General features: G+C 42.7%; 20 protein-coding genes, 1 long non-coding RNA gene, 1 other non-coding gene and 3 pseudogenes across 84 annotated transcripts; 9 read left to right on the forward strand and 16 right to left on the reverse strand.

The window, feature by feature from the left end:
• The first annotated feature begins 8,022 nt into the window (after positions 1 to 8,022).
• Positions 8,023 to 34,342, forward strand: ARAP3 (ArfGAP with RhoGAP domain, ankyrin repeat and PH domain 3). Of its 5 annotated transcripts, none has more exons than XM_043465177.1 (33): positions 8,023 to 8,157; positions 9,809 to 10,358; positions 10,470 to 10,531; positions 10,623 to 10,734; positions 14,163 to 14,363; positions 14,500 to 14,569; positions 14,838 to 14,958; positions 15,050 to 15,234; positions 15,327 to 15,433; positions 15,675 to 15,874; positions 15,967 to 16,052; positions 16,209 to 16,391; positions 16,531 to 16,666; positions 17,304 to 17,420; positions 17,868 to 18,015; positions 18,120 to 18,222; positions 20,242 to 20,461; positions 21,207 to 21,270; positions 21,514 to 21,677; positions 26,300 to 26,512; positions 26,771 to 26,876; positions 28,026 to 28,173; positions 28,490 to 28,558; positions 29,190 to 29,264; positions 29,363 to 29,477; positions 31,236 to 31,364; positions 31,460 to 31,593; positions 31,830 to 31,912; positions 32,009 to 32,044; positions 32,150 to 32,213; positions 32,312 to 32,449; positions 32,635 to 32,673; positions 33,166 to 34,342. In XM_043465177.1, the coding sequence occupies exons 2-33, from the start codon at positions 9,826 to 9,828 to the stop codon at positions 33,649 to 33,651; spliced, it is 4,647 nt and encodes a 1,548-aa protein (XP_043321112.1). In that variant the 5' UTR covers positions 8,023 to 8,157; positions 9,809 to 9,825; the 3' UTR covers positions 33,652 to 34,342. The 5 variants fall into 5 exon arrangements, with proteins under 5 accessions (XP_043321112.1, XP_043321115.1, XP_043321110.1 ...); XM_043465175.1 differs by lacking the exon at positions 8,023 to 8,157 and adding an exon at positions 8,455 to 8,593 and having other exon boundaries at positions 9,841 to 10,358; XM_043465178.1 differs by lacking the exon at positions 8,023 to 8,157 and adding an exon at positions 8,461 to 8,593.
• A 2,455-nt stretch (positions 34,343 to 36,797) lies between these two features.
• FCHSD1 (FCH and double SH3 domains 1) lies at positions 36,798 to 49,474 on the forward strand. Of its 5 annotated transcripts, none has more exons than XM_043465236.1 (20): positions 36,798 to 36,890; positions 37,123 to 37,220; positions 37,804 to 37,849; positions 38,224 to 38,291; positions 38,612 to 38,753; positions 38,840 to 38,976; positions 39,073 to 39,136; positions 39,957 to 40,085; positions 40,520 to 40,642; positions 40,821 to 40,916; positions 42,286 to 42,411; positions 42,821 to 42,925; positions 43,113 to 43,274; positions 44,104 to 44,232; positions 44,310 to 44,393; positions 44,560 to 44,677; positions 44,783 to 45,003; positions 45,731 to 45,818; positions 46,983 to 47,038; positions 47,176 to 49,474. In XM_043465236.1, the coding sequence occupies exons 1-20, from the start codon at positions 36,870 to 36,872 to the stop codon at positions 47,239 to 47,241; spliced, it is 2,079 nt and encodes a 692-aa protein (XP_043321171.1). In that variant the 5' UTR covers positions 36,798 to 36,869; the 3' UTR covers positions 47,242 to 49,474. The 5 variants fall into 5 exon arrangements, with proteins under 5 accessions (XP_043321171.1, XP_043321172.1, XP_043321169.1 ...); XM_043465237.1 differs by having other exon boundaries at positions 38,618 to 38,753; XM_043465234.1 differs by having other exon boundaries at positions 44,560 to 45,003.
• RELL2 (RELT like 2) lies at positions 47,688 to 51,815 on the reverse strand. Of its 6 annotated transcripts, none has more exons than XM_043465244.1 (7): positions 51,629 to 51,815; positions 50,365 to 50,604; positions 49,916 to 49,981; positions 49,754 to 49,820; positions 49,124 to 49,309; positions 48,484 to 48,859; positions 47,688 to 48,090 (listed from the first exon to the last, which is right to left on the reverse strand). In XM_043465244.1, the coding sequence occupies exons 2-7, from the start codon at positions 50,546 to 50,548 to the stop codon at positions 48,070 to 48,072; spliced, it is 900 nt and encodes a 299-aa protein (XP_043321179.1). In that variant the 5' UTR covers positions 50,549 to 50,604; positions 51,629 to 51,815; the 3' UTR covers positions 47,688 to 48,069. The 6 variants fall into 6 exon arrangements, with proteins under 6 accessions (XP_043321179.1, XP_043321180.1, XP_043321175.1 ...); XM_043465245.1 differs by having other exon boundaries at positions 47,688 to 47,880; positions 51,034 to 51,815; XM_043465240.1 differs by having other exon boundaries at positions 51,034 to 51,815.
• Positions 51,816 to 51,913: 98 nt separating this feature from the next.
• Positions 51,914 to 64,929, forward strand: HDAC3 (histone deacetylase 3). The gene is made up of 15 exons (XM_043465239.1): positions 51,914 to 52,068; positions 52,176 to 52,258; positions 53,585 to 53,727; positions 56,008 to 56,089; positions 56,220 to 56,276; positions 56,402 to 56,457; positions 56,845 to 56,978; positions 57,458 to 57,538; positions 57,919 to 57,992; positions 58,149 to 58,213; positions 59,533 to 59,622; positions 59,741 to 59,799; positions 60,050 to 60,129; positions 60,436 to 60,593; positions 64,281 to 64,929. Exons 1-15 carry the CDS (start codon positions 52,014 to 52,016, stop codon positions 64,348 to 64,350), a joined length of 1,287 nt encoding a protein of 428 aa, XP_043321174.1. The 5' UTR covers positions 51,914 to 52,013; the 3' UTR covers positions 64,351 to 64,929.
• A 1,918-nt stretch (positions 64,930 to 66,847) lies between these two features.
• Positions 66,848 to 175,754, forward strand: DIAPH1 (diaphanous related formin 1). 3 transcript variants are annotated; one of them, XM_043465183.1, is made up of 29 exons: positions 66,848 to 67,222; positions 96,584 to 96,610; positions 97,622 to 97,777; positions 100,180 to 100,281; positions 100,630 to 100,760; positions 100,949 to 101,035; positions 101,846 to 101,909; positions 104,288 to 104,427; positions 105,536 to 105,644; positions 106,124 to 106,234; positions 106,534 to 106,652; positions 107,309 to 107,425; positions 107,891 to 108,006; positions 108,532 to 108,596; positions 109,271 to 109,450; positions 110,225 to 110,983; positions 111,860 to 111,974; positions 112,489 to 112,497; positions 158,516 to 158,614; positions 162,661 to 162,755; positions 163,076 to 163,177; positions 163,424 to 163,663; positions 163,782 to 163,911; positions 164,635 to 164,759; positions 165,327 to 165,491; positions 165,822 to 165,957; positions 167,803 to 167,889; positions 172,182 to 172,225; positions 173,809 to 175,754. In XM_043465183.1, the coding sequence occupies exons 1-29, from the start codon at positions 67,106 to 67,108 to the stop codon at positions 173,845 to 173,847; spliced, it is 3,786 nt and encodes a 1,261-aa protein (XP_043321118.1). In that variant the 5' UTR covers positions 66,848 to 67,105; the 3' UTR covers positions 173,848 to 175,754. The 3 variants fall into 3 exon arrangements, with proteins under 3 accessions (XP_043321118.1, XP_043321116.1, XP_043321117.1); XM_043465181.1 differs by lacking the exon at positions 172,182 to 172,225 and having other exon boundaries at positions 66,852 to 67,222; XM_043465182.1 differs by lacking the exons at positions 96,584 to 96,610; positions 172,182 to 172,225 and having other exon boundaries at positions 66,852 to 67,222.
• Positions 73,368 to 85,036, forward strand: LOC122439791. Its single transcript, XR_006268996.1, has 3 exons — positions 73,368 to 76,564; positions 80,725 to 80,734; positions 85,025 to 85,036. It is a non-coding gene; the product is annotated as an uncharacterized LOC122439791 (long non-coding RNA).
• On the forward strand, positions 76,335 to 76,441 carry LOC122441051. Its single transcript, XR_006269196.1, has one exon. It is a non-coding gene; the product is annotated as a U6 spliceosomal RNA (small nuclear RNA).
• A 1,958-nt stretch (positions 175,755 to 177,712) lies between the features above and the next one.
• LOC122439783 (protocadherin gamma-C4) lies at positions 177,713 to 357,848 on the reverse strand. 47 transcript variants are annotated; one of them, XM_043465185.1, is made up of 6 exons: positions 348,293 to 350,839; positions 343,224 to 343,301; positions 329,294 to 329,380; positions 192,253 to 192,311; positions 184,604 to 184,692; positions 177,713 to 179,699 (listed from the first exon to the last, which is right to left on the reverse strand). In XM_043465185.1, exons 1-6 carry the CDS (start codon positions 350,636 to 350,638, stop codon positions 179,473 to 179,475), a joined length of 2,886 nt encoding a protein of 961 aa, XP_043321120.1. In that variant the 5' UTR covers positions 350,639 to 350,839; the 3' UTR covers positions 177,713 to 179,472. The 47 variants fall into 47 exon arrangements, 46 of the variants coding, with proteins under 46 accessions (XP_043321120.1, XP_043321119.1, XP_043321123.1 ...); XM_043465184.1 differs by lacking the exon at positions 348,293 to 350,839 and adding an exon at positions 333,576 to 333,613 and having other exon boundaries at positions 343,262 to 345,837; XM_043465188.1 differs by lacking the exon at positions 343,224 to 343,301 and having other exon boundaries at positions 348,236 to 350,839.
• Positions 357,849 to 370,297: 12,449 nt separating this feature from the next.
• On the forward strand, positions 370,298 to 372,602 carry TAF7 (TATA-box binding protein associated factor 7). Its single transcript, XM_043465246.1, has one exon. The coding sequence runs from the start codon at positions 371,035 to 371,037 to the stop codon at positions 372,082 to 372,084; it is 1,050 nt and encodes a 349-aa protein (XP_043321181.1). The 5' UTR covers positions 370,298 to 371,034; the 3' UTR covers positions 372,085 to 372,602.
• A 4,309-nt stretch (positions 372,603 to 376,911) lies between these two features.
• On the forward strand, positions 376,912 to 378,337 carry LOC122439206 (mitochondrial ornithine transporter 2). Its single transcript, XM_043464296.1, has one exon. It carries the CDS (start codon positions 376,993 to 376,995, stop codon positions 377,896 to 377,898), a length of 906 nt encoding a protein of 301 aa, XP_043320231.1. The 5' UTR covers positions 376,912 to 376,992; the 3' UTR covers positions 377,899 to 378,337.
• A 13,170-nt stretch (positions 378,338 to 391,507) lies between these two features.
• On the reverse strand, positions 391,508 to 394,154 carry LOC122439793 (60S ribosomal protein L9). Of its 2 annotated transcripts, XM_043465248.1 has the most exons (3): positions 394,144 to 394,154; positions 393,428 to 393,433; positions 391,508 to 392,218 (listed from the first exon to the last, which is right to left on the reverse strand). In XM_043465248.1, the coding sequence occupies exon 3, from the start codon at positions 392,190 to 392,192 to the stop codon at positions 391,614 to 391,616; it is 579 nt and encodes a 192-aa protein (XP_043321183.1). In that variant the 5' UTR covers positions 392,193 to 392,218; positions 393,428 to 393,433; positions 394,144 to 394,154; the 3' UTR covers positions 391,508 to 391,613. The 2 variants fall into 2 exon arrangements, with proteins under 2 accessions (XP_043321183.1, XP_043321184.1); XM_043465249.1 differs by lacking the exons at positions 393,428 to 393,433; positions 394,144 to 394,154 and adding an exon at positions 393,877 to 393,881.
• A 5,312-nt stretch (positions 394,155 to 399,466) lies between these two features.
• On the forward strand, positions 399,467 to 400,275 carry LOC122440830 (annotated as a pseudogene).
• Positions 400,276 to 414,695: 14,420 nt separating this feature from the next.
• PCDHB15 (protocadherin beta 15) lies at positions 414,696 to 424,221 on the reverse strand. The gene has a single exon (XM_043465258.1). The coding sequence runs from the start codon at positions 424,057 to 424,059 to the stop codon at positions 421,669 to 421,671; it is 2,391 nt and encodes a 796-aa protein (XP_043321193.1). The 5' UTR covers positions 424,060 to 424,221; the 3' UTR covers positions 414,696 to 421,668.
• A 393-nt stretch (positions 424,222 to 424,614) lies between these two features.
• On the reverse strand, positions 424,615 to 431,202 carry LOC122439799 (protocadherin beta-18-like). The gene has a single exon (XM_043465256.1). The coding sequence runs from the start codon at positions 429,268 to 429,270 to the stop codon at positions 426,880 to 426,882; it is 2,391 nt and encodes a 796-aa protein (XP_043321191.1). The 5' UTR covers positions 429,271 to 431,202; the 3' UTR covers positions 424,615 to 426,879.
• A 5,592-nt stretch (positions 431,203 to 436,794) lies between these two features.
• LOC122439796 (protocadherin beta-14) lies at positions 436,795 to 439,386 on the reverse strand. The gene has a single exon (XM_043465252.1). The coding sequence runs from the start codon at positions 439,208 to 439,210 to the stop codon at positions 436,811 to 436,813; it is 2,400 nt and encodes a 799-aa protein (XP_043321187.1). The 5' UTR covers positions 439,211 to 439,386; the 3' UTR covers positions 436,795 to 436,810.
• Positions 439,387 to 447,259: 7,873 nt separating this feature from the next.
• Positions 447,260 to 450,619, reverse strand: LOC122439795 (protocadherin beta-12-like). Its single transcript, XM_043465251.1, is given in 2 exon segments — positions 447,260 to 447,705; positions 447,708 to 450,619. Coding segments are annotated over 2 exon segments (2,397 nt in total). The 5' UTR covers positions 449,986 to 450,619; the 3' UTR covers positions 447,260 to 447,586.
• Positions 450,620 to 456,590: 5,971 nt separating this feature from the next.
• On the reverse strand, positions 456,591 to 460,058 carry PCDHB16 (protocadherin beta 16). The gene has a single exon (XM_043465250.1). The coding sequence runs from the start codon at positions 459,808 to 459,810 to the stop codon at positions 457,411 to 457,413; it is 2,400 nt and encodes a 799-aa protein (XP_043321185.1). The 5' UTR covers positions 459,811 to 460,058; the 3' UTR covers positions 456,591 to 457,410.
• Positions 460,059 to 464,000: 3,942 nt separating this feature from the next.
• Positions 464,001 to 466,487, reverse strand: PCDHB8 (protocadherin beta 8). Its single transcript, XM_043465259.1, has one exon. It carries the CDS (start codon positions 466,347 to 466,349, stop codon positions 464,022 to 464,024), a length of 2,328 nt encoding a protein of 775 aa, XP_043321194.1. The 5' UTR covers positions 466,350 to 466,487; the 3' UTR covers positions 464,001 to 464,021.
• Positions 466,488 to 468,587: 2,100 nt separating this feature from the next.
• On the reverse strand, positions 468,588 to 471,767 carry PCDHB7 (protocadherin beta 7). The gene has a single exon (XM_043465257.1). It carries the CDS (start codon positions 471,572 to 471,574, stop codon positions 469,184 to 469,186), a length of 2,391 nt encoding a protein of 796 aa, XP_043321192.1. The 5' UTR covers positions 471,575 to 471,767; the 3' UTR covers positions 468,588 to 469,183.
• Positions 471,768 to 490,613: 18,846 nt separating this feature from the next.
• Positions 490,614 to 495,545, reverse strand: LOC122439798 (protocadherin beta-17-like). Its single transcript, XM_043465254.1, has one exon. It carries the CDS (start codon positions 495,327 to 495,329, stop codon positions 492,936 to 492,938), a length of 2,394 nt encoding a protein of 797 aa, XP_043321189.1. The 5' UTR covers positions 495,330 to 495,545; the 3' UTR covers positions 490,614 to 492,935.
• Positions 495,546 to 497,657: 2,112 nt separating this feature from the next.
• LOC122439803 lies at positions 497,658 to 500,207 on the reverse strand (annotated as a pseudogene).
• A 5,094-nt stretch (positions 500,208 to 505,301) lies between these two features.
• On the reverse strand, positions 505,302 to 508,105 carry PCDHB6 (protocadherin beta 6). The gene has a single exon (XM_043465253.1). The coding sequence runs from the start codon at positions 507,905 to 507,907 to the stop codon at positions 505,514 to 505,516; it is 2,394 nt and encodes a 797-aa protein (XP_043321188.1). The 5' UTR covers positions 507,908 to 508,105; the 3' UTR covers positions 505,302 to 505,513.
• An 8,624-nt stretch (positions 508,106 to 516,729) lies between these two features.
• LOC122439805 (protocadherin beta-5-like) lies at positions 516,730 to 519,669 on the reverse strand. Its single transcript, XM_043465262.1, is given in 5 exon segments — positions 516,730 to 518,256; positions 518,259 to 518,769; positions 518,771 to 518,861; positions 518,863 to 518,899; positions 518,902 to 519,669. Coding segments are annotated over 5 exon segments (1,839 nt in total). The 5' UTR covers positions 519,071 to 519,669; the 3' UTR covers positions 516,730 to 517,225.
• An 8,560-nt stretch (positions 519,670 to 528,229) lies between these two features.
• PCDHB4 (protocadherin beta 4) lies at positions 528,230 to 532,402 on the reverse strand. Its single transcript, XM_043465260.1, has one exon. It carries the CDS (start codon positions 532,004 to 532,006, stop codon positions 529,616 to 529,618), a length of 2,391 nt encoding a protein of 796 aa, XP_043321195.1. The 5' UTR covers positions 532,007 to 532,402; the 3' UTR covers positions 528,230 to 529,615.
• Positions 532,403 to 544,700: 12,298 nt separating this feature from the next.
• Positions 544,701 to 547,928, reverse strand: LOC122439807 (annotated as a pseudogene).
• Positions 547,929 to 576,716: the final 28,788 nt, after the last annotated feature.

Consider the following 576,716-nt stretch of genomic DNA (forward strand, 5'->3'; position numbering starts at 1 on the left):
GGTTTGTCAACAAAGAGGGTGGGCACCTGAGAAATGAAGGAGGGAGAGCAGAGAGGGTAGAAGCTGAGTCCCCCCAGCTTTGTGCAGTGGCAGTAGCATAGCCAGTGAGATTTATCCAAGGCTAAATTATTGCTAAATGGAAAAAAAAGAAAGCTGAGTCCCAGTGAGAGTTGTCTTCTGTAAACAGGTCTATGTAGGGAGCTTTAGGGAAGGAGTGGTTGGAGCCCTGAGGTGAGAAGGGAGGGCAATATTTGCATCTGGTGGACATGCCCATCCCCGCAGTGCTGCAGGCAAGGTCCTCTGAGTCCCCTTCACATTCTTGGGAGGGGGAGTGTCTGATTCTCGAATGATGTGGACAGTAAAAACCGCAGAAGCGAGTAGATAGTGCTGGGGGCAGGGGAAGGCAGCCTCAAGCAGAGGGTCCAGAGGGAACACTCCCTTTGCTAGTGCGAGGAGAGGGGCTGGATGAGGGCTGAGCGACCTCCCTCCTACCTGAGGTCCCTCCCTCTCCTCTGGCTCCTTCACATCCCCCAGTTTATAAACACTGCAGGCTTCTGGCACGACCCCATCTCTAGAGTTCAGCTTCACACTACAATGGAGTTATGTGTCCAGGAGGGACCGTTCCAGTGGCAATCTGGAGGTTTTCAGGGAGGCAGGGCAGGAGGAAGTTCAAGCCAAGACTAAGAGACCAAATGTCCCTAATGTCAGCTCTGGCTTCACCCTCCCTTTCTTTAGATGTGTGGGAAGTACTCCAGGCTGCGGCAGAAGTCCAGGCTTAAAGTTGCTCTGCTTGGAGTACTGCCAGTATTTTATAACAACTATAAATGGACTATAACTTTTAAAATTTGCAAATCACTATATTGTACACCTATAACTTATATAATATTGTATATCAACTGTAGTTCAATTTTTTTTTTTAAAGAAAGACTGTGTTCTGCTAGTTTCTGGGGTATTCCCAGTCATTCTTCTACCTCCAGGCCAGACCCTATTTTTCTGCACATTAAAGGCAGAAAGAGGGGCAGGTAGATCTGGGACCTGAGCCCCAGGCAGTTGGCCCTGCCCGCCTGGGCCACATAAATGGGACTAGAGGGGGCCATTGATAGAGCACGTGAGAAGGAGAATTCTCATAAAAGTTTTGCCGCTCTGTATGGCTTGCAGGCTCATAGTTCTCTGACCAGGGATTGAACCTGAGCCATGGCAGTAAAAGCCCAGAATCCTAACCCCTAGGCCACCAGAGACCTCCTCAAAAGTTTAAGGTATGCCTGTGCTGTCCTGTAAGGTAGCCACTAGCTACATGTCGCTATTTTAAATTAATTACAATAAAATAAAATCATTCAGCTCCTCCGACTCACCAGCCATATGTCAGTGTCTCAGTGGCCACATGTGGCTAGTGGCCACCATGTTGGACAGCACAGATACAGAACATGCCCATCATTGTAGAAGGTTTTATTGGATAGCACTGCTGCCCATTAACCTTAACATTTCTTTCCAGCTTTGGGACTTCCCTGGCAGTCCAGTGATTAAGACTCCATGCTTCCAGTGCAAGGATGTGCAGGTTGGATCCATGAAAAACTTGTTTTCCAGCTTTATTGACAGAATCGTATGAATTTCAAGTATACAGTGCAGTAGTTTGATATATGTTTATATGTATTGTGGAATGATTACCACAATGCCGTTTAGTTAACACATCTACCACTTCACATAGTTACCATTTTTTTGTGTGGTGGGAACATTTAAGATCTCCCTTAGCAAATTTCCAGGATTCAGTACAGTATTCTTAACTGTAGTCACTGTGCTGAACATGAGATCCCTGCCCACAAAATGTACACATCGGGAAACTGAAAGCTGTGAATGGGTGACCTGCCCAAGGTCCCACGGGGAGCCAGTGCTAAGCGCAGGACTAGATGCCCTTCTTCAAATATCTGGCAGTGAAACTGCATTAAAATACCTCCTTGTAGATACAGCTGACATCAACAGCCTAGGGTGGAAGGAACGGGGCTCTAGTTTCAGGGGTGAGGATGGGGGGGAGGAAAGGGAGCTCTTCTGTGTTTATTCCTCCCCTCCCCCATCCCAGGGCTGCCCTGGCCCTACAGGATAAAGGAGGCTCAGAGGCCTGGAACTCCCTCCCCTCCCCCACGATGACCTCATCCTCACAAAAATGTGAGGAGGGCACTGGGGAGGGGCTGTGTGGAGGAGAGTGTGTGGGTGAGGGAGATGGCACAGTCCTCAGGCCAGAGAAACTGGGGGTGGGGAGGGCTGCGCTGATCCTCACCGGTCTCCGTGCAGCTATCTTCCTAAAAATGCATCACCTGTCTAAACTCTTTTGGGAATGGAGACCAGATCCCAACCAAGAACAAGAGTCTTCTTCACAGCCTGACCCCTGAGGTCCTTTAATCTGGGGTAGCCTCAAACTCCCTGGGTCTTTGCTAAGTCTCTATTCCTCACCAGGCTTGCATCCCATTGTGATTCCTCTGCCTCACAGACCCTCCCTCCCACCCCCAATTAACTCCTAGCCTTCTTTCTGATCTCAGCTTAAGCACAGCTTTCTGGACAGGCCTTTGCAGAACCCAGACTGGGTCAGCTTCCTCTGTTAACATGTTGTTATAGTACTCCCTCCAGAAAACCCATTTTGGTGTGTATTAACACATTTATATGGGGTTCTTTGGTAAGTGTCTCACTCCCCTAGTAGCAGACCACACTCTCTGCAGTCTGTTTCTGCTCATTGTTATACCTAGTTGGGGAGGGAAAATTTCCCCTTCTACCCATCTTGAGTTCTTGTGGCTGGACTAACAATAAAATTGACACAAGAGAGATTAACAGGAGAAAAAAGAAATTTTAATTCATGTACATGGAGGTCTCATAGAAATGGGACCTAAGAAGTAGCCAAAGAGGGTAGCTTTTGTACTTTTTAGAGAAAGAAACAATAAATGTATGAGATTGACAGGACAAAGAAACTTGGGTTTGGGGTGTCCAATTAGTGAAGAATTTAAACAGCGTTTGGGCTTGGGGCAGTAAATTAAAGAAGTAGCAAGATTTGTTTATACAGGCTTCTTGGCCTGACCTTCTATCTTTGGTGATAAGGGCGTCCTTCCACCTCCAGATGCAGGGAGCGCACCTTTCACATGAGAGATGGATTTCCTGCTTCCAGAGAGACAGAAAGGAAAGTCAGGGTGTCCCTCTTGCATTGGCTGTTTCTTAGGTAACTTTAATTCAAAAGAATCAATATGCCATCGAGGCACAGTTCGGGGTGGCCAACCATAGACCCCAACAATCTCTAAACCCTTGAGCAGTGGTTGGTTCATAAGAGATGCTCAATAAAAACATGACAGGTATCTAAGCATGGGGAGAAATGTGAGAAATAAATGAAATAATCGAAGGGGAGTGTTTCCTCCTGAGAAAAACATGCCCCTCAGAGCCCACCCCCAGCCCGACTGGCCCAAATGTGGGTGAGGTTGAGGTTGTGCCGTCTACCACACAGAAGGGGAGTGAGATCTGGAGGCCACTGAAGACAATGGAGGTGATCGGGGTGACAGGAAATTGGATGAGGAATAAACAAATTGGTGGAACTGACAAGATGACAACCAGGGACCCTGGGGGATGGCAGAAGTAGGACAAATACAACGTGCCCTAATTTGACAATGGATGCCATGGGATGATTGATTAAAACAAGATCATAGGATGTACCAGGGTGATAGGGTAACAAGCAAGGTGGTTGTATTCTAGAGTCACCGTGGAAGTGACTAGTAAAAATAGTGACAAAGAATGGGAAGTGTTTATGAACACTTAATTGTGTTTCATGTCCTTTGCACATTATTATCTATATATTTCCATGGATAAATCTTTACAATAATCCTATGAGGAAGGCACTATTACTATCTCCACTTTGCAGAAAGGGAAGCTGAAGCACTGAGATGTGAGTAACTTGCTCAGGTCCCAGAGCTGGTAGAGGTGTGGTCAGGATTTGACTTTAGAGGCTTCGCTCTTAATTACTACATCATACTATCCCTTTCCAGTGAGCAAAATGGTCTCCTAAGTGATGGGGGTTGTAGCAGTCAGTCTACGGTGTGGGTGGGGAAGGGGAAGAGCAAAGAGACATGGGAAGGGCTGTTAGAAAATTCCCTTCCACACCACCACCCCTGCTTGGTTCTGCCCCTTCCTCTGCTCACTAGTGCCCCTTTATCCCATGTGTTAGGGTTAAGGTTCACTAATGTCATGGTTCGTTCTTACTCCTCTCTCCCTTCAAAATGCCAGAGAGGTTGAATCAAACTGCACAAAAAAGACCATGGGAGAGAGACAGACAGGGCTGGCTATGAGGTCTTTGGGGAGATGGGTTATCAAGGAGAGGACCCAGACAACTGAGGTGTGTGAAGCACACGGAAGTGCTGCTGTATGTTATAAGGTCATTTGAGAGATGAAACACTGGAGAACCTGTTCATTCTTTTTGGTGTCTGGACTGTACCTTACCTTATTGATAAAACCATAGCTCCATGCATACGCTGGGTCATGTGAGCCCTGCAGCTTATGTTTGGATTAGACCAGAGCAGGCAGATCAGACGATGAAGGTTGGTAACACAGAACCTCTTGCCAGGGTGAACTTGTGGGAGTCTGGGGTTAAAGTCTGGAGACGGTTCTTCCCAAGTAGTAGCACAGATGACACCCCAAAAGGCAAAGGCAGCTCAGCCCAGACTGCCAGCCACGGCTGTCCCTGGAGTATAAAGTGAGTTCCCTGGCACTGCCTGGATTTGCCAATCTTGCTATAAGTGGACTCCTTGGGCAGCGAGAATGAAGGAGGTCTGGCTAAGGAGCAGGGACCAAGACAACCCCCCGGCCCCGGGGAGGAACCCCTTCAAGGGACAAGAGCCACCATCCCTGTCTCAGTTTCATTCCTAAGAGCTGGCTCATCCTGCACACTACCAATGCCCCTGCTCTCTCCCAGGATGCCTTCAGCTCTTCCAGGACATTCTGTGACCATTCTCTGTCCCTAATTTCTCTGACCCACAGCCCTCCCTTGGTCCCAATCATCTTGGAGGGTGTGCACTCCAACAAGGGGAGAGCTGACTTGGTACTCCCCTCATTCTTAAGTATTCAGAGAAAATATCAACCCCAGAAGCCCATGCTCCTCTTCCTTGAGGCCCCCCGATCTCCCTTTGTCCATTCATGATGTCATGTCAGGGCTGACATCAGCTGCAGGCTCACTCCAGCGCCCCGGTGCCCTCACCCCATACCTGGTCACCTGGTCACTGCTCTCTTGGGGGGCTGGAGGTGGATACTCAATTCCTGGACTGCAGCTCCACAGAGGGGAGTTTGGAAAAAGATCCCTTGGACCCAAGTCCAGGATCACAGAGGCATCAGCCCTTGTCTTCAGGAGCCTGGGATGCCTTCATTTCCTGCCTTCATTCTCACTCATCTCTGTCTTGGCCTATTTCTGCCCCTAAGAAGGCTGAGAGTGGGAAAGGGGGTGGGGAAGGAAACACCCACACTTCCCCCCAGAACTCCGAGCTCCCAGGGACCCTGGAATTAAAGAGCTCTCCTTGCTCCACTGTGCCCAGGCTACAGGAATCCCCTGAGTCTGTCCTGTCCCCTCAATGATAAGACTGTGAGGCCACAGGGAGACACAGACAGAGGCACACAGAGACAGAGACAGAGATTAGAAAAACTGAGAGGAGCCAGGGAGAAAGAGGAAAGAAAGATATCATCCAAGGGCCAGATGGGCCCCTGGCCCCAAAGGGTTGAGTCAGAGAAGGGAAGTGGGGTCTGAGGGAGCTGGGTCTCCTCTGCAGCTCTGCCCCAACCCTCTGACTCAAGTCAGAGGAGTCACTGAACTTGGATGGGAAAAAATTACATTATTTTCACTAATCTCTAGCTGAAATGTAGCACGTTCTTCATTTATAACAGGAATTACACACCAGTCCTATTAGCCATAACTATGGCTTTGTCACCAGTAGAAATCATATATATTTTTGTATCAGATTGTAGCACTGCAGATATTTTGAAATATCATTTATGCTCATCACTGCTTCAAAATTATGTGAGGCATCGACCTACTGCTAGATCTTATTTAAAGCATTAATACAGAAGCACATATATTACTATATCACTTAAAATAGTTTTATAAGTATATTGCAATATAATTGGTTTCCTTTGTAATCCTACATATTTCATCTTATGCATTTTTAAAACATTCTTCTGAGGCTGGGTCCATACATTTTGCCAGATTGTCAAAGGGGAGCCTGACATACACAAAAATAGGCTCAGAATTCCCGTATCTGGGTCCTGACCAGGACCCCCGGCACCCATCCCTCAAGCTCCCTGTGCCCTGTACTAATTTACCCAAATCTTCTCTCTTGTTGAGTTACTCTGAATCCTCCAAGAAGAAGCTGCCAAGGCAGGATGAAATGTGCAAGGATTTGATTAAAGCAAACGCCTGTGAAAGAGGAAGGGAGCCAGGAGCTAGCTAGGAGATCTATGAAAGAGGGAAGGAAGGAAGGTTGAGAGGAAATATCCTAGAGAGAATTCTTTAGTCAATGTCCGCTGTCAGGAGAGCCACCTATCTCCCAAGACTGGACCTGTCTTAGGATCTCCACTGAGCTGGGTCACTGGCTGGGAGCCTCCCAGGGGGACGCTGGCCTTAGAGTGGAAGCTGATAGATTTCAGAGAGAACCAGCCAAAACCCTTGGTCAATTTTCACTCCTTATAGTTGGAGTTCTATGAAGAGCCTTCTCCTGGCCCCCCAGTTACCCATCCATTACAAAGGCATTCAGAAAACTCTCCTTATTTGTAAAATTGAGGTGGTAAAATTCCCTATCTTAAGGGTTATGGTGAGAATGAATCAAAATTTGCAAAGCAGTGTTTGCACAGGGCCTGGGGCCTAGTCAGTGCTCAATAATTGGTAACCATTATTATGGCCATTTTAAGTATTATTATCATTCTCCTTCTCAGCTAGAATGGCTCCAGGATGCTGGAAATGGCTGCCCGGTTCCAAGCTGGGGCAACTGGGAGAGGAGGGGGCACTTCCCCACATTCCCTTCACCTTCCCTGGGGGGCAGGGGTCTTCCCCTAGCTACTGACAGACAGTTCCTGTGTCTGCTGACTCACAGCCAACTTCCTCTCATACAAACAGGAAAGCAAAGCTGGCCAGCGGGTGTCCCCCCCCCCCCCCCCCTCCAACACCACACACAGCTAAAGGCCAGCCCAGCTCTGAGGGGGAAGTGCCTCAGGCCCTGGGGTACAGGCTCCAAGGTTGGGGCTCCAGGCAAGATCCTGAGAAGGGAGAGAAGCAGGTTATCCTCAGGCCTTCTTCTCACCACCCCCCTCCAAATTGCAACAGGGAGGTGGGAAGAAGGGGTTTCACCCCAGGATGAAAAGGCTGCTTGCTGGGTAACCGTGCTGACAGGGCACCACGCTTATCTTCACAAAGGGCCGCCGCAGAGCCTGGTCTGGGAGTAAGGACGTTGCCTTGCTGCCCTGCATCCCTGGGAGGAGTCCTACACCGGGCGCTTGGAGAGGGAGAAGCAGCTGAGGGCTCCTTTACTGGGCCTCGGCCTCTCTCCCCCAAGTCAGACCGCGGGGCTTCTGAAGGTTCGCCAGCTTGGAAGGCTGTGGATATCCGTGACTTGTGGATGTCAGCTTCTGTTCCCCGTTAACTGGGTACCAGAATCCAGCCACCCTGCTGGGCGTGGGAGAAGTGCCCTGAGGACTTAGGGTCCTATGCCTTCCCTCCCCTTTTGACCAGACGGACGGGGAGGGAACGGCGGCGGGGATGCAGAGCTGTCCCTCGCTGCACTCTCCTTCTCTCTCTGGTTCTACCCTTGTCCCCAGTTCCGTCTAGTCTCTGCCTCTTTGTCCCGCTCTTTAAGGCTGACTTGGCCTCCAACCTGTTCCGGTCCCCCCTCACCCCCCTCCTTTCTGGGCCCCTAAAGGGGCTGAGCTGGTTAGGCCGCGAGATAAGCACAGCGGTTGGGTAAGGAGCCCAGACCTTTTGAAGACCGCCGCTTGCACAAGGAGTGGCCGGGGCCCCCGCGGAGGGAACCGACGAGCGGGACGGGGCGGGGCTCCGTCGGGGGAGGGCTGAGGGGAGGCGGGGCCGGAGCTGCGACCCGGAGCCTCGGACGGCGCGGCGGGTGGGTACCGGGGAGCGGACGGCGGCCGCGTAGTGAGGTGAGGACCCCGCGCCCCCCGGCTCCTGCCTCCCAGACTCCTCCCCATCACCTCGAGGGCCTCTGTGGGATCCCTGGCCCCACTCCGCGCCCGCGGCCCTCCCCTCTCCCCCTCCCCGCCGCGATCAGCCCCTCCCTCCGGGTGCCGGCCTCGGCCCCCTCCCTCCTTGCCCCCTCCCTCGTCGCCGCCGCAGTTGCCCTGCGCTGCCAAGCCCGCCCCCCCTTGCCCCCCCCGCCCCCCCCCGCCGCACTCCTGCCCGGCTCACCTCCTAGTTCTCAGTCCCGTGCCCTCGAGTCGGGCCTGAGTCACCGGGAAACTGGACTCTGAGTCAGGACGGGAGGTGCAGCACCCGGGCCCTAGCTTGGGGAGGGGGCTCCGTCCGCCGCAGAGAGGCGGAGAGAGGCCAGAACTGATGCTGGGGCGAGAGGCAGTCCTGGTAAGAAGGACCCCGCAGGAGAGAAACTGGGAGAGAGAAGTACGAGCAGAGGCAGAGACAGAAACCTGAGTCAGAGTTGGCCAGAGACAGATAAAACTGAAGATCTAGTTGAAATGGAGACAGAGGCAAGGAGAGGCTTAATGACAGCAAAACAAGGAAGGGGACGGAGATGGATTTAGACGTAGAGATGGAGATGAATGGGGTGGGGACAGGGACAGGGTAGACAGAAAACTCATGGAGACAGGATCCAAGAGAGGTCTAGGTACTAACTAGATCAGGGTCCACCACATCAGGGTGGTGGAATGGGACAGAACCTCAGAGACCTGAGTCCAAAGGCATGGACAGGGTGAAGGAAGGCTTGGAGAAAGCAGAGGTACGGGGTTGTCATTTCACAGTGTGAGTTCCTGCAGGGTGGGTGTTCCAGTTTGCGCACACATATGGGAGAAGATGCTGCAGGTGGGTGCTGAGTGGAGACCCTGGTGTATCCCCGGTCCCTCATCTCTCTGGCCCAGTTAGTTCTCTGCCACATCCTCACTCCCCAAGTGGCCTCTGCCCAGATGTAGGTACTGCCTAGAGCTCTCTGGACAGCCTGACCAAGGCAGGCAGGATGTGGGGGCGGCCAGAGCTGGAGGGACAGGAAGGAAGTCTGAGCAGAGACAATAGGTGGAAGGGGAGGAGGAACTGGGAATGACCAGGATTAGGATGGCCGGAGCCTGCACTCAGCTCTGGAACCAGTGGGAGTGGGAGGTGCATCTCCCCTCTCCTCCTCCCCTCTCCTCTGTCACAGCTCTGTGCCACAGCAGCTTCATCGTGGGCCCCTCCTCCCCACCAGCCCCTGTCATCCCCACCCCTGCAGGGTTCTGGCATCTTGTCCCAGGCTTGCTGACTTGAGTGTATGCAGAGCTTTGACCCAGACACTGTGTGGGTGGGAGCTAAGGGGCCAACATTCTCACCAAGAAGCCAACTTGCCCGGAGCCTGGAGCAAGCCTCCTCCCCTCCCTGGCCTCAGTTTCCTCCTCTGCAAATGAAGGGGTGCTCCTACAATGGGGAGGCCCTTTCCAATGTTTGGGGTTGTCTGCCCCCAGATCACAGGCTTCTGGTCGTTTTTCTCTGGAGGAAGACAGGAGTCTGGTGGCCTCTGTCCAAGCCTCAGACGTTGGGACAGGGAGGGGGAATCTCAGCCTGAGCCCTCCCTTCACCCTACCCCTCCCCCAGCAATGGCCTGAGCCCCCATGGCTGCCCCTCAGGACCTGGACATCGCTGTGTGGCTGGCCTCGGTGCACCTGGAGCAGTATGCAGACGCGTTCCGGCAGCAGGGTCTGGCTACGGCGGGTGCGGCCCGTGGCCTGGGCCACGGGGAGCTGAGGCAGCTGGGCGTCAACGCCACGGGGCACCGGAAGCGCATCCTGCGCCTGCTGCAGGCAGGCACTGCCGAGGGCCCCCCGGATCCCCAGCCCGAAAGTGCCATGGAGCCTTCGCCCAGCCCAGCACCCCCAGCCCAGCCCACCAAGCCTGTGCCTAAGCCCAGGACAGTATTTGGTGGACTCAGTGGCTCTGCCACCACCCAGAGGCCTGGGTTGAGTCCAGCCGTCTGGAGACCAGAGGCATCCAAGAGCCCAGAGCCCAGCCTGAGTCCGAAGTCCCCTACTGTCCCTCCGAGGTCCTCCTCCGAGCAGCCGTCGGCCTCAAATACTGTGGAGATGATGCCCAATGCCATCTACTTTGGCTTGGACTTAAGAGGAGGGGCCCAGACAGCTCAGGACATGTGAGTGGGGTCGGCTCCCTGGGGATCCACCGCTGGGGGCAGGGAGGAGCAGGGCGGGAGGACTTGTCCTTCCTTCTCGCTCCCTGAATGACCGCTAGACCTCTCTCCTAGGGCCCCAGACGGCTCTCAGACAGCTGCCCCCACCCCTGCCCTCAGGCCCACAACGGGCACAGGTAGGTTGGCTATCATGGGTTGGGGGAAAGGTTGCCCTTCAGGACTCTCACCTGACCTCTTCCCTGTCTCCCCCGTTTCTCCACCTGGCAGTGCACATCATGGACCCTGGTTGCCTGTACTATGGTGTCCAGCCTGTGGGGGTCTCAGGGGCCCCTGACAGAAGAGAAGGCAGAGGTGTCTGTCAGGAAAGGGCTGAACACAGGTGAGTGGTCCATAGAGTGATGATGGCAGGAAGAGGAGCAGGTTGAGCTGGTGGCAGCTGTTTCCCATTGGTCATCAAATGTGTGTTGAGCATCCACTGTGTGCCAACTGGGTTATTGAGATTCAGGATGAATATGACAGACAGACCCAGTCTCCCATTAGGCAGCCTGTGACTCAGTGGAGACAGATAGGAAATAAAACAGGTAGACAAAGAAATGGATATATGACTTAAAATATGGAGAAGTGCCTTTCATTCTTTCATTTAACAATCTTTTTGAGCACCTATTGAATGTCAGATATTGTTGTAAATACTTGGGATAGATCAGAAATCCCTGCCTTTGTGGGAAATTAGTCAATTAACAATAGATGTAATAAATGAGTTATACCTATGTTGAAAGGTAATAGTGAAAGTGAAAGTGCTAGTTGCTCAGTTGTGTCCGACTCTTTGCGACCCCATGGACTGTAGCCCGCCAGGTTCCTCAGTCCATGGAATTCTCCAGGCAAGAATACTGGAGTGGGTTGCCATGCCCTCCTCCAGTAAAAGGTGGTAAGTGCCATGAAAAAAAATTGAACAGCGTAAGACGGCTGGAAGGGGTGAGGGAGGAAAGGACTGCAGTTTTTCACTAAGAGTTGCCAGAGTGTTAAGAAGATGATATTTGAGCTAAAACTTGAAAGAAGTGAGGGAGTTAGCCCTCTTCTAGGAGAAGAATGCTGCATGTGGGAAGAGTGGCCAGAATAGAGACTTTAAGAAGGCCGTGTAACCAGGGGATCCGGTAGCGATGACAAGGTCAGCAGGGCTGGGACAGAGAGGGCCAGGCTGGGAAGAGTTGGGGCAGACACTGTCAGAGAGGCAAAAGGAGCCATATTGGGACTTTCGCTTTTACTCTTAAGTGAAATGGGAAGCGAGCTATTGGAAGGGTTTTGACTTACTTTTTTTTTTTTTTTGACTTACATTTTAAGAATCCCTCTGGTTGCTGTGTTGGCAGTGATCTGTAGGGGCCAAAGCAGAAGCAGAGAGACTAGTTTGGAGGTTCTTACCATGATCTAGGTGAGAAATCTCAGGCTACTGCTATGAGAGTGGAAAGGGTGAGGAGTGGTTGGTTTGGGTTATATTTTGAAGACGAACTGTCCTAGTAAATTGAAGTGTGACAGAAAAAGAGGCGGCAAGAAAGACTTCAGGGGTTTCCGTCTGAGCCTGCACTGTCCGGTGTGGTAGCCAGTAACCACGTGTGACTGCTGAACGCTTGAAATGTGGCTCGTCTGGTGTGAGCTGTGCTGAAACTATAAAACAACCAAATTTCGAAGACAGTTTGACAGCGCTCTTCTGAGCAACTGAAAGTTCATGGAGTTGCTGTGGTCTGAAATGGGGAAGACTGTGCATAAGGCAGATTCGGAGTTCAGGTTTTGATGTGTTGAACTTGAGGTGTGTAATGTATGCCCAAGAAGAAGTGGCAAATAGGCCGTTGGATATACAAGTCTGGAGTTTGGGGGAGAGGTCTGAACAGGAGATCTAGGTTTGTGTGTTGTCAGCATTTAGATGGGTGTATGTAGCTGTAAGTGAGTGTAGGTAAAGCAGAGGACCAAGATAAGGTCCTGGCATACTCCAGGATCGAGAGATTGGGAATAAGAGGAAGAATCAGCAAAAAAGGCTGAAAAGAAACACTTAGTGAAGTAGAAGGAAAATCAGGAGAAGCTGATGCCACAGGAGCTAACTGAAGAAAAGATATAAGGAGGAGGAAGAGGTCAGGTCAGATGAATCCAATGCTACTGAGAGGTTGGGTAAGATGAGCACTCAGAATTGACCTCTGGAATTGGTGATACGGAGGTTACTCGGGACCTTGACAAGTGCTGGGAGTGAAGGCTTGATCTGTGTGGGCTCAAGAGAGAACAAAGGAGAAGAACTGGAAATATGAAGACAACATTTTTGAGGAGTTTTTCTGCAAAGAAGAGCAGAGAGTTTGAGTGGTTATTGATAGTGGAAGTGGAGTCAAGAAAGGGGTTTTAATAGCATGGAATGCTGTGTATATTCGTAGGTGAATAGGGATGATCTGATAGAGAGGGAAAACTAGTGGATACAGGAGAGAGAAAAGGGACAAAGTCTGGAGTGATGTCCTTGTGTAGGTGAGAGGACTGGAACCAAGTGCCCAGAGGACAGATCAGCTTTAGACAGGGGTATTTATCATAGTACCAGGAGGAAAATGGTGTGTATGTAGAATGGGGCAGATGTGGCGCTGGGAGTCTGTGGGGATTATCCTCTGGTTGCTTCAGTTTCTCTATGAAGTAGGAAACAGGTAGGGTAGAGTGGAGGTTCTTAACCCAAGCTGCACTGCAGCCTGGGGTACTTTGAAAATGACAGACGCCTGGGCCTTGTTTCCAATAACTCAAATTTAAGTGTCTGGCATGGGGCTCACACAGGGCTTCCCCAGTAGCTCAGTGGTAAAGAATCCACCTGCCAATGCAGGAGACTCGGGTTCAATCCCTGGGTCAGGAAGATCCCCTGGAGTAGGAAATGACAATCCAGGCCAGTATTCTTGCCTGGAAAATCCCATGGACAGAGGAGACTGGTGGCTCTAGTCCATGAGGTCACAAGGAGCTGGGCGTGATTGAGCACGCATACATGCACTTGGGGTTCATATGCAGATATGTTTAAGTTTCCCAACTGATTTGTACAGCTGAGGTAAGGAACCACTGGAAAGTGACAGAATAATAGAGGACTTTCTGGGAAGGAATATCTGAAGGATGGAAAGAAGCAGCCTAGGGAAGTGTGTTCCAGGCAGAGGGAACGGCATGGCAAAGACTCTGAACTAGGGAAGAGAATGTGGCTGAACTGTAGTGAGCAAGGCGAAGGCGATGCAGGATGAGGTCGTCAGAGTTGCCCTGGGTCTCTCTGTACACAGTCTTGCATCCACTGGTAAGGAATTTTGATTTATCCTAAGTGTTGATGGGAAGTCATTGTAGAGGTTCCTGCAGGTGCCTGAAATGATCTTATTTGCATCCTTAGTGGGAGAATGACTGGTGGAAGGGCGAGAATGGAAGCAAGTGACTGGTTAGATGATTCCCTTCACCTCGGTGAGAGCTATTGGGAACTTGGTCCAGGGAGAGAAAGGCAAGAACTTTTTGGAGAAAGAACCAATTAGACGTATTGATGAGATAGGCAGCTGTGGCAGAAAGTCATGTGTGTAGTTATTCCTCAACTTTTCCACCATGTAATACTAATGGCAGAAGCAAAGGACTGACATTTTTGAAATGAAAAGTCCGAGTGTGCCCTGGGAAGAAGACCCATGCTTGTGTTTTGGGTTCTTGGCCTCCCTGTTCCCCTTTTTAAAAAGCAGATCTGGTACCTGCCGGGCATTCCACTAGGTGCTGTGGGTGGGGCTGTCCAGGGAACTGGCTCTAAAGTGTGTCCCCCTCTGTCTTGGCCCCCACAAGGCTCAGCAGGCCGGATCTGGAGGCACGTGAGGATGCTGGTTATGCCAGCCTTGAGCTGCCCGGGGACTCCACCCTCTCCCTGCCCACCCTGGACACAGAGACCAACGATGACCTCATTTCACCCTATGCCAGTTTCTCCTCCACGGCAGACCGCCCCACGCCCCTGCTCAGTGGCTGGCTAGACAAGCTCTCCCCTCAGGGGTGGGGCTGCTGGGAAGGGGAGCGGGGCACGGGAGGCTGGCTGGTGCTGGAGGTCGGGTCTCAAGTGCTCCCAGATCCTAGGACCCCTGGGGTGCAGCCTCCACCAGTTACTGATCTCAACCTCTCCCATCCCCAGAAACTACGTCTTTCAGAGGCGCTTTGTGCAGTTCAATGGGAGGAGTCTGATGTACTTTGGCAGTGATAAGGTAGGTCTGGGAGGTGCTTCATGGGGCCTGGGGAAAGGGAGAGGGAGAGCTGAGAGAGGCTCAGGATTGGAAGGCCAATGCCCCTGTGATGGGGAGGCAGGCACCACGTGACTGATGTCAGGGGTCAAAAGGAGCGCGGTTAGCAGCTGTACCCCACTGCTCGCGGAATGAGTGCTGAATCTCATTAAATGTTGGTGCTGGCCCCGGGGGTCAGCGCACATGGCTGGGTTCCTGTCCCCATGGGCCAATGGGCTGTCTGTCCCTCCAGGACCCCTTCCCCAAGGGCGTGATCCCTCTGACGGCCATTGAGATGACCCGCAGCAGCAAGGACAACAAGTTCCAGGTCATCACCGGCCAGAGGGTGTTCGTGTTCCGCACAGAGAGTGAGGGTGAGGGCCAGGGCCCCCTGGGTTCAGAGCAGGGCTGGGGAGGCCAGGAGAGCTCACAGCCCACTTTACCTGCTTGCCCGTCCCCCGCCAGCTCAGCGGGACATGTGGTGCTCCACGCTGCAGTCCTGCCTAAAGGAGCAACGCCTCCTGGGCCACCCCAGGCCCCCGCAGCCACCTCGACCCCTCCGCACGGGCATGCTGGAGCTGCGTGGGCATAAGGCCAAGGTGTTTGCTGCGTTGAGCCCCGGAGAGCTGGCCCTGTACAAGAGTGAGCAGGTGAGGAGGGCTGGGCCGGGGCCGAGGGGCCTGACCTAGCCCACTCGGACCTCACTGTGCCTGCCCACCACCCCCCGCCCTGACTCTGCCAGGCCTTCTCTCTGGGCATCGGGATCTGCTTCATTGAACTACAAGGCTGCAGTGTGCGGGAGACCAAGAGTCGCAGCTTTGACCTGCTCACACCACATCGCTGCTTCAGGTGGGGCCCAGACTGGCAGGAGGCAAGGCCGGGGGAGAGACATTGAGGGGGGGATACTGGGGTGCAGAGGCTCCAAGGCCTTCTCCTTAGGATGTCAGTGGGTGTGTCCCGACAGGAGTCCAGTGAACAGGGTCAAGGATGTCAGGAGGGGCTGGGCTGGCCCACATATGGAATGCCCCGGCTGGTGGGGCGGGTAGAGGGGTGGGTGTCCAGGCCCACGGACTGGCTGTCCACCCCTCAGCTTCACAGCCGAGTCTGGGGGGGCTCGGCAGAGCTGGGCGGCCGCTCTGCAGGAAGCAGTAACCGAGACCCTGTCTGACTACGAGGTGGCTGAGAAGATCTGGTCCAATCGGGCAAACCGGCAATGCGCGGACTGTGGCGCCTCCCGCCCAGACTGGGCCGCGGTCAACCTGGGAGTGGTCATCTGCAAGCAGTGCGCAGGTGAGGGCCGGGGCCTTTAGCTGAAATGGGGAGGGGCTTGGGGGCTTGGGGCAGGAGGGCTCAGGGTGCCCATGCCCTTCACACCCTAACAGGTCAGCACCGGGCCCTGGGTTCTGGGATCTCCAAGGTGCAGAGCCTGAAGCTGGACACAAGTGTGTGGAGTAATGAGATAGTGCAGGTGAGAAGTCTGCAGAGGGAAAAAGTGTGTCTCGGAGTGTGGGCTGGGGTGGAAGGAGCATGTGTGAAAAGGCCTTGGGTCCAGCCTGGGGACAGGATTGGAATGCCTGGGGATACAAGTTTCTGTCACTTGCCTCTGCCCTCTGTGACCCTGCAGTTGTTCATTGTCCTGGGAAACGATCGTGCCAACCGCTTCTGGGCAGGGTCACTCCCCCCTGGTGAGGGGCTGCACCCAGATACCCCCCCTGGCCCTCGGGGAGAGTTCATCTCTCGGAAGTACCGGCTCGGTCTCTTCCGGAAGCCCCACCCTCAGTATCCAGATCATAGCCAGCTTCTCCAGGTAGGAGGGAAGGCTGGGGCTAATGGGTCTCTGAGTTGACATGCCTAAGCTTGGAGTGGGGGCTGTTTTGGAGACAGGAGGACTGTCCCCAGGACTCCCAGGTTGTGTCCTGGGGTTGACAGAGGCTTTCTCCCTGTAGGCACTGTGCGCAGCTGTGGCAGGACCCAACTTGCTGAAGAACATGACTCAGCTCCTCTGTGTCGAGGCTTTTGAGGGAGAGGAGCCCTGGACCCCCTCAGCCCTCGATGGCAGCTTCCCTAGTCTCCTGCCCCCAGGTAATCCCCACAAGGCTTCCTCTCTCTCCCTGCAAGAATTCTCTGCCCTGACCTGTGCCTTGGTTCTTCTGGCGGGGGCCCCCAATTACCTCTCAGCTAGGCCATCACAATGGCCCAACTTGGGCAGTTTCCCAACCCTCCAAGTCCTCTAGGCCCTATTTCTTGATATTTGAAATGACCACTAATGACCACTGTCTGGAGTGGATCTGGATGCTTGAGGTGTTAGTGCTGGCCTATCCCTGTCAGGGTCAACCCATAGGTCAGGTCTCACCTGCCCAAGGGAAGTCTGATCATAGAAATGGTCACCTTACACAGGCTGGGCTCGAGTAGTCATGCCACAGGGGCCAAGACACTTACAGGAGGGCCCCTGCTCTGAGCCTTCCACCCAGAGCTTACTTGTTATTCGCTGGCTGGTGGGGACAGGCAGTGGGCAAGGGCTGGCTTAGAAGCCTCATCACTGCCTGCCACCTTCTTCTCTGATCTGGATGGTGAGGAGTCCAGCACCACTGGGCTGTACTAGGCCATGCTGCCGATGGAGTTGGGTCCCACTGTCTTCCTCGATTCAAGCACTTCTCCAAGGGGATCAGGCCGTTCCATTGCACTGGCCTGACATGACCACGTCTCCTTTCCCTTGCAGACCCCTCCCCTGGCGTGTACAATGAGGTGGTGGTGCCTGCCACTTATAGCAGCTTCCTGTACTGTGGTCCCATCAGCAACAAAGCTGGACCCCCACCTCCTCGCAGGGGCCGAGATGGTGAGAGGGGAGCCAAGGGACGGGAGGGGATGGGCAGAAGCCAGGACGGTTAGGAGTGTTCCCTAGAGGGACAAGGAGGAGAGGACTGGGATAGGACATGCCCTGAAGTGGACAAGGGTGCTGGGATCACAGGGACCATGGCAGGGGTGGGGAGGGGCAGCATTGGCTGATGGTTGAGAGGCTGTGCTTTGAAGTCACACCGCAGGGGGTCAAATCTCAGCTCTGCTGCTTTCTCCCCATGTGACTTGGGCAAGTACTTCAACTGTGAGCCTCAGTTTCCCCATCTGCAAAACAGGAGTGAATGTAAAACTCCCCTCATAGAGTTGTGACGACTACAGGAGATCGTACATAGGTAGAGGGCTTGGCACAGAATGATATCTGGCAAATGGGAATTCTGACAGTGGGGACAGAAGTCTGCTGCCTGTTGACCGCCACTTTCCCTCTTAGCTCCCCCCCGACTGTGGTGTGTCCTGGGTGCGGCTCTGGAAATGTTTGTGTCGGAAAGCAGCCCTGAACCCCTCCACCTCATCCAGCCCCAGGATGTTGTATGTTTGGGTGTGAACCCCCCACCCACTGACCCAGGTGACCTCGACAGGTAACACCCACCCTGTTCCCTGAACTTCCCTTTTCCCCTCCTGATCCTGAGCCTGCCAGCCCCCTCACTCACCCCGTCCCTCCTCCCGGACCTCACCTCTCCAGGTTCCCCTTCTCCTTCGAGCTCATCCTCACCGGGGGGAGAATTCAGCATTTTGGCACAGATGGAGCTGACAGCCTGGAGGCCTGGACCAGTGCCCTGGGCAAGGTGACACAGCTGAGACCCCTCCCCTACAGCTCGCGGGTCCCCTGTACCCACCCTGCCCCCATCCTGTCCCCCGCTATTCCTGCGGCCACTCCCACCCCCGCCACTAACAGCTGAGGTTGACTGAGCACTTACTCTGTGCCACTGTGTTAAACGCTGCCCGCTCAATATCTCATTTAATTTTCACAACAACACTTAGAGGTAAGGATTATCAATATCTCACACCTAGAGAACTCAGAGGTTACGAAGCCACTCAGTCAAGGTCACAGAGCTAGAAGGCAGCAGCACACACAGGATGGAAGTCAGGCCTCTGTCTGCAAAGCTCACAGGCCAGACTGCACTGTGCTGGGCTCTTCCCACAGAGAGGCTGCCACCTGACTCCCACCCCCTCCCCCAGGCTCAGATCTCCAAGTCCACAGCAAAGCTGCCTTCATCTGACCCAGCTTCTCTAACCCCAGGCAAGCCACTCTCTCTCCATCCTGCACCCCGCCCCTGGCATTAAAAGTTCAGGCCCTGGAGTCAGATATCCTGGGATTTGAGTCCTCCGACTCCCACGTGTGAGCTCTTCCATATGGGTAGAGTAGGTGTCAAAGATCTACCCCTAGGGTTGAGGATTAAGGGACACGTGAGGCCCACACTGCCTGGCAAGCCTCAAGCCCTCTATCTGTGGGTGTTGAAGTAGTAATGGTGATGACAGTGATAATCGCTCCCATCCTTAAACAGCTTTCCCCCAAGCCCTGCTCCACCTTCAGCTCATCACCCTGGCATGCCACCTCCCTGTCCCACCACAACTTAGAAAGTTATGAGCTCTGGCACCCTGCAGCTCCTCCCTAACCCCTTCTGGCTGCCCTCCTCTGCCTTGCTTTTCTGAGCGACTCCCCTGCAGGTGGCCAGCGACTTGCCCTGGGTAAGGTTCAAGGGCTGTCCTCTGGCCTCACCAGGTCGCATCTGACACTACTCTGTAGGAAACGCTCCCCTGCTCTGGCTTCTGACCCCACTCAGAACTCCTCACACCAATAAGCTGTCTCCATATCCTCTAAGGGCTCTGACATGGTCCTCCAAGTCTCCTCTTATTATCTCTTGTTGTTTATTTGCTAAGTCGTGTTTGACTTTTTTGAGAACCCATGGACTGTAGCCTGCCAGGCTCCTCTGTCCATTTCCCAGGCAAGAATACTGGAGTGAGTTGCCATTTATTCCTCCAGGGGATTTTCCCTACCCAGGGATCAAACTCATGTCGCTTACACTGGCAGGCGGGTTCTTTACCACTGAGCCACCACTTTTCAAAAATCCTTTAAGGCAGTGCTACCCCAAGTTGGTCTGTTACCTGGTTCTGGCCGAGGAATTCTCTTATGGCCCATGACAGGTTAAGTATAGAGCTTGAGAGTCACTATTTAGAATCTTTCATAGCAATGTGACAGAATAATTTTATGTGTGGAGTCTAATTTTTAAAAATTGGAGGCTTATATTTTATATGTCATTCTTTTTTCATTTCACTTTTCTAGTAATTCATTTTGTTGTTTTTTAATCAAAGTGTTGGTTAGTGACAGATTGGTAAAAAAATTTTAAATTCCCTGTTCCTTCAGCACAAGTAGCTTGAGAAGCACTGCTTTGAATTACACCTCGAATAGTCCTTTCTCCTTTCTCCGTGAAGCCTCTGCCTGGCCCCCTGGGAGTGGGACTTCCCGGGGCCTCATGACTCTTCGGTCACAGCATGCACTACCCAGTCTGTCTTTCCCTACATCCCAATTAAGGGTATAACACTGCCTGCCGCACAGGGGTCTTCTCTGTGTTGGCTGGAGCAAATCGAATTGAACTGCATTTCTTTCTTGTTTTTCTCCATCCATCTCCTGTCTCCTGCACTGTCTTTCCTTTACTCTCTCCCCATCCCTTTCACGCCCCTCTTTCCTTGGCTGTCTCTCCATGTCCTCCTCTGCCTCCCCTTATCCCTCTCACTCTTACTTCTCTCCCCGCCCCCTGTCTCTTTCCCTATCCTCCTCTTTCCCATTGTCCTCCTCCTCACAGTGGTTCTCCCCACTGAGCTGTCACCAGCTGTTGGGCCCTGGGCTGCTGCGGCTGGGTCGCCTGTGGCTGCGGTCCCCCTCCCATGCCGCCCTGGCCCCTGGCCTCTGGATGTCTGGGTTCGGACTTCTTCGTGGAGACCATCTCTTCCTGTGCCCAGCGTCAGGCCCTGGCCCCCCAGCCCCTGAGGACATGGTGCATCTGCGCCGGCTACAAGAGATCAGTGAGCAGGGCTGGGGAGAGGGACGAAGGGTGGCTGTGGGGGTGGGGGTAGTGGACCTTCATGTATTTGGGGTCCCTATGGGAGATAGCAGGAATAGTGGATTCAGGCAGAAGCTCTACAGTCAAATTGCCCAGATTTAGACCCCCCCACATCTCCATCACTTGCTGGCTGTGTGACCTTAGACAAGTTACTTAACTTCTCTGTGGTTCAGTTGCCTCATCTTCACAATAGGTACAATAATAGGGTTGTAATGAGTTTCATATAAGGCAATGCATGTAAAACACTTATCACAGAACCTGGCAGGAGGCATCTTACAGGTATTCAATAAATGTTATATGTTATATATGTTATTGTTATTATCATTCTTTGGAGTCGCTTGCTGGTTGGGGACTGAGAGAAAGGGCTGGGAATTCTCATTTCCTCCTAAAAGAGAAACAGTGTAGGATAGTGTTTTAAAGATCTGGAGACAAGAAACTTGAGTTCAAGCTTAGCTTTGCCATAACAAGTTATCTGAGCCATGTCACTTAACCTCCCTGAGTTTAGGTGAAACGGGTGTCCCTCATTGCTGGCGGGTTCTTTACCGTCTGAACCCAAAATGGGGATAATAGTATGTAACTCATAAGGTTTAAGGCAGTATTGTTTGTAAACCTCCTAGCATGGAACCTACATACCTTAAATACTTAATGAATATTAATCACTATGATGAAGATGACACTGATGATAATGTTCCTGGTTCTCCTCCCAGGTGTGGTCTCAGCAGCTGACACCCCAGACAAGAAAGAGCATTTGGTTTTGGTGGAGACAGGAAGGTAAGTCTTGCCCCTGTCCTTGACTCTGGGCTGCCCTTCCTAGAGCACAGCTCACACCTTCCACCCAGGCCTGCTGGACCACTGCCCACTTCCTCAAAGTCACTTCCCTAGTCAGGGGCCCTGTCTGGGTTGGGTGTTGCTGCCCCCTGCTGGTGTCTCTGGGAAGTCTGATCCTTGTGCTCCTGGGCCTCAGCCTGAGGACTCCCCTGGAGCTGGCTCTGACTCAGATCTCTCGGGTCTCAGGACACTGTATCTGCAGGCAGAGGGCCGGCTAGACTTCTCAGCATGGAACGCGGCCATTGGGGGGGCAGCCAGCGGGGGAGGCACAGGGCTGCAGGAGCAGCAGATGAGCCGGGGTGACATCCCCATCATCGTGGATGCCTGCATCAGTTTTGTCACTCAGCATGGTGAGTGGGTACTGGCTGACACTGAGCTAGTGAGGGATGGGGAACATGGGCACTGCAGGTCAGACGGGATTGAGGAGGGAGATGTGTGCATGTGACTTGCCTTCAGAAACTTTGCCTCCAGAGACTGCAATCTGACAGTGACAAGCTGCTCTGCCTTTCTGAATCTCAGTTCCCTCATCTTTAAAGTGGGCCAGGACTTCCCTGCTGGTTAAATGGTTAGGAGTCAAGGCTCCCAATGCAGGGGGCACAGGTTCAACACCTGGTCAGAAAACAAAGATCCCGCATGCCACTAACATCCCACATGCTGCACAGTACAGCTGAAAACTTCAATAATAATAAAATAGATTTTAAAAAATAAAATGGGGCTATTGGACTTCCCTGGCAGTTCCAGTGGTTAAGACTCCACGTTTGCAATGCAGGGGGCACAGGTTCGATCCCTGGTCGAGGAAGATCCCACAAGCTGCATGGTGTGGCCAAAAAATTAAAAAAAAAAAATGGGGGTCCTCACAGTCTCATATTCCAGGATAGTGGTAATAGTGAGAGAGCACATGTGAAGCATTCAGGACTTATAGGTGGTTAAGTGAGAAATAGATTTAAGGGACTAGATCTGATAGACAGAGTGCCTGATGAACTATGGATGGAGGTTCGTGACATTGTATAGGAGACAGGGATCAAGACCATCCCCAAGAAAAAGAAATGCAAAAAAGCAAAATGACTGTCTGAGGAGGGCTTACAAATAGGTGTGAAAAGAAGAGAAGCGAAAAGCAAAGGAGAAAAGGAAAGATATACCCATTTGAATGCAGTTCCAAAGAATAGCAAGTAGAGATAAGAAAGTCTTCCTCAGTGATCAGTGCAAAGAAATAGAGGGAAAAAATAGAATTTTCATGCAAAGATGGGCTCAATAAAGGACAGAAATGGTATGGACCTAACAGAAGCAGAAGATATTAAGAAGAGGTGGCAAGAATACACAGAAGAACTGTACAAAAAAGATCTTCATGACCCAGATAATCACAATGGTGTGATCACTTACCTAGAGCCAGATATCCTGAAATGTGAAGTCAAGTGGGCCTTAGGAAGCATCACTATGAACAAAGCTAGTGAAGGTGATGGAATTCCAGTTGAGCTATTTCAAATCCTAAAAGATGATGCTGTGGAAGTGCTGCAATCAATATGCCAGCAAATTTGGAAAATTCAGCAGTGGCCACAGGACTGGAAAAGGTCAGTTTTCATTCCAATCCCAAAGAAAGGCAATGCCAAAGAATGTTCAAACTACCGCACAATTGTACTCATCTCACACACTAGTAAAGTAATGCTCAAAATTCTCCAAGTCAGGCTTCAACAAACGTAAACTGTGAACTTCCAGACGTTCAAGCTGGTTTTAGAAAAGGCAGAGGAACCAGAGATCAAATTGCCAACATCTGCTGGATCATTGAAAAAGCAAGAGAGTTCCAGAAAAACATCTATTTCTGCTTTATTGACTATGCCAAAGCCTTTGACTGTGTGGATCAAATAAACTGTGGAAAATTCTGAAAGAGATGGGAATACCAGACCATCTGACCTGCCTCTTGAGAAATCTGTATGCAGATCAGGAAGCAATAGTCAGAACTGGACATGGAACAACAGACTGGTTCCAAATAGGAAAAGGAGTACGTCAAGGCTGTATATTGTCACCCTGTGTATTTAACTTATATGCAGAGTACATCATGAGAAATGCTGGGCTGGATGAAGCACAAGCTGGAATCAAGATTGCTGGGAGAAATATCACTAACCTCAGATATGCAGGTGACACCACCCTTATGGCAGAAAGTGAAGAAGAACTAAAGAGCCTCTTGATGAAAGTGGAAGAGGAGAGTGAAAGAGCTGGCTTAAAGCTCAACATTCAGAAAACAAAGATTATGGCATCTGGTCCCATCATTTCATGGCAAATACATGGGGAAACAGTGGAAACAGTGAGAGACTTTATTCTTTGGGTCTCCCAAATCATTGCAGATGGTGACTGCAGCCATGGAATTAAAAGACGCTTACTCCTTGGAAGGCAAGTTATGACTAACCTAGACTGCATGTTAAAAAGCAGACATTACTTTGCCAACAAAGGTTCATCTAGTCAAAGCTATGGTTTTTCCAGTAGTCATGTATGGATGTGAGAGTTGGACTATAAAGAAAGCTGAGCGCCGAAGAATTGATGCTTTTGAATTGTGGTGTTGGAGAAGACGCTTGAGAGTCCCTTGGACTGCAAGGAGATCCAACCAGCCCATCCTAAAGGAAATCAATCCTGAATATTCATTGGAAGGACTGATGCTGAAGCTGAAACTCCAATACTTTGGCAGCCTGATGTGAAGAACTGACTCATTGGAAAAGACCCTGATGCTGGGAAAGATTGAAGGTGGGAGGAGACGGGGATGACAGAGGATGAGATGGTTGGATGGCATTACCGACTCAATGGACATGAGTTTGAGTAAGCTCCGGGAGTTGGTGATGGACAGGGAGGCCTTGCATGCTGCAGTCCATGGGGTCGCAGAGTCAGACACGACTGAGCGACTGAACTGAACTAAACTGAAGTGTTCCATAGCCACTCTTATTGGGGCGTGGGCATGGAAGGAGGGGGGCCCTCAGATGTGACTGGAGATGCAGAGCTATGGAGAACAGAGACAGCGCAGCTATTAGGCAAGAGCCAAGCTGAGCAGCAAAATCCTTGAGGGTCTGAGTAAAATTATTCTGTGTGGGAGGGTTTTCCAGCCATAAAGGATGAACTATGCAAGGAGTTCCCTGAATTCTTTGTGAGTTTTTGGCCTCTGCTTTTTTCTCTTTACCAAGTAAGGATCGAATTGATTCTTTTTCCCCAGCAAACTCTCTTTAGAAGGTTGGACTCTTGAGAAGAAAATTCTCAGAAAACCAAGGAGGACAGTAAAGGGGGAAAAGGCACATCCATGTGCCTACAAATAGTTGTGCTTACTACACAGACAATGGATAGTCAGTGGTTAAAGACATCCTCCATGCCTTTGCAGTAGCCTCATGTATTGACTCCCCAAACTTACTAGACCCCATCCACTTCTCAGCCTCACACGTGTTCCTAGGAGGATTGAAGTCAGAGGCCCAGTGAAAAGCCCTGGAGAAAGTGTGGGTGTTCTTCCCTGCTGCTCCACAGATCTTGCACTGCCACTCTTCATTCAACACGTATTTATTGAGCTGCTTCCCTGTGCCAGCCATGGCAGGTGGGGCAGTGAACGAGGAAGGTTCTGTGAAGCTCAGAGACTAGTGGGAATGATGGGTAATAATTAAGAACACAGATACACTCAGTTCTCATGATTCATGGCAGTTATAAAGTCACTGAATCACTGGATCAATGAATGCTGAACTGTTGCCCCAGTGGAAATACAGGGTTAAGTTCCTGGGAAATTCTGGTCATATTTTCATCATGTAACTTTGTTTTATGTGTGCTTCTGTTTAAAGACACTTAGAATTTTTTTCAGTTTTCATCTTCTTTTCCTCTCTTTTTAAATTGAATTATAATTAATTCACAATGTTGTGTTAGTTTCAGGTGTATGACAAGGTAATTCAGTTATATGTGTGTGTGTGTATAAATATATAATACCTATATTCTTTTTCAGATTCTTTTCCATTATAGGTTATTATAAGATACTGAATGTAGGTCCGAGTTTTCATCTTTAAAATTTTTTTATTTTATTATTTTTTTTTTATTGAAGCATGGCTGATGTAAAATATTTGATAAATTATATGGGTACAACATACTGATTCACTATTTTTGAAGATTGTACTCCATTTATAGTTATTCTAAAATATTTGCCATTTTCCCTGTTATACAATATATCCTTACAGTTTATTTTATACCTAGTAGTATACTCCTCCCCTATTCCCTCTTCATACTGGTCACCACTAGTTTGTTTTCTGTATCCATGAGTCTGCTTTAAAGACACTTTATTTACTATACAGCTGATTCGTTAACTTTGAACTAGCTGCCAGCAGTACTGTAACTTATGCCTGAACAAAGCTCATCTGACACACGTGTTTTCTCCACAAGGCCTTCTGGTACTTCGAACACTAGACAGCACTTCAGCCCTAAATTGGGAGCCATTTTAAACAGTGAAATTCCCCCCCAAAAGAAGTACAAGAATGCAAAAATATGTGGCTCTAAATATACCATTAGTATGACACTTGTTTACCGCTTGAGGCCTTAGCTGGGAAAATGTTCATCAGGCAACTGAAAATTTTCTCCATTTGCACATGTTCACAGGTGACTGCAGAGTGCCACAGGTATTGATTTGGGGGTTCCAAATACATTTTAGCAGGTAGATGAATTCATAAATTCAAAACCTGTGAAGAACCTGTCCTGAGTGTGATATGATTTCATAGAGTGCTATTTAAAGATCAAAGTGGTGAGGAGAGAAGGGAGCTGCAGTGTGATGGCATGGTTAGGGATGGGCCTTCTGAAGGCGAGGGCTGGAGTAGGGACCTGAGAAGCAAGACCAGAGAGGCTGATTTCTGTCTGACCTTCCTACCCCCAATAGCCACGTACAGGAAGGGGGGGTGGGTCACAGACAGGGCACTGGGTGAGTGATAGCCGGTCTTGGGCAGTGGTGAGCTGAGATGCTGGCTGTTCGCAGGGCTCCGGCTGGAGGGCATATACCGGAAAGGGGGTGCCCGTGCCCGCAGCCTGAAGCTGCTGGCTGAGTTCCGGCGGGATGCCCGGTCTGTGAAGCTCCGACCAGGGGAGCACTTTGTGGAAGATGTCACCGACACGCTCAAACGCTTCTTTCGAGAGCTTGATGATCCTGTGACCTCTGCACGGTTGCTGCCTCGCTGGAGGGAGGCTGCTGGTAGGTACTCCTAAGAGCCTCACGGGCAACTGAGACCCAATCAGCAACTCCACACTCCCCCAGAATCACTGAGGCTCCCTTGTGGGATCAGGCAGCTCCCGCCCCAACACTCCTGGCACAGTTGGCCGATCACCCAGGGACTCAGCCAGGGAAAGGTGGGAAGGGGCAGACACACATCCATCCTGGGTTTGTTCCTCTAAAAATCCCTCTGTTCTTCTTTCCCCGACCCTCTCCACCCCTTGCCCATCACGTCCCCAGAGCTGCCCCAGAAGAACCAGCGCCTGGAGAAATACAAAGAAGTGATTGGCTGCCTGCCACGGGTCAACCGCCGCACACTGGCCACCCTCATTGGGCATCTCTATCGGTCAGTACAGCCAGACCCCTGCAGGCTTCCCCCCGACCCTTCGTCACCTCTGTCCAATCCCTCACTTACATTCACATATCCATCCCATAGACAATTGTTCAGTGAAGGTGTAATAGCATAAAGGTTCACAGGATGGACTTTGGGGTCAGACATACCTAGGCCTCAATCTGACTCCACTATTCGAGCGCATGACTTTGGATAAATTATCTGTTTTCTTTGAGCCTTAGTTTCCTCATTTGTAACAGGAAGATGGTATAAGGTACAGAATCCACCTGATGGGCTTCCCTGATGGCTCAGTGGTAAAGAATCCTCCTGCCAATGCAGGAGACCAGGGTTCAATCCCTGGTCTGGGAATATTCCCTGTAGTAGGGCAGGGCAGCACACTCCAGTGTTCCTGCCTGGAAATCCCATGAACAGAGGAGCCTGGTGGGCTACAGTCCAGGGGGTCACAAAGAGTCGGACATGACTCAGCAACTAAATCATCACCACCACCATCCACCTCATAGGCTATATGAGATTTAAATGACGTGCTGGTTGTAAACTTCTTACTACAGCACCTGGCATATATGTGGTAAGCATTCAGAAATGGTGAACAATCAGCATTATTTTGTTTTATTTAATATTCTATGTCAGCAAAGGATTAGATGTTGGAGACACAAAGAGGAATAAGATGCAGGTCTACCTTTACCAGTCTATTGGGAGAGACAGATTTTTTTTAAATGATTCTAGGATGAGCCTCAGTTGTATGGTACTGATTACAGACTGGACAATTATGGCCTCTGGGCCAAATCCAGCTCATTGCTTATTTTTGTAAATAAAGTTTTGTACATAAAATGTAAAGTCATACCCATTCTTCTATATATATCCCATGGTTCCTTTCACATGATCAGAGCAGAATTGAGGGGTTGTGACTGATGGTACAGCATGAAACCCTAAAATATTTACTATCTATAAACTTACATAAAAAGTTTGCTGACCCCTATATATAAGCCTGGCTCTCCCCTAGACTGGGAGCTCCTTGAGGGCAGGGTTGTGTCTAACTCACTGCTATAGCCCAAGTGCTTAGCCCAGGCACATAGCAGGGACTCAATAATAAGTGTTTGCCGAATGAGTGCTGTACCTACCCGTGACCCACACACCCCTCCACAGGGTGCAGAAGTGTGCTTCTCTGAACCAGATGTGCACGCGAAACCTGGCACTGCTGTTCGCGCCCAGCGTGTTCCAGACAGACGGGCGGGGGGAGCACGAGGTTCGAGTGCTGCAGGAGCTCATCGATGGCTACATCTCTGTCTTCGATGTAAGCTTTCCCGACCCCTGACCTACGGCCCCTCTCCTTGGACGCTGGATCCTGCTCGTCCCAACAAACCCCTAACCTCGCCCTCTAAAGGCCCCCTGCGCCAGAACTCCGTCCCAGATCCCTGGGCCCCGTCTCCTGTAACCGCACTCCTAACATCCTTGCCCCTTAGCTCTCAGCTCTTCTGGCCTCTCCCCCTCTCCTCCAGGGGCTCTGGTCTTGCACATATCTCCGGGCTTACCCCCTTTCCCGGCAGCCTCCCGCTAACGCACACACACACAGACACAGATACACACACACCGTTTTGGCTTTTCCACAGATCGACCCTGATCAGGTAGCCCAGATTGACTTGGAGGTCAGTCTCATCACCACCTGGAAGGATGTGCAGGTAACTTGTCCTGACCCTAGACTCCTGAGTGGGCCAGGAGGGGACATCGAGATAGGAAGGTGACCTTCAGTTTCTGGGCCACAGGAAACCCAAGGAGAGGAGCACCTTGGGGAGGGGTGGTTGGTTTAGGATTTGCTCCATTTATTCTACCCTGAGGGTTCTTCATTACAAAAGGGTGGCAGGAACACTTCAGTTTCAGGTGTAGAGATCCAAAGAAGGGTTAGCTAAGCTAGACAAAGAGGTCAGAAGAATAATAAATGCTGTAGCTAACATCTGGGGACAAATTATATTCCAAGCACCTGTAATCTCACTTTAGTGCCACACAATTCTAGGAGGTCGGTGGTCCCCTTTTTTCAAAGGAACTGAGGTTTGAAGGGTCACTTATTCAAGGCTGTACTGTAGCGAGCGGCAGAGTTGGAACCCAGACTCCAACCTGTCTTCTCAAGCGCTACCGTACACAGTGCCACCATGCCTGGAGTTTCTTCTCTTTAAAGGGCCTGAGGGATGTTTGGGATGAGGGTTCAGAGGAGGCCTCTTTGGGGGAAGCACTCATGAGACAACCTAAGGGGTTCTCTGACCTTGATTCTTTGTACTGTCTGTGTCCTCCTCATTTCTTTACTCTTCCCCTCAGCTGTCCCAGGCTGGAGACCTCATCATGGAGGTCTTCATAGAGCAGCAGCTCCCAGACAACTGTGTCACCCTGAAGGTGAGTCCTGAGGAGACAGAAGGGGAGATGAGAGGGTGGCGGGGAGCAGGGGCAGTGGCCTGACCCGCATGGGTCCTCTGCTTGTGCCCTGACCCTAGGTGTCCCCAACACTGACTGCTGAGGAGCTGACCAACCAAGTATTGGAGATTCGGGGGACAGCAGCTGGGACGGACTTGTGGGTGACATTTGAGATTCGAGAGCACGGGGAGCTTGGTGCGTATGCCAGCGCATGTGCAAGTGCGTTTGGGGTGAAAGTCACCAAGACTTCTGGGTTACCAGATGTGCAGCTGTCCTCTCGGTCTTTCTTTTTTTTTTTCTTTTTGTATTTATTTATTTGTTTGGCTGTGCCATGTCTTAGTTGCATCAAGTGGGATTTTTAGCTGTGGCATGCGGGATCTATTCCCTGACCAGGGATCGAACCCGGACCCCCTGCATCGGAAGTGTGGAGTCTCAGCCACTGGACCACCAGAGAAGTCCCTACTCACCCTTTCTCAATACTCTCTGTTCTCTTGTCTTTCGTGGGCCCCAAAGACCCTTGGTTTTTCACCTCAAAGGAGGTGTCTCTTTCTACTTTGCCCAGGCTTCAAATGCTGGAGGGACTTGGGGCTCAATCCTCGACCCTCTTCCTTTCTCTGTGTGTTTCCTTGGGTGAGCTCATCCATTTTTGCGGCTCTAAATGCCACTAATAAGCTGGCCCCAAATGTTTATGTGTGGTCCAGACCCCTCCTCTGAGCTCCAGACTCACATAGCCAGCTGCCCGTTTGACACCTCCACTTGTACATCTTCTAGCATCTCATATTTTAAATGCCTAAGACCAGGACTTCCTGGCAGTCCAGTGGTTAAGACTCCACACTTCCACTAGAGGGATGGAGGTTTGATCTCTGGTTGGGGAACCAGTGGTCCCACATGCCACATGTACAACCAAAAAAAAAGTGAATTAAAAATTCTAAGACCAAACTCAATTCCCAACCCCCTCCCCTGACACAAAGCCCAAACCATTTCCTAGTTTTCCTGACTCAGTCATTGAATCAGCATTCACCAGTTATCAAGGCCAGAGACTTGGGAGTCCTCTGGGACTCCTTCTGTTCCTTAATCTTCATACCTACCAGCTAACTAGTCCTCTTGAGTCTAAATGTATCTTTCTAAATATACCACTTCTCCATCTCCATTGCTACCACTTTAGTTGAAGTCACCATGATCTTTCTGCAACCCAACACTAACCACGAAAACGTAGAGCTCCATAAAGGGCCCAGCTGGCCAGTGTCCCTTCTTGCCTTCCAACAATCCATTTTCTACACAGCAGTCAATGAGCATGTTCAAGCATAAATCACATCATGCCATTCCCGTGGTTAAAACCTTCCAATGGCTTCCCATTGCACTTAAAATAAAATTCAAACCCTTTATTCTAGCCCACAAGACTGAATATGTGGCACTCACTTATTTTTCAGATTTCATCTCAAATGACGTGTTTTCCTTGCTTCAGCCACGCTGGCTGTTAAGTTCCTCAAGCACATCTTTCCTAACTCAGGGCCTTTGGTGCTGCATTTCGTCGTCCCTGGAGTCTTCTTCCCCGATCTCTGCATGGCTTGTTCTTCCCAATCCTCCAGGCTCTGTGTCTCATCTTCAAATGCTTCCTCTGAAAGGCTTTGCCTGGTCACCCTATCTCAGTAGCTGCCCCGTTTCTCTCTCTCAGGTTTTTATTGTTTCCTTCAGAATAATGGTTTGTCTTTACCTCGTTTACTTATCTGTTACTCTCTGCTGCCTTGCCAGGCTGTGGGCTTTGTGAAGGCAGGCCGGGTGTTTTAAGCTCCCTACTATATCCCCAGGGCAGCCCTGTGCCTGGCACAGTCAGTGCTAAATTACATCTGTGGCTGGCTGGACAAATCAATGAGTGACTGTTGGGCGAGGAGGAGGGAGTGCCAGGCTGTGGATAGATATCTGGTTGACACCTACCCTCACTTTGCCCCCTAGAGCGGCCACTGCACCCCAAGGAAAGGGTCCTTGAGCAGGCCCTCCAATGGTGCCAGCTCCCAGAGCCCTGCTCAGCCTCCCTGCTCCTGAGAAAAGTTTCTCTGGCCCATGCTGGCTGCCTCTTCACAGGTGAGCCTCCTTCTTCAGCCCAGCACCAGCCCCCCCCGCCTCTGGCCTCTCCCAGGGACCCTCCACCTAGCCCTGCCCTGCCCCTCTGTGCCCAGGTATCCGGCGTGAGAGCCCACGAGTGGGGCTGCTGCGGTGTCGGGAGGAGCCACCCCGCTTGCTGGGAAACCGCTTCCAGGAGAGGTTCTTTCTGCTGCGTGGCCGCTGCCTGCTGCTGCTCAAGGAGAAGAAGGTGGGCCCTGGGCGAGTGTGGAGGGAGGCTGGATGGCTATGTGTGAGGAGCCCTGGCTGCTCGATCCTGTCACTCCCCAGCCCATTTTTCCATCAGTCTCATTGCTTGCCTGGCCTTTTGACCTCTGTGACCCTTTGACTTCACACAACTCCAGTGCTTCCATGGTTTCTTGACCTCCTTAACCATGATCCTTCTCTCTCACCTTTCAACCTCACTGCCGGCTTTCATGTTGTCAGAGCTCTAAACCGGAACGAGAGTGGCCTTTGGAAGATGCCAAGGTCTACCTGGGAATCCGCAAAAAGTTCAAGCCTCCCACCCCGTGAGTTTTTTCCCCCAGTCCACCCTTCTAGAGCCTTCATGCCACCAACCCTCTGGCCTTTCTGACCACCCATCACTGGTCTCCTTTGCTTCTCAGGTGGGGCTTCACATTGATCCTGGAGAAGATGCACCTGTGAGTACCTCCCAGCTAGACTCCCTGTCCTCCGGCCTTTCCTATCCTCCACCCCTCTAGTTGTGACCCCTTCCCTCCTGGTGATCCCACTCTGGTCACCCCCAGCTACCTGTCCTGCACAGACGAGGACGAGATGTGGGACTGGACCACCAGCATCCTCAAAGCCCAGGTAAGGGGAAGGAGGGAGCTGAGAGCCAGGTCTGTGGGCCCAGCTCTACCCTCAGCACCTCCCATGCCCACCAGTGCCTCCCCTTGCCCTCTCTCCAGCACGATGACCAGCAGCCAGTGGTCTTACGACGCCATTCCTCCTCTGACCTCGCCCGTCAGAAGTTTGGCACCATGCCTTTGCTGCCCATCCGTGGGGATGACAGTGGGGCCACTCTCCTGTCTGCCAATCAGACCCTGGTGAGGTTCCCCTAGCCTGCCCAACGCCTCGGGGTCCCTGCCCATGTCCTGGCCACACTGCAGGAGGAAATGGCATGTCTGCCAGCCTGGTGCCCCCTCTGCCTTCTCTGTGCAGTTCCTGCTGCCAGGCCTCACTGTGTCTCTGTGTCTTTCCCTCCTTGCCTCCCCACCCTACCTGTGCCCAGCGGCGACTTCACAACCGGAGGACCCTGTCCATGTTCTTTGTGAGTACTGTGCCTGCTCCAGTCCTGTGCCTGCCAGCCCTGTGCTCTGTGCTGCTGGAGCCCATGTGCTCTCTATTTGTCTGATGCAGGCCATCCGTGAGTGTGTGTGCGGATGGACAGAATGTTGCGACCTGAAGGAATGAGGAAAACAAGGGATGGTAGGATGCAGTGAAGAAAGGGGGAAGTGGTCACAGGATTTGAGAAGTAGAAGGAAGTGGTTAAGTGAATGCATTTTGGAGTCAGACAGACCTGGGTTCAAGCTCCAGCTCCACCATTTACTTACTGTGTGGTCCTGGGCAACTTACTTAACTCCTCCATACCTCAGCTCACTCACCTGAAGTGTATCCATCATACAGGGCTGTTTTTGACATCATACACGCAAAAGTATTTTTGCAGCATCTGGTCAAGAGGAAGAGCTCAATAAATATTAGTGATTAATAATCTGGGAACTCTAACTCTGTGCCTGCCTCTGGTTACCCCATTCTCATCCAGCCAATGAAGTCATCCCAGGGGTCTGTGGAGGAGCAGGAAGATCTGGAGGAGCCTGTGTATGAGGAGCCGGTGTATGAGGAAGTTGGTGCCTTCCCTGAGTTGACCGAGGATATCTCCACCTCCTTCTCTACCCCACGGGAGCGGACAGCCAAGCTGGAGACCCCCCTCCCCAGCCAGAGGTCCTTTGATCAATATCTTCTGTCCAAAGCAGGCCCCCAGGGCTGGGAGGAGAGGCCGCCTGAGCCCCCTCCGGGCCCCCCTTCCAAGAGCAGCACCCAGACACATGGGTCCCTGGAGGAGCAGCTACTCCAGGAGCTGAGCAGCCTCATCCTGAGGAAGGGAGAGACCACCGCAGGCCTGGGCAGCCCTTCTCAACCCTCCAGCCCCCAGCCCCCGAGCCCCAATGGCCTTCCGACACAGACACCTGGCTTCCCCACCCAAACTCCCTGCACTTCAAGTCTACCCCCCAGCCAGCCCCTCACATGACTCTGGGACAGCGGTCTGAGGGGTAGGTAATCAAAGACCCAAGCTCTCCCCGTGGCAGACACTGCCGGGGCACGTCTGCCCTGGCTAGAAAGACTCTACAGAGTCCAGTCTGGTGCTGTGGAAGGAGCACAGGGCCAAGAGCTCCCGAGACAGCATCCGGCTCAGAAAAGAGGCAGGTCATGGCGCCGCTCTCAGCCTCCACTGACTCACCTGTACCATGAAGTAACTGAAATAAGCAGAACAATGAATGTCAAACTGTTTCTCAGAACTGTAAGCCCCACATAGTTTCCCTCAAGAAGGGCAATTCCTGCTTTATGTATTTGATATGTAGGGGTTCTGTGAGAGATTTGGGGTTTGAAAAGAATTGTTTTATGCATTAACAGTAAAAAGATTTGGAAGGCAAACTTTTTTTTTTTTTTGGCCACACCACTCGGTATGCGGGATCTTAGTTCCCCGACCAGGGATCAAACTGGCATACTCCTGCAGTGGAAGCATGAAGTCTTAACCACTGGACTGCTAGGGAAGTCCCTGGAAGGCACAAATTTGAATGATCTCCAAGTTTATCCTACCCCACCTTCAACATTCAGAAACTACAGTGAAGCCCTAGAGTGGGAGGTTGATTAGGGTTGGGAGCTGGGGCAAAGAGAAGCCCAAAAGGATAGGTCACTGTTAATAAACCTTGAAACAAAAAGGCTGCCATTCATTCATTCATTATTCAACATGTATATGCTGAACACCTAATTGGTGCCAGGTCTTGGGGATATAGTGTGAACAAAAGAGATGGGGTCCTTGCTTTAATGGAACTTCCACTGTAGAGGGAAAACAGAAAATGCACACACAGAATCAGCACTGTGAAAGAACTAAACCAAAGTGATGTGCTTGAGGAGGTGGCACTGGGCTGGGTGGAAGGGTTTCTGTGAAGAGCTGAAATGTAGGAATAAGAAGCCAGGCATGTGGAATGCTGGGAGAAGGATCACTCCAGAAGGAATGGAAAGGCAGTAGGTATGAAGGCTCTGCAATGGGAAGGGACTTGGCATATTGGGGGAAGAGCAAGGAGACTGGAGTGACAGCACAGTATGGGCTGAAGGGGAAAGATGGGCAGGGACCTGATCATGCACAGTCTTGTAGGCCATGATTTTATTCTGAAGCAATCAAAGAGTCTTAGGGAAGAGAGGGATGAGATTTTCTTTCCTTTTTAAAAAAAGATTGATCACTCAGGCTGTTTTCTGAACAATGGGTTGTTGGGGGGAAGACTGAAAGCAGAGACCAGATACCAGACCATATGGGAGACTGATAATAGGGGCTTGGACCAGGCTGTTGGTTCTGGAAATTGAGAGAAGTTGATCAGTGGGAGATAGAACATTTAAGACTTGCTGATGGATGGAAATATCAATAACCTCAGATATGCAGATGACACCACCCTTATGGCAGAAAATAAAGAAGATCTAAAGAACTTCTTGTTGAAAGTGAAAGAGGAGAGTGAAAAAGTTGGCTTAAAACTCAACATTCAGAAAACTAAGATCATGGCATCTGATCCTGTCACTTCATGGCAAATAGATGGGGAAACAATGGCAACAGTGAGAGACTTTATTTTGGGAGGCTCCAAAATCACTGCAGATGGTGACTACAGCCATGAAATTAAAAGACACTCGCTCCTTGGAAGAAAAGCTATGGCCAATCTAGACAGAATATTAAAAAGCAGAGACATTACTTTGCCAACAAAGGTCCATCTAGTCAAAGCTATGGTTTTTCCAGTAGTCATGTATGGATGTGAGAGTGGGACTATAAAGAAAGCTGAGCACTGATGAATTGATGCTTTTGAACTGTGGTGTTGGAGAAGATGCTTGAGAGTCCCTTGGACTGCAAGGAGATCCAACCAGTCCATCCTAAAGGAAATTGATCCTGAATATTCATTGGAAGGACTGATGTTGAAGCTGAAACTCCAATACTTTGGCCACCTGATGTGAAGAACTGACTCACTGGAAAAGACCTTGATGCTGGGAAAGATTAAAGGTAGGAAGAGAAGGGGACGACAGAGGATGAGATAATTGGATGGCATCACAGGCTCAATGGACATGAGTTTGAGTAAGTTCCAGGAGTTGGTGATGGACAGGGAAGCCTGGTGTGCTGCAGTCCATGGGGTCTCAAAGAATCAGACACAACTGAGCAAAGAACTAAACTGATGGGTGGAATGTGGGGGTAGAAGGGAAGGCACATAGACTCTGGGTTTCTGACTTTCCTCACTGTATGGAGAATGGTTCCATTTAGTATGTTAACTGGGGGAGGTGACTGGGGAAGGATCAGGTGGAAGGAGCTGTTTTAAAAGTTCGAGGTACATATTTAGATCTCGTGAGGTGATCTTCATGGAGGTAAGCTGTTGGAAATATGAACCTGGAGTTTGGGCCACAGATACCTGCCTTTTCCAAGTCAGGGGTGTGGTGAGGAGGTGTAAGCCACGGAAAGGTGAGAAGGATGAGGAAAGGGTGTGCAGATCTTCAGAAGGCAGTGCGGGGCTGGGGTGGAGCAGGGTATGTCCTGGGGTGCAGAACCTTAAGGGTGCAGAACCTAAAGGTGATAGAGGCTTACTAGGCCACAGGTCCCCACGCTCAACTCCCAGCTCACACACGCTGGTTGTTTCTTCTCCACTGGCCCAGGATGTACCTGTCTTTTCCTCTGGTACGGGCTGCTTCCTGGCTCCAGGCATCTTTCTCATCCTTGCTCACACGCCGGCTTTTCCAGTTCAGTGGGAATTGGGAAAAGGCCTAGGACCAGCCCTGTTTCCCTCATCAGACGCATCTTCGATGAGGCATCCAATGATTCAGTTTTTCTGGTCACAGATTGAGCTCCTCGCCGTCCTTCAGCCGTCGCGTCAGGATTGGAGATCTGCATATGTAAATGAATGATTAGAAATAATTATGGGCTGAGTCAGCAGCTCCCTACTAGAAATAGAACCCAGGCTTCTTGACACAGAAACCTGAGGTTTCCCCCTACTGTCCGGCGGACTGGGCGTCCACCGGGCGGCGAGGACCCTTTCAGGGGTATTCACAGCAGTAATAGAGGTTTAGTTTCTCTGCGGGCCCCCTCGCGCTCTGCCGCGCAGCAAGTAGACTGACCAGGCGTGGGCGGGGCGAGGGCGGGGCTGGACCGGGGCGGGGCTTACATGTGGGCGGGGCTTCCTTGAGTTCCGGAGTCGACTCGCTGCCTGGGCCGGAGCGGAGATGCAGCCGCCGCCCCGAAAAGTGAGCTTGGCCTGGAAACGGGGACTTCCGGCGGGCTGGGGGAGTGATGGGGGCCAAGGGGGCACCAGACCCTACCGGGGGGTCGAAGAGTAGGAAGGGGTCAAAGGCCAACCCAGAAGTAACCGAGGAAACAGCCCAGCTCCTCCTTGGCCCCGCCCCCTCACCGCTCCCAGCGCGGAGTGTTTTTCAGGTCCCCGCGCCCGGGGTCTTCATCCTCTTTTTACCCCTACAGGTGAAGCCGGCCCAGGAGGTGAAGCTTCGCTTCCTGGAGCAGCTGAGCATCCTTCAGACCCGGCAGCAGAGAGAGGCAGACCTACTGGAGGATATCAGGTAGCCCCTGACCCCCTCCACATATCCCCCACTTTCTCTGTCACATGCTCCGCCCCTTCTCCAACATACTACAGCTGTCGGGGCGGGCGGGGGTGAAGAGCTCTCCAACCTGCCCATTCAAGTCCTTCACCCTAGGCCTCTCTCATACCGGATAGGAATTATCCTTCCGCCCACTCCAACACATATAAACACACTGGGACCCTCCCTCAAAGCCCTTCACTCCACACCGCCCCGCCAACCCCCCCCCCCCAATCAAGCTTTGGGCAGAAGCCCACCCCACCGCTTCGAGACCTGTTGGAAGGCTGGCGGACACTGTACCCAGGCCCCCGTGCGTCCTCACCTCCAAGCCCACAGATGGTTCTCCAGGGGTGGGGAGGATCCTGCTGGGTCTCTGAGCACTGAGGTGAGGTTGTCCTGTGCTGCGGCTGCCCGAGGTGATCTCAAGGACTCTCTCTTCAGCGTCAGTGTAGTCACGCTCTAGGCCTGACTCCCCACTCCTTCCTGCCCACGCTGAAGACAGGATAGAGGGTGGGAGAAATGGACCAAATGGTAACACCCCCTCCCCCATCCCCAATCTCCACAGATCCTACAGCAAGCAGAGGGCAGCCATTGAACGGGAGTATGGGCAGGTATGGGACTCTCTTCTCTGGACCTTGCCTTTTGTTCTGGCATCCTTTACACCACTAGCAGTGTGGCTCCACACATACTTCTGTGCTGGTCAAGAGCACATGCCTAGAATCAGGCACGTGTGTGTCAAGTCTGCTGTGGTACTATTTAGTTGTGTGACCTTGGACAAGTTACTTAACCTCTGGGCCTCAATTTCTTTCTCTGTAAAATGGGAATAATAATAATTGTACCTTCACGCAGGGTTCTTGCAAGGATGGAATAAGTTAATGCATGTAAAGCACTTAGCAAAGTGAGGAGTATTATTATATTGTGGTCCTATGTTCTCACACGTGGGGTCTTTGAAAGGGAATCGGGTCTGTGATGATTTTCCCGCCAGGCACTTCAGAAACTGGCTGGGCCATTCTTGAAGAGGGAAGGACACCGGAGTGGGGAGATGGACAGCAGGTGAGTCCCACAGTGGGGTGGGGCGGGGGGAACTGGGGGCCAAGAAAGAATGAAGCACTCAACCCCTGGAACCTGTAGGAAGGGCACGTGAGCTGTAGGTGGAGCTGATGCAGCAGGAGGAGAGCAGATGACCCAGCAAGGACACTGGATGGCGGGGGAGGGCACGAGGGATCCTTGTGGCTGAGATAATGGGCGGATCGATTGATGGGCTCCCAGACGAGGGGGATGGGAAAGCTGTCTGTCTCCCATGGTTCTGGAAGGGGGGCATCTCATGAAGCTTTGGAGTACTCCCCTCCTTAACACAGTCTTTCTCTGGGGAGAGGCAGGATGGTGTTCGGTGCCTGGCGCTGCCTGCTAGATGCCACCATGGCTGGGGGCCAAGCCCGGCTCCAGGCAGCTGACCGATACCGTGACCTGGCTGGGGGCACGGGGCGGAGTGCTAAGGAGCAGGTGCTTCGGAAGGTATGGTTCAGTGGATGGGGTGAAGGAAGGGCTGACTCAGGGATGGAGGTGGTCTGGATCAGGACTTCCTGTGACCATGCCCCTAGGGAGCAGAGAACCTCCAGAGGGCACAGGCTGAGGTGCTGCTGTCTGTCCGGGAGCTGAGCCGAAGCCGAAAGCTGTATGGGCAGCGGGAACGCGTGTGGGCCTTGGCCCAGGAGAAGGCGGCTGATGTCCAGGCCAGGTGGGCTGATGGGGAGTTGGGAAGCCTGGGGACAGGGTGTGGAGCCAAGTCTCCATGTCTGGGTCTGACCTCCACTCCTTTCCTTTGCCTGCACAGGCTTAACCGAAGTGACCATGGCCTCTTTCACACTCGGACCAGTCTTCAGAAACTCAGCACCAAGGTTCAGAGGATGTGGGCATGAGTGGGGACAGGGAGAGGTGGACAGATTAGTCTAGTGGTTTAGAACCCAGGGGCATAAGTCAGAGAGACTGGGATGAATCCAGGCTACCCTACTTCCTTGGTGCATGACCTTGGTAAACTTGTTCTCTCCGAGACTCATTTTCTTCATCTCTAAAATAGACTAGTACCTTTGTTTTTCATTCCTTTTTTATGCACTTATTGAGGACTTTTATGTACTAGGCATTGTTCGAAACACGAGGGATACAGTGGGGAACACTACCTGTAGAGTTCCTGCCTTCACAGCCTGGTTAGGGGAGACAGATAGTAAATACACAAAGACTCAGAATAAATGAAAAGATCCTTTGATAAAGCATAACAGGGGAGTGTAATTTAGAGGGAAAGCCTGAGTGTCAAGGAGGAACCAGCTGTGCAAAGATGTAGAGGAAGAACATTCTAGGGAGAGGCAGTGATAAGTGCAAAGGCTCTGAGGTGACAATAACTTTGTAGGCTCAAGGAACTGAGAGAAGGCCAGTGTGGCTGGAGCACTGTGAGCAGGGGGACGAGTACTGTGGAAAGAGAGAAGGTGCTGGGGCCAGCTCATGTTGGCCCAGGTAGACCATGATAAGAAGCAGTTGGGATTTTCTTCTAAATGTATGCAGTTTCCACTAGCAGACTTTGATCAGGAGTTGTGAGTATGTAAAATTTTTAGTATAGTTTGCCAGTTATCTCAATAATGTGAGAATTCTTTCTGGATCTGGGTTAGTCTTGGAAGAACACCAAGAGTCTAGAGCTCCCAGCTGACACCTGTGTTCCTCTCCTAGCTGTCTGCCCAATCAGCCCAGTACTCCCAGCAGCTGAGAGCAGCCCGCAATGAGTACCTGCTGAACTTGGTGGCCACCAATGCCCACCTTGACCACTACTACCAGGAAGAACTGCCGGCCCTGCTCAAGGCTAGTCTCAGCCTAGATACCCCTGCCTCTCCACAGAGAGAGCCTCTCCCTGCCTCTCATCACCCACAGGCTGAGTTGGGCGGGGGATCTAGCCTGCTTAGAATGGGCAGAAGAGACATTCCTGGCTTCTGCTTCTAGCTGGCTGCGTGACATTGTGCAGAACACTTAACCCTTCTGAACTCCTGTTTCCACAACAGGAATAACCCTTGCTCAGACTACTTTATAAGACTAATGGGGCTCAAGGGAGAGAATGAATGTGAAAATGCTTTTTAAACTGTTAAGTGCTATGTACACAAGAGGGTCTGTTTTTAGAAGCAATAATAATGTCTTATTCCTTCCCAATTTCCTATACCTCATGCCCATCACCCACCCAAACCTGGACAGAGAGCCTGCTTAGGGGGAGGGTGGTGTCAGCATCTTGGGACTCTCTCCAGGCTCTGGTCAGTGAGCTGTTAGAACACCTGAGGGACCCGCTGACCTCACTGAGCCGCACTGAGCTGGAAGCTGCAGAGATGGCCCTGGAGCATGCTCGCCGCGGGAGGCAAGTGACCTCCCAGGTGAGGGCTGTGCCCTATTGGAGCCCCCCAGAGATCCTCTTTACCCTTCTTTCCCAGTGCAGCCCACCCCACCACATGTCTGCCCATTTCCTTGTCCTTTCTCTTCCAAGAAGGGCTGGGGACAGGCTTGGAGAGGGAGCCAGTGAGTGGCTGACTTTGATTTTTTCCAACCCCCAAGGTAAGCTGGGAGCAGGATCTGGAGCTTTTTCTTCAGGAACCTGGAGTGTTTTCCCCCACCCCACCTCAGCAGTTTCAGCCAGCAGGGAATGATCAGGTGAGACCTCTGTGCTAGGTGGATCCAGGCCAGTTGTAAAGGGGACTGTGGTTTAGGCCTCTCCCCGATTATTCACATCCTAGTATTAACTTTGTTGTTCTTTAGTTGCTCAGTCATGTCTGACTCTTTTGTGATCCCATGGACTGTAGCCCACCAGGCTTCTCTGTCCATGGGATTTCCCAGGCAAGAATACTGGAGTGGGTTGCCATTTCTTTCTCCAGGGGGTCATCCCAACTCAGGGATCAAACCCACATCTCCTCCTGCATGGATAGGTGGATTCTTTACCACTGAGCCCCCAGGGAAGCCTGTGGAATTTACTTCAGTTCAGTTCAGTTCAGTCACTCAGTCGTGTCCAACTCTTTGCTACCCCATGAATCGCAGCACGCCAGCCCTCCCTGCCCATCATCAACTCCTGGAGTTTACTCAAACCCATGTCCATTGAGTCGGTGATGCCATCCAGCCATCTCATCCTCTGTCGTCCCCTTCTCCTCCTGCCCCCAATCCCTCCCCAGCATCAGGGTCTTCTCCAATGAGTCAACTCTTTGCATGAGGTGGCAAAAGTACTGGAGTTTCAGCTTCAGCATCAGTCCTTGCAGTGAACACCCAGGACTGATCTCCTTTAGGATGGACTGGTTGGATCTCCTTGCAGTCCAAGGGACTCTCAAGAGTCTTCTCCAACACCGCAGTTCAAAAGCATCAATTTTTTGGTGCTCAGCTTTCTTCACAGGTCAACTCTCACATCCATACATGACCACTGGAAAAACCATAGCCTTGACCAGATGGACCTTTGTTGACAAAGTAATGTCTCTGCTTTTTAATATGCTGTCTAGGTTGGTCATAACTTTCTTTCCAAGGAGTAAGCATCTTTTAATTTCATGGCTGCAATCACCATTTGCAGTGATTTTGGAGTCCCCAAAAATAAAGTCTGACACTGTTACCACTGTCTCCCCATCTGTTTCCCATGAAGTGATGGGACCGGATGCCATGATCTTAGTTTTTTGAATGTTAAGCTTTAAGCCAACTTTTTCACTCTCCTCTTTCACTTGCAAGAGGCTTTTTAGTTCATCAGTGGAATTTACTTAGAGACTGTTAAACCATGGACAGAGGGTTTCAGAACCCCAGTTCACCTCCCTCCCACCAGGACACAGATTAACACTTTATCCCACCCTTCTCTCTTTTCACTTCACTATCTTTTTCATTCTACCTCTTCCCCTCAACCTGGATCCCATTTCCAGGACTGTGTTTGTGTGTCCACAGTCGTAGGTGTGTGCTCCCACCTGTTTGTGGGGAGGCGATAAAGAGGGAACTGTAGGGAGGAGGTGTAAAAGGAGCAGCGTCAGGCAGTCCTCACAGTTCCCTATTCATTCAGGTGTGTGTCCTGGAGCTGGAAGGGGGTGCAGGAGGTGTGGCGGGGGAGAGCGGCCTGGAGAAAGAAGTTCAACGCTGGACGAGCCGAGCTGCCCGAGACTATAAGATCCAGCATCATGGGCATCGGGTGAGGTGGGGTGCAGCTGTCGTGGGTGAGCAAGAAATGCTGAGTGATGGGGGTCCCTGAGTCACTGAGGGATGCCATGGGGCTGTAGGCAGGAGGGGAGGGAAGAGTAATTCAAGCCAATAGTGTGGCACAGTAATTAAGAGCATAGCCTTGGGAGCAAGACTCACCTGGACTCAAATCCTGCTCTGTTGCTTCCTAGTTATATAACTCTGAGTAAGAGAGTACTGAGTGACTTCAGCTCTTTGGACCTCAGTTTCCTTGTCATTAAAGTGGGGCTAATAATAGCACCTACATCCCAGGGAAGATTAAACGACATAATGCGTGTGAAGCAACTAGCTAACTACCAGTTTGTTCTAAGTTGTGCCCCATGGTGTCTCCACCCTCCCCTGTCCTCCACCTCTCCAACCAGGTGCTGCAGCGGCTGGAGCAGAGGCGGCAGCAGGCTCCAGAGCGAGAGGCTCCAGGCATAGAACAGCGGCTGCAGGAAGTAAGGGAGAGCATCCGAAGGGCACAGGTGAGGCACCACGCTGGGGGTTTAAGGCCACTGAGATCACACCTCCTCTGGCCTCCTCCACTCCATCTGATGGTGGGGAGACTGCAAGCAGGAGGTAGTAGAGGGTGGACATATCTGGGGAGGCTCCACTCATTTCCCAGAGGCAGACCCAGCCATCGCCTGGGTTGATCCCTCTTCCCCATGTTAGGTGAGCCAGGTGAAGGGGGCTGCCCGACTGGCCCTGCTGCAGGGGGCTGGCCTGGATGTGCAGCACTGGCTGAAGCCAGCCATGACCCAGGCCCAGGATGAGGTGGAGCAGGAGCGACGGCTCAGCGAGGCCCGGCTGTCCCAGAGGGACTTCTCTCCCACGGTAAGCTCCCTCCACTCCCTAGCCTTACACACTTGGGAGGGTAAAGAGCCCTAGTGGAAAGCAGACTTTATGAAGCAGGAATCACAATGGTACATAACTCAACAGGTTGTTGTGAGGCTTGAATGGAATCACTTAAGTGTTTAATTCTTGGCATGGTTTGTAACAGAGTTCTCAGTTAACTTTTACTGTGAGTATAGAATGGTGGTTATGAACTAAGGTCCTGAGAGCAGGCTGTAAGCAGTCTGAGTACCAGACACTGCATTTACTAGCAGTGTGATCTTGGAAAGTGATTTAAGCTTTCTGGGCCTCAATTTCCTCATAAGTAAAATGAGGTTGGTAGTTTCACAAAATAACACAGGGTTATTAAGAAACTTGGCTTTGCCGGTGGCGCCAGTGGTAAAGAACCCGCCTGCCCATGCAGGAGGTGCAGATGTGGGTTGATCCTTGGGTCAGGAAGATCCCCTGGAGTAGGAAATGGCAACCCACTCCAGTATTCTTGCCTGAGAAAATTCCATGGGCAGAGAAGCCCGGCAGGGGTTGCAAAGATTTGGACACGACTGAGCATGTGTGCCATTAAGAAGCTTAAACAAGACAACATACATAAGATACATAGCACTGTGCCTGGCACACAGTAAGCGCTCACTACTGTAACCCTGTGATTATCATTAGTGTTTTCCTGCTCTCTGATGACTCCCTGTGATCCAGAGTGAATGGTTGGTTGGTACTGCCTTGGAGGAGGATCCACAAGGTTAATAGGAGGATGGAATGGGAGACACAGAGGGTACTTGAGACCGGGCCTCACAGTGATGTCTGTTCTCTGCCCCTATAGGCTGAGGATGCTGAGCTGTCTGACTTTGAGGAATGTGAGGAGACTGGGGAGCTCTTTGAGGAGCCCGCCCCCCCAGCCCTGGCCACCAGGCCCCTCCCCTGCCCTGCCCATGTGGTGTTTGGCTATCAGGTGTGAATGGGGGTAAGGACCTCAGACCGTCAGGGCTAGGGGACAACCAGTCCTGAATTCTTCTTTGTGGGGCCCAGGCAGGACGTGAGGACGAGCTGACCATCACAGAGGGCGAGTGGCTGGAGGTCATAGAGGAGGGAGATGCCGATGAATGGGTCAAGGTGGGTAGGGACCTGGGGCTCAGACCTTGGCAAGGGAGCAGTGGGAGGGACTTCTCTGTGGCCCATAAAGACCCAGCCAGAAAAGCTGGAAGCCTGAGTGGAGGAGGGCCAGGGCCGTGGACAGCTGAGGCAAGCCCACTTTCTGTTCACATTGCTGGGAGAGCAGGCTCGGAACCAGCACGGTGAGGTAGGCTTTGTCCCTGAGCGCTATCTCAACTTCGCGGACCTCTCCTTCCCTGAGAGCAGCCGTGACAGCGACAACCCTTTGGGGGCGGAGCCCACAGGTAAGAAAGGGACAAGAATTGCTGAGTCATTGTGGCCCTGGGGTGTCATGGTCCAGGGCATGCTGCCTACCTCCTCCCCTCACCATCTCTCCTGGGCTTCTACAGCGTTCCTGGCCCGTGCCCTGTACAGCTACACTGGACAGAGTGCTGAGGAGCTGAGCTTCCCTGAGGGGGCGCTCATCCGCCTGCTGCCCCGGGCCCAGGATGGAGTGGATGATGGCTTCTGGAGGGGAGAATTTGGGGGCCATGTTGGGGTCTTCCCCTCCCTGCTGGTGGAGGAGCTACTTGGCCCCCTAGGGCCATCTGAACTCTCAGACCCTGAGCAGGTGAGCCTTCCTTTTACCTGGGTCGCCAGGCACTTCTGGTTGACCCTCCCATGCACAGAGGTCCCATATTCATCTTAATGCCCCATCCCCTGTATTGTGGCTTGGGCCTTCCCATCTCCTTTGGCACAGAGAAAAGAGAAAGCAAGGCAGTCTTCATAAGAGTTTGGTTGTCCTGCTTTAGAGCTGGATTTAAGTTCAGATTCCTGTTTAATTAGTTTAGGCAATGATTAGGCCTCGCTGAGCTTGTTTCTTCACATGCATGTAGAAGGGGGATAATAATAATCTTTTTCAAGAGACTCACTTACCTGATTTGAGATAATGGAGGTAAAACACTTAGCACAATGGCCCCTAGGAGGTGCTTTGATATATGGTACCTATTGTTCTAGCAAGATTTTGTCACTAACTAGCTTTGTGATTTGGGATAGATGGTTTAATCTGAGTCTCACCTCTGACATAGTAATCATCAATACCTCCTTCATGGGTTGGTGGTGAGGAATGAATAAATTTTTAGTGCATGTGAAGTGCCACCAAAATGCCTGGGACATATTAAGTGTCAATACATATGGGCTGTTGAAACGTGTATCACCTACAACCCTACCCATATACAAGCATTTGGCTGCTCTCTGGCTTGGGAAGTGATGGGACAGGAACTGAAGATGGGATGAGAAGAATAGCTGGTGAAATCTTCCCACATGCCAGGAATAAGCCTTTGCCCTCTCATTCGCAGATACTGCCATCCCCTTCCCCTCCCAGCTTTTCCCCTCCTGCACCCACCTCTGCTGTGGATGGATCCCCTGCACCTGTCCTGCCCGGTGGTGAGTAGAAGGAGCTGGGCCCCCGGGAGGGTAAGAGACAGGAAGTCTAGGACTCTTGGGTTATACTTGGCCCCTTTGCTTGCCCTCATGAACCTCCTCCCTCAGGCTCTCTGAAGCTTGATGGTAGAAGAATTTGGGCTTTGGAGCCAGGCCCACTGTTCAAACTGCCCAGACTTCCTAGCATGCAATTTAACCTGTTTGGGCCTTTACAGAGTGAGGAGGAAGGTTCCTCCCTCATTGAGTTTTGAGAGGTAAAGAGATGTCTGTAGGGTACCCAGTGTTGTGCTGGGCACATAGCAAGCATGCAAGTAGTAACTGTTTCTCATTATTATTATTATTATTAAAATTAACCAGTTTCTCCCACAGTGTTTTCCCAATACACATCCTTAGTGTTCTTGAATCCTGCAAACATCTGGTTTGCATCATCATTTTCCTCGTCCATCTTTTCCAAAACCATCTCTTCTAAAACATATTTCCACTTTCTTCTCTGCATCTTTCTCCCTGTCCCTGGAGCCCCTGTTAGCATTTTCTGCACCCTACTTCTCCAGCACCCTTAGTTTACTTTGAATCCTTTATTACTCATTCATTGTGTTTGTTGGTATTTCATTATTCAGTCGCTGACAGCCATTAGGGGTGGGGGAGCTCTGATCCCACCTCTCCTACTCTGGTACCTTTAGCAGGGCTGAGTATACAATAGGTGCCCAGTAAGTGTTGAGGTTAGATGGACTGATGGATGTTATGACCCAGGTTAGTGACTGTTAAATCAGAAAATATTTACAGAGTGCCATGGACCTAGTAGCTCAGTTGGTAAAGAATCCACCTGCAATGCAGGAACCCTGCTTCAATTCCTGAGTCGGGAAGATCTCCTGGAGAAGGGATAGGCTACCCACTCCAGTATTCTTGGGCTTCCCTGGTGGCTCAACTGGTAAAGGATCCGCCTGCAGTGTGGGAGACCTGGGTTCAATCCCTGGATTGGGAAGATCCCCTGGAGAAGGGAACGGCTGTCCACTCCAGTATTCTGGCCTGGAGAATTCCATGGACTGTATAGTCCATGGAGTCGCAAAGAGTCAGACACAACTGAGCGACTTTCATGGTCCTAAGTGCTGGAGATACAGAAGTGAACAAAATAAAGTCAGAAGGCTGACTTGCGGTTCTTATTTCCAGACCAAGACCTGGACTGCCCTGGGTCTCTGGATATGATGGCACCTCGACTCAGGCCGGTAAGGGCCCCTCCCTTGGAGGAGAGGGTTGGAAGAGGGGTCAGTCCAATTTGTCCTGTTTTATCTGCAGAGCAGAGGGAATGGACGGGATATCCCCAAGGGAAGCCTTAGGAGCACTGACTGTGTGTTTCCTACAGATGCGTCCACCGCCTCCCCCGCCAGCTAAAGCCCCAGATCCTGGCCACCCAGATCCCCTCACCTGAAGCCAGGGGGACTCTCCATCCCCTAGTGATGCTGCTGCCCTATCTCCGTGCTGTCAGACTGCCCCTCCCCATGGTGATCCAAAGCGACACAGTCAAATGCTGGAATCTCCCTGATTTCCATTCTCACCTTCAGGGGTAGACACTACTTCTCCGCCCATTTCTGGGGCTGGAACCCACTCCTTTTCCTCCATGATCCTTCAGCCATCTCTGGGGCTGAAACTACCCCCTTTCTCTTCTGCCACCACCCCATCTCTAGGGTGGTGAACTACCCTGAAATCTCTGGGACTGGAATTTGTCCCCTGAAGTCTTGAGTGACTCTGGCTCATTTGTGTCTCCACCCTGATTCTGTGAACCACCCCACTACAGATGCCAGTGCCACTGGGGTTGGGGCCTGGGATGGGGATAGGCCTGTCAGAAGGAGCTGGAGCCAGTATGCGAAGCAGCTGTAATGGTCTGAGTGGATTTATTGACAGTGAATAAAGGTCACAAAGCCCGAGCCAGGGCCTGGGCCTCTTGTGCCACGAGGACAGAGGGCCTAAGGTGCTATTGCTTTAAGGGTCCACCAAGGGCAGGGGCCTGCTCCCAGCCGCCACGCTGTAGCACACGGAGTGAGGTGATGGGGAAGGTGGGTCAGGCGGCCTGCGGGCAGGCAGGGGAAGGGGAAGAGGCTGAGGGCCAGGGATGGGACTTCTCCCCAGGTCCCCCCAGCCTGAGACTGTGCAACTCCAGGTGGAAGTAGGGTGGGTCCCTCAGCTGGGGGGCAGTGCTGTCCAGTGGAGAGGAGGGGCTTCATGCCCACCCACTCCCTGGCCTGCCAGCTGGTAGTCCTCAGCACAGTGAAGGAGGCGGCTTGGAGGAAAGGAAGGGTGACTGTTGCCTCCTATTCAAGCGGAGCCCCTGCTTTTCCCCAGAGGCTGCGGGACCTTCCCTACTCCCTGGAGCACATGGCCACTACCCACCACCAAACCAAGGAATATGTACCAAAGGCTGAGCCTGCGGTTGACCCCGGGAATTCAGGGAACCAATGGGCTGAGGTCGTTTCATTTAGGGGTTGGGAGGATGAGATTGACTTGGGGCCCAGGCAGAATCACCTCACACCCGCCCTGCTCCCCGTGGTGGGGACACCTGAGAGAGAGGAGGGGAGGACAATGGAGAGAACAGGACGTGGGTCATACCAGTGCCCCTTGCAGAGCAGGGGCAATAAGAGCTCAGCCCATTGCAGCACTGGCCATGTCTTCATACCTGGTGATTTGAGGTGTCCTGTTTGCTTGACTGTCCGTTTGCTTCTTTTCTGGCCGGCCCTGGGCTTGGGCCCCTCCCTCCAGCCCCGAGCATCGGCTCTGCAGAGGCTCCAGGGTTCCCCTCAAGTGTACGAGGGACTTGGCTGCTGTCCCTGAGTCCTCCATTCTGCATGGGGGTGCTGGCGAGAGTTGGGGGCTGCGGCCTCTCAGGGGGAAGGCTTTCGATGGCAGGCATCCCTGTCCTGGGCTGCCCTCCCCCAGGCCCCTGGCCGCCCCCTGGGTCCTGCCCCCCACCAGACCCCCAGCTCCTGTCCGTGGGAGAGCCGTCACGATGCTCATGCAGCCCATAGCGCTTCTCAATGTGCGTCACCCGGAACCTGGGAGGGGAGGGGACACGGGCTTAGGGCCACCACTCAGAGACTGCTTGGCCCTTCCTTCTGGTCAGGGACATCCTGGGTTTGATAGCCATGTCCTTCTGATCTAAGGCAGGGGAGACAGCCTCTGGGGGGCATATTGTGCAGCCTGACTCCTGCTGTAGCTCCCAGTCCAGGAAGCAAGAGCCAGGGCCCACCTTTGGAGTCAAATGCCTGAGCACTGGACCCCAGCTCAACCTCCCTGTCAGTGGGGTACTCTATACCCACCTGCCCACAGAGAACACGGTGGTCTCCCCAGGCCGGGGGCGACTCTTTCCTTCCTTGGAGCGTCCCTGACGGACAAGTGGGGGTCTCTTGTTGCGGCTGCAGTGGATGCACGGGGCTGAGGAGCCCAGGTGCACTGTGTGATGATGGGAGGGGGCTCCGTCTTGCAGGCTGGAGGTGGCATCCACGCTGGATGGTAGGGAGGAAGGGAGCAGGGGGGAACATTCCCATTTTTCTTCCTGTTTGTTCCTGTTCTTTCAGCGTGCTCCTTAAACCCCCCCAGATGTCCCACTTCCCCCAGGCTGCACCATTCTTTTATTGTCTTTATCTAATAAACTGAATATGAAGATGTTACTGACCATGTGTTGTTTTCCCTCCCAGGGCTAGAAAGTGTGCAATGTATAACCCAGGGGAGTGGCATAAGGGATGAAGGTTAGGCTTGATGACATCTAAAGGAGAGATGTGGTTTGGAGGATTCAGGATTTCTACCAAACTTTCTTCTTCCTGTCCGTTATTCAGCCTTACTCTCCCCTGTCACCCTAATCATGCAAGGAGACTGGGAGAAGAATGTGCTGGAGGAGAGGATACTTTCCAAGGCAAGCTAAATCATACTGGACCGTGTTTCCAGCTCACCTGGACAGCTGCACTGTCCCTTCTCCTTCACTGTCCCCCAGCATCTCCTTCAGGGCCTCAGCATTGGCTGAGGGGAGAAGGAAAAGAAGGGGTCAGTGGAGGCAAAGGCCAGGGCAAGAGAAAGTCGAGGAGGTGGGGGACAAGGGGACAGCCTACACCCACCTTCATTTTGGATGATGCAGCGAACAATCCTCTCTACTGTGTCCTCATTCATGTCATCGTCCTCAGCTGAAGGATGAAAGAAGTTGGTGAGGCAGAGGGAAATGAGTCAACTTTGAGGGTACATTACCTGGTGGCTTCTATGACTTATTGCTCAAGACCTACCCCTTTACCAAACTGCATCATGCTGTATCTTAGCATTTCAAGGGCCAGGGCAGAAAAGAAGGGAAAATCAGTGGGAGTCCAAGACTACCACCAGTGGGCCCTTCCCACCCATGGTGCCTTCTCTAGCCCTACTCAGGGTGGTGGCACCCCACTTGCCGACTCAAGAAATCGTTACTAGGCCTCCTATCTTGGTCAGGATTTAGCTTGGGTCTCTTGGCCAGGAAGAGGTGTGGGGAGAAGGGTGAGGGAGGAAGGTGATTGAGTCAGGTTCTAGGCTGTTCACTCACGGGGCTGGAGCTGGGCGTCGTCAGGCTCGGAGCCCCTTGAGGTGCGGCAGCGGTAGCCCTTCTTCTTGAGCACGTGGCAGATCATAAAGCCTACAAGGCCCATGAGGAAGAAGACCAGCACAAGCAGGAAGAGCATGTACAGCCCATGTTGGGGCGGTTCCAGGTCAGGCTGTGGTTCCGACATGAGGCCCTGGCGGGTGAGCACGGGCCAGGGCGGCTCCTGGAGTTAGGGGGCTGCAGCTAAGGATGGGGGGAGGGTTAGGAATGCCATCCTCAGGATTCGAGAGACAGACAAGCCTTTGAGGTCTGGCGCCACCCCCTACCCAACCAAGGAGCTGTCCGTGCCAGGGGTGCTGGTCCGGGCCAGGGGTGTCAGACGGCGGCTGCTCAAGCCCTCTTCCACTACCCTGGTCCCGCTTTCCCGACGCCCAGAGCTCCCCCTTTCCAGCTTGTCCTGAGCTTTCGTCCCTCCCAAGGACACTGCAGAGCGAGATGGGACGGAATTCTCAGGCGGCCGGCACAAGGATAGTGCCTGAGTCAGCGTCCACATCTCTTCGGCGCGGGCCTGAGTCAGACCTCCGCAGCCCCTTCCCCTTCCTGTACTGTCTCACACACACCCCCTCCCGCCTTTCGGGTTCTCCCGACCTGACCACCTGGCCCACCCGGTACCGGTGGTTTGGTTCTGGCTCCGGCTCCGGCTCCGGCTCCAGGGGCGTCCTAGTCCGGCTCAGGGCCCCCGACGCCCTCCCGGCGCTCATCCCTCGCTTCCTTCCCCTCCCCCCTTCGCCGCCTCAAGGGCTCCGGGCTGCGGCTGCAGATACCCGTGCCGCGGCAGGGGTGGGGGGAGGGAAGGATGGAAAGGGATGAGGGCTGGTTGGGACCGGCGACAGGCTCCGGACAACTCCAGCCGTGGAAAGAGAAGGAGAAGGGGGGCGCTGCCGCAGCCGCTCTGGGTCCCCCAAAGCCTTCGGCCGCCGGCCGGGAACCAGGGGGCGGAGCCCAGGTGTGCGGGGCGGAGAGAGAGAGCCCTGCGCGCTTCTGAGCGCAAGTGTGGTGCGCGCGTGACTGCGCAGCCCCCCCACTGCCGCCCGGTGACGGTGCGGTGCCGAGTCTGGGTCCGGGTGAGGAGGACGGGCAGTCAGGCGAGAGCGCTCTCCACTGGTCTATTGGGCACGCCTGGCTTGGCTCCAGCCCTCAGATGCCCCGGCTGGATGTGTAGCTGGGAATCTTCCCCAGCGGGCCGGGGGAAGCTGGCTTTCTGCACCTGAGAGGGTCAGCGTGGCCGGTTCTCCGAAGCCTCCTAAAGAGGCGACACGGCCTGCGCCCCGCTTGGGACAGGTAGCTGGACAGGATGGATCGGCTTCCCGAGGATTTGGCCCCCGCCGGGAAGGAAATGGCCCTGTCATCCTAGGACCGATGCTACTGTCGTCCGGCCGAGCCCAGACGCTCACGCCCCAGAACTAGAAGGGCGGAGCAAGCCGAGGGCTGAACTCCGCAGGAGGCGTGACCTGGGCGTGGTCTAGGGGAGTCGGGCTTGGGTTTCCTGGTTCCGCAGAGGCAGGCAGCGTGCTTACGCAGCACGCAAGGCCGGGGGTGGGGCAGGTGGACAGGCTGGCGGCGGAGGCGCGGGGCCTGGTCCCGCCGGCACCATGGCCAAGACTGTGGCCTATTTCTACGACCCCGACGTGGGCAACTTCCACTACGGTGAGGGAGCAACATTGCACGCGAGGGATTTCGGGACGCGGAGGTTTCGAAGCCGGGCCTACAACTCCAGGGATGGGTACTGACGAACTCTCTTCTCCCACCCCCAGGGGCTGGTCACCCTATGAAGCCCCATCGCTTGGCATTGACTCATAGTCTGGTCCTGCACTACGGCCTCTATAAGAAGATGATCGTGAGTCTCACGGCTTCTGCTGGGGATTGAGGGTGGGGACGAGCTGCGGCCTTAGGGATAGGTAGGCTGCACTGAATGCATCAAGAGTGACCCACCCCAGGCAGGGGGGAGGTGGATAGACGGAATCAGGAGCACCCCCATATGCAGAATGTTGGTGGGTGCATCCACTGACTTAATGAGAGTTAGTTTTTAGGTCGGCCACCTTTTGACCTCAAGTGGACCAACCTTTGGCCTATGGTTAGGGTGGTGTGGAGCTGGTTTTCAGACACAGAGTATTTCCCTCCCTTGCATCTTAGGACAGTTCTGTGACCTCAGGGAAGGGAAAGCGGCTGGCTCAGTGTATCTGGATATGAGGTTTACCCTCATTCCCACCCCTTCTCCTCCGCCACCTCTCTCCACCGCCAAGCTAGAGTTCTAGGGAGGACTTTGTAGCCCTGTGTGTAAATGTGTATGTGTGTGGAGGACAGGAGGAGGTGTTCTGGATATTCCCTTTTCAATCTAGAATACCCCCGCCCACACACAGAGTTCCATTTAATTACTACTCATTCCTCCATCTCCCACTGTATACACATCCTGTCTGTCCCTGGCTTGGAATTTATAGCAGTGTGATATGTGATCATAACATACGGCCCTTGTGCATTGCAAGGGGAATTAGCCAGCAGCATGAATGAGTGTCCACTGCTTGTGCTGAGCCACAGACTAGTGAATTGATCATAGAAACGACTGAGGTGATGTTAATGCCTGAATCTCTGGCTCTTGAAATTGTTTGCCTATGTGTGCCTATGAGCATTTTCTGGGGAGGAAAAATCTTTTGCTCTTGTCCAATTTCTAAAGCGTGTGATCCTCTCAAGAGATAATAAATCTTTGGCTTAGCACCTGGGCATCTTGGGTTTTAATTAGAAGGTTGTTGTGTGTCCCATATTATTTGATTCCAAAATTAAGAAGAACTTAGAGGAGAGAGAGGACAGAGTCAGCACCCAGGGGAGATGAGTATGATGAGAATAAGGAATAGGAGATCCAGGGAACAGGGCAGGTGAAGGGAGTTAAGGTTTGAGAAGGTAGAAAAGGCTGGGCTGGAGGTAGGAAGGAAAAGCCAGGCCCAGTGGTCTTTAGAGGGCTTGATCATAAGAAACTCTCAAGCTAATCAAGAGTCTCTCTTCTTCACAGACGTTTGTCTCATAGAATAACAAGGATTAGAGGGGAGGGGGCTAGGGGACTGCTGTGTGTGGTTCTGGACAGTCCCCCGGGCTGGGCTCAGTGTGGTCAGTCTCAGCCGGATGAGTAGGACTGACCCTGCCTGACTTCATCTTGTGTTTCCCTCTCAAGGTCTTCAAGCCATACCAGGCCTCCCAGCATGACATGTGCCGCTTCCACTCTGAGGACTACATCGACTTCCTGCAGAGAGTCAGCCCCACCAATATGCAAGGCTTTACCAAGAGCCTTAATGCCTTCAACGTGGGCGATGACTGGTAAGGGGAGAACTGGGACCTTTGATGCCAGGCATTTCAGTGAGAATACTTGAGTGAGATCTTATGGCAGCAATGGAAGACATGTAGGTGGGTGGGGTGGGGAATACTTGTCAATGAATCATCATTTACTCATTTGCTTATTCAACAAATATTGATTGGTTATTGGCTATGGGCCAGGCCCTATGCTAAGTGCTAGGGATGCAATGATAAACAATACCAACACAATTTTAATATAAGCCTTTGGGCTAAGTCCTTTAGAGGAGAGGTACATGACAGACTATGAGAGGGTAGACACGGGAGAATTTTCTAGCCTGGGCTGGCGCTGGTCAGTGGCGGCTTCCTAGAGGAAGTGATGAAAATTGGGTTGAGTTCTAAAGAAAGTCGGAAGTAATTAGGTGAAAGATAGTTGGGAGGATGGAGGATGAGGGGAGGAATGGGAAGTAGGGACAACATGCCCTAAGGGTCTGCAGCAGGACAGAGTATGACTTATTTAAGGAACAGAAAAAAGGCCATGCACGATATCTGAAGAGTGATCTGAATTGTGTCTAAAGAGATAGGTAGGGCCTTTAAAAAATAAACAGCCCTATTATGAATTGGGGTTTTTAACTTCTAGAGCAGGGAGAAGTCATTAGAGGGTTTTAAAAAGCAAGAGAGTGTACGACCACATTTATGTTGAGCTTATTTCATATGAGAAGTCAGCTCCGAGTCTTGTGGGGAAAAGGTGGCTAACAAAGATAAGCCATGATCCTTGCTTCCACTCTAGTCTGCATCCACTAAAAGATAGTGACCGCAACAGCTGCCAGCTGCTCCATTCATTTTTAAACTTTTTATTTATTAGGGAAAATTTTAAACATTTCTGCAAGTAGAATAGTACAGTGAACCCCCATCTATCCATCACCGAGCTACAACACTTAGAGCAGATGGCTAATCTTGCTTCATCTCTGTCCCCCACGTTAGGTTATTTTAAAGCTAATTTGAGATGTCACTCCCTTTTGTCTATAAATATGTTACTATATATCTCCAAATGATACTCTTTAAAAAAATGCATAGTATCATCACACCTGAAAAATCAACAGTAATTCATATCATCAAATGTGCAGTCAGTACTTAAGTTTCTCCAGTTGTCTCACATTTTTTTCTTTTTTGCAGTTGATTTATTTAAATTAGGATTTAAACAAGGTCCACATATTGTATTTGGTGGCTCCATCTCTTAAGACTTTTAACCCTTAATGTTTCCTTCTTGCCTTTGAATTTATTTATTTTTGCCATGCCTTGGCTTGCAAGATCTTAGTTCCCTGACCAGTGATTGAACCCAGGCCCTCTGCAGTGAAAACATGGAGTCCTAACCACTAGATTGCCAGGGAATTCCTTGAATTTATTTTTTGATGAAATGAGGCTGTTGATCCTATAGTTTCCTATAACAGCTACAGTTTCTTGAGTAATTTACTCTGCTGTGCTGAGGATTACTGGTATATCCACTTAATTCTTACACCAACCCTGAGATGTAGTAGTCCTTTTCATGATGGTAAGCATTAAGTACATACATTGAAATTTGAGGAGATTTTGATAACTTAGCCTGGACAGTGGCAGTGGCAGGATTCAGGTCCAGAGGCTAGGTTTTTAAACACTACACCAATCGGTTTCCCCGAAAGAGCCTACCAATAGAAGCAGACTGGGCTGGAGGATTGAGGCCGACTCCTTAGGCCGGCAATGAGCACCTTGCCAACCTTATCCCCACACCTCTGCTGCACAGGGTGTCTTCTCAGAATACCTTTTGTTCCCCATTCAGCCTCCAGGGCCTTCACAGCCTTCAAGCCACCACAAAGCTTCATGTCATGAAGGCTTTCTTGACCACACCAGCCCCAGAGGTCTGTCCTGCACACATTACCCTGCTCATTGGGTTGTTCAGGCACGTGCTGTCTTGGGAGCTTTCTTGTTTTTTGTGTTATTGCTCCTGCTAGTTTTGAGTTTACTTTATAGTATAGTCTGGGAATGTAAAGTCCACCCTCACCCACAGCCTGGGGCCCTGTGATTGCTCTTTGTGCAACTAGCACTACAATCACTGTGCTTCTCTACTTCCCATCCAGTGCCTCGAACAAGTCTCAGTATATGGTTTGGTCCAAAATATTTGTTGAATAAATTTGCAGATAACTTGGGTATGTAGGAGGGGCAGAAGGGGTTATTGAAGAAAGGAGACTGTAGGGCTTTGGGCTGGGGAGAAGGGTGAAGGAAGGAAGTGGACAGAGGAAAAAGGGCTCTGACTTGCTCTTCTTCCTGCAGCCCCGTGTTTCCCGGGCTGTTTGAGTTCTGCTCCCGTTACACAGGTGCATCTCTGCAAGGAGCAACCCAGCTGAACAACAAGGTAACTATACCCTGAGTCCTGTTTCCCCCTTCCTGTGGGTCCCTGAATCCAAGGCCTTAACTGTGATCCTGAGCTCCCAGCTTTGGGGGTGGGCAGGAGAAGGATTATGAGTTGGGCATTTGTCTTTCAGATCTGTGATATTGCCATTAACTGGGCTGGTGGTCTGCACCATGCCAAGAAGTTTGAGGTGAGTGAGGAGGTAATGGGGGAGACAACAGCTCCGCTAGGGTAGGAGGTCAGGATGGCAGTCGGGGGGCAGCTGGGTGGAGGAATTGTTCTTCTTTGTAATAGCACTATACTATCTTACCATAGGCTTCTGGTTTCTGCTATGTCAATGACATTGTGATTGGCATCCTGGAGCTGCTCAAGTAAGTAGCCCGGGAGGAGATGGGGCCACTTACTAGGCTCTTGGCTGAGGTCTGAGACTGCCCTGGCCCTGACCCTGACCTCCAGCCCCACCCTAGCTTCTCCCGAGTTCTTGATGCTTTTCTCAGGCTGCCTCTTCCTGTGCTCTGCTGCAGATTCCCCGCTGCCTGCTCACATTTCAGCCTTCTCTGCACATCCCTCTCCTGTCCCTGCCTCCAGGCTGGAGCCCCAGGGTTGCCCTTAGGGAACTGGTGGTATTAGGTTTCAGGTGACTTGGGCCAAAGTAGAATCTTCATAATTTCTGGCCTTGTGTTTGGGAGGAGTGGGATGGGGGCTTTTCCTCCTGGGGTTCACCTCTGCCTCAGACGCTGGCTTTGCCCTCACCCTAGGTACCACCCTCGGGTTCTCTACATTGATATTGACATCCACCATGGCGATGGGGTTCAGGAAGCGTTCTACCTCACTGACCGAGTCATGACGGTATCCTTCCACAAGTATGGAAACTACTTCTTCCCTGGCACAGGTATGGGAGTAGGAATGCCTGTCCCCTTCACACTCCTCAGCTCTTACCATGACTGCCTCCTCCGCAGGCTCAGGTCTCAGTTCAGGTGGCCCCTCCTTGGAGAAACCTTTCCTGATCACCCTGTTACTCTGTCACATCACTCTGCTTTTTTCTTTTCAAGCACGGATTGCTGTTTGAATTTATTGTGGGGTTTTGTTTGGTTTACTGTCTCCCACCTAATCATGCCTGTCTCCCAAGAATATGAGCTTGGTGGGATTTCATTTATTTTGTTAGTTCTTTTTCCTGTTGTATCCCGATACCTAGTTCACAGCTTGGCTCATAGTAGGCCCTCCAAGAGTATCTGTTGAACGAATGCAAGCTGCAAGAGACTTAGTGGTTTGAGGGAGTGTGTGGCAGACGTACAAAGATGGAGTGAGAGGCCCTCAGAGTACATGGTGGGGTTGAAGCAGCCGGCACCCCCACCCACCTCTTCCCCACAGGTGACATGTATGAAGTTGGAGCAGAGAGTGGCCGCTACTACTGCCTCAATGTACCCCTGCGGGATGGCATTGATGACCAGAGTACGTACTAAAGTCTTCTCCTTGCTCACTAGACTCCTTCTCTGTCTCCCTCTTTGAGTTAACCTCTTCTGCCTGGTATTATCTACTGTTGGGCCAGGTGTCCTTCAGGATGAATGGCCTTCAGAGGGACCATGAACTCCCCGGAAATTGTATGCAACATATTGTGTGTATGTGCATTTTTCTGGGAAAAAGGTCATTAGCTTCCATCGGTCCCTCCAGAAGTCTCATGAACTTCCCCACCCAGAAGTTCGGAACCAATGGTTGTCCCTTTGGGTTGCCCCTTTCCTGGGCTACACGCTCTCTGAACCCCCTTTTTCCTTTTGTTCCCTGTCTCCCCATCCCCTTGGGGTGCCAGGTGCCCATCTTTGGCCCTCTCCCAGGTTACAAGCACCTTTTCCAGCCAGTTATCAACCAGGTGGTGGACTTCTACCAACCTACGTGCATTGTGCTCCAGGTAATACGGTCAGTGCCTCCTCAGGCCTTCAGGCTTGAGGGAAGAGAGCAGGAAAGAGGAGAATCCCTAGGCTGGTGGGGGAAGGGAAGTGAAGGACATTGGTGACATTCTGAGTAGTTCTCTCACTGCAGCCACCTGGGGTTTTGATTTTTTCAGTGTGGAGCTGACTCTCTGGGCTGTGATCGATTGGGCTGCTTCAACCTCAGCATTAGAGGACACGGGTGAGAACTGCTCTCCTTCCACTCCCCCAGGTTTTCAAGTGGCCTTGGGCCTCAATACATGGAACAGGGGTAGCCGGGAAACAGGTCTCACCTCCTTTTGGGACTCAAAAATAGCTACATGTTGTACTTTGAACCAGAAGTGTCATCTTGAGCAGCGTTCCCCAGTTGGCAACATTCACATTAGGTTTTTATTAAGCACCTGTTGTGTTCCAGGCATTGTACTAGGAGATGGGGAGGCAGTCAGGGAACTCCCATGAAGTTTACGGTTCAGCCTAGGAAACAGGCAAAACTATAAGTAAGCAAATAAGATAGGTAGATTGTTATAAACTCTATAGAAGAAAAAGAAAGTTAAGATGTGGGATAACAGTGGAGAAACTACTTTAGATACTGTGATTTGGAAGCAATTTTCCAAAATTCTGAGCCCTGGAGCCTAAAAGGAGTGAGCCATAAGAGGAAGAGAGAGAGGTCCATCCCAAGCAGTGAGAAGAGCGCGTGCAGACATGCCGAGACAGGGCAGAAGGTGTCATGGAGGAGATGAAGTAAAACCAGTCAGGTGGAACACAGAGAGCAGGCTGGAGGTGGTTTGAGGTGACATCTGAGAAGTCGGCAGCGTTGGGGTCGTGCAGAGCCTGTAGACCTTGCTAAGGAGTCTGGATTATATTTCAGATGTGTTGGGAAACTGTTGACAGGTTTTAAGCAGGGAACTGACATGATCCAGCTTGCGTTTTAAAGTGACTGCTCAAGACTTCCCTGGCAGTTCAGTGGTTAGGACTCTGCACTTCCACTGCAGGAGGCATGGGCTTGATCCCTGGTTGGGGAAGTAAGATCTCACATGCCTTGAGGCACGGCCGAAAAAAAAAAGCCGCTGCTCTGAGTGCTGAATGGAGAAAGGTTTGGGGTGGGACTGGGCACACAGGAGTGGAAGTGGGAAGACCAGTTAGGGAGCTCTTGGTGTTGTTGTCTTAGACAGGGGGCTAAGTTGGAGGAGGTGGCGGGGGAGAGAGGTAGGTGATATGAGTTATATTTTGGTGGCTAAACTGACAGCACTTGCTGGTACATTGGTGAGACTAGTTGATTAACAGGGTGGGTGCTGAGCAGGACAGAGGTGAGAGTGCAGTCTGTTTTAAATTTCACTGAGACACAACGTGCAGACAGTAAAATGCACATATCTCAGGGATGTAACTCAGTGATTTTCACTACCAAGATCAAGATACAGAACATTCCTAGTTTCCTTGTGCCCCTTTCCAGTTAGTCGCTAGAAGTGTGTTCTCTGGCTTTTGAAAACTTCTTCCACCCATTCCTCTGGTTTCTTTTAACAGGGAATGCGTTGAATATGTCAAGAGCTTCAATATCCCTCTGCTGGTGCTAGGTGGTGGTGGCTACACTGTCCGGAATGTTGCCCGCTGCTGGTGAGCATGCCCCATGTTTTCTCCTCTCCCTTGTACAGTGTGAGCTAGGGGCTCCCTGAGAAATGGCCAGTGGACCTTTCAGCCCACTCGCTCAGCCTGCCCTCCTGGTTTGTTTCAGGACATATGAGACATCGCTGCTGGTAGAAGAGGCCATTAGTGAAGAGCTTCCCTATAGTGGTAAGGACCACCCCATGATGCCCCCACAGCAAGAAGGCCATTCTCACAAGACCATAGAATGGCCTGGTTTGAAAGCGGGTGGGAAGTTTGACTTTCTCAGAGCTCTGCAGACTAAACCCCTGGGCCCAGAGCGGGGAAGAGGTTGAGCAGCTGTTATGTAGGTGTTTTGGATGGAAAGGAAAGAGATAGGCAACTCTTGGGACCTGCCTGTGTCTATTTGAGCCATCATGTCTCCTCCTTTTTCCCCAAGAATACTTCGAGTACTTTGCCCCGGACTTCACGCTCCATCCAGATGTCAGCACCCGCATCGAGAATCAGAATTCACGCCAGGTCAGCAGCTTGGAGAAGCTGAGCACAAGGGTGGAGGAGCCAAGGAAAGGTCCAGGATGTGGGAAATCAGAGAAACCAGGGAAGAGAATCTCAGCCCTCACTATCTCTGTTATCAGCTAGTAGGCAGCCTCGGTGAAAGCACAGGCAGTCAGGGTTGGGAGGACGGACAGTTACCAGCTGGGGGATTCAAACTAAGATGCAAAATAGGACTGAAACTAGGACTGCGGGGACAAAAGGCAACTACAAGCATTGACATCCTGGGAGTCACTGGGAGCTGCTCATTGTCTATTCCTCATCCCCAACCAGTATCTGGACCAGATCCGCCAGACAATCTTTGAAAACCTGAAGATGCTGAACCATGCACCTAGCGTCCAGATTCACGATGTGCCGGCAGACCTCCTAACCTACGACAGGACTGATGAGGCTGATGCGGAGGAGAGGGGTCCCGAGGAAAACTACAGCAGGTCTGGAGTAGGGACATAAGAGGAGGGAATTCCAGCAAGCTTTGGGGGAAAAAGTAAGAGGGGAAAAGTAAGTTAGACAGCATTAGTCTAATTGTCCTCAGTTTACCTTCTTCAGTATGCAACCATCCCATGCTTTTTTTTTGCCCTGATTTAATGATGTAAGTGACATACATTTATTGTAAAACTTTTCAGTTCAGTTCAGTCGCTCAGTCATGTCCGACTCTTTGCGACCCCATGGACTGCAGCACGCCAGGCCTACCTGTCCATCACCAACTCCCGGAGTTTACTCACACTCATGTCCATTGAGTCGGTGATGCCATCCAACAATCTCATCCTCTGTCATCCCCTTCTCCTCCTGCCTTCAATCTTTCCCAGCATCAGGGTCTTTTCCAATGAGTCAGCTCTTCACATCAGTGACCAAAGTATTGGAGTTTCAGCTTCAGCATCAGTCCTTCCAATGAACACCCAGGACTGATCTGCTTTAGGATGGACTGGTTGGATCTCCTTGCAGTCCAAGGGACTCTCAAGAGTCTTCTCCAACACCACAGTTCAAAACCATCAATTCTTCTGTGCTCAGCTTTCTTTATAGTCCAACTCTCACATCCATACATGACTACTGGAAAAACCGTAGCCTTGACTAGACAGACCTTTGTTGGCAAAGTAATGTCTCTGCTTTTTAATATGCTGTCTAGGTTGGTCATAACTTTTCTTCCAAGGAGTAAACATCTTTTAATTTCATGGCTGCAGTCACCATCTGAAGTGATTTTGGAGCCCAAGAAAATAAAGTCTGTCACTATTTCCACTGTTTCCCCATCTATTTGCCATGAAGTGATGGGACTGGATGCCATGATCTTAGTTTTCTAAATGTTGAGTTTTAAGCCAACTTTTTCATGCTCCTCTTTCACTTTCATCAAGAGGCTCTTTAGTTCTTCACTTTCTGGCATCAGGGTGGTGTTATTTGCATATCTGAGGTTATTGATATTTCTCCCGGCAATCTTGATTCCAGCTTGTGCTTCATCTAGCCCAGTGTTTCTCACGATGTACTCTGCACATAAGTTAAATAAGCAGGGTGACAATATACAGTCTTAACGTACTCCTTTCCTGAGTTGGAACCAGTCTGTTGTTCCATGTCCAGTTCTAAGTCCATGTTACAGTTTCTGTAGATGACAACTGCACTGTTCAACATTTATGTATAAACAGAAGGGCATACATACACTCATTTTCAATGTTGTGCAGTCTTTTTTTTTTTTTTTAATAAAAGTTAGATCATTCTGTACATGTTCTACAATTTCCAAGTTTTTTTTTTTTACTAGTGTATCTTTCTGTGCCAATATATATATATAAATCTGCTTTGTTATTTAATTAGCTGTATAATATTCCATTGTGTGGACATAGCTATAATTAAACCAAGTGCCATAGACAGTTATTTACATTATTTCCTGTTTTTTTCACTGTTACAAAGAGTGTGGCAGCGAATCCCCGTGTATGTACGTCTTTGAGTGCTTGAATGGGTTAGATTCCTGGACTTGTTGTTGCTAGGTCAAAGGCTGTGTGCAGTAAAGTTTTTTTTTATTTGTTGCCAAACTGCCTTCCAGACAGTCTATAACAGTTTATATTCTTGCCAGCATTTTACTGACTCTTTCCAGATTACAAGCTGGACAGGTCACTGCACATATACTGCTCTTGTAAGGCCCTTGGATTTCTTTCCTCTGTTAATTTTTTCAGGTGTGATAGTTGTATTGTGTGTATGTGTGTCTTTTTTAATATCTTTACCTTCCTGAGATACATATTAAAATATTTACAGATGCACTAAATTAGGGGAAAAAGCAACCAGAATAGACTTAAAAAAACCACAAAAGCTGAAACAAGCTTTTCTGAAAAATGAAGGAAAAAGACAAGAGAACTCAGAAGTGCAGAAACAGATGCATTTAATAGAGAACAGATTTCCTTACGTGACTGGGGATAACCACAGCTGGATGTTTGCAGGACACCTGGTCCTGCTCCCACGCACTGTTAAGAAGTCTGAGCTGACTCTGCTGCAGAGTCTGATGGGCTTCTCAGTCCTTTCCAGAATCTTCTCTCTGTCTTAAGAGTTCATACTTCCAGATCTCTCCGCTGGACCTGGGCTTTACAGCTTAGACTCTTGGGACCACTCCAGCCCTTCTCCTCCATGTGTACCCCTTCATTTCCTCCCTTGGTTGAGGATGTATCTAAACATCTGGCCTCAGGGATCCTTTTTGACCCATCATCTCAATCTCAGCTTCTCCAGGTCTCTGAGGCTTGACTTCTGGAAATTGATCTTCTTAAAAATCTGTTTTTCAGTTTCTTCCTTTTAGAAAAGTTTATTTTTTTCATCTGTGATTCCAGGTTGGTACCTGGGCCTTGCCTCTACATTATACAGCCTGTTCTCAACAGCCAGCAGAAGCCTCTGGCCTCTTCCTGTCCTAAGCCCTGTTACTGTTGGACTATCCACTGAGTTCCTTGTCTTTGATGCTTGTAGCATATCAGCTATATAGGATATGATATTTATATTAAATTATACATGATACAGTGCCATCAAGTCATCATTCTCTTGCCATCCGACAACCCTGAGAGGTGCGATTCTTAAATTAACAGAAGAGGAATCTAAAGTTCAGAGAGATTAAGTAGCTTTCCGAAGTTCTCACAGCTAGTTAAATACCAGGGCTGAGACTCAAACCCAAGTCTCCTCACCTTTAACCCTTGTCCACTTAGAGGTAACTGAGACTTTGCTCTCCAGGCAGAGGGAGCCTTTCCTGATTTTGTTCCCCAACTTCTCTTTGATGACTTTCTCCCTTCTTTCTCAGTTAACAGCTGTGGGCAAGATAACTTAGTTATTCATGTTCTCCCAGAGAACAGTTTTCCAAAAAGAAATCAGAATTGGGTACATATTGGGTCTTGTATTGCTTTCATATCCCTTCACCCACTACATACAGGTTTATAATATGTCACCTCTCTGCTAGAAATGCTCCTTTCCCTTGCACTTAGAAGAAAGTCCAAATTTCTGATGATGACTTTAAAAGGCCCTGCATGCTGGCCCTTACCCTCGTCCCTGGTCTCATTTCTAATGACTCTCTCTCCTCTAGCTGTCTTGACCTCCTTCTCTCACTTTTCTCACCTGTCTTCCTCATAACCTTATAACTTCTGTACTTGGTTTTCTTACAGCTTGAAGTGGTCTTCCTGAGATGTTTGCCTGTCCAGCTTCTTGTTAGTCTTCAGGTCTTACCTTGTCAGAACAGCTGTTCCTAATAATCTTGTCTGAAATTTTACCCTTTTTCTCCTGTAACTCTTAGTCACATCCTTTTATTTCATTTTATTCATAGTGCTTTCCACCATGTGAAATTTTTGTTTTTACTTTGTTAGTTATTGTCAGTCTCATTTATTAGGTAAGTTTTTTGAAGATAGGCAGAAATGTCATCTGGTTTATTCTCTCCTGTCTCGCTAAGGCTTACGACAGTGTCTGGCACAGAGTAGTCTGTCAGTAAATGTTTATTGACTACCTGAGTGGATGAATGAATAGCAATCAGTCTCTACCAACAGAAGGAGAGGAGTGGTTCCCTGACAGTGGGGGCCTGAGAAGTGGCTCCAGACAGGGTGCCTATATGGGAGAAGACTGAACTTTGGAGAGTGGGAGCCTGACCTCTCTTTCTCTCTTCCCTTGCTTTGTAGGCCAGAGGCACCCAACGAATTCTATGATGGAGATCATGACAATGACAAGGAAAGCGACGTGGAGATTTAGGAGGAGCTGGGCTTGTTATGTCCCCAGGAATTCCTTTTTACCTCTTGGTTGGGTGGGAGGGAAAAAGTGTGGTTCTCCCACCCCTGGTCAGGTTACTTTCAGAGCTTTTACCAGTGCTGGGGGAGGGTTTGGAGACCACATCTGTTTCTTGAACCAACCCCTTTCTTCTCTCCCTCAAGGCCTGAGAATGGTACCTATTAAGGATAGAATGGGGACAAGGATAGCCATCTCTAGGAAAGCCTGGGCTTGGGCCCTAGAGGCCAGTCCTAGCCCTTTTGGCTTGCTTATTCCTTCCCTACTTCCTTCCAATCCAGAGACTTCAGGAGTGAAGGGGCAGACAGGAGTAAGGTTGCCTTTGACCTCCTCCTCTCCTGGGTTCTCCTACTACAGGCCTTGCTTCCAGTGCAGGTGAAGAGTAAAGGATTTTAGGGGGCTCTGGCTCCTTAACATCCTAGCCCAGATGATGGGAAGTACGGTTTTGAGATGGGGGAGGATGTGAAAACGTCTTGTTCTGACTTTTGGTTTTATGTCCATTTTACCACTCTTTTTATCCAATAAACCAAGTTGGTATTTTTTGTACCTTTTGCCTTTGTAGGAATATTCTTCTTACTAGCTGCCTGTGTATGAAGAGAGGAAATGGGATGATGATGTATATAATAAAAGTCATAGTTAACATAGTTAACACTTACCTTACATTAGTACCTGTGCATAAGGATTCTACATGGATTATTGTACTCATATATGGGGCATTAATAGAGCATTTAATTAAGAGTTAGACAAACCTGGGCAGATTAGTAGCTTAAGAGAGGGAATAGAGGATGACTTCAGGTTTTTAGTCCTGGGTGTTTGGATTGGTGATGCTAGTTAAGATACACTGAGAAAACACATCAGGTACTTAACACAGTGCCTGATATAAGCAGTTGCTCATTATCTTCATTGTTTATGTGAAGAATGATGCTGGATACTATAGTAGCCACAAATACGGACTCTTCCCTGGAGTTTACAGTCCAGTAGGAAGGAAGAGAAATGCCTTAGTAGATGTAGACAATGGTATGGGAAAGAAGAGTAATACCTGGATCACTCCTTCCATGCTTTGATCCTGTCTGTTTCTCAACACTCTAGCTTAGAAAGTAAGTAGCTGTTTGGGACTGTTTTGGACAAATTGATTTTGAAATGTGCGCTGGGCAGTCCTATGCAACTCTCCATCAGGCAATTAGAAAGTGAAAGGTAAAAGCTGAAGGTCAGATTTAGGAGCCAGCCATTTTGGCAGACTCCTTGTAACATACCAGACCCTAGATTGAGCGCTGGTGGCTCCCTAGTGAGTCACTGGCTGTCCTCCAGGAACATGCAGTTGAAATCTTTTGCTGGTTCTGAGCAAGATAATTAAGTCCAGAGTTTGAAGGCCTACTGGGTGCCACATGCTTTTCACACAAGGGACCAGATGTAGCTGGGAGAATAGAGGAAATTGGTGAGGGAAGAGTCAAGCTAGTAGAGCAAAGAAAACACTTTTGAAGAATGCCTGTTCTTTTCACTCAGTTTGGTTTATGTCAATTCAGTTGAGTTCAGTCGCTCAGTTGTGTCCAACTCTTTGGGACCCCATGGACTGCAGCATGCCAGTCTTCCCTATTCATCACCAACTCCCAGAGCCTACTCAAACTGACGTTAATTGAGTTGGTAATGCCATCCAACCATCTGTTGTCCCCTTCTCCTACTGTTGTCCCCTTCTCCTTTTGCCTTCAGTTTTTCCCAGCATCAGGGTCTTTTCCAGTTAGTTCTTCATGTCAGTAGGGAATCCTTTTTAAACACAGGGCTTGGCAATCAGACCAACCTGGTTTTAATTTTTTTTTTTTTTGTCAATTATGTGTCCTTGGGCAAGTCACTTCAGTTGTCATTGTACAAATTTCCTGTCCTTAAAATGGTGAGACTAGTGGAATCTGTCACATGCCACTGTGGAGATTCAGTAAGAAAATACTTGTGTTTTTGCATAGGGTCTGGCATAGAACAAGTGTATGGTAAATGGTTAACTATTATTAAGTTTCAGGCACAGCAATGGCAATAACTAGTTTTTCCAGATTAGGAACATGGAACATAGTAGACCTGGGATTTAGAACTAGGTAATTGAACTCCAAAGCTAGTAGAGTTTGCTCTAGCACTGGCCCTGAACCAAGCTCTCTTCTTGGCACATAAATGGTAGCTATCACTTTATTTTTTCGTGTGCTCCATGGGTATTGAACACATAAAAACTATTATCCTGGAAAGCCTGGCACTAAATTTTCTGCCAGGATAAGTCTCTCTCATGCGATTTTTTTGGTTCAGGTAATATCTCGGTCTGGGGGGTGAGAGGGTTCAGGCTTCACAGCCACGTGGGCACTGCGTGGGAGCAGGGAGGCCTGCGCCGCTCCAACCGGCAGGCGGCGCTGTCCCAGAGAGTTACACCGCCCACTCACCACCCCCCCACGTGAGTCCAAATGGTTAGGCCCGCCAGGCAGGTAGTGCGCTTCCGCGGCTTTCCTCCACCCTCTCCCTTCCCCCGTTGGTAGGGGCTGCGGGTCCGGGCGGAAGTGGGGCAGGCGGGCGGGAGCGAGGCGTCGTCGTTGTATATTCATGAGGCGCGCGCAGCCCGGCATGCTAATGAGGCGGGGCGCGGCGGCGGACTGAGAAGCTGCTGGGCGGCGGCGGCGGCAGCGGCGGCGGGCTTGGAGCTGCCGGGCGGGAGCGGCGTGGGCGCGGGGTCACTAGCAACGCAGACCTGGACATGGAGCCGCCCGGCGGGGGCCTGGGACCCGGCCGCGGGACCCGGGACAAGAAGAAGGGCCGGAACCCGGACGAGCTGCCTTCGGCAGGCGGCGACGGCGGCAAATCCAAGAAATTTGTGAGTGTCCCTCCCACCTGGTTCCCTCAGGCTGGCCCCTTAACCGCCCTCAGGACCCAGAGACCCCCCGCAGCTGGCCCCTGGGGTGCACGCCCGTTTCTAGGGAGCCGCCCCCGCGCCTCCCTTCCTCGTTTTGCTCGGTGCTGGGCTCCGAAGCCCGACCTCCGACCATTCTGGGACCTCGGGAATCCCCGGAGTCCCACCCGGCTCTTGCCCTGGCAACCTCGGGGCTTTCTTCACCCCCCTTCTCCCCTCCCTCATGTTCTGCCCTTACCCGCGTAGCCCTGGACAGTCTCAACCCTATCTCTTCCCTCTCAGCCCCACTTCCTTTCTTCTTCCTCCGTTACCCGAACACGCCTTCTCTATCTCTAGCCTCAGTGCTTTTCTGGGTCCATTTTCTCTTCTTACCCTTCCCCCCTTTTTTGGTTTCTTCTTATTTGCTTCTTCAAAGGTCACTTCCTTCCCCAAGCTTGATCCCTTTCACCTGCTAACTTTGCTCCCGCCCAGTCCCCTCTCTGGGCCCTCAGCCGGGTGTCACCTGATAATCCTTCCCCTCAGGAATGTTACCTGACTTGGGCGCTACCTTCCCTCTTCCCTTGGACGTTTGTCCTTGTGACTGCAGAAATGGGTTCCTGCCCAGTTCCTATGATCGTTGGGTATGACGGTAGTTGGCTGTCCAGTATTTCCCCATCCAGAGAACCTGTCTCTTTGCCCTGTTGCTAATCGGTCTCTTGTTAGGGGATTGGAACTTCTCTCAAGAATATGCCCTTCTTGACTTAAGAGTGGTGATCACCCTCCCCCACGGGGAAGAAGTTGGACTAAAATGGTCCAGAAGTTTTTGAGTACCTGATTATATTGTCTTCTATGCATTTTCATGATGACAGCCTCGGCTCTTCCGCTACCTCCTGTGCCCAAGGCTACACTGATAACCTTTTTCCCGACCTGTAGAAGAGTCAGACTTTCTTCAGGTGCCAGTTACTTCCAATCTGAAAGAATACTGGTGTTCATGTAACACCGTGGTATCTTATTATCTTTGCCCACACTGAATCTTGGTTTTTACTCTATCTAGGGAAAGATAGGGGGCGCTGTCCAAGATAGGGCGTCTTGGATCTTAATAACCGTTCCTAACTAGTTTTGTAGTCTTCTCTCTCAGGTAATTCACTCTGCCGCCCCAATGTCTCTTTCTACTAACCAAATGGTTTCTAACTTTCCCTCTTTCTCTTTTCTCTTATCCCCACCCATTAGCATTCTGACGCAACTCCACAAGTTTGGGAAGAAAACTGAGAAAGTGATGAAAACAGGAAGATAATGTTGCTTTGGGATGTACAGGGTTGAGCTGTGGAGAGTACTGAACAGATTTAAAATAGTGACTCATCTCTTCCTACCTATTTCCATCAAGACAGGTGCTTCTGGACTGTCCTTTCCAGTGACTATAGGCTGTCAAGTCAGTGCCTGTTTTTATCTGGTGACTATCTTTTTTTCCCCCCAGAAATGTGGGTTTAATAGTAGTGACAACTTTCCCTCACTGGTGATCAAAGCAACATTCTCCCAGGTTTCTTTAGGATAAGCATGACACTCTAGTTAGGGAGCTTTCCTGCTAAGTCTTAAGCTTTAGGGCCCGTGTATCTTCTATTTCTGTATCCTTTTGTTTTGCTTTTGTTTCCATGGGTACTATTTGACCTTACTCACCCGAATTCCAGCTATTTTTGCTGATTTATAGTGACCTTTGTGACTTGTAAATGTTTTTCAAATTCTAAATGGAATTTTATGTGTGCTTTTGTTTTACCCAACATGAGTTTCACTAATTTGTGAATTCTGCTAAGTATTTGGGGCTGAAAGGTGAGATACCTGAGGAAATTGAACTTCTTTTCACCTGTTTTTGGAATGTCCATGGAGTCTTGTGTATGCTGAGTGGATTTGGCTCAGAGTTGTTGGTATTTGCTTTAGGGAGGGTGGAGCTGAACCAAGTTCTCTTTTTCTTTCGAGGTGTTTTTCTTAACTCTTAATCTGCTGAATTTTTAGAAAATATGTAACACACACAGGTAGTGAGGAGAATTGCATTCCTGGCTGGGGGTTGGTAGGTTTCCAGGAAAGTAGTGCTGTTTAACCCCTTTATTGCCAACTATACCATACCTCAAGGCTTTACCATATTCTTTCTCATTGCTTTTTATGTAAGAACTCTGTGGAAATGAGAGCCGAGGAGGAGCATTGCAATCCACTTCTCTTTGTGTCTGTGTATGTATGTGGGGGTGGGTAGAGTGGGTGAGATTGCTGGTTTGCTTCTGTTACCCATGGCTTAGTTTTCTTGAACTGTAGGCTAAAAGTGAAGTCAAAGGGGTTTCGCCTACTCCACCTTTTCTAGTGTGTGTCCTCGGGAACTCCATTAAGAATACATTTTATAAAACTGCACTCGTTTGGACTGAGTGTGCCTGAAGATTATTTGTTTGCATCTGAGGAGTTACTAATCCCTTTAGCTGCTGTATACCTTTCCAAGCTTATGCGGATTCTAAGTGCAGATCAACTGATGAGAATACAGAACTCACAAGTTACCAAAGATTTGCTCTTTACTCTTTGAGGTAGCTTGTGTGGAAAGGACACAAAGAGCCTAAGTTGAAAAAGTGGTGAGGATCATCTTTTTAAAACATGTTCGAGATGCAAATGTGTGTGGTGAAGCCATGCTATCTGGTGTTCTATTCCTTGGTTCTTCAGTCTGTCTCTGGGTGGGCCATGAGCTTATCCCTCGTCCAGCATTATTTCAGTTCCTTTCGGAAGCCCTTAAGACAAAGGAAGATAAAAATGCTAAATGAACAGTGTTTTCTTACTTTTTAGCAGTGATGAGTGTGGGTGTCAGATAGACTGATTTCTGAAATATGTGTAAGGGGAGTAAGTGTAAGCAGGATGTTAGGAGGCTGCAGAGCATTTCTGCATTTTGTAGACTACATGTCTTCCCGTACAATCAAGGATTGATCTGTTTTAAGAAAGACTATTGCATCTTGATTCAGCTAGGAGCCTAACTTTGTAAAACAAGCTTAATGTGGGATTAGAGACAGTACAAGGTATGTACTTTTAAAAATCTTGTTTATTGTTGGACATCTATGTTAAATTTTTACCATGTTGCAGTTTCTAAAAGCAAAGTGAGAGTGAAAGTACGTTTAGTTGTAGATCCCTGTCCATCCAAAATGAGAGCAAGGATGAAGGATGCTAGGCAGAATTTTAAACAAATATTAGGAAAGGTGAAGATTATAAAAGAAGTAGAGTTGTTCCTGCTTCTTTCCTCTTAAAGATACTAACTTTGATCCAAAAGGTCGCTCAAAACCAAGGAGTATGCAGAGAACTTTATACAAGTCATTTGTGTTTTTTGAAAGTTGATAAACACAGGGATTACATAGTTTGAAAAGAGGGAGGGAAACCTACAGGAATGTTACTGAGAGTTTGAGATGACTGCATGATACCTGAAAAATTTGCTCTCTGCCTGCCTAGTCTTTAAAGACAGAGCCCAAGGATCACTGGATAATGTTATTTTCACTTGTCTCTAAGGAAATCCTCTTCATAGGAGGTGAAACTGAAGGAATGCCTCAGCATTTAAATCTCTTGAGAGAGTTGTTAAATGTTGGGATATTTTTATGAAAAGAGTTGAAAATTTTATGACTTGTTAATTGTTTATTTAAAAAGCTAAGAAAATAGTAACAAGTGAGGAATGATTTAACTTTGTTGATGGGTATACAGGTCAGAATAGACTAATTTTATTCCCTCTGTGGTAAAATCACTTTTTGTTACCCCTGGGGTGCTCAGTGTATTTTGTAAATGGATTGCCAAGTTATTCTTGGAGAGTGTTATATTTTCAGTGAAATGTAATAGAGGCTTAAAAGATAAGGTGTGAATTAGAAGAACAGGTTAATGTTTATTAACAGGAAATACTCGGTATTGTAGAGAAACAGTTTGTACATGCAGGTGGTGTTTTCTATCATTTTGTGTCTCAGTTGAAATCATTCATGACTACCAAAAGCATCCCCATATTCAAACAAACCTTGTGTTTTTATTTATTATGTTGAACCTTCTATTCTTTATCACTTTTATTTGAAAGCAGTAGGGAAAAAATCACCACTTGCTAACCAGCAGAGCACCATTGATTGGTTGTCCCTGATTAGGGTTAGGTGAGACCAGGTGAGACCGTGCCAGCCCTCTCTCCCTACCCTGCTGTCTGTCATTCCCTCCCTCTTTGTTTTTTTAATATTGCCCAGCTGCTGTAAGAGCTGATTCTAGCCCTTTGGATATCCAGGCCTTTGGGGAATCAGTAGTAGTAAAAGATGTTGATGCTGAAATTTCTTAAAACTTCAAAGCTAAAATTGAAAAGTAAAGAATATTTTCATCACTATGAACATATCTTATTATCTACCTGCTTTTTTTTTTTAACAATTTTTCTTTTTTTTCCAAACAATTTTTCTAATCGAAGAACTCTTTTTTAAGAGAGTAAAGTTACTGAAGGAAAAGGGAAATTGAGACCAGTATTTTAAGGAATTTTACCACTGATTACAGGATAACTCTGGGTTAATCATTGTTCTTTCAACTTGGAGATTCTTACTTCATTCATTATTAACGCTTGCTATGAATGGTAGTCTTAAAATTTTAGAGTTGGAAGGGCCTTTAAATGTCATCAAGCCCAAACACCCACTCAGTGCAGCAGCAATCCCTTCTTACAGTTGTAGGTTGAAAATTGAATAAATAACCAGCTGAGGAAAAAAGCATAGATTTTGGATTCTACATTTCCTTTAGTAAATTTCAGGATCTTGGAAGAAAGTGATCATGTAAAAGGAAGAGATATGCTAGAAACTCTGAGACAGAGAGAAAATATTGAAGAAAGTGACTCTGTTGTATAGTTCTGTGACAATTAGGGAGTATCAATTTGTCCTTTAAATAGTTGCTTAAATTTTCTTCCCTCCAAGAAGGGGGATGAGACGGATAAGGGGACACAAGAAAGAATTATCATAATGAACTGAATTAAGAGAAACACGTTGCATTCGTGTGTGGAAGCCATGTTGTATGGAAGATGGGAAATTTTATCCTTGGCTGTGATTATAAGTGGTCTTTAGGCAGTAGCTGCTTTGGCATTTTGTCAGGGTAGCAGATACAGGTAGAGTTTATGGTGTCCTAGAAGATTTTTCCAGGTTTCTGATTGTGACTTATTCCCTGTTTTAGGAATAATACTGTTTGAAAGCAATAGGATTTTCATTTTCTTTTAAGACTTAGCATACTTTAAGGATCCAGCAGAGATTGATTTATAAACTGTCTTTGATCCTAAAGGTTACAGAAAACCAAGGTAGTAGGCTTATATCTCAGATATAGCTGCTTTTTTAAAACTATGTTAGAACTTGAGGGTCAAGTAAAAAGATAACCCTCACTTCCCCTCTCGTCCCCCCTTCCTCCGCCTGCCGAGTAGCTCATACTTTATTTACTTTATTCAGGGTCTTCACCTTTCTGGCTGTTAACCCTAACCATCTTTTTTTATTGGTGTATAATTAACATATAATAAACAGCATATATTTAGTGCACAATGAATATATCCCACACCCTCAACAGTTCCTTCTGCCTCATTGTAATCTCTCCTTCTCACCCCTCCTTGTGCCCCAGTGCTCAGGTAACTAATCACTGATTTGCTTTCTTTAACTGTAGATTGTTTGTATTTTCTAGAAGCTTATATAAATGGTATTATACACAATATGAATCCTTTCTTTTGGCTTCTTTCAGCATAATGTATTTATGTTAGCTATATTAATAGCTCATTTTTTTTATTGCAGAGTAGTATTACATTGTATGGGTTTACCATAATTAATTTTTTTATAATTTTATTTATTTATTTTGGCTGTGCTGGGTCATCATTGCTGCCCAGGCTTCTCTTTAGTTGTGGTGCACAGGTTTCTCATTGTGGTGCCTTGCCTTGTTGTAGAGCATGGGATCCAGGGTACTCAGGTTTCTGTAGTTGCGGCATCTGGGCTCAATAGTTGTGGCTGCCAGGCTCCAGAGCACAACCTCAGTGGTTGTGGTGCACTGGCTTAGTTGCCCCGCTGAATGTGAGATCTTCCTGGATCATAGATCGAACCTGTGTCTCCTGCATTGGCAGGCAGCTCCTCTACCAGTGAGCTACCAGGGAAGCCCCTACCATAATTTATTTATTTACCATATAGACATTTGAATTGTTTCCAGTTTGGGGGCTTTGATGTTTGGATTGTTTCTAGTTTTGGTTCTTTATTGTTTTGCTGGGAACATTCATGTACAAGTTTTTGTCTGGGCATACGCCTTTATTTTTCTTTTGTAAATACCTAGGAGTGGAATGACTTGGCTATGTGATACGGCTATGATTAACTTTCCAAGAAATTGCCAAACTGTTTTCCCAAATGGTTGTACCATTTTACAGTTTCACAAGCAGTGTATGGGTTCTGGTTCCTTGTCAGCTCTTCGTATGATCAGTTTTAAATTTTAGCCATTCTGGTGAGTGTGTGAGGGCTTCCCAGGTGACTCAGTGGTAAAGAATCTGCCTGCCAGTACTGGAGATGTGTGTTCCATCCCTGGGTTGGAAAGATACCCTGAAGGAAGAAATGGCAACCCACTTCAGTATTCTTGCCTGGAGAATTCCATGGACGTAGGAGCCTGGCAGGCTGCAGTCCATGGGGTCACAAAGAGCATGCATGCACACATGCACAGTGGGTATATATAGTGTGGACACAGAATTTGTCTGCCATCTCAGTAAGCAAAGGATGTTGTGGCCATAAAGCCATCAGCCACTGTTGGGGTCACTGATGGTGTACCCTGAGGGGAATTCAGGAAGGAGAAAAACAGGTTGCCAGCCACCAAGTCATGAGTCACTGTAGCTGTCCTGACAGTGCACCCTGAGTGGAATTCAGGATGGAGAGAAATAGGATACTGGCCTTAGGTAGTTAAGATGTGTATCAGAGGAATGATTCAGTAAGCCTGTACTCTTACATCTTCCCATGTACAGAAAAGTGCTGAAATCATTAACTTGAGATAATCTGTTTTGTAATTAGCAGTAATCAGTTGATGTGCAACCTCATGGTTTTTTCCCAGCAAAAATTCCTATGTATCCCAGTTCCTTTCTTACATCTTTGGAATGGTCCCTCAGAGCTGTCTGAGAGACTGCCATCCCAGGCTGTAGTCCTCAGTAAGGCCTTTGATTAAAACATAAATTTCAGCTTTTTAGATTGTGTGGTTTTTTTTTTGTTTTTTTTTTTCAGTCAACAAATGGTATCTCAGTGTGGCTTTTTTTTTTTTTTTTTGCAGCACCAGGTTTTCATTGCTATGAGCAGGGGCTACTCTGCTGTGCATGGGCTTCTTGTTGCAGTGGCTTCTCTCGTTGCGGAGCATGAGCCCTGGGCATGTGGGCTCGGTAGCTGCGTCTCAGGGGCTCCAGTAATTTTGGCACGTGGGCTTATTAGTTGCTCTGAGGCATGAGGAATCTTCCCTGACAAGGGATCGAACACCTCTCCCCTGCACTGGCAGGTGGATTCTTTACCGCTGGACCCCCAGGGAAGTCCTCAGTGTAGCTTTAATTTGCATTTCTTTAATGATGTTGAGCATCTTTTCGTGTGTTTACTTGCTCTCTGTATATCTTCCTTGAAGTATCTGTTCAAAAATTTTGCCCACTTAAAACTTTCTATTACAGTCTAAATACAAGTCCTTTGTTGGATATATATTTTACAAATGTTTACTTCCTCCTGTGACTTGCCTTTTCATTTTCTTAACAGTATATTTTGAAGAACAAAAATGTTTAGTTTTGATGAAGACCAATTTTTTCTTTTTAAATTAATTTTTATTGGAGTATAGTTGCTTTATAGTGTTGTTTAGTTTCTGCTGTACAACAAAATGAATCAGCCGTACATATAATATATCTCCTCCTTTTTGGACTGAAGTCCAATTAATTATTTTTGCTTTTTGTATCATATTTCAAAAATCTTTGCTAAAATCACAGTCACTAAGATATTTTTCCTAAAGTTTTAAAGATTTAACTCAAATTCTTCTCTTATCACTGTGGAAATGTGAGTTATATTCCACATGTTCTCTTTGGGGTGTAAATTTTCACCTGTGGACAAGACAGACAATTTCCAATTCTTTTAGGATTGGGGACCTTTGAGATTCTATTTATCCTGAAAGCATTTGCATCTCTTATGTGGCGATAGAAACCTTTTGTTTTCCTGTACTCAGTGTGTTACAGGTTGTATAATGCCAATCTTCCTATCTATAAATATTAATGATTGTTCAGCATCTTTATAGATAGGAAGATTACTTCATTGCAGACCGTAAGGACAGGGAGTAATAATAACAGTAAGAGTAACAATAGTAATAGCACTTGTCTGTTATACTTACTTAGCCCTAGTGCTGCACTGAAGAGTTCTAGACTCATTATTGATCTACATCAATCTTATAAAATAGGTACTGTTATTATTCCCACTTTATAGGTAATTAAACTGAAACTCAGTGTGATCAAGCAACTTGCTTTAGGTCATAGAACTGGAATTCAAAGCTAGGTCTAGCCGATTAAAAAATAAAACACACACACACAAAACCATGTTTTTATTTACTGCATTGTGTTGACAGTTTATAAGTGTCCAGTTTTTTTCACTTGTATAGTGTCAAAGGAATTCTATAGTGTCATAGAAAATTTTGATGGTATATCTTTAGAGCCCTTTGACTACTGTGGTTTATTAAAACTGGACTTTCCTTCAGTTCAGTTAGTGGAAAAGAAGTATTGGGTCTAGGTGAACAAAGTGCAGTGGCTAAATACCTAACTGCCTTTTGCATTTAATAATTTAGACTTTAAACCACTGCAGGAATCTTAATTAAATCTTTCTTTTCTTCAGCATGTAAAAGTAGCTATTATAGTGCATGCAAAAGCTATCTTTCTCCTGGTTATTAAAAAGTTGTCTAAATTATTATTTTTAAAATGTAACCATGTCTCTTTTGTAAATAGAACAGCTCTAACAGCATCACCTGTCAGGAATTACTGTCAAGAGCAACAAGCAGTGGTGACGTGCAGGGAGGAGGAAGCTGCTGCTAGACCCACTCTCTAGTTGTCTTCTCTGTCTGTTAGAACTGGCCCTGAGTGCTCACTTCGGCAGCACATATACTAAAATTGAAATGATACAGAGAAGATTAGCATGGCCCCTGCACAAGGATGACACGCAAATTTGTGGAGCGTTCCATATTTTTTAAGGTCCCTGGACCCCCAGCCCCAGCAGGAGCACAAGAGGAAGAGAGAGTTCCTCAGCTGCCGGGGAGTCCTTGCCCCACCTCCATCCTCCACCACACTGAGAAACTCCCGACCTCCACACAGTTTCCATCCCCAAGGCCCTGAGGAAGGGGAGGGGCTTAGGGAGCCCTGCCTTGTTGTGTAGCCATCAATAAAAGTACCTTATACCCAGGAAAAAAAAAGACTGGCCCTGAAACTCAACCATAAAGATTGCAAATGGTTACCAACTCCAGCGTCTTTCCTGAGTCTGGGAACTGCTGAAGTTTATTCTCTAGACCTAGCAGTTGGTTAATAATTAAGACATTGCCACAGAGGTCCAGGTACCTGGAAACTAGGATTTTCTGTATGATTGGTGGCAAAGAGTAGAGAATACAGTTTCCTTGTTTGTGTGAATCTGCCCTAGATCCAAAAGGTGGAAGATCAAGAAGTCATGTGGTTGACGTAACAGGTTCAGTCCATGCATTTTAAGAGGTTGTAATCTCATCCATGGCTGTAGAAGAATGGACAGGAAAAGCTCAAAGGCCATGAGCATAGGAGTGGGGACCTTTGAGATTCTGTTTGTCCTGAAAGCATTTTCACTGCGTATGTGGTGGTGGAAACCTTTTGTTTTCCTGTACTACTCAGTGTGCTATAGGCTCTAGCTGTTCAAAAGTTGTAGAAATTCAGAGAATTTAAGGAATTAAGTGGAAAGATTACTGAACTGAGAGTCAGAAGACCTAAGATTCAGAATCTTAGAATGCTGGAGGTGAAAAGGATGGTTAAAAGTTATTTAATTCATATCTCTTATAGATAAAGAAATGTGGGCCTAGAGAAGTGATCTGTCCAAATTTACAGCTAGGACTAGAACCCCCATCTCTCATTCCCAGTGACATATTCTTTCCATATATTTCTACTTAGTCTGACTCTGCTACTAATTAACCATGTGAACTCTGGGCAAGTGACTCCTCTTTTCTTGGTCTTTTCTTATGAAATGAGAGAATTATTAATAGCGTGAATGATTTCAAAGATCTATACTAATATCCCAAACTCTGCATGAATAATTTAGAATATAGTTGCGGGCAATGCTAGTTAGCTTCATAGAAGATGGGGAACATGATCAGCCCTGGAAATAAATCCAAGGATTGGTAGAGGAGAGGGGGAAGGGGTTTCATGGAGTGGGGAGTGGTGTGAATACAGGCTCAAGTTTGAATGTGTGGCTATAGTAAAAAGAAATGGCCTGGTTATAGCCATCAAGAGGATAGTGGGAGATGAATCATTTAAAGAAAGCCACTTCATAGAGATTATTTTATCCCTGGGAGGAGCTTTTAGGTTCTCTTTCTGTAGAAACCTATAGAAAGCAGGACTGAAAATTTGCATTTGGTAGCATGTCACGATGCATGTTGATGCAGTTTTTGGCCTTGTGAATATGTGATGGTGAAGAACTTGAATACATTAGTCTTAAGGTTCCAGCAAATCACTTCTGCTGCCAAGATGGAGTTTAGATAGTTGTTTGTTTGATTTCCATTCCTTTTCCATTATAATAATCCAGCTTCTCAAACATCCAGTGATCATTCTAGATTTTAAAAGATGTAACTGTCTTCATCTGGAGTCAAATTGTAGACTCAGGTAGGAACTGCCATTGAGGGAACAGTCTGAGCCTATCTTTGGGTCTTTTCATTTTCTTCTAAACATACTCCAGCACAGTGCAGTGTAGGTTTTGATCACATGCTAATTTGAAATGTTCTTTAGCCTTTTGTAAAGGCACTATATATGAAGAGAAAGAGAATATGATATTGAGATCTCTTTTGGGGAGGGTGGGTCATACCTCCCATCTAGCTTGTAAGGTATCTAAGATCAGTGATGGAGTTTAGTTCATGTTAGCAATATCCTGTTAACGTATTTTAGTTTTACTGTTAGTCTTCTGAATCTTGGGATTACTTTCAAGGTTCTCCATTTCTGTGATCTAATGACAGTTTTGAAAACATTAGTCCTCTCACCAAGGTAACGGTAAGGCAAAGAGAATCACTGATATGGCTATACCAGACCAGAAGAACTCTGTTGAGAAAAGATTTTAATTTTCTCTAGAGATAGTATCTTAAGTTTTTGTCTTGTGTTTAATGAAGGGACATGTCTATAGGATTAAAAATCTCAGCATTATTTCACACAGAACAGGGCTGCCAACTTTTGTCATTATAAATGAGCAGTATTTGGCCCAATCGTCTTGGGATTGATAACATACATTTGGGGCTTCCCTGGTAGCTCAGATGGTGAAGAGTCTGCCTGCGATGCAGGAGACCCGGGTTTGATCCTAGGGTCTTTAACATACAGTTAAAGTGAACAATTGCTAAGTCCCTGTGTTACTGAATCTGTTAGTACAGTAGTCTTTCATAGCTTTACATAGAATATTAAATTAAAGGTCTACATAGAATAAAGAAGATGAAGATGAGTCTTCAAGTCCCTAGGATATGTCTGGCTCTCCACGAAAAATGCTGCTGGCAGTAAGATTGCCTTTGTTTTTTCTCCAAAGTCACATATTTCTGCCTATAGCAATGGAGTTCCTTCAGTTCCTTCATTTGGCCTTAGAAGCAAAGTTGTTTTGGACTCTTCTAAAATTATTTCATCTTGCTTTCATGGGGCCTAAAGAGATATTTTTAGTTTTGTTAGTTTTTGTGAAAGATGTGTGTCAGGCTCCCCAGGCATAGAGGTTTCTAGTGATTTCTTGATTCTGGTATTTTAAAAAGATGGGAGTTGGCCTTAGTTGGCAGCTCTTTGCATCCGTCAGGGTTTGTTCGTTACTTACTTCTAGGCCCATGGGTGACGTCTGTTTCCTGTGATTGAAACCACAAGAAGTGGTGAGAAGCCACTGTAGGATATGTCCTATTCAGCAAGCAACAGGCATTGGGCTGCCCTCAAAAGAGCAGTAGTAACTAAGCACTGCTTTTAAGGGTCCCTGAAGAGACCCTAGACATGATCTGACCCAGCCTCCTCATCTTAACATGAGAAGGCCACTGAGGCCTAGAGGTATGAAGTTGCCCAAGGTCATGTAATTAGGTGAGTTAGCCTTTAGACTCCACTAACTGTTCATTATTCTTTCTCATATTGCATTTTGTAACTAAAGTTTATTAACCGTGCCCTGCCAGAGTGTTTCCTTAAGCAAAGTACTACTGGAAAAGAGTAAATGCTCATGGGCATTTTGAATATGAAGATTGGATGATGTTGCTTTGCCTTTAGAGGCTGTGCTATGATTTTTTATACTTTTCTTTTGAAATGACTTTTACATACATTTTCAAAATAGCAAAGTCTAAGAACCTTCAATTTTTAAATTTTTATTTCACTTAGTATTTGAACATTTTAGTCATTATCTTTATGCACAGATATTTTTTACAATATTGCAATTACAGTTTCTACATGTTTTCTTCTTGTAAAGCAGTGTCATAAACATTTTTCAGCTTTCTCATCTTTGAAAATTACTACTTTTTGAAGTGGAAATTTGTTTTTCCTAACCACACCACATGGCTTGTGGGATCTTAGTTCCCCCCACCAGGAATCAAACCTGGGCACCCAGCAGTGAAAGCAGAGTCCTAACCACTAGACAGCCGGGAAATTCCTTGGAAATGTATTTTCATTATAAAAGTGATTTTCATTATTCTCATTTTCTAAGAGAATATAGATGTGTATAAAAATGAAGTAAAACAATCCCCTCTTGTTTACCAGAAATCATACTTATTTTTCAATAATTAGATCCAAAGAGAAAAATACATATTAATATATGGAAGTCTCTTTGGAGTCCGAGTACTTTGGCATGAAATTCTGTAATGTGTTTGTGTTAGAACATAGTTCCACACAAGTACAGGTGCTGGAAGTATTAGAAAGTTCTTGTTTTAACTCTCGATTATACCAAGATTTCTCGTTACAGAGGAGTAATGAGATTTCACCTCATGCTGTCTCCCTACTCCCTTCCCCAAATTTTCGCAAAATCTTAGTTCTAGATTTCTAACAGGCCAGTAAATGTTTGCTGTGGTTTTGTAAGATCAAGTTTGGCTTTTTGAGTAGTAGTATAATTTTTGGATCAGTTAAGCTATTGTCAGTAGGCCCTGATGACTTCTATCCTCACATCATTCAGGAGTGATGTGAGGATAAAAGAAAAGAGGTGTAACCATCATTTAGAAATGAAGGGTTTGGAATGGTGTTTAACACAAGGTGGCCTCACACTCAGGGCCTGTGTGTGGCAACAGTGTCAGCTGCAGGAGCTTCCTGTCTGCAGGCCTTTGGGTGTGTCAGTCACAGGCTCACCCATGAGGAAGGGTAGACGTTCTGCTTCTCACATCACAACATGGGAGGAGAAGACCGTTGCTACGGAGATTGGGAAACAGCATTCCTGAGTCATTGACTGTTTCCAAATGAATGAACAACACCCCTTTTTTCCTTAGCTTGTCTAAGCTAAGGCAGTAAAGAGATCTAATAAGAAAGTAAAGAACAAGTATCAGTATTTGGATCTTGAGAAATATGTCAAAACTTTGGAAAAGTAGGTTAACATTATTTATTGCTTTCTATTTATGTATTTGGAAGTTTTATTAGAACCTTCAGATGTTTGAAAGAGAGGAAGCTTTACTTACTCTGTTCTCTCACACAAATGACAGACTCTGTGTGCACCTCCTTCCTGACAGCAGAGGAGATGGGCGTGTCTGCCACACCATGTGACACATTGGTCAGAAACTCAGTTCAGCTCAGTCGTGTCCGACTCTTTGTGATCCCATGGACTGCAGCACGCCAGGCCTACCTGTCCATCACCAACTCCCGGAGTTTACTCAAACTCATGTCCATTGAGTCGGTGATGCCATTCAGCCGTCTCATCCTCTATCGTCCCCTTCTCCTCCCGCCTTCAATCTTTCCTAGCATCAGAGTCTTTCTAAATGAGTCAGTTCTTTGTATCAAGTGGCCAAAGTATAGGAGTTTCAGTTTCGGCATCATTCCTTCCAATGAATATTCAGGATCGATTTCCTTTAGGATGGACTGGTTGGATCTCCTTGCAGTCCAGGGGACTCTCAAGAGTCTTCTCCAACACTGCAGTTCAAAAGCATCAATTCGGGCTTCCCTGGTGGCTCAGAGGTTAAAGCGTCTGCCTGCAATGTGGGAGACCTGGGTTTGATCCCTGGCTCGGGAAGATCCCCTGGAGAAGGAAATGGCAACCCACTCCAGTATTCTTGCCTGGAGAATCCCATGGATGGAGGAGCTTGGTGGGCTACAGTCCACGGGGTCGCAAAGAGTTGGACACAACTGAGCGACTTAACTAACTAACCACTCCAGTATTCTGGCCTGGAGAATTCCATGGACTGTATAGTCTTCAGTTCATGGGGTCACAGAGTCAGACACGACTGAGTGACTTTCACACAAAAAAAAATAAATAAAATTTAAAAAAACCAAAAGCATCAATTCTTCGGCACTCAGCTTTCTGTATAATCCAACTCTCACATCCATACATGACTACTGGAAAAACCATAGCCTTGACTAAACAGTAGGAAACTAGGGCTTTAGAACCTGAGTACTTGCTTTATTGGCAGCTTGCTTTCACAACCCCTGAGTTCTTTGTAGTGCAAGGGGGTGGCAGTTTGTTTTGGATGGACGTAGGGGAAGAATGCAATGTTCCCAGTCTGGTTTCCACCTGTTCTGCTGAGCTGGAAGAGTGAAACCTGAGTGGACTGTCCTTCCTGGAGGCTATCAGCTATCTAGGATGCAGGCTCTGCCAGTCCCAGGCTTCAGGATGAGCTAAGCTGGAGGCAAAAGTTTACCTTCTCCTTTTCTTCAAGAGACTTGCCTTGTTGGACAACTAGAGAACTATTAGAATATACTGGACCTATCTGTCAGAGGATTGATTCTAATATTAATATAGTTTTCCCCCTCATTTTAATAATAGTTGGGAAATGTTTATTGGAAAGCAGACTCTCATCAGTTTTAGATGGTTATGAGGGAAATTGAGTTTGTTGCTTTAATTTCTAAGTAAATTGCTTCCAGTTTATAAGTAAATTAATGAAAAAGGGAATGGAATATAGGTACCTAATGTTCTTTATATGGCATTTCTCACTTGTGCTTCACATAGGCTACTGCTTAGAATCTTTCCAGGCTCCCTGGTTTGTATCAGGAAACACACTGATTCTGGAAGGCAGGGGTAGACTGAAAGAAGTCTTTTAATTAGGAATGAAAGATCTTGGACTCCTCTCTACTGTGTTTCCTTTGTTGTCTCTTGCATGAATTCTGACAATACTGAGTTTAACTGTGGGGCTGCCCAGGCAGTGTGGAACTAAGTGGATAAGCTGCTACAGTCTTTCTTACTCCTTTAGCACATTTTCCTTAGCAGTCACGGAGAATGGGAGTGTGCCATCTCATTCCTGGGGTCTGCTAGATAATCTTCAGTTTTCTTTCCCTGAGACACATTTAACTTTATAAAGGTAAATTAGCTTTATAGTTCATGTTTTTCAGTTTCTCGTCATTTTTTGCTTCTCTTCTGTAGACTTCCTTTCCTCAGATATACCCTTTTCCTTTGATTTTCTTTTTCCAAGTGGGTACTTCAGTTCTACACAACTCCTGTTGAGTCTTTTGGCACCAGAAAGTAATGATGTCAGAATCTAGTTTGTTTCTCTGTAAATGGTCAATGAGGTATTGACTCATTCAGTGCCATCTTTGGGCCATGATTTGAAAATGGAAGGGAAGGTTTCCTACATTGGAAGGTATCCATTATTTCCTTCTCTCTAGTTCTAATTGACTTCTTTATAAGGAGTGGGAATTGAAGGGAGTTTCATTGGTTCCATCATCATAAATTATATACCTTTTACAAAGCACTTTGCGAAACAAAGTGCTTTACATCTATTTTATTATTCTTCACAGAAGCCCTGTGAGACAACATAGTCCTAAAGATAGGAAGACTGAAATTGTGATGGATAAAAAGAAAAACTTACATTACCTTTTCTGTCCTTTAGTGGAAACATAGCAAATCTTGTGGCAAAGCTGGAATGGGATTCTTTGGTAACTGAATTCAAGTTTTTGTTATGATCATCCATTGCCTCGCTATCCTAAGAAACAATGTCAGTCCTGTACTAAAATTAAAAAATTGAATCAGAGCCAGACCTTTCTCTCTGTTCACTTTGATTCTGAGTGACAGATACCTTACCTGTTCCTTCCTGGGTAGGTGTATTAGGACTTGGAAGGAAACTATTGTTGGCTACGGTGAGACTTATTTCCCATTTTACCCATAGGTAGCCTATGTCTTTGTTTCTTTGTTGTTGTTTAGTCACTCCATCCTGTTTGACCTCCTGGACTGTAGTCTGCCAGGCTCCTCTGTCCACAGAATTTCCCAAGCAAGAATACTGGAATGGGTTCCTATTTCCTTCTCCACTCAGGGTCCCCTGGCCTTATTCATAGGGAAAGACATTATTCTCAAAAGTTTTGTCTGAGCTGTCTACAACAATCGTAAGGTACTGTCATAAACCTTGACTTGAAACTTTTCCTTTGTTTGTTCATTTCAATAAAGTAATGAATAAATTAATATACTGGACTTAGAATGATGCTCCTAAATCTAGAGTGATGATAATTTTTAAAATGTTTATTAACTATTAGACATGTGAAATGGCAAGAATACACAGAAGAACTATACAGAAAAGATCTTCACGACCCAGATAATCACGATGGTGTGATCACTCACCTAGAGCCAGATATCCTGGAATGTGAAGTCAAGTGGGCCTTAGGAAGCATCACTACGAACAAGCTAGTGGAAGTGATGGAATTCCAGTTGAGCTATTTCAAATCCTAAAAGATGATGCTATGAAAGTGCTGTACTTAGTATACCAGCAAATCTGGAAAACTCAGCAGTGGCCACAGGACTGGAAAAGGTCAGTTTTCATTCCAATTCCAAAGAAAGGCAATGCCGAAGAATGTTCAAACTACCGCACAATAACACTCATCTCAAATGCTAGCAAAGTAATGCTCAAAATTCTCCAAGCCAGGCTTCAACAATACATGAACCGTGAACTTCCAGATGTTCAAGCTGGTTTTAGAAAAGGCAGAGGAACCAGAGATCAAATTGCAACATCCGCTTTATTGACTGTGCCAAAGCCTTTGACTGTGTGGATCACAATAACTGTGGAAAATTCTGAAAGAGATGGGAACACCAGACCACCTGACCTGCCTCTTGAGAAATCTGTATGCAGGTCAGGAAGCAACAGTTAGAACTGGACATGGAACAAGGGACTGGTTCCAAATAGGAAAAGGAGTACATCAAGGCTGTATATTGTCACCCTGCTTATTTAACTTTTATGCAGAGTACATCATGAGAAACACTGGGCTGGATGAAGCACAAGTTGGAATCAAGATTGCCGGGAGAAATATCACTAACCTCAGATATGCAGATGACACCACCCTTATGGCAGAAAGTGAAGAACTTTAGTTCTTGATGAGCCTCTTGATGAAAGTGGAAGAGGAGAGTGAAAAAGTTGGCTTAAAGTTCAACGTTCAGAAAACTAAGATCATGGCATCCAATCCCATCACTTCATGGCAAATACATGGAGAAACAGTGGAAACAGTGGCAGACTTTATTTTGGGCGGTTCCAAAATCACTGCGGATGGTGACTGCAGCCATGAAATTAAAAGACACTTACTCCTTGGAAGAAAAGTTATGACCAACCTAGATAGCATGTTAAAAAGCAGAGACATTACTTTGCCAACAAAGGTCTGTCTAGTCAAGGCTATGGTTTTTCTAGTAGTCATGTATGGATGTGAGAGTTGGACTATAAAGAAAGCTGAGTGCCAAAGAATTGATGGTTTTGAACTATGGTGTTGGAGAAGACTCTTGAGAGTCCCTTGGACTGCAAGGAGATCCAACTAGTCCATCCTAAAGGAAATGGATCCTGAATATTCATCGGAAGGACTGATGTTGAAGCTGAAACTCCAATACTTGGCCACCTGATGCAAAGAACTGACTCATTTGAAAAGACCCTGATGCTGAGAAAGATTGAAGGCAGGAGGAGAAGGGGATGACAGAGGATGAGATGGTTGGATGGCATCACCGACTCAATGGACATGAGTTTGAGTAAACTCCGGGAGTTGGTGATGGACAGGTAGGCCTGGCGTGCTGCAGTCCATGGGGTCGCAAAGAGTCGGACATGACTGAGCGACTGAACTGAACTGAGACATGTCAAATGAACCAAACGTGGGTTTCTGCCCCCAAGCAACTTACAGTTCGGTCCACAAAAACAGCTACAATAAACGGTCTGAAGAAGGACCTGATATAAATGTATTTAGAGCCTGGTTTGACTGAGTCCTTTAGATCTTTTTGTGGCATGACTTACTATGGCTAAGTATACAATTTATAGATGAGGAATAACTGTTTCCTTTCGACATTTTGTAGGAGTGCTTTGTCAACTAGTACAGTCTTCATGTGTATGTTTTTCTAGAAGTTTTTCTGTAGTAATAAGAGCACGATTATTTTTATAGAATGTTCTCATTACTACATTTTATGACCTTAATGGTTCCTAAGGAGGCCTGGTGTGCTGCAGTCCGTGGGGTCGCGAAGCGTCGGACACGACTGTGCGACTGAACTGAATTGTTCCTAGAAGTGTGTCTGGTTTTGTTTTGTTTTTAATAAATAGGGGAACTGAAGCATGAAGAATTAATGTGATTCACTCAGAATCACACTTGCAGTGTTTTAGGATGCTAGAAGTAAAAAATAGGACTCATGATCTTTTTCCTTTAGCTAAAGTTCTAGATAAATTTTGTCAGTTTGCTTAACGTTTTGGTTGCCTGCTTTAACATGACAAACTCAATAGCTTAAAATAAAACCCACTTGTTAGCTCGTAGTTATCTTGGTCAGAGTCCATCATGGATTGTGCGGCTGTGGTCTCAGTGTCACAGGGTTGAAATCAAGGTGTCAGCCCGGCCAGTCCTCATCTGTAGTTGCTGGAGGAAAGCCTTCCAAGCGCATTCAGGTTGGAAGAATTCAGTCTCTTGCAGCAGTAGGACTGAGGTCCCTGTTTCTTCATTGACTCTTAGTTCTAGAGGCTGCCTGTAATCCCTGCCGTTTGGCCTCTTTGGCTCAGACCAGAAGTGGCATGTTGAACCTTGTATTTCTCACTCCTCACCCTAGATTTAAAGGACTTGTGTAATTGGGTCAGACTCACACAGATAATTTCTCCTTAAAAGTCTGTCCTTGGGGACTCTCCTGGCAAGACTACTGGAATGGGTTGCCATGTCCTCCTCCAGGGGATCTTTCCAACCCAGGGATGGAACCCAGGTGTCCAGCATTGCAGGCGGATTATTTTTACTGACTGACCCACCAGGGAAGCCCTCTTAAAAGTCAGTTGTGGCAAGTAATATAACCTAATCACAACAGTGATAGCCTATCATATTTACAGTTTTGATAATTATACAGGTTATGTACCTCAGGCTAGAAATCTTGAGGGAGGTCCTAGAATTCTTCCTACCACACTAAACATTTCCCTCACTCTGAATTAGCCCATGAGCAGGTGTGGATGTCAGAAGAGGGAGAGCTGGGAATTAAGTATATTGAGGCAGTGAACTGCATTGTGATTGTGGGTTTTATGAGAAAAACCTGTAGTTCCCAGGAATCCTCCTAAGAATCATCACAGAGTAGGGGCCATGGGGCATTCAGCTGTGGTGTTTTCCCTTAGCCAAGAGCTCAGATATAGTTGTTCTGGATAAGGTAACCTGAACAAAATCTTTAGAAGGTACTAAAATATGGTCTTGCTCTTGTAGGCTTATATTACCCCTGTGCTAGCCACATGGTTCATGAGGTAATTGTTCATGATTAACTGTTCTTGCAAAGCACATTGGTAGAAATTAGAAACACTCTTTGCTGTGTAATGTACTCTGTGATCAGAATAATGTTTAATCATATTCTCTTATTAGATCTCTGCTTACCTCTCTTCTGCTATGGACACTACCTAATTACCTTTTGTTTGGCTACATGAGAGACTATCCTTCATTGAGAATTCCCTTTTTGTGACTGGAGGGAAAAGTTAAAGATTCAGGGAATTGGGTTAGAAGTGAATCAGTGCCTTGGATGAATTTTCTTATATCCTTTAATCTATAATAAGTCCAATTCTGTTACTAGGCAAACAGAGGGAACCTCTGTCCAAAAGACTGGCAAATTTAGTCCAGTCAACCCACTTTTAAAAAGCTCAAGTATTAATAGATTTGGCTACCACCACCACCACAACAAATCCAGTTATAGAAAAGGAGTTTTAGATTTCATTTGCATTTATTATGATACTAATTGATCAGGGTATGCTTCAAACTCATTCAGTCATCAATTTAATTAGTCTAGCCTCACAGGGCATACTTTGGGATCTTGACTTTAATTTTTGGTTTCTTTGAGAAACCAAACTGTAAAGTGTCTAGGAAGTTTCTTGTTTCCTATAGATGGTAACCAAAAGATTTATCTTACCACATATTACATTAGGATGTGGTAACTGAGTCAGAGCTTTGAATTACACTCTGGAAGGAGAGAGTGAGGGGACAGCTTTTCATTTTTATTTTGATTGATGGTCTTAATGCAGAGCAGTGCCCAGCCAAATATGTTTATTTTGATGCTATTACTTTGATGCAGTGCACCTTTGAGCAATTTGTGTTAATTTAAGTAAGATTTGATAATACTGAGAATCTTTCAGAGAAATTGAATTTTTATTAAATGCAGTTTAAGCTCTTTTCCTGTACCAACTAACGACCTTCAGAAATTTATTTGCTCATTTAATTCTATTGAACAAAAAATTCCTATCGAATAAATTGTTATTCTGCCCCTTAAAAAACATTTTGTGCTTCTATCAATAATTGTTTGCATATAAATGAAAGGTTATTATAAAAATTGAGTTACCAGAAAAAATCTAGACTATGTTTAAGTGACAATATTGCCACTGTGAGATCGAGGCTCCCAGGAGAAAATAAACAGTACTATCTTGGAGGCACAGTCTGACCTTAGATTCCCCGATTGCTTACAAGGGCTCCTTCTGAGGGTGTCAGTGGCCAAGCCATGGGGTGTGGGGGTCAGCGTACAAACCTGAAGTCTCTGCTCTGGGAGTCTCCTTTACCTCGCAGATGATAGGTCTCCTGTTGCTTGTAGTTCAGGTCTGTCACTTTCTTGGTTTGCTCCCTTATTTTGGTAGAGTGTATCCTACAGTTGCTTCCTAAGGTGCACTTGGATACATTTCCTGAAGACTTTAATGTCTGAAAAATGTCTATTCTGAACTCACATTTGATTAATAATTTGGGTACAGAATTCTAAGTTAGAAAATTTTTTTTATATTTTATTTTATTTTTTTATATTTTAAACTGCCTTTTTTGTTGTTTAGCTTTTTGTATATATTAGTAGTTGAAGAAATTAAAAGCTTCTCTGATTCCTTTGACCAATTTTCCTCCCTTCTTTTTCTCTCACACCTCCCCCTGCCCACCCCCCACTGTGTGGCATTTGGGATCTTAGTTCCCGTACCAGGGATCAAACTTGCACTACTCTGCAGTGAAAGCATGAAGTCTCAACCACTGGATAGCAAGGGGAAGTTCCCCTTCTTTCAAGTTGTAAAATTTTGTTTTCCTAGTGTTTTGGAATTTCACCATGATATGCCTTTGTGTGGTGATCTGTCTGTTGTGATGGAGACATCCTTCAGTCCTGGGAAATATTTTTCTACATTAATGTGTAGTTGATTTACAATGTTGTGTAAGTTTCTGCTGCACAGCAAAGTGATTCAGATATACACATGTGTGCATTCTTTTTTTATATTTTTTTTCAATTATGGTTTATGCATGTTACTGCAAATAGCATTATTTCATTCTTTTTTTTATTGCCATGTAATATTCCATTGTATATATGAACCGTATCTTCTTTATTCATCTGATGATGGACTTTTGGGTTGTTGCCTTGTCTTGGCTATTGTGATCAGTGCTGTTTATGAACATAGGGGTGCATGTATCTTTTTAAATTACAGTTTTCTGCATATATGCCCAGGGGTGGGATTGCTGGATCATATGGCAACTCTGTTTTTAGTCTTTTGAGGAACCTCCATCCAGACTGTTTTCCATAGTGGCTGTACCAGCTTACATTCAGTGCTAGGAAATATTCTTGAATTATTTCTCTGATAGCTTGCTCCTCTGTTTGCTCCTGTTGTTTGGGTATTATACTTGCCAAACTGATCTAATTTTCTTATCTTTACTCTCAGTTTCCCATCTCTGTCTTTTTCCTCTACTTTGGGGAGATTTCTTCAAGTTCTTATCTTTCAGCCTTTCTTGAGTTTTCTGTTAAGTTTCTGTTTTCATGGGTTCAACTTCTAAGGGTTCTTTTTTCTCTGAATATTTCTTTTTAAAATGGCATTATGAGGACTTCCTAGGCTCCAGTGGGCTTCCCTGGTATCTCAGCTGGTAAAGAATCCATCTGCAATGCAGGAGACCTCGGTTCAATTCCTGGGTCAGGAAGATCTACTGGAGAAGGGATAGGCTACCCACTCCAGTATTCTGGCCTGGAGAATTCCACGGACTGTATATTCCACAAAGAGTCAGACACAAGTGAGCGACTTTCACTTAGGCTCCAGTGGTTAAAAGACTCTATGCTTCCACAATGGGGCACAGTTCGATCCCTGATCGGGGAACTAAGCTCTTGCATGCTGCATTGAGTGGCCAAAAAATTAAAAAAAAACAAACACAAAAAACGGCATTATGTCCTCTCTTATAGATATTAACTTTTTTCTATTCTCTTTTCTTGCATTGTCTCTATATAAGGAATTGCTTTTTCTCTCTCTCACATTTGTATTTTTCCTTATGTGTTTAATAATCCTTGGTTGTCTGTTCATATTTAAGAATGAGGGACTGAAAAATTCATTGGAAACTGGATCCATGGGTAGAGCTTGTTAGCTGTGCAGTTTATTGTAGGCTTGCCCTGTTCAATATAAATATAATGTGAGTCACATATGTAATTGTAGGTTTTACAGTAGCCACAGAAAAAGGCAAAAAGAAAAAAAAGGAAAAGAATCATGTGAAATTAACTTTAATAATGTTTTTTAACCTTGTATATCTAAAATAGTTTTAATGTGTAATAGATATATATTGATTGTTAATGATGTTTTTACCTTGTTTTTTATATGAAGTTATTGAACTGCAGTTTGTTTTATATCTTACAGCACATCTCAATTTGAATGCTAAATTTTTATGGATATACTTGATGTGTATTTAGATTTCATAAAATTTACAAGTGAAAGGTAGATTCACATACCTAGCATATTCCAAACATACTTAAGTTTAACAATAACATACTAGTTTTTAATTTTAAATTTTTTAAAAATTAAATAAAATTTAAAATTCCTGTTTCAGTTGCACTAGGCACATTAGAAATGCTCAGTGGTGAACAAGATAGAAAACCCAGAGATAAACCTATGCACCTATGGGCACCTTATCTTTAACAAAGGAGGCAAGAATATACAATGGAGAAAAAACAGCCTCTTCAATAAGTGGTGCTGGGAAAACTGGACAACTATATGTAAATGAGTAAAACTAGAATACTTCCTAACACTATACACAAAAGTAAACTCAAAATGGATTAAAGACTTAAATGAAGGCCAGAAACTATAAAGCTTTTAGAGGAAAACAAAGACAGTACACTCTTTGACATACACCACAGCCAGATCCTCTTTGACCCACCTCCTAGAGTAATGGAAATAAAAATAAACAAGTGGGACTTAATTAAACTTAAAAGCTTTTGCACAGCAAAGGAAACAATAAACAAGATTAAAAGACAACCCTCAGAATGGGAGAAAATAGTTGCAAACAACTGGCAAAGGATTAATCTCCAGCATATATAAACAGCTCATATAGCTCAACAATCAGGAAAACAACCCAATCAAAAAATGGGCAGAATACCTAAACAGACATTTCTCCAAAGAAGACATACAGATGGCTAATAAACACATGAAAAGATGCTCAACATTGCTCATTATTAGAGACAAGCAAATCAAAACTACAATGAGGTATCACTTTACACCAGTCAGAATGGCCATCATCAAAAAATGTACAGCAGTAAGTGCTGGAGAGGGCGTGGAGGAAAGGGAGCGCCTCGCACTGTTGGTGGGAAGGTGTGTGTCTGTTGGCCTCTCAGTCGTGCCTTCTCTTTGCAACCCCACGGACTTCTCCAGGGTATTCCCTTCTCCAGGAGATCGCTGCAAACCAGGGATCAAACCCAGGTCTGCCACATTGCAGGGAGATTCTTTACCATCTGAGCCACCAGGAAAGCATGGAAACATACAGCGCCATATATAAAATAAATAGCCAGTGGGAGTTTGCTGGATGAAGCAGGGAACTCAAAGCTAGTGCTCTGTGGGTGCCTAGAGGGGTGGGATGGGGAGGGAGGTGGGAAGAAGGTTCAAGAGGGAGATGACATCTGTATGTCTCTGGCTGATTCATGTTTGTGTGTGACGGAAACCATCACAATATTGTAAAGTAATTATCCTTCAATTAAAAATAAAATAAATGCTTAGTCGTTACTTGTGGCTGGTAGCTACCAGATTGGACGGCATAGCTCTACGGTGACCTGCTTGGACTATGTCAGTAGTATAAGGTTGTTTTTTAGTTCCCCAGAGAAGGCTCTTCCAACCTTCTGCCTCAAGGGTAAGGATTTTGGGGTGCTGGAGTCCTGAGAAACTAGAAAGGGGAAGGTGCTGGGTGTCTCAGTATATAGAGTACGCATAGATTAACTTACTTGTCTTTTTGGTATAGGATTTCTGCCCACAGCTGTGCCTGGCATCCCCCGAGCCAGAGATCTGTGTTTTACCCTCTTCTAAGAATAAATTTACAGATTTATGCTGGAGTAAGGGAGGGTAGTCTCCTGATGGCATGAGGGGAGGGGCTTTGGGGATAACAGGAGGATCTACAGGTCCAACTGCTTCTTTACGTGAAAAGTGAAAGTCGCTCAGTTGTGTCTGACTCTTTGCGACCCCATGGACTATACAGTCCATGGAATTCTCCAGGCCAGAATACTGGAGTGGGTAGCCTTTCCCTTCTCCAGGAAATCTTCCCAACCCAGGGATCAAACCCAGGTCTCACGAATTTCAGGCGGATTCTTTACCAGCTGAGCCACAAGGGAAGCCCAAGAATACTGAAATGGGTAGCCTATCCCTTCTCCAGCGGATCTTCCTGACCCAGGAATCGAACGAGGTTCTCCTGCATTGCAGGCGGATTCTTCACCAACTGAGCTATGTAACTGCTTTTTAAACAGCCTTTAAACCAATCTTATTTTTGGCCTCCCTCTCCTCCAGCTGCTCATTTCTGTAAGTATTATACCTGGTGCTGCTAATTCCTGAGCCTGTTGAGGATTCTTAAGTACAGTCTGGATAGTTACTGGCTTTTCCTTCATCAGGTTTAGGGCTCATTTTTCTTAGATCTGTTGAGTCTCAGTCCCAGCTTCAAAAGTTGGTTATAACTACACTTTTCTTGTTTTTCCCAACCTTGTAGGCTCCTTCCTTTTTTTTTTTTTTTCCTAAAAATTCCTTTTCTGTACATGTAGAAATATTTCAAAAAGGGGGGAAATTTAATTCAGTTTACTGTCTTTTACCTGGATGTCCCTATTAATTTGTATTCATGAGCAGATTTTGATATGTTAAAAATTTTTCATTCTGTATTTATGCTTCCTTCAGTATCTGTATTTGTAGTTAAAGGTTTTAGTATACAGCTTCAGTAGAAGACTCGGTAGGAGGGACAGGAAGATGAAGTATTTAGTGCAGTAAGGGTTCGTAGTTTGAAGGCAGAAAATAATTGATAGCAAACAAGGGAAAAGATGAGCATAGAGGCATATAGAAATAGGTGGGATCATTAGAGATCATCAGAAAGCTTGAACTTCTGGGGCATAATGCATAAGTACACGTCCAGTAGCATTTATCTTCTAGGACTCCACTATTTTTAGTCATTCTTACTTTTCATGAACTAGGAACCTCTTGTTACCTATCTCAGAGAATCCACAAAGCATATTATGTATCTTAGAAAATTCACAAAACAGTTAATGATACAATTAGGAAAAAAGCCTCACAAAACTTACCATTTGTAAACTGTAAGATCCTTAAGGAAAACACATGTAGCATTAAATAAGTAAATTAATACACCCTCAATATACTGTAGCAGCAGGTTCTATTTCAGTAATAGAGCTGAGCCTACAATTTGGGTGTTCTATTGGGTTCTGAAACAGAATTTTGCCTGTACTGTGATTCACTTTGCTGGTAGATGCTGCCCTCTGTTGGGAGTAGTTGAGAAATACATGGATCAGTTTTGCTGTCCTTACTCAAATCGAGCACTAAAACATGGATACTTTTTTTTAAAGGAATTAATCTGTTTCTAATGATGCACCAAGGAAACCTAAGGAGACTGGTTTTTTCCTTTTTAAGAAAACAGATTTTTTGTGTGTATGTCTAAAGGCAACAGTGGGCATTAAATGGGAACAAGACAAGAATTTGGGGAATGCAAAGGTTTAGGGCTATCTGGAGACCAGAGTTCCATACCCAGCTTGCCCTTATATGACCTCAGTGATTTACTCCATCTGTGTGGGCTTCAGTTTCTTCACCAATGAAATGAAAAGGTGGAACAGATCTCCAGGGATTGGTATTTTAGGAGAGCAGCCCCAAATTATGGTATTTGTTCATAGGAGATACAATGACTGAGTCTTAGACTCTGCCCTGAAGGAACTTAGTCTGGAAATAGCTAGAGGAGACAGACAATCAAAATACAGTTGTAATCCACTTGTAGTGCTGTGAGGCGGGCAAGTACCTATTTCTGCAGAAACATAAGGAGAGGTACCTTTCCAATTAGAGGAGGTGTCATCCTGTAGGGCCTGTTGGAGCTAGCCTTAAGCAGTCTCCACTGAGGGAAGCAGCAGCCTAGGGAAGGTTTGTGGTGGTGAGACAGCGCGATCTGTCTGTGGACTTGGAATGAATTCAGGATGCCCAGAAGATAGGGTTTGAGGTAGAGGGCTTGTTGAGAGATGAGTCAGAAGTGTCCTATGCCATGCTAAGGAATTCGGATCTCAACCCAAGGGCAGTAGGGAACTATTACAAGGTTTTAAATGAGAAATAACCCAGACAGCTCGACATTTTAGAACAATTACTCTTGGATTTAGTATAGAGCGTAGATTTTGTGTTGGGCAGATGGGAGTGAAGGAAGGGACATGAGTTAGGAGGCTACTACAGTAAATCAAATGACAGCTCATACCACTAGGATGGAGGGAAGAGAAATGAGTCTGCAGGCAGAAAAAATGGGTTGCTGGTTTCCTGTTCTTTAACTTAACCTGCAGCTACGAAGAGTCCAGCTGGCACTGATTCATTAGACCCAGGTTCTGTTATCTATGTTATATCCATCCCAGAATTATTTTGGTGGTTGTTTGGTTCTGACAGAACATTTTGAGTTTGGAGGGCAAGGTTCTGGACTGGAAGCACTTGCTCTAGGAGCAAGTAAGTGTAACCTTGGTAGTGGCAACCTGACTATAAACACTCACTCTGTGTGTGGCTTGTTTCACCTCTGTGTCAGGAGACCCAGAACGATGACAAAAGGAACTGTGAGTCTGCCTGGTGTTTCGGTCTCTGTCTCGTGACCCTTCTGCTGTGGCTGCCCAGTGAGCAGCGCACACACAGGGTAGCTTCGGATTCCATGGACACTGAGCAATGTTCTTAGGGTTTCGGGTGAGTGATTAGCATTCCATCAGCAGGAGGTTGACCTCTGGACTGTGGAGGGCAAAGTTAAAATTCACAGTTTACATGGGATTTAACCAAACTCTTGACATTGGGTACATGAGCATAATGACATTGATTTTTCTTGTCTGTAAAAAGGTTAGTAGAATAATTTTGTGGCAGTGTCAAATAGTTTTTCGTTAGTTGAAGAATGTTAGTCAAGAGGCATTTACTGTACTCTTCTAAGAATAACAGCAAAAATAAGATTAAAAAAATGTTTTTGGCAGCACTCAATGGCATGCGGCATCTTAGTCCCCAACCAGGGATTGAACCCATGTCCCCTGCATTGGAAGGCAGAGTCTTAACCACTGGACCTCCAGGGAAGTCCCTGGTTTAAAACTAAGTATTAGAATGAAGAATTCCTGCTTTCCTGTACCTGGTTGAATCAGACTTTTTTTGGTAAAGTACAGCACACATACAGAAGAGAAGAGAAAATATAAAACATACAGAAAAGTTATAAACAGAACATCCATGTATCCATCATCCATCTCAAGAAATAGAATATTATTGTAAGCACCCCTGAAGCCCCCATCCCTTTCTACAATCATTATTCTTCCACCCACCCCAGGTAACCACTGTTTTGCCATTTGTGGTAATCATTCTCTTTATGATTATACATCCTAGATAATGTAATTTAATTTTGCATGTTTTTAATCTCAATGTAAAAGAAATAATACATTCACTTTTATATTTGTGAGTAGCTACATGTTCATTCACTTTCTGCATATAATTATTTTCCACTGTACCATTACACCAGTTTACCCATTCTACTCCAAATGGCTGTTTGGATTGTTCTCTGTTTTAGATATTACAGTGTTACTGTGAACATTGTTGTTATACTCAGCCTGCTATGTTAGTGCAACTTTCTGAAGGAAAGGTAGATTTATAGAAACTGTTGTGTTGAGTTGTAATATATCTGCGTATTTTCACTTTACTAGATTCCGTTTTCCATTGTGTTTTCCAAAGTGGCCATAACAATTTACATTACACCAACAGTGTGTGAGAGCTCCTGCTGCTATGTGACTAGACACAGGACAATTTTTTGCCAGTCTTGAGAGTAAAATGATAATCTTGTTGTGGTTTTGGTCTGCATTTCCTTGTTTACTAATGAAGTTGAACACATTTCATAGGTTTATCGGTCATCTTTCCCCCAAAGGGTTATTATATGTTAGTGACCTTAAAACTCCTCCTGCCCCTTACCTAAGGGAATGTGCTAAGGAGTATGGCAGAAATCTAGCTTGTAGGAAGGAGCCTAGATCCTTTCAACTTCTTTTCTCCTCTTTTTTTTCCCCAATCCATCTGGTATTTAGGAAATTTCCTGGCATTTCACTCATCTCTCTTCCCTCTCTTCTCCTTCCTTTTTCCTGTTCCTAGACTCTGAAGAGACTCATGGCAGATGAGGTAAGGAAATTTTGTTCAGCATGTGCATGGCTCATTTCCTACACTTATGGTATTTGCCAGTTGCAATAACTTTGACTTTCTATAACTTATAAATGTGATATGGCTTCTACTCTCAGGTCCTCCCACAGCTTTTTCTAACTCTTTGCTCTATTTGATTTATTGCATGCATTTCCCTGGCATGTTCACTGACTTCCAAGGTTGGGCATGTTCTTTAAACTCTCAGCTGACTTGCTGTCTGGATGCCATTCATATCATTGGAAGCCCCAGAATGCTTGCAGATGCTAACTCTTATTTTCAAACAGGTAGTGCCGATAAGCTGCAGTTTATCTGTAGCTCTTTCTGAATTGAATACCTGTCCTCGTGGTTTGAGGAATGGTTGAGGTTGGTTGACAGAGAGATGGCATATATAGCCCTGAAGCCTGAAGTACAATAGATTATATTCTTTGCAAAGAAGATTTTGGAGAATATATTTTGAACTTTTGCTGCTTGCATAACACAAGTGCTATGGAGTGTACAGAAGAAAGAAATAACAATGGTTCCTGGTTTTAAGGCATTTCCTTGTTTCTTGCATATAACTTATATCAAAATCATGATCAGACTAAGCTCTCAAAGGGGGAGGTCCTCTGAGGATCTGGCCACAGTTATTATTGGGTAACTAGAGGGAAACAGGGCATTTTACTGAGCACTCCGCATGTGAGGTGCTTTCAGTTCTGGGTTGCTCGAGGGCTTAGAAATGGCAGAGGAGCTAAAGAGCAAAGTTCTCTTTTTTTAGACAGGTTCCAAATTTTAGTATTTCATTCTCCTTATCTTTGGATGAAGGTGAGAGTACAGAGTCAGTGTAGTAAATTAGATACAGGAAAGACTGGTTTCTCTTTTTCATGTCATAAGAGCCTTGGAATTGCCCACAAACCAAAGGAACCATGGGTGTATAAGAGGCTAGAGGCTATTTGAGGTATGGTTTGTTGTGTAAATAAAAATGGGTCACTGCTAATTCTTTTTTCTCTTTCTCAGCTGGAGAGATTTACCAGCATGAGAAGTAAGAAGGAGAAAGAAAAGCCCAATTCTGCTCATAGAAATTCTTCTGCATTTTATGGGGATGATCCCACAGCACAGTCATTGCAAGATGTTTCAGATGAGCAAGTTCTAGTACTCTTTGAACAGATGCTGGTAAGTTCCCCACCTCAAAACATTGCTTCTTCTTGAAAATGCTTTTATGGGCATGTTTGTTGTTTAGTCACTAAGTCATGTCCAACTCTTTGAGACTTCCTGAACTGTACCTGCCAGGCTTCTCTGTCTATGGGATTTCCCAGGCAAGAATACTGGAGTGGGTTGCCATTTCCTTCTCCATTTATAGGCATGATGGGTCCTTTTTCATGCACAGCCCTCCTTAACTAGCCCTTAATTACCAAAAAAACGCTCTAGGTTTAATAGAGAACTTAATAGCAGCTCCATTAATGAAGGGACTAAATATACAGGCACCAATCCGTAGATTGGAATCTGTGAATTAGGCTTAGAAATATCTGATCACTGACCACCTTGTTAGTCTCTTTCAGCCCAGCAGCACTTAAGCCACAAAGATACAGAGTGACTGGGCCAACTAATGTGGTAGTGTGATGACAGCCAGAGTAGATAAAGATTTAAAACATTCACAACAAAATCTCTACAAAGAAGAAACTTTGGAGACGTGGAAAGGTGTCATTTGCCCAAGGTCTTCTGTTTAGTGGTAAATCTGGAAAGAGAATTCTGATGTTATAATCACTAGAAGACCCTTTTAGGCTGGGTCAGTTCAGTAATAACCTGTGCATGGGTGACACTGACTTTGCTGCCCTCAGTGAGAACCGCTGAGTAAGGACACTCAGAGAATGTCCATCAGTGCTGAGGGCTGCAGAGTTTTGAGTACATGTTTATACGGTTTCATGAGACCTATGGATTAACTTGGATTTACCATCTCAGCTTCAATTAGAGACTAGTGGCGAGTCTAACTAAGTTAAAAGCATGGAATTAAAACCCTTAATACAGGGCCTGGTACCTGTGGTTGTAAACCCTCAACCAGTACTACTACTATTACTTTTCACTGAAGCTTTCAGTTTGTCTCATAATGATCCAAGTGTGTTAAGAGTCTAAGACATGTTAGGGGCTTTGGATTGCAAATTGAGATGTCTTCAGGGCAAGGGGAGGTAGCATTAATAAGTTAAGGGCTACATAAAAGATGATAAAAAGAAAAAGAGACTGCAGTAAAATGAAGAACATTTGGCGTTTTTGTTAAAAGCCAGCCACAGTTCACTTCCAGGTTTTGAAGCATTCCGGTTGGGAATGCTAGCCCAGTAATCCCAGATGTTTCTATTTTTCAAGAAGCCAGAAATCTGTATGTTTTAAAAAAGCAACAAAAATTGTTTTTTTTTTAAACAAATAGCCAGCATTCAGATTTCCCTAATAAGGTCATTTAAAAAAAATTTTGTTTATTCAAGTCGCGATTCCAGATAGGGTCCATTGTAATATTCTCCGAAGTTTCATTTGAACTATAGATTTTCCTTTCCTTCCTATTGCTATAAAAAGTTTCTTGAAGAAGCTGTTTGACTTTTACAGTTTTCTGTAATGTTAAATTTGTTGATTGTATCCCTTGGTGCTAGAAATTCATTTTTTTTTATGAAGTCTCTCAAATTTAAAATGTTGAAATTTTTAGAAGACAAAGCATACTTAGAAATTTTAGAAGACAAAGTATACTTCATCTTTGGGTCTGATTCAGCCTCAGGGCCGCTATTTTGCAACTTTTCTGTTCAGTTTATCTGTAAAAGGAGGAAGAAAGCACCAGAAATTGAGTCAGAAAAAAGTCAGATTACTATTACGGTTTGGTGGTGGTGATTCCTTCACACATCACACACACACACACGGAGAAGAAATTGAATATTTCCACTTTTTCCTCCTATACATTCCCATTTTAAATAATATTCTGGACTTGTTAGGGTTGAACTTCTGCTCACAGAGATAGGAGGCTCAGACAGATGGTTTCATATGTAACATGCTCAAGCAGGGCCTTTCTCCTGATAACACACTCCAGATTATGTCTGTTGAGGGAATTTGTCAGTTTCCAGTTTGTTCTTCATGGAGGAGTTTGTCCAGGGACTTAGTTAACCAGGAATAATGGGTGTTTAGGCCTAGAGTGGCACAGATTTTGCTGGTGTTTGAATGGTGCCAGTGGTTCAGTGCTTCAGCCTGAAGAAATTACTAAAGTCCATCCCAAGTGCAGAAAATATTAATGCTATGTTTGCTTTTCTTTCAACAATACAAAGTAAGTTTTCCCTCTGTATTGAGAGTCCGTTCTTGTTAGGAGTAAATTTAAGTGTATGTATATAAAAATGTCTGTTGGGATTTATACTAAAATGTTAACCATATTTATTCCTGAGGAATTCCCATCATCTATAATAGCTTAAGTCTCTAGGGGTCAGGAAAATTTCTTTATTCAGTAAGCATTTAGTGTGTTCGTCTCTTCACTAACTGTACTAAATATTAAATACTCAAACTTGTAAGGAATTTAAAGCAATTTTCCCCCTTTTTTCTCCTGCTACTAGCTGGATATGAACCTGAATGAGGAGAAACAGCAACCTTTGAGAGAGAAGGACATTATCATCAAGAGAGAGATGGTGTCCCAGTACTTACACACCTCCAAGGCTGTGAGTCCTGGGGCAGGTACCCATGACATGGGAGACTGTGCCCTTATCTTGGCCATGTTTGTTTTGTTACTTTCACAGAACATTTTATGTCCACGTCAGTTCTATTTCATTCTTTTATGTAAACTTACTCATTTTTTACCTTTACTTGAGTTACTTTTCTTACATATATTTGCCTAATTCAATCATCATAAAGTATGTATGAGTAATGGGAAGGAAATTCTGAATCTCATCGTTCTGTGGTATGTATGATGGGTGTCTGCCCTCATACTGTTTAAATGGTATTAACTAATACTAGTCCAATTTATGACTGAGTCCAGTGTTTACTGACCTCTGTTTGCTTCTTTCCAGGGCATGAGCCAGAAGGAGAGCTCTAGGTCAGCCATGATGTACATTCAGGAGTTGAGGTCAGGCTTGCGGGATATGCCTCTGCTCAGCTGCCTGGAGTCCCTTCGTGTCTCCCTCAACAACAACCCTGTCAGGTGAGGATTTGAAGGTGGAAACAGAAGTAAGAGCCCACTGCAGAATTCACTGATGGGGATTAGAGATCAGAGGAGTCAGGGAAGTATGAGAATGTTCTGGATTGGGAGTAAGAAGTTGCCAGGACACATTTTATTTTTGTGGATAAGAGTATATTGATTTGATATTGCGTTGTCTTTGTGCCTTACAGTTGGGTCCAAACATTTGGTGCTGAGGGCCTGGCCTCCTTATTGGACATCCTTAAACGACTTCATGATGAGAAGGAGGAGACTGCTGGGTGAGGACTTCCAAGTCTTGTCATCTTCTAGGTGGAGGGTAGTAGAGGACTTGGCTATTTGCTGTAAAGGAGGAAATGGCATAAATGTAAAGTTAGGACTACGACATTATATGTTGGCTGAGAATGGGGTTTATCGTGGGGGTGACTGGAGGATGAATAATTATTATAGGTACAGGAAAAGGTAGAGGAACTTAAATTTCTCAGTATATACCACATATGATTGTGAGTCTCCCAATACAGGTTCTTATCCCATCTGGAAATGTGGTCTGATTAGTCCAGAGCTCTCCCGTGATCTGGTCTGGGTCGTATCTCATTTGGAAATATGTGTGATCAGTTTGAGACTAACTTTATGATAGTCTTCAGGGTTGAAATAATTCTTGCACTGACTTAAGTTAGGCTTTCTTGAAGCCAACCTGACCCAGTATGGTTTCTCTACTTCCTGGGATCTTTCCAAAGCAAAACACAGGTCCTCTGCCTCCTGAAAGTACAGACTTGAAACCTTTGGTGTAGATGAGGCAAGCAATAATAGATAGGATGCTATTGTGATAGAATTTAGCCCTTAGGAGCCTACTAGGAGTTAAAGGGGAGATTTTAATATAATACTAAATTCTTCGTTAATGAGAGGATTAGCCAGTGGTTCTTTTCTTCAGCTATCTCTTTTTGCCAGTGTTTCAGAACAAAGTGCTATGTGCTAGAGTTTACTCAGCTACTAGTTGGGAGTGTTCATAAGACCCTTGTTTATAGTTGAAAAGTCAGTGGGAGATAGGTGTAGAATAAAGGGACTTCACTAATTATGTCTTCTACACACAGAGGCTATGACAGCCGTAACAAGCATGAGATCATTCGCTGCTTGAAAGCTTTTATGAATAACAAGGTAAGATTGTTCCCATTCTCATTCTGACTCCCATCATGACCCCTGTTTTGCTCTTCTGTTGGCAAACTCAAAAAAGAAGGACCTAGAAATACAAGGTTCAAGACTTCTAGCTTTCCTTTTTAGTATTATAACTTTTGATTACCACATACACATACTGTTACATATCTTTTTCCTCAGTTGTAATGTCTATTTCAGAGGAAAGGCTTAATTTTCTTCTTCTGTTTATACTTTTGTTAATGATGGATTTCCTGACCTGCAGTTACTAATTTTTGGAAGGTTTACTTTATTCTCTGCTTTATTATTTTGTCCCCTGTATGTTCCTACTGTAGAATATTTCCTTTCTCTTTATTTTTTTCTGTTTAGTATTTAAACCTAGGGAGCCTTCAATGGTTTGTTCATGAGTGCAAATCTGTCTTCCTGACTGTTTAATTTTATTATAATTATTCTATTGGCTTGTGGGGGCATTGAAAAAGAAATGTTAAGAGTCAGTTTTTATTCTTGGAAGACATAGAATTCTATTGTGTCTGCTCAGTTCAGTTCAGTTTCTCAGTCATGTCCAACTCTTTGCGACCCCATGGACTGCAGCACTTCCCTGTCCATCACCAACTCCCGGAGTTTACTCAACTCATGTCCATTGAGTCGGTGATGCCATCCAACCATCTCATCCTCTGTCGTCCCCTTCTCCTCCTGCCCTCAATCTTTCCCAGCATCAGGGTCCTTTCCAATGAGTCAGCTCTTCACATCAGGTGGCCAAAGTATTGGAGCTTCACCTTCAGCATCAGTCCTTCCAATGAACACCCAGGACTGATCTCCTTCAGGATGGACTGGTTGGATCTCCTTGCAGTCCAAGGGACTCTCAAGAGTCCTCTCCAACACCACAGTTCAAAACCATCAATTCTTCGGCACTCAGCTTTCTTTATAGTCCAACTCTCACATCCATACATGACTACTGGAAAAACCATAGCCTTGACTTGACGGACCTTTTTTGGCAAAGTAATGTCTCTGCTTTTTAACATGCTGTCTAGGTTGGTCATAACTTTTCTTCCAAGGAGTAAGTGTCTTTTAATTTCATGGCTGCAGTCACCATCCGCAGTGATTTTGGAGCCCAAGAAAATAAAGTCTGTCACTGTTTCCACTGTTTCTCCATCTGCTTGCCATGAAGTGATGGAATTGGATGCCATGATCTTAGTTTTCTGAATGTTGAGCTTTAAGCCAACTTTTTCACTCTCCTCTTCCACTTTCATCAAGAGGCTCTTTAGTTCTTCTTCACTTTCTGCCATAAGGGTGGTGTCATCTGCGTATTTGAGGTGGTTGATATTTGTCCCGGCAATCTTGATTCCAACTTGTGCTTCATCCAGCCCAGTGTTTCTCATGATGTACTCTGCATATAAGGTAAATAAGCAGGGTGACAATATACAGCCTTGATGTACTCCTTTCCCAATTTGGAACCAGTCTGTTGTTCCCTGTCCAGTTCTAACTGTTGCTTCCTGACCTGCATACAGATTTCTCAAGAGGCAGGTCAGGTGGTCTGGTATTCCCATCTCTTTCAGAATTTTCCATAGTTATTGTGATCCACACAGTTAAAGGCTTCGGCATAGTCAGTAAGGCAGAAATAGATGTTTTTCTGGAACTCTCTTGATTTTTCAATGATCCAGCGGATGTTGGCAATTTGATCTCTGGTTCCTCTGCCTTTTCTAAAACCAGCTTGAACATCTTGTAGTTCACGGTTCACGTATTGTTGAAGCCTGGCTTGGAGAATTTTGAGCATTACTTGTTGTGTCTGCTAGAAAATTATTTTTCCTATGCTCATTTTTGTTTAGCTATTTTGGGAAGCATATTCTATCCTGTATTAGTTTGCTAGGGTTGCTAGAACACAGTACTACAAACTAGGTGTCTTAAGCAACAGAAGTTTGTTTACCTCACAGCTCTAAAGGCTGTAAGTCCAAGATCAGGGTGTCAACAGGATTGGTTCCTTCTGAAGGCTGGGAGGGAGGGTGTGTCCCATGCTTCTCTCCTAGCTTCTGGTGTCTTGCTGGCAACCTTTGAGATTCCTTGACTTGTATATGCATCACCCAGTCTCTATCTTTGAGTTCACGTGGTGTTCTCCCTGTTTGCCTACATCTCCTCTTTTTGTAAAGACAACAGTTATATTGGGTTAAGGACCCACCCTACTCTAGTCTGACGAAATGGTAATCTAACTGACTACATCTGCCTGTGACCCTGTTTCCAAATGAGGTTACAGTCTCAGGTACTAGGGGTTAGGGCTTCAACATACGGATTTTGGGAGGAATACCATTCAACCCATAACAACTCATCAACTTGTCCCTGGTTAGGTGCTCTCATCTTTAATCCTTCCTTTTCTGTTTTTGTTCTCATAGTTTGGAATCAAGACGATGTTGGAGACAGAAGAAGGAATTCTGCTGCTGGTCAGAGCCATGGATCCTGCTGTTCCCAACATGATGATTGATGCTGCTAAGCTACTGTCTGCTCTCTGTATCCTGCCGCAGCCAGAGGACATGTATGTGGCTGGAATGATTTTTCTATTTTCTTTTTTATCATCTTCCTTAGTCTTGAGGAATATTGAGTTGCTTGGGTGTCCACTTACTCTTAAATACTAGGTAAGACTATATTTCTTACGTGAACACTGTGAATCTTAATATTTAAGAATGTTTGTTAAGAGATGGAGGCTGTTCTGCATGTATTGCTGCTTATCAAGGGTACAGCAGAGTGCCTCCTAGATCTCCAGTAATGTCTGTATTGTCTAGGACAAGGGTTTCTTTTTAATTTTTTAAAATTCAGAAATAACACAAGGTTATTTTAAAACTCCGAACAACACAGAAATATATGAAGTACGATTAAACAATGTCATCCCTTTGGCAAACCCTATTCTACAGAGGTGACCACTTTTAATGGTGTGGTGTAGTCTCATGGATCATTTTCTTTTTTTTTTTTCATGGATCATTTTCTAGCTTAGACAAATATACTAAGTTATAACATACCTGCCACTCCAAAAGATGGTATCTTAGAATTAAGGAAAGGTGGCGCTAGTGGTAAAGAATCCACCTGCCAATGAGGAGATGCTAGAGACACTTCCCCCTGGGTTGGGAAGATCCCCTGGAATAGGAAACGGCAACCTGCTCCAGTATTCTTGCCTGGAAAATTCCATGGATGGAGGAGCCTGGTGGGCTACAGTCCATGGGACTGCAAAGAGTTGGACATGACTGAGCACACATACATGTATTCTTTGTACAATATATATATATTATTTCATATTTATGTACTTATGTTGGGTAGATTTTCTAGGAGTAGGCCAATGTTACCGGCATTAAAAATTGGTACTGTTAAATGCCTCTCCAAGAGTTGTCCAATTTATACGCCTTAGAACAGGGGTCTTGATTTGGTAAATATGGATAGGACTCTAGGGCTGTATTTTTAGGGAGTGCACTTTTCTGAAGAGATGGTCCTTAGTTTCCTGGTGATCTGGCCTCTGCTCTATATGATAAGAAGAAGAATATGAGAAATCTAGAATGTTGATATTGTCTGTTTCCTAACTGATCTGTGCCCCTGTGTAATCTACCTGACCGGAGCACCTGACCAATTCTCTCCCTTTCCTCACTCTTGGGCAGGAATGAAAGGGTTTTGGAGGCGATGACAGAAAGAGCTGAAATGGATGAGGTGGAACGTTTTCAGCCACTGCTGGATGGATTAAAAAGTGGGACCTCCATTGCTCTCAAGGCATGTATACCTGTGAAATGGCCCACAAGTGGAATTCAAGATAGAAAGACTGAAGTTCATTTGACCTTTTTTTTTTTAATTTGACCTTTTAAAAGTACACATGGAGCAGTTACCAACAATGTATTTTATATTTCAAAGTTCTTTCTGAAGGGAAAATGGTTACTCTTCTCTCTAAAAAGCAGAGAAAGAACTGTTTTCCTCATTACGAGGTGGAAAAAAGGCATGGTATTTATTTACAAGCTAGGAAACCAAGGCCCAGAACAAATTACACTTTCAAATCCCCGGAATTCTTTAGACCTCTGAGCTCTCTGGACCTCTGTTTAAACCAGGCTAATTTGCTGTAACAGAAAATCATTCTTGTCGTTTTTGTACTCCATCTTCTAGGTAATATTTGGGGGCCTCAGAATGCAGGTAAAGAGAGTGGGATCTTGATCTCTAGGAGTTAACATTGACACAGCTGCTGAATTTTCTTATCTTAGGTGGGATGCCTACAGCTCATCAATGCTCTCATCACACCAGCTGAAGAACTTGATTTCCGAGTTCACATCCGAAGTGAACTGATGCGCTTGGGGCTGCACCAAGTGTTGCAGGTGAGAGGCAGCTCTTCATTAGAAAGGCTGGGCTGGTTCCTCCTGTTCCTATAGCCCCACCATCCCTGGGATAACTTCCATTTTCAGTTTAAAAACCAGGTTGAGGGAGTTCCCTGGTGGTCTACTGGTTAGGATTCAGCACTTTCACTGCTGTGGCCTGGGTTCAGTTCCTGGTTGGGCAACCATGGCAGGTCATGCAGCGTGGCCAAACAAACCAAAAAAACAGGGTAAAAGGTTTGGGTTTCTAGCCAGCATCAGGCACTTCTGGGTTCCCTGACCTATTCTTCTGATGTTGACAGGACCTTCGAGAGATTGAAAATGATGATATGAGAGTGCAGCTTACTGTATTTGATGAACAAGGAGAAGAAGATTCCTATGACCTGAAGGGACGGCTGGATGACATTCGAATGGAGATGGAATATCCTTTTACTGACTGGGTTGAAATAGATAAGACATTCGGTTGTTTTCAGTGATAGATCCCTGTATGGAATGGTGTGGAGTTGATGATCAGAAGAGGGCATTAGTCCGTCTTCCTAGTAGATAAGGCGGCTGTCTTTTGATTGCTGTGGATTTGTTTACCTCAGCACGGACTAGAGGAGTTGGGAAAGCTCATCTGAGGGTTGCTCAGCATGGAAGCAGTCATCATAGTTAATATAGATCTCCTAGAACACAATAGCTTAGCTTATTAAGATGTGGAACTGGTTTTGGAAGGACATAGGCAAGTCAGGGAATAGGGCTGTAACTTGTATGTGCCCCTGAGACTGACATGGGGAATAATTTGGTTACCTATCGGTATTTTCCACAAGTGACTTTGAGGCACTTACCTTTTTCTTTCTGTCTATTGCTCGATTTTCAAGCCAAGTACTAGGCATTTTGTCTCTGTGTAGTACCACTGACTCACTGGTCCTCTGGCCAAAGGAAGTTTACACAGCTTAAAGTTTAGGCCAGGGTGTACAGAAGGAACAGCTGTTAGAATAGAAGTGGCATCTTGTTCCTTTTCATGAGAGTTGTCAAGCTACCTGTCAGACATATTTTCTAAGTTTATGCTTTCCTTAGCCTCTTCTCCTTTTCCACTGACTTCAGTGAAGTCTTCCAGATTCTGTTAAACACAGTGAAGGATTCAAAGGCAGAGCAGCACTTCCTGTCTATCCTGCAGCACTTACTCTTAGTCCGAAATGACTATGAGGCCAGGTGAGATGGTATACCTTTGGGAAGATTAATCTGAACCTAAATGGAGAGAGCAAAATTCAAGTGAACTGCCCTCTTTCATAGTGGGGTGAAGGTGATAGCCAAGGAAGGCAGCAGTATAAAGTTCTTTCATGTTGGAACATGAGATTCAAGCCATAGACTAGAGATTCAGCAATAGTACTGTCTGTCACAGGCAGGGTCTAGCTTGAATTTTAGATGGAAAATGATTTGCACTGGGAGACAGATGGCAAGAAGTTTTGACACTCTGAAGTAGATGTGCATAGCTGATGCGGAAGAGGGGGATTTCTTAGAATGGCAGCAGTACTCCATTAATATTATGAAAAAGTCTTTTCCAGGACATTTATCCTCAGGTCCTTCTATTGTCAAAGCAATTTACCTTTCTTGATCCTGAATACCAAAATTATATTTTGGTTTTCCATTAATAACCTTGTTTTGTTTCTTCTGTAGACCGCAGTACTATAAGTTGATTGAAGAATGTATTTCTCAGATAGTTCTGCATAAGAACGGGGCTGATCCGGACTTCAAGTGTCGGCACCTCCAGATTGATATTGAGGGACTGATTGGTAAGTGTATTCATCTATTTGGTTCTGTGAAACATTGCTTCCACCTTTCATTTTCCATTTTTCTTTCAGTGAAGATTTCAGAGAAGGTACTTTTTTAGCCCATGGGTATTTCCATTTTCACTCTTTCTTAGGTGATATAATAATATCTATGCTAGGAATATACAGGCCTTTAGTTTATTTCCAAAAAATTCTAAAAGTTTATCCCTTCTCATACACCTCCCCACCTTTTGAAGGGACTTCAGGTATTGTCTTTAACTCCTGCTGGTCCCAGAGATTCATAAGTACTACTTGTAGGCATTTTCTGTGCCACCCAGCATGGTAGCCATACTGTGTAACAGGCACTCAGAAATTATATGTTGAACTTAGCTGAAAGTTCCATTTCTTTGTCCCATACAGAACATTAAGAAGGATAAGAAAAATAACCAAAGGGCAGTCTTTGCTCCTTTTGTTTATATGGAAGGGCTTAGTGAGAGGGGCAGGGGAGAATTGGGAACTTGACTTCCTGACTCTTTGCCTTCTTTTTAGACCAAATGATTGATAAAACAAAGGTGGAGAAATCAGAAGCCAAAGCTACAGAGCTGGAAAAAAAGGTATGTATGAGAGATCAAAAATAATTGAGCTATATCTTTCTTTCTTTGTTTAAGGGTTTTGATTTTTCCGACATGTGACACAGTTACTCATGATATTTTGGAAGTGTTCAGCACACAATAGCAGTTCCTTGGGGAAACCTTTCTGGTGTAGGTCATTCAGTGGAGAAAGTATGATCATGAGTAGCTGGTCCATTGTGAGTTGGCACAGTTCATGGGCCCCCGAGCAGGAGGAAGACAGGTGGAACTCTCATATAACGTTGTCAGCACTTGGGTTTACTTGATGTCTCAGGCCTCTTAGCCATAGAATAATCGGAACTGGAATATGTCTGAATTCTTTTTCTCTTTGATTAAGGACTCCTATTGTTGATAACTTTTTGATCCTTGAGACTGTTGGGACTGTGCACCTTAGCTGTCCTGGTTAAATGTCCTTAAAATCTTGGTGGTGGTGGCTTTTTAAAAAAATCACTCCCAAGTATTGATAGTCTATGGAAATAATCCCTGGCTTCCCCCTCCTTTAAGCTTGATTTTAAGGTCAAAATCATAGTGGCCTGTTTTCCCAGGCATTCCTTGGGTCAGTGAGCTCAACAGATCAAGGATTAACACAAAACAGTAAATTATGGGGAATAATACTGGACTTTTGTTGAGATGGAGAACCTGATTTCTTTCTTTTCTAGCTGGACTCCGAGTTAACAGCTCGACATGAGCTCCAGGTGGAAATGAAAAAGATGGAAAGTGACTTTGAGCAGAAGCTCCAGGATATTCAGGGAGAAAAGGATGCATTGGATTCTGAAAAGCAAAAAATTGCCACGGAGAAACAGGACCTGGAAGCAGAAGTGTCTCAGCTCACAGGAGAGGTAATTTCCGAACAGGGAAGGCAGAGTAACCTGGGACTGCCAGCAGCAGCTTCAGGGTGAGCCTGTGTTGGAGCAGGACTCTCTCATCTTACAACTAGGAAGAGTTCAGATACTAATAGGTAATCTAGTTAGGTGGTGCATATTCTTTAAATCATGAACTGTTTGGGGGATAAGTAATACGTAAGATAGACAATTTGGAGAATACAGAACAACACAAAGAATAAAATGAGTCACCGAACTACCCAGAGATAAAGATAATATTTCTAGTAATTTAGAAATATTCTAGTAAATTTAGGAGTAAATACTAAATAAACTGTTCTATTTACTAATTTTCTCTTACTTGAGTCATCTCTGGACAGATCTATGCCTACATACTCTGCCTGCAGTTATAAATATTTATATGATCTGTGATACCTGATAACTTGATCACTTTATGTGTTTATATTACTACATTTATAGCACATATGTTAATTATATAACTAGAATATTTGGTTTACTTGATCTTTGCAATTTCTAATCAAAGGGAGAGTTTAACATAAACTTTGACGTTGCCTTCTTAATGCAAAGCGTACTGAACTAAGAACACGAAAACCTGAATTCTAGTTTTGTCTCTGTTGCTAAGTAGCTCTGTGACTTTAGGTGGAGCCTGTCAACTAACTGTTTTCACTCCCTTCATGTATAAAATGAGAAGTTTGGATCAAGTAATTTCTTAGGTTCTTTCCAGTGGTCCCTGAAGTGGAGTGAGACATATTCCTCTTGGTGGTGTTTCTGCAGGTTGCCAAGCTGTCCAAGGAACTGGAAGATGCCAAGAAAGAAGTGGCTTCTCTCTCTGCTGCAGTTACTGCTGTAGCCCCTCCTAGCAGTGCTGCTGTTCCCCCTGCGCCTCCTTTACCTGCTGACTCTGGGCCTGTTGTACCCCCTGTATCAGTCCCCACACCCCCACTTCCTGAGGCCAGGGCCAGTCCTCCTCCCCCACCTCCTGCTCCTCCTCTACCTGGGTGTGCTTTCCTCTCCCCACCTGGGGGTCCTAGCATCCCCCCTCCTCCCCCTTTGCCTGGAGGTGTTGGCATCCCCCCCCCTCCTCCTCCTCCCCCTTTGCCTGGAAGTGTTGGCATCCCCCCGCCTCCTCCCCCTTTGCCTGGAGGTGTTGGCATCCCCCCACCACCTCCTCCCCCTTTGCCTGGAGGTGTTGGCATCCCCCCCCCTCCTCCCCCTTTGCCTGGAGGTGTTGGCATCCCCCCCCCTCCTCCCCCTTTGCCTGGAGGTGTTGGCATCCCCCCACCACCACCTCCCCTGCCTGGGGGCCCTGGCATCCCCCCCCCCCCTCCTCTCTTGCCTGGAGGACCAGGAGTGCCGCCTCCCCCTCCCCCTTTTCCTGGTGGAATCCCCCCACCCCCTCCATTTCCTGGAGGCCCTGGCATTCCTCCGCCTCTCCCTTTTGGAGTTCCTGCAGCCCCAGTTCTGCCATTTGGATTAACCCCAAAGAAACTTTACAAGCCAGAGGTGCAGCTCCGGAGGCCAAACTGGTCCAAGGTGAGAATTTCTGTCCATCTCTTCATTAGTAGATTAAGAAAAAAACCCTTCAGCTTCCTACTTTGTGTTTTGTGCATGGTTGGACTCCCCTTTCTTATGGTTCACATCTGTATGTCTTCAAGTTCCACTCATGCATATGTTTATTCACCAGATAATAGACATATCCTGCATGCCAGATATCACTTGGGAGAGTTCTTGGAACCTGTACTCTGCTAGAAAACCTAAACTTATCCTACAGTTAATGTTTTTTGCCCTTTTCACTGAGGATATGAGTGCAATGATACCGTACAGTTTGATAATAGTCATTTCACTGATCTGCAAGGTACTGATAATTTTACTGATCCAAAAGTCATATAGATTTATGGATACAGCCCCCTACCACCTCTGCCCACCAGTAAATGAGTTACATAGGATATGATTGCACAGATATGGTATGTGTTTGAAACCCTTATGATTCTACATCAGTCCTTTGCTTTTGGAAGCCAAGTGAAAATAAAGGAACTTAGGGATTTGTTCATAAAATGAACGAATTTGGTACATTTAGCCACATTGATGGGGCAGGTGTAATGTAAAGCAAGGGAAGATGTAAAATAAAGCCATATTGCTTCTAAAAGTAGAGGATTTGGGATTAGAAGGAGGATTAAGCAGCATATCTGAGTCTAGTTTCTGAATAAACACCAATAAACACACAAGCTGGAATCATCATCTGGTCCACCACAAAGAGCATAGCTATTCTGTGTCCCAGGTTAGTCTTGCTCTAGTAAGACGTTGACAGTGACCAGCCAGCTGCTGCTTTTGCATCTCAATCAGTTTTCTAGGATGGGAAGTACAGAGCTCAGCTTAGTAATAACTCTTAATACCTACCTGTATCTACAGTTTGTTGCTGAGGACCTTTCCCAAGACTGCTTCTGGACAAAGGTGAAGGAGGACCGATTTGAGAACAGTGAACTTTTCGCCAAACTCACCAGTACCTTTTCTGCCCAGACCAAGAGTGAGTCCTTTCCTCTTTCTGGCAAATGGCCAGATTTAGGACTAGGGGCCAGACTAGGACTTAGAAGGCTCATTAAGGTGGTCTCCCATTTCTTTCCCTTCCCTGGTTGAGGACTGAAGAGAGCTGGGGGTTCCTATTCAGAAGAAAGTAAGTTTGGTTTTGTGTTCTGGGGATGCTGGAATTGGCAAAGAGAACTGTTGCATGTAGGTGTTTTGTCCCCCAGTTTTAGCGCACGTAGGTATTTTATGTCAGTGGAGCATGTAGGGATGTGAGATTAACATCACAGAGCTCAGGCTGGGCCCATCTTGAAAGGTTTCTGGCACTGCCTTTAAGGCGCCATCCTCAAACCTATATATGTAGTTGATCAGAGTTGGGCAGAGTCCTTAGTATTAGTAGGTCAGGTGGCTGAGCAACTGTCTTTGACAATAACAGAGAACCATATGTGATCCCTTTTTTTTTTCCATTTCTTTCCAATATCTGATGCTTTCTCCTTCCTGGCCATTTGCTCCTGCAGCTTCAAAAGGTAAGAGTACCGAAGAGCCATGTAGTTGGGTCTCTTGAATATTAGAGAAAACAGTGAAACAGATGTAAAGGAATTTCTCTTTGAAAACTAAGACTAGAAACTGGGGACTGATTTCTCTTTTGCTAGTTTTTTTTAAGAGTCCAGAAGGACCAGTAACTCTAATGTTAACTGACAAGGATGAAAATTATTTTAAGTCAAAGCTACCATATACTTGTTCTTTCTTTGGAAGGTGAGGGATAGCTTAAATAATAATGCTATTACTTTACATTTGTGTTGTGTTTTACAAATTTGAAAGTTCTTGAACATATTTTACCCTGTTAAGCCTGCAAAGAAACCTTATGAGATAGGCAGGGTGTATGTTATCTCCATTCCATAGTGTTCATAGACTGATTAGTTAAGTAGCTTGCCAAAGTTTGTATGACCAGATCCAGGGATCCTGACTTCTAGTCTGTCTTTTCATATAAATTTTTGCTTTTCATCTTCACCTTCGTATCTTCCCTTTTATTTTAGAAGAGCTGATCTCTTTTGGCCTCTTCTTTCTTCACTTCCTAATTCTTGTGGTCTCACGCTCTTTTGTGATGGGGCATTGTAGTTATTTCCCCAGAGAGATGCAGTATTTGAAAAATATTGTCATTACCTAATGACAGTTAGAACCTAATAATTTTGTATTTCCAACGTCTACCAGCTTTTTGTTTATTTAGAGGTTTATTTTGATCCTAGTGTTAACAACTGAATGCAGCTAAGAGCATTCCCCTTCATCAGTAAATAAGCATTTTTAAAGACAATTACTACCTTTTTCCTTAAGTGATCTGATGAGACTAGACCGCACTTTGTTCTAATAAGAAATCTATTGGAGAGAATACCCTGGTGCCTAGTGATTAGGATTCGGTGCTTTCACTGCAGAGGCCCAGGTTTGGTCCCTGGTTGGGGCATCATCCCACATGCTACATGGCATACCTCTGTTAATTGTTCAGTGGTGTCCAACTCTTTGCTACCCCATGGATTGTAGCCTGCCAGGTTCCTCTGTCCATGGGATTCTCCAGGCAAGAATACTGGAGTGGGTAACCGTTCACTTCTCTGGAGGAAATTTCTGACCCAGAGATTGAACCCAGGTCTCCTGCCTTGCAGGCAGATTCTTTACCGTCTGAGCCACCAGGGAAGCATGCATGGCAGGGCCAAAATAAAAACAAAAACCCAAAACAGCCCATGCTGCTGGCAGCCCTTAGGTATATGTGTGTATCTGGGAGTCAAAGATCACAGTGCTCAGGCCTGTCCTGCTGCCCTAGCATTCAGGGCAAAGTTGCCTTTTCCTCTAAGAGATTCATCACCTTCTGAACTAAAATTCAGCCCAGAAAATTACTTCCACCCTCCTAGTTAAAAACGCTGTGATAAGGACCACTTATACTACTCTAGAATATCAACAGTTAAGACTGGTTGACAATGAAGATCAACATCAAATTTGCTAATTTGTAAGCTCACAGAATCTATCCCTGTGTTGGCTTCTGCTGTCACTTTCTTTCTGGTGGCTGCCCTGAGTGCCACAGCAAATGACGGGGTCCCTTTTCCTCCCTGCTCTGTCACCATCCTTCTTTTATTCTGTACATTTGTACTGCTGTTGATTGCAGCAGAGTTCTTCAGTTTAGTGGTTTTCCTTGGCATTACATTCCCACTATGAATTGGTATATGTTTTTTAAATACTAAGCAAGACCTTATCTCATTTTTTTATTATTTTTCAACAGTGTAACCAAACTTTTCAATGTTCTTTAGTCTCAGTTTCTGCCCTGGAAACTACTTTCTAGTCACTGATGAGTCTAACTTCCTGACAGCTTTGGCTTCCCCACCCCCTTAAATTATTCTTAGATATAGCTGTATCTTAATCTGAAAAGAAAAAGTGTGAATTAGTCAATTTAGTGTCCGTTTTTATTTTCATGCAGTAATAATCATCATTAATAGTTTGTTGCTACTTTGATGAAGGACAGTTCTAGCTAGTCTTTAAATATCTGTATAGTTAGGACTTTCAGGTGTTAAATTGTCACCCTGTCTTAATTTCCCAGTCTTTTTTATTAGGAAGCACTAGAGAGGGTAGTCTTGAAAATTATTAAAAACATGAGCAATTTTCTAAACAGCCTAAATTTTAATCACTTTAAGAAATTCCTGGGGGAGATTTTTTTTCCTGCCAAATAAGTACTTATAGTTTACCCAACTCTTAACAGTTATCTGCAACACTCCCATGCAATGAAACTTTCCTACTTGTCATCAACCACACTAGACCTCTATGTTTCCAATTCTCTTCCCACCCAAAACAAACACTTCTTCCTTTAAAAATGATTTCTTCTTTCGATTTTCAGTGTTTTACTGACTTTGATTTTTTTTTTCTTCTACATTTTCTTGCTTTCCTTCCCTTTGACTTATTCTGCAAATCTGTGGTGATTTAAGCAGTATTTGAATGTCAGGGCTGGTTCTAATGTGTGTTTCTTGGGGACAGGATAGTTGCTTTGACATCCAAGTAGCAGGTGGAGGTGCTGTATGTGGACCCAGTGCCTCAGCATGCACTGTGATCCAGGGAGCTCACCTGCTCTGCCTTTCCTGAGCAGTTTTGAGCCTCCCTTTCTTGGTGCTCTGGTTGGTAAACTTAATACAAACTCTTCCCAGGTAGCCCCTTTCTTTCAACCTGGCCCCCCAAAAACATTTTAGTAAAAAAGACTAGGATTCTTAGAGTTTAGGTTTTCATCAGGTAAAGAATTTCAAGCTATAGAAACTTGAGAGGTGAGAACTCAGAGGACCGAGTCCTCAGTGTGAAAGCAAGGTTTCTGGTTCTTTGAACATCTCTAGCATGATATTGCAGAATACCTTCATTCTTAATCCTTTTTTCAAGTAGGTAACCAGTTTCAGTAACCAAGTCTCTCATTCACAGTCTTAATATTGATGCTATAATTAAATGATAAGTACATACTCAGTAGTAGTAGTAGTGTTAGTCACTCAGTTGTGGCTGATTCTTTGTGACCCCATGGACTGTAGCCTGCCAGGTTCCTCTCTGTCCAAGGCATTCTCCTGGCAAGAATGCTGGAGTGGGTAGCCATTCCCTGCTTCAGGGGATCTTCCTGACTCAGGGATCAAATCCCAGTCTCCTGCATCGCAGGCAGATTCTTTATCGTCTGAGTCACCATTACCACTCTAACTGTTTCATCTTCCAGATGAAGAAGTAGAGATATTGGTTAAATAATTTTTTCAAGGCTCTATGGTAAGTGCCAGAGGCAGGATTCAGACTCCAGGCTGTGACTCCGAAGTCCTGCTTTAGCTCTCTCCTTTCCAGATGTGTATGTTCCTGCTCTTAAGAGCTTCTGAAGGCTGAGATCCAGATGAAAGCTTGAAGAAGGGGGGATATGCTGGCTTTTGCTACCACCTCGTTCATCATGGCACCAGTATTCTTGAATTGAAAGTGACTCTTATGAGTACAGAAAAGGAGCAACATTCGATTAGGGAAAGTAAGATATCAGATATTTAGGGTTGAAGAAGAGAAGCCATTTTCTGATTACAGTATATTGAACTCTAGTCAAACTAATCCAGCTGGAGAAGTATAGCATGCGTGTCTAGTACAGTAGATGTCTTGCTTAGTTGATTTCAGCCCAGCAGTTGCCAGTCTTGATGAGGAAGTCATCAAGGTTTTCATAATATTACATTGTTTCCTCTCTCACTTGCTAAACACAACTCTCTGCTGTTTGTTAAGTGTGGCTGTATTCCTCTTACATTTTAGTGATACCTGAAACCTCCCATATAGTGACTGGCTTCTCCAGGAATGACCATTTAAGGCAACATCCACCTTATTCTTGACATCTGCCTCTTGTAGTCAGAGGTCTCCAGCCATTGCTTCATTAAGGTTCAGGAAGATGTGTGCTGTTTACTAAGAGAAGAGCGAAGAGAGAGGAAACTGAAAGTGAAGTCGCTTAGTTGTGTCTGACTCTTTGTGACCCCGTGGACTGTAGCCCACCAGGCTCCTCCATCCATGGGATTCTCCAGGCAAGAATACTGGAGTGGGTTGCCATTTCTTTCTCCAGGGGATCTTCCCAACCTAAGGATCGTACCCAGGTCTCCCACATTGCAGGCAGCGCTTTAACCTCTGAGCCACTGGGGAAGCCCTGAAGAGAGAGGAAGTGGTCCCCAAATTGATACTACAGAATCCTTTATGCATTTTTCTCTTTAGGATTATTCTTTTGTTTCTGATCTCCTGACTTTCTGTAAATCAAGGATTTACTTATTTGATTTATTCCTTGACAGAGAATATTTTGAATTTTGATTTGATAGGCAGTGCTGTAAAACATCTAGTCCTTTTTCACTCTCTCACTTTCCTTAGGGTGATCAGCAAGGAATCTTTTATCATAGTTTCTTTATTGAATCTGCTTCTTGAATTCCTGAGAACATGTTCAGTAGTTAAATTTTATTCTTGTTCATCTTCTCTTTGGGAGCATTTTCATCACCGTGGTAGCCTCAGGTCATTATTTGTTATACAGGTAACTAGTTTTAGTTTTTCATTGTGCTTTTCTTCTAACTCTTACTCTTTCTTGTAGATAATCATGTTTCCATTAAAAAAGTATAGCTTCTTAAAATGTAGGCTGGTAAGTGAAAACTGATGTTCTGAGTACAGTGATGTTTTTCTTTTTAGGTTTATTTCTTTCTTCCAAAAAAACTTCTGGACTTACAAGATCCACAGGCTAATAATCATCCTTAGTAGGTGTGCGGTGGACAATATGTGGCGTCAGCCCTTGCCCTGTTAAAGTGTGAGGTGCATTTCCAGAATAGTGAGCATCAGAGCAGTTCTACAAGTGGTTAGTGGCAGTAATTTTGAAAAAGCTCTTAATTTTGAAATTAAGATCCTGACAAAAAGCTGAGGATTTCATAAATAACAGTATTCTAATTAGGATTTGACTATGTGAGTCCGGATTCCAAGGTTTTTGCTGTAGTCCAAGTCAGAACTATTGATAACAAGTGGTAGGTTTATCTGTCTCCTGCTGGCCCAGAACCCGCTTACTTAAGGCTTCAGGCAGCATCAGGTGCCTGTGTTGGAGAAGCAACCCCATCTTTCCCTAAAGGGACCTCAGGGTCTTTTCCTTGTGATCCTCTTCTGTCCACTAGGTGGCACCCACCCATTTGGATCTTTATCAGAAAACATCCTAGTGACTCTTTATAGCCTCTGGAACTTTAACCTCTAGAAATAAGGTTTTCTAAGAGCTCATCACACTCTACCTTACTCAGTGAGTCTTTCAGCAGAAAGGTGACTTGTTTCATGAGTTCTGTACCCTCTCAGGAGTATAGGATTAGGACCAGAAGTGCTGTTCAAGTGAACATTTGTCTTTTAGTTACTAATTTGTCTTGGATTTTGAGCAGGGTCAGACTGTTAGCACAGAGCAGTTGGGAAGTTCTGTAGTATCAGATAATACTCCCTTGTGATTTAAAAACATAAATCTACCTGTATCACCTAGTGTTATAAGGACTCCTGCCTGTGGAATAAGTACCACACCTTCTCTGGGTTGTGATCTTCCATCATCAGTAGTGTAAAAGAACCACAACACATACCCACTGTACTCCAAACCTTGCAGTCACTGTTTGCCTTGAACCCACTGAATCTAATGTTGTGTCATTTATGTTGGTTTATGTCACTCACCACAGAAGTCCCAGTCTCCCAGGTTGTCCTCATCTCCATACTCAAATCCCTATAAGGTTCTGTGTGTCTCCTATTCTGCCGCCTCCTCCCATATCATCTGAGCTCTTGAAACACGTCCACTGTGCCCTCTGGCATTCATGGCCCATTACTAACAGAATCTCCTGTGTCATCACTTTACTCTGTTGCTCTCACAGTAACTTGGCTTTCCCTCTTCCCTCTCATGTGTTGTTTCGTTCCTCTCATACTCCTCACCCCAGTGTATAGGGTCCATGTCCCCTTTGTTCTTCATTGCCGCTTTCAGATCAGTCCATCTTTTTCTTTCCTAAAAACCTGTAATTTTGAATCTCACTACATGGAATCATAATCACCCAGTTTCTCTCTTTGCTGTCATCTACTAACACCCCAAGTTATTCCTCCTCTGCAGTACTCCAGGACTCCTTCTGTCTTAATTCTTAGCGGTTTCTATACAGAAGGGTCACGACCTTAGGGTTTCTATACAGAAGGACCAGACCATGTCTGGCCTCACATTTCCTTGCACTCTTCTTTTCCAGTGATATGTCCTCCACCCCATCTCACCCATCTGAATTACCATCATCACCAGAACTGCAGCCCCTCTGCAATCTCAATTTCAAACTACCCACCTTTTTTTTTTTCTTGTGTAAGATACAATTCATGTCCCAAAATATGCATGTGTATCCATCACTGTAGTAAAAACTAGATAGAAAGCTAAGTGAAGAGAAATTGAACCATAGGAACAGCATAAAATAAAATGCTAAAGTAGTTTGGTTTTAGAGAACCCAAGATATGGTCCCCAAATTAAAAACAGGGTTCTGTGGACTTAAGTTTAGAAACAGAAAAAGGACGAGAGGGTGTTTTCCTAATAGCACCACCTTCCATCTTTTTACCTCACTGTCTTTGGTACCCTAACCCCAGCAATCTTCCAACCCCCCTAGGAAAGAAAGTGAAGTCACTCAGTTGTGTCTGACTCTTTGCGAACCCATGGACTGTAGCCTACCACGCTCCTCCTTCCATGGGCTTTTCCAGGCAAGAGTACTGGAGTGGGTTGCCATTTCCTTCTCCAGAGGATCTTCCCGACCCAGGGATCAAACCCCAGTCTCCCGCATTGTAGGCAGGTGCTTTACCGTCTGAGCCACCAGGGAAGTCCTGAACCTACTATGAAGCCACTTCATTTATCCTTTTTTCACCATCCCTCACCTCCTAGAAGATTTCACTCTCCTCAGGTAAAATTATCATCAAAATTATAATACTGCTTCCCTCTTTCTCTCTCATTTCATCATGCTTGGTTGACAGGATCACAGTCCTGGTTGATTCCGTCTGTCCATCTTGCACCTGTAGCTGTGCAAGCAAACACACTGGAGAAACGGATACAACCTGCTCTGCTTGATACACTTTATTTGCTTGGCTCTCAGGACAGCGCAGTCTCTTTCTCTTGCCTCGCTGGCTGTTCTTTTCTCTGCCTCTCCTCTGCTCAATTTGCAATGTTGCTTGGCCTTGCTAGGCGATCAGATATTAAACATTTCTAGTCCATTCAGTTTCCTACTCTCCTACTTCACTGAAAAAATTGAAACAATCAGAAGAGGAAGTTACACAGACTCCCACCATTCTTTTTACCTACTTTCTGTGTCTTCCTCTGTGACTGTGTTCTGTCTAAAGCCAGTTTCTGGTCTAACATGATATCTTCACTTTAACAAATGTATAGAACACACTGAAAGTATAAATTCTCCTCACCTCTCAGAGTGACCAGGTACCTTTCATATGTATATGTTATTCTAATAAAGGAATAGGCAAAATCTTTTTCTTCTTTAGTTCAGAGAAGAAAATGTGGGAACTTTTCAAATAGAACCTTACTGGAAACTTAAGGGGCAGAGGAATTAAAAGATAACATTATAGAAATGTGAGGGAATATATTTTTAATGAGATGTGTATGATCCCATTTGGTATATACTACTCTGTATTTTGTGTGACATGTTTCAGCATCTCTTGATATCATTAGATAACAGGTCTACCTCATTTTTCTTTTTTTTAAAGTGAAGTATAAGTTGTTTACAATGCTGTGTTAGTTTCTGGTCTACAGCAAAGTGATTCAGTTATACATATATATATATATATTTTTTTTTTCATATTCTACCTCATTATTTCTAATGGATGGTTGAATTCTGTCAGATAAAATAGTACAAGATGATCGTTTATTGAGAATTTCAATTACTAATTTTTATATAACAGGCAGTGCTGCCAGAAACATTTTCTATTTATCCCTGCATACTTGTATTTCTGCATAGTAAATGATTAAAAATAAAATTTCTGGACCCAAATTACTAGGTGTAGAATTGTACCACTTTATACTTCCTTCCAAACTGGCTAATTTCTGATAAGGCAAAAGTGTTACCTTGTTATCTGATCACTAATGAGATTGAACCAAAGGTTATCCTTCCTCTCTTGACTCTTTCCTCACCTGTAAAATGAGATAGATAAACCGGTATTTCCGTTCTAAATTTATGGTTCTCATACTGTATTTTTCTTTTTTTATTGAATAAGCTTTCTTTGGTGCTATCTGTCTACATCTCACTCTTTGTTTTGACAGCTGAACAGTTTCTGGTGTTGGTTTGCTTGTTTTGTCCTGAGTTTTATGCTGCTTATTCCATACAGTGGGGCCAGGCGTTAGGAGTTGCCCCTTGCTTACAACAGGTATTTGGGGATAAAGAGCTAAACTGATGTAAAACTTTAAAACTTATGCATGAAGGCTGCTGATACAGATTCCACAGAAGACTTACTTGTGGAGATTTGAGGAAGGATGTCATCAGATAAAGCTAATTAACTTTAATTCCTTCTAAACTAGAGGAATTTGATATGTTTTATCTGCAGTGTGCGCTTCTCCTTTTTCGCCACCAGATGGCACATGGAGCTCTTCTATTTTCGCTGTGTCATTGTTACGTCTGGCAGTGATGCAGACACGTTAGAGAGCGGCAACCTCTGTTGTGTTCAGATACACACTTCCTGGTATGCTGCCCTCTACCGGTCAGGAAATTCACTTGGAGGACTGTAAGTAAAATGAAGACAGGAAGCTGTAGCTTGCCCTTTAAGAAAAGGATCTTGCCGCGTTGCCGCTTATATTCCTATAGGAGCAATGTTATTATTGTTCTCTGGGGACCCAGAGGCTGGAGAATGTTTTTGGTTTTGTTTTCGTTTTAGTCTGATAGCTTCATGAAAACAGCCTTCCTTTCAGAGGACTTAAAAATATATTGATATTTTACCATTTTGGTAGTTCATTATATGTATATATTTGTAATCCCATTATATACACATTCATAATATCATCTTTGTCTCATTTTCTACTGAATAGGTACTTCAAGCACAAGTAGTAATAGAACTACCCCCTGATTATTTACTGATAATTTCCCAGAGATACTGTACTAAATTAATTTCCTTCAGGGAATTCCCCTAGCCTGCCTTGGGTAGAATTTGCTGGTGCAGAAAGGTTTTTATAGTCAACCCTTCTGTCATTTATTAACTTCTGATTATCTTAAAATAATCCCATTTTTAGAGCTTCTCTCTAGCTATTCAGACTTTAGTGTGTGCCTCTGTTACTATTCTAGACACACAGACTGCAACTGTAGCTTTTAAACTCAAGGTCCCATCTCCCCTTACCTACAGATTCCAGATGTGATTTCTGACAAAATGTCCTTTTGTATGGCACTGTCTAAGACTTATGCCATCCTGTATGGGATGAATATTGCTTCAGCTCCTATCATTGTAGTGCAGTTAGTCCCTATCTTTAAATATCTATTTCTCCCAGTAATTCCCAAACTTGAGTGCTCATAAGGATTACATGAGGAGGTAAATACCTGGGCTCTATACCTCCAGAGATTCTGAGTTACAGGGACTGTAGAAGGGTATGTTTTTAACAAGCTCCTCATATAATTGTGTTATAGGTACATTAATATGGCTCGATCCATTTCCTCAGTGTTTATTTCTTTTTCCGTTTTCTGCTCGCTGTCTTCCATTCTCTGCCATAGTCTGAAAGCTGCCTTTTACTTTTTCTGGTAATAACATTTTTGATGTCTCTGTCAGAGTGAATATTGTACAATTATCCTTGTTTTTATGGAGGCATGCAGATCAGTTAGGAAACAATATGACATTTTCTATTAACTGCTACCACACTTGCTTTTACAAACTTCTTTTCTTGCCATCTTCCCAGCCAGATCTCAATAGGCATCTTAGAAGGTAAGGTTGTCAAGAAGTTCTCTGGAGTCAGTGAGGTAGCTGGGAAGTACTGAGAAACTGTCTGGCCTGGATAGGGTGGGTGGAGGGCAGCTGGTGAGAGCCCTCTCAGGCCTGTACAACAGAGATGGAGTTGTGAGGGCCTGGAAGGAGTCCAGATCATGATGGAAGGATATTGCATCTGACTGGAAAGAACTCTAACTCATGTTTGGTTATTCTCTCACCATGGACACCTGGAGTCGGTAGAGATTAGTGATGTGTTTAGTAAGAGGAACGGGGTCTCAGGGAAGTGTCAGAGCAGAGCTGGGCTTTGTGTGGGTTTTGCAGAAGCGGGATTGGTGCTCTTGGGCTCCTTACTGGAGCCTGGCACTGCTGCCTCAAGGGGAAAGCACTGTTCTGAGGATCCCTTATAGTCCTTGGGAATCACTGGGTCTGAACTTGGTTTTCTGCTGGTAGGAGACGAAGTCCCTCCAAACATAAGGACATACTAGTTTTCAGGGAGTACCAAGGGTGTCTTCACTATAGAATGTTTCTTCTGGGGCTTTTATTTCTGCTTCTGTATTACCTCATTTTCTATGCAGACAATACAAGTACTTCAGAAGTCAAGATGATATTTTAAAAAGTCTCATTCCCTTCCTAGTATTCATCCATCCCAACCTTCTCTGTCCCTGGCTGAGTTGCACAGCTTGTGGGATCCTAGTTTTCTGAGCAGGGATTGAAACTGGGCCACGGCAGGGAAAGCACTGAGTCCTAACCCCTGGATGCCAGGGGACTCCCTAGTAGTAGCCGTTTTTATTAGTTTCTTTCAGAGTTTTTGAAAACTGCCTTTGTAGCACATACTAATACATATTTTTATCTTCCCTCCCTTTACCAGAAGTGCTGTCTGTACTCTTCTATACCTTGCTCCTGTATCCTGGAGATTTTTCTTATTAGTACATAAAGTCTTTCTCATTTTAAAAAAATTGTAAATTTAAAACTTTTTAATTGTCACTTTTATAATAAAACACTACAATAAGACCGAAATATGTACAGTAATGAAGTAATCCGTCCGTTTTTGGAAACAGTCCCTGCAGTAACCCATTTGATCTCACTGCATCTTAGTGTGCACATGTGCTATTTTGTTCTCCCTGCTTTTCTTTTTTTTTTTTTTTTTTTTTTTTTTTTTTTTTTTTTTTTCAACGTGCTGGACCTCAGTTTCGATGAGGAGACGGTAGTGAGTTCTCACTGCTTTTCTTACATAACTTCATGTAACAACTGAACAGTTAGTTACCCACACCAACTCTGAAGACACAACAATTCATATTAGAGCCAATATAGTGTGGGGAAGAGAGACTTGAGAATTTCTGCTAAGGGCCCTCCAGATCTCCAGCTACTTCACTGGAGCAGGAGCAGAGCTTTGTGTCACTACCCATGAAAGGGCATGGCCCTCCTATGTAGTTTTTGTTCTGGAGAAATTTGCTGTAGAACTTAGTATCCTGTAACGGGCCCATTTTATGACTCTGGCCCATCACCTTTGGAGCAACATGGAAGAATGCTTCTGATACAGTGTTATGTGGGAAAAAGCAGGAAACAGTCATATACAACCCTTATTGCAGTTGTGTTTTATGGGGGAAAAAATGCAGAAGTAAAAGTCTGAAAGGAAATATACCAGAATACTGTAATAGATTTTGTTAGGGTGTTGGATTTTTTTCCCTTCAACTTTACCATGGTCATCTTATTTTTATAATAGACAAAAGGGTTAAAAAGGAAATTTGCTAGTGGCCAGGATGTGTGAAAATGAAGTTTCTAGAAGTATTTGGACCTAATAAATGAATCCTTGCAAAGAAATTGGAGTGCTGTTATCCAGTTCTGTGGAGCAGATAACAGCATCTTTTACTTCATTCTCCCTAGTAATCCTAGCCTGCTTCTCTTTGAAAAGTCAGACTAGAACTTTTAAAAGACTGTTTGTTCTTTTGTGTACCCCGCTGGGTAAGGGAACCCCAGAACCCCAGTCATACAACAAAAGGGCATTGGTAGCCCCACATCTGCAAGATAGGATGGTCATTCTTCTCTCCTAATCCCACAGTGATTCCAGCTCTGTTCTAAAAATCGTGATTTTTTTCTCTTGGATCTGTTAGATGAGAAGATTAGACACTCTTCTGTCTGCCTGTCTTTGTGTGTTTAAATTTCTTCTTTGCAAGAAAATCTGCTCAAATCCTTCAAATCCCCCTTTTCCTATTCAGCTTTCTTTCCTCCTGCTCTGCTTGCATTTTTCTTTTCAGCCACGGGGTGTGTGCAGTTGAGCCATTTTGGCTCAGGTTCCATATTGTGAGGTCAGAGACCAGGGATTGGAGGAGACTATCAGGTGACTTTCTGTAACTGATGACGGTCCTGGCCTCATCCCCACCCCTTCTCCCCCCTCTTCCCCACCCTATCCTGGCTTCCACCTTAGAAACAAAGAAAGGAAAAAAACAGCAGTGTGACGAAAACCAGCAGCTGCATCTGCAGATTCAGGCTGGGGGCTGGGTGTTCATTCCATCTGTTCTCTTTGTTATGCTTTTACCCCGTTACTTCCCCTCTCAAAACCCAAAATAAAATGGAGGGTATTTCTAGGATCCTTTGTTACAGAGAATGGCTTAGAAGTCTGCAGTTTACTCTGTATTTAGCTTGAGGGCGGTGGTAAGAGGGGGTGAGGCTGAGCAAAGACTAAAACTGCTCCCAGCACCTAGAAAAAGAAGAAGCTATTTTATCTTCTCATTCCATTTTATCCCAGAATATGTATTTAATGTCAGATACTGTGACAGAGGCTGGTCACCTATTCTTTCTGATTATTGAAACAATGCTGCCAAATAGGTATAATCTTCATTTTCTAACTGATAGGTATGAAAATGTCCTTTGTTTACTGAGAGCTCATAGCAAGTAAATACCAAGCCAGGATTTTACCCCAGGTCTCTTGGGCTCTGAAATTTAGCATTACTGACGAGGGGCACAAAGGCAGGAATGTCAGAAAAAGCTGAGGTACCCACTGCTGGGTTCCATCCTGGCCCTGTGCCAGTGCTCTTCACCTTTCATCAGTGACCAGCATCCTGATTTCTTTAACAAATGACCCTCAGAGAGAAAAGGAGATGGAAGGGAACATACAGGTTAAAAGAGAATGTAAAACTATGTCAACCCCTTGTTCAGATCTGATTCATTTTTTTAAGAAAGGAGAAGTCTTTATTTCTAGCACCTTAATTTGATGCCTTTTCTCCTGCCCTCTCGCCCTCCTGTTCCCTTGCATAAACCTGTCCTACCCTTTTGCTGACTTGCTTGGAACAGTGCCCGTCCTTCTAGCCCCTACCCACCCACATCTCTGAAGCTGGTCTGGTTGTTAGCACTCCCTTACTGAGTCACTGTCCTGGGTGTGCTGGGAAAGTATCTGTGAGAAGCTGAATGACTGTATTATTGTCTGAATGAGCAGCTTGCTTGTAAAGTGCCCAGATTCTGAACGCTGCTTTTCTGCCACCCTTTCACACTTCTGTGTGCCCCCTTCTTGCTAACTCTCAGCACTGGATTCTTAGTGATATGGAATTCTGTCTGGCCTTGTTCTTGACCTTCAGGTTTATCCATTTCTGCAAGTTTGCTCCATTCTTCTTTATAGCTTGCACATCTGTGAGTGTCCAGTTCTGTGTGATTTAGCAGATGGGTATTTGTTTTGGCTAAGAGGTCAGTGATAGAAATCTGGTTACCTTTGGGCAGGGATAAACAGCTGTTCAACTGGCATGCTGTTTATCTGTCTCCCCACTATCCTCCCCACAGTGGTGTATACCTATGAGTGACTTTGAAGGTGCTCGATTTCCCTCGTATCACAGCAAAGGGGAATATAAAGTAGGAATCCTGCCCGTGGGCAGCTTACGTCAGCACACATTAGGCTTCTCGTGCTCTGCCCTCTTCCCAGAATCAAAGCGTTCTTGTAGAGCTAAAGAGACGGAGTTTGTTGTATGCCAGGTAAACTTGGTGATTCCATAGCTGTGTTATTCCATAGCTGTTATCCTCACAGAAAGCCTGTTATTATTTCCTAGAGATCTAACACAGTATTCTAATCTTTCAGATATGCTGAAGAGACCTACGCCTCTTCTATAAAGACCCAGTTATTTTTTAGAGAGAACTGCAGTGGTACTAGAGTCCATTTTTTTTTTTAAACCTTCCTATTATGAGTCTGTGCTCACATGTGTTGTATGTGTTGCTGTTATCTCACTTTATGGACATTGGATGAACTCACATGTTTGTGCTGCCTCATTTAAGTAGTGAAAACCATGGGTGCCTTGGATCCATGGATTTCTCAACATACTTCTGCTTTTTCCATCTTTCTCATGTGCTGTCTTTTAGTCATAAAGTATTCAGTTTACTCAAAGGAGCTGTAGCATAAGATTATGGAGGGTGTTCCCTGTAGAACAGGGACAAATGCCTCAGGCTTCATCCTGGGCAGAGCATGTAGTGAGTGGTCCTGAGTCAGTCAAAGAGAATTAAAGATAGGTGGAGTTGTATTATACATCAGCCTGAATCTTTCATCCCTTCAGGTGTAACTGGCTTTAGAGCCAGTCCTGTGTTCTCAGCAGTATTTCCCCCAAATCCTTTGTCCTACCCTACTTAGTCACTCCCACCTGTGACTCTTAGGAACTTAGTTGCCAGGATGTCAGGCAACTCACCACTCCTCCGTTTCCTGTTTGTGGTCTTCATTGGAGAAGCCCACAGCAGGAATTCCTGGGGAAGTGATGTCTATAGTTGGACTCCGGGTGCCATTAGCTCACCCTGAAGTTGGGGAATACTGCGTGGAGACGGACCTCCCTTCCGTTCTGAGGGCTCTTAGGAACCATTACTAATCATAACCAAATAACAACTGGGACTTGGGCTGCTGACCTGGTGCCTTGACTCTGCTCTGTCTTTAGAAACTGAGAATTATTTTCCCTTTTTTTTTGTTTTGTTTTTTTTTTTGTTTGTTTTTTTTTTTTGCTTTTTTTTTGTTTTTATTTTTTATTTTTTTTTAATTTTCCCTTCTTAACCTCAATTTCTACTCTCCAAAATTTAGAATTCAATATAGATATCAAGATTCATGACAAAATTAGCTTGGACTCTGTAGGATTGATTGTTTTGACATATGCAAAAATAGTGATAAAAGGAAAATAGGGTCCCTGTATTGGACAGCAGGGGGTGCCCTTTCCCTTCGCTTTATTGCCTGGCACTCCCTGCTGCATTCAGCCATTTTAGACAGATTGTTTTTGCTCCCAGCTAACTCCATTTTGTGTTTGTGACGCAGAAAAAAAAAGAATTCTGCAAGGGAGGAGCCTGGCTGGGGGAGGGAGGGAGGGAGGCAGGCTGAGGCAGGGCTTCAGATCTTTACTCAGCACTTGTTCATCAGGGACTTAACCTTGCTGCAGGCTGCCTGCATGCTGAGCAATAGATGCTGCAAGTCCCTGCCAGCCGAGCAAAGAACAGAGTGATGCCTGGCTGCTGGACACCAGCTAGCCATGGCAGGGTGCTGGTTTTGAGATGGCAGGCAGTACATCCCCTCTGCCTTATCAAGAATCTTAAGCCTGGGTTTCAGTGGTTTTACTGCAAAGATGTTTAGGCTGGGTATCCTCAATTAAAGAATCAGCTAAGAAGAAAAGATACCCTTTTCACTCACTTGTCTGAGGAGAATCAGATTCTCGGGTGACTCTAGAGAAACAGTCTGAGTTTAAAAAAACACATTTATTTTTGAAAATGTAACCCCTCTCCCCACACATATATAATACGTATGTACACATGTGTACACACATACATATATGAGGAGAATAGTATGAATACCTGTCTCCATCACCCAGTTTAAAAACTTAACTCATGGTTAGTCTTGTTTCATGTACCTGCTTCATCCTCCTCCTCACCACTCCAGTTATTCTAAAGCATATTCTCATTAGTCATATCATTTAATATCCTTAGTTGAGAATGTGTATCAAAAAATAAGGACTTTTTAAGAAAGAGAATCATATTTTACATCTGAAAATTTCTTTAATTAATCAACACATATCCACTCAGTGTTCTTAAAGTAGTGTTTTTTTAAGTTTGTTCACCTGAATTAGAGCCAGACAAAATCTACATTGCAATTGATTGATGTCTCTATAGGTTTCCTCTCTAGCTTGCTTTGTCTCTTTTCTCATCTTGCAGTGTGTGTATAGACTTAATTTCTTAAGGAGTGAGGGAGGATCTCTCAGATTGGGACTGAGGAGATTCAGAGCCAAACGTGTCCTCTTCACACAGCAGAGCCTCCCATCTTTTGGATTTCCCAAGAGGTGCTGGGAGGGGAAGTGAAGGTGCAGTGCCCTGCAGCCTGCGGAGCGAGGGGGCAGAGGCTTTTACTAGGACAATGGCTTGTGACTCCTGACATGATAGTCTGTTACCTACCCAGAGTCTTCAGAAACGTTCACAGGTTGCTCTCAACAGAGAACATGGTCGAAGTGGACCATGCTCTTTCTGGGGAATTAAAGGAGAGGTTTTAAGCTTTGGAACACCAAATTTACCTGCTCTATAATAGCTGCATCCCTACAGTAAATCCAGGTCACTTTATCTCCCAGACACTTCCTTTTTATTTCATTGCAACCTTTCTCCCTGATTAGATTTAATTAGTTAGGAATGCTGGGAAGGACTGATGCTGAAGCTGAAACTCCAGTACTTTGGCCACCTCATGCGAAGAGTTGACTCATTGGAGAAGACCCTGATGCTGGGAGGGATTGAGGGCAGGAGGAGAAGGGGACGACAGAGGATGAGATGGCTGGATGGCATCACCGACTCGATGGACATGGGTTTGGGTAGACTCCAGGGGTTGCTGATGGACAGGGAGGCCTGGAGTGCTGCGATTCATGGGGTCACAAAGAGTCAGACACGACTGAGTGACTGAACTGAACTGACTTCATAGACTGCTCTACAGGAAGGAAAAAATACTATTGTGTGGGGGATGGGCACATGTGAAAATTCTTCTACAGTTTCAGGATTATAGCATCCCCATGACCTTGTCAGAGATAACCCCAGCGATGGGCCTAGATGCAGATGATGAGATGAAAGCTCTTGACTCCTGATGCTCTTTTTCCCCTTTTGGAAATGGGTCAGTGACTCTGACTTTCAGCAGCCACAGCAGGCAGTCTGTTCCCTTGCTTTGGGCAAGAGCACAGGTTACAGAAGGGACGTTTCAGGAGCTGACTTCTTGGCAGGGCTGGCAGGGCGCTCATAAAGTCTGGTCCTTGGAGACTATGTTGGCTGAGCGCCTGGTTTGGAAGCTGTAGTACCCATTAGCAAAAGTGCTAAGAATCTTCTAGAGGTCAAGGTTGCAGCAGCTCAAAACACAGACCCTCGCACTAACACACTTTCTATCGGAGTCTCCTGAGTGATAAAGGGTGTCTCTTCTGCTTTGTCAGCAGAGAAGCACATCCATTTGCAAATAAGATTCTCCTTTTCTCTCTGCTAAAGTGCTGTCTGTATCCATTTTTGTGTTTGTCCCACATGAATTTTACATAATTCTCTAAATTGAAATTAGCTTTTGATATCATTTTTCGTTTGAGACATGAGGACTTTGTTCTGGGTTTCCCATCCTTGATGTGGCAAAAATAGGGGCTGGAATCATTGAGAAGGTTGTATGATACTGTAATACTTGTATCCTGAATTAATGCATCATTCCCATAACAGTGCTGAGAAGTCAACTAATTGGAGTATTCTACGGGTTTTACATTTTGACTGTATCTTTCCTGTTGGTTGTCAGTGGATCTCTACCTCTCCCAGTCCAGTGTCAAAGCCAAACCCGGGCCAGCTATCCAAGGATGTGAAAATGTTTTAGGTGGTGTCCAGACCCATGCTTATCTAGCGTTTTTCACAGTTCCCTGGTGGATGACAGTTTTAAAAATTTAGACATTTAGATTATCTCAGTACATTAACAAATCAAATCATTTAAATTTGTCTACAGTCATCTTTAGTCTTTGCTTATACTATATACATATGTTTATATTGTTGTTATCAGAAGTATATGTGTCTATCTTTTTCTCTAGCTTGAAGTGTATAGATCATACATGTATGGGTTAATGAATTTTCACAAAATTAAAAATGAAATTTTAATCTGTGTAATTGACACATGGTCAAGAAACAAAACATTACTAAGACCTGGGACGCTCACCTTACCCATTTCCAGCTACAAATGATACCTTACTCCTCCCTCCTTGACTCAGAGTAACCACCACCCTGACTGCTCACAGCATAGATGCTTTTTAGCTGGCTCTTGCTAGCCACAACCTATTTAGTAATGTTTTTAGTGTTTTCTCATTCTTACAGTACACATTAAGTGCCTTCAGAATTGCTAAGTCATAACACTTTGAAGCACGTATCTAACCAGAGTTCAGTATTTGGTTACATCAAGCCTATTTGATTCTTTTTATTAGGTAATTCTCAAATTCATCTTATCTCTGTCTCCATCCCCACTATAACCTTGGGTCATACTTTATTTCTTACCTGAATATTAAACCCCTCTTTTTAAAAAAAATTTTATCGGTCTCATTGACAATCTTCTGTATTGTATAGTAATACCTATTTAAATACTGTGCTTTTGCCTCTGTTGTTCAGTAAATTGAAAATTTTATCTGTTGCCTCCCTATTAGGAAAATGAGAATTTAATAATTATATTACTACCCTTTCCTCTCCACCAAATTATCTAATTTTTAGATCTTCTTTTCATATTTTAATTTTTTATTATTAAGTATAACAAAAATATAGAAAACTGCATAAAACAGATGTGCAACTTAATGAATTATTATAAGGTCAATACCCTTGAAATGCCACATGTCAGGAGATAGGAACTTTCCAGGAAACTCCTAGGAAAATTCATGTACCTCTTCCCTCTAAAAGAAACCATAATCCCAATAAAATGCATGGTCTCCAACTTTTTTTTTAAGTTTTATCACCCAAGTTTATATTCTGAAATTTAGTTTTACCCATTTTTAAAAAACTATCTTCATCTCTTAAATCTTAATGGGTTTTCTTCTTTCTCTTCTTCCCCCCCTTGAAATACATTCATTGTAAAAAAAAAAAAAAACTATCATTTGTCCTGTGGTGTTTACCATAATAGCAGCTTTGCGATTATATTCCCATAGTATAGTGTATAGTTTCTGTCCCCTGTATTTGCTGTAAATTGGCAATTGGATCTAGAAGCTTAGTCAGAACCAGACTCCATTTGTTTGTCTTTCACCAAAACTTCTTTGTAATAGATATTAGGTTCCTCTTCAGAAGGCACATAATCTGTGACTCTCCCTTCTGTGATGTTAGTGGCTGCTGATTCTTAGTATATAGATCTGTTTGTTCATTAGGGTTGCAAAATAATGCTGTTCCAAAACAAAAGAAATTCTTCATATAGCCTGTTGGTCCTTTGTCACAAACATCTTCTCTGACTTTGTGGCTTTTCTCTTCTTTTTTTGAACAGTGTCTTAATGAAAGTTCTTTATATGAAGTGCTTAGATTTACCAGTCTTTTCCTTTATGAGTAATGTGTGCTGTGTCTTGTTTAAGAAATCCTTTAGTCATCAAGATAATTAATCCTGTAGTTTTTCCTTTTACATTAAGGTTTTTAATTGATTTGTGTTGATTTATTTCATATGGGTACAATTTTTATATGGACCCTTAGTTGCTGTCCCATTAATTGGGATGTCTGACATGCTCAGTGTGTTATATATCAAGTGCCCTTTACGCCTAGGTCTGTTTTCTGAACTGTGCTCTCCTTCTGGTTGATTGTTTTATCTCTTCCAATGCCAGTGCCACAGTCTTGATTATTATGGTTCTATAAAATGTATTGTTAATCTCCTATCTTTGCTGCTTTTCCAAGAATGTACAAGCTCTTCTTTCATAAAAATTTTAGAATCACCTTGTCAACTTAAAAAAAGAAACCTGTTGAGATTTTTATTCTACTGATTATATAAATCAATCTAGGAAGAATTGGCATCTTGTTATCAAGTCTTTTAATCTATGAATCTTAAAGTCTACATTCACTTGTCATTTTAAATGTTTTTCAGTAAAGCTGTATTGTTTCTGTATAGAGGTCTTATACAACTTTTATTAAATTTATTCCTAAGTACTTCATATTTTTATATGGTATTTAAAATTTCTTTATCTGTAGATTCTTTTGGAGCTTCCCTGGTAGCTCAGGTGGTAAAGAATCTGCCTGCAATGCAGGAGACCACAGTTGGATCCCTGGGTTGGGAAGATCCCCTGGAGAAGGAAATGGCTACCTGCTCCAGTATTCTTGCCTGGAGAATTCCATGGACAGAGGAGCCTGGCAGGCTTTATAGTTCATGGGGTCTCAAAGAGTCAGATACAACTGAGTGACTCACAGGCACACATATTCTTTTAGATTTTTTAAATGTTGATTATCATTATCTTTGGGGCTTCCCTGGTCACTCAGTGGTAAAGAATCCACTTGCCAATGCAGGAGATGCAGGTTCAATCCCTGGTTGGGGAGATCCCCTGGAGAAGGAAATGGCAACCCACTCCAGTATTCTTGCCTGGAAAATCCAATGAACAGAGGAGCCTGGGACAGAGGCTACAGTTCATGGCGGGGTCATGAAGAGTCGGACACAATTTAGCAATTAAATAACAACAAAATCATCTTAAGATGAGAGTGTTATTTCTTCCTTTCTAATTAAGATTTTTTTCTTGCCTTACTGCACTGAATCAGACCACACACCAGACACCTCAGTGTTTTTGAATGAAGTGATAGATAACGTTGAATATTCTTGTCTTACTCCTAATCTCAAAGACAAAGTTTTCAACATTTTACCTTTAAGCATGGTTTTTGCTTTCAACTTTCAGTAAATACTCTGTCAAATTGAGGAAATTATCTTGTATTCCTAGTTTGCTGAGTATATTTATCATGAATGGGTGTTGAATTTGATCAAATGCCTTTTTATACTGTTAGGATCATCACGTAATTTTCTCTTTCAGTGTGTAATTGTGGTGAAGCATAATAATTGGTTTCTGTTAGCACTAACCTTGCATTCCTAAAATAAATCCAATTTGGGCGTTATTTATTATCCTTTTTATTTTATATTGCTTAGTTCAGTTTGCTGGTATTTTACAAATTTTGTGCCTAGGTTTATGAGTAAAAGTAACCTATGATTTTTTGTTCTTTCACATTTTGCTATTAAAGATTATGCTAACCTCATAGTGTGAGTTGAGGAATACGTCCTTTTTCTAAACTCTGGAAGAACTTTTACATAATATTAGGGGAATTATTTATTCCTTGACTGTTTGAAATAATCAGCTGGCAAAGTCATCTAGTCTCCTAGGAAATGTTGACTACCAATTTAATATTGTTCATAGTTACAAGGACTGATCAGCTTTTCTCTTGTTGAGTCAGTTTTGGTAAGTTATGTTTTTCTAGAAATTTGTCCATTTCGTCTAAATTCTCACGTACATTTTGTATGAAATTATTCATTATAATATGCAAAGCATATTTAATTCAGTTCTCTTTTATTTCTGTTGTTGTTTTTCCTGATGTTGAGTGCCTAATTGCTGTCTCTCATTTTTAAATACTGATCAGTTTCACTAGAGATTTTTAAAGTTTTCTTAAAAAAAGAACTATTGACTTTGTTAATCTCTGTGATCACTAATTTCTGCTTTTTATTTTCTTTAAAAAGTTTTCTTTAGTGTTTATTTTACTGTTCTAATTTATTGAAGTGGTTGGTTAAATCATTAGTTTTCAGTCTCTTTTTTTCGTATATATTATTGTTGTTCGGTTGCTAAATCATGTCCATCTCTTTGCAACCCCATGGACTGCAGCATGCCAGGCTTCCCTCTCCTTCACTATCTCCCGGAGCTTGCTCAAACTCATGTCTTTTGAGTCAGTGATGGCATCCAACCATCTCATCCTCTGTCATCTGCTTCGCCTCTTGCCCTCAATCTTTCCCAACACCAGGGTCTTTTCCAATTAGTCGGCTCTTCGCATCAGGTGGCCAAAGTATTGGAACTTCAGCTGCAGCACTAGTCCTTCCAATGGAATATTCGCGTTGATTTCCCTTAGGATTAACTGGTTTGATCTCCTTGGTGTCCAAGGGACCCTCAAGAATCTTTTCATCGCCACAGTTCAAAAACATCAGTTCTTTGGTGCTCAGCCTTCTTTATGGTCCAGCTCTCACATCCATACATTACTACTGGAAAAACCATAGCTTTGATTAGGGGGAACAAAAAGGAAAATAATTGCCGAGGTAAGTTCATCCCTTGAGGTAGATTTATTTCTCACAGCATTACCTGTTAGACTGGCTCATATGCCTTGGTTGTCTGATTGTTACTGTTGCAATGTCTGAAGGAGAGGAATTGGAGCTTTTCCACATGCAGAGAGCCTTCCTCCCTTCCCAGTACACTTGATAGCATTGTCCATGGTGGCTAAAGTGCACCACCTCGCTAATATGCGCTGACAGTCAGAACATTTGGTGAGGCCAAATTGGACTTCCCTCATAGCTCAGTTGATAATCCACCTGCAATGCAGGAGACCCCGGTTTGATTCGTGGGTTGGGAAGATCCACTGGAAAAGGGGTAGGCTACCCACTCTAGTATTCTTGGACTTTCTTTGTGGCTCAGCTGCCTGCAATGCAGGAGACCTGGGTTCAATCCCTGGGTTGGGACGATCCACTGCAGAAGGGAAAGGCTACGCACTCCAGTATTCTGGCCTGGAGAGTTCCACGGACTGTATAGTCCATGGGGTGACAAAGAGCTGGACACAACTGAGCAACTTTCACTTTCTTTCAACTGGTCAGTACTCTTGTGATTTAGTCTTAAAAAATTTGTAAATTTTTCCTTTATGACTGGGAATACTGTTAAATATTATAAATGTTCTATATTGACTTGAAATGAATGTATGTAGTCTTCAGTTGCATCAAGTGTTCTTTGTATCTCCATTAGGTCCTGGTTGTTAATTGTGTTGCTTAAATTTTCTGTAGCTTTACTTTCTGTTTGCTTGTTTTATCAATTACTTAGAGAAATGGTTAAAACATCCCACTTTGTGAATGTAACATTGTAATTCTGTCGGGTTTTGCTTTATATTTTTCTTTTACTTTATCAGCATAATTTCCAACTTAAAGAAAAGTTGCTAGAATAAAACATTGCACATTCCTTCTTGCACATTCCTAATATGTTAACATTTTACCACATTTGCCTTATATATGTGTGTGTGTGTGTGTGTGTATGTTGTCATTTTTTCCTGAAGCATACAGATTGGTTGCCTCTTTATCCTTCAGTGTGCATTTCCAAATGGTAGATCCATAAACACATATCAAAATTAGGAAATTAACATTAATGTAATAGTGTTTTTAAATCTGACCTTTAGATTTTGCCAATTGTCACAGTGACGTCCTTTACAGAAAAAATTACTGGATTATGTGTTATATTCAGTTGTCCTTTAGTCTTCTTTTATTGGGAATAATTTCTGTTACGGTCACCTGCAAAGGCATATGGACCCCTACTCATAATTTGGTTTGGATGTTAAGAATGATAAAACTCTCCAAACATATCAAGAGGGTTTGAAAAGGTTTATTAACAGATAATTGAGGTCTCTGAGAAGAGGAGGATAGTCCTCTGAAGCATGTTTGAAATGGCTTGAAAGACTAAGAGAAGGAGACCGGCCTGAGTGTTTATTCTACTTAGGGTAGGGCCAGGCTGAGAGTTCCTGCACAGGGTCCCTAAATAGTCTGAATCTCCGCTGGTACCTGGGCCCTGAGGCTTCCAGTTCTTGTGCCCAGATGTGAGATGCAGGAGGAAGTGGGAGAGGTAAGGCTTAACAGCTGTTAACAGTTAAACCAAAAATGGAGTCAGACTCCTTGTAGTTCTCGGCCTTTACCTTTCATAACCTTGCCCAGTTGGTTTGTAAAATGTCTCTCAGTTTGGAGTTGTCTAATGTATCCTCTTGATTAAATTAAGGCTATCCTTTTTCTGTTGCTTTATATATCTTAATATATAAATATATATTGTTATTAGGTGCTTATAAATTCAAAATTCTTATATTTTCCTGACAAACTAAACCCTTACTATTATAGTATGTCCTTATTTATCTTCTTGATGCTTTATGTTACCTGGAAGACTATATTGTCTAATATTAATGTACCTTCATTATCTATAATATCAGTCTCAAGTGGAGCATAGTCTGTCTACATTTGACATAATTGTTGACATATTTGGATTTAAATCTGTGTGTGTGTGTGTTAGTCACTCAGTCGTGTCTGACTCTGCAACCCCACGGACTGTAGCCTGCCAGGCTTCTCTGTCCATGGAATTCTCCAGACAAGAATACTGCAGTGGATTGCCATTCCCTTCTCCAGAGGAACTTTCCAACTCAGGGATTGAACCCTGGTCTCCTGCCTCGCAGGCAGATTCTTTACCGTTTGCGCTACAGGGATTTAAATCTACCATCTTATTTTGTGTTTTCTGTTAGTCCCATCTGTTCTATGTAATACGTTGATTTCATTCTGTTGAAATATTTTCTAATTTCTTATTGGACTCCAGTTATTTGGATATGTATAGAATAGCCAAGCAATTGGGAACTTTGTAGTTATCCTTTTACTGATTTCTAACCTAATACTAGTCTGGTCAGAGAACATACTTTGAATAATTTGAAATTTCTGGGTGTGCCGAGCATGTGGTTGTTGTCATTGTTCAGTCGCTCAGTCGTGTCCAGCTCTTTGTGACTCTGTAGACTGCAGCACACCAGGCTTTCCTGTCCTTCCCTATCTCCCAGAGTTTGCTCAAACTCAAATCCATTGAGTCAATGATGTTATCCAACCACCTCACCTCTGTCGCCCCCCTTTTCCTCTTGCCCTCGGTCTCTCCCAGCATCAGGGTCTTTTCCAGTGAGTCAGCTCTTCACATCAGGTAGCCAAAGTATTGGAGCTTCAGCTTCAGCATCAGTCCTTCCAGTGAATATTCAGGGTTGATTTCTTTTAGGATTGACTGATTTGATGTCCTTGCTGTCCAAGGGACTCGAAAGAATCTTCTACAGCACCACAGTTCAAAAGCATCAATTCTTCGGTGCTCAGCCTTCTTTATGATCCAACTCTCACATCCGTACATGACTACTGGAAAAACCATAGCTTTGACTAGGCAGACCTTTGTTGGCAAAATGATGTCTCTGCTTTTTAATATGCTGTCTAGGTTTGTCATAGCTTTTCTTCCAAGGAGCAAGCATCTTTTAATTTAATGGCTGCAGTCACCATCTGCAATGATTTTGCAGCTCACAAAAACAAAGTCTGTCATTGTTTCTGTTTTTCCCCCCATCTGTTTGTCACGATCTAAGTTTTTTTAATGTTGAGTTTTAAGCCAGCTTTTTCACTTACCTCTTTCACCTTCATCAAGAAGCTCTTTAGTTCCTCTTTGTTTTCTTCTGTAAGGGTGGTATCATCTGCATATCTGAGGTTATTGATATTTCTCCCGGGAGTCTTGATTCCAGCTTGAACTTCATCTGGCCCAGATGTAGTCTGTATGTAAGTTAAGCGAGAGGTGACAATATACAGCTTTGATGTACTCCTTTCCCAATTTTGAAGCAGTTCATTGTTCCATATCCAGTTCTAAATGTTGCTTCTTGACCTGAATACAAGTTTCTCAGGAGGCAGGTAAGGTGGTCTGGTATTCCCATCTCTTTAAGAATTTTCCACAGTTTGTTGTGATCCATACAGTCAAAGGCTTTAACATAGTCAATGAAGCAGAAGTACATGTTTTTCTGAAATTCCCTTGCTTTTTTCTGTGATCCCAACAGATGTTGACAGTTTGACCTCTGGTTCCTCTGCCTTTTCTAAACCCAGCTTGTACATCTGTAAGTTCTTAGTTCACATACTGTTAAAGCCTAACTTGAAATAGTTTGAGCATTACATTGCTAGCATGTGAAATGAGCAAGATTGTGTGGTAGTTTGAACATTCTTTGGCATTGCCTTTCTTTGGGATTGGAATGAAAACTGACCTTTTCCAGTCCTATGGCCACTGCTAAGTTTTCTGAATTTGCTGGCATATTGAGTATATTTAACAGCATTTATTTAACAGTAAATTTAACAGCATTATCTTTTAGGATTTGAAATAACTCAACTGGAATTCCATCACCTCCACTAGCTTTGTTCATAGTAATGCTTCCTAAGGCCCACTTGACTTCCCATTCCAGGCTCTAAGTGAATGATCACACCCTTGTGGTTATCCAGGTCATTAAGACCTTTTTGGTTCTTTTGTGTACTCTTGCCACCTCTTCTTAACATCTTCTGCTTCTGTTAGGACCACACCATTTCTGTCCTTTATTGCTCCCATCTTTGCATGAAATGTTCCCTTGGTATCTCTGATTTTCTTGAAGAGATCTCTAGTCTTTCCTGTTCTGTTGTTTTCCTCTTTGCACTGTTCAGATAGGAGGAAGTTCCTATCTCTCCTTGCTGTTCTTTGGAACTCTGCATTCAAATGGGTATATCTTTCCTTTTCTCCTTTGCCTTTTGCTTCTCTTCTTTTCTCAGCTATTTGTAAGGCCTCCTCAGACAACTATTCTGCCATTTTGCATTTCCTTTTCTTGGGGATGGTCTTCATCACTGCCTCCTGTACAGTGTCAGGAACCTCTGTCCATACTTCTTCAGGCACTCTGTCCAGCAGCTCTAATCACTTGAATCTATTTGTCACTTCCACTGTGTAATCATAGGGGATTTTCTTTAGGTCATACCTGAATGGTCTAGTGGTTTTCCCTACTTTCTTCAATTTGAGCCTGAATTTTGCAATAAAGATCCATGATCTGAGCCATAGTCAGCTCCTGATCTTGTTTTTGCTGACTGTATAGAGCTTCTCCATCTTTGGCTGCAAAGAATATAATCAGTCTGATTTTGGTATTGACCATCTGGTGATGTCCATGTGTAGAGTTGCCTCTTGTGTTGTTGGAAGAGAGCATTTGCTATGACCAGTGCGTCTCTTGGCAAAACTCTGTTAGCCTTTGCCCTGCTTCATTTTGTACTAGAAGATCAAATTTGCCTGTTAATCCAGGTATCTCTTGACTTCCTACTTTTGCATTCCAGTCCTCTATGATGAAAAGGACATCCTTTTTGGGTGTTAGTTCTAGAAGGTCTTGTAGGTCTTCATAGAACCATTCAACTTCAACTTCTTCAACATTACTGGTCAGGGCATAGACCTGGATTACTGTGATATTGAATGGTTTGCCTTGGAAACAGAGATCCTTCTGTTGTTTTTTGAGATTGAACCCAACTACTGCATTTTGGACTCTTGTTGACTATGAGGACTACTCCATATCTTCTAATGGATTCTTGCCCACAGTAGTAGATATAATGGTCATCTGAATTAAATTCTCCCATTCCAGTCCATTTTAGTTTGCTGATTCCTAAAATGTTGACATTCATTCTTGGCGTCTCCTGTTGACCACTTCCAAAACCTTGATTCATGGACCTAGCATTCATTCCAGGTTCCTATGCAATATTGTTTTTTATAGCATCGGACTTTACTTCCATCTCCAGTCACATCCACAACTAGGCGTTGTTTTTGCCTTGGCTCCGTCTCTTCATTCTTTCTGGAGTTGTTTCTCCAGTAGCAATTGGGCACCATCTTTCAGTGTCATATTTTCTTGAGCAAGATTAGTTGTTTTGTTGTATAGTCATTAGCTCTGGCCTTAAAGAAAATGACCTCTTATGTGACTAAGATGAAGGAATGTGGGAAAAAAATGTTTGTCCTTTTCTCATACTTGAGAGTCCCGAACCCCTTTCTCCTCCTCGAGGGCCTTAGACCCCTTTCTCCTTGAGGGCCCTGCACTCCTTATCAAGCTACCTCAGAATTGGCTCTCAGTTTCATTAAGTTACACAAAACTGTGATCCATGTGATCAGTTTGGTTGGCTTTCTGTGGTTGTGGTTTTCATTCTGTCTGTCCTCAGATGAAGTTAAGAGCTTTGTGTAAGCTTCCTGATGGAAGGAACTGGCTGTGGGGAAAACTGGGGTCTTGCTCTGGTGATCAGGGCCATACTCAGTACACCTTTAATTCAATTTTCTGCTGATGGGTGGGGCTGGGTTCTCTCCCTGTCTGGCCTAAGGCCGAACTGTGGTAGGGGTAATGGCAACCTCCTCCGAAAGGACCTAGGCCTAGGACTGTTGTATTCAGTGTCCCTGACCCCACTGCAGCCCACTGTTGACCCATGCCTCTGTTGGAGACTCCCAAACACTCATAGGCAAGTCTCTTGTGGGGTCCCTGCTCCTTTCTCATGGGTCCTGGTGTGCATCAGGTTTTGTTTGTGCCCTCCAAGAGTCTTGTTTCCCCTGTCCTGTGGAAGTTCTGTAATTAAATCCCACTGACCTTCAAAGTCAGATTCCCTGGGATTTTCAGTCCCTTTCCTGGATCCAGGAAGTCCGGAATCCAGGTTGGAAAGTCTGTTGTGGGGCCTAGAACTTTTGCAGCAGTGCAAGAACTTCTTTGGTATAATTTTCTCCACACCCGACGATTCTGTAGTGGGGCTAATGGGGATCTCCTCCAAAAGGACTTATGCCACAGGCTGCACCTCCCAGGACTGCTGCCAGAGCCCCTGTCCCCACGGCAGGCTACTGCTGACCCATGCCTCCACAGGAGACTCATACACTTAAGGCAGGTCTGGCTCAGTCTCTTGTGGGGATCACTGCTCCTTTCCCTGGGTCCTGGTGCACACAAGTTTTTGTTTGTGCCCTCTAAGTGTCTCTCGTGGGTATGAGGCTTGATTTTAAACATGGTTGTGCCCCCTCCCACACTCTTGTTGTGGCTTCTCCTTTGTCCTTGGGTATGGGGTATCTCTTTTTGGTGGGTTCCAACATTCTCCTGTCGATGGTTGTTCAGCAGCATGTGGTAAGTGTTGGTAATGTTGGTAAATGTTCTATATGCATATGAAAAAAAGGTGTAATTTGTCATTGTTGGGCGCATTGTTCTAATATATCAACTAACTCAGGTTTGTTAGATGTGTTCAGATTTTCTATATCCCTTCCAAGTTTTTGTCTGCTTGTTTCATTAGTTACTATACAAAGGGTATTAATTCTTCTACTGCAGTTATGAATTTACCCTTTCCTTCTTTTAGTTCAATTTTTACTTCATATATTTTGAAACTAAATTATTAGATGTATTTAGATTTAGAACTATTATATTTTCCTTGTGGATTGACCCTTTATCACTATGAAATGTGCAGCATTCAAGGCAGTAGAATTATTAGAGACAAAATTTTCATCAGATGCTAGGTACATCAGCTTTCTTTTAATTAGTATATTTTCTTCCACTGTTTTGAAAACAGTGTCTTTATTTAAAGTATGTCCCTTGACAGTACATATTTGGTGTGTATGTTTTGTAAATCCAGTCTGATTATATTAGTCTTTTCATTGCAAAGTATTTAATTCACTTGAATTGATACATACCAAATTGCTATTTGTTTCTGTTTGATTTTTTCCAGTTTGCCTCCTTTTTTTCTGTTCTTATTGATTCATTTCAAACTTTATTATTTCACATTTCCCTTATTCTACAACCTAATATAAATTAGAACTTTTAACACCTTCCAAGTAATGTTGGAACTTTATAATATTTTAACTTTAAACACACATCTTTTGAATTATGCATGTCTTGCATTTTAATTCTTTTAAAAATATTTTAAACATTATTTTTTAAACCCTACAAACATTTACTATTATTTTATCATATCAATATTCACTTAAAAACTCCTTTATAGTGTTTTCCCTTCCTACCTACATTTCTGTATTTCCTTTTGGGATACTTTTTTTTTTCTGCTTGAATGAATGCATGCCCCTTTTATTATTTATTTTAGTCTAGTGGTGACGAAGTCTCTGTTTTTATCTGGATATATCTTTATTTCACTTCTATGTTTGAAGGTTATTTTTTGTTTTTCCTTAAAAAAATGCACACACACAAAACAACCCTCCTCTGTCAGTGTTTTTTTAATTCATTTGAAGATAACATGTTCTACCTCCTGCTACTTTGGGAGAATTTTTTTTTTTATTCTGGCTTTTAGAAGTTTTACTGTGATGTGCCATCATGTGGTTTTCTTTGTATTTATACTTAGGATTCTCCAAGCTTTTAGTTCTGTGTATTGCAGTCTTTCATCACTTTTAGAAAATTAGCAACAATTTTCTCTTCAAATATTGCTTCTGTCTACTTGTTCTTGTCCTTTAATTATTGGCATTTTACTTTGCTTTCAGATTTGGTGCCAATAATATCATATTTAACATTCCATTTTATGTGTGTATGTGTCATGGGGCTTGTTTCTTTTGGTTTTGTTATTTTTAATATTTTACTTTCTCTGCATACCTATCTAAGGCATCTGTTTAAGACTGTGGGGCTCTTCCTGTGCTCCAAGTCACGTTTCTCCCCTTTCTCTAGCCTCTAGCGTTTTTAAAAAAACTTTTAATTTTATATTGGAGTATAACTGATTAACAATGTTGTTATAGTTTCAGGTAGACAGCAAGGAGACTCAGCCATACATATACATGTATCCATTCTCCCCCAAACTCCCTCTTCAGCCTCCAGCTTTATTCAGGTGTATTTAACATACAAAAAATTGCACTTAATGTATACATTTTGATGAGTTTGGACATATGCATATACCTGTGATATCATCACTACAATCAAGGTAATAAACATATCCATCACCTCCAAAAGATTTCTATGTCCCTTTATTTTCATTTTCTCATAAGAACACTGAACAGGAAATCTGTCCTCTTAACAAAATTTTAGATCGAACTCAGTTTCTTACGTCTCCTGCATTGACAGGCAGATTCTTTACCACTAGCACCACATGGGAAGCCCAACTTGTATAGCACCGTATTATTAATTGCTCCGTCTAGTCCTTTTTTCTCTTCCTGGGCCTCCAGTTACACATATGTTGGACATCTTCACATGTCCCTTACACTCTTTTTGTTACTTTTCATCTTTTATCTCTTGGCTCTAGTTCCTATATTGATCTGTCTTAAAATTCATCAACTTCTTCTACTGTGTCTCTAGTTAAACCTGTCTAATGGCAACCCACTCCAGTGCTATTGCCTGGAAAATTCCCTGGACGGAGGAGCCTGGTAAGCTACAGTCCATGGGGTTGCAAAGAGTCAGACACTACTGAGCGACTTCACTTTCTTTTCTTTCTTTCTTTACTGAGCTCCTAATTTTATTTAGTTCTAGAATGTCCATTCATTTATATTTTTAGTAAATTTTAGTTCTCTGACAAACTTCTTCATCTTCATCTATTTTTATTTTTTTCCTCTGTATCCTTGAACATGTTAGCTGTTGTTGTGTCTGACTCTTTGCGACTGCATGGACTACAGCCCGCCAGGCTTCTCTGTCTATGGAATTCTCCAGGCAGGAACACTGGAGTGGGTAGCCATTCCCTTCACCAGGGAGTCTTCCTGATCCAGGGGTTGAACCAGGTTTTCCTGCATTGCAGGCAGATTCTTTACTGCCTGAACCACCAGGGAAGCCCTAAAAGGCTGGCTTGTCACATCTCATTGGCTAGCTCCAATGTCTGGATCATACATAAATCTGTTCCTATTGTGTTTTCCTCTCTAGACAAATAAGTGTGTGGGCAGATCACCTTGAACCAGTCAGGAAGTGAGCTATGCCAAGTCTTGGTTGTGGTTTTGGAAAGGCTAGATCTGCCTCTGGTTCACCCTGTTCCTAGAGTGTAGGTTTTCTAGGACTCCCAACTGCAAACCTGTTGTGTTCACTTTTATCTCTGAGGATGTAATCTTTTGGGTTCCCAGCAAAAGAGGAGTCTTGTATGAGATTCCCCACATTAGGCAGGAACTGGATCTTTTTTTTTTTTAATTTTTTTTTTATTGAAGGATAATTGCTTTACAGAATTTTGTTGTTTTCTGGCAAACCTCAACATGAATCAGCCATAGGTATACATATATCCCCTCCCTTTTGAGCCTCCCTCCCATCTTCCTCCCCATCCCACCCCCTAGGTTGATACAAATAGGTAGCCAGCAGGAATTTGCTCTATGGCTCAGGAACTGGATCTTGACCCCTGTGCACCCCCGCTGCGCAGAGCCCAGAATAACAAGAACAGTGCTCCACTGTCCTGCTTGCTTCTCTGGAGCAGTTCATCACCATCTTCATAGCTCTTCTGTGCTTCAAGGTGATTTTTAAATACCATACCAGCATTTTTAGGTATTTTTCCCATGGAAGATTTGACCTCTAATACTGGAAATGGAAATTTTCATTTCTTTTCATATTTTTTCTGATGTTTTACTACCTTGAAAAACAAAAATTTTATATACTCAAATCAGTCTGTCTTTTCCTTAATACCATCTTGATTTTGTGTTATTCTTAAGGAAGTTTTCTTTTATTCAGAATTATAATGCATTTTTTTAATGAATTTTACTTATTTATTTTTATTTTTGGCTGTGCTGGATTTTTGTTGCTGCTTGGGCTTTTTCTGGTTGCAGAGTGGAGGCTACTCTCTAGTTATGGTGTGAGGACTTCTCATTGTGGTGGCTTCTCTTAAGAGTTGAGGAGCATGGGCTCTAGAACCCGTGGGCTTTAGTAGTTGCAGCACATGGGCCCAACAGCTGCAGTTCCCAGGCTCTAGAGCACAGGCTCAGTAGTTATGGCACACAGGCTCAGTTGCTCTGAGGCATGTGGGATCTTCCCAAATCAGGGATCGAACCTATGTCTTCTGCATCGGCAGATAAATTCTTTACCGCTGACCCACCAGGGAAGCCCCGGTATTTCTGTTTTTAACATTTAGCTGTTTAATGTATTTGCAGTTTGTTTTTGTGAATAGTATAAAGTTAAGATCTTAGCTATTTTCCTTTAAAATGGAGAACCAGTTGTTCCAACACTATTGATGAGATCAGTAGTTAGAAAACTATGGCCAACCCATTTTTGTTAAGCAAGTTTTATTGGAACACGGCCATGCCCACTTGATTACATATTGTCTCTGACTTCTTTAATATTACACCGGTAGAGCTGAGTAACTGCAACAGAAATTGCAATTAGAACATTGATATTCCTAATGAGTTAATAATGTTGAGCACCTTCTCTGAGCTTACTTACTATCTGTGTATCCTCTCTGGTGATGTGTCCCATAGAGCCATATATTTATTTTCTAGTAACTTAAGAAAAAGTTTACTCCTGTATTAGACTATACTTTTTTTTTTAAATCAATGACATGTGCTCAGCAGCTTGTCCTGAGGGCACTAGATGTACACTCTGTCTATCTATATACAGTGTGTGTGTGTGTCTGTGTATGCATGCTAAGTTGCTTTAGCCATGTCTAACTCTTTGCAACCCCGTGGACTGTAGCCTGTCAGGTTCCTCTGTCCATGGAATTCCCCAGGCAAGAATACCAGAGTGGGTTGTCATGCCCTCCTCCCAGGGATCAAACCCAAGTCTCTTGTATCTCCTGCATTGGCAGGCAGGTTCTTTACCACTAAAGCCACTTGGGAAGTCCTAGACTATACTTTTTTAATTGATCTCAGTTTTTACTTTAGCATATAATATGTTTCATTATCTTTTTCTAGAATCTTGTCTATTTATTATTATTTCTTATTAAGAACTTCATTTGTTCCTTTTATCACTCCTAGAGTTACTGTAGCTTTACACTACTGCATTTTATTGGCTTTGAAGATGCAATGTGTTTAATTAGGTTTGTTGAGGTATTATTTGCATATAATAAGATTTACCCTTTTTATGTGTACAGTTCTGTGAGTTTTGACAAATGTATACAGGCATGTAAAGATAGAGAACAGTTTCATTACTCTTAAAGTTTCTTCCCATTTGTTCATCCCCTTCTCACCACTAAGCCCTGGCAGGGGCTGATGTGTTTTCTTTTCCCTACAGTTTTTTCTTTTTCTGAATGTCATATATATGAAATCATACACTAAGGAGTTTTTGAAGTCTGAATTCTTTCACCTAGCATCATGTATTTGAGATTTGTCTGTGTTGTTTGCATGCGTGATCATTCCTTTTTATTGCTGAGTAGTGTTTCTTTATGTTCATTCACTGGTGAGGGACATCTGGGTTGAATCCAGTTTTTGGCAATTATGAATAAAGCCAATAGAAGTATTTACATACAAGATACTGTCTGAATATACATGTTTTTATTTTTTTGGGCAAATGCCTAGGAATGGAATTGTTGGGTCATACATTACAATGAATGTATGTTTAACTGTATAAGAAACTGCAAGACTGTTTTCAGTTTACCTTCCAAAGTGGTTATACCATTTTTTTCATTTCCACGATCAATTATGAAAGTTGCAGGTGCTTTGTATCCTTGCCAGCACTTACTATTTATCAGTTTGTTTTGTTTTTCCATTTTAGTGATTCTAGTAGCTTGAGCGTTATAGTTTTAATCCCTAGTTAATTTAATTCTTAGTTCATATTCCTAATGAGTTAATGATGTTGAGCGCCTTCTCTGAGCTTACTTACCATTTCATCTGTGTATCCTCTCTGCTGATGTGTCCAGTGTCTTTTGCCTATTTTTAAAAATTGGGGTGTTTATTTTCTTATGGTTGACTTATGAGACTTTTTTTAATATGTTCTGAATGCTTGTCCTTTATCAAAAATGTGTTTTGCAGGGACTTCCCTGGCAGTCCAGTGGTTAAGACTCCATGCTTCCAATGCAAGGGACATAAGTTCAATCCCTAGTCAAGGAGCTAAGTTCCCGCATGCAGTGCAGGCCATTTTCTCTCAGTGTGTCTGTCACATGTCTTTATTTCTTACCAGTGTCTTTCAAAGAATAAAAGTTTTCAATTTTGATAGTCCATTTTATCCGTTTTTAGTTTATGTTTTATATAATTTTCTACTGCTGTGTAACAAGTTACCACAAACTTAATGGTTTTAAACAACATAGATTTATTATATCACAGTTTGCATGGGTGTGGAATCCAAGTTAGCTAAATTCTCTGCTCACGGTCACACCAAACTGAAGTCAGTGTTCTGACTGGGCTGATTGCGTTCTGGAGCTCAGTGTCCTCTGCCACACTCACATGGTATTTGACTGAATCCGGTTCCTTATAATTGTAGGACACAGGTTCCTCTCCTCTGGCTGGCCATCAGCCATTGACTCTTCTCAGCTCGTAGAGGCTGCCCACCGTTTCCTGTCATGTGGCCTTCTCCAGAGCATGGCAGTAACTTCTTTAAGGATGACGGAGAGCATCTGCTTCAGTTTCAGATCTCTCTGACTTCTCTTGTCTCTGAGCTCTAAACTTCTGTTTTAAAGGGCTCCCCAGAATAGATCAAGCCACTCACATTCAAGGGAGTTTCACAGGGTATATGCGTTAGAAGGGAACTCCTACTTTCTTAGAGCTCCAAGAAAATCCCAGGAGGCCACATTAGGTTTTTTCCTACCATGTGATTTGTACTTTTTGTTTCTGAGAGATCTTTGCCCCTTCCAAAGTGGTGAAAACTTTTCCAATTTCTTTTTTGTTTTTCCCCTTTTTTGCTATGCCACAAGACTTGCTGGAGCTTAGTTCCTCAGCCAGGGATTGAACCCAGGCCATGGCAGTGAAAGCATTGAGTCCTAACCCCTGAACTTCCAGGAAACTCCCTATTATTTCTTTTAGAAGGTTAATAATTCCAGAATTTCTATCTAGACCTGTGGTTCATTGTATGTATGTATATATTGTATTAAGTATGTATGTATATATTGTATACATCCTTTGTGTACAATTCCATGATCTTTTTGTATATCACACAGTGGTGCAGCCACTGCATTAATTCTAGAACATTCTCAACACATTAAAAAAGAAACCCTCAATTCATTAGCAGTCAGTCTCCACTTCCTTTTCCCCCAGCTTGGCAACCACTAATCTACTTTCTTTCTCAATTTGCCTATCCTAGATGTTTTGTATCAGTGTAATCACACAATATTTGCACTTTTGTGTCTGCCTTTTTCAGTAACCATTTGCAAGGTTTGCAAGGTTCACCATGTTGCAGCGTGTATTAGCACTTCATTCCTTTTTATGGCTGAATAATACTCCATTATATGACTATACCACATTTTGTCTTTCCATTTGTCAGTTGACAGACAAGTTGTTTCTATGTTTTGGCTGTTACAAATAATGCTGCTATGAATATTTTCTTTCTTTTTTAACCCAGCTGTTTCAGAGATAAAGTACCAACATCATGGCCCTTTACCCCTAAATTCTTCAGCGTGTTTCTCCCAAATACAAGGGCATTCTTTTCCATAACCACAATGAAATTATCAGATTTAGGAAATTTATCATTGATATAACACTGTTATCTAATATATAATCCATATTCAAACTTTACTGATTTAATTAGTGGTTTTAAACATCTTAAACAGTGTTTAAAAATTACAAATTTTTTTATTAAGGTGAAATTCATTTAACATAAAATTAACTATTTAAAGTGGATAGTTTGGTGGCATTGAAATGATGTAGGAAGTATTTCCTCTTTTTTATTTTCTGAAGGAGATTGGCATTAATTTTTCTTTAAATGTTTGGTAAAATTCTCTAGTGAAGCCTTGCGGCCAGGAGATTTTCTGTTCAGGAAACTTTTAGTCATGAATTCAGTTTTTTAAATGATTTTAGTAGGACTCAAGTTACCTGTTTCATCCTGGTTGACTTTTTGGTAGTTTGTGGGTTTTGAAGAATTGGTCCATTTTTTGGTAGATTGTTCAGTTTATAAGTACTAAGTTATTTATAGTATTCCCTTATTATCCTCTTAATGGCTGCAGGATCTAAAGTCATATTGCTTCATTCCTGATATTGGAGAGAGAGGTCTTCTCTTTACCTTCGTCAGCCTTTCTAGAGGTTTATATTGATTTATTTTTTAAACCAACCTTTTGTGTCATTGACTTTTTTTTGTTGTTTTTATTGTTAATTGACTTCTGTTCTTTTATATTTCCTTCCTTCTGCCTGCTATGGGTTGTTTTGTTTTTGTTTCTTCTTCTTCTTTTCTAGTTTCTTTTTTATTTTTTTATTGAAGGATAATTGCTTTACAGAATTTCATTGTTTTCTGTCAAACCTCAACATGAATCAGCCATAGGTGTACATATATCCCCTCCCTTTTGACCCTCCCTCCCATCTCCCTCCCCATCCCACCCCTCTAGGTTGATACAGAGCTGGTTTGAGTTTCCTGAGCCACACAGCAAATTCCTGTTGGCTGTCTGTTTTACATACGGTAATGTAAGCTTCCATGTTACTCTTCCCATACATCTCACCCTCTGCTCCCCATCTCCCTGTCCATAAGTCTGTTCTCTCTGTCTGTTTCTCCATTGCTGCCCTGTAAAGAAATTCTTCAGAACCATTTTTCTAGATTCTGTATATGTGCATTTTTCTTAAAGTAGGAAATTACTGATTTGAGTTCTTTCTTTTCTAATGTAAATTTCAGTTCAGTTCAGTGGCTCAGTTGTGTCCAACTCTTTGAGACTCCGTGGACTGCAGCACGCCAGGCTTCCCTGTCCATCACCAATTCCCGGAGCCTATTCAAACTCATGTTCATTGAGTTGGTGATGCCATCCAGCCATCTCATACTCTATCGTCCCCTTCTCCTCCCACCTTCAATCTTTCCCAGCATCAGGGTCTTTTCCAGTGAGTTAGTTCTTCGCATCAGGTGGCCAAAGTATTGGAGTTTCAGCTTCAGCATCAGTCTTTCCAGTGAATATTCAGGACTGATTTCCTTTAGGATTGATTAGTTTGACCTCCTTGCAGTCCAAGGGACTCTCAAGAGTCTTCTCCAACACCACAGTTCAAAAGCATCAATTCTTCGGTGCTCAACTTTCTTTATAGAAAGCTCTCACATCCATACATGACTAGTGGAAAAATCATAGCTTTAACTAGACAGACTTTAGTTGGTAAAGTCATGTCTCTGCTTTTTATTATGCTGTCTAAGTTGGTCATAGCTTTTCTTGCAAGGAGAAAGCATCTTTGAATTTCATGGCTGCAGTCATCATCTGCAGTGATTTTGGAACCCAAAAAAATAAAAGTCTGTCACTGTTTCCATTGTTTCCCCATCTATTTGCCATGAAGTGATGGGACTGGGTGCCATGATCTTTGTTTTCTGAATGTTGAGTTTTAAGCCAACTTTTTCACTCTCTTCTTTCACTTTCTTCAAGAGGCTCTTTAGTAGTTCTTTGCTTTTCTCTCATAAGGGTAGTGTTATCTGCATATCTGAGGTTATTGATATTTTTCCCATCAATCTTGATTCCAGCTTGTGCTTCATCCAGCCTGGCAATTTGCATGATGTACTCTGCATATAAGTTAAATAAGCAGGGTGACAATATACAGCCTTGATGTACTCCTTTTCTGAATTGGAGCCAGTCTGTTGTTCCATGTCCAGTTCTAACTGTTGCTTCTTGACCTGCATAGAGGTTACTCAGGAGGCAGGTCAGGTGGTCTGGTATACCCATCTCTTTAAGAATTTTCCAGTTTGTTGTGATCCACACAGTCAAAGGCTTTGGTGTAGTCAATAAAGCAAAAGTAGATGGTTTTCTGGCATTCTCTTGCTTTTTCTATGATCCAGTGGATGTTGGCAATTTGATCTCTGGTTCCTCTTCCTTTTTTAAATCCAGCTTGAACATCTGTAAGTTCACAGTTCATGTACTATTGAAGCCTGGCTTGGAGAATTTTGAGCATTACTTTGCTAGTGTGTGAGACAAGTGCAGTTGTGCAGTAGTTTGAACATTCTTTGGCATTGCCTTTCTTTGGAATTGGAATGAAAACTGACCTTTTCCAATCCTGTGGCCACTGCCGAGTTTTCCAGATTTGCTGGCATATGGAGTGCAGCACTTTCACAGCATCATCTTTTAGGATTTGAAATAGCTCAACTGGAATTCCATCACCTCCACTAGGTTTGTTTGTAGTGATGTTTCCTAAGGCCCACTTGACTTCGCATTCCAGGATGTCTGGCTCTAGGTAAGTGATCACACCATCATGGTTATCTGGGTCATGAAGATCTTTTTTGTATAGTTCTTCTGTGTATTCTTGCCACCTCTTCTTAATATCTTTTGCTTCTGTTAGGTCCATACAATTTCTGTCCTTTATTGTACCCACCTTTGCATGAAATGTTTCCTTGGTATCTCTCATTTTCTTGAAGAGATCTCTAGAATTTCCCATTCTGTTGTTTTCCTCTATTTCTTTCACTGATCACTGAGGAAGGCTTTCTTATCTCTCCTTGCTATTCTTTGGAACTCTGCATTCAAATGGGTAAATCTTTCCTTTTCACCTTTGCCTTTCACTTCTCTCCTTTTCTCAGCTATTTGTAAGGCCTCCTCAGACAACCATGTAATGTAAACTTAGCACTGTCAGTTTCCCTCCCAGCATTGCTTCAGCTATACCCCATACATTTTGATATGTCAGACTTTCATTTTCATTCATTTCTAATGTATTTTTAAATTTTACCTTAAGACTTCTCTTTGGACCCACAAATTATTTAGAAGTGGTTCTTTAGTTTCCAAGTGTTTGGATATTTTCTGTATCTTTCTGTTATTTATATTAACAGTTTGATACCTTTATGGTCAGAGAACATGATCTGATTTTGATCCTTTAAATTTGTTGAGGTTTATTTTATGGCCCGAGTAGACATTTTTCTTGGTAGATATTCAGTGAGCATCTTAAAAGAATTTATTCTGCTATTGTTGGGTGAAGTGTTCTACATATGAATATATCAAGTAGACCCTGTTGATTGATTTTACTGTTCACTTCTGTATCTTTGATGATTTTTTGTATAGAGTTCCAGCCATTACTGAGATATAGGTTATTAATATCTTGAAGTATTATCATGGCTTGGCTATGCTGGTTTTCTCATTTCATCTCTTAGCAGTCTTTGTTTCTTACATTTAAGGCTCTGTTGTTTGGTACATTACACATTTAAAGTTGTTATGTCTTCCTGGTGGTGGTGGTGATGGTTGTTCTGTTGCCAAGTCGTGTCCTGCTCTTTGCCACCCCATAGACTACAGCATGCCAGGCCTCCCTGTCCCTCACCATCTCCTGGAGTTTGCCCACATTCCTGTCCATTGAATCAGTGATGCCATCCAACCATCATCCTCTGTCGCCCTCTTTTTTTTGCATTCCATGTTTCCCAGCATCAGGGTCTTTTCCAGTGAGTTGGCTGTTCGCATTAGGTAGCCAAAGTGTTAGAACTTCAGCTTCAGCATCAGTCCTTCCAATGAGTATTAAGGGTTGATTTCCTTTAGGATTGGCTGGTTTGATCTCCTTGTTATCCAAGGGACTCTCAAGAGTCTTCTCTAGCACCACACTTAGCATCAGTGCTTTGGCGCTCTGCCTTCTTTATGGTCCCACTCTCACATCTGTACATGACTGCTGGAAAGACCATAGCCTTGACTATACAGACCTCTGTCGGCAAAGTGATGTCTTTGCTTTTTAAGACACTATCTATGTTTGTCATAGATTTCCTGCCAAGGAGCAATCACCTAATTTCATGGCTGCAGTCACAATCTGCAGTGATTTTAGAGCACAGGAAGAAGAAATATGTCACTGCTTCCACCTTTTCCCCTTCTATTTGCCATGAAGTGATGGGACCAGATGTCATGATCTTAGTTTTTTTAATACTGAGTTTTAGGTTGGCTTTTTCACTCTCTCCATTCACCCTCATCAAAAGGTTCTTTAGTTCCTCTTCGCTTTCTGTCATCAAAATGGTATCATCTGCATGTCAAAGGTTGTTGGTATTTCTCCCAGAATCTTGATTCCAGCTTGACACTCATCTAGCCTGGCATGTTGCATGATGTGCTCTGCATATAAATTAAGTAAACAGGGTGACAATAAAGACCCTTAAAAAAATAAATAAACACCCTGTCATACTCCTTTTTCAATTTTGAACCAGTCAGTTGTTCCATATAAGGTTCTAACTGTTGCCTCTTGGCCCGCATACAGGTTTCTCAGGAGACAGGTAAGATGGTCTGGTATTCCCATCTCTTTCAGAGTTGTTCACAGTTTGTTATGATCCACACTGTTGTTTTTAGTCAACAAAACACAGAGGTAGAGTAGATGTTTTTCTGAAATTCCCTTGCTTTCTCTGTGATCCAGCTAATGTTGGCAGTTTGATCTCTGGTTGCTCTACCTTTTCTAAACCCAGCTTGAACATCTGGAAGTTCTTGGTTCAGGTACTGTTGAAGCCTAGTGAGGAGAGTTTTGAGCGTAACCTTACTAGCATGTGAGATGAGTGCAATTGTCCGGTAGTTTGAACATTGTTTGGTACTGCCCTTCTTGGGAATTGAGATGAAGCTTGACCTTTCCCTGTCATGTGACCACTGTTCGGTTTTCCAAATTTGCTGACATATAGAGTGCAGCCCTTTAATAGCATCATCTTTTAGGATTTTAAATTTCAACTTTGCTGGAATTCCATCATCTCCACTAGCTTTATTGTTCTAAGGCCCACTTGACTTCACACTCCAGAATGTCTGGCTCTGGGTGAGTGACTACACACTCATGGTTATCCGGGTCATTAAGATCTTTTTTGTACAGTTCTTCTGTGTAGTCTTGCCATCTCTTCTTGATCTAGTCTGCTTCTATTAGCTCTTTATCATTTCTGTCCTTTATTGTGTCAGTCTTGGGATGAAATGTTTCTTTGATGTCTCCAGTTTTCTTGAAGAGATCTCCAGTCTTTGCTCTTCTGTTGTTTTCCTCTATTTCTGTGCATTGCTCATTGAAGAAGGCCTTCTTGTCTCTCCTTACTGTTCTCTAGAACTCTGCATGCAGTTGGGTATACCTTTCCCTTTTGCCCTTTGCTTTTCACTTCTCTTCTTTTCTTAGCCATTTGTAAAGCTTCCTCAGACAATCACTTTGCCTTCTTGCATTTTCCCCCCTCTTTGGGATAGTTTTGTTCACTGCCTCCTGTACAATATTATGAACCTCTGTCCATAGTTCTTCAGGCACTCTGTTTACTAAGTCTAATTCCTTGAATCTATTTGTCACCTCCACTGTGTAACATAGGGAATTTGACTTAGATCATACCCGACTGGCCTAGTGGTTTTCTCCGCTTTCTTTAGTTTAAGCCTAAATTTTGCTATGAGGAGCTCATGATCTGAGCCACAGTCAGCTCCAGGTCTTGTTCCTGCTGACTGTATAGAGCTTTTCTGTCTTCGACTACAAAGAATGTAATCAATCTGATTTTGGTATTGACTATTTGGTGATGTCCATTTGTAAGTTGTCTCTTGTGTTGTTGAAAAAGGGTGTTTGCTATGACTAGTTCTCTTGGAAAAATTCTGGTAGCCTTTGCTCTGCTTCATTTTGTATTCCAAGGCCAAACTTACCTTTTTACTCCAGGTATCTCTTGACTTCCTACTTTTGCATTCCAGTCTCCTATGATGAATAGGACATCTTTTTTTTTCGTGTTAGTTCTAGGATGTCTTGTAGATCTTCAGAGAACTGATCAGCTTCTCTGGCATCCATAGTAGCGGCATAGACTTGGATTACTGTGATGTTCAATGATTTGCCTTGGAAATGAACTGAGATCGTTGTGCCATTTTTGAAGTTGCACCCAAGTACTGCATTTCAGGTTCTTTTGTTGACTATGAGGGCTACTCCATTTCTTCTGTGGGATTTCTGCCCACAGTAGTAGATATAACAGTCATCTGAATCAAATTCACCCATTCCCGTCCATTTTAGTTCACTGATTGCTAAGGTGTCAGTGTTTACTCTTGCCATCTCCTGCTTGGCCATATCCAATTTACCTTGATTCATGGGCCTAACATTCCAGGTTCCTGTGTACACTGTTCTTTACTATCATCATTGAATTGATTGGATTTTACTGTCATCACCAGACACATCCATAACTGAGCATTGTTTTCACTTTGGCCCAGGTGCTTTATTCTTTTTGGAGCTATTAGTAGTTATTCTCTGCTCTTCCTCGGTAGCATGTTGGACACCTACTGACCTGGGGGGCTCATCTTTCAGTGTCTGCAAGAATTCTGGGGTAGTTCGCCATTCGCTCCCCCAGTGGATCACATTTTGTCAGAACCCTCCACTGTGACCCATCCGTCTTGGGTGGCCCTGCATGGCATGACTCATAGCTCGTAGCTTCATTGAGTTATGCAAATCCCTTTGCCATGACAAGGCAGTGATCCTTTAATCATCATGTAATGTCCCTCATTGTCTCCAGCTATTTTCTTTGCTCCGAAGTCTACTCACTGGATAGCATATAGCCTTTGTACTTTTTTTTGGTTTATGCTTGCATGGTATATCTGTTTTCAGTCTTTTACATTCAGCCTTTGTATTTGAAGAAAATTTCTTACAGACAACATATTATTGGGTCTTTTGTTACTCTACTCTGCCAGTGTTTTGTGTAGGTCTCATCCTAGCAATGCTGTTACTTGGGCATGTCTGGGGGCACTCACTTGGGCCAGTTTTGTGGCTGGACCAGCCTTTGTGGTTCTTATTATGATTGCAAGATGCACCTCAGCAGCACGTATCAGAGAACCCTGAAAAACAAGGTTTCATTGCTGGCAGGTCCTGACACAACATGCCTCAGGCCACACGTTAAAGGAGTAAGAAGAGACGTGGGTAGGGGGCCACAGGTCATCCCTGGGCTTCTGCCTTTACTGAGGTGGAGGGTGAGGTGCCTAGGGTTTAGATCATTTATATTAAAGGTAACTACTGATATGTTAGAGCTTAAGTCTGCCACTGTGTTTTCTGTATGTTTCCTCTTTTTCCTTACTTTTCTGTGAGTTTTATAAAAATATTTTTGATTCCATTTTGAAATATTTTTAATGCCTGAGTATATCACTTCATACAGTTTGCTTAGGTGTTGCTCTTGGTATTGCATTATATGTACTTTTCCCAGTCTAATGATTTGTATCTTACCAGTCCATGTGAAGTATAGAAACTGTATTTCAATTTTGGTCCCTATACCTTCCCCAATTTTTAGACATAATAATATTTCCTCCACATGGGGATACTTCATTCTGGTTAAATTGGAAGTTCGTATGCTTGTCTTTTATCTGTCATCTTTACTAAATTGTTCATTAGTAATTCTTCATTACTTCTAGTACTTGTCTTGAATTCTACATATCGTTGTATTTCATCTTATCGCCAAGCAACACAAGTCTATTTTTCTGTTTTTCAACATCAGTGGTGATCTCTGTCTTTTCATTTTACTGTATAAATGAGAGATTTACTTGCACTTTGCCCCTCTGCTTCTAAGTTTTTATGATACAGTCTGGGTGTTTTAAGTCTAAAATCAGAGGTCTCACTACCTCTGATTTTCATTTTTATATGATCTGTCTTTAGATCCTCTCTGACTTCACTCCAGCTCTCCCCTTCATTCCATCCACTCCACCAGTAATGAGCTTTTTGTTTTTCCTTTTTCCATCAGGCCTTGCATTTGTTGTTCCTGCTGCCTGAATTGCTTTGGTTTCTCACCTTATAAAAGGTTTTTACTGTCATGTGACATTCTCACTAAAACCTTCCCTGGTCACCCCACTCAAGTTATAATTCATCCCCTCATCTAAACCCCCAGTTCTCTTCCCTACTTGGTTTTCTTTTCATAGCACTTATGACCACCTATGTACTGTTTTATCTATTAGCTGATTTATTGTCTGTTTCTCTTTGTTAGAATATAAGTTCCATGAAGGCAGGAGTTTTTCTGTATTTTGTTTTATTCCTGGTACCCAGAACAGAGCCTGGCACATATGGGTACTCAATAAGTCTTTATTTAAATAACTAATCTTCATCCATTTAGCATTTTTCCTTCTTCAGTTAGAACTATCAGGCCAAAGGATATGTTTTTTGTTAACAGTTCTTTGTATCATTTGCCATATAACTTTCTTTTTATTTGCTTTCTTTCCTATTTATTTATACCAGGTAATACTTTTCAGTGGTTTAAAACTCAAATAGTATAATAGGGTTTGTGTTGAATAGTATTCCTCCCATGTCCATAGTCAAGCACCCTACTCTTCTCCTCAGAAGCAATTAGCTTTGTCACCTTCTTGATACTCCTTACCAAGATAGTCCCATACAGCTTTCTGGAAAGTTGATAAAATATTTTACAAATTGTCTGTCCAGTCCTGTTTTCTTTCTATCTATTGCTCAGTCCTTCTCAGTGGGCAGTGTGCATCATTTTTGAGAGAATGTTACTAGCGAGCTGTCATGCTAGGTGCTGAGGGAGTGATACAGTGAAGAATTATTTTGCCCATGCTCTTGAAGTTCAAAATCCAAGTGGGGTGGGAAGGTATCCACACTTAAAAAGTAACACAGGATTTTAAAAGATCAAGATGCTACATGTGAAATATCATGAACATTGAATTATTAACTGTTGAATGAAATCTAAGTAACAAATACCAGGAAAATTAGCTCATCAATGCAGAGAGTGACTCCATCTATCAGGGAAGAATACATTGGCTTTGGATAATCTGAGAAGAGTATAGAAGAAGGAAAGGAGTGTATTATACCTTCTGTGTGTGTACAAACATGATATTGAAGATCTTACTATCAATATATTTTTATGCTGTATTTTCAAAGAAGAATAACAAAGTCCTTCTCTTGTGAAGGAGAGACTATATTTGCTTATGACAAAGTCAGTGAGAGGACTTGCTGTAAAGATGTATCAGATGCAGTGGGGATTCAGGGAGAAATCGTAACCATTTGGGGAAATCAAAAAAATGTTTATAGGGAATTCATGATCAAGACAGATCTTGAAAGAGAAGTAGTAATAGCACAAAAGGATAACGCTATGGAAGACTCTAGTACAGGGATTAGCAAACCATAACTCTTAAGCTGACCACTTGTTTTTGTAAATAAAATTTCACTGGAGACATAGTCATGCCCATTGGTTTATGTATTGTCTGTGACAGCTTTCCTGCTGTAGTGGCAGAGTTGAGCTGTTGAGAGATCACAATAGTCTGCAAAGCCTAAAATACTCACTATTTAGTCTTCTACAGAATGTTTGCTGTTCCCTACAAGTAGATAGACTCTGGGTGGGAAAGTATTATTGCTAACTATTAAAGAAATGAAAATGGCATATTTATTACGGCTAGAGAGGGAAGTCAGTAATAGAAGATTGGGTGGTTAAAGAGGAGGTTAGCCTTGAGGAAATTTCATAGGAAGACCATTACTGATAGAGAAGTGAAGGGCCTCTCTAGGATGGGACAGTAGTTCCTTTAGGCATAGATGTGGCCTGTCCTTAATTATACTTTACTAATCTTTCTGTCACTAGCCAAGAAGGATCAGGAAGGTGGAGAAGAAAAGAAATCTCTGCAAAAGAAAAAAGTGAAAGAATTAAAGGTGTTGGATTCCAAGACAGCCCAGAATCTCTGTGAGTAACTCTGCGATCCTGGCAATTTGAAATGTGAAGTTCTTCTTCTGAGAGCCTAATTCTTGTGGATCCAGGATCTCTTGATATGAAACTTAATAATTCCTGCTATATACTTGGCATTGCATAGTAAATATCTGATATCTACTCCCTTCAATAGTACCGCATGGTTGTTAGTATCTAGTTTTATGGCAAGAAAATAAAGGCAATAGGACTTTAAGGAATTTGCCTCATCACATAGAATAAGAGACAGGTCTAAGAGTTAAGCCTCAGGTTTTATTTCAGAGCCCTTACTATTTCCATTGCATCCATAGAAAATCTAACAAAAATTTTCTACCCATCCTGTATTTCCTTCTTTCTCATTTTCTCTTAAGTATTTCCTTTATAGGTGGGTACTGGCATGACTTCAGTTAAATGTAAAATAACTTTGTGGTTTAGAATAAATAATGTAAATCCTGTGCTTCTTAGAGTAGGATCAGTAGCTTCAAAGAGTTCTGTTCTGAACTTGCTCCTTATAACTCTGCTTGCTGGCAAATTTCAGATCAAAACTCCTCTGCAGAGTTGTTATAGGTCGTATTCAATGATCAGGATGAATGTTCATTTTTTTTGTTCATTTTAACTGTCGATCTCCTGACTTTATGTTGAGTAATAAAGATTTGAATATTCATTCAACAAATATTTGAAGAGTCTGCCAGCTTTCAGGCTCTATTAGGAACATACTAGGCATGTGTTCCAGCAGCAGCAGGCATGTGTTCCAGAGATGAAAGGGTATGTATTCCATAAAACCCACTCACAGTGGGGTGACGTGGCTATTGTCTCCATTTTACCAAGTGAGAAAACTAAAGTTCAGATGTTACAACTTAGCCAGGGTCACACAGTTAACTTCTGGGTATGTGTCCTTGTTAAGTCAGTAATATAATGAAAATAGTAAGCTTTTACATCATTCTTGACTATATAATATTAGATCATTGACAACAAATATCACTAAGTAGTGTCTGTAGATAAGGCTTTTTATGGGAACTAAAGTGATGTGAGGTATAATAGCTGCTCTTCTCAGGATTATCTCTAGCAACATAAAAATGAGTAATTTTTATTTTAGAAAATGATAAAAGACTGTGGGTAGTACATTGTTATTTGCAGTTGAATGATATCAATATGGAAAACAAAATTCAGGAAGAGAATTGAGTTTAGGATGGTCTAGGAAGTATTATTTAGTGATTCAGTAATTATTAAATGCCTCTTATATGGCAGGGATGCAAAACTGAATAAGGTCATCCTCGTGAGCCATATGTCTGGTGGAGATGAAAAAATAAATATGGTAATAGCACGATTTGGTGCGTGCTGTGATGGAGGTGTGCCTGGATGATTATTAGAGCGCTGGGCAAGGGGGTGTCTGACCCAAGTGGGAGGAGTGCTGGAGGGAGCTCAGCCTTGAGGCCTTTCCAGATGACTTAAAGCTGCTAACAGCAGACTAAAGGAAGGGTGAGGTCTGGCTTGTTTCATTTCAGGCATAGGGATCAGCGTTGTGAAGGCACCGAGGCATGAGGTAACATTGTCCCAGTTCAGGAAGTACAGTAGCTGAGAACAGCTGAGTAAAGGCCGTATGTGGGGGAGTGGTGGTTGAAGTTTTCAAGAAATAGAGGCTAGATGATACAGACATCTTGGTAGGCTTAGGCTAAGAGGTATGTATTTTGTCCTGAAAACTATGGAAGTTATTGGATGGATTTTAATCAAAAAAGTGAGAGATACAGCCCTCTGTAATTTGGGGGAGGACTACTTCAGCAGTGATTTTGCGGCTGGATTGCTAGGGGAGGGGAGGATGTGTTATGTTATTGCTTCAAACTAGGTGAGAGGTGATCAGGGCTGAAACTGAAGTTGTAAGAATGGATATGAAGGCAGAAGATACTAAGAAGAGAGAATTAATGGAACTTAGTGATTGATAGAAAAGAGAAAGATGTTTTCTTGGGTTAAGATCTCTCTAAAGAGAGTGGTACCCTTTATTGAAGTAGAATCTGGTCCTGCTGGATTTTCCTGTCTTTTGTGGGAGAAGTGGTGGACGTGAAGGAGAGGCTTCAGGGTAGTGGGTAGAAATGATTGATTTAATTTTAGGACAGAATTTAAGATTCCTGTGGGACTCCTCCAGCAGTGTATTAGGCATTTGGGTATATCAGGCGGAAGGTCTGACTGGAGATATGAATTTAGGAGGATATCATATGAGTCAGAGTTAAAACCCTTAATTTGCTTTGAAGGTCATTAATATTGAGGAGGCAAGTAACAAAAAGGGGAGTCCTCAAAAAAACTGGAAAGGAGCAGCAAGGAAAATAGTCTGACACAGTCCTAAAAGTGGGAGTAGCAGTCGAGTAAAATCAGGATCTGGCATTAGGAAAGGCAGTGACCTAGGCAGGAATCATTTCAGTATAGCTTCAGTGGTACGAACAGAACTCTGGAATCCATTTGTATTTAAATCCTGGCTCCAGTCCTTAGTAGCAGTGTGACCTTGGACAGGTGCGTTAAGTTCTTAAGTGTTAGTTCCCTTTTCTGTCAAATGCGGCTAAAAATACAAACTTACACATTATTATAAATAGGGTTAAATGAGATCATATGTGTAGATTGTGTTTATGATACTAGGTCTTACATGGAATATGCAGTCAACAAATGATTGTCGTTTTTCCACTGACTTTGTGGGGACAGAAGAAGAGTTAATGAGAATGTGGAAGAGAGAATAGACTAGTGGTGTTTGTTCTGTTTGTTTTAGATAGAAAAGGCTTGATTATGTATACAGTTGTCCCTGACATCTGTGGGGTTCCAGGACCTCCAGCAATACCACAGTCCACAAGTACTCGAGTCCTTTGTATAAAACGGTGTGGAACAGTCTGCCCTCTGTATCCATGGATGCGGAACACTGTCTGTATATGCTGAAGGAAGAGGTTCTTAAGGCCGCCTGTGCTATTGAAACATGAGAAAAGGATGGGTGCATGGATATAGTTCTGCTAAACTTACAGAAGTGTCAGTGCACGTTTTCTTCTAGATGATTCGAAAATGGTCCTTACTCAAGCCTTTTCTAGTCTGGTTCCAGCTGAGAGCCCCAGTGCTCAGTTTGTAAGTGACATAAGAGAAAGCTTAGCAAGTAATTTGACCAGTACCTTCAGTTTTTCACATTAAAAAGAAGCAAGATCTTTTTAGAACAAATAAGTGGTGGGACATTTGGGAGAACAGGGCTATTTTTTATGGAGGAGCTGGCAAGAGAGCATGGGCTGGGGACACACAGAGGGTTCCTGCCATCATCAATGCCACTTCATAGAATCTGATCTGCGGTGTCCATCAGCCCAGGTGTAAGGGGAGAAAATGAGATGGCTAGATTAACCAGGGACTGGAAGGAGAAGGAAACCAGAGAATAAGAATTGTAGTAGTAATAGGGCAGGAGTGAAAGGGTAGGCCACAGGGTCTAGGTTAAACAGAGAAAGCCAACTATAACTGAGACATTCAGAGAAAATAGAATGGTCATCTCCTCGTGAGAGAATGCCTGCATGCAAGAGCACACTGATGAGGCTGAAGAGTCAATTTAGGAACTAGTAAGTGAGAGCTGGAAGGACGAGAAGTGTTTGTTAGGGTGTGGGATATGGCAGTTTAAAAATCAGAGTATTTCAAGGCAGTGGCAGCTCTGAGGATAGAGTCAGGGAATGAGGAACTAAAATAGAAGGGGGTGAATGTTTTTGATGTATATAGATAGATCAAAGATTTCCTGTGTGAGCAAAGACAAGGAGTCAGTCACAGTGTTTGTAGAATATGGTGCTTGGAATGGTGTGGCTAGTGTGTGAGTGATATAGATGTGGGGACTTGCACAGGGGAAAACTGGGAGGTGGGAACCTGAAACACTGGGCTCAGAAACTTGGATATTAACTAGACAGGCAGTGAGGAGCTGGCGGGGGTTTCTGATCGTGGCTTCAGGAGAGCACTCCTAGGAAAGTTGTCCAGCGTAGGTTTGTAGGATGGGCTGGAAGGCGGAAGAGACTGAGAAAAACATGTCTTTATATCTCATTTCCTGGCAGCAATCTTTTTGGGTTCCTTCCGCATGCCCTATCACGAGATTAAGAATGTCATCCTGGAGGTGAATGAGGCTGTTCTCACTGAGTCCATGATCCAGGTAAGGAGCAGGCTCATCCTGGCGCTGGCTCTCTGCATTGCTCAACACCAGTCTGTCTCCTGTCTGCTTAGACCATGAGGACTCTCTTAAGTATCATTGACTTAAAGAATGCTAGCTTTGGATGAGCTTCCATCCCTCTGGTGATCAAGTTATTTCTGGTATATTTTTCAAAAGTCCTGCTGTCTCACTGGCTGCCTCCCCAACCACCCGACCCCAGCCCATGTTTCCTTATTGGTCCTCCGGCAGAGTGAGGGCCTGGCAGGAGGCTCCCGTTGTCGGCTCACCCCCCTCTAACTGAGACAATCCCTTCTCTCTTTCAGAACCTCATTAAGCAGATGCCAGAGCCAGAGCAGTTAAAAATGCTTTCTGAACTGAAGGACGAATATGATGATTTGGCTGAGTCAGAGCAGTTTGGTGTGGTGGTGAGTGAGGCCTGTGGCTCAGGCTCTTCTCTGACCCCCTCCTCCGCAAGAGCATTGGGACACTTGCTTACGGCCTCTTGTCCATTTTGAACCCATCTTTCTTTCTCCTCCCTACTCTGGAACTCAGATCCTGCTATAGGAGGCTTAGGCCTGTATCGTTTCCTTCCTCTTCTCTGTCTCTGCTGATTGTAGTGGACTGATCCTCTCCTGTCTGCTGACTGTAGTGAAATGTTTGTCTCTCCTCAGATGGGTGCAGTACCCCGCCTGCGGCCTCGCCTCAACGCCATCCTCTTCAAGCTGCAGTTCGGGGAGCAGGTGGAGAACATCAAGCCCGAGATCGTCTCGGTGACTGCCGCGTGTGAGGAACTGCGAAAGAGCGAGAACTTCTCCAGCCTCCTGGAGTTAACCTTGCTTGTCGGAAACTTTATGAATGCTGGCTCCAGGAATGCTGGTGCTTTTGGCTTCAACATCAGCTTCCTTTGTAAGGTGAGCGGGACGATGGGAGGGAGGCCAAGGCCTCCAGGAGCCCAGTATGGCAGACTGCTGTTGGCCTGAGGTGGCCTTGGGTGTCAGGACTCACCCTCTTCCCCCTTTCTCCCCCAAGCTTCGAGACACCAAGTCCACAGATCAGAAGATGACGTTGTTGCACTTCTTGGCTGAGTTGTGTGAGAATGACCATCCTGAGGTCCTGAAGTTCCCAGACGAGCTTGCCCACGTGGAGAAAGCCAGCCGAGGTGAGGCAGATTGGGGTGAAGTTAGAAGGGGGTTCCAAGCCCCAGAAATCTCTGCTCAGGGCAGGGAAAGAAGAGTCAATCTAGATTTTAGATCATTTTCAGTTTAGACAGTTATAAGTGGGAATGGGAGGATACCGGTGTGGTGTCTAAGCCACAGGGAAGAATATGGGGCAGAAGAGAAAGTAGGAAAGCTCCATGTGCGAAAGTGGGAAGCACTCTTCCCCTTCCTAGGGAAACATCAGAAAACAACTGGAAGAAAGGTAGGTATTTGTAGTTTAAGTCAGCAGTTTCTCTTATTCAGAAAGCATAGACTGGAATAAGAAAAACCAGGCCTCACTATTCTGGGACTAGGCAAAGAAAAAGCAGCATTTTGTAGAAATGGGAACAGATTTCTGCCCTCCCCCTGTATTTCTGTGTATGTCTCCTTCCTCTCAAACCCTGTTCTCTAAAATAAATGAGAACAAGATCTTGAGGGATTTCATAGATTCTTGTTAAATTAAATGAAGCCTCTCTTCTCTTCTTAGTATTGTACAGCTTATGAAGGTTGGAGGTTTAATCATCAAGTAATTTTAGTTTCACTGGAAAAATGTGTGAAACAATAGGAGAGTACATGAGAGAACTAAAATAAATAAGTACAGACCATAGCTGTGCCCTGAAGGACAGAGTAGGGTCTTGAGGCTGGAGGTGGTGAGCTCTTGCTGTCTGTTTGTGTGTCTACTTTAGTTTCTGCTGAAAACTTGCAAAAGAACCTAGATCAGATGAAGAAACAGATTTCCGACGTGGAACGTGATATTCAGAATTTCCCAGCTGCCACAGATGAGAAAGACAAGTTTGTTGAAAAAATGACCATATCCTTTCCTGAAAGGAGGGAGTTGCCACCTATGAAAAGAAAGAGCTTCCCATGGGGGGACAACAGGATAAACTGATGGTATACAATTCTTCTTCTTTAGAAAATGTCTAAGTACAGAGTTCTGAAAGCACTCTCATTGTTGTGGTTTGCATCAAGCCTTGCAGTTAAGTCTCCTTTGAGACCTTTCCCCCTGCCCCATCACACACACAACATATCCCCTCCCCCCTCCTCTTCCCAAAGATAACTACTGCCACTGGACTTCTGATTTGCAACCTGATGAATTTATTTTAATGAAAACTGCATTGTATTTCCTTAGCATTTAATATGTTTTGGCCCCGTTTCCACAGCAGTAGATGCAGAATAGTCTCCTTTCTGAATTGCCAGCCCCTGTTCTGTAGGAATACCATAGTCAGTGGTGTACTCTTTCCGTCTCTGGGTTTTGCTAATATGAACAGCGCTGTGTTACACACCCATGTGCACAGATCCCAGTACGCACGTGTGAGTGTCCCCAGGGCTGGAGAAGCGGGTCTGCTTCCTGGTGTTGGTTCTTGACTTGCTGCCGCACAGCTTTGTGAAGGATGCACAGGAACAGTACAACAAGCTGCGGCTGATGCACTCTAACATGGAGACGCTCTACAAGGAGCTGGGCGAGTACTTCCTCTTTGACCCCAAGAAGGTGTCTGTGGAAGAATTCTTCATGGATTTGCACAACTTTAAGAATATGTTTGTGGTAAGCAGGGATGGCTTTCCCTGGTGGCTCAGTGGTGAGTTCAGTCCCTGGGTCGGGAAGATCCCCTGCAGAAGGGAATGGCAACCCACTTTAGTATTCTTGTGTGGGAAATCCCATGGACAGAAGAGCCTGACCAGCCTACAGTCCATGTGATCAGAAGAGGCGGACACGACTGAATGACTGAAAAGCAGCAGTAGCCAGCAGGGCAGCCTGCGAAGTGGAGCCTCTGTCCACCTTTCTCACTTGCCACTGGGTTCATGTTGGTTGGTGGTGGGTGTGCACATGTGTGAGTGCATTCATGCCCATGTGTTCACTCCTCTCTCCCCCCAGCAAGCTGTCAAGGAGAACCAGAAGCGGCGGGAGACAGAGGAGAAGATGCGGCGAGCAAAACTGGCCAAGGAGAAAGCAGAGAAGGAGCGGTTGGAGAAGCAGCAGAAGAGAGAGCAACTCATAGACATGAATGCTGGTGAGAAGCAAAGGGCCGCTGGGCTGAGACAGGATCAGTTGGAAGGCTGCTCTGTCTAGAATCTAGAGGCCAGAGGACAGCTCATGTCCGAGCACAACTCCTGGCAGATGCTGTTGGCAGCCTTCTACCTCTACGATCCTGATGCTGGACTTTAACCCTGACTCTGAACACCCACGCTCCAGTGCTCCACTCTGTCTTTTCCTCCTTTGCTGTTCCTGCACGATGTCTCGTCTCTGCAGTGACTTAGCGTTGCTGTAATATGTATTCTTGCCTTCTGCTTGTCCAAAAATCTCCCCGTCCGGTTTTCATACCCTCTACTACATGTTGTGCTTTTTTCCTCAGATTGTTTTCCTGGCCCTGCGCCTGTCTTTCAATGGTTTGTCTTCCCTTTCTGCTTATTTCACTCTGTTGTGTCCCCAGCACCTTCGCACGGCTGTATCCACCTATCAGACTGTGAATGGACTGGACTTCTGGAACGGGGCAGGGGAGCTGGCCACCCCTTCTTTCTTCAGCGGACTTTGTATTTCGCTTTCAGAAGCATGTCTTTGCTGAAACATATGGCCTCAATTACTGGCCCTCTGTTTCCTGTTTCTGCTTCTTTCCTGCTGCCGACTCCCTGCGCTCTCTGGCTGCTCTCTCTGTGGGCAGCGGAAATCCAGCATCTATTACATGGCCCTGAGCTGATGCCACCCGTCTTGACCCCGAGGGGCTACGAGCCATCTAAGTAAAGAGGTTTTCTGGGCTGCTGGGTCTGGCAAGTCAGTGCTGTGCTGAGCACAAGGGGCGAGGGGCCCCAGGGACTTGACTTTGGCCACTCCTGTTGTGGTATGCTTAGGGACCTGAAGCACCCTGCATTTTTGTCTTTTCTCTATATTTTTTGGGGAAGCAGTTCCCCTGCCCTTACTCCAGTTGTGTGTAAGCCACAGACTGCTCTAGTAATTAAACCAGCTCACGTGAGGTATCCTTCACCTTTCCCCCCTTCTCCTCAAGCCTTTAGGATTTGTGTCTAGTTATTGTTTAGGGTGTAATAGGGAAAGGTGGAGTCCAGCTGATTCGTGGGATGAAGTCTGCGCACAGTCGTCAGTCACCACAGGGGAGCCTGCCCTGGTCCACGTCCCCAGGGCAAATAAATGAGGCTGGAATGTAGGTCAGCTGCACTGGTGGCATTCAGCCAGCAGGTGGCGCTGGGAGCAGTGAGCCCAGCTTTACTGCTGGCAGTCTGCTGGCTCCTAGGGATTTCAGTTTAAGATTTCACCACCCTTAGCTGTTGCCATGGAAACAGAGCCGAGCTGGAATAAGGATTCTACATTAACTCTTTGTATTCCAAACAGCAGCTCCTCTTAGAATCTGAGCTGACTTCAGGAAGGTGTAGCCACTGGGGGCGGTACTTAAGTGAAATGCACTCTTGAGAGGTGGTCTCTCCTCAACCCTGCTCTGAAACTGGAACCAGGCTTTCCGTGAGGGGTTTATGTAGGATAAAGAGAGTGACCTAGTTCCTTATTAACTTCATAATCCCAGTCTCTGTACTCACCCCAGTCTTGGAGTCGGGCAATTCTCTGTGCTGGTTTTGATGGGGATGGGAAGGGAGGCGGCACTGCAGGAAAATTATCCAGGGTCTGCAGTGACTGGTAGCCAATGAAACCTAATGTTTTAACCATTTGCAAGCAGACACAAGTAAACATGGACTGTGAAACCTGAGATTGAGCCCACTGTGTGCTGAGCCCCCAGAAACGGTGGACGAGGGCAAGCTATACATACAGTGGAAATGCATTTTTTTGTGTGGGGCCCAACCCATGGATGCTGCTCAGGCTGAAGAGCTTACATCTCCATCTTTGTTCACGACAGAGGGTGATGAGACGGGTGTGATGGACAGTCTTCTGGAAGCCCTGCAGTCAGGCGCAGCATTCCGACGGAAGAGAGGACCCCGTCAGGGTAAGTCAGCAAATGGAGCCCAGCCTGGGTGCTGAAGGAAGGCGGTGAGGCCTCTCTGCTCCTGCTCATTTTAGGCTAAAGAGCAGGCGATGATGTTCTGAGGGTTTAGAAACTTCCCCACAATGTCCCTGCACATAGAGTGGATTATCCAGTCCTCTTCTAATTGTTAGAAAGGACTGACATGGAGAACTAGGACTTGCGGGACTGACAACAGATACTACATTTGGTTATTCTTACACTTCTCTTCATTCTTGAGGCAGAAATGTAGGATAAGCAAACCATTGTGCAAGACACAGATTTGGGTAGGCATCTGGGTACATGAATAAAAAATTGATATAAATTCAAAACCGTACATTAGATATAGGAATACACGGAAAATAAGTGTCCTTACTCTCAACTTCACAAACAGAAGAAACAGAGGATAATAGTATAGAATCCTATAGAGAGAAGGCTGGGTGTCATTCTCTCTAGATGTGTTAAATAAGGATGTGGAAGAGCATCTTAACTGAAGCTCATGCTGTGTCTGAGAACCTCCTTTTTTCCCGAGGGGTAGTCAGGCTGCACCGCACTCACCTTCCCTGTCTACCACCCCCCTCGGCTGCCTTTCGGAAGATTTAAGTGGATTACGTTGAGCCAGAGCCTCTAAGAATAATTATGGGGATAGGACAAATGATCCAGGCATTAGTGTTCGGAAGGATCAACAGATAAATCGCCTTTGAGCAAAGTGTATAGTGGGCAGAGACTGTTCCAGAAGAAGCTAGGTCCAGAGCTCCTCCTCATAACCTGCACTGCACACTCTGGTGAAGGCCCTTTGGGACTGGGAATGTGGGCTTCCTTCCTAGGTTGAAGGGTGGGCATTACAGAAAAGATGGCCTTAAGCTTTGTTCCCTATTCCCTGGCTGGCGTTCTGTAGGCCTGTGTGATAGGAACTTCACTTTGAGGCTGTTGTACAGGTAAGTTGTGTGGTTTGCTTTGGCCACTGCTGTGCTATTAACAGGGGCAGCTGTAGGACCTGTAGCACCTACCTCAGCCTGTAAAGAGGACCTTACGATCAAGGGTATGGAGTGTGCTCGCCCCACACAGTGTCCTGGCCGAAACACTGTGGATCACTATGAGAATGCCTGCCTGTTTCTGCCAATATGCTGAATACCCAGAGGGAAATTCCCTTCTGAGGGCTCTTCTGTATGACTTCAAAACCTTCCCTAAACAGAAGAATGTCTAGTTATAACTCTTACCTGTTTCTTGGCATCCTCTGAGTACAGAGAGGTGAGTATGGTGGGTTTAGATCTTCTGAGATGTATGTTTAGTCTTATAGATCTGGATGTGGGTAAAGTATGAAGCTAGTAGTATTTTTTGTGTTTAGTCTTGTGACATTGTTTCCTCCCCACCATGTACGGTGATGTGGCCTGACAGTAAGCGTTTCTAGATAAACAAAAACACCACCTCTCCCTGTTTTCCTCCATCCTGTTAGCTAACTGCCAGCCTTCATCAGACTTGAGGTGGGGAATTCCCTTTTCATCTTCTTCCTGTGGAACTAAACCAGAATCCCAGATGCTTCCTGAACACAGGGAACCAGCCATCAGTGGCGTCCCTCTCCTGGGGACGCCCCATCGCCCGCTTCTTCCCAGGCAGGGAACCAGGACTTATAGGCCGGAGCAGCAGGGGTTTTGGTAAGACCTAACCTGTCAGCAGAGGACTTGAATCAGTTGAAGTCCTGTTTCCCAGTGCAAAAAGGAGTAGGAGGAGACTTAGGTGAAAAGGAGAACTACATACTTTTAGAATTGGCTCCATCCTTATCTTTCTGGGCTCTGGGGTCATATACACACTGAACATATCTGGGGGAATCTCCCAGGGGAAACATTTCTCATTACTCTGATAACCCCTTAGACATTGGCACATTCACTTCTGAGTAAGTGGCTCGGCGCCATGAAACAGAAGGCCAGGCAGCACAATACAGCACCAAGAGCATAGGTCTAGATGGGGTCAGAGGACCCAGTGTCAGATCTAACTGATGCTGTCTAGATTACTCAAGACAAGTTTCTGGGACTCAGCTGCTTCATGTCTAAGATGAGAGTTGGGTTAAGAGGAGAAAAGAAAGGTTGGCCCCAGAAGGCCATACTGTAAAACTGTAAAGGCTCTGGTGACTGTGGGTTTCCCTGGGTGGCTATGGGACGTAGCTGGTTCACCCTTTGCTTGGCTGTCTCTGACTATTGCTGCCAACTGGCTGCTCTGAGCCAGAAAACCAGAGTGCTATCACACAGGTCTGCCTCACGGCCCTCCTCAATCCCAGAGAGGCAGCTGTCCATAGTCAAAGACACTGGCTTCTGCCCTAGGATTTAAAGGAATGTTTAAAAAAAATCTTCTGGTCTCTGGAGACCTGAGGGAGTGACCAGTGTACAGAGACCCATTGAGGAGCTGGAAGAGGAGAGTGACTATCAGGGCTGGTTCATTAAAAGTGACATGTAAACTGCTGTGATCTGCAGGGCGTGGGAGAACAATGCTGTGAGTGTCAGGGGGAAGAATCCATGTGATTGTATTACAGCAGATATTTCAGGCTGTATGAGTCAGCTTGTGGTTTTAATGACTCAACTTTATCTCCATGTCTGAATTGTGGCTTCTTATATACAGGCCATCTGCTCACTGGGATAAAAGTGAAGGAAAGAAAGAAATTCATCTCCGTCTCCCTTTCTTTCCCCCTGCCACTTCCCAGCTTCCTGCTAAGCTTCCCCTACATGGATAGAACCTTATCCTTGGGACCAGCTCTAAAGACCTCCAGTGTTTAGCAGCTCACCTTCTCTTAGGTAACAGGGCTTGAAACCCAGATAAGGTCTTGCCAGGATCTGCTGATAGAGCCAGAACCAGACCCTGCTTTTATGAATCCAGGTCCAAGACTCTTTCCACAAGGCCTGTGTGAGGAGCAGGAAATGATGGTGAGCCCTCTGTGTGGGCCAGAACTACTCTTACAAACATTCTCCGTCTGCCAAGGAGAGCCCTGGATGTGGTGAAATTGGTTCAGGGAAGTTTCCAATGTCCACATGTCTAGAGAACTTAAGAGTGTTTCCTCTTACCACCACTTATATCTCCCTCCACTTCTGTATTAATAAAAATAGGACAGGAATTATAGTTAGGACTATTTTAGACAGTAATGAGTTCTTCAGGGTGGTAATGATGGCCGCATCTGTCCTAGTTTCCTCTTCCCTAAGGAAGCTCGTTAACAAGAGTACTTCCTTCATAGTAGTAGTTCCTAGCCTGTGTTTTATAAATACCTTTTTCCAAATCATTAACCTTTTTCTAATTCATCTATGCCTGATTTTGCTCGTGTTTTTTATCTGGCTCGGCCCTAACATGGGAATCTGGCCTCAGAGAGCTTTGACCAGTGTCTCAACATTAGGGCTCCCTGGTCCCACAGAAACAAAATATGCTTATGCTTCTGTGGCTACTTTAAAATAAGTCTCAACAAGTCCCCAGGTTAGGGAAGGGCTTGGAGAAGCCATCTGCTGGAGGCTCAGGCTGCGGCCCTGAAGCCAGGGTGGCGGCCAGGATTCCTTGATCCTTTCCCAGTTCCCACAGGAGTTTTCTGTTTCTTACCTTAGGCCACATCAGGTATCCCTAGTATAACCCACTTTCTAGGCTTAAAAGGGAAATTTTGGTCTTTCTTGATTTCCCTCTACTCCATTTTTATGAATCTAATGCGTCAGCAGCTTTTTTAATCTAGAAGAATATAGAGACATGCTTGACTAGGTACAGACTGGTATCTTCTTAGTTCAGAGGAAGAAATTGGGTTTCTTCCTGGCACAGGAAGGTCTGCCGTGAGGCAGACCTGTGTGATAGCACTCTGGTTTTCTGGCTCAGAGAAACAGCTGAAGATACTTCCCACTTGAATTCTGACTTTGCCTATGTTGTCCAAGATGAATGCTCCTGTAGCTCCTTTTCCCTGGGTCCAAAGTCAGGAAGTAGTATTTTAACATGTACTTAGCCCTTGAGTCACATACACACAAATATAATTGGAATATTTTCTCAAGTACTGGTGACTGAATTCAAAGGATCAGCCACCACCTTTCTGGACATGAGAAGTAGGGTCCTAGAGGAGGGAGTATTTCAAAAAAGAGCAAAAACCAAGCAGGTCTGAAGCAGATTTTGCTGGACACAGGAGACCATCCCAGTCGCACTCCTATGGGCCCCTTCCTTCCCTCGTCAGTCCCTGAGGCAGCATCACAAGGGCTGTGAAATCCTGTAGTCTCTGCTCCCACTGTACCTGCCAGCAGGCTCTTCACTGGTCTTTCTCCTCTTAGACAATCCCAGTCCCTGGGAGGAGGAGGAGGAGACCTATAAATTGGTAACCCGTGGGCATGCCGTGTGCTCCCTCTTACCTGGGTGTAGGCTCTGGGTCACACTTCTGCAGAGGCCGACAGCCCTGGGGAAAGCCTGGACCCCCTGACCCTGTTTGGCTTCTGTCCCACCTCAGGCTTTTTGCTGGTCCCAGGAAGGCAGGGTGGACGCTTGCTTCACTGGCTCTTCAGGACCTCTTCCTTGCTGCCCGCACCCGCCGCTGCCCTGTCCTGCACTCAAGTGTGGCCTTCTGTCCTCTGTCTGCTTCTTCAAGGTGTAGGCACTGCTTTCTCCACCCAGCTTTCCTGTGACCCAGAAGCTGGGTTTTTTGTTATTTTAATTGATGTATCAGTCACATTCCTAAAATTCACCCTTTTATACAGTTGTGGTTTCAGTATACTCACAAGGTTGTACAGCCATCACCACTAATTCCAGAATATTTCATCACCCCCAGAAAAGACCCCATGCCCATTAGCAGTCACACCCCTTTATCTCCTCCCCCAGGCCCTTGAGACCACAAATCTAGTGTCTCTGGATTTGCCCGTTCTAGACATTTCATAGAAAATGGAATTACAGCATCTGTGGCCTTTGTCTCTGGCTTCTTTGGCCCCAGGCAGGCTGCTCTTCGTGCCCTGCAGTCTCTCTGGGCTGCTCAGAGGCGCGGGAAGCGGCAGATAGCAGGAGACAGGCTTGGTCCCAAGGATCGGCTTTCCGCTTGAGGATACCAGGACCAGGAATGTGGATTCTACGAATTAATGAGAGTCTTGGGGACAACTCCCAGCAGTTAGGACAGGAACTCTTTGAGGGACTAGTTCTTTTCCTATTAGGGTGGCCACTGAAGCTTCACTAGCCCTTAACCTGTCGGGCTGAGGTCTCTTTGTAGGGTTCTTCCTGGCCTCCCCAACATACCTTTCCTCACCCTTCCCCCTTCACACACCCACACACACTGCATACCTGCCCTTGGCCTTTGGATCACCACTGCTGCCCTTGAAGAGGTAGACAGGAGCTCTCTGTGTGGGCATGGCCCAAGGGAGGGAGGGTTGGTGAACACAGGTGGGGTGGCCCCATGTGATGACAGTGAGTGGCTGCTGCTCCTCTTTGCAGAAGCCCCTCTGGCCGCTTGTGGAAGGCCTTCCCTGCACTGGGCTGACTACAGTGATTTTGGCCTAGGAGCTTCCTGAGGACTGCCAAGAAAACAAAATACTACTACTATTTACTAAGCTTGAGTCTGTTCACATCCAATGACTCTCCAATGAGAAAACAGATTTTTGAGTACTTCTCTACCTGCTGATACTTGAGCCCCACTCTGTCTGCAGAGCTGTGTTTACACTCTTGGCCTGCTTGTCACAAAGGAATGTGAGAGCCAGACTTGGTCTCCCTGCTTGCACCGCGCTCTGCCCCCACTCCTACCCCCCACAAAGGTATCTCCCATGTGTCCTTGGCTCTCTTCCCCTCCTTTACAAGAAGGGCCTCTGAACTGACCTGGGCCAATGCGTGTGCATGGCTTCTGGCCGAGTATCTGCCGTAGAGATGGAGAGGGATTGGAAACTGGCCTTCTGTGGACAAGATGGCTCGTGTCTTCTGTTGCAGGCGTCAGGAAGGCAGCGTGTGCAGCCACATCCCAGCTAGTCTCAGAGCTGACCAAGGAGGATGCCATGACCTGTGTTCCCGCCAAGATGCCTAAGAAGAGCGAGGAAGTCCCCACCATCCTTGAGGAGACTGCAGAGTTGCTTGGCCGTGCAAGCTAAGCCAGGTCCTGGGGCCATGGCAGCTCCTCGGTGGAGCCCCAGACTGTCCCGCCTGCAGCATGTGCCTGAAGGGTTGCAGAGGTGTCCTCTGCGGTGGCTGCTCCCATCACCCTGAACCCACCTTACTCTCCGGCATGCTGCTCTCTGCCCATCGCACACAGCTTCAGCTGCCTGGAGGCCAGAAGGAAAGGGCAGTGTGGGACCCGAGCCCAACCGGGGCGGTCCTGGCTCTTGTTACCAAAGCAGGCTCTGTGTTTGCTGCCTTAACCCCAAGTGTCTCCACTGTTCTCTGGGGCCTCATCTCAGTCAAGGCCCACCTGCTTTCTCAGCCCCTGCCTCTCCAGTGGGCTTTGCCTAGGTCAATCGTGCTGGGTTTGTGCTTTTCTCTTGTGTTTTCTCTGGTCCTGAGAGCAGCATGGGCTTAGGAACCTCTGGGCTCCATCCCCCCAGCTCTGCTCTGCCTGCCCCGGCTCCTGTTGTCTATTACTGGTGGGGAGGCACCGGGAGGTGCTTCCAAGGAAGTGGGAGCAGATCCCCCTCCTACCCCACCATTTGAGAAATACCTCCCCAGACAAGGAGGACCTAGACCACTTTTACCTGTCCTGCTGTGGCCTAGGCCAGGGCCTGGGGGCGGGCGGGCCGGGTGGGGTGGAGCCGCCCCCAGCCTGCTGCCATGCTGTGCGCCCTGGCCTCTCTCGACCCTCCCTCTATACCAGCCCCTGGCGGCTGAGCCACGGGCCCTCCTCACGCCCTCCCCAGAGCTTTGGTCTCATCTGAAAGTGTGGGCTGTACTGTGACCATCCCCACACCTTACCCTCTGTCTCCAAGGAAAGGGGAGGTAGAGCCTCCTGGTTGACAAATTGTTTTGCAAATGGATCTATTTTTATATGAATTTTTTTTTTTTTTTTTAAGAAAAATAACCCTTTCCCCTTTCCCCTCCATAATGTAAGAGGCTTTGATGGCAGGTTCCAGAGTCCCTGGGATTTCTCACCACAAGCCTCAGTTCTGAGCAAGCCCCCTGGACCTCCACTCAGCCCTTAAGCCTCTGGGCCCTCGATGCCAGTGCAGACTCTCACCCCCAGCATCTGACTCGGGGGCCAGAGGCGGCTCTTCTCTGGTTGAGCTGGACCAGGCCTAAGAGTAATAGGAGCTCTCAAACGACAAAGAGTTTTTATAAATTTAATATATTTATCAAGCCAAATGTGCAGATGCTAACTGGACGCTCTGGAGAAGTGGGCCCAGGGACGCCCCACGCCTGTTCTCTCTTCAGCAGTGGGAAGGCCACATGCTTTGGTGGCCACAGCCACAGGAAGCTCAGATTCTCTGGCTAAAGGTAACACTTTGCCCTCCTGTGCTCCTCTCAGCTTCCCACCCCAGGTAGGGGGCGAGAATGGCACTGGCAAGGCCTGGCCCCAAAGTATAGTTCTTAGAGCAAGGGGAGCTTAGGAGACCTCAGGCGCCTCCAGGGAGGCCTTGAGGTTGGGCAGAAGGGTTCTGGTTGCTAGAGCCTGTGTGCAAAGGGGCACCGGCAGCCCCCCTGAGCTAGTGCTGGGAAGACTATGGTGGGGGGAACCTGCTACTCCCCTCAGTCCCCTCCTCCCTGCTGACATCTGGGGCTTTGACCCTTTCTTTTTTAATCTACTTTTGCTAAGATGCATTTAATAATAATAATTTAAAAAAAAGGGACAAAATGCAAACCTGTTTCCCTCACCTTTTGGGCTTCTGGGATGTCATCACCTCCAGTTTGTTGGGTTTGTTTCCAACTGTTAATAAAGCATTGAAACAGCCTTCCAGCTTCCTTTGTGAATTTCTGCACTCTTTTCACTGTCATCCAGGCTTCTCCCCAGTTGTCCTGCCTCAAGCCTGTGACTGACTTGACAAATCATCAGAAGGGTGGCGGCACCTTCGTGTGCTGGCTGGGTGCAGGGCTGGTTGCCTCTGTAAGGGAGTGGGGCCCCAGTTCAGCCCCTACCCTTCTGTATTGCTGCCTGTTAGCTCAGAACCCTTTTCTGGACCCCACCCCCACCTCCCCATAACCCCAGGCTTCATCTGCAGTTTCCTGGCAGTACCTGGGCCTGTCTTGCTAAGGGAACCCTGTGACTGCATTTCTCCCACGTTCCCCTCCCTCTGGACACACTTGGTGGCCACAGACCACCATCCCGGCTAGGGCTTACCTTGGGGTGGAAACCTGAGCCCGCCCAGCAGAGGTCAACAGACAGACGTCTTGATACTCAGACTTGTTTGAGCACACTGTGGCCTGAACAAAGAAACCTTACAGACCAGACCCAGGATAGACAAGGAGGGGCTTGGAGAGGACAGGAGGCCATTTGGGCAGCTCTGCAACTAAAAGTGTCATTAAGTAGCCCTGGAGCCTGGGCAGCTACCTCTCCAGGATGGTTGGGGATGTGGAGGTGGGTTCTCTGCGTCCTTCCTCCCTACCCCCGGAGGCTGTACACTTCTGGCTTAGGCTGCACAGGCACACGTACCAATCAGGCGACCAACCACAGCTGCTCACACGCTCTGCTCTGCCAGTCTTCTGCCGTGCCTGGAATAGAACCCAGGCGACCGACACCCCGCCCTCTGCAGCCTGGCCCTCAGAAACAACACCCTGTTCCATCTCAGCGGCCGCGCACACCACCCTTCCTCCCACGCAAGAAGGCCGCCCCCAGCAGCTTATGTGGAAGGCTCGGTTTCCATGACAACGGACTTCAGGCGCTGGCAAACGTTTGACCGGCTCCAGGAGAGAACACAGGATGTGCAGAGACAGCCACCCCCCCCCCCCGACCCCTGCCGCTGGGCATGCCCTTACCCTCACCGACCCCCCTCTGATAACCCTAGTGGGTCTTTTCTATCTTTCCGCCCCTTCTGGCCTTTCCTCCCACTCTGTAGCCTGCAGCTTTGGCGGCAGCAACCTCCAATTCCTCCTTCCTTGGAAGCGGCGGGAGGTGGGCTAGACCAGTAGTGAAAGCGCCGAGAGAGGAAGGAGGGAGGCCGGGAGGCCGTTTGGTCTGCGGGTAATCCGATGTCCGGCGTGCCCTCTGTCCCCTGGACGCCCCCCCCCCCCTTTCCTGCACACACGCAAGGAAGCGGCGAACCCTGCGTTTCCATGGCTTTGCTACAGAGAGGCAACCTAGAACGTGAATTCCAGATGGGAAAACAGGCGCAAGCTGTAGACTGGGCCTCGGCATTCCCTCCCTCCCACCCTCGCGGCATTCCCAAGCCCCCTGAGGTGGGGGGAGGGGCGGGGTGGAAGAGGGCGGGCAAAGGAGAGTCCACCCTCCTCCCGCCCGCGAAGCTGGGAGGGCGCTCAGGGTGGTCACTTGAGCAGGGAAGGGGCGGAACTCAGGAAGCGTCCACAGCCCCCCTCCAGCTCTGTGTTCAGCCCGCGCCGCCCCCTCGCATGAGTCTGCTCTTCTGCCTGGAGACAGAGGCAGACAGACGACTGCGCACTGCCACGTCGCGCTCAGAAATCCCTCCTCCACTGCGGACCCGCAAGCCGATTACACACACAGTGTACAGTCCCACAGGCACCATTACGGTCAATCGGACACCGATTATATGTGCACAATCGTGCTGCGCGCATACACAGCCGCATTTAACAATTATACAGAGATACTCAGGCAGTGACACAAAACCGAGACAGCCCAATCATCGCCTCCCGATCCCGCTCTTCCAGCGTACTCTGAGCTCATCACTTCATCCATAGACGCCAGGAGCCCCCATCTCTTACACAGAAACAGCCAACCTTTCAGAAGAAACCTTTTAATTTTTCAAAGAAAAAAAGCCATATAAATATTAGAGTATAAAACTTGCGTGAGACACAGGAAGGGGGTGGGGTCGGGAGCTACGTGACTATGCAAAGAGAAGCGCTTAGAGGAGTCAGTACGCGGGAAGGGGGCGCCGCAGCGCGTGGACACAGCACAACACAGCACGGGCCGCCGCGGGCGGGCTCGGAGACAGACGGCTGCGCGGAGCCCGCCGCCCGCTCGCCATCACGGAAAGATACGCCGCACTATACACTATTGGTTATTCTACACCAGCCGGAAGAGGGAGGGGGTTTCTATACTAAGTAAGGGCTGGGATGGGGTTCTCGAGAAGCCCCGCTGGGTGAGCGGGACAGGGGGCAGAGGGGTGAGCAGAGGAAGGTCTATGCACAAGGAGGCACTGGGGGACTTTAACCAGGCTCTGGCCACGAGGGGGCGGACTGGGGGCCTGGGCAGTGGCCTTCACAGAGAAGGAATGGCACCTGCAAGGTGAAGGGCTGGGGCCGCTGGGGCAGGGGGTGCCCTGTGGAGAAGCCCTGATCTCAGGCTGACACTTTCTGTCCACTTGGTCCCTCCTCTAGCTCCCTTCCTTCCCAACCCAGGGACCAAAAATAGCCGAGCGGGCCCCTCCCTCCCTATTGGGGCCACACGAATCCTTCCACCAGCACCTCTGGAGTACCCAGCACCCACAGAGGCCCCTCTGACCTCTCCAGGGGACCTGTCCTAATCCTGCTCAGAGCTGCCTTGGACCACAAGGCCAGTTCAAACCCACCGGTGCTGGAAGCTCAGCCCACCGCTGGCTGCCAGGCTGCCCTGTTACATGAAAGATGAGGGTCCAGCCTGGGGCATGGCTTCCGGCTGGAACCTGGGGATCTGGTCGGTACCCTGGGGCATACAGAGCCTCCTACAAGACCCTGTTAACTGACGGGATCAAGCTTTGTCCACCCCCCATCCACACCCACACCCTTCTTTATCTTAGCACCCCACACTGTCTCAGAACATGCAGTGGGGTCTCTGGTTTGGGGAGGGGGAAGTCACAGCATGCAGTGGGAACATCAAATGATGACAAACAGAACAGAACAAAAGACTGGTCCCCAGGGTGTTGGGAAGAGGCATGGTAGCAAAATGCCCTCCCTAAATCCAGCAAGCATCAGTACCATGGGAATGGTGACCATGTCTCCCAAAAACTTGAGCTTGGTCTCAGGTTCTGGAAGGAAATGAAGGGACTGGCACCAAACCATGCTTTTGGGGGAAGTTTGAGAATTGAAGGAGAGGTCAAGAAGTCATGATGCCCTTCCAACTCTTCAGAACTATGAGCCTTTTTAGGTCACCAGGTACCTCAACACCCCAACCACCTTAAGAAAGAGAAGAGTGGGCTGGGGTGGGGAGGGCAGGAGGGAGGTAGGGGATGGGCCTGATTGAATTTGGAAGATGGAGGAGTTCAGCTGTAACTGAAGGGGGTGTGATAAATGGTGTCTACACGAACCCCACTACCCCCATGGGCACAGCAAGTGATTGGATGGGGGTTCCCAGCAGAACTCCCTTTGCATATTCAATCCCTTGGGGGCAGAGAGGGGGGTGTTGACCTGGCACTTGTTTCCATTTCCCAAGGGGAGCATGGCCTGGGCCCCTACCAGTTTCCTGGGGGTGAGCCCTGAAATCCGAGGCTTGGGCACAGGTAGGGAGAGGCTGGACTGGTTGGGGAGGGAGGCTGCCCTGTGGCTCCGGGCCTGGCCTCCACGTTACTTCTTTTCCTTCTTGCCCGACTTCTTCTTGTTGCCATTGCCTCCTGCCGGGGCCTTGCCATCACGCTTGCCAGCTGCGTTGGTCAGAGTGGCGTTGCTGCCAGGGATGTAGACATTCTGGCGGTAGTCGGGCACATGCTGCAGGGTGAACTGGGGCCCGTAGCGGGCACTCAAGCCCATGGTGCCGGCACCCCCTCCCAGGGTGGAGCTCCCATCAGCGGCTTCTGCAGAGACAAGGGAAGGTCAGGGGCTAAACCTCAGGGTCCCCAAGTCCCTCTCTTATAGCACCAGCAGGGAGAGCACTGGACGCGCCATCCTGACCCACAAGGGTAGAGCTGAGAAGCTCCAGAGTGACCACCTAGGTTTGTTTCCTAGTTCTTTTCCTACTAGCCAAGTCTACCTTAACCTCCCTAAGTCTCCTCAGATTTCTGAATTGCAAAATGAGGATAATAATGGTACTTACCTCCTCTGGTTTGGTGAAGGCTAACCAGGATTACAAGCACCTTGTAACCAAGATTACATATATCAAGCACCTAGAATAGTGCCCGCTGCCTGGTAAGGGCGTCAAACACGCTAGCCGTCATCTCTCTCCAGGCTGAGACTTGGCTCTTGAGACCCTGCCCCAGCCTTTCTCCGGGCAGCCTCTCTGGTCTCCATGCTTGGCCCCCGTGGTTCCTGCAGGTTCCTAGCCTGTTTCACCCAGTGCAAAGCACAGAGTGGGCACCGAGTCATTCTGTTTTGAGGGGTGGGGGCTCTTCCAGGGATTCATTTCAGAACAGCAATCGATGCCGACTCTGTGCCAGGGACCTTGCTAGATGCTACATGTGCATGATGGCATCTAACCTGCATGCAACACTCCAGGGAGGTGTGTGCTAGTACCCTGCTATAGAGATGAGAGAAGTCAGGGTCAGAGGAGGTAAAAGATTTGCCCAAGGCCACACCAGCCAGGACAGGGGAGAGCAAGGGTGAGGCCTAAGTACATCCTAGGTGTAGCTGTAGGGTATGGTCACCACCAGCAGAGGCCTGGACCTCATCACTACTCTGAGGGTGAAGAAGGGGAGAGGCTGAGAAGATGACGACTGACCGCAGGACCAGCTGTTTTAGGTCCAATGTGGGCCCAGGCTCACAATGTCAGAGTAGGTGACATCACAGAGCCTGCAGCCCAGCTTCCTGCTCTGCACAAGGAGAAACTGGGGTCCAAAGGACTGCAAGTTCCGGCCCTGGCTCAGCATCATCTGGGAGCTTGACAGAATCACAGACTCTCAGAATCTGCATTTGAACACCATATCCAGGTGACATGTGGCTGCAGGTGATGTGTGGCACATTGAAGGGAGAGAAATACAGAAGACCCTACTTGTCACTGAGGTTTTGTGAGGATTCCAGGAAAAAGTGCTTCACCCAGTGCCTGGGCACTCGGAGAGAGCTCACTAAAGGTTTGCTGTTGCCAAAATCACCCTCGCCCTCATCACTGTCACCGTCACCATACCCTGTGTCACTGCTGCTCCCCTCCACGCCCCCTACCTCCAGGGGGTTTAAAAAAAAAAAGAACAACATGGGGTTTTGATGACTCTGCTGAGTTCAGGAGGGCTCCTGTTGGAGTCCTCTGGCAGCTAGAGAGTTAAAGCCCCAGAAATGCCCAGCCCAGACCCCCCAGTCCAGCAGAAGGGCTCCCCCGACCTGGCCTCCTTCTACCCCCACCCTAGACCCTGGGAGTGCGCAGAGAGGGTGACTAAAGCCAGAGAGGCTGAGTAATCCTGGGACATCAACCAGGGATTGAGAAATAGAGAGACAAGAAATATTTTCAAAGAACAGCATCAGAGGGGGAGGGACGAAAGGGAAAGCAAAGGAGAGAGGAGCCCCAGTGTTTCCTCCTCCTCATTCCAGGCTCAGGTTTCCACAACCTCCATTTCAAGTCCCAAATCCCAGCATCCGGGGGCCTTTAGGGGGCGGGGAAGTGAGCTGGGTGGGAGGGAGCAGCGCCCACTTCCTTCTCTCCTTTCCCCAGCCCTTTCATCCCACTGACATTTCTATATTTTCTCTAATTAACTCCAGGAGGGAGCCGGTCCCCGACTGCCCCCACCCCTCCCCCCTGCCTGGGAATATAAGTGCTGGGGGGAGGGGCCCAGATCTGGCTTCAAGAGCCAAGGTTCCCGAGTGATTTAGGGGCAAAGAGGGGAGACGTCAGAGGCGCCAGTGAGCAGGGGAGGGTGGGAAGAGATGGGCACCAAAAGGGGGAAGGGAGGCAGAAATAGAAAGATAGGAAGGGCGGGATTGGATAACTGGAAGCCAGGCCCACCCACATCCTACAACACACCCAGGATCTCTAAGAAGCACCGGAGCAGACAGAAATGACAAAGCCAGCCCCTGCCACCCCCTCCCTAGAAGCACAGACCTGACGTTGGCCAGCGTTACGGGATGCACTGAAGTGGGGCTGGCCAGGAGGGAAGACTGGGAAACCCAGAGTGTAACAAAAACAGGCCGACCTTGAGTTCTGTCCCGTCAGCTCTGCCACTAAGGAGCCAGCCATGTGACCTTGACCAAGGCCCTGTCTGACCCCAACCTCAGTTGGACTGCAGGCTCTGACCTTCTGCAGAATCAAGTCTCCAAGGGCACCTCCTTCTACCCCTGTAAGACTTAGTCTGGGCAGGAACTGGGATCTTCCCTGAGCACAAGGGGAAACAGACTCTGAAGAGCAGCAAGGAAGAACCTGGGCGTCCTCTGGCCTGGAGGAGGTTAAGGCACTGCCCGCCTCCGCTCCCCTCTCCCACTCCTCAGGGAAAAGGCTCCCAGCCCCAGCGCTCCCCCTCTGCCCTGCAGTCCCCACCCAGGGGCTAAAGGCAGAAGCTCCAAGCAGCCCTGGCCGCCTGAGCCACAGACCGCAGCCTCCTAGAGAGCACACCTTCCCCTCAAACGTTTATATAAAAAGCCTCCCAAGTGTACTTATTCTCCCCACTCACTCACTCGCCCTTAGCGGCCCCACAGGCCTGGCCGGGCTGGACTCCAGGAACCTCTCTGGCTCCAGGGCCAGGAAATCGGATGTGAAAGTGAGAGTAGGGCCTGACCCTGCCACCTCCACCCCCAGGATCCATCCCCTAAGGCCAGGGTTTACTCTCGGGTCAGGCCCTGTGTGGGCTGGAGGGGTGGAACCCTGACAGGGGAGGCAGCCTGCGGTGACCCCAGGGACCTCCTGGGAGGGTCTGGGGCTATAAATACTGACTCCATTTCTGTTTTTAAAATCTGGATTTAGGCTAAAAAGGCTGCTTCCTGGCTTTAGGGTTTAAAGCCACAACAGCTAAATATACGTTACTGTCTGTTTACTTCCCTCAAGAGTCCAACTTGGCACCTTCTCAGACCCTGCCACCTGCCTCTCTCATACTCAGAGTCTGGCCTCTCTAGAATTACAGTGGCCCTGCCCCACCCCCCACCCCCCAACCTGGGCCAGCCCTGTCTTCCCAGAAGGCTGGTGCCCCTGCTACTGCTCCCTTCCTCTTCATCAGCCGTGGGCCTGGCCCCCCATGGCCTCACAGACACCCAGGGAAGCCTTGTCAGATTAAACAAATGAAAACAAAGGGTGCCCAGTTAAATGTGAATTTCATGTAAATTTTTTTTTTAGTATAGTTATGTCCCAGTTCTAACATTTGGGACCTACTTATGCTAAAATACTATTTGTTGTCTATTTGAAGTTAAAATTTAACTGGCCATCCTGTATTTTATCTGGAACCCCAATCTGGGAGAATAATGCAGCATTAAGAGAAACCTGTTCACCTAAAAGGGAAACTGAGGCTGGATGGAAAGGCAGACGTGGTCACTGGAGCAGACAGGGCATGATCATAGGAGCAAGCTGGGTTAGAATCTCCAGTCTGCAGCTCAAAATGGGGCCTTCGAGCAAGGAACTTCTCAGTCCCCTCATCTGTCAAATGGAAGGACTCAGACCAGCCCTGCAGAGCTGCGAGAAGATCCACCGACATGAGGCCCATCCAGCTTGCCGAGCGTGAGCTGGGGCAGCGTGCAGGCACGAGGGCAGAGATTACTGCTCTGGCTTTACCTGATTCTCCACTAACCAGGCCTCCAGAGCCACTGGGCAGTGGGGCTCTCAGTTCACTGAGTAAGGCCCGTGCCTGAGTCCTCCGCCAGCCTCCATGTAAGCCCAGGGTTAGTTGCTCCAGAAGCTAGTGCTTATTAACAGGCATTATTCTAATTCTACCTTCTACCCCACCATGGGTCAAAAGAGACCATCATCTATCAATTTTCACCACTGCGTTTGGTGCCCTTCCTCTCTGCCAATCCTGTCCTGAGGCCTTTAGACACTACAGGGAGAGCTGTTGTTTCTGCACCGATGTTACAGTCAGTGAGACCGCGGCCCAGAGCGGGCGAGTCACTTGCTTGAGGACTCGCAGCTAAGTGGTGGTGCCAGGGCTGGAACCCAGGCCGGCCGGCTTCCAAAGCCTGTGCTCTTCAGTTCTAATGACACTGTTCTCCCTCCATGCTCAGGACTCTTGGTTGTCATCCCTGAAGACTAGCATCACCTGAATCTCTATCACTGAAGGTCTTTGTTAACTTGTGGGAAAACCAAAGTCCTGCTCTGGAAGTGGGGGCTACAAGAAAAAAAAAAAAGAGAAGGGGTCCCACAGGTCCAGAGTGTGTTTCGTACTGGGAGTATCCACACCCACTTCCATGGCTTCAGGGTGGTACGGATCAGGCCCCAGGCCCCAATACTATGTGCTTTACCATATCATTTTACTGAATCCTCACAGAAACCCCTTGAGGTCTCTGTTCCCATTTTCTTGATTGAGGAAACTGAAGTTTAGAGAGATTAAGCAAATTGATCAAAGGCACAAAGATTGTAAGTGGCAGAGCTAGGACCCGACCTATAGGTGTCCCTTCTGGGGCAACACTTGTAACCACTGCTCCCTACTTCTCCTGCAAGGATCTTTCCTTATTTATTCCCCTTTGGGCATCCCAGAGCCCCCATCCCTCAGCTACTCCCTAACCTGTCTTTATATCCTAGAATTAAGGGCTGTCTCAGACCAGCTGACATATAGCTTGGAAGCCAGTCTCGGGGCACGGTGCTGTGGGATGCACCCCAGGACCCCAGGTCTCCTACTCCACATGTGTTGGCACAACTTACCACTGGCGGAGGCCAAGATCATGGCTTGTAGCATCTCTGTGTCAAACTGGTTGTTGGGCCAGGTGCCGGTCTCATCGCCATTTTGGGATCTGCGGAAAGAGTGGGCTGGTGAGCGTGCTCTCCCAAGCCACCCCACCCCTACCCCTCCTGTCCTCGCTCAGGGCCCCCAGATCTAGTGCCCAACCCCAGCCCACGCCCAAGACCTGCCCCTTTCAGCAAGGTAGGAGGGAGCTTACACAATCCTTCAGAAGCCAGACCCCCACCTGCCAGTCCCCCAAACCAGCTTTCTACCTATCATTTCAGACACCATGGCCCTTGGAGGGAGGGGGCAGGACGCACTGCAGCTTGCTCGTCTGCCCGCCCCCACCGTGAGGAAGCGGTGGCTCACAGGAAGGGAGAGCAGACCCTCTCCAGAGGACAGTGGAGGGTGGGAAACAGGAGAGAACGTGCCAGAGCTTGAGAAAGGCCTAAGAACCTAGAGGCAGAGGCTAGGAGGCGCACAAGACGCTGAGGCCAGGAGAGAGGCTGCTAAAACTCAACTCTGATATGCTTCGGTGGCTCACTCAGGCCTCAGGATAAAATCCACAGGCACCTGAGAACCAGCCCTTCCTATTTCCCAAGAACCACACTCCCAGTATTCTATCGTGAACCCTTTCTGAGTCCCCTTCATGACTCCTCACTCTCTCTTACCAGCTCCTTTGGGTCAGATACTGCTTCCTAGAATGCAAGCTTCCTACCTCTGCCTTGATAACGTGAAGTGAGTAAGTTTGTCAGAAGGGACCCCTGAGCCCACCCAGGCTGGGTTAGGTGCCTTTGCCATGTTCCCACCCCGACTGGCTGCTCTGTGGCAGCTCTAGGCCCAGGGGGACTGCCATTGTCCCATCCCCTATGCCCCGCCCCCCCCAATCTGCTCCACCCACAGACCCAGCTCCTTGAGCTTTAGGAACAGGGCTCTGCCTGTTTCCTACTGAAGCACCTAGTTAACAACTTTAGATGCTCTAAACATTGAGAAAAACACGAGGTGATTCATTAATTGTTAAAAACGCTAACCTGAACTCTAAGGAATGGTACCCCAACCTGGACTTTTTCCCATAGTAATTTTACTCCTATGCTTTAAGAGAATTTCCAAGGCTCAAATGATTTCCATTTTCGAAGGGAAGCAGAAGCAGCCTGACAAACAGTCTATTAGTTGACCTCTGCACTGTCTGGAACACTGAAATTCCTCAATGAATGCTTGTTGCCTGAGAGCCCTACAGAGAAAGTTAGGTCACTAAGAGGTAAGAAGCATTTTGCACCAAGGGAGGGGCTGGAAGGCAGGCCCTGAAGGCATGCAAGTTGGGGTGGGGGAGGGACGGAGTGTAAAAGTCTGTATTTTGTAACACAGAGATCTGGGGGTACTGCTTTAACCCAGTGAACAAACTGAGCATCACACTGACAGGAAATGATTCCCAGCACAAAGAGCAGTGTCCCCCACACGGTATTCCTACCAGACTGTGTAACCTGACCTCACTGTGAGAAAATGATCCCCGAACACAGGCTCTGGGACGTTTTGAAAGACAACTGGCCTGGAGTCTTTAAAACATGTCTATGTCATCACACACACACACACACACACAACCTCCAAAAGGCAAGGAGGCTGTTTTAGATTAAAGGAGATGAAAGAGAGGTAGCAAGCCAATGCAATTTATGCTGTTTGATTGAATTCTGGCGTTAAAAAAAAAAAACAAAAACAAAACAGGTTAAACGGACATTTGGGGAACGTTTATGAAAATATGCTAGTGGACTGTGTATTATTGCATTAATGTTAAAGTCATCAAATGTGAGCATTCTTTTGTGGTTATGTATGAGAATGTTATTGTTGTCAGGAGAGATACTGAAGTATTTCAAATGTTTTTAGGTCTGCAACTCTCAAATGGTTCAGGGGGTGAGTGCGTGCATGTTGCGAGAGAGAAAAGAGAAAATAAATGTGCAAAATTTTAACGACTAATATATCTAAGTTTTAAAGAGTATGTGGATGTTCATCATACTATTCTTTCAACTTTAAGAGGTTTGAGCCATTTCAAAGTAAAAAATTGAGCGATACAATAAAGTCAGCTAGGAGAAGGGTAGTGTTGGGAGAACTTTCCAAGCAAAAGGAGTAAAACGCCCCAGCCTCTGAGGCTGGGCGGAGCTCAGCGAGCTCAGAGCCAGTGTGGCTGCTACGGGATGTGGTGGTGGGGCTACAAAGTGTACACTGGAGATTGTGTTCTTACCCTAAGAGCTCTGGGAAGTCTCTGAGGTGTATAAAAGGGGTTGTCAATTAAGTATTTAAAGATCACTGTTAAGATAGGTAAACTCCTTCAAATTGAATTTTTTATTAAAATATTTTAGTTTCTTTTATTGTTATCTTCCAGGTGTCTAAATCTCCAGTCTGTTGTACTGGTAACTTAACTCTGTAATAGAATAGCTTGCTGCCAACTCTTTATGTTAAGTAATTTTTAAATATTTGTAATATTGTTGAGTGACTAATAAACTATTAAGTTACTGGCATTAAAAAGAAGATCATTGCTGCTCCCAAGAGAAGACCGAGGGATGAGGGGCACCTCTGGGAGGGCAGGAGCCCAGTGACGGAGGCTCAGCCACCTCTGTCTCCATGACAACCCAGGAGTCCTCACTTGCAGGCAGACTGAGCTCTCTCTGGGCTCGCCTGGGGGTGCAGGGCTGAGGCAGGAGGGCTCAGGCTGAGACAAAGGGCCTAATGCGGATACAAAGGGGAGAGCAGATGGGGCAAGCAGCAGGGGGCTGTGGAGCGGACAACAGGGTCAGACACCAGGTTAGGAGGATACCCTGTGCTGGTGGGTGATGGTGTTGAGGGAATGAAGGTGAGTGGAAAGGCGGGCCTGGAACCATGATGGACTGGGCGGGGCTGCGAGGAGGGTTCTTAGGAAGTGACTGAAGGCTGGAGGCCAAGCCCATGGGCAGGAGATGAGTAGAAAGAGAGTTCTTGTTGAGCCGTTTATTGACAGCTTCTTATTTCTGGGTACTGGGCTGACTAAACTATATACATATTGTCTATTTCAGCCCAAGAAACACCCACAGGCAAGTGTTATCATCCTTATTTCCCAGCAGATGAAACCGGGGCTCAGAGAGGTTGAGAGACTTTCCCAAAATCACACAGCTGGCAATAGGCAGCTGTTGTGAAATCACACAAACTGGCCTAATGTGACTCCAAAGCCTATGCTCTTATACATAACAACATACTGGGCTTCAGCAGGGATGGGAACTCTTCCATGATTTGGGGAACAGTGAAAAATAATAGTGAAGGAGATGGACTACATCTAACTGACCATTTTCCAAGTGTCAGTGCCTGTGACAGGCCCTAGGATTTAAGAGACGATATGATCTTGCCCTAAGGAGTTTGTATTCTGGTGTGCTGGGGGGCTGTGTGTGAGGAACAACCCCAGAGGCCAGGCTGCAGTTAAATGCTCCCTGCATCCTGCTCAAAACAAGGAGAAACATGGAGAAGTCACCCCTGACCTTAGCCTGGGTTTAACTGTGTTCAATCTAAGTGCATGTGTATCTTTTTAATGTAGTAAAAGCCTGTCTGCACCAGATAAAATTTTTACCCATTAGAGAGGCTATTATGCAATAATTAAATGACTTATGAAGAACTTTTCTTATGATGTGGTACAAAGAGAAAAAAAAAAGGCTACAATACTGATGGACAGTATGACCTCAATTACTACCAAAAACAAACAAAACTAGTGAGAAATATACTACCTGACTGGGATTAAAATTTGCTGATATCCTGTGAACAAGTCTGTGATCAATTCGTCTAGATAATTAGATTTTAAAAAGCAGCAGTGGCAGAAACAAAAGAAGCAAGAGCAGAAAAAGCAAGAGCAGCTGCTTGTGCATGCTAAATGTACCAAGAAAAAAGTTTGAAATGCATTTAAAAATATTAAGAGAGCTTAAGACATGAGACTCTCAACCAAATACAAAATGTGGACCTTAATTTGGATAAGCACACAAACAGGTTAACAGAGAGCAATATATAACTGGGGAAATCTGAATACAGACTAAATATTTGATGATATTAATTATTATTATTATTAAATTATTTTTAGTGTTTATGAGTTTAAAAAAATGAATCACCTGTTAAAGATAATGAAGACTGATGAAATATGATGGCTGTGATTTGTTTTAAAATAACTCGGTGGGAGGAAGGAGATGTGAGACAAGTCAGGGGGTTAGTTTAAGATGGAGAGTGAGGCCAGAGAGGCTCACTACACCAATGTCTCTCCTCTTGCATAGGTTTGAAATTTTCTGTATTAAAAAAGTTAGTGGTGGTTTCCCTGGGTTGTAAAATTATGAGTGATTTTAAAAACTGTTTTTTCCATTTCTCATGTTTCTATAATCAGCAAGGATTATGAGCAGAAAAAAGTGAGTTGCTATTGGTTTGTTTGTTGAATGGCTGCCCAAACAGAGGGAAAGACAGTGTCCCCCGGGGGGAAGGCAGATCAGAAGGGGAAAGGCAGTGTGGTGCCATCAAAGGAGAACAGTGTGGGGACCGGGGGAAGCCACGCGGAGATTCTATTCCGGGCAGAGGCTGGGAACGGCGGCAGGGAGGGGCCTGGGGCATGGCTTGGGAAAGGAGAACTGGCTTGCTGGGCTCAGGCTTGAGACAACAGCTGTTGGGATCAGAAGCCAAGAAGTCAACCTGAGCATAGATGGTGGTGGAGAAGAGGAGCACCTGGAAGGCAAGGACTTCGGGAAACTCCCTTTTGTCCAGGCAGCGTGACATAGCACTGGCTTGAACCTGAACGAGGTTTATTGCAGAACTCAACACTAGCCCTGCTCTGAACCTGGGGTGCCAGCAGCCGAGATGGGCCAGAACCAGGGTTCAGTTGAATGAGAGAAACCACCCTTCTTCATCTGCTCACTCCCATCGGCTCATCAGAATGGCATCAGGGAAAAGCTCCCACCACTCTGTTGATTCTGAGAGGGCTCACCACAGGGCCTTTGCAAATGCTCTTTCCTCCACCTGCAATGTTCTTCCCCTTTCTTTCGGCTGGTTGATTCTCAACCTCATTTCTTCCTGATGTCCTCCTGCCCCCTGACTAGGTCACATCCCTATTGTATACTCTCAAGACCTACTGTATATTCTTCATAGCACTTAGGATAGCTGGAATCTCACTTTTTTTTTTTTAGTAATTATTTGATTAATATTTGTCTCCCTCAACACAGTATAAACTCCCTGAGGGCAGAGATTATGTCTATCTTATATCTCCTATACCTAAAACACCACCTGTTACTATTTACTGAATGAATGAAAGAGGGAAATCACAGTTGCTGAACCAGGCCCCTAACACTGATTTTGTCTCGGCCCCTGTTGCAGCTCAATCATAAGTGTTGATTCCTTCCCCTTCAAGCTACCCGAGGAAGGGAGAGTTCCTGAGCCTTCTCCTCCATCTCAAGAGCTCCCATGTCTACTTAGATTACCATGTCTCTCATACAATGAAAAGGGACTTGAGGGTGGGATAGGCATCCAATCCAGAGGGCACATCCTAGTCCACTGCTGAGCTGCAGTGAGCTCTGCTTCAGGGCCAGTATACGGCCTGGGGTGGTGGAAGGTCAAGGAAACACAAACTGCCCTGTATTTCTCATCATCTCAGCTCAAACGTCACTTCCCTTCTTTATCCCCCTCCCTCATTATACTCACATAACTGTCTTAGAACTTACTGTGATTTGTAACTAGAAATGTTTTTAGTGTAATTTGTTTAGTGTAATTTGTTGTCAATTTTCTGTCTTCCCTGCTGGCATGGAAGCCTGTGAGTACAGAGATTGTATCTGCTTGTTCACTCTTATGTGCTAGTGTTTAGCACAGGGCCTGGCTCATAGTAGATGCTCAATAAATATTTGTTGAATAAATAAACACATGAATGAATAAATGAATGACCTAATGGATAACCTGCAGGAAGGCTGGCGAGACCAGCAGGGAGAAAGGAGACAGCTGGGGTCAAGAGTGGGGCAAGGGCAGTCCAAATCATCGGGTTTGCTGCTTTCTAGGGGCCTCAGCCAGGAAGTGCCTGAGACCACGTTACCAGAGGCAGGATTCACAAGCCCAGGACCTGGAGTCTCCACCTTGCACCAAGGTGTCCTGGGCTCTGGTGGCAGTAGGACTCAGCATCTGTAGCATCTGGACAGAATGTGGGCAGCAAGCGTCCAGCCAGCAAGGAGCTGCGCAAGGCAGCCCAAGCTCTGCCCTCCCTCTGTCTTCTGGGCCTCTTGGACTCCACCAGGCTCCCGACTTCTAACAGGGAGGCCTGGCCCAGAGCCCACCCTGCTCCGCTCAGACCAACTGCAGGTCTTTTGCTGAAGTCCTCCCCCACTCCACCCCTGCCCCAGGGTGTTCCTGTCTTAGCAGGAATTCATACCAGATCGATCTGGGCAGCTGGGGCAGCCTGGATGGGAGGGTGTGCTGCGGAGAGCAGGAATCAAAGGCGGTGTGTGTGAGGGGCAGCGGAGGGAGAGCGCCTGGGGGTACAGGCGCCTGTGTGTGCTGGCTTGCCCACAAGTTTTAAGAAATGACAGACAGGGAGAGGGACGCAGAGTAAAAGTAAGGATAAAAGACTTAGAGATAAAGAAAGAGAAACAGAGAATGAGGCAGAAAGAGACAAAAAAGAGAGAGATACATAGAAACAAAGAAACACAGGCTGAGGACAGAGAGGAAAGCAAAAACAGTGAGAAATAGAGACTGGAGACAGAAGACCACTAGGAAGCGATGAAGGAGGAGAGACAGGAGAGAAGTCAGGGACAGTGAGAGGAGGGCAGAGACAGAACAGGAAAAGCAGAGACTGAGACTGAGGAGGAGTCACATTTATTCACTGATTCCACATTTATTGAGCACCTAGCCATAGCAGGCGCAGCGAAAGGCACAGGTCAGTGCAGGCGGACGCAAATGGTAGGGACCGAGATACAGCAACACAGACAGAAACTGAGACAGAGACGAGGAGAGAGGGAGAGGCAGACTAAGACAGGCTCTGAACTGAGGACGGTTAAGAGCGTCAGAGACCAAAGGTCTGCAAGCAGAGAAGGCAGGACCAGGGGACCTGGGCGACCTGCCCCTCCAAGGCGGCTCTCCCTCCTCAGCCCCACCTCCAGCTGCCTGGCCTCCCTCGCCTCAGCCTCAGCTCCTTCTTGCAGGCTCTGGAGGAGCCTCTGACTACTGACACTTCCTCCTCTCCTCCTCCTGTCCCAGATTCCTCTGCCTGAACCCCAGTCAGGATGGAGGGCAGCCAAATCTGGGGCAGGGGGACGGAGCCAGACAGATAGGTATAAAAAGCCTCCTCTCCACCCAGAGACCAACCTTATGACCATGCTTCGCTCCCACAAAGCGCCCAAGATACAAGAAAAGGTTTGTGTGGTGGGGCTAAGGGAATGGGATGAATGTGTGCTTCCAAAACAGCCACAGTAGGAGCCTCTTCCTTCTGGGGTTTGTGCACCAGCCCCCAATACCCCAAAACCTCCCTGAAATCTGGAACTGAGGGAGGAAGCCATTTGTAGTGAAAGCTGAGCCCTCCCCTTCTCCCCCCCCCCCATCTCCTCCCACGTCATCACTGAGAAAAATGCCGCAGAGAAGAGGGTGGGCTGGAGAGGCAGTCACCTACCCGCTGGTGCCGGGTCTCTGGGCCTGAGAGAATCGCCAATCCGTGTTGGGTGGGGCTTGCTGTGGAGAAAACAGAGGGAGAGAGGCTGAGTACCCATAAGGGCCAAGATGAGGGTGGGGTGGGCTCGTTTTCAAAGATAAATTATACCCTCAGGTCTCAGAGGTCTGAGATCCCAGAGACAAAGAAGTAAAATGACATTTATCCAATCACAGTGAACAAATCCAGGTTCCTTTCCTAAGCAAATTGCCCCTTCTTCCCTGCCCCTCAACTCAGAACTCCTGAGCTGAGGTTCAAGGGGAACCGGGGTTTGTGTGCACAGAGAAGGGCCCTCAAAGTGGCAGGGGAGGCTTTTGGATGAGAATTCCACCAGCCCTAGAAAGAATTTCATTCAGCTCCTCAGCTGGGAACAAAGCGCCCTCTGCGGCAAGATGGCTGCTGTTCCTGGTAACCCTTTTCATGCCAGGCTGGGCCTTTACACATTCAGAAGGACACCTCCTTCAGACCCTCTCTCTCAAGGATCCCTTCCCACAGCTAAATACACTATTAACTTAGGAGTCACGCCAGACTGAGCCTTTGCAGAGCATCCAAGCCCCAGGACACCTCTCACCCCCAGAATTCTGTGCCAGACAATGGCTGTGACTAAGGAGGAGAGAACAAGGCTGCTCTGTCTGGGACAGAGAGAACTGCTGGGACGGAGCCCAGCAGAGATCCAGCTCCCACAGCCTCCAAGCAGAGCCAAGTCAATCTCCAGGGCTCCCAAGGCACAGATCTGTAGCCATCCCCCATCTGGATGAAGGTGTGGGACTCGAGCCAGCCACTTCACTTCCACGTTCCTCCCAGCCTTGCCAGAGGGTGTGTTATCCCATCACACACTCTCATGGAGCACTCCTAGAGCTGTCTCCTTGCCATTCTGGAGTGCTCTGGTAGTTAATTCTCACACTCACTCCCAGGAGAGGAGAGAGAGGTGTGAGCATCTCCAATTACACTGGGGAGAAGGAAGACCCAGGGCTGCCAAATGACTCACTCTTAGGTCTCACAGGTGGCAGTGACGTGAGGAAACCCAGAAACTTAGCATCCCAGGTACCACAGAGTCACCAGCACCATTCCGCAGGTGCCATGGGAAGGGCACAGGGATGCCCCGCTCTCAGTCACAGCATTCTTCGACACAGCAGAATCTACACCGAGATGCAGGAACCACGACAGACTGGAGGACAGGATAGCGGAGAACTCACAGCCTACATAAGGACAGCAGGTGCAGGTTTGTTCAGTTAGGGCTGCTCAGGGATAAGGAGCCCCAGTAGGCTTTTCTCCACGAGCAACGCCCTAAAAGGGGAAAGAATGTCCACCTTTGCCTCATCCCAGCAGATGTAAATCATCCCTCCTCTTCTCCACCTTTAGAAGCACCAAGTGACTGAAAGCACAGATTCTGGAGTTAAACAAATCTAGATTAGATCTTTGTCTATCACTTACCATGTGAACTTGAGCAAGTCACTTGACCTCTGTGAAACTCAGTTATAAGGGAGAGTGAGGAATGCTAGTACCTACCCAACATAAGTGTGGGGAAGAGCAAAGGAGACGCTTTGGTTTTTAGAGGAAATCCGTAGTAAGGTTCTCTCAATCAGCTATCAGAATCCCATGGTGGTGTTGCTCCAAAATATAAATGATTCGGTAGGGGCAGGGTGGAGTACAGACATATTTTGACTAAAAGCTCCTGGAGTTACAGAAACTTAACGTTATTTTACAACAAACGTTTCCCCAAATATGAAAGCACCCTGCTGGTTTCTGGCAGAAGTCATGGTTTTCCAACAGCAGGGGAAGGAAGGGCTTGCCAGAGTCTTAGATACTTTGGTTGCGGTTTATGGTGGTTTAGTCGCTAAGTCGTGTCTAACTCTTGCGACCCCATGGACTGGAGCCTGCCAGGCTCCTCTGTCTGGGATTTTCCAGGCAAGAATACTGGAGTGGATTGCCATTTCCTTCTCCAGGGGATCTTCCCCGACGCAGGAATTGAACCTGGGTCTTCTGCATTGCAGGCAGATTCTTTACCAACTGAACTATGAGGGAAGCTTTGGTCACCTCCAAAGTCCCTGATGTGGAGAAGGAAATGGCAACCCACTCCAGTATTCTCGCCTGGAAAAGTCACATAGTCAGAGGAGCCTGGTGGGCCACAGTCCACAGGGTGGCAAAGAATCGGACACAGCTGAAGCAACTGAACACACAAAGCCCTGACGGTAGACCGCTGGGCCCACCGTGGGCACGGCGGAGCCAAAAGCCTGTGTCCTAGTGGCCAGAACCCAGGTGCTCCAGGTTCCCACTTCCAGCCATAGGACAGGTCAGTGGCGCCACAGAGGGCCAAGGCGGCCTGTCCTACAGAGGCCTGTTCACTTGTCCTAGGCCAGCCCCACCACCCCTTAAGCCACAGGGCAGTTTGGCCTTCCTGAGCAAGGCTTCTGGGCTGGAGGCCCCCACCAACCTCTGCTCAGGGTCTGGGCCCAGACCAACCCACCAGCCCATGAGTCACAGAGTCCCGCCAGCCCCGCACCTAGAGCGCCCACAGTGGCTGCAGCACTAGTGACTGGGGCGGCCAAGAGGCCCGCCAGGAGGCCACCGGTCCAGGCCGGGGCGGGGATAAGCGGGCCGGCCAAGACCCTGTATCTCCCTCAGGCTAGAACCTCTGAGGCTGGCAGCAAGGTGGAGGGAAGTTGTGAGTTGCTGGGACAGCCCGCTGCAAGCGGCTGGCAGTTAAAGGCGGTGCATGAGGACGAGGATGGCCAGGTGCGAGGGGCATGCGCAGGTGAGGTGTGGCGAGCCCGTGCGCTGTGCGTGGCACACGCGCCAACCACAGACGCGTTGGTTTGATGTGGGAATAAAGAGGGTTGTGAATCACAGTGAGGTCACCAGTCAAGGGAGTGGGAAGAAACCTAAGAAAAAACCTCAAGACCAGCAGAGCGTGCCCGCATCAGAGCCTAGGAGGCTGGCTGCAGAAGGGGATCTGTGACTGCCTCTACTTGGACCCGGATCTGGTGGAAAACACCAGAGTGATCGCCAGACCCCATGCTTTTCTGTCTGCCCTATCCTCTCTCCCCCATCACCCATACTCGCCATCACCTCCCCAGGCACAGCGCCCCATCCCTGCCTTGGCCACACCTCTGCTTCTGCACAATCCATCCAGACAGTCCCAACATTCGAGTCAAGCCCCACCAGAGGGAGCAGATGCCAAGTTCAAAGTCCCTGATGTGGGTGGGCGGCGTCTCCATTTCCGCCCCCAGGGGTAGCGCGGGAGCCCCTCACCTGGCTCCGCTCCCGCAGCGTGTCAGAGCGGGACCGGAAGGCGTTGGGCTCCGGTGCTAAAGCTGAGGGCTGCTGAACGCTGAGGGGCCTTAGAAAAGTGAAGTCACTGCCGTCGGAGGCTGGTGAAAAGCACGTCCTGTAGCAATGGCTGTGCGAGTCTGTGGGCCGCAGCGTCACCTCCATGTACTTGAGTGTGCCGTCTGAGCTCACCTGTAGGTTGGGGCTGGACTGCTTATAGAACTCCCGGGAGGGCGAGTCCTGGCGCCCGCAGCACTGACCCCCACCCCCGTCCCCGTCCCCCCGAAGGCACTTAGCTGACAGAAAGGTGAAGGTGACTAAGGATAAGAGGCTGGTGGCCGCAAGAGCCACAATGAGGTAAAGGGTAAGGTCTGAGCGCTCAGGAGGGTGTGTGAGGAAGTCCCTGGATTTGGGCATTTCCTCAGGGTCCTCATCTTCCAGAACCAGCAGCACTGTGGCTGTGGAGGAGAGTGAAGGGTCACCATTGTCCCTCACCAGGACCACCACCTGCTGGGTGTCAGCATCATCCTCCAGTAAGGCCCGGGCTGTTCGCACCTCACCAGTGTGTGCAGACACCAGGAACAGCCCTGGGGCTGTGGACTGTGGCAACAGTGAATAGGAGAGCCAGGCATTGTGGCCTGCATCAGCATCTACGGCTGTCACCTTGGTGACCAAGGAGCCAGGAGGGGCAGAGCGAGGGAGACGCTGGGGGAGTGAGAATTCCCGACCCCGTCTAGGGTGCAGCACAGTTGGGGCATTATCATTCTGGTCCAGGACAAACACGTGGAGAGAGGTGTTGGCGTGCAACGGGGGAGAGCCAGAGTCTCGAACGCCCACCACAATCTGCAGCATCTGCAGCAGTTCGTAGTCGAAAGTACGCTGGGCAAAGATCCGCCCATCCTCGGGGTTGACATACACAAAGGAGGAGGCTGGGGAGCCCTGAATCTGGTTCCCTACAATAGAGTAGGTAAGACGGGCGTTATCCCCAATGTCTGGATCGGAGGCAGCCACGGTGCAGAGAAGGGAGCCTGGAGGCCGGTTTTCTGGGATGTAAGCCGTGTAGAGCTGCTGAGTGAAGTAGGGTGCGTTGTCATTTACATCTGAAATGTTGAGCCTGATGGTGAGATGTGCGTGCAAGGGAGGCGAGCCCTCATCATGGGCCAGCAGCTCAATGATATAGTGGGATGTGGCCTCACGGTCCAAAGGCTGGCTGGTTAGGAGTGAGTAGTGGTTCTCAGAAGGCTTAATCTGAAATGGCAGGTCTGGAGAGAGATCGAGGCTCACTTCACCATTTCTCCCTGAGTCTCGGTCCCGCACATTAAACAATCCCACTACTGTGCCCACTGGTGTGCTCTCCAGGACAGGGTTGACCAAAGAGGCCAGTAGTACCTCTGGGGCATTGTCATTGGCATCCCCCACATCCACTTGAATCACACAGTGGCCTTCCATGGCTGGCTGTCCCTGGTCACGGGCTCTTGCATGAATTTCATAAAAACTTGACTCCTCGAAGTCAATGGGACCCAACACATGGATTGCTCCACTGCTAGGGTCTAGGCCAAAGAGGTTCCGCACTGCCTCAGATGTATGGTCTCCAAAAGAATAGTCTAGTTGGCCATTAGTGCCCTCGTCTGGGTCAGTGGCATTGAGGCGGAGCAGCAACGTACCCACGGGTGCATTCTCTGGGAGTCCCACACGTAGAACTGAGGACTGGAAGGCTGGAGCATTATCGTTGATATCCAGCACAGTGACTGAGATAAGGGTGGTCCCTGAGCGGGCTGGGATGCCCCCATCCACAGCAGTGAGCACCAGCTGATGTCTTGCCTGGGTTTCACGGTCTAGCTGCTGCTCCAGCACCAATTCTGGGAACAGCTTCCCATCTTTTAGGGTCTTCACATTCAGAGAAAAGTGGCTGCTAGGGCTTAGAGTATAGAAGCTCACAGTATTGGTGCCCACATCGGGATCCTGGGCACTATCCAGTGGGAACCGTGCCCCCAGAGCAGCTGACTCTGAGATGCGTATCTCTCGCTCAGGGGTGGCAAAGCTCGGAGAGTTGTCATTGAGATCCAGGATTTCCACCTCTACACGGATTAGTTCCAGGGGGTGTTCGGTCACCACCTGTACTGGCAGCAGGCAGCTGGTGCTGGCTGCACACAGGCTCTCTCGGTCAATTTTCTGATTCACTGCCAGAGCACCACTCATCAAGCTCAGGGAAAAATATTGCCCATTCTCCTCAGTGCCCAACCGCAGCCGGCGGCTCAACAGATCTGTCACCTTTAAGCCTAGATCCTGAGCAACGTTCCCCACCAGCGTCCCCGGCTCGGACTCCTCCACCACAGAGTAACGAAGCTGCCCAGACACCCAGCCCCAGCAGCACAAGGACAACATGCACAGCACTTGCCATTTCCCAGCGAGCTGTGAGGGTGTCTTGTGCCCCATGACCCAGAAGTCCCTTCCTGGACACTGACTCTGTGCTGTCCTGTCGCCAAGGTAGACCCAGGGCTTGGAATGTAGCAGCTGAAATCTCTTATGTCTCCTTCCAGCCTCTTAAAAACTGCTCCGAGGCTTGTCTGCCTGCAGCAGTTCTTCTTAGTCACCAAATGGCGGGGGTGGGTTGGGGGGGAAGGGAATTGAATCTGAGAGGAGCTGGGGAGCTGGGGGAGGAGAGGCGGGCAAGAAGATCAGATCCCCCACCTCGGCTCTAAGTCTGATTGGCCCAAAAGTCTGTCTGCTCTCAACCAATTATAAAGTCTCCTCAGTCCTGGAAACCTTAGGAACCGGAGCTGCAAATCCGTGTCACAGAAGCCTCCTACCTCCCCACTCATTTTGTGCTGCAGGTTGATTCAGTTCCCTTGGCAGCAAAGTTTGACAGCTCAGATGGCGCTCAACAGGGAAGTCAAAGTTGTACAAAACTTCTCAGGGTTCTGTCCCAACAACTTCCTGTGTAACTTCAGAAACTCCCACTATTTCACTTGAACCATCAAAATTTTGTCCTTCTCCAGGAAGCAGAACCCACGTGTTACCCCCTCCCTACTCCATCCTGCCAAACACTGCCAGAATGAAAGAAAAGATTTGTTAGGACCCTTCAGAGTCTTGCTTGGACTCTCCAGCAGTACTTTGAGGAATCTCAATGTCATCGATGGCTGTAAGGATTCACTTTTTCTGAGAATCCACATGAGCTATGGAATGGGCATCACAGCTTGTGGTGAGGGATGAGAACACTTCTATGCCTGATTCAGGTTACCCAAGGAAGGTGACTAGAATCTAGGCATGGCCTCTAAGCTTTATGGTTTCATCAATTCAGAAGAACTCTACTTAAAGACTCCCAGATTGGCCGTCTCTATGAATTCCTCAGCAGCAAGACAGGTCTCGATACTTAGTGATTTCACTTACTGCCTTCCCCCCCACCAAAGAGGTAATGTTCCTCTGCCCCAGTCGACTACATCTAGCTCTGAGCCCAATGGGGACTTGATTGGGAGACCTGAAGACCTGGGACAAAAACACCCCTGCTTCCACCTTGTTGCCTCTCTAATCCCTTGGCTCTTTCCTCTTATGTTTCAAGAGGGGCTTCCCTGCTAGCTCAGGGGTAAAGAATCCACCTGCCAATGCAGGAGACATGGGTTCGATTCCTGGGTTGGAAAGATCCCCTCGAGAAGGCAACCCACTCCAGTATTCTTGCCTGGGAAATCCCATGGACAGAGGAGCCTGGTGGGCTACAGTCTGGGTTGCAAAGAGTCAGATGGAACTTAACGACTGAACACCAAACAACAACATTTCAAGCAGAGAGTCCCTTTCACAGTGGGTGAGGGAGTAGGTGACACTGTGGAGCAAATATATAAGTTTCCCCTCAGTCCACTGGGGAATGGTAACCTAGAATTAAGGTATTCCAGACCCTGGCCCCTCATTCAGGAAGAGGAGAGAAAGTCACTACCTGGGTTTAGGTGCACCTCATGCACGAGAGCCTTCCATGTGCTCCACATTCCAGCAGCATATTTCCACAACACCCCATCTCTAGATCACTCACTTTCATTTCTTACTCTCAGATAAGGGCATAATCCACCCCAAGTAGTAATCCGTGGAAACTCCCTGGTTAATTCACAAAACGCTTCTAAAGCACATCATCTACCACCCAGTTACCACTCACAGAAGTGGCAACATCACTACAGGCTCTTACAGAGGGACCAATATATTCTCTGGGACATGGCCCAGCCACATGCCTGCACCAGAATAACCCTCAAGCATTGGCTGAGCCTGCAAAGGTCTCACCTCTAGCCCATAGAGAAGATCAGAGGGTGGGCAGCTTGGGCGAACGGGTTCCCCTGCCATAGGTGCACTGGGTGACTTCACCATCATGAAGCTATCACTCCGAGTGGGTGCAGAAGCCAAGGGTGTACAGCCATGAGAGTGGCCGCCCACATCAACAAACTTGATAGGATCATCTGACCCTAGCTGGATTCGGAGGATCCCATTGGAAGGAGGAAGCCCCTCCCTCCTTCGAGACCGGGTGAGACAGGCACAGGTGCCAGCAGGAAAGCAGGTCATTCCACAGGCAGCCCCACGCAGGCACTTTGAGATGAGCGCCACGAATGAGCCAAAGGAAACAAAGCAAATTGCCACTAGAGATACAGCCAAGTAGAGGGTCAAGCGGGATTCTCCTTCCCTTGGAGCCGAAGACTCTCGAAGATCAGGGACAACTGGATGAGTGTCTTCTTCCAAGGACACCAGGAGAGTGACGGAGGTAGAGAGTGGTGGGCTACCACTGTCCTTTACCACAATGACCAGCTTCTGCGGTGGGAGATCAGCTGGGATGGGAACAGCTGTCCGCACCTCCCCGGCATAGCGGGAGACTGCAAACAGGCTAGGATCTGGGGCCTCCAGGAGCTGATACGAAACCCAAGCATTGTAACCTGAATCCAAGTCCACAGCGGTCACCTTTGTGACTAGGTGGCCAGCACCAACTGATGGAGGCAGTGCTTGGGGACATAAGGAACCAGGCCGAGCCCTAGGGCGGAGTACAGCTGGGGCATTGTCATTGAGGTCCAGCACAAACAGACGAACTGTCACAGTGCTACTAAGGGGCGGGTTGCCCCGATCCCGGGCTTGCACCTCAAACTGCAGTGTCTGTGTTTGCTCATAGTCAAAGGATCGAGTAGCATGAACAGCTCCTGTCTGGGGGTTCAGAGAAATGAAGGAGGATGCTGACACATCTCGATTTCTGGGTTCGAGGAGAGAGTAGGAGATAAGTGCATTCAAGCCAGAGTCGGGATCAGAGGCTGCAAGGGAGCAGAGCAGGTCCCCTGGGCGATTGTTCTCTGGAACAAACACCTCATGTGACCTCTGGAAGAAAGAGGGTGGATTATCATTCACATCCGAAATGTTAAGGAAAATGGTCCTGTGGGTACTCAGAGGAGGGCTCCCGGCGTCAGAAGCAGTGACCATGATATCATAGCTGGATTTGGCCTCTCGGTCCAAGGGCCCAGCAGTCACCAGGGAGAACTGGTTCCTGAAGGCGGACTTGAGGGCGAAGGGCAAATGGTCGGGAATACGGAGGCTCACGTCCCCATTTGAACCTGAGTCAGGGTCCTGCACACTGATGAGTGCCACCACAGTGCCAGGCTCCGCACTCTCAGGGAGAGTCCCCAGCTCTGAGGTCACTGTGATGTGGGGGGCGTTGTCATTCACATCCAGGAGATCCACCCGAAGGCTGCAATGTTGCTCCATGGCTGGAGAGCCCCCATCTCGAGCCCGCACGTCAAATTCGTAGTAATTCTCGCTCTCAAAGTCTAGGGGTCCTTGAAGGGTAAGCTTTCCATTAGTGGGGTGCAGGCTGAAGAGGCTTCTCACACGATCAGGGGTGTGACCACTGAAAGAAAAGGTGACGTTACCACTGGGACCCAAGTCTGGGTCAGAGGCATTGAGCTGGATGAGCAGCATGCCGGCTGGCGCGCTCTCCAAGACGCTAATCCTATAGCTGGATTGCTGGAAGGCTGGGGCGTTGTCATTCACGTCCAGCACTGACACCCGCAGCTCTGCCGTGCCAGATCTCGGGGGGTTCCCGCCATCCACAGCAGTCAGCACTAGGCGGTAGTCTGACTGCTTTTCCCGATCCAAAGGTTTCTCCAGGAGCAGCTCTGGGACCAGGCTGCCGTCGCTGCGCTTCTTGACATCCAGGGCAAAGTGTTCATTGGAGCTTAGTCTATAGCTGCTGATGGAGTTGCTCCCCACATCTGCATCCTGAGCCTTTTCCAAGGGGAAACGCTGTCCTGGAGGAGCTGCCTCCCCAATTTCCAAGTCCAGCTGCTGCCGAGGGAATCGGGGGGCGTGATCATTCACATCCACAATTTCTACCTCTGCTCGGTACATTTCCAAAGGCCCTTCTGTTACAAACTCCAGGGGCACAATACAGCTGGCACTGAGCCCACACAGCGCCTCTCGATCGATTGGATTCCTGATGAGCAGGGCACCGCTGTCCAAATCCACGCGGAAGTGTCTTTGGTTCACCTCTCCAGCGACCTGCAGCCTGCGAGCTGCCAAGCTCTCGGTATCCAGCAGGAAATCTTGGGCGACATTCCCCACAAAAGTCCCTTCCTGTGACTCTTCTGGGACCGGGTATCGGATCTGCCCACCAACGTAACCCAGGTGGCAAAAAAGGAACAAAAGAGTAGCCCCCCGGCAGATGTCTACCCAGCCTCTCACCTTGCCAAGCATTGCTGCTGCCCGCTAGTTCTCTATCTGGTCCTGAGAAGCCCCAGAAGCTGACCCGCCCCAAACAGCCACAGCAGCTGGAGACACCTATCTCCCTTTCCCCACGCCAGCTCTGGCGCGGCTGGGCCGGCGCCGCAAGGGTTACGCGCCGTTTTTTGCTGGTGGCGGGGTAGATTTGTCTGCCTTCCTCCACCCGATTGGCAGACAGCGACTCCTGGGCTCAGCCAATAGGCTAAGCAGAGAACGTCCCAATAGCAGCAGGGTTAATGCGACGCAGTATTGGAAGAAGGAAAAAAAAAAAAACAAAAACCCACCTATCTTTTTGCCTTCCTCCCGCTCAACAGCATTCCACCCACCCCCCGCACCCCGCCATGGGTTATTACCTCTATGGAGAGGCAGACAACATATATGTTTTTGTTTTTTTTTCTAATTCACCAATCCCCACCCCACCTCACCCCGCCCCTTTTCGGAGGGGAAAACAGGGACAGCCTGAGAGCCCTAGCAACCTGCAGCCCAGGGAGTGAGTGGCCATTTGAGACTGGTCACTTTGTTCAAGCCAGTGTTGTCATCCACCAATATTCTAAAGGAATAGCTTCTGCCTCATTCTGATTGTATTAGAGCAACAGCTAATTAGAAGCACTGCTTTACACCAAAAACCCTGCCCCTCTGCAGATTATTCAGAAACACATCCATCTCTTTGCAGAAAAGGCTTACACATTAATGCAGCCTATTAAATTTATGCAGTACACATTTTTGTTGTAACAGAAGGCGCAGCAGAAACCAAACCTCTTTTACTCAGATACTCACTGGTGATATACTAAATTGTCATTCATTGATTTCAAGGACAGTATGGAAGGAATGAAGGAGAGGGGGAGAAGCCAGGAGAGGGAGATGTTCCAAATCAGTAAAGAATCAGCTTGTCTGGGAGACACTAAGAACCAGATCTCATTACCTGGCAGAATGCTAATGTTCACAGATTTAATAGCTTTCTTGAATGATTGAGATCAGCTACCGACAGCACCAGTGCCTACAAATCTCCTTTATTTGACACCATGGTATGCTTGATATGTTGTTAATTACCAACTGTGACTGTTTCAAAAGAGCAAGTTTTTCACCGAGCCCTAGGGGGCCTTTTGGCAAGGGAGACTTGATCTCACCCTCCCTGGAGCCTGGCTACCACCTTGCACAAATGCAGAAAGATTGTTCAATTCACACTGTAGTTACCTGCAAACTGTAACTGGAGTCACAAACACACCAGAACACAAAGAGAAAAATCTATCTTGATTTGCATGTGAGGTTTTTTTTTTAATTCACCTGAATCCTCACCTAGGCTGCCAATTATTGTTGGTGGTAGTGTTTAGTTGTTAAGTCATATCTGACTGTTGGCGACCCCATGGCCCGCCAGACTCCTCTGACCATGGGATTTCCAAAACCAGTAGCAAAACCAGAGGTTATCCTCCCAGGTGTTTTCCCAAGCCCTTGATCTTCAAGAATACCCTTTTGATGGTGAGGCCAGCAACCAACATTTTGGTCTCAAAGGGAGGTATCTGCTTTCTGTGTTCTTTCAGCCCCAAACACCTAAACCTTCTCCCATGTGAATGACAGGTGTAAATCAGTCTGACTTATAAGGTGTTTATGCCAGGATTCACTATCTCAGTAAAATTACACCATCTTCCCCCCAAGCTGCCAGCGGGGAGGGATAAGGAGGATCATTCTTGACTCATTCCTCTTCCATCTTCCCTTTATCATGTCAATGAATAAGTGCTGATAATTTCATTACAGTTATATCCTTCAGTCTATATTTGTCACTGTGCTGGTTCTCAATCTTCTCAAATACTATACCAGCCTTCTAAATGTTCTAAATGTAATATAATAGCCCCATGTAATACAAAAGCCCCATGTTACATTACGGGGCTTCCCCAGGTGGCTCAGTGGTAAAGAATCTGCCTGCAAATGCAGGAGACATGGGTTCAATCCCTGGGCCAGGAATATCCCCTGGAAGAGGAAATGGAAACTCACTCCACTATTCTTGCTTGGAAAATCCCATGGACAGAGGAGCCTGGTGGACTACAGTCCATGGGGTGGCAAAGAGTCAGACACGACTGAGTATGCATGCAAAATCTTCTTTAGTCTCCAATCCCAGTATCCCCAATCCATTATGGCAACTCACTTCACCATTCTTGCCTGGACAATTCCATGGACAGAGGAGCCTAGCGGGCTACAGTCCTTGGGGTTGCAAAGAATCAAACATGACTGAGTGACTAAGTGCACACACACACAAATTTCATTTATGGCTACCAGAATAATCACTCCAAAACAAACAAAAACTCTGACATTATATTTATATCAGTTCAAAATCCTGCAATGACTATCATGGATATAGAATAAAATAAAAAATCCTTGGCATAGCCTAAAGGTAACTCAAGATTTAACTCCTGCCTACTTGTTTCACTTTATCTCCTGCAAAAGTTGTTTTACAAATATACACTTTAAGGTTCAGCAGTAATAAAAAATCTTTATCCCTCTGCATGAAATTTCCTACAAGGGTCCCTCTCTACTCGCCTTTCCCCTTTATTATCTGACAAACTACTACTCAACTTTCATTCTCAGATCAAGCATCATCAACTGTATGAATTCTTCCTGATTTCCCCAGGCTGACTGAGGTGTTTCTTTTCCATTGCTTCGTATTATACAGATCTCCCTTATCATTTTTGTGGGTGTGTGTGCATGTCCATGTGCCATAGGAGCAGGGACTGCGCCTTTTCATCTTTTAAAGTGTCTGGTACATTCACCAATACATGGTGAATTAGTGCTATTATCACTTGTTAGTTCAACAAGTATCTATTGAATGCTTGTACTTTATGAGTATTTTATATTGAGTATACATTTTATATACATTACTTTTCATTCTCACACAATTTTGGAAGAGTTTATATTTGAGAACACAAGCTCAGAAATGTTAGGAGACTTGTGTAAAGTCTATACAGTGCAGTATTAGGGTCTCCCCACTTTCACCTCTGCTCTGTCTAGAAAGAAATAAAAACCTCTTTCTGTAACATCTTAAATCATTTTCCTATCAGTCTGTCATCCCTGTAGCCATCAACTGACCCTTTTTGCTGGCTTTAATATCCAAGAACTAGACCTCTTCTAGATCTCAACCCCTTTTATTTGCAAGTTGACACCAAAACAAACATATCTATATTATTAATACTTGAACTGGAGAATCCTATATAAAGCCCGAATCCTATATATCCTAGACTTGACCTTTTTAATGCCAAGTATGTGATTCTCCCATCTCTAGATTTTTAAAACAGTTGTATTGAGCTACATAATTTATCCATTACACCATACAATTCACCCCTTTAAAATGTACAATTCAACAGTTTTTAGTATATTCAGATATACTAAAATGATGCAAACACCACAGTATAATTATAGAAAAATGTTTTCACCCCTAAAAGAAACACCATACCCATTGCCGAGCTCTAAATTTTTAAAGAAATAGTTGCCCAGGTGGTAGTGGTTGAGGAAGATTTTTCTCCTTAGATGACTGAAATATCTCACATCTTCCCTACAGTGCTTTCCTAGAGCTATTCTACATAATACTTTAAGGTTGAGAAATAACATTATAGAATTTTTTAAAGTTCAGTCTGGCAAAACAAGGCTGGCTGCTGGTTCTGCGAACTCCAAACTAACACTTCGTTTCAAAAACATGCTAATTGATGGACAGGCATGTCTTAGGGCAACGCCTTTCAAATTTGTCTTCACACTGGAATCACTTGAGGACCTTCAAAACATACCAATGCCTGTGTCCCATCCCAAGAGACTGCTTTGATCCATCTGGGATGTGGCCTGGGCTTCAGGATTTTTAAAAGGTCCCTAGGTAATTCTGGTGTGCAACCACGTTTGAGAACATCATTCAAAGGAAAATGCCAGTTGTCTTCCAGTCTGACCAGAAAAGCAGCAGCTGCTTCTCTCTGGCTTTTACCCTTCCTTAGCCTTTCCATATATGCCTCTGCTTTGTCATCTTGAGCTATCTCCAGGTTAGTAGCTGAAGAATTTTTTGGAACTATGACACAACAAACACTGCACATATATTGTATCATGCACTCATCTTATAAAACTCTTGCTACTTCTTTTCCACATACTAAAAACGGGTCTAGAAAATAGATTAACTTGGCCATGGACTCATGGATGGTAAGTGGTGGAGCTTCCTATGTCTAACTGCCAGACCCAAAGGTTGACAGCAATAATGCACTTATTAGTAACAAAGTTATAGTTGTTCTCCCACAAATGGAAGTGTGTTTAAGTTGCACTCCAAAACAAAGGCCTGGACGCTATCCTGAATAAATGACAGCTTTATCTTTTTTCTCAGGGTATGAATTTGCCTAACACACTACATTTATACCAAAAAAAAAATAATCATAATAATGGTGAAAGGATAGGAATTAATACTTAGGGCAAAAAGAACTTCATTTTGTACTTTATGTCCTTCTGAATTTATTTTCAAAATAAATATTACTTTTACTTTTATAATGAATGGTGGTTACCTTTAGATTTGGGAAAAAAATTTGTTTTAATTTTTTCTTATATTTTTCCATATTTTCCAAATTTTCTATAATGCACATGTAAGTAATGTCCATGTAATTTCCTGTAGTGTCCTTGAAATAAAATTTAAAGGACTCTAGAATTTTATCTCTTTCATAGAAAGCCATCTGAGAATGAGGAAGAGGATCTGTGTAGTCAAAGGAAAATTATCAGCAAATCATTTGTTTTAATGCAGATGTGGCAATCATTTGAAAGACGGACGGATGAGGTAGTTTTTATACTCCTAGCAGCTGCCACTGGCTAGAGGTTTCCATTAACTTGTACTCAATGCGAATGATACCAAGCTAAGCTCTGAGTGCTGAGATGGTGAGTTAAAGCTTAATGGCCCTTTAGCAGGATTGGTTAGTTGCTATGCCAAGTGAATGCTGAGTGTGTGAATTGTGTCCACAGATGAGTGAATTAACTCCACACTGTGTGGGACCACAAACCACACTCTAGCTGGGCCATCTCCCTCCCGCAAAGGCACGACGTTTGATCTGGGAAAAGCCAAGTAAAAATGTGGATGCAACATTAGGAAAACGTCTTGATCACTGAAAATGAAGATGGCTACATACGTTCCTAAAAGCGATGCAGGAATCAGAAAACATCATTCCAGGGTGACTTGCTAACCCTTACCTGTCCAGGAGGGGAGCTCTCTGCACCCAACACTTGCCTATAGAACACTGGATCGAGGCTCCGCAGAGTGTTCTGGCGGCTGGCCAGCGGGCTGGCGGCCCCAGGTTTCCTCAGCAGTGGGTCACTGCGTCTCGAGTCCGTGGTGAGGTACACCTGATGGTAAAGGTGTGGGGCCATGAGGCCGCCCCGCACAGCGTCCGCGTGCAGAGAGGGCCCTGGTGTTCGGTACAGGGAGCTCACCGGGGCTCGGTACAGATCCCTGGACTGCTTCCATTTGTAAACTTTGAATATGATCACTCCTAACACTGTGACTGCGAACCCCACGGAGACCAGGATTAGCGAGAGAAGTAGATAAAAGGTGAGATTTTTATTCTGCTCCCTGGGGGCAGAGCCAGCGGGGAACTCAGCCAGGGCTTCAGGAGATTCCTCAGTCACTGACACAGTCAGGGTCGCAGTAGTGGACAGCGATGGCTCCCCATTGTCTCTGATCAATACCGTGAGGGTCTGCCTGGGCGAATCTGTATCCTGGACTGGGCGGGCAGTGGTGATTTGACCCGTGTGAAGTCCCACAGCAAAAAGGCTCTGGTTGGGGGCTCCCAAGAGGCTGTAGGAGAGCCAGGCGTTGTGCCCTGCATCTGGGTCCCAGCCCACCACCCGTGTGACCAGGTAGCCAGCAGCAGTACTTCGAGGCAGCATCTCCACCGAGCTCTGGCCAGGCCGGGGGTATAGGACCTGGGGGGCATTGTCATTGCGATCAGTGACAAACACATTCACACTGATGTTGGTAGCCAGGACAGGAGTGCCCCCATCGCTGATGTGAGCTGTTAACTCGAACTCACGCCGATCCTCATGGTCCAGGGGCACTAAGGATGACACGACGCCACTGTCACGATTTATCGTAAAATAGCGACCCACTAGGCCTATTTCAGCTCCTTGCTCTAAGAGAAAGAAGGAAAGACGAGCATTCTGCGGGGCGTCGGGGTCCCAGACGCTTAGGTTTAGTATTGGAACACCAGGCAGATTATTTTCCTCAACGTAAACATTGTAGGAGGACTGGGAAGATTGTGGAGGGTTGTCGTTGATGTCAGACACTTGCACCCGCACTGTCGTGAGGGCTGAGAGGGAAGGGGTTCCCGCATCTCGAGCCGCGATGCTGAGGTTGTATTCTGGCACGGTCTCCCGATCCAGGGCTGCGCTGGTTTTCAAAGTGAAGTAATTCTTGAGAGAAGATGTAAGGCTAAAAGGGAGACCTGGCGGAATCTCGCACGTCACCAGCCCGTTCTCCCCAGCATCCAGATCGGTCACACTGAGCAAAGCAATGACAGTTCCGAGAGGAGCGTCCTCGGGGACTGGGCTGTACACGGAGGTAACTGTGATCTCCGGGGCGTTGTCATTCACGTCCACAACCTCTACCAAAACTTTACAGTGTGCTCCTTCGGGATTGGCGCCCTTGTCTTTGGCCTGTATATAAATCTCATGGAGCTTGGCGTCTTCGAAGTCCAGTCGACCCTTGACTGTCAGCACCCCGGTAACAAGGTCCAAGGAGAAAAGTTCCCGCACGCCAGCGCGGTTGTGGCTGCCGAAGGAGTAAATGATTTCGCCGTTGGGGCCTTCATCCAGATCCGTTGCACGGACTTGCACCACGAGAGTGCCGGGGGGTGCATCCTCCAGGACACGCGCCCGGTACAAGGACTGGTTGAAGGTGGGCGCATTGTCATTCGCGTCCAGCACAACGATTCGAATAGGAAGGCTGGCGGAGCGAGCCGGAGATCCTCCGTCCAACGCCGTCAGCAGCAGCTGGAGATCCGGTTCTCGCTCCCGGTCCAGGGCGCGCTCCAGGACCAGCTCCGCGTACTTAGTGCTGTCTTCCCGCGTCTGCACTCGAAGCGCAAAGTACTCGTTTCGGCTCAGCTCGTAGGTTTGTAAAGAGTTGCTTCCCACATCGGGATCATGCGCGCTCTCGAGCGGAAAGCGCGTTCCCGGTGCCACGGCCTCGCTAATCTCCAATTTCATTTCCCGAGTAGGAAAAAAGGGATTGTTGTCGTTGATGTCTTGGATCACCACTTCCGCGCTGAACAGCTCTAGCGGCCTCTCCACTACCAACTCCAGAGTTATGGTACAGGAGGGCAGGGTCCCACACAGCTCCTCTCTATCCAGGCGGTCGTTCACGAACATCTCTCCGGTCTCCCAGTTCACCTCAAAGAATCTTCGGCTAGCTCCGGACACCACCTGGAGCCTGCGGGCTGACAGGCTGCCGAGATCCAAGTCAAGGTCCCTGACCACGTTGCCCACCACGAAACCTTTCTCTCTTTCCTCCAGGATCTCATAGCGAATGACGGCGGCGGAAGCCTTGTGCAAGGCACCCAGAAGCAGCAAAACTCCCACCACTCTCCCGGTGCTTACCAGTCCGCCCCTCCAGGCCTCTGGGACCATTTCACTCAAAGACAGTTCCTCTTAGCAGGGTCCAGATCGTCCCAGCTTCTTTCCCGAGAAACTTTCAGCGGGTTAGCGCTCGGGCGCTGGGCTCTGAGTCGGACATGGCTTTCTGGATGCCGCTGATTTGCTCGCCGGCTGTTCAGTCTCGGCCTCATCCCGCGGCGCCGAGAGAGGACGGGCCGGGGCCAGATCTCCAGCGTCTCCATTGGCCGACAGCGGCACGCAGAGTCCCAGCCAATAACTGCACGAAAAATGCGCCAGCGCCGGACTCTGAGCGGGACAAGCACTAGCGCCGGGAACTTCTTTCCTTTGGCTTCCTTCCAGAGTTTACAGCCAGAGCTCCTTGGCAGAAGCTGTATATCCGAAACCCACCTTAGCTGGAAAGCCAACTACAGGGTGATGAAGCTGGCCTTCCTGCAAGTCTAAAAGCCGAACTAAAGTCTGTTAAACATTTTAACAGCTATCTTTAATCCCAAGAAGGGGGTTCAAACCAAACCGAAAAACGACATAACGTTACCTGGTTTACTGGAGGACTAGGTAAAACTCACCTAGCTGGACTCTACTAGTAGAGAGGCGTGTCGCATTTTTTTTTTTTTTTGAGGTGTTAATAACAATTATAGTTTTCTTTCTTAACAAACGCGACTGTAGCATTCTGGTCACTTCCCCAGTAAAGAAAAATCTACAGGAGCTACCACTGTTTGGTTTTACTTTGTTTTGTGAAATCTAAAAATATAATTCAGATATCTTTTTAAATTGAATGTTATTGCTTAGTTCTTATTTCTTAACAATGAGGGAGCAATGTGAAATTTTTCTATCCTATTTGTCCCAACAAGCATAATCTCAATCAGAAAGCATAATTTCTAAAGTTTCCCTTTACTTAATCAATCTGTTTCTCAAGATCATGAGGCATGCCACAAAGAGACTTTGCATTCCTAATAAAGGATAATATCCCCCTCTTCACTCCCCCCTCCCTGCCCAAAAAAAGAAAAAGAAAAATGATCAGGTTTTATTTACCACCTGGGATCTTTATAAAATGATTGGGATATCCAAAATACAAAACCTTTAGCCAGGGAATAAAGAGTCTGAATTTTTCTGCATTTAAGATTGTACTCAAACAAAACAGTAATGACTAGGATAATGAATAAGAGTCAACTATAAGTTAGAACCCAGTCATACATCCTTTGAAAACAAACTACCCTCTAAGGGTTCCTGTGTTCCTATCTTATTAAATCAATAAGGCAGATAAAATTCTGGCATCAGAGTAAGTCAGTGATATACATCTCCCATTAAATACTAGACGTAAAGAATCACATACTATTTCTGTACACATTAATTGCATATAGTCCTTTCTGAAGTTTAACTGAAACCTGAGGCCAAGCAGCAGAAAGACAGGTTAAATAAGTATATAGGAAGTAAGTATATATAGGGTATTTATAGAAGAGATGAAAAGCTATATTTGACCTATGTCAATACTTTATCTTTTAAAACCTCCAGTTTTTAAATACTCAAAATTGACAATTGTCCAAACAACTAAGAATGCTGATAGGTATTAGACAATTATAATATAGAATTTAGAACATACATAGTAGCCCAGTCACTTGCTACTGAAAGTGTGAGCCAAAGACCAAGAGCATGGACGTCACATGGGAGCTTGTTAGAAATGTTCCCACTCCAGACCTACTGAATCAGAACTGCATTTTAACAAAATGCCAGGGTGATATGAATGTACATTAAAGTTTGAGAAGCACTGATCTAGTGGGTTTTTCAGATGTACTGATTTATCAAACATTTTCCCCCTTTCACGAATTAACTGACATTCTGGTTTTCAAAAACTAGCTTTTAAAAGCTGAAATAGTTTTCCCTTTAACAATAAATCCCATAGTTTTCCTAAGACCTCTTCATTAGCCAGCAGAACCCTCCTTTTCATACTGTTCATGGGGTTCTCAAGGCAAGAATACTGAAGTGGTTTGCCACTCCCTTCTCCAACCAGTCTATCCTAAAGGAAATCAGTCCTGAATATTCATTGGAAGGACTGATGTTGAAGATGAAACTCCAATACTTTGGCCACCTGATGCAAAGACCTGACTCATTTGAAAAGACCCTGATGCTGGGAAAGATTGAAGGCAGGAGGAGACTCAATGGACTCAATGGACATGAGTTTGAGTAAACTCCGGGAGTTGGTGATGGACAGGGAGGCCTGGTGTACTGCAGTCCATGGGGTCACAAAGAGCCAGACACAACTGAGCGACTGAACTGAACCTTCCTTGGATCTACTGTTCACAGTAGCCAGAGAGATGTTCTTAAAATTTTAATTGGATCAGAAGATTCTCCAGCTCACAGCTCCTCAGGAGCATCTTACTACTCTTGAAATAAAACACCAAATCTTTTGCATAGTATCCAAGTTCTCAAGCTTTCCCCTGCTCTGGATATTCTGTTACGCTGCTGTGTGGTCATCAATGAAGCTCTCCAAGCAGGCTGCTCCTCTACCAGGAAAGTTTTTTTTTTCCTTTCCTTCCCTTTGCTTATTTCTACTGATCTTTAGGTCTCAGTTTAAATGTAATTTCCTAATAGAGGTCTTCTCTTCAACCCTAGTTAAAATCAGGAACCTTTGTTATGCTCCCTCAGAGAACCTTTTATTTTCCTTTGTTGAACCTAGCACAATTTAAAATTTTATAATTTTATAGTGCTTAAGCATAATGCCTGCTTCTCCCACTAAGAAGCGACTAAATAAAGCTGCAAGAAGGCAGAGACCATGCCTGTTTTGATTATCACTTGCCTCCTCAGTGACTAGCACAGTAGGCACTTAATGCTTCCTTTTTTCTAGCTTTAGGGAAGTATAATTCATAAAATTATATGAATTTAAAAGGAGTACAACATGATTTAATATACATATTGTGAGATGATCAACACAATATAGTTAACACATCCACCACCTCATCTAGTTACCATTTTTTAATGAGTGTGGTAAGAACACTTAAGATTTACTCTTAACAAATTTCAAGTTACATTACAATATTAACTATAGTTACCATGTTGTACATCAGATTCCACAAATTATTCATTTTATAACTAAAAATTTTACCCTTTGACCAATATCTCCCCATACTTAATGCTAATCAATATAGCAATCTTAATGCTAATGGTACAGTAATCATAAAAAGCAGTAAAGATTATATATATTCATTTGTGTGTATCCATTTTCCCTAGGAGAGAACATTTTTGGAAGATACAGTCTCTGCCTTTTAAGTTACCAGTGGCCCTAATTAAACTCTTTAACTTAATGATTTGAAAGAGAAAACAGTTTGCCAAAGAGCCAAGTAAGGTGTGGTAATATAACTCACATTGGACAAAAAACTTGCTGTCACCCACATCCAGTGAAAATGGAAGTACTAGTGTATAGGATCAATAGAATTTTCCAGTCTCTATCTTTTTTTCCTCTCTGTTTTGTGATTCCAAGAGAGCCTCTGATCAACAAGATGCAGCAAACAATTTTAAAATAGAAAGTGAATATATTGCAGTGGTCAAGAGTATGCCTTAGTGTCAAAGACTCAAGTTCCAATACTGCATATTATACTTAGTAGCTCTATAACCATGAAGCCTTTATTTTTTAAATTTTATTTGTATATTTTTGGCTGTGCTGGGTATTTGTTGCTGCACAGGTTTTTACTCTAGTTGTGGCAAGAGGGGGCTGCTCTCGAGTTGCATGTGAGGCCTTGTCATCGGGGTGGCCTCTCCTGTTGCACAGCACAGGCTCCAGGGCATGCAAGCTTCAGTAGTTGTGGCTCCCCAGCTCTGGAGCACAGGAGCAATAGTTGTGGTGCATGGGCTTAGTTGCTCCGTGGCACATGGGATCCTCCCAGATCAGGGATCCAACCCCGTGTCTTCTCCACTAGGAGGTAGATTTTTTACCCCTGAGCCACCAGGGAAGTCCTGAAGCTTTTATTTTTAATTTTCATTTATCTATAAAATAGTAATAACAATAGTACTCCCTGACATAATCACAGCTATATCAATCTTTTCTTTTTTAAGAATAAGGATTACAAATTCTATTCTATTCTATCTTTATTAATATTTATTTTTTGGCCACACAATGCAGCATGTGGGATCTTAGTTCCCTCACCAGGGATGGAACCCACACCCCCTGCATTGGAAGTGCAAAGTCTTAACCACTGGACTATCAGGGAAGTCCTCTCAATCTTTTATGTTAATCTTTTAACAACTCTGTACTTATCATAGAGCTCACATGGACGATCAGTGATTTTAGCAATTTTATATAGTTACAAAACCAATACGGCAATCCAGTTTTAGAATACTGCCGTCAACCCCCAAAATCCTTTATGCCTGTCTGCAGTCAATTCTTGTTCCCATCCAAAGCTTCAGACAGCCACTGATCTACTTACTAAGTAGTTTTGCTTTCTCTAGAAATTTCACACACAAAAAAGGAATTATAGATGAAATACCAACTCACACATGTCAAAATGACCATCATTAAAAAGTCTACAGGACTTCCCTAGTGGTCCAGTGGTTAAGAATTCCCCTGGCAATGCAGGACACACGGGTTCAACCTCTGGTCAGGGAGATCCCACAAACCAAGGAGCAACTAAGCCCAAGCACTGCAGTGACTGAGCCAGTGCTCTGCAACAAGAGAAGCCATCACAACAGGCAGCCCACGCACCGGAAAGACCACCCAGAGAAGCCATAAATAAATTAATTTATTTTTTTAAAGTCTACAAATAACATATGTTGGGTTTGGAGAAAAGGACACCCTCCTACACTGTTGGCAGGAACGTAAGTTGGTGCAGCCACTATGGAAAACAGTCAAGAGGTTTCTCAGAAAATTAAAACTATGACCATTATGACCCAGCAATTCCACTCCTGGGCATATATTCAGACAAAACTAATTCAAAAAGACACAGCAGCACTAGTCACAAGAGTCAAGACATGGAAACAACCTTCATGTCCATAGACAGAAGAACAGATAAAGAAGATGTGGTGCATATACACGATGGAATATTACTCAGCCATGAAAAAGAACACAATAATGTCATCTGCAGCAACAGGGATGCAACTAGAAATTTTCATAATAATTGAAGTAAGTCAGAGAAAGATAAATACCTTATGATGTCACTTATATGTGGAATCTACAATGCAGCACAAATGGGACTTTCCTGGTAGTACAGTGGTTAAGACTCTGCACTCCCAATGCAAGGGACATGAGTTCGATCCCTGATTGGGGAACTAAGATCTCGCATATCAAATAAAAACAAATAAAAAATATGACATGAATGAACTTATCTACAAAGCAGAAACAGACTTGCGGACATAGAGAGCAGACTAGTGGTTGCCAAGGGGGAGGGAGGAGGAATAGGGACCATATGGAGTTTGGGGTTGGTAGATGCAAACTATTACACTTAGAATGGATAAACAATAAGGTCCTATGTGTACAGCACAGGGAACTATACACAATCTCCTGAGACAAACCATAATAGAAAAGAATACAAAAAAGAATGTATATGTGTATAACTGAGTCATTCTGCTGTACACAGAAATGAACACAACACTGCAAATCAACTATACTGGCAATAAAAAAACAAATGCACAGCCTATGTATCTGGCTTCTTTCACTTAGCATAGTGTCAAACCCAACTCTTAACCACAACCTCAAAAGGTGTTCTCTCTCCAACTTTCCTCATCTAATAAGGGCCATTTCCAATCTAGTCAGAAATTCTCAGGTCACCCTGGAAGCCCCATCAGCAGTCACAGGATGGACAGCCAGCCAGCCAGCCAGCCATGGCTGGCGATCTTTGAGCAGCTGGACTACATCATGAATGAGCCTTCTCCCAAGCTGCCCAATGGGCATGTTCACCCAGGACTTCCAGGAATTTGTAAACAAATGCCTGATTAAGAACCCAACCGAGCTAGCAGACCTGAAGATGCTCATGAACCATGCCTTCATCAAGCTGTCCGAGGTGGAAGATGTGGATTTTGCTGACTGGCTGCCCGTAGAACACTGCGGTTGAACTAGTCCAGCACGCCCACACAAATGGCCATGTGTTGGTCCTCCTGCTGCTGCTAGGAGGACCTGCCACCCACCCAGCGCCCTGGTCCACCTCTCCTGCACACTTTCCTTTGGGACACACATGTGGCCCTTGGATCCAGGGAGGCCAAGGCCACTGTGCTGTCTTCTCAGAACCTGCTTCCTTAGGTTTACAGGGGGGTGGGGGTGGGGCACAGAACAGGGAAAGAAAAAGCAAATGTGCCCCCCCAAAAAATAAATTCTCAGGTCATTCTTGGGACTTCCCTGGTGGTACAATGGTTGAGAAATCCCTGGCCCAGGAACTAAAATCCCACATGCCAACAGGCAACTCACACTGGCCACAACTAAAGAGAGCCCTCAGGGCTCAAGGAAGACACATGCAGCCAGAGTAAAAAAAATAAAAAATAAATTCTCAGGTCATTCTTAACATCTTTCTCTATATTCCTACATTTAATTCATTACCAGTTCATGTCAATGCTTACTACCTCCAAACTATACTTTGAATCTATTGATTACTTTCCCCTTTACTGCTACCACCTTAAATACTGTGAACTTCCCCTCTGGTCTTCTTACTTCTTCTTTCACTTTTCACTTCCTCTTTCACTTTTCACTTCCTCTTTCACTTCCCTTTTCACTCTTTCACAAAACTCTATTTTGCATGTGGAAACCTAAAGAATCTTTAAAAAATATCTATTAAATTATATACTCTCCTTACTAAATATATTGCTTGGTACCAGGACTGGCTACATAATTTGCAGGACCAGTGCAAAATAAAAACAAGGGAACTCCTTGTTTAAAAATTACTACAGGAGGAAATTGCAACTAGCTGTTGAACCACCACTGACTGGAGGGTACTAGAACCCACCAAAAACAGATACCACACGTCCAAAGACAAGGAAGACGCTGCAGCCAGATGGTAGGAGGGGCACAATCACGATAAAATCAAATCCCATACCCCATCAGTGGGTGACCCACAAATTGGAGGAAAATAATACCAAAGAAGTTCTCCCACTGCTGTGTAGGTTCTGAACCCCATGTCAGGCTTCCCAGCCTGGGAATCCCCAGGGAATCTGGCTTTGAAGGCCAGTGGGATTTAATTATAGGACTTTCACAGGACTGGGGGAAACGCAGACTCCAATCTTGGAGGGCACAAACAAAATCTTGCATGCAACAAGACCCATAGGAGAGGAGCAGTGACTCCACAGGAGACAGAACCAAAACTCCCTGCGAGTGTTGGAGGGTCTCCTGTGGAGGCATAAACTGGCAGGGGCTCACCACGGAGTTGGAGGCACAGGCAGCATCAGGTTGGGAAGGTCCCCCTTGGCATAAACCCTCTTGGAGTTCACCATTAACCCAACCACAGAGCCCACAGACCCCAGGGCTGGGTCGCCTCAGGCCAAACAACTACCAGCAAAGGAGTGCAACCCCATCCATCAGCAGATAATTGGATTAAAGCTTTACCGAGCAAGGCCCTGTCTACCAGAGCAAGACCACATTTTTCCCATGCCAGTCCCTCCCGTCAGGAAGCTTACACAAGCCTCTTAGCCTCATCCATCAGAGGGCAGACAGAAGAAGCAAGAAGAAGCACAGTCCCACAGCAACTAAAACAAAAGCCATATTACAGAAAGTTAATCACAATGGAAAAGCACAAAGTTATGTCCCAGATGAAGGGACAAGATAAAACCACAGAAAAACTAAATGAAGTGGAGATATGCAACCTTCCAGAAAAAGAACTCAGAATATTGTTAGTAAAGATGATTCAGGATCTTGGGATAACAATGGAGAAGATGTTTACTAAAGACCTACAAGAACTAAAGAACAAATAAACAGATGAACAATACACTAGAAGGAATCAATAGCAGAATAACTGAGGCAGAAGAATGGATAAATGACCTAGAAAACAGAATGGTGGAAATCACTGCCATAGAACGGAATACAGAAAATAGGATGAAAAGAAATGAAGACAGCCTAAGAGACTGCTGGGACAACATTAAACGCATCAATATTCAATTATAGGAGTCCCAAAAGGGAAGAAAGGACCTGAGAAAACATTTGAAGAGATAATAGCTGAAAACTTCCCTAACATGGGAATTGGGCATCCCTGATAGATCAGTTGGTAAAGAATCCACCTGCAATGCAGGAGACCCAGGTTCAATTCCTGGGTCTGGAAGATCCTCCGTAGAAGGGATAGGCTACCCACTCCAGTATTCTTGGGCTTCCCTTGTGGCTCAAGTGATAAAGAATCCACCTGCAACACGTGAGATCTGGGTTTAATCCAGATTGGTTGGGAAGATCCCCTGGAGAAGAGAAAAGCTACCCATTCCAGTATTCTGGCCTGGAGAATTCCACACACTGTACAGTCCATGGCGTCGCAAAGAGTTGGACATGACTGAGCGACTTTCAATTTCCCTAACATGGGAAAGGAAATAGTCAACCCAGTCCAGGAAGCACAGAGAATCCCAAGCAGTATAAACCCAAGGAGGAACACACCAAGACATATAGTAATCAAACTGACAAAAATTAAAGACAAAGATAAAATATTAAAAGCAACAATAAAAAAATGACAAATAACATACAAGGAAACTTCCATCAGGCTATCAGCTGATTTTTCAACAGAAACTCTACAAGCCAGAAGGGAATGGCATGATATACTGAAAGTAATGAAAGGGAAGAAGCTACAACCAAGAACACACTACCCAGCAAGACTCTCATTCACATATGATGGAGAAATAAACTTTCCAGACAAGCAAAAGTCAAGAGAATTCAGCACCACCAAACCAGCTTTTACAATGAATGCTAAAGGAACTTCTCTAGGCAGGAAACACAAACGAAGGAAAAGACCTACAGAAAATAAATCCCAAACAATTAAGAAAATGGTAATAGGATCATACATATGGATAATTACCTTAAATGTAAATAGATTAAATGCACCAACCAGAAGACACAGACTGGCTGGTGGATGAAAACATGTGCATGTATGCACTTCCACTTACCATATCACTCTGCTTGAGCCCCCAAATTCTATGTAATTATTTTATATTGTTAGGTTAATCATGTTCCCGTTGTGACTTGCAATTGTAATTATTTTTTATTTTTTGTCTGACAATTGTGAAAACTGATAAACATCTTTCACTATTATGATTATGTAACTATTACTCACATAATACCACTGTATCATGATTGGTGAAAAGAAAAATAAAAGAACCCTATATCACCAAAACTACTATTTAATAGCAAAACCTGTAATCACTTTAAAATCCAGATGCATAACAGAATTATCTTGAAATTTTTTGAAAAATACAAATGCCCAGGTATTGCTTTTTCTCTAGAGCACCAGATATGTTTCTAATGAGCAGCCATGTTTAAAAACAACTGGACTATATGATGATCTTTTACTTTTATCTAGTTTGTTTCACTTTTTCTATTTCATATTCAGTGCTACCATTTCATTTAGCTTATGTTTTCCAATTTCTCCATATCTTTTTTGTGCTCTTTCTCAAGCCTCTATCAAGATGCAGTAGAAAAACTTTTGTATACATATATAAATAATAAGTATATGTATTTTAGAAAACATGAATTTTTGCCTAACAAAAATTTATGACATTTTGAGTCTACTTGTTTGACTTAATATGAGTAGAACGCTAGATTTCTAATTTAAAAAGATATATAACAAGCAGCAAAAGTTTACTATATAGCATAGGGAACTATAGTCAATATCTTGTAATAACCTATAATGGAAAATAATTTCAAAAATAATACATGTGTATATATATAACTGAATCACCTTGCTGTGCATGTGAAACACTGTAAGTCAACTATACTTCAATAAAATACATATATTAAGGGAAAAAATTACTACAGGGCTTCCCTGGTGGTCCAATGGTTGAGAGTCAACCTGCCAATGTAGGGAACATGGATGGGTTCGAGCTGGGTCCAGGGAGATTCTACACGTAGGGGGTCAACTAAGCCCAGGTACCACAACTACTGAGCCCGTGCTCTGCAACACCAGGAGCCGCTGCAGTGAGAAGCCCAAGCCCTGCAAAGAGTAACCTTGGCTCGCTGCGACTAGAGAAGGCCCATGTACAAAAAGAGCCAGTGCGGTCAGAAAAAATAATAAAAATTTTAAAAATTAAAAAATAAAAATTACTGCAGTTTCAAAATGTTGACAGCAGAGCATTAAACCAAATGCAGGGCTCGACTGCACAGTTCACATATCCATGAAAATGGCCTTGCCTGGCACAGAAAAGTATTGCCTAATATTATGTTTTAAAACATTAGGTAACTACCTAATATTATTTACTCTAAAAGGATCAATATCAGAAAAACTTACTCATGGTACTATTAAATTAATGAATTCAAGGAAAAACATAGGTATTATCCTCTAAAAACCCAAATATCATCTAGTAATCTTTTTTTTTTAAGTATTAACCCTCATAGTCACTGAAAGAGTCTGAAATGCAGCACTTGGGAGCGATCTCAAAAATTACTAAATGGTCTCAGTTTGTTTCCAAGGCAAACCATTCAACATTACAGCAATCCAAGTTTACGCCCCAACCACTAATGCCAAAGAAACTAAAGTTGAATGGTTCTAGGAAGACCTAGAACTAGAACTAACACCAAAAGATGTCCTTTTCATCACAGGAGACTGGAATGCACAAGTAGGAAGTAAAGAGATACCTGGAATAACAGGCAAGTTTGGCCTTGGAGTACAAAATGAAGCAGGGCAAAGGCTAACAGTTTTGCAAAGAGAATACACTGGTCATAGCAAACACCCTCTTCCAACAACGCAAGAAATGACTTTCCACATGGACATCAGATGGTCATACCAAAATCAGATTGATTATATTCTTTGCAGTCAAAGCTCCACATGATCAACAAAAAAAAGACTGAGAGCTGATTGTGGTTCAGATCATGAGCTCCTTATTGCAAAATTCAGGCTTAAATTGAAGAAAGTAGGGAAAACCACTAGACCATTCAGGTATGACCTAAATCAAACCCCTTATGATTATACAGTGGAAGTGACAAATAGATTCAAGGGTTTAGATCTCATAGACAGAGTGCCTGAAGAACTATGGACAGAGGTTCATAACGTTGTACAGGAGGCGGTGACCAAAACCATTTCCAAGATAAAGAAATGCAACAAGGCAAAATGGCTGTCTGAGGAGGCCTTACAAATAGCCGAGAAAAGTGAAACGAAAGGCAAAGGAGGAAATGAAAGATATATCCATCTGAATGCAGTTCCAGAGAATAGTAAGGAGAGATAAAAAAAAAAAAAAAAAGGCCTTCTTAAGTGAACAATGCAAAGAAATAGAGGAAAACAACAGAATGGGAAAGATTAGAAATGTCTTCAAGAAAACTGGAGATAGCAAGGGGACATTTCATACAAAGATGGGCACAATAAAGGACAGAAATGATATGGATGTAACAGAAGCAAAAGAGATTAAGAAGAGGTGGCAAGACTACACAGAAGAACTGTACAAAAAAAGGTCTCAATGACCTGGATAACCACGATGGTGTGATCACTCACCTCAAGCCTGACATCCTGCAGTGTGAAGTCAAGTGGGCCTTAGGAAGGATTACTACGAACAAAACTAGTGGAGGTGATGGAATAACAGCTGAGCTAGTTCAAATCCTAAAAGATGATGCTGTGAATGTGCTGCCCTCAGTATGCCAGCAAATTTGGAAAACTCAGCAGTGGCCACAGGGCTGGAAAATGTCAGTTTTCATTTCAATCCCAAAGAAGAGCAATGCCAAAGAATGCTCAAACTACTGCACAATCTTGCTCATTTCACATGCTGGCAAGGTAATGCTCAAAATCCTTCAAGCTAGGCTTCAACTGTATGTGAACTGAGAACTTCCATATGTACAAGTGGGATTTAGAAAAGGCAGCGGAACCACAGATCAATTTGCCAACATCCGTTGGATCATAGAAAAAGCAAGAGAAATCCAGAAAAACATCTACTTCTACTTCAGTGATTATACTGAAGCCTTTGACTGTGTGGATCACAACAATCTGGAAAATTCTTAGAGATGGGAATAAGAGACCACCTTACCTGCCTCCTGAGAAACCTGTATGCAGGTCAAGAAGCAACAGTTAGAACCAGACATGGAACAAGAGACTGGTTCAAAATTGGGAAAGGATTACATCAAGGCTGTATATTGTCACCCTGCTTATTGAACTTATATGCAGAGTACATCATGTGAAATGCTGGGCTGAATAAATCACAAGATGAGAGAAAGACTGCCAAGAGAAATATCAATAATCTCAGATATGCAGATGACACCACCCTTATGGCAGAAAGTGAAGAAGAACTAAAGAGCCTCTTGATGAAGGTGAAAAAGATGAGTGAAAAACTGGCTTACAGCTCAACATTCAAAAACGTAAGATCATAGCATTCAGTCCCATTACTTTATGGCAAATAGATGGGGAAACATGGAAATCATGACTTTATTTTCTTGGCCTCCAAAATCACTGCAGATGGTGATTGCAGCCATGAAATTAAAAGATGTTTGCTCCTTGGAAGAAAAGCTATGACAAACCTAGACAGCATATTAAAAGCAGAGACATCACTTTGCCAACAAAAGTGTGTCTAGTCAAAGTTATAGTTTTTCCAGTAGTCATGTATGGATGTAAAAGCTGGAACCATAAAGAAGGTTGACTGCTGAAGAATTGATGCTTTCAAATTGTGGTGCTAGAGAAGACTCCTGAGAGTCCCCTGGACTGCGAGGAGATCAAACCAGTCCATCCTAAAGGAAATCAATCTGAATATTCATTGGAAGGACTGTTGCTGAAGCTCCAATACTGTGGCCCTCTGATGAAAAGAGCCGACTCATTGGAAAAGACCCTGATGCTGGGAAAAATTGAGGGCAGGGAGAGAAGGGGTTGACAGGGGAGGGGATGGTTGGATGGTATCACCAACTCAATGGACATGAGTCTGAGCAAACTCCCGGAGACAGTGAAGGACAGGGAAGCCTGGCATGCCTCAGTCCATGGGGTTGCAAAGAGCTGGACATGACTTAGCAACTGAACAACAACCATCTTTTTTTTCTTAGTGAGTGCCACAATCAATTTAATTTTTTAAAATATTTTTTTGGTTATGGACCATTTTTGAAGTCTATTGAATTTGTTTCAATATTGCTTCTTTTTTATATTTTGTTTTTTTGCCCCTGGGCCTTCCCTGGTGGCTCAGATGGTAAAGAATCTGCATGTAATGTGGGAGACCTGGGTTCCATCCCTGGGTTGGGAAGATTCCCTAGAGAAGGAATCTAGCTATCCACTAGTTACCCACTAGCTATCCCTAGCTACCCACTCCAGTATTCTGGCCTGAAAAATTCCATGGACAGAGGAGCCTGGCAGGCTACAATCCATGGGGTGGCAAAGAGTTGGACACAACTGAGCAACTCTCACTTTTTTGCCCCTGAGGCATGTGAGATCTTAACTCTCTGACCAGGGATTGAACCCGCACCCCCTGCTTTGAAAGGCAAAGTCAATCACTGGACCATCTAGTAATCTTTGAATTCAATCTAACTTGCCTCTTTGAGGAACATCCTCAAGGTCAAATTAAGGGATAATTTAAGGAGCAATTATGTAAGAACAAATAATCAATAGATCAACATATATCACAATTCAGACAGGTGAGATATTCAAGGATTTGGAGGAAGCTGAATGGTTTAGCCTTAATATTTCTGTGATGTTCATCTGAAGTTTACGTGAAAAATATTTTGCATATTTGATTTGAAAAGATGATCTATGAACCTTAAGAATAAGAAAATATTTCATTAAAATAGTTTGGAACTACGATCAGTGATTTCGAGGTCAAAGTTTAAGGGAAAACAAAGAGGTCTACCTCTCCTTCAATTTGAATGACCTTCTCTTCCAGTCTTGATCACATTAGTACTATTACTGTTTATTATACCACAGAACTTAAATGTGCCAGGAAATTTGTCAATATGAAAATATCCCAAGAGGCCTTAAGTCTCTTTAGAGAGATGAAATTTGTTTAATTTTCCCCCAGTATGCTACTATATTGTTACCAAAAATTATTAGGCATTTTTTGAAACAGGTAGTCTTGTATGACTGAATTATTTTTTCTAAACAAAGTAATTGACTTCAATATATAATGATAACTGAGTGAGAAAGAAGTATAATTTTCTGATCTTTAAAACTTTCTAGCAATACAGAAGCTTAGTACATGATCAAGATGTAGTCTCAAATCCCTGAGACAAGTGTGAAGTTTTTAATAAAAAGTACTGGGACAACTGGATAGCCACTTGTGGGGGGCGGGGGGGGGGGTGGGTGGAGATAAAATTAGTTCCATACCTCAGCACACACAAGAATAAAGTCCATATAGATCAAGGATATAAATGTACAAACAAAACCATACAAGTACTAAAAGAAAACTAATGGATTTTTCTATAACCTGAGTGTGGGACAAGGTTTTCTAACTATTACTGAAAACCTAAATGCATATAGGAAAAGACTGATTCATTTGATTACATAAAAATACAGGGGGGAAATGTTCCTGTACAAAAATAGCATAAACAAAATTGAAAGAAAATGACATAGTGGGAGAAAATATTTATAACTTATTTCTTGGGCAAAGGGCTAATATCTCTAAACGTATAAATAACTTTTTAAAATTTTAGGACAAAACACCCAAAAAATCTAATAGAAAAATGAGATTAAAAAATGAGCAGACAATTTTTAAAAGAAATGAACTGGCTTGTAAACATATGAAAAGGTATTTAACTTCAACAGTAATGAGACATATTCTAATCAAAGTGATTTTGAGATTTTAAAAAACTGATCAGATTAGCAAAGATTAAAAAGGTTGGCAACATACTCTGTAGATGAGGCTATGGAAAAATAAGCTTTCTCATCTATTGGTATGCAAAATGGCACAATGTGTATGTAGGGAAATAATTATATCTAACAGAATCACATATGTACTTACCCTATGACTTAGCAATCACAGTGTTAGAAATTTACCCTAAATATACACCTCAAAAATTATGAAAATACATATGCACCAGGTTATTCATTACAGTGTTATTTAAAACTGCAAAAAGAGTGGAAACTACTTAAATGGAAAACCTTAGTTGGTTGAATAGACTATGATACAAACACATACAATCGAGTTTTGTGAAGCGACAAGAAAAGATCTTTGTAAAATGATATAGAATGATTTCCAGAATATATTGTTAATGCAAAAAGCAAAGTGAAAAACTCTTCTTCAGACAATGTGGAACTAGCTATATGACTTTAAGAAAATAGAAAATTTATAAAAATATGCAGAAAAATGTTTTTAGACATTGGCACAAAAGGAGTGCAAGACTGAGAGAAGGGAAGCATTGAGATGAGCCCCAGAATATTTGTTTTTTTTTTTAACCTGGAGGCAATTTTCAGAGGGAAAATGACTGAAAAAGATAAACAGCCCTTCAGGATGCTGTGGGAAAATATCAAGTGGTCTAATGTAAGTTAAATCTGACTTGTCTAATTTTGTATGTGTGTGTGTGGGGGGGGGGGAGATAAATAGTATTTTAATGTAGCCCCAAACTTCCTAAATTCAAAGAAAATTATAGACCCACAGAATCAAAAAGTAGGATTAAATACATCACAAACAAATGCACTATAAAGAAAACAATAAAGAAAAATACACCAAGATTCATCATAATCAAATTTCTGAAATCCATTGATAAAGAGACTAATTTAGAAGCAGCCAGCGGAAATTAAAGAGAACAAACATAAGAAAGATCTCAGACTTTGCATCAAAAATAGTGCAAGGCAGAAGAAAGAGGAACTATATCTTTAAGCTACTCAAAGGAAAAAATTTCAAGGCAGAAGGAGGAACTGTTATCTCTAAAGTATTGAAAGAAAAAAATTGGCAACCCAGAATTCTATATCCACCAAAAGTATTTTACAGAAATGAAGGTGAAATAAAGATTTTTTTCAAATAAAACCTGGAAAATCTGCAATCAGATCTATACTGCAAGAAATATTAAAGGAAGTTCTTTAGTCAAAAGAAAAAGTGACACCAATAGAAACATAGATCTATGTAAGGAATCAATGACAGAAATGATAAAAATGCAAGTTGCACATTAAAGACTTTTCATTTTTAAATTTCTTTAAAAGATAATTGATTATTTAAAGCAAAAATAACAGTGTGGGGCTTAAAATAGTGCAGTAGTAAAACATAGGGCAACAATGGCACCAAAAAAAGAAAAGAAGGGAAATGGAAGTGTACTGTTACAGTGGCATAACATCACTCAAATTCTATTATATTTATTAACATAAGTTAAAGATGTATAGTGTAAACCTTAGAAAAACACTTGAAAATCAAGGAGGATACCAAATAAACTAGTATCTGAGACAAAACAGAATACTACACAATAATACAAAAGACGACAGGAAACAATCAAAGAAGGAATTAATTAATTGGCTGACAGGCACCAATTACTGCCATCCCACCTGCTATATAGGAGCATGTACAGGGCTGCCACACCTACACACACATCAAGGGGATAACAGCCAGCACACACAGAAAAGAGGCCGCAAGTATCCAAACTAAAAGCAGCCCCTCTAACAGAATCCAACAACATATTAAAAAAATCATACACCATGACCAAGTGGGCTTTATCCCAGGAATGCAAGGATTCTTTAATATCTGCAAATCAATCAATGTAATACACCACATTAACAAATTGAAAGATAAAAACCATATGATTATCTCAATAGATGCAGAGAAAGCCTTTGACAAAATTCAACACTCATTTATGATTAAAACTCTCCAAAAAGCAGGAATAGAAGGAACATACCTCAACATAATAAAAGCTATATATGACAAACCCACAGCAAGCATCACCCTCAATGGTGAAAAATTGAAGGCATTTCCCCTGAAAATCAGGAACAAGACAAGGGTGCCCACTCTCACCACTACTATTCAACATAGTGTTTGGAAGTTCTGGCCACAGCAATCAGGCAGACAAAGAAGTAAAAGGAATCCAGATAGGAAAAGAAGAAGTGAAACTCTCGCTGTTTGCAGATGACATGATCCTCTACATAGAAAACCCTAAAGACTCTACCAGAAAATTACTAGAGCTAATCAATGAATATAGTAAAGTTGCAGGATATAAAATTAACACACAGAAATCCCTTGCATTCCTATATACTAACAATGAAAAACAGAAAGAGAAATTAAGGAAACAATACCATTCACCATTGCAACAAAAAGAATAAAATACTTAGGAGTATATCTACCTAAAGAAACAAAAGACCTATACATAGAAAACTATAAAACACTGATGAAAGAAATCAAAGAGGACACAAACAGATGGAAAAAATACGTGTTCATGGATTGGAAGAATCAATATTGTCAAAATGGCTATTCTACCCAAAGCAGTCTATAGATTCAATGCAATCCCTATCAAGCTACCAACGGTATTTTTCACAAACTAGACCAAATGAATTTCACAATTTGTATGGAAATACAAAAAACTCGAATAGCCAAAGCAATCTTGAGAAAGAAGAATGGAACTGGAGGAATCAACCTGCCTGACTTCAGACTCTACTACAAAGCCACAGTCATCAAGACAGTATGGTACTGGCACAAAGACAGAAATATAGATCAATGGAACAGAATAGAAAGCCCAGAGATAAATCCACGAACCTATGGACACCTTATCTTTGACAAAGGAGGCAAGGATATACAATGGAAAAAAGACAACCTCTTTAACAAGTGGTGCTGGGAAAACTGGTCAACCACTTGTAAAAGAATGAAACTAGAACACTTTCTAACACCATACACAAAAATAAACTCAAAATGGATTAAAGATCTAAATGTAAGACCAGAAACTATAAAACTCCTAGAGGAGAACATAGGCAAAACACTCTCTGACATAAATCACAGCAAGATCCTCTATGACCCACCTCCCAGAATAATGGAAATAAAAGCAAAACTAAACAAATGGGACCTAATGAAACTTAAAAGCTTTTGCACTACAAAGGAAACTATAAGCAAGGTGAAAAGACAGCCCTCAGATTGGGAGAAAATAATAGCAAATGAAGAAACAGACAAAGGATTAATCTCAAAAATATACAAGCAACTCCTGCAGCTCAATTCCAGAAAAATAAATGACCCAATCAAAAAATGGGCCAAAGAACTAAACAGACATTTCTCCAAAGAAGACATACAGATGGCTAACAAACACATGAAAAGATGCTCAACATCACTCATTATCAGAGAAATGCAAATCAAAACCACAATGAGGTACCATTACACGCCAGTCAGGATGGCTGCTATCCAAAAGTCTACAAGCAATAAATGCTGGAGAGGGTGTGGAGAAAAGGGAACCCTCTTACACTGTTGGTGGGAATGCAAACTAGTACAGCCGCTATGGAAAACAGTGTGGAGATTCCTTAAAAAACTGGAAATAGAACTGCCATATGACCCAGCAATCCCACTTCTGGGCATACACACCTGAGGAAACCAGATCTGAAAGAGACACGTGCACCCCAATGTTCATCGCAGCACTGTTTATAATAGCCAGGACATGGAAGCAACCTAGATGCCCATCAGCAGATGAATGGATAAGGAAGCTGTGGTACATATACACCATGGAATATTACTCAGCATTAAAAAGAATCATTTGAACCAGTCCTAATGAGATGGATGAAGCTGGAGCCCCTTATACAGAGTGAAGTAAGCCAGAAAGATAAAAGAACATTACAGCATACTAACACATATATATGGAATTAGAAAGGTGATAACGATAACCCTATATGCAAAACAGAAAAAGAGACACAGAAATACAGAACAGACTTTTGAACTCTGTGGGAGAATGTGAGGGTGGGATATTTCAAAAGAACAGCATGTATACTATCTATGGTGAAACAGATCACCAGCCCAGGTGGGATGCATGAGACATGTGCTCCGGCCTGGTGCACTGGGAAGACCCAGAGGAATCGGGTGGAGAGGGAGGTGGGAGGGGGGATCGGGATTGGGAATAAAGACCTGCCCTCTGTAGTTGAAATTAAAAAAAAATAAAATAAAATAAAAATAAATTAAAAAAAAAAATAAATAAAAAAAAAAATAAAAGCAGCCCCTCAATTCTGAAAACACCAAAATCACAAACAACTACTGAACAACCATCGACAGAAAAGGCTGAATCTACCAAAAAACAGTTTTTACATTCAAAGACAAAGAAGCCACAACAAAATGTTAGGAGGGGCACTTTCAAGAAATCCTACAGGGAGTTCTCTCGGTGGCCTAGAGGTTAGGATTTGGTGCTTTCACTTCTGTGGCCTGAGTTCAATCCCTAGTCAAGGAACTGAGATCCCATAAACTGCATGACACTGCCAAAAAAAAAGAAATCCCATACTGGTCAGGTGGGTGACCCACAAACTAAAAAAAAGAAAAAAGACTGTATTATAGAGGATCACCCAAAGGAGTGAGAGTTCTAAGCTCCACATCAGACTCCCCAGTCTGAGGGTCTGGGATCGGGAGGAGGAGCCTCCAGAGCATTTGGTTTTGAAGGACAGCAGGGCTTGAGTACAGGAGCTCCACGGGACTGAGGGAAACAGATTCCACTCTTGCGGATGCACACAGATATGACATGTACAGGGACCCAGCACACAGCAGTGACTCCACAGAAGACTGGGCTAGACCTACCCATAGATATTGGAAGGTTCTCCTGGGAAGGTGGGGTTGGCTTTGGCTCACTACTGGGGCGAGACCACTGGTGGCAGAGGCCCCAGGAAATACTGATTGGCATGGACTCCCCCAGAGGTTGCCATTGTGGCACCAAGAGCTGACCAACAGCCTAAAAGCTCCAGTGCTGGGATGCCTTGGGTCAAACAACCAGCTGGGGGAACACAGCCTCATCAGCAGCAGCTCAGGCTCCTGAGCTCATAGCCACTGCTAAACACACCCCCTGACACAGCCCTTCCCACCAGAGACAAGACCCAACCCCCCCTCTCCCACCATGGGGCAGACACCAGAAGCAAGAGGAACTATCATCCTGCAGCCTGTGGAAAGAAGACAACCACAGAAAGTTAGACAAAATAAGGTAACAGAGAAGTATATTCCAGATGAAGGAACAAAATAAAACCCCAGAAGAACTAAGTGAAGTAGAGATAGGCAGTCTGCTTGAGAAAGAATTCAGAGCAATGACAGTAAAGCTGATCCAAGATCTCAGAAGAAGAATGGACTCACAGACAGAGAAAATAGAAGAAATTTTTAACAAAGAGAAGATCTAAAAAACAAACAAAATGAGATAAACAATACAATAACTGAAATGAAAAAAATACACTAGAAGGAATCAACAGAAGAATAAATGAGGCAGAGGAATGAATAAGTGATCTGAAAAACAGATGGTTAGAAATCACTGCCGTGGAACAGAATAAAGAAAAAACAATGAAAAGAAACGAGGACAGTCTCAGAAATCTCTGAGATAACATTAAACACACCAACATTCACATTATAGGAGTCTCAAAAGGAAAAGAGACAAAGGGTCCAAGAAAATAGTTGAGATTATAAGCTGAAAACTTCCCTAACATGGGAAAGGAGACACTCACTCAAGTCCAGAAAGAACAGAGAGTCCCATACAGCATAAACCCAAGGAGGAACATGCCAAGACACATATTAATCAAACTCACAAAAATTAAAGACAAAGGGAAAATATTAAAAGCAACAAGGGAAAAGCAACAAACAACATACAAGGAAACTCCCATTAGGTTATCCATTGATTTTTCAGCAGAAACTCTTCAGGCCAGAAGGAAGTGGCATGATATATTTAAAGTGATAAAAGGGAAAAAACTGTAACCCAGAATACTCCACCCAGCAGCACTCTTCTTCAGACCTGACAAGAGAAATCAAAAACTTTGCAGACAAGCAAAAGCTGACAGAATTTAGCACCAGCAAATAAGCTTTACAACAAATGCTGAAGAAACTTCTCTCAGTGGAAAAGGAAAGGCTACAAATAGAAACAAGAAAATTTAAGAATGGAAAAGCAGCTTACTGATAAAGGCAAGCATACATGAAATGAAGGAAATCATTCACACACAAATATCATTATCAAAACCAGCAATCAGAAATAAAATATATTTGAAGAAATAATGTTGAAGGATGGAAAAAAAACAGCAATCATGAGAAAAGGAGAGTATAAATGCAGGATACTAGAAATGCATTTGAAATTAAGAGACCAGCAAACTAAAACAATCTCGTGTGTGTGTGTGTATAATACAGACTGCTGCATCAAAACCTCATGGATACATGTACCCTAATGTTCACTGCAGCACTATTTACAATAACCAGGACATAGAAACAACCTAAAGGTCCACTGATGGAAGAATGGATAAGGAAGATGTGGTATGGAATATCATCATAAAAATTTAAATAATACCATTTGCAGCAACATGGATGGACTAGAGATTATTGTGCTAAGGTAAATCTGAAAAAGATAAATATCATATAATTTATATGTGGAATCTAAAAATAACGATAGAAATGAACTTACATTCAAAACAGAAACAGACTCACAGACTTCGAAAACAAATTTAGGATTACCAAAAGGGAAGCGTGAGAGGGATAAATCAGGAGTTGAGATTAACATATACACAGTACTATATATAAAAGAGATAATCAACAAGGTTCTACCATATAGCACAGGAAAATCTACTAAAAATTCTGTAATAAAAAAAAATTCTGTAATAACCTACATGGGAAAAGAATCTTAAAAAGAATGAATATATGTATAACTGAATCAGCGGTACTACCTGAAACTAATACAACAGGGTAAATCAACTATAATCCAATATAAAAGTTTTTTAAAGTTTCATAAGGAAAAAAAAAACAATAAATAGAAAAGGAGAAAATAAAGACCACATGATAGACATAACCATATCAATATTACATTAAATGGAACTAATCTAAACATACAAACTACAGATCAGTGATGGATTAAAAAGACTCAACTATTTCCTTCTACAGAAAAAGCACTTTTATACAAAAAGAATGGAAAAAGATATACTATGCAATGCTAACTATAAGAAAATTTGAGTGGCTATCAGAAAAAATGTATGTATGTGTTAAAACAGTATGTGTTAGCGGAGACAAACAGACATTTCAAGATGACAAAAAGGTCAATGTATCAAGTATCAAGAAAATTTTAAAAGCTCACATGCCTATTTACCCAGAGAAAATTAAAAGGAACAAAGACGGACATTACATAATAAGAGGGTCTGTCCACCAGGAAGACACAGCCATCTTAAATGTATATGTACCAAACCAAAGAACTTCAAAACACATGAAGCAGAAACTTATAACTGAAAGGTAAAATAAACAAATTCACCAAAATATATGTAGAGACTTCAACAATTTGACAACTGACAGAACTACTAACAAGAACATAGAGGTAAACAATTGATGAAATTCTTTTTCAATAATTGTTAGAATTACTAACTAGGATATTGAAAAAGTGAATAACACCATCAACTAACAGAGTCTAATCAACACTAACAGAACATTCCACCCCAAAACAGAATATATATTCTATTCAAGTAACCAGGGAACATTCTGATCATATCCAGGACCAGAAAACAAAGTTCAACAATTTAAAAAAGATTTGAAATCACTCATAGTATATGCTTTGAACACCCTGGAATTAAACTAAAATTCAGTAACAGAAAGTCAACAGGACAATCAGACATTTGGATGTAAAACACAGTTCTGAATAATCCATGGGTTAAAGAGTAAGTCTCAAAGAAAATTTAAAAATTCACCTACTGAATGAAAATGAAAATATAACATATCAAAATTTATAGGATGCAACTAAAGCATTCCTGAGAGGGAAATATACAGCACTAAACAAAGATAAAAATTCTCATATCAATAACCTATGATCTCACATCAAGAAATGAGAAAAAGAGCTAAATAAACACAAAGAAAACAAAGCAAAAAATACTAAATTCAATAGCAAAAATCCATCAAATTGAACTCTGAGGTACATATCCAAGATAAATTAAAACATGGTGCACTGGGAAGACCCAGAGGGATTGGGTGGAGAGGGAGGTGGGAGGGGGGATCGGGATGGGGAATACATGTAAATCCATGGCTGATTCATGTCAATGTATGGTAAAAACCGCTACAATATTGTAAAGTAATCAGCCTCCAACTAATAAAAATAAATGGAAAAAAAAATTCAACATTCAAAAAAAAAAAAAAACACCATGTATTCATACAAAGCTGTGTAGCAAATGTTCACAGCAACATTTTTCACAATAGCCCAAGGTGGAATCAACTCAAATGTCCATCACTGGATAAATGGATGAACAAAACGTGGTATATCCATACAATGAAATACTATTCAACAATAAAAGGAATAAAGTGTTGATCCATACTACAATATGGATGGACCTCAAAAATATTATGCCAAGTGAAAAAAGCCAACACACACAAAAAACTACATATTTTGAGACTTCTTTTGTCAGTCCAGCAGTCAAGACTCTGCACTTCTACTGCAGGGAGCACAGGCTTGATCCCTGATTGAGGAACTAAGATCCCACATGCCACATGGTGCGTGCAGTGTGGGAGTGAGAATTCACTGCCGACAGACACAGAGGAAATCTCTGGGTTAAAGGGAATATTCTTAAACTGGATAGTGCGGATGGTTGCACAGCAGTACAAAGTACTAAAACCGGTCTAACTCGTCACCCTCAAAATGAGCAAAGTTTATGATATGTAAATTATATCTCAATAGAACTGTTTTAAAAGAAAAACATAAATCAATAGAACTGAAAATAGAAAAATCGAGAAAACTGATGGCACAAAAAGCTGGTTCTTTGAAAATCAATAAAATCGGTAAACAAAACTGACAAACTCTAGCAAGACTGACAAACCGATATCCACAATGAAACAATGGGTCTCACTACAGACCTCACAGACATTAAAAAGAAAATAAGGGAATATTATGAACAACTGTTTACACATAAACTTGACAATCTGGATGAGATTGACCAAGTACTCAAAACTAAAAGATGCCACAAGCTACCCACTATAATGTGGATTATCTAAATAGTTCTATAGCTAGTAGAGAAACTGAATTCAGAGCTTAAAATTCCCCAAAAGAAATCTCTAGGCCCAGACGGTTGTACTGGAGAGTTCTACCAAAATTTTTTAAAAATTGTATCCAGTGTAAGAAAAAATATAAGCTTTATTTTGGTAAGACATTTCAGATTCCCTTGGATCACAGCATACCAATAACCAAAATGTACACATACTGATTTTGTACTACACATCAAGTCCCAAATTCCCAACCCTACTAGGAAAGCAAGCTGTAGAATACAATGCTGATAACAACTATAGGTAGTATTTGAAACAAAAATAAATGAGCTTTCAGCACTTTAGTCACACGAGGCTTTAATCAAAAAGAGATAATTCCACAGGGCATCTTTTTTCAACAAAAATTAATTCATTCAAGTCTGATGCAAACTCAACTGACAGTGTTATGTTTGAAGCAATTGAGAAAAGGCAATTAACATGCATGGGCTGGAGGAAGCACAAGCTGGAATCAAGATTGCTGGGAGAAATATCAATAACTTCAGATATGCAGATGATACCACCTTTATGGCAGAAAGTGAAGAAGAACTAAAGAGCCTCTTGATGAAAGCGAAAGAGGAGAGTGAAAAGGCTGGCTTAAAGCTCAACATTCAGAAAACTAAGATCATGGCATCGGTCCCATCACTTCATGACAAATAGATGGGGAGAACAGTGGAAACAATGGCTGACTTTATTTTTCTGGGCTCCAAAATCACTGCAGATGGTGACTGCAGCCATGAAATTAAAAGACGCTTACTCCTTGGAAGGAAAGTTATGACCAACCCAGACAGCATGTTAAAGCAGAGACATTACTTTGCCAACAAAAGTCCATCTAGTCAAGGCTATGGTTTTTCCAGTAGTCATGTATGGATGTGAGAGTTGAACTATAAAGAAAACTGAGTGCCAAAGAATTGATGTTTTTGAACTGTGGTGTTCGAGAAGACTCTTGAGAGTCCCTTGGACTGCAGGGAGATCCAACCAGTCCATCCTAAAGGAGATCAGTCCTGGGTATTCATTGGAAGGACTGATGTTGAAGCTGAAACTCCAATACTTTGGCCACCTGATGCGAAGAGCTGACTCATCTGAAAAGACCCTGATGCTGGGAAAGATTGAGGGCAGGAGAAGGGGACGATAGAGGATGAGATGGTTGGATGGCATCACCGACTCGGTGGACATGGGTTTGGGTGGACTCCGGGAGTTGGTGATGGACAGGGAGGCCTGGCGAGCTGCGGTTCATGGGGTGGCAAAGAGTTGGACATGACTGAGCGACTGAACTGAACTATGTGAAAAAATTTAGTCAAAGAAATGATTTTCAACCCTTTAAATATGCACAGCTAAACAGAAATTAAGAGGCTTGTCTGGCATATGTGTAATTAGTCAAGGAGCTTTACAATCCTCAGCTGCTATTAGAAACTATTTCAGGTTTTATATAATTTCCACAGTCTTAATGCCACTATTTTCATTCAGATAAAATAAATGACCTTTTGAAGTCCCTGACATCAGAAATGACACTTATGGACAAGAATGATAACTTGAAGTTAGGGGAAAAACAGGTCTTAGCAGTTTCTCTCCAAGTATGAGGAAGGTCATATAATCAATAAACAATAGATACAATAGTTTAATGGGCATATTGTCTCACTTTTCTGTTTTCCTCTTAGCCATACACACACACACAAACCAAATCTCTGCTCAAAGCAGTCACACTTGAGCATGCTATGGGGTCTGCATATGATTTTCCCTAATTTCCTAACCACTCAGACCCTGAAATCCAAGTATTTCAATGAAAAATTTTCTCTTATTGGCATGAAGTCTGAGTCACTTTAAATAACCCACACTAAAATTCTACCAAATTTTTAAAGAAGAATGGACATGAATTCTGCACAATCTCTGAGAAAAAAAAAAACCTCTCCATTTCCTTTTATGAACTAACTATTACCCTGATATCAAAGGCAAACAAAGAAAGCACAAAAAGAGAAAACTACAAAACAATACTCCTCATGAACACAGGTACAAAAACTCTTTAAAAATTATTAGCAAATAGAATTCAGCAATATGCCAAAAGAACTACACTTCATGACCAAGTGGAGTTTATTTCAGAGATGCAAGGCTGAGTCAATATTTGAAAGTTAGTTAATATAATTCACTGTATCAATAGGCCAAAGAAGAAAAACCACATGATCATACACATTGACACAGAAAAAAGCATGTGACAAAGTTTAATACCCATTTATGGGAAAAAACACCCTCAGAAAGCAAGGAATAGGGGAGCTCTTCCTAGCGTAATAAAGAGCATCCACACAAACCTAAAGCAAATATTATACTTAAAAGACTAAATTCCCCCTGGTAATGTCTACTGTCATTATTTTTCAACATACTAGAAGTTCTAGATAGTGCAGTAGGCTAGAAAAAGAAAGAAAAGACATACAGATTGAAACAAAGAAGTAATACTGTGCTTCCTGCAGATAACATGATTATCTACATAGGAAAATCCCAAGGAATCTACAAGAAAACTCCTAGAACCAGAAAGTGACTTCAGCAAGGCTGTAGGATACAAGATCAACATATAAAAATATATTCTATTTCTATACACTATCATTGAACACATGGAACTGAAATTAAAAACCTGACACCATTAACAATTATTCAAAAAGTAAAATTCTTATGTATAACTAACAGAATATGCACAGAACTTGTAGGCTGAAACTTTTTAAACATTGATGAAAGAAATCAAAGTAAACAGATGGAGAGAGAGACACACAATATTTATGGACTGGAAGACTCAGTAAAGATGTCAGTTCCCCCCACTTTAAGTTGTGACTCCGATCAAAATACAAGCAAATGTTTTTTGTAATATAGACAAGCATATTCCAAAATTATATGTAAAAGCACAGGCCCTAGAATAGCTAAAACTATCTTGAAAAAGAAGAAGCTGGAGGAATTAATCTAACCCACTTTAAGGCTTACAAAATAGTCACAGTAATCAAGACACATAGTTCAATGAAACGAAATAGAGAACTGAGAAACAGACCTACAAAAGTAAGGCCAATTTTTTTTTTTAAGCCATAAAGATTTATTGGCTCACATAACTCAAGTCCAGGAGTAAGTAGGTGTCATGATTAGTTTGATCCAGCAGCATAAATATGTCACAAAGGACCTGATTTCTTTCCTTCCTCTATTTAATGTACAGTGGTATCCTTCATGGTTCCTACCAACTCTTTCATACTTTCATTTCCTGAGAAATAAAAAACATCTTTCTTAAATCCCAGTATACCCCTCCTTTCAATTTTGTTTGGCCAAGGGGTTTGTTTCTGTTTTTGTTTTGGCTCCAAGGCTTGTGAGATCTTAGTTCCTGACCAGGGATTGAACCTGGGCCACAGTGGTGAAAGCACTGGATCAACAGGAAGTCCCAAGGTCAAGTGATTTTTGACAAAAGCACACGTGATTCAATGCAGGAAGGTAGTCTTTTCAACAAATGGTACTGAGACCAATGGTCATCCACAGATTAAAAAAAACTGACTCTCAGGAATTCCCTGGTGGTCCAGGGATTAGGATTCCATGCTTCCACTGAAGGGGGTATGGGTTCCATCCCTGTTTGGGGAACTAAGATCCTACAAACCACATAGCTTGACCAAAAAAAAGAAAAGAAAAGAATCGATTTTCAATCTAAAAGACAGAATATGTTTTTCATTTCTTGTATAAAATACCTAAGTACCTATGTTAGAGGAGAACATAGGAGAAAAAAATCTTCCAGACTTAGGGTATGTGAACAGTTCTTAGATATGACACCAAAAGTATGATCCATAAGATAAATTGCACATCATTGAAATTTCATACTTTTGCTTTAGGAAGAGCCTAGGAAGAAGATGAAAAAATGAGCTGTAGGCTGGAAGACAATATTTCCAAATCATATATCTGACAAAAGTTCCTATCTAGAATATATAAATAATTCTCAAAATTCAACAGTAATAAAAATATCCAAATAGAAAATTGGCAAAACACAAAAACAGGCTTCTCACTAAATTGATGGCAAATAAGCATATGAAAAGATTAAATATTATTAGCCAATATAGAAATTAAAACCAAGAAATATCATACACTTATTAAAACAGATAAAATAGAAAATGGTGACAATATCAAATGCTGGTAAAAAAAATATGGAGAAAACTGATCTCTCATAAATTGCTGTTGGGACTCTAATGGTAAAATCCTCTGGAAACTAAACATAGGCTTACCCTCTGATACAGCAATTGCACTTGTGGGCATACATGCTACAGAAATATAAAATGTCACAAAAACTTGAACACAATGTTCATAGCAGCTTTATTTGTAATAGCCCCCAACTGGAAACAACCTAGATGTCTTCCAAGAGGCCAAGTTAACTGGTTTATCCCTAATGGGATACTACTCAGTAGTAAAAAGAAACACTGATTTTGATACCTGCAACAACATTGAAGGATCTCAACAGCATTTGAGTAGAAAAAAAAGTTAATCTCAAAATGTTACATAGTATATGCTAGCATTTATACAACATTTTCAGAATGACAAAATTATAGGAAGGGCAAACTGATTAGTTGTCACTGGGGGTTAGGGCAATATGAGGCAGTTCTTTGCAGTGATGGAACAATTCTGTATTTGACTGTGGTGGTAGTTAAATGTATGCAGATGATAAATTTGCATAGAACTATACATATACATACACAAATGAGTGCATGTAAAAATTGCTGAAATTTGAATAAGGTCTGTAGATTATAGCAATGTTAATTTCCAGGCTTTGATAAAACTAAAAAGAAAGATACTATTAGAGGAAGCTGGGTGATGAATACTTGGGACCTCTCTGTACAGTCTGCAACTTCCTGTGAGTCTATAATGATTTTTAAATAAAAGCTTTTAAAACTACATGTACTTGGGACTTCCCTGGTGGTCCAGTGGTTAAGACTCTGAGCTTCCAGTGGAGGTGGCATGGGTTCAATCCCTGTTGGGGAACTAAGATCCCACATGCTACATGTCCAATAAGTAAATAAAATGTTAAGAGAAGTATATGTACCTAATAATACAGCTTAATATATGAAACAACAAATGAATCAAAACTGATATACTTGAATGGAGAAATAGAAATCTGTATTTTTAGCTAGAGATTTCATCTCTCCTCTGTCAGTGATAGAGAACACAAAAATCAATAAAGATATAGAAGGCCTGAACAACACAATCAACCAATTTGACCCAGATAACTAACAGCAGAATACACATTGTTTTCAGGTGTTCATGGAAGATCAATCAAGATAGAGTAAATTGATGATGAAAAGTTATTTGGGCAATCTTAAAATACTTGGAAATTAAACCACACACTTTTAAATAAATCATGGGTCAAATAAGAAATTGCAGGATGTATTAGAAAATATTATGAATTGAACTATAATGGAAATGTCAAACCCAAAATCAGTAGGCTGCAGCTAAAGATCAGAGAAAATTTATTTAAATACTTATATTTTTTAAAAAAGAAAAGCCAATGATCCTAGCTACAACCTTAAGCTGTTAAATTAAATAAAAAATAGGAAATAATAAATATGAGTAGAAATTAATGAAACGGACATGTAGAGAAAAAAAAAATCAATGAAACAAAAAGTTGTTACCCTAACAAAATCAGACAAAGAAATTATGAGCAAACTACAGATCAATATATTTCATAAACATCCATGAAAAAAAATATAGTATTACTATATTGAGTCTAGCAATAAAGAAAAGACTAGACTGTGATGACCAAGTTGAGTATAAAAATGCAAAGTTGATTAAACATTCAAAATCAATGTGATTAATATATTTATATTATATTTTATTAATATTAATAGTTAATTGATATATGATTAAACATTTTAAAACAATATTAAGCATTCAAAATCAATATTAAACAGAGTTAAACAGAAAAGTTATATGATCAGTTCAACAGATGAAAAAATTTGACAAAAATTTAACACTCATCAATGATAAACTCTTAACAAACTAGAAATAGAGGGAACTTCCTCAATCTAAGTTCACAGAATCTTAATGAGGAAAGAGTAAATGCTTTTCCTCAGAAAAGATCAGAAACAAAACAAGGATTTCCACTCCCACCATTTATATTTAATTTTGCCCTAGAAGTATTAATCAATGCAATAGAGCAAGTGTAAGTAGACATCCTCGCTTTGTCTTTATTTGCAGAAAACATATTTGTATATGCAGAGAAACCTAAAGAATCTACCAAAAAAATTGTAGATCTAATTAGGACACTTATTGAGCACTCGGGACAGAAGGTCAATATACAAAAATTAATTCTAATTCTATATACAGCAATTATCAATTAGAAAATGAAATTTTAAAATGCCATTTAGAATAGCAGAAAACATTAAATGCATCAAATGCTAAGCAATGAATTTATCAAAACATAAGATGATGACTGACATTCAGAAATCAGTTGCATTTCTTTACATTAATGATGAAATACTGGATAGGGAATGTAAAAAAAAAAACAAAAAACTTTTTAGAATCGTAAAAATAAAACCTAGGAATAAACGTGACCAAAGAGGCAAAAGACTTAAACACTGCGAACTATAAAACATTAACAAAGGAAATTAAAAAGGATTCAAAGAAATGGAAAGATAACCCATTCTCTTAGATTGGAAGAATTAATATTGTTAAAATGGCAATACTCCTAAAATCAGCCTACTGATTTAACGTGACCCCTATCAACTAATCCATGATATTTTCCACAGAACTAGAAAAAATAATCCCAAACCTAAATGGAACCATAAAAGACCCAGAACTGCCAAAGCAGACCTGAGGAAAAAACAAAGCAGGAGGCATAACTCTCCTCAACTTCAGACAATACTACACAGTTACAGTAATCAAAAGGATGTGGTATTGGTACAAAAACAGACATGTGGAACAGAATAGAGAGAACAGAAATAAACCAACACGTGTACAGTTTTCAACAAAGGAGGCAAGAATATAAAATGGGAAAAAAGACAGTCTCTTTAACAAGTGGTGCTGGGAAAGTTGGAAAACTGCATGTAAAATCAATGAAGTTAGAACACACCCTCACATAATGCACAAAAATAAACTTAAAATGACAAAGACTTAAACATAAGACATGACACCATAAAACTAGAAAAGAGCATAGGCAAACATTCTCTGACATAAATCATACCAATGTTTTCTTAGGTCTGTCTTCCAAAATAACAATAAACAAATGGGACTTAATCAAACTTACAAGCTTTTGCATAGCAAGGGAAACCATAAAAAAAAAAAGACAACCTATGGAATGGGAGAAGATACTTGCAAATGATGCAATTGACCATGGCTTAATTGCCAAAATGTACAAACAGCTCATACAACAACAAAAAACAGAAACCCCAGTCAAAAAATAGACATTTCCTCAAAGAAGATATACAGATGGTCAGTAGGCACTTGAAAAGATGCTCAGTGTGACTAATTACTAGAGAAATGCAAATCAAAACTACAAATAAGTTACCACACATCACACCAGTTGGAATGGACATCATTTAAAAGTCTACAAATAACACATGCTGGAGAGGGTGACTAGAAAAGGGAACCCTCCTATACCGTTGGTAGGAATATAAGTTGGTGCAGCCACTATGGAAAACAGTATTGATGTTTCTCAGAGAACTAAAAATAGAATTACCATATGATCCAGCAACCCCACCCATCAGCATATATCCAAACAAAATGAAAGCTGCTCAGTCATGTCAGACTCTTTGTGACCCCCATGGACTACAGCCCACCAGGCTCCTTTATCCATGGAATTCTCTAGGCAAGAATACTGGAGTGGATTGCCATTTCTTTCTTCAAAGATCTTTCCAACCCAGGGATCAAACCCAGGGATCAAACCCAGATCTCCCACATTACAGGCAGATTCTTTAGCATCTGAGCCACCAGGGAAATATCACCATTCAAAATGATATATGCATCCTTATATTCATAGCAGCACTATTCACAACGGCCAAAACATGGAAATAACCTAAATATGCATTGATAGATGAATGGATAAAGATGTGGTAAATATATACAATGGAATACTACTCAGCCATAAAAAGAAATACCATTTGCAGCAACATGAATGCAACTAGAGATTAGCATACTAAGTGAAGTAAGTCAGAAAGATGAATATCGTATGATATCACTTCTATGTGGAACCTAAAATATGGCACAAGTGAACCTATCTACAAAACAGAAACAGACTCACAGACATAGAGATCAGACTTGTGGTTGCCAAGGGGGATGGGAGGAGGGAGCGGGACGGATTAGGAGTTTGCGATTGGTACACACAAACCATTACATTTAAAATGGATAAACAAGGTCCTACTGTATAGTACAGAAAACTATATCCAATTTCCATTATGGTTTATCCCCAAAGAGTATAAAATAGAGTGCATATGTGTCTATAACACTTTCCTGTACAGCAGAGATTGCACAACATTATAAATCACCTGTACGTCAAAAAAACACAACAGAACATAAGATGATCTGCACACTGAAAAACACAAAATACCGCTTAGAAAAATGAAAGAATTCTTAAGAGACATTTCATGTTCATGGATTGAAAAATTTAATAGACACTTTTTCCCAAATTGAAGCTATAGATTCAATGAAACCCTAATCAAAATCCAGAAGCTTTTTTTTTTAAAGTGACAGGATGATAACAAAATTTATTATATAAAATTAAAATATCTAGAATAGCAAAAACAATTTTGAAAAGGAAAACAAAATTGGAGAATACTACCTGATTTCAAGGCTTTATTACAATGCTACAAATATATATGCATTAGAATAAGAGATTCCAGAAATCTATGGTCAAATGATTTTTAAGGAAGGTGCCAAGATTATTTAATGGGGAACTGATAGTGCTCTCAGCAAAATTTTTCAAAGGGACAACTACTATCCCTTGGGAAAAATATGAAACTTTACCCTTACTTCACACCATATACAAGCATAAACATGAAATGAATTGTAGACCAAACTATAAATGATAAAACTATAAAATTTCTGGAGGAAAATACAGGAGAAAATAATCAGAACTTTCAACAGCCAAAGAGCCAAAGACTTCTTAAACAGAACATAAGTAATACAATTATAGAAGAAAGAAATTGATAAACTGGGTTTTATCAAAATTACAACTTTGACTCTTCAAAAGATACTAAGAAAATGAAAAGTCAGTCTTTAAGACAAGTCACAATAACCACAAAACATGTGCTAATAACTCAAGATACAGAATATAGTTTTGAAAACTTTCATAACTCAATTTTAAGAAGACAACTCAGTTAGTGAGGAACAAAAGATCCGAACAGTCTTCAGGAAGAAAACATACAAATAGCTAATAAAGGGACTTCCCTGGTGGCACAGTGGGTGGGAGTCCACCTGCTAACGCGGGGGACACGGGTTCGATCCCTGTTCTGGGAGGATTCTACACACCGCGCAGCAGCTAAGCCCGTGTGCCACACTACTGAGCCCAAGCTCTAGAGCCCATGTGTCTCAACGACAGAAGCCTACAGGCTCTAGGGTCTGCGAGCCACAGCTAATGAGCCCCTGCGCTGCAACCACTGAAGCCCCCTCAACCTAGAGCCAGCAAGCAGCAACCACAGAGCCCACATGCTGCAACTACTGAAGCCTGTGAGACCTAGAGCCCGTGCTCTACAGAGAGAAGCCACCGCAATGAGAAGCCCACGCACTGCAGCTAGAGAGTAGCTTCCACTCTCTTCAAGTAGAAAAAGCCCGGGCACAGCAACAAAGACCCAGCACAACCAAAAATTAACTAATTTTTTAAAAAAGGAAAAATAGCTAATGAACACATGAAAAGATGTTCAATATCTTTATTCAACAGGAAAACAAATTAAAGTCACAATGAGAGAGTACTACATACCCACTACAGTGGCTAAAATTTAAAAGTCTGGCAATAGGAAGCATTGGTGATGATATGAAGCATGTGGAACTCTCTTACACTCCTGATGTGAATGTAAAGTGATATCACTGCTTTGAAAACCAGTTTCAAAACTTCTTCTAAAGCTAAATATAAACCTTCTGTACTATATGACCCAGCGATCATGCTTTTAGTTATTTATCCAAGAAATAAAACACACACACACACACACATATATTTTACAAAAAAAGGCCTACAAAAAGAGGTTGCTGTGCTACGCTTAGCCATGTCTGACTCTGCAACCCCATGGACTGTAGCCTGTCAGGCTCTTCTGTCCATGGAATTATCCAGGCAAGAACACTGGAGTGGGTTGCCATTTCCTATTTCAGGCGATCTTCCTGATCCAAGATCAAACCTGTGTTTCTTGTGTCTTCTACATTGGCAGGCAGACTTTTTACCTCTCTGCCACCTGGGAAGACCTCTGTGCCACATACAAAAAGACTTGTACAATCAATGTTCATGTAACCTTAATCCAGAACACCACCAAACTGAGAACAACCCAAATGTCCATCAACAGGTAAGTGGATACACAAATTGTGATATTTACATAATACAACATGCATATGTGTGCATGCTCAGTCGTGTCCAACTCTGCGACCTCCTGGATGCTAGCTTATCATGCTCCTCTGTCCATGGAATTTTCCAGGCAAGAATACTGGAGGGGATAGCCATTCCTTTCTCCAGGTGATCTTTCCCATTCAGGGATCAAACCCACATCTCCTGCATTGGCAGGGAGATTCTTTACCACTGAGCCACCAGGGAAGCCTACATAATACAATACTGCTAGCAATAAAAAGGAACAAGCTTGTCTCGTGCATCCAACCTGGGCTGGTGATCTGTTTCACCCTTGACAGTATACTTGTTTCAGTGCTATTCTCTCAGAAATTCCCACCCTCGCCAGAGGGATGGGATGGGGAGGGAGGTGGGAGGGGGGTTCAGGATGGGGAACACATGTAAATCCATGGCTGATTCATGTCAATGTACGACAAAAACCACTACAATACTGTACAGTAATTAGCCTCCAACTAATAAAAATAAATGGAAAAAAAAAGGAACAAGCTACCGGTACATGCAATATGAATGAATTCCAAAAATATGTTGAGTAAAAGAAGGCAGATACAAATGAGTACATGTTGTAGGATTCCATTTAGATAAAATTCTGCAGTGACAGGAAGCAGATCAGTATTGGCCTGGAGCCGGGGATGTGAGGATCTGATTCTGAAGGAGCATGAAGGAACTTTCTAATGTTATAGAAATGTTCTATATTTTGATTATAGCAGTGGTCACACAGGTATAACTATCTGTCAAAATCCACCTTGGCTGTGTAATTTTAAAAGGTACATTATATATATACACACACACACACACATATATAATACTGCAATGAAATTGACTTTTAAAAAATTTTAAAGCAAAGTGCAAAAGAGTACATACAGTCAGCTCTCACTCTGCAAGGTAGTGCAGGACTGTAAAAATGACCATGTAAGCTGAAACTGTGTAAAGTGACCTTAATAAACTATGTGGGGAAATATGATTATTCCATGACCTTTACAATTTTTAAAATGAAAACATTAAAGAATCCCTTGTAGGGACATTAAACAGCAATATTTAATTACCACATCATAATCTAAAACACTAGAGCCACTGAGAATGAAAGGGCTTTATTTCTTAATAAAAATCTTATCAGACTTCCCTGGTGGTGCAGGGGTAAAGAATCCGTCTGCCTACGCAGGGGACATGGGTTCTATCCCTGGTCTGGGAAGATTCCACATGCCCTGGGGCAACTAAGCCTATTCGCCACAACTACCAAAGCCCAAGTGCCCTAGAGCCTGTGCTCCACAACAACAGAAGCTACCACAACAAGAGAAAGTCCACGCACAGCAACGAAGACCCAACACAGCCAAGAAACAAAAACTTATCAAAGAAGAGTTTGAAGATGGTTTGGCTTATTCTCATCCTATAACTTACAGAGCAAGCATCTTTTCTATGCCTTGCCCAACTGTCATACACCTTTTAATGTTTGGATCAACTTCCAACGTTATATGTATCCTTTGAGCTTTCAAAGCCAAAAGTATATCTCTGAGAGTTCCTGTAATGTGAACATTTTACTGGTGTCATATTTTTCCTGGGGCATCTTCATTTTTTCATCACAGCCACTTTCCTCACTTGTGTCATTATGTTCACCTTCACTAACTTCCTTTGGCTACACCACATCTCGAGACTCTTAAAGGTAACAGTGTCAACATTCCTGTGGTCACCATTTATTCTGTAACTCTATGTTCAATTCAAATTTTACTCAAAGTCTTAACACTTGTTTCTTGGCTGCACTTTCATTTTTGTTGGTCAATTCCTTCCATACATTTTTGTACAATGTCATGTGGTTTTACCACTGGGAGACAAGAAGCCAACACAACTATATGCTCTGCTGTTTGTGCATGAGCAATAACAGATGCATAATGACCGGTCACTACCTGACTGGAAGAAGCCACGTGACTGGTCACTGATCATGGTGCCCATTTACTATTTGCAAAGTAATTTGTGGACAAAAGGGTCAATGGCAAAATTTGTACTTTATGCAGTTACTCAGTTAATATACTATGGAGACCAAAGTTTGAACTGTTTTTAGGAGAATGGTATTATTTCAACTGTGGTAAGTGAAATGTATGTATAATGTAACTGTAAAAGGCCAGGAATGACTGCATAACCTGTTACTTTTTGTGTAAGAAAGAAATAAGAAAATATAAATATATATATATATTTTTTTTTTGCAAAAAGACACAGTGACTTACGAATGAGGCAGAAGAGAGAGAGGAGGAGTGACAATTTCCTGAGTATAACTTAAAACAAATAGTTTTGACTTTAATTATGTAAATGCTTTACATATTCAAAAATACAAATCAGCACTCATCTATTTTAGAGTGTGGAAAAACTAAAATTGCATGCAATAGAAACAAATACACTTAATTTTATTTCAAATGAATAACATAACCATATTACAAGTAACTTTGAGCACAGTACTTAGACTGATAGAAGCCAGATTCCTGGAGGAGGAAATGGCAACTCAATCCAGTATTCTTGCCTGGAAAATTCCATGGAGAGGAAAGCCTGGCAGACTACAGTCCATGGGGTCGCAAAGAGTCGGACACAACTGAGCACATATGCACACAAACACACACAAAAGGTCCACATGACAAGAAACTAAGGCAGGACTCTAGCTAACAGCCAGTAAGAAGCTGAGGCCCTCATTCCAGCAACCTCTGAGGAATTAAACCAAATTCAGACTCCTGGTCACAAAATGTTTAAGATAACAAATGTTTGTTAAGTCTTTAAGTCTTGAGCTAATTTGTTACACAGCAATGGGTAACTAATACACTACCCAAAAAGGCCTACTTTAGATATAATCACAAGGAAGCATAAAACAAACCAAAATTAAGGGCATTCTATGAATCCATGGCTTATAGTTTTTTGAAAGTATCAGCACAAGACAAAGCAAGGCTGAAGAAGTATTTCAGATTAAACTAAAGAGACATGACAACTAAATGCAATGTGTGAGCTGAGCCTGGACTTGAAAAAATTACAGTAAAGTATGGGTAAAATCTGAATATACAACGTACAGACAATCATATTGTATCAATGTTAAATGTTCTGATTTTCATTATTGATAATTCAATTATCTAAAGAATGTCCTTGTTAGAAAATACATAATGAAGTGCTCAGAAATGAGACATATCTACAAGTTATTCTCAAATGATTCATAAAAATAGTAACGTGTACAGACATAAATAGGTATACACACATGTGTACACACACATATGAATGATAAAGAGAGAAATGATAAAGGAAATGTAGCAAAAGACAAAATATTAACAAGTGGGTAGGGGCTTCCCTAATGGTCCAGGGCTAAGACTCCACACTACCAATGCAGGGAGCCCAGGTTCTATACCTGGTCAGGGAACTAAATCCTGCATGCCACAGCTAGAGATCCCGCACACCCCAACGAAGATTAAAGCTCCCACACCCTACAACAAAGACCACATCCTACAACAAAGCCAAACAAATAAACATTTAAAACCAGTAAGTAGGTAAATCGTATATAATTCTTTGTATAATTCTTGCAACCCTTTGGTAAATTTGAAATTATTTCTAAATAAAAAGTTAACAAAAACTTGCTGTGAAGGAACCTATCAAAATTACAAGCCTATTTTTTTTCCTTTGATGCAGCAATTCCACTTCTGAAAAGTTATCCCAAGTTTACTGCATACATACAAAATAATGTAGGTACAAGGCTATTCAACTCAGCTGTTTGTAATACTTGAAGACTGGAACAACCCATATATCAATTTATTAACCAGGAGACTGATTAACAGCACAACAGAACACTAAGCAGCTGTTTAAAAAAAAAAAAAACTTTATGTATTAATATGAAAATATTTTTCAAGGATACATTGAGGAGTGAAGAAAGCAAGATATAAACAGTGTACAGCATGTTATCTCTTTTGTAAGAAAAGTGGGGAAATAAAAACACGTATCCATAATTCACCCGTATTTGTATAAAGAAACGCTGAAAGGATACTTAAGAAATGAATTAAGTTTACCTTTACCGTGTTAGCTGCAGCCTGCAGGCCTATTAGCTCTGTAGTTGCCCAGCTGCGAAAGTGAAGAAAGTCCAGAGACCGTGACAGAGACATCAATAATTTGTTGGACAGGGAATCTTAGAAGTCAGAAGGTCGTGGAACAACACCCCACTGTGAACAGCACACAGCAGGCAGGACTTGGCAACAACTTTGCTGCTGCTGCTAAGTCGCTCAGTCGTGTCCGACTCTTAGCGACCCCATGGACCGCAGCCTACCAGGCTCCTCCGTCCATGGGATTTTCCAGGCAACAGTACCAGGGTGAGGTGCCATTGCCTTCTCCGAACAACTTCGCTACTCACGGAAAATGGAGGTTACCATTTATAAGGGGGGAAATGATGTTAGGTTGGCTTATCAGTTACCAGGGAAACCAGCTGCTGGGGCAGGGGGCAAGCACTTAGTTACTGATTGAACCCTATGATTAAGACGAGTGGATACACGTGAGTAGGGGGTAAGCGATGTCGGGACTGGTAAAACAGCAGATGGACTGAGCAAGAAAACAGCCGTTCTGAGTGCCCTGATCATACACTCCGCCCCTACATACTCGGCATGACCCTCACAAATCTTGGTCCACCCTCTCTTCCAGGATATCCCTGGGGTCAGGTATGCAGAGGTGCACTGCAACCACGTACCACAAACGCAATACTGCAGCTAAAGACTATCAAGAGTGAGATTCCTAGTATGCCAAAAATAGTCAATTCACCAGGACAGGGGCAAATTCTAGAGCCAAGTGCTTACCGGGTCGATGGAGAAGGGATCTATGGCAGTGTTGTCCTGGTCTAAAGCTTTCAGCTTTTAGCAGAGGAAACACTGTGGGAGTCAGCGGGCATACACACAACACGGAGTTTGAATGAGAGCACAGGTCCCACCTGGTGCTGCTGTTAGCAGTCCAGAGCCTTCCTGTTTCGAAGGACCACTTGTCTCACTGGTGGGTCTCCTCAGACAGGAGAGTTACTGCACGTCTAGTATTATTGAAGGCATGTATGTTTAGCCAGTACTTCTACTTGCTACTGTACATCAATAGAGGCATCTCCCTGCACACCCAGCAATCAGACACATTTCACAGTGAGGCCACCGCTGTTGCCCTCGGCCTAGGGATAAAATGTAAGATGTTTAACAGTCACAGTACAGAAAATATCATGACCTTTGAGCAAAATACAAGCAGTAACTACACTGAGATAATACCAGCCCTGCCTGTGTTTTTGGTCTTGGCCTGTCCTCTCTCAGCATCCCCAGCTGTGCTGAGTACTGAAGAGGAAGACCACAGGTTAATACAGCAGTGCTTTTCTCCAGGAAGTGTCTCTGATTAATTACCTTAGTAGTCTGAGGTGGGGCCAGATAGAAGACAGATTTCCAAACCACCGGGGACTTAATTGTCAGTCCCAGGGTCATTAAATGACCCTGTGTGTAAATGTGTGTTTAACACATTAAAGGGGAACATTTAATGTGTTCCCCTTGGAGGGAGATCCTGTGGCAAGTGCAAAAAACGAGTTATTGTCCTGACCATTGGTTGGCAATGGCCCTTCAGTGGTCAGCAGTTGAAATAAGATGGTTCAGGCAGTAATGTGAGTGGCAGATGAAGCTTTACTTGATTGTCGGCAGCTCACCTCTTGCTCTGCAATCCAGTTCCTAACAGGCCACAGACCACTACCAGTCCACAGCACGGGGCTTGAGGACCCCTGCTCTAAATAAATATTCCTTATGTGAAATAACAGTGATTAAGCATCAAGTTGAGACCAACAGTAATTTTTTGGACTTTGCCGTGAGGCCTGTGGGATCTTAATTCCTCAGCCAGGGATCGAATCCTCACCCCTTGAAGTGGAAGGCTGGGGCCCTAACCTCTGGACTGCTAGAGAATTCCCAGAAATCAACATTATTAATGGTCATAGAACTTCTTTTGCCCTTGAGGGTATAGAAATTTCCCATATTTTCATGTGGGTATATTATATGGGTGTATACATGTGCCAAAACTCGAAAATAAGATCCTTGCATTTCACTGTATATAAATAATACTTTGATTTAAAAGGGGATTTAAGAAAATAAAACATCAGATTCCCCTCATCACCCTCACCTTACCTCCAGATTCATCCCCAACAGTTTACTGCTGTGAATATCTGATTATGTTTACTTTCAAGCATTTTTCTGTATAAGTGAATGTGCGAGCTGTTTGTTTCCACCACAGGGATCATTTTACAATACATACACTGTTCTGCAACTTGCTTTTCCCAGTTAAAAATATCTCAGGGACATCTTTTCAAGTCCTTGTTAAATCTGCAATCTACCTCAATCTTAGTAATTTTCTTTATTTTATGATAGGAAACACATTTACATGTGTTCAAATATCAAAATAATAAAACAGGTAAAGCACATGGAACTCCGCTCAATGGTATGTGGCAGCCTGGATGGGAAGGGAGTCTGGGGAGAACGGATACATGTATATGTATGGCTGAGTCCCTTTGCTGTCCACCTGAAACTATCATAACATTGTTAATCAGTTATGCCCCAGTTCAAAATCAAAAGTTTAATTTAAAAAAAACAGCATTGGTTCTCACAAAAAAAGAGTAAGATTTCTGCATAGCAGTTAGTGAAGAGAGGAATAATGGGGAAAAAATGTGTTTCAGGCAAAGAAAACAAGAAATGCATCATTCCTGCACCGAACTGGAAAAAGAACATAGTACAGAGCACGAGGGGAAGAGTGCCTTGAAAAAGTTCAAGAGGTAAGCAGGAGTCAGCTCACGCAATAGCATGCAGTCATACATTGGGTATTATTTCCTACAGCAAGTGGAAACGTTTCATAAAAGATTTTAAGAACACATAATCACTTTGTTATGTTTTTATCATACATATACACAAAAAATAAAGAGAAAGTGTTAGTCGCTCAGTAGTGTCTGACTCTTTGAGACCCAATGGATGTAGCCCGCCAGGTTCTGTCCATGGAATTCTCCAGGCAAGAATACTGGAGTGGGTAGGAAATTTTTGGAGGTGATAGAAATTTGTGGCATTGGTTGTGGTGATAGTTTCACTAGAATATACTTATCTCTAAGCTCACCAAGTTGTATATATTAAATAAGTACAACTTTTTATATCTCAATAGTAAAGTCATTTTTAAAATGGTGACCATATGTCCAGCCACACTCAATATCTGCACTTGGATGTTTCTCAGACTCTTAAACTTAACATGCTTACAACAACTCTCGATTTCTCTGAGCCTTCCACATATCACTAAATGGTACTTTGTGCATCCAGTTCCTTAATTCAGAAACCTGGAAATGACTCTCACGTCCTCCTTTTCATCCTTTGTACTCAGTCAACAGTATTTCATTGAGAATCTATCATGTGTCAGGTGACAAGATTAGTTCAGTTAAGACTATAACAATAAACAAAACAGTCCCTTGCCCTTCAGGAGTTTACATCCCACCCACTCCATTATTGTCTTGTTCAATATGTTTCCTAAATACATCTCCAATCTACCCAATTTATATCTACAACCTTCTCTTGAATGCAGTCCAGCATCATTTCTTACCATGAACAGTCTGTCATCTGCTCTCCCTACTTCCATTTAAAACTCTCATAAATCAATTCATCACACAGCAATCAGAGTAATCTTTTAAAAACTGAAATCATAGCTTGTCTCTGCCTTTTATAAAATCTTTCAACAGCTCCTAAGTACAAGGTTACTTTAAAAGTATCTCACTTATTTTCCATTTCTAGCCTCCGTAGCCCTTTTTAATTGCTTACCTTTTTTCTTTTTTTAAGTCCTTTACTATTCCCTCTGGCCAACAATTTCTTCTTTAATCTCCTTGTTACCTAGATAATTTATATGCATCCTTCAGACAGCATGCTAAGAATTATTTCCTGATAGAAGATTTACTGACACTACAAACCAGAATAGGCTTCTCTATTACAAGCTCTCTTAGCACCCTGCTTTTCTCCTTGGTGGCATATATCAGACTTGTAAAAGTTTGTATCTTAGAATGGGGACCCATTAATGCAGAAATCATAATGGCCTTGTTTATTGCTGCATCCTTGACACCTAGGACAGTGCCTTGCATATAGTAGGTGGTTAATAAACATTTGTTACAGAAATGAATGAATGATCAATCCACTACTAGACTAAGGGCAGACACTAGTGTTTTCTCTAGTTTGGGGTGGACTCTTCCAACCTGTTCCTGCAGAAAAGGGGAAGGGTGAACTTATGTAGAGATGGTTTAAGCTTATACTATATTCTCTTACATTATATTCTCACACGATAAGAGAATAGAGCATCTCACACCTCTTGCTTTTCAGAAGCATGTGCAATATACAAAATCAAGTTTTTCTATAAACGAGCAACAAACAATCAGAAAATGAAACAAGAAATACATTGTACAATAATATCCCAAACCATCAAATGTGTATAAATAAAGATATACAAGACCTAAAACATTGTTGATAGAACTTAAGACCTAAATAAACAGAAATATGAGATACATAGTATCCACCTGGATTTCAAGTCTCAACCCCTCCACCAGTAGATTTAGATTCAAGGCAATCAATCCCCTGAAGGCTTTTCCTCTATGGAAAATGACAAGACAATTTTAATTTATGTGGACAGGCAAAGGGCTAAAAATAGTCAAAACGGCACTGAAAAAGGAGAAAAAACCTGGGAGACTTACTTACCTGACGTCAAGACTTATAAAGCTAGAATAATCAAGCCAGAGTGGTACTGGCAAAGGCATAGGCAGATCAATGACATATGATGGAGAAACTAGAAACAGACCCACATATATCGATCAAATGATTTTCAACAGGGGTGCCAAAGCAATTCAATAGGAAAAGGGAAATCTTTTTGACAAATGATGCTGGAAAAACTGGGCATCAGTATGGGAAAAAACAACCTTGACCCCTACCTCACTGAATCACTGCCTCATACCACATATGCAAAAATCGACTTTAAATAAGGTAAATAGAAGAGTTAGTAGGTATCAAATATGTGCCCTCTGTTCACCAGGAATATTCACTGCCTTCTCTAACATACTGCCAGAACAATGTTAAATAAGGTAAATCCAGTATATAAAGTGACACATACTGTTGAAATGTTTGTCTTTTCTTGGTTTTCAAGCTTTAGCAAATTTTTCAGGTAAGCATCAGAATCCAGTTTGAAGATGCCAAATTATCTGATTTGTTCAATTCCTTTTAGAAACCAATAGCTAAGCAGAATTTATAATAAAATGAACATATCTTGGACAACAGAATCCACACCAACAAGGAACCCTACTGTGACTAAAAATCAGACACACTCCAATGCATCTTCCTCCTAATATTCTCTTTCTGCTTACTTACCAGTAATCCTTTCACTTTTTTCAGTTTCCATATTATCCATTTTACCTATTTTCACTTTCCAAAGGTAACTATTTTCATGTGTGTGGTTGTGGTTGTTCTATTTCAGACCACAAGCTTCCAAAAAACTTGCAGTATTAATATAACGGGGAGTTATACTTGCAAATGTTATTATATAATTCTTGAATTGTTTATAATCTGCAAGTTTGGTAAAATGGTATGCTACCATTATTTGGATCCATTTGTATAATTACCAGGTCACGAGGAACAGTCTCGATTTGGTATTCTGCATTAGCTCAAATTTGCTTGAATTATTTGAATCTGTCACAGTGGAGCAGGAGATACGGCCACTGGGTCCCAGATTGGGGTGTGAGATGCAGACTTGGGCAATGGGGGTGCCAGGAGGGCTGTTTGCATCCACGTGGACCATGTACAAGGCCTGAGGGAAAACTGGCACATTGTTGACACCGCCAGCTGCTGTGCTGCCAGATGCTTCTTCTGGAGGAGAGTGGTGGCTTACTTTGGTCAGCAGCTGTGATGGTGACATTGTACTCCAGGGTTTGCTCCCACTCTAGGGCCCCATCCATGACAAGCTTGTAGCAATTACTGGTGGAAGATTCAATTCTAAAAGTGCATTTTCTTATACCAGACACGTGACCTCCCTGTTTTCTCCTGAATCTGGATTCTGTGTTTTAAAACACAGCAGTTACTATCTGAGGGGCAGAATCTTCAGGAATTACAAAAATAGAAATAAAAACTACCTCTGGGGGAATTCCCTGGTGGTCCAGTGGTTAGGATGCTGAGCTTTCACTGATGAGGTCGAGGGTTCAATGCCTGATTGGAGAACTAAGATCCCACAAGCCACCAGGTATGGCAAAAAAAAATCTCCAGTACTTTGTTGTCATCATCTAGAATTTTTATTTCAACGATGCTGGGAAATCAATCCACCCTCCCTGCCCTCAAAGACACACCCTCATTCCTTCCTTTCAAACCATGGAATACTCTTTAATCTCATCATATTCCAATTTACTTGAAGTTTTCATTTTTCCTCTACCATGATGAAGGCCAAACTGGATATGGGTATCCTGGGCTCCACAGGCATTCCTGATCTCTACTTTGATGCCCTTGTCCAGGTCAGCAGCCCTCAGTCTCAGCACAGAGATGCCCAGGGGCATGTCTTCTTAAAGGCTGACTCTGTATACATTCTGGCTGAAATCGGAGGTTGGGAGGTTGTAGTTGGTGTTGACCACCAGTGTTGGGATCTGGGCAGCTCTGCTTCTGGTGCTCCTTGCTATCTAATGCTGTCAAGGCTAAGTGATTCAACCTCTGCTTTTCTCAGGCTAGTGACTTCTCTAACAAGTTCAGTCTATTTGTTTCCACTGTTGGTCTCTCACTTTGAAGACAAATACACAGTTGCTGCTAGGGTGATAATTTTGCAAGAGAATTGCTTTCAACATTAGGATCTTTTGCAGGTACTATTGCAAATCTTGCTCCAGGCTGAGTCAACTAACATATTTAACTCAACAGCATTCCTGCTGAACTGGGGAGTATTATCATTTATATTTTCAATATATTAATGTGAAAAACATTAAAAGAATTTTCAACTACCATTTATAATGTATGATACAAAATGTAGTGTGTGGGCATATCCCCACTTTCTTCAGGTCCATCCCCACTTTCTTCACTTCAAGTGAGGTATTCTTTTTCCACATTAACCTGCAACTTCTGAGCCCATTAATTCTGGACAACCAGCCCCAGAGGTTTTGCAAGGTCTGATTAGGAAAGCCACCCAAAGGAAACATAATGGGATCTCCTGTTTATCTGTTTCCACCTGGGCTGATAGCAGTATTCTGGGTCTCTGCTCTAGAACTGCAAACTGAAGAAATCAGAGGCCAAGGTTCTGAAGAGTTGAGAGCAAAGAGAAAAAACTGTTTCTCACTGGAATCTGTGAGCTGAAAGGCAGTAGCACAGTCTTACTTGGGCAATTAAATATTCTTGGAGATTTATATTCTCAATGACTCCAGTATATGCAGTCATAGTGATGACTTCTTTTTATTTCTTCTTGTCATTTAAAAATATTATTAGGTTGAGTCTTTCTTCTTATTTATTTTTAGTGTTTTTCCTCTTTATTTTTTGGTGGGGGAAAAGACTTTACTTTTTTCACATACACAGTCTCAGGATGAACTACTGGCTGGATCTTCAGTTGTAAACATATAGAAAGCTTTTAGGAAGTTTCACAATATAGAAATCTTATGGATTGTGACATCTATTTTGAAAATTTAATTAATCTCCAATTCCTTAGCTTTATATAGATAGATCAGAGAGTTGGCTCTTTTTAGGAGTTTGATGTAGAAGGAAAGCACAAGTAAAATGGGTTTTGCATTGTGATTTTCTCCCAGGATACCACTCTCTAATCACTGAATTCAAGCCTTTTATTATTTAGAAGGTGTACAAACTACTGTGTGAATTTTTCAGAGAACTAAAGATGAAATAAGAAATTACACTTGTTCTCAATGATTATTAAACATCTTTTCATGGCTTCTCTTGGAGAAATTGTGGAAATATTGATTTCTTTTTACATATAGATAAATTATTTTACCTGCCCTATGGTCCATCTGATGGCAATTTCATCACATTTTCCTGAGCCAGAGATCTTCCAATTTGGTATCCAGAAATCTTGTCCTCTCTCAAAGATTTTTTTCAGTTATCTTTGCCATTGGCCATTTTTTCCTATCAGTGATTTTAAATGTATCCTGAAGACTGTGCTCTATTATTGATAAATTTTCATTAGGTATGGTTTCCTAAAAATGAGTGTAAAAACTCTAAGTGTAATATTAGAGTGTAAAATCTCTTTCCTAAAATATACAGTCATTAGTTTGATCAACATCCTTTCACAATTATGTGACTGCTTAAAATTTTTAAAAAATAGCTTTGTTGGGATATATAATTGATATATGAAGAGTGGCACATACTTAACATAAAGGCATTTACTTTTTTGAACTTGATATCTTGCATGAGGAAAAAGATTTTTCACCAAAACTAATCAATTTATGATCACAGTTATATTCTGTTAAATGTAACTGAGAAAACTGTATTATAATCTACTCATTTATCATTAGTCTTTTAATGCCATTTAAAATAATCTATGAGTTGAGTAGTCTCAGTAAGCTGTACAGACTCAGCAAGGATCCTAGGCCACGGCTGCTTCAAGGAAGATAATATCTCTTATAGAATGGAAGTCAAGGAAGAATGTCTGCTGACAGATTACAGTCCAATTTTAGGTGCTATAAAATAGTGGAACTACAACTTTTAAGTGGTAGTTGAACACTTTGATTAACTTAAAAGATTAAGTGAATGCATATCCACTTTCCATATAACACAGAGGAAGATAAAAGTTCTTTACATAATTTCATTACTGAAACCAGAAGAAACATAAACATCCAAACCTACTGCCCAATTACTCTAAAAAGCCAATCAACAAATATCCCAATTATCTATCAATCCTAAATTATCAACAAATAACCTAAAGCTAAGATTGATATTTTGTGCAGCTATTAACTTAAATTCTCAGGTGGCCAAAACCAAATAACTCCAGCTCTCAGGTTTCAGTGATCCATTTTCCATTTAAATCATCCTGGCAATTCTACTGGAGTAAATTGGTCCTTAGATAAGATCCTCGTTTAAGTAAAACCATGGTTCAGACAGAGAAAACTTAACACTCATAAAATTGTCTCATCAAAAACAATCCTCCCTCTATCTTTTACAACTTTAAACAGGGTCTTCTCAATCAAGAATGTGCCTAAGCACTTAAGATTTTTACAGCAGCTTTCATAAACTTCTTAGAAAAGTTTTACCTCCACCCACGGGTCATCCCATTGTATTATCTGGAGATGCACACAAGTTATTACTTTTCCCAACAGAACATTAAGTGTTGTGATAATGAAAGCACATCTTCTTTTTCTATTGACAATGTTTTAAAGAAAGGGGGGCATTTCCTGTTAATTAAGTACATATTATGAACTAGATGGTTTATATTATATGTTATCACTAGTCTTCACCACAGTCTTTCAGATTACATATTACAATTCTTATTTTGCTGAACCTGAAAGCAATTAAATAATGTTAAAGATCACACAGGAGTTACTTCATTACACAACTGCTGTTTTTCTATCACACTACGTCTTAGAATACCGATATCAGGTAATATTCAGAGCACATAAATTTGTCCATTCATTCACTCAACAAGTATTTAATGAAGCTGATTTAGCTTATACTGGAACCATAATTGAGATCACTGATACTTGAGATACAGTTTAAGGGTCATCACTAATCATTGCCCTAGCTCTTAATGGTTTGTCCCTAAATGAGGTTATGTGAGTAGAAATAAACATAATTGGACCATACTAGTTTAGCTTTCCAAATAATTTCTATTGCATATTACATCTTTCATTGAATCAACGGACACATGAAACTGGCCACGTGATAAACATTTTAATAACTTTTACAAAACAATAGAAGTTATGCTTCTCTCTGTTTTCCCTGATATTTAGAAAGGTCTATGTACTAAATTCCATTTGGGGGGCTTCCCTGGTGGTCCAGTTGCTGGGACTATGTGCACTCAATGCAGGGGGCCCAGGTTCCAATCCTGGTCAGGGAACTAGATCCCACATGAAGCAATTAAGAGTTCCTATGCCACGACACCACCAAAAGATCCTGCATGCTGCAACTAAAGATCCCACATGCTGCAAAGAAAACTGAAGGTTCTGTGTGCCACAAAAAGACCTGGCACAGCCAAATAAATAAGTAAATAAATACTTTTAAAAATTATTTTTAAACATTCCATCTGGAACTTAATGTCAATACAAACTGCTATTTTCAATAAGCACAAAAACTTCATTAAAAAAATTTGACAGGTAGACCCATTTTATATTTCCTTTTATTGTCTTGGTTAAGAACCATAAAGTGACATGTAAACTTCAGTAGCAGCAACTGTCTCATTTTAGGGCAATTTGATTATCTTTCATTCCCCAAATGGTTTTCAATCTCTTTTATAAGTCTAGGTTTTAATTAACTATTGTATTTTTGAAAAGAGAAAGGCAACAAGTCAGGAGAAAATAATTAGGATGCTATAATTTCCTACTCCTTTATAAGAATTCACCAAAAGAAACCAGGCTTCTCATAGGTTCCAGCAATGCTTTCCCAAGAATAATATATTATAGCATTTGATATCTGTTTGACATTCTACAATAAGCATAAGGATATAAGGAAACAGAATTTGTACATTTTCAAGAAAATTTTCCATGTATCTGAGAATTATGGGAAATTTTACACATGAAGAGAGAATTACTATAAATTTATGATGATATAAAAAATGTGCTCAAAACACAATTTGTCAACTCTGAATATTTCACAGAAACATCATTAAGATCATCCATGTAGATAAAATGGGCTAAAGAAATATCTAACCTGGGAACACATACAGACTTGTAGTCCTGAAATTTATAATAGGGATTAAAAAAATAATCTGTTCAGTTTTTCCTCATACAATACTTACACTGTGTATATTTCAGTGAGAAAGTTTTAAATGCATATGAATAAACTCATGATATTTGGGATTTTGTGAATAATTTGAAACCATGAAATGACTTAGGATACTGAGAAAGTATAATGTATACATCTCTAATGACCAGAAAGAATCACTGCACTTTAAAAGAAACTAAATGAAATTTATGAAATTGTTAAACAACTTCGTGTATAGTTAGAAGTCACTCTGCTTATAAAACTTTACATAAAATATCATTTATAGACTTTTCATTGAATGAGATTTATCCCCTCTAGAAGAATCTGTGTTCTTAACAGATAAATTGCCACTGGATGTTCAACATAAAACTGTTGCATGGCAGATGAAAAATTAAAACAGCAATGAAAACCAGGAACAGTTGGTAACTCATAAGAATTGGTACAGTTGGTAAATTAAATTAGAAAAATTACATAGAGTATTAAAAAGTACTTTATAAAGTAGATATAAAACTTAATATATAAATATACAAATATATTTTAAAAATTATTATAAATAAGGTGTGAGGGAAGGCCTGAAGGCAGACCGCCGGGTTGTCATCGGTGTCCGCAATGTTCATATAAATTTCTTGGGGTCTGTTTAATAGATTCCGAATAAATATTAATCACCCATAATAAGAGGTATCTTGCTCAAAGCTAAGAGAATACTTGATATGCACTCACCTGAATTAATGCACGATTATCTTTAGAAAACACGGAATCGCCTGAGAGCAAGAGAGGCTCGCTTTTCCCACAGCTCTCCTGACTGATGAGCGTGTCCGCATAGTTCGGCTGCGGGAAGATCACGTGACTCCCCCGCGAGTCCGCGGTGAGCGAGACCTCGTGCGAATAGGTCTGCAGGAAAGCCCGCACCCCGTCCACGCCCACAAACTGAGACGCCGGCACGCCAGCCAACCCGCTGCCCGAAGCCTGGAGCAGACGCGACGTGTGCCAATGCCGCAGTCTGAGCGCCAGTAGCACGATGACAAAGGCGAGGAAGACACAGGAGACCGCGGCCACCGCCACCACCAGGTAGAGTGTGAGGCCTGAGTCGTCGGAGCTGGCTGGAGATTCTAGGCTGCCTAGATCAGCCAGGACATCGGGGATACTGTCAGCCACAGCCACGGTGAGCGTGACGGTGGCAGAGAGAGGGGGCTGCCCCTGATCCTGGACCGCCACCACCAGGCTCTGCTTTATCGCGTCTCTGTCCAGCAGGGCCCGCGTTGTGCGCACCTCGCCCGTGTGCAGCCCCACCGAGAAGAGCCCTGGCTCGCTGGCCTTGAGCAGGTGGTAGGACAGCCAGGCGTTCTGTCCCGAGTCTCTGTCCACTGCCACCACCTTGGTGACCAGGTAGCCAGGCTCTGCGGAGCGGGGTGCTAGCTCCACGCCTGTGGAGCCATCGGTAGGTACGACGGGGAAGAGGATCTCTGGCGAGTTGTCATTCTGGTCCAGCACGAACAGGCTCAGAGAAACGTTGCTGCTGAGTGGAAGATCCCCGCTATCATGTGCCATTACTTGTAGCTCTAAGTCTCGTAATTGTTCATAGTCGAAGGAGCGGAGCGCATACAGGACACCAGTGTCTGAGTTTATGGAGACGTAGGAGGACAGGGGAGCTCCCTGGAGGGTGTCCTCCACCAAGGAGTAAGTGACCTGGGCATTCTCTCCATAGTCGGGGTCATAGGCGGTCACAGAGATGATGGAAGCTCCTCTGGGGTTGTTTTCTAGGATATATGCCGAGTAGGAGGCTTGAGAGAAGGCAGGCGCATTGTCGTTGATGTCTGCCACGTTCAGGGTGATGTGAGTTTCTGTGGACAGGGGCGGACTTCCTCGGTCAGTGGCCATCACGGTGATGTTGTAGCTAGGAACCAGTTCTCGGTCTAGGAGTGTGTCTGTCATTAAACTATAATAATTTCCATAAGACTTTTCTAATTTAAAGGGCAGATTCCTTTGGACGAAACAGGTTACTCGTCCATTTTCCCCAGAGTCTTGATCATTTACATTTAAAAGGGCAATTAACGTCCCTCTGGGAGAGTTTTCGGGAATGGAGCTGGAGAGAGAGGTGACTACTACTTCAGGGGCGTTGTCATTCACGTCCAAAACTGTGATCAGGACTTTGGCTCGCGCAGAATATCCTGCGTTATCCGTTGCTTGCACTTCCATCTCGTAGAATCCTGATTCCTCGTAGTTCAACTCCCCTATTGTTGAAATTGTCCCTAAATTACAATCTAGCTCGAAAAGTTGGGCCGCTTTGTTGTCCACATACCGGAAGGAATACATCACTTCCGCATTGGATCCTTCATCAGGGTCGGTGGCATTTACCAGAAGCAGTTTAGTGCCCACGGCCACATTCTCCGGAACGCTCACACGGTACTCGGATTGAGCAAACGCTGGTGCGTTGTCGTTCGCATCAAGGACCATCACACGGATGCGCGCAGTGCTAGTGCGGACTGGATCGCCCCCGTCGGAGGCCGTGAGAACCAGGTGGTGAACGGCCTTTTCCTCGCGGTCCAGGGCGCGCTCCAGCACCAATTCCGGGTACTTATTACCGTCAGCTCCGCTTTGCACGTCAAGGGAGAAGTGAGTATCACTGCTGAGATCGTAGCTCTGGAGTGAATTCTTCCCTATATCCGGATCCCAAGCGTGGGGAAGGGGGAACCTCATCCCTTTAGCTGCGTTTTCACTCATTTTTATTTCTAATTCACCTTCCTGGAAATATGGGGCGTTATCATTAATGTCCCTCACTTCTACCACTACCCCGTATATTTTCACTTGATCCTCCATCAGAATCTCCAGATTTAGTTGACACTTGACGGCCCCCATACAGAGCTCCTCCCGGTCGATCCTGCCCGCAGTGACCAAGCTGCCGCTCCGCGGGTTCAGAGCGAAAAGTTGTGTCCTACCTCTGGAGACGATGCGGACTCCGCGCTCCTCCAGTTCCTGAGGCTCCAACCCCAGATCCTTGGCGATGTTCCCCACCCTAGAGCCTTTCTCCAGCTCCTCGGGAACTGAATAATAGATTTGTGTGCCTCCAGTTTCCCACAGAACCCCCAGGAGAACTCCCAGCAAGACTAGCTTTTTGCAGTCCCCGTGCATTCGCGCAGGAATCATTGTCACTTTTCTTGAGTACTACTTCAGTTCTTCCTTTGATCAGCGAAGTCCGGATCAGCTCACTCGTCCATAAAAGCCCACAGTTTGGGGACCCGAGCTCCTCTGCTGTTTCCTCAGAGTCCGAGAGATGGTTAATTTTTCTCTGTGCTTGTGCTTCACGCGCGTGCACGGCTGGCAGGAGCGCTCTGCTCGTCTCTCCCGGTTGGTGAACAGCGGCGCTCAGAGTCCTAACCAATTACTGCACAGTCTTAAAGTCCGGGAAACCATTTTGGTTTCTAGACCTTAAATAGCTCCACCTACTGTTCTTCAAACAGGGATGAAAGTGGACCCAACTAAAACTACTGTATTCATCTTACTTGGAATTTCAGTGAACTTTTTATTCCCCTAAACTTCTCATATACAGCCACCTTCCTGAGATTATTTTCTGTACCTGTATGTATATTCTGATTTTGCTGATGAGCTTTTTTTTTTTTTTTTGCTGATGAGCTTTTTTTTTTTTTTTGCTGATGAGCTTTTACATGAAGTTTCTATACACAATAAATTTAACCATGTAATTTTAGTACACCAGCTTTGGTATCACCCCCCAACACACATACATACCTATTATGGGAATCTCCTAAGGCGGTTCATGTTTTGAGAAATTATATAACAATAATTTTAAAATTCTCACTCAACTAAAATCTGGGGCAAAAATTTTCGGTAGATTCTTAAATTTGCCTAAATGAAGAACTACTTTAACAGGTTGTTGACATTTAGCGTTTAAAAATCAGAATTCTACAATAATATGGCAACCTAAAGAAACGTGATTGCACACATTATCAGAATCACACTTGACAGGAAATCAAGTGAAGAAGACACACATTTATAGAACAAACTAGAAGCATTCCAGAGACACTGGTTCAAGATGGCAGAGTAGAAAGACATGTGCTCACCTACTCCTGCAAGAGCACCAAAAGCACAATGAATTGCTAAGCAAACATGGACAGAAAGATGCAGAACCCACCAAAAAAGATACCCCACATCCAAAGTCAAAGGAGAAGCTGCAATGAGATGGTAGGAGGGGCACAATCACAATAAAATAAAAAAAAAAAAAGAAAGCATTCCAACTAGCATTTGCTGGGGATATGGGTAGGACTCTACTAATATATTTCAAAAGAATGTTTAGGATCAGTATCCTGTGAAAAACCACAATGGAAAAGAATTTGAAAAAGAATATGTATATATGAATGACTGCAGTACATAAGAAACTAACACAACACTGTAAATCAACTATACTTCAGTTAAAAAAGAGAATGTGTAGGAAAATTAGAAACCAAAATATTATAAACTCACCTTTTTCTGGGAAACACCAAATTCCAGTTACTGACACTTACTGGTAATATATTTGGAAGCCCACCAAAATATAGGGGAAAAGAATCTCACTATTGTGCTTTCACATATGTAATTATTTATATTATGAGGATAAGCATATTTGGCAGGTATACCATAAATAACATCTTTAACACTGCAATGAAATCAACAGATAGCTCTGAGAAGAAGTAGGATATAAAATTTATCTGTTCAGTTGTACTCAAAGAATCCCTAGCAAATGTACCTAAATATTATGTAGTCATTATTATGTCCTTAATTTTAAAGTTTGTATGCATTCCCCTCTCACTTTGTAGTTAAAAGAGTAAAGAAAAGCCTTATATGCTAAGATATTGATGTTCTAAAAAAGAGAAATACCCACAGGAAAAAAATTATGCTTCCATTAAAAATACGTGAATGGCAGCAGCATTATACTATCCACATCTCACAGTAAGAGAGATTTTGTGTGGGGATAATAGAATAGAAACTCAGATGAAATTGTCAAAATATTTTAAATACTTGAGGGTTAACAATAAGAGTTGCTGACCTACCCAGAAAGAAACAGAAAAGACAGAGTGGGCAAACAAAAGTGAAGTGATAGTGGATATAATCTGTTTAAGATTTTTTCTTTGTTAAATACTGGTTTAAAAATAATCCAAACCCATCTGCAGATGAAAGGCATTCATTAAACTCACTTGAATAGAAGCAACAGAGTTACAGCTTAACTTGTTATTCTCCTCAGTGACACTTACTACCAAAGAAGCTTCATTAGAAAGATCTTGTGGGGACACCACTTCTGGCGTCAAGGTGAGAAAGTCGAACCTTGGTTTCTGAGAATCCGCAACGCACAGATTGTAGGAATAAGGCAAAGTCCCCTCACTGTAGTTGGGGAGAACCACAGGTCCAGTCTTAGAACAGAGATCAGATTGAAAACAGTCCCAGGTGGCAAGTCTAGAGGAGCGTCGAAAGCGCAGGACGACGGCCAGAATCACCGCGAGGAGGAAGAGCACCGAGATCAAGGCCAAGGCCACCAGCAGGTAAAACTGCAGCTCAGACTGGGGGTCAGAGGGAGCGGGCCGGTCACTGAGGTCCGGCAGCGCCTCCTGCAGGCTGTCGGCGAAAACCAGGAGCAGCGTGGCGGTGGCCGAGAGGGGCGGCTGTCCCCCATCGCGCACAGCGACCAGCAGGCGCTGGCGGGCCGCGTCCCTGTCGCCCAAGGCCCGCGCCGTGCGCACCTCGCCCGTGCGCAGCCCCACGCTGAACAGTCCGGGCTCGCTGGCCTGCAGCACGTGGTAGGACAGCCAGGCGTTGTGTCCAGAGTCTGCGTCCACCGCCACCACCTTGGTGACTAGGTAGCCGGGCTGCGCGGCGCGGGGCACCGTGTCGAAGAGCGCCGAGCCGTCGGGCCCCAGCGCCGGGTACAGCACCCTGGGTGCGTTGTCGTTGCGGTCGCCCACCAGCACGCTCAGGCTCACGTTGGAGCTGAGCGCGGGCGAGCCGTGGTCGCGGGCCTGCAGCGTCAGCTGGAAGGCGCGCAGCTGCTCGTGGTCGAAGGCGCGCTGCGCGAACACCACGCCGCTCTGCGGGTTCACGGACACGTAGGACGACAGCGCGCGCGGCTCCAGGTCGCTGGCCACGATGGAGTAGGAGACGTGGCCATTGGGTCCCAGGTCGGGATCGGAGGCGCTGACTTGCGCGATGGAGGCGCCGGGTGGGTTGTTCTCTGCCACGTGGACCACGTAAGAGGCCTGGTGGAAAACTGGAGCGTTGTCGTTGACATCGGTGATTCGGAGAGTAACGCTTCTGCTGAAGGAGAGGGGCGGCTTGCCCCTGTCTGTGGCTGCGATGGTGACATTGTACTCCGGGGTCTGCTCCCGGTCCAGGGCCCCATCTGTCACAAGCTTGTAGTAATTATTGGCGGAAGATTCAATTCGAAAAGGAACTTTTTCTTTTATGAGACATGTGACCTCCCCATTTTCTCCCAAATCTTTGTCATGTGTTTTGAACAGAGCAATCACGGTTCCGGGTTTGGCATCCTCGGTTATGGAACTAGACACCGAAGTGAAAACCACCTCTGGGGCATTGTCGTTCTCATCTAAAATGTCCAATATAACTTTACACTCACTGGTCATGCCTCCACCGTCCTTGGCTTCTATGCTTATGGTATAACTGCTACTGATTTCAAAGTCTATAGGACCATTGGATTTAATTTCTCCACTTTGATGATCCAGCACAAACATGTTTCCAATACCTCTCAGTGTTTTGAAGGAGTAGGTGATCTCTGCATTGATGCCCTCATCCTGGTCAGTGGCCTTCACCTTTAGAACAAAAGTGCCTGGGGGTGAGTTCTCACGCAGGCTAACTTTGTATACATCCTGACTGAACACTGGGGGGTTATCATTGGCATCAGTGACCTTGACCCTGATTTGAGTGGTGCCAGTTTGGATGGGATCACCCCCGTCCACTGCTGTCAAGACCAGGAGGTGGGAACTCTGTTGCTCCCTGTCCAGGGGCTTCTCCAGCACTAATTCTGGGGCATTCTTGCCTTCAGTCTTATCCTCAACCATCAGAGAGAAATGCTCACTATAGCTCAGTTGGTAACTCTGGAGAGAGTTAGGCCCTACATCTGCATCAATAGCTGATTCCAGACCAAACCGAGTTCCTGGAATTGCAAACTCGTTGATTTGTAAAACGATGTTATTTGGGGGGAAATGAGGTGGATTGTCATTTATATCTTCTATTATCACGTTTATGTGAAAAACATTTAGAGGATTCTCTGCTACAATTTCCAAGGGTACAACACACAAAGGGTTTTGGGGACAGAGTGACTCCCGATCTATTCTGTCACTCACAAGTAAGTTCCCATTCTCCGTGTTTACAGTAAAGTATAGTTTCTCAGAACTAACTCTGAGGTTGCGGGTCAATAAATCCTGTACATGCAGCCCCAGGTCCTCGGCCAGATTCCCCACCACGGAGCCTCTGGTCATTTCTTCTGGAATAGAATAGCGGATCTGTTCGGAAAGCGCCCCGCAAAACAAAGGCAGCAAGAAAGGAAAGAGTACTTGCCGCCGCCGGGTACTGCTTCTCTGCTTCACCCTATTTCCCATTCTTCTCTGCGATGCTGCAGCCTCCGACGTGAAGAGATGGTTTGCAAACTGCGTTTAAAATATTTACACTGATCACATAGAAAACTCAACGCTCCCAGTTTGAAGACAACCCAATCGGTATTCCGGAATCAGATTTGCGGAGTAGCGAGCCTGAGAACGGGCTACTCTTCTTCGGACTTGCTTCTGTGACTGCGCAAGAAATCACTCGGGTAGACGCGGAAAGCTAGTTCTTGCAGCGCATTGGCCAACAGCGGCGCTCGGAGTCTATTTAGCAAACTGCAGTCCGAAGCCTTGTAAATAATGGGATTCAGTATTCCAGCAGATATGTTGAACTAATGTATGGTGAATGAGGCAGTTTAGGAGTTTTGGATGGGTCTATTTTCCAGTGTTTATTACCAAAGAGGGTTCCGTAGAGATGAGAGCCTATAGAAGAGTCATTAATCCAATAATGAGGAAAGTTTGTCTTTTTCTAATTAGAGGAAATGCACATATTGGAAGAACAAAGGCAGTCTTCCTCCAGACTTAGAACAAAGACCACGTGGAAAAACAGCCCCACCAAGTGGTTTGGGGAAAATTTGACACCTGTGGAATGATACCCAGTATTATCTTCAATCTGATATGCATATGAGTTTCCTCCTTTCATCAGAAAAGGAGAGATCAGAGTTGTATAGGGCATTACTCAGGGTAAGAATAGCCAATACCGTAAAGTCTTCCTTGTTACTTATCAAAGAGATTTATGAAAAGAATTATGAAGTGTTTTACACTTTCATCATAAAGATAATATAAAAGTGTACCCTAGTAGGCTACTATAGGAATTTAATGCCATGAAATGTGAGGGTTTTATTTTTATTCTTTTATTTAACTGTACCTTATGTTGCATCTCAACAGAACTTTATCTACCTCTAATCAAAATAACCTTCTTAATCTCAAGTGTCAAAACCAGCCTTTCCATTTTGTTCTCTAAGATCTTGGTTGCCAACTCCTAACTAGTTCAGATTATGTTTTTTAAAAATATGGAACAACCTCCCTCTCCCAGCAAAAGCCTCATATTCTTTTTATTCAACTAGTTTCCATTCAAGTAAAATGCCTTAAATCTTTTTCCTCAGTTTGGAATCTCATAGCATAAATTCTATCCTGATGATGCTCAAAACACTCAACATTTTTCTTGACTTCAAGACAAATTTAGGCATCTGTTGCAGGACTTCCCTTTCCTTACAGCTGAAATTCTTTTTGCTCAAACATTAGATACTCAATTTATAGTGAATTATAGTAAGGTCAGTTCTGAAATGAGAAGGGATATCTTAAAAGGAAAGGTGAATATGCAAGTAATCTGGGCCAAATATCTAGAAGTGCTGTGAGAGTGTTGAGCTCAATTGTTGACTATGGAGATGATTCCTGAGATCAATACCCTAGAAAAGTTTCCTTTCCTCCCTTAACTTTCCTAGACATTGCTTCAGATAACACATTATTAGGTAACTATTAGGTTCAATAACAAGGTGGTTCTGAATGTAAGAACTGATTATGAAAAAAAGTGAAAGTATTAATCATTCAATTGTGTCTGGCTCTTTGTGTCCCCATGGACTGTAGCCCACCAGGGTCCTCTGTCCGTGGAATTCTCCAGGCAAGAATACTGGAGTAGGTAGCCATTCCATTCTCCAGAGGATCTTGCCCACTCAGGGATCAAACCCAGGTCTCGTTCATTGCGGCAAATTCTTTACCGTCTGAGCCGTCATGGAAGCCCCAAGGACTGAGTGTACCAGTATTTAATATAAAAATGAGTTTATATGAAACTAACACAGTGTGGTAAATCAACTATACTTCAGTTTTAAAAATGAGTTTACACACATAGAGAATAGACTTGTCATTGCCAAGGGGAAGAAGGGGTGGAGGAGGGAAGGATTGGGAGTTTGGGATTAGCAGATGAAACTATTATAAGGATGGATGGATAAACAACAAGCCCTACTTTATAGCACAAGGGACTATATTCAACATCCTGTGATAAACCATAATGAGAAAAAAGCATATGTATATAGTGAAAGTGAAAGTCGCTCAATTGTGTCCGACTCTTTGAGACCCCATGTAGTATACAGTCCATGGAATTCTCTAGGCCAGAATACTGGAGTAGGTAGTCTTTCCCTTCTCCAGGGGATCTTCCCAACCCAGGGGTTGAATCCAGGTCTCCCACACTGCAGGCGGATTCTACCAGCTGAGCCACAAGGGAAGTCCAAGAATACTGGAGTAGGTAGCTTATCCCTTCTCCAGAGGATCTTCCTGACCCAGGAATCTAACTGGGGTCTTCTGCATTGCAGGTGGATTCTTTATCAACTGAACTATGAGGGAAGCCCATATGTGTGTGTGTGTGTATATTCCATAGAATGTAATCAATTTTTCTATGCAGCACAAATTAACATTGTAAATCAACCATACTTCAATAAAATGCTTTAAAGTGAGTTTGCAAAGGAAATAAAGATGAGTCCAAGGCTCCTAAGCATACTGAAAACAAACAAAAATATCCAGAGGAATACCAGCTAAATTAATCTCATGAAGTCTGAATACCCACTCCATCTCTTATATTCACAAAATATTCCATATGAATAAATCTAAAAAATGTAAACATGTTTAGCCAATTTGAAAATAACTTTTTGAGAAGCACTGGATCAAAATTAAAAGTTATTTCTATAGGAGAATTTACTACATTAAAAAAATTCCTCAACAATACACAGACACTAAAGTTCAAGTAAAAGAATAAAAGGAAATAACACCAGTTCTACAATTCAACTACTTCTTCAGAACAATCTAATGATTTCACTGTATAAATAGAAAAGATGTCTAGAACTTAAGGGGGAAAATATGTTCTACATTTTCTCTCCCAAGAGAGCCTCATATTTAAAAGGGAGTCAGTATGTCTTATTTTAATGACGAAAAGAAATGAGATCAGGTTGAAATAATCAACAGAAGCTAAACATATTGCTAGTCACCAAAAGTCAAAAGAGAATTGTTTTGTGCTCAGAAAAAAAGCTGATGTGTGTAAAAGTGTATATGTGTGAGTATGTGTGTATATGTATTATAGATGAGGAAAAAGAGCTAGAGTAAGTATGCTGTTGAATCAACTTGAATATTAGAAGTAAAACAATTAATTGTAGAATATAATTATACATCCATGGAGGCAATACAAAGCTGAAATGAAATAAATAAAAATGTTTATGAATCATTAACTTGAACACAACCAGTTTACATTGATAGCCAAATACTGATGATAGAAAAATATTACTAAAATTCAACTTAAAACCAAGCAAGCCATAACACAACTGGACCTCTGAAATTAAAACAAAGAAACAAAAGAACCTGCCAGGACCAAAAGAAAAAAAAAACTTTCACAAAACCTTTCTGAAAACTAATGATAACTTGATGAGGTAAAGCACAAAATTTCACATGCTTTTGCTTTATAAAAGAACATACGCCCCCTCCCAAACAGTTTATACAACAGGCTCAGGAAAAGAAAAAAGTCATTTAAAAAGACCTATGCACAGACTCAACAATAGGAAGGCAGGAAATAAATCTCACCTGATTACCAGTAGGATCATATTTGCCTAAACCTGCAGCTGAATCTTCAGTTATCAAAAGAGGCTCGCTTTTCCCACAGCTCTCCTGGCTGATGAGCGTGTCCGCATAGTTCGGCTGCGGGAAGATCACGTGACTCCCCCGAGAGTCCGCGGTGAGCGAGACCTCGTGCGAATAGGTCTGCAGGAAAGCCCGCACCCCGTCCACGCCCACAAACTGAGACGCCGGCACGCCAGCCAACCCGCTGCCCGAAGCCTGGAGCAGACGCGACAGGTGCCAGCGCCGCAATCTGAGCGTCAGTAGCACGATGACAAAGGCTAGGAAGACACAGGAGACCGCGGCCACCGCCACCACCAGATAGAGTGTGAGGCCTGAGTCTTCGGGGCTGGCTGGAGACTCCAGACTGCCTAAATCAGCCAGGACATCGGGGATGCTGTCAGCCACAGCCACGGTGAGCGTGACGGTGGCTGAGAGAGGGGGCTGGCCGTGGTCCTGGACCGCCACCACCAGGCTCTGCTTGAGCGCGTCTCTGTCCAGCAGCGCCCGCGCTGTGCGCACCTCGCCCGTGTGCAGCCCCACCGAGAAGAGTCCTGGCTCGCTGGCCTTGAGCAGGCGGTAGGACAGCCAGGCGTTCTGTCCCGAGTCTCTGTCCACTGCCACCACCTTGGTGACCAGGTAGCCGGGCTCTGCTGAGCGGGGTGCCAGCTCCACACCAGTGGAACCATCCGTGGGGAGGGCAGGGTATAAGATTTCTGGCACGTTGTCATTCTGGTCCAGCACGAATATGCTCAGTGATACATTGCTGCTGAGTGGTGGGTTCCCACTGTCATGCGCTGTCACCCACAACTGCAGTTCATGGAACTGTTCATAGTCGAAGGAACACAGGGCATACAGAACACCAGTGTCTGAGTTTATGGAGACGTAGGAGGATAGAGGTGCTCCCTGGAGGGTATCCTCTGCCAGAGAATAAGTGACCTGGGCATTCTCTTTACTGTCCTGGTCGAGTGCAGTCACCGAGAAGAAGGAGGCCCCTCTGGGGTTGTTTTCCAGAATGTAGGCAGAATAAGAGGAGTGAGTAAAAGCGGGGGGGTTATCATTGTCATCTGCTACATTCAGTAAAATGTGAGTTTCTGTAGATAAGGGTGGACTTCCCTGATCTGTCGCTGTCAGTGTTATATCATAGCTCTGAACCTGCTCCCTGTCCAATGCTCTGTTTGTTATCAACTTGTAATAATTTCCGTAAGTCTTTTCTAGTTCAAAAGGCAGGTTATTTGGAATGAAACAGGAGACTTGACCATTTTCTCCGGAGTCTTGATCTTGCACATTTAGAAGAGCAATCACTGTACCAGGAGGAGAGTTTTCCAGCACTGAATTAGTAGAAGATGTGATAGTTATTTCTGGAGCATTATCATTCACATCCAGGACTGTGACCAACATTTTAGCAGTGGTAGAGAGACCTCCACCATCTTGGGCTTGAATTTCCATCTCATAAAATCTATATTTCTCAAAATCCAAAGAACCCTGTATTAAGACTTCTCCAGATCGGGAATCCAACTGGAATATCTCAGAAGCTTTGCTTTCCATATTTAGAAATGAATACACCACTTCCCCATTGATTCCTTCATCTGGATCAGTTGCGTTTACCGTGAGCACCCGAATTCCAGAGCTGAGGTTCTCAGCAACACTCACTTCATATACAGAATGCGTAAACTTTGGGATATGGTCATTTATATCAAGAACCACCACACGGATGGGAACAGTGCCCTGGCGGATGGGATCTCCTCCATCTAAGGCTGTGAGGAGGAGGTGATGAGCAGCCTGTTTTTCCCGGTCCAGGCTCCCCTCCAGCACTAGCTCAGGATTCTTGGCCCCTTCCGTTTTGCCTCGCCCTTGCAAGGAAAAGTAGCTGTTAGGATTGAGCTGGTAGCGCTGGAGGGAGTTCATTCCCACGTCTGGATCCCTAGCGTTAGGAAGAGGAAATCGCGATCCTGGAGTTGCGTGCTCACTGACTTTTATCTCTACTTCCTCCTCCCGGAAGCTGGGGGCGTTATCATTAATATCCATTATTTCCACCTCCACTCCGTAAATCTTCAGGGTGTCTTCCACAAGTATCTCCATGTTTAAAAAACAGGAGGAAACCGCCTCACATAGCTCCTCCCGGTCTATCCTACCCGCGGTGGTCAAGCTGCCACTTCGCGGATTTAGAGCGAAAAGCTGCGTCTTTCCTCTGGAGACAATGCGGACTCCGCGCTCCGCCAGTTCCCTGGGCTCCAGCCCCAGGTCCTTGGAAATATTGCCCACGAAGAAGCCTTTTTCTGTCTCTTCCGGCACCAAGTATCGGATCTGCCCGGCCCCCGACTCCCGCAGCGTCCCCAGGAAAATATACAGTAGGACCAGCCCCCTGCGATCCAGAAGCAGTTGCCGATTCGCCATGGCTGAGCCGATATTCCGCGGTTTCTTGAGCCTTTTGGTTCTGAATCAGCTTATGTGTCTACGAAGTCCCTGGCCGACTACATCCAAAAATATATTAGAGAGCGAAGAGAAGTACTTTTACGTTTTCAGCATCCGGATCTGTGAGTATCCACCTCACTCAGCTTTGTGAGGTAGAGGTAGGGGGGAGGGAGGGATTCTGTAGCTTGAAGCTTCCCGTTCCCTAATTGGTGAACAGCGGCGCCTGGAGCCCAATCTTATTATTGCAACGAGAAAGAAAAACGCAACTATTGTTCCTGTTCGGAAGTTATTACATTTCCCTCTTTGAGAATCGCAAGTATTTGTAAAGCATAAAATTGCAGACAATAAAGTTAGGTGATATGATGTTAAAGGTTTAGCAAGAGCACTTATGAAAAGAATAATTATTAAAAAGGCTTGCTAATCTTAAATTTTTTTCAGACTACTGGAACTGAAAACTTGCAGGTTAGATTTGATTCCCTTTGGCTTTTATTGACTGAAGGGAGCAGTATTTGTGGTTGTGTAACTAGCACTGTTCCAACAAAATCATCAGTTAGGATTATGACTATAATTCTTACCATTGTTTCTTTGTTGAGTAAAACAAAGATAAAACATTGAAGAGAATGGGGATCGCATTAGAGTTGTCATTTAAAATACCACAATACAAATCTTAACTGTATTCCATATCCTTAATTAAAAGGTATTCTAGGAACTTCTCTGGTGGTCCAGTGGTTGAGACTCCATGCTTCCAGTGCAAAGAGGTGCAGCTTCAATCCCTGGTCAGGGAACTAATATCCCACATGCCACCGCAAAAAAAAAAAAGGTATTCTATTTCATGAAAAATTGGCCTGAGCCTTCTCCATATACTTTACCTTAAAATATATTTGAATAGTAGAGGGTTTGCAGCATTGTAAACTTTAGTCTTAACAGTAATACCCATGGGTTTGAACTACATTTTAGGAACTTTATCAAGAGATGGAATCTAAAATCTCAGAAAAGTGCTCTATTAGAATATATTGGCATACTGGAATATAAAAAGTATTAAGTACTTACCTGTTTAAAAGTGTTCTTATCTGCTTCAACACTAGGAGTTAAAATGCTATCCAATAGCACTGAAGAGCTATCTTTGTTGAGAATGTCTTGTGTGGCAGGACAGTGTTCAACAGATGTGAGAAAATTAAGTTCTGGATTAGTTTGATTCCCAGGCACACATAAATTATAGGCATAGGGCAACGTTCCCTCACTGTAGTTATGAGGAATCTCAGGACCAGACTTAGAACAAAGAATAGACCCAAAGAAGCCCCTGGCGCTGGGGCTGGAAGAGCTTCGAAGGCGCACGGCGATGGCCAGAATCACTGCCAGGAGGAAGAGCACCGAGATCAAGGCCAAGGCCACCACCAGGTAAAACTGCAGCTCAGCCTGGGGGTCAGGGGGTGCCGGGCGGTCACTGAGGTCCGGCAGCGCCTCCTGCAGGCTGTCGGCGAAAACCAGGAGCAGCGTGGCGGTGGCCGAGAGGGGCGGCTGTCCCCCATCGCGCACAGCGACCAGCAGGCGCTGGCGGGCCGCGTCCCTGTCGCCCAAGGCCCGCGCCGTGCGCACCTCGCCCGTGCGCAGCCCCACGCTGAACAGTCCGGGCTCGCTGGCCTGCAGCACGTGGTAGGACAGCCAGGCGTTGTGTCCAGAGTCTGCGTCCACCGCCACCACCTTGGTGACCAGGTAGCCGGGCTGCGCGGCGCGGGGCACCGTGTCGAAGAGCGCCGAGCCGTCGGGCCCCAGCGCCGGGTACAGCACCCTGGGTGCGTTGTCGTTGCGGTCGCCCACCAGCACGCGCAGGCTCACGTTGGAGCTGAGCGCGGGCGAGCCGTGGTCGCGGGCCTGCAGCGTCAGCTGGAAGGCGCGCAGCTGCTCGTGGTCGAAGGCGCGCTGCGCGAACACCACGCCGCTCTGCGGGTTCACGGACACGTAGGACGACAGCGCGCGCGGCTCCAGGTCGCTGGCCACGATGGAGTATGAGACCTGGCCGTTGGGTCCCAGGTCTGGGTCGCGAGCGCTGACTTGGGTGATGGAAGCGCCGGGTGAGTTGTTCTCTGCCACGTGGACCACATAGGAGGCCTGGTGGAAAACCGGAGCGTTGTCGTTGACATCAGTGATGCGTAGGGTAATGGTAGTGCTGGAGGAGAGGGGTGGCTTGCCCCGGTCAATGGCTGTGATAGTGACGTTGTATTGCGGAGTCCGTTCTCTGTCCAGGGCCCCATCTGTTACTAACTTGTAGTAATTATTAGAAGAAGAATGAATTTTAAACGGAATGTCTCTACTTAAATTACACGTGACTTCTCCATTTTCCTTGTAATCCTGGTCCCGTGTTTTGAAGAGAGCCACAACCATTCCTGGCGGGGAATCCTCTAAAATCTGATCTGAAAGAGAAGTGATGATTATTTCTGGGCTGTTGTCATTTTCGTCCAAAACCTCTATAATTACTTTACACCGTGTAGAGAGGGATCCTCTGTCCTTTGCTTCCACAACCATGGCGTATCTTCCTACATTTTCATAATCCAAGGGTTGATGAGTTATGATGTTTCCTGTAGCAGAATCCAGAGAGAACACGTGCCGGACTGTATCAGCCACACCAAGAAATGAGTAGGTGATCTCTGCATTGACGCCTTCGTCTTGATCGGTAGCGCTCACCCTCAGCACGAAGGTGCCTGGGGGCACATCTTCCCGAAGGCTGGCCTTGTACACATCTTGGCTGAACACAGGGGGGTTATCGTTGGCATCCACCACCAGGACTTGGATCTGAGCTGTGCCGCTTTGCGGCGGATCCCCGCTGTCTAAGGCTGTCAGCACCAAATGGTGAACGCTCTGCGTTTCTCGGTCCAGGGCCTTCTTCAATACCAGTTCTGGATATCTGCCCCCGTCAGGATTGTCTTTCACCACTAAGGAGAAATACTCATTAGGACTTAGTTGGTATTTGCTCAGTGAATTCATACTAATATCGGGATCATTTGCAGGCTCAAGAATTGTTCCAGTCCCCGGGCTGACAGATTCACTAATTTCTAAGAATATTTCATCCTTATGGAATTGAGGAGCATGGTCATTAATATCTTCAACAACCACAATGATATGAAAAATATTTAAAGGATTTTCCACCACGGCTTCCAACTGCAATTCACATCTTCTCTCTTTGCATATCTGCTCACGGTCTATTCGGTCCTTTACAAGTAAGTCCCCGCTCTCCGCGTCTACGTTGAAGAGCAGCTTCTCCGCACTAACTCTCAGCTTTCGAGCCGACACATCCAGGACACTGAGCCCTAGATCCCTGGCGAGATTCCCTACCACGGAGCCTTTGGCCAGCTCCTCGGGAATCGAGTAGCGGATCTGCTCGCAGAGCGCGGGGTAGAACAAAGGCAGCAGGAAGAGAAACAGTACCTGCCTCCGGTCAGCCGGGCGTGTCTGCGTGCAGCTCCCTCCCATTGCGCGCTCTAGTTCTTGCTGGGTCCCAGTCTTTCTAGTTGGAGAAAGTGCACATGGCACACTGGTAAAGCATTTGGCCCAGGACAGGCGGAACCCCAGTCTAGGGGCTGGGAATCCTTGTGCGCTAGGGAGAATCTGCGCGGCCAGGAGCCCCAGTGTATAAGCGGGTTTCCTTCTCTCTGTGTTGGTGGCTGCGCAGGAAATCCCTGCCTAAAGGCTGAGGAATCCCGGGCTTCAGAGCTTGCCCTGCACTGGCCAACAGCGGCGCCCAGAGGCTTCGTGTGGAACCGCAGCTTACGTTTTCTGCTTTATTTCAGGAAGTCTTTCTTTAAAGACAAGATGACCGCAGCTAAAATATTTGAACCTTATTCCTCCGGTGATTCTGTTTTCTTCATGAAACTTTTTTTTTCACATGGTCAAAACTATTATATATTGTGTTGACCAAAAGTTTGTAACATCTTACGGAAAAACCCGAATGAACTTTTTGGCTAAACCAATATTTTATATGTTAAAATTTTACATAGATATTGAATAGGGTGAAACAGTTCTTAAAAAAAATATAAAAGGCACAGAAGAATGTCGAATGCAAAACAGATCTCCTATTCCATCGCCTACTGCTATCCAGTTCTATCAAGAGGCAATCACAGTAGATCCTTTAAAGAGTAAGTATCCACAAAGGAAAGTACTAAAGATGAGCATAAAAATTATTTTTGGTCTTAAATCTAGGCTTAATCCATCCCCCCATATTTAAGAACTAGAATACAACCACTTTAGTATTCATTACAGTCATCTAAGGTGTCCTATATTGCTTTAAAATAATTAGTATATTTCAACATATTTGCCAACAATAGCTACCATGCCAAAAGAGTAGCTTTTTTTAAACCTGTGTTTTTTCAAAATAATAGAATTATTTGAAATATATGCAGAATAATTTTGACTCTCATGGTCAGAAATGTAAAAGATTCAATTATTTGGAAGTTAAAAAATAAAAGTTATTGACTATAGCTCCAAAGATAGTAACTTTGCTCTTTTCCACAGACATATCCTTGAACAAAAGTTGAATGACATGGGAAAAAAAATCATGTCTCATAAACACTTTGAAACACATTAGGGCATGATTTGACTTTATACTACCATATTAGTTTAGAAGAACATTAATATAAATTAATAGAATAGTTAGAGATCAAACCAAATACATCACTATCATCACTTTAAATGGACTCATCAGTAGTTCCACTGACCATCTGTTTAGAATTCTGTGTACTTCTCTGCTTGATTCACCTATCATGCAGAAATGACTTTTTTTAACTTTAAGTTTATTTTGACTGTAAATTTCAGAGTTTTCAGTTTCGGGTGGATCTTCCATTCTGTCTATAGTCACTGAAATTACTTTGGCATGCATCTTTGCTCCTGTACTTGGGAACATGTACCAGTCTATCTCCCCAAATTTTATATATATATATATATATATTTATATATATATATATTTCAGCCTTAGAGATTGGAGAATTTAACAAAAAAGTGCAGAGAAAGCAGAACCTCAAGTCTGCTTAACATAATACCTTTTATCGGTTCTCTGGAGTCCCTATAGAACAAGGAAAGTAAAATTAAAATGGTATATCTTCCACATGACAGTATGAAATTAGAATCACAGGCAAAATGGATGCTGCAGTGTTACCAGGTATGATTATACTTCAAAAATTTAAGCACATATTGTTATGAATTGTTAATGGAATATTACTGAAAATGGGCAGGATTTCCAGTAAGGCTAATGCATTTGTTTCTGACATTTACCTATTCTTACCAGGCCTGACTTCATAACAAGAGGCAGGGTTGTCTAAGGATTTCAGCATGTAGCCACCAGGAGAGCACACAAATTGACAAGACACTTCTATATGAAAGTCTTCTCTTAGGAATTGCGAGTACTATATGCAACAAAATTATAAAACACAAGACTCTGTGAAGCTAATCATAACAACCTATGATAATAAGCCTTCACTAGGATTAAGTGAATATTTACCAGAAAGTAAAAACATATTAGCCTTAATTATCATCAAGTAATTAATGGTTATTCTTAATTCTTAATTAATCCTTAATTCTATTCCTCAATGTTTTAGACAGAAGCCAATGTCATTGAAATGGAGGGAAAAGTGAAAAAATTAGGATTAGGATCCCACCATCATGCTGCAAACCTAACAGTAAAACTAATCATAATTCTTAAAGGTGAGAAAAGGAGCAAAAACAGAACTCACTGGCACCAAAGGGGTATCTTCTACAGGAAACTTCGAATCATCTAACAAAGACAGAGGATCTTTTTTCTCACAGCTCTCCTGGCTGATAAGTGTGTCCGCGTAGTTGGGTTGCGGAAAGATCACATGACTCCTCCGCGAGTCCGCGGTGAGAGAGACCTCGTGGGAATAGGACTGCAGGAAAGTCCGTACCCCGTCCACGCCCACAAAGTGCGAGGCTGGTACGCCCAATCCGCCTCCGGAAGCCTGGAGCAGACGCGACGTGTGCCAGCCTCTCAGCTTGAGCGCCACCAGTACAATGACAAAGGCGAGGAAGACGCAGGAGACCGCGGCCACCGCCACCACCAGATACAGGGTGAGGTCTGAAGCATCAGAGGCCGGCGGGACCTCCAAGCTGCCCAGATCAGCAAGGACATCTGGGATGCTGTCGGCCACAGCCACCGTGAGCGTGACGGTAGCCGAGAGAGGGGGCTGCCCATGGTCCTGGACCACCACTACCAGGCTCTGCTTGAGCGCGTCTCTGTCCAGCAGGGCCCGCGCTGTGCGCACCTCGCCCGTGTGCAGCCCCACAGAGAAGAGTCCTGGCTCGCTGGCCTTGAGCAGGCGGTAGGACAGCCAGGCGTTCTGTCCCGAGTCTCTGTCCACTGCCACCACCTTGGTCACCAGGTATCCTGGCTCTGCAGAGCGGGGTGCCAGTTCCACGCCTGTGGAGCCATCGGTAGGGAGGGCAGGATACAGGATATCTGGCGCATTGTCATTCTGGTCCAGCACGAATATGCTCAGTGACACGTTGCTGCTGAGTGGTGGGTCCCCACTGTCAGTGGCTGTCACTTGCATCTGCAGATTACGGAACTGCTCATAGTCGAAGGATCGCAGTGCATATAGGACTCCTGTGTCAGAATTGATGGAGATATAGGACGATAGTGGTGCCCCCTGGATAGTGTCTTCAGCCAGGGAGTAAATAACCTGGGCATTTTCTTTGCTGTCTGGATCCAGTGCAGTCACCGAGAAGATGGAGGCACCTCTGGGGTTGTTCTCTGGGATATAGGTAAAGTAGGAGATGTGAGAGAACGTAGGTGGGTTGTCGTTGATATCTGCCACTTGCAGGGTGAAGTGAGTTTCTGTTGATAGGGGTGGAATTCCTCCATCTGTGGCTCTTAATGTGATATTGTAAGAGGATACCTGTTCCCTGTCAAGAACTGTGTGTGTCACCAATCTATAATAACTATCAATCGATTTTTCTAACTTAAATGGCAGATTCCCCAGTATGGAACAGATGACCTGTCCATTCTGTCCAGAGTCCAGATCATGCACATTTAAAAGAGCTACAACAGTCCCTAGAGGTGAATCTTCCATCAGGGGACTAAACAGAGATGTGATGGTTACCTCTGGACTGTTGTCATTTACATCTTCTATTGTAATCAATACTTTAGCAGTTGCAAGATATGCCCCTCCATCTTCAGCTTGTATTTCTATTTCATAGAAACCTGTCTCTTCGTAATCTAGATTTTCTGATAGCTTTATTTCCCCAGTATTTTTGTTTAGTTGGAATTTCAACAATTGTGTGTCAGGTAATTTTCGGAATGAATATGTCACTTCTCCGTTGGCACCTTCATCCCTGTCGGTGGCGGTGACTGTCAATAACCGTGAGCCCACAGGCAAGTTCTCCGGAACACTCACTCGGTATTCAGGCAAACTGAAGACTGGTGCATTGTCATTTGCATCGAAAACAGTTACACTGATGAGGACAGTGCCAGATCGGAGAGGGTCTCCCCCGTCGACGGCAGTGAGAACCAGACGGTGCATTGCCTCTTCCTCGCGATCCAGGGCGTGCTCCAGCACCAGCTCCGGGGACTTAACGCCATTGACACGGCTTTGAACTGCTAGAGAGAAGTGCTTATTGGAGCTGAGCTGGTAGCTCTGTAGGGAGTTCACGCCCACATCTGGATCAACAGCTTCCGGGAGAGGAAAACGCATTCCTGGAGCGACGTTTTCATTAATTTTTACATCTAGATTTTCTGCTTGAAATTTCGGTGCATTATCATTGATATCAGTTACTTCTATTTCTACTCCGAAAAGTTTCACCCTATCTTCCACAAGAATGTTAAAACTCACCAGACACCAAGCGCTCTGAGCGCAGAGCTCCTCCCGGTCTATCCTGCCCGCGGTGACCAAGCTGCCGCTTCGCGGGTTCAGAGCAAAGAGCTGCGTCCTACCTCTGGAGACGATTCGGACTCCTCGCTCCGCTAGCTCCCGGGGCTCCAGTCCCAAGTCTTTGGAGATGTTGCCCACAAAAGAACCTCTCTCTAACTCCTCGGGAACCGAGTAGCGGATCTGCCGAGCTTCGGTCTCCCACGACATACAGAGGAGAAGGCAGAGCTGGACCAGCGCGATGAGGTAGGAGCGATTCCTTTGAGCGGCCATTGTTGTCTGGTGACGGGATTTTTGCTATGTCCTCACTGGGCACGCTGTGTTTTGGTTGATTCCTTTTTCATACTCGGGCTGCAGAAGTCTCTGCGGCCTGCGCACCTTCAATTCTGAAGTGAGTTTCGCTGCAGCCCTGGAGCTGGTTTGCAGTAACCGTGGAGCTTTGTGTAGCTGGAGCCCTGACAATCCGGATTGAGCGCTGGCTTCGGTTCTCTCCTAGTAGGTGAACAGCGGCGCTCAGAGTCCTCAGAAGTTACTGCACCCACTTATGTATGCAATAGAAAACAAAGGGGACTCTATTTTTTGTTGCATATTTTATTTTACATTTCTTCTTTAGTTTCTCAACTGATATCTGTAGTTTTCTTGTTGTTGTTTAGTCCCTAAGTCGTGTCCGACTCTTTTGCGACCCCATGGGCTGTACCCCGCCAGGTTCCTCTGTCCATGGGATTTCCCAGGCAAGAATACTGGAGGTGGATTGCCATTACTGGGTGGAATAAAGTGGAATGAAAGTACTACAGAGTATTAAATAATGGTCAATTAAATTTATATTTGCAACACTCATTTTCCCAATAGAAATATATCCACTTTCAAAGGGAAGTAATGCTTGTTTTCTTTCCTATGAGCTTCTAGCTATATTCAGAAAAGCCTTACAATTTTATTTGAAATTCTGATTTAAATGGTCCAACAGTGTTTAGTAGACATTCATATAGAGATTATTATGAGATAATCCCTTTTAATTCACTTAAAATTTTTAAATTTTAGATTGGTTAACTAATTATATTTAGCATTTAACTATTTTAGCTATAACTAACTAGCATTTAACTAACATTTAACTATATTAGCATTTAGCATTTAACTATTATGTTTAGCATTAAGATTCTGTAAAAGGCTTTCAAATTTTTCTAAAATAGTTTTATTGTGGCTCAATGAATTTTTTTGAAAAAATGTATTTTTATTATAGGTTATGAAGTTGAACCAAATGAGTTGAGCTGGTAATCACAAACTAAAAGGAACACGTCTCTATTGCAATGGGAAGAGAATACATACAAGTGCTATAAAACAATTTTTAAAAACAGAGTTAGAAATAGTGATGTGGGTTTTTAAAGAAATAAGCATATCAAATGACCTGTTTTCCTCAGGGTGTTGATGGCAATATAAATAATCTCTTTGCTCCCCCCCCCATTTAACTCTTTAAAGATTTTATCTTTTGTCTTCAAAGATAATCAAGAGTCAGATATTGAGCACAGAGCACAATGACATTTCATTTGCTTTCTGAGAAATTCCTTATCTTCAATGTAGAGGAAAAAAGATTTGGAAAGAGTATAATTTGAGTACCAAGAAAAGTATATATAAAAGAAAAACCAGAAGGACCAAAAGTTGAAGAGAGAAATTCCTCTAGGGTAGTTAGTATTAAGGTTTGGGGCCCACAGCAACACTTGGCAGTAGAATGAAAGTTTTGACTCCTCTGCCAGGAAAACTGCATACATCTGTAACTTTGCATGCAATTTCAGGGATTCATGGATCTGCTCATTATGTCCCCTCAAATGCTTACAGTTTAATTTATATTTTTTCATAATCTAATTTTATTTTATTTTTGGCTGCACCATGTGGGATCTTAGTTCCCTGACCAAGGGTCGAAATCCCACTTCCTGTATTGGAAGCACAGAGTCTTAACCACTGGACTGCCAGGGAAGTCCCAACAGTTTTAAAAAATGTTAAAATAAATGAAGATACCAGAATACACATACAGGATTATCTGCAACACATGTTTCTTTGATATGAGCATCTGCTTTGATATTTAAGGAGTACCTGAATGTTATTAAACTTCAAACTATTTATTTGTTAAGAAGCCAAGACCACAGCCTGTTTGGCTAACTTAAGCTTGAAAAGATATCTCCAATTTAGTGACATCCTTTCTGAATTACAGGGCAACTTATGAACGAAATGAGTCTTGAAAATGCAGTCAGTAAAAACTGATAAGACAAGACAGTGATTAGTTATGGATTTTCTAAATATGATTCTAGAGGTAAAAGTGAAATAGTATGCCCAAAATATGAAAAAAAAATAGAATATTACAGAAGACAAAAAAAAAAAAAAGAAAGAAACTTACCGGTGTTAGGGTCTCAGGATGTGTAGCCAAGTCATTCCCACTATGAAGTGGAATTAGGGCCCCAGGAGAATCACCACACACTATGTCTTGAGTGGGATGCAAAGGCTCACTACATCTTAGAAAATTGAACTCTGTCTTTCCAGTATGGGCAACGCACAGATTGTACGAATAAGGTAAAGTTCCTTCACTGTAGTTGGGAGGAACCACGGGTCCAGACTTGACACAGAGACCAGGCTTAAAGCAGCCCCAAGCAGCAGGGCTGGAGGAGCGTCGCAGGTGCAGGGCGACCGCCAGAATCACTGCCAGGAGGAAGAGCACCGAGATCAAGGCCAAGGCCACCACCAGGTAAAACTGCAGCTCAGCCTGGGGGTCAGAGGGCGCAGGCCGGTCACTGAGGTCCGGCAGCGCCTCCTGCAGGCTGTCGGCGAAAACCAGGAGCAGCGTGGCGGTGGCCGAGAGGGGCGGCTGTCCCCCATCGCGCACAGCGACCAGCAGGCGCTGGCGGGCCGCGTCCCTGTCGCCCAAGGCCCGCGCCGTGCGCACCTCGCCCGTGCGCAGCCCCACGCTGAACAGTCCGGGCTCGCTGGCCTGCAGCACGTGGTAGGACAGCCAGGCGTTGTGTCCAGAGTCTGCGTCCACCGCCACCACCTTGGTGACCAGGTAGCCGGGCTGCGCGGCGCGGGGCACCGTGTCGAAGAGCGCCGAGCCGTCGGGTCCCAGCGCCGGGTACAGCACCCTGGGTGCGTTGTCGTTGCGGTCGCCCACCAGCACGCGCAGGCTCACGTTGGAGCTGAGCGCGGGCGAGCCGTGGTCGCGGGCCTGCAGCGTCAGCTGGAAGGCGCGCAGCTGCTCGTGGTCGAAGGCGCGCTGCGCGAACACCACGCCGCTCTGCGGGTTCACGGACACGTAGGACGACAGCGCGCGCGGCTCCAGGTCGCTGGCCACGATGGAGTAGGAGACGTGGCCATTGGGCCCTAGGTCAGGGTCGCAGGCGCTGACTTGCGCGATGGAAGCTCCAGGAGGGTTATTTTCTCCCACGTGGACGACGTAGGAGGCCTGGTGGAAAAGCGGAGCGTTGTCGTTGACATCAGTGATGCGTAGGGTAATGGTAGTGCTGGAGGAGAGAGGAGGCTTGCCCCGGTCAGTAGCTGTGATGGTGACGTTGTATTCCACAGTCTGCTCTCGGTCTAGATCCCCATCTGTCACCAGCTTGTAGTAATTATTAGAAGAAGAATAAATCTTGAAAGGAACATCTCTTCCTACGTGACAGGTGACTTCTCCATTTTCTCCGGAATCCTGGTCCCGTGTTTTGAAAAGAGCAACAACCATTCCTGGTAGAGAACCCTCCAAAATCTGATCAGAGAGAGAAGTAATGATTATTTCCGGGATGTTGTCGTTTTCATCGAGGATATCTATGATTACTTTACATTGGGAAGAGAGACCACCTCCATCCTTTGCTTCCACTTCCATGGTGTATCTTTCTATATCCTCAAAATCCAAAGACTGGTTATTCTTAATCATGCCTGTTTTCTCATCCAATGAGAACTTGTGTCTTGTACTCTGAGCAGTGCTCCTGAAGTAGTAGTTTATTTCAGCATTGGCCCCCTCATCCTGGTCAGTGGCTGTCACCAGCAACACGGAGGACCCAGGGGGTAGATTTTCACTAACGCTAAGTCTATATTCTTCTTGGCTGAACACCGGGGGGTTATCATTGGTGTCCTTGACAGAGATTTCTATTTGAGCGGTGGCACTTCGTGGAGGGTCCCCTCCATCCAAGGCAGTCAATATCAAGCTATGGGATCCCTGCTCTTCTCGGTCGAGGGGTTTCTCCAAGGATAATTCTGGGTATCTGCCACCGTCAGAATTAACTCTAACCATTAATGAGAAATAAGGGTTAGGATTTATCTGATAATCTTTAACTGAGTTCATGTTTATATCGGGGTCAGTGGCAGGGTCCAGGGATATTCGTGCACCTACGGATACAGATTCAAAAATATCTAAATGTATTTCCTTTTTATCGAATTGAGGAGCATGGTCATTAATATCTTCAACAACCACAATGATATGAAAAATATTTAAAGGATTTTCCACCACGGCTTCCAACTGCAATTCACATCTTCTTCTCTCTTTGCATATCTGCTCACGGTCTATTCGGTCCTTTACAAGTAAGTCCCCGCTCTCCGCGTCTACGTTGAAGAGCAGCCTCTCCGCACTAACTCTCAGCTTTCGAGCCGACACATCCAGGACACTGAGCCCTAGATCCCTGGCGAGATTCCCTACCACGGAGCCTTTGGCCAGCTCCTCGGGAATCGAGTAGCGGATCTGCTCGCAGAGCGCGGGGTAGAACAAAGGCAGCAGGAAGAGAAACAGTACCTGCCTCCGGTCAGCCGGGCGTGTCTGCGTGCAGCTCCCTCCCATTGCGCGCTTTAGTTCTCGCTGGGTCCCAATCTTTCTGAAAAGCCAAAGAAACTGCAGTTCACGGCATCACGAGAAGAACTTTCGGCCCAGGACAGGCGGAGCTGGGAATCCGTTTGTGCTGGGCACACAGTGCCCAGCCAGGAGCCTGGGTGTGTGAGCGGGTTTCCTTCTCTCTATCTGTAGCTGCTCTGGAAATCCCAGCCTGGAGGTTGAAGAATCTCGGGTGTCAGCGCTAGCCCTGCACTGGCCGACAGCGGCGCCCAGAGGCTTCGTGTGGGATCGCAGTCTCATATTTTAGTCTTGAGACAATTTCTCTCCAGAATGTGTTGTTTTTCAGACGGTAGGTTGTGTACAACTCTTTGCGACCCCATGGACTGTAGCCCGCCAAGATCTTCTATCCATGGTTTTTTTCCCAAGCAAGAATACTGGAGTAGGTTGCCATTTCCTTCTCCGGGGAATCTTCCTGGACCAGGGATCGAATTGTTGTCTCCTGCATTGGCAGGAGGATTCTTTACTACTGAGCCACCAAGGAAGCCCAAAATATATATCTATCTATAGATTATATAGTTATGTAATTGCCCAAGTTTTAGTTTTAGTAAAGTATATGGGCAGTGTTTTTATACTTAGTTTTTCAAGAAGTTTATTGTGGAAATTTTCCAACTTACAAAAGAAGTTAGGGAGCATTATTATTGAATCTTCATTTACCCCTGACCCAACTGCAAAGATGATCAACACAAGGTATTCTTTACTACATATTTCATTACCTCATTGTTTTGAAGATATCCAAGATATTTTAATTAACTCTTCTTTAGAGACAAGACATTAAGATGGGGAAGAATTTTATCCTTAAGCCTATTATATATATAAACTGTTACCAATGCAAAAGTCCTGCCTGATTCAAGAAAACAAGAATTCAGCATTTTCCACAGTCTGCCCAATCATCCATCCAAAGAGCCTTATGGGCTGTTTTAAAAGACAAGTCACCTTTTATGGCACAGAATAGTAGTCACCTACCATGATATACAGTCTTCATAAATATTTCTGGTATTACTTTTTCCACATTAACACATATTTTAGTATTTATGTATACTAAGTACTAAAGGTTACTCCCCAAGACAGAAACTTTAAATGATAGTTTTCCTATTGCATGGTTAAAAATATGACCCTGAGCAATGCATTGTCTTTCCTACTTGCTTATGAATAAAGAGCATTTGAAATAATTAAAACATCTGTATGATGGACAGACATGTTTAGCCCTTATATTCAGCATGTTTAAAATAGAATTTTGAGTCAATTTCAAATATTATTTTCAAAGTCTCCTACAATGTCATTTATTACTTGAAATAACATTGTGTTAAAAATCACATTACATAATAATAATTATTCTCTTTATATCTAAAAGCCAGTGAATATTCTTAGATCCTTCCTAGTAGTTCCTGAGAATATTTTTCTAAAACATCTCCCATATCCAAATTTATTTCTAGCCTAAAAAGTTGGAGTCATAAATAACAGTTGAAGAATAATTTTAATTTCCCATGTTTTGTCTTCTCATAGGGTCCAGTCCAAGAAAATGCTCTTCAGCAAATATAAAGTATAGGAGAATTTCAAACTATTAACAATTATAGTATTAAGAGGATGAGAACCAATGGTGTTAAAATTTTTCACAGAAATTAAATGTCTATTGCTTATAAACAGCAATTTTTTCACCATTAAAAGAATAAAACATGCTGTATGAGGATATGGAAATAATAACTGAAGCTTGAATCATCCTCAGAAATGATCTCTAAATGCAAACAACTTCTACAAACATGTGACCTGAAACACATCACCTCTCAGAGGTGTTGTCTGGTCATAGAAACAGAAGAGAAGCACTGAATTTGAGCTTTCACCTAGTTCTCCAAATAGAATGCATTTCTTATTAATTTACCCTTACAAAAATAGCATCAGCTGTAGACATGTTTTCAGAGTAAGAATTTCACAATGCAGCCATTGCAGACAACAAAAATAATAAATTTCAGGAATAGAAACCTGTCCTAAGAATTAGCAGTGAACTGTGGTCACCACTCAAGCAACCTTATCCAATGATAAGAGCCATGCCCAGTGCCTGATGATGAGGGCTGTCCCAAGAGGGTTTCCACTGACCCTAGGTTAATTATTATGAAAAAGCAAAGATTGTTTCAACGATGTAACCAATAAATGCCTCCTATATTGTTGTTCAGTCGCTAAGTCGTGTCCGACTCTTATAGGTGTTAGAGCAAAAAATTAGGCTTAGTGAAGATTTAAATGTATGGTGAGAAATATGTTAATATCAACTTACCTTAAATGAAAGCACTTAAAGAGAAAATCAGTTTTTTTTAAAGTAAAGAAAAAGACGAACTCACTGGAACGAAAGGGGTGTCTTCTATAGGAAACCTGGAATCATCTGAAACGCACAATGGCTCGCTTTTTTCACAGCTCTCCTGGCTGATGAGCGTGTCCGCATAGTTCGGCTGCGGGAAGATCACGTGACTCCTCCGCGAGTCCGCGGTGAGCGAGACCTCGTGCGAATAGGTCTGCAGGAAAGCCCGCACCCCGTCCACGCCCACAAACTGAGACGCCGGCATTCCAGTTAACCCGCTGCCTGAAGCCTGGAGCAGACGCGACATGTGCCAGTGCCTCAGCCTAAGCGCCAGTAGCACGATGACAAAGGCGAGGAAGACGCAGGAGACCGCGGCCACCGCCACCACCAGGTAGAGTGTGAGGCCAGAGTCCTCGGGGTTGGCAGGAGAGTCAAGGTTGCCTAGATCAGCCAGGACGTCGGGGATGCTGTCAGCCACAGCCACCGTGAACGTGACGGTGGCTGAGAGAGGGGGCTGGCCGTGGTCCTGGACCGCCACCACCAAGCTCTGCTTGATCGCATCTCTGTCCAGCAGGGCGCGCGCTGTGCGCACCTCACCCGTGTGCAGCCCCACCGAGAAGAGCCCTGGCTCGCTGGCCTTGAGCAGGCGGTAGGACAGCCAGGCATTCTGACCTGAGTCTCTGTCCACTGCCACCACCTTGGTCACCAGGTATCCTGGCTCTGCAGAGCGAGGTGCCAGTTCCACGCCCGTGGAGCCATCAGTGGGGAGGGCAGGATACAGGATTTCTGGCACGTTGTCATTCTGGTCCAGCACGAATATGCTCAGTGACACGTTGCTGCTGAGTGGTGGGTCCCCACTGTCGCTTGCCTTCACCTGCATTTGAAGATCTCGAAACTGCTCATAGTCGAAGGAGCGCAGTGCGAATAGCACACCAGTGTCCGAGTTGATAGAGACATAGGAGGAGAGAGGCGCCCCTTGGATGGTGTCTTCCTCTAGGGAGTAAATAATTCGAGCATTCTCATTGCTGTCTGGGTCATGGGCTGTCACAGAGAAGATGGAAGTGCCTCTAAGATTGTTCTCTGGGAGGTAGACAGAGTAGGAGGTTTGAGAGAAGGAGGGTGGATTGTCGTTGACGTCAACCACGTGCAGGGTTATGTGAATTTCCGTGGACTGAGGCGGTGTTCCTCTATCGGTTGCAGTCACTGTGATGTTATATTCAGAGGTTTTTTCTCGGTCAAGATTTTGGACTGTCAGCAATCTATAATAATCTTCTACTGACTTTTCTAACTGAAAAGGTAGAATCTCCTCGATGGAACAAACAACTTGGCCATTCTTACCAGAGTCTCGGTCATGAGCATTGAAAAGAACGATTATTGTTCCTTGAGGAGCATCTTCCCTCACTGGACTAAATAACGATGTAATGGTCACTTCAGGTCTATTATCATTGACATCTTCTACTGAAATGAGTACTTTGGTCCGATCCTTCAGTGCCCCACCATCTTCTGCCTGTATTTCCATGTCATAAAACGCACATTCTTCATAATCTAAACTCTTCGCTGTTGATATTTCGCCAGTATTTTCATTCAGCTGGAATAACGGAGATTGTTTTTCACTAATTTTCCAGAATTTGTAAGCCACTTCCCCGTTGGTTCCTTCATCTGGGTCGCTAGCGCTTACGGTAAGCAGCCGAGTCCCCGGGGGCACATTCTCTGGGACTTTCACTCGGTAAATCGGTTGAGCAAAAACAGGGGCATTGTCGTTTGTATCCAACACTGTCACTCGGATGTGCACTGTGCTGGAACGACGCGGTTCGCCTCCGTCCGTGGCGATGAGGACCAGGTAGTGAGCAGCCTCCTCCTCGCGGTCCAGGGCGCGCTCCAGCACCAGCTCTGGGCTTAGAGCTCCGTCGTCGTCTCCAGTTCGCACGTCCAGGGAGAAGTGGTTATTGGGGCTGAGCTGGTAGCTCTGCAGGGAATTCAAGCCCACATCCGGGTCCACAGCCTCTGGCAGTGGATAACGTGTTCCGGGCAGAGCGATTTCGTTAATTTTTACTTCCAGATTTTCGACCTGAAATTTTGGGTTATTATCATTGATATCAGTGACTTCTATTTCTAGTCCGTGAAGTTGCACCCTGTCTTCAACCAGGACTTTAAAGTTCACCAGACACCGCGCGCTTTGAGCGCAGAGCTCCTCCCGGTCTATCCTGCCCGCAGTGACCAAGCTGCCGCTTCGTGGATTTAGAGCAAAGAGCTGCGTCCTACCTCTGGAGATGATGCGGACTCCCCGCTCTGCCAGCTCGCGGAGCTCCAGCCCCAGGTCCTTGGAGATATTCCCCACGATGTAGCCTTTTTCTGTCTCTTCAGGTACCGAGTAGCGGATCTGGCTCGCCCCTGTCTCCCACAGCCTCCCTAGGAAAAGGCACAACAGGAACAGTCTTCTGCGGTGCAGGCTATTCCTTGGAGCGGCCATTGTTGCTTCACTCAAGGTTTTTTTCCCTCAAAATACTTCCTGTGAACGCTGATTCCTTAGCTTCTGCTTTCCTCCTGCAAATTATGGCGATATTTTTTCTCAGGAGAAACCCGTAGTGCCCCAAGTTCAGAGGCTGAGTTACTCTGCAGCCCCGGAGTCTGTCTGTGGGATCCGAGCGGCTTTGTGGAGTTGCAGACCCTAACAACGGGACCGAAAGCTGACTGAGCTTTTCTTAGAGTTGGTGAACAGCGGCGCTCAGAGTCCTTAGCCGTTACTACACCCACTGAGATGCGAAATACTTTTGCTATAGATGACTGACAAAACACTACTCTCTTACCGTTGTGATTTTAGATTTTTCTGTGTCGTGCATTTATATTTCAAAAGCAATGACCACTTGTGGGTATTTTAGTTGGAAATAAGGTGACATGAAACTTCTATTAAATGTCATTAATATCACACAACCTTACTCTCATTTTTGATAGCATTTTGCTCTTTCTAGATATGTAAATTATTCAAATTTCATTTTTTATAATGTTGCAACTGTTTTTTATAGGTCGTTATTTTCTGAAGTAATTAAAATGTGCAATCCTCTTTGGAAATATATCCATATTTTTCTTATTTTATATATACATCTGTATTTACATAATTATATTGAATGAATATATAGATTACTCAATTTGAAGCTGTTTTATAAGACATTTACTTTCATGGTGAGATTCTTGGAGTAAAGTTTCCTTAAGATTTTGTTTACAAAATTTAATTACATAATGGTACTAGATTTTCTCATCTGATATTGCTAAATTTAAGTAGCTTGGGATTTTAAAAATTTACATAGTTATGGTTGCTAAACTTTTAGCCTATTTCAATTTTTAAAATATTTAGTTTTCTATGTGAATTCATAGTGCATGCACAGCCTACAGCATTTGGAAGATTCAAATAACATACCCTGTAAAGTAAGTTTCCATTTCAGTTTTTTCATCAAGAAATTAGCAATATATTATATTATATACTATACTATATTATATAGTATTAAACTTCCTATTATAAGGGTCATCTAAACTTATGTAATAATTTGAGGAAAAAAATATAAGATGTAGAACAAATTAAACACCACAGTAAGAAATTTCTTTCAGCAATTTGTAAAGAAATTATTTACTGAAGCAGTTCCTAATAGAAAACAAGCAAAAGACAGATGCTTATGTAATGGCATCTTTGTATGTGCTTGAAATTAGTAGATTTTGCCTTAAAAATAATTCAGAATTCTCCTTCCCTCCTACAGATAGGAAGATGAGATAACCTCTAGTCACTAATGTTTAGGGCTCCAAGTAATAAGACAAATACAGTGACTTTCCCCTCTTTCCGCTTCAAAAAAATAGGTCAGGTATGAGAGCAAGTGATAGAGGGAGCAGCATTTTCTTTTCTCTTATCAAGTATCTCCTGTTAACTATAAAGAAGACGATTTTGCATTCAAGGAAATTTGAAGGGACTTAGATAATGACTTGGATTTTCTGATGAGTTCACTGAGTCCCTCTCACACAATATATCACACAATATTTTTTCTTTAAATTTTAAGGACTTCAAAGACTCACATATAGGTAGATTTAAGGAACTAGACATGAGGAATAAATATAAGAAATAGATGTAAACTGTACCAGTGAAATCAGTGAAGGAAGACACCTAGTAGTGGCTTTTTTGCTTTAAAAAATCAATTAAGTGACTACCTACTTAATTTGTTTCCTACTTTAATGTGTACTTATATATATATCAAACATCTAAATATGTTAAATGAAGAATAAAAAAGTAATGGGTAAATTTCATTAGATTAGAAAAGATATAAGAAATTGGCAAAAAGACTTTTGTTGTGAAGCATAGAGCATACTCTCAACTTGGTAAATCTTTTTTTTTTTTTTTTCCAACTTGGTAAATCTTAACTAGGCAAGGTATTATGTCACATACCTATTCTCAATTCACCGTTCCCCTTGAAGGCTGGATATACAGCTTTCGGATGAGCTCTAATTATTCCAAAGCAATTCATTAGACTTTAAAATGCAATATATTTTCATATGAATAAAAAAATTGCAAAGATGATGAAAAGGAGTAGATACTTAAATGGAACTCACCGCCATTAGAGTTTCGGGATGGGAAGTCGACTCATTGGAATTACAGAGTGGAAATAAGGCCCCAGACGAATCACCACAAAGTATATCTTGTCCTGAACTCAGCTGCTCACTACATTTTAGAAAATTAAACTCTGTCTTTCCAGTATGGGCAACACACAGATTGTATGAATAAGGTAAAGTTCCTTCACTGTAGTTGGGAGGAACCACGGGTCCAGACTTGACACAGAGACCAGGCTTAAAGCAGCCCCAAGCAGCAGGGCTGGAGGAGCGTCGCAGGTGCAGGGCGACCGCCAGAATCACTGCCAGGAGGAAGAGCACCGAGATCAAGGCCAAGGCCACCACCAGGTAAAACTGCAGCTCAGCCTGGGGGTCAGAGGGCGCGGGCCGGTCACTGAGGTCCGGCAGCGCCTCCTGCAGGCTGTCGGCGAAAACCAGGAGCAGCGTGGCGGTGGCCGAGAGGGGCGGCTGTCCCCCATCGCGCACAGCGACCAGCAGGCGCTGGCGGGCCGCGTCCCTGTCGCCCAAGGCCCGCGCCGTGCGCACCTCGCCCGTGCGCAGCCCCACGCTGAACAGTCCGGGCTCGCTGGCCTGCAGCACGTGGTAGGACAGCCAGGCGTTGTGTCCAGAGTCTGCGTCCACCGCCACCACCTTGGTGACCAGGTAGCCGGGCTGCGCGGCGCGCGGCACCGTGTCGAAGAGCGCCGAGCCGTCGGGTCCCAGCGCCGGGTACAGCACCCTGGGTGCGTTGTCGTTGCGGTCGCCCACCAGCACGCGCAGGCTCACGTTGGAGCTGAGCGCGGGCGAGCCGTGGTCGCGGGCCTGCAGCGTCAGCTGGAAGGCGCGCAGCTGCTCGTGGTCGAAGGCGCGCTGCGCGAACACCACGCCGCTCTGCGGGTTCACGGACACGTAGGACGACAGCGCGCGCGGCTCCAGGTCGCTGGCCACGATGGAGTAGGAGACCTGGCCATTGGGCCCGAGGTCAGGGTCAGAGGCCCTGACTTGCTCGATGGAAGCTCCAGGCGGGTTGTTTTCTGCCACGTGGACGACGTAGGAGGTCTGGTGGAAAACCGGAGCATTGTCGTTGACATCAGTAATATGCAAGGTAACACTTGTATGGGTGCAGAGAGGCGGCTTGCCCTTGTCAGTGGCTATGATGGTGACATTGTACTCCGGGGTCTGCTCTCGGTCCAGGGTCCCGTCTGTTACCAATTTGTATGAATTTTTGGAGGAAGAGATTATCTGAAAAGGTACTTCACCCTCTAATCGACAATTAACCTCCCCATTCTCCCCGGAATCTCTGTCATATATTTTGATCAAAGCAATCAGAGTTCCTGGCACTGCGTTTTCCAGAATCATTTCGACTAGAGAATGGAATGTAATATCTGGTCTGTTGTCATTTTCATCTTGAATGCTAATTTCAACTGTACACTGTGCAACCAGTCCCCCGCCATCCCTCCCTTCCACCACGATGGAATATTCTTTGATTTCTTCGAAATCCAGTGTTTTTAGTGTTGTAATTTCCCCACTCTTTGAATTCAGACCAAAGACTTGCCCGGTCCTGTAGAAGGAATAAGCAATTTCTGAGTTGACGCCCTCGTCCTGATCGGTGGCTGACACCTGCAACACAGTGGTGCCTGGGGGTACGTTTTCTCCAAGGTTGACTCGGTATACGTCCTGGCTAAATACCGGGGGGTTATCATTGGCATCAGTGACCTGGATCTGGAGCTCAGTAGTCCCACTTAGGGGTGGATCTCCACCGTCTGAGGCAGTCAGGACTAAACGATGGTAACTCTGTTGTTCCCGGTCTAAGGGTTTCTCCAATACCAGTTCCGGGAATTTACTACCATCTTGTTTTTCCTTATTTATCAACGAGAAACTAGGGCTAAGAGAAAGTTTATAAGTCTGCAGAGAGTTTAAGCCAATGTCTGCATCTTCCGCGACTTCTAATATAAATCGCGTGCCTGGCGGCGTAGACTCACTTATTTGCAGCTCAAAGGAATTTTGCGAGAATTCTGGCGTGTGGTCATTGACATCCTCGATCTCTACATTCACGTGATAAAAGTTCAATGGATTTTCAGCAACAACCTCAAATTCCAGAGCACAAGCTGACTTCTTCCCGCATATCTGCTCCCGGTCTAGCCTGCTGCTCACAAGTAACTCCCCGCTCTCCGCGCTCACAGTGAAGTAAGGCTTCTCCGAACTGACGCGCAGTTTTCGAGTCGGTAACTCGTGGACACTGAGTCTCAGGTCCTTGGCGAGATTCCCCACCACCGAGCCCTCGGGCATCTCCTCGGGAATCCTGTAGTGGATCTGCTCAGAGAGCGCCAGGCAGAACAAAGACAGCAGGAATGGACAGAGCACTGGCCGCCTCTCAGCCCAGCCGCTCTTCCCAGCGCCGCGCCCCATCCCTCTTGCTCCCCCCCTTAGTTTGCTCACCGGCTTGGAGACGCCGGACTACAAATAATATCTTTGTTGCAGTCGTCCGGAGCTCCCAACAGCTTTATGAGGGTCAGGGAGGGTTTCTTCTCTAGAGAAGGAAACGTTGGAAAGGCTTACGCTAGCGAGTCTGAGACAGGGAACGTGAGCTGCGGCTGCGCGAGGAAGTCTCCGGTACCAAGTTCTCCACTTTGGCCAACAGCGGCGCCCAGAGTCCACACTGGGAAACTGCAGCCCCTGCAGCTTCAGTTTAACCAGCTCTCATAATTATAAACTTGTGGGCCTAACTTAACAAGCCATATTTTTATGTTAATATATTTAATATTTTAAATCATCAAGACTTATTTAAAGTCTTGTTTCTAAATTGTTAGAAATACCACGTTAGGTTTGTTTACAAAGTTAATATATATTGGTCCATTTATTTCACCATTCTGCAAACATACACTGAACTTTTGCTTTGTGCTAAGCACCGTCCTTGTCAGTGGCAATATAACAATGAATAAGACACAGGTCTTGCCCTCAGAGAGTTTGTTGTCTACCAATTCCATGAATCATTTCTGTTTATTAGCTATGATATATTAAAAATTTTAAAGCTTCTTTCATTGAGTCCTATGTTTACCCCATATGTCTACATAATCAGTGCTACTTATGTCACATATATTAGACAACATCAATACTGTTGAAAATTATTTTGTTGTGTAATTTTGTACCAATCCTCAAACATCTCCTCTTATATATCAACACTCTGTTTACAAACAATTTCTTTTTACTCTTCTAACTCAAGAAGTAGTCATTCAAAAAAACTGTCCCTGTGATGTAGCCAGAGATTATTTGGTGTACCTCCTACTTCATTTCTCAGAATTAACTGGCTTATGTCATACCCAACATCTTATATAAATTCACTCTTAAAATGTATTGAAATACTTGTCTGTCCTTCAATACAAAGTCACAAAGGGATATTCTAGTAGAATGCATTACTTCCTTATCTATGTATACATGTTATACTGAAGTAATGACTTCAGAATTGGAGGAAATGAGTTCATGGTAAATTTATATACATAAATTCACTGAGTATAGTGGCATTTGTTCTAATTATTTTACTCTTGGTTATTTACTATTGGTTATTATTATTATTATTTGCAATTAGTGAATGCTTTCAGCAAGAGTACTGGGGCAACTTTCCATTCACTTTTTAAATTTGCAAAGTGTCAACAAAATAGTTAGTGACTGTACACCTAAACACTACAGAACATAAAGCTAATTCCTACCATTATCTATGGATTGGAGGAAACACAGCACAATCCCTCAGAAATGTCTTTTTAGTTGATAGCAAATAATTCATTGTACTATCCACTCTCATCTGATGACAAATCAACCGTTAGTTTTATCTATATGCTATAACAAGGGATGCAGAAGTCCAAATGGAATCATTTTTAATTGAACCGGTTGGCTTGTTTAAAATTTGTGTACAGGTAACTTCTTTTCTTAAAAGTAACACTCAAACTCTAACCATGAGAACACAGCACATTTCACATGACTGCAGGCAAAACAGCTCATTGGAATTCTAACGAAATGTGTTCATCTGCATTTTACAGAGGTCAGTTTCAACAATTTCAAGATTACATTTTATTTCAAATTTGATGGGGAGGGCAATGGCCATTTTAGGCTTTAGATGCCACGTCTCCATTGGTATGAGTCCTGGGTGACCACTGACACACAAAGAACATTGAGGAACCAGTCTTACCTACCACCACCCTTTAAAATATGTTTGCTTTGAAATACGAGAAGTATTAAAGCTTTGAAAGGTACTGATACAGACACAGAACTCATAAAAGAGGTTTAAACTGAAGAAATTTTCAAGAACCTAGTTTTAGGTGAAATCCTAAGAATCCTAAAAATTCTGAGATGTATTTTACTTTTACTAATCTAATACAAGGGTTCAGAAACCTCAATAATTTTTGTAAGTTCTAATTTATATATACCTTTATGTGTCTATACATATACATGTGTACACACACACACACACATATTCCTATATATAAAATGAACTGACCTTATGTGGTTAGGTAGCTATTTCTTAAGTGAATAGATGATAATTATGGTAAAATATGGAAAGTTTTAAGAGGTTAAGAGTTCATATTTAAATAATCTTGTCTAAGCCTTTGGAAAGCAGATGAAACAATTATGATGATTAGAACTCAATTTTACTGTGTCACTAGCACAAACCCCAAACTCTGTGGTATACCTTAAAAGCTATCTGTAAACTTTCTTTACAATGCATGTTTCAAAACACAAATTAAATTTATAAAAAATATAATTCCTCTAAGAAATAATGAACCGAACTCACCTGAACAGAAGCAGCTTCATCCCTACATTCATGAAAATCTATGGATGTTAACAAGGCGTCATTTTTCTCACAGCTGTCTTGGCTAATGAGCCTGTCAGCATAGTTGGGCTGGGGGAAGATCATGTGACTCCTCCGAGAGTCAGAGGTAAGGGAAACTTCATGGGAATAGGTCTTCAGGAAAGTCTGTACTCCTTCAATGCCCACAAATCCTGAGGCTGGCAGGCCTGCTAACCTACCACTGGAAGCCTGGAGAAGTCTCGATTTGTGCCACCGCCATAGTCTGAGTGCCAGCAGCATGATGACAAAGGCAAGGAAGATGCAGGAAACGACAGCCACTGCCACCACCAGGTACAGTGTGAGGTCTGAATCATCAGAGTTGGTTAGGGTCCTGATGCTACCCAGGTCAGCAAGGACATCTGGGATGGTATCTGCCACGGCCACGGTGAGTGTGACGGTGGCTGAGAGAGGGGGCTGCCCGTGGTCCTGGACCACCACCACCAGGCTCTGCTTGAGTGTGTCTCTGTCCAGCAGGGCCCGCGCCGTGCATACTTCGCCTGTGTGCAGCCCCACGGTGAAGAGTCCTGGCTCACTTGCCTTGAGAAGGCGGTAGGACAGCCAGGCATTCTGGCCTGAGTCTCTGTCCACTGCCACCACCTTGGTAACAAGGTATCCTGGCTCTGCAGAGCGAGGTGCCAGTTCCACACCCGTGGAGCCATCAGTGGGAAGCATGGGGTACAGAATCTTTGGTGCATTGTCATTCTGGTCCAGTATGAACAGGCTCAGGGACACATTGCTGCTGAGTTGAGGGTCCCCATTGTCACTGGCTGTCACCAGTAGCTGCAAGTCTTGGATCTGCTCATAGTCAAAGGAGTGCAGAGCATATAGGACACCAGTGTCAGAGTTGATGGAGACATAAGAGGAGAGAGGCGCCGCCATGATGCTGCCTTTGGTCAGAGAGTAAGTGATCTGGGCATTGCTGCCACTGTCAGGGTCATGAGCAGTCACAGAGAAGATGGAGGCACCTCTGGGGTTGTTCTCTGGGATATAGGCTGAGTAGGAGGTATGAGGGAAAATGGGTGGATTGTCATTGATGTCTGCCACTTGCAGGGCAATATGAATTTCAGTAGATAGAGGTGGGGTTCCTAGATCTGAGGCTGCCACTGTGATATTATACATAGAGATCTTTTCTCGGTCCAAATATTTCCAAGTTACCAATCTATAATAACTATCAATTGATTTTTCTAATTGAAAAGGTAAATTGTCACGTGTATAACAGACAACTTGACCATTCTTTCCAGAGTCTCGGTCATGCACATTCAAGAAGGCAATTACTGTCCCAGGAAGAGTATTTTCCAGGACTGGGCTAAACAAAGATGTAATGGTCACTTCGGGCCTGTTGTCATTGACATCTTCCACTGAAATGAGTACTTTGGTCCGCCCCAGAAGTGCCCCCACATCTTCAGCTTGTATTTCCATGTCATAAAACGCACATTCTTCATAATCTAAACTCTTCGCTGTTGATATTTCGCCAGTATTTTCATTCAGCTGGAATAACGGAGATTGTTTTTCACTAATTTTCCAGAATTTGTAAGCCACTTCCCCGTTGGTTCCTTCATCTGGGTCGCTAGCGCTTACGGTAAGCAGCCGAGTCCCCGGGGGCACATTCTCTGGGACTTTCACTCGGTAAATCGGTTGAGCAAAAACAGGGGCATTGTCGTTTGTATCCAACACTGTCACTCGGATGTGCACTGTGCTGGAGCGACGCGGTTCGCCTCCGTCCGTGGCGATGAGGACCAGGTAGTGAGCAGCCTCCTCCTCGCGGTCCAGGGCGCGCTCCAGCACCAGCTCTGGGCTTAGAGCTCCGTCGTCGTCTCCAGTTCGCACGTCCAGGGAGAAGTGGTTATTGGGGCTGAGCTGGTAGCTCTGCAGGGAATTCAAGCCCACATCCGGGTCCACAGCCTCTGGCAGTGGATAACGTGTTCCGGGCAGAGCGATTTCGTTAATTTTTACTTCCAGATTTTCGACCTGAAATTTTGGGTTATTATCGTTGATGTCAGTGATTTCGATTTCTATTCCCCAAAGTTTCCCTTCATCCTCAACTAGGATGTTAATATTTACAAAACATCGCGCGCTCTGAGCGCAGAGCTCCTCCCGGTCTATCCTGCCCGCGGTGACCAAGCTGCCGCTTCGCGGATTTAGAGCAAAGAGCTGCGTCCTACCTCTGGAGACGATGCGGACTCCATGCTTCGAAAGCTCTTGCGACTCCAGCCCCAGGTCCTTGGAGATGTTACCCACGAAGGATCCTTTGTCGGTCTCTTCAGGCACAGAGTAGTGGATCTGTCCTCTCCCGATCTTTCCCAGCGCACCCAGCAGCGCGCACAGCAGTATCAGCTCGCCGCGTCCTCCGTAATTCTTTGGAGCGGCCATTGTTCTTTCGCTATGGAATCCACTCAGAATCTTCACTGGGCATATATGTTTTGTTTACCTTGTTCCTGAAGTTATACAGATCATCTTCTGGAAAGTTGGAGTGTCCCAAATTTAGGGATGGAATTTTGCCGCAGTCCTCCAGTTGGTTTGTGAGATCTGCGGATCTCTGTGAGGTGAGAGCCCTGAGTTTCCGGCTGGTTTTTTGGTTACTTTATCTCCAAGTAGGTGAACAGCGGCGCTCAGAGTCCTAGGCAGTTACTGCAGTCACTTATATTTGTAATATCCTATGCTAGATTGCTAGGGGAAAAATTGCTACTTGTTTTCTATAGCCTATTTGGAATAAATTATCCCTGAACTCATATTTTAAAAGTAATTTCCAAGAAGTGTAGAATGAAATAGGCCTAAAGTCTTACAAAGTATTATTACATGACCAGATTGTGGGGTTTATGTCATATTAAATTACTCAAATTTTTGTAACGTATTTACTGTTTTAAAAATAAAATTTTATTTATTATGCTCTAAGCATTATTGTTAATATCTTCAATATCTATTATCAACTAAGTAAGAACCCCACTCTTATTGGAAATTAATTCATTTTTAGGCTAAAATATACCTATTGGAGATGACTGATTCAGAAGTTGTTTTATTTGGTTTAAACCAATTAGTCGACATAGTAAGCTTTCTGTAGAGTTGTTGCCTTTTAATTTTCTTTTTAAAATGCTGTTTTAGTCACACAGTAGTGTTCTGAAATTAATATTGTGAAATTTTAATAGGATAAATGCTTTTCCTTTCAAGTTATATCACAGACTATTTAAATTTTATATAATTTCTATTTGAATAGAAGAAAGGTACAAATGAATATATAATCGAAAGCAAATTTTTATCTATTCTTCTGCCTGTGAGAGATGATTACATTTTAAAGCCAACTTAGTTAACTTCTAAAGGTAAACAAATAGCCTAAAGGTAACTTTACCTTAATTACTACTTCAATCAAAAGAATCACAAAAGTAAGAAACACATAATTATCATTAAGGAGTCAAAAAATGCCAGTGCAAGAATAAATGTCTTTTTCCTTCAGTAGTTTGTAAAACGGCCATTAATTGAAGCAGTTACTAAGGGAAGTATAGCAAAAGCCTGATATAATGTATTGCTATCTTGTATATGTAACCGTATCCACTTAAGACTGTTAATCTGGTCTAAACTTGAAGATTTCAACATTCCCTTTTCTCCTAGAGATAGTATAATGACTAGAAGACCTCTAGCTATATTAGTTTAGGTCTGCAAAAAAGACATTTCAAAAATAATGTAGCAGAAGTGTGTGTAAGAGGAACAAAAGAGGCCAAAACATTGTTTTTTTTGACAGAGGAGCCTATAGAATGAGCATTATTACAGGTTAATCCTGAAAAACCTATGCTGCAAGTAAGGAGAACATGCTTTTATTTTCTAATGAGCATAGTGAACCTGCACTTAGTCAAGTAAAATGATTTTACACACACATATACACACAGTACAATGAATGCAATTACAGTAGGTACATCTACATAAAAATCTAGGTTAATTGACCTTATTCTGGTGCTTTTGAAGCAAAAGAGAAGTAAATATAGGAAACAAAGTATCAGATTAATATGGAAACAATAACAGCTAAATGAATTAAGAAAAATATCTAATTTTAGCTTGTTTTTCTTTTAAGATTTATTTATATGATTGCCTACTTTTACATTTGCAGCATGTCTAGTTGAGAAAAAAATAATCATTTATTAATCAAAGAAAGAAAAATTTAGAGAAAAATCTCAGTAGCTTTATGGGAGACCATATAACATTGCCAAAAGTTTCCCTTATGGAAAAAACCACAACTTCACTGCTTTATAATATGAACCTGGTAAGACACCACTAAAAGACACATAATTTCTCTGAATTCAACCTCCCTTGAAAAATGGTATGACAGCTTTTTGACTGGTTACTACATTCTTAAGACAATGTTTAGATCTAAAATTTGTATAGATGCATTTGGGGACATTTTATGTTTGGTTCCAGACCACTACAATAACGAAAACAGCACAATAAAGTGGGTCACGAACGTTTTGGTTTCCCAGTGTGTATAAAAGTTATGTTTTAAGTATGCAATATCATTGTATCTAAAAAAGTACTTACCTTAATTAAAAATACTTCATCGCTAAAAAACACTAACCACCACTGGAGCCTTTGGTGGGTGGAACATAATCTTTTTGTAATGGTAACATCCAAGATTACTGATTATAGATCACCACAGGGCTTCCCTAGTGGCTCAGATGATGAAGAACCTGCCTGCAATGCAGAGACCAGGGTTCAATCCCTGGGTAGGGAAGATCCCTTGGAGAAGAGAATGGCTACTCACTCCAGTATTCTTGTCTGCAGAATTCCACGGACAGATGAACCTGGTGGTCTACAGTCCTGGGTCCATGGGGTCACAGAATGGGATAAGACTGAGGGACTAACACTTTCACACTTTCACTTTCACATGATGACTAATAATAAAAAAAGTTTGAAAGATTTTGAGATTTACCAAACTGTAACACACATGAAGTGAGGAAATGCTGTTGTACAAATGGTGCCTATAGACTTGATTGACTCAGGCTTGCCATAAATCATCAATGTGAAAAAACAAAACAAAATAAAACTGGAGTATCTTCAAACCGCAATGAAGCAAATCGAACTAAAACAGAGATGTGCCAGTTTTTTCCTGTGAATATGGAGAACTGTCGACACAATAAAAAGAAGGTTATACTTACAGGAAACTCACCTGATGAGAAGTCGCCTCATTGGAATTACAAAATGGAAATAAGGCTCCAGATGAATCACCAGAAAGTATGTTTTGTCCTGAACTCAACTGCTCACTACATTTTAGAAAATTAAACTCTGTCTTTCCAGTATGGGCAACGCACAGATTGTACGAATAAGGTAAAGTTCCTTCACTGTAGTTGGGGAGAGCCCCAGGTTCAGACTTGACACAGAGACCAGGCTTAAAGCAGCCCCAAGCAGCAGGGCTGGAGGAGCGTCGCAGGTGCAGGGCGACCGCCAGAATCACTGCCAGGAGGAAGAGCACCGAGATCAAGGCCAAGGCCACCACCAGGTAAAACTGCAGCTCAGCCTGGGGGTCAGAGGGCGCGGGCCGGTCACTGAGGTCCGGCAGCGCCTCCTGCAGGCTGTCGGCGAAAACCAGGAGCAGCGTGGCGGTGGCCGAGAGGGGCGGCTGTCCCCCATCGCGCACAGCGACCAGCAGGCGCTGGCGGGCCGCGTCCCTGTCGCCCAAGGCCCGCGCCGTGCGCACCTCGCCCGTGCGCAGCCCCACGCTGAACAGTCCGGGCTCGCTGGCCTGCAGCACGTGGTAGGACAGCCAGGCGTTGTGTCCAGAGTCTGCGTCCACCGCCACCACCTTGGTGACCAGGTAGCCGGGCTGCGCGGCGCGCGGCACTGTGTCGAAGAGCGCCGAGCCGTCGGGTCCCAGCGCCGGGTACAGCACCCTGGGCGCATTGTCGTTGCGGTCGCCCACCAGCACGCGCAGGCTCACGTTGGAGCTGAGCGCGGGCGAGCCGTGGTCGCGGGCCTGCAGCGTCAGCTGGAAGGCGCGCAGCTGCTCGTGGTCGAAGGCGCGCTGCGCGAACACCACGCCGCTCTGCGGGTTCACGGACACGTAGGACGACAGCGCGCGCGGCTCCAGGTCGCTGGCCACGATGGAGTAGGAGACCTGGCCATTGGGCCCGAGGTCAGGGTCAGAGGCCCTGACTTGCTCGATGGAAGCTCCAGGGGGATTGTTCTCTGCTACATGGACCACATAGGAAGCCCGTTCAAAAACTGGCATGTTGTCGTTTACATCACCGATGTGCAGCGTGATGCTCGAGCTGGAGGAGAGGGGTGGCTTGCCTTTGTCAGTGGCTGTGATGGTGATGTTATACCCAGGGGTCTGTTCGCGGTCTAGAACTCCATCTGTAACTAATTTATATGTGTTTCTTGAAGAAGTCAGTATTTTAAATGGAACATCGCCTTCTAATTTACAAATAACCTCTCCGTTGTGTCCGGAATCCTTGTCTCGGATTTTGAGCAAAGCAATGTGTGTTCCCAGCTTGGTGTCCTCCATAATAAAATCCGGTAGAGATTGGAATATCACTTCTGGGGCATTGTCATTTATGTCTAGGACTTCTATCTCCACTGTACACTGGGCAATCATTCCTCCACCATCCTTTGCTTCCAAAACTATGGAATATTCTTTCACTTCCTCAAAATCTAATGTATTTAGAATAATGATTTCCCCAGTATTAGAATTCAGGTCAAACTGGGTAATTCGGTCCGCTTCAGTGAAAGAGAAAGTGATCTCGGCATTGACACCCTCATCTTGGTCAGTGGCCATTACTCTAAGCACAGTGGTGCCTGGAAGCACGTTTTCTGGAAGCTCCACCCTGTATAGTTCTTGGCTGAACACTGGAGGGTTATCGTTGGCATCAGTTACCAGGACTTGTATCTGTGCAGTACTGCTCAGGGGTGGATCCCCGAAGTCCAAGGCTGTCAAGGTCAAGTGGTAGGATTTCTGTTCTTCCCTGTCTAAAGATGTCATTAGTACCAGCTCAGGGTATTTACTGCCATCCAACTTCTCTTTAATCACAAGTGAGAAATGATCATCAGGACTGAGCTGGTAATTCTGTAGGGAATTGGTACCAATATCTATATCATGGGCAGATCCTAAAATAAATCGTGCCCCGGACTTTGTGGACTCACTTATTTGTAGCTCAAAGGAATTTTGCGAGAATTCTGGCGTGTGGTCATTGACATCCTCGATCGCTACATTCACGTGATAAAAGTTCAATGGATTTTCAGCAACAACCTCAAATTCCAGAGCACAGGCTGACTTCTTCCCGCATATCTGCTCCCGGTCTAGCCTGCTGCTCACAAGTAACTCCCCGCTCTCCGCGCTCACAGTGAAGTAAGGCTTCTCCGAACTGACGCGCAGTTTTCGAGTCGGTAACTCGTGGACACTGAGTCTCAGGTCCTTGGCGAGATTCCCCACCACCGAGCCCTCGGGCATCTCCTCGGGAATCCTGTAGTGGATCTGCTCAGAGAGCGCCAGGCAGAACAAAGACAGCAGGAATGGACAGAGCACTGGCCGCCTCTCAGCCCAGCCGCTCTTCCCAGCGCCGCTCCCCATCCCTCTCGCTCCCCCCCTTAGTTTGCTCACCGGCTTGGAGACGCCGGGTTACAAATAATGGCTATGTTGCAGTCGTCCGGAGCTCCCAACAGCTTTATTTTCGGCGCGAGGGTCAGGCAGGGTTTCTTCTCCGGAGGAGGAATAGGTGGAAAGACAACACTAGCGAGTCTTGAGACAGGGAAAGTGCTCTGCGGCTGCGCGACGGGATCGCCAGCACCAAGCTCTCGACTTTGGCCAACAGCGGCGCCCAGAGTCCGCACTGGGAAACTGCAGCCCCTGCTGCTTCACTTTAACCAGCTACCGTAATTACTACCGTGTATCCAGCTGAAAAATCATTTTTAAAAGACGTCAGTATGTTTAATAACACGCTTCCCACGTGGCTCAGCGGTAAATAATCCACCTGTCATGCTGAAGGCACGTGTTTGACTCCTGGGTGGGGAAGATCCCCTGGGGAAGGAAATGGCAACCCATTCCAGTATTCTTCTCTGGGAAATCCCATGAACAGAGGAATCCGTGGTGTCAAAAGAGTTGGACACGACTTAGCGACTGAGTACGCATGCATATCTGGTAACATTTAATTCTATTAGAAGCGTCATCATCCCAACTTTCCAGGTTTTCAGGTCAATCGGTAAGTTTAATATATAAACATCTGTACGCTGACATAATTACTCCCCAACCTTCAAATCCGCACTAGTAATAGGATGATTATTATAACACAGATTTGGCTTAAAGGATCTCAGATCATAGCTGTTGTGAATACTCATTAATTAGCAATATATTGGATAAGGTTTCCTTGTCACCTTTTTCCTTATTCTTCCTTACATTTTTTTGTACCTAATTCATTTCCATTTTTCTTCCCAGAGGGCAACAGTAATGGTGAAATTATGTCTTTCAAAAGGCACAATTTATACTTCCCTCTCTTGTTCCAAAATAATTTTAGCAAATTCTTTATAGTAACATTTGGTTTTCAATTCTGATATCTCACTTAAAGAAATGATGATAGCCTTTCAGAGAAGAGCCTATCCTCTCCTTCCCATTGTATGATTATTTTCCTGGGTGTAAAATTCAACATGAGTCTCCAAAACTACCAGGGGAAAATTCTATTTTGCTTTGCATCACAAACTCACTAAGCATGGTCTACTGTACTGAGGCACTTGTTCCCACTTCTGTACTTATCACATCCCATAATGACAGTTGAAGGAAACAGTCCCTAGAAAATGTATAATAGCTCACTGACTTTAGTGATGATCTCTCCCCTTTGTTTAAAAGTATTTTTAATAATTAATCAATTTACTTGGAGGGTTCTTTTTCAAAGTATCTGATAATCACATTTCTTCCCCACAGAATGTAACACTGTTCTCTCCCCCAAGTGACTGTACATCTGAATGTTACAGAATGTATGAAGTGTACTTCCACAGGAATGCACAGATCTTTAGATGCAAACCACCACCTTATGGCAGAAAAACATATGCTAGACATTATGCCAGAAAACAATTGTTCTCTTAACACTCAAAAGGCCCCAATAAACAAGATGACCTTGTCATCAACTACTCCCTGATACTAGTCAACTGCTGTATTTAGTTTTACTAAAATGTTATATAATAAGTGAAGATGTAGTTAATTACAGATTAAATTATCTCTAACTGAATTTTTCAACAGACCCAATAAGAAAAATTTACTACCACTCCAGGACTTGAGTGTATGACATAGTTGTTTCATAAAGCCAGCATCCCAGCTCCCCCACTCGTAGAGCCCACATACACACTTTGCGTGACTGCATCACTAAAACAGCACATGAAAATTTGGGTTAAAAACATGCAATGGCCTATTTCACAAATGTTACTTATAACACTTAACACCTTACTTGATATCTCATTTTATTGATTTTGGACAACAATCTTTAGTATGCCATTAGACTCCACGTCTGTCATTGATAAAGATCTTAGTGAAGCCTGACACATAAATTTCATCCGTTAAACATCAACAAAACTTCTACCAGAATCTGGCTTTAATAGGTGATTAAAGTTTAAATAGGTCAAGAGCAACTGAGATGTTTCAAGGCCACCAAAGAGGTACATGGAAGTGGAAGCAGGGCACAGAAAAAGAAGTTTGCAGACTGAAAATTTCTTCAACAACCTTTTACAGATATGATCTAAAGAGAATCCTGAGAAGGCTGAGGTGTACTTTCTTGCTAACCTTGTGCAATAAGACTTAACAATTCACTCTCATTTATAAAATACATGAATTAAGAACACCATTAGGAACATAAATACAAGACATAAAAATGTGATTATCCACTTAGTCACAATCTTGTCCATATGCTTTCACCATAAATATGGTACTAAAACACTCTGTCAGTAAGTGTTCCATGTTAAAAAATCACCACTGAAATAAACAATCTTGCTTTATCACTTGAAAGTTTTTTTAACTTCATCTTCAAATCACGTATTTCGCAAAACAATGACATTTACACAAAATATAATTTCTCGATGATATAAAGATGAATGAATGACTGAACTCACCTGAATACTTTGAGCTTCATCCTTACATTCACGAAAATCTATGGATGTTAGCAAGGGATCCTTTTTCTCACAGCTCTCCTGGCTGATGAGCGTGTCCGCATAGTTGGGTTGAGGGAAGATCACGTGACTCCCCCGAGAGTCCGCGGTGAGCGAGACCTCCTGCGAATAGGTCTGCAGGAAAGCCCGCACCCCGTCCACGCCCACAAACTGAGATACTGGTACACCTCCGGGGACACCTCCTGAAGCTTGAAGCATGTGAGATCTGTGCCAACGCCGCAGTCTGAGCGCCAGTAGCACGATGACAAAGGCGAGGAAGACGCAGGAGACCACAGCCACAGCCACCACCAGGTAGAGTGTGAGGCCTGAAGCGTCAGAGTCGTGCGGGACCTCCAGGCTGCCCAGGTCCGCCAGGACATCTGGGATGCTGTCAGCCACAGCCACCGTGAGAGTGACAGTGGCCGAGAGAGGGGGCTGCCCGTGGTCCTGGACCGCCACCACCAGGCTCTGCTTGAGTGCATCTCTGTCCAGCAGCGCCCGTGCTGTGCGCACCTCGCCCGTGTGCAGCCCCACCGAGAAGAGTCCTGGCTCACTGGCCTTGAGCAGGCGGTAGGACAGCCAGGCGTTCTGTCCCGAGTCTCTGTCCACTGCCACCACCTTGGTGACCAGGTAGCCAGGCTCTGCAGAGCGGGGTGCCAGCTCCACGCCCGTGGAACCGTCAGTGGGGAGGGCAGGGTACAGAATCTCAGGTGTGTTGTCATTCTGGTCCAACACAAATATGCTCAGAGACACATTGCTGCTGAGTGGTGGGTCCCCACTGTCACTTGCAATCACTCGCAACCGCAGGTCCCGAAACTGCTCATAGTCAAAGGAGTACAGTGCATATAGGACACCAGTATCAGAGTTGATGGAGACGTAGGAGGACACAGATGGCCCCTGGAGAGTATCTTCAGATAGGGAGTATGTGACACGGGCATTCTCGTTGCTGTCAGGGTCATGTGCAGTCACGGAGAAGATGGAGGTGCCTCTGGGGTTATTCTCAGGCACATAGACAAAGTATGAGGAGTGCAGGAAGGCAGGTGGGTTGTCATTGGTGTCTGCCACATTCATGGTGATGTGAGTTTCCGTGGACAAGGGTGGGCGTCCACCATCTGTGGCTTTCAGCGTGATGTTATACGCAGAGAATTTTTCCCGGTCTAGGTTTTCTGCTGTCACCAATCTGTAGTAGTTGTCTATAGATCTTTCTAATTTAAAAGGCAGATCTTCTGAAATAGTGCAGGTCACCTGGCCATTCTTCCCAGAATCTCGGTCTTGAAGGTAGAAAAGCGCCACTACGGTTCCAGGAGGAGTGTCTTCGGGGATTGAGTTGCCTACAGATGTTACAGTCACTTCCGGGGCATTGTCATTCACATCTAAAATTGTGATCAGTACTTTAGCTCTTGTTATACTACCAGGACCATCCTGAGCTTGAACTTCCATTTCATAATAGCCAGATTCTTCATAATCTAGGCAATCTAGAGTTGATAATTCTCCTGTGTGAGAGTTCAGCTGGAATATCTGTAGAATTTTTGGAGTTATTTTCAGGAAAGAGTATGTCACTTCCCCGTTCACTCCCTCATCCAGATCTATAGCACTTACCGTGAGCAGTCTTGTGCCCACTGGCACGTTCTCAGGGACAGTTATTTGGTACTGGGGCAAAGAGAAGATTGGCGCATGATCATTCACGTCCACCGCTGTTACTTGGACACGGGCGGTTCCGGATCGTGGTGGGTCACCGCCGTCAGAGGCGGTGAGGAGGAGGTGGTGAGTTGCCACTTCTTCCCGGTCCAGTACCTGCTCCAGCACTAATTCTGGATATTTGGTTCCATCCTCTCCGGTGTGCACAACCAGGGAGAAGTGGCGATTGGGGCTGAGGTGGTAGCTCTGGAGAGAGTTCGTGCCCACATCCGGATCCCTAGCCTCATTTAACGGAAATCGCGCCCCAGGAGCTGTATTCTCCATTATTTTCACATTCATTTCTTCCGTCAAGAATTTAGGAGCGTTGTCATTAATATCCATTATTTCCACTTCTATACGATAAAGATTCATTTTATCTTCCACCAGGATGTTAAAGTTCACCAGACACCGCGCGCTCTGGGCGCAGAGCTCCTCCCGGTCTATCCTGCCCGCGGTGACCAAGCTGCCGCTTCGCGGGTTCAGAGCGAAGAGCTGCGTCCTACCTCTGGAGACGATGCGGACCCCGCGCTCCGCCAGGTCCTTGGGCTCCAGTCCCAGATCCTTGGCGATATTACCGACAAAAGACCCCGTCTCTGTCTCCTCAGGCACGGAGTAGAGAATCTGTCCTGCCCAGACTTCGCTCTGGGTCCCCAGGAGGATGAAGAGCAGGATGAATGCTCTGTAGTCCCCGCCCCTCTGCCGAGCCGCCATTCTTGTCCTGCTGATCTTTAGACACTGGCCTATCTCCTGTTCTATTTCTGGATGCCAGGACGTCTGCGTGAAGCCCTGTGTATTCCGGAAAAGAAGCCCAGAATCCAGTGGTATAGAGGACTTAATTTAGTGCAGCTTGGAATAGAGTTTATCTCAGTCTGACGTTTCTTTGCGCTGTAAAAGCTCAGTGGTTCCGGCGGATCTTGTGAACCATTTTCCCCCTGGTTGGTGAACAGCGGCGCTCAGAGTCCTTACTAAGTTACTGCACCATACTGAAGCAAAATAACTGATTTTTCAGAAAGTTGTTTTATCCTTTGAAATTCTTTCATTTCTTCAATTCATGCATCTCTGCTATATCATTTAAAATAAAATAAATTTTAAGAAACTGTAACTTAATGTAACAATGTTCATGGATGGGTGTTTGTTAATCCCAGATAATTCTTTTAAATTCTCTGCTCTGCATTGCAACTTTGAAATGATTCTTAGACACTGCCTCACACTTCAGTTCACATAGATAAAAATCAGTCATGCAAATAAAACAAGTATGATTTACTTTTAAAAGGTGTCTGTATATGTAAGATATTATGTAGAAACATTTATATCAGCATATTTAAATTAATTCAATCATACCGAACATAGTCTATGTTCTAGACACAACTATGTAATAAGGCAGAGTCCATTTTATCTTTAATATACAGAGGAGTAATGTAATAACTTTTTATTGAATGAAACCTTAGAGACTGTTTAGTTAAATTCCTTTATTTTAATAAATTTTAAAATGAGAGGGAACTGCTTTATCCTTGACTACATAATCATAGAACCAATGTAGGAATAGAAATAGCCACACTCCAAATCTCCTAAGAAGAAAAAAAGGGAATTATTGTTGGCCTTGACTGATGCTTTATGCTCAAAGAGTGCCATTAGAGATAGGTGAGAAGCCAAGCAGCTACAATCAGCTATAGAAGCAACTCATTTTTGTAGAGAAGACAGAAATTTGCAGATTCCACTGGCTGTGGATTCATAAGTGTTGGTGTCACTGCTTCTTTTAATTATGCAATTTAAATAATCATCATACCCTATACTTGAGAAAAGATGGGTCTCTGAACAACCTTTGAGCATACAAGCTGGACTATCCTGAGCAGATCCTTAGAGGTACTCATTGCTCCACTGCTATTAATGAAGTAAAACTCAATTGTTGATGGATCTGAGGTTACTCTCTGCTGGCATAAATAAAACAAAGTTTCCTTCACATAGTTGCAGAAGAGAGCGGCCTGTTTTGAAATGAAGACCTGGTAAGAAATAGCCTTGCTTTATAAAATATTTTAAGCCCTGGGGAGTAACTAGCAGCACAAGAAGGGAGAACTAGAAGTAATACTTATAAAAACTTAGCTCAGTTGGTGACAAGTTTGCAACTAACAAATCTATTTCTGGTCTTTGATGGCATTACTACAAAATACAGGGAATACTTTGAATGAAATGCCAATTCAATCTATCAAAATAATTCATATCATATTTGCTTTCACTATGTGGCTCAGACAGCAAAGCATCGGTGTGCAGTGCAGGAGACCCAGGGTTTGATCCCTGGGATGGGAAGATCCCCTGGAGAAGGAAATGGCAGCCCACTCCAGTACTCCTGCCTGGAAAATCTCATGGACGGAGGAGCCTGGTAGGCTACAGTCCATGGGGTCGAAAAGAGTGGGACACAACTGAGCAACTTCACTTTCACTTTCAAGTAGATGAAAGATCTTACTTTTTGTTCAAGGGAAACAATATGAGTACTGCAGATTAACTACATAAATAGGAATTTAAAACTATTTGTTCAGTAGCAATCTTGAATTTCTTGTTGGTGTAAGTATATGGTCATTAAAGACATGAGTACTTGCAGACATTTTCAATCAAAACTTTCATGTACAGATATTATGATTCCCAACATCATGATTTTTTTCTATCTGATACTTCAAAATTTATAGCATCATCTCATATTTGTCTCTTATTCTACTATTTTTAAAAAGTCTTGATTAACCTAACACTTCTGGGTACCTTCTTTGGAGCTAAACAAAATCTAGATAAAGGAGATAATCAAGTTTTTTAAGTTACTCTACAACATAAAATGAAATATTAAAGATCTCTACTCAACCACCAAGGTGTTTAAATATAACATAAAATTACTGTATAAGATTGAAATAATGTTGTACTTTTAAAGGGAGTGTGTTATTATTGGTTGAGCTGTTGCATGGGTTGAGTTGTTGTTTTTTATTTACATAAAAAAATTTATGGAAAGTTTATTTGTCTTCCCAGGCAGTAAGTTATTTACTTTTGCTCCTTTTTTTCCCCTTTAAACTATTTATTTTTAGCTGTGCTGGGTTCTAGCTTCAGTGAGCAGGGGCCACTCTCTAGTTGCGGTGCATGGGCTTCTCATGCAGTGGATTCTCTTGTTTGGAGCACAGGCTCTAGGGCTTCAGTGGTTGTGGAGCAACAGGCTTAGTTGCCTCAAAGCATGTGGGATCTTGTAGGACTAGGGATCCAACTCATGTCCCCTGCGTTGGTAGATGGATTCTTAACCACTGCACCACCAGGGAAGTCCTCTCTTTTCTTTAAGCAACTTTTTTTTCTGTTGAAGAAACATCTGTTTGGAGTTCTGTTTAGGTATTCATCCCCAGGCAATGATGTATATTTCTTCCAATGATCCTCTCAGAGATTTTACTCTTTCCCCTTTGATCTCCATTCCAAACACTTGATCAGAATTGGGTAATAAAGCAGCCCAATACTTTGGTAGACTTTTTTTTTCCTGGTGGTTCCAAAACATTATATGCTCAAACTATCAGACTTCTAATCTTATTAATAATGACCTGTAGTATGTAAGTCAAAGGAGCCTCAGTCACAACTTAGCAAATTCCATGATTGCCAGGATTTAAGACTTGGTCAGTTCACATGAACGAATGACTACTGTGAGAGTAGACTCTAATAGGTTTTCTGTCAGTGAGACATTTTATTTGATTAAATGAAATACTCACAGGTAATTCAGTTAAGAGAATGAAGAAAACTAGCCTCCTATCTCAGTTACTCAGCAGATAAGAAAATAAACCAGTCTAACAGCCATGAGACCTCTAGTGAGCTCTGCTTTTAACAATGGATGTGTAAGATTAGTTTAATCATCCAGAGTTGGTAATATACTAAAATAACACACTCTCAGAGTACATGAAACAAATCTTAATATTTCTATAAGAGCCCATCTGATTCCCATGACCAATACCCAGGATTGAAGTCTTTAAAATTACCTACCATTAAATTCTGATTAAACCACTAAAGAATCATATCACAAATATCCAAAAGTTAATTTGAAATGTGTATGATTGTAATATTTTGGTTAGTCATATACACTTGAAACCTTGAAATAAATAATTCTATAACAATTGCTGAAAGTAAACAGTGATTTAGAAAAACATGCGGTAACTATCCTTAGCAGTTAAAGATATCAACTCAGTATTATCTTTCTTTACAAATACTGACAATTTGAGGTTACAAATGAGGTTCTCATTCATTTTCAAGGCATTTTCTGAATTGTCTATTTTACATGTGCATACCAAATCAAGATGCACAAATGGCAAATCCATTGTATTATCAAATAATAGAACCCTAAGCTCAGGATTGGAAAAGAGCTTGGCTAGCTAGAAATTCAACAACTCATCAAATTATATTATCTCCTGTATTCCATTAATCTCAGGACCATCAACTTATTTTTGAAAAGCACCAGTAACAGAATCTTCTAGCTCCTAAGGCAACTCATTTTCTGTTTAACAACTCAGAATTTTGCTGTTTTCTACTCATCAAGACATAGTTTTATTCACACCTTTGCGCTATGATGAATTGAGTAATCATTCTTTTAAAGGACATCTCTTCTTTCCTTAAATATTTGAATAGAGTTCCCATGTAACAAAAGCTTTATTTTATCTGGGCTAAATATGCTAAATCATTTAAATTCTTATTTGAATACTATTAATCCTTCACTGTCTCATTCACTAGTCCTCTATTTTCAGAGATATATCTTGTAAGTGGACACTACTTGCCACATTTAACAATTCACATTCATTTTTAAATACCATCAAACACGCAGACTGCAAAAAAAATCATTGTAGTGGGCATACAGCATCAGGTACTTATACTTATTTGTTAACAATCCAAAATTATAATAATGGTGATGTAAACAAATACTTGCTCACTGTACTACTTTATAGTTTGAACATTTTTTAATAAAATTATTTTCTTTTCCCAGAGTTTATGTGAGGTAGATAAGACAAGTCTTTTTAACTTAAATTTTAACTTGAAGGCTATAAGTATTGTGATTGTCCTGAAAAGAATAACAGATAGTTCTAGGAATATTATTCAAGTCTTCATATATCAATTACTCTTATTTATTATAAAATCATTTTTGATTCCTAATTAGTTAAGAGGGAAAATATCTCTCATAGATTCCATCATTTTAGAAAATACTTATTTTAGTTAACACTGGGAAGAAAAAAGATCTACCATATCAGATGCCGTAATTCTGAGGTTTTTCACATTATAAAAGAAAGAATCTTAGATATGCCACGTAATAGAAAAACAATAACTAAGAAGCAAGAGGAAAGCAACCCATGGCACAAAGAGCTTACCAAGAGGAGAAAAGTTAAAGGAAATTCAGGACATACTTTATTGAGATTTTTGGGGTGAAATTTGAGAAAACTAAGATTTAATAGACCTCTACTGATATAAAAGAAAAACCTTCTCAAAACTATATAATTCACTGCAAAAGACTAAGAATATCAGGCACTGAACCAAGAGAATTTTCACTTTTACTGTTCAAATAAGAACAATAAAAGCAATTAATCTCACCTGAACAGCGGAGTCTTGCTCTTTACAAAAATCTTCCTGAATCAAGAGAGGCTCGCTTTTCTCACAGCTCTCCTGACTGATGAGCGTGTCCGCATAGTTCGGCTGCGGGAAGATCACGTGACTCCCCCGCGAGTCCGCGGTGAGCGAGACCTCGTGCGAATAGGTCTGCAGGAAAGCCCGCACCCCGTCCACGCCCACAAACTGAGACGCCGGCACGCCAGCCAACCCGCTTTCGGAAGTCTGGAGCAGACGCGACAGGTGCCAATGCCGCAGTCTGAGCGCCAGTAGCACGATGACAAAGGCAAGGAAGACACAGGAGACTGCGGCCACCGCCACCACCAGGTACAGCGTGAGGCCTGAAGCATCAGAGTCGTGCGGGACCTCCAGGCTGCCCAGGTCCGCCAGGACATCTGGGATGCTGTCAGCCACAGCCACCGTGAGAGTGACAGTGGCCGAGAGAGGGGGCTGCCCGTGGTCCTGGACCGCCACCACCAGGCTCTGCTTGAGCGCGTCTCTGTCCAGCAGCGCCCGCGCTGTGCGCACCTCGCCCGTGTGCAGCCCCACCGAGAAGAGTCCTGGCTCGCTGGCCTTGAGCAGGCGGTAGGACAGCCAGGCGTTCTGGCCTGAGTCTCTGTCCACTGCCACCACCTTGGTGACCAGGTAGCCTGGCTCTGCAGAGCGGGGTGCCAGCTCCACGCCAGTAGAGCCATCAGTAGGGAGTGCAGGGTACAGAATCTCAGGTGTGTTGTCATTCTGGTCCAGCACAAATATGCTCAGGGACACATTGCTGCTGAGTGGTGGGTCCCCACTGTCACTTGCAATCACTCTCAACTGCAGGTCACGGAACTGTTCATAGTCGAAGGAGTGCAATGCATACAGGATGCCAGTGTCAGAGTTGATGGAGATGTAGGAGGACAGAGGTACCCCCTGGATGGTGTCTTCAGCTAAGGAATAGGTAACCTGGGCATTCTCACGATTGTCAGGGTCCTGTGCAGTTACTGAGAAAATGGAGGCACCTCTGGGATTGTTCTCTGGAATGTAGACAGAGTAGGAGGTATGGGGAAAAGCAGGTGGGTTATCATTGATGTCTGCCACATTTAGGGAGATGAACATTTCCATAGACAGAGGCGGCATTCCTTTGTCGGTGGCTGTCACAGTGATGTTGTATGTGGATACCTGTTCTCGATCTAGAACTGTATTTGTCACTAGTCGATAATAATTGTCTACTGATTTTTCCAGTTCAAATGGCAAACTTTCTGAGATAGAACATGTTACCAGGCCATTCAGTCCAGAGTCTCGATCATATACTTGAAAAAGAATGATCACTGTGCCTGGTGGTGTACTTTCAGCAACTGATCTGCTTCCAGATGTAACTACCACTTCTGGTACATTGTCATTCACATCCAAGATAGTAATTAAGACTTTGGCTCTGTCTTGTAGACCTGGGCGATCCCGGGCTTCAATATCCAGCTCATAAAAGCTGGTGTCTTCATAGTCCAGAATTGCAGAAGTTGCTATCTCTCCAGTCAAAACATTCAGGCAGAAAGTCTTTGAGATTTTTTCTGTTATCCTCACTAAAGAATATGTTACTTCCGCGTAAACTCCTTCATCCTGGTCCGTGGCATTTACCGACAACACCGGCGTACCTACTGGTAGATTTTCAGGGACACTCACACGATACACAGGCTGAGTAAAGACTGGAGCGTTGTCATTTGCATCTAGGACAGTTACCAAGATTCGAGCCACACTGGAGCGGGCAGGGTCACCGCCATCCATGGCGGTAAAGACCAGGTGGTGAATGGCCTGTTCCTCCCGGTCCAGCACGCGCACCAGCACCAGCTCTGGGTATTTGGGCCCATCAGCTTTACCTGGCATTTCCACGGAGAAGTGACTATTCTCGCTGAGCTTGCAGCCCTGGAGAGAGTTCACTCCCACATCCGGGTCATAGACCTCCATTAGTGGAAATCGAGAGGATAAGGCTGCGTTTTCGGTAATTTTTACTTCCAATTCTTCCCTTAAAAATCGGGGTGCATTGTCATTAATGTCCATTATTTCCACTTCCACGGGGAAAAGATTCAATTTATCCTCAACAAGGATGTTAAAATTCACCAGACACCGAGCCCTCTGAGCGCAGATCTCCTCTCGGTCTATCCTGCCCGCGGTGACCAAGCTGCCGCTTCGCGAGTTCAGAGCAAAGAGCTGCGTCCTACCTCTGGAGACGATGCGGACTCCCCGCTCTGCCAGCTCCTGGGGCTCCAGCCCGAGATCCCTGGCAATGTTGCCCACGAAGGAGCCTTTGTCCAGCTCCTCAGGAATGGAGTAATGGATCTGCCCGGCCCTGGCCTCCCACAGCGTCCCCAGGAGTACGAAGAGCAGGATCAACCCGCAATAATGCCAGCGGCTTTGCAGAACCGCCATTACTGGCTCGTTCTGGACTTCCCTGGGATTATAAGCAGGCGGAACACGTTCGCATCAGTTTGGAGCGTCTCAGAATTGGCGGTCAAGGCCAATAAACAAGCAGCGATCAGATGCGAATCGATTTAGGGAAGGCTTTCTGCGCAGCGGCAGAGCTTTTCCTGTATAATCTGCTTTGTGCTTTGAGGATATAACTCGAGTTCTCACTGCTCTCCTTACCCGGGTTAGTGAACAGCGACGCTTAGAGTCCTAACTTAATACTGCACCGTTCTGCGGAAACCATCAATACATAGGGGTCTTATTTCTGCTAAATATGCATAGATGATACTCAGTATTTCTCTCCCCAAGAATGAAAAGCATTTGGAAAAATAAAATGTCGTATTCTGAAAATTTAAATGTTCCTTGGAATGATGCTTATTTTTGTGACATCTCTTAGGGTCTTGGAGAACACAAATACTTTTACACTTTTCCGTAAATTTTGAACTCCACACTCCACCATCGTTTATATTTGTCTAATTTTCAATAAGGGCACCAACAACCACGAACATGTTTAGAACCAATCCACCACTACGTTACAGGGGTTGTCATTTTTAGATGTTATTACCTATTTTTATTAACATAGATTAAGAACTGCACTATTTAGCCAATATTTGTGTATACTTTAAAGAAAATGCAATGAAAGTGAAAATATGTAGGATACAGTGAAAAAGTATTCTTATATTTATATTATATATAACATATAGTGTTTAGGACTGACTACACTGAATTTATGTAAACCACTTAATTGTCTAGATAGATACAAATAATGTCTTACAGTGAGAATGTAAGATACTAGAATATTAAAAATGTTTCAGGACATACTGTTTTAGAATTAATAGAAATTTTAAGACTATTACTAAGTGACATTCTATGAAAGAACTATTGTAACACAGATACATGATCAAAGAACTTCTAAGACCCCCTCTCATCTCCATTCTATGTCCCCCCAAAAATCAATAAAACACCAAAAACTGCCAGAGTTAGCCTGCATACTTTTAACTTCTAAAATAATGATCTGAAACCTAATAATATTTATGGGAGGAAAAGGTTTTGAAGTAACTCACCTGTTGCAAATTGACTGAATTAGAAGTCACTTGGGGATTGTCATTACTGGTACTTTCAAGACAAATGGCTTCATTACACAGAAGGTCTTGTGGTGGAGCATTTTCAGGCCTTATATTGAGAAATTTAAACTCAGTCTTTGAGGAATGTGTGGCAGCACACAGATTGTAGGAATAAGGTAAAGTCCCTTCCCCATAGTTGGGGAGGACTCCAGGTCCAGTTTTGGAGCAAAAACTAGTTTGAAAGCAACTCCAGGTGGCAGGGTTGGAGGAGCGTCGCAAACTTAGGACGACCGCCAGAATCACCGCGAGGAGGAAGAGAACCGAGATCAAGGCCAAGGCCACCACCAGGTAAAACTGCAGCTCAGACTGGGGGTCAGGGGGTGCCGGGCGGTCACTGAGGTCCGGCAGCGCCTCCTGCAGGCTGTCGGCGAAAACCAGGAGCAGCGTGGCGGTGGCCGAGAGGGGCGGCTGTCCCCCATCGCGCACAGCCACCAGCAGGCGCTGGCGGGCCGCGTCCCTGTCGCCCAAGGCCCTCGCCGTCCGCACCTCGCCCGTGCGCAGCCCCACGCTGAACAGTCCGGGCTCGCTGGCCTGCAGCACGTGGTAGGACAGCCAGGCGTTGTGTCCAGAGTCTGCGTCCACTGCCACCACCTTGGTGACCAGGTAGCCGGGCTGCGCGGCGCGGGGCACCGTGTCGAAGAGCGCCGAGCCGTCGGGTCCCAGCGCCGGGTACAGAACCCTGGGTGCGTTGTCGTTGCGGTCGCCCACCAGCACGCGCAGGCTCACGTTGGAGCTGAGCGCGGGCGAGCCGTGGTCGCGGGCCTGCAGCGTCAGCTGGAAGGCGCGCAGCTGCTCGTGGTCGAAGGCGCGCTGCGCGAACACCACGCCGCTCTGCGGGTTCACGGACACGTAGGACGACAGCGCGCGCGGCTCCAGGTCGCTGGCCACGATGGAGTAGGAGACCTGGCCATTGGGCCCCAAATCGGGATCCGAAGCGTTAACTTGGGCGATGGAGGCGCCGGGTGGGTTACTTTCTGGCACGTGGACCACGTAGGAGGCCTGGTGGAAAACCGGAGCGTTGTCGTTGACGTCGGAGACTTTCAAGCTGACACTTCTTTTAGAGGAAAGGGGCGGCTTGCCTTTGTCCGTAGCTGTGATAGTGACATTGTATTCCGGAGTCTTCTCTCGATCTAAGACTCTTTCGGTCACCAGCTTGTACGTGTTTTTTGTATCTTGAACTATTTTAAATGGGAAATTTCCTTTTATTTGGCATAAGACTTCCCCATTAAATCCAGAATCTAGATCATGTGTTTTGATCAAAGCAACAACAGTCCCAAGCTCAGTGTCTTCTTTTATATATTTAGATTCAGAATCCAGGGTTATCTCAGGAACATTGTCATTTTCATCCAAAATATCTATTTGTATTTTGCAGTGGGCAGTGTGATGTCCACCATCCTTTGCTTCTACCCCAATTGTGTAGCTCTCTCTCTCTTCAAAGTCCAGTCTTCCAACGGTGGTGAGTTCCCCTGTTTTACTGTCCAGCTTGAACAGTTGTCTTACTGCCTTATCAACATTAATAAAAGTGTAGGCAATCTCGGCATTGATGCCCTCATCCAAGTCAGTGGCCATCACTCTTAGCACAGAGGAACCCAGGGGTAAGTTCTCTGAAATATTGACCCTGTACACGTCCTGGGTGAACACTGGGGGGTTATCATTTGCGTCCGCCACAACTACCCTGATCTGGGTAGTGCAGCTTCTGGTTGGCTCACCCCCATCCACAGCCATGAGGACCAGGTGGTGGCAGGATTGCTCTTCTCTGTCCAGGGGAGCCTTCAATACCAGTTCCGGGTATCTACTGCCGTCTGGGTTCTCCTTCTGGATCAAAGAGAAATGGGGGTCAGGGCTGAGGTAGTACTGCTGCAAGGAATTGACACCTACATCTGAATCTTGTGCAGATTCCAGGGCAAAGGTGGCTCCAGTTGGGGTCAGTTCACTGATTTCCAGCTCAGTGACATTTTGGCTAAAGGTCGGTGGGTTGTCGTTGACATCCTGAATCTCCACGGTTATATGAAAAAAGTTCAAAGGCTTTTCAGCGACCATTTCGAATTCCAGAACACACACTGACTTCCTGCCACAAACCTGCTCTCGGTCTATACGGTCGCTCACAAGTAAGTCTCCGTTATCGGTGCTCACTGTGAAGAATTTCTTCTCTGCACTAACGCGCAGGTTCCGAGTAGGCAAATCTCGCAGGCCAAGCCCTAGATCCTTGGCGAGGTTCCCCACCAGCGAGCCCCTGGCCAGCTCCTCTGGAATAGTGTAGCGGATTTGCTCTGAAAGCGCCGGGCGGAACAAAGACAGTAGGAAGAGAAACAGCATTCGCCTCCGCCCAGCCTGGAGCTTCGGTCCCAAGCGGTTTCCCATCCCACCCTCCGCGCCTTTGCCTTTCTGATTCAGAAGAGCTGTGACCGCTAAATTATCCCAAGAATTTCTGAGCAGATGACTCCTTGACAGGTCTTAACAGACCGATTCTCACATAGATATTTCCGCCGCAGAAAACCTGAAAGTGCACAGATCTCGCGATTTCGCGGTCCACAGGCGATTCCTCTGCGTCAGGAGGAGCTGATACTTTTTGTTCAGCACTAGGCAACAGCGGCACCCCGCGACTCGGCTGCAGAACTGCATTAGTGATTACTAAAGCAGATTCAAATACAGAGCCGGCTAGAAGACGGGTCCTTTGTGTCCTGATACAGATACTCATTTGTCCCATGCTATAAGGATTTTAGCATTTCAAATATTTACTATATCTTCTTTCTCGCTATAATTTCTTCGAACTTGAGCTTTATGCCTCCGAATCAGGTGATTTTTATTCCTCAAAGCCAGAGGTATCTTGCTGACGATGTTTATTGGCATCATCATGCTTTCAGTTTCCATTTCATACAGTGGCCATAATAACATCTTTCCTGTGTGCCTTAGTAAAATTGAGGACCAAATAAAATAATATCTGGAAAGTGACACAAATGAAAGTGGTTGCAGAGAGTGTAATATTAAAATAAGTGAAATACCTTGATATGTATTGTTATTTCGCTCTTTCTTTTCTTCTAACTTATAAAAGTTATAAATCTCACAGCTTTTAGTTTTATCCCATAGATGTTATAATCTTCTCCTCCAAATAATTGATGGATAGCAAGGAGATTGGTTGTCCTTATAAAACAGAAGTATGGTAAGAAGCAAGAAACTCTCTTTTCCTTAGTTTCCAAGTCTATTTTTATTAAATGACCGTGATTTTAAAACTATTTCACTAAGCTTATTTTTTTCCACACTATGTTACCATTGTCTTTAATTGTATTGTTTTTTCTTATGTAGCTCAGCAATGGTGAATTATTTGGATTTTGGAAGTGAAGTATGAATCCTCATAAAGATATATTTCAGAGAAACTGATCTATGTAGTCCTACTTTTTCTTGGTCACCTTTTAACTATCTGATTATCTCAACTCTTTGATATAGACACTCTGCTTTATCAATAAGTACTCCAATTTCCATGTTTCTGATAGGTGTCTTAGAATATTAATTCAGAAATAGTTTTTAAACCATATAATACATTATCATTATAAAGCTTGGAAGATGTATAACAATGTAGAACTCATCTTATAGTGAAAAAGCTCATTTATCCAGGATTCTAAATAGAAATTCACTGGTATCTAAGAACATAAAATAACAAGACTTTGCTTCAAAATATGACAGAGCAAGTGCCCCCCCTTTCTTTTTTTTTTTTTTCTTTTTACCACTGTATGAACACTGCAGTTAGTACAGGAAAGTTTTTTTTCAAAACACATACGAAACTAAAGATTCAAATATTTAAGTGTATAGAGTATACATAGTATATACACTCACAGTGTGTAGATCAAACATTTTATTATGTAAAGGCTATTGAAGTTTATAGAGATATAGAAAAAAAATTTTCCCATTGCATGAAAAAGAACCTAGAACATATACCCAAATCTATACAGTATTCTTTTACTTCAAAAATAATGGAAAGTAAGTTTTCATGCATGAGTGAATGACATCTAAAGCTATCACAGAGATTCTCTTGCTACTCTTTGGATGAATTCACTATTCAGTGAGTCTGCACATTGTATGCAGTGAGGTCAAAATTACCCAAATATAATTAGATTCCCTTCATAGAAATATTAAAAAAGAAAAATCAAGTGGTCCTACATTCCCAAATGCATGATAACCCTTTCATGTGATTAAGTAATGTAACCTATGGGTCTGTTAATAATATTCCCATTTTCCCTGTTTATTCATACTTTGCAGCTGATGTTCAAGTTGTTGAAAGTACAGAATTTAAAAGATTGAAAAATATTTTTAAAAAAGATCTAAAAATCATCTCCAGCAAATCATATGCAAAAATGAATAGGGCACACAATTCTTCCATTCTATAAGACATATTCATGAAATTTGAGACACACAGAGCAGTAAGTAGTATTTCATCAGAAAAATCTCATAGTTTAAGATGAGTACATCCCTGAGAAATAATTTTTAAAATTTCCAAGTCATTTTAAAATTGTGTCAATGAACATTTAATTAACTATTAAGGGGAAAAAAGGGGATTTTATTCAAACCAAACTGAGGATTATAACCAAGGAAGCAGCTTCTCAGAAAGTTCTGAGAACTGCTCCACCTGTTAGAAGTTGAAGGCACAGTAATATGCATTTTTTGAGACAAAGGATCATATATAAAAATAATGTACTGATATTTTGTGTAAAGTTCACCAAGGATCCATGGTCTAGGTAAGCAGTACAAAGCAAGCAGAAAGTCACTGAGACCCCCTACAGAGCTGGGAAAGAACACTATTCTTTTAAGAAGTTACACAGATAGCATCAGAAGAAAAAAAAAATATTGATCTTTACAGTCAGGCAGGCATTCCCATCTCTGAGGAGCTCTGGTTAGCCTGTAATGCAGATATACGCAGCACATGAGGGAGGGAGGAGGATAAAACAAAGACAGAGGATTTTATCTTTAATTTCTTTTGTCCTGTCTTATTTTATTTCATCAGTTGAGCTTTATTCCATTAATTGACTTTCCAGATACAGATCTTAAACTCTTGTAATAAAGCAGAACTGTACCTGCACTTGCAGAAATGCAAACAATTAGGTCCATGTTGATCCTGAAAAGTGGAGGGGTTGTGTGTAACCAGAAGATGCCAAGTATATGGCATATTTGTATTTAATGACTGTATCTAATTATTTGGAGATTTTAAATTGCATCACAGAATTTATTCTAAAGCACAATTCAAAGTCTCCCTCTTACTGAATTCTTCTCTCAACAAATACACATGTCCAATTATTACATAATTTAACCCAAACTTTCCAGATTTTAGAATGCCACAGATATTATCATCACTATAAATTTAATCTGCCTTTCTGATATTCATCATGATTTCTATATTCTTCCACTGATTTATGCAAATTATTACTATTACTAAATTGCAGGTACTAAAATACCAATGCTGTGGAATACTTTTTCCAAACATATGTACTATGGTGTTTAGGCAAATATTCAAAAGAGAACATTACATCTAACAATTTGGACTAATCAAACAACTATTAACAAACAGTTCTAGTATAAGAAAGTCTTTGCATAAAATGATTATGTACAGCCACTTTAAAAAAATAATCCTTGCTTCACTTAAGCATCTGGAGATCAGCTAGAGTTCCTAAAATGCCACATATTATAGAAAGAAACATTAAGCTCAAAATATAATTAGAAAACAAATGGAGAAAACATCAGTTATCAAATTAAATCAAGTTCATCAGAAAATAAAGCAAATAAATAATGATTCACTACATAATTAAGCGATTTTGAATGTGGGAGGAAAATGATGAAAACAAATGAAGAAAATGCTCCAAGCATCCCTACTGAAAAGAAAAGAAAACTCACCTGAAGAACTTCTAGCTCTCTTTCCTTTGCGTTTATCTTTTCAGGTATCAGGAGAGGCTCGCTTTTCCCACAGCTCTCCTGACTGATGAGCTTGTCTGCGTAGTTGGGCTGCGGGAAGATCACGTGACTCCCCCGCGAGTCCGCGGTGAGCGAGACCTCGTGCGAATAGGTCTGCAGGAAAGCCCGCACCCCGTCCACGCCCATAAAGTGAGAGGCGGGTAAGCCTGCCAACCCGCTGCCCGAAACCTGCAGCGCGCGCGACGTGTACCAGCGCCGCAGTCTGAGAGTCAGTAGCGCGATGACAAAGGCGAGGAAGACGCAGGACACCGAGGCCACAGCCACCACCAGGTACAAAGTGAGACCTGAGTCGTCGTCAGGGTCAGTGGAGGGTTCGAGGCTGCCTAAGTCGGCCAGCACATCTGGGATGCTGTCAGCCACAGCCACGGTGAGCGTGACGGTGGCCGAGAGAGGGGGCTGCCCGTGATCCTGGACCGCCACCACCAGGCTCTGCTTGATCGCATCTCTGTCCAGCAGCGCCCGCGCTGTGCGCACCTCGCCCGTGTGCAGCCCCACCGAGAAGAGTCCTGGCTCGCTGGCCTTGAGCAGGCGGTAGGACAGCCAGGCGTTCTGTCCCGAGTCTCTGTCCACTGCCACCACCTTGGTGACCAGGTAGCCAGGCTCTGCAGAGCGGGGTGCCAGCTCCACACCCGTGGAGCCATCGATGGGGAGGGCAGGATACAAGATTTCAGGTGCGTTGTCGTTCTGGTCCAGGATGAAAAGGCTCAGGGACACATTGCTGCTGAGTGGAGGGTCTCCATTGTCACTGGCTGTCACCCACAGTTGCAGTTCTCTAACCTGCTCATAGTCGAAAGACCCCAGTGCATACAGGGCTCCTGTATCAGAGTTGATGGACACATAGGATGACAGAGGCGTTCCCTGAAATTTGTCCTCAGCCAGAGCATAAGTGACCTGGGCGCTGTTGCCGCTGTCGGGATCGTGGGCATTCACAGAGAAGATCGATATGCCTCTGGGGTTGTTTTCTGGGATGTAGGTGTAGTATGAGGTGTGAGGGAAAATGGGAGGGTTGTCGTTGATGTCTGCCACTTTAAGGAAGATGTGGTTTTCTGTAGACAGTGGTGGATTTCCACAGTCAGTGACAGTTACTGTGATGTTGTAATCTGAGATCTCTTCTCTGTCCAGAGCTCTAGTTGTCAATAAGTGATAGTAATTATCAACTGACTTTTCCAGTTTAAAGGGCAAGTTCCGGGGAATAGAACACACAATCTCGCCATTCTCTCCAGAATCACCATCATGTACGCTAAACAGTGCAATTATGGTCCCTGGAAGACAGTCTTCAGAGACGGTACCGGACAGAGAGGTGAGGAGCACTTCAGGCGCATTGTCATTCACGTCCTGTACTGTGATTAGTACCTTAGCGCTGGCAAGAAGGGCACCTCCATCCTGAGCTACCACTTCCATGTCATAGAATCTGGATTCTTCATAATCCAGTGGTTGCACAGTTGAGATTTCACCCAAGTTGGAATCAAGTTGGAAAGTCTCTGAAATTTTGTCTTCTTCATTGCGAAAAGAGTATGACAATTTCCCATTTATTCCCTCATCCGGATCCGTGGCGGTTAGTGTGAGCAGCCGAGTGCCTACAGCTATGTTCTCTGGAACACTCACTCTGTACTCTGATTGGGTGAACAGGGGCGCATTATCGTTCGCATCGAGGACCATCACGTGAATGTGCGTGGTACCAGAGAGTATGGGGTCTCCGCCATCTAAAGCTGTGAGTAGGAGATCGTGAACAGCTACTTTCTCGCGGTCCAAGGGCTGTTCCAGTACCAGCTCTGGATATTTCTGTCCATCTCTTCCGCTTTTCTCATCCAAAGAGAAGTGTATATTGGAGCTGAGCTGGTACCTCTGGAGGGAGTTCACACCCACATCCGCATCTCGAGCGAAGGGAAGTACTAATGGTGTTCCCACAGCCGCATTTTCATTGACTTTTACTTTTACTTCCTCATCCCGGAAACGCGGGAAGTTATCATTAATATCAGTTATCTCTACTTCTACCCCATACATTTTCATTGTATTCTCAACCAAGATGTTAAAACTCACCAGACACCGCGCGCTCTGAGCGCAGAGCTCCTCCCGGTCTATCCTGTCTGCAGTGACTAAGTTGCCGCTTCGCGGGTTCAGAGCAAAGAGCTGCGTCCTACCTCTGGAGACGATGCGGACTCCGCGCTCCGCCAGCTCCCGGGGCTCCAGCCCCAGGTCCTTGGCGACATTACCCACGAAGGAGCCTTTGTCCAGCTCCTCTGGTACCGAGTAGCGGATTTGCCCGGCCCCAGCTTCCCACAGCGTCCCCAGGAGCATGAAGAGCAGGAACGGCTCACTGCAGCCCCAACCCCTCAGTGCATCCGCCATTGCCTCTCTCAGACCAGTTTTCTCTTAGTCCTGGTTCCAGCCTGCTGTTTCCTTATTTCTCTAAAACCAACAGGAACCCTTATGAGAAGAGGGGCGCGGGAGGGCGACTTTTCCCAGGAGCTTCTCTGATCGGCGCGTGTTTTGTGCGGAAGGAGCGGAGTCTGATCGCAGCAGCGGCAGCTTCTTTCCCACTTGGTGAACAGCGACGCTCAGAGTTCTAACTAGTTACTACACCAATTCTGTTTTCATGTCAAAAGTGTTTAATTATATTTTATTTCTAATAATTTTCTGTATCCTTAATAGATTATTACATGACGTTGTTTATATCAAAAGAAGATTTAATTCTGAAATAACAAAAGACTTCTACAAGATTAATTCTGAGTTAATATAATTATTGATTCTTTTTTACATTTTAAAAAATTCTTATTTATTCTTTGAGGAGATAATTAAGTGATTAGAGGGTGTTCCTATTGTTCAAATGGGGCAGGCTGCTTCTTATTTGGTTTATGGCAGAAACTCTGATGAGCCATGCACATCATATAGATTGGAGAGGGACCAGACATAGATTTTGGTCTGGGGTGAGGGGTGGCTTGGAGATCAGGCAGAGTTGGTTCTCCCCCCTCTGCCTGTGAGAGAGTCACCTGGAGAGTCACCCTAGAGCTTGCTACAAAGGAAATGCTGGTGCCCCCAGAACTGCTGATTCAGTTAGTATGGAGTCAGGCCTGAGAATTTGCACTTTTTACTATTTTTAAAAATTTTTATTTGGAGGATAATTGTTTTACAATGTTGTGTTAGTTTCTACATACAACACGAATCAGCCATAAGTATACATATATCCTCTACCTCTCTTTTTTACTTCTTTATAAACTTTTATTTAATATGCCATTGAGCCTATGCCCTTTATTCACTTACTTATATTGAGCCCATCTAAGTAGGACATCAGAAGTTTTTGTAGGCTTTAAGATCTCATTTTTAATTAGGATATGTTTATGAAAATATGCCCATTTGTACATAAGAACATTAAGAAAACAATCCTAGCTCTCAACAGATCTTTGAAAAAAGGCCCACTGTATTATGCAAATTGTATTAGTTGTCATATGCAGAGGAAATAAAGGGTTTTTTGGTTTTTTGCTTTTTGTTACTTCTGAAGTCTTTGAGAAAGTTTCAAGATTTTCACACTAAGAACATGGCAGTTACAATATATCATATTGAGAGTTTGAGTTGAATTAACTATGCATTATTTATATTTTCTAATTACTATGTCTAAATTAGAGTTAGATGTTTTACAGATACCTGGGGAAAATCGGTATAGTGATTGTGGCTGAAAAGGATTTAGTTCATCACCCAAACAGAAAAACAAGTCCAGATACTTATCATTGAGCAGGCAGTAAGTGGCCTTTCTATTAAGACATATATTTAATGTTATCAACTTTATACGGTAGCAAAAAAGAAATACGTCATGACTAAAAAGAAAGAAGATTTCAGAGAGTTCATTAAGTGAGAGAAGCAATTTTTACTTAAAGACACCTCACAGGAAAATGAAGAAAATAAAAGTATTTTACATTTATATCTAGAAAATTTTAAAAATTAAGTTTTATGTAAACAGTATGAGAATAGGTCACAAAAATTTTCTCAATGTATGATTTTTCAAAAGAGTGATGTTACTGTACATGACAGAGAAAACATTTCTCCCGTTTATTAAACACATTCTTATTAGCAGACACTGCATACCTCAAACTTTGCATGACCTTTTAAAATAAATCTGGGATCCCAAGACACTTAGCTTGTAAAGATACTTAGAGGGCTGGTGTTCATGTCAGTCCTACCTATGCTCTGCTGTTGACAGGCCATATCACTGAGTGAAATTCTTCCTTTCTTTGGTTCTCAGTTTCCCAAACTAGTGAGATTGGGAGATCTCTTTACTCTTCAGTACTATAATTCTAAGAGGAAGCATAGCTAAAATGAATAAAACTAATATAAGGAGTCTGAAGGAAAAACAAATAGCTTAAGGTCTCAACAGTTATAAACTTTCAGAGGGAAGGAATGTAAAGATGAGGAAGAAAACGAAGTATCTTATGTAGTAAAGGTTTGTAACATGGGTAAATAAGGGGCTTCCCAGGTGGCTCAGTGGTAAAAAATATGCCGGCCAATGCAGGAAATGCAAGAGGTGTAAGTCCGATCCCTGTGTCCAGAAGATCTCCTGGAGAAGGAAATCACAACCTACTCCAGTATTCCAGGATAATCCCAAGGACAGAAGAACATGGCGGTCGACATCCATAGGATCGCGAAGAGTTGGACACGACTGACACAGATAAATAAATGCCACCCATAAGATAGGCAACCTATGTCAAAGATTTGCTTAAATAAGACTAAGATATTTAGGCCAAAAAAATCCCTTAAATTCTACCTACAAAACAATGAAATGTGAATTGAAGACTTCTACTCCACTCAGGTGATTTGTTAAGAAACATTGAAACCGCGAAGAAAAGTGAATTAAATTAAAACTCACCTTTAAAATAGTATCCGAGGCAAATGGGACTCCAGCATCTCCATGATTAGTACTTGGCACCCAAGAGGCATCTTCGCAGAGGAGATCCTGAGGAGGAACCACTTCTGGAGTGATATTGACAAAATTAAATTCTGTCTTAGCTGTTTGAGAGGCAACGCACAGATTGTAGGAATAGGGCAATGTTCCCTCACTGTAGTGGGGGAGAACCCCAGGTGCAGACTTGACACAGAGACCAGGCTTAAAGCAGCCCCAAGCAGCAGGGCTGGAGGAGCGTCGCAGGTGCAGGGCGACCGCCAGAATCACTGCCAGGAGGAAGAGCACCGAGATCAAGGCCAAGGCCACCACCAGGTAAAACTGCAGCTCAGCCTGGGGGTCAGAGGGCGCGGGCCGGTCACTGAGGTCCGGCAGCGCCTCCTGCAGGCTGTCGGCGAAAACCAGGAGCAGCGTGGCGGTGGCCGAGAGGGGCGGCTGTCCCCCATCGCGCACAGCGACCAGCAGGCGCTGGCGGGCCGCGTCCCTGTCGCCCAAGGCCCGCGCCGTGCGCACCTCGCCCGTGCGCAGCCCCACGCTGAACAGTCCGGGCTCGCTGGCCTGCAGCACGTGGTAGGACAGCCAGGCGTTGTGTCCAGAGTCTGCGTCCACCGCCACCACCTTGGTGACCAGGTAGCCGGGCTGCGCGGCGCGGGGCACCGTGTCGAAGAGCGCCGAGCCGTCGGGCCCCAGCGCCGGGTACAGCACCCTGGGCGCGTTGTCGTTGCGGTCGCCCACCAGCACGCGCAGGCTCACGTTGGAGCTGAGCGCGGGCGAGCCGTGGTCGCGGGCCTGCAGCGTCAGCTGGAAGGCGCGCAGCTGCTCGTGGTCGAAGGCGCGCTGCGCGAACACCACGCCACTCTGCGGGTTCACCGACACGTAGGACAACAGCGCGCGCGGCTCCAGGTCGCTGGCCACGACTGAGTAGGAGACGTGGCCATTGGGCCCTAGGTCAGGGTCGGAGGCGCTGACTTGCGCGATGGAAGCTCCAGGCGGGTTATTTTCTGGCACGTGGACCACGTAGGAGGCCTGGTGGAAAACCGGAGTGTTGTCGTTGACATCTGCGATGTGCAGAGTGATGGTTATACTAGAGGAGAGGGGCGGCTTGCCTTTGTCGGTGGCCATTACTGTGATATTGTATTCTGAGATCTCCTCTCGGTCCAGGGTCCTGTCTGTCGTTAGCTTGTAATAGTTCTTCGAATAAGATTTCAATATAAACTCGGCCTTTCCCAAGATTTGGCAGTAAACTTCTCCATTTTCTCCAGCGTCTCTATCTTTAGTTTTTATCAAGGCGATAACTGTTCCTGGTGGTGAATCCTCTGGTAGGGGAGTAAATACTGAAGTCACAATCACTTCAGGTGCACAATCATTCTCATCGAGAATTTCGACTTGGACACTGCAGTGGGCTGCTAGATCTCCAGGATCTTTCGCTTCTATACGAAGAGTGTAACTATTAGCAATTTCAAAATCAAAATCATTGTTTGACGTGATTTCTCCTGTTCTTTGATTTAAGTTAAAAAACTGTTTCACTTGTTCATCCACATTATGAAAGGAGTAGGTGATCTCCGCGTTGACTCCTTCGTCCTGATCGGTGGCTGTCACTCGAAGTACTAAGAAGCCAGGTGGCACACCCTCTTGCAGGCTGACTCTGTACACGTCCTGGCTGAACACCGGGGGGTTATCATTGGCATCTGTGACTTGAATTTGGATCTGGGTGGTGCCACTCTGGGGTGGGTCCCCACCGTCTACAGCTGTCAGTAGCAGTTGATGAAAATTCTGCTCTTCTCTGTCCAGAGAATGTTTCAGAATCAACTCAGGATATTTACGTCCATCTGGAGTCTGTTTCTCTGTGAGATCAAAGTACTCGTTGTCATTAAGGTAATATCTTTGCAGTGAATTAGGACCAGCATCCGAATCTAGTGCCGGGTCTAGTGGAAATGTTTTACCTGGCTTAGTGGATTCTCCAATTTTTAAATCAATCTTACTCTGTTTGAATAGCGGAGTATTGTCATTTATATCCTCTACTATTACTGTTACATGGTAAATATTTAGTGGGTTTTCGGCGACAGTATCGAAATCCAGAATGCACAGAGGCTTCTTCCCACAAATCTCCTCTCGGTCTATTCTGTTACTCACAAGTAAGTCACCGCTTTCAGGTTTTACAACGAAATATTCCTTCTCCGCGCTAATCCGCAGCTTCCGGGCCGACAAGTCCGGGACACTGAACCCTAGATCTTTAGCAAGATTTCCTACAACCGAGTTTTTTGCCAGCTCCTCGGGAATTGAGTAGCGAATTTGGTCTGGGAGAGCCCCGCGGAATAAAGACAGCAGGAACGGTAACAGTACCTGCCGCCACCGCGTCCGGCCGCTCGTCTCAGTGCTCCGCTTCATCCCGTCTCCCTCCACTGCTGCTCTGCTTCTTGGTCGGGAGAGAAGCCCTCCGGGGTGGCAAAATCCGGGGTAGGGTCACTTTTTCCTGCTTTTGTTTCTTGTATCCAAACCTGTACTGGCCTCCTCGGTATGGTTGGTTTGAGCAGGAAGTTACCCTCTTAGAGGCTCCCAAATGCGTCTGATTATCTTCTCTCTTCTTTTGACCTACAGCGACGCCCAGAGGTTTTTCCGAGAAACTGCACTAATGTGTTCTAAAGGTGTTGGAAAAAAACTATTTCTCCTTTTTTTTTTTTAACTTATAAGGAGTATTTGTTTTTAAATAGACATACATTCATACAATTCCAGATTCAAAATGTACACATGTCATGTTTTCCAGGCTCTCCCTCTCTGCTTTCAACAACACATTTCTCTCAGGAGAAATGAGTGTTATGGTTTTAGTGTATCATTCCATTAGTATGTTTTGTATCATTCAGCAGAATTTTATAAATGTTCTCCCTTGGTGTTAGACACAAAAGGAAGTAAACAATATTCCACGTTCTACATCTTGCTTCTTTCACTCATTATGTCTTGAAGATAACATTTTCTGACAGTAGGACATAAAGAGGTTTTCTATTTTTAATTTCTTATAGTTATGTACTAGTCCATCATATAATTGTGCAACAATGTAACCAGAAATGTTATTTTCTAAAAGAAACCCAATGTCCATTCAAACAATGTATTTCTCATGTTATACTAGTTATAAATAATCTATCAACCTCTTAGGCACCAAAACAAACAAACAAAAAAGTATCACTCTGATTCTAGAAATGCATTTTTAACCCAAGAATCCAAATATGTCTGTCATAGTCTCAGGACAATTGACATTTCCAATTTTTAAGCTTCACTATTTTAAATGATCTCTCCTCAGATACGATTTGCTTCGCAATATACATTTATTATCAGTATTTTCTTTTTCCACTCCCCATGCCAGTTACATGTATCATACACATTCTTCTTTTACTCTATGGATTACACCACAATTTCCCATGAAGACAAAAGCATTTAGAAACTCAAACTCTTCTTCTTAAGCTTAATTGAGGCATAGTTCAATTAAGCTTTCCTTAGAAATCAAAAAGGGTCTCACACTGATACCATAATAGATAGTTTAGAAGTTATTAAAATCACTTATGCAATCTATTAAATATGAGTGGAATTAAATGGGTAATATTTTTGACAATCACCTGCACCAAAGAGATCATACATAGTCACTGCATGTCACAAACTGTAACAACACAATATGTGAAATGTACCAATCCAATTGAGAAACTATCCCTGTGAAAGTTATATCCAAAATTTAAATATATTCCCCAATATTTATAAAGTGTTATTGTTTAATCATAATAGAAAACACCTGTCTCAAAGGAAAGAAAAGCAAATTTCAAGCAAAACACAGCAGGGTGTAAAGAGAGGAAATTTAAAAATACTCAATAGAGATGAAATAATAGCCTCATACAATAGAATGTGTTAATATGAATTTACACAATTTCTTCCTATTTCATAATTCTAGTCTATCCTTTCAATAATGCCTAAAGAATAATGGCTTTAAAGATGTGAGATGTTACAAGTATAAAATTAAGAAATTGCTACTGACACTGTAACCAAACGATGATTACAAAAGATAAATAACAACTTTTAGATGTAGTAACTGTTACTGATCATTACTGAAGGATCATCTGTCTTTCCACTTTAAAGCAACAGAATACTAAAAAAGAAGTGTTTTATTGATCTATATATGTACACACACACACATATATATGAAATATAGTTGGAGATATTTATGCGGTTCTCTCCCTACGTTTCAGTGTGGCAAGATTTGACTCACCTGATTAAGACTGAATTTTCCTTTTGTTTCCAGTAAATCTTGAGATATCAGGAGAGGCTCGCTTTTCCCACAGCTCTCCTGACTGATGAGCGTGTCCGCATAGTTCGGCTGCGGGAAGATCACGTGACTCCCCCGAGAGTCCGCGGTGAGCGAGACCTCGTGCGAATAGGTCTGCAGGAAAGCCCGCACCCCGTCCACGCCCACAAACTGAGACGCCGGCACGCCAGCCAACCCGCTGCCCGAAGCCTGGAGCAGACGCGACGTGTGCCAATGCCGCAGTCTGAGCGCCAGTAGCACGATGACAAAGGCGAGGAAGACGCAGGAGACCGCGGCCACCGCCACCACCAGGTAGAGTGTGAGGCCGGAGTTGTCAGGATCCACTGAGGGCTTCAGGCTGCCTAGGTCAGTCAGGACGTCTGGGATGCTGTCAGCCACAGCCACGGTGAGCGTGACGGTGGCTGAGAGAGGGGGCTGCCCGTGGTCCTGGACGGCCACCAGCAGGCTCTGCTTGAGCGCGTCTCTGTCCAGCAGCGCCCGCGCTGTGCGCACCTCGCCCGTGTGCAGCCCCACCGCGAAGAGTCCTGGCTCGCTGGCCTTGAGCAGGCGGTAGGACAGCCAGGCGTTCTGTCCCGAGTCTCTGTCCACTGCCACCACCTTGGTGACCAGGTAGCCAGGCTCTGCAGAACGGGGTGCCAGCTCCACACCCGTGGAGCCATCCGTGGGGAGGGCGGGGTATAGGATTTCAGGTGCATTGTCATTCTGGTCCAGCACAAATATGCTCAGAGACACGTTGGTGCTGAGTGGTGGGTCCCCGCTGTCACTAGCAGTCACCAGTAGCTGCAGGTCTCTAACTTGCTCATAGTCAAAGGACTGCAAAGCATACAGGACTCCAGTGTCCTTGTTTATAGAGACGTAGGTGGAGAGAGGCGACCCCTGCAGTGTGTCTTCAGCCAGAGAGTAAGTGACCCTTGAGTTCTGGTTACTATCAGGGTCCTGGGCTGTCACAGAGAAGATGGAGGCTCCCCTGGGGTTGTTTTCTGGAATGTAGGCCATGTAGGAAGCATGAGGGAAGGCAGGTGGATTGTCATTGACATCTGCCACGTTCAGTGAGATGTATGTTTCTGTAGACAATGGCGGAGTTCCATGGTCAGTGGCAGTTACAGTGATGTTATATTCTGAGACTTCTTCCCTATCCAGAGCCCTGTGTGTCGACAACCGATAATAATTTCCATAGGTCTTTTCAAGTGTGAATGGCAGGCTATCCAGAATGGAACACGTGACAAGGCCATTCTCTCCTGAATCACTGTCATGCACGTTGAAAAGTGCAATTACTGTTCCTGGGGAAGAAGTTTCTTGGATAGAGCTGGTGAGAGATGTAACTGTGACTTCTGGAGCATTGTCATTTACATCCAGAATTGTCACCAGTACCTTACTTCTGGCTCGGAGACCAGGTCCATCGTGGGCTTCTACATCTATATCATAGAATCCAGAGTCCTCATAATCCAAACCTCCCAATATCGTTATGTCCCCAGTCAGAGAATTCAACTGGAATAGCTGCGATATTTTATCTCTTACTTTCCGGAAAGAGTATGTGACTTCTCCATTGGCTCCTTCATCTGGATCAGTGGCTTTTACAGTGAGTAGCCTGGAGCCCACCGTCACATTCTCCCACACACTGATGTGGTACTCGGGCTGAGTGAATACCGGGGCATTGTCGTTGGTATCCACAAGTGTTACAAGAATCCTGGCAGTGCCAGAGTAAACGGGGTCGCCTCCGTCAAAGGCGGTCAGAATGAGGTGGTGAACCGCCTCTTCCTCACGGTCCAGGGCGTGCTCCAGTACCAGCTCAGGATACTTAATCCCATCGGCTCCGCTTTGCACGTCTAGGGAGAAGTGGACATTCGAGCTCAGCTGGTAACCCTGTAGGGAGTTTATCCCTATATCCGGATCAAAAGCTTCAGGAAGAGGAAACCTTGTCCCAGGGTTTTCACTTTCAGCGACTTTTATTTCCCTTTGCTCTGCCCCAAAGTCGGGCGCATTATCATTAATATCAATTATTTCCACTTCAACTCCAAAAATCTTCACTCTGTCTTCTAAGAGAATCTCTAGGTTTACTACACACTTGGGAGATCTGTCACAGAGCTCCTCCCGATCTATCCTGCCCGCGGTGACCAAGCTGCCGCTTCGCGGGTTCAGAGCAAAGAGCTGCGTCCTACCTCTGGAGACGATGCGGACTCCGCGCTTCGCCAGCTCTCGGGGCTCCAGCCCCAGGTCCTTGGCGATGTTGCCCACTAAGGAGCCCTTCTCCAGCTCCTCAGGCACCGAGTAGCGGATCTGTTCGGCCCGAATTTTCCACAGGGCCCCCAGGAGAACACAGATCCAGATTAGCCGGCGGCAGTTTGGGCAGAAAGGAGACGCCATGACAGCCCCGCGGCGGAATAGCTTGCGCTTGGGTGTTCCCTTGGTGGAGGCTTGGGGATCCCCAGGATCTTTGGGGTCTAGGATAAGGTACTTTCACCGTTGGATGTTGGAGCTCTCGGGGGTCCAGTTCGAAGAAGCTTTCTAAAACCCCAAAGCCAGCGCGTTGTGATGCAGTTATCTTGTGGTACGGATTAAATTCCGGGTTCTTTTTTCCCCCGATTGGTGAACAGCGACACTCAGAGTCCTAACCTGTTACTGCAATCTATACTTGGTAAAGAAAGGATAGCTTGTACACCATTTCTTTTCCGTGTTCAATTTTCTCCAAAATAATGAAAACCCAAACATTTGCTGTTTAATTTGCAGTGAAAATCTATAATTGATCCAAAGCTTCCTGTACAGTAAGCCTGATAATTTATTTTTTCAGAGACAAGTTTTTTTGCAAGAATTTTTCTACCTCTTTTAAGTTCATTGCATTATTTATTCTCATAGCTCAATTTCAATTTGCATTGCAAAAAGGATATGTTTACCCCTCCCCAAAACAAGGTTATACTTGAAGAACAGAAGAATAAATAGTTGAAAAGACAGTGTCAAAGAAATTGGAGATCTGGGCTCTAATCTCAACCTACACAGAAACAAGTTTTCTCACATGATTGACCCTTAAAATATGGGGCAAGTTTTTAATTCCCTTGTTAGAAAATATCTTACTGTTTAAGAGCTAGTTCTACCCCTTTGTAAATGGGCTTGACAAATATGATAATAGGTTTGAGAAGGATATTTGCTCATTAATTTTATATAAGAAGATTCGAGACCACAGGTTATGTCTGTGAGAATCATGTTCACAGTGAGTCCTCAAACTCTAGAATAGCACATTTTATTGTGTATATACTCGAATAATTTTTCAATGCTTAATGAATGAGTCATTAATGAAGCTGCAAAACCTAAAACAATGTGCAAATAACTGATGTTAAAAGAAGTAATATAAGGTAAAAAGACAGGAAAGTTAAACTGAAGCACTATAAAGGGCATATGGTGTTTCAGTGATCTTCTCCACATTAGGACACATCCAGAAGGTATTATCTTACTATTACTTATAACTTTAGTTTTGGTTTTAGAAATAATAATTGATAAAAAGGAAATATTTTAATAATTATTTATATTATCATTGCATGTTTTATAGTCTTCTTATTCATGAATACTTAGAGCAGTTTACTAATCTGAGAAAATTTGAGATAAAGCAGCAAGTACTCAGTTCTTTGATTATTACTCACATAATATTTAGTTTCTAGAAATTACTCATAAATTTTGATCAGACTCAAAACTCCATGAATTATTCAGAGCTTTTAAAATTTTCTGACTTTGGAGAGTAGGCTGAAGGTATTTTTCACAATCCTCAAAAGACCACAACTTTCTGGGGGTTGAGAGGTAAAAAAATGTTTTTGAAAACATTTGAAAAATGTTGAAAAAAATCTGACTCACTTATCAGAAGTCTATGTTAAAAAATTATGGAAAAGTCTCTGTATACAACAAAATGTCCATTACATTCCTCATTATAGCAGTGACAAAGTAGATAGGGTATAAAAACTATTTAAGGATGGTCAAGAAAATTACCCTTGACAGTTTACAAAATGGGAAAAAAGACCCAAAGTTAGTGATTCAAATATGAAACCTGTCAGTCTTTGCTACATATGATAAAGCTAAAAAGTTCTAAGAGACTTAATTATTGAAGGTTATATTAATACATAACAGAAAAAGATAAATGTATTTGATGAAGATGAACAAAAATTTTAACTTAAGAAAGAAATGTTAGTACATTTACAATCTTGAAAAAAAGGCATGTAAGGGCAGTGCTATTACTAAGGGCAGTGACAGAAAAAGCTGTTTTTAGCAGGATTTGCTGAAGTACAGAAATGCCGAGAGTACAAATTGAGAAGTAACAACTAGTAATAATTAACCACCAAGACTACTGAGCAATCAAGAAACCAGTCTCAACCCATCCAATATACCTCCTCTCCCACTGCCATCACTAGAACAATGAAGAAGGACCAAAATTAATAATGCACTATTGAAAATGAAATACAGCAATAAAATTTAAGTAAGTCTGCAAAAACTCACCTGACGGGAAAAAGAGGAATCATAGGCGATTTGGGGGTCTTCGTTACTGGTACCTATATCCATAGAAGGATCTTCACCTAGGAGATCCCCAGGGGGAGCCGTTTCCAGGGTCACATTGTGAAAATTAAATTCTGTCTTAGTTGATTGTGAAGCAACGCACAGATTGTAGGAATAGGGCAATGTTCCCTCACTGTAGTGGGGGAGAACCCCAGGTGCAGACTTGACACAGAGACCAGGCTTAAAGCAGCCCCAAGCAGCAGGGCTGGAGGAGCGTCGCAGGTGGAGGGCGACCGCCAGAATCACTGCCAGGAGGAAGAGCACCGAGATCAAGGCCAAGGCCACCACCAGGTAAAACTGCAGCTCAGCCTGGGGGTCAGGGGGTGCCGGGCGGTCACTGAGGTCCGGCAGCGCCTCCTGCAGGCTGTCGGCGAAAACCAGGAGCAGCGTGGCGGTGGCCGAGAGGGGCGGCTGTCCCCCATCGCGCACAGCGACCAGCAGGCGCTGGCGGGCCGCGTCCCTGTCGCCCAAGGCCCGCGCCGTGCGCACCTCGCCCGTGCGCAGTCCCACGCTGAACAGTCCGGGCTTGCTGGCCTGCAGCACGTGGTAGGACAGCCAGGCGTTGTGTCCAGAGTCTGCGTCCACCGCCACCACCTTGGTGACCAGGTAGCCGGGCTGCGCGGCGCGGGGCACCGTGTCGAAGAGCGCCGAGCCGTCGGGTCCCAGCGCCGGGTACAGCACCCTGGGTGCGTTGTCGTTGCGGTCGCCCACCAGCACGCGCAGGCTCACGTTGGAGCTGAGCGCGGGCGAGCCGTGGTCGCGGGCCTGCAGCGTCAGCTGGAAGGCGCGCAGCTGCTCGTGGTCGAAGGCGCGCTGCGCGAACACCACGCCGCTCTGCGGGTTCACGGACACGTAGGACGACAGCGCGCGCGGCTCCAGGTCGCTGGCCACAATTGAGTAGGAGACGTGGCCATTGGGCCCTAGGTCAGGGTCGGAGGCGCTGACATGTGCGATGGAAGCGCCAGGCGGGTTATTTTCTGCCACGTGGACCACATAGGTGGCCTGGTGGAAAACTGGAGCATTGTCGTTGACATCGCGGATATGTAGGGTGACGCTTGTACTGGAGGAAAGGGCAGGCTTGCCTTTGTCAGTGGCTGCGATGGTGACATTGTACTCTGCCTTCTGCTCTCGGTCTAGGGCACCATCAATCACTAGCTTGTAGTAATTCTTAGAGGTGGATTCTAATTTGAAGGGAACTTCTTCCTGAATATAGCATGTTACCAAACCATTTTGCTCAGAATCCTGGTCTTGCACTTTAATGAGGGCTATTACAGTTCCCAGGTCTGAGCCCTCAGGAATCTGGTTAGAGAAGGACATGAATGTCACCTCTGGGGCATTGTCATTCTCATCAACAATTTCAATCTGAACATTACAGTGAGCCGTGTGTACACCTCCATCCTTGGCTTCAACACCCAACATATATCTACTTGTCTCTTCAAAGTCCAATGTACCATTGGTTGTGATGTCACCAGTATTTGGATTGAGAATGAAGAGGAGGCTGGCACTTGCTGGGGCATTGAGGAAGGCATAGGTGATTTCTGCATTAATGCCCTCGTCCTGGTCAGTGGCCATCACCTGCAGCACGGAGGTTCCCCGGGGCACATTTTCTTGGAGGCTAACCCTGTAAGTGTCCTGGCTGAACACTGGAGCATTATCATTGGCATCAGTGACCTGTATCCGGATCAGGGTAGTGCCACTTAGAGGAGGGTCCCCACCATCCATGGCAGTCAGGATTAAACTGTGGGAATTCTGCTGCTCTCTGTCCAGAGATTTTTCCAGCAGTAACTCTGGGTATTTACTTCCATCAGGACTTTGCTTTGTTGACAGAGAGAAGTGCTCATTGTGGCTGATGAAATATTTCTTCAGTGAGTTACTTTCTACATCTGCATCTTGCGCAGAATCCAGAGAGAATTTTACCCCTGGTGAGGCTAACTCAGAGATTTCCAAGTCAATGCTTTTTGCAATGAAATGTGGTGCATTGTCATTAATATCTTGAATTGCAACACTTACATGGAAAATAGTCATTGGATTGTCAGCAACCATTTCAAATTCTACAGCACACTCAGATTTTCTCCCACAAATCTTCTCTCGATCTATCCTGCCACTCACTAGCAAATCCCCATTCTCTGCTCTCACACTGAAAAAGTCCTCTGCACTAATCCGCAGTTTTCGAGCTGGCAACTCCTGGACACTGAGCCTTAGATCCTTGGCCAGGTTCCCCACCCTTGAGCCCTTGTCCAGCTCCTCTGGAATAGAGTACTGGATCTGCTGGAAGATTGCCCCGCGCAACAATGACAGCAGGAAGAGAAACAGTACCTGACTTTTCATTGTTTCAGCTTTTCTGAAGCTCCTAAGCATTTCTTGAACTCTCTGGGAAGCTGCTCTTCAAGATGTCTCTGGGATGTTTAAATAATCAACACAGCACCCTGGACTTCTGTGATTTGAGGGTACGATTTGTCAGGCACTTGAGGTTGCACAGGAGGTGCGTCTGCATTCTGATGCGTACAGGACAAAGCAAGAAAGAAAACACTTCCAGCCACTCCTGCAGAACTGAGAACGCTTATTTTCCCTTTGGTCAACAGCGGCACCAGGAGGTTGCCTGAGAAAACTGCATATTACCCAACTACCTATTCCTCAAAGTGTGAGCTCTTGAATCTATTAATATATCTTGTCTTTTTATTTTTTAGAAAGAACTATTCAAATTTTCCCTTCAAACCTGATATTGTGTAGATTTTCATCATCTTTTAAAAGTTGCCATCATTTTATTCTTCTTTCTTCATTAAAGATTTTCCATACGGCATACAGCTTTTATTTATTTATTTTTTTTGGAGGGCAAAAATATCTTCAGTGAGTCTACTGTATTTATAAACACTGGCATGACTAGTATGGATGTAACTAATTAGATTATTGTTAGTGGATAAAAACATTTAATCTTTGGAAAAAAGAGAAAGTAAAAATCCTAGACTTATTTACTATATTGCTCAACATTTTAAAGTATATGTAACCTTCCCATTAAGTACAAAGGAGCCTGATAGTTTGTTAAAGAGACCAATCTAGTATTTGAGCACACATCTGCTTTCATAAAACTAAATCTCATGTAAGTATATTTATTTTAATGACATCAATGCTTTTTTACTATATGATTTTATACACAAATACTCCTTAATGCCAATACTCAGTTCCAGTCAATTTACACATTAATATGTGTAATGAGTTTGATTTGATCACTGGTAAATCTTGGAGAGGAATTGAAAGTTCTTAGACACTCCCATTTTGAAACTTACCTATACTCCTTAAAACAGTCTTAGGTAAGTAAAACAGACAAACACCTTTATTTCAAATGCACTACCAGATTAGATACCAACCAAACAATTTATTCTGTTACCCTGCGGTGCTAATCCATACTCCTTTTACATTCCAGTCAAGACAGATCATTGTTTTCCTAAGACAGCCTTTCCCTTGTTTGCCCTACTTCGTGTCTTGATACTTTCTGTTCCTTTTATTATAAACCCTCCTCCCATTTATTGCAATGAAGTCTTGCCTATCCTTAAAAAATCCTTTCTAGTGAAAATGGCATGCTGAGACTTATCGTCCATACAAATAGATGCCTTTGTACTCTATGTATTTTTCCAATATATGTGTAGGTTATATTTTACATGAAATTCTTAGAAAATTCTCTTTGAACATCTAAAGTTCCTGTGGCCCTAGCCATTTAATATTTTTTCTCGTTACAAGGAAAGTTACATTAGTATCATAAAGATTTTTCCTAACAAATATTCCAAAGGTAATGTGCCTTTTTTCTGTGGTGCATTTGCAGGTTTAAGTGAGACTACACCCTTCTCTGTTTTCAGCTCTTTTGTTCAGGCCCTTTTGTCACTCATGTTTGAATGTATCCCTTCCTAACACACTGAAGGAGAGATGTACTCCTTTGTTTAAGACCTAATGAAATCTATTTAGGCCTAATTTTGGATGACTCTCTGATGTAACTTTATGGGTGAAAATAATTTCATAAATTTCAAAATGGGTCAACAATTTATAGCTCAAGAAAGTTGCGGGATGCATGGGACTTCCCTGGTGCTCCAGTGGCTAACATTCCATGCTCCCAACTCAGGGGGCCAGGTTCAATACCAAGTAAGAGAACGAGATCCCATATGCTACAAGGAAGATTGAAGATCCTGAGTGCTGTGACCAAGACCCAGTGCAGTCAAATAAATATATAAATATTTTTATAAAAAGTTTTAGGACTCCTTTTCCATGGTTGAAATGGATGGTCTGGAAATCTCTCAAAGAAGCTAAGACATATCTCCTTACATTTTATAATCTGTCTCAAAGGACAAGGAATGCCACTCCAAGGCTCACAACTGTTTAGGCAATTGAGCTTCCCACCTTCAGAGAAAAGGCTGAAATCCATATGGATACACACAAATACACACACTTTAAAGTATACCAAGTAGGGACTACATGCCAGGTAAAAGAATTTTACAAACCTCTATATTTTTTACCCTATCGTTTTTATGTTATCAGGATGAATCCAGTTTGGTCTGTCTTGGAAGGAGTTAAGCATCATATTATTAGAGCCTAAAATACTATATACTTGTTTATCAGGATAGGCTAGGTAGGTTGAAGTGACAAACTTCATTATCACAGAGATTTAAAATAAAACATCTACTTATCACAGGTATACAAATCAATGTTGAGTCAACCACAGGGCTCTTCTTTCATTGCAGTCACTCAAGGACTTAGATAGGAGGCACAGTCACAATTTCAAAGAATAAGTTAGAGATCTGGTAATTCTTACAATGACAACTAGGATTTCCTCTGGGAAGAGAGTCACATAATTCTATTTACAATGTATTGGTCAGAAATATTTACTAGGCCCACTCAACTATACTAGGCAAGGAAGTGCAGCCCCATCATAATCCCAGAAGAAGAGAGGAACACCTTTAAACAAAAGAACCAATGACTACTTCATTGCTTTATTTTCAAATAAATGTGTATTAAAAATTTATAATAACCACAGTGGCATAACTGTTCTTTAAAATATTAAAAGAAACTCACCTGGAGCTCGTTGGAGTCACCTTTCATTTCCAGTAAATCTTGAGATATCAGGAGAGGCTCGCTTTTCCCACAGCTCTCCTGACTGATGAGCGTGTCCGCATAGTTCGGCTGCGGGAAGATCACGTGACTCCCCCGAGAGTCCGCGGTGAGCGAGACCTCGTGCGAATAGGTCTGCAGGAAAGCCCGCACCCCGTCCACGCCCACAAACTGAGACGCCGGCACGCCAGCCAACCCGCTGCCCGAAGCCTGGAGCAGACGCGACGTGTGCCAATGCCGCAGTCTGAGCGCCAGTAGCACGATGACAAAGGCGAGGAAGACGCAGGAGACCGCGGCCACCGCCACCACCAGGTAGAGTGTGAGGCCGGAGTTGTCAGGATCCACTGAGGGCTTCAGGCTGCCTAGGTCAGTCAGGACGTCTGGGATGCTGTCAGCCACAGCCACGGTGAGCGTGACGGTGGCTGAGAGAGGGGGCTGCCCGTGGTCCTGGACCGCCACCAGCAGGCTCTGCTTGAGCGCGTCTCTGTCCAGCAGCGCCCGCGCTGTGCGCACCTCGCCCGTGTGCAGCCCCACCGCGAAGAGTCCTGGCTCGCTGGCCTTGAGCAGGCGGTAGGACAGCCAGGCGTTCTGTCCCGAGTCTCTGTCCACTGCCACCACCTTGGTGACCAGGTAGCCGGGCTCTGCAGAGCGGGGTGCCAGCTCCACACCGGTAGAACCATCAGTGGGGAGGGCAGGGTATAGAATCTCAGGTGTGTTGTCATTCTGGTCCAACACAAATAGGCTCAAAGACACGTTGCTGCTGAGTGGAGGGTTCCCACTGTCACTAGCAGTCACTAGTAGCTTCAGGTCTCTAATCTGCTCAAAGTCAAAGGAGTGTACAGCATACAGGACTCCAGTGTCTGAGTTTATGGAGACGTAGGTGGAGAGAGGCGCCCCTTGGATGGTATCCTCAGTCAGTGCATAGGTAATGTGGGCATTCTCAATGCTGTCAGGGTCCTGGGCTGTCACAGAGAAGATGGAGGCTCCCCTGGGGTTGTTTTCAGGAATGCAGGCAGAATAGGAGGCATGAGTGAAAGCCGGTGGGTTGTCGTTGATGTCTGCCACATGCAGGGTGATGTGTGTGTCTGTGGACAGTGGCGGACTACCCCCATCTGTAGCTCTCAGAGTGATGTTATATTCAGACTCCTGTTCACGGTCCAGAGATCTGGCTGTCACTAAGCGGTAATATTGGTTTATTGATTTTTCTAAATTAAATGGCATATTTCCCAGGACAAAAACTGTGACCTGTCCATTTTGCCCAGAATCCCGATCATGCACATTGATAAGGGCAATTTCCCTTCCAGCAGTTGACTCTTCTGGAACTGATCCTGTGAGAGAAGTAATTGTAACTTCTGGGGCATTGTCATTCACATCCAGAACTGTGACCAGAATCTTAGCTCTTGAAAGGAGACCTGGTCCATCTTGTGCTTCTATTTTAATTTCATAGAAAGTAGCATCCTCATAATCCAGATTTTTTAATATCGATAAGTCCCCAGTCACTGAGTTGAGATAAAAAATCTGAGCGATTTTCCCAGGCATTTTATCTAGTACATAGGATACTTGAGCATTGAATCCCTCATCAGGGTCAGTGGCATTCACTGTGAGCAGCTGGGTGCCTACCGGCAGGTTCTCTTCAACACTTACTCGATATTCAGGCTGGGTAAATACTGGTGGATTGTCATTTGCATCTAGCACTGTCACTTGGATGCCCAAGTTGCCAGAGTGGACAGGGTCACCACCATCAGAAGCAATGAGTACAAGTTGGTGAACTTTCTTTTCCTCCCGGTCAAGAGCCCGCTGCAGCACCAGTTCTGGATACTTGGCCCCATCAGTGACACTCTTCACAGCCAGGGAGAAGTAGTCACTGGGGCTGAGCTGATAGTTCAGCAGAGAGTTCGTGCCCACATCTGGGTCAAATGCAGTCTTAAGTGGAAATCGAGTTCCAGGAACTGTTAGTTCACCAATTTTTATTTCCAATTCCTCCATCAGAAAATCAGGAGCATTGTCATTAAGGTCTTTAATTTCTATTTCTACTTCAAAAATGTTCAATTTGTCTTCAACCAGGATGTTAAAACTCACCAGACACTGTGGGCTCTGAGCACAGAGCTCCTCCCGATCTATCCTGCCCGCGGTGACCAAGCTGCCGCTTCTCGGGTTCAGAGCAAAGAGCTGCGTCCTACCTCTGGAGACGATGCGGACTCCCCGCTCCACCAGCTCCTGGGGCTCCAGCCCCAGGTCCTTGGCGATGTTACCCACGAAGGAGCCTTTGTCCAGCTCCTCTGACACCGAATAGCGGATCTGCCCGCATCCGGTCTTGCACAGCGTCCCCAGAAGCACGCACAGCAGGGCCAGTCTTCCGCACTTTCTGAATCTCTGGTAATTGGTCATTTCCGTTTTGGTTAATTATTTTCTCTGAATTGGGTTCCAGTTTCCCAAGGCAGACTTCAGTCTTATTTTATCAAGGAACTAAGACTTTCGTGGGCCTAATTTATAGGTCACAGAGCTGGCTGACTGACGGGGTGAGCTTTGAGGCAGCCTCGGATCTTCCAAGTGTGATTTGCTGGTTCTCTGCTCTTTGGAAACAAGGAAAAGGACTAGCTCTTCAGCGGCGTTTTCCTTCTTGAGTGGTGAACAGCGACGCTCAGAGGCATAACCGTTCACTGCACGCTCTGACAAATCTAAGTCAGAAATTTTTAAGTTTCCAAGCACCTGAAATTCTTTTTGCTCAGAGGTAATGGGCTCAGTTTTTGTGTCACATAATTGAACCGCTATATGTTAAAAGATTTAGAATATCTTCCTTAATAAGCCATGAGTTAACCTGAATGCCACTAATATTGCTTCAAACATGCTGAAGTTACTGTTTTGAAATATTCAAAGTTTAAGAACTGCACAGAAATATCAGTCATATTTATAAGGTATGCCTCTTGAAATCGGCCCTTCATAGCTTGACATTTTAGTTTCAATATTTTCCACTTAACCCATTCATTAAACACACATATAATTGAGTATCTGACAATACTTGGGGATTTAACGATACAAACACAGCTACTTCCTTCATGGAGTTATAAGGATACAAAAGCAAACAAGGAATTATAGTGCAGTGAGATACTGCCATAAGGTCAGAGGCCAAGGGCAATGAGAGGGCCTCCAAGCTGGCCTTGGAGGTTAGCAAAGGTTTTCCCAAGAAACCTGAGAGGAGTAGATCAGGGAGGGGTAAGGCCTGGATACAAGACAGAATAATATGGCAATACCTAGATGTGAGAGAAAAACCACAGAACTTCAGGGTACTGAAAGTAGTCTGTTTTGCCTAAAATTAGAGTGTGAAGATGTTTTTAAGGACCAAAACTGAAACTAGTAGAGATAAACTTTTGTTTTGTATTCCAGAAATCCTTTTCCTGTATTTGTTTTCCTCTCCAAGCACAGTAATAGGAACTCATTTGTCATTTCAATCATGATGCATTATATAGCTATGCATAAGGCATTTATATCATGAAGAATTACTGTATACACTAAAAGGAACTTTGTTTTCAATTTTCCCCAGTTCGTACTTTATTTACTTGCAAAATGTTTGTATTATTCCACAGTGAGTGCCAACTTTATCTCAAAGAAAATTATGAAATAGTAATAACACAATTTCCCTCAGGTGCCCTTAAACAGTAAAGAATCACAACATCTTGTGCTCGCTTCGGCAACATTCATATAAAGAATCACAACATCTTAAAGAATGATGGCACCATTATATACATGACTGACTTAGTACAGGATTATTTCCAAATAAAAGATGATCCCAGTCACACAGAATAGTAGTGTATTTTTTGTTCTTTGTTATTAAGTATATAACTAACATACTAAAAGCCAACATGGGAAGAGGAATGGGGGAGGAAAACTTGGCTGTAAGGGGTACTGATGTTGGTGGAGGAACTGGAAACATTTTCAACAGCTGCTGTGAGTAGGAAACTTTGAGAAGAGAAATGTAAAAGGAGAATCTTTAGGGGCAATTATTTGATATGGTCTCTGACTCCCTTGAGGATATATATTATTTTTAAAGATAAAAAGGCAATGTTGTTTCCACATATGAGAAAAATAAAAAGTAACAGGGAACAGACACACCTTAACTATTATACAAACCATGTATTATATTAACACAGCAAATGATAACTCAATTACTCTTAAAGGAACACAGCTACTTTAGAGGCTAATGATATTTTCAACTAAACAGAGATTGCATGACATACCTTCCTGAAACATGGTGAAGCATATCTATTCCTAAACACATCTTTAGTAGGGATCATTCAAATAAAAAAATATGAGGAATCTCACTGCTAAACTGAAGGAAAAACATAAAGACTGAGATGAAAACAAACAACTACAGTATTTATTAATATTCATAAACAAATACAAATATAAAGAATAAAAGTATTAAATTTTAAAAGAGGGAGACATTTGAGGAAACAAAAGTCAACATTCATATATCTAACAAAGAACTGTTGATTCAGGAGGATTGGGATGGTTTGCTAAGGGATGAGAAAGAAAGTAGGAGAAACCAGATACCCCAGTTCCTAAAGCTCTTTTTTTGTTGTTGTTAATGCATTAATTTTTTTTTAATTGGAGGATAATTGCTTTACAATATTGTGCTGGTTTCTGCCATACATCAACATGAATCAGCCACAGGTATCCATATGACCCCTCCCTCTTGAACCTAAGGCTCTTTTGATAACCTAAATATCATCTTCACCTACTAATTCCAGATTTATACTAATGACATAATGATTCTAGCTCCTCTTCCCTGTTACACCATGTGAACACTTAGAACTAGTGAGAAATAATACATGAGGACTGTTTCTTAAACTGAACATGTCCACAAAGAAATATGGGAAATAGAAAAGGTATGGTAAACTGTGGAGACAGCTAAGTAATTAGGTAAATTTATTTCTTTTAGCAAAGTAACTCACAGGAATATTGGGAAGAGAGTTTACCTGAGAAAATGTTTCTTCTTTATCTTCTGAAAGAAAATCCTTTTTCTCACAGCTGTCCTGACTGATGAGCGTGTCCGCATAGTTCGGCTGCGGGAAGATCACGTGACTCCCCCGAGAGTCCGCGGTGAGCGAGACCTCGTGCGAATAGGTCTGCAGGAAAGCCCGCACCCCGTCCACGCCCACAAACTGAGACGCCGGCACGCCAGCCAACCCGCTGCCCGAAGCCTGGAGCAGACGCGACGTGTGCCAATGCCGCAGTCTGAGCGCCAGTAGCACGATGACAAAGGCGAGGAAGACGCAGGAGACCGCGGCCACCGCCACCACCAGGTAGAGTGTGAGGCCGGAGTTGTCAGGATCCACTGAGGGCTTCAGGCTGCCTAGGTCAGTCAGGACGTCTGGGATGCTGTCAGCCACAGCCACGGTGAGCGTGACGGTGGCAGAGAGAGGGGGCTGCCCGTGGTCCTGGACGGCCACCAGCAGGCTCTGCTTGAGCGCGTCTCTGTCCAGCAGCGCCCGCGCTGTGCGCACCTCGCCCGTGTGCAGCCCCACCGCGAAGAGCCCTGGCTCGCTGGCCTTGAGCAGGCGGTAGGACAGCCAGGCGTTCTGTCCCGAGTCTCTGTCCACTGCCACCACCTTGGTGACCAGGTAGCCGGGCTCTGCGGAGCGAGGTGCCAGCTCCACGCCCGTGGAACCGTCCGTGGGGAGTGCAGGGTACAGAATCTCAGGTGTGTTGTCGTTCTGGTCCAGCACGAATACGCTCACAGACACATTGGTGCTGAGGGGTGGATTCCCACCATCCTGTGCTGTAACCCATAACTGAAGTTCACGGAACTGCTCATAATCAAAGGAACGCAGTGCGTAGAGGACACCCGTGTCAGCGTTGATGGAGATGTATGAGGACAGGGGTGCACTCTGAAGGGTGTCCTCAGCCAAGCTATAAGTTACATGGGCATTGTCGTTGCTGTCGGGGTCACAGGCCATCACGGAAAAGATGGAGGCACCTCTGGGGTTGTTTTCAGGAATGTAGGTAGAGTAGGACGTGTGGGGAAAGGTGGGAGGGTTGTCGTTGATGTCTGTCACCTGCAGCAAAATGTAAGCATTTGTGGATAGAGATGGGCTCCCTCCATCTTTAGCAGTCACAGTGATGTTGTAAGAGGAAAACTGTTCCCTGTCAAGGACTCTGGTTGTAACCAATCGGTGATAATTGTCCACTGACCTTTCTAATTTGAAAGGAAGGTTCTCTGGGAGTGAACATGTGATAAATGCATTCTGCCCAGAGTCTCTGTCATGTACATTGAAAAGTGCGATTATGGTTCCTGGAGGAGAATCTTCAGGAACTGAGCTTGTAGCAGATGTCATGTAGAATTCTGGGACATTGTCATTCACGTCCAGAACTGTGACAATGACCTTCATTCTGGTCAGAAGGCCTGGGCCATCCTGAGCTTCAATATCAATTTCATGGAATTTGGCATCCTCATAATCTAGGCTTTTTGTGATTGTTATTTCTCCAGATGCTGACTTAAGCTCAAATACCTCTGAGGTTTCTTCAGGGTTTTTCTCCAGAAAATATGTCACCTGGGCATTGTAGCCCTCATCTGCATCAGTGGCGGTCACTGTAAGTATCCGGGTGCCTACGGGAGTATTCTCTGGAACACTTACACGGTACTCGGGCTGTGTAAAAACAGGAGCGTTGTCGTTCACATCCAGGACCGTCACGCGGATGCGGGAGGTGCCAGATCTGATAGGGTCGCCCCCGTCCAAAGCCTTGAGAACGAGGTAGTGTACGGCCTCCTCCTCACGGTCGAGAGCGCGTCCCAGCACCAGCTCCGGGTACTTGTTACCATCCACCCCGCTTCTCACGTCCAGAGAGAAGTGGTCATTTGAATTAATTTCGTACTTTTGGAGAGTGTTCTCTCCGACGTCTGCATCATGCGCGCTCTTAAGAGGGATCCGGAATCCTGGCGTAGTCGTTTCACTAATTTTTAGCTCCACTTCCTCTACTCCAAAGCGAGGGGCATTATCGTTAATATCTTTTATTTCCACTTCTACTGAATAAATACTCAATTTATCTTCCAGGAGTATGTTAAAGCTCACCAGACACCGCGCACTCTGGGCGCAGAGCTCCTCCCGGTCTATCCTGCCGGCGGTGACCAAGCTGCCGTTTCGCGGGTTCAGAGCGAAGAGATGCGTCCTACCTCTGGAGACGATGCGGGCCCCGCGCTCCGCTAGTGCCAGAGGCTCTAGCCCGAGATCCTTGGCAACGCTGCCCACGAATGACCCTTTTTCTATCTCTTCTGGCACTGAATAGCGCATCTGCCCAGCTCCAGCCTCCCACAGGGCCACCCAAAGAAGGCACAGCAAGACAAACCTTCCGCGATGTGGCAAATCTAGCAGAGCCGCCATTTCTTGAGCTGCAGTCTTTTCTCCCAGGCAACTTCCAGCCTCCAGCTCGGGATTCCAATCTTTATTCCTCAGGGTCTGAAGTGACCAGCATTCACGGGACCCAGGTCACTGTGGAAAGAACTAGTGGGCTGTTGGACTGAATTTCTTTGCCGCCCCGAACCTTGCGGGCCAAATGCCCAGCTCTTTGTGTTATGGAAATTGTAATGTTGGATTGGACGTCTCACAGGCTTACTTCTTAGGTAGTCAACAGCGACGCCCTGAGGCCTAAGTAATTTCTGCATTCTCCCAGGCAAATCCAGTTACTTCGTGTTACTCCTGTCACTTTCAAGATGCTTTGAAGAATTTTACAGTTTTAAGGTACCTGAGAGATTGCTCTTTCAAGTCAGGAGTCTTTTTTTCCCCTCAGAATGAATAAAAATGGTGTGAATGAATGTGATCTTGATAGTAGCAAGGAAAGCACTGTTGAACTTTGGAGGCACTAATCAAAGTAGCCTCTACCCTTAAGCCAAAGATCTTCAACCTCTTATTCCATATTGGGAGAAAGTAAGATTAATCTAAAAACATTAGCTACATTATATTCTAATGTTATGTATTTTAAATTTATGTGCTTAATGGCTTAGTACTGAACTTCAAAACCTGTATTTTTTCCAAAATCTGTATTTAAATTATTGAGTTATCAGACACTTAATTGAGTGACTAACCTTTGCCTGACACTTTGCCTGACTGATGCTGTAGACAGAACTGGTGCACCTGATGGACACAGTCCCAGTTCTTAAGGGAATTTACATGATAAGGGAGGACACAGTAAACCGAGTATTTTAATAGAGTATGACAAATACTATGATGGTTGGAAACCCTGGGCAATGGGAGAATACATAGGAAGGATATTCAACCTGGGGTCGGGGGTGGTGGTCAGAAAATACTTTTCAGAACAGGATTGAACTTGGATCCTAAAGGGTATGACTGGATCAAGAAAGAGGCTGGAGTACTGTTCTAGAACCTTAGTACAAATGCTTGGAGTGAGAAGCAGCATAAACATGAAGGAAACTGAAGGTGGTTTGTTCGTCTTCCAAGACTGTTTTGGCTATTTGAGGTCCCTTGATACCTCATGTGAATTTTAGGATAGACTTTTTTCTACTTATAAAAAAGGCATTGGGATTTTGATAGCCACTGAATTGAATCTGTAGATTGCTTTGGATAGTTCTATAAGTTTTTTTTTTTTTTTTGGATAGTTCTATAAGTTTTTGACAAATATTCTTTGTCAGTTTAAGTACATTTCCTTCAGTTTTCAGTTTGTGAAAAGATTTTAATCATGTGTTGAATGTTCTCAAGACCTTTATTATGCCTCTATTGACATGAACAGCTTTTATCTTTAATCTTTTCATATGAAGTTTTATATTAGATTTTCTTATACTGAAATATTCTTGCATCCATAAGTAGTAAACCCCATTTAGTCACAAGCCATAAATATTAAATATAGTAGATAGGACTTTGAATCAATTCTTTAGCAAGATGGCACACTTCTGGTTTCATTACAGACTTTTTGCCTTTGAGTTCTTCCCTGTTGAACTTTCTTCATTTTCAATCCATTCCTCTGAGAACACTGAAGAAATATTTATTGGAAACAATTCTTATCAACTCACCATGTTTTCCAGTAGAACCTCTAGTTTGTATCTTAAAACTTTTTCTTCAACACTCTTTTGATACTTTTGAGTCTCATTAAGTAACCACTTGACATCCCTTATTTGCAGTTTCTCTAAAGATTTTTCTGTTTCTTTGTCTTTGACAAGGTTTGGTTTTACACAGTATATTATTTCCCACTCATACTTCTTGCTTAGTATTAAGCTGTTTTATTTTTTCCCATTCTCACTTGGTTTTCCTTCTCTTTTCCCAGGTCTTTGTCTATAATCAGAATTTTGGGTCTTCTTTTAAGATCTCTAAAATGAATTTTAGTCCTGCTATCTGCCTAGCCAATATTAGTCCCAGCACTTGACTTGACAGAAGATTCAATTTCTCCCCATTAGTGTCAGCTTCTATTGCTTCACCATCAGAATTCTTCCTGGTTTGCATTTCAATAATTTATACTCTGCTCCCTTTCCTGTTATTTTCTTTATACTGATATTATATATTTCTTGCTTTATTTCTTGATTGTCGAGCTAACTTCATTAATTTTAATAATTTGTTTTTTGAAATTCTTATGGTTGTCTACAAATGTAACCCTAAATATCTTTTAGAGGCATTCCACAATTTTAAATAAATAATATTTTAATTTTTGAGTTTTTATTTCCATTGTGATTTTTAAAATCCAATAGTAGTTTAGTGGTATGGATTTAAATGCTCATTTTGTTTTCTTTTAAAGTATTTGCTTTGTGATTTTTCCAGCTTTATAAATTTAAATAAAATTTTAAGATACTTAAAGTGTACAACATGATGATTTGCTATATATACACTGTGAAAGGATTCCTCCTACTGAGCTAATAATACATTCATCACTTCACATACTTACCTTTGTGTATGTGTGAGAGAGAATTAAATTACACTCTTAGCAAATTTCTATTATACAATATAATGTTATCAACTATAGTCTCCACTCTATATATTGGGTCCTACGGCCTTATTCATCTTACAATGCAAGGTCTGTATCTTTTTATTATTAATACCTCTCCCCTATCCCCCACCACCCAATTTGTGATTTAAGCATATGTTATAAAGCATGTATATTATTGGTACTTTGAAATTTTCTCTGCCATTTTTTGTGCATGTGATGATTATGTATTAAATTGTTGTAGAGTCTCCATATTTTCATATAAAAGTGGTTATTCTATATTTGTTGTGTATAACATTGTATACAGATTTGTCCGATAAAGGTAAGTCCAAGACCAGAATTCCCGCTTTAGTGTTAGCCTGGCTCACCACTTTCTGTCCATCTTTGGTTCATTTAGATATTTATTTTTATTTGTGCCTTATTATGCTTTTTTCATTTTATATTATATGTATCTCTTTAATTTATTGGAACAGAGTATTTTAAAGGATGAACTTACTTATGATGCATTTCTTGTGAAGAGCTAATACATTAAAGTGAAATATATATTTGATTTTTGTTAGTTGTTTACATTACAGGCATAATATACAAGTCAGGAGGCTTCAAACTATTTCTCACGTTGCACAGGAAATTTTCTGTCATCCATTTTATTACTTCATTTTGTAACTTACTTAAACATTTGGTGTATTCTTGAGTGTGCATAAAACATATTTAAAAAAAAACCCGCTAAACAAAGGGCTAAGATAGTCAACAATAGTTTAAATTTTCGGCTTACCTAGATTTCCATAATTTTATGTTAACACAACCTAAAATACTACTTTAGACAATCTTTACCTCTTAAAATATTCCCAAATAAGACAGCACCCCAACAGATGACATATATGTTAAATTTAGGAGTAGATGAGGAGATATTTATAACCTAAGGATATCCAAAAACAGAATCAGTCACATAAATATTTGTAGACCTAGTCAAAATCTATCATTGTCAGATAAGAGCATGGTAAAGAAAAAATTACTTGGCCAGAAGCAAGCAAGAAAACATTAGAAGCCAAATCTCCTTGTTTCTGATGCAATGCTCTTTCCACAACTCTGTCCCAACCAACTACATTATGATTAATTACGATCTCCTTTTCAATGAAAGAACAATTATAAATATACTTGGATAGAAACACTTAATAATGATTTCCCAGGATCTGTAAATATAAACACAAAGACAAAGACAAACACAAAGACCGGAAATAGAGACTTTTTAGCAGTAAAGAGTGAAAGCAAGTAAGTAAACACAGAAATCATTTTTATCTAGATAAATTTACTACAAAAGATTTACCTGAGAAAATGTTTCCTTTTTGTCTTCAAGTAAATACTGAGGTACTGACAAAAAAATTTTTTTTTCACCGCTCTCCTGACTGATGAGCGTGTCCGCGTAGTTCGGCTGTGGGAAGATCAAGTGACTTCCCCGAGAGTCCGAGTCCGCGGTGAGCGAGACCTCGTGCGAATAGGTCTGCAGGAAAGCCCGCACCCCGTCCACGCCCACAAAGTGAGAGGTGGGCAAGCCTGCCAATACACTTGCTGACGTCTGCGCACGCAGTCTGTGCCAGCGTCGCAATCTGAGCACCAGCAACGCGATGACAAAAGCGAGGAAGACGCAGGAGACCGCGGCCACAGCCACTACCAAGTGCAACGTGAAGCTGGAGTTGTCCCGGTGGGAGGAAGTTTCAATGCTGTCCAAGTCGGCCAGCACTTCTGGAATGCTGTCAGCAACAGCCACAGTGAACGTGATGGTGGCCGACAGAGGGGGCTGGCCGTGATCCTGGACCGCCACCACCAGGCTCTGCTTGAGCACGTCTCTGTCCAGCAGGGCCCGCGCTGTTCGCACCTCGCCCGTGTGCAGCCCCACAGAGAAGAGTCCTGGCTCGCTGGCCTTGAGTAGGCGGTAAGATAGCCAGGAGTTCTGTCCTGAGTCTCTGTCCACTGCCACCACCTTGGTGACCAGGTAGCCTGGTTCTGCAGAGCGGGGTGCCAGCTCCACACCGGTGGAACCATCCGTGGGGAGTGCAGGATACAGGATTTCAGGTGTGTTGTCGTTCTGGTCCAGCACGAATATGCTCACAGACACATTGCTGCTGAGTGGTGGGTCCCCGCTGTCACGAGCCATCAATCTCAACTGCAGGTCCTGGAACTGCTCATAGTCAAACGATCGCAAGGCATATAGGACTCCAGTGTCTGAGTTGGTGGAGACATAGGAGGATAGAGGCACTCCTTGGATGGTGTCCTCCACCAGGGAATAAGTGACCTGTGCATTCTCATTACTGTCAGCATCATGGGCTGTCACGCAGAAAATGGAGGCACCTCTGGGATTGTTTTCTAGAATGTAGGTGGAGTAGAAGTCCTGGGGGAAGACAGGGGGGTTGTCGTTGACATCTGTCACTTGCAGTGAAATGTGTGTTTCAGTAGATAGAGTCGGAGTTCCCTGATCTGTGGCTGTTACTGTAATATTGTACTGGGAGGTAAGTTCTCTATCCATTGTTTTTTCTGTCACCAAACGGTAATAATTATCATCTAACTTTTCTAATTTAAAGGGTAGATTTCCAGAAATGGAACATGAAGTTTGACCATTGTCTCCAGAGTCCTGATCATGAACACTGATAAGAGCAATTATGGCCCCAGGAGGAAAGTTTTCTGGGACTGAAGTGGTGACAGAGGTGATGGTTACCTCTGGGGCATTATCATTTATGTCCAGAACTTTGACCAGCACCTTAGCTCTGGCCATGAGGCCTGCACCATCCTGAGCTTGAATTTCCATTGGATAAATTGTGTATTCTTCAAAATCCAGAGGTTCTTGACTTGATATTTCTCCTGTGTAAGAATCCAAGTGAAATATTTGTGCCATTTTGTGGTCTATATTATGAAACGAATATGTTACTTCCCCATTGGCACCTTCATCTGGGTCCATGGCTTTTACCATGAGCAGTCGAGTGCCCAGAGGCACGTTCTCAGGTACACTCGTGTGGTACACTGCTTGTGTAAATGCTGGAGGGTTGTCATTTACATCCACCACCTGAACTCGAATTCGGAGGGTTCCTGAACGGGCTGGGTTGCCCCCATCAAAAGCAGTGAGGAGGAAGTGATGGACAGCTTCTTCTTCCCTGTCTAGGGGACTCTGCAGCACCATCTCTGGCTGTTGGGACCCATCAGATCCCTGTTGAGCATCCAGGGAGAAATGAGGGTTGGAGCTGAGCTGATAGCTCTGGAGCGAATTCATACCCACATCAAGGTCTTGCCCAGAAGGCAGGGGGATCCTGGTACCTGGAGCAGTTATTTCATTCATTTTAAATTGGACTTCTTCTAACTGGAATTCGGGAGTGTTGTCATTAATATCAATTATTTCCACTTCAACAGGGAAAAGCTTCATTTTATCCTCTACTAAGACGCTAAAACTCACCAGACACCGCGCGCTCTGAGCGCAGAGCTCTTCCCGGTCTATCCTGCCCGCGGTGACCAAGCTGCCGCTTCGCGGGTTCAGAGCAAAGAGCTGCTTCCTACCTCTGGAGACGATTCGGACTCCGCGCTCCATCAGCTCCTGGGGTTGTAGCCCCAGATCCTTGGCGATGTTGCCCACAAAGAAACCTTTGTCTGTCTCTTCTGACACCGAGTAGCGGATCTTCCCAGCCTGGGCTTCCAACAACAGCCCCAGAAAAAGGAACAGTAGGACCAGCCTGCGGCAGCCGAGCACCTTCACTCGAGTCGCCATTGCTCACTTGCTTCGTATTCTCTCAGTCCGGCACTAAGAGTATTGTTTCCCTGCTCTCTGAGTCTAAATTAACAAAATTTAGAATTTTGAGCAATTTTGAGAATTCAGAGCAGAAAGTGGTCCAGAAGTATGATCAGGGCAGCCTCAGAGAGACTTTTCAATCCGGCAGTGATGGTGGTTCTAAGAAGTCCCCCTCCCACCCTGGGTGTCTGTGTGCTGCCTTCATCTTCCAGACTGGTGAACAGCGGCACCCAGAGTCCTAACCAGTTACTGTACTCCTAGATAATACTTGAACTTTGTCTTCTCATTCAGCTGATCTACGTTTCCTTAAGTCTTAGTTTACTGTCAAGAAACTCGCTAAGCATAATATATTAACACTATGAAAAGGAGAAACTACTATGTTCATTAATTACTTACATCTACTTATTGCTAAATTGTAACATACAGTAGAATCCAAGCTCTGTTGGATACTCCAGTAGTATTCCCAAATTACCTGAGAATTCCCAAGCATTCCCTGTTTGCTATTCAGGAAATAACACAAAGGAGCCTGATCATCCCTCCACCTCTGGAGTGTATGTTGACCACCTGGTCATTTCACAGGCCATAGAGAAGAGTAACTGCCCTTTGACTAGAGGATGAAAAAAAAAAAAAACTAAAAGGAAAAATAAATTTTCAGAGTGTAAGCAAGACTTTAATCCATTGGACTGTCCTATTTCCTATATGTTGTGCTCTGAATATTTAGCAGAAATCTTGGGAGTTTTGAAGGACATATTTTTTACTCCATTCTATTTTGCTTTTATTGTAGTATCTATGTATTATGTGGATTTAAAAAGACCTTTAATATGGACTTTAAAAAGACCTTTAACTCAGCTGAAAGTAATTTATTTTGAATAAAATAACACTGGGCTGGGACTTCCCTGGCAGTCCAGTGATTAACACTCTGTGCTTCCTCTGCAAGGGGCATGGATTCGATCCCTGGTCCAGGCACTAAGAGTTGTGGCCAAAAAACCAAACCTAACCAAACAAAAAACACTGGGTTCTTGACATTTCATTGGAAAAATGTCACATGAATATCTAATTTAGACTTTAAGAGACACAAGAGGCAGTGATATTATTTTTCAAAACTGAAAATAAAAATACCACAGCTTTATTTTTAGATAGTCTGTATTAGAAAAACATGTATTTTCCTACATCCATACTTAATACATTCTCCAAAAGAAGTTGGTTTTCTAAAATAGCAAGATTTTAAAACTATACTGCCTTCCTTCTTTTACTCATTGCAAAATTAGTAAATGGTTACTAACTAAAATGTCTCAGACAGTGTCATTTATTTAAACTTACACAAAAGTTAAGAAAGAATGATCTCTGCATTCTAGAGGTTGACATTTTTCAGGAACAAATTGGGCCAGATATTGGCAGCCAACCCATGGACACCATGACTGAGAAGGGTCTGGAAAATGATGAAAGAGGAAACAAAGGCTAGAATAGTTCTTGGGAGAGAGAATCTATGTTCTTATATAACCAAATCTACAATTGTCCACTTCTCAAAGACAAGTATAATGGAGCCCAAGAGCAGAAACTTAAAGATGCCATGAACTTCCTTCAATATTTCAAAAAAAGAACTCTTCAGCAGGAAACATAATTTCTCAGACCATACATTAATAGGCACAAAATTTTGCCCAAAGGAATTTTCTGGCTAATGAAACAAATCAAAATATACATAGAAACTGGCAAGTGAATTTGTAGAGCTCCCCACACCCCTAAAGACAACAAAAGTAAGCAGAACTGCTTACAGCAGGATATTTATGAAGCAAAAGTGTTAAAATTCACACATATACATTTGAATCCAATGTAATATTTAAGGCTTCACTGATGGTACTACAGAAACTATCCAGTTAAAAGGTTTCCGAGTTAATTTGAAGAAATTAAGACTGCAAGATCTGAAGCCAAGCTGTATATTGACAGTAGGAATAGGGCAAATCTCTCCTGCTAAAGTGGGAGCAACTCCAAATCCAGGTTTGGACCAGGCTGAAAGCAGGGCTGGAAGAGCAGTGCAGGTACTGGGCTATGGCCAGAGTCACTGTAGGAAGAAGAGCATGGAGATCAAGGCCAAAAGGCCATAACCAGGTAAAGCTGCAGCTCTGGTAGGAGGAGCTGGGTGGTCACGGAAGTCTGTCCACAGCTCCTGCAAAGACCAGCGGCAGTGTGACGAATATTGTCATGGAGCACAGTGACCAGCAAGTCCCCAAGAGCAACATCCCTGTCATCCATAGTGCCCCAGTGTGCATCTCACTCGTGGGCATCCTCAGGTTGAAGAGTCGGATCAGGCGGTCTGAAGCACCTGACAGGACAGTCAGGTGTTGTGCCCCAGTCAGTGGCCATCTTGGTGACCAGGCAGTCGGGCTGCATAGTAAGCAGTGCCCCACTGAAGAGGGACACAACTTCCAGGCACAACTGCCGGCATAGCGAGTGTTCTTGAAGTTCTGGCAGTGGTAGTCCACTATTACAGGCTGACTCAGGATGTCACTGAGCCCTGGTCGAGGGGCGCAGCGTCAGCTCAAAGGTAGGCTGCAGTGAACACCATTGTGCTCTACACTCACTGACATGTCAGACAACAGCACCAGGTCACTGGTCAGGAAAAACAGGATGCACTTAGGGCACCAAATTTGAATTGGAAGCACTAAAGTGTGCAATGGGTGGGGCGCTGGGTGAGTGCTCTCAGTCTCTTGGACCATACAGTAGACCTGTTGGAAAACTAGAGTGTTTTTGCTGATGTGGGTTATATTCAGGCTGATGCTTGTGTGGGAGGAGAGGGACAGCTTGTCCTTGTCAGTTACCTTATAATTCCAAGTCAGCCCCCAGTTTAGAACTTCATCTGCCAGTGGCTTACAAAGAATTACTAATTCTTACTGGTGAATTGTTTGGCACTCTGTTTATTACTCTCTACAATATCTTTCACTGCTCTCTTCAAGCAAGTCTCTGAGTCCTGTTGTTTTGATTACACCAACTATAATTCTTATCTCTAATAGGACTAAACATCCAGCTGAAAGTCACCTGCACTGCATTATAGCTCTCAACTCCATTTCAACCAGGATTGTGAAAAAGGCCCTTAACTGTCCCCAGTCTTCTCTTCTATGCTGTGATGTAACTGTCACTCTTCAAAATCAAAGACAGTGCTGTCATTATGGAATATATGCTGTATGCCTGGTGAGACTGAAAAGTGCAGAACTCTACCTTAAGGGTGTCATCTAGGTCCGCAGGGATCACCTGAAGAATGCAGACAAAGAGGTTCTCTGGCAGACAGACGGCTGTACTCTTGTAGCTCAGTATGGGAGGACTGGCTTTGGCATCCAAGACCTGCATCTTCCCCTGAATCTCCTCTTAACCACTAAGTGATGACAGCTCTGCTACACTGGTCCAGATTTTCCCAATAAATAACCAGAGAATTTACTGCCCCAGTGTTTTCTTTTACTTTTGGCAGTGAGAGAGCTGTCTAACTGAAACTAATCTCATAAACTTGTAGAGAATTACTTGCGGCATCCACATCTACTGCAATTTGGAAGTAAAATTTGCTCCTATTAAGATATTTTCCAGAATTTTCAAAACAAAATGGCTGTGCTCAAAGCCATATGTTATTTATATCTAGGGTAAATTGTTGTTGGTTAGTTGCTAAGTCATGTCCTACTCTTTTGCAACCCCATGGACTATAGCCCACCAGGCTCCTCTGTCCATGGAATTTCCCAGGCAAGAATACTGGAGTGTGTTGCCATTTCCTTCTCCAGGGGATCTCTTCAACCCAGGGATCAAACCTGTGCCTCCTGCATTGGCAAGCAGATTTTTTACCATTGAGCCACCAGGGAAACCCTACTTTATAGAAATAGTTTACATAAAATATATAAATATGTAAAATATAAATATAAAATATGTATATAAATACTTTTATTATATAAAAGAATTTCCAGTGATGGTTTCAGAATTCAAGGGTCCTAGGGACTCCCTTTGGCCTATTGGCTAGGTCTAACCTGTCATTCTTTTGCTCCTCCCTGCTCCTTGCTCAGCACTCACCCATGGCTCTGGTCACCGAGAAGTAGATCTTCGGCGCGAATCCCCACTTTTAAATCCTTGGCTACGTCTCCCGGAAGGAATCTCACAGTGCCTCTGTTGAGCAGTTCACTAGGTTGAACAAAGACATCGAGAAAGGAAAGAGCCCTTCCTTCGCTCCCGCGTCTTCCCTGTAGGGAGACTTCCATTTCTTCTTGATGCTGCTTTGTAGGTCTGAATACACCTCACTACAGCTGCTCCTCGGATTACCAAAGTACGCTGGAAAGAAAAGGCAGCGGCTCTTTCTCACCTTCTAGACCCAGATATCTGGAGCAGATTGCGGGAGAGATGATGTGCAGAGTCTGCTCCTGGTGCATTTCTCAAAGGTCTGCGGACATCGCTGCGTCAGAATCGCTAGTGGATCCCTTTGTTTCACTCCAGCCACGGATTGGCCGACAGCGGCACCCAGAGGTCCAGTAGGATATCTACCGCTTGTTATTCCTGAAAGTTCTCCTTTATTTCCGGGATTTATTCTAAAATACCAGTTGGTTCAGTATAAAGGCTACAAGTCACTATTTCTTTTTGACAAAATATTAATAAAATGGTCTTTCTACACAATTTAAAACAAATGTTTAAATTTATTAAAATTCATATCAGCTTAAAATTCTTACACAATTTCCCTCTTGACATTTTCTTTTGAAGAATACCACTGAAGTTTCTTTTTCTTAAACATTTTTTACTCAAGAAATTATCCATTGTAAAAACAACTTTACATTAGAAAAGGAAATTCTCACTGTATATAATATAAAAGAAATCACCACTATAAAAAGTAGAAAATATTGACAAAAAATTTAAAGTATCAGTAATTGCATTATTCAATTACGATTTTACATAAAACATAAAATTTACCAACATAACCATTTTAAGTGTACAGTTTAGTAGTATTAAGTACATTCATAGTGTCATGCAACTATCACAATTATCCATCTCCAGAATTCTTTTTTATCTCATAAAACTGAAATCGTCTGCCCATTAAATGGTAATTCCTCATTCTCCTTTTTCTCCAGCCCCTGGCAAACATCATTCCACTTGCTGTCTCTATGATTTTGACTATTCTAAATAACTCATATAAGTGGAATCATATAGTATTTGTCTTTTTTCTTTTACTTGCTTATTTTACATAGCATAATATCCTCAAAGTTCATCCGTGTTGCAGTATTATGTCAGAATTTCCTTCCTTTTTATAAAGAGTGTGAGGTTCCTAAAAAAATTAAAAACAGAACTACCACATGATGCAGCGATTCCATTTCTGGGTATGTTTCTGAAAACAACAACAACAACACTAATTTGGAAAGATTAAGCACCACTATGTTCACTGCAGCACCATTCACAACAGCCAAGATATGGAAGCAACCTAAGTGTCCAACAATAAATGAATGGGTAAATAAGATGTGGTGTACATATATGTATATATGGCATATGTACACTGCCACAAATAAAAACAAAATCTTGGGCTTCCCTGCTGGTCCAGTGGTTAAGAATCATCTTGCAATGCAAGGGACACCGTTCCATCTCCGGTCCCAGAAGATCCCACATGCTCTGCAGCAATTAAGCCTATGTGCCACAACTACTGAAGCCCTTGAACATGCTCCACAATAAGAGAAGCCAGGGAAATGATAAGTCCAAACACCACAACAAAGTTTTGCTCCCAAAACTAGAGAAAGCCCAACTGCAGCAATGAAGAGTCACCATAGCCAAAAAAATAAATAAATAAATCTTTAAAAAAAAATCTTGCCATTTGCTACAACATAGATGGACATAAAGGATATAATGCTAAGTGAAGTAAGTCAAACAGAAAAAGACAAATCCCATATGATATCACTTACATGTGGAACCAAAAAAAGGAAAACGTAAAACAAACAGATGCATAGATACAAAGAACAATCAGGTGGCTGTCACAAGAGTGTGGGGATGAGTAAAATAGGTGAGGGATATTGAGAGGTACAAACTTCCAGTTACAAAATAAACGAGTCACAAGGATGAAATCGATAGCATGGGGAATGCAGTATAGTCAATAAAATCGTAATAACTTTGTATGGTGACAGATGGCAACTCGACTTACCGTGGTGGTGATTATTTTGTAATGTACAGAAATACTGAATGACTATGTTGTACACCTGGAACTAATATAGTGTTGTAGGTTAATTATATTTCAATTAAAAAAAGAATTTCCTTCCTTTTTAAAGCTGAATAATATTCCATTGTATGTACACATACTACATTTTGCTTATGTATTCACTGGTTGATAAATAGCTTGGGTGTATCTAACTTTTAGCTATTGTGAATAATGCAGCTATGAACAAGGGTGATAAAGATCTCTTACAGACCCTGCTTTCAGTTCTTTAGGGTATATACACAGAAGTGGAATTGATTAATCATATAGTAATTCTATTTTTAATTTTTTGAGGAACAACTGACAGTTTTTCACAGTGGCTATACTATTTTACATCATTCCCACCAGCAGTACATAAGGGTTTCCTGATTCTATATCCTCGACGATATTTATTATTTTCTGTTCTTTTTATAGCAGTCATCCTAGTGGGTGTGAGGTAGTACCTCACTGTTGTTTTCATTTGCATTTCCCTAATAATTAGTAATGTTAAGCATCTTCTAATGTGCTTATTGGCCATTGTGTCCTTTTTGGAATTATACATATATATATATATATATATATATATATATATATATACTATTATAATCCTCCTAATAATCTGCTTTCTCATGGATACTACTGATCACCTCTATAGACTGAACATTTATGTCTCCCTGCAAAAAATTCATCTGTTGAAACTTAATCAACGTGATGGTATTGAGAGGTAGGGCTTTGGGGAGGTGATCAGGTCATGAGAGTGGAGTCCTCATAAATGGCATTAGTGCCTCTGTAAAATGGGCCACAGAGAGCACCCCCACCCCTTTCACCATGTGATGTTACAGAAAAAAAGACTACCACCTATGAACCAGGAAGCCTGCCCTCATCAGACACCAAAGCTGCCACTGCCTTTTTCAGACTTCTCAGCCTTCAGATCTGAGAAGTAAACTTCCATTGATTATAAGCCGCTCAAGTTATGGTATTTTGATACAGCAACCCAAATAGATTATGACAGTTGCCATGCCCTTTCCTCTCTACTAACACTTCCTTTTTAGAGGGCCACCCTCTGTGTACTTAAGGGGCAGCAAACCTATTCACAGTGATAGTAGGTTCTGACGGACCTAAGCCAATACTGGTGATCTCATTCCTCTTGCCAGTGTTTAGTTAGGAATATGGCTTAAAACAATTAATAATTAAAAAATAGTCCTAGTGTGGGACTTCCCTGGTGGTCTAGTGGCTAAGAATTCACCTTGCAATGCAGGGCACATGGGTTCAATCCCTGGTCTGGGAAGTAAGACCCCAAAGGATGCAATGAAGATCCTGAGTGTGGCAACTAAGACCCAACACAGCCAAGTAAATAGATGTCTTTTTAAAAACCATCAGTTACAAAATGGATTAAAGATCTAAATGTAAGACCAGAAACTATAAAACTCCTAGAGGAAAACATAGGCAAACACTCTCCGACATAAACCACAGCAGGATCCTCTATGACCCACCTCCCAGAATATTGGAAATAAAAGCAAAAATAAACAAATGGGACCTAATTAAAATTAAAAGCTTCTGCACAACAAAGGAAACTATAAGCAAGGTGAAAAGACAGCCCTCAGATTGGGAGAAAATAATAGCAAATGAAGAAACAGACAAAGGATTAATCTCAAAAATATACAAGCAACTCCTGCAGCTCAATTCCAGAAAATAAATGACCCAATCAAAAAATGGGCCAAAGAACTAAACAGACATTTCACCAAAGAAGACATACAGATGGCTAACAAACACATGAAAAGATGCTCAACATCACTCATTATCAGAGAAATGCAAATCAAAACCACAATGAGGTACCATTTCACACCAGTCAGAATGGCTGCTATCCAAATATCTACAAGCAATAAATGCTGGAGAGAGTGTGGAGAAAAGGGAACCCTCTTACACTGTTGGTGGGAATGCAAACTAGTACAGCCACTATGGAGAACAGTGTGAAGATTCCTTAAAAAACGGAAATAGAACTGCCACATGACCCAGCAATCCCACTGCTGGGCATACACACTGAGGAAACCAGAATTGAAAGAGACACGTGCACTTCAATGTTCATCGCAGCACTGTTTATAATAGCCAGGACATGGAAGCAATCTAGATGTCCATCAGCAGATGAATGGATAAGAAAGCTGTGGTACATATACACAATGGAATATTACTCAGCCATTAAAAAGAAGACATTTGGCTGATTCATATCAATGTATGACAAAACCCACTGAAATGTTGTGAAGTAATTAGCCTCCAACTACTAAAAAATAAATAAATAAAATAAAATAAAATGGAAAAAAAAACCTACCCCAAAAGAAAAAAAAAACAAAAGAATACATTTGAATCAGTTCTAATGAGGTGGATGAAACTGGAGCCTATTATACAGAGTGAAGTATGCCAGAAAGAAAAACACCAATACAGTATACTAATGCATATATGGAATTTAGAAAGATGGTAACAGTAACCCTGTATGCGAGACAGCAAAAGAGACACAGATGTTTTGAACAGTCTTTTGGACTCTGTGGGAGAGGGCGAGAGCAGGATGATGTGGGAGAATTGCACTGAAACATGTAAATTACCATATATGAAATGAATCACCAGTCCAGGTTCGATGCATGATACAGGATGCTCGGGGCTGGTGCACTGGGATGACCCAGAGGGATGGGATGGGGAGAGAGGTGGGAGGGGGGTTCAGGATGGGGAACACATGTACACCCATGGTGGATTCAAGTCAATGTATGGCAAAACCAATACAATCTGTTGTAAAGTAAAATAAATTAATTAATTAATTTAAGAAAAAGAAAAAAATAAAATAAAAACCATGAGTTAAAAAATAACAAGCTTAGGGCAAGGTTTCTCAACCCTGGTACTACTGCAATATTTTGAGTTAGATAACTTTGTTGTAGGGAGGATGTTTTATGCATCGTAGGATATTTAGCAGCACCCATGAGATGCCAGTAGATCCCACAGGTACAACAATCAAAATGTCCCCAGACATCAGTGAATGTCTCTTCCTCCCCACCATTTTGAAAATACAGGCTTAAGGTATTCCCCTGGTGACTATTATTGAGCCAGGGATAGGCATATGATCTAAACTGGTCCAATCAAACTGAAAGACAGATTTTGGTTGGAAAGAACCACTCTCTGAACTTACTGTGGACAAGAAAGGAAGTTCCTCAGTTACTGCTGGCAGGTTTATTATGACCACAGACTTTGGAAGTTTACAAGGAGGTGAGGGTAAGGCTGAAAAATAACAAAAAAAATAAATATTCATTCTCCAAAATTAGCAACAGTTAAACAATTCATGCCAGACCATGATTCTATCCTGCCTAGAGGCAGCCATACTTCTAGAACTACACTGTCTGATACTGTAACCACCCACCCACATGTGGCCATTGGGCCAGTGGCTAGTCCAAACTGAAATGTGCCTTAAGTGTAAAATACACACCTGATTTTGAAGATTCAGTAAAAAATAAGATTATAAAATATATCATTAATAATTTTACACTGATTACATGTTTAACAATATTTTTGATAATTAGGTTAAATAAAATGTTATTGAAATTAATTTAATGTGCATTTTTTGGCATTTTAATGTGGCTGCTAGGTAATTTAACATACATACATACATATGTAGCTTTCACCTGTGGCTCACATTGTATTTCTCTTGGACAGAGTTACTCTAGACTACCTGGTTTTTGAGATAACACATTTTCTTATTGTTTAAACCAGTGTAGGTTGACCTTTTTTCCTATAGAAACTTCCTGTTTGATACAAGAGGCTGCTACATTATTGTTAACCTGCTTTTTACTGATTATATACTGCTGGAACAGTATATAAGGTGTATTTTGGGGGCATTTGCTATTTCCTCACTCCTATAATTTTCAGTTTCCAAAATATAAACAAGGCTTCTCCCAACACCCACAGTTTTTTTAACCTCCATAGTATAAGGAACTTGAAAGTTTATTAAAAGGAATTTTCAAACATATAGCACTAGCCTGATTGTGATACTCATTTATCACAGGTAGGAAGCCCTTTGAGCCTTGTTCCCACAGTGGGCAACTTATTGCTTCATCCAAATATTTGCATCACTAGTATCACAGATATTCTATGCAACAACCACAGGAGTGTAATTCTTTTATCAACTCAATGGTTTCTATATATCAAATGGATTTGATGAAAACAAAAACTGAATTTATCAATAGACATTAAGGTATTGGTGATATTGCAGTACCATTAGCTCTAGGATCAGTGTAATTACCCCTTATAAACAGCATTCAGAAAATGTATTAAACTCAAAGGCAGAAAATATGTTTCACAATTGAAGGAGGTAGATACTTTTGGGGTAACTTCAGTTGATTCTTTTAATTATCTCTGACAACCTTCTATTTCAAGGTTTACTAACTGAAATAGATCATAATTTTGGAAAATCTAAATTGCCCAGAATTTATCTCAAATTATTTTCTGTGATAAAGAGATTTGAGCATCATAAAACTCACAGGCAACTGAAATGCAAAGCAATATTTGGATTATTTTCATGTATAAGCATGGCCAGCCTCAGATTTTATATGATTAAAAAAAGCATTATGCAGAGGCTGGCATGTTAAACTCATATCCATGAGTTAACCAAAATTGGGTACAATTAAGGGAATAGAACATTGGAAACATTTCTTCAAAAACAGGAAATAGATCATCCTGGAAATTATATATACATCAGCATGGACCTGCTGCTTGAGAAACCTGTATGCAGGTCAGGAAGCAACAGTTAGAACTGGACATGGAACAACAGACTGTGGTTCCAAACAGGAAAAGGAGTACATCAAGGCTGTATATTGTCATCCTGCTTATTTAACTTAGAGTACATCATGAGAAACGCTGGGCTGGAGGAAGCACAAGCTGGAATCAAGATTGCCGAGAGAAATATCAATAACCTCAGATATGCAGATGACACCACTCTTATGGCAGAAAGTGAAGAAGAACTAAAGAGCCTCTTGATGAAAGTGAAAGAGGAGAGTGAAAAAGTTGGCTTAAAGCTCAACATTCAGAAAACTAAGATCATGGCATCCGGTCCCTTCACTTCATGGCAAATAGATGGGGAAACAGAGGAAACAGTGGCTGACTTTATTTTGGGGGGCTCCAAAATCACTGCAGATGGTGATTGAAGCCATGAAATTAAAAGACACTTACTCCTTGGAAGGAAAGTTATGACCAACCTAGACAGCATATTAAAAAGCAGAGACATCACTTTGTCAACACAGGTCTGTCTAGTCAAGGCTATGGTTTTTCTAGTGGTCATGTATGGATGTGAGAGTTGGACTATAAAGAAAGCTGAGCCAAAGAATTGATGATTTTGAACCATGGTGTTGGAGAAGAGTCTTGAGAGTCCCTTGGACTGCAAGGAGATCCAACCAGTCCATCCTAAAGATCAGTCCTGGGTGTTCATTGAAGGACTGATGTTGAAGCTGAAACTTCAATACTTTGGCCACCTGATGCGAAGAGCTGACTCATTTGAAAAGACCCTGATGCTGGGAAAGATTGAGGGCAGGAGGAGAAGGGGACAACAGAGGATAAGATGGTTGGATGGCATCACCGACTCAATGGACATGGGTTTGGGTGGACTCTGGGAGTTGGTGATGGACAGGGAGGCCTGGCGTGCTGTGGTTCATGGGGTTGAGTTGCAAAGTGTCAGATACGACTGAGCAACTGAACTGAACTGAACCTTCTTCAACACATCACAGAACAAAGGACTAAAGCACAATTATGTGCAAGCACATAATTTCCCTTCAGACTTAGCATGAAAAACCAAACTGGGGTCAAGCCATTTAAATTCCACCCCATGACACACAGTATCACAGTCTGCTGAAACCAAAAGGGACACATTTACACCTGCTGTTTGCAAACCCCCACCTCCTAACGATTAGTAGGACCCTTGACTGGAGAGGAAATGTCTATCAAGTGACACTCTTTCATTTTAAGGCAATACAGAATGTATTTTCTCTCACAAATTATTAGAGGATTTAGATTATATTTATGTTCTTCAGATGGGTCAATTTTTTCATTCAGTTACCAAATAATTTTTATCTCCCACGTTTTGATATGAGGCACTGGGACCAGATGAGCACACGATTAGACTTTTAATTATCATGGACCTTCCAATCTTAGGAGAGGGAGACAATAAGTACAAAAGAAAGTGAAATTTCTATATGTTAATCACATTTTAAACGAATTCCCTTAAACTTAAGATGCAGGTGTTGATATTTTAGAGAACAGAAATTGTAATTTTAATGATCGTGATGCTCTACCAAATTGATCCTACTAATAAATGGAAATGAACAGAAGTGAAAACTCTTACACTGTTAGTCCGAAGTACTATAAATCCATGTTAAGAATACCTGACCACCTAAAGAGGCAAGTAGAAAAGTTACCTGAACAGTAGAGGTGAATTTTTTTAAAATTCCAAACTAAAAAAATTACTGGCAAATTAGTGGCAGCGGATAATACTTCAGTTAAAGCTTAATCAGACCATTCGTCTTTCAGACAACGGTCCTAAATGAACACAGGCCTCTGGAAGAACACTACGTTCCCTGTTTACATTTGTACCTACACCTAACACATTAAAAGAGAAATCACCCTTGTTGCCTCAGAAGTCTCCAAAACACAAACAGACCGTGAGTCACAGGTCCCCTAGGGACACTTTCACTATCAACAAACACAGAATTACATAGTGGGCAGCACGTCCTCACGCCACTGATTCGGGTACTTTAAAATCCACAGGCATGGTTAGTTATGAACTGTTTTATCGGCTCCAGATTTAAGAATATAGCCCGGGGAGACTCCGAGATGTTTCCAAAAACAAACACTATTTCCGCACGGACGCCCTATCTCCAGCAATCCACGGAAGCCTAGGAAGTAACCGGCCTCCGGCGAGCTGGTAAAAGCTCTGGCTTAGCAGAGGCAGGCGAGACCATCTTTCTTAGAATTGCTTTCTTTAAACACTTTCAAGGTAATAGCTACTTTTGAAACGTGATCGCCACCTTCTCGTAAAACCAAAATCTCGCGAAACAACAAGTCACGCCGAACGCCGTAATCGCGCGTTGCGCCTGCGCGCGCTGAAACGTCCTACACTTCCGCCCAAGGCGTGCTGTCACTCACAGACGCCTCCAGCCCTGCGGGGTGACGTAACTCTTTCTTTTCCGCTGTGTCTGCAGCCCCGGACGGAGGCACGCCGAGCTGCGGAGTTGCAAAGGCTGGCGCTCGGAGGTGCGGCTCTGTGCGAGATTTCACGTTGCCGGTTCCGAGTCATTTCACCGATAATCAATAGCGGATCGCTTTGCCAAGTGCCGGGAAGAACAAAGGAATCAAGAAAGAGACGCTCGGCTCCCGGCGTTCTTGTTCTGAGTGGCTTTTCCCGCTCGTTCCTGTGCGGAGAATCTGGACTTATAATCGTCACTGGATTGTAAGTACCCGAGGCGAAGAGAGCTCACTACGCCCCGCATTTTGAATATCTTTGTTCCGGGAGAGTTTGTGGTTTGGGCGTATCTGCTGAGCCTTACTTTCTGTGCCGAAAATCATCCGTAGGAGCCGCCATTTGCTTTCTCTGCATTGTTCTGCAGCGGCATCTAGAGGTTGAAACTTGGCGTTACCGCTAATAGATTTAAATGGACATAACTGACTGAATAAGGCAGTGCATCAGTAACAACTGGCGTTCAGTCATGGCGTTTTAAGAAAGACTTGGGGCTTAATTAAAAACATGCTTAGCTGCTGTTCTACCTAGAACTCTTTGTAATTAAGGATTCAAGTTTATAAAGAACTGGTCTTTCTGGTGAAGTACCTGGAACTTTTCAGTGCAAAAAGTGGTTATTAGAGAAAAACTGAATTACAAAGAAATAAAAATGAGTAAGAGCAAAGATGATGCTCCTCATGAACTAGAGAGCCAGTTTATCTTACGCCTACCCCCGGAGTATGCCTCTACTGTGAGGCGGGCAGTACAGTCTGGCCATGTCAACTTGAAGGACAGACTGTCAATTGAGTTACACCCTGATGGGCGTCATGGAATTGTCAGAGTGGACCGAGTCCCTTTGGCCGCAAAATTGGTAGACCTGCCGTGTGTTATGGAGAGTTTGAAAACCATTGATAAAAAAACCTTTTACAAGACAGCTGATGTCTGTCAGATGCTTGTCTCTACAGTTGACGGTGATCTCTATCCTCCAGTGGAGGAACCAGTTGCTGCTACTGATCCCAAAGCAAGCAAAAAGAAGGATAAGGACAAAGAGAAAAAATTTGTATGGAACCATGGAATTACTCTGCCTCTGAAAAATGTGAGAAAGAGAAGATTCCGTAAGACAGCAAAGAAGAAGTATATTGAGTCTCCAGATGTGGAAAAAGAAGTAAAGCGGTTGCTGAGCACAGATGCTGAAGCTGTCAGTACCCGCTGGGAAATAATTGCTGAAGATGAGACAAAAGAAACAGAAAATCAAGGCCTTGATATCTCTTCCCCAGGAATGTCTGGCCACAGGCAGGGCCATGACTCCTTAGAACATGATGAGCTTCGGGAGATATTCAATGACCTCAGCAGCAGCAGTGAAGATGAAGATGAGACACAGCATCAAGATGAAGAAGATATAAACATCATAGACACTGAAGAAGATCTGGAAAGGCAGCTACAGGACAAACTAAATGAATCGGATGAACAGCACCAAGAAAACGAGGGAACCAATCAGCTGGTTATGGGAATTCAGAAACAGATTGATAACGTGAAAGGCAAGCTCCAGGAGACCCAGGACAGAGCAAAGCGACAGGAGGATCTCATCATGAAAGTGGAAAACCTGGCTCTCAAGAACAGATTTCAGGCTGTACTGGATGAACTGAAACAAAAGGAAGACCGGGAAAAGGAGCAGCTCAGCTCTTTGCAAGAAGAGCTAGAATCACTCCTAGAGAAGTGAGGAGTGGTTTCATAGTTAATTTCATTGCTGTGAAATTCAATGCTGAGGTCAGCATTGAAAGAGAAGATTTTTTTGTTTTCATTGCTTGTAAAACTTTGTAGTAGTTCATATTTTCCTCCACTGTCTTCTGTTGGATTTGTCTTGTGAATTTCTATCTCATTTGTCTTTTGGAACCACTTTGCTAGGTGTTTAACTCGTAGGAAGTAGGAATGTATAGACAGATAAATGTAGAGAAGTTGTAGGATTAGTGGAGTGAAAAGTTCAACTTAGTTATTAATCACAGCTTCATTGCAGGACTTTGTGGCTGTTTCTCCGTTTAGAAGCTTCCATTGCTACTCTGTGATGACATCTGAGGTAAATCAGTAGAGTCTAGTCTGGAGGCAGTAAAGTTTGTTTACATATGTTTTTTGATGCTATAGCTAATTTTCCAGCTATTCAAAGCAATTTTTCGTATTTTTGCATTGGAAGTCATTTCATAACGTTCAACAATAAATAAAAGCAAGTTAAGTTTCACTTTATAATGTGTCTTGCTCTTTTAGGGGTAGTGGATATTATCCTCTTCTGAAGTGGTTTCCTGGTGGGGTTTAATAGATTGACCAGTTGGATTCTGTTTTGTAGGAAAAGAAGCAATTATGTTCGATTTTAAGAAGAGAACACAGCAAGGGCAAAGAAATCGGGAAGTATCACCTTTACATTATGTTTCCAATCCACCTGCTCCATTTGGAGGTTAGGAAATAAAGAGTTTTCCTAAACTGTCCAAATGTTTTTTCCAGCCTAATCTCCCATTCTCCCACTGTTTTCAGTCCTGAGCTTATTTACATTTCTTTTTTCAAGGAGTTTAATTACTCCTCTTCCTCTGTAATAGTCTACTGGGATAAGTACTCTTATGCACCTGTCATACCAGAGTCTAAGTTACCTGTTGCTCATATCCTTACTAAGCTGTTAATTCACTGAGATTAGGCATTTTGCCTCGTTAGTCACTGTAAAGAAGAGTAAAGCAGTTAAAATCTCAAGGTCAGGCGTTGTAGTGCCTGAGTTGAGTGATCTTGGGCAAGTAAATAATCTGTTTGCCTCAATTTCCTCATCTCTAAAGTGGAGATGATAATATCATCTACCTGGGGACCCTTGATTTTGGCTATTGAGTTAATACATAGAAAGGATTTGAGAACAATTCCTGGAATAGAAGCAAATCATTGCCTATTTTCTAGGCAGGGATTACAAACTTGAATGAAAGTGATCAAAATGGTAGAAAAGTGTATGAAGAAACTTTTAAATGTTGATTGATTCCAAATTAAAGAATTCTAAATCAAAGCTTAAACTACAGCAGAAACATTGTTTCCAATACATACATCTACAGCATAAGCATACTGAGTTTACTGTAGCTTTGGTTTTTTGTTAGATTTATTTATGGTTTTGCATAAATATAAAGCCTCCATAATGAAGAGTAATTATCTGTTACATAAACTTCAAAAGAGAAGAACTTAAGATCCATTTCCCTTCATGTAAACCCAGAGTTTCTAAAAAAGACTCACTTTTCTCACAGCTCCCTTGTCTGATGAGTGTGATATATAGTTGGGCTACAGTTTTCAATATTTCTCTGAGTTCGTGAACAGAAATTGAATTTTTAAAAAAAAGTTTAAAATACAGATAAAAGACTAACTGAAAATTGTAAGCAGTGCAGAAATTTTACAAATTTTACTCACTCCCCTATTGCTAGTCACTTAGGTTCTGTTTTAAATATGCTATTACACAGAATGCTGCAATAAGCATATCACTGTGGCCTCCATTTTTCATTGTATTTATAGATTAGGTACATGGAGTCTTTATGATCAGTTCTAAATGTCATAAAGCCTAGACATTTTGAATTTATAGATCAAATGTTTGAGATGAGAAATTGTGACAAATCAAGTGTCTGAAGGACTGTGTCTTGAACTCTGCTTTTTATCTCTTAGTATCCAGTAAGAATTCTTTGTAAAAACACAGACTAGGAAAACTGCTCACCGCACAGGAACTATAGATGTTGGCCTTTCTGTATTACAGATGCCCAGCTCTTTCACACTACAGAGCTTTACTTTTATTACACTTATATTTCCCTTTTTCTCGGACAGTCTAGATAATCTCATGGCTAGCTTTTTGTTGCTCAGCCCTCAGTTCAGACTTCACTTTCTCTGGTAAACCTACCTGGCTACTCAGATATCTAGGGAACATGTGACGTGGATATGCATCTTCTTAAGAGTGATGATCTTCGCTGAAAATCTGGAAATTTCATTGCCATTATTTTCCATGTGTGTTTGGGAGTACGTGTGCTTAAATTTAAAACAGAAGCATCATAATTTGATTAAGTTAGAATCAGGAAAAAATGGTTTCAGATGGTTAAGACTGCCTTTTGTCTTGGGCAGTATTACAGTATATTCTGTAAACAGTATATACAGTACAGGTCCAAGTCCAGCTGTTTAGTATATTTTATGGAACTTGAGCTCTGGCTGTAATATTTGTACAACTGTGTCTGACTGTTCAATGAAGTTACAGACCATTTCTCTATTAATGCCCACATGATCCCTGGCACTGATTACTAATTTGGTTTTTCCAAAACACACACATATATGAACTTAATGCAGAAGCAGTTAATGATTTACTGCAGTAACCTTTATCTCTTATGTTTGTAAAAACTCAGCATGTGCTTTAAAAATAAGCAAAATTTTAAAATATAAAATTTTAAAATATTTAAAAATAAAAAAACAATGAACCATATGTCATTAATGGACAGTTTTAAAAGCCAAAACATTTTTTAAAAACAAATATGATAGGACTAAAAAATTTTCTAGTTTAAAATGGCACATTGTTCTTGTGAATCTCTTTTCTCTCCCAGAAAGCCTGCTGATATAGTAGCCCCTAAGGGAAAGAATAGTGGGTGAGACAGCAGGGGATGAGATGTCAATGACAATGATGTGAATCTGTTTTGATAAGGCCAAAGCAGGTGAAGAAATGATTAATTCAGAGGTGGCAGAAAGTTTCATGCTAAATGTCTATAAGGAGGTATACCAAGGAGAAACAAACCCACTTGACATAGACACTGTGAGGCTGGCCGTTTGTGCAGGCCATTTCGAAGGAAAAGGGAAGGTGTGCAAGTCCAAGTTCAGGGACTTCCCTGGAGGTCCCAGTGGTTAGGATTCCAGCTTCCACTGCGGAGGGCACAGATTAGATCCCTGATGGGGGAACTAAGATCCCACAGGCCTGGCAATGCAGCCAAATAATAAAAGTCTGTGTTCAGAGTGGTTGTACATCCAGGAACCCTATCTCACTCGAGGAAGCCAGATGACTTCCTTACCCATCCCACAGAAGGAAAGTTTATTTTATGGGTAAACTGAACTAAAGAAGGCCCAGATGAAGGCTGGGTTCTACAGCATTTAAACAAGGGAATTGTGTGAAAGTCTTTTCTGATTGCAGAATGTCATCCTTCTTCTCCCATTTGGTCTCTACATCAGTACTCAAGGCGTACACTGCCCCATCCCCCATCCCCAAGCACGGACAAACAGACATATAGGAAGACTGGAAGATGATTCTCTGAAGAAATCATGTGGTACCGGGGAAAAGAAATCAGGTACACTTGGGCACTCTAAAGGAAAGACCAGGTCACTATTTTCTACAGCAATGAAGTCTATCTGATGGCAAACACTATCCATGCACCTTCTGCTTTTAGATGCCTCACTTTAAAATATTAGCTGATAGCTAAAGGATCAAAGAAAGCTTTCAAAGTGAATCATTTAAGCACACTTTCTGCCCTCTCCCCATTTTGTTTTTAACCCCCAAAGTAAAATACCGCCAAGGGCTTAGAAAGTAAATTTAAGAGCATTGGTTCCAACGCTGGGATTATAAGCATCTGGGAGGAAAAAGTGTCCTGGCAGCGGTACCCTCACTGATGGCCCAAACCACATCTTGCCTCCTAGGTCTGTGGTCAATTACACCCAGAACTTCTGTTGCACAAAACTGCATGGCTCCTCAAAGAGAGCCCGGAAGCACCAGAACCACACAGCTCTTTTCTATCAACTTTCTTAGCTATATATAAATATCTCTTTTCCAAGCCGATTGTACAAGGCCGTATCCAACGTCAAGAAATAATAAGGGCTCTGCGTCCACTAGCTCGCAGGGATCCAGGCCCAGAGCCTCGGCGATGTTGCCACGAAATAAGGCTTCTGTCCGCCTCAGGCCTCCCTTCCCGTCCCCCGGCGAGCGAAGCGCCACACCTGGAGAGAGGCGCGGCTGTCGCCACCTTTGCGGAGCCGCCGTTCCTCTCCCGAGGCGATTGAGGGTTTTCTGATCCGTCAGGTAAAACCCCCGCCCCCCAACCCGTGTTTGTTTGTTTTCTCTTATAAACCTTTGTCTCTGAAGATTGACCCTTTGACTCCGGGCGCGATCAACTGGGAGCACCTCCCATTTTGTTTGGCCGAGTAGAAAATGCCAGGCGGGGTAGGGAGGGGGTCTAGCCGAATAGAAAGGCTTTTCTTCCTTCGCTGCCGCAGCGCCTAGAGTTTCTGCCCCTAATCTCAGGAATTTATCGAATAGCTTTCAACTGCTGTATTGTGATTCATTTGAAGTGTTTATCTAGTCCATCCTCGAGCCCGCGGGCGCTGGGACGGCCTGGCTGAGTGGAGCTAACCGACCGCCGCGTCGGGCCGCGTCGGGGGTCTGGAAGCGGCGGTCACCCGGCGCGAGGAGAGGCGCGCGCTGGGCCACCGCCGGGGGTTAGCGCTGGGTCACCGTGCGCGGGGAGGGCGGCCCGAGGCCTAATCTGGGGTTAAGCGGCTACTCCCGCCGGGGAGAGACAGCCAAGAGTAGGGGGTGGGATACAGGACTTCCGTCTTAAACTCCAGAGAGTGGCCTTCCGCGGAGACCGGCGGGTGGGCGAACATGAAGTCCAGTCCTGCTATCCAGGCTGCCATCGACCTCACCGCGGGGGCCCTGGGGGGCACAGCGTGCGTCCTGACTGGTCAGCCCTTCGACACTATGAAGGTGAAGATGCAGACATTCCCCGGCCTGTACAGGGGCCTCACCGACTGTGCCCTGAAGACCTACTCCCAGGTGGGCTTGCGGGGCTTCTACAAGGGGACCGGCCCCGCGCTGATGGCCTACGTCGCCGAGAACTCGGTCCTCTTCATGTGCTACGGCTTCTGCCAACAGTTCGTTAGGAAAGTGGCTGGACTGGACGAGCAGGCGAAGCTGAATGATCTGCAGACTGCGGCCGCGGGTTCCATCGCCTCAGCCTTTGCCGCGCTGGCCCTGTGCCCCACGGAGCTCGTGAAGTGCCGTCTGCAGACCATGCACGAACTGGAGGCGTCAGGGAGGATAGCAAAAAGCCATGATACAGTTTGGTCCGTCGTGAAGAGTATCCTTAGAAAGGATGGCCCCTGGGGCTTCTACCACGGACTCACGAGTACTCTGTTTCAAGTAGTACCAGGCTATTTCTTCTTCTTCGGTGGCTATGAACTGAGTCGATCGTTTTTCGCCTCGGGGGGGTCAAAAGATGAACTAGGCCCTGTCCCCTTGATGTTAAGTGGTGGAATTGCTGGCATTTGCCTTTGGTTTGTCATATACCCCGTGGATTGTATCAAATCCAGAATTCAGGTTCTTTCCATGTTTGGAAAACAGACAGGATTCATCAGAACTCTTTTAAGTGTTGTGAGAACCGAAGGAATAGCAGCTTTATATTCTGGTCTGAAAGCTACTCTGATTCGAGCGTTTCCTGCCAATGCAGCACTATTTTTGGCTTATGAATACAGCAGGAAAAGGATGATGAGCCAGTTTGAAGCATACTGAAGTATCTCGGTGAGTCTGGATCCAAGTACAAGCCTTTGGGGACTGTAACTCAGTTTCATGAAGTTCTAGACCAATGTGGTATTATTTTTGACTTCTTGGGAGCTTTGTTTTTGCCTTCCTTTTTTATACTCTTAAACTTTATGGAAGAAACTTCATTTTATATCATATAGTTTCAGTCCATAATTGTATTCAAATAGAAAAGTTGCTGCTCTTATATTTGGTGAGATACACAGAGTGAGTGGGCGGCCCTAGGTACCTAATCTGAAAAGCTAAATATAGTTGGGGGAAAAAGAATTATAGTTGAGTTTTTGCATAAATCTGCATATGTACGTATGGTTTGGTTGGTTATGTGTTGTGTGAATTAAATAGAGCTTGGTTCCTGTGTTTAATATTATGTCACACGAAAAAACCGAGTTAAGCATGTTTCTGAAGGTGCTTATAAATGATTGCTTAATCCACTCAAGATGTAGGGTCTCTGGAAAACTCTGCTTAACAGGTGCACTGTTCTAACCAATTAAAGTTTTTAAAAAGTTTTTGTGTGGTGCTTGAAAAACAAAATATCCATCTATAATTTTTTTGCATCTACAATGATTTATTTTTTTATTTTTTACTGAGGTAACTGATTTATAGCATTATATTTCTATTTCTATGCACCCTACAACATGCTCACCACCAAAAATTTATTTTTTCTTTCATTACCATATAATTGATTCCCTTTATCCAGTTTGTCTTCCTCCTTAACCCTCCCCCCCCCCCATAACCACTACTCTGTTCTCTGTAATTATGTTTGTTTGGTTTGGTTTTGGGTTGTTCATTTATTATGGATTTTGTTTGTTTATTAGTTTTTCATATTCCACATATGAATGAAGTCATATGGTATTTGTCTTTCTCTGTCTGACTTATTTCACTTAATACCTTCAAGGTCCATCCATGTTGATGCAGATGGCAAGATTTTATCTTTTTTCCTCATCTAGATTTTTAAGAGGAGAATATACTTGCATACTGATGTGGCTTCCACATTTGTTAAAGTTTAGGGTAGGCATCCCAGATTTCCCCAAGATTGCTCTACTCTGAAAATAATGCTACTCATTTTCAAAGTGGGATCATATTCCACACTCTTAGGTGTGGCTTTAGGTCTCTGGGAAGTAGCCTGGCCTCTGTATCAAACTTCCTTCCTCTTCTCTTCCAAAGAGCTCCCCTCTGCTCCACTTTAGACTGAAATAGTGGTGAATAATGGAGCTGTGCATCTTTGCTTTGATGAAGACCCATGTAGCTGACAACAGTTCTTAGCCTCCAGTCTCAGGGTCCTGGGCTGGGAAGGATTCCAGGATGTACTGTTGGCCCATTTAGGGGTTATTGATCCCCTTTGGGGGGGGCTTCCCTGGTGGCTAATGGTAAAGAATCTGCCTGCAATGCAGGAAACCCGCGTTCGATCCCTGGGTAGAGGAGATCCCCTGGAGAAGAGAGTAGCTACCCACTCCAGTATTCTTGCCTGGAGTATTCCATGGACAGAGGATCCTCCTTGGATCATTCATTGTCCTCTCTGCCTCCACCAGTGAGAATACCTTTCCAGGGAAAAGTGAGTGCAAAAGCCATCAGAACTTTTTGTTCCCTGATGGTGATCAAGTGATATTACCAGTGGATGAATGAAGTCCTCTCCTCTCAAACAGAACTAGACAAAACTTAAGTGTTTGCAGTCCACAGTGATTAATGTTAGAGCTGACCCATTCTGAAGCTTACCTGAGGATCCATAACTCCTAGTCATTTTTTTTTTCTTACAGTGTTGGAACCTTCTAAATTTTGTACTGGTCATCTGTGAATTTTACTGGTGATTATACATAAGACCTTACAAAATAATGAAACATTAAAAACAACTTTATTAAACTATACCATATGCATGTACATAGGCACTAACAAAAATCAAAATGACATAGTTCATCTGACCCCTACACGCTTGTGCATCTGTTCTTTGGCCCTATGGTGTAAGAGGGTCATTCTTACTAAAGTAAGCCTCACATTTCCTTGCTGATTCAAGACCAGCAGAGTCACTCTCCGTAAGAAGTTTTTTAAGCAGTTTGTAAAGCTGAAAACTGGCAGGTTCCCATGTTAATGATCTTCCATAGCATGTGTGTAAATCACTGCTGGTGAAATGTACATCTGGTGTGGAATTCCCAGTTTCCTTCAGCTTTTTGCTGTCTATCAAGTTTCCATGGTAACTAGCCATATTGCCATAGGCAAAAGGGTCAGGGTGATGGATGTTGACAAACAGGGGCTGTGGCAGACATCCGGGGAAGGGATGCTCAGTGTCATGTCTGGTGTGCCCCAGAGTGATGGCTGGTCTTCCATTTGCTTTTTCTTTAAAATAAAACCATTTTTCTATTTCTGAGTTATTTATACATTTAAGTTATATGTTACATACATAAGTGGTCAGTAGCCACTTAGCGAGGCTTTATTCAAGCAAGTCTTCATTAAAGCAGGAAAGAGAACAGGAATGACTTCTGCAGGAAGTGGACCTTTCAGAGGCTCCAGGCCCCTGCGCAGCATCCATGGGCCAGTCTCGATTAGCTCTGTTGTCAGTGGACCTTTTCACATGTTGTCCATTAAAGGTTTAACTAAAGATCTTCAATAGAAATCATTTGAGACAAGCAAGAGTGCTTGGGAGTAAGGAATTGAAACCTAAGTCAGAATTGTTTTCTACTCTTTGCTTAATTCATGGTTCAATATTGAGGTACAATTTCTAGCACTACAGACTTGTTCTCAGAGAAAAATATAGTAACTTGAAATATTGTGCTTAAAGAAATTTGAGTGTTTGGTCATTAAATTATTTACCTAAATTGAAGTATTTATTGAATTTATACCATTTACAGTATACTGTTTGAGCTCTGGGGATTCAGATATTAATGGTCTGGTTTCTGTTCTTAAGGATTTGATGGAAAAAAGAAAGGATCTGATGGTCTAGATGTTTTACAGTCAAAAGAGTGATTTTCTAGAATACAGTTTAGAACAAAAGATTAGCATCCAAATTATATGTGTGTGTGTGTGTGTGTGTGTAAAATCAGTGATGTGTATGTGTGTAAAATCTTTTCTTTAATTGTGTTTTTGTTTTTATATTGTGGTTTCTGTCATTTAAATTACTTCCATGGTATTTCTTTCTTTTCTCAGAACCATAGCTTTATTGAGGTATAAATGACAGATAACATTGTGCTTGTTTAAGGTATACAATGTGATGCTTTGATATACATGTTTATTGTGAAATGATTATGACAAAAAGGTTAATAGTGTCATAATGACATTATTATGTAATTATTAGTAATGTCTATTACTAATGTCTATTCAGTTTAGTTCAATCGCTCAGTCCTGTCTGACTCTTTGCAACCCCATGAACCTGAACCGCAGCACGCCACGCCTCCCTGTCCATCACCAACTCCCAGAGTCCACCCAAACCCATGTCCATTGAGTCGGTGATGCCATCCAACCATCTCATCTTCTGTCATCCCCTTCTCCTCCTGCCCTCAATCTTGCCCAGCATCAGGGTCTTTTCAAATGAGTCAGCTCTTCGCATCAGGTGGCCAAAGTATTGGAGTTTCAGCTTCAGCATCAGTCCTTCCAATGAACACCCAGGACTGATCTCCTTTAGGATGGACTGGTTGGATCTCCTTGCAGTCCAAGGGACTCTCAAGAGTCTTCTCCAACACTACAGTTCAAAAGCATCAATTCTTTGGCTCAGCTTTCTTTATAGTCCAACTCTCACATCCATACATGACCACTAGAAAAACCATAGCCTTGACTAGACAGACCTGTGTTGACAAAGTGATGTCTCTGCTTTTTAATATGCTGTCTAGGTTGGTCATAATTTCCTTCCAAGGAGTAAGTGTCTTTTAATTTCATGGCTGTAGTCACCATCTGTGGTGATTTTGGAGCCCCCCAAAATAAAGTCAGCCACTGTTTCCTCTGTTTCCCCATCTATTTGCCATGAAGTGAAGGGACCGGATGCCATGATCTTAGTTTTCTGAATGTTGAGCTTTAAGCCAACTTTTTCACTCTCCTCTTTCACTTTCATCAAGAGGCTTTTTAGTTCCTCTTCACTCTCTGCCATAAGGGTGGTGTCATCTGCATATCTGAGGTTATTGATATTTCTCTCGGCAATCTTGATTCCAGCTTGTGCTTCTTCCAGCCCAGCATTTCTCATGATGTACTCTGCATATAAGTTAAATAAGCAGGGTGACAATATACAGCCTTGACGTACTCCTTTTCCTATTTGGAACCAGTCTGTTGTTCCATGTCCAGTTCTAACTGTTGCTTCCTGACCTGCATATAGGTTTCTCAAGAGGCAGGTCAGGTGTTCTGGTATTCCTATTTCTTTCAGAATTTTCCACAGTTTATTGTGATCCACACAGTCAAAGGCTTTGGCATAGTCAATAAAGCAGAAATAGATGTTTTTCTGGAACTCTCTTGCTTTTTTTGATGATCCAGCGGATGTTGGCAATTTGATCTCTGTTTCCTCTGCCTTTTCTAAAACCAGCTTGAACATCTGGAAGTCCACAGTTCACATATTGCTGAAGCCTGGCTTGGAGAATTTTGAGCCTTACTTTACTAGCGTGTGAGATGAGTGCAATTGTGTGGTAGTTTGAGCATTCTTTGGCATTGCCTTTCTTTGGGGTTGGAATGAAAACTGACCTTTTCCAAGCCTGTGGCCACTGCTGAGTTTTCCAAATGTCCTGACATATTGAGTATTAATAATGTCTATTACCTCACAGATTACTATTTATTCATTACTATTATTTGAGGTAAAATGGTATATTTTTTTTTACAGGTACACACTGATTAATTTATTTACTTATTTTGGCTGCACTGGGTCTTCATTGCTATACTCAGCTTTCTCTAGTTTCGAAGAACAGGCGCTACTCTCTAGCTGTGGTGTGTGGGCTTCTCAGTGCAGTGGCTTCTCTTGTTGCAGAGCACAGGCTCCAGGCACACGGGCTTCACTAGTTGTGGCACAGGAGCTTATTAGTTATGAATACTGGCCTTACAACGTTCAGGCTTTGGTAGTTGCAGCTCGAGCGCTCTAGAGAGCTTCAGTAGTTGTGGTGCATGTGGGGCATGTGGTTTAGTTGCTCCTTGGCATATGGAATCTTTCCAGACCAGGGATCGAAACCTGTGGCCCCTGCCTTGGCAGGTGGATTCTTATCCACTGTGCCACCAGGAAAGCCCCGAGATGGTGTTTATTTCTAAGATTTAACTTGGTCAAATCCATATGTCTGACACCTAGCCTTATTTTAAATGTTACTTTCACAAGATATAAATTTACCCCTCAACTTTAAAATTTTTTTTCATTGAAGTATAGTTAACTTACAATGTTGTGTTAGTTTCAAGTGTATGGCAACGTGACTTAGTTATGCATATATGTGTATGTACATATATGTACTTTTTCAGATTCTTTTCTTTTATAGGTTATTTCAAGTACTGAGTATAGTCTTCTGTGCTATGCAGTAGGTCCTTGTTGTTTACCAGTTTGATATATAGTAATGTGTATATGTTAATCCAAAACTTCTAATTTATCCCTCTGCCATTGCTTTCTGATAGCCATAAGTCTGTGTGAATCAATTTGTTTTGTAAATAAGTTCACTTGTATCATGTTTTTAGATTCCACAAATAAATGATATCATGTGATATTTGTCTTTCTCTGTCTGACTTACTTCACTAAACGTGATAAACTCTAAACCTCTCCATGTTGCTGTGAAAGGCATTATTTCATTTTTTTAATGGGCATTTAGATTGTTTTCATGTCTTGGCTCTTGTAAATAGTGTTGCTATGAATACTGGGGTGCATATATATCATTTCAAATTAGAGTTTTCTCTGGTATCCCTCAAATTTTTTTTTTAGCCATATTTTCTGGCTTGCGGGCTCTTAGTTCCCTACCAGGGATTGAACCTGAGCCACAGCAGTGAAAATGCTGAGTCCAGGGCATGGGCCAGGGGCATGGGCCAGGGAATTAGCTGGTACTCCTCAACTTTGAAATATCTTATCCCTTTGGTATATTTATTATACCCTTTGGTCTACTGTCAGGGCCAGATGATCTGCATCTTGCAATGCTACAGTGATACTCTATCTAGAAATTCATTCTCTGTTCCAACTTTCATGGGATACCAAATACCAAGCTATAGCAGTTAGGTATCAGAAGGATCATATCTGGCCATGGAGTTCAGTTCCCTGTACTCCATGTGGATCAAACTTCAGCATTTTCTTGAATTAAACAAGAAAATGTCCCCAAGTTGTTCAATTTGGAAGAAATGTAGGTTCTTTTTCTTCTGGCCCAGATCTCTAAGAAGGAGTGATAATTATTATCAGGAAGTTGTTACATAAAACAGTCACAGGTTTTTTTTTGCTCAAGTCAGAAAGTACCCTCTGTTCAGAGCTTGCATTTCCAACTCAAGTACCCTCTGAACTCTGAAATCCCTATTTTCAAAGTCTGTGACTCTCTGGTCTCTCTGCTCTCTCCAGCTTCATGTGTCATGGCCCAGAAAGCTTCTCTGAGAGTCCTTTTAGAAAGTAAATTATTTCAGTGTGAAACTTATCATTCATATCTGCGATCTGCCTTTTGAGCTCCATGTTCCACTGTGTTTTCAGCTCTGTCCTAGTGCCAGCACTTTTAAACACATGCTCCTTGTGAATGATGTAAATAATGTTTAAAAGGCAGACTTAGGCCCTTTTGTGTCCCTATCTCTTCAAGGTTGATTGAGGTCATCTATTCAGATGCTCTGTTTATGGCAACAGGTAATAAAGGCTTTTTTTCAAAACCCCTTCAGAAAATTTGGTATTACTGGCTTTAGTCTGAACCTTGAGACAAAAAGTTTCACAGTTAGGTAAGTAGTTTTGTAGAAAATTGATGTCTGTTAATAATTATGCACATTCCGTGGGGGAAAAAATTGTCCTCAGAAAGAGTGTTATTTCAGTTACAGGGAAGCCAGATAATTGTCTATATAGTTAGTTTCTATTCCAGCCTAAAGTAGTTTCACTGGGCCCTCCCCAGCAACCTGGACTCTCAGCAGACTTTAATTGAAGCATCCTTCCACTTGACTTCTTTGATCATTGATTTACAAATTTTTTTTGTGCATTTGGAACAAAGAGTTCTTTTTGCCTTTCGGTTAATGGCAGACTCATCAATCCGTGCTCTGGGCTCTGATTTAGGTTCTTGGAGGCGTTGCCCACAAAAAGCCTTCTCTGTGTCTTTAGCACCCAGACATGGGAATCTTCTCACACTCAGGTGCCCACTTGGTCATGGAGAGGCCCTGAAGCAAGGTTTGTCTTCGGTTTTGAGTTTGGAGGCTGCCGCGATGCCATTACTGTCTTTTGTAATGGTTCAAGGATTTTAATACACACGGCTCTTTATTTTTCTATTCTCTTATTCTGTTTTTATGCTTGCCTTTCCACTTCTTTTTGCCATCTGGAGTCAAAGCTGATCCGTGTCAATCAGAGCCTTGCACTATTTCCAAGTGTTTTCCCCCTAGATTGATTCTGTTCTGTTACTGCGAAGAGCTAGGCAGGAAGGCCCCTGGGTTTCAAGACTGTGTCGCCTTGAGAGGTTGGTCTAAAGGCTTGGTTGGGCTTAAACATTTTTGGCAAGAAAACTTAGGTGGTGATTGTATGTGCTTTATATTCTATCACATGTGCTATTTTTTTCCTATTTTTATCCAGTCGGACCTCAAATTCACAAAATTGGATTATGATAAACTGTCATCAGTAGTCCATACCTGAAGGGCATTGTTTATTTACTTACCTATCCAATATCATTTAGCTGTATATCCATATATGTGGTTATCTATCAAAATAATACTAAGAATTTGTGAACACAGCACCTCCCCACTAAATGCCAGGACCTTGGTAGTTTTATGCATCTAATCATACAAATAGCCCTTCCTACCGAGAGGACCTACCTGGTCCCCACCAAATGAAGATGATTATCATCCTGAATTTTAGGTGCATCATTCTTCATTCCTTTGATTTTTTTTTTTTTTTGGTATTATGTTACTCCCACAAATATAGTTTTCCAGTTGTTTTAAATAAGGGTTTTTAAAAAATAAGTTGTTTTATAATAAGGGTAAAATGCTGTATGTGATATTTTGGTACTGTTTTTCTCTTAATATTTATTGTTAAAATCCAATAACCTTGTGTTACTGTAATTTATTTAGACTACTGTGAAATATTTCATTTTGTGAATATGCCATGATTTATTTATTCAGCTGATAGACATACAGATTGCCTTCTGATTTTTGCTCCTGTTGCCCAGGAGCAAGTATTTATCTAGGAGTAATTGTTGCATTTAATAGATAATGCTCAACTCAAAGTAGTTGTACTGGTTTTTACATGCACTTGCAATATATAGGCCTGAATCTCTTATATCCACATGCTTTCCAACATTTGGCATTGTTACGCTTTTAAATTTTTGTCAAACAACTGTGAGTAAAAGAAAAAAATAAATCTACCTAATCTTGGTTTTGAGCTGTATTTTTCTGATTACAGATCTCTTTGTGTGTCTGACGGTTATATGTTTCTTCTGTGAAATGTCTGTTCATGTCTTTTACCATTTTTCTGTTGTTATTTTTATTTGTGTTGGTTTGTAGATTTCTTTATATTGATATATTCTTGATATTAATTGTCAGTGTGTATATGGTGATTATCCTCTCCTGGTTTTTTACCTTTTCACACCTTTAAAGATGTCTATTGATGAATAAAATTTCTTGATTTTATTACAAGTAGAGATGGTTAGATAGCATCACTGACTAAATGGGCATGAATTTGAGTCAACTCCAGGAGACAGTGGAAGATAGAGGAGCCTAGCATGCTACAGTCCATGGTTCACAAAGTTGGACACGACTTAGCAATTGAACAACAACAAATCTTTTATTCTATCGTCAGTGTCTTTTTAAAGAAGTTATTTCTACTCCAAGGTCTAAAATACATGTATTTTCCACTAAGAGTTTGAAAGTTGTTTTGGGTTTTGTCTTTGTTTTGGCATTTGAGTCTTAGATCCATTTGAAGTTGATTTTTAAATTAAGACTCAATTTAATCTTTGTATGGATAATCACTTTTAATTGAACATTTCATCTTTCCCATAGGTCTGTATTATAGACTGAATGTTTGTGCCCCACCTGCCCAGTTCATATATTGAGCCCTAGCCCCCACTGTGATGTTGTTAGGAGATGAGGTCTTTGGGCAGTAACTAGATTTATGTAAAGTCATGAGGGTGGAGTCCATGATGTGATTAGTGCTTTTTTGATTCTTTTTTTTTTTTTTACTGTGGATGTCTTTACAAGTAATTTAGAGCTACCTCATGTTTTGTTTGTTTATTTATTTATGGTTTCTATGGGTCTTCATTGCTGCTTTCTCTAACTGCTGTTCTTTGTTTTGGTGCTCTGGCTTCTCATTGCGGTGACTTCTCATATTGTAGAGCACAGGCTCTAGGCTTGTGGGCTTCAGTAGTTGCAGTGGACTCAATAGTTGTGGCTCCAGGGCTCTAGAGTGGAGGCTCAGTAGTTGTGGCACATGGGCTTAGTTGATCTGAGGTATGTGGAATCTTCCCTGACCAGGGATGGAACCCCTGTCCCTTGCACTGGCAGACAGATTCTTATCCACAGTACCATTAGGGAAGCAGGGGATTAGTGCCTTTATAAGAAGAGGAAGAAACACCAGAGCTGCTTCTTTCTACCATATGTACATAAAGAGAGAAGGCTGTAGCCTGCAAGCCAGAAAGAAGGCCATCATCAAGAAACCAACTGATAGCACCTTGATCTTTGACTTACCAGCCTCCAGAATGATGAGAAATAGATACCTGTTGTTTAAGCCACCAGTCTATGGTATTTAGTGACTGAGTAGACTAAGACATTCTGGGTTGCCATCTCTGTAATATTTGAACGTTCCATATATATATTTAAGTCTGTTTTTGAGCTCCCTAATCTATTACACTTGTCAAAATTTCTGCCTGTGCACCAATAGCAGACTATCTTGATTAAGACAGCTTTATAACAAGTCAAGAATAAGGAAGTCAAATTTTTTATCCTACTGTTTTTCTTAAGAAGTTTCCTAGCTCTTATCTTATTCTTTCATATGAATTTTAAAGTAATGTTGTAATGTTTACAGTAATGTCCTGGGAGAGAAGAGAATTGATAACTTTAAGACGTTCAGTTCAGTTCAGTTCAGTTGAGTCACTCAATCATGTCCGACTCTTTGCCCAGCATCAGGGTCTTTTCCAATGAGTCAGTTCTTCACATCGGGTGACCAAAGTATTGGAGTTTCAGCTTCAACATCAGTCCTTCCAATGAACACTCAGGACTGATCTTTAGGATGGACTGGTTGGATCTCCTTGCAGTCCAAGGGACTCTCAAGAGTCTTCTCCAACACCATAGTTCAAAATCATCAATTCTTCAGCACTCAGCTTTCTTTATAGTCCAACTCTCACATCCATACATGACTACTGGAAAAACTGTAGCCTTGACTAGACGGACCTTTATTGGCAAAGTAACGTCTCTCCTTTTTAATATTGTCTAGGTTGGTCATAACTTTCCTTCCAAGGAGTAAGTGTCTTTTAATTTCATGGCTTCAGTCACCATCTGCAGTGATTTTGGAGCCCCCCAAAATAAAGTCAGCCACTGTTTCCACTGTTTCCCCATCTATTTGCCATGAAGCGAAGGGACCGGATGCCATGATCTTAGTTTTCTGAATGTTGAGCTTTAAGCCAACTTTTTCACTCTCCTCTTTCACTTTCATCAAGAGGCTCTTTAGTTCTTCTTCACTTTCTGCCATAGGGGTGGTGTCATCTGCATATCTGAGGTTATTGATATTTCTCTCGGCAATCTTGATTCCAGCTTGTGCTTCCTCCAGCCCAGTGTTTCTCATGATGTACTCTGCATATAAGTTAAATAAGCAGGGTGACAATATGCAGCCTTGACGTACTCCTTTTCCTGTTTGGAACCAGTCTGTTGTTCCATGTCCAGTTCTAACTGTTGCTTCCTGACCTGCATACAGATTTCTCAAGAGGCAGGTCAGGTGGTCTGGTGTTCCCATTTCTTTCAGAATTTTCCACAGTTTATTGTGATCCACACAGTCAAAGGCTTTGGCATAGTTAATAAAGCAGAAATAGATGTTTTTCTGGAACTCTCTTGCTTTTTTTGATGATCCAGCGAATGTTGGCAATTTGATCTCTGTTTCCTCTGCCTTTTCTAAAACCAGCTTGAACATCTGGAAGTCCACGGTTCACATATTGCTGAAGCCTGGCTTGGAGAATTTTGAGCCTTACTTTACTAGCGTGTGAGATGAGTGCAATTGTGCGGTAGTTTGAGCATTTTTGGCATTGCCTTTCTTTGGGATTGGAATGAAAACTGACCTTTTCCAGTCCTATGGCCACTGCTGAGTTTTCCAAATTTGCTGGCATATTGAGTGCAGCACTTTCACAGCATCATCTTTCAGGATTTGAAAAAGCTCAACTGGAATTCCATCACCTCCACTAGCTTTGTTTGTAGTGATGCTTCCTAAGGCCCACTTGACTTCACATTCCAGGATGTCTGGCTCTAGGGGAGTGATGACACCATCGTGATTATCTGGGTCGTGAAGATCTTTTTTGTATAGTTCTTCTGTGTATTCTTACCACCTCTTCTTAATATCTTCTACTTCTGTTAGGTCCCTACCATTTCTGCCCTTTATTGAGCCCATCTTTGCATGAAATGTTCCCTTGGTATCTCTAATTTTCTTGAAGAGATCTCTAGGTTTTCCCATTCTATTGTTTTTCTCTATTTCTTTGCACTGATCACTGAGGAAGGCTTTCTTATCTCTCCTTGCTATTCTTTGGAACTCTGCATTCAAATGGGTATATCTTTCCTTTTTGCTTCTCTTCTTTTCATAGCTATTTGTAAGGCTTCCTCAGACAGCTATTTTGCTTTTTTGCATTTCTTTTTCTTGGGGATGGTCTTGATCCCCGTCTCCTGTACAACGTCACGAACCTCCTCTCCATCCATAATTCATCAGGCACTCTATCAGATCTATCCCTTAAATCTATTTCTCACTTCCACTGTATATTCGTAAGGGATTTGATTTAGATAATACCTGAATGAATGACTCATGGTTTTCCCTACTTTCTTCAATTTAAGTCTGAATTACATCTCAATTTAAAACACTGAATCTTCCAATTTAGGAACACTGTATATTGGGTTGGCCAAAAAATTTGTTCGGATGTTTCTGGTGCATCTTCTGGGAAAACCAGAACATACTTTATGGCCAACCCAATATTTCTCCATTTACATAAGTCATCTTAGTGTCTCTTCACAAAGTCATATGATTATTCCGTAGAAGTCTTATACTTTGTTAGGCTTATTCCTAGCTACTCGATTTTTTTTTTTTTTGGTTATAAATTCTATTTTTATTTAAATGTCAATTTCTATTTCATATTTTATAAAACAAATTGATGTTATTGATTTTTCAAATTCAGCAATCTTAATAAACTCCTTTTAATGATAATATTTTATCTGTAGGAACTTTTGGATTTTCTTTGTATTCCTTAATATCATCTACAAATGATAACAACTTTTCTTCTTCCTCCGCATTCTTCGTAACTTGTATTTCTTTGCTTTATGCTCACCAAACCTCTGTACAGTATCAAATAGATGTAACAGTGGACATTTGTGTCTTGTTTCTGATCTCAGAAGAAAGCTTTTAACATTTCACAATTAATGTGTTTTGCTGTAAATGTTTTCATATCATTTAAAGAGTAAGGAAGGCTTCTTCTATTTCTAGTTTGAGATTCTCCCCCTCCCCCCATTATAAGCAGAATTTTATCAAATCCTCCTTCTGTGTCTGTAAAATTTTTTCGTGGGATTTTTTCCTCTTTTACTTTATGTCAATGAGTGATATTGGCTTTTAATTTTCCTTTCCTGGTCTCAGGGTTATGCTAAACATTTTAAAGGAATGTTCTCCCTTTTTTTTTTCTTTTCTATGGTAGTGTTTGTATAAGATTGGAGTTATTTCTTCCTTGAATTTTTGGTAGTACAGTCAACTGGTCCTGAATTTAAACCTAAAGAATTATCTTACTCTTCTGTTTTTTCTAATCTTAATGAATCAGCTTGGTTAATCTATTATTTCTAGGAATTTGTTTATTCCAACTAAAATTTTAGCTTGTTGGCATAGCTTTGTGCATATTTCTTTATGACCTTTTTGTTGTTTGTGTCTACAAAATTTGAGTTGCTATTCCTGTTTAAACCCCTGATATTGGCTTTTGGTGCCTTCCCTCTTGTTTTCTTGTGTATTGCCATAGGCTTGACAATTTTATTACTATTTCAAAGAATCAACTTTTAGGTATTTTGATTCTCTCTCTTAGATATTTGTTTACTATCATATTAGTTTCTTCTTAATTATTTTCTTGTCTTCTTTGGGATTTATTTTCTTTTGTTTTTCTCATTCTCAAGATAGTTAATTCATTAATCTTTAACCTTTTCTTTTTTCTATTATGTTTATTCAAGGCTCTTGGCTTTTCTCTAAATACTCCTTAATTGCATCATCATGTTTTGTTATGATATATCAAAATAATGCAGTTCAAAATAGCTTCTAATTCTAGTGTGATTCTTTTTTTTTTTTTCAAATCAAGAGTTTTTATTGTCTCTTTAAAATATCACAACTGAGTCCGCAGAACCATCTGCTATCTTGTTTCTGCAGCAGGATCACTGAGATCTTATTCATCAGCCTGCTGAACTGTTCCTTTTTCAGAAACATAGATACCATCCAAAAATTTTCTGATATCCTTGTTTTTAACTGTGGTGGCTTGCTGAATCAAAGCAGCTGAATTTGACACAAGTTCAATGTCATTTCCTTCAAGAATCAACTCATCTTTCTGGGCTTGAGATACTGAACAGGCAACCCCTGGCCTCATTCGAACCCTGCGTATGTATTTTTCACCCAAAAAATTTCGGATTTCCACAAGAGAACCATTCTCCTGAATAACAACGTTGATGGGGAAGTGGGCATACACCGACCTCATCTTGTAACGGAAGCCCAGTGTAACACCCTTGATCATGTTCTGTACGTGGCTACAGATTGTGCGAACAGTGGCCAGTTCCTTTCTGTTTCCCCACCATTTGTCAACACGGAGCCTCTTCTTTTTCTTTCCAAGGAGACTGAGTTCTACATTGATGTGATTGAAGTCCCTCCGCAGGGTGCCTCTGGGGCCCTTCACAATAACTGTCCGTCCCTTCAACGTAATGTCGACATTTTCTGGGATGTCGACAGTCTGATTGCTGAGAATGGTCTTCATTCTCGCAGTAGATGCGGCAAAGAGAGCTAGTGTGATTCTTACTTTGACCCACAGGTTATTTCAAACTGAATTTTAAAATTTTCAAACACTTGGGATATTCTAAACATCTTTCTGTTATTGATTTCTAGCTTAATTTTCCTTGTGGTCAGATAATATGCTTATATAAATTTCATCTTTAGCTACTTATTGAAAATTTTTTATATACAACATAGTCAATTTTTGTAAATTATGAAGAAAATAATATGCATTCTCTACTTGCTGAACTCCATACTTTATATATGTCCAGTAAGTCAGTTTTCTTATCTCTAATATAATTGCATTCCTTCTAGGTGCTGAGCCAACCAGCAAATTCATTTGCCAAAGCTCAGCTCCTATACCTCTCTAATCTTATGATTTAGTGACTCTGATGGTATCTAGCCCATAATGAGCAGCTCTCATGGCATGATGATCGTTTGGTGTCACATAGTCAGCCACTCAGTGTCTACTAGGGCTCAGGAGCATGACATCATCTATTTATAAACACACAGAAGCTATCTATTATATGAATAGAAGGCATGGATCTGCACTATAAGATTTATACTATAATCTTCCTGCTGTGGGTTGCTGGAAGCTCTGCACAGCATCCTTATGCACTATCGGCATTTCACTATTGGCATCCGTATGCACTATTGGCATTGGCATATGCAACATCAGATTGACTGTATCACATCAGATTGGCTAGTATTATAGTTTCAGCCTGATATGTGTCTTTTTCTCACTCCCACCCTGCTCAAACCTGGTAGCATTTTGAGTTCCAAAATGATACATGCTGCCTCTAATATCCAAAGAGGTCCCTAAAGACAGTGCCTCTTTTTCAGTGGCAAGAGATTCAAGAGATAATTTGTATTTTACCTCAGGGGGAATTTTCTGGCATGCCCCAGACCGCTAGAATCCTTATTGATGAGGCAGGCCCGTAAATCTTCATGGGGCTAATCCTTTACTCTTTAACATGCATGTGTCCTGCTAGGCCATCTAGAGTCCTTTTCATTTGCTGCCCATTAGGCCCAGTTAGCACGATGTCACCAGTATGGCAGTCTAACATTATGTTCTGCAGAATGTTCTTTTTTTTTTAAATAATTTTATTTCCGGCCGCACCCCCGCTGTCTCGCCGCCGCCGCCGCCTCCCCCCCGGAGTCAACTGCAGAATGTTCTATGTTGAGGTTTTTGTGGAGTATGTTACAAAAGAAAGGGTTAACGTAGCTCTAGGGCAAAACAGTGAATGTATTCTGCTGCCCTGTTGTGAGAAGATGACCTACTTTTGATTTTATTCAGTGATGGAGTTTAAGATGAATGTACTCAGAAGAAAAATAGCCACCTCCCAAGTGCTGAAGACTATACTGATCTACTCCAGTAAAGATAACCACTGGTATGGCAATTATAATTGGAGCTGCCAGTTGGTTAAGTAAATTGCAGTCCATTGTCATCAGTGGACTATGCACTATGATCCATCCAGTTTTTGCAGGGGGTGAACAAGTGAAGTAAATGAGGATATGGTGGAGACTATCACCTCTGCAAACTGAGTTTTAGAATGTAGTGCTATCTCTGAAATTAGGGTGTAGAGTTACTAAGATTTACTGTCTTGCTTAGAGAAAGAGAAATTTCAGGTTTTCCACTCTAGTGTTTCTTACCCTGCCTGTCAAGGAACAAATGAAAGGGTTTGACATTGAAGGTTTCTAAGACCAAGAGGTTCCATGGTGTAATGGTGAGCACTTTGGACACTGAGAGTTTCTAAGGCCATCCCCAGGTTCTGTGATTTGCTAGAAAGACTCATCAGACTCAGCATATAGTCATACTCATGGATGAGTATGTAAAATTATATAGTAAAAAAAAATGCAAAGGGAAAAGGTACATTAGACAAAATCTGCAGGAAAGTATGTAGAAATTTCTAAGAGTCCTTTTCCCTTGGGTTCACACAGAATGTGCTTAATTCTTGTAGATCAAACTGAAACAACATGTATGAAGTGTTGTCTACCAGGGAAGCTTACCTGAAATCCAGGGGTTTTATTGGGTGCTGGACACACATGAGCCTAGCATAAACTACATTGTGTATACAGTTAGGTACAGTAAACCACTTTTATCAGTTATTAAATGTTGGGGACACTCCCAAAATTCAAGTCCCAGATGCCGCCAAAGGGCAGCCTTGCAAACAGGCCTTTCTAAGGATAGCAGTCTCAGGCCTGCTATGGTAACTCTTTCCTGCACAGTCCATCCCCTTGGCCCTTGGCCAAGGTGTCTTTACGACAAGATTATTATCAGTGGAACTCCATGTAACAGGATGAGACCTACTGATAGCTTATGGTGACTATGTCAGATTCGTGATCTCCCCAGTGATAGCTTACGGTGAACGATGTCGGATTTGTGATCTCCAAAGATTTAGCTTTGGGACCAGGGACCAGGCTTGATCACTCAAGAGCTTTTGTGTAGCAGAGTTTTATTAATGTGAAAAAGGGACAGAGAAAGCTTCTGACATAGACATCAGAAGGGGGCAGAGAGTGCCCCCCTCGTTAGTTTTAGCAAGGGAGTTATATACCTCATTACAATAAAGGGTCTTACCAGACCCACTCCCACAATATACGATTAACAGGATTAGAACTAACAATAGAAAGATCTCACCAGACCCACTCCTACAACATACATCTTTAGATAAAAGATTAGTCAGAAGTTTCTTATTAAGGAGGGTTTCCCTGATAGCTCAGTTGGTAAAGAATCTGCCTGCAATGCAGGAGACCTGGGTTCGATCCCTGGGTTGGGAAGATCCCCTGGAGAAGGGAATGGCTACCCACTCCAGTATTCTGGCCTAGAGAATTCCGTGGACTGTATAGTCAACGTGGTTGCAGAGTCGGACATGACTAAGTGACTTTCACTTCACTTCACTTCTTGTTAAGGAGAAACATGTCCTTGAGCATGTTACATTGATCATTGTTATACTGACTAAGACAGAGCAATGTAGACAAAGTTTGTCCTTTTTGCCTCGTCCTTTTCTCCTCCTTGAGAGCCTTGGACCCCTTTCTCCTTCTCAAGAGCCCCAGACCCTTTTCCTTCTCCTCAGGGACCCTGGACTTTTTTTTAAATCAACCTGCCTAGGAATTTATTCTCTCACCACATGCAGTATTGGCTTCAGTTATGCCCTTCATGGGCTCCCCTGGTGGCTCAGTTGGTAAAGAATCTGCCTGCAATGCAGGAGACCCGGGTTTGACCCCTGGATCGGGAAGATCCCTTGGAGAAGGGAATGGCAACCCACTCTAGTATTCTTTCCTGGAGAATTCCATGGACAAAGGAGCCTGATGGATTATAGTCCATGGGGCCCCAAAGAGTCGGACACAACTGAGCAACTAACACATATATACATGCCCTTTATGAGTCCTAGCTTTGGCCAGTTAAACAAATCCCACTAACCATAAAGGCCTTCCTAAGAAAGCCAGGGATCTTCCTGCTTAAGTTTTTGTTATGATCTTTTTACCTAGCCCAAGGCTTCGAGTCAGGCACAGCACAACTCTGGCTAGTAAGTTGAAGTTGACCCAATGCCTTTTAGGGCTGAGGCAGTGTCAAGGTACACAGGTCAAAATTACAATTCCAGAGGGTACATGTAGTACCTCTGGAGACAGAGTTTACATCGTTAGGGCACCCCAAGCAGAACATGTATCAGCTAGGCAGTACCGGTTACCAGCCTCCAAGATGGCCTCCAACCATGGTACCTCTTGCTCTGGGATCTCAGTTCAGTCCAAATAATTCAGTTCAGTTTTTGGTTTCAAAGGGGCTTCTCAAGGCAGTCATTTCCAAACAGATTTGCTTGTGCACTATATCAGTTTATCCACCTCATGTGTATAGACAGCATCTGGAAGTGTTCTGCATTGAAAGTGCAGGAGCTGGAGCCATTCTCTGCTGCTTCATAGTCAGCACTGTCAGGTGTGATCAAGGGCTCAGCAGTCCAGCTGAATTATATATGTTCAGAGCAGCTTGGTAGGCAGCATGGGGAGTTTTCCTTCAAGAAGAGAGGGAAGCTTCCAGGAACAGTTCTGAAAAACAAAGACGATTAATGTCCTCCCCACTCTCTGTGACTCTCCAGAATGTGTTTTCTTCATTGTCAAAAAATCAAGTGTATCCCATTTAGCGACTATAACTTTTTATTTTTTAGTCATCCTGTACTCCAACCCAGAGCTCTTGTTTGGAAAGGTTGTGTGCAAGAGACAAAAGCAGTTTCACAGAAAAGATTTTTGATGTAATTTAACCACAAACTCATATCATGTTAAGGAGTTGGGCATGATGATATTATGAATTTTCAAAGGTTTTCAAAATGATTTATAGAGATCAGTCTATTTCTGGGGATAGTTGCATTTAACAGTCAAATTGCCTTAATAAGGTGTGCCTACTAGGAAAAAGTTGAGGGAAATAGAGTCACACTATTAGTTCATTGATGCAGATTGCAACCAAACTAGAAATCTGAATACAGCAAGTCAATAGCAATGCAACATATCACATGAGGATCCAGAGTCTGATCTGTCTGGAGTGGGTGGAGGGGTCATAGTCACTGTAATGTGCCTTCCCCCAACCTGGCAGCTTTCCACAGTACTCATAAGTTAGAAATGCAACTAGTCTCTGTATGTATCTCTCTATCAGAAATATAGAGGCAATCAGCACCTCAGCTGCAAATAGCCCTATCAGAAAATAAGCCCTTTCCTGTGGGCATCTGTAAGTGGCCCAGATAGTCCAGCCAGCATTCATGTTTCCACTGTTTAGGGCCCCACAAAAGGGTTTCCTAAACCTGCACAATCGCAGAATCTATGTTCCCTTTATTTATTGAAAAATTTTATTTATTTGACTGTGTCAGGCCTTAGTTGTAGCACGGGGAATCTTCAGTCTTTGTTGTGGCACGCCGGGTCTTTAGTTGCAGTATGTAAACTCTTAGTTGTGACATGTAGGATCTAGTTCCCTGACCAGGGATCAAACCAGGGCTCCCTGCATTGGGAGCTCCGATTCTTAGCCACTGGACCACCAGGGAAGTCTCTTGTTTCCTTTATTGAGCCTATGACTGCTTTCAATTTGGCATAGCTCATGCTCTAACTGAAATGACCCTTAGAAGGTAGTATCAGATTTTCACTTAGAGTCAGATCTTGGTGATTCAGATCTGTGAATTCATAATTCCAAGAAAGCCAGTGGTAAGGGACAGTGGAAATGCTCCCCAAATCCAAGTTCCCAGATAACAGCCAAAGGCCAGCCTTGCAAGCAGGGCTTTCTAAGGATTTGCTGCATTAGCTCTTTTCTGCATAGGGTTCTTCCAGCTGATAAGTATATCTGTCCCAATTATACACTCAGGGACATGGGAAATAATCACATGGTAATGATAATCACGTGGTCTGTGGATGCTTTGGCTCCACTTTGAGATGGATTTGAGCCTACATTTCATTCATCTTTTGATCTCTATAAGCCTTCGTTATAGCTGAAGGACCATTGTAATGTTTTAGGTCACCTCTTTCAGAGGCTGCTCAGGAACTGTATTTCACCTCTTTTGAGAATTCTGAATAATCCACTTTCCCAAGTGCAGTTACCTAGGCAAATAGCTGCAGATCTTTGTAGGAAAGGATAGAAGGAACACTTGAGCTTCCCTGGCAGCTCATTGGTAAAGAATCAGCCTGCCTAGGCTGGAGACCCAGGTTCAATCTCTGGGTCAGAAAGATGCTCTGGAGAAGGAAATGGCAACCCATTCCAGTATTCTTGCCTGGGAAATCCCATGGACAGAGGAGCCTGGTGGTCTTCAGTTCATTGGGGTTGCCAAAGAATCAGACACGACTTAGCAACCAAACAACAACAGAAGGAACACTTAAGAGTCTTTAGTTGCAGTGGCATTGCCCTTCTTTAAAGAGTGTTATCTTCTCCTTCTAACAGGCTCTGGTATGTGACCTGATATATCTAAAAACAGGGTGAGGAACTACAATGTTCCATTGTAATAGCTGTACATGCATGCCTGCTAAGTCAATTCAGTTGTGTCCGACTCTGCGATCCCATGGACCGTAGCCCGTCAGGCTCCTCTGTCCATGAGATTCTCCAGGCAAGAATACTGGAGTGGGTTGCCGTGCTCTCCTCCAGGGGATCTTCCCGACCCGGGGATCCAACTCTTGTCTCTTAAGTCTCCTGCATTGGCAGGCAGGTTCTTTACCACTAGTGCCACTTGGAAAGCTGCAGTAGCTGTACACCAACTCTCAAATATATTTATAAAACAAGACAAGCTACATTTTATTTTCTTGTCTATCTTTCTTACTCCCAGGAACACATTGATTTATTAGGCATAGCCACAATCCCTATGTGTAAAAACACCTTGATTGCCATGGTGGTCTTGCTGATACCACAGTAGTTAAATCTGCTTTGCCACTAACAGTTATGTGGAGCTATTTGGCCTCTGTTATTCTGAAATCTCATTATCCTTACTCATGCCAGAGAGCTCAGTTCTTTGCCAGCATCAGTACCACAAACCCTTGTCTATAAGGGATAGCTACCCACTGAGCTTCACAAAGATGTCAGTGTTTTTCTCATTAGAAGCCTCACTTCTGGGCCATCTTAGAGAACATAATTTTGGGGTTCTCAGGTTTTATACAGTCAATCTATTCTAACATTCTCGCCTCTTTGAGCCTTCTTATATACTCTTCCATACTATGTCTGAGGATATTTCATATCTTTGCTACATTTATTAGGCATTCTGTATAATCTTCAAAGAACCACTGACCTTTCTGGCCAAAGTATTAGGATCTGGTTCAAGTATCCTTGCCAGAAGCTTAAATCCCGAGTCATGGACAAGTTCTCCATGTCATTTAATTCTGTCATATCCAGCTTTGTATCATGTGCACTAGTCTAATACTCTCAAAATCCACTCTCTCATGTTTCTCTGGATCCTCTTGTACATATTGGTCCAGTCTTGCAATTGCTTCTGTGAAAGTGATCTCCTCTAGAATGGAAAGTGTACTTTTCCATAGGTTATAGCCTAAGGAATGTGGATTAGAAGGAGAGATGTTGACTTTTTCACACTACTAAGACAGGGATCCATATGGCATTTTTTTTTACATTTATTTTTATTTATTTGGCTACATAGAGTCTTAGTTGTGGCATGTGGGATTTAGTTCCCTGACCAGGGATCAAACCCAGCCCCCCGTATCAGGAGCACAGAGTCTTAGCCACTGGACCACCAGGGAATTCCCCATATGGCATTTTGGATTCCCACTGTAATGCAAAGGGAAACTTTCACAATGTCTGCTGTCCTTGATGTCCTGCAAATGGAGGGGGGTGGTGTCCTCAAATTCCTTGCAGTGGGAACCCACTTAGGTGGCACCAACCTTGACTTCCAAATGGAACAGTACATCTATATAAGGAAAAGTTATGAAGTCTACATCATAAATCTGAAGAGAATTTGGGAGAAGCTTCTGTTGGCAGCTTGTGCCATTGTTGCCTTTGAAAACCCAGCTGATGTCAGTGTCACATTCTCCAGGAATACTAGCCAGTGAGCTATGCTGAAGTTTGTTGCTGCCACTGGAGCTATTCCTATTACAGGCCACTTCAGTCCTAGAACTTTCACTAACCAGATCCAGGCAGCCTTCTGGGAGCCAAGACTTCCATTAGTTACTGATCCCAAGGCTGACCACCAGCCTCTCACAGTGCCTCCTACATTAACCTGCCTACCGTTGCTCTGTGTAACACAGACTCTCCTCTGTGTTATGTGGACATTGCCATCCTGCAAGAGGAGAATGGGGCAGCAGAGGATGAAATGGTTGGATGGCATCATCGACTCAATGGACATGAGTTTGAGCGAACTCCGGAAGATACGGAGGGACAGAGAAGCCTGGTGTGCTGTCATCCATGGGGTTGCAAAGAGTTGGACATGACTGAATGACTGAACAACAACAGCAAGGGAGCTCACTCAGTGGGCCTGATGTGGTGGTGGTTGCAGACCTGGGAAGTTCTGTGAATGTGTGGCATCATCTCCTGGGAACACCCATGGCAGGTCATGCCTGATCTCTGCTTCTACAGAGATCCTGAAGAGTTTGAAAAGGAAGAATAGGTGGCAGCTGAGAAAGCTGTGACCAAGGAAGAATTTCAGGGTGAATGGGCTGCTCAGTTCATTCACCAGCTCATTTGCTCACTGAGTTCACTGCTATTCAAACTGAGGGGTGAGCTGGTCCAAAGGCATGCAGGAACTCAGTTCAGCAGTTCCCTACTGAAGACTGGAGTGCTCAGCCTGCCACTGCACACTGGTCTGTAGCTCCCACCGGTCAAGTTGCTGAATGGGTAGGAACAACCACGAGTGGTCTTAAGTTGTTCTTCCACAAACTTTTTTAAAAAGTAATTTTATTTATTCATTTATTAGTTTTGGCTGTGCTTGGTCTTTATTGCTGTGTGGGCTTTTTCTTTAGTTGCAGGGAGCAGGCACTAATCTCTAGTTGCGATACTTGGGCTTCTCATTGCAGTGGCTTCACCTGTGGAGCACGGGCTCTAGGGCACGCGGGCCTCAGTAGTTGTGGTTCCTGGGCTCTAGATCACAAGCTCAATAGTTGTGGCTCATGGGCTTAGTTACTCCACAGCATGTCGATCTTCCCAGGCCAGGGATGGAACCCGCATCTCCTGCATTGGGCAGGTGGATTCTTTACCACTGAGCCACTGGGGAAGCCCCCACAAACTCTTAAAATGGAAATAGGCTGACAGAAAAGAAAGAGTTTCTTTAAAAAAACAAGGAGAGATGTTAAGAACAAGTGTCATTTTGTAAAGCACCTGCCTTGTAAATTTGTTGTACGATTTCCAGGAAAGGGGATACTGCTTTCCTCTGGCAAGTAGTTTAAAAGTCTCCTTATGGAAAAAAAAAAAAAAAAGTCTCCTTGTGTTGGCCGGAGGATTCAGAAGAGTCAAGGGCCTTAAGATTTCAGGTTCATTTACCACCAAATATTGGTATAGTTGGAGAAAGGGCTATTTGATATCTTATGGATAGATCTATGCCTGGCATACAGTAAGCATATGTGTTTTTTTTTTTTTTTAGTAAAAAGCCACATAATTGACCTTCTTTTCAATTTCTGTACTAAAATTCACAACTGCACCGTTGAACATTAGTGAGCATTCGTTTGAGGCACATATATCTACATATTCTGTGTCCCATTCTGAGAGAGTTCCATAAACATGTCTCTCATCCAGTGTGACATTGTGATTTTTTAAAAATAATTTTCATTTATTTATTCTATTTTTGGTTCCACTGGATCTTTGTTGCTACAAGGGCTTTTCTCTAATTGTGGCGAGCAGGGGCTGCTTTTCCTTGCAGCACACAGGCTTCTCACTGCGGTGGCTTCTCTTGCTGTGGAGCACGGTTCTAGGCACTCAGGCTTCAGTAGTTGCAGCACTTGGGCTCAGTAGTTGTGGTGCATGGGCTTAGTTGCTCTGCCAGAACAGGGATATTTTGGGACCAGGGATCGAACCCAAGTAACTTGCATTGGCAGGCAGATTCTTTACCAGTGAACCATCAGGAAAGCTGGACATTGTGATTGATAATAGGAAATACATATTTGGTCTTTCTTCTTTGTTTCTGATACAGCCCCTTACACCCTTGGAATTTCCTAAGAGAGCAATAAAGGTGTCTTTTGTTGTGTCAGTGAGGTGTCTTTTTGTTGCTGTTCAGTCACTGAGTCATGTCCCTTGTCTGATTCTTTGCGACCCTATGGACTGCAGCATGCCAAGCTTCCCTGTCCTTCACCATCTCCAGGGGTTTGCTCATGTCCATTGAGTTGGTGATGCCATCTAACTGTCTCATCCTCTGTCACCCACTTCTCCTCCTACCTTCAGTCTTTCTCAGCATCAGGGTCTTTTCCAGTGAGTCAGCTCTTTGGATCAGGTGGCCAAATTACTGGAGCTTCAGCTTCAGCATCAGTCCTTCCAATGAATATTCAGGGTTCATTTCTTTTAGGATTGACTGGTTTGATTTCCTTGCTGTCCAAGGGACTCTCAAAAGTCTTCTCCAGCACTACAGTTCAAAGGCATCAGTTCTTCAGTGCTCAGCCTTTTTTACTGTCCAACTCTCACATCCACACATAATTACTGGAAAAACCATAGCTTTAACTAGATGGACCTTTGTTGGCAAAGTAATGTCTCTGCTTTTTAATATGCTGTCTAGGTTTGTCATAGCTTTTCTTCCAAAGAGCAAGTGTCTTTTAATTTCATGGCTGCAGTCACCATCTGCAGTGATTTTGGAGCCCAAGAAAATAAAGTCTGTCACTGTTTACATTGTTTCCCCATCTATTTGCTATGAAATGATGGGACTGGATGCCATGATCTTGATTTTTTGAATGTTGAGTTTTAAGCTAGCTTTTTTCACTTTCCTCTTTCACCTTTATCAAGAGGCTCTTTAATTCCTCTTTGCTTTCTGCCATAAGGGTGGTGTCATCTGCATGTCTGAGGTTATTAATATTTCTTCCAGAAATCTTGATTCCAGCTTGTGCTTCATTCAGCCCAGCATTTCGCATGATGTACTCTGCAAATAAGTTAAATAAACAGGGTGACAAAATACAGCCTGGATGCACTCCTTTTCCAATTTGGAACCAGTCTGTTTTTCCATGTCTGGTTCTAACTGTTGCTTCTTGACCTGCATACAGGTTTCGCAGGAGGCAGGTCAGGTGGTCTGGTATTCCCATCTCTTTAAGAGTTTTCCAGAGTTTGTTGTGATCCACACAGTCAAAAGCTTTGGCATAGTCAATGAAGCAGATGTTTTTCTGGAATTCTCTAGCTTTTTCTGTGATCCAGCGGATGTTGGCAATTTTATCTCTGATACCTCTGCCTTTTCTAAATCCAACTTGTACATCTGGAAGTTCTTGGTTCACATACTGTTGAAGTCTAGCTTGAAGGATTTTGAGCATTACTTTGCTACTGTGTGAAATGACTGCAGTTGTGCGGTAGTTTGAACATTCTTTGACATTGCCTTCTTTGGGATTGGAATGAAAACTGACCTTTTCCAGTCCTGCTGAGTTTTCCAAATTTGCTGGCATACTGAGTGCTGCACTTTAACAGCATCATCTTTTAGGATTTGAAATAGTTCAGCCAGAATTCTGTCACTTCCACTAACTTTGTAGTGATGCTTTCTAAGGCCCACTTCACACTACAGGATGTCTGGCTCTAGGTGAGTGATCATACCACTGTGGTAATCTGGATCATAAAGATATTTTTTGTATAGTTCTTCTGTGTATTCTTGCCACCTCTTCTTAATATCTCCTGCTTCTGTTAGGTCCATACCATTTCTGTCCTTTATTGTACCCATCTTTGCATGAAATGTTCCCTTGGTATCTCTAATTTTCTTGACGAGATCTCTAGTCCTTCCCATTCTATCGTTTCCCTCTATTTCTTTGCATTATTCACTCAAAAAGGCTTTGTTATCTCTCCTTGCTCTTCTTTGACGCTCTGCATTCAGATGGGAATATGTTTCCTTTTCTCCTTTGCCTTTCGTTTCTCATCTTTTCTCAGCTATTTGTAAGGTCTCCTCAAAAAACCATTTTGCCTTTTTGCATTTCTTCTTCTTGGGGATGGTTTAGATCACTGCCTCCTGTACAATGTTATGAACCTCTGTCCATAGTTCTTCAGGCACTCTATCAGATCTAATCCCTTGCATCTATTTGTCACTTCTATTGTATAATCACAAGGGATTTGACTAGGTCATACCTGAATGGCCTAGTGGTTTCCCTTGTCTGTGCTGTGCTTAGTTGCTCAGTCGTGTCTGACTTTATGACCTCATGGATTGTAGCCTGCCAAGCTCCTCTGTCCATGGGAATTCTCCAGGCAAGAATACTGGAATCGTTTGCCATGCCCTCCTCCAGGGAATCTTCCCAACCTAAGGATCAAACCCAGGACTTCTGTATTGCAGGTGGATTCTTTACTGTCTGAGCCCCAGGGAAGGTCATGAACACTGGAGTGGGTAGCCTGTTCTTTCTCTAGGGGATCTTCCTAACCCAAGAATTGAACCAAAGTCTCCTGCATTGCAGGCAGATTTTTTACCAGCTGAGCTACCAGGGAAGCCCAGTGGTTTTCCCTGTGTTCTTCAATTTAAGTCTGAATTTTGCCATAAGGAGTTCATGATCTGAACCACAATCAGCTCCCAGTCTTATTTTTGCTGACTGTATACAGCTTCTCCATCTTCAGCTGCAAAGAATATAATAAATCTTATTTTGGTGTTGACCATCTGGTGATGTCCATGTGTAGAGTCATCTCTTGTACTGTTGGAAGAGGGTTTTCCTATTACCACTGTGTTCTTTTGGCAAAACTTTTAACCAGCACCTATGGGTAGGGTACTGGTTGCCAGGTAAATCAACCATGTGATTAGAGGGTAAGAACTCAACCTGTGGAATCTAATGCTGTATCAGGGGAGATAGTGTCAGAAATGACTTGACTTGTAGAATACCCAGCTGGTGTTGGAACATTGCTTGTTGGATGTGTGGAGAAAACCCCCCTCTTCCCACATTGAAACTGGGTGCTCAGAACACAAAAGAGTTGGTGTCAATGAAGTGGGATTTGCTAGGTTAGCCCTGGCTCATGGAAACATGTGGTTTGGGAAGAGAAAGCATGAAGGGCAGAGAATGAAGACCCTTTGATTCCCGAGTCAGATGGTCACCCATGGTATGAGCAGCAGTTTGCTGTAGTCAGTCAGAAAGGTAAAAGTTACCAAAGGTATTTACAGATGGATCCAAATCCTGAGGAGTGGAATCACTGGGTATATAAGGAAGTGCATAATAACAAGAAGCATAATAAACATATAATTCCTTGGTTACTGTTATCTGTAATAGCTAAACTAAAAGTAAAAGATAATGCTGGGTTAGACCTTGATGCTGGTCCAAACTCAGATTTCAGCAAGTTTGAGCTTGGGCCACTAGCCTCAAAACTGCCCCCAAGGTAAAAAATTGTGCAGGGACAACAGAAAGTCCCCTAAGACCTCTAGTTACCAAGAAGGTAGTAAACATGTTCTTTTTTAGTCACCCAGTTGTGTCCGACTCTTTGCAACTCCATGGACTACAGCACACCAGGCTTCCCTGTCTCTCACCATTTCCAAGGTTTGCCCAAGTTCATGTCCTTTGCATTGGTCATGCCATCCAGCCATCTCATCCCCTGATGTCCTTTTCTCCTTCTGACCTCAATCTTCCCCAGCATCAGAAACTTTTCCAATGAGTTGGCTGTTCGCATCAGATGACCAAAATACCGGAGCTTCAGTTTCAGCATCAGTCCTTCCAACGAGTATTCAGGGTTGATTTCCCTTAAGATTGACTGGTTTGATCGCCTTGCTGTCCAAGGAACTTTCAGGAGTCTTCTCCAGCACCACAGTTTGAAGCCATCAATTCTTTGGCGTTCTGCCTTCATGGATCACTGCATTGTTGTGGCAAAGGGGCTTGTGAAACTCAATGAAGCTACGAGCCATGCCGTGTAGGGCCACCCAAGATGGATGGGTTATAATGGAGAATTCTGACAAAACATGATTCACTGGAGGAGGGAATGGCAAACCACCCCAGTATACTTGCCATGATAACTTCATGAACTGTATCAAAGAACAAAAAGATATGACACTGAAAGATGAGTCCCCCCGTAAACATGTGGAAAGGACAAAACCAAGACGCTCCTGACACCAGGATTATAGTGTGAAGGAATTGTTTGATTCTGTAGACCATCAAGTTCCTGAAGAATATTCACTGAAATAAATTGCGGGAGTAACTAGTTTGGGGGCTGTGTCTTTGGTTTTGAGTGCTGCAAAATAGGAAAGCATGTTTGTATTGATACAGGGCCCACACATCACTATGGAACTATCACAGATGATTATATGTGATCCAGATACACAGGAGGTTATTCCTGGGGGAACAGCCAGCCTGATGGACTGGATAAAATCCACTCTAAGGTCTGTTTATCCTGAGATGGGGGATGGTTGGTCTCCCCCTGTGAATGCTGAGTGGAAAACTTCAGGTGAGGCAGCTGATATGCTTCATATGCAAGCTGTGTGGGACTAGCCTTTTAATGAGTAGGCTATACACCCACTGAATATGCCCATTATGCCCAGGTCATGGTAAATTCTCTGGTTAAAGGGACCCCTTCACATGGGCATCCCCTATAATCCTATTGTTCAGTCGATAAGTGCATTACACATTTAGAGTTATAATGTCTTTATGGTGGTGGTGGTGGTGGTGGTTCTGTCACCAAGTCATGTCCAACTCTTTGCCACCCCATGAACTGCAGCACGCCAGGCCTCCCTGTCCCTCATCATCACCTGGAGTTTGCCCACATTCTTGTCCATTGAATCGGTGATGCCATCCAACCATCTCATCCTCTGTTGCCCTCTTCTTCTCCTGCCCTCAATCTTTCCCAGCCTCAGGGTCTTTGCCAATGAGTTGGCACCTGGCATCAGGTGGCCAAAGTATTGGAGCTTCAGCATCTATCCTTCCAATGAATATTCAGAGTTTATTTCCTTTAGGATTGACTGGTTTGATCTCCTTGCTGTCTGTAAGGGACTCTCAAGAGGCCTCTCTAGCACCATAGTTTGAAAACATCAATTCTTTGAGGCCCAGCCTTCTTTAGGGTCCAACAATCCTGTTGTTGCAAAAAACAGTTCAGGAAACCTTATAAAATTTGCTATTTCATCGTCCCCTCACTGAATCTTACAGATGCTAATAAAAAATTAAGTTAATTAACAAGAGAATGTATGAGGCCAAGGTGGGGAGTCACATGACTCTTCCCAACAAGGTAGAACATTTTAAAGTTACTAAGTAGTAAGGAAAGTTATGACCAACCTAGACAGCATATTGAAAAGCAGAGACATTACTTTGCCAACAAAGGTCCATCTAGTCAAGGCTATGGTTTTTCCAGTGGTCATGTATGGATGTGAGATTTGAACTATAAAGAAAACTGAGCGCCGAAGAATTGATGCTTTTGAACTGTGGTGCTGGAGAAGACTCTTAAGAGTCTCTTGGACTGCAAGGAGATCCAACCAGTCCATCCTAAAGGAGATCAGTCCTGGGTGTTCATTGGTAGGACTGATGTTGAAGCTGAAACTCCAATACTTTGTCCATCTGATGCGAAGAGCTGACTCACTGGAAAAGACCCTGATGCTGGGAAAGATTGAGGGCAGGAGGAGAAGGGGATGACAGAGGATGAGATGGCTGGATGGCATCACTGACTTAATGGACATGGGTTTGGGTGAACTCCGGGAGTTGGTGATGGACAGGGAGGCCTGGCGTGCTGTGGTTCGTGGGGTCACAAAGAGTCGGACACAACTGAGCAACTGAACTGAACTGAACTGGAGTAGTAAGATGAGTAAAGTGAATATTGACAGTAGCAAAACAAAGAAGAAACAGAGGAGAGTCACAGGACTCATTACAATAGAATAGAAATCCTTAGTTGGTTATTTAAAAATGAGTGAATAAAATCAACACTGATGGGGTTAAAACAAAAGCTTTAACATAGCACAACCTAGGGGTGGGTGGGCCAAAGGGATACACCATTTGGATCTCTTTTAATGTTGTATGCCCTCCCAACATTAAAGAGCCCCAAACGAGTCCACTCTACCCATTTGGAAAAAATTTAAAAGTCAAAAGGTATAAATTACAATGAGAAACCCGAGCAGTGGGCAGGCAGATTTACAAGATGAAGATTAACCAAAGGGCCAGGGTCCCTTGTCTGAACCCCTCACTGGGGACCCAAAGACTTTGCACTGGAGAGGGTAAAATGGTCAGGGGCCAGAAAAGAGAGGTTTCCCAGGACTCAACTGTGGTACCAAAGCTTATTGGTGAAGCCCTAACCCAGGCTACAATTAGATTCAGTTCAGTTCAGTTCAGTCGCTCAGTCGTGTCCGACTCTGCGACCCCATGAATCACAGCACGCCAGGCCTCCCTGTCCATCACCAACTCCCGGAGTTTACTCAAACACATGTCCATCAAGTCGGTGATGCCATCCAGCCATCTCATCCTCTGTCATCCCCTTCTCCTCCTGCCTTCAATCTTTCCCAGCATCAGGGTCTTTTCCAATGAGTCAACTCTTCACATCAGCTGCCCAAAGTATTGGAGTTTCAGCTTCAGCGTCAGTCCTTCCAATGAATACCCAGGACTGATCTCCTTTAGGATGGACTGGTTGGATCTCCTTGCAGTCCAAGAGACTCTCAAGAGTCTTCTTCAACACCACAGTTCAAAAGCATCAATTTTTTGGCGCTCAGCTTTCTTCACAGTCCAACCCTCACATCCATACATGACCACTGGAAAAACCATAGCCTTGACTAGATGGACCTTTGTTGGCAAAGTAATGTCTCTGCTTTCTAATAGATGACCTAATAATCATTGATAGGATTATGAAAGTTAGAATTATGTAAAGAGTGTGTCAGTTTTACCTGAATGTTTTATGGGAGTGCATATTATATTTGGCAGGGTGAACACTTCCCCTACCTAGTACTGTAAAATCAAAACCTATGAAGTCCTAATCGAGGTTACAGTTAGGAACATATGAGTTGTTGGAATTACTGTAAAACTTGTAGGAGACTCAGTATGCTTGAATAGGCTTTATATGAATAGGCCTTTTTTTTTTTTTTTTAACCAGCTTGTGGGAGATGGATACTGAATCTGACTGGGGAACATTTCCCCTACCTAGTATTGGCAAACAAGTGAAAGTGAAAGTCACTCAGTTGTGTCCAACTCTTTGTGAACCCATGGACTGTAGCCCACCTGGCTCCTCTGTCCATGGAATTCTCCAGGCAAGAATACTAGAGTCGGTTGACATTCCCTTCTCCAGGGTATCTTCCTGACCCAGTGATTGAACCCAAGTCTCTTGTGTCTCCTTCATTGGCAGGCAGGTTCTTTACCACTGGTGCCACCTGGGAAGCTGCAAGAAGTGTTCTATCTGCCAACAAAATACACTGACACTGCAGATAGCTGTGTGGCCAACTTAGTGGTGGGAAGACTCTTGGACACAGCTGACTGATACTGATATCCTTGTGGTGATACAAATGGATCCTGACAGGAGTAGACACTGGTTCTGGCCTGGACTTCACTTACCTGGTGGTAGATGCAAATACTCAGTATGATTTTGGACACACACACACAGCAGTGAGCATTAGCTTGCAGTAAGCAGCAGTTGGAAGAGAGAGAACTTAATTTCCAGCCAGAATTGAACCCTGGTCACCTGGGTGGAAACCAGGAATCTTCACTGCTAGACCACAGGGGCCAGCGGATAGAATATAAGTCCCCAGCCCTTGTCGTGAAAGGAAGAATCAGACAAGGAGACAGAAGATAAAGAGGAAAGTAAAGTATTTACTAGAAAAGCAGAATAGATGCATAAAGACACACGGGCAAGCCCTGCGAGAAAGTGCTAGAGTAGTGCCTTTGGAAAGTTTAAATCCTTTATTAGGGGGCAATCTTCTGGGGCTTTGTCCCCTTCTTGGCCAGTCGTCTTGTTTTGAACCCTCTGGTTAATCTGTCTCAGGACCTTCGTCTAGGTACACACGCATCCCTCAGTCAAGATGGATTTCATGACAAAGGCATATGGGAGGGGGATAGCAAGACTTACTATAGTCTACATTCCCTACCTTTTTGACCCTTTGAAGCCTTTTGTGTATGTGTAGTGTCTCCCTTGCCCCAAGGATGGGAAATGTATAACCTCTTGATGTCCTAACACAGTTTAGCTCCTCTCTGCTCCTGCCATAAAATTATCTACCTGTTGTTTCTTGTATAGACGTCCCACAGGGTATTTCCCTGGTGGTCCTGTGGCTAAGACTCTGCACTCCCAATGCAAGGGGTCCAGGTTGGATCCCTGGTCAGGGAGTTAGATCCCACATGCCATAACTAAGAGTTTGCATGCCACAACTAAAGATCCCACATGCTACAATGAAGATCAAAGATCTGGAGAGCCAAAACTAAGACCTAGTACAGACAAATAAGTAAATAAATATTTAAACAAAATAATGTTGAACAGAAAGAGTGAGAACTTTCTGGCTTTGTCTCTTAATATTATGAGGAAGCATTCAATATCTTACCAGTAAGTATGATGTTAGTTTTACGATTTTTGTAGTTTTATTTTTTAACAATAGTCAGAGTGTTCCCATCCTCTAGTGTCTGAAAGTTTTCATAAAATACATTTTGTATTCTTCAAGGACTTTCTATGCATTTATTGAGATAATCATATATATGTTCTTCATTTTGTTAATATGGTGAATTATGTTGATTAATAGTTTTAATTTAATGATACTGTGTCATTCAGGAATTTCATTCAGTTTAGAAGTTTTTTTTTTAAAGATTTATTTATGGCTGTGCAGGGTCTTTGTTGCTGCACAGACTTTTCTCTGGTTGTGGTAAGAAGGGGCTACTCTTCATTGTAGTGTGCAGGCTTCTCACTGAGATGGCTTCTCTTGCTGTGGACTACAGGCTCTCAGGTGCTCAGACTTCAGTAGCTGTGGCACATGGGCTCAGTAGTAGTGGCTCCCAGACTCTAGAGCACAGATTCAATAGTTTTGGCACATGGGCTTAGTTGCTCTGCAGCATGTGGGATCCTCCCGGACTAGGGATCAAACCTGTGTCTCCTGCATTGGCAGGCATATTCTTTACCACTGAGCCACTGGGGAAGCCCTTTCATTTAGTTTTGACTAAGACAAAATTCCTACAACATGCTTCACAAATCAGCAAGGTGCTTATTTCTTTCCTGGAAGAGTCCAGAAATAGGTAACAAGGATAGCCACTCACCAGTTGCAATAATAATAGAAGTTACTCATTTGTTTATTTGCTTGCTTTTGCTGTAACATTTTATGACTCAGGAAAACAGACCCACTGGAAGTATTAGAACTATATGCTCATTAGAGAGAAATTAGATCTTTCACAAATGTGGAAAAGAGGTAATCAGAGGATTGGAGAATCTTTATACACAATATCCTTAAATAGTGGTATGAATGGACAGATTTGAGTTTGCAAGGAAATTCAAACAGCTGTGCATGTCTATCTGCCAAAGTAGGACCATAAAAGGTGACTCATGGAGATGCTTGTGGACACCACTACCTCTGAGGAGACTGAAGTGCTTGTGATTGGCTCAGGGTTGACATTATTCAACAAAGACAGTAGTCAGAAAGATAAGCTTGAAGTTTGGAACTTCTGAACAGTTTTGGATCTGTCATTCTGTTACATCCACATCATTTTGAGATTAATGGCTTCTTCATTTTTGCATTTCAAATCTCAGGAGGTTCCTCTCTTATCCAATACTAACCATTCAGCAAAGAGTATTCTAGAAAAGGTAGTTCTAAGCCTCATATAACATAATCCAGCACAATCAAGTCCCCTAGCTTTTATTCTCATGGTTCCAAGTTCTCTCTTTTCATCGTGAATTGTTGTGTCCATCTTTAAAAAGGAGCAAAGTACAAAAGGTTAAATTACCAAGTCTGATGAAACCATCCTTTTTTGATAACTTTGAACATTTTTTATTTACATCAACTACTTATTAACCAAAACAAATGCTACCTACTATACTAGCCACAAAAATGCTAGAGATACATCTCTCTACATTAAAGGTCAATAACCTGAAAATGTCTCTTTTCATAGTAAGGAAGATGGGTAGAATATGTATCAGTAGGCAAATCCTAGGATCTGTCATAATAGGGTAGAAAGAAAATTCCAATAAGTACCAAAGTCAGTATCACAAGGACCACATGCATTGCATATAGTGGAAATTAATTAGAAACAATAACAAAACTAATTCCAAATACACTTACTTGCATATTAAAACATACGTTTAACTTCAGTCTGAGATGTCACAGTGGAAATGACACAGTACACATATGCGAATCACAATGAAAGTAATACACATTGAAAGTTATATGAAATAGCTGAAAGGGTACTAGGAGCATTATTAACATAGTGGTTTATATTAGCAAATGAAAACTATAAATTACAAGCTAGGGTACCACTTCAAAGATGAGAGAGACACTGATAAAGCATTTCCTTATTTGCAGCATTTTAAAGATTTCTCTTCAGGTATTAATTTCTTTATGCATAACAAAGAAGAGCTGCACCTGAAGGTTTTCCCACATTCATAGGGTTTTCTCTCCAGTGTGAGTTTTCACATATTTTTGGAGTATTAGGGAAAACGAAAGAATTTTCCACATTCTTCAAATTCCTGTCTCCCAGTATGAGTTCTCACTTGATGACTAAAGGATGAGAAAAACCTGAAGGTTTTCCCACACTCTTCACACTGGTATGGTTTCTCTTATGTGTTCTTATGTATGCACTAAAGTGTTAGGATTCACATGGTTTTGCAAGAATTTGATACAAATTAAGATTTTCCTGCACTTCAAATACTAATAAGAGTTCTCTTCAGTATGAGTTCTCACAAATTTCCTAAATGATGAGAACAGATGAAGGCACTCCTGCATTTCATATATTCACAGTTTCACTCCAATTTATGTTATCCCATGTACAGTAAAATGTGAAGAATAAAAGAACATCACAGTGTCTACAATTATAGGGCCTCTCCTCAATATTGATCCTCATATAGTTAATTAAAAGAGGAAGGGAGTTGTGCATTCCTTACATGTATAGAACTCATTTCTAGTGTTTTCTCACTTGTCAAATAATCTTTGAAGAATAAGTGAAGGTCTGAGTTGGAAAACTGTCCCGTGCTATATGCCTCAGGAAGAATCAACAAATGAAGGATTTCTAATTAAGGGCAGGCACCAGAATGACACAAAGGACAGAATTCCCTTCTCAAATTGCAGCAAGGCTAGGGAAAGCATGAAGACAAAAATACAAACTGTACTGGTCTTCTTTACATCTTCTGAGTTATTTAGATTTATGACTTAAATGAATAATTCTTTTCTGCCAATAAATAATTTTGAATGAGCTTTTACATATAGATCTTCTATTAGCAGGACTAAAGATAAAAGGGAACAAGATGGGAAGGCAGAGGGTATGAGAGTAAAGCAGTGTCTTTTATCATTTTCATTAGGTGATTCACTCAGGTTTAGTGAAAATCCAACATGGAGTGAAAGGAGGGGATTACTATCTGCTCTGGGTCTTTTTAAAAATTAGTGAATGTTAAACAGTTTGCCCAGGAGAATGATAGACAATGTGTCTTAGTAAGCAGGGATCTAAAGCACCCTGGAATTTACTGGGAAACTTGTTTGTGAAGACTATACTTAATTATTGTTCTTTTCTTACAAAAAATGTAGTTTTGCAATTTGTATATGTCAACTAAAGTGCCTTTGTCTAAGCTATTTAAAAAAAAAAGAATAAGTGAAGGTTTTCCCACATTCCTTATATTCATAATACTTCTTTCCAATTTGAGTTCTTATAGGTACTTTAAGGGATGTAGAAGAAATAAAACTTTCTCATGTTCTTTTACATTCATTGGGTATATTTTCAGTATGAATTCTCACATGTGCCACTAAAAAATGAGGGACAGTTGAAGATTTTTCCCCATTTTTTGCCTTCACAGAATTTTTCTCTAGTGAGAGTTTTCACATTTTCTTAGAGATGAAAGAAATGGAAGGCATTTTCACATTCTGTAAATATAAAGCCTGTCTCCACTGTGAGTTCTTACATACAGCAGTGCATGAAGAATGAATGAGCGCTTTCCTACATTTTGTATATTCACAGTACTCTTCTCCAATGTGAATTTTCACATGAGTCCTAAAATACAAAGAAAAGCTGAAAAGTTTTCTACATTCCTTATATTGTTAGGACTGTGTCCAGTGTGTCTTAACAAGTGAATGATTAATGAAGGCTGTCACAGATCTAGTGAATTCACAGGATTTATCTTTAGTATGAGTTCTGTTGTACACATTTAAATTTGGAATCAGGCTGAAGACTTTTCTATATTGATTACTCTCTTTATATATCTCTCCAGTCTGAAATACCTTCCACATAGTAGATTTCAAGGTCTATCTGAAGTATTTTCCAATTTGACCATATTTACAGAGATCCTCCACTAAATGAATTCCTGAATCTCTCTCCTGTGTCTTGCACTGATCTGTGCTATGGCAAAAATGATGATAATTACACGATAGGCAGCTTTTCACATTACAGATGAAGTCATACAGTAAGTCAAGGTAGGCTGTGATAGGTAAAGGTTGTGCATTCCTATTCTTAGAGGAGATACTATCCCAAAATATTATAAGTAAAAAGTCAATTTAGGATATAAAATGGAATACCAAAAATTACAGAATTGAGCCAAAAGAAAACAAACAAAAAAAGGAGAATAGACACAATTATATAAATAATTATATTAGATGTAAATAGAATGCACTATCTTATTAAAAGGCAGAAATGATAAGACTGGATAAAAAAGCAAGATCCAACTCTATGCATAATAGTTTACCAAAGATGAACTTAAAATATAAAGAGAGGATAAAAGCAAAAGGATGAAAATAGATATATTATACAAACCCCAAGCATAAGAAATATGGGTAACTCTACTAATATCAGATTTAAAGTATTACTAGAAACTAAAAGATATTTCATAATGATTAGTGTCAATTTATCATGAAGATAAAATAATTCTAATGATGTGCACATCTAACAACAAAGCTTCACAATACATAAGGTTAAAAAAATGCTAGAACTGAAAGAATAGACAAATTCACAATTAACAATTGAAGAATTAACATTTTTCTTCCAGTAACTGATAGAACGTGTAGGAAAATGTGGTAAGAATAAAGAATATTTAAACATTATGAAAGCAATTTGGTTTGATATTTACAAAATACTAAACACCACAACTATAGAGTACACATTTCTTTCAAGCATACATATAAAACATATCAAGATAACCCATATGTTAGATAACAACAACAAAACAGCAAAGCTCAATTAATTTTAAAGGAGTGAAATTGTACAGAGTAAGTTCTCAGACTAAAACGGACCTATTTGGGATATCCAAAATAATATCCCCAGATATTTGGAAATTAAGTCATACTTCTAGTTAAGCAATAGATCAAAGAAGAAATCAACAGGGGAATGATAAATTCAAACTTAATGGTAATAAAATCACAATGTATCAAAATTCATGAAATGCAGCTTAATGCATGGCAAGAAATTTATAGCTTTAATTTTTATTTTTTTTACATTTTAATATGTATTAGGAAAGAGTCAATGATCTGAGCTTTCAGAGAAACTACAAAAAGAACAGAAAATTAAACCCAAAGTAGGTATAAGAAAAGAAAAACATATGAGTAGAAATCAGTGAAACAGAAATGGGAAAATAACAAAGACAAGGTTGGTTTAAAAAAACAATTAATAAAATCATTATACTAACTGCAATACTGATAAAGGCAAAAGGAGAGAAAACATATTTACCAATATCCAAAAATGAAAGAGGGGCACCACTACAGATCCTAAATATATTGAAAATATAATAACAGAATATTATCAATAACTTCATGTATTACCATTTTAGATAAAATGGACGAATTGTTTAAAAAACACGAGTTACCAACTGACACAAGCGGAAATAGAAAACTCGAATTGCAGCATATTTATTTAAGAAGTTGAATTTGCAATTCAGAATTTCCCCACAAAGAGAATGCTAGCCACACATGGCTTCTGTGGTAAATTCTGTCAAATACATAAAGAAGAAACAATAAAGATCTCTTTCATACAAGAGAGGTGGAATAAGAATTATCAGCTCATTTTATGAGATCGGAATAACTCTGAAACTAAAACTGACAAGAGGATAATGTGAAAAAATATATAGAGAAACAAATATCCCTCATGAACACAGATGCAGAAATTCTCAACAGTGCAAATTGAAACCAGCCAATAGATAACATTTTCACACCACTGCATGCCACCTGGAAGAAAAACATAAACAATTTGCCTGATGAATCACAGTCATACAGGTGCTCTTCCGTTCCCAGTCTGCAGGACTTCAGTTTGTCGGATCTCCTAGGATCTTTGTATTCTTCTACTGTTGCTGCTGCTACCTCAAGCTCGGAATGGAGACAGACTTGATTCAGATCTCACCACTCAGATTTCAGCTGTGACCACCATCACTACTGCTGTGATGATATTTGAACTTGCAAGATAGAAACTACCAACAGGACCAGGGCTAGGGGAAGGTAAGCATCTCAGAAGCAAAATTAATGGGTCAACAAAAAACTTAGGAAGTAAAGATAGATACTACTTAATTCAATATTCAAAAAAGTCAAACTTAATGAAATAATTCATGATGAAACAAAATATCAATATTTTAAATAAAGACAGGATCCAACCCTACACATGAACAATTTGACCTCACCCTAATTCCAGCCCTGATACATCTTGATATCAACTTTACTGTTTCTTGAGCTCACTGGAGAAAAAAATGACCAAGTCTGGTTTACACTTCCCTCCTCAATGGTAATTCTATTACATACATTTATGCATTAAAGGAAAAAAACATCTTTACAGTGTGGAAAAGCTATCAAAAAGCTATGGAAAAGCACTGTTACTCTGGTATATTATCTCTGCATGCAGAGCATCTCTACCATCTGCTAAAGCCACTCCCCCTCACCCCTGCCACACACATACATTACACACACACAAATGCACACATATACAAACATACACAAATATACAAACACTGGGTGAAGCTAAGGAATTCTAAAACTTTTTGAGGTAATTCCATCATGTATAATGATATATTTTTATTGATTTTTCATGATTATGCTGATAAACTGGAAGTAACACTCTTTTCAAGGTATTCCAGATCAGTCAAAAAAGATGTAAGTAGGAAGCCTTTGGAGATGCCTTTAAATTATACACTTTACCAATAAAGTACTTGTAAGACAGGAAAAGAGTAGTGGCTACTGACACCTTGAAGCCTCAAAACACACATCTCTGTATATTGAAAAGGTTTTCAGGAATTTCTGATCCTTTCATCAAGCATATTCTACCAAGACATATAGATTGCTGATATGCTTATGAAGATTTTCAGGACTCATATGTAGTCAATTTATTTTACTAAATAAAATTTTTGGCTGTGCTACTTCCATGCCTGAGAGGGAAACAAATGTTCTGGTTTATTTCATAAATAAACTTCTAGTCATCTTGTGAAGACACCACTGATGCAGGTTTAAAAGTATAGCTGGCATTTATCAGGTCCCTTTCTCATTCTATTTTCCAAAACTCAATTTTTAGGGTTGCTACCAGCCAGGAAAATTCCTTAGGAAGTTCAATTATTTGTGTATGTTTTTACTAGTCAGATTGAGAGATGACCAAATAAAGATATAAAGTCAGCCATGGAAACTCAAGAGTACTGTCCCTTGATAACACCTAAGGGAAGGTAAAAGTATTTTTTTTTTGACAAGCATGTCATATATCTTAAACAGACAACCTAGGACCTAATCAGACAACTGTGTGAATCAACCTTACTCACAAGAAGGAGAGAAGAGATGTGTCAGCTTGGAGTGCATTTGTCTATAATTAACAGAAAACCTGACTACAATTGTTTAATCACAGAAGAGTTTATTTATAAAGTGCAACATAAAGCCTTGGAGGAGGTAGCATAGAGATGTTGTGGTAACTTGACAATGCTGTAAGAAATTCAGGGGCTTTCCATCTTACCATACTTGGTATATATAACCTTTGTTCTATGGTATTCATCTCATGGTTGCAGGTTGGTTGCTTCAACTCAAAGTTTACTCCTCAAAACCAATGCCAATTAAGAAAAAAGGAAAATGGGAAAAATCCCAAGGAACATGCCACAGCAGATTATCCTTTTCAAAAATATTTCCCTTAAGCCCAATTCCCAATTACACTTTTATATCATTAGCAATAATGGAGTGATATGACATTCCTATCTGCAAGAGATTATGGGAATATGAATATTTTGGCCTGTAGTAGGGGAAGGCAAAGAAAAATAGGCTTGGAAATAGCTCCGTTGATAGCCATTTGTATAGCTCTATAGCTACTATTAACAAATTATGACACAAATTTATTATCTTACTGTTCTGGAGGTCTGAAGTTAAACTGGGCTAAAGTTAAGGTAGAATTATATTCCTTTCTGGAAGCAAGGGAGAATACATTTTCTTGTCTTTCTAGATTCTAGAGGCTATCTGCATTCTCTCACTGGTGGCTCCTTTCTGTCTTCAAATTCAGTAATAGCTGGTTCAGAGTTTTTCACATACTACTACTCTGATACTTTTCTGCTTCCCACTTGCACTTATTTTTTTTTCCACTTGCACTTATTAAAGGTTCTTGTGGTTCTAAGCCCACCTGGATAATTTAGAGTAATCTTATTATTAAGGTCAGCTGATTATCAACCTTAAATCCATCTGCAATTTAAATTCCCCTTTGCCACATAACAAGATATTCACAGGTTCCAGAGATTAGGACATAGATATGTGAGATCATTATTCTCCCTATCATATTCCACTCTCTGGTCCCCAAAGATTTACAGACACCCCATATAAGAAATATATGTAAGGTCCTCAAAGATCTCATCTCATTATAGTATTGTCTCAGTGTGTATGCCCAATACAAATAGTGTACACCTATGACATCCTTGGCTTTCTTTCCTAATTTTAGCATCTTTTACAATCTGAATAGGCTGAGAATTTCTCAAATCATCAAATTCTGGTTCCTTTTTGCTTAATAGTCCTTTCCTCAATGTATTTTATCCTTCTCACATTTTACTATAAGCAGCAAGAAGAAATCAGGCTGCACTTTCAACCTATGCCTGGAAATCTCAGCTAAATATCCAAGTTCATTGCTTACAAGTCCTTTTTCTCTCACATTTCCAAGGGAGGACACAATTCACCTGTTTTCAGCCACTATGTAGCAAGGATTCCCTTTCCTCCAGTTTCCAGTAACATTTTCCTCATTTCTTTCTGAGTCCTCATCATTAGTGACTTTAACATCCATATTACTACCAAGTCTCCTAAGGTTTTGATTTAGGTACTCTACATGGCAGTATGTTTTCTCAACCATACTTCCTCAACTTACTTCCTTCTGAATCTTTGCTAGCAGAGTTATTAACATTTGTATTTCAACCACCAGTCTGTCCAAAGCAATCTAAGACTTTTCCATCATGCTCTTCAAAATTCTTCCAGCCTATGCCTGTCACTCAATTCCAAACCAGTTTGCATGTTTTTAGTTATTTGTTACAGCAGGACTCCACTTCCAGGAACCAAAATCCGTATCAGTCAGGGTTCACTCAGAGAAACAAGCAGCAGGAGATACATGTTAAGAGATTTATTACAAGGAAGTGACTTATTTGATTGGGTGAGCTGGCTAGGCAAATCCAAAATCTGTAGAGGAGGCAATTAAAAAGGAAAGGCTGGAAATCTGGGGCATCAACTGAAGCTACTGCCCACAGTCAGAATTTCTTCATCTCAAGAAGACTCAAAGCTGCTTTTAAGGCCTTTCAACTGATTAAATCAGGCCCACCCAAATCATCTAGGATATTCTCCATATTTTAAGACTGATTACCAACCTTAATACCTCTGAACCTTAATTTCCTATTGCAATACAACAGTATATTTACAGGTTCTAGGGATTAGGATGTGGATGTCTTTAAGGGGCCATTACTCTGCCAACCACACCAGGTTCCTGGAGATAGAGGAGTCCTGACAACAGAGTTGATTATTTCTTCAAATCATTCAACTCCCTCACCAACATATCTTTACTAAGTTTTCTTTGCTTAAGTAATGTTAATTCTACAATATATTTCCTTTCAAATTACCTATTAATCAGAACAATGTCATCATCCAAAGACAAACAGATACTGGAATGCTGTGTCATCAATAGCTCCTCTAGGGGCAGAATTTAGAGCTCACTTGAGAATTTGTTTGTAATAGCAAGGGACAGTTGCAGGCAGGCAATGTATTGCTTGGTCATGTCTATTGACATTAAGAATATATGGTGTATGCATGTGTGCTCAGTTGTGTCTGATTCTTTATGATCCTGTGGTCTGTAGCTTGCCAGGCTCCTCCTCATGGAATTTTCCAGGCAAGAATACTGGAGTGGGTTGCCATTTCCTCCTCCAGGGGATCTTCCTGACCCAGGGATTGAACATGCATCTCCTGCACTGCCTGCAGATTCATAAGAACTCCTAGTTGAAAAGGACACATTTATTCAAGGTACACGTGTATCCCACTGTTCAAAGCAGCACTAATTACAATAGCCAGGACATATGAGCAACCTAGATGTCCATCAACAGATGAATGGATAAAGAATATGTGGTACATATACACAATGGAATATTACTCAACTACAAAAAGGAACACATCTGAGTCAGTCTAATAAGGTGGATAAATCTAGAGACTATTATATACAGTGAAGTAATTCAGAAAAACAACATATATTAACACACATAAATAGAATCTGTAAAGATGGTATTGATAAACTTATTGGCAGGACAGCAAAGGAGATGCAGACATAAAGAACAGACTTTTGGACACAGTGGGGGAAGAAGAGGGTGGCATGATTTGAGAGAGTAGCATTGAAACATATATATTACCATATGTTAAACAGATAGCCAGTGGGAATTTGCTGTATGATGGCAGGGAACCCAAATCCGGTGCTCTGTGACAACCTAGGGGGTGGGAGGTAGAAGGGAGCTTCATGATGGAGGGTACATATGTATACCTACCGGTGAGTCATGCATACATCAGTATAGCAGAAATCAACACAATATTATAATTATCCTCTAATTATATATATATATATTTTTTAAAAAGAGAACTCATTCGTCATTGTGGGTATCATTAAACTCTTAACAGGATAACTTCAGTTAGATAATAGGAAGAACTTACAAGTCTTCAACATTAAATTAGAACAGAAAGAATAGATGAAAAAGATATACTTTCATGAGATAACCATGTATTTGAAAGTGAAAGTCCAATGATTACAAGAGTGATTTTGAAATAAATAGGAAATTATACATGTTGCAATCTACTGATAAAACAAAAATCCAAACAGAGCTTGGAAGAAATTGGACATAAGTAACAGAAGAACCTAGCAGGTATAGCCCATAGGGTCTCGAAGAGTGGGACATGACTGAAGCGACTTAGTACAGCACACAAATATAAACTGATTCCATTCCAAACAGAAGAGGCGTTATAGAAAAGTCATAGCTGTGTAAATAACAAAAACTTAAAAAGTTTCCAGTAATAAAAAAATGAAATATGATAAAATGAGTCAGACATTTTTACATCGTGTTATATACAGTGAGAAAAGAACTTTTAAAAGTTAGAGTTACTTTTATTCTGAGAGGCTTTCATATTATCATTTAGAAATAAATACTAAAAATTTAACCAGTAGTACGAACTTTCCTGATATAAAATTTTACTGACAATAACTGGAAAATTAATTATAGGGCAAACAGGCCAACAAAACGAAGATTAGCATTACTATGAAAAACTCTGAAAAGAAGAAAGAGGAGTAGAATTATTACTACCAGGTTAAAAAAGGGAAAGGTGTAAGAGATAAAACTAAAGTACGCAGTTGGAGAAGTTTCAGATGCCTAAACGATTCTGGAAGGTTGGACTTCCTTCTGACTTCCTTTCAAAGTTGGATTCTAGACTACTGGGTAAGACAGGCTTCAAGAATTTGAACTCATTCGTCCCAGTTCCTCCCATCAGACACACCTCGTACTGGTAGCTCTGGGACAGGGTCCCCGTGCCGCTGACGTCCACCAGGTGGCCCGGGAAGTGGCCCTCGGGCACCGGGCAGCGACCCGCCGAGCCCGCCCCGCCCCTCCTGCACAGCCGCACCGCCACGAACACCAGCACCGAGAAGAGGAAGAGCGACGACACCGACGCCAAGGCCACCACCAGGTAGACGGTGAGCGGGTCGGCCGGCGCCGCGGCCGCCGCTTCCGCTTCCGGGGGCGGCAGGTAGGGCTGCGAGAAGCCGTCCACCAGCAGCACGTGCAGCGTGACGCTGGCCGACAGCGGCGGCTCGCCGTTGTCCTTGACCAGCACCACCAGCCGCTGCTTGGGCGCGTCGCGCTCGCTCAGCAGCCGCGCCGTGCGCACCTCGCCGTTGTGCGCCCACACGCCGAACAGCCCGGGCTCCGTGGCCTTGAGCAGCTGGTACGACAGCCAGGCGTTCTGGCCCGCGTCGCCGTCCACCGCCACCACCTTGGTCACCAGGTAGCCGGGCTCGGCCGCCCTGGGCACCAGCTCGGTGCAGGGCGCCGAGGCGTTCTGCAGCGGGTAGAGCACGAAGGGCGCGTTGTCGTTGGCGTCCGCCACGAGCACGCGCACCAGCGCCTGGCTGCTGAGCGCGGGCGAGCCGCGGTCGGCGGCGCCCACGCGGAACTCGAAGGCCCGCAGGGCCTCGTAGTCCAGGGACGTGAGGGCGAAGAGGTGGCCGTTGTCGGGGTTGATGGACACGAGGGAGGCGAGGGGCAGGTGCGGGTCTGGCGGCGGCAGCAGCGAGTAGGTGACCTGGGCGTTGGCGCCCGCGTCTGTGTCTGTGGCGCTGACGGTGCCGATGTGCAGGGCGGGGCTGTTGTTCTCGCGGACCCACAGGGTGTAGGAGGTCTGGGTGAAGGCGGGGGCGTTGTCGTTGACGTCGGACACCAGCACGGTTATGTTGTGCTCGGTTTTCAGCCTCGGTGTCCCCAAGTCGGTGACAGTAATGGTGACATTATACTCAGCTTTGCTTTCTCTGTCTAGCGCCCCATTTGTTACCAGCGTGTAGAAATTCTCTTCAGACGGTTTCAGAATAAAGGGGAGATCATCCTGGATGGAGCAAGTCATCTTTCCGTTGTCCCCTGAGTCTCGGTCTCTAATCCTAAACAGGGCCACTTCTGTTTCGGGGGAGTTTTCAGGAATGGGGCTGGTAAGTGATGAAATAGTTAGTTCTGGGGCGTTATCGTTAACATCCACCACCTCAATGAAGACAGAGCATTTTCCAGAAAGGCCCCCGCCATCAAATGCATCTATATCCAGATCATATGAGGATACTGTCTCAAAATCGAGTTTTTTGATTAGTCGAACTTCTCCCGAAAGGCTGTTTAGCTCAAAAGTTGGGCTCATCGCCTGAGAACTATAAAGCAGGGAATATGATACCTCTCCATTTGTCCCAGTGTCTAAATCTCGGGCAGAAACTTTGACAACTAGGGCGCCTACGGGGCTGTTCTCCGGGACCTGCACCTGGTAGTGGGCCTGCGCAAACTCAGGGGCGTTGTCATTGATATCCAAGACCAAGATTCTGACCTGGGTGGTACCAGATCGAGGCGGAGAGCCGCCATCCAGCGCTGTGAGGGTTAATCTGAGCAAGGCCTGCTTCTCCCGATCAAGCTCTTTGTCCAGCACCAGCTCTGGGTATTTCCTACCATCCCCCCGATTGCGGGTGGACACATGAAAATAAGAATTGGGACTGATACTGTAGTTTTGGATGTTGTTGTTGCCCACGTCCAAATCCTGAGCATTTTTCAGAGGAAACACTGACCCAGGAGGGCAGTTCTCTGGGATTTTCAAAGTCATTTCTCTTTCAGGAAACTCAGGAGCATGATCGTTTATGTCTCTCACCAGTAGCTCAGCTCGAAATACTCCCAATGGTTTTTTCAGTAACACTTGAAAATGCATTACACATGGATCTGTAGCGCCGCACATCTCCTCCCGGTCCAGTTTCTCATTTAATGTCAACTTCCCAGTCTGCAGATCGAGCTGCAACCGGGGTTCGTTATCCTCAGAGACCACCCGGGCTTCCCGCGCAGCTAGCTCCCCCACTCCGAGCCCCAAGTCCTTGACAAGGTTGGCCACAAACGAGCCGCTCTCTATTTCCTCCATCACGGAATAGCGACGGGATTCCCAGCCTGCAAAAGTCACTCCCAGCAAAAGAAAGAGAATCAGGACTTGCCTTTGTTGATGAAAACGCTCCCCTCCGGCCTCCATCTTTACTTCCACAGATGCCTTTCCAGGATCAAGGGCCAGCTCTATTTTAGGGAGCGATGAGACTGAGAATGTGATGGTTCTCCCAGTTGGTAACCTGTCCGGAAATGTCGGTGAGTAGCATTTTCTGGAGACTTGTTGTGAGCTTTGCTTACATTACAGTCTTTTCGCTTGCGCTGGAGATCTGATGTAAAATTGGGAACATTTCCTGGGCGTATTTTTTTGACGCCTTAGCCTGCAGCGCCACCATGCGTTGTCTTCGAAAATAATTGCTACAATTGTATTCCCTCTTTATAATAATCTAAAAGGCTATTAGAAGCTTGAAAATGTTTTGGGGAAGATTATATAACCATAAAACCAGGCAATCATAATTATTCATGTCATTCAAGGAAGTATGATTGATATCTATGTACTAGGTTCTGAAATACATCAGTAAACAATCCAGACATTGTCCCTACCTTCTAGAACCTGCTGTCTAGGTGAGGTGCTTTGAGGAGAACTTAGAAGTGAAAGGACACTTAATGATGATCAGTCATCTTCATCTTGTAAAAATAACAATACAAGCCCATGTGATTTATTAAAAGTCTTTCCACGAAACAAGGAATTCCTCTACATACGCTTTTAAATTATATGTACCCCACGTGCCAGAATTGTGGTTTCCATTGTTTGAATCACATAAAGGAAAAAGCTACCATTTAAGTCCAGTTTATAATACCTATTATACATAAGGTCAGAGAATTAAGATTTTATGAAACTTTCAAACTATGTGAAAATGCATATGAGGGCACTTCCCATCTCTCTTACCCTTCTCTTTTTCCCTAGCATTGATCATTGTCTTATAAAGCATGTATGTACATATTTAAATATTTCTTTTTTGTGTCATCATTGAGTTTGAGAACTTTGTTTTGTTCACCTTTACACCCACTAACATCGAGAACAGTTCCTGGCAGAGCATTCCTGTAGATACTCAACAAGTATTTGTTGACTAGATCAACGAATAAGTCACAATTAATTTTAAAATTCTGGTGGATGGATTCTCCTCCTAATATAGAAGCCGCCAGTTTTGTTGATATCCTACTTCATTATATGAGCTGGATAAACAAGACAGCATGTTCTCAAATGGTTTTTTTTCCTATGCTCTTATGAACAGAAATTTGAAATAATTCAGAATGGCATAAAATGTTTTTTTCATTAAATGGCAAAATGCCCTGGTTCCTATAAGCAAAGGAATATATTATAATAAAGAACATAATAACAAAGCTCTAGTGAACCTACAAATAAGTTGTACATCTTTTAAGAACACATTTTACATTGTCAGTGTTTTTTAATATCATTAATGTCATAATGGGCTTCTTCCCAGGTAGCACTAGTGGTAAAGAACCTGCTTGCCAATAAAAGAGACAGAAGAGATGCAGGTTCAATCCCTGGATTGGGAAGATCCCTTGGAGAAGGGCATGGCAACCCACTCCAGTATTCTTGTGTGGAGAATCCCATGGACAGAGGAACCTGGCAGGCTATAGTCCATAGGGTTGCAGAAAATTCTACTGTGGGACCTATTATTCTACTAGGTAAGAAAGTGTTTTTCTAGGAATTTCTAACTTCTGTTAAACACTCCAAAGACCATTCAGTTTGGAAATATCCATCAATTCTTTATAGATCCTCAGAGACTACTAATATTCCACAATCTTTGATCCTAAATAGTACATTAATATGAAAACCATTATTTTTAACATCTCAAACCAATAGTAAGGTCCAATCCATGCAAGACTACTTAAAAGTGCTTTTGACAAGGGGAAAAAACAATTTGGCCATGTCATTTAGAGGGAAATTTATTAAAATATTGCATATTTGTTTCCAAAAACTCAATAGAGAAATCTTACTTGAAAGAGATCAGAAAATCCACAACAAGGTTACTCTTTAGGCATCTCCTTCCTTCTTATCTAAGTAGACTGACTTTTGGTGCTTTTTTCATGTATTTAGCCATCACGATATAATTTTCTTGTTAGGTATCTAATGGGCTATTTTATACTAGTTTATAAAGCCATTTTTTAAAGCAGAGAAAATGAGATTGGTCAAGCTTGTATCAGCAATGTCTACCACCTTGTCTGATTATCTGAAATCACAGAGGGAGGTAAGTCATATAAAATAAACATGGCTGCAACAATATACTATTATTGAAGAGAGTTGTTTTCTGAAAAAGGTAGGGTGGGATAGATAGACACAAAAGGGACCTATTTAAATATTTTTAAATAATCTAATATTTCAGTAACATATATGTTATATACAGAAGGTTGATGTAAAGAGAGCAAAAGTCTAAGTATAGGAGAAATTGTAGTCTTTTCCATTTAATACAATTGTGAAACAAAAACATGCATTTTGCAGACATTTCTCCATTAAAAAATTTAAGACAGGCATAATGTGATTCAATATAAGATATACTAATAATTCATTATATTTTATGATGCCCATCTCCTACATAACCACAGTATCAAAAAATTAGGAAGCAGTTTTTTGGGTTTTGTTTTAGGAAGCAGTTTTTGAACAATAAACAGAATGCGTCTGGGGTTATTTTCAAATCAATAGTGTTTGATGACAAAAAGTTGAAAAATTGAACAAATGTTTGTGACTTTGCAGTAGTTAAGTTGAAAGATTTTTCCATCAAAATAGAATAAAGAGCATACATATGACTATACACTTAAGAAAAATTGCTAACCTTCTTAACTAGGAAAATGAAATCAGCAAAAAAAATTCTATATGGATCTAAAAGCTAATGGGAACAGTATATTTTGAAAAAACTTTCAACTCCAATAAACTGATAAATTCCTAATTGAATCCAAAACTATCTAGAAAGTCTGAGTTTTCTTCTACATTAATCACGGACCCCCGATGATTAGAGGCAACAGACTTGAGAACCTTGAACTCTCTGGTCCCAGTTCCTCCAGTCAGACACACCTCGTACTGGTAGCTCTGGGACAGGGTCCCCGTGCCGCTGACGTCCACCAGGTGGCCCGGGAAGTGGCCCTCGGGCACCGGGCAGCGACTCGCCGAGCCCGCCCCGCCCCTCCTGCACAGCCGCACCGCCACGAACGCCAGCACCGAGAAGAGGAAGAGCGACGACACCGACGCCAAGGCCACCACCAGGTAGACGGTGAGCGGGTCGGCCGGCGCCGCGGCCGCCGCTTCCGCTTCCGGGGGCGGCAGGTAGGGCTGCGAGAAGCCGTCCACCAGCAGCACGTGCAGCGTGACGCTGGCCGACAGCGGCGGCTCGCCGTTGTCCTTGACCAGCACCACCAGCCGCTGCTTGGGCGCGTCGCGCTCGCTCAGCAGCCGCGCCGTGCGCACCTCGCCGTTGTGCGCCCACACGCCGAACAGCCCGGGCTCCGTGGCCTTGAGCAGCTGGTACGACAGCCAGGCGTTCTGGCCCGCGTCGCCGTCCACCGCCACCACCTTGGTCACCAGGTAGCCGGGCTCGGCCGCCCTGGGCACCAGCTCGGTGCAGGGCGCCGAGGCGTTCTGCAGCGGGTAGAGCACGAAGGGCGCGTTGTCGTTGGCGTCCGCCACGAGCACGCGCACCAGCGCCTGGCTGCTGAGCGCGGGCGAGCCGCGGTCGGCGGCGCCCACGCGGAACTCGAAGGCCCGCAGGGCCTCGTAGTCCAGGGACGTGAGGGCGAAGAGGTGGCCGTTGTCGGGGTTGATGGACACGAGGGAGGCGAGGGGCAGGTGCGGGTCTGGCGGCGGCAGCAGCGAGTAGGTGACCTGGGCGTTGGCGCCCGCGTCTGTGTCTGTGGCGCTGACGGTGCCGATGTGCAGGGCGGGGCTGTTGTTCTCGCGGACCCACAGGGTGTAGGAGGTCTGGGTGAAGGCGGGGGCGTTGTCGTTGACGTCGGCCACCAGCACGGTTATGTTGTGCTCGGTTTTCAGTCTGGGGGTTCCCATGTCAGTGACCGTGATCGTGATGTTGTACTCGGCTTTGCTCTCTCTGTCCAGTGGGCTCTCTGTTTCCAAGGTGTAGAAATTTTTGAAATTAGGCTTCAAGAGAAACGGAAGGTTGTCCTGAATTGAGCAAACCATCCTCCCGTTGTCTCCAGAGTCTGGGTCTCGGAGGCTAAAAACCGCGACCACCATTTCAGGCGATGAATTTTCTGGTATGGGGCTGGTAAGAGATGTTACGACTACTTCTGGCGGGTTGTCATTCACGTCTACAACACTAACTAAAATTACTGATTTTCCTGAAAGGCTCCCACCGTCAATGGCCTGGATATTTATTGTGTAAGACTGAACTAATTCGAAATCCAGAAGCGCTTTTAAACGGACTTCACCAGAAATTGGATGGATTTCAAATGTCTTCTGTATGTCTCTGGAAACGTGGGAAAATGAGTAAGATAGTTCTCCATTTATTCCTGCATCTAAATCTGTAGCAGATACCTTGACGACCAAGAAGTCCAGAGGGCTGTTTTCTGGTATCGGAACCTCATAGATGGGTCTCTCAAACTGTGGGGCATTGTCATTGATATCTAAGACCAACACACGCACCAGTGCAGTTCCAGACCTCGGTGGGGACCCGCCATCCAGGGCTGTTAGCGTTAATCTAAGCTCAGGCTCCTTTTCTCTATCCAGAGGTTGGTCCAGTAACAGCTCTGGGTATTTTGTACCTTCCTCACTGCCTTGCAGTTTAAGGTGGAAATGAGGATTGGGATTTAACGTGTAGTTTTGGACACCATTCTTTCCTACATCCAAGTCCTGAGCGCTGTCCATTTGGAACGAGGTTCCTGGAGCAGTGCTTTCTGAGATTTTCAGAAATATATGTTTGTCTGTGAACGTGGGAGTGTGATCATTTATGTCTTCAACCCAAAGCTCAGCTCGAAAAAATTGCAAAGGATTTTCAAGTAGTACCTGGAAATGCAATATACATGGCTCGGTAAGATCACAAAGTGCCTCTCGGTCCGGTTGCTCATTTAAGAGCAAGTTGCCAGTCTGCAGATCCAACCGCAAGTGTGGTTTATAATCGTCAAAGATGACTCTGGCCCCCCTTGCAGACAGGTCTTCCACACTCAAACCTATGTCTTTCACCACGTTGCCTATAAAGGAGCCGATCTCCGTTTCCTCTGCTACAGAATAGCGCCAGGTTTCTGAACACACCAAAGACCCTCCCAGGAAAACAAAGAAAAGCAGCACTTGCCTTATCTGTTGAGGGTTTCCTTTTCCTAGCTCCATGGCTCCCTAGTCAAATGCCTTTCTGCGGAAATATTTCAGTGCAATCTCAAACAGCTTCTCTTATCAGCATGAACCTTTTGGAGCCTGTAGACTTGCAGTTCTGTGGCAAAGGAGTTTTTGGCTCCCTAGCTTTCTCTTGAAAGCCTCTTTTAATCACCACTGGTTCTCCGGCACTCCCAGTTCCAAAGGTTCACGGAAACCAGAGCTTCTGATGGTACAAATATTTCCCAATGTTATCCTGCAGCGCCACCACGCGACTCTGCAGATTCTCAGGTTTTAAATATAGTTAAGTAAGTTTAAGACAAAATATTAATTTATCCTGTGTTTGTTGATGGTGCAAAAGGTATTTTCTCCTGTATTTCTATATTTCTCCAGATTTCTTTTTTTTCTCCTATATTTCTTTTCTGAGTTTTTTCTTTGTCCTATGTGATGCTGTTACTTTTACGTCTTTAACACAATAGACTACATCTCTAGAGCTGTGGTGGATATAAAAAGTGTATTTAAGATATCATCCCAAGCTCAGATAAGTTATGCTCCCTCTGAAGACAATATATAAAACAACTAAAAATAGTTAAGAGGACTCTTTTATGTAATTGACTTAGTGAGCAAGAGTTTCCAAGGAAAATTGGAAATGGGACCAGAGATCTTAGTCTTCTCTAGGTATCAGCAAATACACTTCAAAAAAATGATAAGGATAAAGGCATGCACTGGAAACTGAACCTGGTATATGAAAACAGTTTTTCAGGGGAGGCTGGACAATACTGGCTGGGTAAATGGTACTGTTTACTTAGGAATACTCCATAAGTGACCTTCCTGGCAGCAGTAAAAAGTAAATGCTCATCAGTATTGAATAATGTAAAATATGTCCAGTTTCTGTCAACATTTTTAAAGTTGAACGAACTGGAGCCCAGTTTAGTTGTGGAACTGAGTTCTGTTTTGTACACCCAAGCCTTTCAGAGATATAATTATACATATTTTATTCCTCCATTCATTAATTTGTTTGGCAAATATTTATTAAACATATACTTTGTGCTAGGCACGGTGATTAGTGTTAGGGGTAGGATGGGAAACAGACATAGTTTCTGTCCTGAAAGATGGAGGCAGAAAAGTGATCACACATTTAAAATAGAGCGTAATGAATGCCATGATAAGCAAAAGTTCATGCTTGTATAAGAGCATAGGGTCACCTAACCAGAATTTGGAAGTACAGGAAAGACTTTTCTGGAAAAAGTAAATTCTGGTTTGATACACGAAAAATGAGTATGAGTAATCCAAATAAAAACTGGACATGGGCTAAAATTTCCAGCAAACTAAAAACATGGTTGTACAGATCCAAAATGAAAGAAATGTTTTGGAAGAACTGAAATAGGATCAGTATGGCTGAGTCATAGAGCAAGAAGAGAGAAATGGTGAGATTAGAAAGATCAACAAATAATTTTGTAACACATGCCAAGGTATTTGGACTCTACATAAATAGAAATGTGAGATTATTGAAAGGTTGTAAATAGAAAAGTGACATGACCCAGTTTTATTTTTTAAAATATGATCTTGTTTCAGAGTTGATGATAAATCACAGAGGAGTAAGACTAAAGGCAAGGGACAGATTAGAAGTTGTTGCATTAATACAGTTAAGAGGTGATATTGCTCTCATCTACAAATGCAGTTATAGAGTTGTCTTAGGATAATGAAGATAAAATATGCAGTATGTGGTGATTAAACAGAGTAGAATAAGAACGAGTAAAAGTAAATGTACGTTTTTTTTTTCAGGCTTAGGGAACTGGGTGAGTATTAGTTCTGTTAACTGATAGAGTGAACATAGGAAGACCAGAAGGCATATGTATAGAGCTAGAGAAAACATTTAGTTTTGATGAAGGGAAAATTTTGATGTAAAACATGTTGAGTTTAAAGTGTCCATAGAGCATCCATATAAATTATTACATAAATGATCTTACATTATATAAAGTGAGGAAGGAGGTTTGGGCTGCAGAGAAAATTTGGGACTTATTGATCTGAATGGTGACTGAAGCCCTTAGAGAAATAATGTAAGCTGTAAATTAAGAGAAATATGTTTGAATTTATGATTTTAGAGATGCAGCTCTAAAAGACTACTCTCTTTTTTTTTTCTTAAGACTACTCTCTTGAGAAGTGGTCATGGTTATATAGATCTGCTAGACTAGGGAAGAATTGGATGTCACTAGAGATGAAGAAGGCTAGAGAGTAAGTCAAATTCCTGGACTTAAGACTGTAGTAAGGGACGGACAGAGGAAAATTATAAGAAGTTGTATTTGAAAACTAGCTTTACCCCACTTCTCTCCCATGATCTTGATTAATTTAAAATCAACTGACATCCAGTTGACTTGATTCCCTCATTTGATGACAAGCAAAGACTATTTAGGCAGGAAGGTTTGCTATTTCTTTTAGCACTTTGAAGGTAGTTTACTTTTTTAAAATTTCCATTGCTACTGTTGAGAAGTTGTCAACATGGAACATAGCTTTCAGTCTGTCATGTGTTTAAACATGAAAAGTCTTTTTTCTGTGACTTTTCTTTAAAAAAAATTCTGCTTTTTTCAAATTTCACAATGATGTTTCCAGGTATGGTTATCTTTTGTTTATCCTGTTAGGCTTATTTGAGTCTCTTGAATCTGTGCACTTATGTTTTCATTAATTCTGAAGAATTCCCAGCCATTATTTTTTTTTTAGATTTATTTATTGGCTGCACCAGGGTCTTCATTGCTGCATGCAGCCTTTCTCTAATTGCAGCAAGCAGGGGCTACTCTCTAGTTGTGGTGCTCAGACTTCCCATTTTGGTGGCTTCTCCTGTTGAGGAGCACCAGCTCTAGTACCAGCAGTAGCCCTAAGCTGGCTCAGGGGCTTCAGTAGTTCCCTCTAGCAGCATGTGGGATCTAGTTCTTAGATCAAGGATCCAACCTATGTCTCCTGCATTGCAAGGTGGATTCTTAACCACTGGACCACCAGGGAAGTCCCCCAGTAATTAGTTTTTCAAATATTGCCTCCGATCCAGTCTTTCTCATCTCTCCTAGAACTCTGGATAAATATGTTAAACTTGTTTACTCTGTTATCCTTTTCTAACCATCTCCCCCATATTTTCTATCTTATTAACCCTATGAGTTGCATATGGGATAAGTTATTTTCTGCCCTATCTTTTGCTCCACAAATTATTTTGTTGCATTTAGTTTTCTATTAAACCTTTTATGCAGCTTAAAATTGTATCACATTTTTCAATTATAGGAGTTCTACTTGATTCTTCCCTAATCTTTCATATTTTATTGTTTCTTGTTCCCTGTACATTTTAAAGTATATATTTTACTTCAATTGAAGTTGTTAGCTTATTATAGAGTGTGTCTGATAATTGAAACATCTGAAGTGTTTGCAAATTTGAAAAGTGAAATTGTTAGGCGTTCAGCTCTTTGCGGCCCCATGCACCATAGCCCACCAGACTTCCTCTGTCCATGGAATTCTCCAGGCAAGAATACTGGAGTAGGTAGCCATTTTCTCCTTTAGGGGATCCCCGGTCTCCTGCATTGCAGGCAGATTCTTTACTGTCTGAGCCACCAGGGAAGCCCATTTGCAAGTTTGTTTGTTTATTTTTTTGTTCTGTGTTTTGCTGGGATTCACTCATGGTGTCATATTTCTTTGTGCATGCAGTTTTCTTTATATTCAAGTTAACATAAAAATTATATAAATAATTCTAGGCATAAGATGAATAAACCTTCTTTCATAGAAGGTCTCCATTTGGTTCTATCAAGATCTGGGACGACTGCTTGTCAACTACCACCTTAAATTAAGTTCAACCTTAAAAATCAAGTTCAAGGCTAAAATTGCACACAGGGGCTTATCAATTTCCAGTTTATTATCATAAAGGTGGTAGTTCTTAGGAATCCAGACTTATTGAAGTGAAGGTCTTCTATCAGCTTCTCAGTATGTTAGGCTTTGATTTTCTCCCCCATAATACACCATCAAAATAGAGGTTCACATTTCCCAGAATTCCAAATCCCAGGGAAAAAAATGGATTGGGTGTTGTTTTATCTTTCTGAATTATCTTTTAACATTAACTGTGACCTGACAATGTATTACTGTGTTATTAAGCTATTTTTTCCAGTAGGAGTGTTGGTGTACATAATCTATACCACCCTTACTAAAAATATAAAATCTCAAGGATATTGTTATGTCTCAAAATGAGAAGCAAATACTTTGTTCTCATGGAGTGTGGGGAATTGATCTTATTGAGAGGATACAGAAATAATATATATATTTTAACCAACTTGATCTGATCAATACTAAATCAACGATGATGCTGCAATCAATTTAAGCAGTGTCTTTGAATAGTTTTTTTTTGTCATTGATATTGGTATAGCTCATACTTCCGTCCACACCCCTATGTAAAACACACATCTTCTTTCCTACATCTGTTCCTTCTTCCTTTCTTCCAATATGTTTATATATTTGTATATTTTTACAAGTGTAAGATATTATGTATTATATGGATATATTGGTACTGTACTATAAATCTCAGTCTCCTTTTTTCTTTTTTCCTTTTTTCTTCCTTTTAAAACATTTGGAATTTATCCATGTGATTGTACACCAAGTTCACTCCTTTTCAACACCGCACAGTGAAGTGAAGTGAAGTGTTAGCTGCTCAGTCATGTCTGACTCTTTGTCACCGGGTGGAGTATAGCTCACCAGGCTCCTCTGTCCATGGAATTCTTCAGGCAAGCATACTGGAGTGGGTTGCCATTCCCTTCTCCAGGGGATCTTCCTGACCCAGGAATCCAACCCAGGTTTCCTGCAGATTGTAGGATTGTAGGCAGAGGAAGTTCGCTCCTTATGAATAATGCATAGTGCTCCTTCACAAATATGTTTCACATTTATCAATTGCTTTACTGATGAATATGTAGACAGACTCCTATTCTTTGCTTTCCCAAGATAAACATTCTTATGCACATCACTTTGAAAAGCTGTGTTAGAATTTTCTGGCTATATGCCCCAAAGTAGAAATGCTAGATCTTAAAATGTGTATATTTTTATATTTTTAGTAAAACTAAATTTACATACATACTAAATTTCATTAAATACTATTGAAATTCCCTCAAAATGGGGGTATATGCAATTTTCTATGCATATACATCTATGGTTCCATATGATGTTACCCAAATTTCTCATCTATGGGTGTAAAATTATTTTATCATGTATATCATCAACTAATGAGGTTGCGTGTCACTTCGTGTTCTTTTCAGACTTTGTTTTCCCCTCTTTTGAATTACTTTTCTCTTTTGTCCTTTAAAAAACATTCTATTGGCTCCCTTGATTTTCTGACTTTTGCTGATCTGAGGAGTTATCTGAATAATCTAAATATTAATCCTTCTGAGTTAAAATGTTGCAAGTAGCTTCTCCCTGCATCCCATCTGCTAGTTTATCTGAGCTATCCTCTAGTTTTAAGGTAGTAATGTTTGTCAGTTTTTATCTTTATTGTTTGCACTTTTCAAAATTTATTATTTTTTAATTGAAGGATAATTGCTTTATAATATTGTGTTAGTTTCTACCATACATCAGCATGAATCAGCCATAGGTATACACATTTTTCCTCCTGAACCTCCCTTCCACTTCCTGTTTGCACTTTTAAAACCTTGTTTAAGAAAGTGAAACCAATAGTAAGGTTGTAAAGATATTTTTACTTAGGTATTTTCTTTATATAGTGAATTTTCCAGCCAATTTTACTGGAAAAGTAATCAGTCTCTCCCTCCCCCGCCAGTAATTTTGACACCTCTTCAATCATGACTAAATTTTCCTATATAAAAGGATCTGATCTTGAATTTCATTCTATCTGGCAGTGTACAAGCTTGTTTCTGAATTATTCAAGTAGAGTATTTTGTTCTCGTCTATTCTTACTCTTATGCATAAGAAAAATAAGATTTGTTTCTTATGCCTCTGAGAGATAAAGAGGGTCCAAACATTTTTTTTTTTCAGGACTGTACTGCCTTACGGAGAAGGCAATGGCACCCCACTCTAGTACTCTTGCCTGGAAAACCCCATGGACGGAGGAGCCTGGTAGACTGCGTGTGGTCCATGGGGTCGTTAAGAGTCGGACACGACTGAGAGGCTTCACTTTCACTTTTCACTTTCATGCATTGGAGAAGGAAATGGCAAACAACTCCAGTGTTCTTGCCTGGAGAATCTCAGGGATGGGGGAGCCTGGTGGACTGCCGTCTATGGGGTCACACAGAGTCAGACACGACTGAAGCGACTTAGCAGCAGCAGCAGCAGTACTGCTTAAATGTCTAGTTAATAAAATTCTCACAACTAGTAAGTATCTGTTGCAATGCAAAATAAGACCAGTAAAAGCTTCATGAAGCAAAGAAAAATTTCCTGAGAAAATTGGAATTTGTTTTACACATTTCACAATGTCAGCAAAATTGCATTTTACTACATCATCTAGTCTATAATATTTAATTTTGTAAGAGAAATCACAGAAGTGTATATGCACAGTAGCTTTATTATCCACACTACATTCTAGTTACCAAAATCTGTACTGAACTGTACCCTTATAGATTGGATATATTATGATTTGGAACACCATGGGGCATCTATAAGCCATTAATATAGACCCATCCTTTGTGAACATCTGAGAAAGAGCACAAATATTAAGGATTTTTGATATTTACTTTTAAAAATTAAGAGAAAAGTGAACCAAGTTCATTTCTTTAACAGTCTGAATTTTCATCTTAATTATTAATAAGTTTGTATCTATATTCTTCTAATGGAAGAGTATTTTACTTAAGATGACACCATAAACAATCAAGCTATGTAATGAACACTATAAAATAATAGAAATTTAAACTGGCAAATGTGGCATATTGAGAGAAAACAAAGCAGCAATGTAAAATAGCAGAACTCCTCCCCTCAAAACACCATCAACAATGAGAAAAAAGGAAAATTACTTAAGAAATCACTAATTTTCAATTTGGTCACTTTTGTCATAAATTGAATTCATGAAAAACACGATATAACAATAACCAAAACAAATAAGGTACCCTACTACTGAAGATGGACAGGTAGCACTTTTACCCTTTATGCTAAAAAATTTCAAAGGGAAGAGTGCAATAAGATCCAATATACTTTCCACCCAGTCAATAGAACTTTTAACCTTTGATGTATCTATCTATGCTTTGATGAAATATCTAGAAGTAAATTACATATATAGTGGCATTCCCTAATACTTTAGAATTTGCACCTCCAAATAATACTCACACCATTGTCACAACAAAAAATTAGCAATAACTCCATTACTATGACATTTAGACCAAATTACAAAAAAATCAGAAAACTATATTTCCATTACATTATAGCCACTACTTTTTAAAGCCACTAAGATTTTTAAAGCGAGGGGATCATGAGAAATGATAATACATGCAACTACCATCCAACATGAACTATATTACAGATTGGCAAAAAGGGGCCTACCAAAAAAAGGAGGGGTCTACAGTTTGCCAAGAATAACAAAAGATCAGAAGTTTAAATTATTTTACTGAAGTTTGAGTCCAAAGCTATTTCTAAAGTTCTCATGTTCCCCTATATGCCTACCGGTGTCTTGAACTGGAAGATTAGGGATAAACGGCTTCAGAAATTTAAATTCATTCGTCCCAGTTCCTCCCGTCAGACACACCTCGTACTGGTAGCTCTGGGACAGGGTCCCCGTGCCGCTGACGTCCACCAGGTGGCCCGGGAAGTGGCCCTCGGGCACCGGGCAGCGACCCGCCGAGCCCGCCCCGCCCCTCCTGCACAGCCGCGCCGCCACGAACACCAGCACCGAGAAGAGGAAGAGCGACGACACCGACGCCAAGGCCACCACCAGGTAGACGGTGAGCGGGTCGGCCGGCGCCGCGGCCGCCGCTTCCGCTTCCGGGGGCGGCAGGTAGGGCTGCGAGAAGCCGTCCACCAGCAGCACGTGCAGCGTGACGCTGGCCGACAGCGGCGGCTCGCCGTTGTCCTTGACCAGCACCACCAGCCGCTGCTTGGGCGCGTCGCGCTCGCTCAGCAGCCGCGCCGTGCGCACCTCGCCGTTGTGCGCCCACACGCCGAACAGCCCGGGCTCCGTGGCCTTGAGCAGCTGGTACGACAGCCAGGCGTTCTGGCCCGCGTCGCCGTCCACCGCCACCACCTTGGTCACCAGGTAGCCCGGCTCGGCCGCCCTGGGCACCAGCTCGGTGCAGGGCGCCGAGGCGTTCTGCAGCGGGTAGAGCACGAAGGGCGCGTTGTCGTTGGCGTCCGCCACGAGCACGCGCACCAGCGCCTGGCTGCTGAGCGCGGGCGAGCCGCGGTCGGCGGCGCCCACGCGGAACTCGAAGGCCCGCAGGGCCTCGTAGTCCAGGGACGTGAGGGCGAAGAGGTGGCCGTTGTCGGGGTTGATGGACACGAGGGAGGCGAGGGGCAGGTGCGGGTCTGGCGGCGGCAGCAGCGAGTAGGTGACCTGGGCGTTGGCGCCCGCGTCTGTGTCTGTGGCGCTGACGGTGCCGATGTGCAGGGCGGGGCTGTTGTTCTCGCGGACCCACAGGGTGTAGGAGGTCTGGGTGAAGGCGGGGGCGTTGTCGTTGACGTCGGCCACCAGCACGGTTATGTTGTGCTCGGTTTTCAGTCTGGGGGTTCCCATGTCAGTGACGGTGATGGTGATGTTGTACTCTGCTCTTTCCTCTCTGTCCAGTGCTTTATCTGAAACTAGGGTGAAAAAGTTCTTGAAGGTCGGTTTCAGAAAAAATGGGAGGTCATCTTGGATAGAGCAAATAATCCTTCCATTTTCTCCAGCGTCTTGGTCTCGGACACTAAAAAGAGCCACAAGGGTCTCTGCGGCGTTCTCTGGAATTATCTTTGTAATTGATGAGATGATCACTTCTGGCGGATTGTCATTTGTATCTATTACTTTAACCAAAAGAGTGCATTCTTCGGAAAGACCCCCACCGTCTGTTGCCTGAATATTTATAGTGTAGGATTGTACTACTTCAAAATCCAGTTGTGATCTCAAATGAACTTCCCCAGATATTGGGTTGATTTCAAATGTTTTACGAATATCTTCTGATGCATGAAAAAACGTATAAAGTATTTTCCCATAATTTCCTGCATCCAGATCCTTAGCAGAGACGGTGATAATCCAAGAGCCAACCGGTGCGTTTTCCAGGATCTGCACCTCATAGAGCCTCTGAGGAAACTCTGGGGCATTGTCGTTGATGTCTAAGACCTTGATGAGGACCAGAGTTGTCCCAGACCTGGGGGGGTTTCCACCATCCAGTGCTACAAGTGTTAATATGAGCTCAGGCTCCTCCTCATGATCTAGTGCTCTGTGCAGGACCAGTTCTGGGTATATCTTTCCATCGTCGCTGTCTTGAATTTTAATGTAGAAGTGAGAATTGGGGCTAACTGTGTAGTTTTGAAGACTGTTGCTTCCTACATCCAAATCTTGGGCACTCTCCATTAGGAATGTAGTTCCAATGGTGGCACTTTCTGATATTTTAATAACTATTTCATTGTCAAGAAATGTAGGGGAGTGATCATTTATATCTTTGATGTGCAGCTCAGCCTGAAAAAACTGTAAAGGGTTCTCCAATACCATCTGAAAATGCATCACACAGGGCTCCGTGGAGCCACACAACTCTTCTCGGTCAAGTTTATCATTTATCAGCAAATCCCCAGTCAGCAAATCGAGGTGCAAATGCTTTTCATTATCATCAAATACTACCCGAGCTTCCCGTGAAGAGAGCTCCTCCACCCCAAGCCCCAGATCCCTTGCCAGATTAGCCACCAAAGAACCGATTTCTGTTTCCTCTGCCACAGAATAGGGCACAGACTCAGGACGCGCCTGAGACAATCCCAGTAAAACAAAGAGAATCAGGACTTGCCTTTTCCGCAGAAGGAGTGCCCCTCTGATCTCCATGGTTCTTTCAAGAAACCTCTTTTGTGGAAATTTTTTAGTTCAGCCCTAATTTTCAAACCGAGGGTCTTTTTTTTTTTTAAGTTGGAAACTTCTGAAGTCTATATAAACCTCCAAGTCTGTAGGTGAAGCGCGTTAATACCTCTCTTTTCAGTGGGTTGAATGTTCTCTGTTCTCATGAATAATGGAGCCCTGTGTTGTAGAAGCACCGTTTTTGCCTTATACTGCAGCGCCACCATGTGTCTCTGTGAATTTTTTTCAGTAAAAAATTTTTTCTCTTTAAACAAGTAATTCATATATTCATCTGGAATATTTTAAAGCAAATACCAGACATCATGTATTTTTACCTCTAAATACTTCATTAAGTATCTCTAACAGATAAGGACTAGAAATTTAGTGATAGAACCTTAGTACATTTTATATTTGATCTGTGTTTGCATTTCCCCATTTTCTTTTAAATCAGTATTTAAACAAGGTCCATGAAATGCATTGAATTATCACTTTTGAATGCTTGACAAAAAGAACCGTTAAAATATCCTGAACTGAAAAAATTATGTCTTATTCAGGCCATTTCTTGAGTTATTGCAAATGTATTCTCCTCTCCAATCTTGTAAACACTTAATAGATTTCAGTCAGTTATGGTTAGTATTGTCATTACTTTTTCACTTGTATATTTTTAAAAACTACATATTAAGGACATGACATTGTCTTTATGGCGCTTAAAGGCTAGAAAATTTGGTAATCAAAATATGCCAAAGTAATCAAATATACCAAGTAATCAAAATATGCCAAATGTATGCCTAGGTAAATAGTAATATGTAAATATCTAGAAGGGACATCTTATACCCAGGAGATAGCACTGCATAGTGGTTATGAACAGGGATTCTGGAATCACAATCTCTACATTAGAATCCTAGTTCTGCTACTGTCTACAGTCATGGGCAAATTATGTACCTCTGCTTCCTTACCTATAAAATAGGGGTAATACTAATGTTTACCTTCTAGGATGATTATTGTAGGAATCTAATGGTTTAACATTACTAAGTGGCTGGTAAGTGCTTGTTCAGTTCAGTTCAGTTGCTCAGTCATGTCTGACTCTTTGCAACCCCATGGACTGCAGCATGCCAGGCTTCCCTGTCCATCACCAACTCCCAGAGCTTGCTCAAACTCATGTCTATCGAATCAGTGATGCCATCCAACCAGCTCATCCTCTGTCATCCCCTTCTCCTGCCTTCAATCTTTCCCAGCATCAGAGTCTTTTCCAGTGAGTCAGTTCTTCACATCAGGTGGCCAAAGTATTGGAGGTTCAGCTTTAGCATCAATCTTTCCAATGAATATTCAGGACTGATTTCCTTTAGGATTGACTGGTTTGATCTCCTTGCAGTCCAAGGGACTCTCAAGAGTCTTCTCCAACACCACAGTTCAAAAGCATAAATTCTTTGGTGCTTATCTTTCTTTATGGTCCACTCTCACATCCATACATGACCACTGGAAAAACCATAGCTTTGACTAGACGGACTTTTGTCGGCGAAGTAATGTCTCTGCTTTTTAATATGCTGTCTAGGTTGGTAATAGCTTTTCTTCCAAGGAGCAAGCATCTTTTAATTTCATGGCTGCATGAAATTATGATAGCATATATATGCTACCACGTGTGAAATACATAGCTAGTGGGAAGGTGCTATATAGCACAGGAAGCTCAGTGCTCTGTAATGACCTAGAGAGGAGGGAGCAGGAAAGGTAGGAGGGATGCTCAAGAGGGAGGGGATATGTGTGTACATATAGCTGATTCATGCAAAATTAACACAACATCGTAAAGCAGTTACACTCCAATTATATGGCTGCTGACTGATCAGAATGATTGCTACATGTTGGAGTAGATGTGGAAATTTCTTAAGGCAACAATGAAGTTTGCTGCATCAATGGAGTCTTTGTTTCATGAACAGTTTCTCTGTAGCCCACAATGCTGTTTGAGAGCATTTTACCCATAGTGGAACTGCTTTCAAAATTGGAGTTGATTCTTTTAAACCCTGATGCTACTTTATCAACTAAGTTTATGTCATATTCTAAATCCTTTGTTGTCATTTCAGTAACCTTCACAACATTTTCACTTGTAGATTCCATCTCAAGAAACCACTTTCTTTGTTCATCCATAAGAAGCAACTCCTCATCCATGAGAAAGTTTCATCATGAGATTTCAGCAGTTCAGTCACATCTTCAGGGTCCATTTCTAATTCTAGTTCTTTTGCTATTTCCACCACATCTGAAGTTTCTTCCTCCACTGCAGTTTGAACCCCTGAGTCACAGGGTTGAAATAAACTTCTTCTAAACTCCTGTTAATATTGATATTTTGATTGCTCCCCATGAATCATGTATTTCTGATGGCATCCAGAATGGTGAATCTGTTTTGAAAGGTTTTCAATTTCCTTTGCCCAGATCCATTAGAGAAATCACCGTCTGTGGCAGCCAAAGATTTATGAAATGTATTTCTTAAATAATTAAGACTTGAAAATTAAAATGACTCCTTGATTCATGGGGTGCAGAATGGATGTTGTAACACTATTCTGGTTGTACATCTCCAGCACTAGGTCTCACCAGTGGGTTTAAAATACTCAGTAATCCATGCGTAAACAGGTGTACTGTTATCCAGGGTTTGTTGTTCCATTTAAAGAGCACAGGCAGAATAGGTTTTGCATAATTCTTAAGGGTCCTAGGGTCTTTGGAAGGTCAATAAACATTGGTTTCAACTTAAAAGTTACCAGCTGCGTTAGACCATAACAAAAGAATCAGCCTGTCCTTTAAAACTTTGAAGCGAGGCATTGACTTCTCTCTAGCTACGAAAATCCTATATGACTTCTTCGTCATCGACACTGAAAAGCTGTGATGGTGTAGTCAGCTTCATGAATTATCTTAGCTAGATCTTCTGGATAACTTGCTGCAACTTCTGCATCAGAACTTTCTGCTTCACCTTGCACTTTCATGTCCTAGAGACAGCTTCTTTCCTTAAATCTCATGAACCAACCTCTGCTAGCTTCAAAATTTTCTTCTACTACTTACTCATTTCTCTCAGCTTTCATAGAATTGAAGAGTTGAAGCCTTTTTCTGTATTAAACTTTGGCTTAAATCAATGTTATATATCTGGTTTGATCTTCTGTGCAGGTCACTAAAACTCCACATCAGCAATGAGACTGTATCACTTTCTTATCATTTGTGTATTCTCTGGATTAGCACTTTTAATTTCCTTCAAGAACTTATCCTTGGAAGATTTCTCTGGTGGTCCAGTGGCTAAGACTCTGCACTTCCAATGCAGGGATCATGGGTTTGATCCTTGGTCAGGGAACTAGATCCCACATGCCACAAGTGAGTTCACTTGCTGCAACAAAGATCGAAGATCCCTCGTGCCACAAATAAGACCTGGAGCAGCCAAATAAATTAATTTTAAAAAAGAGAAAGAAAAAGAGAGAACTTGGCCTTCCCATTCACACCTGGGTCTTTGGTGCAAGAGGCTGTTTAGCCTCTCTTGTCTTTCAGCATGCCTTCTTCACCAAGTTTAATAACTTCTAACTTTTGATTTAAAATGACACATGTGACTCTTCCCTTCACTTGAACACTTAAGGCAAATTGTAGGATTATTAATTGGCCTATTTTCAATATTGTTGTGTCTCAGGGAATAGGGAGGTCCAAGGAGAGTTAGAAAGATGGGGAACAGCCAGTTGGTAGAGCAGTCAGAACATTTATCTGTTAAGTTCACTGTCTTATACAGGTACAGTTCATGGTGCTCCCCCAAATGATTACAACACTAACATCAAAGGTCACTGATCAAAAAAAAAAAAAAAAAACAGACCACAGATGACCATTATATTTTGTTTTATTATAACAAATATAGTTAAAATGAAAAGTTTGAAATACTGAATTACCAAAATGTTACAGAGAGACATAAAGTGAGCAAATGCTGTTGGAAAAATGGTGTCAATAGATATGCTTGTTGCAGGGTTGCCACAAACTTTATATTTGTAAAAATACACAATCTCTACAAAGTGCAATAAAAAGAAGTATGCCTGTGTTCGAAACCATGAGATCTCTGTGTAAATCAAGCAAAAATGTGTCAAAGAAGAATAGAAGAGATTTAGCACAGAATTTTGATAAATATCTTCATTTAGAGATGAGGTAAGGAAGTATTTTTTTTAAAAAGACAAGGAAGGCCCAGAGTTTAGAATTATGAAACCAAAAGCAAATAGTATTTCAAAACTATGAGGAAGATTGACAGTAGCAAATGCTTCAGAAAACTCAAGAAAAATAAATATTAAAATGGTCCATTGGATTTAAGGAGATGGTCATTGTGAAGGATTCTGTTAGATGTCTGCCAAAATCTGTTCCCTTTTTCTTTATCGTAATAGAACTGTATCCAAGGACATGGTGACTCCACCTCGCTTGTAGTTAGGTGTGGCTAAGTTCTCACACATTGTGAATAGAACTTTCATTTGCCACTCGTGGGTCTGCCACATCTGGATTATCTTTTCCCTCCTAGTCAACTAGAACCCAGATGTGGCAGTGACCCAGCTACAGTCATGTAGATTATGACATTGCAATAGGAAATGCAAGAGGAATTACTTGGAACAAATTTTGGTTCCAGAAGGACCATGAGGAGCAAAGCTGCCCTGTCTATGCAATCCTTTATCCACTGTGGCTGTTACAAGAAAGAGACACATGTTTTACAAGCCATTGAGTAATTTTACTACTCTTATTTCTCAGTGTAATCTTAAAAACTTACACAGAAATCTTTGACCAGCTTTACAATATCAGTTTTCAATACGGACTGCACTGGGTTGAAAAGCAAGAAGGATGAGGAAGTAAAAATGGAAATCCTTTTGAGAAATTTAGCTGCAAAAGAAAAAAGTAGATTTGTATCTGGAGGGGAATTTGGACTCAGGAGGGTTTTTTAAGCCTAGAGAAATGTTTTTAAAATGCTGATTTGCAGTACTGAGTAAAGAAGGAGAAAATTAAAATATACAAGAAAGGATATTATCAGTGTTAAGCCCCTAGAAGGCTGTCAAAGACAGGATTCAGCAAATATGAAGGAGTTAGACTTAAGTGGAAGGGAACTTAGCAGAGGAAATTACAAGTACATATGCTTTCAAGAGTATAGGTTTGGGAATAGGACATTAAGATAATTTCCATCTGATGGTTCTGTTTTCTCTTTAAGATATTAAGCAAGTTCATCTGCTAACAAGCGGTATGTAAGTAGTAGGGTAAGAAGTTTAAAGTAAGATAAAAAAAAATTAAGTAGGTATGAAGTTGTTATGAAGAGTAAAAGAGAATGTTACTTAGGAAAATATAAAAAGATTTCTTGATCTTGAAAGCCCAATTAATTTTGAATGTAATAACCTTAGTGGTGATAGTACTGATTATTTTCTAAGCTTTGTTTTAGAGTGCAGCATCCCAGGTGTAAGAGAAAAGAGAATTTTTATTGAATAATTTAACTAGATAAAAATATTTATCTAATGTGGTGTTTCATCAGGAGGCAAAGGAAATCCTAGAGTGAAGGAAAATTGAAAAAGAATTGAGAATATGAGCATGAGAGTGGTTGGGAGTGGTGAAATGGGAGTCAGCTGATGGGAAGGAAATTAAAACAGGAGGGGGTTGATAGGTAGTAGCAGCATCATGGGATGGAGGTCTTGACAAGGTCAAAGACAAGATGTGATAGGAGTAACTGGATCAGAGGGGTAAAGGCATAGAAGGTTCTCATAGAAGGTGTTCTTAAAGGGAGAGATCTGAAATCATATTTCATAGAATAATCCTGGGTAGTGAGAAAGTACAGCATGTGGCCCAGGTACTGAGAAGCCTTGATAGATTAACCAGTGGATGTGTGCTCAGTCACGTCCAACTCTTTTCAAGTCCATGGACTGTAGCCCACCAGGCTCCTCTGTCCATGGGATTATTCCAGCAAGAATATGGAGTGGGTTGCCGTTACCTTCTCCAGGGGATGTTCCTGACCCAGAGATGGAACCCTCTTGGGGCTCCTGCAGCTCCTGCATTGGCAGGTGGATTCTTCACCACTGAGCCACCTGGGAAGCCCCTTTCTTTCCCATACTCTTGGCAAATTCCAACCTAGACTGTTGTTTTGTTCTTATTGGCAAGGGTTTTCAAGAAAATTAACTCTGGGAAGCTGAGCAGTTCCTTACATCTCCATTTTGTAAGTGACCTCTTCCCATTGACAACTTATAGTCCTTTAATGTAAAACTGGCTGATATAGTTGAATTCCTATGCACTGGTTTAAATTTAACTGTAAATTATTTGAAGCATAAGAGCAAAATTTGTTTTTAACAATACATTTGAAGAGAACTGGTTGGTTTACTTGTATCTGAGCTCCGAAGGCCTCACCATTCTCCACTAGAGTCAGGAAACAGTTCTTTCCATAAATAGACAAGTCTTCCTGTTCAGGTAGGTGGAAAAACCCAAAGCAACAGGCTTTTCTCTGCTGTTGCACCTGTTAAATTTTCTGCCTGAGTTGTTTAAACTGCTCTTTCCCTTCCCCTATTATAAATGTGAGAGGCCAGGCTTACTGGGGAAACAAGCTACTAGAACACTCCCACCTTTGTTTTTGACAGCTATACCATCATAGATCTCTTTATGCTAGTGGTCATCCATCTTTTCCCCACTAAGTACAGTAAATATAGGAGGTACCCTTAATATTTTGATTTATTAATATGAGTTTTTGTTCTCTATGTAAAGAAGCTTTCATTTATTCCTAGTTCTACTTCTGAAAACAGAAAATTAGAATTTAGTTAGCCTGCATGGAGGAACTTTTGTTCCCTCCATTTTTCTTAAATTCAAAGAGTAATTAATCAGTTCATACAGTTCAAAAGAACTGGCAGTGAAATTTTAGCATTCAAGAAGTGTAAACATTAAGTTATTTTGGATATGCTAGAGCAAGAGATTGTACTTCCAGGCATTATTAACTAATACCCAGCCCCTCTACAATGTTAAGATTAGAATATCTTCAAGAGGCAGTTCCTGGCATTGACTCTAGTCTGTGGCCCCACAGGAATAAAAGCAATCATTTTACCCTCATGCATGTCCTCTTTCTCATACCTACTCTCTGTCTCATGTGAACACATTTCCTTTCCCTCTATACCCCTACTCATTTTGCTCATCTATGCTTTCCTTCCACAACATACAGACTTTAAGACTTTTTGATGAAATTCTTGGAAATATCCTCCCCCAACAATGAAGGCTTTCTCTTCTATGATATAGTCAGGTCACTCAAAGCAAAAGTGGTTGGTTAGAGCTTGTACAGCATGAAACAAAACTTTCTCCTACAATGGCTTGAAAAAAGGTTTAAAACTAGAATGTTAAAGGACTATCTTTTCATACTTTTCAGTGCTCTACAAATATCTGAGAAAAGTGGTTTTGAAACTTTGGATTGCTACCCATTAGTAAGTCATGAAATCAATTTAGTGGATCATGACATTTGAAAATTAAATTGAATGGATTAATATAGGCAATTTCAAATTGCATCACAAAAAAGCTAAGTAGTGTTTACAAAACATTTCTATTGTGTTTGTATGTTACATAATTTTTCTATTGGCTATTTCAAAATTTGAAAATTAGTGCCCAGTGTAGATGTATTCTGGGAGAGCACAGGAGGCAAAAGATTATACACTTTAGCACACAAGTCCACTCTACAGTAAACAAATTATGGTTCAGGAGCCTGCATTCTACTAGATTGCATTATACCTTTGTAACATTAGTGAGACATCTGGAAAATAAAAACTTTATATTCCAAGATTATGTGGGTGGCCACAGTATTAATATGTCTTCACAGTAACCCTCCAGGATCAATAAAGAAGAGACACTAGGAAAATTGCCTTCTGGCCCTAACAAGATCAAAGGACATTATTTTCAGGTATATTTCCAGCAGTAATAAACATTTTAAAAACCTAATTAAAAAGAGTGGTGAATTTAAAGAAAGAAAAATGACATTTCTGAATAGCAACTATTATTAAATCACAAGAAAAATCGCAAAAAAATGAAGAAATGCTTGAACACTTGAAATACTTTGAAAGTGGTCTGCTTTATTTTATCAAAAGCATAATTGTGAGTGAAAGTTCAACTGAAGAGGGAGCCATGAGAAAAAAGTTACTTGGTGTAAGGCAAGTTAATTAATTATGAATTAATTATGAATTAAGACCTCCTTGGTTAGAGAATAAATTATTTGTAATAATTACAACCACAAAAATAAGCATTCACTTAGAAGATGGGTACAACATGCAAAGATATGAAAGTAACAGTACAATTTCAAACGCATATTTGGGGGAAAATAACGATGGTGTGGAAGGAGCACAAAACAACATACATATTAGATATAAAAGTTAACTATGGTCACTGAATATTGAACCCAAAGCTATTGTAGGAAGTATGATTTTCCTCTGTTTCTTTCCCAGGGCGTTGGGTCGAGAGATTGGGGAGAATCGGCTTCAAGAATTTGAACTCATTCTTACAGTACCTCCCGTCAGACACACCTCGTACTGGTAGCTCTGGGACAGGGTCCCCGTGCCGCTGACGTCCACCAGGTGGCCCGGGAAGTGGCCCTCGGGCACCGGGCAGCGACCCGCCGAGCCCGCCCCGCCCCTCCTGCACAGCCGCACCGCCACGAACACCAGCACCGAGAAGAGGAAGAGCGACGACACCGACGCCAAGGCCACCACCAGGTAGACGGTGAGCGGGTCGGCCGGCGCCGCGGCCGCCGCTTCCGCTTCCGGGGGCGGCAGGTAGGGCTGCGAGAAGCCGTCCACCAGCAGCACGTGCAGCGTGACGCTGGCCGACAGCGGCGGCTCGCCGTTGTCCTTGACCAGCACCACCAGCCGCTGCTTGGGCGCGTCGCGCTCGCTCAGCAGCCGCGCCGTGCGCACCTCGCCGTTGTGCGCCCACACGCCGAACAGCCCGGGCTCCGTGGCCTTGAGCAGCTGGTACGACAGCCAGGCGTTCTGGCCCGCGTCGCCGTCCACCGCCACCACCTTGGTCACCAGGTAGCCGGGCTCGGCCGCCCTGGGCACCAGCTCGGTGCAGGGCGCCGAGGCGTTCTGCAGCGGGTAGAGCACGAAGGGCGCGTTGTCGTTGGCGTCCTCCACGAGCACGCGCACCAGCGCCTGGCTGCTGAGCGCGGGCGAGCCGCGGTCGGCGGCGCCCACGAGGAACTCGAAGGCCTGCAGGGCCTCGTAGTCCAGGGACGTGAGGACGAAGAGGTGGCCGTTGTCGGGGTTGATGGACACGAGGGAGGCGAGAGGCAGGTGCGGGTCTGGCGGCGGCAGCAGCGAGTAGGTGACCTGGGCGTTGGCGCCCGCGTCTGTGTCTGTGGCGCTGACGGTGCCGATGTGCAGGGCGGGGCTGTTGTTCTCGCGGACCCACAGGGTGTAGGAGGTCTGGGTGAAGGCGGGGGCGTTGTCGTTGACGTCGGCCACCAGCACGGTTATGTTGTGCTCGGTTTTCAGCCTGGGAGTTCCCATGTCAGTGATCGTGATCGTGATGTTGTACTCCGCTTGGCTTTCCCTGTCCAGCATTCTTTCCGTTTCCAACGTGTAGTAATTCTCAACTGAAGATTTTAGCACGAACGGGAGGTTTTCTGAAACAGAACAAATCATCCTCCCATTCTCCCCAGAGTCTCTGTCTCGGATACTAAAAACCATAACCACAATCTCCGGAGAATTTTCTGGGATTGAACTGGTAATTGATGACACAGTCACTTCAGGAGCATTGTCATTCACATCCATCACCTGAATTCTGAGTGTTGATTTTCCAAAAAGGCCTCCCCCATCTGTGGCTTGAATGATTATGGAATATGCTTCAGTTGTTTCAAAATCCAAGGGTGAAGTTAAACTCACTTCTCCAGACTTTTGGTTAATTTCAAATGTCTTGCGAATATCTTCTGAGGCATGGGAAAACATATATGATATTTCCCCGTTTTTCCCCGAATCTAAGTCCCAAGCTGAGACCGTGACAACCGGTGAGCCGAGAATGCTATCTTCTGAAATCTTCACCTCATAAAATGGCTGCTCAAACTCAGGGGGGTTGTCATTAATGTCCACGACCACCACCCGGACCAAGGCACTCCCAGACTTAGGCGGAGACCCGCCATCCAGAGCGGTGAGGATGAAATTGAGTTCAGACTGTTCTTCATAATCCAGCGCTTTATCCAGAACTAACTCTGGGTATTTCCTGTTATCCGGATTGACTCTCATTTTAATGTGGAAATGAGAGTTGGGGCTTACTGTGTAGTTTTTTAGAGCGTTGATTCCTACATCCAAATCCTTTGCACTTTCTAGTAAGAAGACAGCACCGACAGGACTATTCTCTGGGATTTCTAAGAGCATTTCTTTTTCTAAGAAGACAGGAGAGTGATCATTTATATCCTTGACCTGGAGCTCAATCCGTAAAAACTGCAAGGGGCTTTTCATTAATATCTGGAAATGCAGCACACAGGGCTCGGTGGAGCCACAGAGCTCCTCCCGGTCTAGTGCTTCACTTAAGAGCAAATCCCCTGTATTTATGTCCAGCTGCAATCGCTGTTTGTTATCATTAGATACCACCCGAGCCCCTCTGGAGAATAGTTCACCCACTTCCAGCCCCAGGTCTCTTGCCAGATTGCCTACAAAGGTCCCACTCTGCATTTCCTCTGCCACTGAGAAGCGCCCAGAGTCAGACCCCGCTTGAGACATCCCCAGCAAAACAAAGAAAAGCAGGACTTGCCTTATCTGCAGAACGCCTGCCCCTCCAATCTCCATTGCTCCTTTCCCAAAGTCTTCCTGCAGAATCGCTTCACCCTTCCCACTTCTGGGTAAGGTGCCTCTGATATGTCCACCGAATCTTCAGAGGCTTATGTTTGCCACTTGAAACCTTGTTCTTTTTGTCTTCCTAGTGCTCTTTTTGCACTGGGTAACAATGTCCAGAACATCATCCAGCATAGAATGGTTTTTCTCCCCCAGCGATGTTATCCTGCAGCGCCACCATGCGTCTCCACAGATTTTCAGAGTTTGATGAAAGCTACCTAAATTCCATTCACATAAATATCCTCCAGAAGCAAATATTCTTTTATATATTGTATTTAAGTGATTACACATGTAGTCTATCATCCATAAGAGCTATTTTATACTGTTTATAGTTTTTGATGTTATTAGCATTTAAAAAAGCTTTTAAATATCCTTCCCCACTCTCCACACAATTGAAAATGTTCAGTTGTGGTGAATACAGAAATATAAGATGAGATTCCTGGCCCCCAGGAGCTTGTAATCTTTCTGAGAAAACTGAGCACCAGAAACAAGGAGAGTATAAGTGACTGTTTAACTGAACAAAATTCCAGCACTTCTTGGCCTTCCTTAGGTGGTAAGGGAAAGGGAAAGTGTACACAAGTCATTTCAGAAGCCCTCTCAAAGGATATGAAACTGAATTAACCATGAGGTAGAACAAAGAGAACTATGTATAGATAGTTCTGATAGCACAAAAGGCCTTCTGTAGATTTCCTTGATAGCAGTGAACTGTGAACTAAGAGAAAAATGAAGTAAGATACTGGGGTGGAACATATTGTGGAAATCCATAATTTATTTCTAGTTTCTCATAATTTACCAAAAAATGAACAAATACACAAACATGTTAGTTTCATTTAACACAGGCTTACTCCTAAAACTGACTTCCCTCAGTTTCCCAAGATTTATTCCAGCTACAGTTATGGTCATCTGCTGTCTCTTTCAGCACAGGAGAGAGTGAGAGAGATTTTCTTTCCCAGTTGTAGGACAAAAACTTAGTTTTACTCTGACCAGACTAACCAAGATCATGTACCTGCTACTGAGGCGATCATTGTTTCAGGGGTATAGAATTATGAAAGTGAAAGTGAGTCACTCAGTTGTGTCCAACTCTCTGTGACGCCATGGACTATACAGTCCATGGAATTCTTTACAGGCCAGAATAGAATTGGAGTGGCTAGCCATTCCCTTCTCCAGGGGATCTTCCCAACCCAGGGATCTAACCCAGGCAGGTCTCCTGCATTGCTGGCAGATTCTTTACCAGCTGATCCACCAGGGAAGCCACAATAGAATTGTAGGTGGAGGTTTTAGTTTCAGAATCTGAACTCATCTTTGTCCTCTGTTTTGCTTTAATCCTCTCTGGGGTCACCTCTAAAGCTTTTGGTGGTTTCAGTTTTAGCCAAAGTACATGGTTGCTACATGGTGAGGGAGATTGTTTGGAACAGAATTCGCCTGTGATGTCCAGTATACAAGGTCTCAAGAGTGTGCTCAAAAATTTATGGAGGAGGGATCTAAGAAGTTTTCATTTTAAAAATGTTAAGTTCAATTATATTCTTAAAAATGCAAGCTAGACACATGGTTGAAAAATAAATCACTACAAAAGGGCAAAAATTGAAAAGTAGATGGATTTACTACACACAGTTATCCTTTTATTTTTATTTTTGAATTTAGAGAGATTTATTATGCTCAGAGAAGACAGAATACCCTCATGTTTGATTCCTTCCAAATTTCGAAGAACAGTATTACAGTACTTTCATGTAATTCTTTGATTTTACACAGCTCACTCCTTTTAAAATGCCCAACAAATGATAGTTAATAAAAATGATATGAACTTACAGAGACCGAGAATGTATATACATAAATTTGATGACAAAAATCAGATGAAAGAGCAGTTATCAGTTCCAAGAAATGTCTAAAGAAAAGTTCTTGTTTGTCCAACATAATCCCATTTGGATACAAGATTTAGAGGAACCAAGTGTATAAGACTGAAGTTCATTGAGGACTAAAAAGGAAATGGCAACCCACTCCAGTGTTCTTGCCTGGAAGTCCCATGGACAGAGGATCCTGGAGGGTTACAGTCCATGGGGTTGGAAAGGAGTTGGACACAACTTAGCGACCAAACAACATCTCTAACTTTGGAGACCCTGGGCAGAGTTAAGTGCAAATGTGAGGGGTGAAGCCAAAAATAGGGAAATCAAGCAAAACTTTGCACCCTGAGTGATGAGATTTCTAGTCCCTTTCCACGCAGTAGTCTCCATTTGGAGTACGCAGGGTGCGCATCTCTAACTCTCTCTTGCACAGACGATATTGCAGAATCCTAACCTGGAGCATATGAAAGGTTCAAACAAAAACTTTAACATACTGGTATTTGAGGATCTCCTAAGCTAATAACTCTTATCTTACAATGATTACATTAGAGTAAGGTCCTGCCATCAATAACCTCATTATCACATACACAAAGAGCTAACTGTCAGCACCTTGATCATTCTTAAATATGAGAAGATAGCCATGGACCACAAGACATGAGGAAGTAGTAATACCAACGAAGTATTAATGCCAAAACAACCACCACCACCAAAAAAGGGGGTCACAGGAGGAAACAGATACAGAAATAGAGAAAACAGAAGAAAGTGTTTTTTTTTTTAAAGAAAGTGTTTTAAAATGTTTGATTAATTTGTTGGATAGCAGAAATTAACAGAGCAATGTAAATCAACTATATTTCAATATAAAAAATCTGATTAATATCCTCAGAGTAGTAAAATCTAATAAGAGCTAATATTTATTGAGTATTTATTCTGTGCTGCCTATTATTCTGGTGCCACATATGTGTTTACACATTTAATCTCAATAGTAATCATATGAAGTATGTATTCTTTTGTAAGATAAAGGGTGGATTTGGGCTTAGTGCTACTTCCTAGCTATATAATCTTGGGCAAGTTCTTAATTTCTCTATGACTCACTCTCATTTTAAAAATAGTTTTTACTGCACAATGAATTTAATAATTTTAAAAGATGGATTGTAGATGACAGAATAATTTTTATTATAGTTGATTTACAATGTTTTGCCAGTCGTGTACAGCAAAGTAATTCAGTTATACAAACACACACACACACACACATATACTTTTAAAATGTTCTTTTCCATTATGGTCTATCACAGGATATTGAATGTAGTTCCCTCTACTATACATTAGGAGCTTGTTGCTTATTCATTCTAAATGTAATACTTTGCATCTACCAACCCCAAATTCCCAGTCCATCCCTCTCCCCTTCTCCCTGTTGGCAACCAGAAGTCTGTCCTCTATGTCTTATGAGTCTGTTTCTGTTTTGTTGGTAGGTTCATTTGTGCCATATTTTAGATTCCAAATATAAGTGATTTCATATCGTATTTGCACTTTCTTTCTGACTTACTTCACTTAGTATGATAATCTCTAGTTCCATCCATGTTGCTGCACATGGCATCATTTTGTTCATTTTTATGGCAGAGTGGTACTCCCTTGTGTATATGTACTAAGTTCTTATTTATTCATTCATATGCGGATGGACATTTAGGTTGCTTCCATGTTTTGGCTATTGTGAATAGTGCTGCTGTGTACATGGGGGTGCATGTATCTTTCTGAATTTTAATTTTGTCTGGGTATATTCCCAGGAGTGGGATTGCTGGATCAAGTGGTAATTCTGTTTTTAGTTTTCTGAGGAACTTCCATACTGTTTGTACCCACTTACCTTCCCACCAACAGTATAGGAGAGTTCCCTTTTCTCCATACTTTCTCCAGCACTTGTTTTTTGTAGACTTTTTAATGATGGCCATTTTGACCCATGTCTCAGTTTTGATTTGCAGTTCTCTAACAATTAGTGAAATCATGAAATTAAAAGATGCTTACTCCTTGGAAGGAAACTTATGACCAACCTAGATAGCATATTAAAAAGCAGAGACATTACTTTGCCAACAAAGGTCCATCTAGTCAAGGCTGTGGTTTTTCCAGTAGTCATGTATGGATCTGAGAGTTGGACTGTGAAGAAAGCTGAGTGCTGAAGAATTGACGCTTTTGAACTGTGGTGTTGGAGAAGACTCTTGAGAGTCCCTTGGACTGCAAGGAGATCCAACCAGTCCTTCCTAAAGGAGATCAGTCCTGGGTGCTCACTGGAAGGACTGATGCTGAAGCTGAAACTCCAATACTTTGGCCACCTGATGCAAAGAGTTGACTCATTGGAAAAGACCCTGATGCTGGGAGGGATTGGGGACAGGAGAAGAAGGGGACAACAGAGGATGAGATGGCTGGATGGCATCACGGACTCGATGGACATGAGTTTGATTAAACTCTGGGAGTTGGTAATGGGCAGGGAGGCCTGGCGTGCTGCGATTCATGGGGTCGCAAAGAGTGGGACACAACTGAGCAACTGAACTGAACTGAATAATTAGTGATGTTGAGCATCTTTTCATGTGCCTACTGGTCATCTAAATGACAAAAGATACCACATTTATAAATCTAAAACAGATGCTATGAAAAACTTTCAAGAGAACTAAAAAGAGCTCTTAAAAAATAAATATTTGTCAGTCAAAAATTAAAAGTACAAAGCTTGGATGATAAAATATTTTGTCCAAAAAGTAGAATAAGAGGCAAAAAGAAAATAAGAAGTGGAAAAAAATTAGAGGGAGACAATCAATCAATTCAGGATATCCAGTATTTAACTAATGAGATTATGGTGAGACGATACAAAATTCAAAGGAGAAATTATGATGAAAATAGAACAAGGAAATTTCTCAGAGCTAAAAGTGAGAGTTTAAATGTTAACAGAGTACACCCATGTGACTAGATAAATAGCCAACACTGATGTATCTATCTTCAGAATAGGAGAAAACAGTTTCCAGTGTTTCCACTGTGCAAAAATGTGGTGACGTTAAGAGAGAGGAATCAGAATGGAAAGTCTTCTGAATAGCACCTCTATATGCAATCACTAAAAGGAATACTGCTTTCAAGATCTGAGGGAAAATTATTTTCAGCCTAGAATTTTATATCCAAACTATCAATCAAATGAAAACAAAGATACTGTCACAAGGCAAGTTCTCAAAAATTTTATGTCCTCTGCATCTATTTTTATGAAGATATTGAGAGATCTGTGTCAGCTAAGTAAGTCACCTCTTAGAATTTGTGAGGGGTTGGTTCTAAGACTCACAGATCTCAAATTCCCCAGATGCTCAAATCCCATAGTTGGCCCTCCCCATCCAGGGGTTGCACATCCAAGGATTCAGCCAAGCTAAGATTGTATATTAAGTTTGCATTCTGCAATGGGTTGACTCATCAGATGTGCAGTCCGTGCATACAGAGGCTCAACCGTATATGTATTAGAAAAATCCTCATATATGTGGACACAAAGTTCAAAACCCTGTTGCTCAAGGATCCACTATATACTGTTTCTTATCAAAGGGGACCAACACAGGAAAATGTTAAAGTCCTAACTATAGAGCAAATAGTATAAATGAAGGCGAGAGATAGGAGGGAATTTGGGTGAAAGATCTCCAGAAAACAAGTATAACTGATAGGCTTCTGAGATTTTTTAAAATTTAAGGGGAAAAATGATATTCAGGGAGAAATAATGTGAAAAATCAATAGAATTAAATAGAAAATTGTGCAAATAAAAATAATTATCAACTCTAGGAAAGATATTTTCAAGAAAGGGAAGGGATGGTAATGTGTACTTTTAAGTAATCTTAGCAAATAAACCAAACCTATTAGTTTAACCAAAAGGAGGAGGAGAGGGTAAAGAGGAAGCAGAAGCAGGAGAAGAAGAAAACCGAAGACAGTGACAACAGAAGAAAGGGAATGTGCAATGTTTGTGTTTGTTAATTGGAAGGCAAGGAGGCATGAAATAGGTGATGGGGATTAAAAGGCACAGACCTACAATTATAAAATTTCAAAAAACATGGAAATGTAATATAGAGCATAAGGAATATATTATAATAACTTGTATGGATATAGTTGGTTACTAGACTTGTGGTAATCATTTCATAATGTATGCAAATATCAAATCACTACGTGGTACACCTGAAACTAACATAATATTGCAATCAACTATATTTCAACAAGAAAAGAAAAGAAAAAAAGGTAAGAAAGTTAAGTCATTTATTACAGGAAGAAGTTATTAAAGTATAAAATTGAATGTCAAAGCAGTATAAACACATAACAGAAAATGTAGATAAATGCTACAGAAAACAGAGAAGAGGGCTGGAGATGAATCTGTTGTCATTCCTTATGATTTTTAGTTCATCTTAATTAAAAAATTTGAGATAATTAAAATATATTTACAAAATAAAATGAAAAGTGAAGAGCTTTGTAACAGTCTACCAATAGCTTTATACAGACTCTCAAAATGCTTTTATTTATATTCATTTTCATGCAGGTTATTATATTTTGTTTGAATTATAAGACACAGTCTGTTTATATATCAGCAAAAGTGAACATTAGAAAATATTAACAAAGAGTAGTGTATTTAAAGAAAATGAAATAATATGAACACAGTGAGTAAGTGAAGTTCCTCAGTCATGTCCGACTCTTTGCGTCCCCATGGACTGTAGCCTACTACGCTCCTCCATACATGGATTTTCCAGGCAAGAATACTGGAGTGGGTTGCCATTTCCTTCTCCAGGAGATCTTCCCGACCCGGGGCTCCCGCATTGTAGGCATACTTTTTACCATCTGAGCCACCAGGGAGTCCCTGGTCCCTAAGCTAAATCTTCTGATATGAACACAAGGATATTATAATGTTGCTCACAAAATGATGCTTCATGGTTTTGGTTTGTTTGTTTAAGTTGGTTGGGATGTTTTTGGCTACACAGGCAGCTTGGCAGATCTTAATTTCCTGACCAGTGAAGAACCCAGGTGCAGACAGTAAAAGCTCTAGGTCCTTACCACTGGACCACCAGGGAATCCCACCAATGATGTTTCATTTTATCATGAGTAGAATAATAGAGAAATATTTCTTTTAAAATATCATTTAGAGCTAGATGATACAGTTTATTATCATGATTAAAGAAATGTTTTAGTAAGGTCAAGACATGCAGGTTTGTCCTCTTAGGTAAAGGAGGTATTGTAGGTGTATAGGATAATGAGAGGCAGTCTATGAAATGTACTAGGGAAAAAATCAACCAGTTTTCTAGAATGAAAATAGTACTAAACTCTTGTACGTTTTGAAGGAACCAAACATACAAACTATTATTTAGATGGGGTACTGATTACACCTAACCTGTTTAATGGGGGAAAAAAAGGATGAAATAACATTGTAAAATCATAGAGTACTTTAAAATAAAGCTTTAAGTTGCAAAATAAATTAACTTGGAGTAATAAAACTAAACTAATATTGATATAGTTGCATAACACTTCAAAAATACCTGAGCATATAGAAAGAATTTTACTGAAAATTAAATCCAAGGCTATTTCGAAATGTGGGATTTTCATCACTATTTCTCCCAGGATCTTGTGCCTGAACAGTGGGGAGAATCGGCTTCAAGAATTTGAACTCATTCGTCCCAGTTCTTCCCGTCAGACACACCTCGTACTGGTAGCTCTGGGACAGGGTCCCCGTGCCGCTGACGTCCACCAGGTGGCCCGGGAAGTGGCCCTCGGGCACCGGGCAGCGACCCGCCGAGCCCACCCCGCCCCTCCTGCACAGCCGCACCGCCACGAACACCAGCACCGAGAAGAGGAAGAGCGACGACACCGACGCCAAGGCCACCACCAGGTAGACGGTGAGCGGGTCGGCCGGCGCCGCGGCCGCCGCTTCCGCTTCCGGGGGCGGCAGGTAGGGCTGCGAGAAGCCGTCCACCAGCAGCACGTGCAGCGTGACGCTGGCCGACAGCGGCGGCTCGCCGTTGTCCTTGACCAGCACCACCAGCCGCTGCTTGGGCGCGTCGCGCTCGCTCAGCAGCCGCGCCGTGCGCACCTCGCCGTTGTGCGCCCACACGCCGAACAGCCCGGGCTCCGTGGCCTTGAGCAGCTGGTACGACAGCCAGGCGTTCTGGCCCGCGTCGCCGTCCACCGCCACCACCTTGGTCACCAGGTAGCCGGGCTCGGCCGCCCTGGGCACCAGCTCGGTGCAGGGCGCCGAGGCGTTCTGCAGCGGGTAGAGCACGAAGGGCGCGTTGTCGTTGGCGTCCTCCACGAGCACGCGCACCAGCGCCTGGCTGCTGAGCGCGGGCGAGCCGCGGTCGGCGGCGCCCACGCGGAACTCGAAGGCCCGCAGGGCCTCGTAGTCCAGGGACGTGAGGGCGAAGAGGTGGCCATTGTCGGGGTTGATGGACACGAGGGAGGCGAGAGGCAGGTGCGGGTCTGGCGGCGGCAGCAGCGAGTAGGTGACCTGGGCGTTGGCGCCCGCGTCTGTGTCTGTGGCGCTGACGGTGCCGATGTGCAGGGCGGGGCTGTTGTTCTCGCGGACCCACAGGGTGTAGGAGGTCTGGGTGAAGGCGGGGGCGTTGTCGTTGACGTCGGACACCAGCACGGTTATGTTGTGCTGGGTTTTCAGTCTGGGGGTTCCCATGTCAGTGACCGTGATGGTGATGTTGTACTCGGCTCTTTCCTCTCTGTCCAGTGTTCTCTCCGTTACTAAGGTGTAGAAGTTCTTGACTGAAGGTTTTAGAAGAAAAGGTAGGTCATCTTGTATGGAGGAAGTTGTTTTCCCGTTGTTCCCAGAGTCAGGATCTGAAACACTGAAAACAGCAACTACAATTTCAGGGGTGTTCTCTGGGATGGGGCTGGTAAGTGCAGATACTGTCACTTTCGGAGGATTGTCATTCACATCCACTACCTGCAGGAGAAGAGTGCATTTTCCTGAGAGGCCGCCCCCATCAGTGGCCATGACGTCCACTTCATAAGAGAGAACTGTTTCAAAGTCTACTTGTTTTCTTAGTCGAATTTCGCCTGTCTTTGGATTTACCTCCAAAGTTTTACTAATATCTTCAGAAGGCTGAAAGAATGTGTATGATATTTTCCCATAGAGTCCACTGTCTACATCGTTCGCAGAAACAGTGACAACCAGGGAGCCTACGGGGCTGTTTTCGGGAATATTCACCTTGTAGAGCAACTGCTGAAACTGAGGGGCATTATCGTTGATGTCCATCACTTCAATGAGAACCTGGGTGGTCCCATACCTTGGTGGAGAGCCGCCGTCCAGCGCTGTCAGCGTTAATGAGATTTCGGGCTCCTCCTCCCGATCCAGCTCTTTGTCCAACACCAGCTCAGGGTATTTTCTGCCATCGCTGCGATTGTGGGTTATAACCCGGAAATGGAAGTTGGGGCTGATTTTATAGTTCTGAATATTGTTGCTGCCTACATCCAAGTCCAGAGCATTACTCAGAGGGAATGCAGTTCCTGTAGGACTGTTTTCTGGTATTTTTAGAATAATTTCTCTTTCATTGAACACGGGGTAATGGTCATTGATGTCCTTCACCCTCAGTTCTGCCTGGAATATCTCTAAAGGTTTTTCCATTAATACTTGGAAATGTAGTATGCAAGGCTCAGTTGGACCGCATAGCTCCTCTCGATCTAGCTTCTCATTTAGGAGCAAATCCCCCGTCTGAACGTTAAGCTGCAAATGCTCTTTGTTCCCCTGGGAAATGATCCGGACCGCTCGAGTAGCCATCTCTGTCAACCCCAACTCCAGGTCTTTTGCTAAATTTGCCACAAAGGAGCCTCTCTCTGTTTCTTCCACCACTGAATAGGGCCCCAAATCAGCACTCCCCCAAGACATGCTCAGGCAAACAAAGAAAACTAGGACTTGCCTTTGTCTGCGATTGTGCATCCGTCCAGTCTCCATTGCTCTTTCCTGACAACTGGGTTCACAGGAGCTTCATATATGCCCAAGATCCTGGTAGCCCTCGCAGGTCAGAGCTTTGTCACTAAATATAGTTTTAGAGAGGCTTCACACTCACTTTCGCTCTGGCTGAGAAAGCTATTCTTCAGGCAGCTTCTAGGCAGTGTGAAACTAGCTGGATACTGGAGCTACTGTTTTTAAGGCAAGTCTCTTTTTTTTATCACCTTAACCTGCAGCGCCACCATGCGTTCTGTCTCATCTTTACTGGTTTAACACTGAATGCAAAACTGAATGCAAAATTCTCCTAAACGTCCCAAATAGGTTGTCAACTGTGTTCTTCAATTTAAAACACTGAGTTGTATTTCCATACGGCTTTTATGAGTTCAGGGAGAGCTGTGTTGTTGCACAGAAGTACAAAGAGCAAACTTTCATTTATGTTAATGTTCAGAGTTAATGATTAAATAAAATAATTTAATTACCATTTAAGCTAAGAAGAATATACACTTTAGTACATCATTTTCATGCTAAATATTATAGAATTATAAATGAGTAGACGCTACAAAATTGCAATCAATTATGGTTCTAAAGAGAGTATTTTACCAATGCCTTATTAAAGAATATTACTTCTTCTTTCCAACACCTAAGCCTGAGGACTCTGAGTTTCCACAAATTTCATGTTTCATGAGTTACCAAAAGTTTCATGTTCCAAAACTTCCCAAAAAGGGAGTCGAATAGTTATTAGGCCTGCCATGTTTTTGGATTTAAAAAAAATCATGATGAGAATGATGTTTTATTCCTTTTTAAAAACAGCTTTAATGAGATGTAATTCACATACCATAAAATTATACATGCAAAAATGTATAATTCAATGGCTTTTAGTATATTCACATCCACAACCACAATTTTAGAACATTTTCTACCTCAAACCCATACCCTTTAGATCAGATTTTCCAGCTTTATAATTAAAACTGAATTTTGGTAAAGATTCATAATACATTTATAAACTCAGTGTTTTTGTTTAACTATCTTTAGAAGTTTGTCTAATACTTTGTTTAGGGCTAAAGCACTAATCAGTAAGGTCTAAACTCCTGTCACAAATGCCTTTGTATGCCTTTCTTTGGCCATAGGTGGTACTGCCAGACTGTTTTCTTTCGAACAGCCAAGGGTAGGCAGAATAATGGGCACCTACCCAAAGATATCCATGCCCTAATTCCCAACATCTGTAATAATGTTACCTTACACATCAAAAGAGAATTCATAGATGTAATTAAATTGAGGACCCTGTGAAAGAGAGGTTATCTTGGATTATCTTGGAGGGACAGACAGAACCTTTCCTGGCTATGATCAAGGGAGATAAGATTACAGAAGAACTGGACTAAGGGACAGAGTGTTGCTGGCTTTGCATGTAGATGAAAGAGACCATGAGTCAAGTAATATAGGCAGCATCTAAAAGCTGGAAAAGACCAAGAAATTAATTCTCCTCTAGAGCCACCAGAAAGAAATGCATCCCTGCTAACACCCTGTATTCAGCCCAGTCAGACTCATGTCAGACATCACACCTAAAGAACTATATAGTAGTACATTTTTATTGTTTTGAGCAACTATGTGGTAATTTTTAATAGTAGCAATACAAAACTAATACACATAAACATGAATTTTCATGCACCCAGCATCCAAGTCAGCAAAAATTCATCACTCTGCAAGAACAGCATTATCAGAGCAAATGCTGAAGAATGTCTGATTCAGCTCTTATGATCCATTTTTTCAAAATAGTTATTTATGACCCTCTAAATCTTTTTTCAGTATAATTTTTTAAGAGATGTCATCAAAGCCATATGGTTAATTTTAACAGAAAATTACTAGAGCCTATTGGCTCTGTTAACATTCCAGAATCTCTAAATTGTTTAGTGATAAAAATTCTGCCACATAATTGCTCATACTTTTCTGAAATTAGTTATTTCATTCAGAAGTAATACTAGAATAGCTACTGCTTTGAAACAAATAGTCAGCTAATAATGTGAATATAGTATGTTAATCTGAGTAAGGAACTTACAAATTGTGCATGATAAAGTTTCAAAAAAGGAATATGTATACTAGCATTGACAGAAAAAGACTAAAGAAATAGTACAAAAATACAACCACAGGGTTAATTCTACCTTCTATTCAGAGCATTCATTTCTGCAGTTATGAATGTGGTATGTTGAGAAGGTACAGGAATATAATCAGACTGATCGGATCATGATCAAGGTCAACTGTGGTATCTGACCCAGCTTACTTAGGTCAATACTTCTATAAGAACTTTGGGTTCATTGGTTCAGAGCAGCGTGATCTTTGGTACAGAACCAAAATCAAGGAATAGACTAAAAGTTACATTTCTACATGTGAGTTCAGTTCATGAAAAAGAAGAATTTCACTTTCTCAGTTTCAAAGACAGTGCTACCAGTTAATGCTTGTCGGAATAGTATCTGGGTTAAGAACTGGGGTACTCAATTCAAGTAGACTTAGAATATATTTCACATTTTTTTTCATTTATTACTCCCAAATTGTGTGCAAGTAAAAGGGGAGATAATATGTCAACTTCCTTAGGGTTTGCTGCTGCTAAGTCTCTTCATTCGTGCTGTGCGACCCCATAGACGGAAGCCCATCAGGGTCCCCTGCCCCTGGGATCCTCCAGGCAAGAACACGAGTGGGTTGCCATTTCCTTCTCCAATGCATGAAAGTGAAAAGTGAAAATGAAGTTGCTCAGTCCTGTCTCTCAGCGACCCCATGGACCGCAGCCTACCAGGCTCCTCCATCCATGGGATTTTCTAGGCAAGAGTACTGGAGTGGGGTGCCATTGCCTTCTCCATCCTTAGGGTTTGGCAGAGGATTATAAAGATAATGAATGTAAAGCACTCCTCACTCTAAATTAGTATTCAAGAAAAAATGACAAAAATCAGTTACATCGATTTCTCTTACACTTAAGATTTGTGCATTCTACTGTATTATATAATATTTTAACACACTATCTTACTGTGAGAGCATTAGGATTGCATTCTTCTGGAGGTAGCACAAAATTAAAACAATAGTGGCTTAAATGAGATAGAAATCCCTTTATTTCCCAAGTAAAAAACGTTCAGAAGCAAGCAATTCAGGGATGACATGATGACTCTGATTATCAGGGATCCTCAAATTTTATAGAGTTTATGCTACACTGACTGTCTTGAACCATTATTTTCATCTTTAGTTTTGCTTTATGGCTCAATATGACATTATATTCCAAATATTACTCACACATTTCAAGAGGCAAAGGCAGTTAGAGAAAGACAAAAGGGGACTCCCCCAGTCACTTCCTAGATGAATCACCTTGCTTTTAAAGACCTTTTTGAAACTCTCTTAGGACATTCTCATACACATTTCTTTGACAGTAACCTAGTCAAATGCTTTATTATGGCTGGGAAGAAAGTTGGGAAAATGTTTTAACTAAGTACACTAATGTTCTAAATGAAATTTGGGGATCTGTTACTAAAGAAGAAAAAATGAATGGAGTTTAAGTGGCTACTGCATACTCTGTCATAGATGATCAGTGTTTCTCAAGTGGGAAAAGCCAGTTTCCTACTATGCCCTTTCATCTCACTGGATAAACAGTGTAGCTTTTTCTCCCCTTTTAACACCAATGAAACTAAATGAAAAGCAATTAAAACAATTATATTAAAACTAACATTAGTATATTAATGAAATACAATTAGTATAACATTTTAAGAGAAAATAAGATCAAAGTGCTATGACAGCAGAATAAAGCAAGAACCAGATTCTCACTGTACCAGTTCTCTCTCCTTTCATATTAGTCATGGCTCACTGTGTTAGTACAGTACTGCTCTTACATACTTACTGGTTAAACTATGCAGAAAAAGTCAAGCGAATACAACTGACAATAATTTCCCATTGTTTTTTCCTCATTAGTTCTAAGCTATGACATAACAAGGGTTTGTACAGCTATTGACTTCATCACTGTTTTCAGGCAACATTTAGGACCATTAATTTTGTTATAGTAATGAAAAAAAGATGCCATTTTTAAAAACAAATTTTGCAAGTAAGTTTAATGTTTTAAAGATCCATAGTAGCCAGAAAAACCTTTAACCATCAATTTAAAATATTTGGAATATTAAAAACAACTATTGTCACTTAATACTTACCTAAAATTGGGGATTTATTTCTGGCCCCGGGAAATGGCTCTAAAAGTTGGGTACAACTGGCTTCAGGAATTCGAACTCGCCAGTACCAGAGCCTCTCGTCAGACACACCTCGTACTGGTAGCTCTGGGACAGGGTCCCCGTGCCGCTGACGTCCACCAGGTGGCCCGGGAAGTGGCCCTCGGGCACCGGGCAGCGACCCGCCGAGCCCGCCCCGCCCCTCCTGCACAGCCGCACCGCCACGAACACCAGCATCGAGAAGAGGAAGAGCGACGACACCGACGCCAAGGCCACCACCAGGTAGACGGTGAGCGGGTCGGCCGGCGCCGCGGCCGCCGCTTCCGCTTCCGGGGGCGGCAGGTAGGGCTGCGAGAAGCCGTCCACCAGCAGCACGTGCAGCGTGACGCTGGCCGACAGCGGCGGCTCGCCGTTGTCCTTGACCAGCACCACCAGCCGCTGCTTGGGCGCGTCGCGCTCGCTCAGCAGCCGCGCCGTGCGCACCTCGCCGTTGTGCGCCCACACGCCGAACAGCCCGGGCTCCGTGGCCTTGAGCAGCTGGTACGACAGCCAGGCGTTCTGGCCCGCGTCGCCGTCCACCGCCACCACCTTGGTCACCAGGTAGCCGGGCTCGGCCGCCCTGGGCACCAGCTCGGTGCAGGGCGCCGAGGCGTTCTGCAGCGGGTAGAGCACGAAGGGCGCGTTGTCGTTGGCGTCCTCCACGAGCAGGCGCACCAGCGCCTGGCTGCTGAGCGCGGGCGAGCCGCGGTCGGCGGCGCCCACGCGGAACTCGAAGGCCCGCAGGGCCTCGTAGTCCAGGGACGTGAGGGCGAAGAGGTGGCCATTGTCGGGGTTGATGGACACGAGGGAGGCGAGGGGCAGGTGCGGGTCTGGCGGCGGCAGCAGCGAGTAGGTGACCTGGGCGTTGGCGCCCGCGTCTGTGTCTGTGGCGCTGACGCTGCCGATGTGCAGGGCGGGGCTGTTGTTCTCGCGGACCCACAGGGTGTAGGAGGTCTGGGTGAAGGCGGGGGCGTTGTCGTTGACGTCGGACACCAGCACGGTTATGTTGTGCTGGGTTTTCAGTCTGGGTGTCCCCAAGTCCGTGACCGTGATCGTGATGTTGTATTCGGCTCTGGTCTCTCTGTCTAGCGGTCGCTCTGTTACTAGAGTGTAAAAATTTTCCATGGAAGATTTCAGCAAAAACGGTAGATCGTACTGAATGGAGCAACTTACTTTACCATTCTCTTCAGAGTCAAGATCTGAAACACTGAAAACTGCAACCACAGTCTCAGGCGAGTTCTCAGGGATCTGTCCGGTAAGTGCAGACATGGTGACTTCTGGGGCATTGTCGTTCACATCCACGACTTGAATCAGAACGGTACATTTTCCAGAAAGGCTTCCAGTATCTCTGGCCTCGATATTGACCTCATAGGACTGAGTTGTTTCGAAATCAAGTTGTTTTTTCAGTCGAATCTCTCCAGTCATGGCATTGATCTCAAAGGTTTTGCTGATGTCTTCTGAAGCCTGGGAAAGTGAATAGGAAATCTCTCCATTGACTCCTATGTCTACATCGGTAGCAGAGACTTTGACAACAAGGAAGCCTTTGGGACTGTCCTCAGGGATCTTTATTCTGTAGAAAGGCTGCTCAAATTCAGGGGCGTTATCATTGATGTCTATGACTTCTATGTAGACGTGAGCGGTGCCAGACCGTGGTGGAGAACCACCATCCTGAGCAGTGAGGGTTAACCTGAGCTCAGCTTCCTCCTCGCGATCCAGCACTTTGTCCAGCACAAGTTCCGGATATTTTCTGCCATCGCTGCGTTTGCGAGTGAGGACCCGAAAATAGGAGTTGGGACTGATTATATAATTTTCAATATTATTTTGGCCTACATCCATGTCCTGAGCATTCTTCAGAGGAAATGTAGTGCCAGGAAGACTGCTCTCTGATATTTTTAACAACATATCTCCGTCCATGAACACTGGAGTATGGTCATTTATGTCTATTACCTGTAGCTCAGCTTGAAAAAACTCTAAGGGATTCTCTAGCAAAACCTGGAAACGCAGCACACATGGTTCGCTCTGACCACACAGTTCCTCGCGGTCCAGTTTCTCATTTAGCAGTAAATCCCCAGACTCCTGATCCAGCTGCAAATACAGTTTGTTCCCTTTGGAAATGACCCTTGTTCCCCGCCTGGAGAGTTCCCCCTGCCCCAGACCCAAGTCTTTTGCTAAATTGGTTACAAAAGAGCTCCCTTCAGCTTCCTCCACCACAGAATAACGCCTAAATTCAATGCCCGCCAGAGCTAAGTGTAAGAAGAGAAAGAAGAAAAGGACTTGCCTTTGTCTGCAAACGAGCTTCCTGCTGGCCTCCATTGTTCTTGCCCGGAATAGCCACTGGCGAGGATGGTTCCGCAGAGCTGTAAAGGCCTCAATGTCTTGTGGTTTACCTCAGAAATATTTCCGTGAGTAGCCCTTTACGGAAGACCTAGTCCTTCTACTGTGACATCCAAGCTTCCCGTTGGCTTCCAGGCTCTGCTTACGAGTTCTGCTTTTAATAGAACGGCAGCTGCGGTTTAGGTTCGTACCTTCTTATCCTGCAGCGCCACCACGCGTCCTCAGAGGAACTTGTATTTTCTGGGTTGAAATGGATGCAGTGTTCCCAGATTTGTTTTGTTTTTTTTTTTTAAATTTTGGCCGCGCTGCGTTGCTTCTGGGATCTGCGTTCCCTGACCAGGGACTGAACCCATGTCACTTAAGTGAAAGCAAGGAACTGTGACTACTAGACCACCAGGGAACTCCCCAGTGTTCCCAACTCTTGACAGTACGTATCACCGATATATCTAAGGTTCAGTTCAGTTCACTCAGTCACGTCCGACTCTTTTCTACCCAATGGACTGCAGCACGCCAGGCCTCCCTTAGAATACTATTTTTACTATTTCCCACACCCTAAGGTTCAGACAACTGTCTGAGGGCCATACAGGAGAAATGATAGTAGACTGACTACTTTCAATAATGCTAATTCAGTTTGGAGCAAAAGAATATATGTGACAGTCTGATAAGAAAGACTATGCAGAAATTTAAATGTATATAGTAACACAGAAAACTTTGAGAATTGTACACTTTTATTGCCATGAACTATGGGGATAATTAGTAGCTATAAACCTTGGACACATTATTTAACCAGTGCCTCAGTTTCCTCATCTGTCTAATGTGATGATATTAAAGGTACTTACCCCTTGGGCTGCTGTGAGTTCCCCACTTTACAGATGAGGAAACTGAGGCAGAAAAAAATTAACCTTATACACACATACACCAGGCATGTAATTTGATGACAGCAGGTAGCTCAGTTTGCATTAGTCCATTGCCATGAGTAGAAAAACAAGATTCACATGGCAGAAGAATTCATGAGCAGCATTATTTCAGATAGATGTTATCATATCATATATGACAAAACAAAAAGGCTGGAGAGTTTGTTTAGTAGAGGTATAATCTGTGATCATATTGATGAGTGTGTATCTCACAAGTGTTCTAGTTTTCATTCCACTTCTTACAGTGTCAGTTTTTTCCATCTTTTTTAAAGTTAGATAATTACAATATTGTGATTTTTTTTGCCATCAACATGAATTAACATTAGGTATACACATGTCCCCTTTTTCTTGAATGTCCCTACATCCCTCTCCTTTGCAACACCCTAGGTTGTCACAGAGCACTGACTTGTTCTCTAAGCCATACATTGAGAATTTCCCATTGGCTATGTATTTTACATATGATAATATAAATGTTTCAATGCTATTCTCTCAAATCATCCCACTCTTTACTTCACCTACTGTGTCCAAAAATCTTTATACTGTCCATTTAAAAAAATCTTCTTTTTTTGAAAAATTTCAAACCCCATAATGGAGAGTAGTATGACGAACTCCCAGGTACTCATAGCTAGTTAGAACAGGTATTAATATTTTGCCATAATTGTTTACCCTATATCCCCAACATTTTCACGTCCCAGACAAACTAAATTTTCACTTGTAAAAATTTGGTTATACATCTCTTAAGTTTCAGTTTTTAAGAAACACTACAGTGACCTTATCAATATCAGTTTATAGTCAGACTTTTCTAATTATTTCTAAGTTGTACTCGTTGAATCAAAATTCAAAGATCCACCATCCATTACATTTGGATGGTATGTCTTAATTTCTCTCATTGTGTAAAATTCTGTTCCTCCCCTTTTCCTGATTCAGCATTTAAGTATATTGAATATAACTTTAAAAATAAACTTTCAATTTAAAGGGAAAATGTGTTAAAAAGAGCAAATAGGGGCTAACATAGGAAAATTACTGCAATGGGAGGGAAATAAGTGATTAAAATTAATAATCGTATTTCTATTCATGGTCATTAATCTTTTCTATGAAATGCAGGTCATGAGTTCAGATAACAAAAAGAAGACACAGATCTTTCAATTGTTTTTGAGATTTGGTTAGGTCAGAGCTTTAAAAATAATACTTGAGTTATTATTTCTGAATTATTATCCACAAAAACTGTATTGTTAGTTTATAAGGAAATAAAACCACAGTACACATCTTATTCTTTACAAATACAGAAGAGACTGTACAGAGATATGAGAAAAAGATTTCTCTTTAATTAGGCAGAAACTTGCCAGGTGATACCTAACAAGAGAAAGCAGTATAGCATCACAATAAAGCCCCAGAATCAGATTTATAAGAGATGCTTAGCTCTGCCATTTATTAGTTGGTGACCTTTGTGAACTCACAGAACCTCTATGAACATACGTTTGCTCATTTCTAAAATACCTCCCATCATAGGTTTATTTCTAAAATTGAAAATGTCAAAATAAGTATATATTGCATGGTTTTTTTTTTAATTTAGGTACTTGCACAGCACTCTAATCAACTCAGAAAATAAAAGTAGCAATAATATTTGAAGACAGTGAATTCCAATTTAAAACGTCTCAAACAAGATTTGTCATGTAATAGACTGCACACAAAGCATAATTGAGGCAAAAGATGACAATACCCAATCCATGCTTTGTGTTCCTAGGGCTAAAGGTGAATCCTTTCCTGTGTGAAGAAATTCATTCTCTGACCGTAGGAATACCTGCAATGATGTGAAAGTACTCCTCTACAGGTAAAATTGAGATAAATTTCTTAACAGGAATATATTCACAGATACAATAACGGTATTTTTCATTTTTATCACAAACCCAAATCATTCCGATATGAGAGATATTCTTCCACTTCCCTGCCTATGCTCTGGGGTGCGAGATTGGGGAGAATCGGCTTCAGGAATTTGAACTCGCCAGTACCAGAGCCTCTCATCAGACACACCTCGTACTGGTAGCTCTGGGACAGGGTCCCCGTGCCGCTGACGTCCACCAGGTGGCCCGGGAAGTGGCCCTCGGGCACCGGGCAGCGACCCGCCGAGCCCGCCCCGCCCCTCCTGCACAGCCGCACCGCCACGAACACCAGCATCGAGAAGAGGAAGAGCGACGACACCGACGCCAAGGCCACCACCAGGTAGACGGTGAGCGGGTCGGCCGGCGCCGCGGCCGCCGCTTCCGCTTCCGGGGGCGGCAGGTAGGGCTGCGAGAAGCCGTCCACCAGCAGCACGTGCAGCGTGACGCTGGCCGACAGCGGCGGCTCGCCGTTGTCCTTGACCAGCACCACCAGCCGCTGCTTGGGCGCGTCGCGCTCGCTCAGCAGCCGCGCCGTGCGCACCTCGCCGTTGTGCGCCCACACGCCGAACAGCCCGGGCTCCGTGGCCTTGAGCAGCTGGTACGACAGCCAGGCGTTCTGGCCCGCGTCGCCGTCCACCGCCACCACCTTGGTCACCAGGTAGCTGGGCTCGGCCGCCCTGGGCACCAGCTCGGTGCAGGGCGCCGAGGCATTCTGCAGCGGGTAGAGCACGAAGGGCGCGTTGTCGTTGGCGTCCGCCACGAGCACGCGCACCAGCGCCTGGCTGCTGAGCGCGGGCGAGCCGCGGTCGGCGGCGCCCACGCGGAACTCGAAGGCCCGCAGGGCCTCGTAGTCCAAGGACGTGAGGGCGAAGAGGTGGCCGTTGTCGGGGTTGATGGACACGAGGGAGGCGAGGGGCAGGTGCGGGTCGGGCGGCGGCAGCAGCGAGTAGGTGACCTGGGCGTTGGCGCCCGCGTCTGTGTCTGTGGCGCTGACGGTGCCGATGTGCAGGGCGGGGCTGTTGTTCTCGCGGACCCATAGGGTGTAGGAGGTCTGGGTGAAGGCGGGGGCGTTGTCGTTGACGTCGGCCACCAGCACGGTTATGTTGTGCTCGGTTTTCAGTCTGGGGGTTTCCATGTCAGTGACGGTGATGGTGATGTTGTACTCGGCTCTTTCCTCTCTGTCCAGTGGACTGTTAGTTACCAAGGTGTAGTAATTCTCTACAGATGGCTTCAGGACGAAGGGGAGATCGTCTTGGATATAACACACCATCTTTGCATTGTTCCCCGAATCTCTGTCTCGAATCCTAAAAACAGCGACGACTGTTTCAAGTGAATTTTCTTTAATTGGGCTAGTAAGTGATGACATGAGTAGTTCTGGTGGATTGTCGTTTATATCTGTTACCTGGACCACCACGGTACATTTTCCAGAAAGTCCTCCGCCATCTTTGGCCTGAATAGTTAATGTGTAAGTTTGCATTACCTCATAGTTCAATTCCTCTTTGAGATAAACACTGCCGGATCTTGGATTGATTTGAAATGTTTTGAAAATTCTTTCAGTAGCATAAAAAAATGCATAAACTATTTCCCCATTACTTCCCGTATCTAAATCTCTAGCTGAGACAGTGACAACCAGAGAGCCCACAGGGCTATCCTCACACAGCTGCACCTTGTAGAGAGGCTGTACAAATTCAGGCGCGTTGTCATTTGTGTCCAAAACCAGGATGCGCACCAGGGTAGTCCCGGATCTGGGCGGAGAGCCACCATCCAAGGCGGTGAGGATTAAACTGAGCTCAGGCACCTCTTCTCGATCTAGCGACCTATCCAGGACCAATTCAGGATAGATAATCCCCTCTGCACCATTATGAACATTAATGTGGAAATAGGCATTGGGGCTGATGGTGTAGTTTCTCACGTTATTGGTTCCAACATCTGAATCCTGTGCACTTTGTAGAAGAAATGCCGCCCCTAGGGTGGTACTTTCTAATATTTTCAAGGGAATCTCTCTATCCAGAAATACTGGAGAATGATCATTGATATCTCTAACCCATAATTTAGCACGGAAAATCTCAAAAGGCTTTTCCATTAACAGCTGGAACGGCAGCACACAAGGCTCTTTGGGGCCGCACAGTTCCTCTCGGTCTAATTTCTCATTTAGAGATAAATCACCAGTAAGCGGATCGAGTAGTAAAAATCCTATTTTCTCGTCTGAGATGATTCTAGGCTCCCGGGCTGATAGTTCCTCCATCCCCAACCCCAGGTCATGTGCTAGGTTGGCCAGAAAGATGCCTCTCTCAGCTTCCTCCTCCACAAAATACTCTAGCGGCTCCTCAGCAGCCCAGGACATTCCCAGAAATACACAAAGAAAGAGGACTTGCCTTTGCTGCACAGCACATTCCACTCTGGCGTCCATTCTTCGTTTAACCACTTTCAAAAACACTTTCTCTCGTTCTTAAGCAACTCAGAAATGGCATCAATCGAATCCTTAGAAATGAACTGGATAACAGCAATGCTTGTAGGGAGGAATTCCCATTTTACCCAACTCCTCTTACCACGGTTTCCTTTTCTCTACTGTTCTAGTCTGTCCAGCTTTCCTTTTAACGCTGGCAACGCAACATCCTTTATGCAAATTTTTTTTTCTTTCCTCTTTTTAGCCTGCAGCTCCACCTTGCGTTTTGTGGGTGTTATTCCCGATTTTAAGAATAGAACAAAAAGATGGCGGATTAAAGGAACTGAAGTAGGAGGGATTTTTGCCCCCCAAGTTTCTTTGCTGTTTTATTTCATTTTTTTCCCTCAACTAGCCACAGTACTCCTAGTAAGTCCTTACATCGTTTCCCTCTCTGAGAGTCTGCACTCGCAGAAAAATAAATTAGCTGTTTTCTTATAATTTATGTACACAAAATTAAACTCCGGTTCCCATACAGGAGTTAATCCTAAGAAAATCTCTTGTTTTTAAGATTTATAGTAAAGAATATATAAGACAATGAAGTCTCCATCCCAAAGTCAACAAATATCGGTTGAGGACCTGTTGTTTATTTGCAAACTGCTTAACAATAATGCTGTCCACCCTGCAGAGTAACTGGCCTTTTTTCAGTTTCTTGTGAATTAAATAACCCTTCCAGTTTCAAAGTCTTTGCTCTTTTCCCACAATATTTTTTGGAACACTTTCTACCACTCCCATCCTCTACCCTTCACCTGATTTAAGTATGTGTTCACATAACAGACATTCTAAGAGTATGCAATGAATACTCTTAAAATTAATAATAGCATGCAGGTATCACTCTTGTCTGTGGAAGTGCTCCTAGTATTTCATCTTTAACTATGATGGTTGATGTCAACTTGGGGTAAATGCTCCATTTTTTGGATGAAAAAAGTTTTCTTATTTTTATTTATTCTTTCATATTTTAGAGTAACTTTTGACATCTGTGAAATTGTGCTTTTATTCTTTAGCTTTTTAATTATTGAATTCTTGATATAAATGACATTTAACCATTACATATTGTTTTAAAGCACAGGTAGATTTGATGCTAAAACATTGTTTTAGGATTTTTCCTGGCTCATGCTGTTCTGTGTATGTGCATGTATGTGTGTGTTTCGCTTATATGGCTTTGATAGTAAACTGTTCTGGCCTTGTAGTATGGATTAGGAAGCTTTCTATTTTTATGCAACAGAATTGTTTTTATAATCATATTATCATCTGTTTCTACATGCTTTATTATGACTTGCCTTTTAAATGGTTTGGGTTTGGGTAGTAAATTTATGACTATCTTTCCATTTTACTTTGGGTTATTAATCTGTGAGTTTTGTTTCTGTTTAAAGTAATTTGTATTTTATTTTTAAAAACCATTTATTTTATCTGGATTTGCAAACATTTTGGTATTATATTTTCATTGCATAATTTATGTTTAGTTATATATGTGTTATTAGTTATATTTAGTATTTTATTTCCTTTTTTTATTATTTAGGATACTTGCAAGAACTCTATTTTACTGATCTTTTAAAATTCACTCTTTTAAAAATAATCTATGACCTTGATTCAAAATCAATAGTACTAAAAAGTTTATAAGAAAATACAGTCATTTTCTGTACTTTGTCTCCTCATTTTCCTAGTTCATTTTGCAATAAGGAGACTTTTTTGAAGTAATATTTGTTTATAACCTTATTAAGTTTCATGTGTTCATTATATTTTGACTTCTGTGTACACTATGGTGTGCTCACCACAAGTTTACTCTTACACAGGTGACCCCTCTTACACATCATGCCTTGCCCCTACACTTCTTTTCCTCTGATGACCATTACTCTGTTCTCTAAAGCTATATGTTTTTGTTTCTTTGTCTTTTTTTTTATATCTTACATATGAGTGAAATCATACAGTATTTGTCTTTCTCCCCCTGACTTATTTCACTTAGGATAATATCCTCAAGGTCTGTTGTAGCACATAGAAAGATTTCATCTTTTTTATGCTGAGTAGTATTCCAGGGTGTGTGTGTGTGTGTGTGTCCAGGGTGTGTGTGTGTGTGTCCAGGGTGTGTGTGTGTGTGTGCGTGTGTCCAGGGTGTGTGTGCGTGTGTCCAGGGTGTGTGTGTGTGCGTGTCCAGGGTGTGTGTGTGTGTGTGTGTGTGTGTGTGTGTGTGTGTGTGTGTGTGTGTGTGTGTGTGTCCAGGTGTGTGTGTGTGTGTGTGTGGTGTGTACAGGGTGTGTGTGTGTGTGTGTCCAGTGTGTGTCAGGTGTGGTGTGTGTGTGTGTGTCCAGGGTGTGTGTGTGTGTGTGTGTCCAGGGTGTGTGTGTGTGTGTCCAGGGTGTGTGTGTGTGTGTGTGTGTGTCCAGGGTGTGTGTGTGTGTGTGTGTATCATATCTTCTTTGTCCATAGAAAGATTTCATCTTTTTTATGCTGAGTAGTATTCCAGGGTGTGTGTGTGTGTGTGTGTGTGTGTGTGTGTGTGTGTGTGTGATATCTTCTTTGTCCATAAAAAGATTTCATCTTTTTTATGCTGAGTAGTATTCCAGGGTGTGTGTGTGTGTATCATATCTTCTTTGTCCATTTATTTGTCAATGGGCACTTAGGTCATTTCCGTATCTTTGCTATATTGAGTAATGCTGCAATGAATATAGGGTACATATATATTTATAAATTGGTGTTTTCATTTTCTTCAAGTAAATATCCAGAAGTGAAATAGCTGGATCATATGGTAGTTCTATTCTTAGTTTTTTTGAGGAATCTTCATGTTATTTTCTATAGTGGCTCCAAAATTTACATTCCCATGAACAGTGTATGATTCCCTTTTGTCCACATCCTCTCCAAAATTTGTTATTTCTTGACTTTTTTGATAATAGCCATTCTAATGGGTGTGAGGTCATATCTCATCGTGGTTTTGATTTGCATTTTCTAAAAATTAGTGATGCTTGAATATCTTTTCATGTGGCTGTTGGCCATCTCTTTGTCTTCTTTGGGAAAATGTTCAGATCCTATGTTCATTTTACTTTTATTATTTATTTATTTGGCTGCATCAGCTCTTAGTTGTAGCATGCAGAATCTTTAGTTGTGGCATGTGGAGTCTTTCAGCGGTGGCATACAGACTCTTAACTATATAGCATGTGAACTCCCAGTTACAGCATGTGGGATCTAGTTCCCTGACCAGGGATCAAACCTGGGTCCCCTACATTGGGAGTTCAGAGTCTTAGCCACTACACCACCAGGGAATCCCCCTCTGTTCATGTCTTTAAATTTTTAAATTTTGTTTTGGGGTATAGCCAATTAACAATGCTGTGATAGCTTCCCGTGAATAGCGAAGGGACTCAGCCGTACATATACACGTATCCATTCTCCTCCAAACTCCCCTCCCATCTAGACTGCTTCATTATACTGAGCAGAGTTCCACATGCTATACAGTAGGTCCCCTCCATTCATTTTTAAATTAGGTTGCTTTGTTTTTGTTGAGTTGTATGAGTTCTTTATATATATTGGATGTTAACCTGTTATTGGATATATGATTTGCAAATATGTTCTCCCATTCTATAGATTGTCCTTTCATTGATGGTTTCCTTTGCTGTGCAGAAACATTTTAGTTTGATGTAGTATCATTTTTTTCATTTTTGCTTTTGTTTCCCTTGTCTTAAGAGACATATTCAGAAAGAAATTAGTAAGACAGTATTGAAAAGCATATCACCTATATTTTCTAGTGAGAGTTTTTATGGCTTCAGGTCTTTATACTTAAGCCTTTAATTCATTTTGACTTGATATTTATATATGGTGTAAGATAGTGGTCTAGTTTCATCATTTTGCATTTGGCTATTCAGTTTTACCAACACCACTTACTAACAAGACTATCCTTTCTCCATTTTCTGTTCTTTGCCCTTTTGTCTGATTAATTGTTAATATATGTGTGGGTTTATTTCTGGGCTCTCAATTTTGTTCCATTGATCTGTGTGTCTGTTTTTCTGCCAATACTATACTGTTTTTATTACTATAGCAATAAGCAGCCATTTTCAACTCTGTCTCTCCTTCCTTAATTTATATTCTACTATACTTTGATTAATTGGCTTTAGACATTATCAATTGACTCCTTTTTAGGTTGGATTAGATTTTCTCTCTTGTACGTCTCCGAGGCCCTTTCATGCCTTCTTTCATTTGCAGCATCATTGGGAGCATTGTGTACTCATTATATCTTTTTATTTTACTTTTTATTCCTTGAAGTTAAAGATTACCTGTGTTTTCATTTACTTGGTTTTCTTTAGATATGTCATCTATTCTTCTTACACTTCCAGTTGCCTCTCAGTACAACTTTCCATGTGGTCATTGCCTTATCTCCTGAGCTATCAATTCTCCTTCAAATTGAGTGGTTTTTCTCTACATTTGCTTCGCAGCTCTCATCCTGGAACTTTCCTCTGCTGTCATTCTCTTTTCCTTTTTTTCTGATTGGGTTTCCTATTTCAAGGATTTTATTCTTCCTCTTTTTTGGTTTATTCTGTAGCTTTAAGAGATCATATCCTCCAATTGTTTCATATGATTGAAGGTATGTCAGGGGACTTGCTGATGATATCCTGTGGAATGTCTGCCTCTTGAGTTGTAGAGCTATAAACTGGACTGGTTGTTCACTGTACTGGAGATGAGAGTCATCCTGGGATCATCCTTCAACATTATATGGAGACTCATTTCACTTGTTCTGCTTTGGATCATATCTTTTCTCTTTCTTCTGACTTCCTCTCTCTTAGATTACTCTCATTTTGATATTTACCTTCCAGTAGTTTCCAGAGAAGGGTATATGAAAGTTAAATTTTATTGTGACCTTGAGTGTATTAAATTATCTTTATTTTACTCTCAAACTTGAGTGTAAAATTGACTGATTATAGAGTTTTAGGTTGAAAATAATTTTTCTTCAGAAATTTGAAATATTATGCCCATGAGCTCCCTAACCCAAAGTGTTTGTTAAGAAGTCTAAAGTGAATTTTATTTTATGTTTTCTATATGAGACCTATATTTTAGTTCTTACTGTAGCATTTTATCATTGTCCCAAGCTTTTTAAATTAAATGCTGATGTGTCTTGGCTTGAGCCTATTTTTATCCATTATACAGGACAGTTGATGAAACTAATTTCCTCCAGCTTTTAGAAACTTCCTATTTTCTCCAATTTATCTTTTTTTTTTTGCTTTGCCTTGGTTTCCCATTGAGAAAAATAGTTTTAATAAAGGTTTCTTTAAAAATTAATCTATTTATTTTAATTGGAGGCTAATTACTTTACAATATTATGGTGGTTTTTGCCATACACTGACATGAATCAGCCACAGGTGTACATGTGTCATCGTCCCCCCCCCAACCCCGCAACACCCCTCCACCCCATCCCGAACCCCCCTCCCCCCGCCTCCCTATCCCATCCCTCTGGGTTGTCCCAGTGCACTGGCTTTGAGTACCCTGTTTCATGCATCGAACTTGGACAAGTCATCTGTTTCACATATGGTAGGTTTTCGGGTTTTTTTTAGGTCTTTTTTTTTTTTTAAATCAATTATACAACTATTTGGAAATAGATAAAATTAAGATCTATTCCTTATGCCATACTGCTTTTACTTTCGTATTTCTTTTAGGAAACTTTCTTTGGGAGTCTCCTTCAGGTGTCTGTTCTTGATTTAGTCTCGGAGATTAAAGAGCTCAATAATAGCTTTGAGCACATGTTACCAGGGCTTGTCCATTTTGATTATTACTCTAAGGTGAACTAGGAGTTGTTGGAGAAATCCACAACAGTGTTTTTAGGTCTTTAGTCAGTGTAATTAGGTCTTTCCACTTGGACTAGTCAGATTCCCCAAATCTTTAAAAATCTACTCAGGAGAAAAAGGTATAGATTTAAAAAGTAAAAGATTGGATGGGAAAGAGGAGTATAAGTCTATATTATTCAGGATAGGTTAGTTATACTTCAGTACTAAACAACTACTGAAAATCTCAATTTCACAATTTCAACCTTAACACAATTAAGGTTGATTTCTTTCTTACACCACACATCCCATACAGTTCAGCATGGGATCCTCCTCACAGCTGTCAGTAAGGGACCCAGGCTTTACAAAGACTCCTGTCTTTACAAAGGTTTCATAATCACTATAGTGGGCAAAATAAATGCGTTAGACCATGCACTGTCTCCAAAAGCTCCAGCCCAAAAGTAATATATGTCACTTCTCCCAATTTATTGGCCAAATGAAATTACATAGACACATGTATGTCCATGTAAAACAGAAGTGCACTTCTACCATGTGTCTGAGAGGAGAACTGAAATATTTATAAGTGGTCCCAGTGACTAGAATAGCATTTTATCAATCATCATTCACTGTTTAGCTGGTCCCCTATTTCCACTGTCCATATTACCCCTGCTCTCAGCTTTGACCATGGAGCCTCTAATATAGTGACGCTCTTTTCCTTGACTCATTAGAAAACAAGACTCCAGACTTATGGTAGGGACAGGAAAGCAGGTTACTGAGTGACTGGAGTAGAAGAAAGTGATCTGACCACTAGAGATTTAAATAATTCTGAGGTAATTTTAACACAGTTCTCCTTATTTGGAACCCTGTCATCATTTCCAGAGTATCTAGGGCTGACAGTTTTGATATTTCTGAAAATCCTGTAGTATAAGCACAGTTGGTTCTCAGATTTTCCCACTTCAGGACTGGTAGTTGGTTTATCACTTCTACTAAGTTATCCATCTGCTTTCCAGCTACTAAGATTTTTTTCTGCTGTCTTCTGTCTTATTCTCTCCACACCTGTAGGTTTGTATTTTTTAAAATATCTCTTCACTTTTGTGTAAGTGCATTTTTATTGTTGTTCACTAAGTCATGTCTGATTCTTTGCAACCCCATGGATTGTAGCATGCCAGGCTTGCTGGTCCTTCATGATCTGGAGTTTCCTCAAACTCATGTCTGTTGAGTCAGTGATGCTATCCAGCCATCTCATCCTCTGTTGCCCCCTTCTCCTCCTGCCCTCAATCTTCCCCAGCCTCAGGGTCTTTTCCAGTGAGCCCGCTCTTTGCTTCAGGTGGCCAAAGTGTTGGAGGTTTAGCATCAGTCCTTCCAATGAATATTCAGGGTTGATTTCTTTTAGATTGATTGGTTTGATCTCCTTGCTGTCTAAGGGACTCTCAAGAGTCATTTCCAGCACCACAGTTTGAAAGCATCATAGGATTTTAAGTAGCTCAGCTGGATTCTTAGAGAAAGCCAAATTAAAGGTACATACCCAATCTACCAATTTATCTCAAAATCCCTTGAATTTTTCAGAGACATAGACTTGTGTTTAACTGGTTAAATCTTATGTGGTTTTTATTCTACTTAATTTGTTTTTATATTCATAAATTCCATTTATTTTATTTTATTTATTTTTAATTGTTTTTCTTGAATCCTGAGTTGTCTGCTTTGCCTCTTTCTTTCCAATAAACCTTGATTTCTAAGAAATGCATACCTCACAGTTTTCTCTATTCATTTTTTGTTCTTACCTTAAATATCACTTTATTTTAAAAGCTTACCATATCAACTAGAATTATGTGCTAAATAATTTCTATATATAGGTGTTCTATATAATTTTTGCCTGAAAAAATAGAAAAACCCATAACAACAATTGCTTACACAAAACAGAATTTTATTTTTCTCTCAGGAAATAAGGCTAGTGGCTTAAATGCATTCCATGATATCTGGGACCCCGTCCCATTCCATTTGTTGCTTTGTCATCTTCAGGACATGACCTTTAACTCACAGTCCAAGATAGCTATCTAATATCCAGCTATTACACTGCCATTCAGACTTGCCAATAGGAGAAAGGGAAAGCTGTGCCTTTTTTTTTTTTTTTAAAGACTACTTCTGTGAAGTATTCCATGGCACTTGTGCTCATGTCTCACTGGCCATAACTTAGTTACAAGACCTTCCCCAGTCACAACGGAAGTTAACAAGTATAATGTATAGCCCACATGTCCTCATGGGCAGCCAAAAATGAGACATCTATTGATAATAGGAGAACACATATTTGGGTGAAATTAGTAGTCTGTCACACCCACTCAGACAACACCTGTAGCCCTCACTACCCACTAGGAGGAGATAGGGTCAAATAAATTGCCTGATTGGCTTGGTTTTTAGAGGAGCATTTGATTGTAATCCTCCATATTGGTGGTGTGTTTTTGTAGCCAAAAAATTTCTTGTTCTGCTGAAAGCTTAGCCCCTGTAGCAATGAAGTAATAAATTCAATTTCTGGGAGATGATCCTTTGAACCAATAATATTCCCCTAGTGTGTTATTGGCATCTGTCATCCATCCCTACTTCCTTTTATTAACTTAAAAAAACATTTAGGGCCTGCAAAGCTTAAAATTCCATTTCACAGACTCCTTTGAATTATTATTCTGGATGTATACTAGGATTTACCAGTGAAATGCCTTCACATGAGCTTTGAAGACAGGCAAAGGTCATCTTCCCACGGTCACTGCTGTTAGCCAATAGATCAGAAAGATATGAGTGCTTACAGCCAAGTCAGTGTTTCTTTGCCCAGTCATCAGTTTCATGGGGAACTGGAGGCCACTGTGGCAGCCAGACATGTTCTGCCGTGTAGTCACCAGTTTTGGAGGTGGGAGAGGAGAGGCCTTTGTGGGAGTAACAGTTTGGATAGTAGCAATAGCAGAAGTTAGGCAATAATGGTAGTGTGTCTTCAAAACCAGGAATTCATTGCTGACTTTCACTTCTGCTTGTCCAGTTCTGATTTTGTAAGCAACTAATTCCATCTATCAAATATCTTTTTAAAATTTAGTTAGATGTACATAGAGTGGTTTCTGATTTTTTGTTTTGTTTTTGTTTTGAACTTGGAATAATTCACTTTTATACCTTCACTCAAATTATGGATAGGAGCTTCTTAATTAGTTTGTAAAGGAAAAGATGCAAAATATAAAGTCATTAACCAGTTATGGAACTATTTTCTAAGGCTAACACATCTTGGTTTAAGAATAGGGAAGAATAATAAAAATAAAGGGAAAAAAAGAGTAGGGAAGAATAAAAAATTATGAGTGCACTCCTGAGAGACTAGGGATGAAAATGTTTAATAAATTTAATGTCTATATTTCTACAAAACAGAGCATGGTCTAAAAGTGAATCATAAAACACTTTTTTCCCTCACGTGCAACACAATAGATAAAAATTAGTTTTAAAGTTTCATTATCTGTGTATAAATAAGGCTCAACATCACATATATTTAAAAAGATAATTGGCTCACATTTTTTTGACTGCTCTGCATGGCATATAGGATCTTCATTCCCTGACCACAGATGGAACCCATGCCCTCTCTAGGTGGAAGGACAAAGCCTTAAATACTAGGTCGCCAGGGAAGTCCCTGGCTCACATATTCTAAATGATATATAGTTAGGTGAATGACGCAAGCATCAAGTAGTGTAAATAATATATAAGTATTTTATAAAAAGAAATATAATATTTTATTACAGTTTTTAAGTTTATAAAGTCAGATGGTATGATAGATTGACATTTATTCATTCAATACTTATTCATCCATATTTACTTCAGTATGTATTTTTCTAAACACAATAGGAAAAAAGAGCTCTCTTCATGAGGAGATTATAATTTAGTGGGGAAGGGAGATCATTGATTTGACTGGGCAGAATATGCAATGAATGGAACACTGGATACAATGGAATAAAAAATAACCTAATATGTCATTGAAATGATGGAAAAATTGAATCTTCAAATTGAAAAGACATTAGGCAGAGCTTTTTATTCCTGAAACTGATGGTATAGATAATTCAGATGACCCTCCTATGGAAAACAATAAGAAGTGATGGACAAGGCTTTTAAAAAATTACTTTAGGAAATTCCCTGCTGGTCCAGTAGTTATGACCCTCTGCATCCACTGCTGAGGGCCCAAGGTTGAATCCCTGGTCAGGGAACTAAGATCCTGCAAACCACACAGTCTGGCCAAAAAAAAAAAGAAAGAAAAAAAATTCATTAGAAATATTAAAGGGGTGAAGACAGTCATTTTTGATGGATGCATGTAATAAAGGCACCTGTAAACAGTATATCAAAACAACAAAACTTATTAGTCTCTCAGGGCATTTGAAAACATTTTCCTTTGGGCTTTGATTTGAAGCAATGTAAGATCAAAGAAATATAAATCAAGTCTCAGGGCAAGCCAAATATGCAGCAGTGTTATTTGAAGATATTTCCTATTTCAAGTGACCCCCCGGGTCCACAATATAAACACAGTGTAAATGCCAAAAAAATCTAAACTTGCTTCTTCTATAGGCTCTCTGGTGTTAAGTAGAGCAGAAGAAAAAAGAAAACATGCCTGGAAATTGTAGCTACAAATTGGGCCTCGTGTGTTTGTATTTCAGATCTGTAGGTTGAGTTGTAAGAAACGTTAAGGCATAACTTGGTTTGTGACAGTCCCTTATTTATAGTGTTTCTGTCCTGGCTAGAACAAATGAAAATTAACTTTAAAAGATGGAACATGCAAACAAGGCTTGGAGGAATACCCTATAAATAAATTTTTAGTGGCAGCCAACCATATAATTCACACAAAGAAACAAAGACAAAATGAATAAGAAGAATCAGAAACAATACAGCAGAAAAAGACCCATACAGACTTCAGATGTGGGAACTATCTGATTTTAAAACCATTTATACTTACCATATACAAATAAGTGACATACTTGAAAGTATCTGCACGGAACGGGTTGAAACAGATTGAAAGGGTCCCTGAGTTTCAGGGAAGGTAGTACAAAAATTATCCAAATTAGGACATAATCTGATAAAGATAATTAATTTCAAGGATAGAAAGCAAGTTATCTAAAGGTGAAGAAAAGAGCCTTCAGACTCCTCATCAGCATTTATACCAGAACACGATGGAAATTCTGGAGGCTTCTGAGAGAAACAAATTATGGCTCAATAATGTTATACCTAGCCAAGCTGTTCTTGTACAAAGATAACAATGTGGAAAACAGGAAAGAATTTCTAAAAGATTGCACTAACATTCACAAGTGCTTACAAAAAAAAAAACTACTTAAAGATGAGTTCAGTTAATTTCTAGATAAACTGAGAAACTTTGATGATAGGGTTAATGTAATATTTGGTATCGAGAAATCTCTGAAGAAAAGAAAGTTGACTGAAGAATATTCAGTTTACTCGCTCAGTCATATCTGACTCTTTGCAAGCCCATGAACTGCAGTACGCCAGGCATTCCTGTCCATCACCAACTCCCAGAGCTGGCTCAAATTCATGTCCATTGAGTCGGTGATGCCATCCAACCATCCCATCCTCTGTCATCCCCATCTCCTCCTGCCTTTAATCTTACCCATCATCAGGGTCTTTTCAAATGAATATTCAGGACTGATTTCCTTTAGGATTGACTGGTTTGATCTCCTTGCAATCCAAGGGACTCCCAAGAGTCTTCTACAACACTACAGTTCAAAAGCATCAATTCTTCAGCACCCAGATTTCTTTATGGTCCAACTTTCACATCTATACATGACTACTGGAAAAACCATAGCATTGATTACATGGACCTTTGTCAGCAAAGTAATGTCTCTGCTTTTTAATATGCTGTCTAGGTTCACTGTCATAGCTTTTCTTCCAAGGAGCAAGTGTCTTTTAATTTCATGGCTGCAGTCACCATCTGCAGTGATTTTGGAAACCAAGAAAATAAAGTTTCTCACTGTTGCCATTGTTTCCCATCTATTTGCCATGAAATGATGGGACTGGATGCCATGATCTTAGTTTTCTGAATGTTGAGTTTTAGGCCAGCTTTTTCACTCTCCTCTTTCACTTTCATCAGGAGGCTCCTTAGTTCCTCTTCACTTTCTGCCATAAGGGTGGCATCATCTGCATGTTTGAGGTTATTGATATTTCTCCCAGCAATCTGGAATCCAGCTTGTGCTTCATCCAACCTGGCATTTCACATGATGTACTCTGCATATAAATTAAATAAGCAGGGTGATAATATACAGCCTTGACATACACCTTTCTCAATTTGGAACTGGTCCATTGTTCCATGTCCTGTTCTAACTGTTGTTTCTTGACCTGCACACAGATTTCTCAGGAGGCAGGAAAGGGGATCTGGTTTTCCCATCTCTTTAAGAATTTTCCACAGTTTGCTATGATCCACACAAAAGCTTTGGCATAGTCAATAAAGCAAAAATAGATGTTTTCCTGGAACTCTCTTGCTTTTCTTATGATCCCATGGATGTTGGCAATTTGATCTCTGGTTCCTCTGCCATCTTTAAATCCAGCTTGAACATCTGGAAGTTCTTGGTTCACATACCGTTGAAGCCTCACTTGGAGAATTTTGAGCATTACTTTGCTAGTGTGTGAGATGAGTGCAACTGTACAGGAGCTTGAACATTTTTGGCATTGCCTTTCTTTGGGATTTAATTTTATACCCAGCTAAATAATACTTCTCAAGCATATGATAATTCAAGAAATACAGCACCTGTAAACTCTTCTTTAAAGGATTATACCTGATGAAATCCAGCAAATCAAGAGCTGATGCAACATAAATAATTCAGGAGTGAGGAAGCTGGATAAAATAACTGACAGTAAGCACTGCATTTCATTCCAGTTTGAACATACCAGTTTATCTCAGTTCACCCTTGAAACTTCATTTAAGCAATAGAGAGCAAAGGTTTAACATAAATGAACCTATGAAGACAAAAAGAATAGGAGAAGAGTAAAGAGCAGGGGAGAAAAGTCACTAAAAATTTTGGAAGATGCCAAGTATACAGACAATTCGTTATGGACAGATTTCAGTTTTTTTCTGTTGCCAAATGAGAGTAGAAAGTGGGGGTACAGCTGCAGGTGGGTAGGATTTGTAAGAAGAAAATCAAATCCAGCCAAAGTAATGATTCATATTGAGGGTCCAAGGAAACACTGAAAACAACAGTGGCTGAAAATCTGTATAAAGACTACTTGTATGTGAGAATTCCTTCCCCAATCACTGAAGAAAGGTGCCTTCCCTTTTCTCTCAGTGGCAGAAAATGGGAGGTACACTATTTGTAGATGTTATATAGACTTGGCTGGACCGAGGGATGCTAACACACTAAGGGTAGGGCTGAGACCTTATTGAGAAGAGAATTAAAGAAATTCTACATACTGATTAGGACCCCAGTTCCAACCAAGGAGCTCTTAGTGCTGAGTGCTATCTTTATAACATCTTCCAACACTACCACCCTTCTTGTTGAATTTTTCTGTGGAAAATAACATAGGCCCAAGAAAAGAGATTTACAAATATTAACTTTTGTTCCCCAAGCCAAATGTCATTTTCTATTTCATTATCTTAAGATGAGATCAACCACTCAATTAGTCCCATCCAAACATACCATGCTTAATCAGCTTTTTAGTGTCTCATGAAAAAAAACAGTCGAGCAGCATACTACATATAAAGGAGAGTCTCTAAAATGAGGGTAGAGACCAAAGACAAAGAAGGTAAAAGTATTAATAATTCTAAGGAAAAATGAAATGCTAGGATCAGAAGATAAAATTTTAAAACCTAAAATTAATATCTTCAGAGATATAAGAAAAGACCAAGTCTGTGTGATACAATAAAAGGCTGCCATTGATGGATAAAGGCCTAAATGTAAGGGCTAAGAAGAAAACATAGGTGTAAATCTTCATGGCCTTCGATTAGGCAATGATTTCTTAGGCATGATACCAAAAACATAAGCAACCAAAGGAAAAATAAATAAATTTGGATTCATTAAAATTTTTAAAAAACTCTTGTACTTTAAAGTACACTATCAATACATTTAAAAGACAAATCACATAATGGGAGAAAATATTTGTAAATCATATGTCTGATAAGGGTGTAGTATCTAGAATAACTATTCCAACTCAACAATAAAAAGACAAAAATCCTATTTTGAAATGTAAAAAGAATTTGAGTAGGTATTTCTCCAGGAAGATATTCAAATGGTCAAATAATCAAATGGGAAGATGTTCAATATAATTAGCTATCTGGGAAATGCAAATCAAACCACAATGAGATATATTTCATACCATCTAGGATGGCTATAATCAAAAAGAAAATTAAAACTGTTGGTGAGGAGAAACTGGAATCCTCCTACACTATCACTGGGAATGCAAAATGGTACAGTTACCTTGGAAAGCAGTTTGGCAGGTCCTTAAAAAGTTAAACAGTCACTGTATATGTGACCTAGCAATTCTAACTCTAGGTATATACCCAAGAGGATCAAAACATATGTACACACAGAAACTTGAACATGAATGTTCACAGCAGTGATATTCATAATAGCACTAATGTGGAAACAAACCCCAGCTGGTAAAATGTGGTACATCAATACCATGTTAATATAGATTATTTGGCCATAAAAAGGAATGAAATACCAATATATGCCACAACATGGAAACATGATGCAAATTGAGGGAAGACCAACCTAAATGGCTACATATTATATGATTCAATTTATATGAAATATCTAGAATAGATGAATCCATAGAGACAAAAAGTTAATTAGCAGTTGAAGAGCAAGTGACTGCTAATGGGTACCAGGCTTCTTTTCAGGGTGATGAAAATGTGAAAATGTTCCAGATATAGACAGTAGTAATGATTGTACAAGACCTACAAGACCTTCTAGAACTAACACCAAAAAAAAAAAGATGTCCTTTTCGTCATAGGGGACTGGAATGCAAAAGTAGGAAGTCAAGAGATACCTGGAGTAACAGGGAAGTTTGGCTTTGGAGTACAAAATGAAGCAGGGTAAAGGCTAATAGAGTTTTGCCAAGAGAATGCATTGGTCATAGCAAACACCCTCTTCCAACAACACAAGAGATGACTCTACACATGGACATCACCAGATGGTCAATACTGAAATCACACTGACTATATTCTTTGCAGCTGAAGATGGAGAAGCTCTATACAGTCAGCAAAAACAAGACCGAGAGCTGACTGTGGCTCAGATCATGAACTCCTTATTGCCACATTCAGACTTAAATTGAATACAGTAGGGAAAACCACTAGACCATTCAGGTATGACCTAAATCAAATCCCTTATGATTATACAGTGGAAATGACAAATAGCTTCAAGGGATTGGCTCTCATAGGCAGAGTACCTGAAGAACTATGGACGGAAGTTCGTGACACAGTACAGGAGGCAGTGATCAAGACCTCCCCAAGAAAAAGAAATGCAAAAAGGCAAAATGGTTGTCTGAGGAGGCCTTACAAATAGCTGAGAAAAGAAGAGAAGCTAAAGGCAAAGGAGAAATGGAAAGATATACCCATCTGAATGCAGAGTTCCAAAGAATAGCAAGGAGAGATAAGACAGCCTTCCTAAGTGATTGATGCAAAGAAATAGAGGAAAATAATAGAATGGGAAAGGCTAGAGATCTCTTCAAGAAAATGAGAGATACCAAGGAAACACTTCATGCAAAGATGGGCACAATAAAGGACAGAAATGGTATGGACCTAACAGAAGCATAAGATATTAAGAAGAGGTGGCAAGAATATACAGAACTATAAAAAAAGATCTTAATGACCCAGATAACCACGATGGTGTGATCACTCACCTAGAGCCAGACATCCTGGAGTGTGAAGTCAAGTGGGCCTTAGGAAGCACTGTTACAAACAAAGTTAGTGGAGGTGATGGAATTCCAGTTGAGATATTTCAAATCCTGAAAGATGATGCTGTGAAAGTGCTGCACTCAATATGCCAGCAAATTTGGAAAACTCTGCAGTGGCTACAGGACTGAAGAGGTCAGTTTTCATTTCAGTCCGAAAGAAAGGCAGTGCCAAAAATGTTCCAACTACTGCACAGTTGCACTCATCTCACACACTAGCAAAGTAATGCTTAAAATTCTCCAAGCAAGGCTTCAACAGTATGTAAACCGAGAACTTCCAGATGTTCAAGCTGGATTTAGAGACGGCAGATGGACTGGAGGTCAAATTGCCAACATCTGTTGGATCATAGGAAAAGCAAGAGAATTTCAGAAAAACATCTATTTCTGCTTTATTGACTATGCTAAAGCCTTTGACTGTGTGGATCACAGCAAACTGTGGAAAATTCTTAGAGATGGGAAAACCAGATCCCCTTTCCTGCCTCCTGAGAAATCTGTGTGCAGGTCAAGAAACAACAGTTAGAACAGGACATGGAACAATGGACTGGTTCCAAATTGAGAAAGGAGTATGTCAAGGCTGTATATTGTCACCCTGCTTATTTAACATATGCAGAGTACATCATGTGAAATGTTGGACTGGATGAAGCACAACCTGGAGTCCAGATTGCTGGGAGAAATATCAATAACCTCAGACAAGCAGATGATACCACCCTTTGGCAGAAAGTGAAGAGGAACTAAAGAGCCTCTTGATGAAAGTGAAAGAGGAGAGTGAAAAGGCTGGCTTATAACTCAACATTCTAAAAACAAAGATCATGGCGTCTGGCCCCATCATTTCATGGCAAATAGATGGGGAAACGATGAAAACCATAACAGACTTTATTTTATTGGCCTCCAAAATCACTGCAGATGGTGACTGCAGTCATGAAATTATAAGACACTTGCTCCTTGGAAGAAAAACTATGACTAACTAACCTAGATAGCATATTTTAAAAGCAGAGACATTATTTTGCCACCAAAGATCCGTCTAGTGAAAGCTATGGTTTTTCCAGTACTCCTGTACTGGTGTGAGAGTTGTACCATAAAGAAGGCTGATCACCAAAGAACTGATGCTTTTGAACTGTGGTGTCGGAGAAGCCTCTTAAGAGTCCCTTGGACTGCAAGGAGATCAAACCTGTCAATCCTAAAGGAAATCAACCCTGAATGATCATTGGAAGGACAAATGCTGAAGTTCCAATACTTTGGCTACCTAATGCAAAGAGCTGACTCACTGGAAAAGATCCTGATGCTGTGAAAAATTGAAGGCAAGAAGAGAAGGGGTGACAGAGGACGAGATCGTTGGATGGCATTACCAACTCAATGGGTATGAATTTGAGCAAGCTCTGGGAGATGGTGAAGGACAGGGAAGCCTGGCATGCTGCAGTCCTTGGCGTTGCAAAGAGTCAGACAGTCCTGAGTGACTGAATAAAAACAACAAAACTCAATGTGAAGGGTTAAAAAATAGGTTGAGATGCTGCTCAGAATGGCTGCTATCAAAAAGTCTACAAACAACAAATGCTGGAGAGGGGGTGGAGAAAAGGGAACCCTCTTACACTGTTAGTGGAAATGAAAACTAGTACAGCCACTATGGAAAACAGTGTGGAGATTCCTTTAAAAAGTGGAAATAGAACTGCCATACGACCCAGCAATCCCACTTCTGGGCATACACACTGACGAAATCAGAATTGAAAGAGACATGTATACCCCAGTGTTCATTGCAGCACTGTTTACAATAGCTAGGACATGGAAGCAACCTAGATGTCCATTGGCAGACGAATGGATAAGAAAGCCATGGTACATATACACAGTGGAATATTACTCAGCTATTAAAAAGAACACATTTGAATCAGTTCTAATGAGGTGGATGAAATTGGAGCCTATTCTACAGAATAAAGTAAGTCAGAAAGAAAAACACCAATACAGTATATTAACACACATATATATGGAATTTAGAAAGATGGTAACAATAACCCTATATGCGAGACAGCAAAAGAGACACAGATATAAAGAACAGACTTTTGGACTCTGTGGGAGAAGGTGAGGGTGGGGTGATTTGAGAGAATAGCTTTGAAACATGTCTATTATCATATGTGAAGCAGATCACCAGTCCACATTGGATGCATGAAACAAGGTACTCAAAGCCAGTGCACCGGGACAACCCTGAGGGATGGGATGGCGAGGGAGGTGGGAGGGGAGGTTCAGGATGGGGAACACATGTACACCCTTGGCTGATTCATGTCAATGTATGGAAAAAACTACCACAATATTGTAAAATAATTAGCCTCCAATTAAATAAATTTAAAAAACTGAATAAGAAGGTTGAGAAAATTATTAGAATCCAGGGAAATGAAGACAAAAGGCAGTAAATAGAGAAACATTAAGAAAAATTGAATATCAACCAAGGAGGTCACTATATAACTAGAAGTAGTTAGAGAACCGGTAAACAAGGACACTGAGTAGAGGAAATAATTTTTAAAATCACACACACACACATCCCAAATCCAGTCCTAGTCTAAAGAATATATGTCACAAGATTGACAATTCTCACTGAAGAATTATAATAAATGACAAAATTCTTACACTATGACACTACATAGTTAAGAAATTCTATAAAAATGGAGGTAATATATAATGACCTAATTTCATCTTTAACAAGCTTTCTTAGCCTCAGTACTATTGGCACTTGGGGGCCATATAATTCCTTATGTGCAGGGGCCTGTCCCACGCATTGTAGAATGTTTAGCAACATCCCTGGCCTCTACCAACTAGATGCCAGTAGCACCATCTCCTCCAATGGTGCCAATGAGAAATGTTTCCATGTATTACCGAGTGTTGCTGGGTGGCAAGACTGCCCCAGCTGAGAACCAGGGATCTAGAAAAAACAGATCTTAGAAAAAAACGGGTAATGAAAATGTTGAATTCCTCAACACAAAAGATTAGAAAACAAAGGAATGCCTTCAAAATGCTAGCAACAAATAATTCCTAACCTGTAATTCCACATTCACTGAAATCAGTAAATCATTTGATTTTACCGCATCGAAAATTTTCAGATGTTCAAGTTCTCAATAACTTTATCACCAAATATTTTTCAGGAATGTAGGGAAATAAACCAATAAAGAGGAAGTCATAAAAATGCAGAAAATGAAATCAAACTCAGGAGAGAGATAAAAGGATTTCCTAGGATGAAAAGTATAGCACAAGTCCCAAACTGCCAGCCATGGAGTAGGACTAGAGAACAAATAGTGTACAACTGAGTGCAAGCCTAGGTGGATCCAGGATGGCTCCATGGGAAAAAATGGAACTGAGAAGTGTTTTTTAAGCACTTAATAATATAACGGGGTGCTTTAGACTTTACAAAGTATGGGAATAACTTAAAAGTATATACTTAGAAAAGTAAGTGGAAAGTGAGACAATTATAAACTTGAGAGTAAAGAAAAGAAAAATATCAGCAACATGAGGTTCAGGTCTAAGTGATATTTATGTAACTATTTAAACACTACTTAAACAGATTATGACATTGTTATCAGAGAGGATGGGGTAGAAGTGTTCAAGTGTGTGTGTGTGCTCCTTAGAAGTAAATGGATAATATCTAAAACTTAAATTGAGAAAAAGCATTTTCTCAGCATATTATTTAGAAACATGGAAGCAAATATGGGAAAAAAAAGTTAAAAGTCTCAAAAAAAAAAAAAGTCTCAGAAGTAGTTATCTCTGGGCAGTCAGACATGAGTACACTTGGAAAAACTGAAGCGTTGTATGACAAATTAAATATTTAAAACATAAAATGCCTAAACAATGATAAACATCATCTTTTTAAAACACATTGTATGGAGAAGGAAATGGCAACTCACTCCAGTATTCTTGCCTTGGAAATGCCATGGACAAAGGAACCTGGTGGACTATAGTCCAGTGGGATCACAAAAAAGTGTGACATGACTTAGCAACTAAAACAACAACAAATTCATTGACTTAGGTCCCTTCCAGGGTTTGGGCAGCTTTCAACCTGCCATAAAAAATACCATAGACTGTGTGGATTAAGCAACAGAAACTTATTTCTTAACAGTTCTGGAGGCTGGAAGTCAGCTCTAGCTGTTGGCAGGTTAGATTCTGATGAGATCTTTCATCCTGGCTTGCAGATGGCCACCTCAGTGTGCCCTCACATGAGAAAAAGAGCAAGTTCTCTGGTGTCTCTTAGGAGGGCATTAATCTCATGAAGAGGACCCCTGCCCTCCTGACAGTATCCAAACCTAATTATCCCCCAAAGGCCCAGCTCCAATTTCCATTACATTGAGGGTTAGGGCTTCAATGTATGATCTTGGGAAGACACAACTGAGTCCACAGCACTTGGAAAAAACACTAATTTTAAAAATTAAAAGTAAACAGAACCATATGATCCAGCAATACCACTTCTGGGTATATATCCAAAAGAAACAAAATCAGAATCTCAAAGGAGAAAAAAACACATTGTAAATGTTATAAACATTGATAACTCTATATATTTGCTATGTTCTTAAGTTTACGTACCTATTTAGCTGTGTTGAGTCTTAGTAGTATCATGCAGACTTTACCTGTGTCTTAGTTGCAGCATGTGGAATGATGGGATGCCAGGATTAGGGATCTAGTTCCCTGGCTAGGGACTGAACCCAGGGTGCCTGCTTTGGGAGCCTGGAGACTTAGCCAGTGGGTCACCAGGGAAGTCCCTATTTGCTCACTCATAAGAGGGCAGTTAAGTGATGCTAATATTTTAATATGCATCACACGTTTGTTTGTTAACCCTGTAGGGATTATTTAAGCATAAGCAAGTTCTGTAGTTTCATATTATTTTGTTTTTATTCAAGTAAAATCTGATAGTTTTAATTATAAAGATAAATTACAGATCCATTTAATATAATTTTCATCTATTATAAGCATAATGGAAATGTTTTAGGATGATGTTGAAAATTATTTCTGAGTGGGAGAATCATGTTAATTTTCTTTCCTTTTTATTCTTATTAAATGTTAAAATTATTATTTTAGAATCATTTTCATACTAAAAATCATTTATTATGAAAAACAAATCATAACTCTACCAGCTTTTTTCTACTTAACTGGGATTAAATCCTTTAAAATTATAGTAGATGGTCTAATTAAATGATACCAATTTTGAAAGAAAATACTCAAAAAGCATTCAGATAAAATATTAGTTCATTTGAGGAAAGACAATGGTGTTTTTGAAACAACACTACAGAACTCCAGCAATTTACAAGGTCACACAGTTTTTCGCATAAGTGAAAAATTTTAAAACTAAAAGCCATCATTCATAATAGACATGCGATAATAATTGTAAAACACAATTCTCTTAATTATAGCAAGATATCAACGAACAAGCTCAACTATCAGGAACCTGAAAACACTTGTGACTTAGAAAAATCTGACCCTCCAAAACTTGAGAAACACTATTTCTCTGCTAAATGTTTGATCTCCCATGCAAAATGTTAAGAGCTTACAAAAGCCAACAAAAGAGCAACAATAAAAACCACCTAGAGATTCGGAATGTAAAACACTTCAAACTATACATAGGACAATATTTAACGAATGTGTGAATATGTAAGCTCTTCATGTTAATGAAAGGGTTGGAAATTAATAGTGAATACGATCATCGATCACGTTGTCAAGTGAGATTCCTAATTGAATCCCAAACGATTTCTAAAGTTAGCGTTTTCCGCGGTGTCCATACCAGCTACTTCACTCATGAGGCTGGGGACAATAGGTTTGAGAAGCCTGAATTCGCCGGACGCGGTACCTCCCATCAGACACACCTCGTACTGGTAGCTCTGGGACAGGGTCCCCGTGCCGCTGACGCCCACCAGGTGGCCCGGGAAGTGGCCCTCGGGCACCGGGCAGCGACCCGCCGAGCCCGCCCCGCCCCTCCTGCACAGCCGCGCCGCCACGAACACCAGCACCGAGAAGAAGAAGAGCGACGACACCGACGCCAAGGCCACCACCAGGTAGACGGTGAGCGGGTCGGCCGGCGCCGCGGCCGCCGCTTCCGCTTCCGGGGGCGGCAGGTAGGGCTGCGAGAAGCCGTCCACCAGCAGCACGTGCAGCGTGACGCTGGCCGACAGCGGCGGCTCGCCGTTGTCCTTGACCAGCACCACCAGCCGCTGCTTGGGCGCGTCGCGCTCGCTCAGCAGCCGCGCCGTGCGCACCTCGCCGTTGTGCGCCCACACGCCGAACAGCCCGGGCTCCGTGGCCTTGAGCAGCTGGTACGACAGCCAGGCGTTCTGGCCCGCGTCGCCGTCCACCGCCACCACCTTGGTCACCAGGTAGCCGGGCTCGGCCGCCCTGGGCACCAGCTCGGTGCAGGGCGCCGAGGCGTTCTGCAGCGGGTAGAGCACGAAGGGCGCGTTGTCGTTGGCGTCCGCCACGAGCACGCGCACCAGCGCCTGGCTGCTGAGCGCGGGCGAGCCGCGGTCGGCGGCGCCCACGCGGAACTCGAAGGCCCGCAGGGCCTCGTAGTCCAGGGACGTGAGGGCGAAGAGGTGGCCGTTGTCGGGGTTGATGGACACGAGGGAGGCGAGGGGCAGGTGCGGGTCTGGCGGCGGCAGCAGCGAGTAGGTGACCTGGGCGTTGGCGCCCGCGTCTGTGTCTGTGGCGCTGACGGTGCCGATGTGCAGGGCGGGGCTGTTGTTCTCGCGGACCCACAGGGTGTAGGAGGTCTGGGTGAAGGCGGGGGCGTTGTCGTTGACGTCGGACACCAGCACGGTTATGTTGTGCTGGGTTTTCAGTCTGGGGGTTCCCATGTCAGTGACCGTGATGGTGATGTTGTACTCGGCTTTTTGTTCTCTGTCCAGTGCGCCTTCTGTTACCAAGGTGTAAAAATTTTCTATCGTGAGCTTCAGAAGGAAAGGGAGATGGTCTTGAATGGAACACGTCATTTTGCCATTGTTACCAGAGTCTGAATCTGAAATTCCAAAAACAGCGACCACAGCGTCAGGGATATTTTCTGGGATATCATTGATGAGTAGTGATATGGTCAATTCAGGGGCATTGTCGTTTACATCCATCACTTCTACGGCTACAGTGCATTTTCCTGAAAGACCGCCGCCATCTGAGGCCTCAATTTCCATATGGTAAGATCTAATTTCCTCAAAATCCAACTTTTTTTTTAATCGAATATCCCCTGTGACTGTGTTTATTTCGAAGGCCTGAATGACGTGACTTGAGGATTGGAAAAATGAGTAGGAGAGCTCACCATGGATCCCAGCATCCAAATCTCTAGCAGAAACAGTGATGACAAGGGAGCCTGTAGGGCTGTTTTCTGGGACCTGCACCTGGTAGAGCTGCTGAGCAAATTCAGGGGCGTTGTCATTTATGTCCAGGACTATGATGAGGACCTGCGAAGTCCCGGTCTTGGGCGGTGACCCACCATCCATCGCTGTGAGGGTTAACCTGAGCTCGGGCTGCTCCTCACGGTCCAACTCTTGGTCCAGCACCAGCTCCGGGTATTTTCTGCCATCGCTGTGATTTCGAGTAAAAAGGTGGAAATGGAAGTTGGAGCTAATTGTGTAGTTCTGTACTGTATTACTGCCAACGTCTAAATCTTGAGCTATTTTCAAAGGATATGCAGACCCTGGATGGCTGCTTTCCGATATTTTCAGGAGGATTTCATTTTCCAAGAATTCTGGGGCATGGTCATTTACATCTTCAATCTGTAATTCACCTTGAATAAACTGCACTGGGTTTTTCAGTAACACCTGGAAATGCAGTATACATGGATCCGTGTCACCGCACAAATCTTCTCGGTCCACTTTTTCTTTTAGTATCAAATTCCCACTCTTCTGCTCGATCTGCAAATGCTGTTTATTCCCTTTGAAAAGAATCTGGGCGCCCCGAGAAGCCAGCTCCCCTAAGCCCAACCCCAGATCTTTTGCTAGGTTGGCCACAAATGAGCCGCTGTCCCTCTCTTCTAGAACTGAATACTTAATGATCTCACCGCCCGCCTCCCACAATAGTAACAGAATAATAATAGCGGTCACTTGCCTTTTCTGAGTCACTTTGGGTTGCGGTGTCTCCATCGTTCCTGAGACCAAAAGATGCAGTATTTAATCATAAAGTAATTGTTTTGCGCCAGATCTGCTATCTTGGTTCAATAATTTTGAGTTACTTCTTGTCATGGACTGACAAGGGGATAGCTGCCTCTCTGAAACCTACCCCAGCCATGTAAATATTTCCTTTGTGAGCTAACAGAAACAGATCGGCTTTTATGGAGTCTATGACTCTGCAGAGACTGTTTTTCACTCTCTTAGCCTGCAGCGCCACCAAGCGTTCTTCTTTAAAACTTCAGGGAGTTTTCATTTCAAAGCATAATATAATACCAAAATTGCAGTGAACGCACTGTGGGTCATAAAATGTTATAAACTCCTTTCCTCCGCACCTGTAATGCAGTCTTGTCCAGGTAGCTAACAGTAGTTATGAGAGCAAAATAAGTTATTTATCTAAGTCTACATTCATTTTCCTTTTAAAGGTACAAGTTTGGTATGCAAAACTCAGCTCAAGACAAATTTATTCATTTAATAAGTATGTCTCTGCAGGAATTATTATAGCTTCTCGGGATAACACTGTAAATTAAGCACAAAAATTCTTGCTCTTGCGAACCTTACATTACAAAATTACTAATTTGTTCTATGGTGTTAGAAGAAGTTATACATTTTTAAATCCAGTTTTTACTCCCCCCAAAATTGCAGTGTGCCTGGAACTTCTGCGAAAATGGGACTTTTCAGTCTCTGGGATACACAGACTTTGGATCTTTTTTTCTTTCATAAGTTCATTGCGTACATAGCCCAGTGAGAGGAAATGGCTATTTGTTTTTTTAGAAACCAACTAAGTTCTCAACTCAGGCAATGTCTTTCTGCAAACATGAATAAGGCAATAAAGCCAATGAAAATCAAAGATCTACTTTCTAGGGAAAGGTTTTGATCTGTCAGCATTAAATAGGACCCACCCCCCTGTATGTTTTATACCCTCTGGGACTATGCGGATGGGTTTACTGAAAAAATCCACTGTACCAACTAAAGTCATGTAGTTGGAGTGAGAACAGCAGAAGCAGCAATCCCCCAAAGAAGAATGGAGGAGGAGAGGGTAAATATCTGGTGTAAGTTTCCCCTACACTCACTAATTGGTAATCATCTATGACAAAAGAGCCATGATATCTGAACACAATACAGACGAATATAATTTAGTTAAGCCCAGTTGCATTAAGAATAAAAAGAAAATACTCATTTGTCATTCTAGAATAAATTGCCTGACTGTGATGGGAAGTTGCAAAGAGGGACCTCTCATAATGTACTACAAATATAACCAAAACAAAACCAAATATGGGTTAAATTGTGAAAGTAAATGATTTTGTAGCTAACAAAGGTAAATGATGCATACATATAAGTGAAAGAAAAATCTGGCATTACTTAGTAACCTGCTACTAGTAACTAACTTAGGTCTTGGGACGGAACACACATATAGAAGCTTGAGAAACAGGCACAGGAGCTTGAAAAAATATAATCTGGATTTTCCTAAAAATACTTTTTGAACTTTCAAATTGTTAGACAAAGACAAGGAGATGAAATGTACTCCGAAGCACTTTATATTCTGTAATACAGTTTAGGGTGAATGAGGGTGTCTTCTGTTTAGAAGGCAAATAAAAGGGTGATATTTAATAATTTTATTTATTGGCAAGGATACTATATTGTAGTGAGAATATTAGGGTTACTTATTCCTTGAAGGTTATTTTAAAAATTCACTATTGGACTGTTAATAACATTAGCAAATATTTATTAAGCATTTATAATTGTTTTTTTAAGTGACCATCATATACTTACATGAAGTTCAAAAACTGTAATGTGTTGACACTTTCCTGAAGTCTGTATTGATAGAAAATGTGTATGTACTATTGTGATATACTTAAATGCACATAAATATGACTAGCTATTTAGTATTTAGCCGTATTTAGTATCTGTTTTTAGTTTTTCACACTATAGAAGTTACCCAAAAGTGAGAAGTACATCGGTGGGTTAAAAAACTATCAAACATATTTTAAGCATGTCCCTACATGTCACTTGTGATGACAGCTGTCACTGCTAGTTAGAGATGCAATCTTGAGGACCTTGGAATATAAATTTTATAAAAAGGATAGATGATTAAAATGTTTTAAAATTATGCAAATAAAATTTTAGTGTTCCCTGGTGGCTCTGCGGTAAAGAATCTGCCTGCCAATGCAGGAGACTCAGGTTTGATTCCTGGGTCAAGAAGATCCCTTGAGAAAGAAATTGCAAACCACTCCAATATTCTTGCCTGGGAAATCCCATGGACAGAGGAACCTGGTGGGCTATGATCCATGGGGTTGCAAGGAGTCAGACATGACTTAGCGCCTAAACAGTAAAATAAAATTTTACTTTTCATTCAGATTGTCAATATAGTGGAGAGTAATATTTTAAAAACCCTAAAGTTAACGCAAGAAAAATGCAGTGAATACCCACTGTCTGACTCTTTAAAATTTCACAATGAGGAGCAGTAGTAAAACGGACCGTCACTATGTATCGATAACATGTATCTTTAAGTTAAAATAGATTACCAAATTTATTAAGTAGGGCTTACTAACAGAATAATCCAATACTTAATTGAAAAGGAAACTACTTCGAACGGTGGGGTTTTCCTCCATTTCCCTCACAGTGCCCCGGAGAGGGAATGTGGGAAGAATCGGCTTTAGACACTTGAATTCCCCGGTCCCAGTACCTCCCGTCAGACACACTTCGTACTGGTAGCTCTGGGACAGGGTCCCCGTGCCGCTGACGTCCACCAGGTGGCCCGGGAAGTGGCCCTCGGGCACCGGGCAGCGACCCGCCGAGCCCGCCCCGCCCCTCCTGCACAGCCGCGCCGCCACGAACACCAGCACCGAGAAGAGGAAGAGCGACGACACCGACGCCAAGGCCACCACCAGGTAGACGGTGAGCGGGTCGGCCGGCGCCGCGGCCGCCGCTTCCGCTTCCGGGGGCGGCAGGTAGGGCTGCGAGAAGCCGTCCACCAGCAGCACGTGCAGCGTGACGCTGGCCGACAGCGGCGGCTCGCCGTTGTCCTTGACCAGCACCACCAGCCGCTGCTTGGGCGCGTCGCGCTCGCTCAGCAGCCGCGCCGTGCGCACCTCGCCGTTGTGCGCCCACACGCCGAACAGCCCGGGCTCCGTGGCCTTGAGCAGCTGGTACGACAGCCAGGCGTTCTGGCCCGCGTCGCCGTCCACCGCCACCACCTTGGTCACCAGGTAGCCGGGCTCGGCCGCCCTGGGCACCAGCTCGGTGCAGGGCGCCGAGGCGTTCTGCAGCGGGTAGAGCACGAAGGGCGCGTTGTCGTTGGCGTCCTCCACGAGCACGCGCACCAGCGCCTGGCTGCTGAGCGCGGGCGAGCCGCGGTCGGCGGCGCCCACGCGGAACTCGAAGGCCCGCAGGGCCTCGTAGTCCAGGGACGTGAGGGCGAAGAGGTGGCCGTTGTCGGGGTTGATGGACACGAGGGAGGCGAGGGGCAGGTGCGGGTCTGGCGGCGGCAGCAGCGAGTAGGTGACCTGGGCGTTGGCGCCCGCGTCTGTGTCTGTGGCGCTGACGCTGCCGATGTGCAGGGCGGGGCTGTTGTTCTCGCGGACCCACAGGGTGTAGGAGGTCTGGGTGAAGGCGGGGGCGTTGTCGTTGACGTCGGCCACCAGCACGGTTATGTTGTGCTGGGTTTTCAGTCTGGGGGTTCCCATGTCAGTGACCGTGGTGAGGATGTCGTACCCGGCTCTTTCCTCTCTGTCTAGCGGTCTGTCACCAGGGTGTAAAAGTTTTTGAACGTGGGTTTCAAGAGAAAGGGGAGGTCATTCTGAATGGAGGAAACCATCTTACCGTTGTCCCCGGAATCTGGATCAGAAACACTGAAAACGGCCACCACAGTCTCTGGGGAGTTTTCTGGGATAGAGCTGATGAATCTCGACATGGTCAGCTCGGGGGCGTCGTCATTCACATTCACCACTTCTGTGGCTACAGTGCATTTTCCTGAAAGGCCCCTGCCGTCTGTGGCTGCAATCTCCACGTTATAAAACCGAGTTGCCTCGAAATCCAATGCCCTTTTCAGACCAATTTCTCCTGTTATTTCGTCTATTACAAATGGTTGAGTAACTTCATCTCCTTGGAATAGAGCATAGGCTACTTTCCCATGTGTTCCTGCATCTGCACCTCGGGCAGAGACAGCGACAACTAAGGAGTTTAGGGGGCTGTTCTCCGGAATCTGTACCTCATAGACGGACCGTAAAAACTCTGGGGGCATTGTCGTTAATGTCCACGACTTCGATGCGGACTGTAGTGGTCCCAGACCTGGGCGGAGCCCCACCATCCAGCGCGGTGAGGGTTAAACAGCTCAGGCTGCTGCTCCCGGTCCAGTGCTTTGTCAGCACCAGCTCTGGGTATTTTCTGCCATCTCCACGATGATGAGTGACAACATGAAAATGGGATTTGGGGCTGACTGTGTAGTTTTGAACCGTGTTGCTACCTATGTCAAAGTCCTGATCTATTTTCAAAGGAAACAGTCCCTGTCTGGACGCTCTCGGGGATTTTTAGGAGCATTTCTCTCTCTAGGAACTCTGGGGAATGGTCATTTATATCTGTGCGATGCAGATCAGCTTGAATAATCTGCACCGGGTTTTCCAGTAATAGTTGGAAATGCAGTATACAGGGATCTGTTGTCCAGCACAACACTCCCGGTCTAGTTTTTCATATAGAAGCAAATTCCCGGTCGTTATATCCAGGTGCAAGAGCTGTTTGTCTCCTTTGTAATGGATTCGCGAGCCCCCGAGTGGCTAGTTCCCCCAACCTGAGACCCAGGTCTTTTGCCAGGTTGGCCACAAAAGACCCACTTTTTGTTTCTTCTGGCATGGAATACCTAATTTCATTGTCCAGACCCGGTGCAAGAAGGTAGTTTCTTCAACTCGATATACAATCAATCCAGATGAGTTCGTTAAATGGAATTTGATCTAGTGACTTGCGCTAGGATGATGCCCTTCTCAGAGATCTCTGCCCCTAGATCTATGTAAATTGCTTCCTTCTTTTAGAAAGCATGAGGGGTTCTGATTCCCACTGTAATGACTAAGGGGCAGTCACAGATCCCTTCATTCATACTCCTAACTTGCAGTGCCACTAGGCGTCATTATTGACTTTTGCATATAGTATTGGCCATTTCATTCCAAGCTTTACCTTGGTTTGTATCAGTTTCCTTTTAAGCAGAAATGCTCCCGATTGATTCTGTATTTCCAGTTTTTAGTTACTGCAGGTTCTGAATAAGCATTTGCTAAGTTAATTTCCAGTGAAATAATACTTTTCAGAACAAACTAAAATGATGTATCAGTATTCCTCATAAAACACCTTTTGAGTACTCAAACTTCCTCTTGTGGGATTCTTATTTGATTATATTCAAGAAATTAGTAATAATGGTAAGTTTACAATTTTGCAAAATTGTTTTCTATTAAATATACATCAGAAAAGGGCACAAATCATATGTGTACAACTCAATAATGTTTCAGGAAGTGAACACTGGTAAGCAGAACCTAAATTGAAACTAAAATGTACCAAAACCCTAGAAACCCCCTCCTGTCATTTCTGGTCACTACCCTGTAAAGGTAAAACTCTTCTAATTTCTATTATTATAGTGTGGGTTCTTGTTTTTAAGCTTTCACACAAATGGAGTTATACAATATTATTCATATGTTTGTAAAGTCCACCCCTTCCATACTGTTATAACTTATCTCATTGCTTTGTATTACTCTATTGTACAATGATTTGTTTTTCTATTCTCCAGTTGATGGACATTGGTATTTTCCAGTTTAGGGATATTTTGAGTACTGCTGCTATGAATATTTTTGCTGTCTTTGTGTGCATTTATATTGTGTGCATTTATGTTCAATAAATTCCTAGGAGTTACACAGTTATGGGTTAAGATGTGCACATGTATTTAGCTTTATTAGATATTGCAAAATAGTTTTCTAATGTGGTTTTACCAAAACCAATGAAGAGTGAGAGCTCCAGTTGCTCCAAATCCTTGTCATCATTTGATATTGTCTTTTAACCATTTTGGTGAGTGTGTGGTGATGTCATATTGTAACTTTAATTAGGATTCCCCTGAAGATTAATTAAATGAGTCCATTTCACTTGTTTATTTTTATTAGAGTACATTCTTGTGAAGTACATAAGTCTCTTGTCTACTGTTCTTGTTAGGACATTTGCCTTTTTTTCCTTACTGATCTTTAGAAGTTCCTTATATATTCTGGACTTAAGTACTTTTTCACAAGTATGTATTGCAGGTATCTTCTCTGATTCTATTGCTTGCACTTTAACTCTCAAGGTATCTCTGAAGAACAAAACCTTCAAATTTTAATTTAGTCTAATTTTCAATATTTTTCATTTATGGTTTGATTTTTTTTTTGTATTCTCTTTAATTCTTTGCATACAGCAAAGTCATGAAAATACTGTTGTGTGGTGTTTTCAAAAAATCAATTACTTTTTACATTTATAGCTATAATTCTCGTGAAATTAAACTTTTTAATAGGAATGAGGTTAGGATCAGATTATTTTTTTCATAAAAATATCCAAATGTCTCTGCACCATCTACTGAAAAAAGTTCCATTCTCCACTATTTCTGAGCTGTCATTTTTTTTTCATAAATCAGATGACCATAGTTATGTTCAAGGCTCTTTTTTTCAATTTTTCTCCTTGTTTATCTTGCAATACCTAATTGTCTTAATTTCTATACTTTATAATAGGTTTTATTATCTGATAATTAAGTCCTTTATTTTTTTTTCAAGATTGCTTTGGTTAGTATTCTCTATTTCCATATAAATTTTAGATTCAGCTTGTCAGTTTCACAAAGAAATCTGCTGAAGTTTTCTTTAGGATTTTACTGCATCAGTAGATTGATTGAGGAGAACTGGCATATTGCCAACATTGAATCTTCCAACTGGAATGTCCCTGAATTTGACAAGTATTCTAAGAGCGGAACTAGCCTCCAATTTGCCATAGGCATATGAAGTTACTCTATCCCTGGCAGGAGCAGAAGACTTTTGTCTGTTCTTAAATGAAGTCACTCCGTAGGGTCCGTCTCATTGCGACCCCAAGGACTGTATGTAGCCTGCAGGCTCCTCCATCCATGGGATTTTCCAGGCAAGAATACTGGAGGGGGTTGCCATTTCCTTCTCCAAGGAATCTTCCCGACCCAGAAATCGAACCTGGGTTTCCCGCACTGTTCTTAGGCTTTTGCAGATTTCCTCAGGGCAAACTGACTGTAGGAGTCAGTTCAGAGCTCTCTCAAGAAGTTTCCTTTTCAGGAAGCTTACTCAGCCCCTTCAGTTCTTTGTATATGATCTACTGTTTCTTCAAACTAGTAATTTCTGAATTTTAACCAAGTTTTACAGTTGTTTGAAAGTGAAAGAAGAAAAAAAAGTTGTCTTCTGCTGTTAAATAATCCTTCTAACTTGAAACAGAATACAACCAAATATGTGCAAAACTTAAAATCCGAGACTACTTAAAATCTGTGTTTTGTAACTTTTGGCCATAAGGAAGAGGAGTTCTGAAAGGTGATGTGGGCCGTGTTGACTTAAGTAGAATTTCCGTCCCCAAAACAGCATATGTTAAACACACTGTGTGTGCTAGGTCACTTCTAATACCAGTCGTGTCAGACTTTTTGCGACCCTGTGCACTGTAGCCCACCAGGCTCCTCTATCCATGGGATTCTCCAGACAAGAATACAGGAGTGGGTTGCCATTCCCTTCTCCAGGGGATCTTTGTGACCCAGAGATTGAACTTGCATCTCCTGCATTGGCAGGTGAATTCTTTACCACTATTGCCACCTGGGAAGCCCTAAACATACTATATACTTTGCATAAAAAAATGATGAAAGAGGAATTGTTAAAAATGAACATATATAATACATTCGAGAAAGTGAAATGGGTATTATTATCCAGATATTTGGCTCCCATTTTCTATTTTTATTTTGCAACAATAGAACTGGCCTGTTTTACATGATATATTCATTTTGTGGAAGTTAGCTGGATCATATTTACTACTAAATTCTAATTGAATTTTAAAGTGTTGATGAGAAAAAAAAGTGTTGATGAGGTCTACACCAAAGTCTGGTAGTGATCTCCAGTTAGTAAGCAATCATCCATACTTTATGAATACACACAGTAATTTATAAATTAATACACAAAGTAATTTAAAAAACATATATAAGTTAATAAAGGTGGGTTCTCAGTGTTTATTTACCCAGACTAATTTAGGTAATTGTACAAATTGGACTTTCCTGGCATAAACAAAAACATGAACTTTTTTCATAATGTTGAGATATAGTGGTGAAATAGATACAGTGGTGAGAACTTTAATCAGATTTCTTGTCATCATACATTAAACTATTTCATTTAAACATCTAACAGTAAATGGAGGCATCATTAAAGTTAAATACAATATTTATGTCATTTGTTTAATTTTGTTCTCACTTATCACTTTCTAATTTCAAGTATTAGATTGGATGAAAGTGAAAAGATATGTTCAATGATAACTTTAAGAGTAATTTTCATTTTTTCATTACATTCTTAGAAAAAATATAATTCAGGGAAAGATGCAAATAATTAAATTCCTGTAGAGTGACACTTGAAACTTATAAAGCAAACTCTTTAGAGATATAAGTGGCCTTATAGTTATATCCCTATAACTTTAGTTGGAAATCACATGGCTTCCTTGGTTTAATGAACACAATATAAAGCAATTGAGTTTATTTCTTATCTTAGTTTATATTTCTATTCTTGTTGTCTTAAAGGAAAAAATACTTATTTCTTACTAATGAAAGTTTAGCATAATTGAAAAAACTACTTTGCAAAACACCTGAAAACTACATTGTAGAACAAAAGAAGATAACTTGGACATAAAAAATAGATCACTGTTTTGTTGATAAAGACTGTCTATGTTTGCAGAATAACAAAGTGAAAATCTATTATCACTCAATAACCAGACTAGAACAGAATAACCAAAACTCAGAAGAAATTCTTACTCTTTTGCAGGTGCAGAGAAACTTCAGGGAAACCAAGAAAAACACATACACTAAACTACATCTGAATTTCTAGTTGTAGGGCAAAAGAAAGGACAAAGCAGTATATGATACCCTCTACCTCTTGAGTCCTTTGAAATGATTTAGAGTGCATTAAAGGTTCTGTGTTTTAAAAACAATTTAAAAAGCAGTGACTTAGTTTTATTTAGTGAAGTAATGCCAAATTATATAAGATTTTTCTTTTTAATTATTATTAGAATAATTTTATGTTAATATTAGTGAGTATTTATGTAGCAATTGCAATGTGCTAGGTAAGTAGCAGACAAAGAGAGAGAAATCTCTAGCATATTGGTGCTCACAATGGGATATGGCCAAAATTGTAGTGTATGACTACTTTAATAAAGTGCATGTTTATGTACAGTTTTGGAGAAACAAGTTTGCTAAGATATGCTCATGGCTATTCAGGGGCCATAGCTTTGTAGAATAGTCAACAAGAACAGTCTAGATAGTTACAAAGAATTTCAAACACTAGCTTGCAAATAGAAAGCTGTTTGATAAAGAAAAGCACCAAAAACATACAGAAATGCAAGATTACACAGGAGTTTTAAAATGTTTCATTGAAAAGACATAAACTAAGAAGTTGATTTAAATATAAATAGAATTTCTTTTTATACTACTTGAATAATTTATAGTTATGGAAAGATTAATCACCAAGAGAAGGTCAAATATGGAGAAAATACATACTCAATATCCAGTACAACTAAAAATGCTAAATCCAATTAGCACAGAGACATGAATAGCTTTGGAATGTATATACACATATGTGTATATATATATCTTTGTGTGTGTTAATCACTCAGTCCTGTCCGACTCTGTGATCCCATGAACTGTAGCCTGCCAGGTTCCTCTCTCCATGAAATTCTCCAGGCCAAAATACAGGAGTGGGTTGCCATTTCTCTCTCCAGGGGATCTTCCTGACCCAGGGATTGAACCTGGATCTCCAACATTGTGGGCAGATTCTTTACCACTGAGCCACCAGGGAAGCCATATATATATATATATTTGTACAACAGTACAACTTCTTAAGAGAAAGGTATTGCAATGGGAATTAGGTTTGCCAAAATTAAGGAGAGGCTCACTTAACCAAATACGACATTTAACTGAATACAAAGTTGTTTCTACAGTTGGGGCTTTCTTTGATTTCTTTCTCAGTGTCCTGAACCAAGAGGTTAGGGAATATTGGCTTCAGGAATTTGAACTCACCAGTTCTATGGTCTCCCGTCAGACACACCTCGTACTGGTAGCTCTGGGACAGGGTCCCCGTGCCGCTGACGTCCACCAGGTGGCCCGGGAAGTGGCCCTCGGGCACCGGGCAGCGACCCGCCGAGCCCGCCCCGCCCCTCCTGCACAGCCGCACCGCCACGAACACCAGCACCGAGAAGAGGAAGAGCGACGACACCGACGCCAAGGCCACCACCAGGTAGACGGTGAGCGGGTCGGCCGGCGCCGCGGCCGCCGCTTCCGCTTCCGGGGGCGGCAGGTAGGGCTGCGAGAAGCCGTCCACCAGCAGCACGTGCAGCGTGACGCTGGCCGACAGCGGCGGCTCGCCGTTGTCCTTGACCAGCACCACCAGCCGCTGCTTGGGCGCGTCGCGCTCGCTCAGCAGCCGCGCCGTGCGCACCTCGCCGTTGTGCGCCCACACGCCGAACAGCCCGGGCTCCGTGGCCTTGAGCAGCTGGTACGACAGCCAGGCGTTCTGGCCCGCGTCGCCGTCCACCGCCACCACCTTGGTCACCAGGTAGCCGGGCTCGGCCGCCCTGGGCACCAGCTCGGTGCAGGGCGCCGAGGCGTTCTGCAGCGGGTAGAGCACGAAGGGCGCGTTGTCGTTGGCGTCCGCCACGAGCACGCGCACCAGCGCCTGGCTGCTGAGCGCGGGCGAGCCGCGGTCGGCGGCGCCCACGCGGAACTCGAAGGCCCGCAGGGCCTCGTAGTCCAGGGACGTGAGGGCGAAGAGGTGGCCGTTGTCGGGGTTGATGGACACGAGGGAGGCGAGGGGCAGGTGCGGGTCTGGCGGCGGCAGCAGCGAGTAGGTGACCTGGGCGTTGGCGCCCGCGTCTGTGTCTGTGGCGCTGACGGTGCCGATGTGCAGGGCGGGGCTGTTGTTCTCGCGGACCCACAGGGTGTAGGAGGTCTGGGTGAAGGCGGGGGCGTTGTCGTTGACGTCGGCCACCAGCACGGTTATGTTGTGCTGGGTTTTCAGTCTGGGGGTTCCCATGTCAGTGACCGTGATGGTGATGTTGTACTCGGCTCTTTCCTCTCTGTCCAGTGCGCCTTCTGTTACCAAGGTGTAGAAATTCTCAACTGACGGTCTTAAAACAAAGGGGAGATTGTCGTCTATAGAACAGATAACCTGTTGGTTATGTCCAGAATCAGCATCTGATACACTGAAAACTGCCACTAGGATCTCTGGCAGGTTTTCAGGGATGGGGCTAGTCAGTGAGGACATAGTCAATTGGGGAGCATTGTCATTCACATCCAGGACCTTGATGACTACAGAGCATTTTCCTGATAGTCCCCCACCGTCTGTAGCCTCGATATCCACCTGATATGATTGAAATTCTTCAAAATCCAATTTCTTTTTTAGTCGAATTTCTCCTGTATTTGCGTTAATTTCGAAGGGTTCGTTAACGTCATCGACCTGAAATAGGGCATAAGACACCTCTCCAAATGATCCTGCGTCTAAATCTCTCGCTGAGACAGTGATAACCAGAGAGCCCAGGGAGCTATTTTCAGGGACTTGAGCCTCATAGAACTCCTGAGCAAACTCGGGGGCGTTGTCATTGCTATCCAAGACCAGGATCTGAATCTCGGTGGTCCCAGACCGAGGCGGAGACCCGCCATCCAGCGCTGTGAGAGTTAGCCTGAGCTCGGACTGCTCCTCACGATCCAACGCTTTGTCCAGTACCAGCTCCGGGGACTTCCTCCCGTCCTTGCGGTTTCTAGTGAGAATGTGGAAGTGAGGGTTGGAGCTGATTATGTAGCTCTGAAGGCTGTTGCTACCAGCGTCTAAATCTTGTGCCATTTTCAAAGGAAATACTTTACCTGGTATAGTAATTTCTGATATTTTTAGTTGCATTTCTCTAGCAGGGAACTCCGGGGCATGGTCATTTATATCACTAATTCCCAAGGCAGCCTGAAATAACCGAAAGGGATTTTCCAGTAACACTTGGAAGGGTAGCACGCAGGGCTCAGTGGAGCCGCACAGCTCCTCCCGGTCCAGTTTATCATTCAGCAGCAAATCACCGGTGTCTGGATCAAGCCGCAAATGCTGTCTGTTCCCCTTAAAAACAACTCGGGCGCCCCGGGCAGCCAGCTCTCCCATCCTGAGTCCCAAGTCTTTTGTCAGGTTGGCCACAAACGTGCCACTTTCTGTCTCTTCCAGTACAGAATACCGAATCGATTCTGAACCTGCCTCCCACGAAAGAATTAATGTAATGAAGATCATCACTTGCCTTTTCTTCTGATGTAGTTTCATTTGCACCATTTCCATTGTTGTGTCTGGTTCCAGAGGAAAAATCTTTTTCCAATCCCAATCACCGTGTACACTGTTGACCCTTCAAAATGTCTGCTCCAGAATTTCAAATTCGTTCCTATAACTCGTCTGGCAGCGACTGCACCCCGAACACTTCTGTCTTAGCTTTACCTGTAAATGAGTTCTATATTTTTTTCTTCGGCGTCTCTGAAATGGAGTCCACCGAGTCTGCAGAGTTTTTATCCACTCTTAGCCTGCACTGCCACCATGCGTTCAAATGAGTAACTTCGTGGGGGTGCTTCAGTCAACACCACATCCAAAATGTAAACTTTATAAAGGTTTTAAGGAAAACGCTGAGTTTCTCAGGCTGCAGTGAGTGAATCACGTGCATAAAGACTTATCTGGGAGTCTTGGGATTTTCTTTTTCATAACTTGAATCGAATTTTCTGGCCTTCTGGCTGTACTAACAAATCTGTAAGTCAATCTTTCTCTTTAAGGATTCTAATACATACTAACACATTTCAGAGTCATTCCCTCAGGTAATGTAAACGTCCTATAACTAACTTTTATTCATTGGTAGTGCAGTTTATCTCTGAGGAGCAGTGTAATTTCTGAATCTGACAAGTATACTATTGTCCCACTGACACACTATACAAAATGTAAAAGTTGGTTAGCAAGATCAATCTTACACACTTATTTCTCTAAACTATATGACTAATAAAATGGAATGAACAACATACTTACCGTTGTTTTGTGGTCACACCTGCACAATAAAGGGAACACTTAGGCTATTAGGAAAATTGAGGCCAAGAAATAGGTATTATAGAAGTATCAAATCAAATTAAATTATTTAAAAGAGGGACCAGGAGTAATTTGGTATGTGTCATAAGTAAGCATTTTAGGAATCCATTTCATTTTTGTATTGGTAGAAATGGCCATGATTTTATCAGGGTTGTTCATTTTATTGTAACTTTTTGGTCAAATTTCGCTGCTGTGTGTATTAATTAAAGTCCAAATGTATTACCCTGTTATAAGGGCATAATGCAATGTAGAAAACAAACATTCAAGAATCACCTCTACCATTCTTTCACAACAAGGATAACAGTTGGTCCTATAAATACAGACCAAATAATGTAGTGTGAAAAGTGGATTATATTTGAATGGATACCCTGAAATTCCGTAATAGTTCATTATGACTATGTTCATTCCTATCTCACCAATTTCTGCTCAGATGAACTGGAAAATATATCTATATTTCCTGAGAATGCAATAAATGGGTCAGTGCATATCTAAGCATACAAAAATATCAAACATAATTTGCTTCAGAATGATTTTGTATTTATTATGTAGAGGTGAAATGATTTGAATTCAAGCAAAATTCACTTCAGGTAAGGAGTGAATGATGGAAGGTTAAAAATGAGGATATTTTTCAAAATACTTCAACTCTAGCTAAAATAAAGCTAAATAAAATCTAAATTCTGAACAAATGAAATCATTTTACAGTTGAAAAGCAACTCTATATACCCAGAAAGATAAAATTAAGATCACTGTCAGCAGCCTCCATTGTTCACTTGGTAAATGTTGCTGAAAACAGACTCCCCTGAGCATTTGAATAATGAAATAACACTGATAAAGTAAAACCAACAATCAGAAACATCTTGGATGGGTTTACCTTCTTCTCTGAAACAAAATTATTTGTAGCTCAGTCCTAAATGCTTTCTCCTTTCAGTGGACATTCTGAGTTCTGATTCCAACTTAATGCCATCTCTGGCATCCACAGAGTTCTTTATTCACTCTCTTTGCCTTCAGGCATCCTCAAATACAGCTTATAAAATTATTTGCATTTTAAAACAGATTTCACTTATTAATAGTACAGTATGTATAAAAATCAAATTAGATCATTGAAGTGTCTGTGAGAGCACTGGTTGCTATAATAGAAAGAAGGTAATATCTTAATGTAACCCAAAGAGATGTCAGTTGGGTATGTGAAGAAACTCCCTTTTTGGAAAGTGGATTGCATTAGACTCCTTCAGGAAAATGCTTCTCAGTTGCTTGGATTTGCTAAAGTAGAGTTGAATTGACTTTGCTTTTATAAACCCGTCTCACAAGGACTAATTCATTTAAAATTTTTTTATCATGGACAAAGTTCAACATATGCAAAGTAAACAGCATAAACTTTCGCGTACACATCTCCCAACTTCACAACGTTCTGTCTTGTTTCATCTCTACCTTTTCCTCTGTTTTACGCCTCCCAGTCAATGTTCAGTTTTGCATAGTTCTTTTCTTAAGGTCATGTTTACACAAATTGAAATGCACCAATCTTAACTGTAGCATTTTTAACAAATGGATCCATCTGTGTAACCCACATTTCTCTCAAGATAAAGAACATTTCTGTGATTCACTGGGAATTGTATTAATTATATCAGTATTTTTCAGGTTAATTTTAATAACTAGATGGCACAATCTTGGTCTCCTCTGGACACGGAAAGCTAAACAATGTAAAAAATCACCATGCGCCATGCTCTTTTTGCTCATGCATGCTAACTGGAAGTTACCTTTCAAGATTAATTTAGCTGGATTATTACCAGTGAATTGAAATAATAATTTAACTGATGAAACATTGTCATGTGTATTAAACTTAATTTTATTTAGTTAACTTATAACCATTTCATTGCTGATTTCCATTTATATGCCATACATTTGTCTTTCTTTCATTCTGTAATAAAATTTAAAGTTTTAAACTTTATTAAAAATGGAAGATAAAGACTAAACTTCAAGGATGAATTGAAACTCTTGGTAATATTTCTAAATTTAGTTACATGTAAGGAAAACACAGTATTCAGGGAAAAGATAGAGATGATATATAAGCCAATAACTTAGGGAAACCTTTCAACTGATGGGATGGGATACATGCTGCAGAAAAGTTTGAAAATATAAACAATTTGATGCTAAACACATTTGAAAACTGAAATCATTGAAAAAAGTCTTTTGCCAGCATTGCTATATATTTGCCAATTTAATCGATTTTATTAAAAAACCAGCTCTTTATTTCACTAATTTTTCTTGTTTTGAATTTCATTTGTTTATATATATTATATATATATAAATGTATATATATATATATATATATATATATATATATTCCTACCTCCTGCTTGCTGTGGATTTATTTTCCTTCTTTTCCTACATGCTTGAGGTAGGAGCTTAGATGATTGAGACTTTTCCTCTTTTCTAATATATGCATTTTGTACCATAAAATTCCCTCTCTGCACCACTTTAACTATGTCTTATAAATTTTGATATGTTGTTTTTATGTTTCCAGTTCACTTCAATATATTTGAAAAATTTCCCTTGTGACTTTGTCATCGACCCATGGATTAATTAGAAGTGTATTATTTAGTATCCAAGTATTTGAAGATTTTCCTGTTATTTTACTGTTATTTTTAGTTTGAGTCCATTGTAGTTGGAAAACCCATGCTGTATGATTTCAGTTTTAAAAATTGGTTGAAGTTTATATTAGGCTTATTTATGTGGTCTGTGTTCTATATGATCTCTGAGCATCTGAGAAGAATGTGTATTCTGGAATTGTTGGGTGTTCTATAAATATGTTGGTTGTTGGTTGAGTTCTTCTGTATTCTTGTTGATTTTCTGTCTAGTTGTTCCATGAGTTGAAATAGGGTTCAGAGAGGGTTTTAAATCTCCAGCTTTAATTATGGATCTGTTTCTCCTTTGAGTTCTGTCAGTTTTTGCTTAACATATTATTCATCTCTGTTGTTTGGTATGTATATATTTAGCATTGTCTTTATCATTATATAATGTTTTACTCTCCCTCTGGTCATTTTCCTTGCATATTTTTCTTTTTACTTTCAATCTGCCTGTGTCTTTATATCTGGAGTGAAGTTTCTTATAGCTAGCATATGGTTGGTCCATTTTTGAAAACCCATTCTGGTCATGTTTTAATTGGTGTGTTCAAAACATTTACATTTAATGTAATTACTGATATATTAAAGCTTAAGTCTATAGTTTTATTTTTTGTTGTTTTCTATTTGTCTGTCTTTTCTGTCTTCATTTTAGTTTTCCTGCCTTCCTGTGGGTTATTAGAACAGTTTTTAGAGTTCTACTTTATCTATGGTGGGTTTTAGTGTGTCCTTTTGCATAGTTTTTATAGGAGTTGGCCCACACATAACTTGTCAGGGTTTGAAGTGAAATGAAGTCGCTCAGTTGTGTCTGACTCTTGGCAACCCCATGGACTGTGGCCTACCAGGCTCCTCTGTCCATAGGATTTTCCAGGCAAGAATACTGGAGTGGGTTGCCATTTCCTTCAGGGTTTACTGGTTGTCATTTTACATATGCAAGGGTGGAAAACTTAAGTACCATCACATACATTTATCATTCCCCATTTATAATTGTCTTAAATATTTCCTGTATAGAAATTTTGAACATAGACAGTGTTATAATTTTGGATTCAACCATCAAACATAACTTAGAGAACTAAATTCTAAAGAGAAGGAAAGTCTATGGTGTTTACCCATATTTTTGTTTACTGTGTTCGTTCTTCTTTCCTGATGTTCCAAGATTCCTTTTATCATTGATTCCTTTCTGTTTGGAGAGCTCACTTTAGCCATTTTTAATAGTGTAGGCCTTATAGCAACAAATTTTATTCCAGAAGGGTATTTTCACTGCATGTAGAATTCTGGGTTAATTGTTCTTTTTATCAGTTGGAAAATACTGTGCCATTTTCTTCTCACTTTCTTGGTTTCTGATGAGAAATCTACTCTCATTCAGATTGTTATTGCTCTATGTATAATGTGTCATTTATCTGTCACTGCTTTTCAGACTTTTCCCTTCTCTTCAGTTTTCAGAAATTAGACTATATCTTTTCAGGTGTATTTTTTTTATCTTGTTTTGGATTTGTTTGGCTTCCTAAATCTGTGGATCTCTATCTTTTGCCAAATGTGGAAGGTCTTCTCTCCTGGGATTCCAATGACACAAAAGTTAGGTCTCTTGTTATTGTCCAACAGGTCTCTGAAGCTCTGTTAATTTTTTAGTCTGTTTTCTCTCTTTTGCTCAAATTGGGTAAATGCTATTGTTGTATCTTCTAGTTCATTGACTCTTTGTCTTCCTGTTGTTAAGCTTGTCCACTGAGTTCTTCAATAATTGTATTTTTAATCTCTAAAATTTTCATTGGTAGTTCTTTATATATCTTTTATTTCCTTGTTACAACTTTACATTTCTGAGAATACTTTTCTTTTATTTCAAGCATGTTTAATGTTGCTTATTGAGGCGTTTTTCATCATCCATTTAAAAATCTTTGTCAGGTATCTCCAACATTTTTTTCATCTCAGTGTTGGCATCTTTTAATAGTCTATTTTACTTAGTTTGATATCATTCCAGTTCTTGCTATGACCTGGGTTGGACCTTCCTAGATATGCCTGTACCCAAAAGGAACTCTTGCCCAAGTACATGAGGAGATATATTCAAGAATGCTTATATCAGTATTGTTATGATAGCCAAATTCTTGGGGCAACCCAAAAATCTACAATAAAATGAATGTAAAGGTGAGGGTGTATTTATATAATGGGATACTGTAGAGCGGTGTAAATGAATGAACTGCATTTAACACTGATGAGTTCAATACCCTAATGAATGAGAAAAGCAAGCCCACAGATGTCCATACTGTATCATTCCATTTACATAAATTGCAAAGACAGACAAGATCAGACAAGATCAAACACAGATCAAAGACACATCAAAGACAGACAAGATCAAACAATGTATTATTTAGCAATATATGCATTTCTGATACAACTACAAAGAATAACAAGTAATTAATAAAAATGCAGGATAGTGGTTGATTTTAATGCAAGTGGAAGATGTTATGGTGGAGGCACACAAGGATTTCCAACGTCTTGGCATTGTTCTAAATCTTAAGTAGATGGTGAACATTTTATTATTTTTAAATTGCACATATACATTGTGTACATTTTTTGGAATGTTTAATAGATTTCAAAATTTAAAAAGTAAAGACAAAAAAGCAATGTCTTTGGGGTCAGGCTGCCTGGAGTCAAATCCTGATTCCACTACTTATTAGCTAGGTAGCCTTGGGCAAGTTACTTTAACTCTGTTCAGTTTGTTCATCTCTAAACTTGGTTTACCAATTGTACCATTATTTAAACGAGTAAATGAGATATGTGTACAGAATTTAGAAAACAGTAAAGTACATAGAAAGTATGTAATATGAAAAATATATGTAACATGTAATTTTAATAATTATTAGCCTTCCTCTGCAAGAGTCAGACATGACTGAAGAGACTTAGCAGCAGCAGCAGCAGTCTTCCTCCAGGCCTTCTTCCAAAAACATTAAGTCTCATTTCTTAAGAAATAAAAAGGACCCACTGAAATGTTGTGAAGTAATTAGCCTCCAACTAATAAAAAAAGAAAAAAAAAAGAAATAAAAAGGAATTTTTTTGGAGAACACTAGAATATTTTAGTGAAGACTTTAGGAATCCCAGCATAAAATTTTTGTATCCTAACACTTGCAGGGCCACATCCTGAAAAGAGTTCTTTGCCCATTCATCACAATGCTTCTTGAAGTCTGATATTTTATAAACCTTGCTCTGCACTGCCTCACGTGGAGCAGCTTGTCAGAAAATCCACTCAGGACAGAAACTTGGGTGCAGACTACCTTATCACATAAAAGCTGATAAGACCTAGCAAAACAGCAATTGTACCCATCAGATACTCAATTCTTTTTCTTACATATGAACACATCTCTCACCAGACTTAGGACAACCAAAAATTACACAGAAACACACAAAAAAAGAAATGGGAACTCCAGGAAACAGATCATTTAGGAAATAAAAAGAACTTTGAAAATTCCAAGTGCTACTATGGAAAAGACACAATCAGATAATACGAAAACAGCTAGGGATTTAAATACTCCATTAAAATTGAAAATTTCATAAAAATACTCAAGGTGACTGAAAGATGTTAAATGATGATATAGAGGGAAAACCAAAGATATATAGGAGAAATATAAGAAACATAGAGAAATGATTTAAATTGTTCAATATCCAACAAGCTCAAGTCTCAGAAAAAATAAGCTAGGAATACAACTATTAAGGAAATAGTACTAGAGATGAAATAATTTCAGATATGACAAGACATGAATTGTTAGAATGTATATTGAATGTATATGTATACAATGAAGCAGAAGTGAAAACTGCATTTTCAGACATGCAGAGATACAGAAAGTCTGTATTTGTGCACCTTCTCTTAAAAAGCCACTTGAGGGTGTATACTGTAGCAAAGAGATGGAATTTTTAAAAAAGGAAAGGAGATTTCCTTGCGCCCTACCCCGAATCACCTAAGTCCAGATCCTCTAACTCCTTGGTAGGATGCTATTACGTGCATTGATCATGGTTCTCCATGGTGTGCAGTCTCCCTCATTATAAGTCAGTAAACCCAACTTTGTTCTGATAAATGTGTTCCTGGTGATCTTTAGCTGCAGAGCATTCATAATTTATATGGTCATTAAAGATAAATTTGTAATATTGCTTAACTATTGTCAAAGAGTAAAAAGTACCATTAATCCTGACTACATAGAAGTAAAAACTCACTTTTGAGAGGTTTGGAAGTGTAAGGGAGAAACAAAAGGAAAAATAATAATTCTATTAGTTTCTTTCATACAAGAAAATAATAAACGGTTGTTAGTGGAATAAGGGGAGGTTTCAGTTTAAGCAGAGAAAATAATGAGATAACTATATGGATGAGGGAAATTTAAAGTGTATAGGATACCAACAACAATAGAGTGAAATTTAAGTTTATGAAAAAGTTACAAGCATATTCTTTAGTGAGAAGAAAGTATTTAAAAAGCTAGAAGATAAAGGTTTAAAAGTGCTTTCCAGAGGGATAAAATAAAAAACAGATAATACCAGATGTTGGTAAGAATGTTGAGGAACTGGTACATCCATATGCTGCTGATAGCAGTCAGTGTAAACGGGTACAACCACTTTGAAAAACTATTTGGAAATATCTACTAAAAGTGGACATGCACTTACTGAATGAGCAGCAACTCCACCTTAGGTATATACAGAACAGAAATGTACATACATGTCTGTTGAAGGATATGTATGAGAATGTTTATAGCAGTATTATTCAAACAGCCAAACCTTACACCAACCCAAATATCCACATACAGTAGGATGGGTTATAAATTGTGCAATATTCACAGTGGAATACTATACAGTAACAAGAATGAAGAACTAAAATTAAAAACAGTATTATGGATAAATGTCATAAACATAGTGCTGAGTTAAAGACACCAGATGCAAAACAGTTCACACTCTGCTATTTCATTTATATAAATTCAAAACAGGCAAAACAGCTATAGCATAGGGTATTGAGTTATCTGTTATGTTTGAAGTGGCAGTGATTTTAAGGGGTAATTTGTGTAGCACTTGGGATGCTAATAATGTTTCATTTCTTCAAGATGCTGATATCAAGTATGTTCATTTTCTGAAAATACAGTGAGCTGTATTAAGGATTTGTCCATTTTTCTGTATGTAATAATTCCATGGAAATATGCATTAAAAATTATTTTCCAGTAGGATGAGAGCTAGGGAGTGTAAACAGAAGAGTGTTGGTTTTCATCATGCTTTCTTCCATATTTATATGCATATATTCCTTTGAAAACAAAATAAATGTTATGTAAACATTTTAAATTTTTGTTATTGAGCATCAAACTTTTACAGTGTGATGAAGCAAAATGACTAGAGAAAACAATATTTTATTGTTGCAAAAATTACCAAAAGAAAGCAAAAATTTCAGGAAAATCAACAGCATGCAAGGATTTGGAATGGCACGCTAAAACAAAAACAGTTAAGACTCGAACTGAGTTTTCCAAAATTGGACAAGTTTATTGTAAAAGGGAAATCAATCCTATACATGAATGTGCGATTTTTCTCCATGAGGTTCTCAGATTTTGCATCTGGGAAATTACAGATAAATGAAATACCTCGAATCATGATGAGATCCCTAATTGGAACCAAAGCTATTCCGAAAATTGGCATTTTCCTCTATTCAACAGCGTCCTGGGGCGGGAGGTTGGGGAGAATCGGCTTTAAGAATTTCAACTCATCTAATCCCGAGGATAAGACCCTGATGCTGGGAGGGATTGGGGGCAGAAGAAGGGGACGACAGAAGATGAGATGGCTGGATGGAATCACCGACTCGATGGACATGAGTTTGAGTAAACTCCGGGAGTTGGTAATGGACAGGGAGGCCTGGCGTGCTGCGATTCATGGGGTCGCAAAGAGTCGGACACGACTGAGCGACTTAACTGAATCCCGAGCATCCGGTCAAGCACACCTCGTACTGGTAGCTCTGCGACAGGGTCCCCGTGCCGCTGACGTCCACCAGGTGGCCCGGGAAGTGGCCCTCGGGCACCGGGCAGCGACCCGCCGAGCCCGCCCCGCCCCTCCTGCACAGCCGCGCCGAGAAGAGGAAGAGCGACGACACCGACGCCAAGGCCACCACCAGGTAGACGGTGAGCGGGTCGGCCGGCGCCGCCGCTTCCGCTTCCGGGGGCGGCAGGTAGGGCTGCGAGAAGCCGTCCACCAGCAGCACGTGCAGCGTGACGCTGGCCGACAGCGGCGGCTCGCCGTTGTCCTTGACCAGCACCACCAGCCGCTGCTTGGGCGCGTCGCGCTCGCTCAGCAGCCGCGCTGTGCGCACCTCGCCGTTGTGCGCCCACACGCCGAACAGCCCGGGCTCCGTGGCCTTGAGCAGCTGGTACGACAGCCAGGCGTTCTGGCCCGCGTCGCCGTCCACCGCCACCACCTTGGTCACCAGGTAGCCGGGCTCGGCCGCCCTGGGCACCAGCTCGGTGCAGGGCGCCGAGGCGTTCTGCAGCGGGTAGAGCACGAAGGGCGCGTTGTCGTTGGCGTCCTCCACGAGCACGCGCACCAGCGCCTGGCTGCTGAGCGCGGGCGAGCCGCGGTCGGCGGCGCCCACGCGGAACTCGAAGGCCCGCAGGGCCTCGTAGTCTAGGGACGTGAGGGCGAAGAGGTGGCCGTTGTCGGGGTTGATGGACACGAGGGAGGCGAGGGGCAGGTGCGGGTCGGGCGGCGGCAGCAGCGAGTAGGTGACCTGGGCGTTGGCGCCCGCGTCTGTGTCTGTGGCGCTGACGCTGCCGATGTGCAGGGCGGGGCTGTTGTTCTCGCGGACCCACAGGGTGTAGAAGGTCTGGGTGTAGGCGGGGGCGTTGTCGTTGACGTCGGACACCAGCACGGTTATGTTGTGCTGGGTTTTCAGTCTGGGGGTTCCCATGTCAGTGACCGTGGTGGTGGTGATGTACCCGGCTCTTTCCTGTCTAGCGGTCTCTTTGTCACCAGGGTGTAAAAGTTTTTGAACGTGGGTTTCAAGAGAAAGGGGAGGTCATTCTGAATGGAGGAAACCATCTTACCGTTGTCCCCGGAATCTGGATCAGAAACACTGAAAACGGCCACCACAGTCTCTGGGGAGTTTTCTGGGATAGAGCTGATGAATCTCGACATGGTCAGCTCGGGGGCGTCGTCATTCACATTCACCACTTCTGTGGCTACAGTGCATTTTCCTGAAAGGCCCCTGCCGTCTGTGGCTGCAATCTCCACGTTATAAAACCGAGTTGCCTCGAAATCCAATGCCCTTTTCAGACCAATTTCTCCTGTTATTTCGTCTATTACAAATGGTTGAGTAACTTCATCTCCTTGGAATAGAGCATAGGCTACTTTCCCATGTGTTCCTGCATCTGCACCTCGGGCAGAGACAGCGACAACTAAGGAGTTTAGGGGGCTGTTCTCCGGAATCTGTACCTCATAGACGGACCGTAAAAACTCTGGGGGCATTGTCGTTAATGTCCACGACTTCGATGCGGACTGTAGTGGTCCCAGACCTGGGCGGAGCCCCACCATCCAGCGCGGTGAGGGTTAAACAGCTCAGGCTGCTGCTCCCGGTCCAGTGCTTTGTCAGCACCAGCTCTGGGTATTTTCTGCCGTCTCCACGATGAGTGACAACATGAAAATGGGATTTGGGGCTGACTGTGTAGTTTTGAACCGTGTCGCTACGTGTGTCAAAGTCCTGAGCTATTTTCAAAGGAAACACAATCCCTGTCTGGACGCTCTCGGGGATTTTTAGGAGCATTTCTCTCTCTAGGAACTCTGGGGAATGGTCATTTATATCTGTGCGATGCAGATCAGCTTGAATAATCTGCACCGGGTTTTCCAATAATAGTTGGAAATGCAGTATACAAGGATCTGTCGCCCCGCACAGCACTTGCTAGTTTTTTATGCAGCAGCAAATTGCCGGTCGTTAAATCCAGCTGCAAGAGCTGTTTGTTTCCTTTGTAATGGATTCGCGCGCCCCACGTGGCTAGTTCCCCCACCCTGAGACCCAGTTCTTTTGCCAGGTTGGCCACAAAAGACCCACTTTTTGTTTCTTTTGGCATGGAATACCTAATTTTTTCAGAGCCAGCCTCCCAGAAGAGGAACAATATAGCAGGAAAGAGAACTTGCCTTTTCCGTAGCGTTTTGCTGGCGCGGTCTCCATTGTCCAAACCCGGTTCAAGAAGGTGCAGTTTCTTCAACTCCCGATATACAGTCAACCCAGGTGATCTGGTTAAATAAGCTCGCCTAAATCTCTCTGACTGGCTTGCACTAGGACGATGCCCTTTTCTGGAGTCCTCCACGCCTAGATCTTCTGTAAAATGCTTCTTTCTTTTTGAAAGCATCGGAGTTCTGATTCCCAGTTTAATGGCTTCCCAGGCAGTCACAAATCTCTCCATTTATACTTATAGCCTGCAGCGCCACCAGGTGTCATTATATACTATTGCATATAGTATTTGCTGTTTCATTTCATATATATGCAGTCAATATATTTGAAGTCACAGAATTGTTCCCAATTGTATATCCAGTTCTTAGTTATTGGACGTTCTTAAAAAACATATGCTAGGTTAACTTCCAGTGAAAGAATACTTTTCAGGACAAACTAAAATGCTAGTATTCCTCAGAAAGTGCATTTTGAGCACAAGAAGAAACTTTCCCTTATTGGATCCTTAATTGATTAAGAAATAAGTAATAATAGATGTTTAGAATCTTACAATATTATAAAATTTTAAAATATATCAGGGAAGGACATAATCATGAGTGTACAACTCAAAAAAGTTCAGGAAGTGAACACATTCATAAGCAAATGTAAAGTAAAACTGAAATGTTAACAAAAACCATAAAAGCCCCCTCTTGTTATTGTCTGGTCACTACTCTTTCCCCTGATAAAGGTAAGCACTCTCCTGACTTATAGTATCATGTGTGTGTCATAGTATCATAGTTTGCCTTTTTTTTAAACTTACACAAATGCAGTTATAGAGTATGTTTGCCTTCTTTCACTCAATCTTACCTTTGTAAAATTCATGTTACACATTGTTTTCTTCTCATTGCTTTGATATTCTATTGTATCACCATTTTTTATTTATTCTGCAGTTGATGGACATTAGGGTTTTACAGTTTGTGTATATATTGAGTAGTCCTGCTATAAACATTCTTGTCTTTTGGTATCTGTGTGTTCATTTATATTTTATATTCCTAGGAGTTAGACTGCTATGCCTTAAGATATGCACACGTATTTATCTTTTTGTTTCAGCTTTAATAGATATTGCAAAATAGTTTTCAACTCTGGTTTTATGAAAACTAGCAAAGAGAGTTCCAGTTGCTTCATATCCTTGTCAACATTTGATATTATCTTTTAAATACTCTGATGAGTGTGTGATGTTATATTGTAATTTTATTTTTATTTTATGTCATTGTAATTTTAATTAGTGGTTCCCCGATGATTCCTTAAATAAAGCACATTTTTCACATGGTTATTTTTATTAGGGTATATCCTTGTGAATTGCATAAGTCTTTTGTCTGTTTTTCTATTTAAGGTATTTGCCCTTTTTCTTATTGATCTTTAGAAGTTCCTTATATATTCTTGGTATAAGTACTTTTTTAGAAGTAGGTATTACAAATATTCTCTCCCAATCTATGGCTAGCATTTTAACTTTCTTGAGATATCTTTGAAAAACAAAACTTCTTTTTCGTCTAATTTTCCAATATTTTTTATTTATGGTTTGCAGTTTTTGTATTTTCTTTAAATCTTTGCATGTGCCAAAGTCATGAAAGTATTGTTGTATGGTGCTTCTGAAAAATCAGTTACTTTACTCTTCCCATTTAGAGCTGTGAAATGAAGTGAAGTCGCTCAGTCCTGTCTGACTCTTTGTGACCCCATGGACTGTAGCCTACCAGGATCCTCAGTCCTTGGGGTTGTAATCCTCCTGAAATTGATTTTTTCATGTTAATGAGGTTAGGGTCAAATTGCTTTTTTTAATATAAATATCCAAATGACCACACCACCTATTGAAAAGAAGCTGCATTCCCAATTATTTTCTGATGTATCATTTCTTCATAAATCAGGGGTCCATAGTTCTGTAGACGTCTTTTCCCCCCATTTTTCTCTTTGTTTATCCTGCAATACCATATTGCTTTTTAAGTAATAATTCATTATACAGATACACCAGTTTTTAATTAATTTCTGGTTGCACTGGGTCTCTGTTGCTGCATGCAGGCTTTTCTCTAGTTGGGGGGAGTGGGGGCTACTCTTTGTTGCCGTGCACGGGCTTCTGATTGCAGTGGCTTCTCCTGTTGTAGAGCACAGGCTCTAGGTGCATGGGCTTCAGTAATTGCAGCACGTGGGCTCAGTAGTTGAGGCTCATGGGCTCTGGAGCGTGGAGTAAGTAGTTATGGCAGTCGAGTTACTCCACAGCATGCAGAATCTTCCCTGACCAGGGATCGAACCCATGTCCCCTGAGTTGGCATGTGAAGTCTTATCCACTGTACCACCCAGGGAAGTCCTGCAGTACCATATTGTCTTCTTAATTACTATACTTCATAATAGGTTTTATTATCTGATTGGTAAGTCTTCCAGTTTTACTCTTTAAAATTGTTTTAGTTATTATTGTCCTTTTGTATTTCCCTATAAACTTTATTTTTATTATCTTTTTAGTATTTTTATTTGGCTGTGCCTGGTCTTAGTTGTGGCATGTGGAGTTTTAGTTGCAGCATGTGGGATCTATTAATAGTTCCCTGGCCAGGGATTGAACTCAGGCCCCCTGCATTGGGAGCATGGTACCTTAACAACTGGACCACCAGGGAAGTCTTCATATAAACTTTAGATTCATCTTGTTACCTTTCACAAAGAAACATGCTAAAGTTTTGTTTAGGATTTAACTGCATTTATAGATTGGGAAGAATTGACATATTCCCAGTATTGAGTCTTCCAGTATTGGAACATTATATATCCCTATGTTTATTCAGATACTTAACTTTTCTCAATAATATTTTATATTTTTCAGTGTATAAGTTTTATGGATATTGTTAGATTTGTTTCTAGATGTTTGCTATTTCTGAAACTTGTAAATGATAACTTGAAATTCTTCATTTTCTGGGTTTTGTTGCTATATAGAAATACAATTATTATTTGCATGTAGACCTTATATCCAGTGTCATTACTAACTTCATTTATTAATCCTAACAGTCTGTGGATTCTTTATGACTTTTAATGCATACAATCATGTCATTTTAAAAAATAACCATATTTATTTATTTAGTTGGTTGTTCTGGCTCTTCCTTGCTGTGAGGTCTTTCCCTAATTGCCTCAGTCAGGGGCTACTTTCTAATTGCGTGGGTGGGCTTCTCATTGTGATGGCTTTTCTCCTTGCTGAGCATGGGCTCCAGGGCAGTCTGGCTTGGGTAGGTGAGCTACTCCCAGGCTGTACAGCACAGGCTCAGTAGCTGTGGCACACGGGCTTAGTTGCTCTGAGGCACGTGGGATCATCCCAGATCAGGGGTCAAAACTGTGTCTCCTGCATTGGCAGGTGGATTCTTTACCTCTGAGCGACCAGGGAAGCCCCATTGTCATTTTTTTACAAAGACCTCTTATTTCATCCCTTCCAATTACTGTGCATTTTTTCTTTGCTTTATTCCACTGCTTAGAACCTGCAGTAAAACACTGAAATGAAATAGTATAAGCGGGCATTCTTGTCTTATTCTTGATCACTGAAGAAAAGTTTTAAATAATTTTCCGTTAAGTATAATGTTTATTGTAAATTTTTAAATACTTTCTGAAAGTTCCCTTCTGTTTTCAGTCTGCTAACAATTATGTGTGCTGAATTTTATCAAGTTATTTTTTTCTGTATTCATTGAGGTAATCATATGATTTTTTTCTTTACCTATTAATGTGAATTATATTGATAGATTTTAAATATTAAATTGATTTATATTCCCTGAATAAGTTTTCTCATATTTTATTATTTCTCTTTTATATATTTCTGAATTTTATTTGTTGATATTTTGTTTAGAATTTTTCCATCTGTGTTTTTAACAGAGATTGGTCTCTAATTTTCCTTCCTTATGATGTCCTATTCAGATTTGGATGTCATAATTCACTGAAGTCATTCTGGTACCCAAATAATCTGGGAAATATTTCCTGTTTTTTCTATCTTCCAAAAGATTTTGTATGAGTTGGTATTAGTTGTTCCATGAGTGTTTAGGAGAATTCACTAGTGTGAACTGAAGTGGCAAGGTTTTTAATAACAAGTTTAATTTACCTAATAGAACTAATCAGATTTCTTCTTGTTTCAGTTTTAGTAAATTGTGTATTTAAAAGATGTTTTCAATTTTACATAAATTGACAAATTTATTGGCATATGGTTGTTCATAATATCCTTTTTTTTATTTTTTAATGTCTGTAGGATTGGTAATGATGTTCCTTTTTTCATCCCTGATATTTGTGATCAGTGTTTTCTTTCTTTTTAAAATTAATCTTAGTAAGAGTCTTTAATTCCATTAATCATGACATAGAACCAACTTTAAGTTTTGTTAATCTTCTTAGTTACATACTTTTAAAAATAATTTTATTTATTTCGTTTTGGCTGTGCTGGGTCTTTGTTGCTGCATGGGCTTTTCTCCAGTTGCTGCAAGTGGGGACTACTTTCTAGTTGCAGTACACAAGCTTCTCATTGTGGCAGCTTCTCTTGTTGAAGAGCATAGGTTCTAGGGCCTGTGGGCTTCAGTAGTTGTGGCTCCCTGGGCTCTAGAGCACAAATTCAATAGTTGTGGCACATGGGCTTAGTTGCCCCATGGCATGTGGGATCTTCCTGGACCAGGGATTGAACCGGTGTCTCTGGCATTGGCAAATGGATTCTTCACCACTGAGCTACCAGGGAAGCCCTTCTTGGTTGTATATTTATCAGCATTGTATTTATGTTTATATATATAATACATGCATTATTTTTTCCTTCTTTATTTGTTCTTTTTCTAACTTCTTCAGATGAAAGCTTATTGTTTTTTAACCCTTTTTATCTAACATGTTCATTTAAAGTTTTTTTGATATATCATATCTTAATTTTCACCCAGTTCAAAATATATGGAAATTTCTTCTGCAATTTCTTCTTTTGACTCATGGATTATATTATTTGCTTTTGAAGCATTTGGGGATTTCTGGATAAATTTTTGTTTCTAACTTCATTTCTTTAAAAAATTTTAGAGAATTGCTTTATGACCTAGAATATGGATAATTTTGATATATGCCATATGCATATAAAAAGAACATGTACTTTCCCATGTACTATGTATGTCAGTTTATTCAAATATTATTATTGTGGTGTTCAGATTTTTAATATTCTGTTTTTGTGTGTCTTCTATCAGTGGTTAATTGTTAATACATCCTCCCCTATGACTGTGGATTTGTCTGTTTCTTATGTTCTTTCATTTTAACTTTTTATATTTTGTAGTTTTCTTTTGGGGATATATTTAGTCTTATAACTGACATATTTTTGGTATATTTTACCCATTTATCATTATGAAATATCTCTCCTTATCTGTAGTAATGCATCTTTCCTTAAAAAGTCTCCTTTATGTGAGTATATCTACACTTGATTAGTTTGGTTAATGTTTGTATCTTTTTCTATTTTTAAAACTTTCAACCTTTCTGTGATAATATATACACACAGGTATGTGACAGCATATAGCTGAATTTTTCTTAAATGTATTCTGACAATTTTGGTTGTTTAACTGGATTATTTAATCCAATAGCAATTACTGTAATATTTGATATCTATCCATTTATATTTACCATCTAAAATTTTTTTCTATTTGCTCTTAAAGTTGTTTTCTTCTTTTGGATAATTTAGATATTTCTTATTTTTTCCTTCAATTCATTTTAAAATTACTCTTATGATTATTCTAAAGATTACAACATGCATCTTTAATCTACAAGCATCTAATACAAATTATTTCCGTTTACTACTCTCATGATAATGTTTAGAACCTTAGAAATCCTTAACTCTGTTTATATCATCTGCCTTTTACATCATCATTATCATGAATTAAAATTTTATATATACTCTAAATCCTTTAAGAAACTATTATTTCTACCTTTATTAATCAATAAATAACAATTTATAGTTACTGTTATTCTTGTTCATTTCTTCCTACAAATCTGTGATTCCTCCAGGATTGTTTTCCTTCTTCCTATTGAATCCACTAAAAGTATTTATTTTTGTGCAGATGGGACTGTGATTGATTCTTGCAGTTTTCGTTTGTTTTAGAACTTCATTTTTGCAAGATGTGTTTTCTGGTGATAGAATTCTAGTCTGGTAGCTAATTTTTTTCAGGACTCAAAAGACATCATTCCTTTGTCTTTTGGCTTCTTGATGATCAGCTCTCCATCTTACTGTTATTCCTTTAAAAGCAATGTCATTTTCATGTGATTGCTTTTAAGATTTTCTCTTTGATTTTAGCAGTCTTCCTGTGATATTTCTAGATGTGCAGTTTTTTATTCTTCTAATTAGGTTCACTGAACATCTTGAGGGGTAAATTTTTTCACCATTATTGGTCATCATTTCTTTACACATTCCTTATTCCCCATTCCTAGTCCTTCCAGGATTACAATCATGTATGTGTTGGAGTTTTTCATTATGTTCTACATGTAACTAAATGTTCTTACCTGTATTTTAAATTATTTTATTCCTCAGTGCTTCTATTTGGATATTTAATATTGACCTGTCTTGCATTCACTAATCCTATAATCTTTTATGACAACTAAGCCATTATACAATCTAATATTTAATATTACTAAAATTTCAGTATTATATTTTTCAGTCCCCAAATTATTTTCTATTTTATTTCATTCTGTGGTGAAATTCTCTTTACCTATTTTCTATATTCCTTATTTTAACATATTATATTTATTTTAACATCATTGTCAGTAAGTTCTGGTATCTATTTTATCTGTAGATCATCCATATGTCTGCTTTTTCCTCTAGGTTTTATTCATGTCAACCAATTTTTTTGTATGTATGTCTTATAATTTTTATCAAATGTTGATTATTAATGTAAAAAGCTCTCCTCCAGGGTCCTGATGATATTATATTCTTCCAGAAAGAGTCCATCTTTTCCTTTGTTAGCTTGACAATGTGTGCTGAGTAGCTTCAGTCATATCTGACTCTTTGAGACTCTATGGACTGTAGCCCGCTAGGCTCCTCTGTCCGTGGGATTCTCCAGGCAAGAATTCTGGGGTGGGTTGCTATACCCTCCTCCAGGGGATCTTCCCAACCCAGAGACTGAACCAGAGTCTCTTAAGTCTCCTGCACTGGTAGGCGGGCTCTTTACCACTAGTGCCACTGGGAATCCCCTTTAGATTGATAGAAACATGTCTAATCAAATTGCCTTAATTCAAAACAGGCACTGTGCTTAGTCAAGATTCTTTCCAGTCCTAGTAAGTACCTGGCCCTCCAGAATTTTCAGTTCAGAACTCTGTATTCTCTACAGTCTCTCAGATGTCAGATCACAAACCCCAATCTCATGTATTAAGACTATTAAAATTTCACTCGGCTTTTCAGTAAGTTTCCACTTAATATATTGGCCTTCTTTCCTGGAATGTCCCATCATTTGACAAATATCATGAGGGGGGAAACTGGCCATGAGCTTGAATCATCCAGTTTGCCAAAGACTGTTGAAGTTCCTCTATCCCTGGCCTTTTCTTAAATTTTGCAAACTTCTTTAGGGCAAATTGACTGTTGGAGTCAGTTCACAGCTCCAAGGATTTTCCTTTTCAGGAATCTTAGCCCCTTCAGTTCTTTATATATCATCTGCAGTCTGTTGCTTCAAACTGATAATTTATAATTTAAAGGAGGTTTAAATAATCCATCTTATCTGGAAACAGAATTCTACCAAATAAAACTGTTTAAAATCTATATTTTGTAATTTTAATAGTAAGAAATGTTTTTTGCTGTGTCCCACTCTTTTGCAACCCCATGGACTGTAGCCCACCAGGCTCCTCTGTCTATGGGATTTCTCAGGCAATACTGGAGTGGGTTGACATTTCCTTTTCCAGGGTATCTTCTGGACCCAGGGATCAAACCCTCATCTCCTGCATTGGCAGGTGGGTTCTTTACTGCTGAGCCACTAGAGAAATCCAGTAAGAAATACAAGGTCTTAAAGTGATGTGGGTTATATTGCCTTCAGTAAAATGTCTGCCCCTAAAACAGCATGTACTAAACTCAGTATATACTGTGCATAAAAACAACAAAGGAATTGTAAAAAATGTCAAAATATAATAGAAGTACTTGAGAAACTGATTGAAATGGGTATTATTATCCAGTTATTTGGCCTCCATTCTCTATTTTTCTTTTGCAGAAAAGAATTGTCCAATTTTTCATAAGGTATTCATTTTCTGGAAATTATCTGGATTATATTTACTATTAAATTATAATCACTGAATTTTAAAATGTTAACCTGTTCTATACTAGAGTCTGATAGTGATCCCCAACTGGTAAGGAATGATCTATGTTTTATGAATACACACAGCAATTTATAAGGTAATACACAAAGTAATTCATAAATTTACTCATATAAATTCATAAACGTGGGTTCTGAGTGTTTATTTGGCCAGTCTCATTTGGGTGATTATACAAGTTGGGCTTTCCTGGCATACACAAAAACATGAAGTTATACTTTCATAATGTTGAAACATATTGCTGAAAACTTCAATCATATTTCTTGTCCTCATACATAAAACTATCTCATTTAAATATCTAATGGTAAATGGTGAACTCATTAAAGCTGGCTACTAAATTTCATATATTTGTGTTTGATTTTGTTCATATTTTTATTACTTTCTAATTTCAAGTATTAGATTGGATGAAAGCTAAAAGCTATGTTTCAATAATAACTTAAAGAATAATTTTTCTTTTTTATTATATTTTAAAAAATGTAATTCAGGGAAACACGAAATAATTAAATTCCAGTAGGATGACACTTGAGATTTAAAAATAAATACTTAGGTTATAAAGCAAACTCTAATTACTCATATTGTGCCAAAAGTTAAATAAGTGGTCTTATAGGTATAGCTATATAAATTTAGTTATAAATCACAAATCATCTTAATTGGCCTAATGAACACAACATAAAACAATTATAATTCAGATAAGTTTATTTCTTAATTTCTATTTCTATTCTTATTGTCTTAAAGGAAAAAACAATGCTTCTTATTATTGAAAGTTAGCATAATTGAAAAAGTAAATTTATGCAAAATACACAAAAGCTACATGGAAAAACAAAAGGTCATTTGGACATCAAAAATAAATCATCATTTTGTTGATAAAAGCTGCTCATGTTTACAAAATAACTTAGAGTAATCAGACTAGAATACAATCAACAAAACTCAAGAGAAATTGTGCCTTTTTTGAAGGATATGGAAAAACTGTATGAGAGCCAAGAAAAACACATACTTTGTACTTACATTTGAACTTTTATTAATAGGGCAAAAGAAGGACAGGAAAGTATATGATGCCCTCTACCTCTTGAGTCCTTCTAAAGGATTTAGGGTTTACTTAACGTTCTAAGATTTTTAAGTATGTTATCAAGCAGTGAATTAGTTTTATTTTAGTGAAGTGAATCTGATACCAAATTATATATGATTTTCTCTTATTTATAAATAAGAATATTTTTATTTTAATATTAGTGAGTATTCATGAAGCAATTACAATGTGCTAGGTAAGTAGCAAATGAATAATCTCTAGCATATATGGTACTCAGAATAGGATAAGGTCACAATTGTAGTGTATTAATAATTTAATAAAATGCATGTTTAGGTGAAAGTTATGAGATACAAGTATGCTAAGTTATATGCTCATGGCTATTTAGTGGGGCACAGCCTGGTAGAATGGTGAACAGGAATCTCTAGGTACCTACAAAGAATTTCTAACACTCTGCCCTTGCAAATATAAGTAAAGAAAACCACCAAAAACATACAGAAATTCAAGATTATGCAAAAGCTTTAAACTGTTTCCTTAAAAAGACATTAAATGAAGTTGATTTAAATACTAATAGAATTTCTTTTACCGCTTGAGTAATTTGTAGCTATGGAAACATTAATCACCAAGCGAAGGTAAAATACGGAGAAATAATATCAACTGTAACTAAAAATGCTAAATCCAATGAATACTATAAAAGGAAAATTTAGTAGAGACATGCATAAGTTTGGAATAGAGATATACAAATTTATGTAACACTACAATCTCTTAAGAGGAAAATATTGCAATGTGAGTTAGGCTTAACAAAACTGAGAGGCTCACTTAACCAAATACGGCATTTAACTGAATACAAAGCTGTTTCTACAGTTGGGGCTTTCCTTGATTTCTCTCTCAGTGTCCTGAACCAAGAGGTTAGGGAATATTGGCTTCAGGAATTTGAACTCACCAGTTCTATGGTCTCCCGTCAGACACACCTCGTACTGGTAGCTCTGGGACAGGGTCCCCGTGCCGCTGACGTCCACCAGGTGGCCCGGGAAGTGGCCCTCGGGCACCGGGCAGCGACCCGCCGAGCCCGCCCCGCCCCTCCTGCACAGCCGCACCGCCACGAACACCAGCACCGAGAAGAGGAAGAGCGACGACACCGACGCCAAGGCCACCACCAGGTAGACGGTGAGCGGGTCGGCCGGCGCCGCGGCCGCCGCTTCCGCTTCCGGGGGCGGCAGGTAGGGCTGCGAGAAGCCGTCCACCAGCAGCACGTGCAGCGTGACGCTGGCCGACAGCGGCGGCTCGCCGTTGTCCTTGACCAGCACCACCAGCCGCTGCTTGGGCGCGTCGCGCTCGCTCAGCAGCCGCGCCGTGCGCACCTCGCCGTTGTGCGCCCACACGCCGAACAGCCCGGGCTCCGTGGCCTTGAGCAGCTGGTACGACAGCCAGGCGTTCTGGCCCGCGTCGCCGTCCACCGCCACCACCTTGGTCACCAGGTAGCTGGGCTCGGCCGCCCTGGGCACCAGCTCGGTGCAGGGCGCCGAGGCGTTCTGCAGCGGGTAGAGCACGAAGGGCGCGTTGTCGTTGGCGTCCTCCACGAGCACGCGCACCAGCGCCTGGCTGCTGAGCGCGGGCCAGCCGCGGTCGGCGGCGCCCACGCGGAACTCGAAGGCCCGCAGGGCCTCGTAGTCCAGGGACGTGAGGGCGAAGAGGTGGCCGTTGTCGGGGTTGATGGACACGAGGGAGGCGAGGGGCAGGTGCGGGTCGGGCGGCGGCAGCAGCGAGTAGGTGACCTGGGCGTTGGCGCCCGCGTCTGTGTCTGTGGCGCTGACGGTGCCGATGTGCAGGGCGGGGCTGTTGTTCTCGCGGACCCACAGGGTGTAGGAGGTCTGGGTGAAGGCGGGGGCGTTGTCGTTGACGTCGGCCACCAGCACGGTTATGTTGTGCTGGGTTTTCAGTCTGGGGGTTCCCATGTCAGTGACCGTAATGGTGATGTTGTACTCGGCTTGACTTTCTCTGTCAAGAGGGCTATCGGTTACCAGGGTGTAGAAATTCTTGAAAGTCGGTCTTAGAATAAATGGCAGGTTGTCTGGAATGGAGCAAATCATCTTTCCATTGTCTCCGGAGTCTCTATCTCGAATTCGGAAGATAGAGACTACGGTCTCCGGGGCATTTTCTGGGATGGAGCTAATGAGTGAAGATATGGTAAGTTCTGGGGCATTGTCATTCACATCTACCACCTCTATGACCACAGTGCCTTTCCCAGAAAGGCCTCCTCCATCTGTAGCCTCAGTTTCCACGTGGTAAGATTTGATTTGTTCAAAATCCAATTTCTTTGTCAGTCGGATTTCTCCTGTGACTTCATTTATTGAGAAAGTTTGTTTAATTTCCTCTGATGCTTGGAACAAGCTATAGGAAACAGTCCCAAAGTTCCCAGCATCTACATCCATAGCTAAAACTGTAACTATTAGGAAATCTAGGGGGCTGTTTTCCAGAACCTGCACCTCATATGGAGTGTGCACAAACTCGGGAGCATTGTCATTGACGTCCAAGATCAGGATTCGCACCATGCTGGTGCTGGACCTAGGTGGAGACCCACCATCCAGCGCCATTAGGGTTAAGCTGAACTCTGACTGCTCCTCTCGATCCAGCACTTTGTCCTGCACCAAATCTGGATATTTCTTGCCATCACTGTGATTTCGAGTGAGAACGTGAAAATGAGAATTGGCGTTGATAGTGTATTTTTGAAGACCGTTGCTACCCACATCCAAATCCTGAGCTAATTTCAACGGAAATACAGTCCCTGGCTGGCTGTTTTCCAGTATTTTCAGAAGCATTTCCCTACTCGGGAATACTGGGGAGTGGTCATTTATGTCCTGTATTAATAATTCTCCTTCAAAAAATTGCACTGGAGTTTCCAGGAATACTTGGAAATGCAGCACACAGGGTTCAACGGAGCCACATATGTCTTCCCGGTCTAGTTTCTCCCTCAAAAGCAAATCTCCAGTCTGACGATCCAGCAGCAAGCGCTGCTTGTCATCGTCACAAACCACCCGAGCCGACCGGGCGTTCAGCTCCCCAATTCCCAGGCCCAGGTCCTTGGTTAAATGGGCTATAAAGGAGCCGCTCTCTGTTTCTTCCAGAACAGAATAACGAATAAGCGCAGGGTTAGCCTGAGACAAGAATACCGTCAAAATAAAGGTGGTCACTTGCCTGTTGGGTTGGAGTCTCTCTAGCGTCTCCATGTTGGAGCCAGGGTGCTTACATCCAGTCCCCCTTCAGCAACCAGAAAAAGGCCAGAGGTGTTCAATTTTCTTGCTTGGTAGAATCCTCACAGAGTTACTTGTAATCTTAAATTCGTTTAGAATATCGCTGCCCAAATTCGTTGGTAACCCAGTACTGCTGGCAGAGCTTCTTACTTGTGGTGGTGGTTCGTCTTGCAGCAAAGGAATACGCGAGCTTTCTAGGGCTCTTTATTCACAATCTTAGCCGGCAGCGCCACCCTGCGTCCTGATTGATAAACTACCATTCTTAACTCAGCCTTTTTCGGAAGTGTCGATCCAAACTAAGCCTTTTCAAAACGTGTAAAGGACTGCTTCAAGTATTATTCCATTAAATGGCTTAATGTATAGGTTATTCCATTACATTGCGTGAGCTATAATAATTGTGAGCACAAAGCTAGGGACTGTCTCCCTCTGCCCACACCCGTTACAGTAGAACTGAAAGAACTCCATTTACCCTTTGCCATAATCTAACCAGGGGAGATAAACTCTTATAAAATTACAATCCATAATAGTTATATCTGTTTGTTTCCAAGTATGTGAGAAATTTATGATGATGCAGAAAGTTTGTTAAAGTGCTCTGTACCACCTGGTCTCAGGGAGACTTTTTCAAAGGAAAGGTTCTGTTTTTTTACACTGGTGTGCAAAATAATAATACAGTTGAATAAAGCGTCATCTTGTCTTATTACAAGTCCTTTACAGTGTGAACCCACATTAAAATATTAGGGAGGTCAGATAGTATTAGAAACAGATTCTTAGATGTAGAAATAAAATGAAAGGGCTTTTATAGATAAACAGAAACTCAGAGGATCAGGACTATTATCAGGATAATATCAAGCCAAAATTGAGTAAGTGAAAATCATAGAATTTTATTAAGAAAAAGGCTTTAAGCTAATTTAGCTCAATAGATATCTGTAATTTATGAGTTTCCTTCTCACCACCCTGACCCTATGTTTCCTAGATATCATATTCCTTGACTACCCAATTTGCAGAAGATAGGGAGCTATGATTTGAAACATTTTAATCTGTGAACAAAGGGTGCCTCAAGCTTTGTCTACTCATAGGTGGTGAAGAGGAAAGACTTGTTTATCAAATGGATTTCAGCACAGTGTGCAACCGTCCTGATTTCTCTGATACAGTAAGTTAACTGAGACACAGTTAACCAGTTTACTAGTTACAATTAGTATATGGAATGGAGTACCATTTATTTGGGATTTCTCCTCCTTAAATATCTTGTAACTTAAGTTCATAAATTACAATTCACATTGAATGCATTATTTTAAAAGCATGTCAGTAATCTTAAGTTTTTTTCATTTATTTTTATTAGTTGGAGGCTAATTACTTTACAATATTGTAGTGGTTTTTGCCATACTGAATTATGGAATATTATGGAAATAAATATTTTTGGCCACACCACATGCATGCAGCATCTTAGTTCCCCAACCATGGATTGAATACATACCTCATGCAGTGGAAATGTTGAGTCTTAACGACTGGACTGCCAGGAAATTTCCAGGAAAAATTATTTTTGAAAGAAACCTGGACAACAGTAGTCATTCAGTAAATGTCAACTGGGTAAATTAATTAATCCACTCTAATCATTGTGTTTCTACCTATATTAGATTATTGTCACATCATGCATTCAGTCATGAACATGTCTGACACTGAAAACAAAATTCTTCGAGATGAGAGTATAATATGTGCTAAGCACTGCTCAACTAAATTTACATTTTTCTAGTTCTATTAATTCCTATTGTAAGAGATATAGCAATAATAATTATTATACTATTAATATAGTTTAGAATTTTCTTCCACATTTAGGCCAAATCAGAGAAATATATATCAACATTGTTGTTGTTCTTCAATCACTAAGTCATGTCCAACTCTTTGCAACCCCATGGACTACAGCATGCCAGGCTTCCCTGTCCTTCACTATCTCCCAAAGTTTGCTCAAACTCATGTCCATATCAACATGAAGTGAAAAGAAAAAAAATAAACATACAGAAAAAAAATAATATTCTTTTAGATATAAATGGAAAGCAAATTTCCTGAACAAAACAAAAAATTGTTTTATACTATAGTAGGACACGACTGAAGTGACTTAGCAGTAGCAGCAGTAGCAGCAGAGTTTTAGTTCGATTCAAGTTAAAGAGTTCAGGACAAAATTCAAACTAGATTTTGCTTACTTATTCCTACATGTTGACATAGAAATAGTGTTGCAAATGAGCTTTTTTGGTTCCTTTTGTCAATTCAACACAAATGAAACTTAGGTAATATTAACATCTATGTGTTACTACATGTCAGATAGTATTCTACATATTTTATATCCATTAACTCATTTTATCCCTCAAACAGCCCCATAAGGTGGGCACTCTTACTAGGCATATTTTATAGAAATTGAAGATACAGAAACTTAGTAACCTTCCCATAGTCATACACTGTTTGAAGTGGCAGCGCTAGGATTCAAATTGCTACAGTATGGCTCCAGAATCCATCCTGTGATCTACCTAAGTGGAATTGGAGAAGTGAACAATTTTTTATATAATTTAGATCCAAACTTCAGCCTTGCCTTGGGTAGATGGATATCATAGGTGAAATATATCTGTATTCAGACTTTCAGTTAATATAAGAATCTTTTAAATGGTTTTCTCCTTTGAGAGATAGGTATCAGCAAAAAGAGGTGCTTACAAAACTTAGAAATTTTAAGAGAATCTAAGAGTGCTTTGTTGAGATCATTAATTAGATTTAAAAAAAACTAAGAATGACATGAATAATGAAATCTTTGTAGCCTTAAATGGAAAAATACTTATTCACAGGTCTTTTGAAATGTTATCCAAGTGTAAGGTTAAAATCAAGATAAGTGGTCTAAGATGACAGTCTAGCATTGAACCATGGATTATTTTGCCAAACTTAATCAGAAAAAAACTATTATATCTGCATGGAAGAGGCATTAATGATTAAGAGAATGATCACCTGCAAAACCATTCCAGTCAGGAAAGTTGCATTAACCATTCTGAGGGATTCATACAACTTAACACAATTGGTTGCCCGACCTGGAGCACAGTATTTAAAACATTTTTTCCCATTCTGAATACACAAAGAGCAATAGAAGAGTTAGAGGGATACTCTGGTAATTAAATACCAGTTTTAACTCCTCCATTGTAAAACACAGGCAGGAACTTTTAAATATCATTGAGGCAAAGATAAAAATCATTTTAAAGGAATTTAAATACAAAAGTCCTAAAGTTCAAATGTTCAACACAAACTTTGAAGTTTTGAATAGTTTCACTTATTTTTTTTAAAATGAGGGAATGTATTTTAAACTTTATGATGACTTGAGGACTGTTTTGTTTGTAAATTGAAGGGGTAAAGCACAGAGGTATATTAAACATTAGTTGTTGAGAGGAGAGATAAATTGGTGAAATAGATATTTTTTTTTTTGAAATAGATATTTTAACTAGTAATTTTAGTTACTAAAATCACACTTCAAATAGTATGCAGTTCAGTTCAGTCGCTTAGTTCAGTTCAGTCAGCCCATGGACTGCAGCACACCAGGCTTCCCAGTACATCACCAACTCCTGGAGCATGCTCAAACTCATGTCCATTGAATCAGTGATGACATCCAACTATCTCATCCTCTGTAATCCCCTTCTCCTCCTGCCTTCAATCTTTCCCAGCATCAGGGTCTTTTCCAATGAGTCAGTTCTTCGCATCATGTGGCCAAAGTATTGGAGCTTCAGCTTCAGCATTATTCCTTCCATTGAATATTTAGGATGATTTCCTTTAGGATTGACCAGTTCGGTCTCCTTGCAGTCCAAGGGACTCTCAAGAGTCTTCTCCAACACCATAGTTAGAAAGCATCAGTTCTTTGGCACTCAGCTTTCCTTATGGGCCAGCTCCATACATGACTCACATCCATACATGACTACTGGAAAAACCATAGCTTTGACTAGATGGACCTTTGTTGGCAAAGTAACATCTCAGCTTTTTTATACGCTGTCTAGGTTGGTCATAGCTTTTCTTCCAAGGAGGAAACATCTTTTACTTTCATGGCTGCAGTCACCATCTGCAGTGATTTTGGAGCCCAAGAAATTAAAGTCTCTCAGTGTTTCCACTGTTTCCCCATCTATTTGCCTTGAAGCGATGGGCCCAGATGCCATGACCTTCATTTTTTGAATGTTGAGTTTTAGGCCAGCTTTTTCACTCTCCTCTTTGACTTTCATCAAGAGGCTCTTTAGTTCCTCTTCACTTTCTGCCATAAGGGTGGTGTCATCTGCATATTTGAGGTTATTAATATTTCTCCCAGCAATCTTGATTCTGGCTTGTGCTTTATCCAGCCTGGGATTTCACATGATGTACTCTGCATATATGTTAAATAAGCAGGGTGACAATATACAGCCTTGACATACTCCTTTCCCAATTTTGAACTAGTCCATTGTTCCATGTCCAGTTCTAACTGTTGCTTCTTGACCTGCATACAGATTTCTTAGGAGGCAGGTAAGGTGGTCTAGTATTCCCATCTCTTTTAAGAGTTTTCCAGAGCTTGTTGTGATCTATACAAAGGCTTTGGCATAGTCAATAAAGCAGATGTTTTTCTGGAACTCTCTTGCTCTTTCCACGATCCAACGGATGTTGGCAATTTGATCTCTGGTTCCTCTGCCTTTTCTAAAACCAGCTTGAACATCTGGAAGTTCTCTGTTCACATCACGTACTGTTGAAGCTTAGTTTGAAGAATTTTGAGCATTACTTTGCTAGCATGTGAGATAAGTGCAATTGTGCAGTAGCTTGAACATTCTTTGGCATTGCCTTTGAGATTGGAATGAAAACTGACCTTTTCCAGTCCTGTGGCCACTGCTGAGTTTTCCAAATTTGTTGGCCTGTTCCGTGCAGCACTTTCACAGCATCATCTTTTAGGATTTGAAATAGCTCTACTGGAATTCCGACACCTCCACTAGCTTTGTTCATAGTGATGCTTCCTAAGGCCAGTTTGACTTCACACTCCAGGATGTCTGACTGTAGGTGAGTGATGATCATACCTGTGGTTATCTGTGTCATTAAGATTTTTTTTTTGTTTAGTTCTTCTGTGTATTCTTGCCACCTCTTCTTAATATCTTCTGCTTCTGTTAGGTCCATACTGTTTCTGTCCTTTATTGTGCCTATCTTTGCATGAGATGTTCCCTTGTTACCTCTCATTTTCTTGAAGAGGTCTCTAGTGTTTCCCATTCTATTGTTTTCCTCTATTTCTTTGCATTTATCACTTAGGAAGTCTTAATTGTTTGTCCTTGCTATTCTTTGGAACTCTGCATTTAGGTGGGTATCTTTCCTTTTCTCTTTTGCCTTTTACTGCTGTTCTTTTCTCAGCTATTTCTAAGGCCTCCTTAGACAACCGTTTTGCCTTTTGCATTTCTTTTTCTTGGGGATGGTTTTGGTCACCACCTCCTGTACAATGTTACAAACCTCCATCTATAGTTCTTCAGGCACTCCATCTGTCAGATCTAATCCCTTGAATCTATTTCTCATTTCCACTGTATAATCATAAGGGATTTGATCTAGGTCATACCTGAATGGTCTAGTGGTTTTCCCTACTTTTTTCAATTTGATTCTGAATTTGGCAATGAGGAGTTCATGATCCGAGCCACAGTCAGCTCCCAGTCTTGTTTTTGCTGACTGTATAGAGCATCCTCATCTTCATCTGCAAAGAATATAATCAATCTGATTTTGGTATTGACCATCTGGTGATGTCTATGTATAGAGTCATCTCTTTTGTTGTTGAAGGAGGGGGTTGGCTGTGACCAGTGCGTTCTTTTGGCAGAACTCTGTTAGCCTTTGCCCTGCTTCATTCCAAGGCCAAACTTGTCTGTTACTCCAGGTATCTCTTGACTTCCTAGTTTTGCATTCCAGTCCCTATATGATGAAAAGGACATCTTTTTCAGGTGTTGGTTCTAGAAGGTCTTGTAGGTCTTCATAGAACCCTTTAACTTCATCTTCTTTGACATTAGTGGTTGGGGCATAGACTTGGATTGTTGTAATACTGAATGGTTTGCCTTAGAAACAAACAGAGATCATTCTGTCATTTTTGAGATTGCACCCAAGTACTGCATTTCAGACTCTATTGTTGACTATGAGGGCTACTCCATTTCTTCTAAGGATTCTTGCCCACGGTAGTAGATGTAGTGGTCTTCTGAATTAAATTCACCCACTTTGGTCCATTTTAGTTCACTGATTCCTAAAATAGTATTCTTCAAATAGTATTACTTCCAAATATTAAGCTAGCATTGATAATGTGTATGTGTGAGCACATGTGTGCTTAGTCGCTCAGTTGTGTCTGACCATTTGTGACTCCATGGACTGTAACCTGCCAAGCTCCTCTGTCCATGGAATTTTCCAGGCAAAAAAACTGGAGTGGGTTGCCATTTCCTTCTCCAGGGGATCTTCCCAAACCGGGGATGAAGCCCATGGCTGTTGTATCTCCTGCACTGGTAGGCAGATTCTTTACCACTGAGCCACCTGGGAAGCCCAGTATTGATAATGGAATAATGGATTATTATAAATGGTTTGTGGCTTTTACTAGAAAATTCTTATAAAAGGAATTATCTTTTGAAATTGTCTATTACATACACAAATAAATTAGATACATCAGCTGCCCATTCAAGTAAAATAACTGTAAAGCAAACAATACTGCTCACAGATGATAGCAAACTAAAATTTAGTATCTGCTATCCCTCCAAACTAAACCTAAAAGATGTTTTCAAGAATCACACTAATTGAAATGCAAATTTAGAAAGGAGATATTTGAATAGAGTGTTTGGCCTTAGAAGTTTGTGATGAAATCCAATATAATTACTAATAATTCCTTGTATTACATGCTAAATTAAAAAACCGTGTTTGTATGTTTAATGTATCAAAATATTCAAATATTTGTCAGTTTTTGGGAGCCCTTCCACTTTGTTGTTATTTTCCAGGATTGTTTTGGCTATTCTGGGTCCCTTGATTTCCAAGTGAATTTTAGCTTCAATTTTCCAATTTTTGCAAAAAAAAAAAAAGCCTGCTGGAATTTTGATAGGGATTCAATTGAATCTGTAAACCAATTTGGGCACATTTACCATCTTAACAATGTAAATCTTCCAACTCATGAACACTTTCCATTTACTTATATTTTCTTTAATTTCTTTCATTGATGTTTTGTAGTATTTGGCATACAAGTCTTGAACTTATTAAATTTATTCCAAAGTACTTTATTATTTCTGATGCTATTGTAAATGGAATTGCTTTTCTCATTTCATTCTGGCCTGTCCAATGCTAGTGTATAGAAATACTATTGATTTTTGTATATTGATCTTGTATCCTTTGCTGAATGCATCTATTAATTTTAGTTTTTGTGTGTGTGTGGATTACTTAGGATTTTCTATATGCCTGATCATGTCACCTGCAGAGATACTTTTACTTCATTTCCAATCGGAATAATTTCATTTCTTGTCATATTGATCTGGCTAGAACTTCCAGTACAATGTTAAATAGAAACAGTTGGCGGGAACAGCCTTGTTTTGTTTCTGGTCTTATGGAGAATGCTTTCAGTCTTTCTCCATTACATGTGAAGTTAGACTTTTATAGTTGCAGTTTATCACGTGGAGGATGGTCCCTATTATTTAGTTTCATGAGTGTTTCTCAACCAACATTTCAATCAAATCCCACTTGCTTATGGTGTATAATCCTTTTTACATGTTGCTGGAGTCAGTTTGCTAATATTTTATTGAGGATTGTTTGCATCTATATTTACACGGGATGTTGGTATTTAATGTTCTTGTATTATCTTTGTCTGGTGCTGACCTCATAGAATTAATTTGGAAGTGATCCCTGCTCTTTTTTAAATTACAAGTTTGTGAAGGATTGGTGTTAATTCTTTAAATGTTCAGTAGGATTCACCAGTGAAGCCATCTGGTCCTGGGCTTTTCTTTGTGGAAGTTTTTAAATTACTGACTAAATCTTGTTGAATAGAATGAAAACTTTAGGAGGAAGAGCTCCATTTCCCCAGAGATAAAGACATTTAAAGGGAAAAAACTCAAAATGACAATGTTTACAGAAGACCGTTTTAATTTTTGATAAACCTCTAATCTTTCTAGAAGTTGAGTTTTCATCAGTCTTTCCTCATGGACAGACCATATTAGTTGGAAATGATTGACTTAAAAAAATGTGAACCTCCCCCGCAAAAATGTGAACCCATTTATCTCTGATATTCGAGTCAGAAACTTCTCATATTAATAATTCTGGAACTAAGTCCCGGTGATGTTGATACCTCCAGAATGCTCAGAAGATGGCCTTATGAGCAGCACTGAAGGCTCTGTGTTGATCCTCTACATCATTCAGCATCATTGAATAGGAGCAAAGAGAATTGAGAGGAAGATGGCTAAGTCAAATCAGTGATCAAGAGAGTAGAACATGTGTTGACTGGAGTAAACTTCTGTAGGTAGTTAAAGGAAGAGTAGGGCTGGGATAGGTCCTAGACGGGTAAGCCTGACTATGCCAAATAGAAGGTGGCTTCTTCACAAGATGGCTTGTGCCTTGCTATGTCTGTTTTTTTAGGATCTTAGGTATGTCTTGGTACTCCATACTTCCAGGTTGTGGGTCCACATGCTAAACATTAAGTACTTTAAAGCTCTGAATCATTGATAAGATAGTCATGAGTTCTAGCTCAAGTCACCATCTAGAATTCTACCTTATTCTACCTGGTACCAACTCAGTATACAATATAGGATTGCTCAGCAGTGGGTTTTATCATCCAGCAAGCTGTGTGCACCATCCAGGACCACCATGGGTTCTATTTCATGCATATTAATCAAGACCATGTTTTCCCCCTGTAGGTAATTCTGATGTATCAATTACTTCAGTTACAATTCATTTTCCTCAAAATCAGCTTTACTCTATATCAGCACACTCTGAAGATTGAAAAGTAAATGATATCTCCGTGAGCTCTCATGTCTATCATCTTATCAGACCCCATGACCGCCAAGAAGCAGAGGGTGACAGTCCCTAAGATTTTGCTTCATAGAGCAAATACAGAGCAGTACCACCCAAGGGAAGACTGGGGCTCAGCTCAAACACATCATTAAGTGTTGGCCCAGAACTTCCGCCTGTTTCACAGAGTTGAGCTAAGCTCCTTAATTAAGGCTTTCATTTGTAGAGCCTGAGGCTATAACCACCTGAGATTCCAAAAGCAGTACTGGTATGGGGGAGCCCTCCAATAGAACATGAATTCTCAATAAACTATCACAAACTAACAAAGAATTAGTGTGAAAAACAGACTTAAATAAAAGAAGGTACATATAAGAAAGAGAGTGGAACAATATGGAAAGAACTTCAAAGTAAAAGATTTAATTTCCTTCAACAAAAAAGAAAGAAATGGTAATTGTAAAAAACAAAACAAATTGCTGTGAAAACCTGTCAAATAGAAATTTTTTGGAGGAAAAAAAAACTATAGTTACTTTAAAAATTCAGTATACTGGATAAATCTTAGGTTTGGGTCTAGCAAATTATTAAAATACCAAGAATAAAGAAAAAATCTTAAAGGAGTTTACAGATAAAAGAATGCAAACTAGAGTGATACTCTTCATCAACAGTTTTGAATACCAAAAGAGGAAAAGGAAAATTAGTTTACATTTTAAAATCTATCAGCAATTAAGCTATTGGCAAAGAATATCAGGATCAGACATAGAAATAACTCTGAACTATGACTAATATGTTGCAAGCTTTAAAATGTTTAAGTCAAAGAAGAAAAATGGAGTAGTGGGATGTATTTTTTAAAACTGTCACTTTAAAAAGTCCTCATTTACAAGGAAGCCATATGTAAGGATTAAGGAAGATTTAGTAAAAGTACAGTAAGTTACTTCACTAGTTTTAATGAATGATATTTGAATATAGTCTTTTAACAACTACATGAAAGTTTAAAGTTCATTTTCATCTCTTTTCAGGGTTAAAAAAACTAGTTTAGAACATCAGTAAGAGGTCAATCTGGAAATAATTCACTAATGAATTTTTCCATCCTCTTAGAAGAAAATTCTAGAAAAATTATGTAGAAAGTCATCACTTTTACCTTGTGCCAGACTTTCACTTGGGCTTCCCAGGTGGTACAGAGGTAGAGAATCCGTCTGCCAACACAGGGGACACAAGAGACATGGGTTCGATCTCTGGGTTAGGAAGAGCCCCTGGAGTAGGAAATTGCAACCCACCCCAGTATTTTTGCCTGGAAAATTCCATGGACAGAGGAGCCTGGTGGGCTACAGTGCATGAGGTCACAAAAAGTCAGACACAACTGCATACACACACACACGGACTTTCACTTTAGGGGATTCCAAAAAGTAGTAATGATAGTATTATACATATAGTGCCTTCTCTGTCATGTACTTAATAAAATTTCCAGATAAAGAAGTTTCTGAAAGTTTTTCTCAAATAAAAGGGTAAAAAGGTTCCCAGTAGCCAAGAAAAAAAAGCAACTTTGAATCAACAGTAAGGTATAATTGTTAACTATCTTCAAATGTAGTCCACATGATCTTTCCCGAAGGCTTTACTAAATTCTGATCACATTCTCAACAATACGTGAATTCAGTGCACCCAACATCAACTAAAATATTATTAGGCATCTATACTTATTATTTCAGAGTCTAAATGACTCCTCAGTTATATAATCCCTACAACTTGGGTCCCAAATCATATACCATATTTGCCAAAAAACAATGGGCCTATCTTCCACAGTTGAAAACTTCCCTGGATTTGACATGACCTGAGACTCAGCCAGTCAAATAAAGAGAAGTTTGATCAAAATTACCTTTTCTCTAATCTTCATGAAAACTCAGCTTATGAAAAGAAGAAAAAAAAAATCTGAGCAAGGAGTCTGATCCAGACATCTGTATAAAGTATTTAATGAGTGCAGGGAAATACTACGTTTCCTCTGATTATTAAGGATTCATGTATCTGATTCTCAGCTATATAAGATAACACCATTTTAACGTGATTATAACTTAACATGATTATAACTTTACATGATTGCAGACATGTCATTAGGGTTTTTTATTTTGAGCTGTAATTGAGATATAACACTATGTTAGTTTCAGGTGTGACATAATGATTTGCTATTTGTGCATATTGCAAATGATCATATGAGTGTAGTTAACATCTAGTTAACATTCTCTTTTTAGAATTTTCAAAATCTTTGAGAAACTTCTTTCTTCTAATCATGAATATTCAATTCCTGGAAAGTTCTATCGTTCTGGATGAGAAAATGTCTAGGAGGAGAAATCTTATTTTTTTCCTAATCAGATTCTTTAATTGGGGAATAAATATTTTGTTACATAAAAATAAGTTTTTTCTTTTTCATTCAAAATAGACATAAAAATTGGTGTTTGGTTGTTTCCAGATTTTAGTCTTAGCTAATTTAGACTTTCATAAGGATATTACGCTTTCATTAGAACTTCCCACTCTTCTAATCTTCTTTTTATTACTCTACAGGAACTATTGTAGAATGCTGATGTAGATGGGCAGTGTTTATCCCAGAAGGACCACACATAATTCTAAATCATGTCAGGTTCAAATCAGAAAAAGGGAACTAGGAGAGGAAACAAAATATTTCCTTAATATATCACCATATAAATGCCGTAGATATTAATTTTTAAAAAGTAGGATTGGATGGAACATCACTTTTACTATAAAGCACTTAGTGTGTATACATGTACTTCCTGAAAGCTGTGGTACATATACACAATGGAATATTACTCAGCTATTAAAAAGAACACATTTGAATCAGTTCTAATGAGGTGGATGAAACTGGAGCCTATTAAACAGTGAAGTAAATCAGAAAAACACTAATGCAGTATATTAACACATACATATGGAATTTAGAAAGACGGTAACAATAACCCTATATGTGAGACAGCAAAATAGACATATAAAGAACAGACTTTCGGACTCTGTGGGACAAGGCAAGGGTGGGATGATTTGAGAGAGTAACATTACCATATGTGTATACTGTCATATGTGACATAGATCACCAGTCCAAGTTCCATGTATGAAACAGGGCACTCAAAGCTGCTACACTGGGACAACCCAGAGGGATGGGATGGGATGGGGAGGGAGGTTGGGAGGGGGGTTCTGGATGGGGGGACACATGTACACCCATGGCTGATTCAGGTCAATGTATGGAAAATACCACCACAATATTGTAAAGTAATTAGCCTCCAATTAAAATAAATAAATTTTTTAAAATGGCCCTCAGGTTGATAATATTTACACCTCAGAAGTTATAAAACAAATTGTCTTTCCACCAGATGCCTTACTAAATGTTTTTACACCAAATGGGAAAGCACAATCAGTTGTTCAAAATGTCTTAGGTTTAATTTTCTGTCATGCATCATAAACAAACACTTTAGGCAAATTAAGTAATCTGCCTTATTAACCTATATTTTTGTTCCTTTCTGCCCAATATAAGCATATGTAATATTGAAATACTAATTGCAATTGTCAAAACAGAAAATTATAAGTTTTGATTACTAAGCCTCTGGAAGACAATACAGTTTAAAATAATACATTTTAAAGAAAACAGACTTTTATCTATACATTTCATTAACCACAGACAAAGATGCTTTAGGGCTATTATAAAGGAATATTACCTGACTTATTCAACAGGGTAAGTTGTAAGATTGGTGGTTCAGAACTCTACACTGCTTTGGATATAGAATTTGAAATGACTACCTTAAATAAGCCTATATGGAATCACCGTTAAAACATAATGCATTTATTTTTAATCACCAATTAGAAAAAGAGGCATTAAGATCAGATTGAAAAGATAGCGAGCAGATGAAAAACGGAGAACGTTCAAGGATTAACTAAATAGAAAGCAAAATCAATATATAAACAAAATATTGTATCAACTGAAGAGCCTTGATTTTTTTAAATTTTTTTTTATTTTTTGAAGAGCCTTGATTTAAAAGAAAGCATTCTGTCTCGCTGTATCCTGCATACGCCACTTGTCTCGCTGTAGCTCACTGAATCCAGGGTAGGCAAGGTGTGAACGGAGTGGGGAAGGTGGAAGAAGCTGCGAGGAGGCATAGGAACCGTAGACATTGTTTATTCACCGTGCATTCAAGGCAGACATGCTTTACTCTCTTAATAGCCTACACAGCAGCAACTACAACGACTCAACTCGACTTGTCCCAATAACTCAGGTGGTGCGTATATAGGGCATTGCGCCTGCGCGGTGCTACAAATGAGTTCAGCTGTAATATAACTAGGTATTTTTAAAAGCTGGGTGAGAACCAGAGGCCGTGGGGTGAGAGTCTGATCACCGCCATCTTAGCCAATTTGCTCCTTCCCCTACGCATTCGTAGTAAAAAAAACTTTTTGACTCTAATGTTAATGAAACCTACGGCTATTCTTGCAATTGCAGGTCTGCGCTACTCCTGCCCAGTGTCTTGAACTAGACTACTAGCAAGAATCGGTTTCAAGAATTTAAGCTCATTTAACCCCGAGCCTCCCGTCAAGCACACCTCGTACTGGTAGCTCTGCGACAGGGTCCCCGTGCCGCTGACGTCCACCAGGTGGCCTGGGAAGTGGCCCTCGGGCACCGGGCAGCGACCCGCCGAGACCACCACGAACACCAGCACCGAGAAAAGGAAGAGCGACGACACCGACGCCAAGGCCACCACCAGGTAGACGGTGAGCGGGTCGGCCGGCGCCGCGGCCGCCGCTTCCGCTTCCGGGGGCGGCAGGTAGGGCTGCGAGAAGCCGTCCACCAGCAGCACGTGCAGCGTGACGCTGGCCGACAGCGGCGGCTCGCCGTTGTCCTTGACCAGCACCACCAGCCGCTGCTTGGGCGCGTCGCGCTCGCTCAGCAGCCGCGCCGTGCGCACCTCGCCGTTGTGCGCCCACACGCCGAACAGCCCGGGCTCCGTGGCCTTGAGCAGCTGGTACGACAGCCAGGCGTTCTGGCCCGCGTCGCCGTCCACCGCCACCACCTTGGTCACCAGGTAGCCGGGCTCGGCCGCCCTGGGCACCAGCTCGGTGCAGGGCGCCGAGGCGTTCTGCAGCGGGTAGAGCACGAAGGGCGCGTTGTCGTTGGCGTCCTCCACGAGCACGCGCACCAGCGCCTGGCTGCTGAGCGCGGGCGAGCCGCGGTCGGCGGCGCCCACGCGGAACTCGAAGGCTCGCAGGGCCTCGTAGTCCAGGGACGTGAGGGCGAAGAGGTGGCCGTTGTCGGGGTTGATGGACACGAGGGAGGCGAGGGGCAGGTGCGGGTCGGGCGGCGGCAGCAGCGAGTAGGTGACCTGGGCGTTGGCGCCCGCGTCTGTGTCTGTGGCGCTGACGGTGCCGATGTGCAGGGCGGGGCTGTTGTTCTCGCGGACCCACAGGGTGTAGGAGGTCTGGGTGAAGGCGGGGGCGTTGTCGTTGACGTCGGCCACCAGCACGGTTATGTTGTACTAGGTTTTCAGTCTGGGGGTTCCCATGTCAGTGACCGTGATGGTGATGTTATATTCGGATCTTGCTTCTCGGTCCAGGGCTGTGTTTGTGATTAAAGTAAAAAAGTTTTTAACAGAGGGTTTAAGAATGAAAGGAAGATCCTCTTGGATGGAGCAAGCCATCCTTACATTGTCTCCAGTCAGTGTCTGAAACGCTGAATATAGCAATTATGGTCTCCCAGCAAATTTTCTAGGATTGCATTGAAAAGAGTTGATATGGTCAGTTCCGGAGGGTTGTCATTCAAATCCATCACTTGAACAAGTACCACACAACTTCCAGAAAGGCCCCACCATCTGTCGCCTGAATATTTAATAGGTGTGTATAGATTAATCCACTTCCCGTATTAAAAGGATTTCTCCCGATTTTGCGTTTATTTGAAATGTCTTGCAAATATCTTCAGGTGCTTGCGAAAATACATGAGGTATTTCTCCATTGGCTCCAATATCTAAATCTCTGGCAGAGAAGATGGCAGCCTGGAATCCATGTGGTGGTGTTCCAGGACTTGCACCTCATAGTGCAGCTTTGCAAACTCAGGGGCATTATCACTGATGTCTAATCAGACCTGGGTGGAATCCTGCTGTCCAGTGCTGTGAGGGTTAATCTGATCTCAGGCTGTTCCTCTCTATCCAGTGCTTTGTCCAGCACCGGCTGTGGTAATATTGTGCCCTTGGAACTGTCTTGTAATTTAAGATGGAAATGGGAATTGGGGCTGACTGTATAACTTGGAAACTGTTGATTCCTACATCTAAGTCCAGGGCACACTCTATTTGGGAAGTAGTTCCTGGAGTGATACTTTCTGAAATTTTCAACATTATTTGTCTAGGAAAACTGGGGAATGATCATTTATGTCCCTAATCCATATCTCAGCCTGGAAAAACTGCAAGGGATTGTCCAGTAATATCTGGAAAGGTAGTACACAGGGTTCTGTAAGGCCACACAGCTCCTCCTGGTCCTGTTTCTCGTTTAACAAATCCCCGGTCTACCTATCAAAATGGAAACGCTTTTTACCCCCCCATTCGGAAACAACCCTGGGGCCCGCGAAGCTAGATCATCTACCCCCAGTCCCAGGTCTTTCAATAGACTGGCCACAAAGGAGCCACTGTCCATTTCCTCAGCCAGTGGCTAATGCCTAGGCTCAGAACCAGCCTGAGTTATGCCCAGCAAAACAAGGAATATCAAGACTTGCCTTTGTTTCAGAAAGCGTTCCATTCTCTCTCCTGCCTTCATTGCTTTCTGGTTTCCCAGATGACTTGACCCAGCTCAGATTCACATTGTCGCTGATCTGTCTCCCAGTATCACTCAGATCCTGGGGTAAATGGAGATGTCTAGGGCCCTAATTTCCCCGAGCAACTGCCTTAAAAAGCCTCCCCTTCGTGCTTGCTTCTCAAGCAGAACATCGCTAGAGGAGCACAGGCTGATAGCTTGCTTTCTTCTACTTCTAATGCTGCAGCGCCACCCCGCGTCCTTTCCGAGTGTTTTATTTTCTGCACAATATTTAGGAAATCCCAGTCCTTTATTTTCAGACTGATGGCATTCAAATGGAATATTTTCAAGTAGTGTCTCTTAATGTACTGAAACAATAATTCCAAATTATTTAAAATCTAGTCCCTAATAATTTTTGTTAATTATCCTTTCGTTATCCTTCCCCAATTTTCTTTAACTTAAGTAAGAATTTAAGTTAACTCCTGGAGTTGTTGATGGACAGGGAGGCCTGGCCTGCTGCAGTCCATGTGGTCACAAAGAGTCGGACATGAGTGAGTGACTGAACTGTACTTAACTAAATAAGAATTCATATTCACTGAATTCCTTTTACAAATGCACTTATTTTTTTAGCCACTTGATATAAGGAATATAATAGAAAATTTGTTTTTTTTTAAACCAAGTTTTCATGATTGTATTGGATGTTGCATCTATTTATTCTGGAATGGTCTACTGTATTTTATTGATATTGAATATTTTGAAGTATCCAGATCAGTTGTCTTGTAGGTTAATAAAAAGATAAAAATAGGTAAGGTGTCCGTGCTTCTTGACTATAAATAAACAATTATTTATGCTTCAGAACAAAAGAAGACACTAGTGAAGTTAGAGCAATAAAACAATTATATGTTATTCGGAAAGGGGATGTTTTTCTCTACTTTTTACCCAGAGCCAAAAATAAAGAACGCCAAGGGCGATAGCTATCTCCACCTGCTGTCTTGTTTTCAGCTTAAAAGAACCTAATTTGCTGCTGCTGCTGCTAAGTTGCTTCAGTCGTGTCCAACTCTGTGTGACCCCATAGGCGGCAGCCCACCAGGCTCCCCCGTCCCTGGGATTCTCCAGGCAAGAACACTGGAGTGGGTTGCCATTTCCTGCTCCAGTGCATGAAAGTGAAGACGCTCAGTCGTGTCTGACTCTTAGCAATCCCATGGACTGCAGCCTACCAGGCTCCTCCGTCCATGGGATTTCCCAGGAAAGAGTACTGGAGTGGGTTGCCATTGCCTTCTCTGGAACCTAATTTAATTGGAGATAAAGTGATGTTAAAGAGATATATCTCTTGTCTCTGTGTCCTGCACTAGGTTGGCAGAGTATGGGAATTCTTTTTTTTTTACATTCAATGGAAAGAAAATTTTGGAAGGAAGGACCAAGGCATTTTCTTTTTATTCCAGAGTTCTGAGATAATTCTTAAAGAGGTGAAGTCGGCTTCTGGACATACTCTAGGATGAGCAGGTAAGTGTCAACATGACCAACTTTATATAATTGTCATCCAATGCAGTTGTCCATCCAACATCTTTTATGTGAAAGTAAATGCAGTTGTTATCCACCATCTTTTATGTGAAGGTATTTCTGAAGCTATTTCTGTTGTAAACTGCCTGAGCATTTGCCACATAACCATGAAATTGCCTGGTAATTTTCTTGCAGTGGATGTTTATAATTCACAGATATGAGTGGTATTTATTTATATTTTAAATATTTATTATTTTTGACTGCAGTGGGTCTTAGTTGCTGTGTGGGCTTTCTTTAGTTGCCTCGAGTGGGGGCTACTCTTTAGTTGCAATATTCGGGCTTTTCATTGTGGTGGTATCTTTTTTGTGGAGTGCAGTCTCTAGGGCTCAAGGGCTTCAGTAGTTGTGGCATGTGGAATTTTCTTGGACCAGGGATAAAACCCATGTCCCCTGCATTGGCAGACATATTCTTTTTTCTTTTTTAGTTGGAGGCTAATTCTTAACCATTGGACCACCAGGGAAGTACATGAGTGGTATTTAAATTGTTTGGTGAATACGTTCCAGAGATTGGAGAATTCGGTGAACTGTTTCTTAATTAACTGCGATTTACACTTTTTGCAGTCTTTGATAACCAGGTTGCTGAAAAGCATGCATTGCCAAGATTGTCATTGATTGTCACAATCTTGACCTTAGGAGGTCTGAGACTAGTGTTGATACCTACTGTTCTTTTCTGTGAGAATTAAACTTACCTTAGGTTGTACTTCATCCAGTGATTTTTCCCTCCTGAATGGGCAAATTACTTACCCTACTACTGCATTGTGTATTATCGTGAAATGAACTCTCTTTGTGGTTTCCAGTGATGGAAAAGTCACCCAAATCTCATGCACATCTCCATGCACATTCTGAAAGGTTAATCAGAATTTTTCAAAGTGGCAACATCTCAGATTCGTTGATTTTTCTCAGAAAACAAAACAGTTTATAGGTAATACTTGGAAATGTATAGTTATAGGTCTGACTTCCTATTCAGAAACAAAGGCTTCTTCTGTGGGTATATCTAAAATACTCTTTGATCTCAATGGTTTAGATCCACCCAGAGAAGAGCCTTTCTTTTCTCAGGAATCCTTTATCACTTTGGAAACCACCTTGCTTGGGTGTGCCCACCCACAGCTATGCAGACACTCCCCTTTCCGCTTCCAAATCTCCAGGAACTATAAAAAGCAGCTTTACTTTTTCTGGGCCACCTACACTACACCCAGGAAGAAAAGGAAAACTCACCACTTGCCTTTTTCTGCCAGCTTTTCTCTCAGTTTCCAGCGTCGTCTCTCACTGTCTCTCTTTGACTGCATTGTCTTTAATGAAAGAAGCCTTCGAAAGTTTTTCAGGAGGATATATCAACATATATCTAGTCCCCTTGTGTTTGAAAAAAGGTTTGAAATCTGAGCTTGCTGCCAACGTTTGCCAAGGCATGTCGATCCCCAGCACCTCTCAGATTTTGTCTTTTCTGAAATGGAGTCTGTGGCAGGTGCAGGGCTCTACTTCCCCCCGCTTTTTTTTTTTTTTTTCTGTCGGCAGCGCCGCCAGGCGTCTGAACAGAGACTCTCAAAAACAAAAACAACAAAACTGTTCGTGCCACGTGGTCTAGTGGTAGTCTGATAGTTTAAATAACTTCTCTGACTTTTGGTTTAGCTTATGACAATTTTTAATTAGTATATGGGCTTTTTTTAAATCAGTCAGCTATAGTTTCTTCTGAGAGTAACTTGAACTTGATTTCTTTCATTTCAGACAGGCCATGCATTCACTGAGTTTTTTAATTTATTGGCAGGTGTTTATTACACACAGATAAATTTCAGGCATTGTGAAAGGCATTTAGGGATAGTAAATTGAATGAAGCCTGGTACCTGCACTCCAAGAGGTTACAGCCTAGAAGGATGACACACAGAAAACGACAGTTACTGTAGTGAGTGATGAGTGCTAAGATGGAGATTTGCATAGGCACTTGGAGGTACTCAAAAGGGATATTTAAGTAATAACAAAAATGAAGCATCAGGAAAGATTCAGGGGAGATAAAGTTTGAGGTAAGTTGAGTTTTATGAAACCAACATAAACAGAAACCAATGGAAATGATGGTTCTGCTGCAGATAAAGTATTTCTGATTTTACTGTAAAGGCTTACTCAGATGATGGGAGCATCATGACTTACGTGAGATGCAGTCTTTTCTTCAGTTAGTCAACAGCACAGATCTCTGTATGAAGTGCTGTGGAGTGACAACTAACAACAGACTTGGACTGGGCCCTTTTTCCTATTGAATTCGCTCATCTATCTAATTAATACTCAGTTTAAAGGAGAGTCCCATCATGGGGCTTTCCAGGTGGTGCGGTTGGTAAAGAATCTGCCTGCCAATGCAGGAGATGCAAGAGACACAGGTTCAATCCCTGGGTTGGGAAGATCCCCTGGAGTAGGAAATGGCAACCCACTCCAGCATTCTTGACTGGAAAATTCCATAGACACAGGAGCCTGGCAGGCCACAGTCCAGGGGTTGCAAAGAGTTGGACACGATTGACCTTGGTTATGGTGGTGCCTGCAGTATGAGTATTGCATGTTTGAGTAGTTTGTTCTGTTAACAGTATTTTTCGGAGATATTTTCCAGGGGTGATTAAAAACATAGACTTTTATGTCAGGAAGACTCACATTCAAGTACAGGCTCTGCTACATCATATATGTATTAAGTTAGAAAAATTATTTACTCTCTGCAGGCTTCAGTTTCCTCATTTGAAGAAAAGTAGATATAACAGTGGTATCAACTTTATGACGTCATAAGAATTAACTGAAACAATACTTATGAAATGGTCAGCCTAGTGCTTGGAACATCATGGTATTTAATAAGTGCTAGCTATTTTAAGTGGTGATACAGGGAAAACAGAAACTTATCTATACAGTTTGGTTTACTCCTGCAAACAAATGTAAGTGTAAATGACTCCAGTGTGCACTGTTGGTGGGAATGCAAATGGTGCAATCACTATGGAAAAGAGTATAGAGGGCTTCAAAAAATTTAAAAAAGAACTATCATGTTGCTGCTCCTGCTAATTCACTTCAGTTATGTCCACTCTTTGTGACCCCATGGACTGTAGCCCACCAGGCTCTTCTGTCCATGGGACTCTCCAGGCAAGAATACTGGAGTGGGTTGCCATGCCCTCCCCCAGGGGAATTTTTCCAATCTGTCTTCTGCATTGGCAGGCAGGTTCTTTACCACTAGCACCACCTGGGAAGCCCAAGAACTATCATATGATCTAGCAATTCCTCTTATGGATATATATCTGAAGGATATGAAATCACTATCTTGAGATATTTGCACCCCATGGTCATTGTATATTTTTCATAATAGCTAAGACATGGTCAACAAATGAGTAGATAAAGAAAGTGTGGTGTGTGTATACATACATACATATGCAAATATATGGTAGTTATGTCAGGGAAAGGATGTGTTAACTAATCTCATTGTTGTAAACATTTTACAGCAGAGGACAGACCCAAGCCGGTTGGTTTCCTCAGAGATCAAAAAATATCTTAGATCCACCCACAAAACAGCCTTTGCTTCCAATTAGAAGGCAGATGTATAGAAGTTCTACATTTCCAAGTATTACTTGTAGACTTTCCTGCTGTAATTTGAGAAAAATCTATGAATATGAGATATTCTGTCTTTGAAAAATTCTTCTAGAGTTCCAGAATGTACATGAGATTTGGGTGAATATTCCATCACTGCAAACTATATGTTTAGTTTTCACTTTGTTGCTGTTGTAATTATGGTGACAATATTAGACCTCTCCTCTCATAGCAACTTTTTGAAGTGTAGTTGGTTTACAATATAGTGTTAGTTTCCAATATACAGCAAAGTAATTCAGATGTATATATACATACCTGTGTGCATGTGTGTGTGTGTGTATATATATATATATATATCTTTTTCAGATTCACTTTCATTATAGGTTATTACAAGATATTGAATATAGCTCCCTGTGCTATGCAGTAACTGCTCATTTATCTATTAATGTTTTGTATATGAGTGCATATCTGTTAATCCCAACTCCTATTTTATCCTCCCCTTTCCCACTGAGTAACCATAGTTTTGTTTTTATGTCTGTGAGTCTGTTTCAGATTTGTAAACAAGTTTATTTGTATTATTTTTTATACTCCATATATAAGTAATAATATATAATGCTTACCTTCCTTGGTCTGACTTCACTTGCCATGATAATCTCTAGTTCCATCAGTGTTGCTGCAAATAGCATTATTTCATTTTTCTCATGGCTGAGTAACATTCTTATATATATATGTGCCACATCTTCCTTTTTTGGTTTTAATTCTTTAAATGGTAACTGTTATGTGTTTTTATTTTTAAACTTTTTATTTTGTGTTGGGTTATAACCGATTAACAATGTTGTGATAAGTTTCAGGTGAACAGGAAAGGAACTCAACTATACATATACATGTATCTATTCTCCCAAACTCCCTTCCCATCCAGGCTGCCAAATAACATTGAGCAACTTCCATGTGCTGTACAGTAGGTCCTTGTTGACTGTCCATTTTAAATATAGCAGTGTGTACATGTCCATCCCAAACTTCCTAACTATCCCTTTCCCCATCCTTCCCCCGGCAACTGTAAGTTCCTTCGCTAAATCTGTCTCTTTCTGTTTCGTAAGTAAGTTCATTTGTATCATTTCTTTTTAGATTCCACATATATAAGAGATATCATACCGCATTTCTCCTCCTCTGTCTTTCTTCACTCAGTGTGACAATCTCTAGGTCTATCCATGTTGCTGCAAATGGCATTATTTCCTTCTTTTAAATCTTCTGCCCATTTTTTGACCAGATTTTTTTATATTGAATTGTATGAGCTGTTTTTATATTCTGGAAATTATGCCCTTGTCTGTCACACCATTTGCAAATATTTTCTCCCATTCTGTATGTTGTTCTTTTGTTTTGTTGATGGTGTCCTTGTTTGTTTGTTTTTTTAGCTGTGCCACACAGCATGTGGCATCTTAGTTCCCTGACCAGGGATCAAACCTGCACCTCTTGCAGTGGAAGCTCTGAATCTTAACCACTGGACCATTAGGAAAGTCCTGATCATTTCTTTTGATTTTCAAAAGCATATAGGTTGATTCAGTCCCATTTGTTTATTTTTGCTTTCTTTTGCCTTGGGAGACTGATCAAAGAAAATATGCTATAATTTATCTCAGACAATGTTTTGCTATGTTCTCTTCTAGGAATTTTATGGTGTCATGTTTTATATTTAAGCCTTTATGTCATTTTGAGTTTATTTTTATGTATTATGGGAGGGAGTGTTCTACCTTCATTGAATTACATGTTCCTGTCCAGCTTTATCAACACTAATAGCTGAAGTGACTGTCTTTTCTCTGCTCTGTATACATGCCTACTTTATTGAAGACTGATTGACTGTCAATGTATTTCTGGACTCCTTTTTCAATTCCATTGATCTCTATGTCTTTTTTGGTGCCAATACCACAGTTTGATTTTTTTTTTTAATTTACTTTACTGAAATATAGTTGTTACCATATTGTGTTCATTTTTGCTATATAGCACAGTGATTTCATTTTCCATATATATGCTTTTCCATATTCTTTTCTATTACTATTTATCACAGGATATTGTATATAGTTTCTTGTGCTATTAGTAGGACCTTGTTGTTTATCCATTCTATGTAGAATGGTTTGCATCTCCTAATCCCAAACTCCCAATCCATTGCCCCCAAGTCCCTCTTTCCCTTGGCACCCACAAGTCTGTTCTGTCTCTTTGTGAGTCTCCTCCTGTTGTGCAGATGAGTTCATTTGTGTCATCTTTGAGATTCTACATGTAAGTGATATCATACGCTATTTCTCTGTCTGTTTTCCTTCAGTTTGGTAAAGTCACAATCCATCCATCCATATTGCTGAAAACGGCATTATTTCATTCTTTGTTGTGGCTAAGTAGGACTCCATTGTGTATGTGTACTACATCTTCTTGATCTGTCAAAGGACAGATGGTTGTTTCCCTGTCTTGACTATCGTGAAGAGTGCTGCTATGAATGTAGGAGTGCATATATCTCTTTGATGATACTTTTATTTGGATATATGCCCGGGAGTGGGATTGCTGGATCCTATGTAACTCTATTTGTACTTGTTTTTGTGAAATGTGCATCCTGTTCTCCATAGAGGCTGCACCAGTTTTCATTCCCACCAACAGTGTAGGAATGTTATCTTTTCTCCATACCCTCTGCAACATTTGTTATTTCTGGATTTTTAATGATGGCCATTTTCACTGGTGTGATATTATACCACTATGTAGTTTTGATTTGCATGCTTGCTCCTTGGAAGAAAAGCTGTGACCAACCTAGATAGTGCATTAAAAAGCAGAGACATTACTTTGCTGACAAAGTTCCATATAGTCAAAGCTGTGGTTTTTCCAGTAGTCATGTATGGATGTGAGAGCTGGACCATAAAGAAGGCTGAGTGACAAAGAACTGATGCTTTAGAAGTGTGGTATTGGAGAAGACTCTTGAGAGAGTCCCTCGGACTGCAAGGAGATCAAACCAGTCAATCCTAAAGGAAATCAGTCTTAAATATTCATTGGAAGGACTAATGCTGAAACTCCAATACTTTGGCCACCTGATGCAAAGAACTGACTCACTGGAAAAGACCCTGATGCTGGGAAAGATTGAAGGCAGGAGGAGAAGGGGATTACAGAGGAGGAGATGGCTGGATGGTATCACCGACTCAGTGGACATGAGTTTGATCAGGCTCTGGGAGATGGTGAAGGGCAGGGAAGCCTAGTGTGCTGCAGGCCATGGAAAGAGTCGGATGTGATTGAGTGACTGAAAAACAACAATGATCAGTGATGTTGAACTGATTATTTCTGTATCAGTTGACTGTCTAGATGTCTTTGGAGAAATGTGTATTTAGATCTCCTGCCCATTTTTTCAGTGGCTTTTTAAAAAATTGAATGTTTACACTTTTAGTGTATTTTAGAAACTAAGTTCTTGCATCATTTGCAAACATTTTCTCCTATTCCAAGGCTGTCTTTTTGTGTTGTTGATGGTTTCCTTTGCTATTCAGAAGCTTTTAAAGTTGATTAGGTCCCATTTATTTTTGCTTTCCTTTCTTTTGCTTTGGGAGACTGATTTAAGAAAATGCTGCTACAGTTTATATCACAACATGTTTTGCCTAATGTTTTCTTCTAGGAGTTTTATGATGTCATGTCTTATATTTAAATCTTTAAGCCATTTTAGATTTCTTTTTGTGTATAGTTGGAGAGAGTGTTGTAACTTCACTGATATACATGTGGCTGTCCTGTTTTCCTAACACAGTTTGCTAAAGGGACCATCCTTTTTCCATTGTATATACTCTAATTCTTCATCAAAGATTAATTGACTGTTGGTATGTAGATTTATTTCTGGGCTTCTCTTCTATTGTATTGATTTATATGATTGTTTTTTAGCCAATAACACCTTTTTTACATGTTTATTGTAATATAGTTGTGGTAAGTTCTATTGTACAGCACAGTGATTCGTTTCATAAAGATTCTTTTCCATATTTTTTCCTTTTAATTTATCATAAGACTTTGTTTATACTTCCATGTACTATACAGTAGGGCCTTCTTGTTTTTCCATTTTCTATATAATAGTTTACATCTGCTAATCCCAAACTCCCAGTCCATTCCTCCCTCAGTCCCTCTCCCTCTCAGCAACTACAGGTGTGTTCTCTCTGTGTGAGTATCTTTTCTACTCTATAGAATATATAGAGTATCTATATAGAATAGATAGAATTTATTTATGTCATATTTGAGATTCCATATATAAGTGACAGCATATGCTATTTCTCTGTCTCTTTCTAATTCCTCCCCTTAGTTTGGTAAACTCAGGGTCTGTCCATACTGCCATAAATGGCATAATTTCATTCTTTGTTGTAGATGAGTAGTACTCTGTTGTGTGTATGTACCTCATATTCTTGATCCAGTCACCTGTCACAGGACATGTAGGTTGTTCCCCTGTCTTGGCTGTCTTGAAGAGTGGTGAATACATGAATACTGGTGCATATATCTCTTTGAAGAGTACTTTTGTCTGGATACATGCCCAGTAGTGGGATTGCTGGGTCCTATGGTAAGTCTATTTGTACTTTTTTTTGTGGAAAGTGAAAGTGAAGTCGCTCAATCCTGTCCGACTCTTTGTGACCCCGTGGACTGCAGCTTCCCAGGCTTCTCCGTCCATGGGATTCTCCAGGCAAGAATACTGGAGTGGGTTGCCATTTCCTTCTCCAGGGGATCTTCCTGACTCAGGGATTGCACCCGGGTCTCCCGCATTGCAGGCAGACGTTTTACCCTCTAAGCCACCAGGGAAGCCCCCCCATTTTTTTTTTTTTTTTTGTGGAACCTATGCATATTTTCCATAGAGGCTGCACTAGTTTACATTCCCACCAACAGTGTAGGAGGGTTTCATTTTCTCTATACCCTTTCCAGCATTTGTTATTTGTAGATTAACTCAGCTGGTAAAGAAACTGCCTGCAATGCAGGAGACCCCGGTTTGATTCCTGGGTCAGGACAATCCTATGGAGAAGGGATAGGCTACCCCCTCCAGTATTCTTGGGCTTCTCTGGTGGCTCAGCTGGTAAAGAATCCACCTGCAGTGTGGGAGACCTGGCTTTGATCCCTGGGTCGGGATGATCATCTGGAGAAGGGAAAGGCTACCCACTCTAGTATTCTGGCCTGGAGAATTCCATGGACTATAAGAGTCAGACACAACTGAGCTACTTTCACTTTCACTTTTCATTCTGACCGGTGTGAGGTAGTACCAGTTTGTAATTTTGATTTACATTTCTCTAATGATAAGAGACATTGAGCTGATTATTTCGTGTCAATAGGCCATCTGGGTGTCTTCTTTGGAAAATGTCTATTTAGGTCTCCTACCCCTTTTTTTAAGTGGGTTGATTTTTTTTTTTATTGAGTTATCTGTTTCTGTATTTTATAAACTAAGTCCTTGATGGTTGGGTCATTTGCAAACTCTTTTTTTTTTTGCTATTCAAACCTTATAAGGTTGATTAGGTCCCATGTGTTTGTTTTGTTTTCATTTCTTTTGCTTTGGGAAGTTGATCTAAAAAAATATTGCTACAGTTTATGTCAGAGCACCTCTTGCTTATGTTTTCTTCTAGGAGTTTTAAGGTATCATGTCTTAAAGATTTAAATCTTTAAGCCATTTTGAATTTCTTTTTGTGTGTGGTTGGAGACATTTTTCTAATTTCACTGATTTAATACATGTTGCTGTTTAACTTTCCAGAACCAATTGGTGAAGAGACTGTCTTCTCTATTGTATATACTTGACTCCTTCAACAAAGATTACTTGACCGTCGGTGTGTGGATTTCTTTCTGGGCTCCTTACTTTGTTTTATTCATCTGTGTCTCCTCTTGTGCCATTACCAACCATACTTTGGTTTTTTGAAGTATGGCTGTTATGGAATGTTGTGTTAATTTCTCCTGAAAGTACAGTGATTTGAGATTTACATACATATGTGACACACACATACGTATAAATACATTCTTTTCATGTTCTCTTTCATTACAGTAAATCACAGGGTGTTGAATGTAGTGACTTGACTATTGTGAAAAGTGCTCCTGTGAAGATAGAGATGCATGTATCTCTTTGAATGATAGTTTTGTTTGGATGTATGCCCAGGAGTGGGACTGATGGAGCCTATGGTAACTGTTTGAACTTTCTTGTAGAACCTGCACAGTATTATCCATAGAGGCTGCACCACTTTCCATTCCTACAGACAGTGCAGGAGGGTTTCCTCTTCTCCACACTCTCTCCAGCCTTTGTTGTTTCAAGCCTTTTTAATGATGGGCATTCTGACCAGTGTGATGTGGTGAAGTAAGTGAAGTCACATCGTTGTGTCAGGCTCTTTGTGACCCCATGGACTGTAGCCTGCCAGGATCCTCTTCCGTCAGATTTTCCAGGCAAGAATATTGGAGTGGTTTGTCCTTTCCTTCTCCAGGGGATCTTCCTGACCCAGGGATCTAACCTGGGTCTCCTGCATTGCGGGCAGACTCTCTACTGTCTGAACCACTAGGGAAGCCCTTGCAATTGGGCTTTTTTTTGGGGGGGGGAAGATAATTACTCTACAATATTGTGATGATTTTTTGCCATACATCAATATGAATCAGCCATCGTATACATGTGTCCCTCCCTCTTGATCCCCCCCACCTCCCTGCCGTCCCCATCCATCTAGGTTGTCACAGAGCACTGGCTTTGGGTTCCCTGCATCATACAGCAAACTCCCACTGGCTGTCTGTTTTACATATGGCAATGTGTGTGTTTCACTGCTATTCTCTCAAATCACCCCACCCTCTCCTTCCCCCACTGTTTCCAAAAGTCTGTTCTTTGTGTCCATGTCTTCTTTGCTGTCCTCACATAGAGTTGTTGGTACTGTCTTTCTGGATTTCATATATATGTGTTAATAGTCAGTATTTATCTTTCTCTTTCTGACTTCAGTTGCTTAATTATGTCTGACTCTTTGTGACTTCATGGACTGCAGTACACCAGGCTTCCCTGTCCATCACCAACTCCCAGAGCCTGCTCAAACTCATGTCCATTGAGTTGGTGATGCCATCCAACCATCTCATCCTCTGTAATCCCCTTCTCCTCCTGCCTTCAATCTTTCCCAGCATCAGAGTCTTTTCCAATGAGTCGGTTCTTTGCATCAGGTGGCCAAAGTTATTGGAGTTTCAGCTTCAGCATTAGTCCTTCCAACGAATATTCAGGACTGATTTCCTTTAGGATTGACTGATTTGATTGCCATGAAGTCCAAGGGACTCTCAAGAATCCTCTCCAGTATCACAGTTCCAAAGTATCAATGCTTGGTTTTCTTTATGGTCCAACTCTCACATCCCTACATGACTACTGGAAAAACCATAGTTTTGACTGTGTTGGCAAAGTAATGTCTCTACTTTTTAATATGCTGTCTAGGTTTGTCATAGCTTTCTGACTTACTTCCCTCTATATGATAGTCTTTAGGTTCATCCACCTCATTAGAACTGACTCAAATGCATTCCTTTCTAAAGCTGAGTAATATTCTATTGTGTATATGTATCAAAGCTCCCTTATTCATTCATCTGTTGATGTACATTTAGGTTACTTCCATGTCCTAGCTATTGTAAATAGTACTTCAGTGAACATTGAGATACATGTGTCTTTTTCATTTCTGGTTTCCTCAGGATATACACCCAGTAGTGGAATTGGTGGGTTGTATGGTAGTTTTATTGCTAGTTTTTTTAGGCATCTCCATACTGTTCACCATAGTGGTTGTACCAATTTGATTTACCACCAACAGTGTAAGAGTTTCTTTTTCTCCATGCCCTCTCCTGCATTTATTGTTTGTAGACTTTTTGATGATGGTCATTCTGACCAATGTGAGATAATACTTCATTATAGTTTTTATTTGCATTTCTCTAATAATGAGCAATGTTGAGCACCTTTTCATGTGTTCATTAGCCATCTGTGTCTTCTTTGGAGAAATATCTGTCTTCTGCCCCTTTTTTGATTAGGTTGTTTGTTTTTCTGGTATTGAGCTGCATGAGCTGCTTGTATATGTTGGAGATTAATTCTTTGTCAGTTGTTTCGTTTGCTGTTCTCCTGTTCTGAGGGTTGTCTTTTCACCTTATTGTTTCCTTCATTGTGCAAAAAGCTTTTAAGTTTAATTAGATCCCATTTGTTTGTTTTTGTTTTTATTTTCATTACTCTAGGAGGTGGGTCACAGAGGATCTTGTTGTGATTTATGTCAGAGTGTTCTGCTTAAGAGTTTATAGTTTCTGATCTTAAGTCTTTAATCCATTTTGAGTTTATTTTTGTGTATGCTGTTAGAAGTGTTCTAATTTCATTCTTTTACATGGAGTTGACCAGTTTTCCCAGCACCACTTGTTGAAGAGACTGTCTTTTCTCCATTGTATATTTTTGCCTCTTTGTCAAAGATAAGGTGTCCATGGGTGCACAGATTTATCTCTGGGCTTTCTGTGTTGTTCCATTGGTCTATATTTTTATGTGCCAGTAGCACACTGCCTTGATGACTATAGCTTTGTAGTGTAGTCTGAAGTCAGGAAGGTTGATTCCTCCAGTTCCATTCTTCTTTCTCAAGATTGCTTTGGCTATTTGGGGTCTTTTATTTAAGTCCTGCCTGAATGGTCTAGTAGTTTTCCCTACTTTCTTCAATTTAAATCTGAATTTGGCAATAAGGAGTTTATGATCTGAGCCACACTCAGCTCCAGGCCTTGTTTTTGCTGACTGTACAGAGCTTCTCCATCTTTGGCTGCAAAGAATATAATCAGTCTGATTTCAGCATTGACCATCTAGTGATGTCCATGTGTAGGACATGTTGTGTTGTTGGAAGAGGGTGTTTGCTATGACCAGTGTGTTCTCTTGGCAAAACTCTGTTAGCCTTTGCCCTGCTTCATTCTGTACTCCAAGACCAAACTTACCTGTTACTCCAGGTTATCTCTTGACTTCCTACTTTTGCCTTCCAGTCCCCTATAATGAAAAGGACATCTTTTTTGGGTGTTGGTTCTAGAAATGTCTTGTAGGTCTTCATAGAACCTTTCAGCTTCAGCTTCTTCAGCATTACTGGTTGGGGTAAAGACTTGAATTACTGTGATATTGAATGGTTTGCCTTGGAAAAGAACAGAGATCATTCTGTCATTTTTGAGATTGCATGCAAACAGAAGTAGATGTTTTTCTGGAACTCTCTTGCTTTTTCTATGAACCAGCAGATGTTGGCAATTTGATCTTTGGTTCCTCTGCTTTTTCTATATCTAGCTTGTACATATGAAAGTTCTCAGTTCACATACTGTTGAAACCTAGCTTGGAGAATTTTGAGCACTACTTTGCTTGCATGTGAAATGAGTGCCATTGTGCAGTAGTTTGAACATTCTTTGGCATTGCCCTTCTTTAGGATTGGAATGAAAACTGACCTTTTCCAGTCCTGTGGCCACTGCTGAGTTTTCCAAATTTGCTGGCACATTCAGTGCAGCACTTTCACAGCATCATCTTGTAGGGTTTGAAATAAATAGGCTGGAATTCCATCACCTCCACTAGCTCTGTTTGTAGTGATGCTTCCTAAGGCCCCCTTGACTTCACACTCCAGAATATCTGGCTCTAGGTCAGTGATCACAGCATCGTGATTATCTGGGTCATTAAGGTCTTTTTTGGTATATAGTCCTTCTGTGTATTCTTGCCATCTCTTCTTAATATCTTCTGCTTCTATTAGGTCCATACAATTTCTGTCCTTTATTGTGCCCATCTTTGCAAGATCTTCTAGAACTAACAGCAAAAGCAGATGTCCTTTTCATCATAGGGGACTGGAATGCAAAAGTAGGAAGTCAAGAGATACCTGGAGTAAGAGGGAAGTTTGGCCTTGGGGTACAAAGTGAAGCAGGGCAACTGCTAACAGTACTTTCAAGAGAATGCACCAGTCATAGCAAACACGCTCTTCCAATAATACAAGAGACAACTCTACACATGGACTTCAGCAGACGGTCAATACTGAAATCAGATTCAATATATTCTTTGTAGCTGAAAATGAGAAGCTCTATATTTGCTATAATCACCTTCATTTCTTTTTTATTTATCTCTGCTCTGATTTTGGTGATTTCTTTCCTTCTACTAACTTTGGGGATTTTTGTTCTTTTTATAGTTGCTTTAGGTGTCAGGTTAGATTGTTCATTTGCTGTCTCTCTTGTTTCTTGCAGTAGTCTTGTATTGCTACGAGCTTCCCTCTTAGCGTTGCTTTTACAGCATCCCATAGGTTTTGAGTTGTTGTGTTTTCATTGTCATTTGTTTCTAGGCATATTTTGATTTTCTTTTGATTTGTCCAATGATCTGTTGGTTATTCAGAAGCATGTTGTTTAGCTTCCATGTGTTTGAATTTTTTAATAGTTTTTTCCCCTATAGTTGATATTTAATCTTATAATGCTGTGAGCAGAAAAGATGCTTGAAATTATTTCAGTTTTTTAAAATTTACCAAGGCTTGATTTGGATCCTATAGTAATTCTGTTTGTATGTCTGTGGATCCTAAATCATGTTATCCATGGAGGCTACACCAATCTTCATTCCCACGAACAGTGTAGGAGGGTTTCCCTTTCTCCATACCCTACTGAGCATTTGTTGTCTCAAGGCTATTTCATGATGCCATTCAGGCCTGTGTGATGTGGTACCTCATTATATTTTTCATTAGCATTTCTATAGTAATCAGCCCTGTTGACATGTTTTTCTTATGTCCTTTGGGTATCTGGATGTCTATTTTGGAGACCTTTCCCTTTGATATCCAGTCTGTCTTTTTATTCCATTTTTACTTATTGAGTTCTATGAGCTTCTGGCATTTTGAGAAATTAAACCCTCATTGGTCACAGCATTTTCAAATATCACTTCCTTTCATATGGTTGTCTTTTAGTTTTGCTAATTGTTTATTTTCCTGTTTAAACGGTTATAGTAGTGAAGGTTGCTTAGTCATGTCTGACTTTTTGCGACCCCATGGACTGTATAGTCCATGGAACTCTCTAGGCCAGAAAACTGGAGTGGGTAGCTGTTCCTTTCTCCAGGGAATCTTCCCAACCCAGGGATCGAACCAGGTCTCCTGCACTGCAGGCAGATTCTTTACCAACTGAGCCACCAGGAAAGCCCTTAAATGGTTATAGGGTTCATTATGTCTCATTCATTTTTTTAAAATTGCAAGTCATATTGAAGAAATTTTTGCCAGAATTTATTTCAGAGACTATTTTACCTATGGCTCCTTTGTGGTTTTAGGATGTCGTAACTAATATTTATATCTTTAAGTCTTTTGAGTTTATTTGTCCTTCAGTGGTTGATGTGATATGTCTTTATTACTTCTACTTGTCTGTCCTTCATTTTAAAGACCTCTTGCAGAAGTTACTGTCTTTCCTCTGTGAATATACTCGCCTCTGTCTTCTAATTATTTGAGAAACAGTGTGTTGATTTACTTTTGTTTTCCTTGTCATTTCATTGGTTTGTATGTGGTTTTTTTTTTGGATGGGGGCAAAACCAGCATAGCTTCTTTAATATTTATCTTGCCTTGTTATTATTTAAAATGTGTGATCTTCTGTTACTCTGGACAGTGATTTGAATTTATATATATATGTAGTCTCATTTATATATTCCCCTTAATTTTAGCTTATCACAGAATATTTAGTATAGTTTTCTGTGGATAGTGTAGGATTTGATGTTTATGCATTCCCAACATTATTGTCTAGATCTTTTAATCCAAAAGTGTCAGTCGCTTCCCTCCTCATGCCTGTCTCTGCTGTTAACTTTCTTTCTGTTCTCTATGTCTCTGAGTTGTATTCTGTTTTTAATGATTAGCTCATTTGTGTCTTTAGATTCCAAATTTAAAGGATTTCAAATCACAGTTTTCTTTTTCTTTCTAACTTCATTGAGTTAGTATGGTAATTTCTAGGTCCGTCCATGTTGCTGCAAGTGGCATAGTTTCATTCTCTGCTCTGGCTCTGTAGTACTCTGTTGTGTATATATGTGCCTCGTCTTCTTGATCCATGCATGTTGTGATGGATCATTGGGTTGTTCCCTTCTCTCAGCTATTGTGAAGAGTGCTCCTTTGGCCATAGGGGTGTATGTATCTCTTTGAATGATACTTTAATCTGAATATATGCCCTGAAATGGAATTTATGGATCATATAGTAATTCTCCTTGTAACCCTGTTGATCCTACATCATGTTATCTATAGAGTCTGCAGCAATTTTCATTTCCATCAATGGTGTAGGAGGGTTTCCTTTTGCCCACACTCTCCCAAGCATTTATTGTTTCAAGCCTATTTAATGATGCCATTCTGGCTTGTGTGATGTGGTACCTTATTATATTTTGGATCTGCATTTTTATAATTAGCCATGTTGGCATGCTTTTCCAATGTCCATTGGGTATCTGAATGTCCATTTGGAGAATTGTCCATTTGATCTCGATTCTGCTTTTTTATTATTTAGTTGTATGACCTGTTTGTTTTTGGGAAATAAAGCTCTCCTTTATGATGGTGTTTTTAAATATTTTCTCCCTTTCATGAGAGTGTCTTTTAGTTTTGGTAATGGTTTCCTTTCCAGTTAAAATGGTTATATAATTGGTTTTATTTGATTGATTTTTTTTTTCCTTTGGGAGTCATATCTAAGAAACTTTTGCCAGAATTTTCATCAGAGAATATTTTACTTATGGTTCATTTTGTGGTTTTAGGATATCATAACTAATATTATATCTTAAGCCTTTTTGAGTTTATTTTTCCTTCAGTGGAGGTTGTGTTATATCTTCATTACTTATATATATTTTTTCTGGGTGTGTGTGCCAGAAGTACACATGGTTCTTTTTTGTTTATTGCATTATGAATATTTACACTTTTGTGTTTATTTGTGTTTTTCTGGACAGTAATTGGGATTTCTATGTAGAGAGAGCCTTTTATATATTCTTCATCATACTTTATCACAGAATATTTAATATAGTTTTCTGTGAATCTTGGGAATCTTGGTGTTCCTGCATTCTCCATATATAATTGTTGACATCTGTTAATCCCAAAGTGCCAGTTGCTCACCTCCTCATCTTGGTCCTCCTTGGCAACTGCCTGTTTGTTCTGAGTTGTTTTCTGTTTTGTAGATTAGCTCATTTGTGTCTTTAGATTCCAAATTTAAGGGATATCAAAAGGTGTTTGCCTTTTTCTTTGTAACTTCCTTAACTCGGTATGGTAACCTCTAGGTCCGTCCATGTTGCTGCAGATTATAATTTCATTCTCTGTCTGGCTCTGTAGTACCCTGGTATGTGTATAAACCTCCTCTTTTTGATCCATGCACCTTGTGATGGAATATTGGCTTGTTTCCGTCTCTGGACTATTGTGAAGGGGCTCCTAACCTATGATTACAGGAGTGTATATATCTCTTTGTTGATACTTTTGTCTGAATATATGCCCTGGAATGGGATTACTGGATCCCAGAATAAGTGCGTTTGTACTTTTGTTGATCCTCCATAGTGTTATCCGTAGAGTCTGCACCAATTTCAATTCCCACCAACAGTGTACCCTCCCTGCCTTTGTTATTTCAAGCCTGTTCAGTTCAGTTCAGTCGCTCAGTAGTGTCCGGCTCTGTGTGACCCCATGGATAACAGCATGCCAGTCTTCCCTCTCCATCATCAGCTCCTGGAACTTGCTCAAACTCAAGTCCATTGAGTCAGTGATGCCATTCAACCATCTTGTCCTCTGTCTTTCCCTTCTCCTCCTACCATCCATCTTTTATCATCTTTTCCAATGAGTCAGTTCTTCACATCAGATGGCCAAGTATTGGAGATTCAGCTTCAGCCCCAGTCCTTCCAATGAATATTCAGGACTGATTTCCTTTAGGATTGATTGGTTGGATCTCCTTGCAGTCCAAGGGATTCTCGAGTCTTCTCCAACACCACAGTTCAAAAGCATCAATTCTTCAGCACTCAGCTTTCTTTATAACTCTCACATCCATACATGACTACTGGAAAAACCATAGCTTTGACTAGGTGGACCTTTGTTGGCAAAGTAATGTCTCTGCTTTTTAATATGCTATCTAGGTTGGTCATAGCTTTTCTTCTAAGGAGCAAGCGTCTTTTAATTTCATGGCTGCAGTCACCATCTGAAGTGATTTTGGAGCCCAATAAAATAGTCTCTCACTGTTGCCATTGTTTCCCCATCTGTTTGCCATGAAGTGATGGGACTGGATGCCATGATCTTAGTTTTCTGAATGTTGAGTTTTGAGCCAACATTTCACTCTCCTCTTTTCACTTTCTGCAAGAGGCTCTTTAGTTCTTCTTCACTTTCTGCCATAAGGGTGTTGTCATCTGCATATCTGAGGTTATTGATATTTCTCCAAGCAATCTTGATTCCAGCTTGTGCTGTATCCAGCCCAGCATTTCACCTGATGTGCTCTGCATATAAGTTAAATAAGCAGGGTGACAATATACAGCCTTGATGTACTCCTTTTCCAATTTGGAACCAGTCTATTGTTCCATGTCCAGTTCTAACTGTTGCTTCTTGACCTGCATACAGATTTCTCAGGAGGCAGGTCAGGTGGTCTGATATTACCACCTCTTTAAGAATTTTCCAGAGTTTGTTGTGATCCACACAGGCAGAGGCTTTGGTATAGTCAATAAAGCAAATATTTTTCTGGAATTCTCTTGCTTTTTCTATGATCCATCGGATGCTAGCAATTTGATCTCTGGTTCCTCTGCCTTTTCTAAATCTAGCTTGAACATCTGGAAGTTCTTGGAGAACTTTGAGCATTGGAGAATTTTGAGTGTTACTTTGCTAGCATGAGATGAGTGCAATTGTGTGGTAGTTTGAACATTCTTTGGCATTGCCTTTCCTTGGGATTGGAATGAAAAGTGACCTCAGCCTTTTAATGATAAGTGCTCGGGGCTGATGCACTGGGAAGACCCAGAGGGATGGGGTGGGCAGGGAGGTGGGAGAGGGGGGATCGGGATGGGAAATACATGTAAATCCATGGCTGATTTCATGTCAATGTATGGCAAAAACCACTACAATATTGTAAAGTAATTAGCCTCCAACTAATAAAAATAAACGGAAAAAAAAATGATAACCATTCTGGCCTTTGTGATATGATACCTCACTATGTTTTTGATTTGCATTTCTATAACAATCAGCCAGGTGACATGATTTTCCTGTGTCCATTGGGTATCTGGAGGTCTGTTTGGAGAATTGTGCATTCAATCTCCTGTGTATTTTTTATTCCATTTTTTTATTAGTTTTTGAGCTTTTTTTAATTTATTTTTTTTAAGAAATATAGCCCTCTTTGATCACAGCCTTTTCAAATAGTTTCTCCATTTCACAAGGTTGTCTTTTTGTTTTAGTAATGATTTCGTTTCCTGTTTAAATGCTGATATGATTGCATCTCATTGATTTTTTTTTTTTTAACTTTGGGAGTCATAGCTAAGAAACTTTTGCCAGAATTTATGTCAGAGAATAGTTTTCCTTTGGTTCCTTTTGTGGTTTTATGCTGTTATAACTTACATTTATGTCTTAAGCCTTTTTGAATTCATTTTTTTTGGGGGGTGGAGGATATATTATATCTTCATTTCATATATATCTGTGGCTCTTTCTAAAGAGCACTTGAAGAAGACACTCTTTTCCTCTGTTGAATGACTTGCCTCTGTCATCAAATTAATTGACCCCTGGGGAATGGAGTTATTTATGGAGTTCTTCCTCAGTTTGATTGGGTTGTATGTGTTTTTCTTGTGCCAGTGCCACCCTTAGCTTCTAATTTATTTTATTGCATTATGACTATTTATAATGTTGTGTTAATTTCTGTTCACGTAGACAGTGATTTGAACTTCTTTCTATACATGCTTTTTATATATTCTTCTTCTCCATTATACTGTATCACAAAATATTTAATATAGTTTTCTTTGCATACTGTAGAATCTTGATGTTACTTAGTCCTGCATATAATTGTTGACATCTGCCAGTCTCGAAGTGCAAATCCCTACCCTCCTCATCGCTATCACTGTTGTCAACTGTCTGTCCTCTGTGTCTCTGAGTTGTTTTCGGTCTTATAGATTAGCTCATTTGTGTCTTTAGACAACAAATTTGAGGGATATCGAAAGGTATTCTTTTTTTTCTTTCTAAATTCCTTCACTTTGTTTGGTAACCTCTAGGTCCACCCACGTTGCTTGAAATGACATAATTTCATTGTCTGTTCTGGCTCTGTAGCACTCTATTGTGTATATATACCTCATCTTTGTAACCCATGCAGGTTGTGCCAGATCTTCGGGTTGTTTCCTTGTCTAGGCTATTGTGAAGAGTACTCTGTGAACATAAGGGTTCATGTTTCTCTTTCCATTACAGTTTTGTCTGGATGTGTGCCTAGGAGTGGTTTTCTGGATCCCATAGTAATGCTATTTGTACTTTTTGGTGAAAGCTACACCATGTTATCCATTGGGGCTGCACCAGTTTTCATTCTCACCAGCTGTAGGAGGGTTTCCTTTTCTCCACACCATCCTGCCTTTATTGTTTCAAGCCTTTTTAATGATGGCCATTCTGGCCTGTTTGATGTGGTACCTCGTTATATTTTTAGTTTGCATTTCTATAATAGTCAGTGTGGTTAAGGAGCTTTTTGTTTGTTGATTGGTCACCTGGATGTCTCTTTGGGGGAATTGTCCATTAGATCCTCAGCCTATTTTTTTTTATTCCATCTTTTTATTATTGGGTTGTATGAACTGTTTCTATTTTTGAGGAATAAAACCCTTGGCAGTCATAGCATCTTCAAATATTTTCTCTCTTTCATGAGGTTGTCTTTTGTTTGGTAATGGTTTCCTTTCCTGTTTAAATGGTTAATTGACTGATAACATCACATTAATTTTTTCTTTCAATTTAGGACTCATATCTAAGAAATTTTTTCCATAATTTATATCAGAATACCTTCCCTATGCATAGGTTTCTTTTGTGATTTGATGATGTCATATCTTATATTTATTTAAGCCTGTTGAATTTATTTTTCCCATAGTGGATGATGTGTTATATCTTCATTACATATATCTGTTCATCTTTCTAAAGACCACAGAAGATACTGTCTTTCCTCTGTGAATGTACTTGCCTCTGTGTTCAAATTATTTGACAGTGTGTTTGCTTCCTTCTGAGGTCCTTCCTCTGTTTCATTGTTTTCTGTGTGTTTGTGTGTGCCATTACACACGTAGCCTCTTTTATATTTATTTACTTGCCTTATCATCATTTACAATGTATGTTAATTAATTTCTGTTCCTCTGGACATTGACTTGGATTTATATGTATATATGTCTCATTTATAAATTCTTCTCCATTACACTTTATTACAGAATATTTAATGTATTTTAGTGGATGTTGTACGATTTGTTATTTGTATATTCTCTATATAATTGTTTGTATCTGCTAATCCCAAGGTGCCAATCCCTCCCCTCCTTATCTCTGTCCTTCTTGGCATCTGCCTATCTGTTCTGTATGTCTCTGAGTTGTTTTCTGTTTTGCAGAGTATCCCATTTGTTTCCTTAGATTCCAAATTTAAGGGATATCAAAAGATACTTGTCTTTTTCTAACTTCCTTCACTTAGTATGGTAACCTCTAGATCCATCCATGTTGGTGCAAATGGCATAATTTCATTCTCTGTTTTGACTTTTTAGTACTCTGTTGTACATATGTACCTCATCTTCTTGATCCATGCATGTTCTAATGGACAGTCATGTTGTTTGTCTGTCTCAGATATTTGAAGCATATTCCTATGAACATAGGGGTGCATGTTTCTCTTTGAATGATCGTTTTGTCCAGCTGTATGCCTAGGAGTGGGATTGCTATAAGGAAATTCTATTTGTAGTTTTTGTGAATCCCACACAGTGTTATTGATAGGACCTGCTGCAATTTCCATTCCCACCAACAGTGTAGTAGGGTTTTCTTTTCTCCACACCGTCCCCAGCTTTTGTTGTTTCACGCCTTTTTAATCCCTTCTGGCCTGTTTGATGTGGTACCTCATTATATTTTTGATTTGCATTTCTGTAATAATCAGTGATGTTGAGAACCTTTCATATGTCAATTGGGCATCTGGATGCCTATTTTGCAGAATTGTGCTTTCTACATCCTGCTGATATTTTGATTACAGTTTTAAATTATTCAGTTGTATGAGCTGTTTATATATTTGAGAAATTAAGCCTAATAAGTCACTGTTTTCAAATATTTTCTCCTTTTAAGAAAGTTGTGTTTTAGTTTTGGTAAAGGTTTCCTTTCCTGTTTAAATGTTTTAGGATTGATTATGTTTCATTGATTTTGTTTGTTTGTTTGTTTATTTTGGAGGCATATGTCAGAAAATTTTGCCATAATTTACCTCAGAATATTTCACCTATGTTTTCTTTCGTGGTTTTATGATATCATAACTTGTTTTTATGTCCTTAAGCCTTTTTGAATTTGTTTTTCCTTTATAGTAGGAGGATGTGTTACATCTTCACTACTTATATTTGACTGTTCATCTTTCTCAATACTGCTTGCAGAAGATACTGTTTTTCCTCTGTTGAATGTACTTGCCTTGTCTTCAAATTAATTGACATACAGTGTATTGATTCACTTCTTGGGTCCTTCCTCTATTTTATTGGTTTGAATGTTTTTTTGGTGCCAATACCACACTTAGATTCTTTTATTTTATTGCCTTATTATTTACAACATTGCATTAATTTCTGTTACTCTGGACACTGATTTGGATTTACATATATATAGTCTCTTTTATATATTCTTCTCCATTACCGTTTATCACAGAATATTAAATATAGATTCTTGTAGGTATTGTAGGGTCTTCTTGTTCGTTCATTCACTGTATAATTGTTTGCATCTGCTAATTCCGGTGTGCCTGTCCTTGTTAATTCCTTCTAATTAAATCCTGCTAATTCCTTCCTCTGTCCCTGTCCTTGGCATCTTCCTATCTGTCCTCTGTGTGTCTGAGTTGTTTTTTAGTTTAGCCCATTTGTGTCTTTAGAGTACAAATTTAAGGAATATCACCAGGTGTTTGTTTCTTTCTAACTTCCTTCATTTAGTGTGGTAACCTCTAGGTCCATTCATGTTGCTGCCAGTGGCGTCATTTCATTTCGTGTTCTGTCTCTGTTGTAGTCTGTCGTGTGTATATATGTACCTCGTCTTCCTGATACATGCATGTTGTGATGGACCCTTGGGTGTTTCCCTTGTCTCAGCTATTGTGAAGAGTGCTACCATGATCATAGGTGTGCATGTTTCTCTTTGAATGATACTTTTGCCTGAATATATGCCCAGGAACGGGATTGCCGGATACTATGGTAATTCTGTGTGTACTTTTTTTGTGGAACCTACAGTGTTTTTCCATAGAGGCTTCACCAATTTACATTCCCACCAACAGTGTAGGAGAGTTTCCTTTGTTTCACATCTTCTGATGAGTTTGTTGTTTCATGCCTTTTTAATGATGGCCACTCTGGCCTGTGTGAATATATTTCTTTGAATTTTTGATTTGCATTTCTGTAATCATCAGCAATGTTTAGAACTTTTTCATATGTGAAATCGGCATCTGGATGTCTATTTTGCAGAATTGTCCATTCGATTGCCTACCTATTTTTTCATTCCTTTTTTAAAAAATTTTTTTACTGTTGAGTTGTATGAACTGTTTATGTATATATTTGAGAAATTAAGCCCTCATCATTCACAGTGTTTTCATGTATTTATGGCTTTCACAAGGTTATCTTTTAGTTTTGGTAATGGTTTCCTTCTCTGGTTAAATGGTTATATGATTAATTACATCTCGTTGATTTTTTTTAAATTAATTTGGGAGGTATATCTAAGAAACTTGCCAGAATTTACATCAGGGAATATTTTGCCTGTTTTCTTTTATGGTTTAATGATGTCATAACTTACTTTTATGTCTTTAAGACTTTCTGAATTTATTTTTCTTTATTCTGGAGTATGTGTTATATATTCATTACTTATATGTATCTGTCCATCTTTCTCAGTACCACATGCAGAAGACACTGTCTTTTCCTATGTTGAATGTACTTGCCTTGGTCATCAAACTAACTGATGAACTAACTGTGTGTAGATTTATCTCTGGGGTCCTTTGTCTGTTTCATTTGAGTTATATGTAATTTTTTTGTGCCAATACCACACTTAGGTTCTTTTATATTTATTTTATTGCCTTATCATTATTTAAAATGTTGTGTTAATTTCTGTTCCTCTGGATAGTGATTTGGATTTCCATATATATAGTGCCTTTTATATATTCTCCATTACATTTTATCACAGAATATTTAGTGTAGTTTTTTTGTATATTGTAGGATCTCAATATTCATACATTTTCCTTATTATTGTTTACATCTGCTAAACCCAGAGTGCTAACTGCTCCCCTCCTCAGCCCTGCCTGTCCTTCTTGCCAAGTGCTTGTCTATTCTCTGTATCTCTGAGTTATTTTTTAGTTTTGCTTATTCGTGTCTTTAGATTGCAAATTTAAGTGATATTAAAAAGGAATTGTCTTTTTCTAACTTCCTTCACTTAATATGGTAATCTCTCTTAATATGTTGCCAGTGGCATAATTTAATTCTCTGTTGTGGCTCTGTTGTATATATATATACACTTCATCTTCTTGATCCATGCACTTTTAAAAAATTAATTAATTTATTTCTATGCACGTTTTAATGGACCACCAGTTTGTTTCCTTGTCTTGGCTGTTGTGATGAGTGCTCCTGTGAACACTGAGGACCACTTATCTCTTTGAATGGTTGCTTTGTCTAGATATTTGCCCAGGAGTGGGATTGCTGGACCCTATGGTAATTCATTTTATACCTTTTTGGTGAAACTTACACAGTGTTATCCATAGAGGGTGCACCAACTTATATTTTCTCCAGCAGTGTTGGAGTGTTTCCTTTTCTCCTTATCCTCTCCAGTCTTTTTGTTTCTATCCTTTTTAAAGATGGCGATTCTGACTAGTGAGTCACGCTAAATCACCACATCATGATAAATCAAAGCTTATCTTTGATTTGCTTTCTGTAATTATCAGGGGTGTTGAGAAACTTTTCATATGTCAGTTTGACCTCTGGATGTCTATTTTGGAGAATTGTCCATTTGATCTCCAGCCTATTTTTTTTTTTTAGCTGTTTGTATATTTGATAAGTTTAAGCCCTTGTCAGTCACAGTGTTTTCAAATATTTTCTCCCATTTAGAAGATTCTTTTTGCTTTCGTGAATCTTTCCTTTCCTCTTTAAATGGTAATAAAATTCATTAGGCCTCAATGAAATTTTTCTTTTAATTTGGGAGGTATATCAAAGAAAGTGTTACAAGTATTTATATTAGAGAATATTTAGCCTATATTTTTTGTGGTTCTATGATATTATGACATATCTGTCTTTAAACTCTTTTCAGTTTATTTGTTTGTATAATAGGAGGATGTGTTCTGTCTTCATTGTTTTACATGTGGCTGTCCATCTTTCCCTATACCACTTGCAGAAGACACTCTTTCCTCTGTTGAATGTACTTGCCTCTGTCATCAAATTAATTGACCAATAGTGTATGGATTGTTTTCTAGGGTCCATCCTCTGTTTCATTGATTTGTATGCTTGTTTTCATGTCAATACCATACTTAGGTTTTTTTAAATTAATTTTATTGCATTTTAGTTATTAACAATGTTTATTTCTGTATTACTGTGCAATGATTTCAATATACATATATGTACATTCTTTTATATATCTCCATTATCTTTATCACAGGATATTTAATATAGTTTCCTCTGGACACAGTGGGATCTTGTTTACACATTCTCTCTATATATGTTAATCCCAAACCGTCTATCCATCCCTTCCTTATCATTTCCCCCTTGACAACCACAGGTCTCTTCTTTATATCTCTTGCTTGTTTTATGTTTTGTAGATGAGCTCATTTGTGTCAGATAAGTGGTCTCATAAGGTATTTGTCTTTCTTTTTCTAATTTCCTTCACTTAGTATGGTAATCTCTAGGTCCATCCATGTTGCTGCACATGGCATAATTTCATTCTCTGTTGTGGCTGAATAAAATCCAGCGCCCTGTTGTGTGTGTACCTCATCTGCTGATCCATTCACCAGTGGGCAGACTGCTGGATTGTCTCCTTGTCTTGGCTATTCAGAGAGTGTTCCTATGAACATAGGGGTGCATGTTTTCCTTTGAATGATTGTTTTGTCTGGATGTATGCCCAGGAATGAGATTCCTGGATCCTTGGCAATTCTTTTTGTACTTTTTTGTGAAACCTACAGTGTTATTCATAGACACTGCGGCAATTTACATTCTCACCGACATTGTAGGAGGCTTCCTTTTCTCCACACTTTCCCCAGCATTTGTTGTTTGTAGCCTTTTTTAAAATTATTTTAATTGAAGGCTACTTACTTTATAATATTGTGGTGGTTTTTGCCATACATTGACATGAATCAACCACAGGTATGCATGTGTTCCCCCATCCTGAACCCCCCTACTTCCCTCCCCACCCCACCCCTCTGGGTTATCACAGAGCACTGGCTTTGAGTGCCCTGCTTCATGTATCGAACTTGCACTGGTCATCGATTTTTCAGTTCAGTTCAGTTGCTCAGTCATGTCCGACTCTTTGCAACCCCATGAACCGCAGCACACCAGGCCTCCCTGTCCATCACCAAATCCTGGAGTCCACCCAAACCCATGTCCATTGAGTTGGTGATGCCATCCAACCATCTCATCCTCTGTCTTCCCCTTCTCCTCCTGCCCTCAATCTTTCCCAGCATCAGGGTCTTTTCCAATGAGTCAGCTCTTTACATCAGGTGGCAAAAGTATTGGAGTTGCAGCTTCAACATCAGTCCTTTAATGAACACCCAGGACTGATCTCCTTTAGGATGGACTGGTTGGCTCTCCTTACAGTCCAAGGGACTCTCAAGAGTCTTCTCCAACACCACAGTTCAAAAGCATCAATTCTTCTGCGCTCAGCTTTCTTTATAGTCCAACTCTCACATCCATACATGACCACTGAAAAAACCATAGCCTTGACTAGACGGACCTTTGTTGGCAAAGTAATGTCTCTGCTTTTTAATATGCTGTCTAAGTTGGTCATCACTTTCCTTCCAAGGAGTAAGCGTCTTTTTAATTTCATGGCTGCAGTCACCATCTGCAGTGATTTTGGAGCCCCAAAAAATAAAGTCTGACACTGTTTCCACTGTTTTTCCCATCTATTTGCCATGAAGTGATGGGACTGGATGCCATGATCTTAGTTTTCTGAATGTTGAGCTTTAAGCCAGCTTTTTCACTCTCCTCTTTCACTTTCATCAAGAGGCTCTTTAGTTCCTCTTCACTTTCTGCCATAAGGGTGGTGTCATCTGCATATCTGAAGTTACTGATATTTCTCCCGGCAATCTTGATTCCAGCTTGTGCTTCCTCCAGCCCAGCGTTTCTCATGATGTACTCTGCATATAAGTTAAATAAGCAGGGTGACAAGATACAGACTTGACACACTCCTTTTCCTATTTGGAACCAGTCTGTTGTTCCATGTCCAGGCCCTTTGTTTCTTTTTGCTTTCATTTCTTTTGCTTTGAAGGCTGATCTAAGAATATATTGCTACAGTTTATGTCAGAGCATATTTTGCCTATGTTTTCTTCTAGGAGTTTTATGATGTCAGGTCTTATATTTTAATCTTGAAGTCATTTTGGGCTTGTTTTTGTATATGGTTGGGAGTATTGTAATTTCATTGATTTACATATGGCTTGACTTTCCGAATACCACTTGCTGATGAGCCTATCCTTTCTCCATAGTATATACTTGCATCCTTCATCAAAGATTAATTGACTGTCAGTGTGTGAACTTATTTCTGGGCTCTTTGTTTTATTCCATTAATCTGTATGTCTTTTTTTGTGCCATTACCACACTTTGACTTCTTGGGGTT

Source organism: Cervus canadensis, chromosome 4, assembly GCF_019320065.1.
Source record: "Cervus canadensis isolate Bull #8, Minnesota chromosome 4, ASM1932006v1, whole genome shotgun sequence".
In the NCBI taxonomy this organism is placed as follows: domain Eukaryota; kingdom Metazoa; phylum Chordata; class Mammalia; order Artiodactyla; family Cervidae; genus Cervus; species Cervus canadensis.

Excerpts from the sequence above, each read along its gene's own strand:
- FCHSD1 (XM_043465234.1), top strand. The coding sequence starts at position 36,870 with ATGCAGCCGCCGCCCCGAAAA. Across the intron at positions 38,977-39,072 it reads GCGGCTGATGTCCAGGCCAG|GCTTAACCGAAGTGACCATG; the intron begins GTGGGCTGATGG and ends TTGCCTGCACAG. Across the intron at positions 47,039-47,175 it reads TGGCACCTCGACTCAGGCCG|ATGCGTCCACCGCCTCCCCC; the intron begins GTAAGGGCCCCT and ends TGTTTCCTACAG.
- DIAPH1 (XM_043465181.1), top strand. The coding sequence starts at position 67,106 with ATGGAGCCGCCCGGCGGGGGCCTGGGACCCGGCCGCGGGACCCGGGAC. Across the intron at positions 158,615-162,660 it reads CAAGACAGCCCAGAATCTCT|CAATCTTTTTGGGTTCCTTC; the intron begins GTGAGTAACTCT and ends ATTTCCTGGCAG. Across the intron at positions 162,756-163,075 it reads TCACTGAGTCCATGATCCAG|AACCTCATTAAGCAGATGCC; the intron begins GTAAGGAGCAGG and ends TCTCTCTTTCAG.
- RELL2 (XM_043465244.1), bottom strand. The coding sequence starts at position 50,548 with ATGTCGGAACCACAGCCTGACCTGGAACCGCCCCAACATGGGCTGTAC. Across the intron at positions 49,982-50,364 it reads CGACGCCCAGCTCCAGCCCC|CTGAGGACGATGACATGAAT; the intron begins GTGAGTGAACAG and ends TTCATCCTTCAG. Across the intron at positions 49,821-49,915 it reads CTGCATCATCCAAAATGAAG|CCAATGCTGAGGCCCTGAAG; the intron begins GTGGGTGTAGGC and ends TTCTCCCCTCAG.
- PCDHB7 (XM_043465257.1), bottom strand. The coding sequence starts at position 471,574 with ATGGACGCCAGAGTGGAATGTGCTGTGCAGCAAAGGCAAGTCCTCTTT.
- LOC122439796 (XM_043465252.1), bottom strand. The coding sequence starts at position 439,210 with ATGGAGATCAGAGGGGCACTCCTTCTGCGGAAAAGGCAAGTCCTGATT.
- PCDHB16 (XM_043465250.1), bottom strand. The coding sequence starts at position 459,810 with ATGGAGACTGGACGGATGCACAATCGCAGACAAAGGCAAGTCCTAGTT.
- PCDHB6 (XM_043465253.1), bottom strand. The coding sequence starts at position 507,907 with ATGGAAATGGTGCAAATGAAACTACATCAGAAGAAAAGGCAAGTGATG.
- PCDHB8 (XM_043465259.1), bottom strand. The coding sequence starts at position 466,349 with ATGGAGGCCAGCAGGAAGCTCGTTTGCAGACAAAGGCAAGTCCTTTTC.
- LOC122439798 (XM_043465254.1), bottom strand. The coding sequence starts at position 495,329 with ATGGAGACACCGCAACCCAAAGTGACTCAGAAAAGGCAAGTGACCGCT.
- LOC122439206 (XM_043464296.1), top strand. The coding sequence starts at position 376,993 with ATGAAGTCCAGTCCTGCTATCCAGGCTGCCATCGACCTCACCGCGGGG.
- LOC122439799 (XM_043465256.1), bottom strand. The coding sequence starts at position 429,270 with ATGGAGCTAGGAAAAGGAAACCCTCAACAGATAAGGCAAGTGCTGCTT.
- LOC122439783 (XM_043465185.1), bottom strand. The coding sequence starts at position 350,638 with ATGGCGGCTCTGCTAGATTTGCCACATCGCGGAAGGTTTGTCTTGCTG. Across the intron at positions 184,693-192,252 it reads CAGAGACCCGGCACCAGCGG|ATCCCAAAATGGCGATGAGA; the intron begins GTAGGTGACTGC and ends CTCTTTCCGCAG. Across the intron at positions 179,700-184,603 it reads GATCTTGGCCTCCGCCAGTG|AAGCCGCTGATGGGAGCTCC; the intron begins GTAAGTTGTGCC and ends TTGTCTCTGCAG.
- PCDHB4 (XM_043465260.1), bottom strand. The coding sequence starts at position 532,006 with ATGGAGACGCTAGAGAGACTCCAACCCAACAGGCAAGTGACCACCTTT.
- LOC122439793 (XM_043465248.1), bottom strand. The coding sequence starts at position 392,192 with ATGAAGACCATTCTCAGCAATCAGACTGTCGACATCCCAGAAAATGTC.
- ARAP3 (XM_043465175.1), top strand. The coding sequence starts at position 8,570 with ATGCTGGGGCGAGAGGCAGTCCTG. Across the intron at positions 10,532-10,622 it reads CAGGCCCACAACGGGCACAG|TGCACATCATGGACCCTGGT; the intron begins GTAGGTTGGCTA and ends TCCACCTGGCAG. Across the intron at positions 16,053-16,208 it reads GGAGTAATGAGATAGTGCAG|TTGTTCATTGTCCTGGGAAA; the intron begins GTGAGAAGTCTG and ends GTGACCCTGCAG.
- HDAC3 (XM_043465239.1), top strand. The coding sequence starts at position 52,014 with ATGGCCAAGACTGTGGCCTATTTCTACGACCCCGACGTGGGCAACTTC. Across the intron at positions 56,090-56,219 it reads CAACCCAGCTGAACAACAAG|ATCTGTGATATTGCCATTAA; the intron begins GTAACTATACCC and ends TTTGTCTTTCAG. Across the intron at positions 58,214-59,532 it reads CTCAGCATTAGAGGACACGG|GGAATGCGTTGAATATGTCA; the intron begins GTGAGAACTGCT and ends TTCTTTTAACAG.
- PCDHB15 (XM_043465258.1), bottom strand. The coding sequence starts at position 424,059 with ATGGAGGCCGGAGGGGAGCGTTTTCATCAACAAAGGCAAGTCCTGATT.
- TAF7 (XM_043465246.1), top strand. The coding sequence starts at position 371,035 with ATGAGTAAGAGCAAAGATGATGCTCCTCATGAACTAGAGAGCCAGTTT.